Below are 460231 nucleotides of genomic sequence, written 5' to 3'. Positions count from 1 at the left end.
GCATGCTTGGTCAGATGTTGGGGGGGGGGGGGATGTTGAGCGCACTTTTGAGCGCCGCCTCGTAATGTTGAAGGAGAGACTATAGAGTTAAATTTGCGCCTTCTCTGGTCCGGAGCACCAGACCAGCCGGCTCTTCCGTAGTTGTGGCACTGGCAGTGGCTATCAGCATCTCCTGACTGCCAGTGGATTTGAACGATCCATTTCGGAAGCTCCTGTGGCCCAAACTTGGGTCGCGACCCATATGTTAAGAACCCCTGCTATGCAGGGTGCATAGATAACAACACATGCCACATTTTACAGGCTTAAACTGATTTTACAGGCATACTTCCAATTAGAAAATTATCCAAATAAAACATGTGAAACTCAGATACGTCATTCTTGTGGCAAGGGGTTGGTATGGGTATTAAAATAAAAATAATTAGCTTTTTACACAATCACATTGTCCTCAAAAACCCAATTAGAAAGTTGTTGCGCTGCCTCTCCTGAGACCAACAAAAAAAATTCTACGTTTCTAACAAGGAAAGGGTCAAAAGGCATCATCTTCAAAAAAATTATGTAAAAAAATTTAAGTACATTCATCTCACGCCGAAATACATCAGAACAAAAACAGTTAGCCCCGGAATGCAATTATTAAAGCCATGAAAAATTTGGCTACTTATCACCTCTCGCGCTTCTTTGCGATGTTTAAAAAAACTCATTTTCCCTCTTTCCTCAGAAGCGGCCTTTTGTTCTTTCCTCCAACTTTTTTCCCCATCTAGTTATTTTTCTTTCTTTTACTGTCTGTGCTGTATCAACACCTTCTAAAGCTCTGCTCTAGAAAGTGTTGGCTTTACCAGCACCTCCTAGAGATAGAAGGCCTCCGCAGTCCGCTTGTGACGTCAGAATATTCAGGTTGAAAAAATTCCCTGCTCGTGCCAGCATCATCGTTGTGGGAAAAGAAATGATCTGGCTCAGAATTGGCGATTTCTATGCCCCACATCCAATCACTATGCGGTATTTGTGAACCAATCAGGAAGATTCTACACCAAAATAAGAAGAAACGAAATAGGATGCTGTGTTTCAAAATGTGGCAAACTTGCTAAGTAGCCTGAATGACGTTTATGGCAAACACTGCAGAGGCCTTCTATCTCTAAGAGGTACTGGATGTACCTAACCATGTGTTGTTTGAATGACGTCACTGTAAGCCCCTGTAATTTTTAAATCTTTAACAAATGCTTTGTAAGTATGCGCATTTATCACATTTACCGTAACATATACAGTAACCCCCCCCCCTCCCCAACGGACACCTCTCAGATTCCCCAGATATCCCCTGATGATAAAAATATGCATTTCAAACTCCTATTCAACGGACCCTATTCAACCCCCCCCCCCTTCTACGGACAAGTTTTTTTTTTGTCCACCGGTGACCGCAAATGAGAGGTTTTACTGTATATTCGATATTAGCAAATCTCCCGAGGTATATTTTCCCAGTGTTTTAATGATGTTCTTTGTAATGTCAGCAGGTTGTCGAAGCAAAGGAGAGACGAAACCTGCGAAGAAGAAATCCAAAGGGAAATCGTTCTTCAAGCGCCTCATCCCGAAACTGATGAAGAAACGGGCTTGAATGACTTTAAATGAACCAATCAGAGAGTAAAGACGATTCGGGTGGTTGTTTGGTTGGAATAAAAATTGTCGTTTTGCGCATGGGAAATCGTTATACTTATCATGATTTTCATAGTTCGACGGGGGGAAAAAAAGAAATTCATTGCAATCGGGGGTGTGTGTCTTAATATTCATTGTAATCAGAGTGGGGCCAACGGGGTCAACAAAGCCCCCCCCCCTCAACCTCACAATACTCAAGGCTTCCGTAAATATTCTGAAATTCTTTTCATCATTATTTCTGAAACCATCCCTTTTTATTATATTTTCTTTCATTAATTCCGAAATTATTTCATTCATTAACTCTAAAAAAATTTTGTTTCATCAATTTTGAATTTTTGATTATTCTGAAATCTGTTCCGAACTTTTTTTTTTATAATTTTTTTTTTTTTACAATAATCCTGAATTTTTTTCCCCTTTGATTAGTTCTGAATTTTTTTATTGCTCCGAAATTTTTTCTTTCAATAATTCTAAAATTTTTAGTCAATAATTCTGAATTTTTTTTTTCTTTCAATAATTCCGAAATTTTTTTTTTCAGTAATTCTCAAATTTTTTTCAATACTGAAATTTTTTAATTCAATAATTTTGAAACTTTTTTTCTTTGATTAATTCCGGATTTTTTATTGTTCCAAATTTTTTTTCAATAATTCCGAAATTTTTCAATTTTTCTCGAATTTAAAATTTTTCTCCCAATATTATTGTGAAATTTTTTTCTTTCAATAATTCTGAATATTTTTTTTCTAGTTCCAAAATTTTTCTTTAGATTTTTATAAAAATTGAAAAATTTTCTTTCAATAATTCCGAATTTTTTTTCTTTCATTGACCCCGATTCTTTTTTTTTTTCTGATAAATTTTGATTCAATTCTTTATTTTCATTCATTTAAATTGTTTTGCATTTCTCTCTATTTTCCGCCATTGCATGATGTTTTCAAACCCAATCCTCCCTCCAAAAGAAATGTATAAAATCAAAGCTCCCCAGAGATTCCAAAATATTTTTGGGTCTCGTGCCCCCCGGACTCATTGAAAAACCTCCCTAAACATGATACAGTCAACGCTCGTTACAACGACAGTCCGATATAACTACTGTTGCATCATAACGACCAGTAAAACGTCCCAAATATTTTCCTACCTCAGCCATGTTATTTTTTATTCAATATAACGACTAGTAAATTATATTTATTCCATTACAATGACCGAACTTAGCTCAATACCTCGTGTTTTTTTTGTTTTTTTTTTGCTGTTTTTTGCACACAAATGAACAAAATCCATCGCTGAGTGTGGTTGATCTTGATCTTTGATGCTTTGAGAAAAAAGGGTATGAAGCATAGATGGGTTGAAGATTGGATAGATGGTTTAAGCATTTTCACTTCTACGGAAAACCCGTTGGTTAACTAGCGCCATCAAAGGAAACTTCACTTACGATTCTGTTTCATTTTCCCACATTGTGGCTAACTTCCACTTCCCACGTGATGGATTTTTTTATGTTAATCTAATATTTCATCGCGCTCTTTCTCAATGGGAGAATGTACAGACAAGTGAACTTATTACTGTATTTTGTTGCATGTAGTGAAAGATAGATGTAGGTTTTGGCCAGACACAGTGTTTCAATCAATGTAAGTAAAATATTCATACTGCATTATGTATTGTTACGAAAGTTATGTAAAGAGTAATCGTTGATTATTTGTTTATTTTTATTGTCTTTTTTTGTTACCTGTAAATAATCAATAACGCATTTTTTGTAAACCCCTCAAAATACCGGCAAGTTGGGACGTTTGGCGCCAGCTCCAATGCGATGCCAGAAGAGAAGTGTGAAGATGATCCGAGAAGATAGTAGAAAAATCTAGAAGATTATTTTTGGCCTTTATGGCCATGCTTTTCTGTTACTAATGCAGTTGTTGAACTTTGAGTCTGAAGACGAGACATTATTTATAGGTCGCGTCCAGTGAAAATCTCTACTTTTGTAAATAGCTGTTTCTGTGAATAAATCTGTGATGTCCTGCACTCTGTTGACTCCCTCTGCTCAAGGCCTTGTGAGAGAAATTATCCGGAACAGTATCTAATTTTTTCTACAGCCACATACATTTTCATTGTGGCATTATAGCAAAATGAAAAAAGAAAAATACAGTCGGCCCCCCGTATTCGCGGGGGTTACGTTCCGGAGGTGACCGCGAATAACAGAAATCATAGTTTTTTCTTGTATATCTCGTTTACTGAACAACATGAGGAGAGCAGGGTAGCGCAGAGGTATAAGGGAATGTAAAAGAGGGTGCAGCGAGATTATTGGCGATTTTTTATGAAAGAACATTGTGATTTCTGATGGCTTTTTTCTCAGCCAGAGATATCAAGGAAACAGTTATTTTCCGGATATTATGCTGAGGTGAGCTCGGAAAGAAAAGTCATCACGTCTCCGCCGGGACTCGAACCCAGGCCCTCTTGCAAACCGGGCAAGCATGCTACCATGGAAGGCAAATTAGGAAGGCAGATTCATGTGTCTCCAGTGGTGTAGATGGTAGCATGCTTGCCCGGTTTGCAAGAGGGCCTGGGTTCGAGTCCCGGCGGAGACGTGATGACTTTTCTTTCCGAGCTCACCTCAGCATAATATCCGGAAAATAACTGTTTCCTTGATATCTCTGGCTGAGAAAAAAGCCATCTATATCTCTCTAAACCGTCCCACCCGGGAGCCATTTCCTGAAGTTAAGAGAGGCTACTAATGCCTCTACTTCAGCGCCTCACGACACAGTGCGTGAAATTAGGAAGGCAGATTCATGTGTCTCCAGTGGTGTATATGGTAGCATGCTTGCCCGGTTTGCAAGAGGGCCTGGGTTCGAGTCCCGGCGGAGACGTGATGACTTTTCTTTCCGAGCTCACCTCAGCATAATATCCGGAAAATAACTGTTTCCTTGATTGTAATTTCTGTTTGCCTTTTCTTCTTCATATCATCAAGTCTTTTGGAATATGATGACAAGGCTTCCTCTACCAATTTTTGTACATGTGAAGAGCGTACCACAGAGGGATCTATGTCATGAAAACAATCTATCGCTGATTTGAACTTGCGAAGCCCTTCCGCTATGTTACTCATTGTGTGAACTTGTCTTCCACATCTTGATCTTCTTCATCTGGTACCGCTTCAGTTTCTGGAGCATGCAACTGCATTAATTTCTTCTCGGTCAGTACCTTTGAATTGCTATTAATTAGCTGTTCGACTTCTTTTACATCCATATCATTGACAGTAGTGGGGGGAGGGGAGAGCCCAAAATGTGAGAAAATTACCGAAAAAAAGGGAAAAAAAAGATGGCCAAATCTATTGTTCTATCACTTTGGTCCCCACGAACGAAATTTCTGGCTACGGGCCTGCCTGCGACTGTTTGAAATGCGACCCATAGGTTAAGTAGTCCTGCACAAGTTGAGGAGGGCCATCTTAAGAGTATCATGGGCCCCCGGGCCAATTGATTTTTCTGAGGCCCTACCAAACAAATTCTCGAAAATTTCAACCAGATCTCATTTTTGTGAGGCCCCTCTTCGCTTGAGGCCCTCGAGCCGTGCCCGGGTGAGCCCATGCCTTAAGCCGACACTGCCCCCGAATGTAGTAATAGTTTTTCAGAACTTGATTTCACCCCCCCCCCTATTTTTTCACCGATTTCAGCAATAAATAACAACTTTGCTTACCTTTGGCATCATTTTTGACGGCAAGATTGCTGATGTCCCGTGTTTGACATTGGGATTCCCTCTTTTTCTAGAAACAAATATGGTTAGAGTGCACAAAACTCAATAAATGCAGTAATATTTTCAGATTGTTTACATTTGCGAATGAGAAGTCAAAGCCGTTCATAAGTACTACAGGAAAAGCAGTTTCCTTCCTATTATTTCTGGGGTTTTTTTGCATAAAGCCCTGTATAATTGAAGAAGAAGAAGAAGATTTCTGGGGTTTCTTTTTTCCCTCAAGTGGCGTAGCTTTGTTGAGATAGACTTTGTTTTGAGTCGGTGAATAATTAATATTACTGATAATGATGATGTCCAGTGGCGTACGCAGTATCCTCATAAATACCGGGAACCTGATAAGCTGCAAGGAATTCAACAAACGCGCGACCCAGTCTCCAACTGAAGAGGTAATTCGCTGTGGCTCCCAAGGCCGTCTTAAAGCATCATGGGGGTCCCCCCGGGCCAGGTGATTTTTCTGAAGCCCTACCAGGCAAATTCTCGAAAATTTCAACCAGATTTTTTTTGTTTTCTTGAGGCCCCGGGCCCACGCCTTAAGACGGTACTGGTGGCTCCGTGATCAAAGCATGGCTATTGATTCACGGGAATTCATTTTTATGAATTCATTGCTCTTTCTAGCTCCGCGGATTATTCCTACAAATATTCCTATGTATTTACTCAAAATTCACGTAAGTTTATATTTTTCAACTTAGATCAGGGGTTCTTAATAATTTTGTGACCCCCATGGACCCACTATGCCAGTATGAAGAAGACCATGGACCCCTTTACAAAATAATTTCCTATGTAATAGCAATGTAGAAACAAAGTAAATTGTTTTCTCTTTTTAGTGTCACTGACATCCCTCCCGAAATCTCTCCAAACACACCTAGTTAAGAACCACCCCTGGATACAAGGCAGTTATCATGGAAGACACTCCACATACACAGACATAGAAAGGCTCTGAGCAGCGGCATATTTACAGTGAGGCTATATCTCAGGGGGCGTCAAATTTGAGGAATCACTAACCAAGAAATTTTGCAGGATGGGGGAAGGTTGACAAAATTTCTAAACCCCCCCCCTTCTGGCAGTGAAACTATAAATTTGGTTCTGCCTAGAAGAGCGAGAGAAATACCCTGCACAAACGAAGCAAGCATATTTAAATGCATATTTTCTATTTCTTAGTGAATATTCATTGACAAAAGCAATTCTCTTGCAAGTAAGTTTCACATATTTAATTCAGGAATTTCTGGTGAGTAGGAGCATCATAGCTCCCCCCCCCCCCAGGCCAAGTGGTTTTTCTGAGGCCCTACCTTGTAAGTTCTACAAAATTTCAACCGGATCTTATTTTTGTGTAGCTCTTCTTCTTCTGAGGCCTCCCTCGCTGTGCCCAGGTGGGCCCATGCATTAAGACGGCACTGATTGATGCACCCCTGACCTACCTAAGGGTATTCAGGATAAATCTGATGCTACAATCCTGCCCAGTACGAAAACTTGCAGGGCAAAATGAGCTGAATCCCCAAATCAAGTGCCAATGAGGTCAGATTCGAGACAGGTGCCACTCTCTTAATGTCTGTCGTGGGGCTTTTATGTTATAAATACAAATCTATATAGCCTTCAACCTATATGCAATTAGCACTGCATAGCAGCAATGCCAAGCTGAAGCCCTACCCCACACCCAAGGGCAATGAATTACCCGCCAGTACGGTAAAATTAACCTATCTCGTGACGGCCCTTGCTCACAGATAAGAAAAACAGTGAGGTACGTGTACATCAATAATAAAACAGAAATGCAGTCAAAAGCGGCTAAAGTAGTAGGCTTATGAAAGTAGCGGCTAAAAGTGACAAATTTTTCACCTGAGATTTAACATATGACAAATAAAGTACCCAGCCTTTTTAGCTTTATCTCATTGCAGCAAAAATTTGCTGAGAGTTGAGTGAATTGGCCATACTTCAGCTCAACAAGATTCATCAAACCATTTTTTATAAATACAAAATTATCCACGCTTACATAAATAGTTTAACCTTGTAATTATAATATTTCTCAATTTTGATGGGCAGGGCCCGGATGTTGATGACATTTGCATTTTTCTGCTTTTTTTCACTGTTAGGATATTTTTTTGGCATTTTCATGATTTTTTTTTCACTTAAATTTTTTGACAATGGAAAAGATTAAAAAATTACATGAATACTGATTGCATTGAGCATTTATGAAAAAATATGCTGGAATTTCTTTGAAAAAAAAAAAAATGGGGTTTTTTTTTTTTTTGGCTTTCTAACCGCAGGTGGCACACACAGAATTTTCACAGAAATTGTTCGGCACCTAGATCTTTTGCAGTTTATCAACCCCGACTTTCAGTATGTCTTGATTTTTTTTAGTCCACAGGCACGTGCAATACAAAGGAGGGATTACTATTTTATATTTTTTGATCTATTGATATTTTATCTCGTTCATGAATATTTTTCAACATGTATTTAACAATATTTGTATGATGATTATTGTCTCAATTTCAGGTCTCTGAAGGTGTCAAGTGTGTTCTGAGTTCATTTGTAAAATCGGATGATTTCAAGAGTCAGGTATGGCTTTTTTCTCTTATTGTTGCCATTAAGTTATTGTGAATCTTTCAGGATTTATAAGATTTGTATTTTTTCATTTTTTTCCCTTCCTCTCTGTCTGTGAGTAAAATTTATTAACATCTATGTGAATTTTAATCATATTCTCCCAATATTTTATTTTGCACTTGCTTCCTGCTCGTCCTGCATCTTTCTTGGTATTGGCCAAGGCTTCACGAATTCAGAAAAAGAATTAGGCGACATCCAAATTTTTTTTTAAAGCCAAGTATATTTTTCCTTTTTTGAGAAAGGTGGTCAACAACATCTCATATTTTTTTTAACTCACCCGGGAGTTGGAATCATGTCAACAGTTACGATGACACTTCGAGGCGCAAATGCGAGTCGATCTCCTCGTTAAAAAGTCTCGCCACAGAGAGCAACAGGCGCCTACAAACAGTACAAATATACAGTCACTACACATCACTCACTTCACTTCTGAGATATAGATGGCAGCACTGAAAAATCATACACAACACTAGATACTCACTCAGACTGTTAGGTACACACACTTACAATTCCGGCACAACTCGCTAGGTAGTAAATTGCCTATGGCGATAGACCTGAGTTGTGCTCTGTATTAAAAAAAAAAAAAGTTACGATGACAAAAATTTCGTCAAATTTTTGACTTAGTCACTCACACATAAAAAGTGTTAGGTGCAGATATCACTTTTTTTCATCGTGGTCATGACCTAATGTGTGAGATTCATCAATATTCAGTATAGGAATTTTCTTGTACAGCAATGCCTCACAATGCAATGACCTAAATTTTTGTGACTGTGCATGGTTCATTCATGGAGTTTTTGAGTGTCATTTGTTATGCACAACTCTTTTTTTTCTCCTTGTGTTTATGCTAATTTTTAATTCTGCATTTTTTTTCTAAATTAAAATTTTTTTGTATGTGTAGTTACTCCATTATTTTATTTATTTTTTTGGCTGAATGTTTTAGTGAAAATAAATGAGAACGCTTGAAGAGAGGAATAGTTCAGGAAAGAAGCTGACTTGGGAGTAGATGAAAAGCATGACCAAAGAAAATTATTAAGAACAAAATTATAGATATGGGTCGAGAATATGGCTTTCTTAGGCTACTACCACTACACCACATATGCACCTTGTCCACATTCCTCTGCAGAGTATCTAACCATTGGTGCATGTTGGAAATGTGCATGTAGGTGTTGTGAAACCTAACATGAAATGCTTATTAGGTATAGTGCTGCCATCTACACATAGTAGATATTGCACAGTAACAAATAATTTTCTTAGGCTGGAACTCTTTTTGTCAACAGATTATAGGTGCTAGGGTCACAGAGGTTTCTGACAAGCATTTGCTGTCCTGCAGCTGCTGTGAAGTCGTGTAGTCATAATGAAGCACTTTCATTACAAGAACCCAGGTTTAAACCCCACCATCAACATAATGGTGGTCAGCTGAGGGTGATTTTCTGTGGTTCTCAACTTGAAGGCGTAAATGGAAGCTGATCTCCCCATTAAAATGTTTCATCACAGAAAGCAGCAGACCTATAACTCTAAAAATATTCAATCATTACACTTGTATCATAGTTTGAAAAATTGATGGCAGCACTAAAAATTCACATTCAACATTAGATACACACAATTCTGACTCTTAGGCACACATCCATACTCCGGGCGCAACTCATTTCTGTATTAAATTGCCCATGGCGATAGACCAGAGTTCTCATGGTTTAGAAAAAAAAGTAACTGCCATACATAGATGAACAAAGCACCATCTCAAGCGTTGCACTTTTAAAGAGTCACACAAATTCAATTAATTTAAATTTTCCAAACCTCAATTTTTGAGCCACTCAAGAGTCTGCTTCACTTCTTGTAAGTGTCGTAGTTGGAGGTGTTTCTTAAAATCAATTTCCAACAAATAGGTAAATTCTGAAACCGTGAAGTTTCTCAGCTCATCCCATGGTATTAAAATTGGTAAAGATGAGAGAGTAGATCTGAAACTGACAGGTGAGTTTTTACTTTATATCATTTCTATTTATAAACGTTTTTTTTTTTTTTTTCAATATGTTCTTCGGACTCTCCACAAATTCTGTCACAAATGGAGTTGATTTGTGGTTCTCAAAGTTGTCTGTCCCCATTTGTGTCAAACCTTGTGCATTGATGAATGCTTACTCAGTAGTTAGAACTGGTGTGTTCAACCAAATTTGGGGTTTCCGGGTCACATTGAAGACGGGAGAAGCAAAACCTTTTAGAGCCACACTCAAAATACAAATGATATCTGATTGAAATCGCTTCAAAGCAAAGCTCCAGGTGGCTGAAATATTATTCTCTTTTTTTTTGTATGAATGTGATATAAAACTTGACTCAGCATGACTAATTCACCCGCGGGGTTGGGGGGGGGGGGTGTTAACTCCTGGTTTTTTATTTTACATAGCAGAACCTCGCATTAAAATAGAAACTCATGGGACCATCAATGAACCTACAATGAATTTTGTTAGTTTAGCTCTGGAATTGTTTGTGAAAGGGTTGTCATGAAACAGACTCTCCCATGAATGTAATGATTGGTTACACAAAAGGTTCTGCCCCTTACGATGCAGCTGTCCTGATTCAGATACTTCATTATAAAGATAATTAAATGTTTTTAAATTATTTTTATTTAATTATTAATTGGCAAAATGAATGGCATAAATTAAATATGTATAATTTTTTTTCATCCCCATACAGTGAAGGTGTTTATGCAGACATATGATGTATCAAGTTTGGAAGAGGCTCTTACTGAAGGTATATGTGATTTCTATAATTTTACTTTAGATATATCCCTCAACTTGCAAGTTTGATTCACTCTTGATGTTTTCCTATCATGAAACACTCAGAAATTAAGCATATAAAATAATAAATTTAGTGAAATACAGTAATCTTTCACTTATACATTTCTCTCAGGCATAAAATACTTTTCTGCACTCCCGATCAAAGATGTAGGTAAATAATGCTATTAATTTATACACCTCTCTCACTTTTTTTTACCCTTCAAGTGGCACAGCAGAAATCACTAAACCCTCTTCAAAATGCCATATCTTGTTCAATGAAGTAAGTTTTCTTTCGATTTTTGACAGGTGTAAACTAAGGGTAAGGAGGGGGGGTACAGGGAAAAGTGTTCCATGGAGAAATCAACTTTACAAAGTATCTAGTCTTGTCAATGCTAAATAAGAAGCTTTTAAAGAGACCAGATATCTTGTCAATGCCACTTAAAGGGTTAAATAAAAAATAATAGAGATCTTTTAATTTTCTTTCACATCCCTATAATATAAATGCTCTTAAAAAATCAATTAGCATCATTTTAGTACAGCGCAACTGCTACACAGAATGAAATTGGTGTTGCCTACAAGACAAGTAAAGTACTCGGTGCAGAGTAAGACAATGGCTCATCAGCTTTTATTTGCTCAAAAAAAGTGTATAAGTTTAATAACTTCCCCAAGGGCTGTGTGAAAGCAGAATTACTTTTTCGAGGGTTATGTAAAACAGGGTTTGTCAAATCCTGAAATTCTGGCTGGAAAGTTGCCATGGCGACTAGAAAATCTGTATTAGCACCTAAAATTTTATGTATGCGATTAAAATAAATTTGTATCTATGAATGAAACACCAATTTCTGAATTCATCGCAGTGTCTTTTAACATAGGAATGGGCAAGAATAGAAATCCCAGAAAAGTTAAAAAAAAGCCAATTGTTTATTTCATTTAAATCGTTTTTCTTCAGCAAACAATCGTGCTTGGGTCCTAAGAAATTTTTCTGGTGCCTAAAGTTTTTTTTTTATTTGTCAACGCCTAATGTAAAATCCGAGTTACTTCTTTGAGAGCCAGATAAATGTGAAAAACACTCATAAAGTCAATCCAAATGAACAAATAGTCAGACCTCAGTATGACTGTTATTCCTGAAGACAGAATAAAAATGACTTCATGAGTAGTGTATTTAATGAGGTGTACTGTCATGAGTAGTACTTAAAATATACATGTGCAAGTATTTTTACGGGGTATCTCTTGGCTTTTTTGGTGTGTAGCATTTCCTGTCTTATTTAAATCAATTCAGTATATCTATTTTCTAATGCATTAGTTCCATTCGCAAATTATTTTTGGTATTTGTTTAGGAAGCCACAAATAGCACTTACGGCTAATAGTATCACGGAGGAAAACAATCTGATGTAATCGACCACATGTATCAGACAGATAAACCGTAAAGCATTTGTGAAATTTTTCTTGCACTGCCTTAGGTTTAAACGACTGTGTATCACATAACTAGAGGTATAAATAGCATGAAATGATAATAGCATAAGGATATTTACATGAAAAAGGAAAAAAAAAGAACATGAATTAAGCACTCGTATATTTATGTCAGATGCACTCATGAATGATGGGGTGTTAAGATCTCTCTAAAATGATAGCTTCATTCAACTGTTGGGGACACCTTGATTTTCAGCAGCAGTTTAATTTGTGTTCTACTATTAGTCTTCCTTTCTTTCAATTCAAGCACAACTCTGGTCTATCGCCATGGGCAATTTACTACCTAGTGAGTTGTGCGGGAATTGTAAGTGTGTGTACCTAACAGTCTGAGTGCATACTAGTGTTGTGTCCGATTTTTCAGTGCTGCCATCCATATTTCAGAAGTGAAGTGTAATGATTGAATATTTGTACTGTTGGTAGGGCTGTTCCTCTCTGTGACAAGACTTTTTAATGGGGAGATCGGCTCGCATTTGCACCTTGAAGTTGGGAACCACAGAAAACCAGCTTCAGCCAACCACCACTGTGGCACTCATGCCCATGATGTGAGTCCGTCACTGTGACCACTTGACCACCACAGCGACAAAAGTTGGGATCTACAGAAAACAGCCAAACTCTGACATAACTAATTTCGGGGGACAGAGAATTTTGTTCATTATAGGCTGGGTTCAACTGTAATATTGGCTGTTCATAATAGTTAACTGAACTTTTTTCCCCTTTAAGGAACAAACAACTAACTTTTTATTTTTGCCTAATGATCTAAAATTCTAAATAAAATCTATTAAAATAAAAAATATAATGATAATTATAAAAGGGTTTTTTTTAGTTATGAGCTGCCTAGACGTTGATTTCATAGATTCTGTGATTCTGGCTCTGCCTTATTCACCACCTCGTACTAGTCCGGATCAACTTCGACCGCTATGGGAAACTCTGGAAAACTTTGTTGCTGATCAGCGAGTGGTTACTATTGGAGTTAGCGATGTGGATACTGGTCAGTTATTAGAACTCTACAATTGGTCTCAGGTAAGGTATGTAAAATACTTTGCGTGTGTGTGTACAAAAAAAAATTCAAAGGCCCTTTAAGTTGTTTTTTTTATCTGCAACTACTCATGAATATTTGGGTTGAAATAACTTCCTCTCTGGCTCACAGAAAGCAGCGTAATTTTATTACCGATTTCAGCAAAAAAAATTATGTGCAGGACTGAGTAATGAACAATTGCAACTGATTTGCCTCATTGGTTTTTATGCTTGTATTTAATACTCATAAATAAAAAAAATTAACACAATTCCTATGAAAATAATTTAGCATTTCTGTTTAATTTTCATTTGAAACTTGTATTATAATACAGAAAAAAGAATGTGGTTATTGTAACACCGCGAGACGCAGAAAGTGTTACAGTTTCTGGCGCCTCAGCGGCCTTTAGAAATAATAGAGCCTCAGACATGAAGGGAACCGGCGAGTTCCGAGAAGCAATTCTTCTGAGGAACCGCTGGTACCAACAGGCCTATATAAGGTGAGGCGCTGCTAAAAACAGGGTCTTTTTTTTCCCTGAGTTGAATTGAATACTTCAATTTCCCAAGATCCGTCAAAGAAAACCTTAAATTTACTCATGCAATAATAGTTCATGTGTTTTCATACATGGTCAAACCCAACAATGTGAGAAGCAAAAAGCGTTTACTCTGATTAACAATTATTTGTTAAATGTGTGAAACTACTACTCAACTGTACATGCACTTCTTACACATTCCTCTGTGGAATTTCTAATGAATTGGTACATGTGGGAATGTCTGTGTACGTGTTTTGAACCTAATGTGAAGTTTGTTTCTTTGTAATGCTTGTTATGAGTAGTGCTGCCATCTGCCATCAATTTTTCTAGCTATGATTGAAGTGCAATGATTTAATTATTGAACTGTTGTAGGCCTGTTGCTCTCTATGGTGAGACTTTTTAATGGGGAGATCAGCTCTCGTATTCACGCCTCAAAGTTGGGAACCAAAAAAACAAAATGTGTGAAACTATAAAAATTTAGATACTAATAATTGCATCATGCAAATCATGAATAAAAAGATCTACTCATATGATATCCAAAAAAATGTGCCTATAATTTACCCAGCTTCTTATTTGAGCACCCACTAAAAGGGTGAAATTCATAATTCAATTAGATGACGAACCAAAAGAAATATTTATATTAGAAATATTCGTATTTGTGATCTTGCTTTAACTCGAGGGTTATCAATTTCATGAGTAACATTTTTTTGTGGTCTTAGTTCGACTGTACCCAAGTAGTAACCTGGTGTGAGATAATTTGGTCATTTCGTCTGATTGGTGTCAGTCAGAGCAAAATTTATGTTATTTTGATGTATTTCAATATTGCATATATGAAAATCAACGTCTTTCTTAGACCATAAAAAATGTATAATATTTAAGGACGTCATTTTTTGGTTACAAAATGACTTGAATACTTCAGAGCTATAAATCCATGAATGTGATTAGCATGCAATAACATATCTCTTAAATCCATAAAAACATAGAATAACTGTTGATTGTCATTTATCGATACGCAATTACATGAATATTCTGTGAGCAAGAAATTGCTTCCCTTTAAATGAACATTAAGCAAACATTTAAAGTCAAGTGTTCAATTTTATTTGAATGGAAATGTAAAACTTTGCAATGAGAAACAGTTCATATAAAATTTGTTTTTTATGAATTGCTTGCTATAATACCACGGCACTGCCCAAGTTTCCCCCATATACAGGCAGCACTAAAGAAGTGGCATTGTAAAGGAATAACCATGTCTGAAACGCATTGTTAGGGAACTATGTTAACCAAAGTAAACATTCCAAAAGTCATTGTTGAGGCCCAAGAACCTTTGTTGCCTGAAAATTTTTTACCCATTTCGGGCATGTCACCAGCTATGACTAACTTTTAAAGTAGCCTGTCGTTAAAGTCGGGTACTGTTTGATTGGCATATTTATAAAATTTGGCAAAGATCTGTCAAAATTGTCGATTTGTATAGAGAACATACATGCATGCTGACAGAAAATTAATTGTATATATACAGATAATTGAATCCATATCATGTTTTATACCAAAGGTTATAGAATCTGTTCGATCAGTCAATTTTCCTTTTTTTTTTAATTATGTTACGCAAATATAATTCCGTAATTTTTGATTTTCAAAGATAAAAATAAAAGACAAAAATATAGATGCAATCTGCATTATTCAATGCTATTGTGAAGTAAAGTAATACACCATGTGAGCTCATGTAATAATAGCACTTTTTGTGCAAGTACTGCTATGATGGTGTGTTTGTGGTAAAAGCATCAGGTTTATAATGGTCAGGTACCCTGTGTCATGGTTTGATTCTTAACATTTTGGAACTGTTAATCTTTTTTTATTTCTCCTCAAATGATGGTATCCATTTTTCCAAAAGTCAAAGTACAGTAGACTCTCGCTAATCCGGCACATCTCAAACTAGGGTGAGCGGGTTATCGAAATCGTCAGATCGCTGGAAGCCAATTGGAAAAGCCCTTTTAAATAATATAAACTTCTGTGCACAGACATACAGTGACATATTTTCCTCTTCTATACTCTTAAGATAACTCACTAAAAATGCCAGAGTACTGGATGGGCGGGATTAACCCATGGACACATTATCAAGAGTCTACTGTATTCACACTTTTTTTTATGTCGAGTTGATGTTTTCAAAATCCAATATTTAAAAAATAATATTTTTTCCGTGATTGCTAGTAAGAACATGTCAGCTTCTTAACATTTTCCCCGTCCTCCCTTTTATTTTGTGTGTTGTGTATTTTTTTCTGTTTGTGAATAAATTGAATTTTTTAGGTGAAACCTAGCGTAAATCAAGTCAATTTGGAATCTTGTTGCGTGATGCCACCAGAAATGACAGCTTTTGCAAAGGAAAATGACATACAGCTTCTCACTCACAATGATCCAAAAGGTATGATGCCAACTTGTTTTTATCTTTGTGTTCTTATGTTATGTCTAAAAAAAGGGTTTATCTTAATAAGTGAAGTTTCATCATAGGCACATTAACAAGGGGTTTGGGTTTAAGCTTAAGACCACAAATATAGGGGAATGGGTGATCAATAAAAAAAAAACTGGAAAGGAGGTTGGTAGGGCAAAATTTGTATGGCCCACAGCAGTTGAGGCGAAAACTAAATTTGCTTTGGTCTTAGGATCATTTCATTTGGAATTCATTTTTTTGATACTTCATAGGGAAACTATTCATACAGACTTGCAGTTCTCTATTAGGGAATGTGAAAGAGATTTCTTCTATAAAACAGTGTAATACAAATGCTAGTAGAAAATGCTGAAGGGATATCACTCTTGCTTCCATCATTGGACATGGTATTGTAATTTTTTGGAAAAAAATGGCAATCATTTGCTGTTTTTGATGCATCTCTGCTGATACGGTGCATGTTTACAAGCATCTTCTCCTGCCAGAAATTCGAAACTTTTCTGGAATAAGACGCGACTTTCCAAACAAGTCGTGTGTATGTGCAAGACTACTATAGTAGTGCTATAGCAAGAAATTGCTGAATAGACTTATATGGAAGATAAGTCTGTACGGAGTTTTTTGTGGCTGCTGTTGATGTACAACTATCCACTGGTAATTTTTCATTGCAGATAAAACGTCTGAGAACAGGGTCATAGCCAGAACTTTATTTTAGAGGGTTTTTTGTCAGGCTCAAACCTTTCCTTTCACCACAGAAAATATTTTCATACAGTTTAACATTAGTTCGGTAGCCAAAGTGTGTTAAATTGTGAGGCACCATTCCCCAGAGCAGAATAAATGAAAAACTCTGACCAATCGGTGCTGCTACAAAACAATCTTGGGGAGAATTCTAAGAGAAGAGGCGGGGGGGGGGGGGTAGGAAAAACTCTTCTGTGGAAAAAAAATGCTATTATAGAAATTTTTACGACAGAGCAATTCCAGTTGAAAACTTGTTGCAGAACAATGCCTATATTCTGGTTTGGAGGCACCAATGTATTTGGTAACGAATAAACTTTTTTTTTAATGCAGTCCTTCAAAAACGTGTAGTCAGCGATGGAAATCAAACTAATATTAATAAATTAACTTCTTTTTTTTCTCTCTCTGCAGATTTTCTATCTCAAGATTCATTGAGGTTAATGCTAGAGTCGATAGCCACAGATCCAGAGAATTGGAGAGCAGATTGGATCGTAAGATATTCTGTTGTTGTGAAGTGCAGAGGAATTATACAAAACAAAGGATATCTCTTGCGTGCTACTAAGCTTACAAAGCCTGCAAATAGTTGAATGAGTTTATTTTCATTTAACAAGATTTTTTTTTAGAAAACACTGCAGATCAATATCATACTGCCTTATTGTGTTGTGAATATACTACTTGAAACATATAAATTATATTATGCAAGATATACGGAAGACTGGCTGTTGTGAAGATATTTATTATTTGAGATGTTAATTTTTTTTATACGCTCTAGCGAAGGAAAATCTCTATCTCCTCTGTAGCTTAGTGGTCAGAGCACTCGTCCGGCAATCGAGGAACCCGGGTTCGACTCCCAGTAGAGGCAGAGATGAGTTTTTTCCTTCCTTAAAAAAAAATTTAAAAAAATTAACATCTCAAATAATAAATATCTTCACAACATCCAGTCTTCCGTATATCTTGTATTAACAAGTGAAGAGCGACATTCATGTCATAAATTATATTAGTATAAATATATTTTTGTTCATATTGTTTTGCATATCTTTTCATGCTTATTGATGTTATTGGCTTCATGTTGCAGCATGTAATGCGTAAAAACTTCAAATAAGTTGTGAGAAAATCTTGTGGTGCACTTGGCTACTTCCGTAAGGTATGATGTATACTGATGTGATTCACTCATTGAGCTTATATTACTGCAGGGAGGAAAGAACCACTGTGATGGCAGTAACATTGAATATGAGGATATTATGTGACTTGTTTAATGCACAGTTTGTAACGGGCAATTTCCCCAATGTTCAGTCTCTAAATATTGCAATTAATTGTCTTCTAAAGATTAAAAAAAGGATAGAGAACTTCTAAAAATAAAAAAGATTAAATTATTTCTTTCAATTTCAGATATGCTGGAAGTATCTCTTCCGTTAATTATAGAATTTTTCATTAATTCTGGAATTATTTCTTACATTACATCTGGAATTATTTATTTCCTTGATTTTGGAATTATATCTTTCATTAATTTTGGAATATCACTTTCATTGATACTGAAGTTATCTCTTCCATTAATTCTAGAATTTTTTCTTACATTATTTCTGAAATTTTTCTTTGATTAATTCTGAATTTTTTCATAAATTCTAGAATCATCTCTTTCATTTAGGGTTTTCAAATTTTCGACATTTTGAAGCCATCGGGAATGGGAAATCGTATTCCAGAGAATTCTTGAAATCACTTATTAACAGTGAAACCCTGTTTACACAACTCCCTCCTCTTATACACGTTATTTTGGACCTCAAATTACTCTTTATACTTGCTAAAGTTGAAGTATTTCATTTATACGCCCCACAATTTCAATTACACTACGTTTTCACGACATGAACCCAAAATTTTATAATTAATTGATTAATATTATATTATTATTATATTTATTTTTTCTAATTTTCCCACAGTTAGCAAAGCAAAAAAAAAGGTCTTACCTTTCATATAGTTTAAATTACAACTTGCCTATGCAGTACTGAGATGGCTTCATTTGAAGTATGCTGATGACATGCTTACGCATCACTCTTAATCACACACTACTGGTATAAATGTTATAAATCATACCCACAAACACAGAATATGAATTCGAGAATTCTGGGTTAAAACGTTTCAAATTTGTAGCTCCAACTGTACAAAGTGATTTTCCCCTGAACTTGTACATCTTTTTTTTTTTTTCTTTTTTTTTGGCATTTAAAGCCATTCAGATTGAAAGGCTGATCATGGTCACTGGTCATCCCACTTGAAAGTAAAAAAAGCAACCCCTCCTTGTGCAGTCGCTCTTTTATTTTCCTGCAGGATAGGTTGAAAAACAGGGAGTCAGTTGTGAACAGGTTTTCCCAGGGAAGGGATTCAGAAGCACCACAGTGGGCAGTGTAAAGTCATAAAACTTCCCCTCTCAATCACTTGCAGGTGGTTAGACAAGACATAGTTAGATAGGTTGTGGAGAGAGGAAAAGCAAGAAAGTATTGGAGATATTATGCAATTATTCTTCATGAAAAAGGGGTCCTTAAGTAAGGCCATAAATAGTAAAGGTTGCTGATGAGTGAGAAAACTAACTCTTTACCTCAATACCTTAAAACTAACCCCTCAAAATTTTGGAATTTTCTTTGTCCTAAATCAGCTAGCCTGTCTTCCCTTAAAATTGATAACATTGACCTTATTTCTCACCTTGATATCGCCGCAGAATGTAATCGGGCTTTTTCCTCTGACCCCACTCCTTCTCAGTACTTCTTTTCCAATTCATTATTCAACACTAGTCCTGTCTTCTTTGCTAAAGCAGGCCTTCTGAACCCTTTTAAAAAAACTGAAACGCCACTCCACTGGCCCCGATGGGATCCCAAATCATATTCTCCAATTTTGCGCTGATGAAATTTCTAATCACTTTTTAATTATCTTTACCATCTTATTAAACTCATCTAACTCGCCCTCTGACTGGAAAATTAATAAGATTATCCTAATTCATATATAAATCGGGATCTCTTTCCAATCCCCTTAATTTCAAACTAGTCGCTATCACCTCTACTTGCTGCAAGCTTTTGAGCTTCATAGTTGCCAAGAAAATCCGCTCACACCTTGATTCAATGAACTTCTTTTTCTCAAATTAGCATGGCTTTTGATCATCTTCATCAGTAACGACCCAATTAGCTCTTTTCATACATGATTTATCAAGCAGTATCGACAAGAGCGTCCAAACTGATATAATTTTCTTGGATTTCTCTAAAGCTTTTGACAGGGCACCCCACAATAAACTACTTAAACTCCAAAACTTTGGCCTGTGTATTCAACTGCCTAAATGGGTAGAAGCCTTCCTTACCAACCGCAATCAGTTTGGCTCCTTCTCGGGCCAGAACTCCCCATTTCTCCAAGTTAAGTCTAGCACGCCCAGGGTTCCTCTCGCCATTATTATTTTTGATTTATATAAGCAATCTTCCTAATTCCATCAATTGCCATATCTGACTCTTTGCAGATGATTGTGTCATCTACCAAACAGTGCACAACGAATCCGACCAAGCATCTTCCCAAAATACCCTCAACATTGTATCAAAATGGTGCTCGTCCTGGCAATCCCCTCCCCCCTGTATGGCACCCCTTGCATATAGAGGAAGCAGTTAAGGGTGAATTCGGCGCCCCTTCTGGTCAAACATTATTGATTGTACAACAGTTTCTGATTTCTTTTGTAACATCAATTGTCTATGTCAAATTCAGGGCTCCCACTCTTCCTACTTTTTGGTAAAATGTCCTACTTTTGTCCTACTAACTTGGTTTTGTCCTACTTTTTTACCAAATCTTATCGATAAAATTTGTGTAATTGATTTCAGTTGAGCAGGAAACCATTGATATATTGCCAAATATTACAAATGCTGAAGAATGCAATTAATGATTCTGCCAAAGCAGAAATTTTATCATTTTTAAGGTTATTTGGGGGGGGGGGTGTATGTGGACCATTTGGTTGATTAATTTTTCATTTGCTTAGTTTGAGTGTTCAACAAGCATAGTAGTCATTAAAAACTTCTGTCTGGATGGGAAAATAATTTTGTATTTATTACTTTGTGGTCTTGGACAGTAACTAACATTCAAAATTATGGTGCAAATAGGTGAAACAACAGTTTGCATTTCAAAGCAGTTGGATACATAGGCCTATTCTAGGTTTGGTGATTCTGGTGCTACCCAATAACATTCAGTTGTCTTCTGTATTTTTAAGGCATGAAGAGGCGTAAACAATATTTACAATGCTCAGCAAAGAGCTAGAAATGGAAGTGCTGCATTTGTCAAAAATGATTACACTAGCATTGAACAGTAAAACGTGAACAAATCCCTTTAAAAAAAATGATGAACAACGCAGTAAAACAGGTTCACCTTGCCTTATTTACATCGGATCTTGTAATCTACACATTTTGCACTGTGCTTCTGAAAGTGGTCTCGAAGGAGCGTCATTTTTAAAAAACGTACCTCTTCAAAATTTGCTGTGCCTTGTCGAAGAGAGTTGACAAGCTCTGCACTTTGGAAGACACCAAAAAAAGAATGTAATATATATGAGGAGAGATGGCAAAGAATTATCTGTGGTTGCTAGTACACTGTTTTGGCCAAAAATTGGTTTTGTAACCAAGTCATTTTGCTTTGGCTTGGGTCAGTCTTATAGGAAATATGCTGTATATTTTTGAATTTGCAGCAATAAAACATTTTTTTGCGGTTTTTGGATCGGCTTCTGGGGGGGGGGTGATTGGGGGCAGCGTCGACGTCTACTGGGTTTGTGAGGCCCTCCTGGGCGGAGGGAGCGTTGGGCCGAGGCTGCTCCGGGCAATGGGAGTAAGGGGACCAGGCATTACGGCCTGGAGCACCAATCTTAGAGTCTTGGGCCGGAGGTGCCGGACGACTTGGATTCCAGGCCCTCCGTGGCCCTCTCCAGCGTGGTCCAACCCTTCCGGGTAAATGGCTTACATCCCACCAGGGACAGAGCCTGGACTACGACTGGCCTTTAAGTCTTATAGGAAACTGAAATAGTGCTATGAAGAAAAAAGGTAATTCAAAATTAATTTTTTTTTTTAAATTTAAATTTTTTTTTTTTAGGGATTTTTTTCCATTATGCTATGATTATGTTGTCGAAGGGGGTTACCCTCCCCCATCCTACTTTTTATTCCTGCGTTTTCCTACTTTTTCTCATTTTTTGAGTGCGAGTCCTGCAAATTTCACCACCACATTCTCTTGTATAGGCCTCCGCCAAGCAATATTGTATAAATAAATAAAATATATTAGTTATTATACATGTTTTTGACTTTAGAATAGCAGAGAGCTTCTGTCTTTTTTAGAAATTAACATACCCAAAACATAGAATAATTGGGATAGCTATTGACGCTCACATTTATTTATTTATACAATATTGATTGGCCGAGGCCTATACATGGGAATGCTGTGGTGAAGTTTGACAGAAGCAATTGATGTTACAAAGGAAATCAGAAACTGTTGTACAATCAATAATGTTTGACGGGAGGTTGTTTCAATCTGTTATTTTTCAAGGAAAGAAACTAAATTTGGAACAATCTGCGGATGTAAAGATGGGTTTCAATTTTTATGAATGGTTAATTTGAATTATCTTTTTGAATTATCTTTTAGAAATCACAACAGACCCGGAATTGTAACACCATGCCCTTTCTTCAGATCTTATCTCTTTCGTTCATCTCTCATGTTTCCACTTCCCCAAAAGTATTAGGATTTCATAGTAGGGCAGCGGGAGTACATTAAACACGTCATGTGATCTTCTGACGAATGATGTTTAGGATACCATTCTCAGCACTGTCAAGGCAGAGACAGCTCACGTCATTCTCCCTTCAGTAATATAAGCTCAGTGGGTTCACTTATTATAAGTCAATCATCTGACTATTGATGATTTACTTACAAGAGAATTTTTGTATTGAGCTGTTGTGTAGAAGTATCGATATCTATGGTCACATACGTACTTTACACGTATAGTGTGCTCAGCCAGACCAAATATTTTTTTTAAAGTCTTCTTCCAAATATGATAAAAGTTATACTTAAAAAAATATGCCATGAGTAGTACACAAACAGTACATGTTTCAACATTATGATTTAGCATTTGTTATCTGAAATTTTATGTGGATATGTTATTCGTATATTTCAGAAATTTTGTTATAGGCTGTTTAATAAAAATACTGTTTTAATTGTTATAATCGTGCTCCCCTGATGTGGATTTGTAAATTATATAATATATGAAGATACGAGACATTCGCTAAATAGTACTGTCAAATCCTTATTCTCTTATAATAATACTCAATGGACAGGAGAAAGAGAGAAACGTGCTTTATAAATAATTTATCATTATTTAAAAAGTAATGAATAAATAATAATTTATAAATAAAAATAAATAATTTATCCTTTTAATTTTTTTATAGATAGAATATACAGGGTGTCCTGTAAGTGCTAGCATAATGTTTATCTCATCAGCCATCCGTCATAGGAGTATGATTCCAGCTCAACAAGTGTTCAAAAATTACCCTGTACTAGTTTTGAGAGTGAAAATACAGTGTGTAAACAAATAAAAAAATTTAAATTTTTTATGGTCCCCCCTGTGCTTTAACTTCCAATTAGAAAGGTTGTTGTCCTGTCTCTTGTGATGTCAACGAAAAAAAATTCCATGTTTGTAGGTGTAATATTCACTGAGATATTCAAATGTGATCATCTGAGCCTCGTCCTGGCCCATTGGGCTATACGACAAGATCTGTTAATCGGACGCTGAGTGAGTAATCCCAAGGCAAGTAAAAAATCGGTATTGGCACCTAAAATTTTCTAAATGTGGTTGCTGAATTGGGATTTCATAACGCTACGTCTTTCAACATGAAGAAAGTATAAGAAAACACATTTAGTTTAGGCCAGAATTACACTATAAAAGTTTGATAAAATTCCTTTTATAAACTTGAAAAATCCAACCAATAAAGCTCATAGGTTGTATTCGAGCAAATGCAACCGATAATCTTATTGATTGAATTTCTCAAATTTTATAAAAGAGAAAACTTTTATAATGTAATCCCAGTCTTAGTTCTAAGGTCATTTAGAACTGTTTCTCTTCAGCAAAATACAGGGTATTTTAAAACAAATCATCTTATTTAAAAAAGTCATAACAATTCAGATTTTAATCTGTTTTGATCAAATAATGTATATGACATGAATGTCGCTCTCCACTTGTTAATACAAGATATACGGAAGACTGGATGTTGTGAAGATATTTATTATTTGAGATGTTAATTTTTTTTTAAGGAAGGAAAAAACTCATCACTACCTCTACCGGGAGTCGAACCCGGGTCCCTCGATTGCCGGACGAGTGCTCTGACCACTAAGCTACAGAGGAGATAGAGATTTTCCTTCGCTAGAGCGTATATATGCCGAACGGAACCGTGCAATGGACGGTGAAACCGATCAGCTAATAGCTCATGGACGACTAGCCACCAGGGGGCTATATATATGACATGAATGTCGCTCTCCACTTGTTAATACAAGATATACGGAAGACTGGATGTTGTGAAGATATTTATTATTTGAGATGTTAATTTTTTTTTTAAGGAAGGTAGAGGTAGTGATGAGTTTTTTCCTTCCTTAAAAAAAAATTAACATCTCAAATAATAAATATCTTCACAACATCCAGTCTTCCGTATATCTTGTATTAACAAGTGGAGAGCGACATTCATGTCATATATATAGCCCCCTGGTGGCTCGTCGTCCATGAGCTATTAGCTGATCGGTTTCACCGTCCATTGCACGGTTCTGTTCGGCATATATACGCTCTAGCGAAGGAAAATCTCTATCTCCTCTGTAGCTTAGTGGTCAGAGCACTCGTCCGGCAATCGAGGGACCCGGGTTCGACTCCCGGTAGAGGTAGTGATGAGTTTTTTCCTTCCTTAAAAAAAAATTAACATCTCAAATAATAAATATCTTCACAACATCCAGTCTTCCGTATATCTTGTAAATAATGTATAGGTAAAAAGAGAGAAATCTTGAGTTTCACGCAGTTGCCGACAGGTAGCGCTAACGCTGTTCCTTCGACCGCCACTTGTGTTTGTCAAGATGGCGACTGCACAACAGGAATTGTTTTGTGTTTTATGCTTCACCGAGTGTGAGTCAGTAACAGCTGTTCACTGTGCTTTTCGTCAACAATACCCTGGTGTTGAACTTCCTACCTCTCAGAGCATTAGTATAAACAATTCCAAGACATGGGTTGTCTGTGTAAAGGGAAATCCCCTGGCTGTCCCCACATGTCAGACGGAAATGTGGAGCGCATCCGACAAAGTTTCGCATCTAGTCCACAGAAATCCACTCGCAAGTGGATGCAAACATGCTCACAAAAGTTTGGGAGACAAATTTGACTACCATGTGGACATATTGAGCACCTTTAATTTGGTTTGTAAAAAAACTTATCAGACAAACTTTATGATTAGCCATGTAATATAAAATTAATGTTAAGTGTCTATGTGTGTTCAATATTTTTCGTAATATACACATTTCAGTTCGGGTGATTCTTTTTGAAACACCCTTTACCATGCTTGGCTCCCAAGAAATCAGGCTGGTGCCTAAATATTTTTTGTGATTTGTCAAGCCTTTTACTGTAGTCTAATTTTAAACTGTTATCTCTTGATATAACAATTTATCTACAATGATATTTGAAGGGCTTGCAGCAGAAAAAGGAGGTATAGCTCATTTTGTCCACTTTCTTAGTAAAAAATATATATACAGTCAAACTTGGTTAATTCAAAATCACAAGGAAAAAGTTTGAATTATTCAAAATTATAATTATGCAATTAACCCATCCTGGATTTGTAAAATGACTACAAGTTGCAACTTAATCATTAACATTCACATAGGATAATAATTATCAATAAGCATTAACATTTTATCATCAGTGTTACAAAACTCCCAAATTTTAATAATTTATAATTATAATATACAGGGTGTCCCATCAAGACTGCCCAAACTCTGCACAGCCAGATTCCTTACTTGGAATACATAAAAAATTCCCAAAGAACTGTATCTATATGACCCATAGTTTTCGAGAAAAATATGATGTCGAATCCGCTGAAAGGAAAGAAAACCTTATTGGAAACATGAACATTGGTATTTGCGTTTGTTTACATAGGAAGATGTTCAAAATATCCACAACACATAGGCATGCATGCGTGCGCCGTGGAATAACGTGGAAATTTTTTTTTCTTGCACCGGATATGACATCAACTATGGGTTGTACAGGTTCTTTGTGCATTTTTTATGTATTCCAAGTGAGAAATCTGGCTATGTAGAGTTTGGGCGCTCTTGATAGGACACCCTGTATAATTGATAGCTGCTACATTATTCCACTGTTCTGGAATCGTGGCATCACTGCAGAATTTCTTGGCCATGTTCAGCCTTATTTTCGGAAACAGTTCATGATCATCCGTTACGTTACTGTTTCTCCAAATTTTGATCATCATTCTTATGCTATCAAGGAAATATACTTTAACGTATTACAATTTATACTTTTCGATATTTTTCATAATCTTGATGAAGATAAAAATATTCAGATTTTGAATGGTACGCCTTGATGCATAGGTTGAACGACATAATAGGTATTAAGTGAAATGCAGTCTCAATGCACTCCAGTTGAACAATGTTAAAGTGGGCATTAAACTATCAAATGAAAGACCATATTAATTGAATTGCCAAAAAATTTGAATTAATCAAGAAATTTTGGCATTAAATTAGATAGAAAACTTTAGGGATTTCGTGACAGTTCAAATCAACAATGTTTGAATTAACAGTCCTACTTTATTTCCTTTGTTTTGTACTAGACAAAGGTAACTCCAGCAGTTAGCTTCATCTATTGAGATGACATAGGAACTAACACCATTGTAGCATTCAGGCAAGAAAGGGTCTAAAAAAACAGGCAGGCTCCTTTTCAGTCAAGTGTAAGAAAAATGAAACTACCTCTCTTTTTGTAGCAAACCCTTCATTTTTTCATGGTCCACAGAGTATCGTTATATCGAGATTTCACTGTATCCTGAAATGCAATTGATAATTAACTTGAAAAATTACTGAAGGAGGTATATTTTTTTTCAAGCTTCAAAGCCAGACAACAGAAGTGTTTTAAAAAGATTCAGACAATTCAAGAAATACATTTCCGTAGCTGTTTATTTACAAATGAATGTCATAAAATACATTTACAGTCAATTTCAATCTCCGCAAAACAGAAGGGAAAAAGTTCATAAAACTCTAATAATGACGATCTCAACTCACATTTTCTCAAGACATTATCAATATTAATGTACATTCTCAAAAATAAAATAAAAATAGGAATACTGATTTTTTTTTTTATAATTCTGTTGTCATGGATACAAAAACGAGAAATCAATTTTTAAAAACCAGGTTTCCATGTAATCATCGACTTAGAAAAACGCTGAAAATATTTTTGATCATCGATTCAAATACATAAAATTTCTCTCGCATCGTATGTCATAAGTAAACTCCTTTATCGAACAACGTAAGAAATATTACACTTCTGCCCCCCACCCACATACATGATACATAATGTAAATGTCAACTACAAACATAAACAGTTGAATCTAAATAGCTAATTCAAAAATCATCTCGAAATAATCAGGTGGGTTTGAATAAGAATCGATAACACGGACGGTTATATAATTATGTATACACAGTATTTATTCAAGAAAAACAAATTTCTCATATCGAATAATATCGCTTCTCTTTCGAATTTCAACTAATATTTGATTACGGGGCTTTTCCTGATCTCAACATTGGCAGCACCTACAAAAAAAGTTAATAATCAATTGAAGGTAAGGTTACAAGAATCACCCAATTTTTAATAACAGTAAATGAAACTACTGTGAACCTTCCTAAAACAAAGGCTGATACGAAAACATGGACATGAGATTGATTGATGCTCGTGAAGTATTTTGGCATGTATTATTTTAAATTTATACAACGTTGTAATTCTTTTGCGCTCTGTTAGATATTTCAAAATATTATATCTCCTTACAAATTGAAAGAAACTCGCAAAACCTTTAGAAATCGCTGTGCTTTTGTTTTTAAGTCATGGCCGGAGTTTACTGAAAATTCAGAACATATCAACATAACTAAAGTTGACATTCATTCTTGCAAACTTGAACAATTCATTTGTAAAATAAAAAAGTTCATTAATGGGACCAGAGAACTATGTCAATTTGTAAATTGGGAGGTAGTAAAATCGAGGTGAGACTGTTCTTTTTTCTTCAACAGGAGTCAAAATGTTTTTCAAAACCTTATCCCATATCACTTTCTATTAGTTGTTCTTATTACCTTCTTATATGTTGTTCAGCTCAAATTCTTTTCAATACAAATTTATTCTAGGATTTCCGATACAGAATTTGGCAAAACTATAGTCATCATGATTAAAGTAGTTTTCTCTGAAGCCCCTACAAACTAGGAAATGCTTTGCCTATCAATTTACATGCCCACTCTTGAAAATTTTTTAACCATGTCACAATTCCATGAGGCTCTTGAACTGCACTCAGGTTGGCCTAGAATTGCACTAAGAATGACACTGGTATCTGATAAGAGGAATATGGGACATTATAAACTGTTTGTAATAGCAGGTTTTGGCTGTATCCAATGATTAATTTCAACGTATTCTAGTGGTGCTGTAACACACCCCAATCAAAAATAACCATCAAATTATTACATTCAACATATAATTTATATCTTGCGGCACTCCAAACTGAAATGGCACACTGTTCAGAAATCACTGACCCAACGAGTATAAACCGAAACAGTAACATTTAATTTGAATTGGACAAACTCAAGGCATAAAAAAATGATCAATTGGATTCATCATAAAGTATTTTCATTGTTATACTTTCGTCCTTTCATGGTTGGGACCCCTTTAAGATTAAAAAAAACATGTCAAATGGGTTCAAATTTACTCAACTGAACAAGAAATAAAATTTACTCAACTAACAAGTGCAATAAGGCATTTCAAAAATGTAAACAAAATGAAAGAAGGCACTTGATTGCCAGGATCTAGACAGAGATCAGATTCAGCCAATTAGATGCGTCAGTTTTGCTTATACAGTAGATGCAGCTTATTAGAATCACCAATAATGTTATCATTCAGGTATTGCTTCTTGCAGTTGTAATTACAGAACAGACCAATATCAGAACATGGGGAGGGGAAAAAACTGTTTATAGTTATCATGACTGGTTTATACAAGATTCATTGAAAGACTGGTTATTTGTGGAGATGAAGATTTACAAGGAAGAAAATTCATCCTATATACTATGCTCCAAGGTAATATTCTGATAAATTTTCTTCCTTGTGTAATCTTTATCTCCACAAATAATCAGTCTTTCAATGAATCTTGTATTAACAAGTGGAAAGGGCATTTCTATATGCACTTTGGTTTATGTTACCAATTTTTTTCCATCAAAAGTTTTTTCTTTTGTGTATTTTGAAGCTAAGATTGAACCAATCTAATTTTTTCCCTAAGTTACCATTATTAATCTGCAAGACTATGTAGGAAGTCAGAAAGCTCCCTTACTGACAAAAATTTCCACATGCTCAGGTTCACTCTGTCTTAATCAGGCCTTAATAGCCACTATGATCTATGTATGTGTAGCGCTTCTTTTGCAATTTCTTTCTCCATAGTGACTACACACGTAAGGTAAAAAAAAACCCTTTTCTTCAGTTTATGGTCAGTTTTCTCAACTGCCCACATTCAAAGTTCCTCGGATGGAAGACTTTCACAAGGGAATCTATGGAACGTACCATAAATTATAGAAAACATTACAATTATGCCAGGGGTTCCCAAACTGTGCGCCGCCAACCTTTGTCGGGGGCGCTGTGGAGTAGCGGCCCGACAAAAGGCGTTTTGAAGTGAAGAGATTATTTGTTGAACTGCACTGGGAAGCCGCAGATACACGTTGATTATGAGAACTTGTTATGAGTAAAAGAAGAACAGTTATTCTGTTTCCATACATCCCATTAGACCAAACAGGATATTATAGTCATCATAGTTAGAGCCAGGATTTTTTTATGGTATAGGTTTCTGATGACAATTAACGATTGATACTGAGTCCCAATGTGATCATGTTAAGCGCAGTGCATTGTATTTTGATAAATCTTACATTTTACCACTGATCACAGGAATTTTATATTACCCCAAGCCACTCTCAATTAGATATAGGTAGCTTACCATACTACCTGTGTGTTTTTTAAGACTTTTTTCTTTTTGTATTCATACTTATTATTTAAACAAAAAAAAAAATGTAATGTTCTACTTTAGGGATATCATCACAAAAATGTTGAATTTTTCAACCATATAACTTGGGTAACAAGAATATTTTCGATATGATTTCACAAATAACAGCCATCTAACAATAACTAAGCTTTTTTCTTTCGCAACTACGTTCTCAATGATAAACCAGACCTAAGCAATTTAGCTCCATATTGCATGCCGGATGGGAATATAGATAAAACATATCAATAGGAGGATGTCCACAAGCCTGCGTGATATTATATAAAAACGAAGAACCAATCCTCTCAAACTTAAGTATTCAACAATAGGCACAAATAAAGAAAAATAAATCAAATAATATCAACAAATATGTTAGCAGTATATATATATCATTTGCGTATGCTATCAATGGACGAATTGACAGTCTGCAATGCACAGCATACAGGACCAATTCTGTGCGACTTGTCTTCATTATTCTCCACATGAACAGGCCTCAATGAACTGCTGAGCATTTTGAGGGAAAAAAATTGCATTAAGGCTGAAAATGTGTTTTTAGAGCGAAATTTGTATGAATGAGCTCTATGGGGGGGGCCTAGGAAACATTATTTCCTTGTTCTCCCCACCGGAATAGAATAATCTTGAAAAGTTACAATGTTTCATATTCATTGTTATGAGTCACTGTATCACTTCCTAAGAACTCTTCTAATTTATCCATGTCGGACGAGCTATCTGGTTCACCGATTTTGTGCTTTTTCTTCTTTTTCGACGATCCCTTCTCTTTACTCTCTGTAATTTCTTTGTGCTTCTTATGCTTGTGGGATTTTCTGTGGCCTTTCTCTTCATCCTGCAATACAAGCATTAATAAAAATTATAGCGTAATCAGCTATTTTTATTTCAATAGTGACAACCCAAAGTCAGTAATTCATTCCAAGACATGACATAAGTCAAGGTAAACTTCTCCAATAGTGATGCCCCTCCTTCCTCAGAAAGGGTAGAGGGTGAAGTGGAGGTAAATTTACAATTTTTTCTCATTCTTTCTTTTCCATTCACATTTTTTTAATATGACTTGGAGAAACATATTTCTTGAACACACCATCAAAGGTCTTCAAGCTTTGCTCAAAATGTGTCAATTGAAAAAAATATATCTTCAAGATGAGATAAAGCAGGGCTCCCACTTAAAAAATCATAAAAAAAAAAGGAAACAGCAGGACTAAAAAGTAGGACGGCGGAGGGTACCCCCTTTAGATAATGTATATATAATCATAGCATAATAAAAAAATCCCTAAAAAATTTCTTTTGTGTTTAAACAGTTTTTTTAATTACATTTTTTTTTTCATAACACTATTTCAATGTCCTATAAGACTAACTCAAGCCAAAGCAAAATGACAGAAATGAGTTGGTTGCAAAAACAATTTTTGGCCAAAACAGTGTACTAGCAACCTATAAATCTTTTCTTTCCTGGCTCTCTCACAATATAAATTACATTCTTTTTTTGGAGTCTTAAGACATACATTTCTTTAAGAATGATGCTCCTTTGAGACCACTTTCAAAAGCATGTTGCAATATGTGTAAATTATAAGATCCGATGTAAATAAGTCAAGGTGAACCCTATGGTTTTATTGTGTTGTCCATCCTGTTTTTAAAAGGATTTGTTTACATTTTACTGTTCAATACCAGTGTAATTGTCTTTTACAAATGAAGCACTTTCATTTCTCACTCTTTGCTAAGCATTTTAAATATTATTTATGCCTCTTCTCTCATGCCTTAAAATACAGAATGCTATTAGGTAGCATCAGAATCACTAAACCTAGAATAGGCTTATGTATCCAACTGTTTTGTAATGCAAACTATTGTTTCACCTAGGCCTATACACAAAATGTGTATCATAATTTTGAATGATGAATGTTAATTACTGTCCAAGACCATGAAATAGTAAATACAAAATTATTTTTTACCATCCAGACAGAAGTTTTTAATGGCTACTCTACTTGTTGAATCCTCAAACTAAGCAAATGAAAAATTAATAAACCAAATGGACCACATATACCCCCCCCCCCACCAAATAACCTTAAAAACAATACAATTTTTGCTTTGGCAGAACCATTAATTGCAATCCACAACATTTGTAATGTTTGGCAATATGTCAATGATTCCCAGCTCAATTAAAATAATTACATGAATTTTGTTGATAGGATTTGGTAGAAAAGTAGGACAGGTGGGAGCCCTGGACAAGGTGATACTGGTTGATGGAAGTCTGGATATTACTACCTCGTCAGCAATAGCAGATGTCTTCAACCTTTGACACTGTGTATATATAGACTGCATTGGAAATTTCAATTAAGCCTCAGGATCTCTAAGAGCTATTAGTACCATATATACTTGTGTATAAGCAGTTTTTTTTTTTTTGTTAAAAAAAAGCTCCTATATTGTGGGGGACACTTTGGTCAGTTTTTGAACAGTAAAACCAATTTAGGACCCACCGAAATGATGGTCCTGATGTTGGGGGGGGGGGGGTTTGGCTACATGAGTATACACAGCAAAATCAGGGTAATCTAAGGAGGATGGGACCGAGGCCACCTGGAATTATCTAAAAATTTGAATTACCTGAAAAACAATGAAAAATGCTTTAAATGTTGGTTTTACTTTTAAAAAAAGACAAGTAGAAGCAGTACAGTAGAATACTCAACGTATTTTTAATTCCTGGATAAGATATAGATGCCATACAATGTGTTTAAAAAATGAAGAACATGAAAAAAGCGCAAAGATGAGAGACTTATTGAGAAGAGTTGGGTTTGATATTGATGGTGAACAATGCTGAGACACTGATAGCTTTCAACTGCCATTCCAATGATTTTATATTTTACATAAGCAATTAATTACAATAACCATTACAAAGAAACAGTCAAACTTGTTCCTCTTTCTCAGCAAACCCCCCCCCCCCCCAAAAAAAAGTTAAAATGGTCTATGTCCATTTAAGGAGTCTAATTTTAAAAACACCAATTATGCCCATTATAGGGCTGGGGGCTGCCCAGTCACTTTCAAACTGACATTTCTATACAATAGGTACATTCTATGTAGTATTCCTTGAAAAAGTAGAAAAGTTGGGTTTTTGGGAGGGAAAATACGGAAAGAGAGGGTCTCATAAGCTAATTCAAAATTTTCAGTTCCTCTGATTATCCAGAAACTCCAACTTTCGGGTGTTAAGATTGTTGAGAGTCTACTGTATATTAAACATTTCATTGAAGGGCCCATATGTTGAAGACCCCTGTGTAAATAGGGTGAAAAAAAAAAGATAGTTTTCTTCTCTCTTTTCTTTTATCGAAAAACTTGTTCAATGTGGGCTGTGAAGTGAGAATTCCTAAAACTATACCCCCCTCCCACCTGAGTATGAAATTCAACTTTTAAATATGAATGACACTCTTGCTCAGCCCTCTGCTGTAATGAACACCACCCTAAGTGTATTTATAAACACACAAGCATGACTTGTGTTTCAAGAGATCCATTTCGATTCAAAAAACATAAAAAAATCCCTTCCTTCTACCAGCCTATTCGTTCACACTTGTCAGGTAGAGTTCAGAATCTGATCCTAATTCAGAGAGACAGAATGGATCTCTCAAAATGGAGGTGGGCTATGACTGTTGCGTGTGAATAGACCTTAAAGCAGTAGTTCTCACCATGTGGTGTATACCCTTCAGGAGTACATGTAAAAATGATTAGCAATGATCATTTTTATCAGTAATTAAAGTGTTAAAAAGCCTCCTGTGAATTTCTAGGGTCACGTTAGCCTCCTTCCTATTTCCAAGAAAATATGTGAAGCATGAAAAATTATGAGCAACTGTCCTTAAGTATTAGGACACTGCTAACACATTAAGAGTCAGCGATAATTAATGACTTATGACACAACTAGGATCAGTTCATTAATCACACAGTCCATGATAGTTACAATGACCATTCGTTAGCATGACTTTTCCATTATAAGGACATGTACAATACATCCCAAATGTTTTCCTATTCATCACATTGTTTTTGCCAAGACCATCCAACATAACGTCAACTCTGCCTTGCCTCTTTTTTTTGTAAAGAAATAAACACAATACTACATCCTGGTGCTTGACATTCAAGAATTTGGCACATAACTGCGTGCATGAGAACTTCATTGTAATAATCTTATGATGAGATTACAATTACAATTCTATTATTTTCTAACCTGGTGCATTTTCACTGCAACTGCTTACAGGGAGGGAGGGTCTGCAGGACACACGAGTCTCACCAAGCTCTTTTGTAATATAGCTTAGTGGTCCATATAGGCCTCATTAAAATGTAGCCACCTTATGTTAACGGTTAAGGAGGACTCTGGATAACATCATACAGGGGTCAGCACGGATCATGGCCTCAAAATTAGTGAAAATAGTGACCAAAATGTTTGAAAAAGTGACCAAATAGTGACCAAAATATTTTTAGAGAGAGAGACCAAATGGACAATGAATTTTTATTACCAAATTGAATGAATTGAAATTGAATTTAGTTTTAACTTTGCATTTCAATAGAACTCATTGAAATTGCATTTTTTTTTTTTACATAATAGTGTGAAATAATTAAATCAAACTCAAACGCATTCTGCTAACCAGAAAAGTTTTGAATAACTTATCAAATTTATCAACAACTATGTGTGAGAGAATAACTACATTACATCCATTTTAAGTAACAGCAGCAATGCCTTCCCCCATGTTGCTTTCCACAACCCATCTTAAAATCAATTTAAGCAGGAAAAACTTCAAAGCGGGAAAAATTTTTCCCATTCAAAGAAGGGAAAAAAATGAAATAACACAAAATTTGATGAGAGAATTTGTCCCATCTACATTCCAGTGGATTTTTCATTCATGTTATGCTATGAATGACAGTATACAAAATGTACTCAAACGTTTTTTAACTAGTACAAATTTGATTTACATACCTAGGTTTGCATAATATGTTCCAACAAATTTTAAGAAATTTACTTAATGATTAAAAACCATAAAATTAAATTTTTAAAATTTAAAATTATTAAATTAAAAAAGTACTTAAATTACTGAATTATAAATTATTTAAATTATTAAATTGAATAAAATATTTAAATTATTAAATTCAATAAAATATTTAAATTATTAAATTCAATAAAGTATTCAAATTATTAAATTAACTAAATTATTTTAATTATATGTTGTGGGAGGGGCAATCCACCCTCCCCCCAGCGTCAATGGCAGAGCCTACTGATGTATACATATATATGATGTATATTAATTGTCATCGTGCCACACCCCTAAGACCTTAAAGTATCTCCACCTATGGCTGGACTGGGAAAAGTGGGCGAGTACTATTTTACAGGTGGGGGCACCAAAATAATACTGTCCTTGGGTGAGGGAAAAAATAAACCAGTTTTGAAATTTGTAAAAATATATATTTTCCCTTTTTTTACACACAACATACACCCCTGCAAAAAAAAACCACATTTACTCCTTTACCCAGAAACACAGGGGTGGGAAGTGACAAAGTCCATTTCGGAGCAGCTTTGAAGCAGCAAAATTCAGGATTCTGAGCAGTTTTTGAGCAGCAAATTCAGGATTTGGAACAGCAAAATATAGGATTCGGATCAGTTTTGGAGCAGCAAATTCAGGATTTGGAACAGCAAAATATAGGATTCGGATCAGTTTTGGAGCAGCAAATTCAGGATTTGGAACAGCAAAATATAGGATTCGGATCAGTTTTGGAGCAGCAAAATATAGGATTTGGAGCAGATACTTATTGGAGCAGGGAAATTAACAAGAATATTTTCGTTAACCCTCATCCCTTTTCAAAATAAAACTGCACTGTCTTTTGTTATCAAAAATCTTTTCACCAGCTTGTTTTTTGTTTTTGGTGTTTCAGGCTTTTGACACCTTGTTTGAAAGAGAGGCTGTCATAAAATTTTTCACACCAGTCTATTTAAGATGATTTTTGCTTACTGAGGGCACTATTTGCTGCCTTGAACAGCAGCACTTCAAATGAGCAAAAAATTTTCTATAAGTTTTTTATACTCGGAAAGAAATTGTTGCAAAATGGGGGAGAATTTCGGAAGAATCAACACGACGTTTGGCGATTAAGTACGCATTATTTGGCGAGATTAGCGATCTGACACTCGTTATTCGGCAAAGTTTCTAAATTTACATTCGTAATTCGGCGAAAACACACTTTTTACTTCCGGAATGGAAATTTTTTTCACGAAACATCTGGATTTGACACAATGACGATCGACTACAGTAATTTCTGCTGCTTCCAGTGGCGACTTTTTTTTTAAACGGCAACTGACTCGCATTTGCATTTTAAAGCTTTTTTTTTTTTTTTTTGAAGCCGAGCACAACTCAGGTCTATCGCCATGGGCAATTTACTACCTAGTCAGTTGTGCCGGAAGTGTACCTAACAGTCTGAGTGCGTATTTAGTGTTGTGTATGATTTTTTAGTGCTGCCATCTATATCTCAGAAGTGAAGTGAGTGTAGTGTAATGACTGAATATTTATACTGTTTGTAGGACTGTCGCTCTCTGTGGCGAGACTTTTTAGCGGGGAGATTGGCTCGCATTTGCGCCTTGAAGTTATGAACCACAGAAAAACAACTTCAGCCGACCACCACTGTGGTGACGATGGGGCTCGAACCCGGGTCCCCGCGATGCGAGTCCGTCATTATGACCACTCGACCACCACAGCGGCGCACTTTAAAGCTGAAAGACCATTGCAAACTATCATCAGTTGCACAATCACGGATATTATCGGGGTTTCACGATGGAAAGGCCGATAGTTTAAATAAAGCGTACAGTGGAATATATATAAAACACGCTCTTAGAAAGAATCGTTTCACGGTAAGCAGGAACAAAAAATTTTTGGCGTCCTTTAAGAAATTCTGGACATACGAAGCAAAATTAGCTATTTGGCGCAGAAAAATACGAAAACACTATTGGAGCAGGATGGCGCAAGATGTTAATTTTGGCGCGGTGTTCCTACCCCTGGAAACAGTATAATTTTGGCCTCCCCCCCCCCCCCCCGTAATTTTTAAAAGAAAAAAAGACTCAGCGGCCTTCCCCGGTAAATTTCCCATGAACCTTGTAAGCACCAACGTGGCGACTTTTTTTCGAGCCAAGGAATCGTCGTTTTGCGGTAGTCAATTCAAGATGGCTGACAAAGGGCACATAAAAAATTACAAAAAAATATATAATTTATAATATGAATTAACCTAATATGCGAAAATCGATAGAAATATATCGGGAAATACGGAAAATTAGGATGAAATGAACACAAAAATCGAATCAACAACATACGGGGTTTATGGATGCTGCTGTCAGGGATACCTATTTTAGCGCGAAAACAAGTCGCCACGTTAGCGCTGACTCCTCCCGTAACTTTCAACGAACAAAAATAGTGAATTCGCCCCCATCCGGGACACCCGATTCACCATGGCCGTAATACAATTGTTTTTTATGGAGGGGAAACGTAATTTTACTGCCCCTTGACTGTGAAATTCGATAATTTTGCAAATGAATTTTTATTGCCTTTTCTTAAATATACCATTCCATCAAAAACCCCGCCCAAGGCATTGCCCCCCCCCCCCGCTTTTGGATCTGATCACGGTATGTAGCAATCCGGGTCGCAAGTACGAACGAAAATTTACTATCGCTCGGGGCCGGTATCCACTCTTTTTAACAGAAAATGAGTAAACTCGGCACCTTTCCTCGTTCAACACCCGTGGACATGGCCCCCACAAGGGGTGGGCTGACAAGGCTCCAGCCCTGGGGCCCGGGATGATTTTCATTATTTTTTTGTTTTTCACACTATAAATCCACCATAAAGGGGCCCGTGGAAGTCTGGTCAGGGGGCCCGCAAAAGTTCCCAGTCTAGGGGGCCCTACTCCAAGATGTGGGGGCCATGCCCGTGGAACCAGACCCCCGCCCTCTCCTATTGCGGTCATAACAGACTCGAGACAAACGTTTTAATAACTTCCGAGGTCTAAAAATAAGATTTTTTTACACATCAAGAATGGCGCGCAAGATGTCGATATTTGTTGGGGGGCAGAGCGTACCGACTGAGCTGAAGAAAAACAATGATCAGAAGTTCATTTTGAACTCTTTTTCCATAAAAGTTGCAAAAACAAAAAACAAGATCATTTTCGTTCATCAAAAATACGGCCGGCAATCAAAAGAGAGAAACAAATCGAATCCCGACATACATCCATGCGGAAAAAACAGACATCTCACCTATAGAGAAAAAACCAGTCTATGTATCCGTGCTCCCGTGAGGGTACGCCGCCGCCGATTTGCATACAGCGTCGGAACAACCGATTCCCGCACGTGCATGGAGAGAAAAAAAAAGGAAAACAATCCAACAGTATTAAGTCAACAATCAGTATCGTGAAGATGCTCTAAATTAAGTTACGGCCCGGGCATAAAAAAAATTAATATTAGGCCCTTTAAATTAGGAAAAAAATGTGAAGTAGGGGCCAAAGGCGTGCTCGGTGTGCCCATCGTTAAATCCGCCTCTAGTTACGGCTCGCATGCACGTTAACTGAGTTTTTATCAGCCTGATGACAAATTTTCATCTGATTTGGAAACCCTTGTGTTAAACTAAATGTTTAATTGCAGGATTCTGTGATCTTTTCATAAATAGTTCTCCTTTCGATCAAATTTGGGGGTACGGTTTCTTGCTGAGATTTAAATCCAGTTAAAAATATAGTACGAATTTTATTTGTCGATAGATCGCGATTTTCAATCGGATGATTTTTTTTTATTGTAAGTAAATTCAAAATACATGCGAGCTTCTTTAACCTTGGCCAGCTACAAGAGTATTCTCCAAAGCGTATTAATACGCTTAATACGTATTAATAATACGCGTCTTTAATACGCGCTTTGGTATTCTCCCGCTGCGCGTAAGTTAGCTTCTGCACGGGCTCTCTAATCGTCATTTCAAATAACATTTAAAAAAATTAACAAAAGTAACGATAGAACAAACAACAAATGTAACTTGCTCGATGCTCAGAGAAAGGAATTTGGCCCTTAGGACTAAAACTTTTTAAAACAAATAAAATAAAGGATCAATTTTAAAATAAGATGAAAATGAAAGAACGAGTGAGCACGTGGGGAAATAAGAAAGAATGGTAGTATAGGGGGGAAAAAATTCTTTGTTGTAAGTACGCCTTTTATGCTAGTTTTTTTTCCGACCGGCTTTTCCATAAAATGACGATTCTTTAACCAAGGAGCTTTCTTTTTCCAAGCGCCTTGAAATCAAGTTATGTTGACGTCACACGGTATGCTCCCGGGAAGATAAGATGCCTTCGATCGTAGTTCAATGAAGGGAGGGAGAAAATTAGCGATATTGAACAGGTCAAGTTCCTCCTTGAAGAAAAGAAAAACACTGACAGCAGAAAAGCGCGCGAGACCGAGGTTTTTTTTGCTAAAAAAGTGGAAAAAGTGACCTGGGCCTGAAAATACGTAATAAAAGTGACCAGTTTCTAAAAAAGTGACTTTTAGTGAAAAAAGTGACCCGTGCCGAGCCCTGCATCATAGCAAAATGAATAATATAATTTATTTCACCCGAATATGGAATTCTTTTAAGAAGCTAATTTTTCTTGAACTTTCGATATAACAACTTTCCAATATAAGGTCTGTTTTCTGTGGAATGATGGGGGTCATTGTAATAAACGCCTATATTTTCAACAGCTTTATCCTCAAATTTTTAGTTCCAAATTTTCTTTTTTGGAAGTGGGGGAAAGGGGCTGAAAATACTATTTAAATCTTACAGTTTTACTATTACCGCCCATTTACGTTTACTGTAATGGTGCCTTGTTTTCATCTATTTCACAAAGCAGTTTGCAGATTGTTTAGGTGAATAAAATGTGGGTTCAAACGTAAAGGCAGCAAAAGAACTTTTATGTGAAATAGTGGGGAGGAAAAAGCTTGCAGCTTACTTTATTCTTGCTTTTATGCTTGTGTTTTTTGCTCTTTGTAGTGCTTGAGTCTTCGCTGACTGCCTCAGAACCAGTGGCGCTTGGAGAAGACCTACTATGTACTGCAAAATAAACAAACATATGAATAAATTTCTGAAACGTGCTGCAGCTGAACAGAAAATTTACAAAAATAAATAAATAAATAAAAAGATGCATTTGAATGCTAGTAAAAAAATTTACATGTGGTAGCATGCATTTTATTCGACTGATAATCTATTATAACACTTTTCTTTGACAATACAAGGTTTTTCTTGTGTTTCACAGAAGTAGAGCATAGTTAAATGAGATGAGCAAGAATTACTACGTCATGTGTCACTAGATATTATCAATGCCGTCTGAAAAAAGAATGTTAAAATTATCAACAAACTTTTACTTGTCTTTTATGAATTTTTTTCAGGTACTCACCACTTGATGCACCACTGGACGTTTTCCTCCCATTCATATACATGTTTTCTAACACACTCAAATCCTCATTCTCTAAGCTGTAACGAACTTCATTTTGTAATTCAGGTATGGAAGAATCCTCATCATCATCTTCATTTTCTTCAACAATAGACGAACTCTGAATATCTCCAGATGAAGATACCTACGCAATAAAATGTTGATAATCCAACTAGTTTCATTCTCACACATGACATACCAATCATAATAAAAAAAATTTGAATATTGTCCTCCAAGCAAGAGATAAGGCTTGCCATGTATAGTCGTCAGACAATTCTTCTTCTTCTTTTATGTAAAGCTATTGTGCATTGAAAATCACTCAAATTATCACTTGAGTTTTTTTTTTTTCTTTCTCCCTACTGGAAAAAAAAATTGTCTGATGTGATGTTGTCAAATCTCATCACATACCTGGAGGACTATATACTATACAATCTTTTAAAATTTATTAAGTTACACTATGAAAACATTACTTACCTTGACTATACTTGTAGAGGCATCATCTTTGACTACATGTTTAAAAAAAAAGGAAATATATAATTATATAGCGCATAAAAGGGATGATAAATTGATTTTAGTTTATGGAAAGAATTCTAATAAACAGTCAAACCTTGTTAACACAAAACTGCATTAAGCAAAATACAGTAAATACTTATTAGTCATACTACTTAACCGTATATATTCTTACTTACAAGATGTAAGCATGGAATGACAGGGATGCACTAAGTATTCATTCACCATACAGCTTTATTCTGCAATGGGTCTATGATGCCACTCAGAATAAAATGACACCACCTCTCCTTGTCCTAGAGCATAGGGGGCCTATCATTCCCTGATGCTTATGAAGAATAATCTGCGAGAGGATTACTGGTTCTCTCAGATATTGTGTCCAAAAAGAAACATGCATCGATCCGTGAGAAGTATGCTTCAGATCACATGACATAAAGAAGGAAAATTTGAGAAATCCCCCCCCCCCCTCATATAACTAATCACAAGCACACATTCAAGATATTTTTTTATATTTTTAGTGGTGCTTTCATGCCACTCTTCATGTTTATTTATTTGAGAGGGATATCAAGATTTTCGCATGTAATGAGTACATGTTTTTTTAAGTGAACTTCATAGTTAAATTCATATATTTCAGCATAAATTTCATTATTTGTGATGTTTCCTGAATAATAGCTCAGCGAAATTACAGAAATGTACCTTGATTCTTGAAGAACTGAGGAATAATTTAAATTATGTTAGACTCCCCCCCCCCCCTCCTGATTATTGCAATATACATACAATTTTTGCAGTGGTCAGTTAAAATTATTCAGTTTTCTAGAATGCAATATTATTACTCAATCACTTATTGTGATTAACTGAAGTGAACAGTTATGAGAATTTAACAAATTATACCCCCATCTTGTTCATATTTTTCTTCCGACATAACACCTATATCAAGGAAACATTTTATTTTCTGGATATTATGCTGAGGTGAACTCGGAAAGGAAAGTAATTTTGTCTCCACCAGGACTCGAACCCAGGCCCTCTTGCATACCGGGCAAGCATGTTACCATATACACCTATATTCCCTATGACCATCTGCAGTGAATTTAAACCTTTTTTTCATGTGAGTACATTTTAATAGTTGGTTTCAAAATTGAGTTCGATCAATTGTGAAATGCTAAATGAGTTCCTTATTTGACAAGCAAAAATTTCATTCGGTTTAATTCACAAGAAAAATTACTTTTTGGATAATAAAATAAAAGTATTCCGTGTTTTTGTGATCGTATTGTGATTATTTTTCAAAAATAAACATAAAAATAATTTTTTACAAATGCAATGCCATTGCAAGTGTACTGTAATCCGAATCTCAGTTAGTGGTGCTCCCCACTCCTTGTCACATGGAGTGAAAACGATCCATGTTCAAGTTTCGAGCTGGATGAAAAATTCTTTTTTCTCTTTGAACAGCGCAAACTCTATCCATGTCTCGGATTATTTTGTACAAGCATCAAGAATTGGTAGAATCTCAGGTTGGTGAAGAACCTGGGTCCTTAATGAGTAAAAGCGTACCATGGGGTTTATGAAGTTAACTTTTATGCATCCTTTCGAAATTTAGAGTATCTGACTTGCTATAGAACGTTTGGTTAAACTTTGGTTTACCAAAATACGGAAGAATTTCTTTGGTTCTTTTAATTTTTACATTAATGAAGTTTGAAACATTATTATAAAAAAAACTTACCTGCAGAGTATGCTTCATCAGGAGATGATGAAAGTTGTGGTTCTAAACTTTTACCAGTAGCGATAATATCAGAAGAGTCATCAACCTTTTCTGAAACTGTTTTGGAGTTCAAAATGTCCTCAGGGTCCAGATCATCTTGGTAGCCAGCTACCATAGGATTATTACCTTCTTCCTCGCTGCACAAAGTGATAAATGTTATGCAGTATTAGAGCAAATACTTGAAACAGAAAAAAAAAACACTATAACACTTAGTAAAAAAGTTATTTACATGAAAATGTATGCACAAAATTTATTTTTACCAAGATGAGTGAACTTCATTCTACAGAGAAAGATTATGATTTAAAAGTAACTTAATCTGATAATGTGGAAATTATTAATCACATCCTCAAGAAATAAAATGGATTTCAAGGAAATGTAAATTGAAATCTTTCACCTGTCTGACTCTTCTTCAGGATGTGTTTCAACTTCTAGGGGCTGTTTTTCTGGCGAGTCTTCCAGGAATGAATTTAATGAGCGGCTTGTGTCTTCCGGAACAAAATCTTCTACACTTTTCACAGGACTATCCCCTAATGGTGATGTCATATGTGCGACCGTCAAGGCTAGAGAAGATATTTATTGAATGATAAATACTGGTATGCTCACTCATATACCTGTGAATTCAATTTTATACATATATATACAGGGCTCAGAAGTCAATCAGTGTAAGTCAATAAACAGTATAAAAATAAGATAAAAGAATATTTTTATTCCATGGTCAGTATAAGTAGAGCTATCTGCTGTTGCGATATAAAGAAAGCAACTTGAGTGCTTTGGCAATTGGAAGTTTTAACAATGAAAAGGCAATTGCAATACAAAAGTCATTTTCAGAAAATTGACACTGATTGACTTCTGATCCCTTCATATCATGGTCATTGTGTTGAATAATTTTTTCTTACACGAAATGTGCTGTCATGTACAAAAAATTCATGTATCTGAATATGAAAAAAAACAATCAAATCTGCAGAAACTATTAAAAATTATTTTCAGATAATTAAGAAACACATGTTATAACCAGAATTTCATATTGCATCATATAAAATATTGAGAGAAACTATCATTTACTTTTATCCTCAGTCTTGCTTTTAGCAGTGGATGATGACTTTTGATTGTTTGGACTTGAGGATTTATTAAGAATTTTAGACAAAAAGCCTTTTTCTTGTTTAGGAGGATCCTGGAACGATAACAGGCATTCAAATGAAATTGTAAATTCTACTTAATGCAATATAAACTGGATCAAAAATATACAAAGCTGGATGCATCAAGAACTCGCTCTAAAAAATGTGTTGATTTGGTTAGTTTGACTGAATGTAGCAGCTTGAATCATCGAGTATTTTTGTTGCATCACAGTATTTTTTTATTTATTTTTTTGCGCATGAGGGCGCAAAAAAAAATGATTCGGCAATGAACTGGATCCCTAGTCATTGCCGAATCTGAGTGACAACAGAAATTTTTTCTATACATCTCGCCTACAGTTTATGCATGAACCCTCAGCAGGAAGCTTTCTGCAGTCATATTATCACCATTTCTGTTGTACCTGCACGTCAAGAAAGATTCCAACAAGCATAAATCAAACTTGCAACACTTCTGAACATTAATTCCCTAGACAGCTTATACAGATCTCTTGGAAACATGTGAAGATCACATTAATTTACTTTTTTTTTAAAAACTGCCTTTAGTACTGTAGGTAAGTATTTTATTGACCTGAGCTACCACACTTAGCAGCATTAATAATGTGGCAATTAGATAAATGTAGGCTTCTTCCTCAAATTTTATTCCTTTTGACTCACATAGTCTGAAAAATAAATTAAGCTGTAAATAACTACAACTATAAATATATTTTCTATTGTGAATTCTAACACAATTGACCCATTTAAAAAAGTAGTATGATAAACACATTGGAATAAATTGACTATTTTGTGATATATATAATATATTGGGTTGCTGCATTTTAGTTATATTTGACATCCATATTTGTTATGGTCATCTTTTTTGCAGCCACCTTATTGAACAATTTGCCTGTTGTGACCTTTGCATTTGTATTTATAGCTGAAGTTATTTACAGCTTCATATCAGTAATTAACACATTAAACACTCAATAAATCAAACAAAATTTCTATTATCTTTTACTATCAAATATTTAGTACCATTTTGTACAGTGTAGAATTTTCCGATGACAATACCATAGCAAGTAAAAGACAGTTTTTTAAAAATTGGGAATGGAAATATTATGCTTACTTCAGGGGGAAGCAAAACAGGAACTGGCACAGGAACAACACGTTGGGCACCGCTATCATTCAAAGCAGACTGACAAAGACTGGCAGGCATGGACACGCTTTTGTTTACACTTGAAGGAGCTACATCAGGCACATATACACCACCTAGAAATATTTCATAAATCAAAAGCTGAATACCTAGTCTTTTTTTTAGCCCCCCCCCCCCCCGCCTTCAGTCCATATACAGCGATACCTCAGCTAACAAAGATTATTTGTCCCTGAATTGCATTTATTAGCGAAACACGATTTTCCATCAATTTCTATGAACAATTATTCAGTTCATTCTGGGTACTGCCCAAAATTCAATGATAAGCTTTTTATAACACCAAGAATTCACGTTTTCATCCTACTGTTAATTTCTCCGCTTGTTTTCCAGCTCCACCTCTGAGTCACAGGTATAGTGCTGTCAACTATTTTGCAAGTCCACAAGCTGCCACTTGCTAATCATGCAAGGACAAGGAGAAGTTCTAAATGACAATCTACAACAGGCATCTTTAATCCGTTGCTCGCGAGCACCATGGTGCTTGATGCTCGTGCCCGATTTTGTGATCACGAGCACTTTATCAACGTCCCAATCCAACAATTTGTACGAAGTACATTAAAATATTAAAATAATGTTGATTTCGGGCATACGTGTCTAACTTGTTGTAAGGGTGCTCTTCTTTCGATGATGGATACTGGCAGTGCTCACCACTAGAAAAAGGTCGAAGACCCCTGATCTACGATCACCCTGATTCTATGGACAGGTCATCCTGGAATGCAGACTGGTATACCCGAACAGTGAGATTTATGGTAATATCTTAAATAATTGTCAAAATTCTTAAATCTTAATAGCTAAAAGTCTACGAAATGAATGATAATTATTTTGAGTTATGATTCTCGTCTCTTGTTGTGTTTGCTCGTGGTGCTCATTCTTGATTCTGGTTGTGACAAATACTTCATCACAACATAAACTAATCAGCCTCGAGTGACAGTATTCCGATGATGACTGCCACTAGAATTCAGCTCGCAATATGGATGTTTTGTTTTAGCATGTGCATTCACATCAGTGAAAATGTTAATTAGCCGAGGTATCACTTTTTATATAAATTTCTCTATGGTATGAATAATTAAAAATAATAATGAATAAAAACCTTCTTTATGTGAAGTTGTCATGCCATTTTGTTGAGGAGCATTGGCAAATGCATTAACTGATTCTACAGAGGTAGATGGCGGAACCCTTGACAACTGCTCAGCAACTTGTCGCCTATGGTTCACCAAATTATCCAAAAACCTGAAATGAAAAATGGATCATCAATCAACTACAGTAAAACATCGATTTTCCGAACAACTCGGTCAATCAAACACCTTTTCAACCTAACTCATTTTCAGTTTTTTATAGTCATCAATGCTGAACACAGTTGGTATTTTCTTGGAACTTGAATCCTCTTATCTCTCAACTCGACAGCCTCATTTTCTTTAGCTTTAGCAGTGTTAACACTTTTCGTCTCTCTCAAGTGCAGAATGGCGACAAAACGAAAATGTGTTGTTTTGAACATAGAAAAAAAAGTGGAAATATTGAAAAGATTAAAAGCGTGTGCAGATGATGGTGGAAATTTGCAGCTGAATATGGACTAGGTGTGGCAACCCTCAGTAATTAAAAAAAAAATTGTGATAAAATAGAAAACTGCAGTCAGTTTGAAAACAGCAGATGAACTAAAGTCTCACAAAGGTTTGGAAAGTTATGCCTGTATTTTCATGTTTTAACGTAACCACTGAAGACGATCGAAATCTTCCAGATTCGAAAGAATGCTTAGATATGCTTCAGGAACTCCCTGTATTCCAGTCCTGTCATGAAAGTATGTGTCGCGTGTTGAAAATTGATGGTAACAATCCGGGATATAATTTTTTTGGATGACGAAGAAATAATTACGAAAGTGAAAAATCAAGTTGATCAGGGTGACTGAAAGTGATAAAGATGAACCAACGGCGTATGTAATAATGCACAGTGAGGCAGAATAGTGTTTCACAAAATGTCTCCCGTGGTTAGAATCGCGGCCTAACGCTGACCCGTTTCAATTTTTAATGTTGAAACTATTACGGCATGAGGCGGCAGAATGTCGTATAAGCAAGTTGAAGCAATTAAAGATGGATTCATTTTTTTCTTTTGGGGTCATTCAAGTATTACGTCGTCATCAATGGGAAGGGGGGGGGGGTTCCGATTTGCTGACTTCTGATGACGGGGGGGGGGGGGGGGTTAGGATAATGCTTACGTCATCAACCAACCATTATGAAAATATGAGTTAGGATTCAGAGGGGCAGAGCTGATGACAAAATTTTGCTGATAAGAGGGGGGAGGGGTCAGCGTTTTTCTGATTTTTGCTGACAAGGGAGGGCTGTCAAAAATGGCTAAAAATTCGCTTACGTAATACTTGAACGGCCTCTTTGTGATACACTGCCTATTTTTTTCATTTACTTTTCAGAATAAGTCGGCTAATTTTAATTATTTTAAGGTTTTTGTTGCTGAATTCCAATTCAATTCATTAACCATCCAATTCAATAAACAATTCATTCCTTTGTGTTATGGAATTAGTTCCGAAATTGATTTTTCAAACTTTTCACTTTTCTAAATACCCTTCTGTCCGGATGTGTTCGGATAACCGATGTTCTACTGTACTTATGTATTTTTTTTAAATTATAAGTTCAATATCATAGCAAAACTTGCCAATTTAATCAGTCATCTGGCTACACCAGAATAGAGCCCCATGCCAATTTTCTGCATATAATTCACAGAACACTAATTATTAATTACTTCAATTATTAAATTTGATTTTATCGATGATTTTGAAAAACAGCTAAGAACGTGATGTGTGAACTCAGTTTCAATGTATTCATGAAAAGTAATTTTAATAAAAAAATATATTTTATTAGCTTCAAACTTCCAAAAAAGAGGAAATGAGAAAATAATTAGTCGGTGACTGGTTAAGAGTATGAAACAAACTTACACGTCATAGTTCTGGTCCTCTGATTCAGCCAAACTGTCCAGCTCATCAATAGTTGTTTCTATTTCACTGTTATTGAGTTCCAGTTGTTTCAACAAAGTCTCTTTCTGATTTAAAGATGAAGGGAGGGGAAAAAATTAACAGCAATAAACACTGTATTTTTCATAACAGAAATATATCTTTGATATAAATTTGAATGGCTAAGAATAGTGAACATAATATAGTCAAAAGGAAGTACATTAGAACCCCCCGAATCAAAAACCCTGCTGAACAGCTCTCAAAAAAAAAAGATTACATGCACGAAAAAGTTGAAGACTCAACAACTGAAAAAAACGAACACCCATAAATACTGCATTGTAACACATTACATTTTACATATACACAATGATGCAAAATATAAGTAGTAATCCATAATCTTATGTAAAAATAAGTTGCATTAAAAAGAAGATTCATTTGAAGCAGCAACAACCACATATACCCAGTGGACAATGCAGTTTGTAGTCATCGTCTCAGAATCATGATGTCTGCAGGGATTGCATCATACTGCTTCATGTATGGAATTACAGTTTACAAAGCTACTACAACTCCTGAATGAATCTTTGGTGGTGGAGCATCATAATTGAACCTAGTGGTTCTGAAAATTTTGCCCTTTGTGGCTCCCTTGCTATGATAACGTTTATCCGTGACACCTCAGAATAGTCTAAGAAAGAATCACTCAAAAGCACTGAATAGGCAATCAGCAATGTTTGCAGCTTACTGCAATGCCCTTGGAAAAAAATTGCTGATGTCTGTCGGAGAAACAATGCACACTTTGAGAAAGACTGGGCTAACCCATCGCTTGACGATAAGCCATTGTCAGTTGAAACTTCAGAGACTATTTCTACATCCATGAAAATTTGATGGCTGTTACAGTCTAATGACAACATTTCACCCACATCTTTTTCTTATACTTCCACTAAACCAGGGATTTCTTTTAAAAAGCTGGGGAATTTCATCAGAATCTTTTTTTGTTTCTTGATTATGGTAGAAAGCAAGTCCTGGATAGTTTTCCCTGATCTCTTTAGCAAGGTTTTTGTCATGTGTTCTGATGCTTTTGCAGGCCAGTAAACAACATTTCTCACCAATTTGTTTTTTCATTTTTTGGAGAATGAAAAGAGACTCATTTTCAATGAGATATCGAAGCACATTTTTTTGTACACCTGTTTGATGGATTGTAACCTCCTTTGGTCCATCGGCTGAGGCAAAGACGTAACATTGGAAGGTAAAAAAAATCACTTTAATTTCCCCACAATTGTTTATGTCAATGTTAAATTTATCATCAATCTGTAACTCTTATCCCACCTGAAGGGATACTCACTATTGCACAGCTGCCAACTTCGGAGAATGAGAATTCGGGAGGTTTTTTTTCGCTCGGATCCAAATTCTGCATAGAAATAAATGCAAAAGTGATATTTTAAAACATTTTAGGGATTTTTCATTAATAAAAGGGAAATTTTAGGGATATTTTTCCCTTTGCCAAAACCATGCAAGCCATCGCTAATCATGGCCAACCAGTAGGTTGAGTTAAATTAGTCCTTTTGGTTTAAATAAGCTCTCAAAAATCAAACCAAAAAATCTCCATTGGGCCCGAAACGGGACACATGGATGAAGCAGATACACGCGATTGTGCCAATTTTAGATATCGAAACACCGGATTGATGCTTGCTGATTGGCGAATTTTGGGTTTTCTTCCCAAAAATTAAATATTTTTTTGTGATTTAACAAAAGAGGCGACAATTTACACAAAGCTTATGAAGCAGCTATTGTTGTTCCTTCTTTTCGGATAAATTCTTGGGTCATAATTTTTTCCCTAAAATGTAGGGATTTTTCACACTCACGGGCGAAATTCGGGAGATGAAAGAATTTTTCAAGAGTAGAAATTCGGTAGACTTGGCAGCTATGCTATTGTTACAGTTTTAAAAAAGCCATGTTTGAAAGACCTACCCCAGTGTCCGGAGGTATGAGGTTTATAACCTCATGCTCTGAGTGTGAAAGAAGCAACCCAGAAAGGAAGCAGTCCAAACAATTTGTTTAACTATCAAAAACACTGCAAAACTTCTTAAGATGCTCATCATGTCTCATGATGGCTGTAATACTTATTTGAATAATTGAGAAGAGTTGATTATGCCATCCATGTACCTGAAGTTGTAAAAATGGAAGGTTGAAGAACTTATGAAGATACTTCAGTCCGAATCCATTCCTCATTGACGCTTCAGCATACCTTATTTGTGCTTTTCCTCTTGGTCTAATACAGTAAATAAAAAAAATGACTCATTAAAAACCAGTCACCAATGGAGAGAATTTGTAATATCAGCATTTAAAAACAGCAACCAATGTAATATTTTTCTTTATTGAGGAGTAACTCTTTTTTTAATTAAGTCGATGGGCCTCAATATATTTCTTTATACCCTCAATGAACACTCCTTGTTAGTGGGCAAAATTTCTGATCCAGTGGTGTCCATTATCGAGAGGTTCTATGTATATCCATTAAAATATGGATACACACACACAACACACATGCCAAGCATAAAGTATATAAGAATTTTTTAATTTTTCTTTTATATAAAATTTCTTCCCTTCATTTTGGAAACAAAAATCCAGGAAAAAAATATATGCCATATTTCGAGACAGATATGACGAGTAAAACTTAGAAATATTCTATATAGTCTACATAGGCCTATGAAAAGAATTTCCCAGCCTTTGGCACATCAAATAAATTAACTTTAACAAAAAACTACTGGGGGGAAAAAACATCATTCAGATCGGGGGGGAAGACATTACTATTTGGTATACTATTATTCCTGTTTCAAACACAAAAGCTGCAAAAGGCAAACTGTTGTATTATCTCATAATTATACCATCGATTCCACATTATTACTGACCACACACATATTTCATATTCATCTGCTGATTGTTACTGATAGTTTGTCACCTTTGTTTTAATGATGGTTATGGCATTCATTCATTCATTTATCATCCAGCTATAAATTAGGTTAGGCTATTCAGACTATCATAAATGGGTGATTCTCACGAAATTGGCTTAAATTGTGTTCCTAGCAGTGTATATTTTTAAAAATTGACACAGAACTTATTTTACATCACTTTCTATTTATATTTCAGTTTCTGACAATTTGCAAATTCAGTTTTCAATTTTTGTCATTAATAGATATTTAAAATTTCTTTGAACAAATTTTTGTTTTTTAAAAAAATGTCCTCCTCCTGGCTATTCCCAGCCCATTTTTCAAATTTTGAAATGATAATTTTCTATCTTAAAACAAAAGCATTTTTAGTACCAGTATACTTTCACATATTTTATCTTTTTCATAATTATTTTTTATCAATAGTTCACAGCCAAATGAAAATTTTCCCTAGCTTTTTTTGCCATTTGTGACACATATGGAAAACATTGATTCAAGTACTACAACACTGATTGCCACCTTTAAAATTTTGTGTTGGAAAGGTTAAGAGAGAGAAGAATATAACCATTATTTTTTCTTTTGAACTTCCTTTTAAATCAATTAGAATTGTACATTAATTCACAAATTAGATTTATTGAGAAAAAAAAAAGAAGTGAGGGTGTTTTTATTAAATGTCTTTCTCTAGGCTATTCTTTTTTTTTATAAGAAATAAATAATTTAAAATTATTTTCACTTTTTACCATGTTACTTCAGAGAGTTCTATTATTTCTGAAAAGCACATGTTTTCAACATGCTTAGTTTTTGATCAGTGATGCAGAACATGAAAATGTCTTTCTTCTGACATTAAGTAACCCAAAGGAAAGTAATCATAAGCTAGAAATGATAAAAATAAAAAAAAATCTAGATTTCTTGGTTCAACATCAAGCTGCTTTTCATCTAAAAGGCTTTGCTTTGAGAAATGAGCACAAATTAGAAATCTGTTGTCCCTATAAAATTGATAAAAAAAAGTAAAAAGAAACAAACAAAAGGTGAAATCAAAATGCCATCAACAAAAAAAATTTTAAAGTATCTGCACTTGTCCAAATTAAAAACAGATAGAACATGTTGTGAGTGTGTCAGGTGGGGTAAAATGGTCATAAAAAGAGATGTTTTCATCTTTGAAGAGGTATAACCATATGACTTTTTCAAAAATAGGATATCTTTTGACTGATATTTTACATTACATTCTTAGAGAGTATAATAGCACATTTTTCAAAAATATTTTTTGAGTGTAACAGTTTTTTTTCTGCAACTTTTTAGACCTCACTTTTATGACCACTTTACCCCATGGGGTGGGGTAAAGTGAGTAGTGCATGGGGTAAAATGGTCATACCAAATAATAATGAAATTTTAAGAAAATAATCAGTGGGCATTGAAATTTTATTTAACACATTTATCAAACAATCATTTTCTACTTTTAAATTTATATTTTTTAATGTACTCTATGGTTATAAATCTTGGCTTCATTAGGATCTTCAAATACAACTGACCTCTTATCTCATCTATGTCCTTATTTTCTGGAAAGGTATAAAAATTCATTATTTTGGCTTTTTCAAGATATTCAACAGATAATAAATCCTTATTAATCACTTGTCTGATAATTTGCATTATTGGTTTTTGTTCTCTTCATGATAAACCAGCACCCCACACACACAGCCTTCTGACATCTTTCATAAAGTTTGAATAGTTATAGATTTGCCTCAGATCTTCAAGAAAATTTTTCTTTGGCTATGGGAGTTAAATGTAATTTTTGCATATTTATTTTGTGGCAGTCAAAGTTCAACTATTTCCTTAATTAAGGTTTCTCCTATCCTATCCTGAACATGTTTTCATTTTGCCCTTGAGTTCTGTATTACTCTTTCGTTTACACCTGAGATTAACGAGGGCAAGGTAGTCAGTATATGGCTTTTTTCAAGTCTCTCATCAGACACAACACTGATATTAGTTAATTTTGACACTTTCTAAGTTCAAGTCAGCCACTCATGAAGTTGATTCTGTATCTTTACTTCCCTTGGTTGTGAATTGTGAAAGTTCAACATCTACAAAAGGGGGGGGGGGTTGTTCACATTGAGCAAGAGATTTCAAGCCTTCAATACTAGTCTCCTTTGCATGGTAACCGTGATTTTCTTCTAGAATCCTTTTGTCTTGACTTGTTAATGATCCATCTTCCTTAAGTCATATGGAATCTTTAACTCATGTTCTTGCAGCTCACATGATATTCTAATGCTCTTTCCAACAGCTAACAATACTAATGGAAGAATGTCAGAGTACTGTTGTATATTCTTTTCACATATAGGTTCAAACACCTACTTCCCAAGTACATGTTTGCTCTAGAAAAGAAAAAAATTGAACTACATTAAGTAAAAAGTAAATTAAGTAAAAAAAATCTTACATGTTCAATTATATGTTAGGCAAAATAGCTCCTAGCAACTAAGTGTTAGTTAAGCCTAATGCTATGACCACTTTACCCCACATTGTTTAAATTACTATAAAATATGAAATATAATGATTACAACTTACCAGTGCATGGAATAGTGTTCTTGAGATACTTCTGGAGTGCCCTGTACAGCCAATCTATAAAAAGTTTTAGCAACTAAAATGGTAGAGAGAAGTTATTCAGGCACTCAAAAAATGGAACCCGAGCTTCAACAACAAAAAAAATGTTCATTTCCACTAAAATGTTGCTTGGCATTATATTTTAGGTGAAAAACTTTCCTACTAGTAAGTGAAAGTTAAAACAGAAATTTGGTAGTAATATCAATTGAAATTCTCAAGTTATGCCATTTTATGTTCAGTATGACCATTTTACCCCACCCGACCACTTTACCCCACTTGACCCTAAATATCAAATTAGTGATGAAATAGGCAAAACACCACATCAGATTTGCCTATCTCTTAACATAGTGAAATTTAAATCAATTTTTTTCACCATTAACCTCGAACAAACTTCACTGCTGGCTATATTTTACTTATCAGCAGGTAAAGAAATGTCTCTAAGAGTTGTTTTTTTTTTTTTGTCTTTTTGGATTGCCATTTATTTTTGCTTTTTCTTTTGTTGTTCAATTTCGTGAGAATGACCCAAATAAAAAATTAACGAAACAAATACAATAGTTCCATGATAACTATCTTTACAGCAAAAGAGAAAAAAAAAACCAAGATTGGGCGGTACTAAAAATTATGAATTTTATTATAAGAAAACCCACTAGAGACAATTCTGACGATTTAGCAGGGAAAAAAATGCATACCTCTGAATGCTATCGATAAAAAATTTGATCTGATCTTCCGTCACGGTGCGATGGTGACCCATGTCACGATGATTGGCTAGTACAAGAACTGGTACATGATGAGGCACTAGGGGAAGCTCTCTCTGAACATATGCAAATGTCCTAAAGTAAGATAATGCACACATTCAAATCAAAACACACAATTCATCAACACCTACATTCAAGAAACATGTATATATATTTGTGTATGTATATATATTTCTCATCATATTATGATGTTATCACTCATATAAATATTTATAAAATATAGTTTGAATGCTGATTGGACAAATGTAACTGGGTGGTTTTTCACTATTTCAGGGTTGAGATGATAATACACAAAGGGTTTTCATTAAATTTGTATTTTACTGTACATTGCACACACACACACACACGTTAATGTTTTAGGAAAAATGAAATTATTTTGCATTATTTTAGGGGATGTTTTTTAACTTACAGAACTTGTACTTTGTGTCTAAAATTTTATATCAATTCTAAAACAAATATTTGAAAATAGCACAATAGAAGGAATTATTGGCTTATAATCTTTAGCACTTTCGGGTCTAAGCCTGAGCCTGACTTGGGATGCCGTTTTTGTTCAAGGGAACTAAGCCCAAGTCAGACTCAGGCTTATCTTTTAACTCTAGTAGCTATAAAATGGCTGAATATATATGTCCCCAGTGTTTTTTAGCTTAATCTATAAATCTTCTAGTTCCAAAAAAAAAATATATATATATATATATATATATATATATATATATATGGATGGCTTTATGAAATGATGTAGAAGTATAGTTGAAACACATGTGTTTTCCTCTTCCTAGGTAAGGTAGCTACGTTTGTTGATGACAAGATATTCACATTCAGATAAGTTTTTATTCAGAATTTTTTGAAATTTTGTGTTAAAAAATTATGTTTTCCTATGAAGAACTTTTTTCAAATGCTAAAACATACTTCTTTTAATTATTTCTCATTAAATATTAATTATTAGTACCTTTAAATAACTACTATATTATAAAAGAAAAAAGTTTGAAATTTCTAGCTAAAAAAAACTGTTGAGATGTATATATTTCAAGTATTTTTAAAAAAATCATGAAAAGTGCCAAAAACCCTCAGTCCATAGGGACAAACAGTCGAAATAGCTCAGACCCGAAAGTGTTATAAAGAAGGAAGCATGAAAAGTATTACCAACCATTGTTTTGTGATATCCAAAACCATTATAACTCCATTAGTTCCCTTGTACACATCAATGAATTCAGCATCTAGAGCAGCTTCTTCTGGAACTTGCTATGAAGTATATAAAATATTACAAAATTTTAAATTAAATACAGTAAAACCTGTCTATAAATACTGTAGGGAACTAGAAAAAAATATTGTTGTAGACAGGTTATCATTGTAGATAGTTTGAGCATTTGTGCTATTTCCTACTGAATAGGAATTCTGTAGGGTCAAAGAAAATATCGTTATAGGCAGGTTTTATGGTTATGGACATATAACGATATATAACATTTATATTTCACTGTATAGGCACACTTCTATAATCCTTTAGTTATAGGCAGGTTTTATGGTTATAGACATATAACGATATATAACATTTATATTTCACTGTATAGGCACACTTCTAAATATATATAACTCCAATTTTCAATACTTCAGATTAGTTTCAAGTTCCTGTTTAATACATTTTCTATATATTAAAGTTTGAGTGGTTTTCATTAACTATTTTCGTACTGAAGCATCCTACTCAAACTTCATACAAAAAAGAATATATAATGTAAGCCAGGGCTTGACAAATACCAGTGCCAGGTCGCCATGGCAACTAGAAAATCAGTATTGGGGGCCTGAAATTTTCTTCAATAGATTGTTAAATTTAGGTCAATAAGTGACACAAAAAATTTTCTGGTTTCATGACAGTGTGTCTTTTAACATAGAAATAGGATAATAATGTGAAAAACATTACATAGGATCAACAATCATGTTTGGCTCCTAAGAAATATGGCTGGCATCTTTGATTTGTCAAGCCCTAGTGTAGGCCAGAGCTCTACAACTTTTTTTACACCTGCTGGCCAGTAAAAATAGTTGAACAATTTCACATACCACAGGGAATGAGATAGGCCTAAATAATTCATAGCCCTGCTGATGGTTAAGGCAAATAAATGTCAATACAGAAAAAAGTATTTTATTCACTAAATCTAAAATTATGTATCAGCTACAGGAATAAATGCAAGAGTATACTATAGGTTCACACACAGAGGAGACTAAAAAAAAAAAAAAATTTGCTTGTGCAGGATCAATTTTTGGCATCCGCTGACTATGTTGTTGTTGTTTTTTTGGTCAATAAAGCTCTTTTCACTCTCTCAACTCGGATTTGGCACCCATGCAGCTGCACAGCTCATGAGCTATCCCGTTCATACCTTAGGGCTGAAAAACTTTCAAAAAAATCCAGGCACCAGAAAAAACTTTTTGCTGTCAAAACAAAAATTGCTTCTTTTGACTTTTTCAGGGCATAGTATTTTCCATCCTCTTTCATATAGGCAGATACGATGCTTTAGAAATGATTTCAGACATTTTACGCTGCTCTCAGCCTGCAATTTAGTAACTATGCGAAGAAATTTTTAGGCATGAATTCCAATTCTTCAGTCGCCATTGGGACCTAGCACCTAGGATTTGTTCAGACGTCATACATATATGCGAAACAAAACAAATTACATTCAATGTTTAATAACACAGTAGAATTGAGTGGATCACGCCTACTTTAGGTAGCCAAAATCTTTGAACTTATGGAACTTTAAGGTTGAATTAAATAAAGAAGTAAAGAGCGAGCATTACATTAATGCAAAGATCATTTCAAATTACTATACAATGTTATAATTATATCAAATGAGTATAGTATAAAGTTTGAATGAACCAGTTTCAAAATGGTACATAATTTAATTACACCTTTATGAAAAATGCCAGAGAGAGAGATAACCTGAAAATGAGTTGATGGAGACTATTGTACAAGGTGCATTAAAGTTCGTCAATGGATGTGATTGACATAAAGAAACATCACTAATCAGATTATCATTTCAATGTTTAGTTTCTCCTTAAAATCACCACTTACTTCTTGCACCCTGTTATCGATCTTGAGACCCTCAATTTTTTTCCTTTTCTTTCCCTTATCAACAACATCCCAAACTTCCACTTTCACAACATCATCAGTGGCTTTGTAGTTCCACTGAATGCTTGCTACCTGAAAATGAAAAAAGTTTGTATGTAGCTGTATAAAAAGTAAATTGCCAACTCACCTACAACATATTCCACTCTCAATTACTCCAAAGAATCCTGAAGGTATTTTGACAAGATTTCAATATTCTGTGTAAGTTGGGTCCATTTTGTGGTAGCGTATTTGTGATACCTGGCAAGAGAATAATTACAAATACTTTTTGGATATCATGAGAATTCTGGTGATCTTTCCTGAACGAAAATTTTTCCTGTAGAGACAATGTTAAAGTATCCTGAATATCAGAAAATAATTTCCCCAGATAATTCAACAAAGTAGTTCACTTCTGTGAACTACTTTGAACTACTATTACCCCAGATAGTTCACTTCTGTGCCAGCCATCTTCAAGCTGTTGCTCCTCAAAGCACTAAGAGCGCTCAATGTTCGTGTTCAATTTCATGCTCACAAAAGTACTTTATCAATGCTCCCAATTAAAATTTCCTGTAAAAATTACATTCAAGGATTATAATTATGCAGATTTCAAGCACATAAGTCTGTCAAAGTTGCTATAGGTGTTGCTCTTTCTTTGATGATGGGCATAGGCAGTGCTCATGGCTCAAGAAAGGTTGAAGACCCTTGGCCTAAACAATAAAAAGATGAATACAAAAGGATTCAAGTTTGTGCTACCAATTGCAAAATTTTTGATGTAATCAAAAATATAAAAAAAAACAAACTGAAATTGCAAAAGAGTGCAAAATTTTTCAAATTCAAGAATAAAAAATTAATAAATATGCCAATGAAACTGAAGAATGATAATAAAGAAATAGAAGCTTGGATGGAGAACAGAAAAGAAAACAATTTTGACGATGCCAACTAAGCCATACTTGAATGGTTTCATGTTCAAATGATATGGTGACCATCCATGATTGTGTAAAAAAAGTAAAGAAAACCACAAAAGATTTTCGAAACAGTGAAAATTTTTCCCGCTGTTCAAAAAAGATGGGGTTTTTTTTCTCTTTTGACCAAAAACGGTTGGTAGACAGAAAGGAGAAATTTTATTATTGTGACTATTGTGATATTTTCTATGGAAAATCAGATTTAGTAGACCATACATTTTAAGATGAGTGGCTTCAGGAAAAATTGAATCTCATTCTCAGTGAGTTCAGTACAATCCACAGGATATTTTCAAGAACTTTTTTAAATGGGGCCATAGCTGGAAAATGAAAGAAAGGATTCATATATATCTTCCATGAAACATGTGAATGAAAGCTTCAGCCTCTTTGTTTTAGCAAAAAAGCAAAGTGACTACTTGCTCGAAAATTTCTAAGTAATTATCACATTTCATGTATCCATTCTGCTACTCTTAGATCACAAGGGCCATTTTTTGCTGACTGATAAAATCGTACCTTGATATGAACAAATGACATAGGAAAATTGTCTTTTTCTATGAGTAATGGTAAATGAAATTATAATTTTAAATTTATAATCTTTAATTTTTTTCAGATATTCAATTTATTTCAGATGAAATTCTTGTGCAATTGATAGGGCCTACAAATACAAGGCTACAACTGGAAAAATGCACAACAAGATGGCTGAGAAAAAGATGCTCATAACAAATATGGATGTCACATACTTCTAAAATACAGTGACCCCCAATTAAAAATTCAATTATAAAATAAGTTGTTTTTAATCACTATTATTCTGTGTAATTAGTTCTTTATATATAAACAGTGTAAAATGGCAAAATCATGTTTCCTTCATAATAGAATATTATCTGCAAAAACTGGCATTAACTGGCATTGATATTCTTTCAAGCAGGTTGAATACAGTTGTGTGTGTGTGTGTGTTTTTTTTTTTTTTTTTTTTAATACTACATTTAAAGATAAAAATAGCCAAATTTCTTTCTGAAATTTTGTTTTTCTTTACACATCTCAATTTTAAGCCCATGGGCTACCACATTAATTATTATTTTTCAGGGGAAAAAAATTGGAGTACCAGTCATAAATCATAATTTACAGCTAACATAAATGTTAAAGCCATTGAAAAGAAATATCAAAAATTTCAATTAAAACAAGAAACAATACCCATCCAGAGATAGAAATGTATTCGGTAAGTAGAAATAGAATTACAGGACTAGGAAGGGGATGATTATGTCAGTACATTAGAGCTTGACAAATCTTAAAAAATTTAGACTGCAGAACAATCTTTTACAAGCCAATTCTTTTTCCAAGAAAAATGGGTCAAAAATTATGTTTTTTAGACCAGGACCTAGTGACCACCTTTGTTACTGATAGATATGTTAATACCAAAGCCTGAAGTGCGGTCACTTCATGAACTAGCCGAGAGTTTTGGCCAAAGTCTCCAATTTTCAGAAATGATTTCGGCTTTGTCCGGCCAATTCTCAAACTGGTAGGAGACTCCTGGTCAAAGTTTGATGTGATGATGTAAGGTAACAGTAGATGGCAAATCCATTTTTTTTCATCGACAACATATGATACATGGCTTGCATTGAATTAACTCCATGTGACAAGAGAAATTTGAGAGAAAAAACTATAAAAGTAATAATGTAGACAGTTTTCTATGTAAAATTTTGAAGAACAAAATGATTACCACATCATGACTTTGGAGCCAGGAGCCACCCAGACCACATCGCCTCATGGCGATATCGGCCATTGCCCTTGCGGACATAGGAACCTTTGGAACACCTTTTATTCAATAAATATTCAAATATATATAAAAAATATAAATAAAAAATAAATAAAGCATCAAAATTACGTAAGATGGTGATCAATCAAATATTAATACTTGAATAACAAACAATTCATTGAAATCTCGCCAATTAGCTCACTGAACATCCACAATAGTAGAGCATCCTGTCATGCTGATTGAATTGTTCATTTGCTAATTTTAATTTAGTTTAGTGTCATGGGTGGGGATGCACGAATCATCTTCGATGGTGCCGTAGATGCTTGGGATCGCATACACGATGGCGAGTAGTCTGGGTGTACATGTGCGCCAGCTTTTCTTGTTAACATCATGACTGCGGTTTGATGGGTTGCCAGAGCTAATGTGGACATAATTATCCCAAAAAAATACCACAACTGAATGATGACCCCAAATCATGTCTTTTGTTATCAGACTTTGGCCAGGGATTTCTGGCCACTTTGTGAACCAGTTGTCCAAAGCCAGAAATCTGGACATTAGCTTGGTCAATTTACCATGAAATTGGCCAATTCGTGAAGTGGCCAGCCTTGTTGTGAATTGGTCAATTTTGGGCTTTGGCAATAATGGATACAAATTCAAATATAAATTTAAGAAATGTTGTGTTTTGTCTTGAGATTCAATCTCTTCTTGGGGAGATGAAGTGGGGTGTTTCCAGTCCATCAATGCTAATGTCCTGAGATTCCAATTTATTAACCGCATATAGAAAATTTTAGGTGCTCATACATATTTTTTTGTAGTCATGGTAACTTGATGCCTAGGATTTGTCAAGCACTGCAGTTCGCAATATATACACACACAAGTATATTAGATTGATCAAGCTGTGGGGTTGGCATTACTCCATATTTCTGCCCATTTATTAAAATCTTCCATTGAAGAGAAAAAAGTGCTGCCACAGCAATCAAGGCAAATATCTCAATTGCTGCAATAAAAAGGTTCAAAATGTAATTAAGACATAGGCCTATAGCTATAAAATAAAAATTAGGCATTGTTTATTAAATGAAAAAGCCACTGATTTTACCTGGATCTCTTCTGTTGGTATATATTCTTCCTTGAATTTCTGTCCTTGAAGTCTTAAAAATAAACAAGATTTCCCAACATTTCTGTCGCCTTTAATGATGATTTTCACTTCAGAAAATAAAAGACGAAAAAGTAAATTACAACTTCATACATATCGATCAAGAATGCAAAGTCTTGACTGAAAAAAAATTGCAAAACAAATGCGTTATAATTTTCAGATATAGAAATTCTAAATACTGATATGTGTTAGCAAATTTCATTAAGCCTTCTAATTTCTAAATAATTTCAATTCTTGTCGATTCTGAATAAGTTATCATTTTGAAAATTGTTATGCATACTGAAAATAGATACAGGTTGGGGAAGATGCATCTAATTGCAATCAAATGCATTATTTAATGCAACTAATTGGCATATCAAGACTGAACCTTAGGTATTTCTTCATCAAAGAAAAATATTTAAACATACAATTTATGTAAATGCATTATTTTAGCATTATTATGATGTTCAATGCATAACACAAAAGAAATTCTCCAGAAGCAATCCTCTGGATAAGAAATGTATTCATTTTTTTTTAAAAAAACAATATGTCTCAATATAAAAACTATGTAAATACAGTATCTCCCACTTGTGTGTTGGTGCAAAGAAACAAGGAAAAAACATACATAAATGAGAGAAGTATATGCGTAAATAGCATTATTATGCTATACCTTTGATTGGGAGTGCTGAAAATAGTCTCATAGTTGAGAGAAACGTATAATAAATGAGAGATCACTGTATTCAGATTTCATAGTTGATATAGTTGCCACTCAGTTTTAGGAACTGCCATGTTTTCATGAACTGATCCTCTGGTCTTGAACAGTATCCCCCATTTTTTTTAATACCTTCTCCCATTTTACGAACTAACATACCGCTTTGGGGAATGCCATCCTGCAATGAAGGAAATAGCATTACATAATAATGATACAATTATAGAGAGATGTCATTTTCTTGACCCATAATACATTAGGAAAGAGATTTTTCTGGTTTTTATGCAGATATTTGTTTTCCCCTAAGGTTAATATCATCATAACTACAAGATAAATCTTCCCAGTGAAATACGGGCAGAGAAAATAACATCTCTCAATACTGTCACGCCCAAAGCAGAATGATGTTTTGTATTGTTCTGCAATGAACTCTCAGCTAACTGGAAATGTTCTGCAGTAAAAATTCCCATAATATGAAGAGATGGTATCTTTCCAAATATCAGTTTCGGCATAAAAGTTTCCAGAAAATTATATTTCTCAGTAAATTCCCATGATAGTTTTCTACATTTTTCTTAAAATTCTTCCACATTGTTCTGCAACATACGTCACAGATTTTGGCATATGCTGCTTTGGGGACAATCACCATCTGGAGTGATCTTTGCTGTGGGTGAGGGGGGGGGGTGTCACAATGCCACAGCACACAATTAATGCATGTTATAAAGAAAGGAAGGCTGTGTTTCTGGTATAAAGGTTGCCTGGTATGCAAGAAAATGCCGGCTTGATTCCTGGAGGAGAGAGCTAACTCTTCTTCATAAAGTTTACATTGCCATCACAATCAGAAAACTCTTTCCCAATAAACATCAATTAGTCAGGTAGACCAGTATTAAACCATAAAATGTTAATGAAAATTCTTTTATAAAACTTGAAAAATTTAATCAATTATTAGTTGTTTTTCCCAAGTTTTATGAAAGATCTTTTATCAAACTTTTATAGCAATCCTTAGTCTTGAAAACGTGCAGAGGAAATCTTTAAATTTCATGATCCATTGCATGCTGCTTCTTTGGTGTTCTGCTTAAAATATATAGCAGATGCTTGAATTAAAGTCACCGCTATGGACGGTCGTGATTACCAAGGCTCGGATGTTGATGAAATTAACTTTTTTTTTTCATTTTTCAATACTTTTCCACTTTTAAGGCATTTTTTTCAAGTTTTAGGTCATTTTTTGACATTTTTAGGATATACAGTAAAACCTCGTTAAGTCGTCACTACGGTTAAGTCGTCATTTTTCTTCAGGCCCCTCCAGCTCTCATAGACAACAATGTTATTAAACCCTCGTTTACTCGTCGCTAATTTCGTTAACTCGTCACTATGAAAAAGTTTGAGAAAGAGGAACAGACTATTTTTATGGCTCCCAATTAAAAAAATAGCTTGTTAACAGCATTGTCATATGCTTAGAAGTCACTATAAAATCCTATATACCCAAATGGAACAGTTTGAAATTTAAACACAATATCTTTGTTGAAACAAATTAGACATTCTTTCCCAAGTTGAGGTCTTCTGTTTACTTTTCTCTGCCCAGGGCCCCTCCCACCAAGTCATAAGTGTTCGAGATTACTTTGCAGTTGTATCATGAACTACTGATGAAGAATTAAAACATTGAAATTTTTAAATTTGATGTACATGTAAAATTAATGTGCAATAGAGTTCTATTATGAAGAAAAGCTGCTTATTATAACAGTTGCTCCGTTAGTCTAAATTAAAAATTACTGGTATAAATCAAAGTGTATTAAACTATTGTGGTAAACATTTTACCACAATAATTTAAGTAATAAGAGATAAAAAATGTAAAAAAATGATATTATTTATTCTTTTACAATCTATAAATTTTATTAATATTGTTATTTTGATTCATACTTTAATAAATGTCATATTACTTTAAATTTATACGATTTTCACAACATTGCACATTAAAACTGACGGCACTCCGCTTAAGTCGTCACTCGGTTTAAGCCGTCATAATTTTTCGATAACTTGAGGTGACGACTTATTGAGGTTTTACTGTATTTTCATTTTTAAAAAATTTTCCAAAATAAAAAGTTGGCTAAATTGTTTTTTTTATGGAAGAGTTGATTGCCTAAGAATATCAAGACACCAATGAATAAGGTGAATACACAAAAATATGTTGTATTTGTATTTTTGTGTATTTCCTTAATTCATTGGTGTCTTCTTAATATTTTTTTAACAAAAAACATAATTTTATCACTTAAATTGTATCTTCCTTTATAGATGACAAAGTTTAGAACCAATTCCAGGTAAATTTAGTATTCAGAAAAATTCCCAGAACTGGTCACATTCACCAAACAATAAATGAAAGTGAATTCAAGAAATTTCAATCCTCTATGGGATGTTGAGAGAGAGAGAGGAATTTTCATTATATAAAAGGGGACTGTAGAGCTCACGCTACTGTGTGTGTTTTAAGGAAAAAGGATTGTCTCTCTATAGTATGGTAAGTGCACTTGCCGGTATGCAAAAGGTCCTCAGGTCGATTCCTAGTGGAGAGAAACACTTTTTTCTTGTTCACCTCGCATAATATCCAGATCGCCTATTGATCTCAACTGCCAATAAAGGTTGGTGTGCTAAATGTGGGGTAGACCAATTTCTTATCATGAAATTTAAAAAAATAAAGGGAAAAATAAATAAAAAAAACAGCAGACTCATTGCCTGCAGAAAATTTTTTGATGTATTTACGGGAATGTCTTGAAAAAGTGAAAGTTTGGAAATTGAAGGGAAAATAGCACTGTGCGTAGATCAGACCCCCTCCCCTTCTAAATATCCCCAACAGCATCTGTTGATGTTGAGAGAAATTTATCTTGTCTTTTGAGAAATTTTTATGTTTTGCCTTGTAAACTTCCTAACGTACTCATAAATTATGAATTATTTGAAAAATTCCATTGGCAATTTTTGATGAAATCTGATTTTTTCTTTTACCTTCAGTCAATATAATGACTGATTGAGTTTCTAAAGAAATTTATTTTCTTATTTTCATAGCATTTTTGCAGAATTTTTCTCACAGTTTTTAAGGCATTTTTTCACATTTTTTGGGCTACTTTTTATGGTCATTTTTCAGGATTTTTTAGGTCAACAACATCCGGGCCTTGGTGGTAACATTATGGTCTGTTGTCCCTCTAACAGTTTTTTTTTTCTGAATCAAGATCTAGGGGTAATCAGAACCACCTTGAATTGAAGATCACCTTACTATTGAAGAACTGGAAGTGAGACGCATGAGAGCGCATTTTGGTCATGAAATAGATACAAATTTTCATCCAGGAATCTTTTCCTTCCAAACCAAGCACAACATCTATCGCCATATACAATTTACTACTGAATGAGTTGTGCTGAGTGTGCATGTGTACCTAACAGTCTAGTGTTTTACATGGATTTTTAATGCTGTCATCTATTTTCAAACTCTGGGTAAAGTGGAATGATTGAATATTTGTACCATAGTAGGCCTGTTGCTGTCTATGACAAAACTTTTTAATGGGGAGATCAGCTTTCATGCACATCTTGAAGTTGAGAACCATGTCCAGGAACTGAATCAGTAACACCAACCTTCTATTATTTAACTGATTCTGAAGGGATAGTTTCTTAAAAAGCTGAACCTAACTGCAATTCATTGATCCAAAGTGTTACTTAGGACCCTCAATAGCATAGTGCAGCAGCGTACTCTGCACACCACACACAAGCATAGTTCATTACAAGACCAACTGAAGTGGTGAAGGAAGCTGAGAAACGACCCAGCTACTTCGCTAAATGACATCACTGCAAATCATCAGAATATGCATTCAAAATCATATATTAGAAATTTCGATTTTATTTGAAAGAAGCCACAACCGAAAACTTACTGTTATATTGAATCCCTTTGGCGAACTTCCTCTGAAGAGACTGGCCCATAGCCTGAACCCCTGGAGGCGGCTGAATCTTCCCTCCGTTAGCTTCATGACTACCTACCAGCTTCTTCAAGGCATTGAACATCGTGAGAATGGCTACCAGCTGAACTGAACAGCCAGCTACAATATTACAAGCAACAAAATATCGCTATGAGTAAACACAGTATTCAAAGAAACTCCACGAGAAAAAATGTAATTAATTTCATACAGGAGTAAAATATTATTAAGTTGTAAATTATTCCCAGCTTACATCATATAAATATTTACGGAAACACGTCATTTGTACGAAACGCGATTGGGAAATCTATCACTGACATAAAAGTCAATGCACTCTAATGTAATGCTTTTTATTTATTTTAATTGATTCCGAGAAAAGAATTAAATAGTGTAATTCATACTTATTTTATTCCAATTATATTATAATGCAATTGCCTCCAGCTGTTTTGATTGGCATTTGTTTCCATATTTCAATAAGCGTTCAATATGTTTATATCCGGATCATCAAAAAAAAAATTTTTTTAACAAGCTGGCACTTTGGTACATACACAGATAACAATCAGTCTCAGTTCAGCACGTGTAGGAGGTGACGACTCGAACCACTTGACTGACGCTGAACATGAAATTTATTAATTTTTTCATAAAAAGGGTTTAGCAACTGATTTTGAATATGAAAAATTGAAGATAATATGATTTGAAAGATAAAAGTTCCACGAATGTCTGCATTTATATTTTATTTTTCATTCATTCATCTCAACAAAAATTCATGGAAATTTAGCTTGCGTTGACGTACATTTGTCAAAGACATTGGTCATTGCCGTCCATGCGTTCGCAATTAACAACAACAACAACGATTCTTACATTTTCTGAGTGGAAAATGGAGTTTTAAAGTCATTTTTTTTCGAATTAATATATTTATTAACTTGATAACTTTATAGAGTTCGTCCTGGCGGATAATAATAGATTCGTTACCTTTCCGGGGGCCTATAGGCCCTCTAACCCGGTAAGTTTCTTGATGATGATTGAGGTAGCATTTATGTGTTTGGGAGAACGAAAGTACTTATTTTTAGTTATTAATCTAAGTCAGTGATTCCCAACGTAGTCGATGCAATGTTCTAGGGCGGCGATAGAAACTACGAGTATAACATAGGATCCTATGGGTTAGATTGCATTGGGGGCGATTGGAGATAAAAATTTCTAAAGGGGCGATGAGACAAAAAAGGGTGAGAAACTATGATCTGAGTTATTAAATCTAATGAGGTTCTTGAGAAAGGTGTCTTGCGGAGGCGGGTTTGGGGCTTTGCTGCTCGTAGGCTAATTAAAATTCGCCGCCCTTCCCCCATTCTAGTCTATTTTTATTTTTCGCTCAATCCTCGAATTTTCCGCTCTGAGCTATAGCCCACTTTGCTCCCGTCTTTAATTCACCCACATGCTTGCACACTCTAAGTTGCTCGTTCAGTCACTCCCATGCTCAATCACTTCCCAAATTTTCACTTTTGGTTGGTTCCTCGCCCTTTAGGTCATTATTTCGTCATTCGCATGCTTGCACACTGTTTTCGTCATTCACACGTTTGCACACTGTTTTTGTCACCCACATGCTTGCACACTGTTTTTGTCACCCACATGCTTGCACATGCTCTGAGTCACTGTTTAAGTCATTCACTTTCTTTCAACCTGAACACAACGAAAGTCTATAGCCATTGGCAATTTACTACCCAGTGTGAGTGTGTACCTAAGTCTGGGTGCATATCTAGTGTTGTGTCTGATTTTTCAGTGCTGCCATCTATATTTCCGAAGATGAAAGGGAAAAAATAGGTCACTCATGAACTTAGTCACTCCCTTGTTAAACCTAAGCAGAGGAATTTATTGCTTGTGGGCTATACAGATTGCACCGCTCTTCAGCCATTCTGTAAATTTTCTTGACCTCTCGTCCCTCAAATTTGCCACTTCCTTTAATCTTACCATTCTGGGCTATATAGCACCGCCCACTGTAAATATTCCTCTGGTGTCATGAGATATTGAATGTCGTAATATGCCAGTAAGCTTCTAAAATGTATCATTTTGATTTGCCTCGCTACCAGAGTTCCTCAAAGTTGGTCAGGGTTGTTGTGAGATTTTCATTTTACCCAAGTGTGTCGTGGTAAAGGTTTGAGAGTCCCTGTATTAGGCATTGCTTGAAGTGTTTTCAAACAAATCAATGTCAAAGAGTATGTGTAGTAGGGATAGTCGCAGTCAAAACGATGCATTATTCAGGTAGATTGTTATGAGAAAAAAAACATTCGTAAAGTTTTTGTAGGAGCACTCCACACCTGGGAAAAGTAATATTCTGTGACCCGTGCCTAGCTGAAAGTGCCTACCAATTCACACACTCCCAGAGGCATAAAGTTATTGGAAATATTCGGAGGGCTCAGAATCACATTGGAGAGGAGGAAACTCGAACCTAATTCCCAACAGTTACTATGGAGATGGTGGCAAATGTGGAGGGGGGGGGGGCGCTCAGGCCCATGGACCAAATTCAAGTTTACGCCTCTAGATACTCTCCTAAATCATAGCACTGAATTCCACGGGCAGCGTGTGCTTTAGCCCTCTTTATATGTTAAACACTGACATAATTTCCAAAAAAACTGAGTGATGGCCAGGGAGTATCTAGGATTTATATGAGTTGTGTGTGGGGATACTAGAGTTCAATAATTTTATGACTAGTGTTTTGTTCTCCCTTAAAATTTGCAGTCTAGGGTAGTGTCCCCCCCTTTTTCCCCCTCCCACCCTCTGGTTCCGACCTTGGTGATAAGGTAGATTCAGGGCCGTCATTTCAACTTTTTCCGGGGGGGGGGGGGCAAAGAACATGTGCTCAATGTATGTATATATATATATATATATATTTGTATATATATAAAAAGAATTATTTTAAGAGAAAGGAAAAAAATTGAATTTTATGAGCAGTGAAATAGAAAATAGAACCTATGCAGTGGGTCTTCATCATGGGGAGAGTGTTGGCATTTTTAATGCAATTAGGCATAGCCACCCTTCAGAAATGCCTACACTTTTCAAATCATGCGTGGGGTTCCCCCCCCCCCCATGAAGACCCACTGCATAGGTTCTATTTCACCCTCGTAAAATTCAATTTTTTTCCTTTTTCTTAAAATCTTTTTTTTTATTACATATTTTTGAAAGAACAAGTGAGCAGCACTAGCGCTTTTGGCATTCAAAAGATACTTTTCACTACCTCTTCATTTTTATCTTCATTTCTCTTGTATTTCATCCTACTATATATTTGTGTATATATATCATTTCTAGTGTGTTTTTTAATGCCGGGGGCAACGGCCCCCGACCCCCCTAAATGACGGGCGTGGGAGATTTAAAAAGAGATAAGTGATCACCTTGAATGTTCAGTGACATAGAATTGTCAAAGCATGTGTTTAAAACATTTCATTTCTTTCTAAAATTTTAGCATATATCGGATTCACCTGATCTGGATTTTGAATATGCTGATGCTGATGCTCATGAAGAAGAAATTGCTGGTAAGTATTTATTAGTGCTGAAGTAATTGGGGCATTTTCTTCAATGTTGCAGAACAAATAACATGTAATTATAATTTTATGCAAATATTTTCATCATTTTAAAGCCTGAGCTATGTTGTGAAATTAAAAAAAAAAATTTTAAGTTTCTCAGTTAATTACTGTATTTTTTCTCACCAGCCGGCATGTCAGAAAACAATGAGAGAGACCAGTATGCTGGGAAATTCGAGTCATAGATACAAGATAATTCTCTAATATCTATCTAGACTCTAAGAATTAATTGAATTGGCTGGTTTGATTCTTGTCTGTTCTCTGAAGTTTGGGTTTCTTTCTTGGTCTCAGAACTGTGTTCAGATAGTTCGAAATTTGTGTTTGTGTTTCTCAACAAATTTTTGATGGATTAAAAATATCCGATACCAAGTATATTTGTTTGTTTACATTGATGAGTTAAAATAGAAACATGGTAAACAGTGAATTATTTTTGTAATCCTTGCTCGTTGGTGAAACTGGATTATGCAGAGCAAAAAAATTAAAGGCTTGCACCGCAAAACACGATGCGCTCAAATACAAAAGTGACAGCATATTACCGCTGCTTTACAATCATTCTGCTGGACTTTCATCCTGAGAATCCAGGTTCCAACCCTGTTGATGGCACAGTGGTGGTTGACTGAAAATTGTGTTTTCTGCCATTTCCCAACTTCTAGCCATGAATGCAATCTGTTCTTCCATTTGAAAAAGTCTCTCCACAGAGAGCAGGTGCAGACCTACTCTCATGAAACTTACATAACGTGAAAATTCAATCATTTATCATGTTCATTTCGAAATATAGGAGACATGGCAGCACACCAACAAGTGCAACTCTCACAACATGAATATGTTAGGGGCCACACATACACTCAGATTCACACATTTAACACACATTCCAGCATGTATTGATTCATTAGAAACTATGTGTGAAGTGTGTGTATGGTCAAGTAGTAATACAGTCTATGCTCAATATAACAACCCCTTCATCATGTCGAAAACTGGCATAATATTGGGAGGGTTGTTATATCAAAAGAAAAACATATATGATAGTGGTTATTGGGACTTATCCTACCTGTCCTTGTAATGGAGTGGTCTTTATTTCATGTTGTCGTTATAACGAGCATCGACTGTAGCATGTTGCTTCAGTCTTTAAATATGCAAAAAATTGTGCAGATGACAGAATCTGTATTTCATGCTAGGTTAACCATAATTAAATTAGGGTAATAATAAATTCTCAATTTTCATTACCGTTATCAAGTTCCAGCATGGCCCAGATCTTCAACCCTGCCTGCTTATATCTCTTCATTGAGACTGAGTGGCGGACTACGGTCTGGTTAGGAAGAGGGGGACAGAACAAGTTTGCTACAGTGAAAAACTTAGATTTTATTCTGATTTGCTAATTTATTCAGTATTTAATGTAAATTGATATTGTTTTTCGGATGTATTCTGTGCTATCCTTATTGAACTTCTCTTTTCCCGGCTTGCTGGGAATGGACCAGATTTCAACATTAAAAAAAGCTGGTGTCCCTTGATTTTTGCGATGTGCCAGCTGATACGGTAGTTATGCTTCATATCATGAGCTTTAATTGCATTGTGGTGGTAGCACTTAAGCTTAACTGAAATCTGTTACTTGAAAATGGTAGGGAAGAAAAACACTGATTTTTTTTTAAAACACAAACACCATATTTATATATTTTAATAATTTCTTTTTAAACTGATTTTGGCTGATGATATCATGCTACTTTATGTTTATATCAGGACTGGACAAATCGCAAAAAAATCTAGGCACAAAACAATGTTCACCGGAAGAAAACGATCCAAAATAATGTTTCTTTTGATTTTTTCAGGACACAGTAGCCCACTTTTGTGTTTGTAGATATGCTGCTATAAATTCCAAGCATTTTGTGCTACTCTCAGCCTACAACTTAGTAATTACGCAAAGAAAATTTTAGGTGGCAATACCAATTTTTAGTTGCCATGGTGACCTGGTGCTTGAGATTTATCCAGCCTCAGTGTATAATCAGTATTAATACAATCTAATCCAGTTTTAATGAATACCATTATAGTGAAAATCCCAGTTTATTGAACACTTTTTAAATCTTTCACATCATAATTAAGTTTAATTTAAGTTTTCATAGAAGCAATGCTTTTAAAAACCTGGAATTATTTTATAACAAAGTGATTTCTCTGCTCTCTTAGAGTTTGTTATGATTGGATTCGATTGTACTATAATTTCTAGAAGGAGTGCATTGACATTTTTTTATGAATTTTCCTATATTTATTTTCTGCAGAATTATACAGTTATACTGAAGAACCAGAATTTTTTCTGCATAAGAAAGCGTTTGAAGATCTTATGGAAAAATATGGTAATGAAAGAATCAAATTCTTGCTTTGTTTGTGTGTGCCAGTGGCTTTATACGTATTGTATGTGGCTTTGATTTGATTGATCGTGATTACGTAAATAGATTATTTTTACTGAAAACTCTTTCATTTCTTAAATCATTATCAGGGATGATGATAAGTTTACTGTTATTATATAAACTACGAGCTATAATACTTGGCGCTGCCCGGATTTTCTTCAATTACTGAAAGGATTGAAAAAAGTGACAAACCATTATAAAGGAATGAACTTAAGGAATACATAATACTGGCAGCATTAAAGAAGCGACAAACCATTGTAAATACATATGCACGTCTGAAACGCATTGCTAGGGAACCACGATAATCAAAGCAGCCTAAACATTCCAAAAGTGATTGTTGAGGTTCAGTAATCATTATTGCCCAGCTCAAATGAACTTTTAAAGTAGCCTATCATTCAAGTCGGTTCCCATTTGGTATATATGTTTGCAAAAAAAATTTGCCGACGATGTGTCTAAAATTGTAGATTTGTATAGAGAACACACACAAATCAATTTTGTATGTATAGACTTTTTTGAACTATCCACAATATTGAACCTTTTGGCAGTTTGGTTGTTTCACAAATAATATGCAGTAAATTTATGCCGGTTTTTTTTTTTTTTTTTATCAGAAACTGAAAGAAAAATGTTCTTTTATAAGAAAATATGTAAAAAATAAAACTTATTTGGCTAAATTTCAAATGTGACACAAATATATTTGCACATGCTTATAATTTTGGTTCCCAAATATTTCAGGTATGTCAGCTAAATGGGTTTCATTTACTGAATCGCAAAAGCAAGAAGTTGTTTTGCTACTTCTGAATTCCATTGAAATCTCACAGAGACCAATGCGTATGCAAGCTGCTCGAGCCATTTTATATTTAGTCCAGGGTGTGTTTGGTGAATGTCATCTCCTTAGTGAGCAAGCACAATATGCCAGGCAAAACGTGTTCTTCTTATATCGGTTCGGGGTATTTGGTGTATTTGTTCAGCTTTTAAACATGGAAATAGAGTAAGTATTTCAAACTTTTAAAAAACTAATCCTACTTTATAGTACGTATTTTTATCAATATATTAGTGAGGACTGAAAAAGTCCTTAATGGAAAGATTTTGAGTATTTAAGTTATAATATATACATGAGTATTGTTATATATACGAAAAGTTAATTGAGTATTAACTGTTTCCTCTTTATAAGAGTGAGATATCTCTGCTTAGATAACATGGAAGCTGCTTCAACCAACACCAACTCCAGCCATATTACTATAATGCAATTTACTGCCATTAGCGAGTTTGGTTGGAAAGGAGCAAGGCACATGAAGAGTACATAAAAGAAACATGTTTGAGCTCTATTTTTTTTTTCTCATAAAAGCGCTTAACGCTGGGATTACACTGTCACACTTTAATAAAAGATCTTTTGTGAAACTTGAAAAAAAGCAAGCCTTTTTAGTAAAGCCTTTTTGTTTCATATGCTATAATTTAACCGATATGCTTACTGGTTACATCTTGCAAGTTTTATAAAAAGGACTTTTATCAAACTTTTATAATGTACTTACTGGTATCCCCTATGAATGAGGTTTTTTTTTCTTAATCTCGACATTATTTTATTTTCTCTCTTGCTACAGTTGGACAAGTAAAAAAAACATCACATTTTAAGGGAAAAAGTGGCAATATAAGGGAAGGGAAAAACTATTCCACTCATGTTTTTTTCTTTGTCCTAAATGTTAACAAGATACCAGTTTCTGAGATGTATTGCATGAACTTCAAGTACAAATTGTCAATTTTGTTGCCATAAGCCTTTATGTAAAAGGATTAATACATATGATGTTTTTGTACTTTGGTTGGAAAAACAGATTTACATCTTTCTATTCATTTTCTTTGTAAATAAATCTTCCGATATCTATATTTAACTTTTCTTTATCTCTTTGCAATTTTTTTTCTTTTTGTATACTTGAATTTTTAAATTCTATCAAAAGCCTGAAGTATGCATTGTATATTTCTCTCACAGAAACAGTAGTGCTGCAACCTCTGCTTTGCGTAAACCTGCCGTCTCGCTTGGTGACAGTACAGATTTGCGTATCATCTTGAACGTGCTATATACATTCGTTGAGGTTCTGAGAGTATCCATTTCAAGTGACACAGAGGAGATGAAGCTGCTTCGAGAAAGCTTTGTCAAAGAATTGGGTAACGTTTTATTGATTGGTGTTCACTGTGGAGTATGTTAAATATTGATCAAGAAATTTTGCACTTTTGATTAATAATTTCAATGTTAATTGAATGTGTAATGTTTTATATATATTTTCAGCTTCACAGTCCTCTGGTGATGAACTTTTAGTACACACTTTGTTCATTATGGTGACAAAATTCTGTAGTGGGACAGCACCACATTTTCCTATTAAGAAAACACTGTTGCTACTATGGAAAAGTATTTTAGTAAGTTTTATTATTTTAGAATCATGTGGCTAATATATATTAATTTCTATAATATAACATTACATAAATGTTTTGCCAGTGCAGTGGTCTATTCAGTTGGTCTCCAATAACCTTGCAGATTTCTAGAACTTGACTTTTTTTTTCATCCTTATTTTACTAACCTAAAAGTGTCATATATACAGGATGAACTACACCTAATTTGCCAAACAAACTGATGATGTATTGTAGAATTTTGAGATAAGTAAAATGTTAATGGATAATGTAACTGGATAAGTAAATCCAGAAATGACTCACAATACTAATTTATCATCCTTTAAAAAATGTGTCAAGCAAAATTCATTTTCTCACTTGATGGTATAGAAAATTTTTTTAATGTTTTTTTTTTTTTGTTGCTCATATAACTCCTAAATAACATAACATTTTTTAAAATTTTTTTGGGTGCTGTATCTAGTTGTTTTTGCTTTTGATTCTAATCTAAATTTTTTTTTTGACGCAACATGTAAAACTGTTTTTAAATTACACTTCTCTGTTGCAATGAATCTTATATATACACTCATGTCCATAAATTAAGGATAATTCAGAATTATACGAAAATCGAAATCTAAAGTAAAAATTTCACCTGTTGAATTATCACACACATCTGCAAGAATGATATGCAAATTTCAGGAAGCCACCAGATGATGCCGATAGTACGTCACAATGACGAGAGTGTATATAAGGAATGGTGGCAAAGAAGTAAAATTGTTTACAAGAGTTCTGTAAGGCGCTTATGTGCGAATAGTTACACAGAGGACGCATGTGGATGATTTTTTACGTGGTAGAATTATCGGCCGCCTGGAATGTGGGCGTGCTCAGATGGAAGTATCCGATGAACTTGGAATTGCCCAAAGTGTCATCTCTAGGCTTTGGCAACGATTCCAAGATAACGGAAATGTCAGTAGACGTTACAGTACAGGTCGCCCCCAAGTTACAATGCCGAATGAAGACCGGTATTTGGCAGTAACTGCCAAAAGAAGCAGACGGAGCACAGCATCCGACCTGTCTCGTCAGCAATCTGCAGCCACGGATACCACAGTTTCAAGGCAAACCGTGTACAGACGTTTGGGAGATATTGGTCTATATGCTCGCAGGCCTGTCAGATGTGTTCCGCTCATGGCAACTCTCTGTCGGCAGCGATTAGCCTGGAGTAGAGAACATGCAATGTGGACATCGTCACAGTGGGCTTGTGTGATGTTTTCCGACGAGTCCAGGTTTAGCTTGCAGTCTGGTTCACGTCTGACTTTCATATGGAGAACGCCAGGTATCTGTTACCACCAAGACAACATCATTGAACGACACATTACGGTGGTGCAGCATTGCTCGTTGGGGTGGAATTATACTGGGTTCCAGAACAGATCTGCATGTTCAAACCGGAACCATGAAAGCCCAAATTTATCGGGACATCATTCTGGAACAACATGTACGTTTGTTTAGGGGTGCCATGGGCACAGAATTTATGTTTATGGATGACAACGCCCGTCCTCACCGAGCAAACATCGTAAACGAATGCCTTGAATCAGGATATAACCCGTATGGAATGGCCAGCATTCTCACCTGACTTGGATCCGATAGAGCATGTGTGGGACATGCTTGGCTGACGAGTTGCAGCCCGTCAACCACCTCCTACATGTGTACCGGAATTTCGGAGAGCAGTGCTTGCTGAGTGGAGTGATCTTGCCCAAGATGAGATCAATAATTTGATACTCAGCATGCCTAGGCATTGTACGGACTGTATTTCATCGCATGGGAGACATACAATGTATTAATCATCATACCAACCATGTAATAGTAAGTTTTTGTAAAGGAGATATTTTTTACAATTGCTCCAGGGAGCAAAAATCATAGTTTTTATGAATGATATCATACATACACCATCGTTTTTGTTCTTTATCTTTTGTTTAATAAATGGGCTTTATGAATAAGTAGCGTTTGTTTTGTTTCAGAACCTTTATTTGCCGGAACTGGCATTATCCTCAATTTATGGACATGAGTGTGTGTATATATATATATATATCTCCACTACTTTCTGTTCGAAATTTTGCTTCCCATACTAATTTTTACCAAAATGGGTCTTTTTTATTTTATTTTTTTTTTTTTTACTTGAACCCCTGGTAAATTTTTTTATACATTTTCTCTCTCTCTTTGTACTTGTGTAATAATAAATTTGATTTGATTAAAAAAAAGTAATAACTGTATTCCCTTGCATTAGCCAGTATGTGCTAGGAAATTCACAAGTCATAGATTCCAAGTATAATGTTTTAATATTTGAACTCATATTGAATTCATTTTGAGCAAAAGCCTAGCTTAAACCGTGTCTGCTCTCTGCATTTTAGGATCATTTCCATTTTAAAAACTAGGTTCAGATATAGTTTCAGCTTTATTTTTGGCTTTTGCTGTCGAAAATTTTAATTTTTAATGAAAATGTCTGTTGTTAAACATATTTGTGTTGATTAGATGATTTAAATGGAGACATGATTTGTATTTTATTACCGTTTCTTTTTAATTATAATAAGCTGAGGGAAAAATTGAAGAATTGCTTTGAAAAAAAGTTTTATGTGATACAGAAGTGACAGCATATTTCTTCAATCTCTAAACACTCAGAAAAATTTGCAAAATACAGTATCTCTATTTCATGTTAGGTTGACGATGATAGAATTAAAGCAATAAATGAATCCTCAATTTTCATTTAGGTTAAATAAATATTGAAAAACTTCTATTTGTTATTTCAGTCCGATTTGTTTACTTATTCAGTACTTTATATAAATTAGACATTGTGGAGAGGTGAGGGTGTAGAAAAAAGTCTGTTTCTGCTGTAAAATGAATTGTGGCGATATGCTTTTTTGGCGACTTAATGTCTAGCCATCATAGTCTCTATCTCATAAACCTATTTTATTCTTAAATGCACGTGATAAATAAGTTTTATTTCAAATTTACCATTTAATCTGAATGAAGCCTTTTGAATTTATTCTTTGATCCTTATTTCTTACTCACACAGATTTTGTGTTTCGCAGGTTTCATTAGGAGGAACAGAAACATTGAAACAGTTGAAGAACAAATATCGTGAAGAAGCTGATCTGCCACCTGTTTTGGAAGATACTGTTGAAATTACTAGAACTATGCGAGCTGCGTCACCTCCAGCTTCTGCAGCAGATCTAATTGAAGCTCAGCAGCAAAGGAAAAACAACAGACCTTTCAAAAGGGTAAATTGTTATTTTCCTATCAGTACCAGTGTTGAATCCTCAATTTCTTTTTTCTTTCAAGATTAAAATTTTTTTTCTTTACTTTGGTATTACAGCAAAGTCTTGTGAAACAGTCAAGCATGGATGATAGCATAAATTTTCAAGATTTAGATACAGACTCAAGTAATGATGAGGAACTACGATACATCGAAGAAAGGGATTCTGTTGTAATCGATGAAGATTACAGGCCACCATCACCCAGACCATCCACTCCTGTCAGATCAGCATTATCTAGTCCGACAAATCCTCCTCCATTGAAAGGTTTACCATGGACTCCAAAAGTTCGTTTGAAAGATGTTGATGCGTACTTGAGTTATACTCGAACAAAATTTGTTGGATTCCGTCTCGAAAATGATCGTACATCTCTTGCCGGCTTACCAGAACCAATACATGAAGGACTCAAGGTTTTGAAACAGGTTAGTTTCAAATTCTTATTCTTATACACTTATTTCCAGTTTGGTAGATTTTTATGTTCATGTGCAGAGAGATACAGGGAAACTTCAAATTTGGTAGAATAATTTGTTCCACGCTCATGCTCATAATCCAAAACAAAATATCAAAAAGTACTTGCCCTTAAGAAATAATGGAAATTCAAATTTACATTCCACAAACCCTGAAATGTTTCAGACATGCCAGTCATGATTCTTTCCAAAGATAAAAGTGCAAACTGATTTATTTTATATTGTTTTATATTTTCATATTGAAGGCTCAAATATTTGCAGAATGGCATGAATAAGCAGGGGATCCACTTTGAAATAGCCATTTGCATTAACACAAAACAAGAGGGCGAAACTGTCTTGATATGGAATAGCCCATAGGGCTTGCAAAGAAGACCTAAGTCATACAAGGGCCCCAAAACTAATGAATGTTTCCGTTAATGTGCATATAAATATGATGTGTCTTTGTTTTTTGTTTGGTCTTTTATGAATTAAAACAGTAAAACTAGAGCTCCACAAAAAGTACTTGAGCCTGGCTCCTGAACTCTAGAAGACAACCTTACCCACAGTGAGAAAAAGTGAGACATCAGCTTTTTAGTTGTCATCACATAGAACTTGGTATGCCTCTATCACATAATAACATAAATATACAAAACCTCATATTCCTAGTCCTTATCCCCAGCTGTGGCATATTTATTGCTCATATTGCAAGATATCGTTTATTCACCAATTCAAAATTTTTTTGCATTTCATTTTTTGCTCATGTTAGGAAGCATTACTCATTTATCTTCATAATTTTATTTATTGATTAGTTTTTCTCATCTTGTGTAATACTTGTAATCCAAACTTTTTACTGCATTTGGATTGTTTTTTCAGGACCAGTATCAATCTATAAGCACTGTTACATATTTTTTAATCGACCCTTGATAAATTACCGAAGATTACCTTGAAAAAATAACCCTATGTAGACTCAATAGAGCTCCCATGGTATCAGCACTAAAACTCATAAAAAAATAAATTAACTGCAGTAAAATCAGTTGTAAGGTATTGAATAAAATATATATGTTTGTGTGCTGAAAAGTCTACACAAAAAGCCACAATCGACTGATCAAAGAATGTCGGAATAATTTCTTGTGGTATTTGTACTAAATATTTTATATTGCATATAAAACATCGTTTTTTTCACCCAATCCAAATTATTTTTCCTTTCAGCACATCTATGTTTCGCTGAGTGAGATTCAAATGCAGAAAGAAGTGGAAATGATGGAGCATCCACTTTCTAAGGTTTGTTCCTGCCTATTGTGTTTGTAATCCTTGTAGCAAATTGTTAGGCCACTAGTGCTGAAAGCCTCAAAGCAAAATGTATGCCAAAATATGTGATGCATGTCGCAGAACAATCTAGAAGAATTGTAAGAAAAGTGTAGAAAACACTAGTATGGGGATTTTTACTCCAGAACATTTCCAGTCAGCCAAGGGCTTGTTGCAGAAGAATGCAAAACATACTGCTTTGGGGGCTCAAAGTGTGCAACTACAAAGCTTGAACTAGAGATAAATTTTGCAAGTATGATTAGGGAAAGCCTATACGAAGGTTTTCAACAGCTGGCTGATGCAAAAATGAATTTTGGAACGGAAAAATTTAACTACCCTTGCAAGGAATCAAACTTCTGTCTTCTCACTTGCCAGATGAGCACACTAGACTACAAAGGCAACGAATATCTCTCCTTAGAGCTCGTGCACTGAACGAGACCTACATGAACAGTCTGGCCTAACTTAGGCAATGCTCACAATTGCTGACACTGCCACTAAATGGGGACTCATCTAAGGACGATGTCACTCTCCCCTATCCATACAAAAGTTTTCAACAGCTTGCTGATGCAAAGATGAATTTAGTGAAAAAGAAAATTTTCGCTTGCAAAGAATCGAGCTCTAAGGAAAAATTGAAATTTGTTGCCTTTTTAGTCTGGGATAGTGCTTCTCAACTGCTGGGCTGCGCCAGGTACCGGGCCCTAACACTAGTCACATCGGAACATGAGTGATTCACAGTTTTATTTTCCCCTTAATTTCCCATTAATTTTGTGTATCACTGGGCCTTTGACTTACACAAAAGAGATTTACTGGACCACAGGCTTCTGAAGGTTGGGAACCACTGGTCTAGGGCGCTCACCTGACAAGTAAGAGGATGTGGATTCGATTCCCCACAAGGGCAGTTGAATTTTCTTTCTTCCCTGAATTCATCCTCGCATCAGCTAGCTGTTGAAAACATTTGTATGGATAGTGGGGAATGCTGTCATCCATGGATATAGAAAGCCTGCTTCAAAGATTAGGATGTACCGTTATAAGGGAGTGAAAGTATAGAGAATTTTTTTTATAAAACTTATAGATGATATCTTCTTGCAAATAAGGCATTTCATTTCTTCTGGTAGCTATGTCTCAGGGGCCTACACAGTATCAACATTTGGATTGGGGGGGGGGGGAGCAACAAGGTTTGTAGAGGAAGAAAAGAAGGAATCTCTTGCAGAGAAAAATTTTGAGTTATTAACTCAAGAAGGTATTTAAGAAGGTAATTAAGAAGGTATTTTATCAACATCAAATTGATTATGGTAGCATACAATGGTATTTCCTTTTGATATCATTTTTACTAAAATATTTGAAAATATTTTTAATTTTTGATACCCATGCCTTTGCCTGTGTATGTCTCTGAGCAATGTACTACATTTATTTGCAAATGCAATGGATGCCGCTTATTAGAATCGCAGGTGATGTTATCATTCAGGTATGGTTATCCCTTTAGCAAGGTATGGAACAAACCAATATCATGGAAAAAAATTTGTTTATAATTATTTACACTTTGGTTTATGTTATCAACTTATTTTTCATCCTATTTTTATTTTTTTTTTACATTTTTACATCAGTACATAGCTAAAATTTAAACCAGATCCATTTTTTCCCCATAAATTATTAGTATCATTTAATTTTATTTATGTGTAAGACTATGTAGGAAGCCAGAAGATGTCATCGCCCTTCCTTCCGTTCTTGTTCAGTTTCTTTCAGTTTCGCAGTTGCTTGACCAAAAGTCTTTCTCAGAGGATCTATGGAACATACCGTACATTAAAGAAGTTATTGTGATTTATGAAATACATTAGAGAGTGTTAAACTCTTAATAAATGACTGAATAATAATAATAAATACAGGATTTTTAGTTTAAAGCAAAAATATCCTGTTTTTGAACAATATGGAAAAAGGGAATGCATGATTGAACATTTAGCAACCACTTACAGTGAAACCAATCTATAACAATGCTATACAGACCTTGAAAAAATATTGTTCTAGACACGTTATCGTTGTTGACAGTTTCAGCATTTGTGCTATTTCCTATTGAATAGGAATTCCACCGGGACCAAGGAAAATATTGTTAGCGGCAGGTTTATAATTAGAAAAAGTATTTTTATGCACAAATTTTATTGTATGTGGAAAAGAAAAACTGAGTTGTCCTGTTTTCATCTGTCCCATTGGATCAAAGTATCAAGCGTGATGTATGGTCATTGTATTTGCTTGTCAATTTCTTTTAGATATAGTTATTAATCAGGTATTGTTATCAGAAACCCAGAGTCCTGGTGTGATCACATTAAGTGGCATGCATTGTAGTAGAAGTCTGTTATACCATTTATTTGACTAAACAAATATAGTAAAAATTTTGATTAGGTGAAAATCGCAAATTTTCATTTCTTTATAGTTTTAAGAGACATTGGCAAAATGCAATTCAAGGGAGATGGATATAGACATTGAAACATTTATGTTCTAGTAAATTGTCCTATAATTTTGAATAGTATTAACTGTCATTACCATTAGATTTGAAAAATTATGCCAAAATTGAGATTGAAGGAAGTTTATTAACCGCAAACTAAATTTAAATATGGTTGCTATGAAATCATATAAAAATTTATCAAGCTGAAGGTTTTCTATTTCAGTTTTTTCTTATTATATTGCAGTCACCACCTTGTTAATTCATTCATGTTATGATATTGTAAATTGAATCATTCTGTGCTTTTATTTTAGGCTGAATGTTTCTCTATACGCCAAACGGAAGTTGAAACATTATATCAAGCCATTCTTCCGAGTCTTCCACCATATATGGTAACTATTTTGTATATTCAGTTCTTATTATTCAGAGGTTCATTTTGCAATCAAATATTTTCAACAGTTTCTGGATCTGGTTTCTAGATTGCTCTGTTGAAAATACTTCTTGCTGCTGCACCTACTGCCAAAGCAAAATCCGAATCTATTAACATCATGGCAGATGTTCTTCCTGAAGAAATGCCGTGAGTTTTTTTTTTTTTTTTTTTTCTCAAATAAAGAAACAACATGGTACATAAATGTTAAAATCATAATATCGAAACACATTGATAAAGCCATGTAATTTTAATAATATTTGCTAATTTTTTCATTGAACTCAATATTTCAGTATGACAGTTGTGCAGTCTTTAAAACTTGGCATTGATGTGAATCGACATAAAGAGATCATTGTGAAAGCGATTTCAGGAATCTTGCTTCTGCTTTTGAAACATCTAAAAATCAATCATATATACCAATTTGAGTTTCTGAGCCAGCAGCTCATGTTTGCCAACTGCATTCCATTGGTCTTAAAGTTTTTCAATCAGAACATTATGTCGTATGTAGGCGCTAAAAATACGTAAGTTGTTGTTTTACTGAATTTTTTTATTTATTTATAAATGTGAGAGTGAAATTAAAAAGTTATCTGTCTTCTATATATTTTTTTTCAATTTATTTGCATAAACGTAAGTGTTGATAGAAGCAGAACCATGACTATCTATGAACTGTAATTATAATATTTTTAGGATAACTGTGATTGACTTTCCTGCTTGTGTAATCGGTGAACAGCCAGAACTAACTGAAGAGACACTTGAAATGGGTGATCAGATATACTCGTGGCGAAATCTCTTCTCATGCATAAATCTGCTACGATTGCTGAATAAGCTGACTAAGTGGAAGCATTCTAGAATAATGGTATCAACTCAGTTTCTCAGCTTTTTTCGCATTATGTGAAAATTATTATTTTCTCTGTGTGTGTACATCGTTATTTGAAAATATGGTAGACTCTTGATAATCCAGCCATGCACTAATAATCCAGCATTTTTAGTCTGGTTTTCTTCAAGCATATTGAAGGGGAAAATATCTCACTGCATCAAACGAAACAATGAACCTCTCTGCTAATTATATGAAGTACAGGTGACACACACTGGATACCAAGCGAAGATAATTGGAAAGAAAGGTCACATTCCTCTATGGGAAATCAAACCACCAATCTCACACTTTTTCCTGGCGTATACTCTGCCATTAAGCTACAATGAATGAATGAACGCCAGAACTTTGCCACTGGACTGATCTCGTTGCCAAGATCTCTTCAGCCCAGCTTCATGGCAGAGACTGGACCACTTTATTTTGTGTCTAAAAAAAAGAAAAAAAAACATACAAACTTTTACAGTATATTTTCCCCGGACAATTGGGTACTGTCGCGATCAACAAATTTTGTGGTGATTACAGACGAGATGAGATTAGGAGTTGGAGAAGTTTCGGGGTTTAGTTAAGATGAATGTACACATATTAGGATGGAGGTATGTTTTAAAAGCAATTGAGCCCCAACCCCCCATGACATCTCATCTGTTATCTTACACTTGCCGCCATTAAGCTACAGAGGACAGAATTTTTTTTTCTTAAACGCACTGCGTTCCTTTGGGCTGAAAAGGACTGCGCAATCGACGTGGTTCAATTCCCCACAGTTGAATGCGACTTTTCTTTTCAATTATCTTTGCTTGGTATCCAGTCAGCTGTACCAGATTTGCTAATCATAATGGTAACGACCTTTAAAAATTTGTAGTTATAAGCTGGCTGACATTTTGGTCCAGAGGTTTTCTTCTGCATTTCTTTGGCACATTTTGTACTTTATAGTGCTTCCCCCACAATGAGGAAGACCCTCGAATCTGTGGTTCCTTTTTTTTTTAATAGTGTATGAGTTTTGCTAAAAAACCAAATTCAAAGGGCCTGCATGATGGTAAGGGGTTGTTGTAGCAAGAAAGTGCCAGTTTTTCCTGATGTTGATTCCACCTCAACATAGGGCCCAAAAAAAGGGTAAAAGACCCTTTTGTGGTCCTATGACGTGTGATAGATGCTATACAGAGATCTTACTGTATGTATATAGAAGTTGGAACATTATAAGAAATAATTAATAGTATTTATGAGTGTGTGTTATAAAATTTCTGTGTATCAAACTTTCATCCTTAGATGCTGGTGGTGTTTAAATCTGCCCCAATACTGAAGAGAGCATTGAAAGTTAAGCATGCCATGATGCAGCTGTATGTTCTCAAACTGTTGAAAATGCAGACAAAGTACCTTGGTCGTCAGTGGAGAAAGAGTAACATGAAAACCATGTCTGCCATATACCAAAAAGTTCGACATAGACTCAATGATGATTGGGCATATGGAAATGGTGAGATATATGTTATACATTATATAATCCCCCCCCCCCCCCATCAAATACATCAAAAATTGAAAAGTCTGTCTTTTTCTTTCCTTAACTTTTGATTTCAAAAGTTTACTATTTATTTTTGCAATTGTTAGACTTTAAGAAAATAAAGTCTTTATAATCTGAGATAAAGGGACCTAGACTATATCTCGGATTAATGAAAACTCAGATTATTCGAAAACTAATAGGAAATGTCATTTTGAGTGTGGGAGGGGCTATATACTCTTATGTTTTACCCTTAATTCAATGACTTAATTCATTATACAATTGGGGGAGTTGATTTTTTTTTCACATTATAAATTTACTATTGAAGGATGTGTGAAAAATTCTGGCCCAGTCAAGTATCAAGACTCTTTCAGTTCTTGTTAAGACCTCCCCAAACTGAAATTGCTTACATTCGTGGGAAAATGAGAACGAAACTTATTCTTGGCAAAAAAAAATGGAGTCAGATTGGGGGAAGAATTTTTTTTTAAAGTTCTATCACACCTTAGATTATCTGGGAGATTGAAGTGAGACTTTAATAGTAAATATACCATATTTTTTGGTTTATTCACTGCTGCACTTTGTTCTAGAAACTGTTTTGAAGGCTCGTGACACATATGCTGATGTGGTGCTTACATTAGTTTTTTTTTTTGTTGTTTTGTTTAAATAAACACAATCTTCAAGAAATTGGCTATCAGTTTTGTAATATAAACATTTGCTCCTGTTCAGTCGTGTAAGCATCATTCTGAACTCTTTGCAAGAATTCAGGTTGGAACCACATTGGTTGTCGGCTGAAGTTGATTTTCTGCAGTTTTCCAACTTTGAGGCGGTAATGCAAGCTATTGGCAAGTCTTTGCCAATAGCTTATGTGAGACAAAAATTCAGGTATCTACGATTTTCAGTTCAAAATATAGAAGTCAGATGGCAGCACTAGTAGAACACAAAAAATTCATAATTCAGACAACATAAATATGATAGCCACGCATACACACATGCAACACGCTTTGGCATGCACAGAATTGTAAGCAATTCCTCAGAGGAATGTTTACATGCATGGTTGAATAATAGTATAAACATTCAAATACCAACTAATGAAATAGTACTTCTAGAGTTGTGAACATTAATACCAAAAACATTATCTTTCAAAATGGTGTGGCAAATTTCAACTCTACCCTTTCCATGATAGCAGACACATGCAACAAAAATCACGAATATCAACAATTATGAGCAAAACATATCAACATACCTTTTTGACAGTGGTATACCAACATTGTGAAATCTTGTTAAAATGTTTGTGCATAATGTGTGCTTAACATAAGCACATTAGTAATTACTAAAAATGTAATTTGTTTTGCATTTAATCTCAAATATATTAAGTAATACTCTTTTCCCCGTCTTTAGATTTAGATGCTAGGCCCTGGGATTTTCAAGCAGAAGAATTCGCTTTGCAAGCCTGCATCAATCGATTCCATAACAGGCGTTATGATCGCATTGGATCTTTCTGCAGCGATCCAGAGTATTATCCGGTGGACAATAATTTCTTGAGCGTTTTGGGGCGTGAGATTGAACTGACAGATGAGTTCAAGTATCACTATGAGACTTGGTTGAACAGAGAAGTATTTCAAGTGTCAGTTGACTGGGATCAGCTTTTGCAACAAAAGTTCTTGTGATGTAGTCATTGTAATATAAAAATAATTTATGGACAATATTTGTTGTGTTATAGTAGATTTTAATGTGTGTAAGTCAGTGGTATCGCTATGTTTCGCAGGTTAAAAAAGAAAAAAAATCTTTTCTTTGCTGTCAGAGCTGTTCATTAATAAAATAAGTGAATGTGTTCTTCATTTTATTCTGAATAGTTTGCCGAAAACTGCATCAGTTAAAAGTTACTCAGAGAAAACATTTTTTGTACACTGTGCAGCTGTCACAGTGGAATCTTATTACATTGATCCCTAGATATCTTGGGGCATGTGTCTTATTGCCACGTTGTGCCCTTTATCTACTGCAAATAATAACCACTGTACACAAAAGTTGATTTCAAAGAGTAATGGAAATGTAAAGAGCATGATAGTTTCCATAGTATATTGCAGGGGTTCTCAAATTGTGTGCCGTTGTGCACCTTCAACCTTTGTCAGGGTCACTGCTCTGCGGCGCCCCTGGCAAAGGTTTTTTGAAAATATTCTTTGTTAAACATCTCTTGGGAGCCGATGGAGCTCGCGGATAAGCACTGAATAGGGATGTCGTGGGTGGAAAAAGTTTGTGAACCCCTGGTCATAGCCCCCACATCCTGGAGCAGGGTCCCACACCAGACTTTTCACAGGCCCCTTTATAATGAATTTGTGGCGTGAAAAAACAAAATTATGAGAATCATCCCGGGTCTCGGGGCTGGAACCCTGTCAGCCTCCCCCTTGTGGGGGGCCATGCCCCTGGTGTATTGAGTTTGTTTAACAGGGATTCCACTGTATTTTGTTTTCATGATTTAATGATCGAGAAATAAGATTTGATTTCATTAGTTTTATTTTCTCACAACGTTTTTCATCTAATATTATTTTAAATCTTCGAAAGTTTCAAAGAAGTTTTTCGTGATATGCGACTTGTTTTATATAAAATTTGGAATTTTTAATTTGTGAAATCAGTAAAAAGAGTATGGGTAGTCTTAATAGACCCCCTTAAGAATCATAGGCCCCCGGACAAAGCTGTTTTTCTGAGGTCCACTTACCTGGCTAAAAATAGCTTGTCACCAATTTACACACTTATTATCTATAATTGGCCCAGGTCTCATTGTCATGGTTTAAGACAGACAGCACTGAAGAGGATATAATATTACATAGTCTTCCAAGCACAATATGAGCTACATTGCCTCTGGGCATAGTTGTTGTTAAGTAACGAGATAGAAACCAAGGACTCTTTGGACTATGACACTAACACCAACTATATTTTAGTCCTAATTCCTTCTTTGTTCTTTTCTGAAATGTGTCTAGTGTAGCAACTACTTCTGGAAAACTGGAGTCTGCAGACTACATTTGAAAACCACTACTATGTAGGGAAGAATCTATACTTATTTTATATTCAGAGGAATCAAGAAGGAAAAAATCATTGGAACTAATCTTGATTATTTTTCTTATGACATGAATAATTTTTCGTTTGCTTGCATGTCCAAAAGTGACCGTTATTTGGAAATCTGTGTTTGAATGTTAACCTTAATGTTACTCCAGTTGGATGTGTTCTGTTCCAAAAAAAATGTGGCCATTGTTCAGAGTTGACGGATATAGAGGATTTTACTGTATATTCATTTTCATTTGAAAGATAGGCATCATTCAAGTATAAAAATGGTTATATGCACACGATTTTCATATACAGGGTGTCCTGTAAGTGTTAGCATGATCTTTATCTCATCAACCTTCCATCATAGAGGTATGATTCCAATTTAAAAAATGCTCAACAGGTGTTCAAAAATTACCCTCTATCAGTTTTGTGAGGGTGAAATTACAGTGTGTAACAAAATAAAAAATCTTAAGTATTTATACGGTCCCCCCGTGCTCTAACTTCCAATTAGAAAGTTCTTGCCTTGTCTCTCCTGATGCCAACAAAAAAAAATTCCATGTTTCTAAGTGCAGCTTTCACAGACAGACAGACATGACCGCGAGATATTCGAATTTGAAAAATGGAGGAAATTTTGAAAGCAATGCGGGTAAATCGCTGCTAAAGAAGGTATTCTTTAGGGGAGTGTTGTTCCTGTTTCCGTCAATCGCTTCTTTTGGTCACTTACATACTTGCTCATTCTCTAGGCACGACTGACTCTATTCAAGGCCAACGAAGCTAGAGATCACGTGACTTTATCCGTCTGATCTCGGGCATAGCCGACTCGGTGTGTATGGTCATGTGACACATGGGGATGACATTCCAGATGACGCGATGAGGATTAACTTAGAGAGCATACTTAAATTCTCAGGGAATATATTCCCTAGGTCAGTGGTCGGCAAACTCAACAGAGCCAAATATCAACAGTACAACGATTGAAATTTCTTTCGAGAGCCAAATTTTTTTTAATTTAAACTACATAGGTAGGTACATTGTTATTAATGTAATTAGGGTACTTTTAAGCTGGCTCGATCTGATTGAGGTACGTTCGCTGAGGTCGATCCCTTCAGACTCTCCCATCCACACTCGTCTTGTATATGACCAATGTTGGATGCGGATGGAGAGAGGTGGCCCAGGAGCGTCTTCTATGATCTGACCGGGTGGAGGTTGACGTTCCTTAGTATGGAAAACATTGCATGTCCCCCACTCATGTCCCAAGAAGAGACTCGTTTTTTGCGTCTATCTGCCCTGAGTACCTTAAGAAAAAAGCCTCGTTTTCGACAACTTTTTCCGGAATTTCCTAGTTTCGACCCACCTGATTGGTCGCGAAAGTGTCACATGACAGCAGAGTCGGGCTTTCGGCAAAAGCCCGCGAAAAAAGATGACGATCTGGAGTTATTGTGCGCCAAAAGGTAGTATTTTGTGGAATAGCCAAACTCTAGGGGCCAAAGAGCCGCATGTGGCTCGTGAGCCGCGGTTTGCCGACCACTGCCATAGGTCAAATGGATAAAGTCACGTGATCTGTAGCTTCGTTGGCCTCTCTAAGTTAGTCATCTAAGGTCTGGAATTTTGTTGTAGAACATGATCTCGTTGAAATTCAAATAAAGAACAGCTTTGCGAGTTTCAGTAACAAGAGAATTTTCTTCTCTGAAAGCTTTCCGGGTTCCGTGGAGTTTGAAAATTCGAACCCCCCCCCCCCCCACAAAAAAAAACAACTCACGGAACACCAGTCGGAAACCCGCGCAAGACACCTGATGCCAACCAGTAATATTCGTGACGTCATTATAAAAATAAAGGAGAACTCTCAATATAGGTGGCGCTACAAAATCTAAATTTTGGTTTGGAGAGGGTCAGTAAGCTTGTATCCAAAACACAGCTGGGATTAAATCTGTATGTGTGATGATGATCATTTAAATGTTGATGTTGTTGTGATCGGTGCTCATTCTCGAAAGTGATCACATATCATTTACTCTTCCCTTTGTTCTCTCCCCTTTACAGAAAAAAAAAAGTTTACATTGGAAAGTGTGTGAGTGTCTATCGATTTAGCGAAGATATGATTGCTGGACATTTTTCTTCGACATATTTCGAAAATACAATTGACACTCGTATCAAGAGGTATGTTACCATGAAGGGGGTGAAAAATACTAATATCAATTGATTTTAAAAACGAATTTAAACTGATCTAAAGATTATTGATTTTCTGTACCGATCAAAAAACATCACAGATGTTAAAGAAAAAGTATTTAATTTTGATAATTAATCCCATAGATGGCTACAGTTTACACAACACATGCATCTAATTTCAAAAACTTTTTTTAATGCAATATTAGAGTATAACCATGTCCAAATGAAACTTGAAAAAATATCGTTGTAGAGCGATTATCGTTATATCGAGAGTCAACAATTCAACATTAGAGTGTATGCATGTAATTTTCTGTATTCGGTTAAAAATATATCTTGATCTCCAGTATTGTTTATTAGTATTTGAACTCGTATACAACACAATTAATTTCATTCTTTCAATCTTTTTTTGGTACTTATTTTTAAAACAGTGGAAACCTCTCTATAACGATACTGGATATAACGAGTCCTGTGTTTGGACATACCTGTACTCTAATGTTGAACTGCTGATTGTAACGGTAACGATATTTTTTCAAGTCTTGTTTGGTCATGCAAAAACTGTCGATATTACGATAATCCATTTACAACGATATTTTTTTCAAGTCCTGTTCGGACATGCCCGTAATTAAATGTTGAACTGCTGACTCTATATATAACGGTAATTCCTCTACAACGATATTTTTTCGTCTTGTCTGACATACCGTGTATCGAATGTTGAACTGCTCACTCTCAATATAACAATAATCCTTCTGCAACGATATTTTTTGAAGTTCTTGTTTTGACGTGCCTATGATCTAATGGGCCAGGATTAAGCTATATAAAAGTTTTAGAAAAGGTCTTTTATAAAATTTGAAAATGCAACCAATAAGCCTATTGGTTACATTTGCTGGAATATAACTGATATGTGTATTGGTTGTATTTTTCCAGTTTCATCAAAGAGCCTTTAGAAGAATTTTATAGAGTAACCCCGGCCTTAGACCGCCTGGATATCCCCTGATTGGTTGCATATTTCAAGTTGCATGAAATGATTTTTTATCGAACTTTTAATAGCGTAATCCCGGCTTAAGACCGTTATTGCACTAAAAATTTATAAAAGATCTTTTACAAAACTTTAAAAACAACCAATAAGACGGTGTAATCAATAGGCTTGTATCTGAGCGAATGTAACTGATGCGCTTGTTGGTTGTTTTTTCCAAGTTTTGTAAAATATCTTTTATCAAACTTTTATGGTATAATCCCGGCTTTAGTCACCAAAAAAAAAAAATGACAATGTTTATAAAATGACCAAGAATTTTCAATGTTTTAGACATCTTCTAGAACAGTGGTCTCCCAACTTTTTGGATGAAGAAGCATTTTTCGGGTAAACATTTCGCCGCTGATCACTTTCCACCTATTAACACCTGTCCAATGTGTGTACGCCAGTGTTTCTCAAAGTGTATGAAAACATCGTCGCAGCAAACAGTAGATATTGATTTGTGTAAGCCTATTTATGCTTTGAAATGGTACTTTTATGAGTGAAAATATCTACTGAACTATTCTAGGGAGCAGTGGATGAACCTTGAATTTGGCAAGGCAGCCTCGGGTGACAAAATTTTGAGAGCCACTGGCATACGCCGAAATGCTACGGGACTACGGATAGGCTTTGCAATGGCCCCTAACCAACACCCCACCCCATAAATAAGTGTTTCCAAACTTTGAAGTCGAAATCTTTGAAGTTGAAACCTTGGGACAGCGGTTCTTAACCTATGGGTCGCAGGGGCTTCCGAGATGGGTCGTGCAAATCCACTTACAGCCAGGGATTCTTATGCAATGGATCACGACCCAAACTTGATTCGGAGGGGCTTCCAAGAATGATCGTACTAATCCACTTGGAGCCAGGGTTTCTTGAACTATGAGTCCCTGTATCGTTCAAATTTTTTTATATGTACTGCCGAAGCGAGTACTAAAAAAACTATGTACTAAAAGAAGTATGAGTCCCGGCCCAAACTGGATTCGCAGCGGATTCAGATATGGGTAGCACCAAAGCCTCCTAGATACTCCTCTCTAGGAGGCTTTGGTAGTACAAATCCACTTACAGGCAGGAATACACTCTTGAGCTATGGGTTACGTCCACAACTTGATTCCCAGGGCGCTTCAGATATTAGTCGTACAAATCCACTTACTGTCACGAGGATTTCGACTTGGGGCCCTGTCGGGACCAACTAGATGCTTGGTCACCCGGGGCAAGCGCGCATTTTGACGCCCCCTTGTAATGTTGAAGGAGAGGTTTCAGAATGAAATTTGCGCCCCCTCGGGTCCAGTGCCCGGGGCACGAGACCCGCCTGCTCCCCCCCCCCTATTGCGGCCCTGGGTCCCTACTCAAATTTATTTCGCAGGAGCTTCTTTCTCCGAGATGGGTTGTACAAGTTCTCTTACAGCCAGGGATTTACAGGGGCTTCTAAGATGGTCGCACACACACTTTCACAACCAGGGGACTCTTGCTCGGGTTATAGGTCCCAACCTAAATTTGACTCGCAGGGGCTTATCAAATGGGTCGTACAAATCCACTTACAGGCAGAGATTCGGTCGTGACTACAACTTGATTCGCAGAGGGCTTTCGACATGGGTCGCACGAATCCATTTACTATTATAAATGCACTTATTGCGTCACTGGTTTCACTAAATTTGAAGAACAAACAGTCCCATGGGTCGCAAAGCTAATCTTATTGTTGATTTTGGGTAGCGGCTGAAAAAGGTTGGGAACCTCTGCCTTAGGAGGGTCACCGTAGTTTTTTTTTAATTTATTTCAAGCAAAGCTATGCAGGCACTGTGTTTACTCAGCTGTTTACACATTTTCAGCCTGATAGGTAGCACCTAAAGCATCACTTAACCTGAGACAAAACACCCCCTATGGATAAGAATTTCATCTATAGAGGGTTTTGTCCTAGCTGAAAACGACCGACAAAAAAAAAAAGATTGTATTGAAATTGATGGGGGTAGCCTTTTTGACAATGAATTTGGGCGATTGCGTCCCCTGCCCTCTCGCAATATTACCCATGCAACTGTTGACCCATAGAGATTGGTTCTACTACGATCTGTACTGATTACGGTATGAAAAACTCGCAGTGTTACTCACTCACGTCATTCATTGCTGTTTATAGGCAGTGGTGCGGTTGTCGAGAAAAAATTTTTCCAACCAAATGATTATCACACAAAAGCAGGTATGGCATTTCAGGCTCCCAGCATATCTGGATGGACAGAACCATAACTAGACGCTTGATCAGCCGGGGCAAGCACGCATTTTGTCGCCCCTTGGAATATTGAAGAAGAGGGTTAAATTTCTGCCCTTTCCCTCCCCACTGGTTAGGCACCCGGGGCACCAGAACCTCTTGCTTTCCCTTAGTTGTAGCCTTGTAACTCTCTCCTTAGATACTCTATAGCAGACAAACTTTATAAGATCGAAGGTTTCAGCTCAGGGATTAACAAATAAAGAAGAAAGAATTTAGGCTCCAGCCAAATTTTGTAGCCCTTTATAGGGGGTATCAAGCCAAGTATGTACTTTTTTTTCCCAAAAAAAGTTGAAAATAATGCTTTTTTCTACTTATTTCAGGAGATTGGCATCTCTTTCCATGTTAGCAGATATGCCGGCAAAAAATTACATAAGTTACCATACTTTAAAAAAAATAGACCCTAATGACAATTTTTTAGGCAAACTAGGCGTGAAGGTAACCTAGTACCTAGGATTTTGTCAAGCCCTGTTATAGTTGACTTATAGAGTTATGAAATTTAGATGAATTTGTGTTGTGTAAATTGATGAATTACATTCATTTGATGTGCTAAACCCACTAGTGAACTGTTTCTTATCTGCCATTTTGAGAAAGGCTTGGCAAATTGAAACAAAAATGTCGGAACCAAGCACCCTTCCCCCATTCCACCCTTCCCCAAAAAAAATTTGTCCAAAATATTTTATTTTCCTCAGTTTCTTAGATATGGTAACCCAAAGCGTATTAAAGGCTTTAAGATTAAGACTTTAAGACATCTTTTAAGAAATTATTAATACGCTTTGTGGTAACCCCTCATGTTGTTGGATATGCTGAAATAAATTAAAAACGTTTTGTGTTGTCCTCAGACTCTAATTCAACAATCGCCAAAGGCGTCAATATCAATTTCTTTGATGCCTGAAATTTTTTTTCAGCCCCAATTTTAGAAGTCGTCACAAATTCAGTGTTAAAGAAAGAACTCGTGCTCAGTATTTACAAATGATGCTGTGAATTTCGAAACTAGAGAATGAGCTTTTTGATTGAAATTCCGTTTAAAGTGTTTCCAGTTGCTTTAAACATAATTATATTTCGAGGCTCCTCCAAAATTTTTCACCTCGTGCCAAGTAAATTTTACTATGCAGTTTAATTGGTTTTTCTACTTTTTGTATTTGATTACGTGCTCTAGAAAATGTATAATTTAGGGTTTGTTTTCTATTTATACATTCAGTTGACTGAAGTGTTGTTGATCACATAAAAATTCTGAAGAACCAGTCCAGTGAAAGCGATGGGTTTCTGCTTGCAGCTAAAGCTGCTTCTATGGAAGAACTTCACACTGAAGAAAAGAAAACCGGTAAGATATACTAAATACACAGTAAAACCTCTCTCTATAGGATATGGATTCTCCGCTCCTCGGAAAACTGATCTTCAAGGAGATTTCTTCTCATACAAAAGTTTTGGCAGCGGGTGACATGGACAGTCGGACCTAACTCCGCTTTTCTTTCCTGAATTTATCTTTGCATCAGCCAGCTGCTAAAAACCTTCTTATTAATAACGGAGAGTAAGGCGACTGAAGGAATGAGCTAGAAGTTATGACTGTCCATGTACGGCAGAGATTCTTAACCTATGGGTGGCTACTCAAACTTGGGTCGCAGGAGCTTTCAAAATGGATCGCTCGAATTCTCTAACAGCCTAACCCCTGATGTACGGTGTAGTGATGTGGCTGAGTGTCTCACGAGCTAAGGTAGCCAATTTGTGGACCCAAACAACGTCCATGTACGATCCCGTTCAGCGCATATAAGCTCTGAGGAAAGAGATTCGTTTCTTTTGTAGCTTAGTGGTATAGCGTGCTCGCTTGCGAGAGGGCGTGGGTTCGATTCCCCCGTAGAGGCAGTTGAATTTCTTTTTAGTGCCTTTTTGCCCACCTATTCATACCATTTTTAGTGCCTAAACTTCCGGGCTCTAATTATTAATTTTCATCGGTTCTGGAATTATTTTTTCATTAATTGTCAATTTTCATTATTTTTTTCGTCAACTCTGGAATTATTTCCTTCAATAATTGGGAATTTTCATCAGTTCTGGAATTATTTCATTCAAAAATTCTGAATTGTGACCAATGCTGGAATTATTTCTTTATATTATTTTCTCTCCTTATTTTTAATTTATCAATTCTAAATTTTGATTAGTTCTCAGATTAGAAGACCTATATGGGCCGCCCATGAAACGCCTGGACCGTCTTAAACGCATGGGTGCGCACCGTGTTAAATAAGATCTGATACTACACTGAAGTGCCAAAACTCATGGGATACCTCTTAATATCGTGTAGGACCTCCTTTTACCCGACGAAGTGCAGCAATATTAAAAGGTATGCCATGACTTTTGGCACTTCAGTGTATGATTTTTAGTTATAATTATTATAATTAAATGTATGTAAATTGGTAGGCTGGTATTTCCAACCAGGCGAGAGGGGTCGTTAAGACGGTTCTACCAGTTATTTAGTAAAAATCTGATTGTATAAGATAAAGATAAGATCTGATTTTTGTGCCTCAGGAGTCAGATGTGTGTACAGATTCAATCTTTACCTATGACCACATGCATGCATGCTTCATCCAGTAGGACTAGATACAAGCTAGGAAACCTAGTTCTTCTCGACGTCAGAAATCGGGATAGGCCTATACACAATAAAAATTTCTTGCTTTTCCCTCTCAATTTTTTTAATATTAATTTTGTGCATGTAGAGAGCTCCTTGGCAACACTTCAAGCGCTCCTATCTATTTCTATATTTTGCCTCTCTTTACCTTTCTCCCGTCGTTATCGAATTTCATTCTTTCATAACATAAAACACTCGAAAATTATCGTTGGATTTCGTGCCTAAATGGGATCACCTGATATGTTATCAGGTGAAGGGTAAATCTTATCGGATAGGAGTAGTTTCAGTTTTCAGAGGTTGACGCCATCTCCTTTAAAATTGGGAAATATTTTCTTGGGTGTGACCTACGTTTATATCAAAAACATGAAGGACTTTTTTCCCTATACTTTATATATATATATTTTCTATCATTAACGTTATAAAAACGTTTTCATCGTATTTTCCTGCTTATTTCGTTGACCAAAAATAAAATAAAATAAATAAAAAACTCTTGGAGAACAGAAGAGGTTTCTGTGTGGTCTGGAAATTGTATTCGTCTACTGGCATTCATGCGTCATCTATAAATCTGAAAAAAAAATACAAATTAGTTTTTAAAGATTTTAATGGTTTTGGAGAAAAAAAAAGCTGCAGATAAAACGCAGTAGTTAGTATACAGGGTGTCCTGTAAATTCTAATTCAGCCTTTATCTCATCAACCGTTCATCGAAAAGGTATAGCTCCAATTCAAAAAATGCTCAAAATATGTTTAAAAAAAAATCACCCTGTACCAGTTTTGAGTCACAAACTAAAAAAAAATCTGAATTTGTATATGGACACCGTGTTCTTTTCAGGACCTACTAGACTCTACTTTTTTTTGTTGCCCTCTCTTTCTCTTCAAAAAAATTGTGTTTCGAAAGGAAATACTCATTGATATATGAGTTCAAAATTCGGAGAAAAGTTGGGAAACAGCAGCATAATCCAGTGAGTGTCGCTGCTCCTAGGGGAGTCGCCATCCTTTGTCGGGTCGGTAGTCGAATAGCAGTAGTTACGGACTCGCATCCGGGTCCGAACCCCATCGTCGCGACAGTGGTTGTCGGCTGAAGATGGGTTTTCCGTTGTTCTCAACTTTGAGGCACGAACGCGATCCGATCGTCCCTTTAAAAAGTCTCGCCGCAGAGAGCAACAGGCCTACAACGGTATAGTTATTCAATCCTTCCATTTCACTCATTGTTAGAAAAATTGATAGCAGCACTACACACATACAAGCATTACACTTGTTTTTTTCAAACCGAACACAACTCAGGTCTATCGCCATCTATGGTCAATTTACTAGTAAGTATAAGTGTGTGTACCTAACAGTCTGAGTCCGTATCTAGTATTGTGTTTGATTTTTCAGTGCTGTCATCTATATTTAAGGAGTGAAGTGTAATGACTGAATACATGTACTGTTTGTACGCCTGTTTCCCTCTGTGGTGAAACCAGCTCGTATTTGTGCTTCGAAGTTGGGAACCACAGAAAACCAACTTCAGTCGACCACCACTGTGGTGATGGTGGGGCTCAAACCCGCGAGTCCGAGCATTACACATTAACAAACTTCACGTTAGGTTTACAACACGTACACGGAATATTGCAACATTTACTAGCTCGTTAGAAATTCCGCAAATATATGCTAACGAGTTGCACGTTTGGTTTAGTGGTAATAGTAGCCTTTGTCAGAGGCGCCGCGGTGAGCTGCAGATGCGGACTTGAGGAGCTTATTTTCAAAAGAGTACATTTCCACTTTTGCTAAATGTGCAGTAAAAGTGAAATACGTATTCTTTTGAAATACATTTGCTTTACAGAAGTAGAAAATGGCCCAACAGGTAGCAGCAACCTGGGAGTGGTGGAAGAATATTTAAATATTATTTTTCTTGATCAGTAAGTAATTCAAGGGAGATATTTGCATTTGAATTTCAGGAATGTTCCGTTTTTTGAAGGAAAATTAGTGGAAAAGTTACTTTTTGGGACTAAAATTGGAGTGGATCAGGTGTGAAAAATTGGAAATTTTACGTCATTTGTCGATTCTAAGAAGGTTTTACCTAGCCCAGGATGATTGTTACTTACTGTCCTGTCGTCATTAACGTGAGAAACACTATCATTTTACACTAGAATCTTTCATGGCGGACCGTTGGCGTACGCAAAAGGGAGGGGGGGTTGGGGTTCTAAACCCCCCTTCAAAATGATTATTTTGCAGTGTTATTTTGCTGGAAAAACGTAACCCCTCCCCCCGATAAGAATAAAAAATTGAAACCCCCCCCCCCCCTTCAGAAAATTCTGCTTACGCCTATGTGATGGACACCTCTTCCAAGGGGCGCTTTTTGAATTGGACTCCATGTATAGTACTATCAATTAACGGACGACGTTTTAGGTCGCATGGGTGACCATTATCGAAGAGTCCTACCAAAAAAATACTGAAGTGAATGAACTTGTAATTTTTTACAATTTTTTACTGGCATAAAATAATAAGCAGTACTTCGCAGGTCTCTTCGCGTTCTCCTAAAGTCATTCTTCCGCTTTTTCGAGGCTTAGTTCGTCCTGGACTGGAGTATGCTGTAAGGTTTTGGAGACCATACCTACAGAGAGACATAGACTTGGTTGAAGGGGTGCAGAGAAGAGCTACGCGTGTCGTTATTGGCACACAGGGCTTGAGTTATGAAGAGAGACTTCATTTTTTGAAATTGTTTACAATGGATGAACGCAGGTGTCGAGGAGATATGATCGAAGTGTTCAAAATTTTCAATGGGATGGATTTTGAGCCTTTTTAAATGGGAAACATACCTCTACGAAACACGGCTGTTGAGATAAATGCCGAATTAGGACTCACAAGACACCCTGTATGATCTGCACCAAAGAAATTCCGATATTTTTTTACGTGATATTTGGATAAACATTTGACGAGATGTTAGAGATTGAAATTTTCAATTTTTGCCTCTTTTTGAAGTATAGTGGATCTCGCGCTTATAACGTTTTTAAGTTAACGCTTATAAGTTTTAAGCTGGAAAAACGCTTTAAACGGGGAAATATCAGTGAGTGTTAGTTAAAGCTGGGACCACGGAAATAAGTCGTACTAAGCTGGAAAACGTTCTAAATGGGAACGTTATAAGCGGGATCTACTCTATTTAAAATTTTAGAGGCTGTTTTAGAGCAAAAAAAAATAAAATCGATAATAATCAAGAATTTCAATCTGATTCCAATTGATCTCGCTACCAATTTTCATGCAAATGTGACGGGGTAAATTTCTTTCAGTATGCAATAACAAATAAGGCCGTTGTGTGGTCGTGTGAACTCCAAGGTTCGAACCCCCCGTTGGTGGTCTGCTGTAGTTGGTTTTCTGTGGTTTTCCAACTTCAAGGCGCAAATGCGAGCCGGTCTCCCATTTGAAAAAGTCTCGCCGCAGTGAGCAACATACCTACAACGGTATACAATTCAATCATGACACTTCATGCATAGTAAGAAAAATTGATGGCAGCACTACTCATAACAAGAATTACACAGAAACAGTTTCGAAGTTAGGTTCACTACACGTACACACACACACATTCCAACATGTAACCAATTCGTTCCGCAGAGGAATATGGACGAGATGCATGTCTGGTTTAGTAGTGGCGGGGCATTGCCTCCTAGATACTGTAGTATGTATCTCTAGGAGGTAATGGGCGAGGCCAAATGTTTAACAGGTTTTTATCCTTGCGTTAGGGCGCGTGTCGATGCGTTGTGTGTTTTGCCAATTTATTTGTTGATGTTCAAATATTTCGCCCTTATAAATTTATAATTATTAGTGAGAAACGAAGAGAAACTGCAGTGTTGATACGAACAAAAAAGAAATTATAAGGACTCGTAAACTTCATACGATCGAGACAAACATGGAAATAGACTTTCTGAAAACGGTGAATTTTTTGTTTCAATCGGCCGTTCGTACAACATAAACTGGTCTATTATATGTTGAATTTTGAAAAAAAAGAACAAGAGTAAAATTAAGGAATTGCGTTCAAAAAATTGGCGTATACGTTCATTAAATACGCCTCATTAACTTAATTATTGTTCAATAACTATTTGAAAATACATATACAATTTTTTATGTTTTTTTCTTCGCATCCCTCTATTTCCGAACATTCAGCATTCGCACACATTTTCGAAAACGAATTATGTGCGAAAGTCGAGGGCCGCCTGTATGTGGTGATATCCTAAGTCGTTGCGTTTTCATCGACGTTGTAAGCAAGGTAGCTAGCAATATTCTCTATGACAGCGGTTCTCAACCTCTTCTGACACGCTTTTCAGTGTATTAATTTCTATGTCAGGACTCGAGGAGCTCTTTTTAGTACATAATTTACATGGCGGAACCCTTTAGGGCTGTTTTTTTTTAAATTTATTTATTAAATTTACTGTTTTAATTTTATTTCCCTCTAGTGATTGTGGAGCCCCTGGGAAGTGCACGGGCTCCGTGGAGCACCGGTTGAGAACCACCGTTCTATTGTATACTCACTGTTCTACTATATTCTATATAGTCTGATACCACTGCTGGAATCAGCCCGAACTTTTATTGATGTTGAAGTTGAGCTAAAACAATTATTTGTGTTAAAGCTGAGGTGTCGTTAAAACCGAGTTTGATCACTACCTAACCGTATATGCATCTCGTACACATTCTTCTGCGGTACTTCTAACGAATGGATACATGCCGGAATGGGAATTCTGAGTTGTATGTGTGGCCCTCAACGTATTTATGTTGTCAGAGGTGTGTACTTGCTCCTTATTCTTGCTACTTCACCGCACACCAACTTCGGCCGCATTTCTACACTGTAATTTACTGCCTATCATAGACGGGGGTTAAAAATGAAGACGCCATCTCTCGTTGGTCACCTTCAGATCGTTAGGGGAAAAAATATCTTATTATCTATATTCTTCTCCTTTGAATCGAACCTGGGACCCGACAGCAACCTTCACGGTGGTATACGAGCATCTTACCTCTGATATTCATCAAATCTAAAATTCATATTGGAAAGGCCTTTCAAAGAAATGTTCAGGCCTGTTGGTTGCAACGAGTTTTTACCTTGATTGAGATTTGTTCGTAAAAAAATGTAAGAATTTTCTTATGTCAAAATTTTTTAATTCGTATTGTGACTTGCAAACGGTTTCCGGTCTAAGAGATTTCCTTTCTGACGTTTCGCCCGCGTCTGTGGTAGGCATCATCTGAGGTTATTCGGACGTAATAAGTCCCCGCGGCAAGCGAGAAAGGTTTCGTAACGTCCGAATGATGACTGCCAGAGACGCGGGCGAAATGTCAGGAAGGGCGAAATCTCTTAGACCAGTGTTTCTGAACTGCCGGGCCTTGACATTATTTATACCAGGCCGCGAGTGATTAGCCGTTTTCTTTTTTTCCTCATTCATTTGGGGCCGTTCAAGTATTACGTAAGCAAATTTTTAGCCATTTTTGAACCCTCCCCCCCCCCCCCTTGTCAGCAAAATTTCGTCATCACCTCTGCCCTCTCTGAATCCTAACTCATATTTTCATAAAGGGTGGTTGATGACGTAAGCATTATCCAAACTCACCCCTTGTCATCAAAAGTCAGCAAATCGGAAACCCCCCCCCCCATCGATGTTGACGTAATACTTGAACGGCCCCTTTTCTGTTGGTCGTGTGGTTTGACTGAGCTTTCAACTCACAAAATGAAACCGGGCCGCTGGCTCGCAAAAGTTGAGAACCACTGTCTTAGACCATGGCCTAATAGCCCGGAAACCGTTTGCAGGTCATTAAACGGCCGGCCATGAAAGCCTTGAACAATAATTCGTATTTCCAAAAAAAAGAAAAGATACAACATCTATTAGGCAACTAATCGCAGTTTCTCAAGCGAAAACGTGCCATACATTGATAATAATTGATTTTTTGTCGATTTCATAACCATGAGAAACAGATAGGAGAGAAAATAACCAAAAATATATATATTTTTTTTATCATACAAATTATGGCTGCTATTTTAGTCTACACACGTTTTATCATCTTGAGTTTCGCCAGAACGTGTGGAGTTTGATTTTCTTTTTTCTGCTGACAATGACTTAGCATTATTATTATTAGTATCTTTTTTTTTAAATATTATTTTGAGATAAGATTTCTTTCCCGGATGTGAGTCCTTCAAGAGAGTAAAAGTTAGAAAGTGAGTAATAATCATAAATTTTCACTTCAAAAAATTCCCGCAAAAAAAAAAAGATTATATCCACAGAAGTTATTACATAAAACAAAAGAGGAGGAAAAAAGTGTAATGTGAGGAAATTTATTCCTTACATGTACATCATTTTCGGAAGAGAAAAAAAAATTGATGATCATGTGAGAGGGGGAAAAACCCACGAATTTTTGAATAAGTTATTTTTTAATGTAGTCGAAATGTGAATCCTTAATACAAACTACAGCAAAAGAGAAAAGAGTGAGGATTCGTGACTTTATTCCGCTTTTATCAAATTTCATTGTGTTAAAAGGAAAGCGGAAATGCGGCACATTCATTGTAAAAAGAAGGGAGAAAATGCAAAGACATATTTTTTTTTTTTTTTTTGATTTTTTACCTTTTTTTTTTTTTTTTTTTTACTTGCCTGAAATTTTTGTTTTGTTTCCCATGATTCGTAGAAATAGCTAAAACGTGTTCTCCAACTACGCAATTCCGACTCTTCTTTGAGGTGCAATTTCAGAATTACTTCAATCGACGTCGCTTATTAGAATCACGGGTAATGTAATTATTCGGTATTATCACTTATTTGCTATCATTTTCGCGAGGGACGGACCAATATCATAACATGGGAAAAATTCGTTTATATTTATCGGGACTTCGTTATCAAATTTTTTTCCGTCGAAAGTTTTTTTGCTCATTCTGAAGCTAAGGTTCTTTAACCAAACTCAATTTTTTTTTCCCCCCTGTAAGTTATCGTTATTAGGCTGCAAGACTATGTAGAAGGCTGGCATCTGCTGTTTCTTTCCTCATTTGTTGACAAACATTTCCGTACTTAATGTCGTTAACAGTCCATAGTATTGGCTGTGATCCATATACGTGTGGAGCTTCTTTTTGCGATTTCCTTCGTATAGTTGAAGACAAATGTGTGACGGAAAAAAAAGCTCTTACCTCTAGTTCTTGATTAGTTTCTTTCAATTGACCAGATCGAAATTTCTTTTGCCGAGAGACTTTCTAGAGGATTCTATGAAACGTATTGTGTACATTAAACAAATATAATTTGTGATATACATTAGACAGTTCTATTCTAACACATCATAATGACTGAATAAAAAAAATGCAGAATTTGCTTGAAGGAGGGAAAAAGATTCCGTTTCGGAAAGGAATGAAAAAAAAAAAAAGAATGTAGTAACTGAACATTTTGTAACCAACTATGTGGGAAAGAACAACAGTTGTCCCGTTTCACCAATAGCATTTACCCTATATCCCGTTCAACCGAACGGGATGTAATGTCACCGTACTTACAAACGAGAATTTTTCAGTTATAGTTATCATTCGGCTATTGTTACCAGAGAAATCCCGAGTCTCGACGTGATCATATTGAGCGGTGTGGAATGTACCTCCATCAGAATGGGAGCTACATTTGTCTGAATAGTGTCAGCTTATTTACAACTACCCTGAGGTCTTCAACCTTTTTCTAGTAGCGAGCACTGCCTGTACCCATCATAAAAAGAACACGCTTACGGCATGCTTGACATTCAGATGTATAAAATTAGGATGGTTTCAATCCTTGAATGCAATTTGTACAAGGTGGTTAGTATTAGTATAGAACCGAGCACTCCCAGGCTCTGTCGTTTTTGCGATATAAGCTCATTGATCGTGAGATCGTGGGCTTGCCGGAAAAAAACTAAAGCCGGCCGGGACCAACATCCCGCCAACCAAGCAGCACAACCACACCCCCACACCCAAACCCCCAATCCCAGGGCACATCGCCGCTCGACAAGTTAGGACAGCACCGCGGGCGCAATCCCCCTCAGTCCCGCCCACAACGCCCCAACACGTCCCGCGAAGGGAGACTCCCGACCATCCCCACGAACCTCCACCGCGGTGTTTAATTGGAACGTTGATCAAGTGCTCGCGAGCACTAAATCGGGCACGAGCATCGAGCACTCTTGGGGCTTCCGGGCGCTCGTGAGCAACGGGTTGAAGATGCCTGCTTTAGGCCTACATCCTTTTTGAGAGAGAGAGAAAAAAAATTGATTATGCCAAGGGAAGTGTCCCACGAATTTTCTAAATAAGTTATTTTTTAATGTATTCGAAACATGAATTCCTAATACAAACTACAGAAAAAAAACTGAGGATTCGTCACTTTATTCCATACATGCTCAACTCATGTCCCGCGACCCAAAAGTGGCCCTCGGAGTTATTTGTTGTCGCTTGTGACCTTAAACCAATTTTTTTGAAAATGAAAAATAAGCGGCTCATTTGCAGATCACTTGAGTGACCAGCGGCAAAGTTTCGGGAACACTTAAGTGACCCTCAGCATTTTTCCAGATGACGTAAGTAACTCGCGGCACATTTACAGATCACTTACGTGATCCGCGGTACAATTCAAGAGCCCTTAAGCTACTCGTGGTTCAGTTCCACATTACTCAAGTGGCTCGCGACGCATTTCCTGATCATTTAGGTGACCCATGGCACACTTGCAGGTTACTCAAGCAACGCGCCGCACGGTTAAAGAGAACTTGAGCTGCTCGCGATTCAGTTCCACATTGCTCAAGTTACCCTCGGCATATTTGCAGGTTACTCCAGTTTGGTTTTTTGTGGTTCCCAGCTGCGAGCCGACTGCCCGTTGAAAAGTCTCGCTATAGACGGTACAATTACTCAATCATTACACTTCACTCGTAGTTTGAGAAATTGATGGCAACACTATAACAAACATTACACGGAAACAAACTTCACAATACGTACGTTCACATTTTCCAGCATGAGCTCAGGTCTTCTTCGACTACTTGCTTATTATCTCTTTATGGCGATTATAATGATAAGATTAAACATATTTAAAACATTACGATTTATTAATTATTTATACTGACGAAGAAGTATAACGAGGAGGAAGACATGTTTATACATATTGGCGGTACAAGCCAAACTAAACTTTTTACAAACAATCACGCACAAGAAGAAGCGTGGGGGGGGGGGAAGGGTTGCATGTGCCATCTATACGGACTAGAACTTACTAAGGCGACTGTATAAGGATATATTCTAGAGCGGGCATCTTCAACCCGTTGCTCGCGAGCACCACAGTGCTCCCTGAAGTACCTAGAGTGCTCAATGCTCGCATTCGCGAGCAGTTGATAAACGTTCCACTTAAGTACCTTGTAGAAATTGCATTCACGGATTGATATCGTCCTGATTCCGTGCATTCGTATGTCAAACTTGCCATAAGGGGTGCTCTTCTTTTCATGATGGGTACAGGCAGTGCTCGGGACTTGGAAAAGGTTGAAGACTAGGTTGTCTGTTCTAGAGGCTATAGGACTTAGGCATACTACATCTTCATTGAGACAGTGGCGGGCCCGTGATCTGGTTAGGAGGTGGTCACTCCAGTAACTCGTGGTACAGTTTAAGAGTACTTAAGCTGTTCGCGCTTCAGTTCCACATTACTCAAGTTGCCCTTGACACATTTACAGATCACTTAAGTGGCCCGCGACGCGTTTTCAAACCAATGGAGTGACCCGCACTTTCCTAAAGGTTGAGCATTCTTGCTTTATTCTGTCTTTTATAAAATTTCATTGTGTAAGGCCGGGATCATATAAAAGTTTGATAAAAGTTTTTTTTATAAAACTTAAAAAACAACCAATAAGCGCATCGGTTACATTCGCTCAAATGTAATCGATGCGCTTATTGTTTGGTTTTTTTTCAAGTTTTCTAAAAGGTCTTTTACCAAACTTTTATAGCGTAATTCCGGCATTACATACACTATAGAAGTTTAAAGAAAGTTCTTTTATAAAACTTGAATATGCAACAAATAAGCGTATCGGTTACATTCTAGCAAATGTAGCCTACAAGCTTATTGGTGGTTTTTTTTTTTTTTTTGAGTTTTGTAAAAGATATTTTATCAAACTTCTATAGTGTAATCCCGGCCATAGAAAGAAAGCGGAAATGCGGCACATTCATTGTAAAAAAGACATTTTTTCTCCATTTTTCCTTTTTTTTCTTTTCAAAATTTCTTTTCCCTCCAGATTTTCATTTCACACGATTCGTAGAAATAGCGAAAACGTGTTCTCTCATTACTCAATTCTGATTGCTTTTTTTTTTTCTTCTCTTATTCTCTGCGATGTTATTAGAAAGCATCTGGCACCGTTTTGATAGAGTAAAGAGAGAGATGATAATAATAATAACTATCATTATTCATTCCTGGAGCTTCGGCATCAGTCGATTGGATGCCGAATCGTTATTCGGAAACGTCTTTTTCCATTTGCGGGATCATCCAATCATCTGTTTTCGTGGAACTCGTCATTGTCGATAACTACTTTCATTGTAATGAGGGACGAAGTTATTGAGTATCATGATTGATGAGAAATTTTTTTCAATCTCTCGCCGCGAAAATACCGCGTTTCGCCGAAAACAAGACCTCGTCTTATATTAATATTTTTGCTTCAAAAGATGCACTTGGGATTATTTTCAGGCGATGTTTCATTTGATTTGTTGATGTGCCAAAAATCTACGAATTAAATCATGAATTTTTTGTGGCAAATCAGTATCTGTTGTGGAAACGATGGTCTCCAATATTTCTAAATGAATATTTCTTATTGCTCATGTAACCTGCTCGTGGTGTATTTGTAAAGGCTCAATCGGGGGATTGTTTTGTCTCGTTTTACGTTCTTTGTACCAATCTAGGGCTGTAGGACGGGAAATATGGCACATAACACACACACACAAAAAGATTTAGTGTACTAGAACGGTATTTTTTTTAGAATACGAAAGAATTTGATTAATTAAAGAAGGGATAGATATTTGCAATATACAGGATGAACGCGGCATGTTGTGTCAAACGAAAGGGATTGATAGACGAGCGCAAGTGGAACATGAAACGCCCTACTAACTCTGTCCTATCTCGAATCGTTTTCTAGTCTCATAGTCGCTTATAGAAGAAAAATGGGTCAAGTCTGAAAAACTAAAATTTTTGAAGTCTCTAAAAGATCTATACGCAAACTAAGCACACATTTGGAAAGAGCGGAAAAAATGCTATTAGTTGGCATCAATTTCATCAAAATGTGCCTGGATTTAATGACGAGCTGGAAGATTAGCGAAATTCAAAATTGAATTGCCGCCAAAATTTTTTCATCGCCAATTACGCAAACACCCTTCTAGCTACAATCAGTCAAATTTACCAAAACCATTCGACCATTCCACCTGCACAATGCTATTATTTTGCGTATTATTGTGCGTTTCGGACAAATGAAGCCTTTTTATTCTTTCTTAGTGAATGAAAATTGAGGGTGGGGGCATAGAGACATGGTCGCATGAAATTTCTGCCAAAAAAATTCGTACTCGTACACCCGCAGTGAATATAGCATACGTGCCCATAATACCAACCTGTACAATATTCTAAAGCAGTGGTTCCCAACTTTTTTTGGGGCATGCCCCACCAAATCATCTCTTAAACCCTGATGTCTCCCAGTACGGGAGGAGATGGAGTGGAGGGGGGGGGCTGGAACTCCATAGTTCTATAACAATTTTTTTTTCAAAGTAAGAACCTTTCTTTTTTTACCTTGCCTCCTTAAATTTTAAAACGTGGAGTCTTTGCCTCTCCCCTTCAATTTCTTTCTACTTTTACTTATTTTACTTCATAGTTTCCCAAACTTTCTGTTCCATCACCCCCCCCCCCTTCTTGAGAAATTTTTTCTCTCATCGCCCCCAGACTCATGCAATCCCATAGGATACTATGTTATAATTGTAGCCTCTATCGCCCCGGGACCATTCCATCGTCCACTAGGGGGCGATATTGCTCACTTTGGGAAGCACGGTTTTACTTAATCAAAAGCAGTGGTTCTTAATCAGGCCTCCTGAGAGAGACTTTGGTGGGTCCGTGAGTTTGGATGAGAAAACAAGTAACTCATTGCTTCGGCATAATCTTTGGCAGCCGGCATATAAGGATTTATCGCACTGTTAGATAATGGTCTGCTATTTCTTTCAAATGTTTCGCCCACAGCTGAGGCTGCATCTTCAGAGGTCAGTCTGGTACTACCCACTGCCGACGATAACAATCTATAGCAAGTGAAGCCGGCGCAGTTGATAAGAAGGGCATATCGTGGGCACTCGTTAGTATCAGACTCGACGCTGAAGATGCCCACTACAGCTGCGGACAAAGAATCTAAAAAAAATAGCAGACCTCGGCCTAACAGCCTGGTAAGTCCTTATTCTCAATTAACTCATTGTTTGCGCATTGCTATACGCAGAATATTATGTTGAGAAGGAGTTCGTGGCCTTCATTTTTCTTCATTTTATTGGCACAGGAGGTCCGTGGAAATTTTCCCATTGAACACAAAACATTAAGAACCCTCAGTCAAACCTCTTCCACTGAAAAAAAAAGTAAAAGAAAGAAATATCACGAAATTGTTTAAAAATTAAAAATTTGAACTGATTTAAAAAATGAAGGGAGTTCGGAAAAAGGTTCCAAGCCTGCATGGAAAACTCAAATTGCCCTCCTTGACAATCAAATTCCCCTCTTGTGGGGCGTGAGGCCCACGTTGGGAATCACCGTTCCAAAGAAACCTTCATGACATATAGAATTTCACACAGATTGAAATTATAATGAAAGCAGATGAGAAAGCATTAAAAACTGCACATCATGGTTAACGAACTAAAGTTGTGGAATAACTGAACCTGAGAACAGGTGCAAATGTATCGCAAAAAAAAAAAATTACAACGTGATTTTTACAAATGAAACTTCCGGCACAATATGACGAACTTGCGTGAAACTACGCATCACCCAAGCAAAAAACAAATTAGGTCACGTGTCCAACAAATACACAGCATATGAACATAAAATTCCGAACTTCGTTCAAACTAAAAAAAAATACAGAAGAATGGTAATATTACCATCAGACACACCTTACACGTCGTTTTAGATAAGTGGCCAATATTTATATATTCTAGAATCGGTGATTTTATCAATTTTTTTGGCATTGGAAAATGCGAGTTGATTCAACGAAAACGAGTGAGAAGTTCAGTTTCAACTCGATTTTGATGCACGTTTTAAAAGAAAAACTAAAATATAATTCCTCCACTGTGCATAGCAGTTTTGGCATATATTCGGGAAGAATCAGTTCTTCCTTTTCCCCCTCCTCAGTACCATTTTTTGGGGCGAAAAATCCCCTTTCAGATATTTCTTACAGTTTCTAAGGCCAGTATTACATTATATAAGTTTGATAGAGTCTATTATAAAAGTTTGATAAAGTTCTATTATAAAAGTTTGATAAAGGTCTATTATAAAAGTTTGACAAAGTTCTATTATAAAAGTTTGATAAAGTTCTATTATAAAAGTTTGATAAAGTTCTTTTATAAAAGAAATTTATCAAACAAAAAATGCAACCAATAAGCTTGTTGGTTACTTTCGCTTGAATGTAACCAATACGCTTATTGGTTGCATTTTTCAAGTTTTATTAAAGAACTTTTATCAAAATTTTATTGTGTAATCCCCGCCTAAAATTCCGGTGTAACGAGTGTGGCTTATAACGAGTGATTTGCAAGTGAGTTAGTAGTTAATGTTGCAGGTACAAAAATATTCGGTTATAGTGAGTTGAAAATTAAGAAGCATTCGTTATAACATCAAAAAAAACTTTTTTTCCTCCTCTTTGTTTGAAAACTGAACATTATGACTCTTATCACGGCACACGCTCCTCGTAAAAATTACTCTGAGGCCGGGATTACACTATAAAAGTCTGATAAAAGATATTTCACAAAACTTTTAAAAAAGCAACCAAAAAGCCGATTGGTAATTTCCCCCTTCGTTTTTCCAACGTGTGGTTAGGTTAGGGCAAGGCTACCACATTTAACGCCGATTCGTAAAATGAAGATAATGCAAATTTCTTGCCAAACGCTTGTACGTAGTTAAAGAATTGTGTGAGTTTTGACTTAGAAATATGGTGAATATGAACTATGGCGGGGACTTTCATCAGAGGGCAGCACTCAAAGTTGAACTGTCAAGGGTTTCTTAAGATGGCTTTCAGGAAAAAGTGTCTCCGACAAAAGTGGAATTTATTACATGAAATTTCGCGATAAAATTCTGGAAAAAAGTTGCATGTGAAGATGAATATATCCTGCATCATCTTGGCTGAAAAAATTTGGACGAAGTAAATTATTTCTTCACGCAAAAAAAAACAAAATTGAAAATTTTAAAAAAATTTTGAAAAAAATAAGGATTTGATGACATTTTGTTTTAAATGCGTTATTTTATTTATTCCGTATTATTATTATTATTTTGAGTTTCAAAAATGCAAAAAACATCGTGAAAACACCAAAAAACGAATACTCGGGTCTGAAAGGGTTTTAAATGCAGATAAAGCAGCAATTTTCGATAATTTTATAATCCGACAGAACAAAAAATGAATAGTTGCTTATAACGAGTCTGTTATAACGACAATTTTCTTCGTGATTGTGAATTGTCGTAAAAATGAGCTTTTACTGTACTTTCGAAATCAGTGACTCACTTAAAGTATCCGATATCTAAAAAAAAAACCAAGATACGAGTTAAGAAATATAGCAAGTGTGTTCAGCATATGAATGCGAAAGGCTAGATTATTGTCATCTATTCCCATGTTTATTCATATCTAAAAAATCGGTGCGTAAAATGAATAAAATACATTTTTATAGCACCAATTAATATTATATAGTTACTAATAATACGTTTGTTATGGATGTTAGCGTTCAAAAATATTCGATTCAACTACGATTGATCGATTAAAAAGTTTTGATTGATCAATTAAAAACTTTTTAATCGATTCCCAGCCCTACTATATACCATCGATGATAAATTTATTGTTTGCTCTTTTCCCGATTCGCTTCGGTATCCATTTGTTTCGTAATTTGCGGCGGAACAATTTCAGATTCCATCTCCCGCCGTTATTAAATAAGAATATGTCCGCAATGCTGTTCAGAAATAAATGCGGATAAATAAAACAGCTTGCTTGTGGTCTAGGGGTGACGGAGACTGAGAGGGATGTATGTTATGGAGCAAAGAGTGGGTCATCGTGAGGACCTTAAAAGAACGAAGTAAGCATCTCGCTCTCCGTTTCCAGAGCAAGGAGAAGACCAGCAAGAGCTGACACGTGCGATCGATTTGTTGGCAGTGCTCGGAAGAAAAGCTCTTTTTAAAGAGAGCTCAGCGTGGGTCGAAGAAGAAGAAGAGTTCAGCTCCCCGGACGCGTAGGGGGTTAGCTCTCTGTATTTGTTTTCACAAGCCTCAAGACGGGGAAAAAAAGATTGTTTACATATAAATACTGATTTATTTAATTTCTTGATCTAGTTCAAACTGAAGAGGAATCTGGTTCTGGAAGCATGTCACGCAACGCAACCATAAGCCACTCTCGAGTAGCCATTTTCCTCACGAACGTGAAGTGCTTACGAAATCTCTCTGGGAGATAATATTACAAAGAAATACATGTTATGGGGGAAGAAAAAAATTCATCTCAAGATGTTTTATATGAATTTAATTTTGGCTTTACGATGGAATTGATTTATTTCCCGATATATATATATATATTTCAATGGCTCATTCGGATTTTTTTTGTTGCAAGTGTGTATGATCTAAATTCAATTTTTTCGAGCGTTCAACCCCCCAAAAAAAATTCAACCATTTATTTATCATGCTGGTACTACAGAGGACTCTGCTTATTAGAATCACGGATAATGTTATCATTCGGGCATTGTTATCGCTTTGAAAAGAACGGAACGGACCAATATCATAGCATGGAAAAAAAAATTTTTTTTTGTTATCAGGACTTCAGTTTATGTTTTTTTTTATGATGAAAGTTTTTTCCCCGCATTCCGAAGCTAAGGTTTAACCAAACTTAGTTTTTTTTTCCCTGTAAGTTATCGTTATCAGGCTGCAAGACTGTAGGAGGAGGCTAAGATGTTCTCTCTTTCACCCCCTCCCTTGTTGACAAACAATTCCGTACTTGATGTCGTAATCAGTGCATATATTCGCTGTAATCCATATATATGTAGAGTTGTGTTTTTGCAATGGCTTTCCAGCTCTTGATCAGTTCCTTTCAGTTGACCAGATTCAACTTTCTTTTTCCGGAGAGACTTTTTAAAAGAAAATAAACAACGTGATTCCCCACTCATTCCCAAGAGATCCGTACGATCTGTCCAGGGAATTTTTTAGTGTTATTAAACATCCATGCCTGAACCGGGATTCGAACCCAGACTTGCACATTCAGAGGCTAGCTCTCTAACAACTCGACTGTCAGAAGGCTTTCTCATGGGAACGATGAAACGTATTGTGTACATTAAAAAAATATCGTAATTTGTGATATACATTTAACCGTGAGTTTCCAAATGGTGTTTCACGGATCAAACAACACGGGACCCTTAAAAATCCCGGAAAGAAGAAAAGTTTCATATTACCTAATACTCGCAAAGCTGTTCTTTATTTTGAGTTTTAGCGAGATTGTATTTCTTTTTAAAAAATCAGATTGAAAGAACAGCATAAATCGGGAAACGAAGTGTTGTCCGTTAGTTTATGCTGTTCTCCCCAAATTTCATCAATATTTTGATCAAATTATATTCAACGAAAACTGATGATTTCAGTTTCAAATTGAGTTTGATGGGAGTTTTAGAATATATAGGACCAAAATATATATTGTCTTCGCTTGAACAGTACATTTTCCGTATTCTTGGAAACATTAACTCATCGCCTCGCAAGTACCATTCGAGAGCTTCTGGGGAAACAAGCAACAGTATAATCGAAAGTAGTTTCGAAATTAGTGAATAATAACCAAAATTAACCGATTTTTAAAAAAAAACAAGACCCAAGTGAAGAAATTAGTTTTTGGCAATTATGCTCAGCATATTAAATTGCTTGAAGCGGGCAGTCTTAATTTCTTAACCTATTCCTATATTTGTTTAAATCTACCTAATAGGTGAGTGAAATGAATAAAATATATGTTTATAGCATTTATTAATATTATTTAATATTATATGGCTGCAAAAAATATTCGATTAATCGATTAAAATTTTTTAATTAACCGGTTAAAAATTTTAATCGATTCCCAGCCCTAATAAAAACATTGCTCTAAGAACCACTGTCCTAGGAGATAGAGAAAGGAATAGAAATCTTCTCTGTAGAGACGTACTAAACTATTCTGGGTAGCCGCAGTCGAATCATGAATTGGGCAAGGGAGGCGCTGGTGACAGAAGTTTGAAATGTAAAGCAAATCGGAGCGTCAAACATGTAATATATATTTTATTTTTAATGTTAAGTATCGATAGAACATCTGGCAAACATTGTCTCAATGGCACGAGCTTTAATTCCAGAGCTAGGGAACTTTCTTAGGGAAACGCAATAAACACGGAAGCATAAGCGACGAAAAACTGTCTTTATATCCGCAGTCGTTATTCTTTTATCCACGTTATAAGCAGTGTTCATTAACGTTATTTTCTACGGAAGTCAGCAGCTCGGACCAGGTGTCGTTACAACTGACATCGTTATAACCGAGTTTGACTGTATTTGATTTTCTTTAATCAATCTTTTTATCATTTTTCTTGTTTGTGAACTGGTACCTTTAAGTGCTCGGGTCTACTGCTTAGATAGAATATCGTGGTTGATCCTCCCTCCCTTTTTGTTTAGCTTATAGATAACAAGAAAATTAATAACGATAATCAATGAATGACATGCGAAAATTTGGGTCAATAATACATAGTTTGACGCATGCAATAATGACTAATGCGTCGGGATTAGAACGAGCTCTTCTGTGAAAATTCGTTCTTCGATGTTTCAAAAACCAATAAAAAAAAATGCTATTATTATTAATTTGTCTCGTTGCTATGGTGAAAGCATTGTTTTGCAAAAATATAAGTGGGAAATTATTCAAGAGTTAATTATATCCAATTATCCCGAGATTTGAAAATTTTCGTCAACATCTTATGAAGGCGTTTTTTTTTTATTACAAGAAATAGAGTATCAATTCGAAATTAAAGGTAGAAAATTCGTGAAATGTTTACGACGTGGGGTTTTTCAACGTATTGCCCGCGGGTCAGGTTTAGCCCTCGGAGCTTTTTGTTGTGGCCCGCCGAGTATTTTCAGAAAATTCTTGAAAACATTGAAAACTGATTAATTCTAGAATTATAGAAGGAAATAATTTTAGAGTAAATGAAAGAAATGATTTTAGAGTAAATGAAAGAAATGATTTTAGAGTAAATGAAAGAAATGATTTTAGAGTAAATGAAAGAAATGATTTTAGAGTAAATGAAAGAAATGATTTTAGAGTAAATGAAAGAAATGATTTTAGAGTAAATGAAAGAAATAATTCAATTAAAGGAAGAAATAATTCAATTAAAGGAAGAAATAATTCAATTAAAGGAAGAAATAATTCAATTAAAGAAAGAAATAATTCAATTAAAGAAAGAAATAATTATAGAATAAATGAAAGAAATAATTCCGAAACAAATTCATGGAAACTCAGAAATAATTGAATTGATAAAAATTCAGAATTAATGAAAGCAATAATTTTTGAAACACATAATTTCAGAATAATTTTCGATTGAGCCCGCCGTGTCTGAAAGTACTCAACTTTCTGCTCTACGGGAATCAGCCTGACCTGCCAATCATTGGCGTAAAAGCCAAAGTGGTGTCATTATAACCGAGTTCGACTGTTTTTTTTTTTCAAATAAATTTCAACAAAATGCTAATGGCACCGTGCTGACAAAATTTATCAGTGGCAGTAGCGCATGTTGTTACCGTTAATATTTTGTTGTGGGTGTGGGAGGAAGGAAAAAATCGTATTATGTCATGATATACCTACCTATCGAGTTGTTTTTTTTTTCTTTTCCTACCCTGCGCTATTTTTATTTCGTTCAAGACCCTCAAGTGAAGTTTTTCTGTGTTACATCGGAAGCATACACGCATATTTCTTAGCTGCCATAAAATTGTTTGCAGCTGAGGCTCGTTTTCAATGATCACGATCCTCGTGCCCTTTAAGCTGGCACGTGCCGCATGCACAATATTTCATTTTGACACATAAGCCTCTAGAAAAAGAAATCTTCTGGTGCCAGAGCCAATTATAAGCATTTCTTTTTTGCGTTGGGTTTATTGTGCTTGTGTGATTTATTATCATTTTCCTGTCTTCCTAGCCAACATTTCAATTGATAAAACTCGATTATTCTATTCATAAACAAAGAAATTGATTATTCTTGTGCGTGTAAATATTACGTCTGCGGAAGACTTCTTGGAACATTATTTCTTCTTTTCTTGTACAGTCGAATCCCGTTTTAACGAATACCGTTATAGCAAAAATCTCGTTTTAACGAACACTTTTCTAATCCCTGAAATAAGTTTACGTAGGAACAATGCTAGGTAATCTGGAATTCCTTTATAACGAAATTTCGTTTTAACGAAGTGATTCCTCTGGTCTCTTGGCGTTCGTTATAACGGGATTCGACTGTATATCAAACCTTTTTTTCCGGCAATGTTTACCTTAAAATTCCAATAAATTAAATTTTTTTTGCTATCTGTATGGAAGTGCGATTGATATTTGAATTATCTTTCTATCCTATTATAACCGCCGCTGTGGTGGTCGAGTGGTCATAGTGACGGACTCGCATCGCGGGGATCCGGGTTCGAACCCCACCAGCGCCACAGTGGTGGTCGGCTGGAGTTGGTTTTCTGTGGTTTCCAACTTCAAGGCGCCAATGCGAGCCGATCTCCCCGTTAAAAAGTCTCGCCACAGAGAGCAACAGGCCTACAACGTTGCAAATATTCAATCATTACACTTCACTCACAATTTGAAGTATAGATGGCAGCACTGAAATATCAAACACAACACTAGCTACACACTCAGACTGGTAGGTGCACCCACTTTGTCCCAGACTCTGCCACGAAGTTGGGCTGGAAGAGATCTCGGCAACGGGATAAGTCCGGTGGCAGAGCGCCTGGCGTTCATTCATTGTACTATTATAACTATGAAATGTGGATTTAAGAGTGGGCTAAAATGTTCCAGAGTATCAGGTCCTGTGCCTTGAAACATGTAATGCAAGGCTGGACAAATCACACGCTCCAGATAGCCATGGTGACCAAAACACTGGTATTGGTGCCTTAAAATTTCCTTTGTGTAGTTACTAAATTGCAGGTTGAGAGCAGCACAAATGTTTGGAATTTGTAGCAGCATGTCTGCCAAACATGAAAGAGGGTCACTATGCCCAGGAAAAATTCAATAGAATCATTGGACCTTCTGGTAAAAAATTTTTTTTTTGGGGGGGGGGGGCTAAAAAATCATTCTGGTGCCTAGATTCACTTCCTGTGATTATGGTTGAATTTCAGAAATGCGCATTCTTTTTATTTTACAGGAAATCGCGCATCTCGGTGTAGCGTGTCAGGATATTGCGGTACACCAAGGGTCAAACTATTACCTCCTAGAGATACATGCATCTAAGAGGTAATGGTCAGACACGGCGGACCAAATCGAAACTTCCCACGGAGCCCGCGGGCCATCATCTCATGTAATTTAGTGACATCTTAATTGAAGGGGCCAACGGGGCCACGTATAAACCAGGGACAAAAATAATTGAAGACTGAAATTATTTCTTTTATTGATTTTCAATTTTGATTAGTTCACAAATAGTTTTTTTACCAATTCGGAAAAAAGTTTTTGATTATTTACTAATTAAATTAATCTATTCTGAGATTAATTTTAATTTGTAATCACCTTACCTAAGTAAATAATTATAGAATAATTTAATTCTGAAATTATTTTTTCCTTCTCAATATACCTTGAAATCATTTCTTACAATAATTTTGCCAAAAATTCTGCATTTACTCTTTTATTGATTGTAAAATAATTTCTACCAGAAATTATGAAATTATTTCTCTTATTGATCTGAGTTATTTTTTACTAATTTTGAAATTACTTAAAAAATTCAATTTTTTTTCTTTCTGTAATTCTGAATTTTCATCAATTCCGGAATTATTTCTTTCATTCATTCTAGAATTAGTCGTTTTTCTATGTTTTCAACCATTTTCCGAAAATAATCTTCGGGCCACGACAAAAAACTCCGAGGTTCATTCAAATGTGGCCCGCTAGCCATGCGTTGAAGACCTCTCCTGCACACCTTAAGTTAGGTAGGCGTGTCTCCCCAAGCAGAATATTTTTGATAGTAGTTTTTCTGTTACGAGTTGTTGAACTACAGCACGGACGTGGTATTAAGTGTATGCAATTAACCTTCGCAAAAGTTTTTTGTTTCTTTGTTCCTTCATTCCACTGCAAAGCTGAAATTTTTGAATGAATGTGTATGTAGTGTATACGTGTTCGTATTGCGTGTTGAGTGGGCAAAAAATAGAGACAGAGGTTTTGTCCTTGCCACCATATTGCATCAGCGGAGGAGTCATTGACGTCGAAAAAATCAGGGTTTTTTTTCCTCTTTCTCTCTTTTTGTTTCCAGTGAACACGTCATTTCTCCCGAGCACGAAACCAAACTTGTTGTTTTGCCAAATGAGCTACACAGTCAATCAGACAAACCGAAAATTAAGGAGAAACTCAGAGAGAGAGAGAGAGAGAGAGAGAGAGAGAGAGAGAGAGAGAGAGAGAGAGAGAGAGACGAATTATGTGTTTTTTCTTGAGGGAATTTCTAAGTAAACATAAAGGTTTCTGACGTTCGAGTTCGTTGCTCTACCGTATTTTATTTGGCGTTCTCCAACGAACGAAAATATGCGCACACTGAAAAAAAAGTAATGAAAATTAAAAATTTATGAATGATGCTTTGTGATTGGCGAACAGTCTTAAAGTTTTGTCGTACTTTTAATCAGAGACGTCGGTTCTCGTCTTGAGCGTTTGTTCATGCAGGAACTGTTTTCAACAGCGTTGACAGCAGCATCTCACAACCTTTCTGAACCCAAAGACGCGTTTACACTCGTCAAGTTGTTTGGTGGTTAACTCAATCTTCAAGTCGTCAAGTACTTTGAAATATATATGCAGGGCCGTTTAGTTGTTGAGTAGGCAAGTAGGTGAAAAACCAGATTTTATTTTTTCGATTAAGTAGGCTCTATGTGCATGCACCAGTGGGCGTGAACTCGCAGTATCAAATGCGCATTGACTGCTTGATTAATTAAGTTTTAACAGTTTTTTTAGCACTTGACGACTTAAAATTTAGTTAACTACTCAGGGTTGCCTTTACGGGACGCGTGGCCCGGTGCAGCTTTACAATTTCAGGCCTCAAAAATTGTTTGAGACCCCTTTTTCCCCGATTTTATAGATTTGGTGAATCAGCATTCATAATTTCAGAATATACAGGAAAGCTGAGAAATATCCATGCAAAAATTTTAAAATGCGCAATTGAATGTAAATAACACAAAAATTTTGATGAGAAAACCTCCAATAATTTACCCTGAGTGCGGGGCCTTACAAAGCGTGCGACCGCACCTGTCGCACATCCCTAAGGGCAGCTCTAACTACTAAACTACTTGGCACGGGCAAATAAGCCTTCAAGACAAAAAAAAATGCCTGAAACAATTCGACGGACTTACTGCATGAATAGTGTGACCATATGACCCCGTATTTTACGGAAAATTCACGTATTTTTTACTGTTTAAAAAAAAAAAAAAGTCACTGTGCTGGCTGCGAGATTTGATCCTGGGTCCTCGCGATACCAGTCAGCTAGATACAACCAAACCTCATTACTCAGATAACGCATCACTGCACTTACCAGTCACTTTACTGAAAATCAATTATTCTTTATAGCGTCGTTCTTTTGATACTAAACTCCTGATCATACGTCTCCACACTCCGTTTAAGGGGTCACTTCTGTGTCAGTACACCTTCACAAATTTTTGTAAAAATCATAAACTCTTCGTACAATATATGCGATAAGCTGAACGCTGTTATTTGTTTTCCTGTCGTTCAACTGGACATTTTTCGGGAGTGGGGGGGGGCACATAAGGGAGTCTAATGAGCCTTCAGCCCTGGCTTTCAGAAGAAGCACTGCGACAGAGATTACCACTTTTAGTGTTCATGTATCCTCCCCCTACTAAACTGCAAAATCGCCATTTACCGATAATTTACAATCTTGTACGCTGTTATAAAATAGAACATTTATTAATTATTTTTGGTTTCATTGATACGAGGCACGTATATGCACCTGGGGCCTCTTTTTCATCCGCATATGGGCGCATGTGTTAAGACGGCGCGGTAATTATGCCAGTTTCACCCCACAGTGAGATGCCCGTTTTTTTTACCACTAAATTTTGTTTATACAAAAAGAAATATATATATTATTCTACTTTTATGAATAAAAAACAAGCTCTTATGTTATTTTGCCCTATCTCAGACTTTAGCGAAGTTCCGCGATTTTAAGATGGAAAAGAAAATTAATTTAAAATAGTATAAATTTTTAATACTCTCGTAAGTAAATTAAATTAATAAATTTCCAAAACCGAACTATTTAAATGATGAAAAGCTGGTTTTTATTGGCTATGGCCTACTCTGTTTATCGGATCACTCCACCAACGAGATCACATTTTTGCTCGCTCAAGAATGACACATTAACGAGGTTTGACTGTATATTTTCTATAGTCTATACTTTCCGTGGTTCCCAACTTCGAGGCGCGAATCCGCACCTCCTAGAGATAGAAGGCCTCCGTAGTCTGCTTGTGACGTCAGTAAGTAGTCCATTTTCCCTCAGGATATTCAGGGGGGAAAAAATTCCCTGCTCGTGCCAGTATCATCGTTGTGAGGAAAAGAAATGATCGGACTCAGAATTGGCGATTTCTATGCCCCACATCCAATCACTACGCGGTATTTGTGAGCCAATCAGGAAGATTCTACTCCAAAATAAGAAGAAACGAAATAGGATGCTGTGTTTCAAAATGTGGCAAACTTGCTAGGTAGTCTGAATGACGTTTATGGCAAACACTGCAGAGGCCTTCTATCTCTTAAGAGGTGCTGTGCGAATGCGAGCCGATCTCCCCGTTAAAAAGTCTCGCCACAGAAAGCAACAGCCCTGCAACGCTATATAAATGTCCAGTCATTACACTTCACTTACAATTCGAAATATAGATTATAGATGGCAGAACTAATTCCCGCACACCACCATATACGCACTCAGACTATTGGGTAGTAAATTGCCCATGGCGATAGACCGGAGGTATTGCTTGGTTCAAAAGAAAGTCAGTCTAAACTTTCGGACTATGTTACGCTTCTCTTAGTTATTTGCGGGTGCTATTAACTCGCACTTAATCTTCTATTTCACTCAACAAAGATCGCCTCATTTCTGAAAATTAGTTCTTCTTTTCGAACTTTTATCAGCCAAAGAATCCGTAAATAAGTTCCAAAAAGAAGAAGAATAAAAAAAAGAGAGGGAATATATACGATAAAGGTTCTGTCTCGTGGGAAAATATAAGTTCTTTGGTTGCTACGCGACAAAGTCCCCGGGCATTTAACTTTTACCCTCGTAACCTGACTAACGACTTTTAATGTCGAAGCTTTTTCTCTTCGATCTCGACTTTTCCCCCTTACAATATCGACTGAGAGCAGAAAGTTGAAAGTAAAAAGGAAACTTATGGTATTAATAGTTCTTTTTTTGTGTGTTTTGGTGATAATAAATGCAAACAGAAAAGAAAAGTGGTATAGAATAGCTATTAATGATCGATTTGTTCGATCGATATTAATTGCTTTGGTGATTCATTTTGCCAGGAACGATGTTGACTCCTTAGGCTGTAGAGGGGGGGGGGAGGAAATTGGGAAAACGATGAACAAATAGCTGTATGTTCCAGTCTGTATTATCTAATAATAAACTTCTATGGCATGGTTTTCCCAACCGGTGTTCCGTGGCAGCTTTTTGGGGGGTTCCGCGTGATCAAACGCCACGGAACCCTTAAAAATCCTGTAACCCGGAGAACTTTCGAAGAAGAAAACTTTCTTGTTACTAATACTCGCAAAGCTGTTCTTTATTTCGAAATTTTAATGGGATAGTGTCTTCAAAAAAAAATCAGATAACTCTTGAGTGACTGAAAAACTTAGAAACAGCGACATTACATTTTTTTTCACATCGAATTTTAGAACCAGAAGTTCACGAATGTCATTCTTCGTTTCATCAGGAAATTGTAAGTTGAAAACAACGATGCTTTTTGGAAAACTTTTTATCCACTAGAAATGATGATTGTTGAATTGTAGAATTTACGTGTATACTTTACTGGACATCCAGTGCTATCGGAATACCACCCGGGCACGGCACGAGGGCCTTGTTTACAAAGGAGCTTTCATGGTAAGATCTGGTACAATAATTTATGACAGTAAATATGTAAACTAAGAAGTGGTGGCTGAGCTATGAGACGGCAGTAGTGATGCATTTTCTTTCGGATGAATATTCAAAAATATTTTCGAGTTCCTTGGAACAGTCCAGCAAGGGTTCTGCTTGAAGTTTCGCGTTGGAAACACCTAACCTAGGGTGCAAGCATGTAAGTGACTTGGTGTGCGAGGGGCGAAAAGAGTGGCCTGGAGAGTGTGAAAGCATGTGAATGACCAAAAGAGTGACTTAGATACAGAGGCATATTTACGGTATGGGAAGGTTGGGGTTAACCAAGCTATATAGTCCAGGACGGCTAATTTGGCGAAATGAGAGATCAAGAAAACTAGACTAAAATTGGTGAATAGTGACAAAATTTCTACATTCCACAGCTAACAATACCATAAATGCGCCTCCGGAGGACGTGGGGCGTCGTTCAAAGCCCTAATCGAAGGGCCCTAAAATTATGTAGCCCTTGTCAAGGACTCGAATTTTCCACATGGAAAAATGAAACCCTTGCTCAAGCGGCACCAACTACTAATTATAGCATATGTTCCTATCATCGTGCAGTGCCCCTATGAGCCCGGAAGACTCCGGGCCGTGCCTGGTGGTCCCATGCGTTAGGACGGTCCTGGTGTAATTTATAAAAGAATAGGTCAATCTCTTCCTTCTACAATTCAGAAACAAACAAAATGGGTGAAAACACTCAAATGTCTGGAAATTAATAAATAGCCTTTGTTAGAAAGCACCGTTTTTTTTTTGCAAATGTATGCATAATTAAAAGCGGCTCTGTTTTGGTTGAAAAATTGTCGTTCATTGTTGATGTAGTGACGCCTTCTTTTGTGAACTGATGCACTTATATGCGTTGAACATATGCAAGGAACATGGCCAGAGATGGGTGTGCAAGCGTCCTCATGTCCAAGTTTAGGAATATATCTCCCAACCCTAAGCTTTCACTCGACTCGCATATTGAGTACGCAAATAATAAATAATATCGTTACATTAGAACCCCTGCGCTGCCATCTATAAAATACTAAACATCAGCCTGCTTAAAAAACCCGGCTGAGCTGAATAAAATGTTTTATTTCGGTGGTGTAGAAAAACAATTACAGTGTGGAATACAATTACGAGGGATCCTCTTTTTTCTAGATAGGGGCACGTTCTCTTTTACTTCACCTGCACTAACCTGTTGTTTTTCTGCGTATAGAATTTAGATATCCGTGCGAAATGACAAAATAACATGCTACCTTATGCACTATAGGAATTTTTTATCTGCTCAGCAAAAAACTTTGTGTTCAGGGAAGCATTCCTAGTCTCTAACGTCCATACTTTGAAAACATCGCACTTATTCACCATGAAAAAATTATGCCTGCCTTTGTTACTTTTCTCCATAATCAATAAACATGTAAAAATAAAAATTTATCAGTAAAAATAGGCCTTCTAGAAAATATTGGAAACAGCTGTACAGTATTACATGTAAGAAACATCATTGAGCTGGACCACTGCTGTCACCTATCAAATAAAAAATACAACTTTTATAATTCTTCGATTGAAATTTGTGACTAGTTCCTGATCAATGTGCAGCATAGAAAAAGTCAATATGAATGTATTATGATATTAATGAATATTTTATGAGAAATAATATCGTTAACTAAAATTAACGAAATTGTCAAATTTGCTTTAAAATTCTAACAGTTGTTGTGCGGTAAATTAATGTTAGTAAAACTCGTAGAACGTAGTCTACCTTGGCTTTTAGTAATTGTAATCTCCAAACCACGAAATCGACTGGGTTGTTTACATACTGTAAAATGAAAAAAAAGATCTTCAACCTCTCATCTTCCCGTAAAATCCTCATTTATCCTGTTTTTGAGCTGTTCATTTTAGTCTTCGATCGGTTTGTGTCTTTTTTTATTGCGCTCCTTGGTTTTTTAAAAAACTCGTGTTTTTTTAAGTTTTGGGCAGTGCTTGAAACGAATTAAACGATTTTCCATAGAGACCTATGGGAAATCGTGTCGGGGCTAACGAAGATTTCGGCTTACGAACGTGATTCTTTGATGAATTATCGCTTTTAGCAAAGGTATCACTGTCTTTGATTTGAGCAGACTTGCTTTCTTTCCAAATTTTTGCTGCTCTTCATATTGTTTACATTTCCCTCGGCCCAACCGAAATATAGCAATTGATTCGCGCTATTCTATGTGTGTTAACCTCTGCTCGTAAAATACAGATTTCAACTACGTACGAAGCAGATTTGGTCAATCCCGTTTTTGGAAGCTTTACAGTTTTATACTTATTTTACGACTTTCCTTTTTTATATGTTTACATACTGTATTATTTACTTCGGCTTCATAGGTATCTACGTAAATAATAATAAATTATTCGTAGTCTTTTTTTTTTTTTTTTCATATGGAAGAAGAATATGATGATCATAGCGTGTGCTTCATATGCATAAGGGGTGATTTCGTGTTAAAAGGCTGTTTGTCTCGATTTCTTTTTGCTGCTAGGGGATTTGTTGTGACGGGTGCGCAGTTTTTTCAGTCGCGGCAAATATTATTAGTCTTTGTTCCGGCTGTAAGTCCTTTCTAAATCATTTGCTTTGGCTTTGTCGAATTCCAGTTAATGCTACAAACGTGCCATCCAGTGTTTACCAAAAATAGTTTTCACCCCTCTTTATTCATATGTTTTTTTTTAATATCTGGTATTTGTTGTTGTTGTAAATTCATATTCCTTTCAATGTACTTCATCACACAACTGAATGTTTTCCTCTCTCTCTCTGTTTCGTTTCTATGACCAAAACAGCAACAGCTATTTATGGAATTTCTGTTGTTGTTTTACCAATTTTCTTTTGTATTGTGGGGCATTAGATCCTCCTGAGTGAGTGAAACATCAATAAATGCGTAGTGAAATACTGTAATATGAGAAGAGAAGTCAGGTCATTCGAATGCAGACATCGGGAACTTTCCCATCTGTTTTTATTTTTCGTTTAATATTTAAATAGTTTTTTTTGCTATGAATGCAATTAGAAATGACACAGTAAAAAAACAAGGATTATCTTCACGCATACTACGTAAAAAGATATACAGGGTGTCCTATAAGTCCTAATGCGGCCTTTATCTCACCAATCGTTCGACGTAAATGTATGGTTCTAATTTAAAAACTGCTCAAGTATCACACTGTAACATAAGTACAATGTGTTGTAAAATACAAAAAAAAAATCTAAATTGTTATACGGTCGCCTCCCCTGTCCTCTAACTTCCAATTAGAAAGTTGATGCCCGGTTTCTCCTGAGGCCAAAAAAAAACAATCCATGTTTCTAAGCTCAATATTCACTGAGATATTTGAATTTCAAAACCGAAGAAAAGTTGAGGGGTGGATAGCATAAGCTAACTTACACTTTTCTTTCATTTATGCTGTTTTTTCCCACCTTTTGTCCGATTTTTGCATCGAAACATCTCAGCGAATGTTACACTTGGGAACGTGAAATCTTTTTTGTTGTCCTTAAGAGAGACAGGGCAACAGCTTTCTAATTGGAAGTTAGAGGACAGGGGGAGGAGACCGTATAAAAAATTTAGATTTTTTTTATTTTACGGCACACTGTATTTTTATTCTCGAAACGGGTAAACGCATTTTAAGCATTTTTTGGACTAGAACCATCCCGCTCTTCGACGACCTGTTGATGAGATAAAGGCCGAATTAGGAGTTACGGGACACCCTGTACATTCACTGGGGGGAAGCGTTTGTAAGTTTTCTTTCGTTTGACTCGATACACACTGGAGTGTTCCGAACTCTGTCGCGAAGCTGGGCTGGAAGAGATCTCGGCAACACAAGATAATTACGGTGGCAGAGCTCTGGCGTTCATTGTTCTTTAAATTGGAAAGTTGTGGTCCTTTCTCTCCTAAGCCCAACGAAAAAAATTGTATTTTCTTAAGTGGAATATTCGCTTAGATATTTGAATTGGAATATCTCTGAGAATGAGGGGAAAGGACAGTGTAAGAAGCGGACAATGAGTTCCGTTAGTTCGTGCGGACGTTCTTTCCTCCATTTTCAATTATTTTGCAACTCAAATATCTCAATTAATAAGTACACTTGGAAACTTGGAATTTCGTTTACTGTCTTCAGGAGGAAGACAGGGCAATAACTTTCAAATTGGGTATTTTAGGACAAGGTGTTTGTATAAAAAGTTATTTTTATTTTAATATTTGTACAACCCCTTGAAATATGAAATGACGTATCTGAGGTCAACACGTTATTTGTATACTTTTTCCAGTTGGAAGTATGCTTCAAATTCCTCGCCAGTACAACCGATCCGTTTTCCCGCTTAGTACGACTTATTTTCGTGATCGGAAGTAATTCTCATTAAGATTTTCCCCTTTAAAGCGTTTTCCCGCTTACAATGTTTTTCGTGGCGGTTTCTTGAAAAACGTTATAAGCGGGATCCACTGCATTTGTTTTGCCAACGGTGTGTAATAGCATTGGCATTGTGCACTATCAACCGTCCGGAAGTTTTGTCGGGAATCAACTTTCCGTGTATAACACAAACGTTATGTGAAGGAAACTACTTTACGGGGTGAAATAGTTAACTGAATTTTATTCATCAGTTTTTCAAGATTTTGGAGACCATACTTACAGAGGAACATAGACTTGGTTGAAGGGGTGCAGAGAAGAGCTACGCGTGTCTTTATTGACAGCATGGCCCATGTCTCCGACCTCCTGGTTATCTCTTCATTGGGACAGAGCGGTGGGCCATGATCTGGTTAGGAGATGACGCTAAACGATACTGCTACTGCTCGATATAACGATAACCTCCTCTACAACGATATTTTTTCTTGGTCTGCAGAGTACCGTTATATCGAGGTTTCACTGTAGTTGTCGCGGAGACTTGGAGATATTAATTTGTGTACCTATTTTTGCTTTAAAGTTGTTTTATAAAAGCCCCTACACACGCTCAGGTTATACCTGCACAGTTGGCCTTTGCAGTTATAACTGATCGTGTGTAGGGGCTGAAAAATCTACTAAACTATTCTAGGAAGCCGCAGATAAACTGCGAATTGGGCAAGGAACCACAGGGGTCAAAATTTGAGAGCCACTGCCATATAAATTTTATCTAAGGCCGTGATCACACTATAAAAGATCTTTTGCAAAACTTGACAAATGCAACCAATAAGCGTATCTGTTACATTCGAGCGAATGTAACCAACAGGCTTATTGGTTGTTTTTTTTTCACGTTTTATGAAAGAATTTTCATATATCTTTTATGGTGTAATACCAGCCTAAGACACACAGAAAGTTGGAATTAAAGTTTACTCTCTGTTACAACGAACTCTGGAGGCAGCTGAAAGATTAAAATCATAAAAAAAAAAGATTCAGAGAGGGAATAGGAGTTCGTAATATATAGAGTTAATAGAAGTGATAGTTTGTGTGTTAAATAGAGCGGATTTTAACGTTAGCTCTATGGCACACTGTTCGGGACGGAGGACCAGTTCGGAAAATCGAGCGTCTACTGTAAAATGTTTTCGTATCAGCGGTGACATCGATAACATTCACTTCACTATATTCCTATACACGTGTTTTTTTGGTGTTTTCATAGCAAGATCTTGTCAACAGCTTTTGCATTTGATGCTAATATCATTAATTGAAGGGAGGGAGAAAAGAAATTATATGTAAATATAGAAAAAAATAAGGCTTTTTTTTCTTTTTCGTGAATTTCTAGTGTGTTTTTTTACCGCAACGAAAGAAAAAAACACGGGGATTTAGAGACAAACACGGGGAAAAAAAGAGAATTGGGATTTTCACGAAATAGGACTTTCTTCTCTTTTTTTTTACATAATATATTCCTAAAGTTATGTGTTTTCGTTCTTTTGTTGAAATACATGCGCTACGTCCATCCTCTAGCGCTTTTTTGTATTTATTATTCGCTGGTTTTTTTTTATTTGCCATAAAACTGAACGCAGTGTTTTTTATTTATATTTCATACATACGTTATGCATTATGTCGTGTATGAGTGACGTTAGCCCCCCCCCCCCCCCAGTTTACGTGCGTATTGGCATTACTTGCAGCATTTTCGTTGATCGCTATATCATCTTTGTATTATCATAATACATGTTACAAGGATCAAGCGTTTGGTGACCGCTATGACCTATGTGTGGCATCCTATTTATGCATTCTGTTCCTGGAAATGCGCGCAATGTCATGAGTAAATTGCATGACGTGCATACGAAATGCATGGAAAATTGTGTAAGGACAAATCGCCCGCTTTGAGATTTCCCTCAAACCGCTTTTCTCCTCCGCCTTCATGTTTCCTTGATTTTATGGATGCTAATATCGCAGAAATACTGTACAACTAGCCATTCCTGTGCCCTGTGCAAGAATTTGAATTTAGGCCCCTTCTGGTCCATTTAGGCCCCCCCCTTCCAAGTTGTGTGGCCCTGTGATGGTGCTCCTGTTGCACCTGCCTAATTACGACCCTGCAACTAGTCACCCTTTGGAATGTACGGCAGGTGTGATCGTACCGAACCCCGCATTCTCGTAAAATTATTGAAGGCATGGGAAATTCAATTCGTAAATATTTTTTGCGTTAATTCTGAATTTTTATCAATTCTGGAATTATTTCTTTCACTTGAAATTATTTCTTTCATCTGGAATAATTTCTTTCATCTGGAACAATTTCTTTCATCTGGAATAATTTCTTTCATCTGGAATAATTTCTTTAATTAGTTCTGGAATAATTTCTTTCATTAATTCTGGAATAATTTCTTTTATCAATTCTGGAATAATTTCTTTTATCAATTATGGAATAATTTCTTTTAGCAATTCCAGAATAATTTCTTTTAGCAATTCCAGAATAATTTCTTTCGTTATATAATTCTGGAATTATTTATTTCATTAATTCTGAAACTTTTCATCAAGTCTAGAGTTATTTATTTTATTAATTCTGAATTTTTATCAATACTGGAATTATTTCTTTGACTTGAAATTATTTCATTCATTTGGAATAATTTCTTTGACTTGAAATTATTTCATTCATTTGGAATAATTTCTTTCACCAATTCTCGAATTATTTCTTTCATCTCGAATTACTTCTTTCATTATTTCTGGAAGAATTTCTTTCATCAATTCTGAAATTATTTATTTCGTCAATTCCGGAATTATTTCTTTCACACATTAATTCTTAATTTTCATCAATTCTATAATTATTTATTTAAATTATTTTTAGTTCATTAATTCTAAAATTTTGATTAGTTTCGGGAATTTTTTCTCTCGTTAGACTAAAATTACCTTTAGTGCTGAATTTTCATCAATTTTTGTGCTAATTTACATTCAATCGTGTACTTACAATTTTTTGCATGGCTATTTTTCAGTATTCCTGTACATTCTGAGATAATAGATGCCGATTCCCCTCCTCGGGGGGGGGGGGGTAGTTCTGAGCATTTCTGGTGACCCGGAATTGCTGAGGTGCGCTTGGCTCGACAATTATTAATTTCGCACCGGACCCCGCGTCTGGTAAGAGCGGCCTTGATAATACATACATGTCATAGCTGCCAAGTCTCCATCTCCCGGACTCTCGAAAAATTCTTATATCCCGAATTTCGCTCGTGATTGTAAAAAAATCCCTACTTTTGGGGAAAAATTTACTCCGGAAACAAGACAGTTGGTTTCGTATTTAATCCCCCGGATGACGTCACAAACGTAAAGTAAATTGTTGCCATTGCGCCGAATCACAAAAAAAAAATATATATATATATTTTGGGGGAAGGAAAAGACAAAATTCGCCGAACAGCTAGCATTACTTTAGCCTTTTGACATCCGGAAATTGGCGAGATGACTTGTATCTGCTTTGACCATGTGTAGCGCTAATACTACTAAACCATACATGCACCGCGTTCACATTCCTCAACGGTAATTGGTAATTCCTCTCCTTGAATTGGTACATGTTGGAATGTGCGTGTATGTATTGTGAGCCTATGTGTTTTTTTCTCTGTAATGCTTGTTATGTGTAGTGCTGTCATCTGCCATCAACTCTTCTAACTATGAGTGAAGTGTAATGATTGAATAACTGTTGTTATAAGCCTGTTGGCGCGTTGTTGCCTCGCCTCTGTGGCGAGACTTTTTAACGGGGAGATCGGCTCGCATTCGTGCCTCGAAGTTGGGAACCACAGAAAACCAACTTCAGCCGACCACCACTGTGGCGACTATGGAGTTTGAACACCCATGTGTAGGGCTGCAACTAAATACTTTGTCGGCCGGGGCAAGTACACATTTTGGCGCCCCCATGTAATGTAGAAGGAGGCGATAAAAGATGAATTTGGTGGCGCCCCTATAATCCAGCGCCCACGGCACCAGACCCGCCGGATTCTCCTAGTGGTGGCTCTGACCATATGCTTCGTTATCTGCATACCTTGTTTCGAGCCCGATGGCGATTTTTGTTGGCGAGATTTGATTTTAGAGTAGTAATGGCAGATATAGTGTGACCGTGAAAGATGGCCCCTCTGACCTTCATGACGAAAATCAGAGTCATAGGGGGGGGGGAGTAAAAAATCCTCCAGGGTTGCTGCTGGAGTTCTTTTTCTCCCATTTCTCCGTACTGAAGATTGAACCCTCTTTTTTCGCGATGAGCGTCATACAGGGTCAGAGGCCATCTTTCAGTGGTCACACTATAACTTATCATACTACTTCACCTAACATCAACTCTGGCCAAATCGTTATATCGCAATTTATTGCCATTAGTGAGACGGGTTGGAAGTGAAGGCGCTGTCAATCGGTGGTCGCCTCGAGTTCGTTAGGGAAAATATCTTATCTATATCCTCCCTTGGGTTTGAACCCGGTACCCTGACAGCAACCTTCACGATGGTAGACGAGCATCTTACCACAACGCCACTCGGGTGTGAAAATTTATCATACTGGTTGGCAACTTGGGATTAATTGGCCATGGCTTACACGATCTCACGTTTTTGTAAAGGTGGGAAATCCCTACAATTTGATTTTTAATATTTAAAATACAAATGCAACGCCACAACAGGCAAAATGCCCAACGAGGCTGAGAAAAAGATGCCCATAACAAATATGGATGTCATATATTTCAAAAATACAGCAACCCAATTAAAAACTAAAATGATAAACATTATATACACATTATAAAATACTATACAATGCCCGTAATGTATTTATGGTTGTCTTAAAAATCCTTACAGCGTTATAAAAATCCCTTTCACTTATTATTTATTTATGAATACATTATTTTTGCATGAAATTTAGATCCGCGTGAAAACCTCCCTAATTCTCATTGTTCAAAGTTGGCAGCTATGTAATGAACACAGCTATGGCATTTACCAGCTAATTTGATTGGAAAAACTAAATGACTGCTTATTACTTCTTACGATCAGAAATTTCATAACTCGCATCACCTGCACTCGTTACAAAAAGACCTTGTTCTACATCTCTCTCTCTCTCTCCGGTGGAAAAATTCCTGCTACGCAGTTTTTTTTTGTTTTTTTTTGTCTTGTCGGTGCGCAGTGCTCAACGATTAGCATTTTTATCTGTATGGGTAGTTGAACAGCTGCTTGTCCCAAATCTCAAAAACGTATATTATTCACAGTTTACATGCAATCTTGAATTGTTTTTCCTTTGAAAAAGGATGGGAATTACACAATATAGTTTTTTTCTGTTTATTTCACAGCTTGAAAAACGAAAAATAATTTGGGCCTCATACTTAATTGTTATTAATGACTAATTCATTCTTATGAACCATTCACATTTTCAACGAGAAATAATTTATCCAAAACAATACTTGTTTTCCGACTTTTCTTAGAGACAAAAATCACAAAGACATACAAGGCAGAAAGACAAAAAGAAAACTACAAAATAAGAACTATTTGACCCAAAGGGATATATAATCCTTCCATAAATCATAAACAGTAACACAAATGCGAAAATATTCTCGGCAACCTCCAGAGAAAGTGTACAAAAACAATAATACTCAATATAATAAATGCAAAATAAACAATAATACTCAATATAATAAATGCAAAATAAACAATAATACTCAATATAATAAATACAAAATAAACAATAATACTCAATATAATAAATACAAAATAAACAATAATACTCAATATAATAAATGCAAAATAAACAATAATACTCAATATAATAAATGCAAAATAAACAATAATACTCAATATAATAAATGCAAAATAAACAATAATACTCAATATAATAAATGCAAAATAAACAATAATACTCAATATAATAAATGCAAAATAAACAATAATACTCAATATAATAAATGCAAAATAAACAATAATACTCAATATAATAAATGCAAAATAAACAATAATACTCAATATAATAAATACAAAATAAACAATAATACTCAATATAATAAATACAAAATAAACAATAATACTCAATATAATAAATACAAAATAAACAATAATACTCAATATAATAAATACAAAATAAACAATAATACTCAATATAATAAATACAAAATAAATAATAATAATCAATATTCAAAGTAACTTTTTTTATACAAATACAAATACAACGCCACAACAGGCAAATTGCCCAACGAGGTGGCTGACTTAAGACATCATGGATCCCCGAGCCATTTTTTAGAGGCCCTACCTACTACTGCTACACCACACATGCACCCCTCCCCCCGCGGAACCCCCCAACAAACCCCCAACGAATCGGTACATGCGGGAATGTGCGTGTACGTGTAGTGCAACCTGACGTAAAGTTTTTTGTTTCTGTGTAATGCTTGTTATGTGTAGTGCTGTCATCTGTCCCCAGTTTTTCTAACTATGAGTGAAGTGTTATGATTGAATGATTTACCGTTGTAGGACTGTTGCTCTCTGTGGCGAGACTTTTTAACGGGGAGATCGGCTCGCATTCGCGCCTTGAAGTTGGGAACCACAGAAAACCAACTTCAGCCGACCACCACTGTGGGGTTCGAACCCGGATCCTCGCATCACGAGTCCGGCACTATAACCACTCGACCACCACAGCGGCTACAAAGTGTTTGAAAGATAACATGCAGAATGATGAAGAATATTACTTAAATGTGTTTAAATGTTACCCCCCCCTCCCCTCTAATTATCACAATTAGTTAATTATCAGATAAAATGAACTGTTCAATATCCGTTATTTCAAATATACAATTTATTATAGTTTTTTAAACATATTAAGTGGAACCTGTTGACTACTGATACCGTTAAACTCATTTCACAATCTTGGAGCAAGGAAGCATGAAGATTTTTTTTGCAAGTTTTTTTTGGTAATGATATGTGATATAGATTTTCTGTTTCTATAGTACTACTTTGTGTAATTGCCCTGTTCGGATAGCAGTCAGGATTTTTATACATCAACAGCAGTTCTTTGTATAAATAAAGTTGACATACATTAAAATGAATTAGTGATGCATTGCTTTGCGAGAAAATATTGTTAATGTGTAGAATAAGTCTCGTCGGAAAAAATCATAAATGATTTACAGATATAATAGAATTTCCGTATGTTCCTCCCCAGACAGTTAATCCATATAATATATGTGAAATACCCATGCATAGAACACTGCTCTAAAACTGCTGCACGAAATAATAGATATAGTTTAAACATCAAACTCATAATTGCTCTTAGTTTATTGATAATTAATTAAAGTAGTGTGATCTTTCCATTTCAAGTTGGACGAAATAACTAATCCAAGATATTTGTCATTTATTATTCTTTCTATGTACAATTACAAATAGTATCAGGATTAGAATCACCACATTCGTGAAATTTAATTTCCGTTGTCTGTGTATTTAGATTCATTGAATTGTATCCACACACACATTTGGTTTGACTTGCGTTAAGCTTTAGTCGAAGGCTTTTAATTCTTTTATTTATAGTAGAAATGTCTTTTTCTAAATTTTTTATCAAGTCTTCAGTTGTGTCAACAGTGCAAATTAAGACAGTATCATCTCCGGATGAAACCAAATGACCAGAAATATTAACATTATGTATTTCATTTATATAAATTAATAAAAGTATTGGTCACAAAACCGATCCCTGAGGTACACCTGTAATTCTTATTTTAAAATCACTTACGCTGTTATTAATTCTTACTGACTGTTTCCTATCTATAATAAAAGATCATTTGGTGACCATTTCTCGTGTTGCTAGACACACTGACATAATTTTTAAAAATCTTGCGTTGTCCTCAGATTCCAATCCCACGTGTAAAGTTTTATGGGCGAATGCCAATTTTTCAGTCGCTATGGTGATTTTGGCTCGCCCTAGTTTACTTGGTGTACTTCAACGTACAATTAATGAGAAAAAATATTTTATTTAGATTAATTCATTAGTAATACATATATACAGTCGAATCCCGTTTTAACGAATACCGTTATAGTGAAAATCTCGTTTTAACGAACACTTTTCTAATCCCTCAAATAAGTTTACATTGGAACAATGCTAGGTAACCTGGAATTCCTTTATAATAAAATTTCGTTGTAACCAAGTGACTCTTCCGGTCTCTTGGCGTTCGTTATAACGGGATCCGACTGTATATACCGTATATTCATATATTTATTTACTCACCGGAGTATGCGTCAGTCACCGAATTTTTTATAAGTTACCCGTGTGTACTATGACACTGCTTGTTGCATAAATTTGGAAATTTGTAGTTAAAAAATTCATAAAAATTGAAATAATTGGACCGATTTTATATTTTTTTATAAAATCGAAATTTCATTTGAATGCGGTTAGTGAAAAAATAATTCTCACGGAGGAGGATTTTTTTTGTGCAGTAAAAAAAATGTTTAGTTCAAATTTTTGTCGATAGACGGCCAGGGAAACCAGTCCGGCAGAAGTGATTGGACCTGAATCTTTCTTCAATCTCTTCTGTGTCCGAAACGTTCGAGAAGCTTCGGCCGGTGATTCGTGACTGAAATAAAACAAAATTCACCAATAGTGCTTTATCCACCAATGTGGAAAAATCACGACGAAGATTTTATGAAGCGCCAGTAACAGTAAAAATCAGAAATGTGCTGTTAATCTCACAACGCGCATCCATTTTATAGGACTCTTACGTGCATATTCCTAGCGATTTACTTGCGTGCAGCGCCCTCTATTGACAAAAATTTGAACTTTCTTCTGCACCGTGGGGACGGGGGCGGGGTGTCCCCTTCCATGAGAATAACTTTTTCGCAAGCACCGCATTCAATTCTTCCAACCCCTTGCATTTTTATGAATTTATGAATTTTTAAATTATTTACGAATTAATGAGACACCCGGTGTTTACAAATTTAATGGAAACATATAATTATGATGCACGCTTATAGTAACTATAATTACGAAGCTTTGTGAGAATCCAGCATGCGATCAAAATTATCAGGTTATCAGGGTTTCAGTGCCTCACAACTTGAATGACATGCAATTGTAAATATATTAATACAGTTGTATGTATAACATTATATATATTATTTATATGATGAAAAAATTTTTACCGAATCGTAAAGTTCAGCTCAAAAAATTGTACAATTCTTCACTTCGTATGCATTGCATAATAGAAAAGTATGATATCAGAATAAAAAATATCGATTACTCACGATAATACGTAAGTTATATACGAGGTAGACCAATTATATGGCCTCCGAGATCACCACATTGACCACACCACTTGACTTTATCTCGTGGGGAGTAAGATGTGGACGCTATCTCTAACTGTGTTATTTTTACAATCTGCGGACCGGTAAAAAAAGTAAAAATAAAAAAATTGTAGACCGGCAGAAATGAGGGAAATAATTTGGGGATCGGCAAAAAAAAAAAATGCATATTCATCTTTTTCAGGTCAGTAAATTATTCCTTTTATTTATTTATTTTTTGCCGGTATGCAAATTATTTTTCCTATTTGAATAGAAAAGATAATTTGTGGACCGCAAAAAATAAATAAATAGGAAATAATTTGCAGACCGGTGAAAGATGAATAATTCGTACCACAAAAAATAAATAGGAAATAATAATTTTTGACCGGCAAAAAATAAATAAACAGAAGGAATAACTTGCGGTACGGGTGGAAAATAAGTAAATAGGAAAAATAATTTTCAGATCAGCAAAAGATGAGTGAGTAGATGGAATAATTTAAAAATCCTGTAAAAGATTAATAAATAGGAGGAATGGTTTGCACATCGGGCCAAAAAATAAATGAACAGGAAAAATAATATTTTCATACCGTCAAAAGATAAATAAATAGGAAAAAAAAACACATAGTTTGCATACCGGCTGACGACAAAAACGAAAACAAACTTAAAGACAATATTTTGTTCTTCAAATCTGAAATTATGTAGCTGCTACATACTTAGATGGGGCAAAATGTAATGTACAAAAAAAAATGAGCGTCTATTTCTATTCACCACGTGATTTCATCACAAAAAAAAAGTCACCAATAAAAATTTTCTTTTTGAAATAATTCTCTTCCACAATGATTCATTTTTTTTAATGGGTTTTTTTGGGTGGGGGTTATAAATAGTTCTGTGGCATTTTTATAAATAGTTCATCTGAGATATGAAGTGCTAATGACTTGTTTCGTGGTTGTACGCCATTAACATCTTTGCTTTCTTTCTTTTTCATTATTTCTTTCTTTTCTCCGGAACAAATGGTTAGTTGATGTGTTCTCTTTTAGATTTTTTTCTCTTTCCGATTGCTTTTATATTCAACTACACCCACACGCAACCCTTCCATACTTTTTGTGTGTTACGTATATGCACATAACTGGACGATCTTTTTTTTTAATATTTCATTTCTTCGATGTCTAGTGTTTTTGTTCGATTACAACATCATCTCCGGGTCGTTAAGCTTGTGTAGGAGATTTTTTTTTTATGTGTGTATATATATATATATTATATGCGTATTTGTTCTTGTCCGTTTGCCAACCAGATCTCGACCACTTCGTTGGTTTAACGAAATCCCTCGAATGATGATGATGATGAACCCCGTATTCCTTTTCCTACTCCATAAAATGTTTTTACTGATAGTAATAGAGCCGATATGAGTTTCCGGTGCATTAAGCTTCGGAGTCTTCGTGCAATTTCTCGAGTCGTTTTGCTCGAAATGAATAGTGAGATTCACCACATATTGATGCGAGTCAAATGGCTTTCGACAAAAGCACTCTGTTCACGGACACACACATATATATTTGAGGAAGTACAGACGTACTTGATGAGTAGATATCATGCTCTCCTCCCAAGTCCTGAACGTAATGACTTTCGAACGCACTCGTAATAAATGAACATTAGTATTCTTACGTATTATGTTTTTTGTTCGTCGTCGACAAAAAAAAGGGTACCACGATGACCCTGAAGCGTCGCTTCCTTTATTCTCTGCTCCCGAACTATGCCGGATATTTGTAAACAATAGTGAGAAGCAGAATGAAATACAAAAATACTGTTTTATTGGTAAAATAATTTGTGTGTTAGCAATATAATGGGGGTTTTGTGTCTTCTACGTTCAAAAAGTCCCAAGACTTATTTTATTACGATACAAAAAAGATAAAGTGAATAAAGATAGAACCTGTGTTTTTATTTGGTGTTTCCTTCGAAGTAACTAACCTGTGCAATTATACATTTTTACCATTGTTCATACAAAGATGTAAATGGGGATTGCAAGCCTTTTTTGTCAGGTCCTCCAATTCCTTCGTCGTTGTTCCCTGTACTTCTTCAGAACTTGAGAATCGTTTCTCCTTATTCTTTATCCGAGGAAAAAGTCACATGGAACGAAATCAGGAGAATAAGCTGGTTGTAGAAATACCGGAATGTGGTGTTTTGACAGACAGACATGACCGCCCAGAGAGACCATCTTGGGATGGTTTGCGCTCTTTTCCAAACGGATGGACGGTCTCAGAGAGCCTGATATCAGACTCGATTGTGGAGGGGGGGGGGAGAAACCACCTATTTTACCCCAGGAAACACCATTAACATTTCGCGAGCAGACATTTAGCGCCCCTGAGGTTTCCATTCTTGCATATGAAAAAAAAAATAATAATGACAACAAAAATACAGTATTGTACAACTTCTCAGTATTACATTCACTGGCTGAAAAATACTGGCGCAAATCAGTCCAGCCCGTCATACCTCGACACACAAACTCTCAAATATTGACGCGTTGATATAAATACATATTACTATTCTTATATTCCAATTTATGTACATTGTATGCGTATATTACCTGTACCCTTTGCATACACTTTCGATAGCCACAAAACACATATTGTAATATTGCACACATTAAAACATATGCACAAAGCAAAATGAGATTGGGGGGGGGGGGAATTTAAAAAGAAATTGGTTATTTTTCAGGTAATCTGACACCAGGAGCGACCTGTGAGCCGGTGCATTGTCGTGATGGAGCAGCACGCCCCAAGGCCGTCTTAAAAGCATGAGCCCAATTAATTTTCTGAGTCTCTACCTGGCAAATTTACATACATAAGCCTCGAAAATTTCAACTATGTCTCATTTTTGTGAGACTCCTCTTCTCTTGAGGGCCGTGCCCGGATAGGTCCATGCGTTAAGACGGTACTGCCACGACTTGCCTTCTCTGGATTTTGCGTCTCACCGAATCATGCAGGTCTAAGGACACAGGCCTCTCTTGGTGTGAGATTTACCTGTCAAAACACCACATTCTTATACTTTCACAGCCAACTTATTTCCCATGATTTTGCCCCCTCCCCCATAACTTTTTCCTTTGATGAAGAATTTGCTTAAGGGGGGAAACGGTTCTCATTCTCCGGGGAAGTGAAACGACCAGCAACAAAAGCACCACTACTGCTACTAAACTGTACATGCACCTCGTACACATTTCTTTGAGGGATTTCTATCGAATCGGTACAAGTCGGAACGTGTGGTGTGAATGTACGTATATGCATGGCTCTAACATGTATGTTGTCCGACTTTTGCTTGTTTCGTGTACTTGCTAGTGCGTTCATCTGCGTTCTATATTATAATAATAATAACGTGACCCTCACGTATTCCCAAGAGATCAACATGATCCGTCCAGGGAATTTGTTAGTGTTGGTAGACATCCATGCCCGAACCGGGATTCGAACCCAGACCTGCACAGTGGAAGGTTAGCTTCCTAACCACTCGACTACCAGACGACAAGTTGAGTGGTATTTTTTGAAATAAGTATATTTTAAAAATATCTTTCAACAAGTATATTTTGAAATAAAGACGGTAAATGCTTGAATTTTCATGTTGCGTCAGTATCGTGTTGTAGGACTGCCTGCTCTCTTCGTAGAGACTTTTTTTTAATAAGAGGCCGGTTCTCGCATTCGCGCCTCGAATTTGGAATACCTCAGAAAAACCAAATTCAGTTAGGGCCACAAACGGACCCCTCGATAACGGACACCATAGGGACTGGCGAAGGCACTGGAGGATGTGACAAAAAAAAGGCTTGCAATCCGCATTTACATCTATGAATAAACAATGGCAAAAATGCATAATTGCACAGGGTAGCTATTTCGAAGGAAATACTATATAAGTAGATTGTATCTGTATTCATTCTTCCTCAATAAAGTAAGTCTCGGAACTTTTGAACGTAGCAGTATTTTAACTAACGGGTCCTTTACATGCAGAAATGTGACTCTTGGCCAAGTGACACCCACTCCATAAGTAAACGTGTGAAACCAGTGTCTTTTTTTTACGCCTTTATTCATTTTTTGTGTGCATCTAACGTGATGGATAGACAAAATCCATTGACAGAACTTGAAAAAAGAAGTAAAATAGTTGTGCTAAAAATGAGAGAGTTCCCAAAAACGAAGCAGCTTCAAATTCATTGTGAGGATGCTACCGATTCCATGCCCCCCCCCCCCCGACCTGCAGCAGGCTCCGAGACTGGTATCTTTGGCGGACCTCCTTCCTCTATAGTGAATTTCTAGTTTGAAAAAACAAGGAATGATGGGAATTGTCCCCGGCATCTGGGCTGAAGCCCTGTCAGCCGCACTCATTCGGGGCCCATGACCGATTTCCTTCGATACTCGATTCACGTTTCTTGGCGAAGTGTAAATGATTGCAGAGAAGCGACATTCAGTTTTTTTATCGAGTCAACTCTGTCATGTCATGACGTGCTGTTAGTTGCCCCGATTTCACTTGAAACGTCGGTTTCTTTTTTTCTGGATCACTTTTCTGGAATGGCCAAGGCTGCCCTTATCAGATGCGGAGCCAAGTGCGAAAATAATTTCGGGGATTCTTAGCCCCCGATTTCATATATTTTGTGGGGGAGGGGAATCGGCATCCATAGATTCCTAAATAATTTCAAAACTAATGAAAATTAGGGCCTGATGATCTGAGAATTCATGAAAACTTTAAATTTGATGAATTAAAAATGAGAAATGATTGAAAGATATCATTCTAGCACCAATGAAAATTAAGAATTAATCAAAGGGAAAAATCCCTGGTGAAAAAAAAGGGGAGAAATCTCAGAATTGATGAAAGAAATCTCAGAATTGATGAAAGAAATCTCAGAATTGATGAAAATCTCAGAATTGATGAAAATCTCAGAATTGATGAAAATCTCAGAATTGATGAAAATCTCAGAATTGATGAAAATCTCAGAATTGATGAAAGAAATCTCAGAATTGATGAAAATCTCAGAATTGATTGAAGAAAAATGTGAGAATCGATGAAAATTCATAATTTATGAGAGAAATAATTCCAAAATTGATGAAAATTCTAGAATCGTATCAGTTGAAGTTAAAGACAAAGACACCTTGTTGTTAAAGTAAAAAACAGCTTGTTTAAGACAAAAAAAAGTTATCTGATATATGTGTGTATATATATCAGTCGAATCCCGTGTTAACGAATACCGATATAACGAAAATCTCGTTTTAACAAACATTTTTCTGATCCCCCAGATAAGTTCATATAGGAACAATGCAAAAACCTGGAAAAAATTCCTTTATAATGAAATTTCGTTATAACGAAGTGATTTCTCCAGCCTCTTAGAGTTCGTTATAACGGGATTCGATTTATTTTTTTCATTTCTGCTACTGTAAGTGTGCCCCCCCCCCGAAACCTCAGGGCTTGTCGCATCTGTCTCACACCCCTCCCTAAAGGCAGCTCTGGGAATGGTTAAATTTATTTTATAAGCTTGGCTTTTTTGTAAACAGACTTCGCCCCCCCCCCCTTCCGTGTGTACGCATTCAATTTAAAGTTTTTAAACTTAGGAATTCACAATCAGCCGGTATTGGTCATATATCTCCGAAAATTTCAAAATATCAATCATAAGCATCTCTCCTTTGGAAACCCCATGTCCCAAAATTTCGAAAAACGCCATCATTATAAACACTTGTACACAGTACATTTTCCTTACGTTTTTTGACACTGGATTTTCAATGAGTACAGTGAATGCAAAAAAAAAAGTAAAATAAAAATGATTAGTAATAATAATTCTACTGAATGAATCATCTGGTTTAATTAGATTGGATCGATCTTTAGCTTTTCGTGAGTGTTGAATGTTAAAAAATAAAAATATTTTTCTGATGAAATATTGCCTATTCATTAATTAATCTTGGTTTATTTAAGCTTGTATATCTCATATTTTACTTTTTTTTAATTCAGTTTTCTGGATAAACATTCGTTTATGTGATTTACTTCTTTTAATTATGTATTTACATTTATTTTTATAATGGCGGTCTTATACTTTTTACATCAAACTAAGCATTCATCCTAAATAATTGTGTTTTTTTATACACTTTTCATTCCAGGTGGTGCTAGTTTTTGAATTATTCATCCCTCTAGTCCTTTTTTTTATCCTTTTGGGTATAAGAAAAAAACAACCTGCATATCCAGTTAGGTCATGTAAGTATACAAGTCTAATTAATGTATTTGTTTCATTGCTCAGTTCATTTTGCTCTCCGACTTATTTTCATTGGTATGTGCAGTAAAACCTAAAACCCTCTTAACGGACACCCCCCCCCCTCAGATGCGGTCACCCCTCTTTTACGGCCAAATAGCAATATCCCCTTGTACAATAAAAGTATGCATTTTAAACCCCTGATTAACAGTCGCCCTTTCTTTTACGGATGAATTTTTTGTCCCTCAAGTGTCCGCAAAAGTGAGTTTTTACTGTGTTCTTATTCAATGGAATTACGCAAATATTTCATTTATTCAGTGACAATATTGGAAAACCTCGCCTTACCTAGCGATTAACAGTCCTTACAACGTTTTAAAATTGCTCTCATTTGCTGCCAGTTTCATCTTTAGAAGATAGATGATAGCCTCTCCCCTGAACACTTACATGCATGGAACTCCCATATAAAAATGTACAGTTAGTATCCACGATCAGTGCCGTCTTAACGCATGGGCTCGTGCCCGGGAGCCTCGAGTGCACACTGCAGAGGGGACCTCGTAAAAATTATAGCTGGCTAAAATCTTCCAAAGTGAACATGTCTCGCTAGGTAGGGGACCTCAGAGAAATCACTCTGCCCAAGGCCCAGTGATGCTAAGGGCTCTAGTACTCAGGTGATGCTCAGGGCCCTAGTGCGCTTAAGACTAGCCCCGTGTGCGTGTGTTCATGGTTAACTAGTTTTGACATGGCCATCTCTTTGAAAAGCAAAATGATTATAAATTGCCTCTGTGTCCATAGACCAGAGCTGTGTATGCTTCAAAAAAGGAAAAAAAGTGGCATTATCGGTTTTTATTCCTATAAAGAGTGAATCCCACTTTAAACGTTTTTCAGACAACCGTCATGAAGAAACGTAAGTGAGGAAACGCTTCAAACTAGAAATATCCATGAGTAAGAGTTAGGACCACGAAAATAAGTCGTACTAAATGAGAAAATATTCTGAGTAGGAATATCTCTTAATAGCATCATGGGTCCCCGGGCCAAGTGATTTTTCTGAGGCCCTACCAGGCAAATATTTACATTCTTACTCCCGGAAATTTCAACTAGATATCTTTGCGGACACCCCCCCCCCCCGGGCGTTAAGAGGCAGGATCCACTGCACATAATGATATATCCCCTTATGCTCATAACAATTTTAATTCTGCAGTTTGTAACAAAGCTGCATCTCATTCATCTTTTATTCCCCCCCCCTCCTTTTCTATTTTGAATATTTTCAGTGAATTTTTCTGCATTCCCTCTGCCTTCCGCTGGTGTGATAGCTGTAATGCAAGCATTCTGTGATAATGGTGTTCGTAATAACGAAACTTGGGATGGATTTACGAATTTCCCTAACAGCACGTAATGTTATCCTTTTTGTGATATTTTCATTGATCATGCTTGTACAATAACACTCTATTAATGTATTCAAAAACAAATTATTTTTTTTAGTGGGAACTAAGATCAAATTTGTTCCTTTTCTTACTTTTGCAGGGTCACAGATTTCCTTCAAAAGTTGAATAACGTTGCGGAAAAGAACAACTTCTTTCAGCCAGATTTCACTCCAAGTGACATGGATGAAATTCCTCACATATACAAGTCGATCATAGAGGATCCTGTCGCTGTTCACGATTGTTTTAGAGAAGCAGCTGGTAGGAGTTTGAACCTCTAAACCTTAACTATAATAATAATACGAGATATTTTTCATTTATTTTAGGTCCTCTGCAGGAGGAAATTGTCATCTCTGACAAGGATGTTCTTTCGCAATGTTTTCAACGAGTAGTTACCACAGATACGCAACATTGAGGGAACCAAGGACCCCTTGCGACAAGGGTGCTCAACCTTTAGGAGAGTGTGGGCCATTTAGTCTGGAAATGTGTCGTGAACCACACTTGCCTCGTGTTGAAATGTGACATGGGCCACTTCAGTAATCTGGAACTTTGCGGGTAAATTGAGTGATGTGGAACTGTACCGCGGTCCGCTTAGGGGATGTGTAAATGTACAGCGGGATGCTTTAGGGCTCTGGAACTATGCCATTCGTCACTTAAGTGATCTAAAACTCTGTGTCGCGGTTCACTCAAATACCCTGTAAATACAGCACGGCTCCCTTTAGTGACTCTAAATGTTCCGCTTAGTTCATTTTTGCAAAATTTGGTTTGAGGTCGCGGGCCACATCAGATGACTTCGAGGGCCACGGATTGAGCATATATGCCTTATGCTCTATGCCACAGTCTCTTTTAATTTTCATTTTAACTTCTGCTCGGTTGAGAAACTCATTTCTGCAGACCATGGCTGAACATGCCCAAAGACAAATCTGTTGCTTGATATTCCCAAAACATGTTAAAAATTTTGACTGTTGATGGTTTTTTTTTACCATATGCTGGCATATAGAATACTGATTCAGGTATACTATATATTTTATGTTACATGCCTGACTGGGTATGTAAATTTTTAGCAATTCATTCGGCCCCCCCCTTAATAATCTCTCACAGACCCCCCCCCCTTTATGAAAACCACTGATGTGAACAACCACTCTATCCTCTACTCCAATTTTAACTAATCAAAAAAATCTAATAATTTATAATATAAATAGGGTGTTTTTCTGTGTACACAAAAAAAAATCAGTTATTTTCAAATTTTAGTGCAAATTAATTTTGAATATGAAAGATCTGTTTAAAAATTATTTTTTTTTCAGAAACCCATCTTGGAGATCTTATACAAAACCAGTCACATTTTGCCGATATTTTGGTGCATAATTTTTCTCTCCCATCAGATGGGTTGAATGTCCTGCTCGACTCATCTCTGGATGCAGAGAAGGTAAATATAAGAGTAAAATTTTTATGAAAAAATTGTGAGTATTATAGTAATTTATTTCGATATTGTGCTTGCTTTTCCACTAAATTTATGTTTCTTATATTTTCTCCTTTTTTTGTAAAAGGAGTTGCTTGCTTAATGCATGAGTTGCTCAATAATGAGTTGCTTGCTTAATGCATGAGTTGCTCAATAATGAGTTGCTTGCTTAATGCATGAGTTGCTCAATAATGAGTTGCTTGCTTAATGCATGAGTTGCTCAATAATGAGTTGCTTGCTTAATGCATGAGTTGCTCAATAATGAGTTGCTTGCTTAATGCATGAGTTGCTCAATAATGAGTTGCTTGCAACAATATTGCTCATAATGTGAAAATTTTGGGTACTGTTGAAAAAAAAAAAATTAACAGATTATTTCCAACCTGATCCTGATTATAAATTTTGAATTTGTTTTTGAAGTGGGAAAAAAGGATTTTAAGAATTAAGCTGAAAGGAAGTGGTTGAATAATTCCTGGTTTATTTATTTCTTTCATAGCTTTACTATTTGCTGTTTGGGAAGTATCCTGATGCTTCGATGCTATTAGACTCTAAAACAAAATCCCCAAAGAGAAGAGCGAGGGAAGTGACCATCGATGAAGCTGTGATGGCAGTTTCTAGTCATCTAGATGTAGTTCCTAATTACAGAGGTTCTATAGAACAGTTGTACGACTTTCTTGCTTTCCTGGAGAGGCATCAGAAGCAGGCACCAGTTTCATGGAACACCATCCAAAGAATATTTGACTCTCAGTCTTCCTCAGATGTCACTAATGTCGACATTGAAGCTATTGCCAAAGAGCTCAAGGTGAATACTTCTGACATCACTAAGTTTTGTTATTGGTGTTTTGTTTCTCATTGCCATTTTCTCTTCTTTTTTTTCTTACTCAAAAAGAGAGAAATATATGGTGAAAATTTTTTCTTAAAATGCTGCATGACAATCCGAGTATAACATTATGTGGTACATTAATTGGAAAGATTTTCTGCACCAAACACATCGATACAACAAACGTAGTAACTCTATTCATGAGATTGGTATGATAGTTTTTGTTAAAAAAATTATACTTTCCCATAAGAAATAAAGGAAACTCAAATGATTCATTCCACAACCGTCTCCCTCACGTTAGCCATGATTCTTTTCAAATATACAGTACAGGGTGATTTATTTTATTCTATTTTGCTTTATATTCTGTATTGAAGGAACTGATTTTTCGAAACAATACATTAGCCTTTTTATATACAGGCCTTCAAGCAACAAATTTAGATGATGTACAGTTGAAGTACTAGAGATAACTTGCCAAAATTAGTGGTATTGATAACATATATGACATGAAGGGGAAAAAAGATAAGAGGAGCAGTTTTCAATTCTTTTCCCATACAGGAGTGAGATACAAAAGGGTTTACCGCTAACTTTAACACTCAACAAGAGGATTAGACAGTTTTTCATGGATACCACTCCCGTAGTCATTGATATCTTAATCTGGGTCTAAGTCAAACAAAGACTCATAAACTTCTGCAATTTTTCATTAATATGCATATGCACAAAAATATATTTCTATTTAATTTAGTCTTTCATTCAGATAACTAAAAGAGATTACTTTATGTACTCTGTTTTACAAAATGAATGTCTGCCATGACATCTGTTTGAGTTTTTTTTTTTCTCGTCTTGCTCATAAACCAAGTTACTCGTAATCTGAGGTTTTTACTACGCATTCTTATTTTACTTCACACTGGAATTTTTATGTTACGTAATATTTATAATTATTTTATATGAAAATTATGCACTATGAGTGAGGGATAAATTAATATTATGTGTATGTAAACTCAAAGTGGGAGAGATGGCAGCTATGTATTAGAGCTATTTCAAAAATATGCAATTTTAGACCCATGTGTTCTACCATTACCCCTAAAGATGAGAAACACATGGGGTGGTTAAGCAATAAAGCATAAATCAACTGTTTTTTCATCCAAACTCAGACTCTATAAAACCTGTCCAAAAATATCCCCAAGAAATCAGTGGACTCCTGATTAAGAACCATTGGTTAACATATGTGTTTTATTTTAATAATTTTTCAATATCTTTCACATGTTTTACTTGTTCTTGAGATTCTTTTCGTGTATGCCTTTTGAGTTTTCGCTCATTATACATATGTTATACCTGAAATATGGATGTTCTTTGTAGGATATCATCCTATCACCAGCGGGCCTGAAGAAAGTTATGTGTGAAAATGCTGGTCTACCATCTATTTTATCATTCAATGAAACTTCGAAAAATACCCAGAATTTAGTGAGCTCATAATTTTTCTATTTTTCAATAAGAAATAAATCAATGATACCCTGACTTACTGACGTACTTATTGAAGTTGAGGTAAAAACCTTTCCAATCGTAACACCCTACTTTCCTGAGGAGCAGAAGGGAGGTAAATTTGCAGCAGGGTACGCTGATTTAAATCATGTTTAAAAATCACGATTTAAATCACTTGATTTTTTTTAATCATTGATTTAAATCAAAAAATTTGAATTTTGTTTCTCCTTTACATAACTTTAATGATATTGAAGTAAAAGTAACCTGGTATGGTATGCATGTTACTGATATGTGGTAAAGTTTATGATTAAAAGAAGCATAGAAAATCTTTGGGAGTAAATATAGACTTGAACTTAATCCCTAGATACAGTGCAGAAAGAAAACTGCTCTATTTCTAGATTTTTGTGCCTGGAAAAAAAAATTGCAGAAAAATATAGGGAGTTGAGCTAAAATGCATATTTTCAGTGCATTGCAATGTGGCACAAGGGAACCCCTGATTAAAAACAGGGAAATTATTTTTTGTATAAAGCAACACTTTTCTCTAAGAAATTGATTAAAAAGCCTTCCAACTTTGTTCAAAAAAGCATGCAGTGGAGCAAAAAATAGTTTTTGGGACAAGATAACATAAATGCTGGATGACGGGGGAGGGTTCGAGAGGACACAAGTCAGGGTATTACTGTGGTATATTGAATAGCAGTTTTATTAGTAGGTTACATTCAATAGACTTTATTGTAGTGCTGATACTAAATGTGTTTCTCTATGAACAGGGTCACAACTAGATACTTTTATTCCCTGAGGCAAACCAGCATTTTGGCGTCCCATGCCATGTAGAAGAAGCTGCAAAAGGGTGAATTCATCTCCCTTTTTGGTTCAGCACCTGGGGCAGCAGATCTGCCTGCGCCCCACTAGTTGTGACTCTGTCTATAAATTTATGTCCGTGCATTATTTTCCTTTTCTTTTTCCCCCTTGTTCAGGTAGACTTCCAATCTGCTTTCTGTAAGCTAAATCAAGAACAGATGGTAGCTTTATCTTTTCTATTGAAAGAGCATGTCGATGTGCAAAAAATCAGAAGTCTAGTAAGAAATGTCTTTTTTTTTTCTTATTTGGAGTGTTGTTCAATGCTTAAAATTCATATTATGCCTCGTAAATTTATTGGAGAAAATATTTTCATGTTTTGCAATATTACCTATTTATTTGAAATAATGTTTCTTCAGTGAAGGTGGGTTTTCACTAATTTATTTCATATCGCTCATTTTCAGCTACATTTAGATGAATGGAATATCACTCTTGCTCAACAGAGGCTGAGAAAATTAACTTATGATGTGAGTTTTGGATTTTAAATAAATAAATAATGTAACCTTCTCACGTATTCCCAAGAGATCCGTAAGATCTGTCCAAGGAATTCATTAGTGTTAGTTGTACCAATAGTAGTTAGTTGTACCATAGTACCAATCCATGCTTGAACCAGGATTCAAACTTAGGCAGGCGGAATAATTAGTTCATTTTTTTTAACAGTTTAATCACTTAGATGCTTTTTATAAGTTTAATTTCTTTCAAATAATTGAAATAACCGCATTTTCCCTCTTAAATTTAGCTGATCAAGTTCAATGAATTTGAGACGACTCTGAAAGAATTGAGTGAGCTAGCATCTTCCCTTCCACAAGATGCTTGTAATGCATTGAATGACACTGTATTATCTGTTAACGAGACTGATATTGACAGCAGTTCTGCAACCAGTGGCACCACTAATGAAAATATTGATGGCAATGATGATGGCACTGATCAAGAGGGAAGAGATGATGAAGACAATAATGAAGATGATTTTAAAAAAAAGAAAAAGGTGCTTCATTTAAAACTAATTTTTACTCAAACTTCATTCGCATGTAGCTCCAAGAATAAGAATTGTAGCCAAGTACTTCTTTTGATCTACTGGGTGTTTGTAAACTGCTTGGGAAAAAAATTGGAAGGGTGGTACACCCCCATCAAGATGAACAATATTTGCAATGTAACCTAGTGTCATAATCCACTCAGAATGTTGGAAAAACTAAACTTATAAACATGTCCAACAACCATAAACCTTCACTTCTGACATCATTTCTGGTCTTCAAAAGAAGCAGTACTTCTTCAGAACATAACGGTTAATCGATTGCTGTATGCAAATTTCTTGTGAGATGTAGCACCATCGATAGTTGTAGCTGATCTACACTGGATTGTGAAACATGATTTTATTGCCTCTTTTTTTCACTGTTGAAATTTCAACATGAACAATTTACTTTATGCTTTTCTGACACTTTGAGTGAATTGCGATCATATATTCCATTCTAAATATTGTATGTCTGGATGGGTGCTGTCACCCCCCCCCCCAATTTTTCTTAAACAGTTCAGGAACACCATAGACAATTGTTTTTATACTTCCCATTGTTAATTCAATGATTAATACACCTTTATTAATTCTTGGTTAGTATTTTTTAAATTAATTTTCTGTTTGATAGAAGAATTTCTTACTCACATAAACAAGTGTTTTCTTAAAAAATTATTCACGAAAACCCTTTCCTCTCCATAAGTGCAGCATTACTTTATGGCTCTTTGCCCCATAAAACACTGAAAGGAAAAAAACCCCTTTTGCTCCCATACTCTACTATTCATATACATTTGTATATGAGTCTAATTGTTAAATGTGGCAGATAGGCAGGGCCGGTTCTAGAAATTCTGCTGCCTCAGGTGAATAATACCTTGATACAGTGGTTTCCCAACTTTGAGGCGCGAATGCGAGCCGATCTTCCCGTTAAAAAGTCTTGCAACAGAGAACAACAAGCCTACAACAATATAGTTATTCAATCATTACACTTCACTCATAGTTTGGAAAATTGATGGCAGATGTAAGCACTACACATGACAAGCGTTACACATAAACAAACTTCACATCAGGTTCATTACACATATACACACATTCCAACATGTACCAGTTCGTTAGAAGTTCCGCAGAGAAATATGGACGAGGTGCATGTCTGGTTCAATAGTAGTGGTTCCCAAATTGTTGGTCATGACCCCCTTGGGGGATGGGCATATGCAGCATTGATAATTTAAGATGTCATGAGAGAATTTCCTAAATAAAAACGTTCTGATGGAGTGAATACATCAAATCAATATAATGATTCTTCTTTGAAGGGGAAGAATGGTCTCATAGTGGGCACACTTGTTTACATTTTTTTCTATGGGTTTTGGAAAAATGTCTGCCCTTCAAAGAATTAGTTGAGCTATTTGGCACATATATAACACATTAAAATTCTACGTAAAATTTACTAAAAATAATTTGAAGAAAAATTTTATTCAATCAAGTATCACAAATGTGTTTTTGCGCATTTTTAAGAGAAAACATGAAAATTGATAAATTTATATACTTTTTCTGAATTCAAAGAGACGAAATGCATTTATTGAAAATCCAAGAAATGCTCTCCTCATTCCTTAGCTTTTAAAATCGTGATTCTCCACATTATGATGCTTACATGTTGTTAGGTTGTGTAGCATAAAGATAAGTTTTACCCCTACCTTTTTATTTATACGTCGCAATGAAGTAACAGCCCTGAGTTCATGTTTCGGACTGGAGGGGGTAGTACACAGGAGAGAACATAGGAGGCCCGTACCCTCCCCAAGATGATCAAAAATTTTAAATATTTCTAAATTCTTCACTAAAAAAATTAAAATATCGAAAGAAAATACCTTTGTATCGTATGTTATCTTTATCAACATCTGTTAATTTAAAATGCTTTTTTGTTAGTAGCTAAATATTTCTCTGGGAGAGTTTCCTTGTGCTCCCCAAATCCAATGTGCCTCCCCCTCCTACTCTAAAGGTTGATCTTGCATACTCTAATGCTTGTGACCAGGGCATAGGGTATTGTAATGTGGTGGGTCTTCTCATGGTACAATCTGGTAATGAAATTCTACCACAAGTCATGTGGTAGAATTTAAGGTGCATATGCACCCTCGAATGAATGGTAGTAGATATCACAGTGAATCTGTCTGAAAAAATTTGCAAATCGTTCTCCAAAAACACCCTCTACCGCCTTCTCTATTGTAATTCGACAGCACATTCTATCATCAAAAATGCTTATTTAGGTGTCTTATATCACCTCTTAAAGTTTGTCCCATGAATTTAGAAGCACCCTGTATTTTACATGTGAAAAAGACAATAATCTAGAACCATTTACGCCACCTATAAATAAAACTGTTACAATTCGTCGATTGAAATTAGTAACCAGATTTTGATTAACGTGCCATATAAAAAAAGTAATATGATATGATATTAGTTAATATTTTATAAGCAATATTATTAATAATATTAGTTAAAATTTTGAAGCAAACTTCATTATTTAACAGTTGTTATTTGTACGTACTAAAACATTGTTAGTAAAACTCGCAATGCATAGCTATCGTAGGCTTTCTGTGATTACAATCAAAAACAATATGAAAACCAAGGACAGCTACAGTTTGCAAGTTTTATTAACGTTGTTTCATTGCCTACAAATAACAACTGTTAAAACTTTGAGGCAAACTTGATAATTTAACTGATATTATTACTTATAAAATATTAACTAATATCATGTCATATTGTTTTTTCACGCGGCACATTAATCAAAATCCAGTTACTAATGCCAATCGAAGAATTGTAAACGTTTTATTTGATAGGTGGTGGGAGGTGTTCTAGTTCATTGGATGCGTTTCTCACATGTAAGTATAATACTGTACTGTATAATTGTTTTCAATATTTTCTGGAAGGCATATTTTTGTTGATGAAATTTTATTTTTACTCATTTAGCAGGTTATAAACAAACATTTCTAAGAAAAATGCAATTTTTTCATGGTGAATATGTTTACAAAGTATGGCCGAGTTTTTTTTGCTGCGTGGAAAAAAAATCCCTATTTTGTATAAGGCAGTATCTATTTATCATTTTACACAGATATCAAAATTCTATGAGCAAAGAAACAGATCTGTGCAGGTATAATAAAAGGCTATGTGCATTTTTCATGCAATAACATTTTTCCTTTTTATTGCATGCATCTCGGTGCTCATCATTCTCTCCACCATCCTGGATCTGAGCCCCCTCCCTCTTGACTGAGGTCTTTGGTGGGGCCTCCTCTATAGTGAATTTATAGTGTAAAAAAAAAGAAAAACAATGAGGTTGGTCCCAGGCACCCCCCTCCCTGCTAGAGCTCTGCCAGCCCTATCCTTGTAGGGGGTCATAGTGCTCTCTTAAACCATTGAAGATAGATGCTTGATTTCATACTTTGGAGATATTCACAGACAACTCATCTGAACACCCTATGAATGAATGATAATCATCGTGATTATTTCAGTTAAAGCTATATGTCAGAGTTGTGCGGGTGCTGTTCTTCTGGTGATGATTATAATCAAAGCTCTTGATCTATGAATATACCTCCCAATAGGTTGACAGGGCTCCAACCATGTGTTCAACCGGGCACAGTATGGAGATCTACGACAGCACATCCCACAGTAGGGCCACCTCGTTGCCTCATGCCTGGCACCGGCCCTGTTAACAGGCAACATCATTCCATATGGCCGAAGTCATGTGTCAAAAATTCATTTACTCACATTCCAACTACAGAAATATATTCAATAAAAGTTGACTGACAGGTCCCAATATCTCAATGAGAAATCAATTTGGATTTGAGAGCTACTTACCAAAATATTGAACAAATGACTGAGTTAGGAAAGACAGAAGGACATATGATTTTTCAGGTTGTGATGTATGATAAAATCATTACATATGCAGCTCATGGAAGATTTTAATGATAATTTAGAAAGATATACAGTTGATGCTTAATATGACGACCCCCCCCCCCATCCCATCAAAAACAGACATTATATTGGGAGGGTCGTTATATCGAAAGCAAAGCATACGTAATAGTTGTTCTATGAAAACATTTCAGACTTATCTTACCAGTTGTTGTAATGGAATAGTCACTGTAACGTGGGGTCTTTATAACGATCATCTGCTGTATTTTTTTTTTCAACTCATTTTGTTGCTTTTAAAAATGCAGTTCATTCCTGAAATATTAATATTCTGGAAAAAGGTGTTATTCTGATGGCTGAGAAGAGATTAAAAAATTTTAGCTTAGTATAATTTATCACTATTGAATATGATGAAATTTAAATCTCTTTAAATCTTTTGTAAGCAATATAACCTGATTTTTTTTTTTTCTCACAGATTCTTCAAGTAATGTAATGATCAAAGATAAACACAATTTTTTTTTAATTGAAGCACATTGAGGACAAATTGATTTTCAGCATTTTATTAACAGATGCTTTTAATAAATATGAATATAATTTATGTGCTTTTTCTGTACAGCCTTCAAAACCAAACCCACAATTTGGTTTACTCAGAATATGGCTTGGAATGCAAAGAACAATCTGTGGCAAAGTTGGGGATTTTCCCGATACTCTTCCTTCAGATGGCAGTGAAATAGATCTTGGTGAGAATTTTAGCTATGCTTCTGACTTGTAACATGATATTTATTTATTTATACAATATTGCTTGGCTGAGGCCTGTACAATAGAAGTGGTGATGGGATTCGACAGAGGAGACGATTGATGCAGCATACAAAATCAGAAATTGAAGTAAAATCTATAGTATTTATACAAATACAAATACAATGCCACAACAGGCAAAATGCCCAACGAGGTGGCTGAGAAAAAGATGCCCATAAAAATATGGATGTCATATATTTCAAAAATACAGCAACCCCATTAAAAATGCAATTAACAAAAATTATAAACAATATATACGCATGATAAAATATTATACAATGCCCATAAAGAATACTTATGGTTGTCTTATTCTAAGTATGGATAGCTTCTCGATTTACCCCAACATGTTTATCGTATTTCTTTTTGAACGTGTCAATTGTGTTACAATTTACTACCTCCGGGAGTAAGCTATCCTATTTATTAACAACCTTATTAGAGAAAAGTTCCCTGCAAAACCATAGCCTTGCATTGTCCCTCACCAATAGATACTGGTGTCCCCTTGTAAAAGCAATCGATTGGCGGTGTGCTAAAAGTTCATGGTCCATCCTATCCATCCCAGGATTTTTTTTCCCCTATATTTGATGAAAGGTTGCTCCAATCTATAATTCTAGATTAGATTTTATTAATCGCATTAAGGGTTGTTGACCTATTACAATAGGTGGTACAAATAACAAGAAACTACATTTACATCTATAAATGCATGTACGGGGGGGGGGGGGAGAAGGACAAAATTTAAAGTAGTCTGTCAGGATGCAAGGAAAGATTTCAATTTTTGGGAATGATCGCCACTTCCATTCACATTTTTCTGATAGATTCGAAGTTAAAATAGCAGTGGATAATTTTGAAAAGTAGGGTTAGTCGAACGATACATCTATGGGAGGTAAGTGGTAGAATATTAAGTTGTAGTTGGAGCTCTGTGATAGAAACAGAGGAAAACCAGCAGTTTGAAATGAAGTGGCTAGATTTATCTGGAATAGATTCCAGCTTATCTACATTGGTTTGCGTATGGGGTTCCCAAATTTCATAGGACAGGACAGGAAGGATATAAAAATAAGGAAGGATATGTGTGTGTAAAGGTTTTCTTCGTTTGTAAAAGGGTAACTTTTTGTAAAGGGTGTGAAAAATCATTTGAATACTAACATAGACATCATCAATAAAAGAACTATACAAATATTTATTATATGTTTATTGCCACAAGTATTGTATTTAAAGTTTAATATAGTTAAATATTGAAAAATAATTTATTCTAACATTCTTGAGCTTTGCCTTATAATAATTGATGGATTAAAATTTTTGTATTGTATTCAAAAATCGACAATTCATAATGATAATAATTCTTCATAAAATCTACAATTTTACGAAGACATTTAACATGTCAAAATTATTATTTAGAATTATATATTTCCTAGTCCTTAATGGGATATTATAAAATCATTAATCATATTTTAAAATCATTCTAGACAAACTAGGAATGTCGAAGCACCAGCAAGAGCAATTAGGAATCTTGGTCCATGTGCTGTACAGCAACCCAAAGGTTTTGTATTCACCCAACAACACGGATGCAGATAACATTATCAGAAAGGTATGGATGAAAACTATTATCAAATTTATGGATAATTATTTGGGTGCATGAAATTAATGTAAACCATAAAAATGGGGATGGTTACATTATCCAAACAGGTTTATCTAAAGATGAATTTTGGAAAGATAACACTTTTGCAGGGAATCGACCATCACTATCTGAGCAATTGGGCTAGACCCCTATGCTACAGAAGCAGCAAACATTTTTATTTTCTTAGAGCATATATAAATATGTATATATACTGAACGGACTGTACAATGGACAGTCAAACTTGACTCAGATAATAGTTCCTATATGACATTGGCCTCTAGATGGGAACGTGCAGGGAGATATCACTCTTGGCTGTTCATACATGGGTTTAGGCAACTGACTTATCAATTTTCTTTTCAAAATTCGTTCTCATATAAGCCAATTGTCCAAACCCTTGTATGATAGCCAAGAGTGACATCATTTCAAAATTACATTACCCCAGAGCATAATGCAATCCTTATAATCAGAAGGAAAAACATCCAAAATTCAATTTCTTGATTTTTACATCGACAACCTTAATATTAAACTGCGAAAGTTTATGAGAAGTATGAGGAGACATACTTCTCTCTCTGTATGTGCGAAAGAGAAATTTTCTTTTACCTGTATCGCAAATCTTCAATGAGTGATTCAGCAGTTTACTAAACTCGTCATCTTTTGGCGTAAGAAGCAGTTTAAGGGTCAATAAAGCTTCTCAGATTCTCATACTCAGAGGTGCAGATATGAAGAATACATTACAGAGAGATGAAAGTTGCTTATCGTCCCGTATATACGAGACTCAAACACATACGCAGGAGTAGGAAGGTGTATTACACATTGTTTTTCAGAAATTATTGGGGGGGGGGGGGCTCAAATGGCCTCATCCCTAGGTTCCGGCGTCTATGCTCATACTTTTGTCCACTTGATAATGTACTCATTCTGCTGATCAAATAATTTTCCCATTGTAATGTACATGTAATTTTTAGCACAATGCTCTGATCTGTAAACGTGTGAATATATATATCAGCTTTTAATATTACTATAGTAAATCGGAGCTTCCTTCTCCTGAATTTATGAAACTAAGAAATAAAAATTGATATTATTTTTCCTTTTATCTTTTAGGCAAATGAAACATTTGAGCTGTTAGACACTGTGACACAATATGCTCGAAAAATGTTGAATGTGTCCGATGAAATTAGAAACTTTTTGGCTCAAAACGGCACTGATCATTCATTGGAAGTTCTGAAGCAGGTAACTGTTGGCATGCTTCTCTAGCTCTTTAATTTCAAATAAATCTACTTAATTTTTCTGATCAACTGTAAAGTATTTTTGTTATAAACAAATTTATTTTTAATTTTCTTTTCTTACGTCTAATTCAATATATATATATACTTTTCCTGTTAATATTTTCACTTTATTTTTTGAATACAAAGACAAATTGCCTAATGAGGTGGTTGAAAGAGAATAATAGTTACTGTATTTTCCTGCTCAGGGACCCCCCCCCCCCAAACTAGGGAAAAGGGGGAAATCTGGTGTCTTGTGTGCTGAGTTTATTGTTTTTCCATTAAAAATTACAAGGATGGGGATGCCAAAATGGGCACTGGCCTTGCAAGCAACTAAGAAAATTCTCATTTCTAGTTGTTACCCTGTTCCTGCCTATAATCTGCAGATTAACCCCAAGAAATTCTGGGGGTCTGGTACTCTATGTGAGAAAATGACCGAAAAAAGGGAAAAGATAGCCAAATCTATTGTTCTATCACTTTGGTCCCCTGTCCGAAATGAAAGTGGTCCCCCCGAACAAAATTTCTGGCTGTGGGCCTGTTATCATGCATACTAGGCTCATTTTTTTCATATTTATCAAATTCACCTATTATGCAAAGGTATGTGCAATCACAGATAAAAGTGATAAATTTATAAAACTGGCCAATGACAATTGGTTATTATGCGCAATCGCTAGTAAAAATGATAATGTTTTTGGTATTTGTCAAATTTACCAAAGACACTTAGGTGTTATGCATATTTGCTGGCATTAACATACTCAAAGGGTTTCTTTTTTTTTTTTTTAGGGTTAATACTCTTCCCCCACCTTGATCCGAGATTATAGTGCTATTTTGCAGGAAAAAATTTAACTGCGCCCCCCCCCCCCAGAAGAAAAAACAATTTACCCTTTCAGAAAATATTGCATACACCTATGCGGCAGTAAAAAGTGATAAATGTATCGAACTTACCAAGAAGATTGATAAGTATGTATAATAACCAATTTATCACATTTACCCATAACATACAAATTAAAGCTATGAATAAGGGTACCAATAATTGAAAGGTTTCAACAGCGATTGTCAATTCTAGAAAAGCTTTTGGGGCAAAGGGCATCATCTGCATCTGTACTAGTTCATTTCTCCTCAAATAATTGCTCAAATGGGATGATTCATGATGAACTAGTGATTAATGTACAAGTAAACTCTCAAAAGTATAATTCACATCTTTTGATTACATACTTATATGTACATAAACAGCTAAAAATGATATGAGCTAATAATGTAAAACTTCATTACAATAAATCAATTATGCATAAAAAAAATTGAATAGTTATGTTTATTTTTCAAAAATGTCTCAATCCCTCTACACAAACCCTGTATGAGAACACAAGTGCTTGTCATAGAATTATATTTCCTTTTATACAAAAAATTGCCACGTTTTCAAGACAAATAAATTTAATTGGTCGAATGATCGACGCGTTTCGGCTGATGGACAGCCATCATCAGGACCTCATGGTCAGAATTCACACGAATGAGTCGTGGAGGGGTGATGTTTATGTCTGGTTGTCCGAAGAGTTCGCCTTTGTATTTGCTGCGTCCGAGTGGTCTTTGGATGCGAATTGGGGAGCCATCTGTTGCAAAGTGTTGAAAGTTTTGTCACGACTGAGGTTAATAAAACCTGCCCAAGCTGACGAAATAGGTGGCGTGTTTCTTACATCATTAACGAGGAAATTCTGGCATGTTCTGATGAAGTATCCCTCAAGAAAATTCAATTCGGAATTGTGTGTTGCTTTTTTAAAAACAAACACTTAAATAGTAATAATGTGAAAATAATGTGAATAATCAAAATAATGCGAACGTTGCCAGAAACGGATCAACCATTCGACCAATTGAATTTATTTGTCTTGAAAACGTGGCAATTATTTGTATAAATTAAAACCAGGCAAAGTTTCTCATTTTTGTGATAAAATTATATTTCCATAAGAAAAATCAAGGTGTAATCAATTTTTAACATTGTATTTCCAGATTCATGACAACCTGCATAAATATCCGCTTTTCCTAGACTTGTTCCACAGTTTGAAGCTTCGACAATTTGCTGACAGCTCTGCAATCTTTGTCAAAGAGGTTTTCATCCAGCAACTCGATTCCATAGATAATGCTGCTTGCAGCTGGATAGCGTTGATGTCGGGACTCGGTCTAAATATGTTCCAGGGATTCAGCACCGAAGATGATCTTATTGATTACTTTAAGCATCAGGCTTATTTTGATAATGTCACCGTTCTTGCTAGTGAGTCACTGATACTTAAATTTGTTTTTGTGAAGTCATTGTTATCAATATTAAGATAATGGGGGAAGAAATATTGGTAGAAAGCTAAAACTTACTTCACACAGCCAAATATTTACACCTTTTTCTCTGTTATGAATTTTTTTTTTTTTTTTTTGCTTTATTTTTAAAAACTTAAGATTAATTTGAAGAACAGATGACAGCACTTTTTCAACATGAAACATGCATAATCTTGACATCATAAGTACAGTCACACACATGTAAAGTTTACCATAAAAGTTTAGACCACTAGTTGACAGGGCCGCAACTGGGGGGGGGGGGGGCAGACGGGTCTCGTGCCCTGGGCGCTGGACCAGAGGGGGCGCAAATTTCATTCTCGAACCTTACTTTCAACATTACAAGGAGGCACCAAAATGTGCACTTGCCCCGGGGGACCAAGCATTTAGTTGCAGCCCTGCTTCCAATATAGCGACCTACAATGACCATTCAATCCTATACAATGTCCATCTACCCTGCTAGTTGAGATCCCACAGTATCTGGAAACTATTAATTGCAAAATGACAAATAAATTATCACTTATCAAGGTGAACATGTACTTTATTGTCAAAAGAATAAGACTAGACTATGCACAAAATGACAAAATAAACAAAAACAATCGACACAAAAGGTTAGACAAATTTTTCTAAAATTTTCTCAATAAGTAAGTTGATACAGGTTTACATTGAAGAAATTGATTCTTTCACAATCTGTGGCTTAAAATTACGCCAATTAACTCTCAATGGAAGCTCTAGGATCTTTTACAGAGAAATACTATCTATTACATTTTCATAAACCTCTCGATAAAATGTCCCAAATATTCTAAATAGGTTTGAGATGCAGGGTCACATGATGCCCAGTCAGGAACTTCAATATTTTTTACATCAAACTAGACTTTTGCACGACCTGCTCAGTGCACGATCTACCTATGACTACAACCTACCTGCATTATCTTGTTGAAACTCTCACTGGAACCCAGCTAGAGGCTTACCAGATCATTCTTTAGTGTCTGTATTTAATGCTGAGCATTTTGGCTACCTCTAAGGGAGGCTATTGATACCTGCCTGAAACAATCAGTGAACCACCACCTTGTCTATGAATACCATTAGTCTGTGGTTCCTTGCGCAAATCATGCAAATATTCTCATCTGTCTGACCCAGCTAGGTTCCACTTCTATTTATCACTGAAAATAACTGAATACCATTTTGGCCCATGTAGCACACGCTTACAAGCTCACTGTAATCTTTGTGTTTTGTGCTTAACTTGAAACCCGAGTGCAAGAGCTGGTTTTTCATGATTTTTCGAAATAATACCATATTTGTTTCTCGTACACATATCAAATACATTGTATCCATTCGCACTGCGAGTCCAGATGAGCTTTTAAATTTCTGCGCTGTCATCCTTTGCGTAGATGCCAGCCTTTGTATACTTCTGTCATCTCCTTTATTTGTAATGCACAGCCTTTTTGATCAATTTCGGACACTGTATATACCACCTTCAAAATAATACTCAGTAAATAGACATTTTAGAACATTGTGTGAGAGAGCTACAATTTCTGAAGCAGCCCACCCTTCAGATTTCAACTTCCATATTCTGTTTACTTTTTCAGAACTGCCCGCTGTAGCTTGTGGCATCACAAAAAACTAATATTGTTGAATGTAAAACATATAAATTCTGAGTGGATGTCATTAGTGGTAAATTTGCATATTTTGACAACGCATCACAAAAATTCTTTATAGTGTGCAAACTTTTCCAAAATAAAAATTTCACCCTTTTTGCAAAACGTTATTTTTATTGAAAATTACAGCATTGATTTTGATACTCAAATGTTCAAATAATATTTTTACAAAGAGAGAGATCTGATAGTCTTTATTATTCAATAATTTTGTGTTCTTTTATGTAAGAACAAATTTCGTAAGTGTCTTAAACTTTTGCGGTGCACTGTACACACACAACATTTTCCAACGTGCATTTATCCAACTAGCAAACTCATGCACCAGTTTTTAGAAATTTTCCTGAGAAATGTGTTTATAAGGTTCATGTACCAGCAGTATATGTATCAAATTTTAAATTTGAACCTATGGGGACATCGCTAATTGATTGCATGCAATTGAATAATTCTCATTTAATTAGATTTAAATTTTCCAAGCCTGCCTGCAGTTCATCTGCCCCATCTTTGTGGACTGCCTTAGGCCCTTTCAGACCCTGGTGTCACGAATGTGTGGATTGCTTTTTCTCACTGTAGCACTTTTTCTTTTCATCTCAAGGAGTAAGCTCTTGACTTAAAGGATTGTGTAAGTTTTGAGTTATAAAAATGGCAAATATGAACTTTGGGTGGCTTTTATCAGAGGGCACAAGTTAAACTTTCAGGGGTTTTTTAAGATGGCTTCCAAGAGAAAGTGCCTCAGAGAAAAGTGTGATTTATTACATAGAATTTATGCAATAAAATTCTGAAAAAATTGAATGTGAATATGAATATATCCTACATCATCTTCACTGAAAAAAATTTAATGAAATGAATTATTTTTTCATGGAAAAAAAAATTTAAAACTTGAATATATATATATATATATATGTATGAAGAAAAAAATAAAAATTTGCTGATGTTTATATTTTTAATGTATTTTTTGAGTATCAAAAAACCAAAACCATTTTGAAAATTTGAAAAAAAAAATGAATGCTCAGGTCTGAAAGGGTTAGGGAGAAAAGCACTATTATAGATGATAAGTTGTTCTTATATTGTCTTTGGGTTTGGACTGACCAGTAAATTGTCGAGACCAAACATATTTGTCCCATCGCACTCCTCAGTAACAGCTAAGAAATCTTTGATATCACGTGATAAATCAACTATAACATGCATATAGAAACGTCCTCTCCACTTGTCAATACAAGATTCATCGAAAGACTGGTTATTTGTGGAGATGAAGATTACAAGGAAGAAAATTCATCACTGCCCTCACAGGGACTCGAACCCCGGTCTCTCGCTTGCCGGACAAGTGCTCTACCATCTAAGCTATGGAAGCAGATAGAATATTTCAACCTTGGAGCGTATATATATGTTGAAAGGCACCGTACATGGACGGCGTCATCAATCAACTAATAGCTCGTGAATGACAAAGGCCAACCAGATGGCCATATGCATATAGAAATGTCCTCTCCACTTGTCAATACAAGATTCATCGAAAGACTGGTTATTTGTGGAGATGAAGATTGAAGATGGGGGCAGTGATGAATTTTCTTCCTTGTAATCTTCATCTCCACAAATAACCAGTCTTTCGATGAATCTTGTATTGACAAGTGGAGAGGACGTTTCTATATGCATATGGCCATCTGGTTGGCCTTTGTCATTCACGAGCTATTAGTTGATTGTTGACGACGTCCATGTATGGTGCCTTTCAACATATATATATGCTCCAAGGTTGAAATATTCTATCTGCTTCCATAGCTTAGATGGTAGAGCACTCGTCCAGCAAGCGAGAGACCGGGGTTCGAGTCCCCGTGGGGGCAGTGATGAATTTTCTTCCTTGTAATCTTCATCTCCACAAATAACCAGTCTTTCGATGAATCTTGTATAACATGCCATTCATTAAAGCTATGTTATTATTTTAGATTTATGTTATTAAATGCATTTGATTATTTCACAATATAATCAATTTACTTTTTTTTTAAATTGCAGGTGTCATGTTCGACATGACTGAAAATGGGTCAATGCCTAATCACATGACATACAAGATAAGACAAAACGCGTCCTTCACAACTACCACCAATTTTGTGAGAAACAGGTTCTGGTTTCCTGGTCCAAGAAACTGGGGATACAATTATTATCATTTTGGATTTGTCTGGATACAGGTAAGAAAAATAGAATTGTTTTTATAAAATAAGGTTAAGCAGTATGCAAATGAAGATTATATAAAACAAGTGAAATGCATTCAATGAAGCAGATACATCTTCAGACAGACAGGGCCACCCTTACCAGGTGCTGGGCCCAGTGTGTAAATAATAGCGAGGCCAGAGTTGTATCAATAATTTCAGGACCCCGGTTTTGTTTCTGGGGGGGGGGGGGAATTGATGTCTGCAAATTCATACATTAGTATAGAATTTACAATAGGAATGTTGAAAACATCTATACAAAAAGAATATAGACAAAATGTAAATTAACAAAAAAAATTTTTAAATTTCGAACTGAATAAAGTTTTAAATTTCAAAACAAATTAAAATTAGGACCTGATGAAAAAAATTGTCCAACTAATGAAAATTAAGAATCTATTAATCGAAAATAAGAAAACATAATTGACAGAAATAATTCAGCACCGATGAAAATTACAATTGAAATAATTCCAAAATGGATGAAAATTCAGAATTTACGAAACAAATTATTCCAGAACTGGGGAAATTGAGAATTGAGTTTATGAAAGAAATCATCATTACCATAAATGTGAGGCCCCCCCCCCCCAAAAAAAAAAAATTGTGGTGCCCAAAGCGACTGCATGTGTCACACACCCATAAGGGTGGCTCTGCAGACAAAAATAATAGAAAAAGTTAGAGATAAATATTACCAAAACTACTTGTCTTTTGTGAATGTTATTTCCCAGTGCATTCTTCTAGTACTGTATATAATTTCTTTGTGAACGCATGTGTATTATGTAAGCTTAATAACGACATTTGTAGCTAATTGTGATGGAATATTGAAGGGCCAGACACACTCGCTTTCAAATACCAGAGAGAAATATCAAAGGGTTCCCAAAGGAGGGATGTATCCGGGAACTTTACTAAATAACAAAGTTAACAGAGTAATACAAAATATCATTGGGTTTTTTTTTTTAGAATTTCATAAATGATTCTGACCTAAGTGGAATGCTACATTTCTGATTTATTGTCTGCAAATTATTTAATTAAATTCAGTTGCATAGAGACATTATCCCCTTGCTCCATAGGTACACATATGTGTACCTTCATTTTTAACGGTTTTAATGATTAATGTGTAATAATGTAAATAATGATGATGTGGCTCGTCGTCCATGAGCTATTAGCTGATCGGTTTCACCGTCCATTGCGCGGTTCCGTTCGGCATATATATGCTCTAGCGAAGGAAAATCTCTATCTCCTCTGTAGCTTAGTGGTCAGAGCACTCGTCCGGCAACCGAGGGACCCGGGTTCGACTCCCGGTAGAGGCAGAGATGAGTTTTTTCCTTCCTTAAAAAAAAAAAAAAAATTAACATCTAAAAAAAAAAAATAAATATCTTCACAACATCCAGTCTTCTGTATATCTTGTATTAACAAGTGGAGAGCGACATTCATGTCATATATATAGCCATCTGTTGGCTCGTCGTCCATGAGCTATTAGCTGATCGGTTTCACCGTCCATTGCACGGTTCCGTTCGGCATATATACGCTCTAGCGAAGGAAAATCTCTATCTCCTCTGTAGCTTAGTGGTCAGAGCACTCGTCCGGCAATCGAGGGACCCGGGTTCGACTCCCGGTAGAGGCAGAGATGAGTTTTTTCCTTCCTTAAAAAATTAACATCTAAAATAATAAATATCTTCACAACATCCAGTCTTCTGTATATCTTGGATTATTAAATTGCTAGGATTAGGTCAACAGAGTTATTAATGGAATGATTCAAGGCAGCAGTTATACACAGTGGCATATTTACAGAGGGGCTTAGTGGGCTATAGCCTAGGGAGGGTGGCAAATTGGAGGAATGAGTGGCCAAGAAAAATTAGTAGAATGGGAGAAGGGTAGCAAAATGTATATAACCCCAAGGGCGTAAAGTTATTGAAAATGTTGGGGGGGCTCAAGCCCCATACAATGGAACCTCGTTTATTCGTCGCGTCGTATAAACGAGGTTTTTAAGCACGTCGTCGAACAGACGGGTCAAAGCGTCGTATAAATGCAAAAATCGTATAACTGAAACGTTATCTCTATCTTACTCTTCCGCAAAAATTTCCCTAAGAAAACTAAAAATTATTGTAATTCAAAACCATATTTCATGAAATTGAAATCAAGAAAAAATTATATTACAAAAAAAATTACTCGAAATACAGCACTAAGATTGACATAACATTGCTGTTTCATAAACCTCGAGCACTCTTATGATGTTCCTTTCAAGATTTGAAATACAAAAATGCGTTATTTATAAACTTAAACAAAAAATTCGTCTGTGTTGTTCGATTTCTATATTCAAGAAAAAAGTCAATAAAGCATCGAGTTCAGCTCTTCTGAAAAAAATCAGTTCTGTTTTAAAGAACTGTTTTTGCGTGCATCTACGGTCAACAATCAACCTCCGTTAGCAGTCAGTTCATTTCGGAACTTGCAACAGATATTGTTGAAGCCACCTCCATTCCGTGGTCACATCCGCAGGAACACTTTGAAAATTATTATAATTTTTTTCAAGGACTTTTAAAGACTTGAAAATGAACTTTTTCTCCAAAGATTTTCAAGGAGGGTACGAACCCTGTCCCTATATATCAGGGCTTGACAAATCTCGGGCTCCAGGTCACCATGGCGACTAGAAAATCGGTATCGGCACCAAACATTCTCTGCATGTGATTGCTAGAGTGGAATCATAGGATGACGAAAACAGTGTGGCTTTCAACATGGGAGGGGAGGGGGGTCTCCGTAAGTCCTGAAAAAATCTAAAAAACATCATTTCGGACCGTTTTTCTTCAGCAAAAACCATGCTTGGCTCTTCAGGAATATGGCTGTTTCCTACATAGTTTTTGATTTGTCAAGATCGGCTATATTCAAATGACATCAAAACAGGAATCATTCAATGTTTTAAAACAGTATTGAAATTTATACTCGATGAAAAATTCAAAAAGCATGGTCATATAGGCTTATGCAGCCAGAGCCGCTATCCTATAAAATGTTTGACAAATGATTTTACTTCATGTTCATTTCCTTTTCGCTTTAGAGGTGGGGGGGGGGGGGAAGAGGACAAAATCACTGAAAATATTACGATTTGATATTTTGGTTTTTTGTTGGTCGACATTTCTTCGAGCAGAAATACTTAATTTCGTTTCATTTGTGTTCAATAATGTGCATTTCAATATAGTACAGGAGTACCGTATTTGATTTGCAAAAAATTCAATATAAACAAACAAAACAAAAATATTAAAATGTCTGAGTGAGTACAGTGTTTAAAGAGAGGAAAAATGCAACACCATACTGAGCTTTCACGTATTAATAATGAGAAAATTATTATTGCGTAATTAATGACAAAAGTTCGGTGTAGATAATATCTGATATGGTGATAATCTCATTATGAAATCAATGATGCAATAATTTTATTGCATCAATTAAAAAAATGTGAAGGAAGAGCAACTTTTTTGCGCATTAACCCTATATAGTCCCGTTGATTTTTGAATAGACATGGTAAATGGTCAAAAAACACAAACAGGTTTTTTGGTATTTCAGAAAGTACATCCTTTAGTGTCATTTCAGTAAAAGGTACAGCTATATAAGTACAATAATTTTTATCTATCTAGAAAAAGCTGATTCCTTGTTGGTGTCGTATTTGAGAGCTGTCCCAATTTTACATGCTCAGAGATTTATATTATAGCACCAAATTGAGGGAAATGGAAATAAAATTCAAGGACGAAACTATTCAACTTTGCTGAGCAAAATTCTATCTGTTTATAGATAACATTAAAATTAAGGCAGACTATATTTTACCCTTAATTAATTATTTTAGCTAGTTAAATCCAGTATAATTAATTAAATTGCTGTTAACATATGCTAACAGTGCCAATTTGCATCGGTTTCTGGAAAAAAAATAATTTTCAATACGTTTTATGGAGGAGAACCATAGAGGGTATAAAAACATTGGTTTCGATTTTATTTGGCCAACATAGGTGATCAGTTGCTATTAATATCAAACCAAAAAATTTGGGTGTCATAAGATGTTTTTTTTACACAAATTATTTTCGACTTATTTTGTTCCTTGTTATTAGAGACCACTGTTTAAGCAAAACAAATTTGAATAATCCAACTCGCAGTTTTCCAAACTTTTTGTTTCATCGTCCTCCTCTTCAGAATTTGTTTTTTTCTCAATCCCCCCCCCCCCCCCGGACCTTTCCATGCCCCCAAGGGGCGATATTGCCCATTATAGGATACTCTGATCTAACTGATCATAACTTCAATAACAATCTCTGTTCCCATTCTTCTAATCACTATCACCGAATATTATTACCAAAATCTCTTGTGTTGTCTGATCAATAATTTCATGGTCGGTTTTCTTTCACCTTTCGTAGTTTTGTAATTTCTGAACTCCGGATAATCCACGCTCGGATAATCGAGGTTCTACTGTACTTTAGATTTCTTTAGCAATCTTGTTCCAAACAATGTTTGTCGTAAAAGCTTTTGGCCTCAAGAATATCTGTATAAACATTTTATGCAATCGCAAAATTCCCAAAAAATTAGAGAAACTGCTAATGAGGTTGTACTTACCAAGATTATTGTTGCTCTGCTACAAATTGGGCTTTGATGATGATTCCTTCATCATGAAGAATGAGTAAGGATGCAACGATCGATCAGCGTTGACTTGAAAATTTGTAACATGAACACTCAACGATGACACTTGGATTCAAAAACAACTGGATGTTTCTTCCTCTTCTTATATGCTATAGTTAATATGACAATCCTGTTTTCGGTATTGTCAACTCTGTACAGAAAAATTTCTCACGTCTTCGTGCGCAACCATTTGTCGGCAATTACCTTTTGTAACTACTATAATTCTGCTGGTCAAATGGTGATTTGACCAGCCGAATTCATCTTTTGTGACCATTTCGGATGTCTTTTATTCTTCGTTCTTTTCTCATGGTTAGTACATCTGGACAACATAAAAATGTAACACTGTGCTAGCTTCCTGAAGGAGGGACACATAGATGTGTGTTACTTAAACACCTATAAACACATGATTCAGTTAGATGGCGGTATCCATGACTGAAAATTTCGGGAAAGTTCTCACGCTTCCTCAGGGAAAAATTTCCAATACATCTGGCTGCCCATTCGTGTGTGTCTTTGTTCGGAATTCGCCTATATATATATGTGTGTTTGTGTATGCTCCGCCTCGCTTCAGGGCAGTTGTATGCTAGAAAGGCTACTAAATTTCTACAGTGGAACAAAAATAGTCAAAGCGCCGCTGACAAGAAAACTACAACATCGATCTCGTTATTGCTATCATATAATACATTGCTACCTCCAGAGGGGTGTACAAACAATGAGGAAGGAGATCGTACAGGAAGCGATATAGACCGGTCAACCAGTTCCCAAGTTAACAAGTGAGGGGGGAGTTGGGGTGTATTCTGTTGAACAGTTTTCTCCTTTTTTTTTTCTTAACTCATAATGGGTATCTGTCACAGGCATAGTACAGAAGTGCATTCAAGAGGATTCATGGCATTTTGGTGGCATTTTCTACTTCTGTCGCCAGCCGATCTACAGAGACAGTAAACAATCCTCAGCTAAAATCCTAAGAAAAAATAAATTAGTGATTGCTCTTTTCTGATGCCCGTGTCAGAAGTACGGGCTTTGTTGTCCTCAATGGTTAATGCTGATTGCGACCCAACGCTTTTCTTTGAACTTGTCCCAAAGCGATTTGCCTTGTCCTATCTACCCGCGAAAGCTGGTTGTCTGGAATAACTACTATATGGTCATACAGGCCCCCTAACTAGGCTGGGGCAACCGGGGCATTGCACCAGGGCCACATGCCTAATTGGGCGCCACAAAATAATGTACATTTATTTTGCATAATAATAATCCTTTCCAAGGGCCCCCAGAAAAAGTGTGCCCTGGGGCTCCCGAAAAGGCACGCTATGGTCCTGTGTTCATAGAAAAAGAATTTTCTCGCTAAACATGGAAAGAAAACCTATAATTTTTTTCTTTGTTGAATTAATTTTCAATTTGAAATCTTATAAACGGATGACCGACCGAGAGAGAGGCTTGAAAAGATCTCTCGACCAAAGATCTCGTTGTAAAGTCATAACTATTATCATCAGAATCATCAGACATACATTGCACTATAAACATGCCCCCTCCCCCCCGCTCAACGGTTGGACTAACCAACACCTTCTAGAGCAAGCTGCTTTAGAAGGTATTGGACTAACAGGGCTCCAGTGCGGGGGGACGATTCTTCCCCCCCCCCTATCATTTTTTGTTTTTCACACGAAAAATTCACTGTATCCACCAAAGGCCCTGATGCAGGATAGGGGATGCCTATAACATCTCTTTTATAGTCCTTGCCAACAAAATTAGTGAAATGGGATTACTCGTTATCAAGTTATCGCAGCTTCCGGTCATTTTCATTTGGTCCCCGAGGACTGACTATTTATGATTTATTGAATTTTAAATAGATACATTTTGCGGCACTTACATACCGATATTGTGCATGCATTTCACTATTTATAAAGGGGTGGCCAACCTGCTTCCTTAGGTAATTGAAGATTAATTTTTACTTTTTAAATTGAAGAAATTCTTTTCAATTTGTGAGCGATATTTTTCTTATGAATGAATGAGTCTTGTAGCAAACTTGTAGGCTATCTCCCTCCCCCCCACCGATAATGTGTAGTAGGCCATCTTTGCAATGACCTAATTAATAACTTTTTATTGAATTAGTTTTAGTTTCGTTTCTCATCTTCGAAATTCCCAACCAGATGGGGAGCAAAGCCGCTTGAAAGATAATCTTAATGCAGCTCTTAATGCAGCTTTGATGGGGAGAAAACGTTGAGGGGGCGGGGATATCACATACCTCATTGGCGTTGCTGTCACTGCCTTTTCAGTCACCTCATCAATAAAAATTATACAGTTTGTACAATTTTTGTTGATACACATGCACAATTTAGATTAGGATGTTCAGTTTTCCTACTCAAAAATTCAAAAAAAAATTCTAATTTTCTTTCCTAAATGAGCATTCTTACGAAAACGAAGAGCCAGTCAAATTATATTAGTGGAGGGTGCAAATCTGTTCCACAAAACAAGGGTTATGGTGTTGACTACACTCTTTAGGAAGACGTTGGCTGAGGTGTTGGTTTAAAATTTCCATGAGTGCTGCGAACGTAAATAGTTCAGGAATCCCTTAGTTATAAAGATAATATTTTGTATTAATTGTTAAAATGTAGTGGTGACTTAACGAATGGGCCAAAAAAGCCCGGTCGAGGGGTTGGTCTTGGACCTTTGAAAAATTATCATTTATTTTTCATTTCCTTTTTTAAAATCAATATTATAATTCACTTGTTGTTTATTTGATTCTATGTTCTACCCCCCCCCCCCAGTCAAATTTTGTTGTAAAGGGGCTTGAAAAATGTTTCGGCATCGGTCCTCAAGATCTGTTATGAATGGGCATTTAGAATGTGCTTTTTTTCCCCAATATTTTTCAAAAAAACATTGGGGGGGGGGGCCTAAAAGTTATTGGTCCTCCCGCATATACGGGACTCAAGCGTGTACGAAGGAGAGGGAGAATGCATTGCACAATGGTTTTTTTCAGTAATTACCTCTAGGTTCTGGCACCTATTCTTTATAGAGTGCAATTTATTTCGGTTTCAATATCATTGCTTCCCAATGTTCAACCTCCCCCCCACCATGCATCTTTGGGCTTATTTTCATGTCGGCGCCATGGCCGTCCTCCGGTCGCAGTGAACAAAAGAAGAGACACTCAGTTTTTGCCACAGGCAAAGAAGAAAGAGCCCCCTCAACACCTCAAAGAATCTTCCTCTCAGCCGTGCCTTCTGGCAGTAAGGATTGGAACCGATGGAGGGTGCAATTGGGGATTCAACGGCAGGGAAGAAATGAGATAAACGTATTGTCATGGAACAAAAAAGCCAAAGACCATCCAGATTTTTTAAAAGAACTAAAATTTTGAGCAGATTGTTTCCATTAACTAATTCATAATTAGGACAACTTTTGGTTAAAAAAAAAATTTTCATCATTGCAAAATGAATAAGCCATATTCATACGAATTTTTGGGGGGGCTGAGCCGCGTCTTCAAAAATGTTGGGGGGGCTCGGGCCCATGGGCCATATAGAAGTTTACGCCTATGTATAACCCTCAATAAATCTGCATCTGCCCTGAAATCTAGGGACTAGATCAGTGAGCAACCATAAAAGTGGCCTAGAGAGTTTGCATGCACATGAGTGAACAAAAGAGTGACTTGAAAGCATGAGCAAGCGTGTGAATTACCAAAAGAGTGACATATGGAGTGAAGGACCAGGTTAGTGAGTGACCTAGAGCATGTGAAAGCATGTGAGTGACCAAGAGAGTGTGAAAGCATGTGAGTGGCTAAAACAGTGATCTAGAGCAGTGGTTCTCAACCTTTTTTTGTCCATGGCCCCCTTTCAACCATTTCTCATTCCTGTGGCCCCCTTGCGAACATGAATAATTTTCAACTCCCTCTTCCTTTCTCCCCCTCCCCCCCCCCCGTTTTCCCATTAGAAGATAATTATTCAAAAATTGTCTGAAGTGTAAATATTTTTGAATTTAATTTGATTAATTTTTAATTTATGAAAATAACGAAAAGCAAAATAAACATAATAGAATACAGTAAAAATAGAATAAATCCCGTGGGCTCACAAAGGGTCTGTATCATAGTAATGTTACTTTTTGTGAAGTTTATTGTTTTGTGTTTTTCTCAGTTTGATTTGTATGTTTTATGTGTTGTGTCAGTCCAATTAAAAAAAAAATATTTTTAATCAATGTAAACTCTGCGCTTGAAGACGCCACAATGTCATCAAGTTACTGTACTTAATGAAATTTTTATTTCATTTGAAGAAAATGGTTTCATTGAGAAATGTCAGTTGTAGCTTCTAAAATACCCATTCTTATAATGATAAAAATCGCGAAAAGTGGTAGCAAGCATTTGTTAATTTTATTCTTTTCGTGCGGATAAAAGTAGTAATGAGGGAGTAGCCACACAAATGAATCACAATTGAAAAGTTCAACCTTCCACATTGTTTTCAACATTAATATATGTATCAAGGATATAGGTTCATGTTGTAGTCCTACTATGAATTAAAAAAAATGAACTAAAATACGTGTGAAAACTTTTTAATATTTGTTTGAACCATTCATTCCAGAGAAACCATGTACGCAGTGACAAAACTGTTCTTGTGAACATAATAATGATTCATTATCAGGATTTCAAGCCCATCGGAAAATATAAATAATCAGATTTTCAAATAAGAAAATTATCAGTTTGTTGACTTCGATTTCGATACGGTGAAAATCTGATATTTCATTATATGACAAGCTACCTTCAAGTGGCTTTTTGGTTCATAATGTGACCGCTCACTCGCAGGTGAACGAAGCAACTTGCGTGTTGGCTTAAACACAACACAATATTTCACATAACAGTCCGAAATATATTTAATATACTGGGCGCATAGGTAACTGGGCATATGGCATTTTTTACTGGCGAACCATTGGTCCTAGAGGCATACTTCCAGTTGGAAAAAGTACCCGAATAATGTGTAGTACTCAGATATTTGATTCATGTTGTCAGGGGTTACATAGCTATTAAAATAAAAATTTTAACTTTTTATGCGGACACCCTATGCCCCGGGAAACAACTTTCCAATTGGGTTTTGGTCTCCCACAAAAACATTCAACGTGTCTAAGTTCATATTTTCACTGAGATATTCGAAGAAAGTTGGAAAAAACAGCATTAAATTAGGAGAAACCATTTTACCCGAGACGAAACACAGTCAACTCTCATTTTAACAAATACCATTATAATGGGAAAAATACCGTTTTAACGAAAACTTTTGTAATCCCTCGGATAGGTTTACATAGGAACAATATAAAAATCTGGAATTCCTTTGTAACGAAATTTCGTTATTACAAAGTGATTTCTCGGGTCTCTTGGAGTTCCGGTCTAATGGGGTTTGACCAAAGCGTATTAATAAAGGGTCTTTAATACGCTTTGGGTTTGACTGTATTTCCCCCCCCAAAAAAAATCTGACATTTTTGCTGTAAAGTAATTGAACTTCGGCAATTTGATCTGAAAACAGTAATTTTCATAATGATTATGTCCTTTTTACTTTTATAAATTTAGGAAGGAAACAAAAGGAAGAAAGGGTGGGGAGAAAAAGAAAAATGGCCAAGACGGGCTCAGTTGTGCGTAAATGCCTCGAAATTCCACTTGTGCGTAAGGGGATTCGTGCCTCACTCTCAGTTTTATGACGAAATTTCACATTTATGAGACGTTTGGTGGTGGCAGCCGCTGTGGTGGTCGAGTGGTTATAGTGACGGACCCGCGATGCGAGGATCCGGGTTCGAACCCCACAGTGGTGGTCGGCTGAAGTTGGTTTTCTGTGGTTCCCAACTTCAAGGCGCAAATGCGAGCCGATCTCCCCGTTAAAAGGTCTCGCCACAGAGAGCAACAGTCCTACAACGAAAAATCATTCAATCATAACACTTCCCTCATAGTTTGAAAAACTGGTGGCAGATGGCAGCACTACCCATAACAAGCATTACAGAGAAACAAAAAAAAACTTCACGTCAGGTTTCACTACACGTACACGCACATTCCCGCATGTACCGATTCGTTGGGGGTTCCGCGGGGGGTTGTGGGCGGGGTGCATGTGTGGTGTAGCAGTAGTAGGTAGGGCTCGTAGGTAGGGTAAAAAAGGGCTCAGGGATCCATGATGTTCTTAAGTCAGCCACCTCGTTGGGCAATTTGCCTGTTGTGGCGTTGTATTTGTATTTGTATATATATGAGAAAATATATCTCTATATATATATTAAAATATTACATTTATATGAAGCACAATTTCAATTATTTGGCATTTTCATTTTGATTCGAACTCCAAATCTTTGCCATTTAGACATCATTTCCAACTATCAAATCCAAGCAGTTTTTGCAGATTGTGAAAACGCGTCGCTGAATTGGTTTTGCATGCGCATTATCAACACTAAAAACCATAAATTTTAGGTTGACAGTTACAAAGAGACGCATTGAGCCGGTTATGGACATTTCAAAGTGAGAATTTATTGCACTTTTTTTAGAAATCAGCAGATGCAGCGAGTCTCTAATAAACTGATTTAAATTGCTTTAAATGTAGTCATACGCCTTTTTAGAATTTTCTTTCTAATGTCACAACATTGTTCTTGCAGGATAGGAAAATTGCATTGAAATTATTTAGGATGCTGCAGGCCAGTAGTGGGGCAGTTAAAAGGAAGCATTACAGTATCGATTAAAAAAACTTTAAAGATGTGGTGCTCATCTTAGAGGAGATCCCAATACGGGGCGGCTTGAGCTTACCTGCCGCCCTGGTGCAAAGCCTCATGTGCCGCCCCTACTTGCGACCCTGCCAGGAGGCTGATAGGGCTTCAGTGCAGGGCACCTGGAGATAAACCTGATTTTTTTTTTTTTTTTTTTTTTTTCAGAAGAAAGCCGTACATCGTTTACAGTGCAAAATGTGCGTGACCATACGTCCCGCTTTTGAAGTAGAAAATTTTTTTTTGTCTTTGGTAAAATAATTCTAGAACAAAAAACGTTCTTAATAAATGTCAGATAACTTAATCCGTGAAAGAGCACTTATTTTTGTGAGCCATCATCACTTATCCTGTAAAGATGATATTTAACGGAGTAATTTTTATTAAGAAAATTTTTTCAAAGGTGTTTCTGGTATTACAGGGGCCGGACAAGTAAAAAACCGAATTTTTCCTTTGCCTTCATTTGACTATTGTGGATCAAATTCTGAGTGAGGGTATGGGCCCCTGGACTGGGATTTTTTGCAGGCCCCCCTCCCAGTCAGATTTCTCATGGCCCCTTCTATAGTTAATTTATAGCCTGAAAAAGGCCAAAAAATTATGAGAGTTATCCCAGGCTCTTGTGGGGGCCATGGGTGAGGGAACCAAAATGCACACGTGGTCCTTGTAATAGAGTACTGGGGTGGCGCTTGGCCATGCGACCCATTGTGGCCACATGGGGCACCGCTTAAGAGGATGCTAAATCCGGGATGAATGGGTAAAAAAAAATTCCATTGGCCAAAAAAAACCAAACTGTCGGCTCTGGAGGGGCGAAAAATCCGAAATGAAGGGCCGAAAAAAAATGTTTTGTTAGTAATTGTTTTCATAAATTGTGTGGGAGGGGCATGACCTTCTAAGGGTAGGGTTGACAGGGCTCCAGCTTTTGGCCCGGGACAAAATCCTTAACTTAAAACTTTTCTTTCTTCACTCTATAAATTAACTGTAGAAGGGGCCCCGTGGAATATCAAGCATGGGCCCCACGAAAGATTCCCTGACGCAGGAGGTAGGGAGCTATGGAGGGAGCAATAGGTGGGAGGCACAAAAAATAAGTCCCACATGGGTACAGATTTTGTCTCAAGCCGCCCAGATAGCTTACATTCTTGTTTCTTGTATTACGATCAGATGCCTTGTCTATTTTCTGAATGTTTCCGTTGTCGAGGTATAGTATGACTCAAAAGCGTGATGTCGTGAATTTTTACTGTGTTAAATTTTGTTGTCTCAAGTAAAGTCTACGCTGCTGCTCCGTACAACCTGCTGCCTGGGTGCGTCACACCCTCGCTTAAACTGCCTTTGTCCCAATACATTATCACAGCAATGTAGTTTTAAAAAATTAAATTTCACGGGTATTTTTCCTTATGTATGATTTGGTCTCTTGGAGTTCGTTATAACTGAATTCGGCTTTATTTCTTTTCAGCAGAGGCAATGGATTGGCACCCTCTTTCAAAATTCATAAAAAATACCCCAGAGCAATCATTCCCTATTCGATTTTTATAAATATATTCCCCATCAGACCACTCAGTGCTGTACTGGCTGAAGATAGCTTTGTGCTAAACTAGATGGCTATCCGTCTGTAATTGCATGAAAACGATGAGTTTTTTACAAGCTTTCATTTTTCACCCATCTACTTCTTGGATTGCATTTACTACCAGCACTCAAAAGAATGTCAATGAATGGTCAACAAATCTTTGTCTGTTTTCTTTATGGCAGCCTTCTTTGAATGAAAAGTCCAAACACACAATTTTCTGTCTTTACAGTTATTCCATTTTGCTTAAACCTCTTCTATAGTTTGTGTCAGGGCCTACTAATCACCCCTAAGTCGTAAAACCACCGAGATTACATGAACCACTTTTTTTATTTCCTTCCTCATGTTAATGTTATTTGAATGGGGAAAAATTATGAAAAAGATATTCTATGTATTTTGTTTGAAATTAAATTTTTTTAGTCAGAGTGACTAAAAAAAATTTAATATCACAAATTTCTTTGTGGCCCCCGTATCAGTAGCCGTGACTCCCCTTTTGCAAGATTTTCATCCGTGGCCCTCCTGGGGCCATATGGCCCCTGGTTGAGAACCACTGATCTAGAGCATAGCTTCCCAACCTTTTTTGTCCCATCGCCCCCTTCTTCAGAAAAGTTTTTCTTCCATCGTCCCCAATGCAATCTAACCCATAGGATCCTATGTTATACCCATTGCTTCTACTGCCCCCTGAAACTTTCCATCGCCCTCAAGGGGGCGTTAACGCCCACGTTGGGAATCACTGATCTAGAGCATATGTAAACATGTAAATGAACAAAAGAGTAATCTATAAAGTAAGGGCCATGTGAATGAGCAACCAAAAGAGTTACATAGAGTGTGTGCAAGTATGTCAGTAACCAAAACAGGCCCAAGTGGCATGGTGGTAAGATGCTCGTCTACCATCGCGAAGGTTGTTGTCAGGGTCCTGGGTTCAAATCCAAGGGAGAATATAGATAAGATATTTTCCCTAAAAAACGAACTCGAGGCGACCACCAATAGACAGCGCCTTCACTTCCAACCCATGTCACTAATGGCAGTAAATTGCAATACAGCGATATGGCCAGAGTTGGTGTTTAGTAAAGTAGTAACCAAAGCAGAGTATGCAAGCATTTGAGTGGCTGAAACAGTGTGCAAGCATGTGAATGACTAAAAGAGTGACTTAAAGAGTGTGAGCATATGGGAGTGACCACAAGAATGACTTAGGCACACGGGTGTACTTGCAGGAGTGAGGGGAGGCCAAGCTGGAATTATAGTACAAGGTGGCAAATTCGAGGAAAGAATATTTAGTGTAGAACATTAGACTAGAGTGGGAGAAGGACAGCAAAATTTGTGTAGCCCACAGACTGCAAAACCATAAATATACCTCTGGTCATGCATTATCTTTCTGGATTCTGTTAGTTTCTCTCTTATTCATTAAAAAAAAGATTTATAATAAGCTAAATAAGTGATATTTGGATATGAAATCTGAATTGAACATATCGTTTTCTTTCTTCCCCCACCATGGTTTTTCTCTGATTTTTGAGTTAAAACTTGAACAGCAACCTGATTGAGCAAGAATTTGTTTTTTCCTCTTATAGGACATACTGGAACGAGCAATGATTAGCATTTATACCGAACGAGATGTGACAGAACCTGGTAGTTACATACATCAATTTCCATACCCCTGTTACATTCAAGATCAGTAAGTAAAAATTTAGTTTCTGTACTCAATGGTTCATTGCATGAATTTTCATTTTATATTTTAAAATTTATCACATGTGTTTAACATTGTTTTAACATGGGAATTTATATCTTTTTTTTTAACATCTCCTTGATTTGAAATTTACTAAAGTGTTTCTGGGGACTAGAACGTAAGGAAATTATTTAAAGTTTTTTCTGATGTCAATCAAAATAGGATTATTATTTTTAAACATGCTAACACATAATTCAGTTTGATTTCAACTTCGAAATTTCATGATTATATTTATTTCAAAATTGTTTTATGGGAAATCATAATTGTTTTTCTTCTCTGATTTTAGGTTTTTGTTCATGATTGAACATGTGATGCCCTTGTGCTTGGCCATTTCCTGGGTCTATTCAGTTGCGATGCTTGTACAGAATATTGTGTATGAGAAAGAGCAAGGCCTTAAAGAGGTGAGATCATATGATATAATAATTTTCAGCCACTGTGGTGATCGAGTGGTCATAGTGATGGACTCACACTATGGTCCTGGGTTCGAACCCCACCGTTGCCACAGGGGTGGTCAGCTGAAGTTGGTTTTCTGGAGTTCCTAACTTTGAGGCGAGAATGCGAGCAGGTCTCCCCATTAAAAAGTCTCCCCACAGAGAGCAATAGACATACTATGGTGCAAATATTCATTCATCACACTTCACTTCTGAAATATAGGTGGCAGCATTGAAAAATCAGACACAACACTATTTATGCACTCAGACTGTTAGATACACACACACACTTACGGCAGAATTTACTCTGCAGTAAGTTGCCCGTGGTGATAGACCAGAGTTGTGCTCTAATTGAAAGAAAGAAAGAAACATTCATGTTCATGAGTTTTGAAAAAGAGTGTACGACATATTATTGCATACCCAGGTTAAGTTTTGGAAATCCAAAAATGTGAGCAGGCAACAAAATAAAATGAGAAGGATTCTCTTCACTGTGGATCACTTATTCAAAGTTAGAAAATTTCAACAATTAAACATTTTACAATTATTAGTCAATTTCCCTTTAATTCTCCAATTTTAATCTAAGAATTAAAGTTATATTTTGAACTATTGACAGTTAATTTTGATGCCGTATCACAACAAAACAAAAAGTTTAGATCGCACCAAAATTCAAGATTTTTGGTGGACTTTACATCTCAGGTGACTTCCAAGTCATTCGTGAGTTCCTTCTTGACTACTGGAACCAGCAATTCTCCAGGAGTCATTGAAATCAAGAACTTTAGTCCAGGAACCCCTGTAGATGAACGTGTCAACATTTCTCCATTACCACTGAGTTGTTCACGCAGGAAGATTTCAAGATAGGAAATATATCCAAACAGTCCATTTCTAATCTCTATATGAGAAAACACCTGTTTTTGTTTCAATGAGACTAAACTCATAGGATATCTCAAGATGGGAACATATTTTAGTACATATCAAGCTAATAAATGTCCCGACCTGCCGGAAACAAAATAGTTAATTAATCACTAGATAATTAAACTATAGAAGTTTCAGCTGGCAACTGAAGATTCAGGATTTGCATAATTTCATGTCACCAACATTTTGTCAATAAAATTATTTTGGAATGGCAACAGGAATAACATCAAATAGGGGAATTGATCTGGTTCATCCAATGAGTCAAATTGGATCTGGGGAGTCATTTACGCTGTGAAAATATTATCAACAAGTGAATGAATCTTGGGGGGGGGGGGGGAGTGTCTGCTACCAATCACTCAGACAACAAGTACAGTTATGTAGTTCAATTATTCATATGATACAATAAAAAAAGTATTGCGGCAAAACCAAGGATGACATTTCACTGTGATTATTAATTAATTAAGGAGATTACCAATTAATTGATGAGAGGAAAATCTCAAAATTGATGAGAGGAAAATCTCAGAATTTATGATAATTCAGAATTAATGAAAGAAAAAATTCCAGATGATGAAAATTCAGAATTAATGTGAAACAAAAATCCCAGTATCAACTGAAATTCAGAATTGAAGAAAAATATCAGAATTGATGAAAATTAAGAAAAAAAAAATTTCCAGAATTGATGAATCCTGTGAATTGAAAAAATCCCAGTATTCAGAGTGATTGAAATTCGGAATCGATGAGAATAAAAACTCAGAATTTAGAATAAATATAAGAAATAATTCCAGAATTAATGAAAATTCCAGAATCAAATTAATTGAGGCTCAGACACCTTGTTTACTACAAAAAAAAGAAGTAATTACTGAAAGTGTGGGCCCCAAACCATGGGGCAAAGCTGTAACTAGGCTGGGGCACTGCCCCTGGGCTCTGAGCCGAATAGAGGTCCCACAAAAGTTTACATTTGTTTTGCATAGTAAGAGTTTCAAGAGGGACCCCCCAAGGAAAAGTCTGCTTGAGGCCCTGGAAACGCATACTACGGCCCTGCCACGGGGCCTGATGTTACTGCACCTGTCACACACCCCCTAAGGGTGGCTCTGTAATACATGTACAAGGTATATGTGAGGTTAAACTTTTTTTTCAGGTGATGAAAACTATGGGCCTTAACAGTGCAGTACATTGGCTTGCCTGGTTTATCACAAGTTTTCTACAAATGAGTGTCACTGCAGCTATTCTGACTGCCATTTTGAAATATGGCTTGGTGCTTACATACAGCAATCCATTTTTGATTTTCTTGATGCTAGAGATATTTGTTGTGGCAAATATCACATTTTCGTGAGTAATAATTTTTTCCATGTGAATGCAATTTCGAAATTGTAATTTATCTTTCGACATTATTTTTGTTTGTTTCTTTCTTGAATACAATTAATATTTTGTAAATCTCTCGAATTTGTGTTTTTAGTTTTCTCGTTAGTGTTGTGTACTCGAAAGCAAAATTGGCTGCTGCTTGTGCAGGAATCATATATTTTCTAACATATGTGCCTTACATGTATATTGCTGTGAGAGAAGAGGCAGCACATGACCATATTCCAGCTTGGCTCAAGAGTTTGGCTGTATGTACTCATTTTGTTTTCAGAAAATATTTTTAGTGTCAAATTTTATGCACTAATTTTTTTTTTAATTTGTAACTATTGTGTAGGTTACTTTCTGATTTTATTATATGGGGTTTGAGCTAGAGAGTAATGTAGATGGGCTGACAAATCATGAGGTAGTTGGTATGCACCAAATGAGTGAATGGCTCATAGGATTCTACCCATTGTCAGCACATCAAAGAGAGAGATCATGTCAAAATCATGCCCTCCAAGTCATTGTAGAACAGTGTTTCCTTACCTTACCCGGGCCACGGCATGAGTTATTCTGGGCTGTGAGATTGTATTCATGATCCTTTCTGAGCGTTTTTCATTGAGTTACTGAATGGCTTATAGTCACAGTTTAATGTTAATTAAATGTTTAATTACATGCAGCATATTATTTCAATCCTCAAAAAATTGTGTAAAAAAATGGAAAAAGCTCAAAAAGCAAGGAAATTTCAGAAAATATTAAAAATCATTGTCATACGATAATAAATTTAATTTATCAATTAATTAATCATTTCAATTAATTATTATTGCTAATAATTGTATAAATAGTATGTTATTAATATAGTAATTAATTTTAATTGATTATATTTATTGTCTTATTAACAAGTTAGCTTTAACGAGAGACCAGCCTCTCGACTTACAGAAATTCAATTGACCAGTCTATCTCAGGATTTCTTACCTTCACCTATGGGTCGCAACCAAAACCCAAGTCTTGAGGGCTTCCAAGATGGGTAGTTTGAATCCACTAATAGCCAGGATTTCTTGAGCTATTGGTTGGGCCTAAACTTGGTTGCAAAGGTTTCAGACGTGGGTGGTACATATCTACTTACAAGCAGGGGCTCTTGAGTTATGGGTCACAACCCAAACGTGATTCACAGGGGCTTTCTAGATCAGTCATACAAATCCAGTCCTGTTATAAATACACTTATTGTGTAACTGGTTTCACTAATTTTGTAAGACAAACAGTCCCATGTGTCATGAAGATGATCTTTTATTGATTTTGGGTTGCAGCTGGAAAAAGTTAAAACCCTTTTGTCTATCAACTCTCTCATTTCATTGGGACACATTGTATAATATCACATCTAAAACCTTATTAATCCACCATTTTCTTTATAAAATATTTGCATAAATTTATGTATTATAAATACTGATGAATTCGTCTAACAGTCACCAGCCAATTTCTTTTAAATGATATGTTTGTTTCTAGTCGTTGCTATCTACCACAGCATTTGGCCTTGGTGCAAAGTACTTTGCTTTCTATGAAGAAGTTGGTGTAGGGGTTCAGTGGTCAAACATAGCAACATCGCCAGTTGAAGACGATGAATTCAGTTTACTGAACGTGGCCATCATGATGATTATGGATACTTTTATATATTCAATCCTGGTTTGGTACATAGAGAATGTTCATCCTGGTTAGTATATCCACTGTCTTTTATCAGTCTATCAATACCTTGAAAGAAATCATTGGAATAAACTACTTGTGGACTTTATAAGAAATATGTATATTAACTTTACTAAATTTTATTGAATCCAGTCACCATATAATTATAAAGCATTGTACTCTTAGATATCATGTGCAAATGATATTTTTAAATAAGATTTAAGAATTGCAATTGGCCTGGTTGCTAAGAACTTGTCTACAGAATCAAAAGATGTCAGTCTTGTGAGTTTGATAACTGTTCAGTCCTTATAAGAATATTTCCTGATTCCTCTCATGAACAGAAAAATTAGCATGACAAATCTATGATATTTGGTCAGGACATGATATCTCCAAAAAAGGGATTTTTGATCTAAAAGTAAGTCTTCCTAATTATAACTAATTAGAAGTGAGATAAACGCACAAATCTGTGCGTGTGGCTAAAAAACATGCTGATGTATGATATTTTCATTTTTTTCATTTGTGTTTGTGTGTATGCTTTCTTTTTTATTTTTAAATGACAATGAAAATGTTTATGTCTCAAAAATGTGATTTTGGAGTTATCATGTTCTGACCAAACACCACAGAAATAATCTTGTAAAATTGAATTCTAGCATGTGTTTTGATTCAAAATATCTCCAATTTATTTTTCCTTAAATAAAATTGAAGAATTCGAGATTCAAAATAGCAGATTTATTTTTTGAATAAACTATGGAGTAACTGTAGGTCTTGGTCTATAGGTCGTGCAGTAAATGATTGTGTTAGGACAAAAATGACCTGATGGTTATTTTATAAATAGGTTCTTATGGTCTGCCGAAACCTTGGTACTTCCCATTCACAAAAAATTACTGGTTTGGTGGAGCCAGAGCTGATGTGGAGTGCAGTTGCTTCAATGACTGCTGGAATCGCATTCTTAATTACAAAACATGGGGTCTTTCCGTCATTGAAGATGATCAAGCATGCGCAATGACAAATAGAACAAGTGAGAAAATTATTCTTTTCAGTTATTAACTTATATGCATGTTCACTGTTAATTTCTGTCTGATTTCAATCTGTATTACAAACTCTAAAAGTCTTTTTTTTTTATGTTTGAAACTCCATAACTATATGTTGCACTAAACAGGTCAAAATTTTTTGCAATTTCCAGAATAGATAATATTTAGTGAGCTAGAGGAACAACCATAGTCTGTGATGTTATAAGCTGAGATGTTAAAATTCAAATACATTTAACCTTTATCGATTCTAAATTCATACTGTAACGAATCTATTTTCCCAGTATGGATATTTTTACTAACTCTCTGTGGCCTTACAGCACCTAATGCGTTTTGTTTGTTTATACGTTGTTAAAAGAAGTTGAGAAGAGAAAATCTATCTCCCAAGAGAAGAGAATGTGAGTTGGAATGTGGCTTCCATTCTGTACGGTTGTCTGTTTTGAGTGTGCTTCGAAATAAAGTCTTCTTCGTTAAGCTCCGTAGTTTCGTGCTTTAATTGGACATCCCTCCAATATCAAGTGATTGGGGATATTCCGCCACCTCACGGAAAAGAGACGCACCTCCTACTCGACGTCCTCTTATAAAACTGGCGCCCAACGTCGTGGCTCGAACTCAAGGCAGTACGAAACGGACATTCGATCTCAACTGTGAGGTTCCTGATAGCTCCTAAAATCGAAATGGCGTACTTGGCCAAAGGTAAGAAACGTGATTTGATCCTACTCGCTCTAGAATTAGGAGAGGAAGTTCCGAATGATTCGCGTGTAGTAGATCTCAAGCACATAATAACAAAGTCCTCCGGTTATGAGGAAGAATTCGTGAAAACCCTGCTTGCTACTATTATCGGAGAAAGAGAGGGAGAAGAAGAACGAGCTAGAATAGTTGAGGAAAGAGAAGAAGAACGAGCTAGAATAGCTGAGGAAAGAGAAGAAGAACGAGCTAGAATAGCTGAGGAAAGAGCTAGAATCGACGAAGAAAAAGAACGATCTAGAATAGCTGAGGAACAATCTAGGATCGCCGAAGAAAAGGAACGAGAACGTTCGTTTGAACTTGAAAAGATGCGGTTGCAGCTTGAGTTTCAACGACTCTCGCAACCGGCAGAAGAGCCATCCGTCGCTCTCATCGATCAGCCCAAGTTCGACGTGAAGAGGTTGATCCCGAATTTCAATCCGAGTGAAGATGATATGTCGCTATTCCTAAAGTTGTTTGAAAGACAGCTAAAATTCTTGAAAGTGGAGAAGGTGAACTGGGTTGCGTATCTGCTGGGAGTTTTGCCGAATGAAGTTGCTAAGCTCATTGCTCGAGAACCTGAAGATAAGGCCCATGATTACGACCACATCCGGGAGGTTCTCTTACGCCGTTTCAAGCTGAGTGCGGAAAGGTTCCGGCAGCTCTTCTCTACGCACAGAAAATCACCTGGAAGTACCTGGAAGGACTATCACTTTGAGATCCAAAGTTATTTCGAAGGCTGGCTGTCCGAACTGAACATTAGCAACTTTGACGAGCTGAAAGATCTGATGATTTCGGATCAGATGAAGAAGAGGATTCCACCCGAAGTAAAAGAACATTTTCTGGATGTTTGGAGTGAGTGGACTACCCCTGATGAAATCGTGGAGAAGCTTGATGCTTATGATAACCTTCGAAACAAAAAGAGCGAGATCCAATGTGAGAGGAAGAAGTTGCAGTCAAAGCAACATGAACCCATTAGGTCCCCAGTGCGACAAAGAGACTTTCATTCTAATCAACGTGCGAATCCGGAATCGGAAGATGCAGGACGTCATCCTGTCTTAAGATGTTATGGTTGTGGGGAACCTGGTGTTACCAAGTCCCGATGCCGAACGTGTAATCCTCCAACGGATAGACCAGGACCCAGTGTCAACGCTTTGGACTTATATAGTTTATCATCCCATCCTAATACGGAATCGAAAGATGACAGTAGCAGTCATATCCTAAGATGTTACGGGTGCGGAGAACCTGGTGTCGTCAAGTCCCGATGTCGAACGTGCAATCCTGCCACGAACACCCCAGAAGTTAGTGTCGACGAGTTGGACTTTTACAGTTTCTCAACTGAGAGACGTCAAAAAAATGCTATCGAAGTGATGATTTGTAACAAGCGCGGAGCAGTGTGTGCTGACACGGGTGCCACACATTCGGTGGCAGGGGAGAAGCTATATCATCTCCTACAAGAACATGGTTTGCCCTTTTCCCGCAAGACTATCGTTATGAGACTAGCCGATGGATATGCTCGTAGAGCCGAAGTCCTAACTACGACTGTGGACATTAACGTCCAAGGTAAAGTGATTCCCACCGAGATGATGGTGTTACCACAGGCCAGAGAAAACCGAACCCTTCTCGGTACCGACTTTCTCAGTGATGCTGGTATCGTCCTGGATGTTCAGCAAGGAAAGTGGTATTTCTCTGAAGCTCCTGAGAAGCGACATCCGTTCGTCGAAGGCCCATCTGAAAGCAGTGCCCCCCTGGCACTACCTGCTGAGTCACAATCGTGTCGACTTCGTGAAGATAAAGGTACCCACCTTACTTCTCAGCAACGAGAACTTGATTCATCCCCGGCGGAGTTCAAGCGATGCTTCAAGCCAGGGGGAGGCCCGATACCTTTCATCGAGCAGCGAGAACTTTATTCCTTCTCAGAAGAATCCCATAGATGCTCCAAGTTAGGGGGAGGAAGACCTTTCCTCAAGCACCAGATCAACAAGAGTGGTAATGACAGGGTATACCGCTGTAAAGGTGGCCCTGGAGAAGGCTACGGAAAGTGTCGTGTTTCAAATTCTCGCTCGACCTTGCGAGGAAGGCATGCTTGCTATAACTGCGGTCGACGTGGACACGTTGCCCGAAGATGTTGGGATCAGATAGTGTGTTACCAGTGTAAAAATCGTGGTCATATTGTCCGTAACTGTCCAGGCCGCCACGCTGATAAGCTATCCAGCAAAATGGGTAAAGGAGCCAAGCAGTGTGAGCAGTTGAACTTCATTATAGTGGAGAACAGTTCACGGACTCTCCGCGAGTCCCAACGTGGGAATGATGTTTTGGATAAGATCATTGAAAACGTTGAGCCTACTCAGGAATCTGAAGATTTCCTTAACGGGAGGAAACAAGAACTCGTCTTGAATCCCGTAAACCAGTACCGATTCCAAAGGGAGTTGACTCCATTACGAGATGCTGAATCCCCAACCGCGGTTTCCCGGACCCCAAGAGAGCGGCGTTCTTTAAAAGTGCATCCGAATCCTAGTGGGCGTCTTGAGAATCGGTGCGATTCAAGGACCGAACTTCGACCTGACACAAGAGTATCGGCAGTTTCCCGGAACTTCCCGCTGTGTCCGTCAGGAACTACTCCCAAAGGAAAGATGGCTGTTACTGGCTCCTCGCCGAGACGTCGTCGGAGCCAGAGGGGGAGATTGTAACGAATCTATTTTCCCAGTATGGATATTTTTACTAACTCTCTGTGGCCTTACAGCACCTAATGCGTTTTGTTTGTTTATATGTTGTTAAAAGAAGTTGAGAAGAGAAAATCTATCTCCCAAGAGAAGAGAACGTGAGTTGGAATGTGGCTTCCATTCTGTACGGTTGTCTGTTTTGAGTGTGCTTCGAAATAAAGTCTTCTTCGTTAAGCTCCGTAGTTTCGTGCTTTAATTGGACATCCCTCCAATATCAAGTGATTGGGGATATTCCGCCACCTCACGGAAAAGAGACGCACCTCCTACTCGACGTCCTCTTATAAAACTGCATAAATTATTGTCATATTAGCCAAAATGTGTTTCACGAGGTTAGACTAAACCAATAAAGTGGTTAGCTTAATGATATGATATGATATGAATATGATTTCTTCTATAGGAGTCCATTTCAGCATAGAAATTTCAAACATTTGGGAATGACTTAACTTTCAAAGTTCTCTTTCCATGGCTATATTGATTGGTAGTATTTTATTGTAGTGACTGTTAGAGCCAGATAATTTACAAAAGTAGATTGATAAGTGTGTAGTTTTATTGTCATTGTCGTTACCTATTAATTCTGAGCAGAGAAAAATTTCATATTGTCATCATTTACCTATGGACACGTAGCTTTTTCACAAAACAAGAAAAACAAAACAATGAAAATATGCCAAAAAATGCAAAATTCCTTTCAAATTACAAGGAATTTCATATTTTTCTGTGTATTTGCCTTTTTGATGTTCTTGTTTTGTTATTATATCAGGCAAAGGATTATTTACTTTTAACGCTACTATACCTTACTATTACTTTGATTTTTAACATCATTGTTAATGAAAATTACAATAACGTTTCCACTTACAGGCGATAATCAGTATTTCGAGCCAGATCCTGTTCATTCAGTTTTAGGTGTATGTATTGAAAATCTAGTCAAGGTAAATGAATGCCTCAGTGTTTTTTTTTTTGTGAATTGTGATAGAAAAATATGAAAGTAAAACTATGGCTGTTAATAAAAGTTCCAAAACTAGAGTGAAATTTATTGATTTATAAAAAGTTAATTAATAATTTGTTCTGGTTTTTTTAATATCATATTATGTATCAATATATCAGTTAGTATAAATGATTGATAAAAAAATAATTTGGTGCAAATTTACTATAGAAACTTTAAAAGCTTTACTCAAACTTCTTCCCTTGAAAATTAAACAGATACATAAAATTTTCTTATCATTTGAATTCGTTGCCTATTTTCGTCTGTTTTTTTAGGTATACAAGAGTTCAAACAAAGTAGCTGTGAATAAGTTAAGCTTGAATCTATACGAAGGCCAAATCACATCTTTTTTAGGTCACAATGGAGCTGGTAAAACGACAACAATGTATGTATTACTGGCAATTCCATCTTATGATATTATCTATGATGAATTCAATGCATTTTTTTTCCATAAATGGATTATAATAACTTTTCAATTGAAAATAATGTGATAATAATCTTGATTATATTAATGTTGTTTCCTGCTGTTTATTGAAACTTACTTGATTTGTTCAAAAAAAGACCAAGTCCAAGTTTATATAGGTGATGTTACTCTCCACTTATTAATGCAAGATTTTACAGAAAACTGGATATTATGTGTAGAGATAATGATTTTTAAAAGAAAAATTGACTTGTCGCTATGGAGAATCAAATCTATATCCCCCTTGCCATTTGGTGGTCTTGACATTTACACAGAGCCATAACTAGGATTTTTGCCACCCGGAGCAAACATGATTTTGCTGCTCCCACAACTTAAAAATTTGATAATTTTATTGGGGTGTTCTTTGTTTCCATATAGAACTTCCACCTTCTAAATTTTTCCGCCTGGGGCAGTTGCGACCCTGCATTTATGAACTATTAGCTCATGAGGAGTGAGTCATGTCGGACTGTCTAGGGTAGGGTTCTTCAACGTTTTACGCTCAAGGACCACATAAAAAATTTGTCACGTTCAGCAAGCCACTCATTAATGGCATGGGGGGGGGGGGTGCCGATCACAAATTAAATGCCCAAAGACGATCACAAATTAAATATATTTCAAAATATTTTATAGAATTTAAACATTCAATTCAATTAATTTTAACAAATATTAATTTTGAATGATTTAAAAAAAAATCATTTCAAATTATAGTGTCAAAAAATTCCTTTTTTGCTATAATAATACATTTTTGTTACTGGAAAATGCTTTTGAAAGTTGGTAAATCTGAATTTTTCTCAGAGATTTCTTGTGCCTCCAACCAATCTCAGTGTGTCCAACTCCCCTGCCAAAGGTTGATCCCACGTACGCTCAGATATGACCAATTAAAATGAGACGCGTACTGCATACTTTATGATTCCATTATGTGGCATTTTCATTTTAAAAAATTAAGCTGAATTGAAGTAAGACCAATTATTTTAGGTATTTTTTGCATTGTATGAAATAGAATGAAAATGGATGATTTTATACATATATATATATATATATGTTGAATTAATTACGCACCAAATAAAAAAGAAAATTTTTGGTTACTTACATTACGAATGGGAGTGGATGTAATTCCTAAATTAATGTAAACTTGACTGAGTTTTTGCTTGACTAAATTTCAATGTTGGGCAAAATTTGTGTTGTTGCTATTCGTGAAGTATCCTCCAAATGCTGATCAGTCAGACGTGTTCTAGTTTTTGATTATGTATTCTTAATTCGACTAAACAACTATTCACATATGTAAGTGCTGTCAAATATAGAAGATATGAACAATGCATATTTGCATATTTCTGGATACTTTTCTTTGGACACATACTTAGAATAAAAATCAATTAATGAAGGAATTTCAAAAAAAAAACTTGCATTTAACTGCAGAGTCACATTGCAAATTCACAAATTCTAATTGTAGCTCAGGTGGAACACTTTCGATATCGACCGAGAATGGTGAGGAAAATGTTTTCATAGAAATTTCGTTCTCATGGAAGTCGGAAAATCTGCTTCTGAATTCCATTCTCAGATTTGAAATGCACTGTCCATAATCGTCCAGTTTCCAAGTTGTAGATCTATTTACCAACTTCAATAATTTTGTATGCAGTTTTTGTTTTGCAATTGATGTTTCCAAAGGACTAATTTAGTTTCGAACGCTTTTACATTACCATAAAAATTATGGACAAGTAGGTCTTTTCCCAGTAAGTGGTAGTTTAGATCATTCATATGACCAGTGACATCGACAAGAAATGTGAAATCTCCCACCCACTTTTTATCTTGAAGCTCTCCAGTAAGTTTTCCTTTGGATTTCATGAATTCATCACCTTCCTCCTTCAAGAAAAACCGGCGCTGAAGCATCTAGGGATGACCACTTTTCTTGAAAAAATCTCATTTTTTCTTCAACTTTCCTTTTTTTTTGTTATCACGGTTTGCCATTGTGCATTCATTAAAAGGCTTCTGATGAAAGGCTTCAAAGACCTAAAACACAACTAAACGAACTGTACCAATATTGTAGAAATCCTTTTTCCAACCAATCAAGATGCATACATCCACCTGCTCCTTTTGCAACCATGCACCCGAGAAATATGATACCATGGAAATTCCGTTCATTTCTGCTTTCTCCCACTCAAGGAGAATGGGATGTACTCAAAGTTATTTATAGTAAAGAAGTGTATGGTGTGGTTTAATTTTTCGTTGAAAGCCTTATTAAGAAGATAAATACTGTACACTGATCAGAGCCTGTCCTTGTTATAAGTCTATATGAAGCTGGGTGACTTTTTTTTGTTGAAATCTTCATTTCACCCTATTTTTGAATGATATTGTGTCAATCAATCAAAATGTTTTGGCAGGCCACCAAAATAGCAACGGCGGGCCACGGGTTGAAGACCCCTAGTCTAGGGCATAGTTTCGTTCAGCAAATGCGTTTCAAAGAAGAAATATTCTATCTGCTTTTATGGGTATTGGTAGTGCACCCATCCAGCATGCAAGAGAACGCGGGTTAGATTCCTGTAAAGGCAAATGAATTTTTCTTTCCGCAAATCACCATCTTGAATAAATCTTACATTCATTCAAGTGAGACGAAATTTTTCTTGGATGCTTTTTTTGAGGAAACTTTTGTTATGCTTTTCAAAAATTAAGCATGAAGGATAGGTTTAATATAAAATGAAACATGGTTTTTTTTTCAATAGGTCCATCTTGACTGGTCTGTTCCCCCCATCCAGTGGTTTTGCAAAAATTTATGGGCATGACATCAGAACCGAAATGGATACCATCAGGAAGAGCATGGGCATGTGCCCTCAACATAATGTTTTGTTTGAAGAGTAAGTGATTGATAAAGATATGTCCTGTCCCCCCTGCATGAATAAAGTCAAAACTGTTTTTTGTAAATGTCCAAAAACAAATCACAATAGTTTTATGTATTACTTTGAAAGTAATTTAAGACATGAGGGAGCAACATAACTGTATAAATATGTTATAAAAATGTAAGTGTATGATGCACCTAATTACTGAATAATGCGCATATATTTTTCAGATTAACTGTAGAAGAGCATCTGTGGTTCTATGCTAGTCTAAAAGGCACTAAACTTAATAAACTTCCTGAAGAAATGGACAAGTGAGTTAGACTTTATATTTTATGGCGATTTCTGTAAGTACAAGAATAAAAAAACCATAATTATGGCTTCTTAAGAATCATTACTTTTCTCATACAGAGTGATTCGGAAAGAATCGTTCTCCTCCCCTAATTAGATCATGGCATGCTGCTGTGTCTCACTGAAGAGGTTTTAGCAGGTGGTCGAAGAAAACCTGGGCCATGATGGAAGCTGTTCTTGTGTTCTTGTTTTAGTACTGCCATCAATTTTTCAAACTGTGAGTTAAATGTAATGATTGAATAATTGCCTGTTGCTCTCTGCAACAAGACTTTTTATCGGGGAGATAGGCTCACATTTGTGCCTCGTAGTTGGGAACCACAGAAAACCCCAATTTCAGTCAACCACCACTGTGGCAGCGATGGGATTAGAACCCAGGTCCTTGCAATACAAGTCCATCACTATGATCACTCGACCACTACAGTGGCAAAAAGAATCATCCTATATCAAAATATTTTTTTAATTAATGACATAATGTACAGTAAACCCACCCTTTTGCAGACAGATGGGACAAGTTCGTTTATAAAAGTGGGGGGATGACTGTTAATCAGGGATTGGAAATGCATACTTTTGTACAAGGGAAATTATTATTTGGTTGTAAAAGAGGGGTAACCGTTATGAGGGATTTTACTGTAATACACATGAATATAAAGGTAAATTGTCAGTTTTTTACAAATGTTCATTATGTCTTCTTTTAGTTACATGTTTAACCCTCTGTTGGGCACACCTAATCTGTGAGATGGAGTACCCATTTTTTTTGTGCCAAATAGCAGGATTTACCCAGAAAGGGGCAGGGCCTTTAGTAGGTTCTTTGGCCTCTCTGGTGGTCGAGTGGTCATAGTGACAGACTCGCATCGTGAGGATCCTGGTTTGAACCCCACCATAGTGGTTGTCGACTGAAGTTGGTTTTCTGTGATTCCCAACTTTGAGGCGCGAATGCGAGCCGATCTCCCTGTTAAAATCTTACCACAGAGATTAACAGGCCTACAACAATATAGTTATTCAATCATTACACTTCACTCATAGTTTGAAAAATTGATGTTAGACGTAAGCACTACATATAAACAAATTTCACATCAGGTTCACTACACACACATTCCAACATGCACCAATTCATTAGAAGGGCCCCAAATTTACGTAATGTAGTATTACACTCAAATTTTTATAAATTTTATTTGGTGAAATTTTGTAAAATCAAAGAATTTTTTCCCTAAATCACATCATACTATTTCCAAAGTGCCCATTATTAGCAAACTGTATTAAATTTCAATTATAATATTATATCAATCAGTAATAGACTTTATACAGCATGTAAAATGAATGCACCTATTGCAATATTAACTTCATGACAAAAATATTTATATGTGACAGTCTTTTGTTCAATTCCTCAATATTTCACGTCTTTTTGACCATAAAATGATTTATGAAAGTTTGCATGTTTGATCAACATGAAATCCTCAAATCTTCATGAAGATTCTGTATATTTGCAATGCAATCTGATCTTTTTCAGACGAACTACAAACAATTTTCAGCCTTGGTTCAGGTTGGTGACACAATGCCACAAATGTTAAATAACGCTAGAGGTTTAGAAGTGCTAGAGGTTAAAAAACTTTTTTCAATAGCTAACATTAACAATCGTTTTTGGTTTTTGAAGGGGAAACCAGCTCTATCGGTCAGTGCTAAATACAATTTTTTCAATAAGTACACTTCCTGCTGTTTGACTCCAATTGTGGAAGTCACTAAACAATTCTCACATCATTCTATCATTTTATATTCTTCATTCATAATGTATATGTGGGTGTGTATCTGAAATGCTGTACTTTATTCTGATTGAATACTTGTTCATAGACGCAGAATTCATCTCGATGTATTTATCTCTTTTTTTTCTTTGTTCTGTCCTTGAAATTATATTGTAATTATCCATGCATGCACGCACTAATACTTTGTGTTCATCAGTACAGATCCACATGATCTCTTGATGAACTTTTTTCTCATTATTATGTAACTGGCTATAATATCCGGCACTGCCCGGGTTTTCTTCAATTACTGAGAAGATTGAAAAAGTGACAAATATTGTAAAGGCATATGAATGTCTGAAACGCATTGCTATGGACCACAGTAACCAAAGTAAACATTCCGAAAGTGATTGTTGAGGCCAAGGAGCCATTGTTGCTGACAGTTTTTGCCCATTTTGGGCATTTGTCCTGCTCTGACAAACTTTTAAAGTAGCCTATTGTTCAATCTGGGTCTTGTTTGGTATATGTGCAAAATTTGGCGACGATCGATCTAAAATTGTAGATTTACATGTAGAATCACACACACACACACACACGAAAAAAAACCAATTTTATATATATAGATATTTCATTATGGTAAATAAACTTCTAGAAAAAAATCATTCTTATTAAAAAGGATAAAATCACCAGTTTGCTCAAGTCTTTTACAAGAAAAACTGTCATCTTAGCTTTATTGTGTATTGAAGCTGAGATAACTCAAAAATATTAGATTTGGATGATATTATCAATGATTTTGCTCATATGAGAGTGCCAAAAAATGTATTTATTGTAAGATATTTCACGGGGAATTTTAGATTACATTTCTCATTTAAAATAGTGCATATCATTTTTTTTATCTGTTTACAAATCACATTTGCTGAAGTGCTGACCTACGGAACATCTTCTAACACAGTCGAAGGGGAGGGGCTCCCTAGTACTTCTTTTGCCCAAGCCCCCATCAAGTCAAAGTCAGGCCCTGTACTTATTGTTTTTAATTTTTTGAAAAAAATATGTGTATATCATTTTTTAAATAGAATTATTCTTTCTAAATCAACCTGTATTAAAAAAATGTCATGTTATGATTGATTTTATTGATTCCAGGTTGTTTCTTCGTCTATTTTTTAGGATGATAGATGACTTGAATCTTCCTTTGAAAAGGCATAGCAAAATAGATGTTTTATCTGGTGGAATGAAGCGCAAACTGTCTGTTGCCATTGCATTTGTTGGTGACTCAAGGGTTGTGATTCTTGATGAACCTACTGCTGGTGTAGATCCATACTCAAGAAGGGCAATATGGGATTTAATCTTGAAATACAAGAATGGTAGATAAATTTCTATTAATTATTTTTTTAATTCTTAAAAAAATGTAAATAATATAATATATATATAGACGAGCAAATATAGATGGCATATAAGCCACCTGACAGCTGAGTATTATTGGGGTACGTTCCAGTTTGACTGAATTGACGCCAAATCTTGACCACAAGCCTTTAAGCAGTTTTTTGGAGGCAAATATTTTACCGTACACTCTTAAATATTTTTCTGGGTAATTTCTAACTGATTGGTTCATGCTGGAACATGTGTTCTGAGTGTATATGCAGCTCCAATGTATGTATGTTGTCAGAGTTGTTTTGTGTTCTTAAGCTGTTTACATGAGTCAGATTGCGTAAGAATGGGGTGAACATTAACCTGCTTGGCAACTTTCTACCTTGTAGGAGGTAAAGGAAAAAAAGAAGGGGAAGAGATTTACACCATCTTCTTTGCTAGGATTTTGAGTTTCCCCTTTCCCATAATCTGTTGCCTTTTCCCCCCCAGTTGTTGAGCAATGAATACCAGGATTTTTATTTCTCATTTAAGAAGGGCATATTTAATATTAGTATTGCTGCCATCTGTTTTCCATATCTTGAAGTGAAAATGGCTGGTGACTGAATATTTCTGTTTTGGAAGTATTTGTGTTGAAGGTCTCCCTGTGCTCTCTGTAGAGGGACATTTTCAAGTGAGAGACAGACTCACATTCATGCCTAAAAAAGTGGGAAAAACTGCAGCAAACAAATTTCAAAACTGTAGGTCCCAGTCTATTTAAGTCTTGCGAGTGAACTGGCCATGGTGTGACAAAAATTAAATCAAATTAATGCTCAAAATATAACTATTTTTTATTTTATTTTTTTTATTTTATGCATAAGTAAATTTTATTTTATTTTTATAATCTCGATAGAAAAGAAATTGAGTTGTGATACGTTGATATTCATACTATTATCCCCCCCCCCCCGATTCTGCATGAAAATTTGATTGAAGGCATTTTTCTCTCTGATATGTAGATAGTCTTAAGAATTATTATGTCATATAATGAAAAGAAAAGTGTCCACTCATGTGCATAATAGAACTAAATACTTTATTATTGATACAAACATTTTCAAATCTTATTCTATTGATTTCAGGTAGAACAATATTGCTTTCAACTCATCATATGGACGAAGCTGACATATTGGGCGACAGGATTGCAATAATTTCAAATGGTCAACTCAGATGTTGCGGAACATCTTTGTTTTTGAAAAACAACCTTGGAGAAGGCTATCATTTGTATATTGTAAAAGAATCTTGCCCATCTGAAACTGGAGGAGGTAGGTTTTATATAACAAGGAAATACAAATGACATACAAATACAAAGGCCACAACAGACAAAATGCCCTATGAGGAGGCTGAAAAAATATGCCCATGATAAATATGTCAAGTCTATATCACTCTGTTGGTAAGGTCTTCAAACCCTTTACAACATACTCCAGTCCAGGAGGGAGAACTGAACTCAAGGGTGGCTTGGGCGAGGGTGCAAGGGGTGCGGTGCACCCGGGCAGCAGTTAGATTTCAGTTGGATACCAAAATTTTGAATAATTTCCACAGTTTGATGACAAAGATGTTGAGAAAACATGGGAGAACATGCAGAGCCTGGAGCCTTAATACCAGAAACAAAAATGTACTCTGTCACTAGGGGGCAAGTGCACATTTTGGTGCCTTCAAACACTAATATTTCTGGAATGGTCTCTCTCAAATAATAACAAAGGGAAAATTTAGCTTCTTACTTGTCTGGCTCTGGACCACTAGAGACGAATTTGGAATAAACTAAAAAAAAGTTGCCTCGTTATACTTCCTCTTTATGGGATAAGTGTGAGTGGGATAAGTGGATAAGTGTGATCATGGCCCTCACAAGGGCAGTGCTGACAGGTATCCAGCCTGGGAAGACTCTAAACATTTTTTTTTTTGTTTTTTCACACTATCAATTTACTATAGAGGGAGCCGCAAAGGTTCCAGCCTAAGACTCTGCTGTAGGTTGTGGGTATGATGATGCTTAGATTCTTATGGGAGGAACTATATGCCATCATTGTATAGTTTTGATTACCTATTGTGTGTGTGTGTGGCATGTGTTGTTTCAATTTTAATCATCTGTTATATGATTTCAGATTGACGCTCGTTTTTATATATATTTTATTTTTTGTTGCCTTCATCTGAGGCAACAATGTTTTGTTGTTTATAATAGAACTTTCCGGATACACCCATCCTCAAGGAACGCTTCAATATCTCTCTGAGATTGGAAGCGGGGTGTGTCCGGTCTTCAAAGGGAGGTGGCTATAATAATGATGGCTCGTCAATAAGAGCTGTGATGTGGATAAAATTATCTGGTGTAATTGAGAACAGTAAAATTATTTTTGACCAAAATATGGGATATTTTCTTTAAAAGCAGGACATATGATCAAGAGCATTTTGTTCATTAAACAATCGGGAGTAGCTTTGTATTAAGAAAATCAGATTTATCCCAGGATCACTTAGGCTAAATCCCTGTCAGCCACTGGTGAGGGTCATCTTTAGTTGTGGCACACGAGGCTTTGCACCCGGGTGGCAGGTAAGCTTGAGTTGTCCCTGACTGAAATAGAATTTCTCATTTTCAGTCTTCAGTATTCCATAAAAGTAAACGATGCCAGTTTGTGTCCATAAATGCTACGTTTAAAGTACTTATTAGATTGATGTTTTTTTTCTTCTGCGCAGTAATCTGTCAAGAGAGTACAGTCACATCATTCATCTGCCAGCATGTCAGTACTGCTTTTCTAGCTTCAGAGAACAAACGTGAGCTACATTATATTCTGCCTGTGAATGAACTAAGAAAAGGGAGCTTTGAAAAACTTTTCACTGCCCTTGAATCTAGTTTGCATAATCTTGGAATATCCAGTTATGGGATTAAAAATACTACTTTGGAGGAGGTCTTTTTGCAAGTTGCTGAAAGTTCCCAGCGAGATGGTAAGTGTGTGCTTATACATTTACATATAAAGTAGATTGTCTTGACTGTCTGGCCTCCGTACTATCCGGTTTAGTTTAAAAACAATAATACTGTACATTAAATGAATTACGATATTACCTTTTTCACATTTGTGTTATCATTTATCAATAAACAGTAAAATGAGTTTAAATAATTTTTGTAAGAACACTTAGCCTATATTTTATGTTTTGTTCAGTTTGAAAGTTTGTGTATTTGTGCAGTAGTGTTTTCCGACTTTTTTTGGTGTAGTGGACCCCCCTTTAGTGAAAGTCAAAGCATCACAGACTGTAGTGATGATCAATTTCCATGCTGCTAAAATGTGTTGTTTTTATAATTTACATATCATAAAAAATTGAAGCAGTGTACTCTGCTTACAAATGCCTCGGCTTATAAATTTTTTGGCTAAAGAAGATTTTTTAGTGATTTTTCTGCTTTGACTTACAAATACTGATTCGAATAACAAATATGTTTGTTGATATGGAAACATGCATTTATATAAAATACGTACACTGAAAGCTGAATTGCTCTGCTAACAAAGTTGATTCATTCCGGAATAACATTCATTAGCTGAAACATGATTTCTCATAGATTTCTGTAGAAAATTGTTTAATACACTCCACATAATGCCCAAAATTCCAAGATAAGTTTCTTAAAACTGCAAACACCAACCATCATCAGAATGAATGTCACTCGAGTCTGATTAATTCCTGTCCACCTCTGATTCTTTTCCCAGATGTACCTCCACTTCTCTTCCTGAAAGTTTTTGAACCATTTCATGTAAAATGAAATATTCTGCTAATAGAAAATGAATTTTAAAAAAAAGGAGCCTGTGTTTTCAGAACACGTTTTCTTTCAGTGAAAGACTCTCAGCATCAAACTGAACAGTCTGCACATTCTGGGAGCTTATCTTTACCATCTGCATGTATTAAACACAGAAATGAGCTGATCAAATCACGAATGAATGGGGACACCTATAAAGTTGACTGTGGTATATCAACACCAGACTGAGCCTAATGAAGCTGCACCAGCTTTTTTAGACTGAAGCTAATTGGTTGCATACATTATGTGAGATGAATAGATTTTCGGTATCTCATCTTCTTGCAAATTCTCATTTACCCATTCGTGAAGCAGTTCATTTTAGCCTGTGGTTTTTTATTTTTTTTATTTTTTACAGCTGTCCTTGGTGTTTTATGAAACTCATCTTGGAATTTTGTGCATTATCTGGAACGTATTAAACTATTTTTTACAGAAATCTATGGGAAATCATGTTTCGGCTAATGAATGTTATTCTGGAACGAATCATCTTTGTTGGCCGAGGTATCACTGTATTACAATTTCACAACACTAAATGTGTCCTTCATGTAATAATAGTAAATGAAAATGGGGTCCCACAGACCCACGGGGATCAGTTGAAAAGCACTGCTTTATACTGTACATGATTTTATGTATCCTGCAATTAAGTTATAAATTATGAAGTTCATCTTGAAATATGTGCAATATCTTTATTTTTGGACTTTTTCTGTAGTGAAGTTATAAAACAGAACAGTTCAAGAGTATATAATAAACATTTATTTAGTGATCGTTTCAACATCAGAAAGTATGAATAAAAGCAGGTTTTCATATGAAAAAGATGTTTTCAATGGGGGAGCAGAAAGTCAGTACTGTATTAATTATAGAACTTTTGCTGGCTTTTCTGTTGTTCATTTCCCTCTTCTGCTACTTCTGTACGAGTATATTGCTATCCAGGGATGGGAACTAACATAAATACTTGTGACATTAAGACAGTAAATGGTTGAAACCCATGTTCTAACCCTTTTTGCTCATGGCCTCACTGATTAGTGAGACAGTTTCTACTTATTGAATTAATTTTTTAAGTAAATTTACAGCGAACAAAAGTTTCATAAATAAGAATGATGTCCGTTTACGCCTGGGCTAAAGTTCAGTCAACTTTCCTCTTGTCTTGTAAGGATTCTAAGCAGGGCCATCTCAACATTATAGGCTCCCCTGGGTAAAGTGATGTTGTGGGAGCCCATACTTAGCTGGAAAGTAACAGTTGACATTAATTGCTTGGGGACTTAAAAGGGGACTTCTGCAGTCTTTAAAGACTGTGGAAGTCCCCTTTTTAAAAACACAAACGGTTCACATATATACGTACTTACATTTGAGGATCACAGTACCCCATCTCATCATGTTAGTCCTTCATGGATATGAGGCCCTAGAGGTCATTATCAGATGAGACCCTATGGATTAAGATAGCCCCGTCTGTATGAAACAGCTGTGCTGGATTCCAAATATAATCTCACTTTTTCCTTTCATTTTTCATTTAAGAGCTAGATTTCCTCTCATCAGAATTTTTTTTACACCTCTCTATGACCCCCCCCCCCCCAAAAAAAAACCTGTCATGTCCACTTCCACTTGATTTTGCCTTATGACTTCCTTAGAATATCCCAGGACCACAGGGGGCACCAGATTGAGAAACACTGGTCGTTATTAACATCAAAGTAAGATACATTAAAAAAGAAACTAAATTTTTATTTATTAATTGTTTTTTTTTTCTTTTTTGCATTTTGTAGTACCAGGATGCACATGTTTGTAGAAAAATCTATGTTAGTGAATTTCTAATAATTTCGTAACTTGTGTGTGCAGACTTCTCACTCGGCAGTGATAGCGGTATGAAAGTCTCAAATTTGAGTGGAACCACTAATTCTGTTTCATGCCCCATCGAAGATGAAAAGAAATCAATTTCGGAAACACAAAATAATCTGAGTGAAGAAATGGAAGAATGTTATACTGAAACAAATGGGGATATAACTGCGAATTGTGATCATTCACCTGCCAATGTAAAGAAAAATGCATCCGATGGAAAGGCTGATTACTATCAACTAAAGAATAATTGCTCAACAAAAGACACAGATGATGGTACAAATTAGATGTATATGCATGCCGTAGCTTGGGCTCTATCTAACTAATGTGCATGGCCTTTGCTCCGAAATACAAATAGATATTTGTGTATGCATGAGTAATTTCAGCTTAAAAAATATGGTTCTACTTTTTGTTTTGATGCTAAAATGAAAATTTTCTGTGAAGACCACAAAAGCATGATTTTTAAATTATTTTTCATTGTTCTTTCTTGATTGATGTATGGCATTAATTTTCTATGTACAGTGCATGCTGCTTAATGCGATCACGTCAGGACTCGGGGTTTCTGACAACAATAACTGATTGATAACTACACTGCTCAAAACAAATAGGGGAGCAAGCAAAAAAGTGAAGAAAACCGTGCGAGACAGCCACGTATTGGCATACAATGGGTAGTACACGCGTATCAATGCGCAATACAGAAAAAAGTTTGGAATTAAGCTTTAATTGTAATTTTCCGGATATTATGCTGAGGTGAGCTCGGAAAGAAAAGTCATCACGTCTCCGCCGGGACTCGAACCCAGGCCCTCTTGCATACCGGGCAAGCATGCTACCATCTACACCACTGGAGACACATGAATCTGCCTTCCAAATTTCACGCACTGTGTCGTGAGGCGCTAAAGTAGAGGCATTAGTAGCCTCTCTTAACTTCAGGAAATGGCCCCCGGGTGGGACGGTTTTTAGAGAGATATAGATGGCTTTTTTCTCAGCCAGAGATATCAACGAAACAGTAATTTTCCGGATATTATGCTGAGGTGAGCTCGGAAAGAAAAGTCATCACGTCTCCGCCGGGACTCGAACCCAGGCCCTCTTGCATACCGGGCAAGCATGCTACCATCTACACCACTGGAGACACATGAATCTGCCTTCCAAATTTCACGCACTGTGTCGTGAGGCGCTGAAGTAGAGGCATTAGTAGCCTCTCTTAACTTCAGGAAATGGCCCCCATTTCCTGAAGCTATGGTGAAAGCATTGTTTTGCAAAAATATAAGTGGGAAATTATTCAAGAGTTAATTATATCCAATTATCCCGAGATTTGAAAATTTTCGTCAACATCTTATGAAGGCGTTTTTTTTAATTACAAGAAATAGAGTATCAATTCGAAATTAAAGGTAGAAAATTCGTGAAATGTTTACGACGTGGGGGTTTTCAACGTATTGCCCGTGGGTCAGGTTTAGCCCTCGGAGCTTTTTGTTGTGGCCCGCCGAGTATTTTCAGAAAATTCTTGAAAACATTGAAAACTGATTAATTCTAGAATTATAGAAGGAAATAATTTTAGAGTAAATGAAAGAAATGATTTTAGAGTAAATGAAAGAAATGATTTTAGAGTAAATGAAAGAAATGATTTTAGAGTAAATGAAAGAAATGATTTTAGAGTAAATGAAAGAAATGATTTTAGAGTAAATGAAAGAAATGATTTTAGAGTAAATGAAAGAAATGATTTTAGAGTAAATGAAAGAAATGATTTTAGAGTAAATGAAAGAAATGATTCAATTAAAGGAAGAAATAATTCAATTAAAGGAAGAAATAATTCAATTAAAGGAAGAAATAATTCAATTAAAGAAAGAAATAATGCAATTAAAGAAAGAAATAATTCAATTAAAGAAAGAAATAATTATAGAATAAATGAAAGAAATAATTCCGAAACAAATTCATGGAAAGATATAGATGGCTTCAGCGCCTCACGACACAGTGCGTGAAATTTGGAAGGCAGATTCATGTGTCTCCAGTGGTGTAGATGGTAGCATGCTTGCCCGGTATGCAAGAGGGCCTGGGTTCGAGTCCCGGCGGAGACGTGATGACTTTTCTTTCCGAGCTCACCTCAGCATAATATCCGGAAAATTACTGTTTCGTTGATATCTCTGGCTGAGAAAAAAGCCATCTATATCTCTCTATTAAGCTTTAATTCTTTGAAAATATGGAAAAAACATGAAAAGATGATTTAGGGCAACAATTTGGTTACATGTAAACGATAAAAAAAAGTACTGTTTAGACATGATGCATGAGTTTTAATAGGGCGCGTGGTCTCCTCAAACAGCTAAGACTGCTGCACACCTGTTTGTCATGGATGCGATGAGGTTATCGATCAGACTTTGGGGAATACTGTTCCACTCCTCAAGAAGTGCAATCTGCAAGTCTCGGACAGTAACAGGCGGCCTTGGTCACGCAGCAATGCGTCGTCCGAGCATGCCACAAACATGCTCGATTGGATTCAGGTTAGGAGAGCACACTGGCCATTCCATACGCTGTATTGTTTCAGCTTCAAGCATGTTCTCCACCAGACGAGCTCTATGCGGTCGGGCATTATCATCCTGGAAAACAAAGGAATCTCCAATGGCTCCAGCGTAAGGGACGACATGAGGTTGCAGTATCTCGTCTGCATACCTTCGGGCCGTCAAAGTGCCATTCCGAATGATATGCAGGTCCGTACGTCCGCCTATGCTGATTTCACCCCCATACCATCAAACCAGCTCGTCTATATTGTGACCTTTCACGAACGAATGCGGGGTTATTTCGAGTGCCCCTGTCCCTCCATACCAGAACACGTCGGGTGTCACACTCCAGACTGAATCGGGACTCGTCTGTAAACAGCACTTGGCTCCAATCATGTTGCTCCCAATCTCGATGTTCAGCAGCCCATCTTCTTCGGGCCGCACGGTGGCGTGGGGTCAACGGAATGCAGACCATTGGCCTACGTGCATAGAGCCCTCCCTCATGAAGCCGATTACGTACTGTTTGGCTGGACACCCTTCGTCCTGTTGCGAAGAGCAACCGTCTTTGCAGCTGCGTAGCATTCTCTGTTCTGTTTCGACGGGCTGTTAACCGTATATACCGGTCATCAGTTGCTGTAGTGGCGCTTGGCCGACCTTGCCCTGGTCGACGTCTAACATTTCCTGTTTCTTGGAATCGATTCCACAGCCTTGCAACAACACTTCTGGCGACTCCAACAGCGTCCGCGACACTACGTTGTGTTTGCCCGGATTCCAGTCTGCCTATAACACGCCATGCCATGGATTCCGGTAAGTCACGTTGTTGAGACATCCTCAAGTCACCTTGTGTCAAAAAAAAATACTGCGCAATCGAATTTCACAGTTACGGCAGTAAAACAGACATTTCTGCAACATCCCGATTTCTTCCCTTATCTCCTTTTTCTGGTTTTTGATGTCATGAACTTTGATTTGCATATGAAGTTTTCTTCTTCCGTTTCCTGCTAGGCTTTAAATTATGGATGATTCATTTTATGTTACTTATCGGTATACATCTTTGCGTAATTTTGTTAAAACCATGTGCTCCCCTAATTGTTTTGAGCAGTGTATATCCAAAAAAATAAAGGTTGTAAGTACGATGGCCATATATCTCGTTTGGTCAATGCATGAAAACAGGACAACTCCATTTTTCCTTCACATAATGGTTCCATAATGTCAAATCATGCCAATTTTTTTTTCCATGCTGTTCTTAAATATTATTCCCCCCCCCCCTTTTCAAGCTAAAACCCTTTTTTTAATTCAGATATTGTGAGAGGTTCGGATGAAATTGTGTGATGTGTATTGCAAATTAGAACACTTTTTTTTATAAGAAGGTGCTTTCCATAGATTTCTTGTGAAATTGTCCCATCCGAGGAACTACAAGTGTGGTCGGTTGAAGGAAACACACCAAGAACTGAAGAAAGGGGCTGTTTCTTTTGCCTTCACGTATGACAATAATAAAGTGAAGCCATTGCAAAAGAAGTACTACACGTTCATAGGTCATAGTATGAAGTACAGGTGGCTGGTTACAAAGCGAAGATAATTTTGGAAAGAAAACTGACACTTCTCTGAATCGAAACACCAACTTCTGAGTGAGTGCTCTTACCGTGTAAGAGGTTGGTGGTTCGATTCCCTACAAAAGAATGTGACCTTTTCCCCGAAATTATCTTTGCTTCATATCCAGTCATCTATACATAATATCATTAGCGGAGAGGTTCATCGTTGCATTCATGGATCATAGTGGCTATTGCAGCTCAATGAGAATACTGTGAGCCTGAGTACAGTAATTTTTGTCAATAAAGGAGTCTTCTGACCTCCTACACAGTTTTACAGCTTGATAATGATAATTATAATTTATAGGGAAAAATGAGTCTGGTTCAACCTTGGTTTCAAAATGTGCAAAAAAAACCTTTCTGTGAAGAAATATTGATAACATATAAACAAAAGTCCTGAGAACTATTTATGAGTTTTTTCCCATGTTATGATATTATTTCACCAAACACCAACTCTGGGGAAATAAAGGCTCTGCCTATTGGTGGTCGCCTCAAGCTCGTTGGGGAAAATATTTCAACTATATCCTCCCTTGGATTCGAACCCGGGACTGTGACAGCAACCTACACGGTGGGATACAAGCATCTTACCATCATGCCACTAGGGCGCTATGTTATGATACTGGGTCCATTCTGTACTTTGAAAAAGTGATAACACATCATCTGTGATTCTAATAAGCAGCATCTATTGTATTTAAATTTTTAAATTTTATGTACTCGAATGAAAATATGCTATTTTCTTCATCTGACTTTCGTTTCTGAAGCATGTGGTTGTGAATTCCATTAGAAACTACCATTTTCATTTTAAAGTATATATTATAATTCATGAAACTACCATTTTCATGAAATATTTCTTTTCTTTTTTTTCATTTTTTAGGTAATGACATGAACAGTGAGGCTACAAAGCAGCCTCTTGCCATGGATGGAGCTGGATCATACAAAGTTGAAGGGAAGATGCTGCTGCTGCAGCAGTTCAGCACAATACTCATGAAACGATATTATTGCACGAGGAGGAACTGGAAAGGCTTATTTTCCCAGATATTGTTGCCGGCATTTTTCGTCAGTATTGCTATGTCTGTAGCACTGACTGCTCCGAAGGTAGAAGATTTGCCCCCTCTTATACTCAGCCCATCGCAGTATTACAATTATACTCAGCCAGAAGGTAACGTGATCCCCTACGCAAGAAATCAGATGGATTTGTTTCCAATGAGTTTGAGGTAAACTTTTCTCACTGTTACTATTACTACAACTATTCTGTTTTGATCATTCATTTTTTATGTTTATTTCTTTATCCGACTACCTTTCTTAGCACTTTTCTATAAAATGGTACTGGAGTGAACTTTAATAGCATTTTTTGATAGAAAGTATCTCAAAATGGTGAAAACAATAAAAATGTCGGAGTACCTGCATCATTTTCTGTGAAAAAGTCATTTTTATGCCAAATTTCAAACAAATTCTTTTAGTACAGTGAAACCTATTCGAAATGGAATGTCAAGAGACTTAATTAATGTTCTGTTTTAAACAGATTTTCCCGTTTCATAAAGGTACATATCTAAGTACTAATCATCAAACAGACTGACTATCTTTCGATTCTGGTGAAATACAGATTTTTTCTTTTACAGTGTCTACTTTAGACAGGTTTCACTGTATTTGAAGCATGATTTCAAAAAATGTTATGAATGAAATGTTTTGCTAAAAACATTCATTTAAAAGATTGTATGGTATGCTAATATGCTACACCCAAATCTGTTGATATTTAATCAGAGGTGTAATGTAATAAAATCCTTTAAGTCAAGTTTTTAGACTGATTTCATCACTTTTCATTGTGTGTGTGTGTAGGGGGATGATGATTACACATAGAAAAAGCAAACATTTTTTAAACATTGGCCCAAAACTATTTTTAGATCTTTAGCTCAGTGTGTTTGGACTGCAGCCTAGTACTACACCCTAGCAACAAGGCCATGGCACATTCAGCTGAAATTCACTGTTAATTTTTTTTACCCATTAACTTCTTGATTTCATATCCCATGAATAGATAGGCCCATGTATGCATGGGCCTATCTATGGTTTGGCATTGCTTGTGATACAAGGTCTGAATCTTTCAGCAGGATGTATTATGAGCTATTCACATAATTTTACATTAACAAAAAAAAAAAAAAATTTCTGTGGCTGAGTCTTCCACTTTAAAAGATTGATCAGTCAGCAGTTTTCTGAAGGTTGAAAATCATTGCTTTAACTAGTCAAATGAATAGAATATGGAAGTCATTACAGTTGAAACTGTTTTGGTTTTTTCCTTCAGTTCATTTTTGCTTTATTCACTCAAAATCACAGGACTGTCACCTTATTTATTTGAAAATGGATAGACTTATTTGTTACTTAATATTATCATGATTCACATTTGTTTTCCCCTTGGTTATATTCATAGGTGGTCTCTTGACGCTGATTCTGAAAAGATAGCTGGTACATTATTTATGCCATCAGGTGTTGGTGCAACCTGTGTTCTGAAGTCTCCATTTAACAACACGTTTGATGAAAAAATGAATTTTTCTGCTAGAAATTATGATCTGTTGTCTGCATTTTTTGAACCGATGTGTGAGAGTGTATTTGTACCAGGATTACCACTCGATAATTTTGTTCCACCTCCTCCAACAAATAGTCCAGTTCCAGCAAAAGAAGATTTATTCAATTTGACTACTCCAAAACCTACTGGTAAGTATTGTATAATTTTCATATGCTTTTTTCTGTTTACCTAAAATGCGAGCTGCGAAATAGTATTACAAAAAATTTAGCAGAAAATTATGCATTATATGTTGTTGTATATTGTTCACATGCCTTCATCACAATCTGAATCTTTTTTGTGGATGGAAATGCAAAATAAATTAATTAAATGTTTAATTTATATTATTATTATCATTATTACATTGGACCAATATTATTAAATCAATATTAATCCTGTTGAGTGTCGTGAAATTTTTCAGAAGCGCCTACTCAGTATTATCCAAGCTGTCACTGTTCTGATGATAAGACGGGTTATGTTTGCGAAAAACATTATATTGAGCCTCCATCATTCAAAGTGGTAACCAGTGATATTCTGCTTGATATAACAGGTCAAAATGAACATAAGTACTTTCTCTACACCACTTCCATGTATCGCCTGAGAAGGTGGGTAAATTATGTGGTTTTATAGATTCATATTTGATTAGACTAGATGGAAATGTAATTTAAAATTCTTTTAAATTTTTAATTTATTCTTTTGATATGATTTTCTCATAAACAGGTATGGTGCTTTTTCTTTTGGTCTGGAAAGAAATTATGTTCCAAGAAACTTTGGAAAAAATGCCCCTACACTGTTTCGCAAAATTGCTGTAAGGAATGTGGCAAAGGTAAGTTCCTAATTGTTTTTCTTCTCTTTGCACGTGTATGGGAAAATATGAGAGAAAATTACTATATTGCAAGATTGAGATACAGTGTAAATGCTATATAGCGATATTTTTCCAGATATACTTTTCATAGTGTTGATATATTCCATCACTAACAAAACGTTTCTCCATTCTCTTGAGCATCATTAAGTAGACATTTCACTGCATTACATTATTTGCTGATAACATAACATGAAATATTTCACAAGATATATCATTGGAAGTAAAGTGTTAATTTTTTTTTGAAGCAGAAAAGTAGGGCTAATACATGTTGAATATACATTGCGACCCCTTCGTATGACATGTGTCAGGGAACCTGGTTGATGAATGAAAAATTAATGCATCGAAAAAATATTCTAAAACTTAAAAAAAATTGAGGAAACACAAAAAATCTATTCCTAAATGATTATTATTTTTATTAATATCAAATTATAGGAAAAAAGGGTTTTTTTGGGGGCGGGAAGTGAGGAAGTAGAGAAAAGTAGCAATTAACTATACACCAGAACCCATTATGTTGTGGCATGTATATCAAGGAACAAGGTTTACCCCTCATTACCATGATATAGCAAGCTATGCAAAAGCAGATCTCATAGAATACAGTAGAATTTTGAATGATGGAGGGAGAAGTGGGTTCAACGTCACTTCGCTTATGGAAAATCTCAATTGATAGTGATGTTATCTGAAATTTTTTTTTACATCACAGGTAAATTTATTTTAATAAACAAAAATATATCCAGTGGTCTTATGCCATGCCACTTCTTAAATTTTCTGGACCCTCTGGACGACTTGTCACCACTAAGTATTTAATTGAAGATGATGGTTGTATGCCTTATGCAAAATAGCACCGGAGATAAAAAATTCTTCTGGCACATTGCTGTCTGAACCAAGTAAAAAACTGCTTCATCAAGCTTGTCAAGACTGTGTGGCTTTTTTTTTTTTTTTTTTGTCATTCTTTACGAAGCTTTTTTTTGAGTTAGCATAAAACTCTTCAATTTCTACTTGATCATATTTCTATTCTCTAACTATAATTTTTTCAATTACATTTTCCATGATGATTCTCTTGATTTGGCATATTTTGAGTATTTAATCGCTGTTATTTCTTTTTCCAATTGACCCCATAACTCTATTCAATTTGTTACTGGAACTTGGTTCACTGTAACAGTGAAAAAGTTTTGCTACAATCTTGGTTTGGCTATGTGCTTTGGTCAATAGAAGCTTATTTAATCAAAGGTTCTACTGCAAATTTCTTTCAGTTGCGTCGTGAAGAGTTAGCATCTTGATGTGTGCCCATTCATTCTTTAAAATGATTATTTTCTAGACCAGTAATGGGAAAACCTTTTTTAGGAGCAGGCCAAAAATTAACAAGAAAAAAAATTTGGCAGCTCAGAAATATTCTGACATTGATTCGCAATTGGAATTTTTATGCTTAGAAGTGAAGTAGTGGGATGTGTTACATAATTTGAAGACTGCCATAGTTAGACACAATGGTTCATCCTTCACAACTGTGAAAATAAATAAGTATATTTCAATAAATCGTCATGTTTATTTGTTACTGCGTGTTCCATTTTTTACGTAAGCAAATGTTCCTATGTAAATCAATTTTTATTTAAATCTTCACCATGTCATATATTTTGGAAAAAAAAAATTCACAAAAATTTAACAACTTAAATGAATTTTTAAACCGTGATTGAAAACTATGTACATACTGTACTATTACTTTTGAATTGCCGGAGGGCCGTAGTTCGTCCATCACTATTCTAGACTATTCTGGGGAGCCAGGGATGAGTGATGATAAGTTGAAGGGAGCCACAGGTGGAAAAGTTTGCGAACCATTATTTTCCGTCATAATGGAGTTGGATGCCAAAGTTAAATGCTCACCAAATTCCACATTATATTAAGACATAGTATATATTTTTAGCATAGATCCTATGAAGCTAATTGGTTGTTTTCGCAGGTTTGGTACAACAATAAAGGGTTCCACAGCATGCCGACCTATGTCAACAGTTTAAATAATGCAATTTTAAGAGCAAATCTTCCAAAAAGCAAAGGGAATCCAAGTGCTTATGGTGAGTGTCTGCATTCATCGCTTTCCTGCTTAAGTGATGTATTATATTTCAAGGTTTATTACTTGATTTATATCATGTTAAAAAAAAAATCGAAATTGCTGTATTAATTGCAGAATGGATATGAGAAACTAAGTGATTGCTGTCAGCAGCCTAGTAATTAGCACACTATACTCTGGTTTCACAAGCATGTGTTCAAATACCCAGAAGAACAGCCATTCAGAATCACCTTTGTTCAAAAACCATACTAGATTTTTATCAATCTCTAATTTTTTTAGTCTAATCATCCACTTCAGAAAATGAAAACCAGATGGCAGCACTAACACAAAACAAGCACAACTCAACAACATAAATATGTTAGGGCCATACTTACACTCAGAACACACAATCCGGCATGTGCCGATTTACTAGACATTTTGCATAGGAATGTGTACAAGTTACATGTACGGTTAAGCAGTAGTAGTAGTCCAATTATCCCTAGTGTGCACTAATTGACCACAGTGCACGCTAGGGATAATTGGAATTTCAAATTTCTGAAGGTATAAAAATACATTCTACACTCATTATAACAACACCCATTGTTCCGTGGAAAATGGATGTTTTATTTTGCGGTCATTATATCAAAAGAAATATACTGTAAGATAAGTTATTGCTGAAAAAAATTTAACTTATCATACCAGTCATGGAACGATTAGAGCTTTGATTATATTAGTAAAGTGGAAAAATATAGCATTTTATAAAATAATCGGAAATAATATTTTTTTACTACACTTGAATTCCAGGCATCACTGTGATAAACCATCCTATGACTGATACATCATATCTTTTATCCAAAGATCAGATGTAAGTTAATTAAGTTATTTCACATCATCTATCTTTAATTTTTATCACAAGTTTTTATTTGCTTTTAGCAAGGCTTTGAGAGATTTTTTTTTCTCTTTCATATTAAGAGAAACTTTATTGCAATTTTTTTTTCATTACTTTCAATTACTTATTTCATGTGATGCATAGATTATGTCATAATAGATAATGACAGCATCCCAATTACAGTAGAGCTTGGTTATAATTCGAATTTTTTGGACAATTGGAACTTTTAAAAACTCCCTTTGAGTTTTCCCATCTAATTTAATGTTAAAATTTTTGCTTGATTAAAATTTTTTTTGAATATTTTAGATAATTTGAGGTTGGAAAAAAATCAGGATTTTTTTTATGAGCAAATTTAGTTTTGAAAAATTCTACGAGAAGCCAGACTTTTTGCTTTTCTCAATCAAGTTGTTAAACAACAAATTTTTAGATAATTATAAAAATTTGAAAATTTTGTTTTTCCTCTACTCTTTTTTTGATAATTTAATGCCCATTTTAACATTTTTCAGCTGGAGTGCATCAGGACTGTGAACCACTTAATGCTGATTATGCTTTTCAACCTATTGATCAAGGTGTAACATTCAAAATCTGAATCTTTTGTCGGCATTAAGAGTATGGAAAAGTATCGGGAAGTTCAGATTGTGTAATACATTAATTAAAGTGCATTTCCTTGATAGCATATAAGAATGATAAGCAAAATCTGGGAAACAGTTTCATAATGGATGATCCAGAGTTGTTTCCATAAATCAGCCTTTGAAAAGGTCAAGAAATTCTGCAGCAATGCTGATTCCAGAACAGCGGAATAATATAGCAGCTAAGATCAATTGTTATTATAAATTATTAAAATTTGAAAAACAGTTTCCTAACTGATAAAATTTTTAATAATTGATAAATATTATCTCGTGTCAATGTTGATGATTAAGTTGAAATTTGTAGTCATTTTACAGATCCAGGGTGGATTAATTAAATAATTCAAATTTTTTTCCACTGACTTAAGAATTCGAATTAACCAAGTTCAACTGTATAAATATTGCAAATAATAGGTATTTTTACGAACACTTATATAGTTTTATCCAATCTTGAAAACTGTTTACCCAATACGAAATAAGGTTTCTAACATATTATTTATTTTACTTAATTGTCCCCTTTTTAAAATTAATATTTTTCCTATATTAAATTTCAGCTTGCAGGGAACTGATGTACTTATTGCAATTTTCATCATCGTAGCCATGTCGTTTGTGCCAGCCAGTTTTGTGTTGTTTTTAGTATATGAACGGTACACCAAAGCAAAGCATTTGCAGTTTGTCAGTGGTGTGAATGCTGTGGTATACTGGGTTGCCAACTATTTCTGGGACATGGTGAGAGATCTATAGTTGCTTTTAGTGTTCTGAAAATTTTAATTCAAAAAATAATTTGTGTACATTATATTTATACTTCACATTTATATATGTTATTTGTGAATGCACAGTTAAGTTTTTGTTTTTTTTTACTTTGCAATATGTTGCTATGACATTGAACTTTTGGTGAGTTAGTTATTTTTTGAAACATATCTTCATACAATTTCCCATTACAGTGTAGTTACGTTGTTCCAGCCACATGTTGTGTTCTCATACTGCTCATCTTTGATATTCCTGCATATACCTCACATAAGAACTTCCCAGCTGTTGTATCCCTGTTTTTGATATATGGGTAAGGAACATTAAACTATTTTATTTAGATCATCAAACCTCCTAACTATGTCACAATCAATTTGAACTATATTGTGTTATACAGGGTGATTATAAATAAAGTTCCCATACTCATCCAAATACAGCCAATTTTCAGGATATCTCAATGAGACCATGGGAGAGAGATTTATGCAGTGAAAAAAATAGTTCAATTTTCGACCACCAGGTGAAAAAGTGGCGCTTTTTATTGCATTTTACATTTTCTTATGGTCCATAAAGCGTATATACCAAGTTTCAATGGAATACGTCCTCCAGAACGGACGCTACATAGGTTGGAGTAGTGTCAATATACTGATGGGTGTTACATTGGTCTGAGCAGTGTCAGTGTACTGAAACTACTCAGACCTATATAGCACCCATTCTGGAGAATGTATTCCATTGAAACTTGGTATAAACGCTATGTAGACCACGAAAAAAAAAGTAAAATTCAATAAAAAAAAGTGCCACTTATTCACCTGGTGATCAAAAATTGAACTATTTTTTTATTGCATAAATCTCTCTCCCGTGGTCTGTAAATTTTTAAACTTCAGCCTTTTTTATTTTTGAACACAAGTCTTTGAAGATTTTGTGATTTAAAGAAAATATGAATTGAGTATTTTAAATTAAACCTAAATTTTTGTTTTTGAACAGAAAAATTAAAAATACAGGGAAACCTGTCTAAGATGGACACTGTATGAGACAGAAACCAGTCTTTAACGGAACAAAAAAAATCAGTCTTGTGAATAATTAATGTTTTTTCAATCATGGGAAACCTGTTGTGGACGGAAACTGTGTAACGTGAAAACAGGGTGCATATTTAGTTTGTTTGTAGATAAAAAACCTGCTAAAACAGAAAGGAATTGGCTAAGTTCAAGTTTTTGTCCTTTTGATAGGAGGAAGTTAAGTCGTTCTGACACCCCTTTTGTTAGGGCCAACTCTTCTTGGAAAAACGATGAATGCTTATTATCTATCTGAACTGGTTCTGGTGGGTTCGGCTTGAGTGGATGGGGATTTACTGTTCAAAATTTAGTAAAAGCTTTCTTATCATTTGGTTTATGATGGAAATTATGACTTTTGTTAGAAAACACTTCTGTTTTTTGGAAAAAGTTTGATAATTTTGGGAGAATAACAGGCGAGGGAGACTGAATTATTGTTTGAAATTTAGTGATACTGTGTTGTGGCTCAACTGCAAAGATTTTCATTCAGTGTAGAGATGGTCACCAGCCACAAGAAACGTGACGCATCATTCAATGTTCAAAAATTTTTGATTTTCAACGAAAGTAAATGTTCATTCTATTGCTGTTCAGGAGAATGTTTTATATTGAAGTTTAACTATTAGTGCATTAAATATGAAATTTCAAAGTGCATAGTAATTTGAAACAGCAAATGTGAAATAATTCAAAATAATAATATGCATGTCTCTGTTTAACACTCGTTGGTTTATACAAGTTAGGGTGATGTTCTCAAAATTTAAGTTTTGCTAAATGATAGAAATAAATCACTGCATTATATGCAGTGATTTATATTAAAATATATAAAGTTACAATATATTTTTATGTGTACCTCTATAAAATGGAAATCTGTCTAAAACAGAAAATAATTCCAGCCTCTTGACCTTCTGTTTACAGATTTCACTGTATTTGTGGTATTCAAATCTTAATAACTTCTTGAAGTAATTTGGCTTTAATTTTTTTTTCAGGTGGTCAATCACTCCTGTGATGTATCCAGTGTCTTTCTTGTTCAAGGAACCTAGCACAGCTTATATTTTCCTTATTGTGATAAACCTTTTCGTTGGTATAACTTGCATTGTGACAAGCTTTTTATTGGAGGTTTTCTCTGAAGATGCGGTAAGATTTTCCATGTTTATACTTTTTTTAGCTTTAATTTACTACACTTTTTCAAAGTGGAACTTTTTGCTTATATTTAAAATGCTATCATATTCTCAAAATGAATATAGATAAGATAAAAGGGAGGGAATATTTTGAAAGCTGGTTCTGATGTAGATTATTTGTTTCATCATGATAATTTCATACAGTCAAGTGCTTACTGTATGTTATCTTAAACTCGTAAATTTCTTCATATTGTACTACCGTAAAACATGCCTTTCTTGTAATACATTTTATATGACAAAAAAAAAGTATTGAACAATGTGAGAGATAAAAGCGTATTCACTGATTTGAATATACTCACATCATTATTCCAATAAAATTTTTTCCCCCCTAGTATTTAGGAGAAGTGCATCGAATGCTCAAAACCACATTCCTCCTGTTTCCAAACTACTGCCTAGGAAGAGGCCTTATGGACATTGCATTTAATGAATATCAGAACTTTTTTCTCTTCAAAACAGGTAATATGTCTGATTGCACTGTTTTATTTTCACCTTTACAGTGATTTTGTGTTCTAACCCTTGTTATTTAATTTTTGTTTCAGTGTATTAACACATTGGTTTTCAAAAAATTTTGCTTTTTAAGTTTTGTTGGAATAAGAAAATCTGTTAATTCGTTCTTCATTGGATAAACTAAAGCAAAGTATTTTAGCATCTTGGTTTCTGCCATCAACAAACTTTAATGAACTTGGGTATTTAATTTTTATTTTACCCTCTATTACTTTTTCAGTGATTTAAATTTTTTCTTTTTTTAAGAAAAAAGGAAATGTATCTCGTAATATTTTACATATAATTCCACAGATGTAAATTTCACTACTGTGAGAAAAAAATATCACCGTTCACAGTGACATATAATCCAAGTGTGAAAAATTCATTCATCAATATTGAAATCTTGAGGAATGGAAGAGGTTGGTGGTTATGTTTTTGTAGAACAAAGTGTCAATTTTTATTCTCACATCTATATACCATCAATAAATTAAAAAAAAAATTTTCAAGATTTAAATTTTTTAATATTTGTTTCTATTCTAACTACTAAGAAAAACAAAGTGCAGGTAATGCACATTGTTATATCATTGACACTATGAAATTTCAGTGTTTTTTAACCGGATATCGGTAATATTTTATTAATTTATATATGTATTCATGTTGTATGAAGATTAAGCATGAAATAAAAATGTAATTTATTGAAGCTGGTTGATTGCAGAAAAAATAGTGTTGAAATATAAATAATAAAGATAAACAATTATAAATTTAAAAATTTTAATTTATATTTGGTTTTTTTTTCATGTTCTTTCAAGATATTGAGATTCTGCTGTATTTTGACAAATATGTCTTGAATGTACATGCATGCACAAAGTATCAAATTGGCAATCCATATAGTCTCAACGATTAAATAAGAGACTGAAATTATCAATCAAATCCTGATTAAATCTAGTACTACTTGTACTAGAAGTACAATCTAGTACTTCTTGTTCTACTACTGTTAACTAACCAATCAATTCCTTGAAATAACTTTTTTTTTTGTGTTCAACCTTTATCTACTGACCCTATTTTAAAAAGTACCAGGTTAGATAATTAGTTGTGTGCCAACTAATTGTTTGAAAAATAGTATTTTTATGTGTTTAATTAGAACTGAAAAGAATTAACAAAAATAATCTACATGAAATTACATTACAGGTATTATCATTACATTTTTTATTTATTATCATTTTCTTCTTGTTCTACTTTTCATAATATGGTAGATAAAAGGGTTAATGAGAAGTGGTAAGAGAAATTTAAAAATTTATGTAGCATTTTAAGCATTATAAAAGAGTTCTCATTCAGCCATACATTTTAATTATGTCAAGTTTATTCACATTTTTCCATTACTTGTATTGAATCATTACTTTTATTCCTTTTCCATTACTTATATTGAATCATAATTACTTTTTTTATACACAGGCCAGTATGATAAAATGAAATCCCCATTTGCTTGGGATTTAATCACGAGAAACCTGATAGCAATGGCTTTCTCTGGATTGGCATTTTTTTTCTTGACTTTACTATGCGAGTTCAACTTTTTTAGGAAGCCAAGGTGAGCACTTAAAACTTTCATGCTAACCGAATTCTGGTCTGGTGAATTCAGTATGAACAGATTGGTCAGATAATTGTCCATTTCTTATCATGTGCCTGGCTGAGATTATTATTATTATTATTTTGTGAAACCATTTTTTAATGTAGCAGCAATGTAAATAAAATGCTATTTTAATCATATTGTATTTTTCTATTTTTCTGAAATATGCTTTTTGAAGTAATTTTCAATGTAATAACTTGTAATTTAGTTAAGTAACTTTTTGGATGTCAAAAGATATAAGAGTACAGTCGACCCTCCATATTCGCAGTTTTTTATACTTCATTGAAAAATTTTTTTGTTGCTAACATTCAGCAATAGTCATTCACGTATTTGGTTTGCAAAAATTGAGTTGTACGTGTTTAGGATGGCTCATTTTTCTAGTGCTATTGATAATATTTCGAAAAGTCAAAAAAGTGAAAACTTTACAAAAATATTTGATATGTGCTTGGAGAAAGTAAATCAATTGCTGCTGTTGCCCGCCATTATGGAATCAACAAATCTACGGTGAGATATATATAACAAGAAAAAAGAATCTAAAATTCAATCAGCCGAGGCTGTAGCTGTACCTGTGGCAGCGAAAACTTTGCATTGCCTACGAGACCCATGTGTTTCTTGTGCAGAATGTGTTTCTTGTGTTTTTTGTGGGTCAAGACTGCCACAGAAAAGGTACTCCAATTGATTGTAATAATATAAAGGAAAAAGCAAAAAAATTTTACTCTTCTATAAAGGAAAGAGCTGGTGAAACGTCTATTTTTCATCAGAACTTTATGCAAGTAAAAGTTGATTTCATAGGTTTAAGTGGTGATTTCAATTACGCAATGTAAAAAATCGCTGACGATCAAGCCTCTGCCGACCAGGATGCGGCTAGAAAATTTCCAAAGAAATTATAAGACATTGTCACGTTAGTGAAACAGGTGAAGGGAGAAGGGATCAATATTATGTATATAGAAGAAATTTAACAGCTAAAATTAATAGCAATTTAGAAGCATTAACCGAAGAAGAATTAATGCAGCTGACTGACCGCTCCTGAAACTGAAGCTGCACCAGATGAAGAAGATCAAGATGAAGAAGTAGAAGACCAGTTCACACCATGTGTAACATAGCGGAAGGGCGTCGCAAGTTCAAATCAGCAATAGATTATTTTTCATGACGTAGATCCTTCTATGGTATGTTCTTCACATGTAGAAAAATTAGAGGAAACCTTATCAACAAACTCCAAAATACTTGATGATATGAAGAAGAAACGGCAAACAAAAATCCCAATGTTCTTTCAGAAAACATCTCCACCCTCTTTTACATATCCTTCTACCCCTGCTCTTCTCCTGATGTTCAATAAACGAGATATACAAAAAAAACCTACAGTTTCGGTTATTCGCGGATTTCTGTATTTGCGCGATCACCTCCGGAAATTAACCCCCGCGAATAGGAGGGGGGGAGGGGGACTGTATTTTTAATTCACCCACGAAAAGCGATTTTTCTCTTTGTAGAAAAAAAAAATTTTATATGATTTTTATGTCAATTTTATTCTTATGAGCACAGAAATTTGTGAACATGACTAATTTATTAATTTCTTTCTTTTCCTGTGGAAAAAGAAGTGTTCAAATGCCAGAATTCGCTGGGAAGGAAGAAGATGAAGATGTTGCAAGAGAAAGGAGAAGAGTCCTAACCGGGCAAGCAAACTCTGATGTTTTACATCTGATAGATCTCACTAAAGTAAGAAATCAATTATACTTAAGGGTTTTTTTAATTATGTCTAGAAAGAAATTGAAAAATGAATTTTTAAAAGGAATTTTTTTTTCTTATGGCATTTGCTTAGTTTTCCAACAGACAGATCTTTCTTTTACTGATTGAAACAGTTTTTATAATAAAATTCAATCTTTTCTTTTGACTTCATATAAATCCTACACCATTTACAATAAATAAATAGTTCTTCCTCCTTTTTCTGTCTCAGATTTAAAATTTTTTCGGTATTGATATCTTAAAAATAAATAGTCTGATCTGTTTCTTTTTTTCAATTACAGATCTATAATACAGGTAAACAGCGGAAACAGCTAGCGGTTGACAGATTGTGTTTAGGTGTTCCAGAAGGAGAGGTATGTTTTGCTACAAGATGCATGTGTGTATCATTCATATTACTCAGTTGCTTTAACATATTTAGTTTTAGTTTTGTTTTACATTAATTGTCAAAAAGTTGTAACTATCATTTTATGTTGTATTAGTATTATATTTATGGTTTCTTTCATGCATGCTTGTCACATCCAGACACAGCTTTAAAAATATAACAATGATATAATTGTGTACAGCTAACTTTCTGCTGGCTTATAATCTCTCTCTCAGTTTTAGTTCAAATTTAGTCACATGTTTTTGTCTCCTCACAGAAAAACCCTTCAAAAGGCCTATTTTCTCATTTTTATATATTTCATGTAACCATCTGAGTATAATTTGTATAATTAATATAATACATATATTTTTCGCTGATTTTATAGTGCCTTGGTTTGCTAGGAGTGAATGGAGCTGGCAAATCAACAACATTTAAAATGCTCACTGGCGACACTGCCATAACAGCTGGCGATGCATTTTTGAATGGTTTCAGGTTTGTTTTGTTCTGTTATGCATTCCCTCTTCAGTTTTTTCTAATGACATTTGATATCAATGTTTTAGCCAAAGTTAGAATAACTATGATGAGTGTGAATTAAGTTTTTCTTTGAAGAATGTACATCTTTAACTGAAGAATCTTGATTATTAGGAGTAATGATGGGCAAGGGGATCACTATGGCCCCCACATCCTGCTGCAGGGTCCCCTAGGCTGGGATCTTTGATGGAGTCCCTCAATAATGAATTTACAGTGTCGAAAAACAAAAGAAAATGATGAAAATTATCATGTGTCCTAGAGTTGGAGCCCTGACAGCCCCACCTTTGTTGGGGCCAAGGGAATCACGAATTATGAAAAGCCATAGTTGAGCTATTAACAAAAATAAAATTTCTAAATAACAATAATCACAAAACTAATGAATGAAAGATATATTTATGCAGTTCAAGTGTTTCAAATAGGGCACAGATCTAGGATGATGTGTCAGAAGTGAATTGTGTAAGTTCTTTTAATCATCCTGTATTTTATGGGACAGACAAATTTTCCAAATTTGATGTCTATATTATTCAATTCTTGGGAGCGACAATTATCTCCCCCCCCCCCCACTAGATATATGCCTGAGCGAAGGCAGACATATTCAACTGTGAATGAAGCTGAGATATATATAGATATCTTCAGCTTTATATGGAGCAAATACAAGCACAAAGGCCACAACAGGCAAACTGCCCAAAGAGGTGACTGAAAAATTATGGTCATAAAAAATATGGATGGGAAAATAACCAAAATACAGCAACCCAATATAAAAGCATATTTGATCGAAAAAAATAATGGTAATTATGATATATATATAATATTATTAATTATCACACTGTCCAAAAAAAAGATTATGGTTGTCTTAATATATAGTATGGGTAGCTTCTCAATACCACTATGTCAGTCGTAGTTCTCTTTAAATGTATCAATTGTGTTCAAATTCATGACCCCTGGAGGTAAGCTATTCCATTTACTGACAACACTTTAGAGAAAATCTCCTTGTGGCACCACAACCTGGAATTGTCCTTTACTAAATGAGATATTGGTGTCCCCTTATTGAAACAGTTGATTGATAATATATTAATAACTCATGGTCCATCCTATCCATCTCGTTGAAAAATTTAAACACTTCGATCATATCCCCCAACACACTTCAGTATAGGATGAACTACGCTTCTGTAAAAGCTGAAGAATGACTTTAGGAGAACGTGAAGAGACCTTTTTTTAAGAATGAAACCGAGCTTTCGATTCTATTTTTTGACCATGGCTGAACAATGTTCAGAAAACCTAAGCCACTTGGCAATGGGAATTTCCGAATTGGTGACTCTAGTTTCCTGGGTTAGTAATGCCATTAAACTCATCAGTGAAACATGAGTTGCTTGAACCAAAATGAGTGACCATGCACTTATCAACACTAAAGGTCATGCTCCATTCAAAAACAGACATCTTCAGCTGCAAATAGAATGGAGGCAGGAGGATCTAGGGCTATGTGTTGGAGAAACGACTTATTAAGTAGGTGCATTGGATTGTTCCCTGTATTTTATGGTATAAGACAAATTTACTTCATATTATTCTGCTCTTGGGAGGGGTGATCGTCTCCATCACCCCCCCCCCTCCCCTTGGATGACTTGTTTCAAATGAATGTCTGGCATATGTTTTTATCTTACTCACATTAAAAAAAGTTCAGCTTAAATTAAGGAAATCATAACCAAATAACATTAATCATCACAAAAGTTATTCACACAATTGCATAGCTACACTCTGTACCTTCTCATCTGGGAATAGATTTCTGGAGCCTCTGAATTTTTGATGGGCACTCTTCAAATATATTAAGAAGATAATCAAAATAGTTAAGCTCATGAGCTATGGTTAATTTTTGTGCCCTGTTCTATTCGCTCCTGGTTAATCAAGATTCGGCTCCATGCAAAATAGCAATAACTGTAATTCGTGAAATCTGATAAGAAATAATTTTTGCACATTTTTATTTTTGTTACCAGTGTGAGAAAAGACCTCAGAAATGTTCAGCAATTCATCGGTTATTGTCCTCAGTTTGATGCTCTTTATGACGAGCTCACGGCTAGAGAACATCTGCAGCTTTATGCTCGTTTTCGAGGGATTCCTATGAATGAGGAAAATAAAGTGAGCTATTTTTCTCCTTCTCTCTCTTCTTTCAGTGTATCAATATGCATAATGAAATTTCTTTTGAATTCTTTGAAGTGAAATATCATAGCAAAGTTCAAACAAAAGAAAAGTTTACTATTTTCATCAATAAAACTGAAATTAATTCTCCCCCCCCCCTCCTGCCATTTTCACTAGGTGATTGATTGGGCTTTGCGGAAACTAGACTTAGTTTATTATGCTGATAAAGTTGCTGGCACTTACAGTGGGGGTAACAAAAGGAAGCTTTCCACTGCCATTGCTTTGCTTGGAGCTCCATCTGTGATATTCCTGGTAAAAATACAGTTTATTCAAATATATTACAAACATTTTTGTATTTCAATGTTTTGATTTTTGTGTTTGACATTTCCTATTGGTAATTACAATTTCAGAAATCTGTGGTATACCTGAAATACATAATACTAACTATAATACCCCAGCACTTCCTGTTGTTTCTTCAATTACTGAGAGGATTGAAAAAGTGACAACCATTATAATGGCATATAAACTATTATACATATACTGACAGGATTAAAGTGACAAACCACATTGTAAAGGCATATGCACGTCGGAAACACATTGCAAGGGAACCGCAGTAACCAAAGTAAACATTCCGAAAGTGATTGATGAGGCCCAGAAACCATTGTTGCTGGACAGTTTTTTCCCCATTTCGGGCATTTGCCAGGTCTGGTGAACTTTTAAATTAGCTTATCGTTCAAGTCGGTATATATGCAAAATTTGATGACGATCAATCTAAAATTGTGATTTGATTTATCGATCAGAAAAATACTGTACTTATGCAGAGCATGATAGATGTCCATTATATGGCATACAGTGATTATAATATTATCTATAATACACCTTTTAAAGGGCAAATGTCGGGAAAATTTAAAAAAGGTAAAAAATAAATGATACTCATTTATTTGTCCCTAGTCAATTACGATAAAACTATGCATACAAACCATACTTTAATCAATTGGACATTTCATCTGTTTACTAACGTGCCTGTATGCAATTTATATGTTGTCTAAATTTGTGCTAATTTAGAAATATCTAAAATTGATTTTCTGTCTGTGTGTGTATGTTATCCATACACATCTACAAATTTAGATCTGTCATCGACAAATTTTGCATATATATATACCAAAAAAGGCCTGGATTGAAGGATAGGCTACTTTAAAAGTTTGTCAGAGCTGGGCAAATATGCCCGAAATGGGCAAAAATCTGTTAGGGCAACAATGGTTTCTCAGCCTCAAAAATCATTTTCGGAATGTTTATTTTGGTTACCATGATTCCCTTGCAATGTGTTTCCAACGTGCATATACCTTGACAATGATTTGCCACCACTTCTTTAAATACTGCCAGTATTATGTATAATAGTTTATTCCTTTTAATGGTTCATCACTTTTTCAATTCTCCAAGTAATTGAAGAAAACCTGGGCAGCACCGGGTATTATAGCTAGTATTATTATCTATAACACACCTGTTACAGGGGCAAATGTCAGGAAAATAAAAAATGAATGATATGAACTCTGAGCATCCATAAATTTTTGCATCCGTAGGCTTCTTTATATTATTTATTTATCAAATTTAATGATTTATTTTATTGTCTTCAGAGTGGTCGAGGAGCAATTGGGAAGTGCACACAGAGCTCCCTAGGGCTTTGCGGAGCACAGGTTGAGAACCCTTGCATTATACAGCTCTATTCTAATGCCTCATAATGGCTGAGTAAAAAAATGCACAGGATCTCATTTTAGAATAGAATTTTAAAATAATGGAACAACTGAACATTTTGCAACCAATTTTGTGGGGAAGAGAAACAGAGTTATCCTGTTTTACCAATACCTGTTTACCCAAACCAAACGGGATGTATGGCCATAGTACTTGCAAACAGGATTTACCGTTATCATTTGGTAATTGTTATCAGAAACCCAGAGTATCTATGTGATCACATTAAGCGGCGGGAACTGTATCTGTATTTTTTTCTAAAATAATTTATTTTAATCTTTCTAGGCTGTGTTATTTGATTGATTACCTAAAAAAATTAAAGAACTTTTGTATAATCCAATCTGATTTCTGTATTATGAAGCGCATTAATTTGGCCAATTTTTAACTACTGTTTTTTTTCCAATTCAACTGATTAGTCTATTGCATTTTAAGTATAAAAAGTGTTAATAATTATTGACTGATAAAATTACGTACCATACTCACCGGGTTGTTTTGAAGAATGCTGGCACATTTATAAAAAATGAATAAATCATTCAGTTTCACATCTATTTAATATTATTTCATGTTAGGATGAGCCAACAACTGGAATGGATCCATACACAAGGCGGTTCTTGTGGGATTTGATAATCAGTCTTATCAGAAGCGGGCGTTCAGTTGTTCTCACCTCACATAGGTAATGAAATTTTTGAGTCCACTAATATGACAAACAGTTTCAATTTTATTAAATTATTGATTTAATTGCATTATCTTGCTATCCATGTACTAGGGGGGGATTCTTGGTCATAAATGAAATGAATTGAGTTAACCTGTGTATATTACTTTATTTATATGTTTCGAATAACCCAGCATGGAAGAATGTGAGGCTCTGTGCACAAGGCTGGCAATCATGGTTAATGGTCGATTCAAGTGCCTGGGAAGCATTCAACATTTGAAAAACAGATTTGGTGAAGGTTACTATATCACACTTAGAACGAGAGTTGGTGAGGTCACTGCTGTTCAGAGATGGTTCAGGAGAACCTTTCCTGATGCTACCCTGAAAGTAAGTGTACAAGTAAAGTTTTCTATCAGTTTTTTTGGATCAGAATTAAAAAAACCTTATAAAAACTCTATTTTATCAAAACTCTTAATATCTGCATTTTAAAGTTATTTTTTCTCTTTCTTTCTCTTTTACACTGTGAAGTAACTTTGCTGTTGCTTATTATATATGTTACTACCATAGCCCAAAATTTCACCATTTGCCCATTGCAAATTCACACAGCCAATGACCGAATTTCGGGCTTTGGCCAACCAGTTCACAAAGTGGCTGGAGATACCTGGCAAAGCCCAAAAACAAAAAGCATGATTCAAGGTCATCGCCATTTGGTGTATTTTTCATGATAATCATGTCGAAGTTAGTGCTATGGCAACCCATCATATAGCAGTCGCGATGTGGTAATAATTTTTTTTTTTAAATTTATATCAAAAAGTCTATATTATTATTTTTATAATTTCTCTCTTAAATTTTTCCTTTTTTTTCTCTCATCACGCAGAGCTAATCCAATACAACTACCATATAGCCATGTTGTTGACAGTGTTATCCAAAAGAAAATTTTTGAAGGTTAATTTCAGTCCTCCCCAAAATTTTAAGGGATAATTTTATAAAAGGAAGGTATTTTTTTTATGAAAAACAGAGTAATATGGTATAAAAAAAAGAAATATGCATACTTGAAATTTGAAGGAGTATTTTCACTCTACAAAAATTTGCAGGGGCAAAATTGAATTTTGATGCGTGAATCGTGTATCTAGATTCATATTGACGAACACTGATTGATGATGAAAAAGTGGACTTGGCTCCTACCGGACCGTCTTATAATCTGTGGCTGGGGATCACTGGCCACTTTGTGAATTGGCTGGCCAAAGTCTGAATCATATCTGCAATTCAGGCTTTGACCAAACTCTTGGCCAATTCGCGAATTAGCAGCAAAGCACCTCAGGCTTTGGCAGTAATATATGACTAATATGTTTTATCATTCTTCACTATAGGTTATATTGACTGAAAAATAGTTGAATTTATCAACTTAATAACTTTTATTCTAGGAACAGCATTTTAATATGTTGCAGTATGAACTGAAGTCTCAAAACATATCTTTAGCTTATGTGTTCTCAAAGATGGAATCGGCATTGATGCTCCTTCCAATAGAAGAATATTCTGTTTGCCAAAACACTCTGGATAATGTGAGTAGTTTTTGTACCAAACATAGCATTACTTAATTCATTGATGCTTTTGCACACTTGATGCTTTGATTGTAATATTTGTTTTTTACCAATAATATGTTCAGGTTTTAGCTGAGTCACCATTACTTATAAAACAGGGGTGGAAAACCTGCTGCACGAGTGCCATAAGTGGCACAGGGCGGGCTTTCTTCAAGAAAATTTTCTGGATACTATGCTGAGGTGAACTCAGAAACTCTGCTTCAGCACCACACGCCACAGTGTGTGAAATAAAGAAGACAGGGTCGTGTCTCCAGTGGTGTAGATGGTAGCATGCTTGCCCGATTTGAAAGAGGGCCTGGGTTTGAATGCTGGCAGAGACCAGATAACTTTTCTTTCCGAGTTCACCTCGGTATAATATCCCGAAAATATCTGTTACCTTGGTACACATGTATGTTAGGGGAATTCAACACTTTCTAGCATATACCTGTTCATTAAAAGTTGGTTTGAAGAATTTTTACTAAGAATGTATGTGATATAATATTAGTTGCATTAGATTTATAACATATTAAACAGAGAGATATATTGTAGTGAGTAATAAAATTTAAAGTATGTGCCAGATTATTGATCCCGAAATCGTTTTTTTTAATGTATACAGGGCAATTCATATAGAACTGATCCCATAAAATGATGTGTATTACAAAAGATATAATTATAATTATGTATTTGATTTATTACTGGCCTTGGATTGTGCACTGTGCGTTACAGTGGCATTAGTTGTGATCAGAGAAGTTATTTAAAGTAGGCACCATTTTCTTGAAGGCATGTGACCACTCAGATATTTTCTCCTTGACGCATTGCAGTGTAACTTCAGGGATTGAACTGATCACAGCAGAAATGTGATCTTTTATAGATGAATCCTCATTTTCTTTGAGGTCCTTTGACATGTTACTCAAGATCCACCATCCAAAAACTATTTCTCGATCAGGCTCAGCTAAGCCGATAAATTAATATACTAAAAATATCAATGTTAAGCTATTACATGCATTCACTACAGAATTATTAGCATATTCATTGGGCCGGTTCTATTATAAAACACTGCTGCGGTGGTCATAGTGATGGACTTTCATCACGAGGACCCTGGTTCAAACCCCACTGTTGCGACAATGGTGGTGTGCTGCAGTTGGTTTCCTGTGGTTCCCAACTTTGAGACGTGAATGCAAGCTCTTTGAAAAGTCTTGCCAAAGAGAGTCTACAACAATGTAATTATTCAATCCTATCACTTCATTCATAGTTAGAAAAATTGACGGCAGATGGCAGCGCTACACATAGCAAATATTATGCAGAAACACACTCATGTTAGGTTCACAACACATACATGCACAGCTTCCAGCATAGCCCAGGTATTTTTCGACCGCCTGGTAAAACCTCTTTATTGAGACAGAGGCACAGGTCATGATCTGATTATTAGGAACTTCTATATGAATAACCCTATATTTAACCTAATCTCATCGTGAGGTAAAAAAAATGGCCTCATGTTACCATGTTTTTCTGTCACTAAAATGAAAAACCACTATTTTACCCGTATTCTCTGTTTGTTGATAGGTATTTGTAAATTTTGTGAGGCAACAGTCTGATGGTGTTCGAGATGAAATATTCAGCCCATCTCATGTACTGTCCCCTGAAATCGAATCTTTGGAAGATACCAGTGGTGATGCAGCATCACATTTTCACAGGTCACAGGTAAAAATTCTATTTTCAACTTTTTTTAGTGTGTTATTGCAAAAATTTCCCATGTAATTTGGAAAATAATATTTTTAGCAAAAATTACTCACAACAGGGTGACTATATTTAAAGCTGGTGCGTTCTGAGCTGTCTCTACAGCTTCAACAACATATCAGAAAAATTTTGGAACTTTGAGAACGTCTTAATGAAGAAATAGAGAAATTTCCAAAGCTTCTTTAAGACCAAGAAATCTCGTGTAGCTTTTTTGTGCAGAAAAGTTCTACCAGCAAAGTTCTTGTAAAGTTAACATAATAATTTTTAGTGAAGAAACAAGAATGGACATTTTTCTGCTTTATATGATTATACAGGGTGTCCCGTAAGTATCCTAATTCAGCCTTTATCTCATCAACCATTCATTGTAGAGGTATAATTTCGATTTAAAAAATTCTCAAAATGTGTGCAGGAATCACTCAAAACCAGTTTCGAGATTGAAAATACACTGTGTCATAAAATAAAAATTCTAAATTTTTACACGACCCCCCCCCCACTTTAACTTCCAATTAGAACGTTGTTGCTCTGTCTCTCTTGAGGCAAAAAAAAAATGCATGCTTCTTCATATTCGATGAGATATCTGAATTAAAAAATCAGAGAAAAGTTATGAAATAACAGCATAAACTAACGGACAATGCTCATTTCTCTCATTTATGTTGTTCTTTTCTGACTGTTCTCTGTATTTTGAATTCAGATATCTCAGCAAATATTGCAGTTAAAAAGCTATACTACGGGCCGTATTCACTGACATGGTTTAAACTGTAGTCACAATTTTTGGATGAGAGATCAACACAGATTGGTTAAAAACCTGAATTTAACCAATCCATGTTGATCTCTTATCAAAAAATTGTGACTATAGTTTAAACCATGTCGGTGAATACCACCCTTAAATTAGAAGAGACAGGGTAGTAACTTTCTAATTGGAAGTTAGAGGATGCGGCTGTATAAAAATTTAATTTTTTATTTTTTGACATACTATATTTTCACTCTTGAAACTGGTGCAGAGTGATTTCAGAACACTTTTTTTTTAAAATTAGAACCATACCTCTACGATGAACGGTTCATGAGATAAAGGCCGAATTAGGACTTACAGGGCACCCTATATATGCTGTCATGAAGCTTGAACAGTTTTGTTACATGTTTTTAAAATTAGCATGTGCACTATAATTAACATAGAAAACACTCTCCAGTGATAAATTTAGGAACCTATTTATTTTCCCTGAATTTCTCTTTCCCATTACTTCATTGAGACATTCCTGAAGCTTCGTAGCTTTCTGATAAAAAGTTACAGCTGTAGACAGCTCAAAACAGAAACATCCCTCATCTAGCATTCTTGTTTACTAGCATCATGGTCAGAGGAATATGTTCCCAAAGCTGCAGGGAAAATTTATGAATTGCATGAATTTAATAAATGGCCTGCCTTGAATATATATACTAATCAAGCATCTCAAATATGAAACACTTAAATTTCTAAAAATTCTAAAATCATTTATAAAAATTGGAAACCTAAATGTAGACTTTGTGTATTCAATGTTTTACTTGTCATAAATGTTGCAATAAATGATTGTGAATTTATGTTCCATTTATATTTGTTATCCATTTTCTGCGAATTTTTTTTTTTTCAATTTATTTTTCTCCTGTGTTTAAAGATGATCACATGCGAACAGATATCCTGTATAAGAGACCCATCTCAAGAGACAATGATTTAAAATGGCACATTTTCACTAAGTATATCGATAGCGGAAGGTATGCAGTGTAAGAATGCGTAGTCAGTATCTCTTGTAGAATGCAGCACCTTAGCAGAGCTTTGTATAGTTTTTAAATGGGGTGATTATAAATGATGTTTACCATAAAATTAACTCCAATTTTTTAATGTGATTTTGGTAGTTTTGAAAGTAGTAAATATTTTGTTCTGAAAACATCCGGTTAGATAGTGTGCTCTCTAATAAGTACAAGGGGGAAACTGGAGATATTACTCTGGTCACCTTTGATTGGATTTTACTTTTTACAGAGAAGAAAAATATTTTTATTCTACCAGTAAATGTTTTGAGGGTGTGGTAGAGACTGTACTTTGAATGTTTTTTTTACCAGCTGCATCACTTTTTCTAATGCGAAATATGTAGTAATTTGTGCACAGATAGGAGTTCTTTATTATTTCCAAAATGTTACCTAACCCTTATAGTTTAAAAATGCATTAAATTCAGTCAAATAATTAACTGGGTACAGTTTTACCTCTGATAGCATTTGTGTCATTATTTTAAATTTGGATGAATGTTTTCTAAATTTCTTTAAAATGAAAAGCTCTTTCTCAAGAATAAACTTCCTGCTACTGCTGCTGTCTTTCTGAAATATAATTTGTTCCTTGATGCATATATATTTTTAAATTTGTGATGTTAAGACTTATTTAGTGTTAAAAATGAGACCTATTGTTAGATTATTCCTACACTACCCCAGACTTCTAGGGTACACCATTTGGCTCCCCCTATTTATTCGTACTGTTACTATCATCATGGTTTTTCCATTGAGAGTCCTGTTACAGTAGTTCTGTAATTTCAAAGTGTGAATGTGAATCAATCTCCCATTTAAAAAGTCTCTCCACAGTGAGTCATAAGGTTTGTTCGAAAAAGTTGACACCAAGTGGAGCTTGTGATATCCAGCTGGCAAGAAAGAGAGTAAAAAAATTATAGTTTTGAAAATACCTTTACTTGGGAGATGAAGCATTTTTAAGTATTAGTTTTGTAGCATCTTGAACATTTTTCAAGTAGATTTTCATCACACCTATGAATTATCCCTAAACTAATAGCACAAAACCAGCATATCCCACAACTGAATATCAGTTGCAATTTTAGCAAATTATAAAGTCATTATTAGTCACCTCATATGGCATCAAATGAACAATTTTAGATCAGTAAATTTAGATTTATTTATGTTTTAGTTTTTTTTTTATTATTTATTTTGCACTTGGCTGTACCTCTTTTAGAGATGAATAAGATATGACATTGCATTTTCACTTCTATGATAGTGCAGAATTTAATTTTTATGCACGTTTTTTTTTAAAGAAACATATTTTTTTCATATGCAGCATGTAAAAATCAATTTTATTTTGCTCTGATATATCTTATTGACTTTGGTAAGTACTAAAGAAAGGTTTCTTAATTTTTTTTTCAAATTTTCATTTTTTTACCTAGTACATATATTTATAGGTTTCATTATATTGATGATTTAAAAAACAACTGAAATGTTTATACAGGGTGTTCCAGAAATCTACAGCCAAAATGGGAGGAGCGATGGTGCACGCCAATACAAATAGTTATTGTAATGGAGCCCAGGGTCACAAAAATGACTTTTTTGGTCAGTGCATGTTAACAAGCAATTAAGCCACTACTACTACTAACCAGACACGACCCAGGCGCTGTCCCTCTCGGGATATAAGCCTTTTACCCAATCAGGTTGAGTCGCGCTGGGCGAGAATCAGGGGCGCCACCCGGAGAATATCCGGAAGGCACCCCCCCCCCCTCTATCCATGACTACAGTCGCCAACAAGCTCCATGCACGGCCCTCAGGGCATCTCAATAAGCAGCCCCCCCCCTCCGAGCAGCCACCCAGCCACCAGGAGGAGCCCACAAGCCCGAGCAACAGCCCGGAGCACCCTCATCCAGACCCCCGGGACCCAACCGCAAAAACCCCTGGATTTTAATGACAGAAAAAATATACAATATATACATATACACAATATGCATCACACAGTCATCTATTTACATGTGACCGATCCGCCCACGCGACAGCTGCCCCTGTAAGGCGCGGAGTCTTTATGTGTTCTGTTCGTTTTCAAAGTCCGAAGACTCCTCCTCTGTGGAAAGTGCCCTGCAGTTTCTTGCTCTTTGCGATCGAGGCGGCTTTCCGTCGGGGATGAATGTTCTCTCGTCTGTTGTTATCCTCTCCATCAATCTTCCAATTTTTTCTTTTCGGTCAGTTCTTTTTAACAACTCGGCTCTCCAAAGGGCCAAGTTTTCTTGTGTAGGCTTCCCGAAGTGAAATTTCTTGGTCAGTGGGCATTCAGTGGCATAGTGCAGTGGTGTTCCCACCATTCCACATCTGCAGGCGTCTGTACCCCGAAGGTGGAATCGCTTGAGGTATGCAGGGAATGGCCCATGTTCTGTGAAGAACAAGATCATTGCTCTTGACCACCCCTGATCTTGGAGCCTCACCCTCGGAAGTACCTGGTGGATCTTTCTCCCTGTTTTATCGTTGCTGTCCCACTGCACCTGCCACTGCCTTAGAAGATGTTGTTTTATCTTTGCCTTCGCCCAAGACCTTGGAAATGGAATATTTCGATTGACTTCTGGTCTTTCTGTTGTTGCTTTCGCAAGAGCATCAGCTTCCTCATTACCCCAGTTCCCCTCGTGGGCTTTAACCCAGGAGAGGGCGATACCGGGGTTATTAATGAGAATCTTCCTGACTGCTCTTGAAGCGTACGTTTTGGACAACGGATTTGTGACTGCATGCAGCGAAGAAAGCGAGTCCGTGTATATTTTGACTGGAGGGTTTAATTCCTCTGCCTTCCTCGTTGCCTCTAGAAGAGCCAGCATCTCTGCCTGGAACACGGAAGCCTCTGCGTTAAGCTTACGTGCCCACTTGCTGATTATTTTGTTGCCTTCCGTAACGACGTAGGCTGCTGCAGTTCCGTCTTTAGTCTTTGAGCCGTCCGTGTAAATTACTGTCGGCGTTAGCTGTTTGTCATGGTGTAAGCTGATCTGTCCGTCTTTTACCTCTACTGCTGGGTGTGAGGACCATCCGATCTCTCTCTGTTCAATTTGCGAATGCTCTATGCGCTCGTTGTTGACTGTGATAGGCCGATTGAGTCTCGTCAGCAGTGCCATTTTTGCTTCAGACTCTATCCAATGCCCGAGGGGGGCCAGTCCTGTTATCACCTGTAGAGCGTTTGTTGGTGCCGTGCAGTATGCCTTGGTGATATAGAGGAGAAAGCTCCTCTGAACCGAGTCTAGTTTTTTCTTTACTGCCTTGGTGAGCTTGGAACCCCAGACTGGGGCACCGTAGGCCAGCATCCTCTGTATCACCGATACATATAAGGTGCGACGCATGGCACTGGTTATGCCCCATCTTGAGCCTGCACAGCTTAACAACTGTGGGAGAACTTTATTAACTTTATCAGCTTGTAGCCTCACGTGTTCCCGGAATTTGAGTTTCGGATCTATGTAAACTCCTAAGTATTTGAGAAGGTCAGTACGTTCGATAGGAGACCCATCAATCTGGAGCCCTGATGAGGTCTTGGACGATATCCACAGATATTTTGACTTTTCTGACGCCACCTCAAGCCCGTGTTCCGTCATCCAGTTGTTGATCTGTTCGAGTACTTCTGACGCGAGCGTCTCCGTTCTACCTTCCGTGGGGCTGCTGACCAAGATGGCAATATCATCAGCGAACGCCTGGACTTTCACGATTTCATTTCCCCGGCCTGGCCATCTCATGTTCAGAAGGTGGTCAATTACAGCGTTCCAGAGCGTTGGACCAGAGCAAGATCCCTGTGGACATCCTTTAGATAGCCTATGTGTCGCTAGTCCCGCTGTAGTCTGAAGTGCCACTCTTCTTCCCTGAAGAGTGTGGCACATTATTTTGGCAAGCTGTTCTGGTATCGGCATATCTTCGAGTCTTTCTCTGATGATGTTATGTCTCAGTGCATCAAACGCTCCTTTAATATCCAAGGAAATGAGCGCGATATCCTGTTTTTTCGCCCTTTGTTTGACGATCACCTCCTTAATAGCCAGGAGGGCTTGTTCTGCAGAACGTCCCTGTCGAAATCCGAATTGGTTTTCATTCCACCATCGTTTTGCCTCTGTGTGATAAATTATTCTCTGAGTTACAATTTTTTCCAAGACCTTTCCAATGGTAGGCAGAAGATGGATAGCTCTATATGAGGTGATGTCGTCAGGATCCTTGCCCTTTTTGAGTATAAGAAATATTTTCCCCAATTTGAAGTGAGATGGAAATATACCCAGCTCCAGGCATCTGTTGAACAAAGTTCTGAGCAGTTGGGGAAATTCTTTGTTGATGGCTTTCAAGAGCTTATTATTTATGCCATCATGTCCCGGGGCCTTCTTGTCACTTAACCCTTTTATGATTCTTGTTATTTCCGCCTTCGAAATTGTCGGCTCTTTTGTTGTCTCTTCGCCTGATGTTGTGGCACAAACTATCTGACCTGGGTCTTGATGCGGATCTGTATCATCCTCCGGAAATAATTGTTTTAGCTGTTCTTCCGCAGCCTTCAATATCGGAAGGTTTTTTCCCACTGGCATAATCAACTGTGGGTGCCTCATTCTTCTCCTCACCGTTGCCTTATAAGTCGTCCCGAAGGGATCAGTCGCTTCTGTGCAGAATTTCCGCCAGCTGTCCCTCTTGGTCTTTTTTAGAGCTTTGTAGTACACTTTTCGATATTCTCTGTACGCCTGACAAGCTGCTATCTTTGCTTCCCCAAGGGCCTTTTTGTATCTTTTTTTCTTGGCTCTGAACTTTTTTCGCATAATATCAAGTCCTTGATTCCACCATGGAGTTACTGTTTTATTAGGTTGCCTTATTGTCTTCAGCTTTTTATCAGCTGCCTGTTTGATTTTGGCAAAAGTCTGGTCTACGGCTTGCTCTAACTCATCCTCGTTCCTGACCTGTTGGAGCATTTCAACTAGCCGTGTTATGTCGGGTTTGATGTGTCGAAGAAAGTTGTCAATTCTCCTACGTGAATTAGAGTATTTGGCAGTTGGATCCGATCTGGGTTTGTCGTAGATCTGAATGATCAGGCACTTGTGTACACTGAGTTCCTCCTCATGATCGATTGACCAGTCTATCCGATCCAGTGGAGCATATTCGTTGGCTAATGTGACATCTGGACTCCCCTCTTTTCCGTCATGGTGATATGTCGACTCCCCATTGTTTAAGATCGACAGATTCATAGATCTTATGAAATCCAGTAGCTTTACACCTCTGGGTCTTGTCAGTTTGTAGCCAAGCAATGTGTGTGCCCCATTGAGGTCTGCTCCAATGATACTAGGTACTCTTCCCGCACTTTTGATAATCGCCTGTAGTTCGATTGTTGTATGTTTGAGTCTGGCATATGGGGAGGAGTACGCCGAAGTGAAAATGTACTCATTGGAGTAAAGGCTGATTTTGATTGCTACACTGTTCTCAAGGACTGAGAATGTGGTGCCTTGTATTTGTCCATTTGGTATAACAATAGCCGCTTTGCAGTTGCGGGAGCTCCATCTAGCCCATTTGCTCGGTATTCCCTTCAGAATGTCGTTATGCGCCCATGGTTCCTGCAGAAGGGCAATGTCTATCTTATGCTCATCTATGTATTTTATGAGCTGGAATGTCGTTACAATGCATCGATTACAATTGAATTGAAGGATTTTTATACCTCCTTGGTCTCCATCTGATTTAGCCGTTGTTGCAGAGGAATGCCCATGTACTGCTACCGGATTCTGTGGACCCATACGGGTACCGTTGTTATTCATTTTTGTTGTTTTTCTTGTTTAAATCTTCAATAGCGCCTTACTTGTGATCCTTTCTGTTTAACGACTCCTCCTGAATACCACTGTTCTTATCGGCTTTTCATTTTCCGGTCGAGTCCTGCCTGGTATTGTTACCCTTATATTTGTCGCTCCACTCCTTTCGGTGTCGTTGGTTACTATTCGTGAAATTATTTGGTAACCGTCGTCTATGCTACCCTTTTCTTCTTTCCTGATGAAGGGAAGCTGTCTGCATCCTCGTTTATTTAGGTCTTCTCTACCTTTTTCGAAGTCTTTATATCCTGAGGTTGCATGTCCCGCGCTTTTGTTCCAGTTCTTTCCTTGTCGATGTACCTCTCCTCTGCCTTTATCACTGAAAAAAGTTGTTCTCCACCGTCTCTCTCTTCTGACGTCCGTTCTTTGCCATCTGCCAGAGGTTTCTCTTTTGAAAACTGGGCAACTTATCGCTGAAGCACTGTGACCAGTTTCGAACCTGCTACCTTTTTCCTGGTTGCTCAGCAAGCAATTGATGCACCTCTGCTTGTTGCTTTGACATCTTGAGGTCTCATGTCGTTCTGCACATCGTGCACATCTGGGGTCTCGGCTGGTGCAGTCTCTAGCGTGATGCTTCATCGACTGGCATCTAAAGCATCTCGGGGAGGGCACGAACCTCTTGACCCCTACTCTCTTTCTTTTCAGCCACATGATTCCCTCGTCCAACATTTTTGTCAACAAAAGACTAACAAAAATGTTGGACGAGGGAATCATGTGGCTGAAAAGAAAGAGAGTAGGGGTCAAGAGGTTCGTGCCCTCCCCGAGATGCTTTAGATGCCAGTCGATGAAGCATCACGCTAGAGACTGCACCAGCCGAGACCCCAGATGTGCACGATGTGCAGAACGACATGAGACCTCAAGATGTCAAAGCAACAAGCAGAGGTGCATCAATTGCTTGCTGAGCAACCAGGAAAAAGGTAGCAGGCAATTAAGCCACTGGCATCAAAAAAAAGGGGGGGGGAATTCTAATGTAACCCTGGGAATGAGACATGCAATACCCTTGGAAAGAATAAAAACACAATATTTTTTTTCTTCTGCAATTGCTTTTTTCTGGAAAGAAGTTCCCCTTTTGCTCCTAGTGGTATGAGAAAGGTTGCCGTACTTTGGCGACTTTTTAAATTGGAGTAATGCACACGTGACGCATATCGCGAATAAGTGGATTGTGATCCTAGGTGACATTATGAAAATTGTTTGTCTTGACATGTATAACCCATCTCATTTTGGCAATAGTTCTGGGACACCTGGTGTATATTTTTTTAATAAATATATATTCCATTATGATATTTATACAAACTCTGTACATTTTCTTTCTCTTATAACCTTTTTGTTTTCCTGAGAATTAATTCATTGCCCATGGCATAAATTGCGCAAGTTAACACATCTTTGAAGTATCAGTTTTTGAAATGGACTGGTCTTTGTGAATAGCTAGGGTCTTCGTATTCTTGGTGTATCTAGGGTTTTTCCTCATGTGGGAAGGGGAGGGATGACTATGACTCTCCCGCAAGGATTTGCTCATCCAAGAGCAATTGATGAATTGTTGTCAAGGGAGGTATGTTTTGGGAAATTGCTATTGAAATGTCATTAAGATGAAAACCGGAGCCGCCTTCCCTTTCCACCATATCGGGCCAACAAAAACTTGAAATAACTCCCATTAAGGTGGTCGCCTTAAGGCGCGTATACATTAGCGATCCGATCTTTCAACGTACGACCCCCTGCAGGGGTCCTAATCTATTCGTGGGTACAGAAACTTAAACTTCCTTTCTTCCCTTTGTGTTCGTTGAAAAAACCGATTCCAGGTGGGTCCAGTTAAAACAGCTCAAGAATCGTTCACAACACCGTACAAATTACTGAACAACGATTGCGAATGCTTTCATTGCATGATCTGCGCGCTAATGTATGCGCGCCTTTAAGCTCATTAGGGAAAATATCGTACCTATATCCTTCCCCAGGTTAGAACCTGGGACCATGGCAGCAACCTTCACGGTGGTAGACGAGAATCTTGCCACCACACCACACGAGAGCGCGCTTTCATCATACTGGCTCCTCTGGGCTCTGACAACACCATGTATAGCAGAAATCCTCCTCGTGATGTCACTGAGGAAAGTAATCTCATCTATAGCCATTGGACATACTACGAAAAAGAAGTAAAGAATTTGCGCATGCGTCGGCCTGCTATATCCAATGGCTATAGGTTAGATGACCTTCTTCAGTGACGTCACGAGCTTTGCGCAGAGGCCTTCTGCTATAGATAGTATTGGTTCTGATCAACTGCATGTAGATACCTCATTCATATGGTCGAAACACGTAATTATGTGCTTTCAAAAATTGATTCATGGTTGAGGTATGTAATTCAGGAGTGCTCACGAACCTGATTGCCACATTTACTTTAATTAGGTGTTTCTTTTTCTCCCTGTAATTCCGTGCATTCTGATAAACAAAATAGAAGGGAAAACACATGGTTGGAGAGGAAAACAAAAACACTTCCCAGCAGCTTACGCGCATCCTTTGCTTCTGCGATTTTGTTGATGTTTCTCGGTATGGGTCGCTCAGATATTTTTAGATTTCTGCAGTTTGTGGCTAAATTCTGCAGTTGGAAGTTTTTTTTTTCTTTTTTTAAAGTTTCTTTTTCCTTCCGTATAATTTTAACCTTGGCTGGTGGTTCTCGCGTGTGTTATGTATATGCTGCTACTGCTGTTATTGTGTCGTAACTCTAAGGTCGTTATCTGGTTACATAATAATTACTGATGTCACAAATGTCCTCGTCCTACATGCTGTACAACAACAGGGGGGAAACAATGGAAACGGCAAGCCCTCAACGCAACAATCTGTCGAAAAAATTACGTAGTGTGTTTTATTTGGCATTGTGCGTGTGGTTAAAAAAGGGGTGGTTTCAACTGGATTTTTATAGAGGTAAAAATAATTATCTTGGCAAATGCGAAGGGATTCCTATGTTTAATACGACAGCATTCGTGCTGATGAGAAGACCCAGTCTAAAAGATCGGTTTCAAGTTCAGAAGACATAAAATACTCCGGCAGTTCGTTGTACTTGTGGAGAAGTTGTGTAGGAACCACATGGCTCAAATGCGAAAATGAACTTGCCCCCTGAGGAGTGATTTCATTACATTTCTCTCAAAGTGTGATGGTTTCATATAATCCTTTTTTTTCTAAAGTACAGTGCTTTATGTGATCACTTCGGCACTCGAGGGTTTCTGATAACAATGACCTATTCATAACTATATCCGAAAAAATTCTGGTTCTAACTACGATGACACTACATGTCCCGTTTGATCGACAGACGTATGGAACTCCGTTTTTCTGTCCAACATAACAGGGTTTCCAAGAATGTTAAATCGTGCAATTTTTTTTAATTATTCTAAAACAGGATCCCCCCCCCCCCCCATCCCAACATGTTAGAATTCTTTTTTCTATTGAGAAATTGTAAGGAGTCGGAACGGAACTGTCTAATGTGTCGCGGATTACGATACTATACGGTACGTTCCATAGATTCACTTGTGAAAATCTTTTCCGACCGAAGAACTGGGATTGTCGTTAGTTGAAAGAAACTGAATATGAACCGAAGTAATGGAGTTTTTTTACTTGCACATACCTTCACTAAAGAAAAGCCATTGCAAGAGCAGCCCTACATGTATATGGATCATAGCGACTATTACAACCCTATTAGGACATTATGAACTGAGCACGGAAATTTTGGTCAATAGGGAGCCTTGCGACCTCCTACAGGGTCTTGCAAATTAATAACGATAACGTATACGGAAAAAAATGAGTCTGGTTCAACTTTAGCTGCAAAATATACAAAAAAGAAGAAAAAAACTTTCGACGAAAAAAAATTGATAACTTAAACCGAAGTCCTGATAACTATGAACGAATTTTTTCACATGTTATGATATTGGTTGGTTCGTTCCGTTCCGTACTTACCGAAAGTAATAACAATACCCAAATAATAACATTATCCATGATTCTAATAAGGGGCCATTCATGTATTACGTAAGCAGATTTTGAGCCATTTTTGACCTTCCCCCCGTCAGCAAAATCTCGTCAGCAGCTTAGAATGTTTCATATCTTCAAAAAGGGGTGGTTGATGACGTAAGCAACCTTCAAATCCCCCTCCCTGCCTTGTCATCAAAAGTCAGCAAATCCCAACCCCCCCCCCCCCCCCCCGAGGCTGACGTAATACTTGAATGACCCCTAAGCGGCATGCGTCTACTGCACTTTTGTCTCGTTTCTCTTTCTCGCGAGTGTGTGTGTACCATTATCGTTGATGGATCGGGTAGAGCATGGCTGGTTTTGCTCTTAAACTTTCACTTCGGGATCCACGAACGAAACTCTCTCATCGATCTGATTGAATTCTGTGGTCCGTGACTCCATTCTTGTGAGAATACAACGAAACGTGCTCTAGGCTGGGAAAGGTAATCCGTCTGCCAAACTTTATTTCTGAATCGTGAAAACGAAACAAATACACTACATCATTTATAAATCGGAATTCTCTTCTCTTTTTTTTATACATATATTCTATGCTGTGGGCATGTTTCGTGGTATCAATGGGGGAAAAAAACAGTGAAGATATATGTATTGAAATGAAAATACATTTCCTCATACCATACTTAAAAAAATTGATATGAAGTTTTTAGTATTATATTTTCATCTCATGGAAAAGGATCACATCCAGAAAGATTCAAAGGGGGGGGGGGGAAACCCTATATTTTAATCTTCAGACATCTTCAACCCGTTGCTCATGAGCACCACGGTGCTCCCTGAAACATCCGGAGTGCTCGATGTCCGATTTCATTCTCACGAGCACTTGATCAACTTTCCAATTGAACTTCCTTTACAAACTGCATTCAAGGATTGAAATCATTCTGATGTGTGTCAACTTGTCGTAAGGGTGCTCTTTTTTTGAGGTTAGGTACAGGCAGTGCTCGCGACAAGAAAAACGTTGAAAAGACTTCTGTATTTAATCCCATAAAACGGGTTAGAATGTTCGGTGGGAGGGTAAATTGCCCCCCACCCCTTAATCGTTTTAGGAGGTTTGGAAAATTTACACGTATTGTAGAGTTCCGCAAAATTGTTTTCGTGCAGTACCGCAAAATGTTTTAGCCCCGGTCCTGAATTACGCTAGACTCCAGTGGTTTTCAAACTGAAGTCGCATTGTCCCCTTTTGGGTCCTCGGATATTCTGGGAGGGAGGGGAAGACACGTCTGAAAATTAAATGGAATGTGGAAGCTATGGCATATGGTTAAGGGGACCACAGAGTGCTGTAAGAAAAATTCAGATGTGGCAAAGTAAAGGGTTTGAATGAAATATGATAGGAAAAATGTGAGTACCCCTTAAGAAATTTTAAATATCTCGTGGCTCACAGGCACTTCGTTGGCACCTTAAAGTGCCGTGACAAACTATACGGAATCACAGCCATAAGCGGATACAGGAAGTCGAACGGGGTGGCGAATTACCGAGAGTATGCATAGTAAACAGGGGGGGGGGAGGGTGTTTGAATGTCCACCTCCACCCGACCGCCTACGCCAAAAATAAAACATTTTCACTGAATGGGGAGGGGTGATCGCCCCTATTGCAATTGTCTCTATTAATAATTTTGTCGCTGTTTGTGTATAACAGTGTTTCCAATATCGCCTCCTGGGTGATGCGGAGCGTACCGGGGAGTGCGATAATAGTTAGGGATACAATACTCCTATTAAGTCCTATGGGATCGTTCAGAAAGGAAGGGGGGCGATAAGAAAAAAAAATTCTGAACGGGAGGAGGGGGAGATGAACGCAAAAGTTTGAGAAACTATGATGTATAATTTTTTTTTTTTGTCAAATTATGTTGAAAAGTGCTCTGTCCTTGACTTTCGAACACGTCACACAGCACCCCTGACCGATCTTGCGACATTTCGGGATTAACGCCGTGGGTTTCACTGAATGCGCCATTAATGTTTGGTATTTCGATGTTGATCAGGCTAAATAAATGCGCCAATGTCATCCAATGTGTGGTAGAATTATCGTTAAAATACACCTTTTAGGGCCCTTTCACACGGAGCAGATGCGGACGCGGGTCCTGAAGAAGCTTTAACTATTGGTACATACGGAGCCTTTCAGACGATACATAATGCGCCCGCAAGTTGGAAGTGTTCATGCGGGTCCGGATGCGGCGTCCGCATGTGTAAAAACCTAAGTGCGGTCTCCGCATCCGCACATACAGGTTTTGTACATTAGGTTATATCACAGAGTAATAATACTATATCTTAAGTCTTATTTATATCTTAAGTCTATGGGTTATATGGAGCTATTCATACGACGCGAGTCCGGGTCGAACTCGCCCGCATCTTTGGCTACCTTTAAAGTGGATTTTGCATGGAATATTTTTAATTATTTGCCATAAATACCCTTATAAACACCATATGAAGGTCCCTGTTCATCAATAGGATGTACCCACATACGTCTATCCCTCCGTGTCCTTCTGAGATAAAGGAGATGTAGCAACTTTAATTGTCTACATGTTACATACTTTATTTAACACGAGGACTATTCAATAAAATTATTTTACAAAACTTTTATGGCACAAAATATGGGTAAATTTTGGTGATTTATGAAAAAGCTGTATGTTGTTAAAGTTAAAATTCAATAAACAAAAATAACCATCAATTAAAATCGTAAAAGCTCGTGTTAAAGTACCGTATACCAAGATGACTTTGCGCCACTTTTTGAGGCGCTTCCTTGATATCTTCCCTTATGCTTTGCCTAGGCCACTGAGCTATAAGGAAAGCTTATAGTTTACTTATAGCTCAGTGGCCTAGGCTGCTGGGGATTTTACTAAAGGTAGCCTCACATCTTAGCTCTCGATTTCTGATTTAAAAAAAAATTATTATTACGAAGAAAAGGACAGCGAATTTTTTTTTTCGCTTGGCACACCCATTTTTATTGAATTCTGGTTGGTAACTTGGAACCGTTTGGAAAAATTATTTCTGCCCAAAATTAGATCATTTTTGAATTTTTAATAAAATAATTTCTGAAACATAAAAAATCAGTTTGATTTTTAAATAAAGAAAGCATTTATTTTTACTTTTCATGAAAAATTTTAAATCTTCGAAACATTAACAAGAATAAAGAAGACTTAAAACTAGAAAATATAAGGCTGTTCTTAAAAAATAACACACTATAAAAATATAGCATTCATTTCTTCGAATCTACTACGTTGTTGTCCCTGCTATTAAGTCAAGGTTTTTTGATTTTCATTTCGATTCGGCACCTCGGATACCAAATTTCGTCAGCTGGGTCAGGCCATGAGTAAAATTTTCCAACTTTCTTCATGGCCCTTACACACGCCTCGCCGATATGATCACACTCTGTGTGATTCTTATCACACTAAGAGCTTCTTCAAGTGTTTCATTTGAGTAATTGCGGTAGGTTCGACTACCCAGCTTCCACACATACTTGCGAACCATTGCTGGGACAATAACAAACTAGTGAAAAAAGGGCAAAAACCCTGAAAAAACAGGTAGCACAAAATCACCACCTGAATCCCCATTTTTCGTTTATGCGTCATATTTCTGCCAAAATGCAGTATTTTTACAATTCAAATAGGTATTTATTATCGTAAGTAACTTCTACACATAGAAATATTAAATTACCTAGTGTCCACGACACACACTGTCTGCACCAGGAGAGGTTTACACGTACTTGAAAAATTTCGTGCAAATCACAATATAACCTAAAAAATTCTCTAGACAACAGCTGACAGCAGATGATGCAATAAATGCTCTCGGTGAGTCACCTACAGCTCCTGAATTGGCATGAAAAATTTAGAAACCGATTGTTCATCCATACGCTCCCAAGAAGTGCTTGCGTCCTAAAATCCGTGAATGGCACATAGTCGGAACCTCGGTACAAAGTCACCCCAGTTTACGGTATGTAACACGAGTGTTGAGAGACACAAAGTTTCAAGACATTTGAATGAGTGATGTTTGAAATGTTCCTTAAATTTAAAAAAAATTTGTATTGAGAAAAAAAACATTTGAGTGTGTAATGCCTGCCAGCAATTTATATTAAAATTTAAGAATATTTTTAGTGCAGGTAAAACCTTCCTTTTGTCCATAATTCACAATTTATTCTTATAATAAAATAAAACTTTAAAAAAAATTAAATATCAACAAGAATACACTTCTACCATAATGAATAAAAATTCTGTTTCCCGTGAAGGAAGGGTTCCCAGAGATGCCTTTGTTTTTAGTTTTCCGCCGTGTTGAAAACTTCAGCTGGAGAAGAGGGAGTTTCTGTTTTGGGTGGACGTGCGTTTGGCTTCGTTCCTCGAGTTATAACGGAGTTTGTTTGCTGCTGTGCATGTGATAATTTACGACCATCTCTGCTCGTGAAACGTTTTTCGGAGCAAATAGACTCTTGGGAAGAGCCAGATAAATAAATAAAGATGTTTCCCATCTTGAAAGAAATCTTTTTCGGTTTGAAACCAAGGCCTCGGCGTTTCTCATCTATTTATGAATTCCTTCATAGAAAAGAAAAAAAAAGACGAATCAGCACGGAATTAGTGGTATGTGCGATTAAGCCAGGATCTAGCATTTTTCGCCTATTCCTCTCCCACCCCTCCTTTGAATGAAAACAGTCCAAAGAAAGTGAAGTACGTATTTATAAACATTTTGTGATGTTTACAATTTCATCTGTTAGTTCAGATGAAGGTTTCGATGGGAACCTACGCACTACTTCAGAAATTGATAATGTCCGGTGATATCTCTGAGTGGGCTTCGCTATCACGCGAGTATGATCTGGCACTTATCTTCTCGCGCTATTTGTTGACACGTGTTGTGATCACTGTTTATTTATTTTGATTGGTTTTGTTTAAATTCATTAATCACTCACTGACAACTTCGTCGCAACTCGATAACGAGAGATTCGTTTCTCAGAACTGGCTCTCGAAATCGGGGGCAGCTCGAAACACAAATCTTACCCGTACGAGACATGTTTTCGGCGGACCAGTGTTTCCCAAAGTGGACAATATTGCCCCCTGAAGGGCGGTTAAAGCTACGATTATATTAGTGTCCTATGTGTTAGCAGAAGTGGGGGGAGGATGAATGAGAAAATGAAATGCTGAAGAAGGGGCGGTAAAACAAAAAGTTCGGGAAGCTCTGATATAAAACAGGGTCTGTTTTTCGCATGGGCAAACGGGGCATGTGCCCAAGGTCCATAAATTTTCAGGGCCTTGAAATTGGCTTCCTTTCATACTATAGGTATGGGGCCCCTCCCCGCCTTTGACTCAAGGAACACTATACATGCATAGTGTTCTTTGAAACAGAGGCGTGGGGAAGGGCCATAAATTCATATGTGCCTGAACTCATGAGAAGCAGGCTTTGGGTATAAGCCATGCGTGATATTGTAAAAGATAACACACATAATTCAGTCGTTGAAGTTCTCACCCTGGGCTTATATTCCTATATTATATACAGGGCCGTCTTAAGAGTATCCTTAGTGGTCCAGGATACTCACGGCTGAGGGAGGAGCCCCTACCTAGCGAGGCATGCTTACTTTCGAAAATTTCAACTAGATATCACTCTCAACCCTCCCGTCCGCGTAATTACAATCCCTACTTCCTTAGTACCACAAGAAGCATTAGCACACCGGTGATTGGTTACTGAGAGTAGAAAATCTAGCAAGACGTCACGAGAGGCGGAGTTTTGGGCGAAACTGAATTTCAAAGTTTATCAACGAAAAATGAAAGCATTTTTTATTGGATCAGTAAATGATAGCTGGGCGTTCGCTTTGCGAGGCGTTATTACTGTCTTCTCGATGCACGTGAACCGTATTTGATTAAATCAAACAAAAATGGAAAAAGTTTTTAGTAAATCAGTAAATGACAGCAAAGATGGAAGGATGGGAAAAAAATTTGGATGGGTTTCAGACCGAATCGAACACATAACCTTCGGTATTGGATTCTCGTACTATAACCATTACTCCAGTGGTGGATGTTGGATTCAAGCACAATTAAATGTAGCTATTGTTAAACGTCGCCAGCAAAAATTTCATCATGAGTGACGTAACGGTTCATCACTCGTTTCAGCCAATCACGATGCGCTAAATATCTACAATGTAGCTAGAAATGTAGGGATTGTTTATAAGCCTCCAGTCCTCTGGGGGGGGGGGGGGGGGGGGAAGGGAGACAGAAAATAATAATTTATTTTTTTTACTTCTGCAATTGCCTGTCTCTGGAAAGAAGTTTCTCTTTCGCTCCTCATGGTATGAGAAAGGTTTCCATACAGTGGATTGCGATTCCGGATTACATTACAAAAGATGTTTGTCTTGGCGTTTATAACCCATCTCATTTTGACATATTTGTGTATATTTTTTAATGAATATATATTAGATTATGATATGTTCACAAACTCTGTGTATCTTTTTTTCCTGAATTAATTCATTGTCATGGCATAAATTGTGCAAGTAAACACACTCTCGAAGCATCAGTTTTTGAAATAGGCTGATCTTTGCCAATATCTGGGGGGGAGGGTGTCTTTGTATCTTGGTCTTGATACAAATTGTGGGTAACCACATCATAGGTAATAGTATAATGGAATATGTATTTTGAAGCAGGGACTCTTACTACCACTCTCAGAATTGATGCAGAAATCAAAAATTTCTTATTTAAAGGTCAAGTCAAGCACCTGCAGGTCTAAAACACTTCCGCTGCCCCTAAGTCTCCAAGGCCCCACTTGAGGCCCCTGGGCCGTGACCGGGTGAGACCATGCGTTAAGAAGGCACTGATTATATAATTTCACATTTTGAAGAAATTGATAAAAAAAAATTCATACAAACATTAATAACTATATATTCTCATTACCTTAATATGGTTGTCTGATATAACCGATTTATCACATTTACCATAACAAATATCCAAGCATTTATTCAATTAACATCATGATTATTAAACTTAATACACGACGTAATTTCTAACTTTTCCTCTCTCTTTTTTTATATTACAGAGTCGACTAGCGTTTCTACCTCTGGAACCGAGATGCTGATGGAAGTTTATTAAGGTCCCATTGAGAGATGATGTCGTTTGAATCGATTTCAAATTGAAGAGTTAAAATCGATGATGGCGTATCGATGTTATATTTTCCTCCCAACTCTTTTTTTTCTCTTCTAAACGATGAACTAATTATTCATTCATTCATCGGAACAGGTCTCATCTGTTTCGATTTCGTTTCTCGATTCACGTGCTCAAAGAGTCATTATGTGGATTTTGTGCTTCATTTTATAGCTCAGGAAAGTCATCCACTTCGTTCCCAAGTTCAGAGGGATAAAACAAAAACAAATACAGTGCTGGGGGAACGAAAAAAAAAGTGATATTTCATAATGATGAAGGAATCATCAGAACCTTTTTAACTCGTCACCGGGAGAAGTACTTTTTTCATTTTAATATTTTCAATTATATCAATGTGTACATATACACTGTACGTATGTGTGAGTTTTTAACTAAGTCGTACTTGATCAACAAGTGCATACTCGGGTTCCTTCCCCCACCCTTTATGATGTTTGCCTTTTTTTTTGTTTTTTTATAATTTTGAATTTTTGAAGTATTTCATTTCATTTATATGTTATTATATTATTTAAATATGATAAATCGGTTATTATGCGTACTTGACCAATCTATCATCTTGGTAAGTTTAATAAATTTATCGCTTTTACCGTCGAATACTCATAATACCCACGCGTCGTTGGTAAATTTGATACATATGAAAAGGATTCTAAATGAGTCTAGTGTGTGTGTGATGAATATACAGTCGAATCCCGTTTTAACGAATACCGTTACAGCGAAAATCTCGTTTTAACGAACACTTTCTAATCCCCCAGATAAGTTTACGTAGGGACATTTTTAAATATCCTGGAATTCCTTTATAACGAAATTTCGTTATAACGAAGTGATTTCTACGATCTCTTGGAGTTCGTTATAACGGGAGATTCGACTGTAGTAGGACCATGACAAAATTAAAATAAATTTTATGATCGTACACCCGATATAACGATACAATACGTGTATGAATTATCATGTACAGTATATATCATATAGTGCGATTTGTCATGCAGCGCAACGCTTGGGTATTATGCATAATTATCATGTAAAGTGTTTAGGGAAATTAGTAAATTTAGGGAAATCTATCAATTTTACCAACGGCGCTTGGGTGCTATCAAAGCCTCCTAGATAGACTTTGGTACTGTGCGTAATCGCCGGTAAAAGTGATAAAACATTTAAGGAAATTTATCAAACTTTCCAAAATGTTTTGTAAGTATGTATAATCGCCGTGTATATACAGTAAGACCTCTCTATGAACTCCATCCTCCATTCCTCAGTAATACCACCAATCAATTAGTCGTTTGATAGAGGTAAGGTATGGGGGAAATTCATATCGGAAAACATTGGCTCCTTTATATACCGAGGTGGTCCTTCAGAGAGGTCTCATTGTGTTTAGTATCTGTACGTATAGCTATTATTAATCATATTGAATATACGTCAGATCGGTATTATAGATCAAGCTTTAACCATTAAAATAATTTTTAACGGTGTTCTTCAACCACTGGTTCCGTGGGAATTTCACCGGTTCTCTGGACATTCCGCCCGATTCATATAGTCGTTACATAATTTTAATTTTAGTATTACGCAGTCTCTATATATTGGTTTTTATTTCTGTTTTACCATCGTCTCAGCAGGTTTTAGAATGTTTTCTCATATTTATTTTCACCGGTCTGCAAATTATTTCTTGTATTCACGGTATTTTTTGCCGTAATCAAATTATTTCTTCCATTTATTGTTGTTGTTGTTTTGGTCCGCAAATTATTTCTCCCATTTATGTATTTTTTGCCCGGTTTGCAACTTTTTTCTATGTACTAATTTTCTGCGCCGGTCCTCAAATTATCTTTCCTATTAGCGGTATTTTTGCCCACCTGCAAATTATTTATTTTATTTACGGCAGGTCTGCAACTGATTTCTATTTATTTATTTTTCACCAGTAATCAAATTACTTCTCGCATTAATTAATTTTTTGCCGCTAGTCAAATTATTTCTCCTATTTATTTTTAGCCGGTTCTCAGATTATTTCTCCTATTTAGTCTGCAAATTATTTCTCTTATTCACTGTCTTTATGCCGTCTGCAAATGTACTTCTCTTATTCACTCACTTTTCACTAGTTAGTAAATTATTTCTCCTACTAACGATATTTTTTGCCGGTACCCAGATTATTTCTCCTATTTATTTTTTGCCGGTCTGCAAATTATTTCTCCTATTTGCAGTACTTTTTGCCAGTCCTCAAACGATTTCTAACATTTATTTATTTATTTGCCCGTCCGTCAATTATTTCTCGCAGATCCGCGAAATTTTTCAACTACTTCCTCCGGTGCGCAATTTGCAAAAAAGGGTTGAAGAACACTGATTTATAATCTTTCATATCAGAGTAGAAATGGCGTCGCAATACATCCTTCCTATATCAGCTCATTCCCAGTAACTGTTTCGAACTAGTCAGTGTATCTTTCCCGGTCGTATTTGTTTTGTTCGTAGGTTTTTGTTTTTAATGCACTATTTATGCGCAGTTTTGTTTTGCTCAAAGCGAAACGTATCGGTAGTAAATAATTTCCTTTTGGATCAATTGAATCGTCAGTTTTAAGTAAGGAATCAGTCTCCAAAAATATCAAGTTTTCGAGAAATCTAAAAAAATTGCATTAGTGGTTCATTAACTTCTTAAACCTTACTCTTTTTCGAGGTCCTATAGGTGCCTCTAGGGCATACATGCTCAACCCATGGCACTCGCAGTCATCTGATGTGGCCCGAGACTTGAAACTTAATTTTGTAAATATGAACTAAACGCTATATTTACAAATCACTAAAGAGGCCCGCTGGAGAGTTACGGAGCACCTAAGCTGCCAGCGGCACTTTTACAAATCACTTGAGTGATCTTGAACTGCACCACAGGTTACTTAAGTGACCAGTGGCACATTCTCAGATCACTCAAGTACCCACGGCACACAGTTCCAGAGCACTTGAGCGACCCGCGGAAATTTCACAAATTACTTAAGTAACCTGCGGTGCAGTTTAAGAGGACTTAAGTGACCCGCGGTATATCTACAGATCGATTGAGTGACCCGTGACTCAGTGCAAGATCACTTGAGTGACCCGTGACTCAGTGCAAGATCACTTGAGTGACCCGTGACTCAGTGCAAGATCACTTGAGTGGCCCGTGCTGCAGTTCCACTGCATTTACAAATCAATTAAGTAACCTGCGGTGCAGTTCAGCACCACTTAAGTGAGTGTATTTACAGATTACTTTAGTGACCCACGACACAGTTCTAGATCACTCAGGTGTCCCGCTGCACATTAACAGAGATCGTCAATGGACTGGCGGCATAGTTCCAGAGCACTTACGCAGTGCAATTCCACAACACTTAAGTGGCCCGAGGTATATTTACAGATCACTCAAGTGACTTACGGCGCTGTTAAAGAGCACTTGAGTGATACCCACCCCACAGTTTTAAAGCACTTGAGCGACTCGCGGAACATTTCCAGGTCACTACTCAAGTTACCCGTGACACGTTTACAAACCAATGAAGTGGCCCGCACTCTTCGAAAGGTTGAGCATGAGCACCCTTGCTCTAGGGCAGTTTCCCAAACTTTTTTGTTCCATTTTCTGTCATCGCCCCCGACTCAAGTGAACCCATAGGATCATATGTTATACTCACAGCTTCTATCGCTCCCCTGGACCATTACATCGCCCACCAGAGGTGCGATATTGCCCACTTTGGGAAACACTGCTCTAGGGGCTGTGTTTTTTTTTTTTTTTTCCTAACTACTCAACGTGTAGAGCGAACCTTGGAGATACTTAAGTTAGAGTATAGAAAAAGTAAATTTTGCCATTTTTTTTGTCTTTATTCCCTTAGAACTGACGATTCACAATAACCTGAACCTCCACTCCATATTGCTATTATATGTGCTGCCAAAAAAATGGACAATATATTAATTTCTCCCATGGGGTGAAGAATATAGTTCGTGGTGTGCATAATGCTTCTTAACTGATTTCTTTACCCAAAGTTTTTCATTACAAAAAAAAAAAAAAAAATGTTTAGCATTAAATGTACGAGTATATGCGTGCTTGTCGATATTGATAGTTAACGTTTGCGACGTATTTTTATACGCCAATATTTAAATTTTCGTACCGCGACGCTCATGCATTTAAGCTAGTGCTGCTTTTCGACGCTGCTGAAGTACAAAGTTTTTATGCCTTCTAAACATAATTACGTCTAAAGCAGTGGTTCTGTCCTAACCCGGTTACGTGATCTTATGCAGGGTTACTGTTTAACTGTCACATTATATTGGAAAGGAGGACATGAGAGTTCTTCTAGAGTCGTCCTAACGCATGGCTCCGAAGCTTCCAGTGCATAAGGATCCTCACGATAATGAGATCAAGTGCAATCATTTTATGGAGGAAATATGTGCTTCCAACCGGAGAGAAGACGGGCCCCCCGTACCATCATTTTACCTGGAAGCCCATGACACAGTTAAGACGGCCTTCGAGTATTCCCCCCAACCACAAGGTGATCAAAGGAGAAATATTTGAAAGATAGGAAAAACTTTATTAAGAGCCCTTTAAGCGGCACAGCAGAAATCTCTAAAACCCTGTAAGAGGCCATATCTTTTTTAAATAAAGTAGGCTTTTTTCCGATTTTCAGCAGGTGCAAGCTAAGGGACGGGGTATAGAGAGAGGTGTTTCGTTGAGAAATAAACTTTAGAAAATGTCTGGGCTTATCAATTTTAAAATCAGAGGCTCTTAAGAAGGCGAGATATCTCGTCGTTGCCGCTTGAAGGGTTAATCAATATCCTTCAATTTCCAAAATGTTATTTTCTGAAGGTCGAGAATTCGAAATACGGTGTATGATAAGATTCACTATATCCCCGGCCAAAAGGGTAGGCCCTGAATCAGGGTCGTCTTAAGATCGTCATGGGGCCCTCGGGCCAAGTGAGTTTTTGGAGACCCTACCTGGCAAATTTTCGAAAAATTCAACTACTTATTTTTCTGAGGCCCCTCTTTTTTTGAGGCCTCCGGGCCGTGCGTTAAGACGGCACTGCCCTGAATACGCCAGTGATTCGTGCTGAATTACCATTCTTAGTATTCTGGAAGCATTAGTAAAAAAATATGCAATTAACTAAGAATTGATAACATTTCATCAGCTTACTTCATTCGCATTATGAGGCATATATTTGTAAAAAATTATAAATGTTTTTCTTCTGTGAGATGTTGAAACAAACGGATTTACCGCTTTCTTGAAACTGGTTCAGAACCACTGGTTTAGGCTTAGTCATTACTTGATCTCGTGTGTGTGTCTCTTTGTACTGTGAACCATGTCACCATCACTACTGTAACATTATATGTACTTTGAAAGTAGATAATATATTTTAATGCATGTAGTGTCTTTCCATGTATTTGGAGATTTAAACGCAAAGATTGATGTCGATCGAAATTTGAAATCACCAGCTGTGATTGGCGCCGTTGTAACGGAGACACACAAATTAATAAAAATCTGGACATACCCATCCTTCGGGGGCGCTTCGATATCTCTCTGAGATTTGAAGCAGATTGTGCCTCCGGTCCTTTAATGTTGTAACGGGGAATCGAACACATCATTAGTTCGAACAGATTCTCCGACGTCACAGATATCTTTGCTTATGCCTCGAGAAATAACCGTGGTCAGGTCGGGTTTTGAACCCAGAGCCTGCATAGTGGAACACTATCATACCGCATACCAACTCCGGTCATATATCGCCACACGGCAATTTCCAACCAGTGGAGTAGGGTGGGAAATGAAGTGGGCCATCTATCGGTGGTCGCCCCAGGCTCGGTAGGTAAAAAAATAAGAAGATTGTTCGAACTCTCTATTTATTAAATCAACAGTATTGTAAAAAATTTTTAATCGAGAATCGGGGGCGATTTTTTTTATTTTGGCTGTACTAGTTTTACTGTTCTTTTATTCCATTGTTGTTCTAGTCATAAAAAGAAATGGATTTTTTTAAAGAATTTTTCATAAAACGGGTGAAATTATGAATGCGTTCCTCGCTCCCCCTACATTTTTATCTTTAGGGTCGCTGCTCGAAGATCTCATTCTAATGCTCGGAGCAGCGCATGCTTTTACCTTTCTCTGAATTTCCTTCAATTACTAATTGCAGTATTTCTTTCCGTGCAAGGGAGCTTATGCCGTATTTCAACGTCATTTACCGATTAAGGGGGGATATTTGATCATATACAATGATATCTCGGCTATCGAAGACAATTCGTTCCGGAATCACATTCGTAGCCGAAACGCGGTTTTTCATAGATTTCTATAGAAAATCATGTGATTCGGTATAGGAACTGCCCAAAATGTCAAAAAAGTAATTTTCATAAAACTCTAAGAAGCACTGTAAAAAACACAAATACGGACCGAAGAGGCCAAGATAACAAAACTCCATAATTGCACGAAGGAGACCTTGAAGGGAGAAGATGAAAAAAATCAAAAAAGAATTATTTTACACTATGTACGCTATGTAGTCGGTTTATGAGGCATAGTGAAAAAAAAAAGTGTGTGTGTGTGCGCTATGTCACATATTTCATTTCTCTCTCACACACATGCAGATGGAAAAGATAAGTTCTTAGAATGTCCAGACTGTTCAATTTTGATATTAAGAGTCTTACACCGTATATGCACTGAAACCATTCAAGTCTGAGGCTTATTATTATATTGTTTTTTAATGCATTTCTATTAGCTTAATCATTCATTTCACATAAAATGGCTCAGAATTTTTCAAAAAGAGAAAGAAGAAAGCGAATATGGAAAGTAATTCCGATGTAGAAATAAATGAATCTTACTCAAGTAACACTTACTCACTCATTGGATTCATTTTGATTTCGGCACGAAAATTTAGCTCACGACGCGGTTGTTTCATGGGAGCGCACGCATTTTATATCAAATAAAATGCCCGTTAGCCGAATAATTCGTAAGCCGAAGTTTTCTTTAGCTGAGGTATCGCTGTACATGGTAATATTTGCGAAAATAATAATCAAGAATGATTCAAGAAAAATTAAAATTCCCAGATCAATAAGCCGGATGATCATCCGGATAAAATTTAGCTAATTTGTATGGGAATAAATTAACTATAGCCTAATATTAAGTATAGGTCTATTTTCAATTACGTAATTGTTTCGTGCCTATCTTGGTACAGTATAATACTACTATTCCTCCCGTTTTTATTGCCTCGGTCTCTGAAATAACAAAACAACTTGGAAGAAGAGTGATTGGTTTCGCCCATGCTGTAATTGCTTTGACAAGAGTGGGTGATGTTTTCACGCCTACTGGACCGTATTTATTTATTTTTTTAATCTTTTGCTAGTCATTGCGGGAGCTTTCTCTTGTGGTAACTTTCACGCGTATCAAAATTTACTCTGCACAACTGCATACGTAGAAAGCGGTATTTTTCTGATTTGAATTGACGGTTTCACGTCTGATCAACTCATTTGAGTTAGGTGTCGAAGTACTTGAAACATGTTGTCGCCGGTACAACAGAAACGGCAACAACATGACTGCAGAAAACGATTGCTACCGTAGGGAGTCCCACACCGAGGGGTTAGTACACCGATCTTTCGGCGATTATGAAAGAAAGGGCAAAATGTCGAACGTTGACGTTCGGAATAGGCAATAAATTTGCATGTCCCCGTCTAAATAACCCTCGTGTGCAGAAAATGACTGTGATGCGACAAAAATTATCACACTGAAACCCACTCTGGTGCTGCTATGCTTCTTCTAACCAAGTTAATTTTACAGAATACCCCGGAAAACTGAATGCACACTAGCACATGTTCGGCAGAGCCAAGTGATTCCGTTGGATTGTGTGGAAGTTTTAGAGATCAAGTTCAAGCAAGTTTACCATCTCTGTGTTGTTGTGTGTGCGTGGAATTTTTTCATCGAATAGGAGGGAACAGCTGCGATTTTCTTGGCAGCTGGTGTTATATAGAGGAAGAGTAAGTGGCAATATTTCACTCGAGCTGAACAATGTTAGGCAACTATCCAGTCAGTTTCATCCTTAGAAAAATATAAAAGAAATAGACTTTATATCCTCACTGTGTGCTACGTGAATGTGTTATAATCTGTTGGGAGCGAGAGATAACTTGAAATCCATCTACATTATTCTCAAGTCCAGTTTGAAGTCCGAGGATGTGAGCTAAGATATTTTCTGTGACCCTCTACATCAGCGGTTCTCAACCGGTGCTCCTCCCTGGGGCTCCTCGGCCACTCGAGGAAAATATAAAAAATCAGTAAATTTTAAAAAAGTAGTTATAAATATTTTTAAACGGTAAAAATAAATCACACAGTTACTTTGATGAATGAATAAAATATAGGCTTACGGAGCTCCGCCATAGAAATTGTATACCAAAAAGGTCAATAAAGGTTGAGAACCGCTGCTCTACATCGTTTATGGTTTAATCCATGACTCGTGGGCCAAATGTGGCCCCAAGTCATTTGACGTGGCTCGCAATTTACAGATCACTCAAGTGAGCTGCAGTGCAGTTCCAGATCAATTAACCCGCGGCATACTTATAGATCACTGAATCGGCCCGCGGTGCAGTTCCACATTACTCAAGTGGTCCGCAACATATTTCCATGTAACGTAAGTGACCCGCTGGTCATTCTCAGGTCACATAAGTCACCAGCGTCATATTCGCAGATCACTTAATTAAGATTCGGCACAGTTCCAGAGCATCTAAGTGATTCGCGGCATGTCTGTAGATCATTTAAGGGGAACCCGAATGCCTATCTTCCGCAACGTTAACTATACGCAATTCCTGAGATATATCTCAGCAAGTAAAAAACATTATTTCGTTGCGAAAATGTTTGGTGGTGATTTCAATATTGTCCCATAGGAACTCGGGTGCCTCCGGAAATTTATTGAAATACGAAAATGACATTGCCGGTCACCACTCAGTCGCAGTGTAGCCGGTATCTTTGGTGACCCTTCCCTCAGGTCCCCGTATCCTTAAATAGTAAATTTATATTTAAAAGAAATTTTGGATTTGTCCTGGGCTGGGGCTCTTTTGACCTCTCCCACTTAGAGCCTGTCCCGCAGCTGCAATATTAGAATACCTTACCGACATTCCAATTACCGCCCAAAATGTAAAAATCATTCTCTTCTCATAAATTTATGAATCCGTCAATTCGTTTTAAAGGGGAAATGCGTTTTTTTTTTTTTTTATGGCCACGAATAACTGGTTCTCGAATTTAAAAAACAAATACAGCTTTTCGGAGGTTTTATTGTGACTTTTTCCATGACCTTGATTTCGTCTATCGACGTTATTATTATTATTATAACCGACTATGAGTCGTTGAATCGCAGCCCGCTAATGACGCATCACGGGATGTCGTTTCTGACTTTATACTCAGAATAATGAGCAAAAAAAAAAACCTGTAACTTATTGCAGGCCAGGTTTGTTGTTCCCCGTCTTTTTCTAAGAAACATGCGTGATCCAAAAGAGGTTATTTTTTTTTTATGTGTTTGTTACGCAATTCTCGTTTCCCATCACCATCCCACCTCCTGGTTGCCATGTTATCTGCTATTCAGTCACGTGAAATGAGTTTGCATAACAACAAAAAATGAATTGTGGGAGAAGAATAAGAGGAGATGATCCACCACCAACGTTTCATTCTGCTCTTTTGGAATGTGCTTTTCCTGCCAAGTCCCGGGAAGTGCAGACCAAATTGTCTGGAAATTCCATTTCTTGATTTGTTGTACGGGTCAATTGTGCATTTGTCAACGGAGTGACTTGATTCTGCACGGTAGACTACTACTACTAAACCACGCATGCACCTCGTCCATGTTCCATGCGCAATTGTTTCTGCGTAATGCTTATTATGTGTAGTGCTGCGACCTCTGCCATCAATTTTTCTAACTACGAGTGAAGCGTAACGGTTTAATAATTGTATCGTTGTAGGCCTGTTGCTCCTGTGACTATAGAGGTAGATTATAGACCTGGACCTAATCTGTGGTTGAATAAGTTGGGTTATTTTCCCAGGACCCCTTGATCATCATTAAAGGATCTCAAATGCTAACATTTATTCGCCGTACAATTTTGACTTGTCGTGTTGGTTCCCCGAATGTCTGTTTTGGTTTTGTTCAGGGCCTTCCCAATTGAAAGTCTGTTTTGGCGATAACTATACAATGTTGTGTCCTGACCTTGGCTCCTGCTACCCCTAGGACCTGATCTCTGCATGGGCAGCAGAGAAATTACCCCAGGGTCCTAATTCAAGCTATATACGTTTACTAAGCAACCAAACATCATTGACTCAAGTCATGGAGTTCTCTCTAATGCCTGCTTTACCCAGGACCCCCTTCAAGTCAAAGTCGGGCCCTGGTCTCTACCTTCGGAATTCGTAGCATTTCTTATGCTACGAGGTAGACTAAAGAAGACGTTGCCCAGGGCCCCGGGATAAGTGGAGGTCAAATATTACTCATGATTTTTGTTGAAATGCATCTAAAAGATTTGTGTTTTAAATAAATTTGATTTCGAGCTCTGAAAACTGCTTTACCCCATTTCCCCAAACTCGTTAAGACGGCCCTGAATAAGTAAGTAAAGGCCTATTATAGAAAGCCCAGAAATGAAATTAGTTGGAAGTGAAACAAGCAATAGGGGCATTAGCATTCTACTCTATTAGTTCTAATTAATATGCAGAATTCGGACTCAAACAGTTCTCTGAGGCAAGCTCAGATGGGGAATAACTGGACCCAATGGGAGTCCGAGGGCTCCTGAACTTATGAGGGGCCTACCCGGAGACCTCCAAGTCCGTAGAGGACCTTCACGAACGAGAACAAGACCTAACGTCGTGATTTTCGAGTGTAAGTATGTAAATGTTGGTACACTTCCAGCCAAGCAGAGCCTCCTCCTCCCTATACCGAGTGCAGTATTGCTGTTAAGAAGGCCAGCAACGGTGTCAAATTAAAATTTTTAAAAAATAAAAGTTCACCGAGACCAACTAAACATCTTCGACTCTCATGTTGGGAGGCCTTCCCTAACGCCCTCTATGAACAGAGACTTTTCGTGTCAAAGTCAGCCCCCTCTCGAGTTAGTTTCACAAGCTGGGGGCCCGTGTATATACTGCATGTATATCATAATATACAGAATTTAGAAAGTAAATGTCTTTATATTTATGACTCTTGTACAGAACGAAATCATGAGCTATAAATATCATTAATGTCGAAGCGTGATTTCCGCCTGGCCTTATTTTCTCGATCATGTCACTATCACACCTGATCACGTGTACATACGGGAAGGATAGCTCTATTTACTTTTTTCGGTACGTACCTTCCGGACAATCATTTTTTTAGTCGATAAATAATTTTAGCATAAATTTATTTTAATCTTCTATTTTATATACATATTAACCTCTATCTCTGTACCTGTCACCTACATATCTCTTCTCCGAGCTAACGTGGGGCCCCCAAATAAAGGAAACTCCCGGTGGCCGAGGGCACCGGAATGAATCTTTTTTGCCCTACTATAAAAGGGAAAATCGTAGTCTGGTTGGCTTCCATGGAGGTCAACCAAAAATCCCTTTCTGGGATTTGGGATCCAAGATGTGGGCCCCTGCTGTACATTATTCATCTTCGTACATTACAGCATTTTAACATCACTGTATATCCCCCCCCCATAGAGGAAGCTGGTGGTAGACTAGGCTGGGGGCCCCCCCGGGATGAATCTTTTTCCCACTCTAAACAGGTCGGGAAAAAAATCGGGGCCTAAAGACCCAACAAAAAAAACAAAAAAAATTTCTGAGGTCATGGCTCTAGGATATGGAGGCCTTGCTGTGCATTATGGTGGATTTTTACGTGCCTGTACATTATGCCCCGCCTCGCTCCATATGGAGGAAGCTGACAGGCTCCAGGCTGGAGACCCTGGGAAAAATCCCCCTCCCCCCCACTGTAAACGAGTCAGTGGAAATTCCTCGCCTGAAGGCCTAAAAAAAATTCTTTCTTGGAAACTCGTCTCCAGGATGTGAGAAGGGCCCTAATGTAAATTATTTATGTAAGTACTTTACAATGCATTCTAACATGACTACATCTTGCCCTCTTTCTCACATGGAATATGCTGACGGATTCCAGACCAGACAACCGAGATGATTTTTTCCCACTATGGGGAAGTCAGCAAAAATCCTGGCCTGGGGGCCGAACAAAAGTCTTTCCTGGGGTCAAGGCTCCAGGATTTGGACACCCTGCTGTATATTACAATGCATTTTAAATGACTGTAGTATATCATGCCACCTACATGGAGGAAGCTCGCAGACTCAAGGCCGGAATAAATTTTTTTCCCACAATGAAGGGGTCGAGAAAAGGGGCCCAACAAAAATCTCTTCCTGGGGGACACTGCTGCAGGAGGATGCGGGAGCTTCTTGCTGTACATTATTCGTCTATGTACATTATAATGCATTTATTCGGTATGGAGAAGGATTTACTGATCTCTTCTCCTCATAGTCTTTTTATAGTTATCGTTATTATTTCTTCTGGTAGTTATCACGTGATTTATATCCATTCATTGTGTGTATTCAATTGCGTATATGATGAGCCGTATGGCCTTTTACGAGTTGATTCTACTTTTGCGTTATCTCTTCATAATGTTAAGAGCTACTTCATTGTTTTCATCGCTTTTTCTTCTGTAACTGCATTGTCATCCATCCTTAGATGGCAGTAGGGTGCTTTAAAATATTGCCGCTAAAGTATTTTATATTGTGCTTCGTGTAGCCTACGTGTCAATCCGCATTCAACCCATAGCATTTAGTTCTGTTCGCCCTCAAATTTAAATAATGCGTATTTATTCACTTACTAACCAAACATTTTTGATTTTACTCGTGCTCTGGGTCCGATTTCTGCATGGGCAACAGTGGCATTCGCCCAGGGCCCTGTAATTTAAGCAATGCAAGTTCGCTAAGCAACCGAATGGGTGGGCCTCTAAAGTTCTTTTACTTCTAGAGCCCCCCCCCCCTCAAATCAAAATCGGGGCCCGTTCGTCCCAATTCTTGGCTTTGCCGATTTTTCATGATTACGTAACATGATTTTAGCCATATTTGGCCATGTCGAATCTTCCTATTGCTTCTAATCTTTTCCTTGAAGTATCTTATGTTGCGATGCTGTAAACGCAGATGTTGAAACCATAAATTCATAGTCACACTGTATATTTACATACCTAAATAGCTATACTTTCGGTGTAATTGTAGTGTAAAAAAATTCCTATACATTTCATGACTTTATTTTTACTTGGCATTTCACTGCCACCATGCATAAATAAATAAATATTAGACGACTATGTACAGTATAACAATATGCTATGTATATGTATGTACATAAATATCGTACACGGCCGTGTGTGAAACTCGATGTTTTATTGGAATTTTAGATTCATGTCTGGAAATGTTGCGATGGATGTATCTGCTTTGTGTGTGTGTGTGTATATATAGAAATGTTTGTGGGTAACATGGATGTGCAATAGCAATTACTATGTACTTGTAAATACTGATTGTGAAGATGTTGCTAACTTTTTTTTTCTTTTTCGCGCGATTGTACATTTTTCTGTGGTGATGTTGATCGTTATTCGCTGAGAGAAATTAATGTTTCGATTAAACATGAGTCATTTTTTTTAGTTCTCGTCTTGATTATGTGTATTTTTTATGTTTGTGTGTGTTCTAGAACCCTACTGCCTTTCATTTTGGCGTTAGAGTTCCGGGACACCCTGTAGTAGGAAAAGTTTCCTCCAGAATCGGGGGAGACAGTCAGGGGCGTAGCCAGAAATTTTGTTCGAGGGGACCAAAGTAATAGAACAATAGATTTGGGCATCTTTTTCCCATTTTCGGTCATTTTCTCACATTTTGGGGGGGGGGGGGGAACTTGCTCGCTACGCCCTTGGAGACAGTATCCCTTAAGACAAACAATTTTCGCAATGGAACACAGCGTCGCAAATGATTTTTATGTTCAGCGCATGTTAATGTGGATTTTAAGCCACTTTCGTCAAAAAAAAGGGAGGAGAAAATAAGGTCTCAAAGTAACCCTGGAAGTGAAAGGGTAAAGTATTTTCCCTACACAAAAAAAACCCCACAATATATACCCTATATATACTTACTTTTCTTTCCTCAGGGAGAGAAAAAAAGGACGATATATTTTCTTCCCTCCGTAATTGACTGGGAGGGGAAAAAAATTCGCTGTGTCTCTTTCTCATGATATGACCGAGGTTGTCATATTTTGGCAACTTCTGAAGTAGGGCAATACAAGTCTTCCTCAAATACTTAAGTTGCGACCCTGTGATCAATCACCATTAGGAAAAAATTTTATAGCCTTTTTTTTTTCGGAATTTTCAAGATGTTTTTGCATTTTTTATACTCAAAAAATGCATTAAAAACAAATGTCATTAAAATAGGATGCTGTGTTTCAAAATGTGGCAAAGTTGCTAGGTAGTCTGAATGACATTTAGGGCAAACACTGCAGAGGCCTTCTATCTCTTGGTGGTGATGCCTGAGTTCGAATCCCGGCATAGACCAGGTGACTTTTCTTTCCGTGTTCACCTCGGCATATTATCCAGAATATGTTTCTTTGATATCTTTTTCTCCTCTATATCTGAAAAAAGCTGTCTCTAGCATTCTTTTCGTAAAAGGCTTTTACCGATGTTATTCTCAACACATTTGCTTCTACAAGCGGAATATTTTCATTTGAAATGACTTTTGCATTGTCCCTTTCAATTAAGCATGGAATGGTCCACTACGGTGATTGGTCCCCACCAAAAGTGTGATAATCCGCTCAACACCAATGTTCGTTTTACGCCGAATGTGAAACAACCTGAGATTTTTTTCTAGAGTTTAAAGAAAAATACTTTTATGGATCTATGTCGGATTATGACACCTGACTGGATAAAAAAAAAACCATTTTTTTGACGTTTTCTTAACACCAAAGTTGGTTTTCGCACTTAAAAACCAGTTTCGTTATTGATGAATATTGATAGAATTAGATGTGAGTTGAGTGCATCGATTTATCAATGAGAATTACAGTGGCGTCGGAGCTGGGGCTGCTCGAGCACTTTCAGAACTATATAATAAATGACAATTTCAGAACTAAATAATAATTGACAATGAGCACCCACAGATCTGAATCATCTCCGACGCCTTTGCCTCTCTACACCCTCGCACAATGTTCCTTGACTAATATTTGCTTTCAGAACATTCCCTGTTGTGACTGTTGGCGTTCTCCGACCAATGTATGGCCAGACGGATTGCAAGATTTAAGATCGGGCTGGATTGGTCGTTCTCTTCGATCAGTCTCCAACATTCAACGATATTGGCGCGGCCACACTATTCGCCCATGACTGACCTTGGAACGTTTTGGGACACGAGTGTGGCCTCGGCTTTAACTATCATTTCTAAAGAGAATATCGCGTACTTAGAGAAATTTTTTAGCCAAATTATGATTGATAATTCGTATTTTTCGAAATTTGCTGTAAGGGATTGATGATTAATTAACTTATGCATGTTGAACTCATGTCCGAAATAAGGGAAAAAAACATGATACCAAGTCCATGCCGAATCATTTTGATGCTACTTTGAAACTCAGGAGGGATTTCCCTATTGTGTCTCTACATCATCACGTGGAATCATGCTGATTGACAAATTCGGTCTAAATGAAGATTTTATTTTTGTCTCGTGAATGACCGTGACGTGTATCGTCGTCACATGATTCATCCTGGGTTTTTCTTCCTCCCCAAACGATCACGTGGTGCCGATCACGCACTGAAAAACGATGTGTCAACAATGATTGCATATAAACATTTCTTTTGATTGCCACGTACGTATATGGTTATGACATCGGAAAATTTCCACCTGCTCTATATAAAAAAACCCTTTCGTTAAAAAAATATTTTCCCACCATTTCGGGATCGATATTGGTGTTTTCGCTTAGATCGATCGATTGGTCGTTTCCTTGACAATGACCGGTCACGAGCTACCGGCTAAACATGTCAAGTGTTTGTTTCATCAGAGCTCGAATAAGATTGATACCAGTCTACTTTGAAGCATGTAGACCGCGGGAAAATGGACCACACGTCATACATGCCCCAATGACCTTTGCAATATAGATAGAAAATTCTGCGATATATACTTCACGGTTTTATAAATAGCCCATTTGACGAAACGAAAATTCCTTTATATAGGCCTATATATATCACAGGAGGGCACATATTTAGTTCAACATCACCGCGTGTCAGTGAAGCTCTATGAATTTGATTTCAGAGATCACTCCTCAAATTTATCAAACTAAAAATACCGAAACCAATCCTGTCCCACCACTAAATAGCAGGCAATTTCAGACCCTCTCTAGTGGCGCAACGAACAAAGGCCCAGCCGCGAACCGACGTCTCACTTATTCGGAAAGGGTCCAAAAAAAAAAGTATGTGTCGTCCTCAAAAAACCTTAAAAGTTTCATAATTTTAGATTTATAATAAATCAATCCAATTTAATGTTTATTTAATCTAATCATAATTTCATCTTTTTTTTAGGTGAGATGGATGTTCTCATTTATCTCGCACAAATAATACAATTTAGCGGCGAAAGAAATTATTATAGTCGCCAAAAATTATTGAAATGTTAATGGTTTGCTTGCTAATCTTCGCCTCGCGATATATAAAAACCCTTTCTCCAGATTCTGTTCTAAAAGCTAGTTCGCTTTTTTTTGTGTGTGCTCGCTGTACCAACACCACCTACTGCCATTGGACATAGCAGACCGACGCATGCGCTATATCCAATGTGCAATAGAACTCCTTAATACACAGTATATGAAGGCGTCTTAAATAGGAGAAATGGCCTTCATTGACGTCAAGGGCGTAGCCGGGGGGGGACTTGGGGGTCTGGTCCCCCCCCCCCCGAAATGAGAAAATGACCGGAAAAAGATGGCCAAATCTATTGTTCTGTCACTTTGGTTCCCCCCCCCCCCGAACGAAATATCTGGCTACGCCCCTGATTGACGTCACAAGCTTCGTACGGAGGCCTTGTTCTATAAGTACAGCCAACACCACCTAATGACGTCATTCAAACACATGATCAACTCTAGGGTTGCTTTTTGAATTCATTCTTGACCTCAAAAATATTTACTTTTTTATATACACTGCTGGCCACCGTAAATGCAACACCCTGAAGGAAGCATGCAAATAATATGAAATTTACAACATGCATTAGCGGAGGTGAGATATGCAAATGATTAGAATTTCAGCGCAGACGCACATTACGCGCGCCTGTGGCGCCACTTCAAAGCGCTATTTAAGGCTTGGAGATTTCGACGATTTGAGGTACGGCAATTGTGTTTTTCTTGTGGTTTTTTCAAAAAAACGATCATCTTTTGATCAAGTATCCGAGTTCGACAGAGGAAGGATAGTGGCCTACCGAGATTGTGGATTATCTTTCAGGGAAATCGGTAGTCGTGTTGGACGAAACCAAACAACTGTAACGCGGATATGTGATCGTTGGATGCAGGAGGGTACGACGGACCGACGTGTTCGATCGCATCCACCTCGGTGCACCACTTCACGTGATGACAGGCGTATGGCAGTGACGGATCGCTCAGCCACATCACGAACCATAGCACAGCACATTCAGTCTGTACCGCATCATCCAGTGTCTGCGCGTACCATTCGACGCCGTTTACAGCAGAGTGGTCTGTCCGCAAGACGTCCATTGCTTCGTCTACCCTTGACGCAGAACCACAGACGTCTCCGCCGCCAATGGTGCGATGAAAGAAGGATGTGGACGGCACAATGGAATGAAATTGTCTTTACTGACGAGTCACGCTTCTGTCTGCAACACCACGATGGTCGGATTCGAGTCTGGAGACACCGTGGAGAGAGGATGCTGAACAGCTGCGTTATGCACCGAAACACTGGTCCTGCACCGGGTATTATGGTATGGGGCGGTATTGGATATCACTCTCGCACTCCTCTAGTACGCATTGCCGGTACTTTAAAAAGCCAGCGCTACATCTCCGAGGTGTTGGAGCCAGTTGTCCTTCCTTACCTTCAGGGCTTGCCCACAGCCATATTTCAACAGGATAATGCGCGACCACACGTGGCACGCATTGTCCAAAGGTTCTTCGTCAATCGCCAGATTGAATTGCTTCCCTGGCCAGCTCGCTCTCCGGATCTTTCGCCGATAGAAAACATGTGGTCCATGGTTGCTCAATGATTGACCCAGATTACATCCCCAGCTGCCACACCAGATCAACTTTGGCAACGCGTGGAAGCTGCTTGGTCTGCTGTACCCCAAGAACACATCCAAAGTCTCTTTGAATCAATGCCGAGGCGTGTGGCAGCGGTGATCTCCAACAATGGCGGCTACTCTGGCTACTGATTTTGGCAGGAACCACACTTCACAGAAGTGTATAAATTTAATCATTTGATGCTTGGTCAACATGTTATCTACAAAATAAATATTGTTGCGATATCTCTTGTCTTTCTTGGTGTTGCAATTTGGGTAGCCAGCAGTGTATATAAAAGTGACTGAATTCCTCCGAATTTTTCTATTTTTTGCGCATATAAGTATAGAAAATCAGTGGTAATTTTTTAAAATCCTTTCTTTTAGTACAGTGGCGTCGAGCACAGAGTCTTAACGCATAAGCCTACCCGAGTAGGCTTGGCATCCACGATTACGAGATTTGACAGATTTTGCCGACATTTTACATCAGGTGGGGCGAGAGAATATCCTATCTGATGCTGTAGACACCTAGTAACTTGAACTGGTAACGGAGCGCCTAGAATTTATATTCAGAAATCGAATCTCAACTGCTGAAGACTAGAACCTACAGGTCTAAAGCCGGGCGCGCACCGGCTAGAAAAAGGTTTGGTGGTTGTTCACGTTGATTTATATGGTGCAACGCACACCGGTTTAAAAATTGAAATGTTGCGTCATGCAAACCAACGTGGCATATTCCCTGGTTCACTTAAGCGAACTGTAAATATGCCGTGGATCGCTTAAGTGGCCCGCACTCTCCTGAAGGTTGAGCACCCTTGTCACAGAAAGTTGTAGTCCTAGGAAGAGAATGGTTTTTGGAAACCCTAATTAGGGTCTATTTTGTTGCGGAGAGATACAAATTCTCGTGAGTTGCCAGAACACAACTGTGCCCTGTTTCGTTTTCCATAGCGTTAAACGCCAGTTTTATAGGATGCCAAAATAACGCTAAAGACGCCAAGCAAGAAAAACTAGATACTCCAGTTGCTAAACTGGTTCTTATTGCAACTTCATTAAAAGAGGCGTGACTTGCTGCGATTTTCCAGAGTAAATTTTTTGTTTTACACGCTAGTACCCACAACAAAGTAAAAAAAGTTCTCCAGAACATCGCTTTGCACGATGACCCCTTACCGCCATTGGCCAAATTACAAATGAGGCACGATGTCATTAGGGGAAATGGTCGTTTAAAAACATCTTTATTAACCATTAAAATACAGTTATACAATAACCATTTCGCTTACAGCTATGAAAAGAAAACTACATACAAAATGAAAGCTCATCACATACATACAACGAGTAAGTTCAAATAATGACGACGAGGGGGGGGGGGGGCAATCAAATTGCTAAATGCTAAAAACTTATAGGTCATCTAATGAAACTCCTTCCAGAAGGAAAAATCAAAAAGGAGTTCGGGAAGAAACGTTCGTAAAATACACGTATTACACGCACACGATTGCACATTGATGTAAATTCTGGAATACAGGATGTAACGTAAAAATGCCCTTTCAACTGCTACAAATGATCCTCACTCGTCGAGGCAGACGGTTCTGACTATGACTTCAGAAACGCTGTAAGGATCGCAATTCGAGGAAGGCCTGCGATCCTCGAGGTAACCCTTGCGTTCGTCGGCCACGTGCCTAGGAATTCGGATGCTAGCGCCTCTGTTGGCGACGCCGGCAGAGAAATCGTGTATGCTAGAAGTTTCGTGCAGGCCCGTCAGTCTCCTGGCGTTGTCCTTACCTTGCTTCGGGTCGTAGGCCTTGATGTGCTTCTCGTGGTTCTTCGAAAGGCGCTCGATCGCACGTTCGATATCCCTGGAATGCACAAAAAAAACCAATCATAACCAGTTCCCTACTAGCGCTAATTCTCTCAGAATATCACCAAGTTTCCATCAGATATTGGCTATCTGCTTTTTGGGACCTTTTTCAATGTCTTGAATTAAAACTTTTCTTTCAAACCGAGCACAACTCAGGTTTATCACCATCTATGGTCACTATGGAAGTGTGTACCTAAGTCTGCGTGCGTATGTAGTGTTGTGTTGTGTTTGATTGTTCAGTGCTGCCATCTATATTTCAGAAGTGAATGATGAGTTACGATTGAATTTCGCACTGTTTGTAGGTCTTGCTCTGGCGAGACTTCAAAGGGGAAATCGGCTCGCATAATTTAAAATAGACTAAAAATCAATCAAATTAAAAAGAAATCCATAATGGATAAATATAGTCGGGTGATGCGAATCCCCCTCCGTATGACGGAGGCCCATAGGACTATGAAGACCCTAGCCGAATGGGTCCCAAAACTTGTAGCGCACTCGTTATCGATGCAACACGAGTTTCTTCATAAACGGATGGATCCCAAACGATAAACTGAAAAGATGTAATTATAGCGTCCTTGTTACGCGATACAGTTCTTGTTTATATCACCAAAGTAGTGACCAATTGTTTAACCCCCCCCCCCTCCGCTTACCAGCCATTGGCAAAAAATTCGGACGATAGTTGACGAATCGGCGATAAATCTGGTAACCATGTCCTGACCACACGTTAGAAAAGTGAAAAAAAACAGAAAGAAACAGTATAATAGGTAAGCAGATAAGAGTAAGTACAAAATAGATTTCTCCTTTGATCCTACGTGTTCTTACGCTCTTACATGCATATAGTAGAAAGATAGATGTAGAAAAATCACTAACAGGAGTATAGAAATAACGGAGGTAAAAAACTTTCATAGGGTCACAACAAAGCTTCGCGATGAGGGGAGAGAGGAAAGAACTTTTGTGAATTCATTCTGTGTTTGGACGTCTTTGGGCGTAAAGTGGTTAATATCCTGAACGCAGTTCTCGACATGACCTATATTACCCGGCAGAAATGGAAATCGTGAATCAGACCTATCAATAAATCCGGTCGTAGGCGGACACGACTTGCAACGATAAACCAGTAGCGCGTAGTTTCCAGTACTCACAAGATTGACCCCATTGCACAGAAAGTAAGCGAACGTCATCCACTGCAAACTATGAGCGAAATCAGCAGAAGAATCTGAATCCGCTTAGAATGGGATTTTTCGAGTCTTGTATTACCTGCTCAGGTTACATTTCAGCGCCATTGCTCCGTTTTTCCCTATGGTTTATCTCCGTGCAGAGGAGTCCGTTCCCGCGTGAGCATGGAAGCTGGAATTAGATAATTGTCGTTTATGGGTTGTGATGGCAAGTAGTGATCGATTAAATATTTATTAACACGAACACCTTCTGTGAGTTTGTCACCGTCTCATTAAGTATGAACTTAGTATAAATACAGGTGTTCTGGATCCATTTCTCAAACTTCAGTTTTAATATTCCGTCAAGATTATCAACGAACACTCGTCAGAACAGTAGTCGTGAACAGAGTAGCGTGTGGGTCGCTTTCAGTGGACGACGTCAAACGCCAGAAGTCGACCAACTCAAACGTCGGCTGTTGGAGACTCGTGTGGCGTGCCGCATGTTGTCGCATCCGGTGGAAGGCTGGCCTAACGCCAACATCCAGAACGGATACGCAATAAGGCCGGTCGTTCACTGAAGCGACAACACGCGGCAAGCAATGAGAGCGACGACAGACGGAATTGAGTCGGACGACTAGGGGCATTTGATGTCGCCCACTGATAGAAACTCGCACGCTACTCCGTTCGCGACTGTACTCCGTTCAGACGAGTGTTCGTTAATGTTGAATTGATTAAATATAAGTCCTTTGATCCATTTCTCAAGTCTATACTTGAGACATCTGACAAACTGGTCGCGTTCGCGTAGTGAATATTTAACCTAATACTACTCACCATCACAACCCATAAACGGCAATTTCCCTTTTTCTTCGCAAGAAAATTTGATAAGATCGAAAGAGGTGGAAAAACTGAGCGAGTGACGCGTGAAAAAGTAAACTGCGCAGAACCTGCAACTCGCATCGCATAACATACTATGTAGAAGCTATTCCGGACGCGAATAGTTTCTAGTGTGCTGCTGTAGACCTCCATGCGTTGCTAAACTCCTTTGGAATTCTCATGCAACCTTATTGCGAGAGTCGATTTCATCTGGATTCAGTCTGGATGTTCATGCTTCTTTTTACGTATCTTCCTGTTAATGGCGATTCCATCTGCTGTGGTTGCTGTATTGGCCCCATTGGACTATCAGCCCAATCGCAAACTTTTGATAGAGACTACAGGTCATCTTAACTCACCCTGCCCGGATCCATAGTGCATACGAGACTTAGTGGTAATGAAATTTGGTACCACGATTTTTGAGAGTAAGTATGGAAATCTGGAGACAGGTACAGGGTTAGCAAGAAATGTTTCCCCACTTTAGACAGTTCTAAAATGCGTTCTAATGCTCCGAATGAGTTTTATTGCTCGTATTGTTACGAAAATTATCTAAATAGTGATCGCTTTATTGTAATTTTTCACCTGCTAATAATCGATAAAGCATTTTTTTGCAAGCACCAAAATATCGCCAAGTTGGAACATTTGGCGACAGGTCCCATTCGGCGGTGTGGTGTTGCTAAAGGAAAGGAGTGGAGATCGCGATAACATTCAAGAACCTTCTTTTCCCTATATGATGTTATGCCACGACAAAAGAAATAGTTTGTTAGACTTTATCCTCAATACGAGAACTTATTTGTAGGCCGCTCTTCGATTAGCGTATTTTCGTGAAATCTCACTGCTTGTAAATAAGTCAATAGATTTTCTGTTGAATAAATCTGACGTCCTGCATTTTGTTTCATCCTCTGCTCATTTCGAGGACTTGTATGGATCGTATGATTCCCTTGGTGATTCTATTTGTTCTCAGATGTGAGAAATTATCCGGAACAATATCAAACGATCCATACTGGTGGTCAGATGAAAAAGATACAATTCCTTTCAAATACATAATTCACACAAATACAATTCATGTATGAATGAAACTTTTCATTAATATTGTTAGAATTTAGATTTATGAAGATGACAATTTTTTGAAAAGAAACAATTTGGCGTAAAATATCAATATAGTTATATAGCACACAGGAGTCAGTTTTAATAAAAGACATATCGGTCATTATAGTGCTATTTCAGAATTAGTGAAAAATATATGACAAATAAGCACCAAGACGTCAGATAAGATAATTTTAAAATATTGTTCAATATTAGTAATGGAAAGTACAAATTTTTTTAAACAATTTTTTGAAGTATTCATTTTGGATATCGATGGGTAGTCCATTATATTGCTTTGGGGCTAAGGCCGGTATTACACTACAAAATTTTGATAAAAGTACTATTATAAAACTTGAAAAATGCAGCCGCGGCCATCATTTGATAAAAATTGTTTTTTCGGGTTCGAAGACCGTCGTCCGTTTGAGTTTGTTCTCAACGTTTCCCCAACACTAGTGGTTGGCATCATCAGGAGAATTGATAAACTGAATTGATAAACTCCAGTTTATCAATTCTCCTGATGATGCCAACCACTAGTGTTGGGGAAACGTTGAGAACAAACTCAAACGGACGACGGTCTTCGAACCCGAAAAAACAATTTTTATTAAATGAAGTTTTTTCGTAAAATATTTATTCGGTTTAGGAATAACTAAAATTTGATTTAGTCTTCTGGGATTAACAAGGCATTTATTGCACTGAACTCGATTTTTGTAAAACGGCAATGTAGATTTCCTAGAAATACAAATGTCTGACGGATAAACATGTTAAGGTTTATGTAGTTTTAGTCAAAGTTAAACTTCCATTAAAATTGGATAAAATCGATAAGTTTATTTTGCATTCGTAAAACTTCGTTAATGTTACCGATAGCCTCCTCCCCATGCTACGAGGCCATAGTTTGAGATTGAACCCAGGCATTCTACAGTGTCAATTTTTTATTATTTACTTTGAATTTTAGATAAAAAAAAATATTTGCGTAAGGCCGGGATTACACTATAAAAGTTTTGTAAAAGTGCTTTTATAGAACTTGAAGAATCCAACCAATAAACTGATCGGTCGCATTTTCTCGAATGTAATCGATCAGCTTATTAGTTGTATTTTTGAAGTTTTATAAAAGCACTTTTACAGTGTAATCCCTGCCTAAGAAAAAAAATCTGAATTTAGTTGAGACATTTTTTATGTGGGTTTTCCATTTCAGGTTAGTCTACGTAAATTCCAAGATATTTAATAGTTGAGACTTTGGCAGTTACAACAATTTGTTAGCACTTGACAGGAATCATCGTGATAGAGAACTCGGGGAGTTATAATATTGCTAGTCTTTTAATCTGAAACGCATACATTTAGTTTTATTAACATTAATATTCCATAACGTTTGCCAGAAACCAATTACGTGTTCTTAAGTCTTCATTTATGTATTAGTATTTAGAGTATTTATACTCTAATGAATATACGGTAATGATGAAGCACGGTTAAGTCATTTGAACTATATAACTCAAGTACTGTGAATATCACTTATTAAATAAAAATAGTACCAAAATACGTCGATAGGTGGCAATGGAGCACAAATATCGAATATGCTTACACATAAATAATATTTCCAGCACAAACTGCTCAATCATGGCCGTCGATTTTGAACAGTATTCTCTAATCGCACAGGACAGCATTCGGTGCCACGTTCTGGATATTTCCGCAGACTCACTACGATCTCCTCTGCGAAAACTACGGTTTTGCGATTACAGCAAATTGTTTAAAAAGAACGGGGAACATGATTGAGCACTTTTAGTGCTGCGTATTAAACATTTGTATCCAAGCATGTTCGATATTTGTGTGCACTCCAGCGCTACCTGTAGAAGGATATTTGTAATATTTTTACTTGATAAATGGCAAGAGCGTCATTTTAACAATCTGTGGTTCCAGGGGCGTAGCCAGAAATTTCGTTCTGAGAGGGACAGATTTCATTTCGGGGGTCAAAATTGATAGAATAGATTTAGCCATCTTTTTTCCCTTTTTTGCGGTCATTTTCTCACATTTCGGGGGGACCAGACCCCCCCCCCCAAATCCCCCCTCGCTACGCCCTTGTGTGGTTCAAATTTTGGAGCAGTAGAACGCACTCCAGAACTCTAAAGAGGGAAATTATTTCTCGCTATCCCTGCACTTTAATTTTCTGGGGGAGGGGACCCCATACTTTGGGGGGGGGACGCTCCGGACTAAGTTAGATCAGGTTTCATACATATCATTCCGTCGTTACCCGGAACTTGTTAGATTTAATTCATACAGAAAACGAGCTTTCGAAATTATATTATAAAGCGATACTTACACTAGGCCGTTCTCTTCTCTCATGGATTTCGTGCTGAAATTAGTGTGAGCTCCGGCTCCGTTCCAATCGCCTGGGATCGGTTTAGGATCGAAGGTCACCACGATGCCAAAATCCTCGGCCACACGGTGCAGCAAGAAACGTGCCATCCACAGGTCATCGCCGATCGCCACGCCCTCGCTCGGTCCGACTTGGAACTCGAACTGGGCAGGCATCACCTCTGTATTGGTACCAGCTATCGGGATACCGGCGTAGAGACAGGCCCGGTAGTGAGCCTCCAGAATATCCCGTCCGTAGACCTTGTCGGCACCGACTCCGCAATAGTATGGTCCTTGAATAAGGAAAAACACGCAGATATGTATAGCAAAGGAAATAGAGCACAGATCTTCAAGATTATCAAAAAAGAAAAACATTGACAAGACGCACCTTGTGGTCCCGGGAATCCATTCTTGGGCCAGCCAAACGGGTGCTTGTCGCTGTCCAGCAGGGTATATTCCTGTTCGATCCCGAACCATGGTTTGTGCTCTTTGGCTTTCATCATGGCCTCCAGGCAAGTTTTCCTTTTGTTCGATTCTAAAAAAAGTTAATTGAAAAACGTTGTAAAATGGGCTTTTCAAATGAAACGGGCATCGAGGGTGATTGAGCACCTACCGCAGGGGTGCGCAACCTCCGTCCCGCGAAAGTTCTTCCAGCAGAAAAATATCAAAACACACGATAAATAATTAGGCTGACCTTATTTCTTTTATAAAAATAGGAATATGGCCAAAAATTGACAAATAAAAGTGAAGTTGCCAACTATAGCTAAAATTGCCAATCGCGGAAAATGTACTGCAATCCAAAAGAAACGGATGTTTGATAAATATGCGAGATGTAATTATAAATAGCATGACTAAATCATGACCATCTTGATTTCAAAAATTCAACAATGCCTTGAGGGGGGCGCCAGGAGTTAATACTGCCAAAATTACGGGAATGTCCCGTAAAATACGGGTTGTACGGTCACCCTCAAGTTGCTGGTCCGCGAGCAACACAAATACCGCATATCTGGCCGGCAGACGAAAAAGGTTGTGCACCCCTGATCAACGGTATTTTGGCAAGAAGCTGAATCGCTCTGGAACGAATTCAGAAAAATCGAAATCGGCAGAGAGCTCTGCTTGCTGCTTCGCAAGGCTTCAGTGCTTGAAGTCGTTTGGACAGACACTGGCCACTTCATGAAGACGCCAGATCAGGTGTTTGACCTCAGCAGTGACCCGAAATCAACTTCGCAACTCATTGGACTTTTTCTCCAGCATGGCCCAGCCGCAAGGTAGCCTGCTTATATCCACAAGCGACAGAGCGGGAGCCATGTTTGGTGTTTGCATTGGACTTTTTCGAAACTGGTGAAACCAGTGACGTAATAGTAGGTGCCTTTGAGGGGCTTATTTTCAAAAGGGACCATTTCCACTTTTTCCAAATTTACAGTAGAAGTAAAAAACGAATCTCTTCGAAACAAATTTTGCTTTAGAAAAGTAGAAAATAGCTCAACAGGTATCAAGCATTTAGGAGAATGGTAGAAGAATATTTAAATAGTACGTTCATTGACCAACATTCAAGAATTATCCACATTTGAATTTTGGAAATGTTCAGTTTTGAAAAAAAAAAAATTAGTGGAAATTTTACCTTTTTATTAAAATTTAAGCTGGTCAAAGTCCAAAAAATTAGAAATTTCTACGTCGCCTGTTGATTTTAGAAGGTTTTAACTAGCCTCAGAAGGTACCCTTACACTGTTCTCTCGTCATTAACATAAGAAATCCGATCATTCTACAGTGGAACCTCCCATAATGGACACTGCCGTTAGAGGACACCTCTACTGATGGATACAATTTTGAGTTGCATTGAAGGGACTCTACACTCCTCGTTAGTGGACAAAATTTTCGGTACCATGGGTGTCGCTTATCGGAAGGTTCGGTCATTGCAGATGAAAAATACTGAAGTGTACGAGAAAGGTGGATATGTTCCTTTTGATGGAAACGACTACCTTTATATACATTGCAATTTCTACCAAAAATATTCCCGTTTGAATAATCCCGGTTACATAATCTGAAAGAGCTTATCCCAAAAGATTCGCAAACTGTACAAAAACCTGGGTGGCCGAGGCTATTTGAAACCCCCCCCCCCCGAGACCATCTACCAATAATTGACTACCATGCAACGCACCATTCTACCTCCGGCGTACAGTCTCGAGTCTAGATACGAAACGATTTTCAGTCCCCTCAATGTTTTCATGTCGGCGACCGTTTTGTACGACATATCTATGAAGCCCTTGAGAATCAAGTTTGGGCCATGACTCATAGCTCAAAACCTTGGCTGCAAGAGGGGGGGGGGGGGAGATCGTACAACCTTTCCCCCCCCCCCTTCCCGTGACCCAAGTGTAGTTTTGATCGGAACCCATTTCTTAAGGCCCGTAAGTGATTAAGCTGTTAGTGGATTTGAACGATCACAGCTTGGCTCACGATACAAGAACAGAATTTCCCCTGCTTCAGACTTTCGAAAACGAACTGTAACATACACTGAAATTTGACTCACTGGTCAAAATTTTCCGACTTGCCCATACGGAAAATCAGGCCAAGTCTTAACCACCGAGTATGTAAATAATTTTTCAGAAACTAACCTGTAGGCTTATTGTTGAACTTATAGGTTTCACACAGCACCAGCTTATTGTTTCCTCTCCTGAAAGGGTCGTTGTACAGAGCGACCGGATGCAGGTAGATGTCCGAATTCGAACCTTCGGCCTGATACGTGCTGGACCCGTCGAAATTCCAGATCGGAAGTTCCTCTGGGTGCTTTGGTACGAAATCCAGAGTGCGGGTTTTGGCCCTCATGTGCTCTCCGGTGCCGTCTATCCAGACGTACATGCATTGCACTTTGTTCTCGGGCTGCGGTAAAGTCAGGTATTGGGCAAGAGTCTGCTTGTTCAACAAGGGTGATGTGGCCGCCATACCTGAGGACATGATTGGACTTGACGTTACCTGGAAATAAATTAAAAATGATTAAGCGAGGTCCTTGCAAATGATCAGGAGTAATATCAAGCTAAATTAGATTGGGAAAATGAAAGCGAAGCAAATATGATAGTCTACGGCAATGATTCCCAGACGGTGCACCGCACCATCCCAGGATTCCCCGATTGTATAGACCAATTTTTATGCTTGTAAATAAAATTTTAAAGTCATTCTGCGGGAGAAATCACGAATCTGATTCCCCAGGATTTTGTTCAGGATTTCCCCCCCCCATGAGGGTCCCACACTGAATTAAATTTACAATGTAAAAAATAGAACAGGATTTCCCCCCTCGGAGGAAACAAATTTAAAAACAAAGTCTAAATGGAAATTTACTAGCAAATAAATATACTATAGGAGACCCACAAGAAAATTCGGGCCAAACGGGGGAAATAGATTAAAAAACATTTTCCTCATCCAGGTCCTTCACGTATTTTAGGCAAAGATCTTTGCCTGGTTCATCCTTGGGGCTCCTCCAGTGGGGGGGGGGGGGTACATCCGTCCGGACTGATACTTATCACTAAACCACGCACACAATACTATATCACCAGAAGCTGGAAAAGAACCCCTTCCCCATAGGCGTCAGATCCTAGGGGGCTTAGGTCATTTGAGCCCCCCAATAACTTCCTAAAAACAATTATGCGCTTGAGTCCCGTTACATGGGAAGACCAGCAACTTTCCCCAATGTTTTCTTCACATGTCAGCGCCTCTGATCCCCCAGCGTCCTTAACCCCCGCAATTACAAACTTGAAATTTAATAATTTAACCTCAAATATGCGGTCTCCTACAAAAGGGAGATTCATCCTGCCCCAGGAAATTTCATAAATTTTCAAGCGTAAAATTTACTACCAAATAAGGGATCCGAAAATGCAATTTCAATGCCTGGCCGGAATTTACGAAAATCAAAAATTCTCTTCAGGGCTCCCACGTACTGGTGCTTTGAACTGGGGATCTTAAGAGCTCAATGGAAAATGCGGTCCCAGTAAAGAAAGGAGTGAATGAAGTGCTCGCCCGGGTCCCCGATGTTATATGAAAAATTATACTATAAATATCATCCGAATAAGGCAGAAAATTTATATAAATCACCGAGCAAATAACAAATTACTCCACAACCAAGGATGACGAAGCGTCAGAAAACAGCCAACAGTACAATCACCAGTTGAATGGTCCCTTCCAACCCTCGAAAAATTAAGATTTAAATTTAAAAATAATTTCAACCTTAAATCTACGCCCCCCACCAGAGATTCATCCTTGGGGCTTAGGAAATACGTTTGAAAATTTATGAAATCTATCTAACAAATAAAAGGGCCTCGGAAAAAAAAGACCCATGCTTGAAAATTATTACGGAACCAAAACGATTTCTCTTTACAGCTGCCACGTACTGGTGGCCTATGGAAGGGAGGGGGGCACTAATGATCCCGGCCTTTAAACCGGGGGCTCAATTTTCCATAGAGCTCCTAAGTAGGGGGAAATACTCGTCCTTAAATATTTCTCGTAATTTCACTGATGTGGTTCAAATCGAAAACGTAAAACCATGACCCTCAAGAGCAAGATTCATCCTGGGGGCCAAGGAAATGGACTTCATAGGGCTCTAGCCTGCTGGGGGCACGGGATGATTATCGTTTTTCCACACTATAAATTCACAATAGAGAGCACGGAAGAAAAAAAAAAAAAAAAACTCCTGATGGCCCACCAAAAATATTAACCAAGGGTCCCATGGCCCGTATACAATCCCGTGTTGTATACGGGCCATGGACTTCACAAAATTTTCAAACAATCTATTTACTTAACAGCAATTACAAAAGGACCCGCAAAACATTCAGGCCAAACATGAAAATAAAATCATTACTGGCATTAGTGGGCATTTTGCCTGTTGTGCTTGTATAAAACCAAATCAATATGCTCACGTACCGATGTCTAGAGGCCGAAACAATACACTGACGTGACGATTATCACCTCACGTCAGAGACATTACGTCAGAATTTCCACGAATCGGAATTCACAACGTCTGACATGACGTTGACGTGAAATCACGTCACGTCAGCGTAGTGTATTTCGGCCTTTTTAGACCGGGATCTGTACCATAGAACATCATTCAAAGTGGGGGAAAATATTCGCCCCGGACTCGTGACATAAATAATATCAACCGAATACGGCCCAAAAATTTCATCACCGAGTCAATTGTAACAAGTTAGTTATAATTGCCCCCCCCCCCCGTGTCATGATTCCGGTCCCCCATGGAGCTCGTCTGAAGTATGAGACAAAACTCTTCCCGGACAGATTCTTATATAAAATAAAACTATACTAGAAATTTTGTGTGGTCCTATTCTGAATTAATCTTTCATCACAGAGGGGGCCCTGCTGCAAGATGCGGGGCCCCAGAACATTAAATTTCCCAAAAATTTACGAGCAAATATAGAGCGTCCGCAAAAACAAACCCCCCCCCCCCAGCATGAAAATAGATCACCCGAATCTGACCCAAAAAATCTCATCACCCAGCTGATTATAATAAAACAGAAACATTATACGAAAACCAAAACAATTCACTTCAGGGCTCTATTGGTATCTTAGGGAAAATTGGGGCCCCGGTGAAAATCATCCATGTAATGTACTTTCTTCAAAGTAAGAGAAATACTCGTCCCAGACAAGTATAAAATTACACTATAAATATCGCGCGAATATGGCTCAAAAAATTTCATCACTGAGTTAATTGTAACATTATTCCACAACCAGGGATGGCAAAAAGCTACAGAAAACATCTCCCAATAAAAGCATCACAATCATCGCCAGCTGGAGATGGGGCCTCTACCCAGGGCAGTCTTAAGAGCATCATAGGCCCCGGGTCAAGTAATTTTTTCTGAAGCCCTACCAGGCAAATTCTCGAAAATTTCAACCTGATCATTGTTGTGAAGCCCCTTTTCTCTTGAGGCCCCTGGGGCAGGGGGAGCCAAGTCATGATCCCGGCCTTTTCCACGGAGCTCCTCAGAAGTACGAGGCAAAATATTAGTCCCGGACTGATTTTCTCACAAAATTATACTAAACATTTTGGGTCCTATTTTGAATTATTTAGTCACCGAGAAACCCTTGCTGTAGGACGTGGGACCCGAAAACTTCGCATATGAAATTTTTAAACGAAAAATTTACTAGCAAAAATATAAAAAGGGGCCCGCAAAAAATTCAGGAAATTCATTAAGTTATCATTACGAAAACCAAAACAAATTCACTCGATGGTTCCCACGTACTGGTGTCTTAGACGGTGGGGGAACAATTTTCCCCCATGAGCTCCAAAGTAAGGGGGAATACTCGTCCCAAACTTTAGCATAAAATAAAACTACAATATAAATATCGCACGAATGCAGCCCAAAAATTCCATCACCAAGCTAATTATAATAAATTATTCCACAATTTCCATGTAGCTCCTGGGAAGTACGAGGAAAGATACTCGTTCCGGACCAATTCTCATAAAATAAAATCATACTAGAAATTTCGGGGTCCTATTCTGTGAATTAATATTTAAAATCACCAAGAGGCCCTGTTGTAGGATGTGGAGACCCCAGAACATTTTTTCAAACATAAAATTCACTAACAAATATAAAGAGCCCGCAAAAAATTCAGACCATGCATTAAGATATCATTACGAAAACCAAAACAATTCACTTCAGGTCTCCAACGCACTGTGGTGTCTTGGACGAGGAGGGACCTCGAATTTTTCACGGAGCTTCAAAAAGTGAGAGAAAATACTCTACCATAAAACAAAATTACACTATAAATATCGCCCGAATACGGCCCAAAAATTTCATCACCGAGCTAATTATAACAAATTATTCCACAACCAGGGGGATGGCAAAGCTACAGAAAATGTCATCACCAGCTGGAGAGAAGGGCTCCCCCCCCCCCCCCTCCACCGTTTTCAACCCCCGCATTATCAAAACGATGAATAATGGGAAATAATTTCGAAAAATAATTTACCTGATTCCTGTGTCAAGACGAGAATAATAATGATTATTACACCTTAATAATGGCGGTCTATCTTTATAAAAGCTCGGGAATTTGTTGGAAAAGAGATTTCCTTTCGGCATAGATCGGCTTCTTTCAGTGATGATGATTCGTAGAGGATGCTCTCACCGAGACTGAGGATTTCCTGCCTCTTTTATATGGCATTTGCCTCTTCTCCGGCAGTGATGCAGTCGCAGCACGTGATACGCGGCATCTCATTGGCTGCGGCCATGAGCGAACCTCGTGCCCGTTTTCTCTCTCTCTCTCTCTTAAACCATACGCCACTGCCTTTTCTCTCTCTCTCTCTCTACACAACTGAACACTCTTCCCTTTCAACGTGAAAAGAGGGGGTGATGGTCAATGGCGTGTGCAAAAAGGAAATATGAAGTTTGGCAAATTCAACGTCATGAGTCATTAAGAGATATTTAATTTATAATACACACCGTTGAGCCCTTGAATTTTTATGTTCCCTTAGAGCCGGTAAGGGACGTGGGGCCCACGTCCACAGGGGGCAATGTGATTTTTAAGGTGGGTGAGCAAGTCGATTTTCTAAGGGGGGGCAATCAGGATTTATGAAAATTTATAGTCGATGAAAAAAGTAATTTCTCAGTATTAATGAAAAATTCATATTCGGGGGAAAATCATTACAAAATTGATGAAAATTCATATTCAATGAAAAAAATGGTTACAGAATTGATGGAAATTAATATTTGATATAAGAAAATAATTTGGAGAATCAATAAAAATTCATATTCAATGAAAAAAAACTAGATATTTTAATGAAAAAATTTTATAAATATAATAAATGATAAGAAAATAATTTCAGAATGAATAAAATTCATACCGTTTAAAAAAAAATCCATAAAGTAATGAAAATTCATATAATCAATGAAATTTTTTCCCTAGAATTAATCAAATTCATGTTCCGTAAAAAAATAATACACAAATTAATGAAAATTGATATTCAAATTAAAAAGAAAAATGGCAGAATTAATAAAAATTAATATTTTAAAAATATAATAAATAATAAGGAGATAATTTCCGAATGAATGATATTCATATTCAGCGAAAAAACTAATCCACGAATAAAAATTAATATTTAATGAAAAAAATAGTTTCGGAATTTTAATGAAAATACATGGTTGATGAAAATTTTTTCTCAGAATGAATACAATTCTCCGATAATGAAGGGCTCCCTATCTGAATAGGAGTCCTGAGGGCCCAGTTGAGTTCACCTGTTAAGAAGCCACTGTATCAATCAAAATAACGCAGTATGAGACTCAGTTTGACAATGAATCTCTTCAGGAAAATTCTGAGTTTTTAAAATTGAAATTCATAGAAATTTATTGAAAAAAACAAACAGAAAAGTTTTTTCAAACATTTCAACTTTTCACAAACTTTTTTTTCGATCATCTTGGGGGAAGGGCTGCGCTTTCAACAATGTGTCTGCATAAAATGATCTTTCAACAATGTGCCTGCATAAAATGACCTTCCAACAATGTGCCTGCATAAAATGACCTTCCAACAATGTGCCTGCATAAAATGACCTTCCAACAATGTGCCTGCATAAAATGACCTTCACACAATGTGCCTGCACAAAATTATTTTCAACAATGAGCCTGCATAAAATTATTTTCAACAATACATCCGTTACAAATGACTTTTAACTGTGTGTCTGTTACAAATGACTTTTAACGGTGTGTCTGTTATAAATGACTTTTCAACATTGTGTCTGCATAAAATCACCTTTCAACAATGTGTCAGCATAAAATGACCTTACGACAATGTGCCTGCATAATATTATTTCAACAATACATCCGTTACAAATTACTTTTGACAGTGTGTCTGTAATAAATGACCTTTAACAATGTGTCTTTTACAAAATACTTTTAACAATGTGTCTGCATAAAATGACCTTTCAACAATGTGCTTGCATAAAATGGCCTTACGACAATGAGCCTGCATAAAATTATTTTCAACAGTACATCCGTTACAAATGACTTAACGATGTGTCTGTTACAAATGACTTTTAACGATGTGTCTGTTATAAACGACTTTTCAACATTGTGTCTGCATAAAATGACCTTTCAACAATGTGTCTGCATAAAATGACCTTTCAACAATGGCCTGCATAAAATTATTTTCAACAATACATCCGTTACAAATGACTTTCGTGTGACAGTGCGTCTGTTATAAATGCCCTTCAACAATGTGTCTGCATAAAATGCCATTTCAGCAATTTGTCTGCATAAAATGACCTTTGAACAAGGTGCCTATTGAAAATTACTTTTTTACCGATGGCTGTGTAAAAATCCATTCAAACAATGTGTCTGCTAAAAATTATTTTCGAACTGTGTGTCTGCCAAAAATTACTTAGGCCTACTAAACTACTTTACCTAATGCCGCTTAGGGGGGAAACTCTAGGCAATTTCAACTGTCTTGCATTCAGGGCCGTAACTAGGCTGGGCAACCGGGCACTGTCCCAGGGCTCCGAGCCGAACAGGGGCCCCAAAAAAATTTACTTATTTTGCATAATAATAATAACCCTTTCAAGAAGGGCCACAGGAAAAAGTCTGCCCCGGGGACCCAAAAAGACACTACGGCCCTGCTTGCATTGATTTTCTAGTAAATTTACGGTAAACTTGATGTAACACATAGCGGAAGAAAATTAAAAATAGAATAATGTTGGTCGGCTAGCCCAGGGATCCTTGGCTAGAACTATGCCAACCACCAACCACTCGTGGGGGCCATGTCCGCATTGGAGCTGTGAGAAGTACCTACGAATCCTTTTTTATAAGTGTTTTAATTTGCGTTACCTGCCTAAGATCGATAAAGACTAATTAGAAAAAATTTCGCTGTGTTTTTTTCCCCCATTTGCTTCGTCGATTCGAAAAACACAAACAAATAGATCCAGCCATTGGCCGAGCCGCTAAATAACTGCTGGAACAGCCTTCGGTGGGCTGAACGAGACAAAGATCGAGAGAGAGAGCAGCTGATCCTCGAATAAATTTTAATTTGTCTGCAGATAAATCAAATGCTGTGACGGTGTTTTCTTTGAGAGGGGAAGAGTAATATTCAACACACAACAGACGGGGTAATGCCCCTGGGGAATGTGGGCTATGAAGAATTAGGAAAACTACGTGTGGCAACAGATTTATGAGACGAGATTTTGGGATAGTAGACACAGAGGCTCATTTATGGTTTTGCAGCCTGTGAGCTACACGAATTTTGTCAGCCTTCTCCAATTTTCTTGACTACTCTTTCCTCGAATTTGCCACCCTGTGCTATAACCCACGTATACTTCCCCCCAATTTCACTGCCCACTCCACCACATTTGGCCACTCCCCACTCCTGCAACTACATCTGTGTCTCTAAGTCACTCTTTTGGTCACTCACATACTTGCACGTGCTCCAGGTCACTCTTTTGATCGCTCACTGACATAGTTCCTTGCTTTATAGGTACCCTTTTGATCATTTACAAATTTATACATGCTCTAGGTCAATGATTCTCAACGTGGACGTTAACGCCCCCTTGGGGGCGATGGAAAGTTCCAGGAGGGCGGTGAAAGCTACGGGTATAACATAGGATCCTATAGGTTGGATTGGGTTGGGTTGGGGGGCGATGGGGGGAAAAAATTTCTGAAGAAGGGGACGATGGGACAAAAAAGGTTGGAAAACTATGCTCTACGTCATTCTTGTGGTCATTCACATGCTTTCATATGCTATAGATCAGTGCTTCTCAACCACCGGGCGTCTACATCATTCATACTGGGCCACGAATGATTGGCTGGTTCCCTTTTTCCCATTCATTTTCCGTTAGTCGTGTATTTGACTGAGCCTTACACTTACAAAAATAAATGAAACCTGGCCGTTGGCTACCAAAGGTTGAGAACCACTACTCAAGATCACTCACTGATCTGGTCCCTCACTTTGTATGTCACTCCTTTACTACTTTGCTCACTCAGGTACTTGCAAACTCTCCAGGTCACTCTTTTGGTCACTCACTGGTCTAGTTCGTTGTTGTCTGGGAGGCAGATTTATTGAGGTTTATACACAAAAATTTCTTCGTGCACCTCCCATTCTACTAGCTTTCTTGGCCCACTCATTCCATTAATTTGCTACCCTGGGCTATAGCCCGCTAAGATTCCCCCCCCCCTCCGTAAATGCTCCACTGATAGTAGACATTCGTTCAGCTTCTTTCAAAACTATGATAATATACGGGGTGGTTCAAAAATGTATGTGCTAACTTCTACAAGAGGTCGGAGACAAAAAGACTGATCGGAATTACACGTGGTAAAATTCAAAACTCTGGATCCTTAGCATAGAATTCCTAATCTTGAATACAAGATTAGGAAACTAAATTAGAAAATAAACCTCGATACAACGATACTCTGCGAACGAAGAAAGAATATCGTTGCAGAGGAATTATCGTTATATCGACAGGTAGCATTATCATTAGGTACCGCCAAATTTATGCTGTTGTTGTTGGCATCTCTTCTGCATTGGCGTTGTTAGTATCACTATAAAATGCATTTAAAAGCATTTATTCGGCAGCAAAATATTTTTAATTGGTGAATAAAATTCAGTTGGTTGTTTCACCCTGTAAAAGTAGCTTCTTAGACAACACTTTTGTGTACTACACAGAAAATAGCTTCACGGCAACTTCATTAACATTTTTGGAGGGTGAATAGAGCAAAATACCGATGCTCTTACACACTCACGAAAGAACAAAAATTGATGAAGAATTTAAAGATATATTGAAGGTGATTTTGAGTGAAATATATAAAAAATTATCGTTCTAGAGAGCAGTTTTACAATCACCTCAAAAAAGATCGTTATAAAGGGATTTATCGTAGTTTTAAAGGATATCGTTGTATTGAGAAGAGTCTAACATTAGACTTACAGGTAATTTCAAGCAAGATTCGAAAAAATATCGTTGCAGAGAGATTTATCGTTATATCGAGTATCGTTGTAATGAGGTTTCACTGTAGTTTGAAATTCCCGAGCGCAAGCATCTTCAAAATCTTTGGCCGACGATACACATTTGGCTTCAGATGAAGTACACTCGTTTCCAAAAGTTAAGCACGCGACGGCTTATATAACATAATGACACCACTTTAACCGTGTCCTTCTGGATTGGACGGTTAATGAAACACCAATGCGTGGTACTGGGACGCATAGTCCCTTCAGTGGAGCTTTCGGCACACAGTACTGGCAAATATTGCCTTACCAAGTGATGCTGCAACAATGGATGTAACAGTGGTGAAAGTCACTCGTGGATTCCGCTTGGGTACTATAGCAATATACCGATCATCAGACTGGGGTGGTAACCCTGGTTGACTGGACACAGGTCTCCGTTCAGCTGTTTCACTTGCTTGGGAATTGTTTTCGTAATCGGTATATTGCTATAGTGGCTAAGCGGAATCGACGAGCGACCTCCACAACTGTTACTTCTAAGGTTGCAATATCACTCGGAAGGGACTGTATGCGCGAGTACCATGCGTTTGTGTTCCACTAACCATGTAATCTAGAGGGGCAAGATTAAAGTGGTGTCGTAATGTTATATAAACCGTCTCGAAACCGTCTCGTGCTTAACTTTTGGAAGCGAGTGTAAAAGCAATATCGCTGTGGGCATTATGCAGGTTGTCGTAAAAGACGGCTTCCAGGATCTGTACGAGTGCTGGCGACTTTTGATTTCTAAGATGTCTGGCGACAGGTATGAGCAAAACGAAACGCTTCCGATCACTTAAACTGCATTCGAAGAAATTTATTGCAGGTTGCAGAAGGTGCTTGAAGGCGCGACCATTAGCAGTAACATTCACCCGAAAGTCGGTTTTCTCAGACCCTTCCAACGTCTTACAGAAATGCGTGCTGCGAGGCCATCTACTGCATGAATACCTTGCATAACTATATGATTCCGATTTGTCTTTATACGCGTCCAACTACCTTTAAAGTTTTCACGTACAATTCTGAAACAACCCGTTGTAGGTAGAGTCGAGTATTTACGGTGCGACCAGTCATTCGAGGATTAGATCACAATAGCGAAGGACTGGAGCCATGTGATGGCTCGATATCGATCCAGCCCTTAGATCGATAATGGAGTTTTCAGTGAGCTGGTTCAGTGGCAGACATACTGTAAAGAGCTGATCACGCGACTTATCAAAGTCTTGATACAGTATCTAGAGAATTTTCTCGTGGGGTTTATCTCTCGGTTGTTGGGAGGTCACAAGGAACTGATGGTGACTCAAACAGAAGTCATAGGGATGTACAGATAGTACTTAATCACACAGCTGTGGTTCAAGCCCCTTTATTGTTGGATAACCCATAGAGGTCGTATGATCGGCTACTACATTTATCCAGAGAGTGTTCTACGACATCCCAGGGTCATGGCAAATATTAGTAAGGGGTACTTCAACCCAGGAATCAACCTCGTCTTTTTTTTTACTCTAGATATTGAACTTATTAGAAAATGGTATCTATATTATGGGACCGATAAAATTTAACGTGTGGGCAGAAACGTATTTACAGGGAAGGGGGGGGGGCCTTGTTGGGCCCAGGGTGGTAAATTTGATTAATGAGTGGTAAAGAAAATTATGGTAGAAGGACAGCAACATTTTTATAGATCACAAGGGGTGGACCATAAATCCTACTGCCTAGAGAGCGAGGGCCTAGCTCAGTGAGTGACCAAAAGAATGACGTGATGAGGAGAGTAACCTAGAGCGTGTGCAAACATGTGATCAAAAAAAGTAGGCAAGCATGTGAGTGACATGAAGAATAACCTAGAGCGTGTGCATGGGAGCGATAAAATATATTAGAGTGGCCTAAAGAGCGAGGGACCAAATCAGTGAGTGACCAGAAGAGTGACCTCGAGCGTGTGCAAGAATGTGAATGACTAAAATGGTGACCTAGAGCGTTTGCAAGAATGTGATTGACCAAAACAAAGTGCAAGCATGTGACTTATCAAAAGAAAGACAGACAGACTTGGAGTACGACCAGAACAGTGAGAGACCGAAAGAAAGACCAAAAAATGACCAAGAAAGTGTTCGTGCATGGTAATGACCAAAAGAGTGGCTTGGAGACATATTTTTACAGGGACTGAGGCTAAGCGGTCTATAGCTTAGGGCTGCAAATCTGAAGAATGATTGTTCAAGAAAACCGGACTGAAATGGGAGAAGAGCGGCAAAACCATATATATATATAAATCCGCCTCTGCTTGTGGGGGGGGGGGGAAGAGAAGGGCTCCGTCAGTACTACTGGACTGAAGTTTCCCATTGAGGGCATTTCGCTGAGTGCATTGAGACAAAACTATACAAGATGCTAGCGCTGCGTGAAAATAACCAAAAGTAAAACTTTATAAGTTGCAGTTATAGGCACTTTATGGTGCTATCGAAATTCTTCAAGATCGAGAAAAAGTGCCGTGATATGTGTGGTGTGTGTGTGATTAATATCCTAATCCCACTTTCAAGGCAGCCAAATAGTTTGGGTATACTTGGGATACAGGACAGTCACGAGTTTTGGTGGTAGTGGTGCATACCAGTGGTATGGGTTGTATCCCCCGACCTCCTCCGGATGAAAAACCTGAGCCCCTATTTCTCAGGGCCCCATAATTTTGAGCCCCCACGAGACCCCCTCTCTGTAATCCACGCTTATCCACAGCTTTCCAAAACAGTTTAACAAATAATCGATTCGAAAAACCATTGCCAGGATCGCCAGTACGGTTTGACAACCCCTGGTCAGCCCCCCCCCCCTAAGTATTGAGCACGGCGAGAGAATCCGAGACACGGATTGTCAAAGAAGTTCATGGTTGGCTGTCGTCATGGGAACCTTCAATAACTATAAAAAAGATTCAATAACTACCAAACCTATTGGCTACCACCCATATTGGCATCTTAACGCATGGGCTCAACCGGTCAAACGCCAGTAAAACGTCAAAATCTCCGCTCATTTCAGAATGGCTTGTTTCCCCAGAAACATCCGATGACCAAGGGATCAACTTTGACTTGAATGGGGAACCCTCGGCCAAACAGAAATAAGGGTAAGTAGCTACCTACAACAAGGGTCAAATATGTTTGATTAGTCAGTGAGTGCAAGCAAAATATCAAACTCGTCCTAGAGACAGAACGAGTTCGATAAAACGACTCCGCACGCTGCTCGTGACGTCAGCAAGTAGTCCATTTTCCCTCAGAATATTCAGGGGGAAAAAAATTCCCTCCTCGCGTGCCAGTATCATCGCTGTGCGGAAAAGAAGTGATCGGGCTCAGAATTGGCGATTTTTATGCCTCACATCCATTTGTGAGCCAAATTTTCCATAAATTTGCAAATATTTTTTGCATTGAAAAAGTTCATTTTTGATCGTCTGTGGGGATGCTCCCCCCCCCCCCGCACTTGCGTACATGTCTGATACCACCAATATGGTTTATAGGAAGCAGGGGGGGGGGCAGATCTGATCAAATTTTCTGACGGGGGGGGGAAGGAGAATTTTGCTGACGTGAGAGATCAAAAATGACTAAAGGGGTCATTCAAGTATTACGTCAGCATCGATGTGGGGGGGGGGGGGTTCCCGATTTGCTGACTTTCGATGGGAAGGGGGAGGGGGTTTGCATGATGCTTACGTCATCAACCAACCTTTATGAAAATATGAAATATTCTTGATGGCATCTTATACTCGGTGCGCCAAAAACGAGAAAATTCTTTCGCTAGTTTGTGGGCAACTGAACTATCATTTTCCCAAATGATAAATCCCTTACAGAGCCACTTCAGCGATCTCTGAATGTTTCACGGATCCTTCAAGTGCTCCAGAAATGTGTCCGGGCCGCTTAAGTGCTCCGGAACTGTTCAACGCATCACTCAAGTGATCCGTAATTATGCCATGGATCACTTAAGTAATTTGGGAATGTTCCGCGGGTAATTTTTGAGTGATGTAGAACGGCGCTGGGAGGCCGTTTAAACGCTCTAAAATTGAGCCACATGTAACTCAAGAGATCTCTAAATGTGCCACGGATCGTTAAGTGTTCTGGGACTGTGTTGCGGGTTACTTAAGTGATCTTTGAATGTGAAAGTGATCTTTGAGGCCTATTTCAGTGATCTGAAAATGTGCCACACGGGCCACTTAAATGCTCTAGAATTGTGCCACGGGTCATTTAAGCAATTTGTAAATGTGCCGGGAGGCACAAAGGGGGAGGGGGTCAGAGTTTTGCCTACTTTTGCTTACGGGGGGGGGGGGCAAAAACGACTAAAAATTTGCTGACGTAGTACTTGAACGGCCCCAAAGCATTGTTGACGTAATACTTGAGTGGCACCCACATAGTAAAAACGGTCCCGACCTAGAATGTTATTGCTCCAGTTCAAAAAAACACTTTGTTTTTTCCCCTCTATAATAGTATTAGATGTAAAGAAACGATGTCAATGGCGTTTTTATGGTGCGTTGTTTTGGCGGATATTTAGAGGCTACAAAGTATATATATATATTATTGTATTTTATGAATATATAAAACATATACATAGAGAAAAGATTATCATTTCGAGACTCTTTTCTTTTATCTCTAACGCCAAACGCATAACAAAGACATAAAAAAAATGGCGGCAATAAAAACGTATTTCCGTTACATTTACAACGGAATTTTTATTCGCATTTATTTGCTTGTTACCCTCTTGTGTGTTGTTTTCTCGGTTGGAAGGATCGAGAAGAACCGACACGTGGTGATGTGTCACGGAGTGTCAAGCAAAGCGTATTAAAGATTATTAATACGCTTTGGTGTCACGTGTCTTACACCTGCATAGGAATGTGACTCGTATTCCCGTAGGAAGATGAAAAATCATTCATTTCCGAAGGTTAATCAATGGATTGTCGTGATTTATAGAGACAAATATGTTAAATAGAAGTATAAGTAGAAGTAGAGATATACGGGATATATCGCCAATTATCGCCAACGTGATAGCTAAAATTGCAGAAATCTGGAAACCGTGAACACATTAAATCGCCAACCAGTGAGAAATAAAGGGGATTGAGTATGTTTTTTTTTTATTTGACCATCCTGAAAATAATTTTTCCATTTGAACCTATAGGGCAGGCCCGTAACTAGGATGGGGCTACCGGGGCACTGCCCTGGGCCCCGAGCGCTCTAAAACCTAATTTTATAAAAATGAATAAGTGCCACATTTGTAGATCACTTAAGTGATCCGCGGCGCCTTTACAGATCTACAGATCACTTGAGTGACTAACGGCACGGTTCTAGAGCCCCTAAGTGGCTCGCGGCACATTTACAGATCAATTAAGTTACCTAGACATAATTGCAGACCATTTTTAACCCACGGGATATCTACATATCACTTGAGCGATCAACGGTACATTTCTAAAGCACCAAAGTAGCCCGTGGCACATCCCTAGATCACTTAAGTGATCAGCGACATATTTACAGATCATTTAATTAAACAGCGGCAGATTTGCAGATAACTCGGGTAATACTTGTGGCACATTTTCAGACCAATTTATTTGGCCCGCGACATGTTTCTAAATCAATAAAGTGGCATGCACTCTCCAAAATATTGAGCACCCTTGTTTTAAACCAAGGGTGCTCAACCTTTAAGAGAGCAGAGGGCATCTTAATTGGTTTGAAAACATTTCTCGGGGCCACCTAAGTGATCTGAAAATGTGCCACGATGCACTCTTGTGATCTGTAAATACAAATACAACGCCACAACAGGCAAAATGCCCAACGAGGTGGCTGATAAAAAGATGCCCATAAAAATATGGATGTCATATGTTTCAAAAATACGGCAACCCAATTAAAAATGCAATTAACACAAATTACAAACAATATATACACATGATAAAATATTATACAATGCCCATAAAGAATACTTATGGTTGTCTTATTCTAAGAATGGATAGCTTCTCGATTTACCCCAACATGTTTATCGTATTTCTTTTTAAACGTGTCAATTGTGTTACAATTTACTACCTCCGGGGGTAAGCTATTCCATTTATTAACAACCCTATTGGAGAAAAATTCCCTGCGACACCATAACCTTGCATTGTCCCTCACCAATCGATACTGGTGTCCCCTTGTAAAAGCAGTCGATTGGCGGTGTACTAAAAGTTCATGGTCCATCCTATCCATCCCATTGAAAATTTTGAACACTTCGATCATATCTCCTCGACACCTGCGTTCATCCAATGTAAACATATTCAAAAAATGAAGTCTTTCTTCATAACTCAAGCCCTGTGTGCCAATAAGGACACGCGTAGCTCTTCTCTGCACCCCTTCAACCAAGTCTATGTCCCTCTGTAGGTATGGTCTCCAAAACCTTACAGCATACTCCAGTCCAGGACGAACTAAGCCTCGAAAAAGCGGAAGAATGACTTTAGGAGAACGCGAAGAGACCTTTTTGAAAATGAGACCAAGCATTCTATTCGATTTTTTGACAACCGCTGAACAATGTTCAGAAAACTTAAGTCGCTCGTCAATGAGAATTCCCAAATCGGTGACTCTAGTTGCATCCGGGATAGTGACACCATTCAACTCGTAAGAGAACCGTGGGTTGTTCGAACCAAAATGAGCGACCATGCACTTATCTACGCTAAACGTCATGCTCCATTCATTTGCCCATGCTGCAATCTTGTTTAAGTTGGTCTGGAGCAACTCCCTATCGCTTTCATTCCCGATTACCCCCATTAGCTTCACATCATCTGCGAATTTGCTAGTAATTCCATCGATACCCTGATCGAGTTTGTCGATAAAAAGTGAAAAAAGTATGGGGCCAAGGACACTTCCCTGAGGAACTCCACTTGTGACGTCTGTCCAACCAGAGAATTCCCCGTTCACCATAACTCGTTGCGACCTATCTCTTAACCACGATTCTATCCAATTCAGCAAGTTGCCCCCTATTCCAATCTCGTGTAAACGCTTCAAGAGTTTGCCATGTTGGACCCGATCGAATGCCTTCTGGAAATCAAGGTAAACAACGTCGACATTTTTGCTCTTACCCAAAGCCTTAGTCACGTAATCATAGAAGCAAAGGAGGTTAGTTACACATGACTTCCCCTTCCTGAACCCATGCTGATTATCCGACAATACATTATTCTCGTCTATCCACTTCACAAACTGCCTTTTGATGATAATTTCCAAAATTTTCGAGAGGGAACTCGTCAAACTCACTGGACGATAATTAGACACCACTTCTCTACTACCCTTCTTAAATATCGGAACAACGTTAGCCAGTTTCCAATCTCTCGGGATGATACCCTCAGCAACACTACTCCTGTATATCTGTGCGACTGGCCCCAACAATTCATTAGCACCTTCCCTGAGAACCCTGGGATAGATATCATCTGGTCCTGGTGCTTTGCTTGCACATACATTTCTTAGAAGATTTAGGACCTCCACGTCTTCCACTTGAATATCGTTGAGCGTTTTATTACCCCATGCAACACCCGTATATCGAATATCATTATCTCCATTAAAAACCGACGCGAAAAAGTCATTGAAAGCACTACACATGCCTACATTGCTCTCTACTTTTGAGCCTCCTATCGAGAGGGGGCCAACTGTCCCCTTACATCCATTATTGACGTATCGAAAAAATGATTTTGGGTCAGAGCCAATGTTATCTGCCAACCTAGATTCAACTTGCTTTTTACTATCCCTTATCGCTTTCTTCAACACTCTTCTTTTATCAGTAAACAATGATAGGTCACCTCGTCCACTTTCATACTCTCTGAATGCTCTTTTCTTTTCAAGATAAAGGTTCCGCACGCTATCCGTGAACCATAGAGGGTGTGATGTACAAACACGCTTTTTTCGAACAAAGGGTATGACGTCGTGCAAAACAGAGGACAGCTTCGTACTAAATTCTTCCCATTGACTTACCACCCCTACTGATTCCAACCGGTCTTTGAAAACTTCCGCTAACCTTCTTCGCAAAACATCAAAGTTAGTTCTCCGAAAACAAGGAACCAGTCTTTTGTTATCAACCTTACCCGAGGAAAAGTTACAGTGAAATCTGACGATACGATGATCACTGGAAGAAAACTCTTCCCCCACCGAAACATGTTCAACTAGATCCTCAGAACTAGTAAGAACTAAATCCAAAATAGCAGTACCCCTAGTGGCTTCTGATACATGCTGATACAAAAAATTTTCGAGCACCAACTTAAGAAAGTCTCTTTCATACTGATTTCCAGATGAAAGGTTCTCCCAATCAATACCCGGGTAATTGAAATCCCCTAGTATGAGAACCCTCTTTCGCTTACACATGTAGGAAATTTCATCATGCATTTTGGCAATGTAGTTTTGATCCCTATTCGGTGGATTGTAACAAACCCCAACAATAAGCTTATGACGTCTTATGTTCTCAAGTTCAACCCATATGGTTTCAATATCACTTCTCTGCACGTTACACTCTCTAGCCTTCAAACATGATTTCACGTATATCAACACTCCACCCCCTTTCCTATCAGATCTATTTCTCAAAAAAGTATCGTATCCTGAGATGTGTAAGAAACATTCATCCCGATCGTTTGCCCAAGATTCTGTAATGGCTATAAGATCCAAGTCCTCCACAACTATCATAGTTTCTAAAAAATCTTTCTTGTTACCCAAGCTCCTGGCATTTATTAACACACATTTTAATTTGCCCGGTGGTTTGTTGTCAATCGAGAAGCCATCCAAGTCAGAGGTGGGTAATTCCCCGTCAGTACTGTTGTGATTATCATTAACTAACCCGCATTCCCGACTACGTGGTCTGGGAGTAAAAAACCTGACCTAAGACTATCGTAAACCTCCCAGACCCCTCTCTTATTTAGATGGATCCCATCCGAACGAAGCCACCTATCGGTAAATGCGGGAAGCTCCAAGAACGTGACCCCAAGTGAGGAGCAAATGTCCTTCAGGCCTATATTGAATTGGTGGATCCTACTCCTATATCCCCTACTACCCCCTTGGCAGCACTGGAATCACTGCCACATCTGAACCCCCCTCCCTAGCGGATAATAGTAAATCCCGGTATTCTGACAGAGACTCACTAATATGCTGCAGGTCACTTAGAGTGATCTGGAACTCTGCTATAGGCAAGTTGAGTGATGTACAACTGCTCCACTGGTCACTTAAATTATCTTTAAATGTTCCGCGGATGACTTGGGTGGTTTGCAAATATGCCGCAGGTCACCCGTAATGGCACCAATGTCGCTCAAGTACGCTGGAATTGTGTCGCGGGCCACTCAAGCGCAACGTAAAATCTGGAAAATGTGTCGCAGGTCACTTGGGTGATCTCAAAATACATTGCGGGTTCCTTTTTTAAGTGATCTGGAAATGTGGCGCTTCCTTCATTTTTTGAAAATGGGTACGAGGCCGCGGGACACATTACACGACTCCGAAGTGCCACATTTGGCCCGCGAGCCATGGGTTGAGCACCGTATGGTTTAAAAGAAGTAAATTACTTCGTATTTACTACGTTAATTTTCGAATAAACAACATTACGTTCCGTACAAGTGCCGAAGCCAGGGCCGTCTTTGTTCACAAGGTTACGGCCCGGAAACGTCTTGGTGTCGGTCAATCGCTCTTTTGACCTATGGGCCTTCACACATATATTCATATACTTGCTGTTGCTTTTTTTTACTGCGTTTCCGACATCGTTTCCGGTCATTCTGAATTACTGTTTCTTAACTTTTTTTGCCTGTGGTCCCCCCCCCCTCGGGACATTTTGCTTTTTTGTGGCCCCCCTTTATCTCATCTAGGGCCTCCTCCACCATCAACCAGGATCAAGACCCTTCTTACTTATTGAATTCATTTTTTGAGTGAATTTGTTACGAACAAAAATCTCATATACAGTATAAGGTCGATCACTGAACACCCTAATCCTGTAACCGTTATTTTGTTTATTTTGTGGGGATGGGGGGGTTGTTCATGTATATGATGGCCCTTGGGCAAAATGGCGTTCAAAGGGCACCCGTCCGTACTTAGCTAGAAGTAACAGCTTGTATTAGTCTCGAAAATCATGGTACCGGATCTTATCATGTAGGTCATCGCCCTGCGGACACGAGATCTCCGGACCGTACCCCGATAAGCCAACGCGTTAAGATGGCCCTAGTTCTATGTAGGACCATCCTAACAGCATCGGGGGAGGGGTGTTACTTGGATGGAAAAACCTAACCACCGATTCACATACTAATTTTTGAAAAAATTATATCAGATATCATTATCATCAGGCCTCCCATACAGTGGAGGCCCCTGGACCGTATCCAGGTAGGCATCTAATCTATAGGCAGTTCTGCTGGATTCTGAAAAATTAGTTTTCCCCTATATATTTCACTTAAAAGCTTTATTTCGCCACATTTAAATTTTTTTCACAGCTTCCTGTGCCCCCTCCCCACCTGTCACCGCACCGTTTCAGTCGTGCCTTCTTCCTCCCCCGGAATATCCCAGTTTTGCCAGGAGGGCCATATGGCCAACGCCGTTCTGAATGACTTCCATGGGCACGGTAATCCAGGTCGATAAGATGCTCACCTGAAGTACCAAAGGATGTTAAAAGGTGTCGCAAGTTCGATACCCAGTTCGTCGTTATTATCAGAAACTTCCTCAGGGAAGTTTCTGATAACAGGAGGGAGGAGAATACAACAGAAACGACGACATAGCCACAAAAAAAGATTGCTACCGCAGAGAGTCCCACACCGAGGGGATAACGCACCAACCTCTCGGTGAGTATAAACAAAGGCTACCTTCCGGAATCGGCAGTAAATTGCAGGTCTCGGTCTAATTCGACAAAAATGATCAAATGAATGACTTCAACAGGCGCAAAAAATCAATGCTATGGGCGTTAGTGGAAGCGTTTGGCCTCCCTATGCCCTCCCTCAATCTTAATTCCATCAAAAACATCTAAGTGTCATTCAAGAGCCGTGTTATCAAGGTCTTCAATCTTTTTGCATGCGAGCCCCATCAGCAGTGCCGTCTTAACGCATGGGTACACCCAAGCACGGCTCGGGCGGCTCAAGTGCAGAGGGGACACAAGATAATGAGATCTAATTAAACTTTTCGATAGTAAGAATTGGTAGGCAAGCATTTCTAACCATGTTGGGGGGGGGGGGGCGCTAAGAAAATCTAATCTGCTCGAAGGCCCATGATGTTCTTAAGACGGCCCTGCCTATCAGGGTCCATTATTAGGAGAAGAGCACTCGTATGACCAGGAACGGACCCAGGGTTATGTGAAGGATCGAAGCAACTTAGTGGGTATTAATGGTCACTACTGTCCCCTATTCTACGAGATATATCCCCGTTTTCTCATATTATCAAACTCTTGGTGCGGGGGGGGGGGGGGACCTTAGCCTTGCTTATGTCCTAACATTCAAATCGACATAGTTAAATGCGAGGGAGTGTCTGCTGTGATGATAGTACAGGACTAGATAGAATATGAGCAATCGGTGCCCTGTCCACGGTGCTCGCTAGCAACAGTTTCAAGTTTGTTGAAGGAGTGACTAAAGGGTGAAATTTGCACCCCCCCCCCTTCTGGTCCGTCAGCCAAGGCATCAGACCCTTCTGCTCCTCACCCCCACTCCCCCAGTTGCGGCTTTGTTTCTACTGGCCGGCTTCCGTAGTGAATATCGTTTCACAAGCTTTTGGGTTAAATTTTACTTTTGCTCGTCCTTAATTTTTGCACAGCCACCGAGCAGTCTTAAGATCATCATCCCCCCCCCTTCCCTGGCCAAGTGATTTTTCCTGAGGACCTAATTGGAAAATTCTCGAAAAGTTCAACCAGTTCTCAATTTTGCGACCCCTCCTGGATCGGGGCTGGGTAGGCTCGTATGTTTAGACGGCAATACACAGCCAGTGTATTTGTTATACGAGTTTTACTACTCCAAGAAATGTCAGGTGCAGCAAACATTCAAGAGCGAGTCATTGAGTGAAGTTCGTCAACCCTTTCTGAGTGAATAGCATAGCATATAGGTATTTAATCCCTATAATTTTAGAGATGAAGCACCTTTCTTTTTTTTCCAACCCTTCATTGTTCTCGATGATTTTCGCCCCCGGGACTCATGCCAAAGCCGCCTATAGACGTCACGGCATACACTAAAATACAGAGGAAAACGTATCATTATAATACCGACCGAAGGAAGGCAGTAATCCTCCAGTAAGAAGTCTGCCGGGTTCGGACGTCGATACTTCATTCGTGGAGGCGGATCATCGCTCAGCAGAAATGACATGGGATCCATCGTCGCGTCATCATCGTCGTCGTAATCATCGGTGTCATCGCCGGCACCAGCAGCGTATTCCGGACGAGGAGCCTTGTTGTACTTCTTGGCGAAGGCCGCCTTGAGCTCCATGACTTTGACCTCCCTGGAAGTCGTCTTCTCTGGGTATTCGGCGATGAACTGCTTGTGCATCGTGGTGTGATGGCGCCTGAGATTACTCTTCTTGCTTATGGCGACGGTGTTGTGACAGATGAGGCATGTGCACTTGCCCTCGTGAAATGTGAACAGGAACTCTTCCTCCCATTCGTAGTGGAAATGGTAGTTCTTACGCTTCCTGTTGTTCCGTTTCGTCATGTCCACTGGAACGTGTTTCAATCAACCAACCAAAAAAAGAGGGAAACAGAGAGAAACCTCATATACACACATTATAATACCGAAATTTGGCATGCAAAGTCAATGTCATACACAGTGCCATCTTAACGCATGGGCCTACGGGTCGTGAAAATGAGATATGATTAAAAATGTAAGCATGGAAATTGGTGTAGCCAGGGTATTTATAGTCAGATAGGGGGGAATCCTTTCGCCCGGGGAGGCCAAGGATACTTAAAAGACGGCCCTATAGTAGGTCATATAATGTGTATATAAAGCTTGTGTGTGTGTGTGTGTATATATATATATATATTTCGTCATAGTCGCTCTATGCTATGCATAGCAAGCGGGGGGGGGGGCTGTAGCATTTTACTAGCGAACCGTTGATCCTAGAGGTATACTTTCAGTTAGAAAACGTATCCAAATATCGCGTAGAACAACTCAGATAAGTCATCCATGTTGCGAGGGGTTGTATAGTTATTAAAATAAAAATATTAATTTTTTTATGACATCCATATTTGTTATGCCATATTTGTTGCCATCTTTTCCTCAGCCACCTCATTGGGCATTTTGCCTCTTGTTACCTTGTATTTCTATTTTTACACACCACCCTGTACTCAAGAACCCAATCAGAAAGTTGTTATAAGGGAAAATAAATTCTATTAGAAAGTTGTTTTTCCCTATCTCTTCTGATGTCAACAATTTCACGTTTCTAAGTGCGATATTCACTGAGATATTCGAATTCGAAAAACGGAGGAAATTTGGGGGGAAAAAAACAGCGTTGACTGCGGGTAAGACGGTTTTTTCCTCATTTAAGGCGTTTTTTTCACAACTTTCCTCCGTTTTTCGAATATAGTGTCAGTGAATATCGCACTTTGAAACGTGGAATTTATTATGCTGGCGTCAGAAGAGAGGGCAACAAATTTCTAATTAGGTTCTTGAGCACAGTCTGTCCGTATAAAAAGTTAATATTTTTATTTTAATAACTATACAACCAACCCCCTTGCAACTTTTGCAACTTGAATGACATATCTGAATACTACACGTTATTTGGATACTTTTTCTAATTGGAAGTATGCTTTTAGGATCAACGGTTCACCAGTAAAATACCATACGCCCAGTTACCTATGCATTACCTATGCTGTATATATACGTACATATATTGAAGGAAATATAATTATTGTACACCCACGCTGAGTTGGCCTCTGGTTACGTCATGAAACGTCTCGCGATGGGCGATTCCATTTATCTTCTTTCGGTAAAAAGGTCGCAGGGAAAAGGAGCAAGTGGGTATTTTCCGTCGGCGTCTTTTGCGCTATTATTTTAGCGAGTTTTTTTCAACTTTTCCCCCGTTTCCCCTCATTGGGAAATGAACCCTCCCTTCGCGCGTCAAGGTCACAATTCAGTTTATGGGCATACAATACATTTTCAGTCTTCAATGAATTGAGGTTATTGGGGAACCGATTTTCTCTCTAGTTCAGAGGTGGCCAAACTGCCGCATGTGCGCCGCTTGTGGCAAACCATGGTACTAACCACACCAGGGTTTGCCACAAAAAAATTTTCGAAGGTGAAAAAATAAATATTTTCGAATTTAATTGCATAAGTAACAGCTCACCCACAGAGCTAAAACACACCGGAAGCTCCTGGGACAACGACAAGTACAGGATGGTTATAAGTAAACTGACACTATTCAGACGTATGTAGCGCGCATTCTGATTAAGGTATTCTGATGAAACTTGGTATGTAGGATGTATTGGCTATGGGCCGAAAAAGAGAAAAATTCAATTAAAAAAATAGTTAGATTTTTGAGCACCAGGTGAAAAAGTGGCGCTTTTTTATCGTAGTTATCTTTTTCTTATGGTCTATTCCCAGTCTTCTTACAAAACTTGTTGTGGGTGGGGGGTGAAGCAGAGGTGCGGACATGAAGAAAACATTGGAGGAGAGAAAGTTGCTGGCCATCCCGTATATACGGAAGTCAAGCGCTTATGCAGGAGAGGAAAGGTGCATCGCATTGTTTATTTCTGAAATTATTGCAGGGGGGGGGGGGGCACTCAGCTCCCTTATAAAAATTATTGGAGGGGCTCAAAGTGCCTTAGCCCTTAGATTCTGGCACCTTTTTTTGGAGCTCAAATGGCCTCAGCCCACTAGGTTCCGGCGCCTATAAGCCCAGAGGTGACTAAACCGTAAATGAGTCTCTGCCAGTTAACTTATGGCTATCTCGGAATCCTTTTTGCCAGATGTACCTCCACTTATTCTCTTTCTTAAAGTTTTTGAACGATTTTATTTAAAATGAAAGGTTCAGCTAATAGAGAACACATTTTGAAGGGAAAAAAAGGAGCCTATGTTTTTAGAGCATGCGTTTTTTCGATGCAAGACTCTTGGAATCAAACTAAACAGTCTGGGCACATTCTAGGAGCTTTTCCATTTCCATGTAACGGATATCAGACACAGAAACGGGCGGGGACACCTACGACACCTCCTCGACCGAGTTGTGTCAACACCAGCTTTAGTCTGCTAATGTGTGTTGGCTGGTTGATGGTATACATATCGTGTTAAAATAAAAACCTCTTGAGTATCCCATCATCCTGTAAATCCTCATTTATTTCCAACTCCGAAGCTGTTTATTTCCTCAAATTTTCAGAAGTCGCTGGAACGAATTAAAAGATCTTTCCATAGAAGCCTATGGGAAATCACGTTTCGGCTGAAGAACGCGATTCCGGAACGAATTATCTTCGTTAGCCGAGGTATGGCTGTGTATCCCTACAACGAGTAAACTTCCTGCCAATATTACTACGATTGAAAAGGAGAAACAAAAAAAATCAAAAATCGCGCCAAGCAAAATGGTGCCAATGGGGACGAAAAAACGAGACATAATAACCTATAGTGACGTAGAAAACGTCACATCCTCTCCCATCATGTTGGATCACCTCTCCCATACTGTTATAATATGATAGAACAAAAAATGTTAATCATATATTCATGTACATGAAAAACATTTTTTTTCCTCATTTGAAATTGAAGTTCAGAACAATACGGAAATTTTTATAATTTTATAAACTTGCGGTAAGGGGATAAGGACAGGACGTTTGAAATACAGACGCCTAGCAACCCTAGAAGAAGTGGTGTCAAATTCAAAGAGCTCGATGGCGTAAAGGGTGACCGTAAAGGGCTACGGAAAAAGACAAAATCCATGTCTCGCGTTCGAAGATTCATGTAATAACAGTAATATTCTTCTCGAGAGGTCACTCCTGATCATCAAGGGGAAAAAAACATTTGTGTGACTGAGAAACACATTAATAATTGTTCACTAACCTGCAGATTCCATCTTTGATTGCTGGGTTCGAGTCTTTTTCTCGTTCGGGGCGAAGAACCGGTCACCGACCGCGTCGTTAAACGTCGTTGAAAGTTAGCGAAAGAGAGAGATTCTCCGACGACGTCAGAGTAGACGATGTTTATAAATGCGAGAGAAAGAGAGCTCACGGAAAAAAAAGGGGGCGGCAGTCGATCGCGATCGACCGGTCCATCGAGTTATATGGGGGTAAAGATTTGAGGCGAAGGATGGGAATACCGAAAGTGCGCTTGCGCCTCGAAATATCCATCCAGACAACGAGAGCAATAATATCAACTCGAATCAAACTCAAAACTCACTTCGTTGGTCATCACATCATCAAGTCAACGAAATTCACGGCGTCTTTTTTTTTGCCACCTTTCAAATTAATTATGCGTTTGGCCCTTTCCATCGACTTGATATACAGTGAGACCTCGATACAACGATATTCTGTGGACCAAGAAAGAAATGCCGTTGTAGAGAGATTATCGTTATATCGAGTTCGAGAGGCAACATTTATCCTTTACTCCTTTACGTGTGATCAAATTTATGCTGTTGTTGGCATCTTTTCTACATCGGCATTACTAATACCACACCAGAAAATGAGCTTTTATGTCTTTTTTCGTAGCTAAGAACTCTAATTGATTAGTTTATTAATGAAATTCATTATCCAAAAAAATTTTCTGTGAATAATAAAATTCGGTTTAGATGCATTGCCCCTGTAGATAAGTTTACCGTGTTGCACTTTCGTGCATACACAGAAAAAGTAGCGATGCCAACAACTTCCTTTAGCTTTCGTTGATCCTTTGGTACAGATCCTTTGGTCTTCTTCAACCTTTCGGACAAGGCGGGCCATATTAAAGCCCACGAAGCCTGCGGGGCCCCCAACTCACGTAATTTAGTGACATCTTGTTAGAAGGGACCAACTGGGCCCCGAGTTAAACAGGAACAAAAATAATTAAAGACTTTCATTTACTCTGAAATTTTAATTCTTTTAAGTATTGATTTTGTTTAGTTCTGAAAGTATTTTTACTGATTCTGAATTTTTTTAAATAATTACTGATTAAATTAATTATTAATCGTCTGATATTAGTTTCAATCTGAAATCACTTTAAATGATTCTTATAATTATTTATTTCGGTAATTCAGAAATCATTATCCTTCTCAATATATCTTGAAATAATTTTTTTTCAATAATTATGTAATTATTCTTTTATTGATTGTGAAATAATTTCTATCAGAAAATACGAAATTATTTCTCTCGTTGATATATATATATATGTATAAGTTATGTAAATAAATAATATAAATAATAATAATGTAAGTTATTTTTTTCATTAATTTTCAAATTATTTGTTTAAAAAATTCGAAAACATTATTTCTTTCATTAATTCTGAGTGTTCATAATTTTGTTCCGGAATTATTTCTTCTTTTATTCTGGAATTATTTCTTCTTTTATTCTGGAATTATTTCTTCCATTTATTCAGGAAATAGTTCTTCCATTTATTCTGAAGTTATTTCTTCCATTTATTCTGGATTTATTTTTTTCATTTATTCTAGAATTATTAATTATTTTTTTCATTTATTCGAATATTATTTTTCATTAATTTTGATTATTATTTTTCATTAATTTTGATTATTATTTTTCATTAATTTTGATTATTATTTTTCATTAATTTTGATTATTATTTTTCATTAATTTTGATTATTATTTCTTCCATTATTTTTTCAATTCACTCTGAAATTATTTCTCCCATTTATTCTAGAATTCTTTCTTTCATTTATTCTAGAATTCTTTCTTTCATTTATTCTAGAATTCTTTCTTTCATTTATTCTAGAATTCTTTCTTTCATTTATTCTAGAATTCTTTCTTTCATTTATTTGACAATTATTTATTCCATTTCTTCTGGAATTATTTCTTTCATTTATTTGAAAATTATTTCTTTCATTTATTTGAAAATTATTTCTTTCATTTATTTGACAATTATTTCTTTCATTTATTTGACAATTATTTCTTTCATTTATTTGACAATTATTTCTTTCATTTATTTGACAAATATTTATTTCATTTCTTCTGGAAATATTTCTTCCATTTATTCTAGAATTATTTCTCCTATTTATGCTAGAATTATTTCTTTTATTCATTTTAAAATTTATTGTTTTCCAATGTTTCAACCATTTTCTAAAACTGATCAGCGGGCCACGAAAAAGAAGCTCCGAGGGCCAGATGTGGCCCGTAGGTCAAGCATTGAAGACCCCTGTTTCAGTGCAAAATATCGATGTTATATTAGACGCCTTCAGAAGAACGAAAACAAGTGACGAAGTTAAAATTAAATTCAAAACGGTTTTTAGCAAAATATACAAAATTCTGAACTCCCATCAATTCTGGCATTATTTCTTTCATAAATTTTGCACTTCCATGAATTATGAATTTTCATTGTATATGTATATATACCATATAATTCGTGAATTATTTCTTTCTTTAAATCTGAACTTTTGAATTCTAGAACTATTTCCAGTTTATATTTTCCTTATTATTTTTGGATTATTACGTTGAATATTTTTCTGTAAGGGTGTCCGCGGCCTTCATCTTGTCAGCAGACGGGGTCCTTGTCCTTCGTCTTGTTGGCAAGAGTCCGTGGAACACAAAAGGGTCGACAACCGCTGCATTAAGGGGGAAGGTAGTAATAGCTTAAAAGATGTTCATTAGATGGATAATATGTATTGTTCAGATTTGGACAAGTTCCTCGCTCTCAAGAGCTAACGGAGCACATGATTGGGCCCGCAAATTTTTAGAACCCCAAAAAATTATTCAATATAATTTATTTTCTCATCTGGTTGAATTCTCAAATTGTGTGTTTGTAAAATTCAATATTTTGACAAATTATGAAATTAGCAGATACAAATACAACGCCACAACAGGCAAAATGCCCAACGAGGTGGCTGAGAAAAAGATGCTCATAACAAATATGGATGTCATATATTTCAAAAATAAAGCAACCCAATTAAAAATGCAATTAGAAACATTATAAACAATATATACACATGACAAAATATCATACAATGCCCATAAAGAATACTTATGGTTGTCTTATTCTAAGTATGAATAGCTTCTCGATTTACCCCAACATGTTTATCGTATTTCTTTTTAAACGTGTCTTTTTAAACGTGTTTCTTTTTAAAATTGTGTTACAATTTACTACCTCCGGGGGTAAGCTATTCCATTTATTAACAATCCTATTAGAGAAAAATTCCCTGCGACACCATAACCTTGCATTGTCCCTCACCAATCGATACTGGTGTCCCCTTGTAAAAGCAGTCGATTGGCGGTGTGCTAAAAGTTCATGGTCCATCCTATCCATCCCATTGAAAATTTTGAACACTTCGATCATATCTCCTCGACACCTGCGTTCATCCAATGTAAACATATTCAAAAAATGAAGTCTCTCTTCATAACTCAAGCACCGTTGCCAATAAGGACACGCGTAGCTCTTCTCTGCACCCCGTCAACCAATTCTATGTCCCTCTGTAGGTATGGTCTCCAAAACCTTACAGCATACTCCAGTCCAGGACGAACTAAGCCTCGAAAAAGCGGAAGAATGACTTTAGGAGAACGCGAAGAGACTTTTTTGAAAATGAGACCAAGCATTCTATTCGATTTTTTGACCACCGCTGAACAATGTTCAGAAAGCTTGAGCCGCTCGTCAATGAGAATTCCCAAATCGGTGACCCTAGTTGCATCCGGGATAGTGACACCATTCAACTCATAAGAGAACCGTGGGTTGTTCGAACCAAAATGAGTGACCATGCACTTATCAACGCTAAACGTCATGCTCCATTCATTTGCCCATGCTGCAATCCTGTTTAAGTTGGTCTGGAGCAACTCCCTGTCGCTTTCATTCCCGATTACCCCCATTAGCTTCCCATAATTTGCTAGCAATCCCATCGATACCCTGACCGAGTTTATCGATAAAAAGTGAAAAAAGTATGGGGCCAAGGACACTTCCTTGAGGAACTCCACTTGTGACGCCTGTCCAACCAGAGAATTCCCCGTTCACCCTAACTCGTTGCGACCTATCTCTTAACCACGATTCTATCCAATTCAGCAAGTTGCCCACAACTCCAATCTCATGTAAACGCTTCAAGAGTTTACCATGTTGGACCCGATCGAATGCCTTCTGGAAATCAAGGTAAACAACATCTACATTTTTGCTCTTACCCAAAGCCTTAGTCCAGGGCCGCAACTAGATGCTTGGTCACCCGGGCAAGTGCGCATTTTGGTGCCCCCTTGTAATGTTGAAGGTAAGGTCTGAGAATGAAATTTGAGCCCCCCCCCGGTCCAGCGCCCGGTTAACGAGACCCGTCTGCTCCCCCCTAGCTGCGGCTCTGCCTTAGTCCCGTGATCATAGAAGCAAAGGAGGTTAGTTACACATAACTTCCCCTTCCTTAACCCATGCTGATTGTTCGATAATGCATTATTTTCGTCTATCCACTTCACAAACTGCCTTTTGATGATAATTTCCAAAATTTTCAGGAGGGAGCTCGTCAAACTGGACGATAATTGGACACAGCTTCTCTACTACCCTTTTCAAATATCGGAACAGCATTAGCAAGTTTCCAATCCCTTGGGACGATACCCTCAGCAACACTACTCCTGTATGTCTGTGCGACTGGCCCCAACAATTCATTAGCACATTCCCTGAGGATCCTGGGATAGACATCATCTGGTGCTTTGCTTGCACATACATTTCTTAGAAGATTTAGGACCTCCACGTCTTCTACTTGAATATCGTTGAGGGTTTTATTACCCCATGCAACATCCGTATATCGAATATCATTATCTCCACTAAAAACCGACGCGAAGAAGTCATTGAAAGCACTACATATGCCTACATTGCTCTTTAACCTAGCGCCTCCTGTCGAGAGGTGGCCAACTGTCCCCTTACATCCATTATTGACGAATCGAAAAAATTATTTTGGGTCAGAGCCAATGTTATCTGCCAACCAAGATTCAAATTCCTTTTTGTTATCCCTTATCGCTTTCTTCAACACTCTTCTTTTATCAGTAAACAATGATAGGTCACCTCGTCCACTTTTATACTCTCTGAATGCTCTTTTCTTTTCAAGATAAAGGTTCCGCACGCTATCCGTGAACCATAGAGGGTACGATGTACAAACACGCTTTTTTCGAACAAAGAGTATGACGTCGTGCAAAACAGAGGACAGCTTCGTACTAAATTCTTCCCATTGACTTACCGCCCCTACTGATTCCAACCGGTCTTTGAAAACTTCCGCTAACCTTCCTCTCAAAACAGCAAAGTTATTTCTCCGAAAACAAGGAACCAGTCTTACAGCGAAATCTGACGATACGATGATCACTGGAAGAAAACTCTTCCCCCACCGAAACATGTTCAACTAGATCCTCAGAACAAGTAAGAACTAAATCCAAAATAGCAGTACCCCCAGTGGCTTCTGATACATGCTGATACAAAAAACTTTCGAGCACCAGCTTAAGTCTCTTTCATACTGATCTCTAGATGAAAGGTTCTCCCAATCAAATGCCATAATATATTACAGAATCACTTTCGAAAGCAGATGGTGGTCACGTGCAATGTTATTTTATGACCGCCCTTTACTTTCCAAATAGATTCTGGAACATATTATGGTATTTGCTAATATATATTTCACTATTTGTCAAAATATTCAATTTTACCTCACAATTTGAGAATTCAATATGAGATCCTATATATGAGAGCCTCTAAATACACAGACAACTGAAATTAGATTTCATGAATGTGGCGATTTTCATCCTGGTACTATTTGTTATTGTGCTTATATAGAGACTAATAAATTACAAATATCTTGGATTTATCTCGTCCAACTTGGAATGGAAATATCACAGCAATTTAACAATCTATGACATGATTAACAATCAATAAACTAAGAGCAATTGTGGGTTTGATGTTTAAATTAAAATCTATTATTTTTCGCACAACAGTTTGAGAGAAGTGTTCTACTACACTCATGTCCATAAATTAAGGATAATGCCAGCTCCGGCAAATAAAGGTTCAGAAACAAAACAAACGTTACTTATTCATAAAGCCCATTTATTATACAAAAGATAAAGAACAAAAACGATGGTGTATATATGATACCATTCGTAAAACTACGATTTTTGCTCCCTGGAGCAATTGTAAAAAATATCTCCTTTACAAAAACTTACTATTACATGGTTGGTATGATGGTTAATACATTGTATGTCTCCCATGCGATGAAGTACAGTCCGTACAACGCCTAGGCATGCTGAGTATCAAATTATCGATCTGATCTTGGGGAAGATCACTCCACTCAGCAAGCAATGCTCTCCGAAGTTCCGGTACACATGTAGGAGGTGGTTGACGGGCTGCAACTCGTCGGCCAAGCATGTCCCACACATGCTCTATCAGATCCAAGTCAGGTGAGAATGCTGAGCATTCCATACGGGTTATATCCTCAGATTCAAGGCATTCGTTTACGATGTTTGCTCGGTGAGGACGGGTGTTGTCATCCATAAACACAAATTCTGCACCCATGGCACCCCTAAACAAACGTACATGTTGTTCCAGAATGATGTCCTGATAAATTTGGGCTTTCGTGGTTCCGGTTTGAACATGCAGATCTGTTCTGGAACCCAGTATAATTCCACCCCAAACGAGCAATGCTGCACCACCGTAACGGTGTCGTTCAATGATGTTGTCTTGGTGGTAACGGGTACCTGGCGGTCTCCATATGAAAGTCCGACGTGAATCAGACTGCAAGCTAAACCTGGACTCGTCGGAAAACATCACACAAGCCCACTGTGACGATGTCCACATTGCATGTTCTCTACTCCAGGCTAATCGCTGCCGACAGTGAGTTGCCGTGAGTGGAACACATCTGACAGGCCTGCGAGCATATAGACCAATATCTCCCAAACGTCTGTACACGGTTTGCCTTGAAACTGCGGTACCCGTGGCTGCAGATAGCTGACGAGACAGGTCGGATGCTGTGCTCTGTCTGCTTCTTTTGGCAGTTACTGCCAAATACCGGTCTTCATTCGGCGTTGCAACTCGGGGGCGACCTGTACTGTAACGTCTACTGGCATTTCCGTTATCTTGGAATCGTTGCTAAAGCCTAGAGATGACACTTTGGGCAATTCCAAGTTCCTCGGATACTTCCATCTGAGTACGCCCACATTCCAGGCGGCCGATAATTCTACCACGTAAAAAATCATCCACATGCGTCCTCTGTGTCATAACTATTCGCTTATGGCACTGAGCGCCTTACAGAACTCTTGTGAACAATTTTACTTCTTTGCCACCATTCCTTATTACACCTCTTACACTCTCGTCATTGTGACGTACTATCGGCATCATCTGGTGGCTTCCTGAAATTTGCATATCATTCTTGCAGATGTGTGTGATAATTCTATGGGGGAAATTTTTACATCAGATTTCGATTTCCGTGTGATTCTGAATTATCCTTAATTTATGGACATGAGTGTATATGCATGGGTATTTCCACAGATATTATATGGATTAACTATCTGCGGAGGAACATACGAAAATTCTATTCTATCTGTAAATCATTTATATGATTTTTTTCGACGAGATATTCTGCACGTTAATAATATTTTCTCGCGAGGCAAAATATCACTAATTCATTGTAACGTACGTCAACTTTATTTGTACAAACTATTGTGGTTCACGTATAAAAATCCTGACTGGTATCCGGCAGAGCAATTACACTAAGAAGTACTCCGATTGTATAAGAATATAGAATCTATATCATATACCATTACCGAGAAAATTTCCAAAAAGCATTATGCTTTCTTGCTAGCTATAATAAATTGTGTATTTAAAATAACGGATATCGAACAGTTCATTTTATTTGATTACTAACTGATCACCGTAACTTGAGAGGGGGTGGGGTTAACATTTAAACACATTTAAGTAGAATTTTTCAAAAAAAAAAAAGGTTAATTTGGATATTGAGTATTATTGTTTATTTATTGTTGAGTATTACTGTTTTTGTACACTTTGAAGGTTGTCAAGAAAATTGTCCCATTTGTGTTACTGTTTATGGTCCATGGAAGGATTACATATCCCTTTGGGACAATTAGTGTTCGTTTTGTAGTTTTATTTTTTGTCTTTTGTAGTTTTTTTTTTTTTCTGTCTTGTATGTTTTTGTGATGTTTAATAAATAAATAACGACCGTAAAAATCAACGAATAGGTGTTTCAAAGTATGCTGTCGAGAATGAAAGAAGAAACAAAAACCATATTTCTCGCGGTTACTATCATAGCAACAAAATTTCGAAAAATTCAAATGGCGAGACCCACTTTTATGCATTGCAAAGTGATCGAAGCAATGAAAACCATGAATAGCGTATGATAAATCTTCTATATATATAAAATTGATTTTCTGTGTGTGTGTGTGTGTTCTCTATACAAATCTACAATTTTAGATCGATCGTCGCCAAATTTTGCATATATACCAAATGGGACCCGACTTGAACGATATGCTACTTTAAAATTTCGTCAGCCCAGGGCAAATGCCCCAAATGGGCAAAAAACTGTCCGGCAACAATGGTTTTTGGTCCTCAACAATCACTTTCCGAACGTTTACTTTGGTTACCGTGGTTCGCTAGCAATGCGTTTCAGACGTGTATATGCCTTTACAATGGTTTGTCACTTCTCTAATCCTGTTAGTATATGTATAATAGTTTATGCCTTTATAATGGTTTGCCACATTTTCAATATACTCTCAGTAATGAGGCTTTTTGAATAGACGTCATCATCAGCATCGCTTTGAGAGTCAGGAAAAGGGTGATCCTCATAGAAATCAGTGCTAAAATTGTCGATTTTACTGTAGAAATGCGGAAATTAGTGGGATTTTCCACCCCATCAATAATTTTAAAAATTGTATTGAATTCTCAATTTTTGAAATATTCAGTTCGCTTAGAGATATACGAAGCCCAGGAGATTAAATATGAAGTAATTAGCCAAACCTATACTTTTGAGTTGGATATTCGAGCAATATCATTGATTTCATTTATATCTTCTCAAGTATGAAAATTAATGTCTCCATATTGTCTCTTTTAATATTTATTTTCATAAATTCATGTGGGTTAGGATATTTTAAAATTAGTTATGAGCCCGTGAAAAGTGCATCGAAAAAATTCCACAGCTTTAACTAAGGATTTTTGGAAGCTGGAACAGACAGATGGATAACTTGAAGTTTAGGGGGGGGGGGGATCGTAATTCCTAGCTCCCCTTAAAAGAAAAAAAAATTATATTCATTTCTACGTTTCTGTGTAAATCTAGATTTGTTTATTTCATGAATCGCGCAGGTCGCCATATTGGTTAACTTGGACACGGTTTGTATGTCCCTCAAGAAAAAGAGAGGGAGATATCACGTGATCCAAAAAAGCCTCATTGAAGAAAACCCGGGCAGCGCCGGGTATTATAGCTAGTGCCTTATATTTTTGGAGTAAGTTCAGACAAAGAATCATGTGGGAACAACCAATGCAGGTCACATTACTGTCGCAGAAAATCACCCACAGAGGAGTTCGCGCACCAACCCCTTGGTCAGATATTTCTTTGTCTACATCCTACGCCGGCGTGGGTTTATGGTGCTGTTCCAACACCATTCGTGGTTTTTCATTGCCCCGATCACTTAGCAATGCATAAAAACGACTATTGCCATTTGAATTTTTCGAAATTTGTTGCTGTGACGTAACCGCGAGAGCTAGTTCTCTCTGTCTCTCTCTATCCATTACCGAGTGCATACTTTGAAACACATCTTGAATTTCATTCGCATTCGTTGATTTTTTGTGGCCTAAAGGGGCTCGTACATCGGCAAAGTTATTTTATGATCACCCTGTATTTACAGTATACATACATAATATATTTTTATGTAAAAATACCCCGTAACAAATTATTAACGAATGCTGATCGGGGCCGTCGGAACGGGCACTGTTGCCAAATAAAGCCCCGGAGATGACAAAAATCTTCCGATTTTCTTTCATGTATGTCAGGGAAACACGTGTTTGGAGATTCCTTCAGCTGAAAAAGAAACGGACATCTATAGCAAGGGAGAGAGAAAATCGATATTTTTACTTCCCCGTAGAAACAATATCGATCAATTCAAGAGAAACTGCTTCGAGAAACTTCCACGAAACTGAAACTCTCCTCTCACATCACGACCCGTTATTCTCCTTCCAGCGAATCATGATTACGTGATTACTCTTAGTTTCGATTTCGGAATATGATACTTGAAAAATGAAAATTGCTATTCATGAAAACATGTAAAATTTTCCCTTCACTAAAGAAATCAAAGGGAAATTTCTCAAATGAATCCCCATATTCCTAATAGCACGTCATCAAAAATGTCGAAATTGCCACGAGTTTTTATTAACCGTGGTATAATAATAGTTTTGCAATATTTCACATACATCGCGTGTCCTTCAAAGCCAGCATTTTCTCTTTGAGCTGGTTTTTTTTTTTGAATAATAAGCAAAATAATCATTTTAGAAGGAAGTATAAGAGCTACATCACAATATCTCAATGGCAGTGGCCACTATCGTTTTGTAGCATTTTGCACATTAAAGAAACGCTACCGGCTAGATTGTATACAATAGATGTTTTTACGGAAATGTGCATGTTATTACATTTGTCTTCGTTGGAGCATTTTTCACAATGGAAACCTGAAATTAGAGATGCTGTTACACAATTCGAGGCATTGAAGTTTTCTGCTTGTGATGTGATGATGACATTCGACTACTCTTTCCCGTAATTTCGGTTTCCTCTAACGCTTCTTTTTTACGATTCAGCTCTGACGATTCAGCTTCGAGTGATGTCTGAATTAATGGAAAGTTGAATTAATTCCAAGATTTAGAAAGTACACAGAGAGATAGAGAGCCGGAAAGTTGGTAGCTATTATCGTATTATATGAAATTATGGAGTTTCTATGATAGGAGTTTTAGATTAGTAGCTGAACGTTAGGAAATTCATTATCTTCTCATCAATACTTATAGCAGGAGTGTACAACCTTCGGCCCACCATAGGGTTTCATTCGGCCCGCGAAAGGTATTTTGGTAGAAAAGTATCAATACACACAACACGATAATAACTAGGCGCTGACCATGTTTCCTTCAAAAAATACGGGAAATTTTTCCGAGATATCACCAATTATCGCCAAAAAAATTTCAAATGCAAATAAAGTTGTCAACTACAGCCAAAAAAATAAAAATAAATAAAAAATTCAAAGCCTAGTAAAGTTTCCATTTAAAGCAAAAAATGTTAACGGCAAGAATAGTTGCCATAAAAATTGTCAAAGGCAAGTGAAATTGCCAATTGGAGCCAGAAAATTTTAAGATGTAAGTAAAGTTGCCAATTACAGCTAAAAAAAATGATCAAAGACAAGTAATTCATCCAAAAAAACAATGTGACAAATGTGACATAAGTCATGAAAATAATATTAATTCTTGATTTCAAGAATTCCAGTAAGCCTCGTCGAAAACAAGAAAAAAAACGGGACATTTTATGAAAAAGTTGGAACGTCCAAAATTACTGAAATGTCTCGTAAAATACGGGTCTTATGGTTACCCCCCCTATTTACAATTTTTTGCCCCGCGCACACCAGAAATACCGCATATCAGTCCCGCGGTCTGAAGAAGTTGTGCATCTCTGACTTTTAGCGGCACATGTACTGACTTGCTAGGCAGGGCCGTCTTAACAGCCTCATGGACCCTTTGGAAAAAAAGATATTGTGAGGATCTTACCTAGCTGAAAGTGCTTGCCTACCAATTACACAAACTTGCTATCAAAACCATAGTACCAATCTCATTAGGCTTTAATTTTCGCACAGGCCGGATGGGCCCATATTTTAGTTCGCACGGCCGCAACTAGAAACGAAAATTCACTCTGTCGCCCGGGATCAGTATACAGTTAGATTCATGCTCTTCGAATATATATGGGAGAAAGGATTTTCTATCTCTACTCCCTCCCGCCTATATGCTAATACATAATACAATTTTTTTTTTGAAAATCGTATCAGCCTATGTTTTGGCACCCCCTCCCTTGTGAGTGAACTCAGCACTCTTCGTGGTCCAGAACCTAAACTTACTAGAACCCCGCCCTTAGTCGCGGCCCTAGCACACAAGCCTCATGGGAGGAGACCATGGGTCTAATTATTCTGCTAATTTGGTTGATTGATGATACTGCAGAGATGCTGCCACGAATAAAACATTAGATTGGAGGATGGTTATTTTCTGGGGTGCCAAATATCCCATATGGACTTTCAATTTAGTTGAGGTAGCCCCAAATTTTTCTTGAGGATGCCTTAAGTGAAGCAGAATTTCGTTTTCACCCGCCCCTCCCCGATCAGGCTTCAAAAATATTCGATTAGTTGGGAACATGAGTCGTTTCAATTTGAGAGGGCCTCAATATTATGAGGCCATCCGCAAATGCCAACTTGTGGAAATAATGCCTGTCACCTGGCAATGTTCACCTTTCCCTAATGCGTATTATAAAGCTCGTTCGTGGGTATTTATACGCGTCCCAAGCTGAATTGTGGAATTCAAGCTCGTGCATTGCATGCACTTGAACTATTGTGGAGAGAGGGGCTCTCTTCTCCTAAACAAATTTTATTGGAAGGGTGAGGATACTTGGGACTCCCTGGTTTCGGCGCTTATGTAATTTTGCTTGTAATTGGTATTTTTGTTGCAAAACTGTCATCTAGTTTTATTTTTTTTGCCCTGTGTAGAACAAATACAATGCAATATAATGTGCCGGATTTCCGAATGATCATTTGCTTGGGGGTCCTAAATTCGAACATTCAGTGATTGAGTGCAGTCAGGGGCACCATATTTCAAATTTTGCCCCCACAAACAAGAGGTAAGACCTTATTTAGGTTCATCACAATCAAAGAAAGAGGCACCTCGCTCTACTTCATCACCTGGAGGCTTATCGCTGAGTTTCCATCTATGTCCCCCGCTCAACACGTCAAGCTACTCTGCGTGTATGAGGAACCAAAGTTCGCGTCTTCGTGGTACATTGGTTAGTGATCTTGCCCGGATTTCTGGAAAAGCGTTCGAAACGGCATCAATGTTCGGAAAGTATTTCTTTTTCCCTTGGTTTATTATCACAGAGGAAAACCATCGCTCTCAACATGCAATGTTTGAGTTTAATGTGAGAGAAACACAGCAAAACAGCCTAATCATTCGCATGTAAAGCTACCGTCGAAGTCTGCGATTTTCGCTTACACCTTAATGACGTGTTTATGGAGAATAATAAAAAACCAATGCTACCTCATTATTAAAGTGCACTATTTCCTCAAGTTGTTTCCCAGGAGGAGGTCAATTTTAATCTCATTCTTACCTCAAACCCATCTAAGAAAACGTGAGGGAGAAAAATACGCAGAGCAAATGGAGAACATTATTGTCCTCCATCAATTGTCAGAACGTTTACGGTCATCATAATGACGGAGAATAAAATGACCACTAGCATTAGCCTCATGTCAAAACAGCCGTAAGCCATCCGTGTAATATACCCTTTTCTATACCAAGACACCGCCGGAAGCGAATTAAGAATAATGAATATAATAATTATACGTACATAAGTATAAAAAATAAGCCCTCTTTTTATATTCCTATTCGTCTTGTAATGGTGTATGGGAGTGTATTTTTGTCTTCGAGTGAATGAAAGGAAATTATAACGCGCAATGCAAAGTCTTGCATATTTCGTAATTTAGAAAGGCGGATGATGAATCGGCTGAATTGTCAACGAGATGAAAAAAAGAGGATTTCTTTCTGAACGTACACCGTCATTTTCCACTTTAACCTGTTCAGCACAGCACAACGATGCGATGGGCCTACAACCACGGCAATCCGACGTATGCACAAAATAATCATTCATATTTCGACAGGACAGTGTTTCTTGGTCTTTTCTTTCACCCGTGCTCCTCCCCCTTTAGGTCGTATTTCTTCTTGTCTCCCTTCCCTGTCTTAATTAGAGCCCTTTCCCCAATATTTAGGTGCAAGCACCCTTCCAAGTTGATTTGATTTTCCCAGTAAATTTGTACCGTATAAAAATTTTCTAAATAATGTGGATTGTAGGAGCTCTACTACTACTAAACCACAAATTCATCTCTTCCATATTTCTCTGCGGCACTTCTAACGAGTTGGTGCATGTTGGAATGTGCGTGTACGTGTAATTGTTCTGTTGTAAAAAGTCTGCCTGTTGCTCTCTGTGGTGAGACTTTTTTAACGGGGAGAACCGCTCGAATTTGGGAACCAGAGAAAACCAACTTCAGCCGACCACCACTGCGTCGACGGTGGAGTTCGAAACCGGGTCCTCGCGATGCGAATCCGTCACTATGACCACCGAAGCAGTTTGTGGGAGTTCTACTGGATTCTAAAATTATTCACTTTTTTGCCCACCCTACAGGGCCGGTTCTAGGCATTTTTCAAGTGTAGGTGAATAACATTTTGGTGCCCCCCCCCCTCAGTTGGCGCCTTCTGCGGAAACGTAGTTCGCAAGATTCAAGATCCGGCCCTGCCACCATATTTCACTTAAATGCTTGTTTTCTTCACTGGTCTCAATGGAACTCGCCCCCCCCTTTTCACTTGATTTTAACAAATGCCCCCCCCCCTCCAATTTTGAAAAAAAATCTGGTTTTTATGGAATGACATTGGTTGGTTAAGTCTATCTTTCTGACACTTTGGTTCCCCCCGAAACATCAGTTGCTACCGTCCCTAAAGGAATTTCTAGCTACGGCCGTGCATGGCCTCCCTGATTGAGATAGGCGTTTACCACTGGGATAGGTCATGGCATACTGTATATTGCTGGTATATTCCCTTTCAGTGCTTACACATCCTGTCCAAGACTTCCAGGCTCCTTATATTGATTTCTTTTAGTGTAAAAAAATCCGAACGGCCGTTCGGGCAAGGACCACATCAGTCTTTGCAAGACCGATCTTTGGAAGTTGGGGGAGGGGGGGGGGACTCGTAGATTAGTACAAGAACCTCATTCAGAAAATTTTTAAATTACTAACCTTCGAAAGTATTTTTTTTATTTTGAATTGATTAAAACAGTGCGTGAAACTGTCACATATTTTCTCTCTTTTAACATTTTAGATTATTTTTTACATTTTTGACCATTTCAATTCAGTGTTTCTCAAAGTGGGCGTCACCAACCTTTGTCAGGGGCGTCGCTCAGAGCTGGAGATTTTAATTTGTGCACCTATTTATGTTTTGAAGTAGTAATTTTATTAGTGTGAAAATATCTACACTTAACTATTCTGGGGAGACGCGTATGAACCATAAACTGGGCGAGGGAGCCACGAGTGACAAAGGTTTGAGAACCACTGCTTTAATGGGAGACACGGATCCTCTATGCTCCCCCCCCCCACTCCACCAACCTGCGTTCACTTCTACTGCCAATCTCCCCCTGTGATCGCTTGCACTAATCGACGTAGTAATAAGAATTCGCGAGTATTCGAAATAACTTCGATTTCAAAGATTTTTCTTGGGATGTGCGTAAAAACACGTACCCACCACCCCTTGAAACTTCTGTTATAGCGGATTACGTTCGCTTTGATCACGATCACGTGAAAACCACGATCATTTCCGTGCCCCCCCCCCCCCACCTCCTAAAAAAATCGTCTTCGATCGATATCAGCTGGAATGATCCCATTGGCCACTCCTGGACATTTTCTGCGCATAAACAATAGCGGCGAATCCGAATGCGCAACACCATGACCAACTTGTTGCTCCTGCTATTGTGTTTACAGATTAAATGCCATATTCACCACTGGTTCCTTTGCGGTCACAGACTGAAGAAATTAAAAAGAATCCAAAATTAATGAAAGAAATAATCCTATGATTAATGAAAGAAATAATTCCAAAGTTAATGAAAGAAACAACGGAAAATTAATGAGAAATTTCAGAATTAAAGAAAGTCCAAATTATTAATGAAATAATGTCCGAATCGGCGGAAAGCCTTTAATAATTTGGGAAGCCTCCCGTTTTGTCCGGGAGCCCGGCCCCGTTGGCCTACACTTCAATAAGGGATAAATAAGATATTTTTCCGGCAATTAGATGACATACAAATGATAACCCGTTGATATTCATCCTATGTTGAGATAAACAAGCAGCTGATAATATACAAATCGACTGACTGACTCGAAGGTGGGGCTTTGGATAAAGCAGACAGCAGGGGTTATTGTCTGACCTGTCCCTGTTCAAGATGCATGTGTGCCAGCGGATACATGTTGCTTAAATCACCAATTTGCGGGAATCGGGCATGAATTTCAAGTACGAATTGGACGGCTTTTATATAAAAGGAACCAAGCGCTAGTTTAAAAACATTTTCGAGATATATCCGAACTATTGAAAAAAAAAAAAAGTGGGATTTTTTTAAATCTAAATAGAGCCAAGTGGCATAAAGGCTGTGATGCCGTCTGTGTGCACTTGAACCCAGGGGCGTAGCCAAAAATTTCGTTCTGGGGGGGGGGGGGACCAAAGTGATAGAACAATAGATTTGGCCATCTTTTTCTCATTTTTCGGTCATTTTCTCACATTTCGGGGGGGACCCGACCCCCAAGTCCTCCCCCCTCGCTACGCGCTTGCTTGAACCAACTACCACTAAATGAATCGAAGACAACTAAGTAGCTTTTTCGCAGTTTTGATTTAATGGCGCTTGGTTCTTTTTATAAAAGCCGTCTAACTTCGATAGTGCATTACAAATAGAATCAATGGTCATTCAAAGCTCATTTTCATGATTAAATCATGAGCTGAACATAAACGGCACGACGGGGAAGGAGAAAACGAAAGCGTGCTTTCTGTATTCGTAATTGCAATTATACAAGGCGGACCAAAAAGTTCATGAAAAACTTCAAAAATTCATATAAAATCAACTAACTGAAGTAAGAGAATGTAGTTAAACTGATAAGCATTGAAATGTTTATCATCATAAAAAATGGTTCAAAATTTCACATGCAGAATAGAGCTGCAGCACGCAGGGCCGGCCGTCTTAAGAGCATTATGGGTCCCCGGGCCAAATGATTTCATTGGCGCCCTACCTGACGGATTCTCGAAAAATTCAACTACTTCTCATTTTTCTGAGGCCCCCTCTTTTTTCGAGGCCCGGGTGGGTTCATGCGTTAAGACGGCACTGGCAACATGTATACAAAAGCAGGAAAAATTTAACACATACAGGTTGCAGTACAATGTTAGGGTTAAGAACTTTTTGTTACTCATCGCTACCATATTCCAATTTGTACGACCTTTGTCAAACCTGAAATACTTAATTAAAAACTAAGCATTTGCTAATATGATTTGCGGCAGTCTTGCTTACTTACCCGATTCATGTGTTCAATGTCAATAAAGCCAAGAATATGCAGCACAATCCAGGCTAGAAAAATGTCAAATTATTTAAGTATACTAACGCATTCGCACCAGACGATTTTTGCTAAAACTTTCTACTAAAAGAGAGAATTTCGATAATTTTGTGTAAAATATTCCAACACACGTGTATTAAAACTGTGATTTTCTAGCATGATGTGATAGGTGAAAAAGCTTCACATGTGTAATTGTACTTCACAGAATTTGCATAACGAGAATTATTACTTCTCAATGTGAATGTGTAAAATAAAATTCTTAAATCATGACAAGCATTTCACAGCAGAGCACACTCTCAAACTCCATTTGAAGGAATTTTTTAAAATGACACATTTTAAAAATGTGTCATAAGCTTTTGTGTCATCCCGCACTGTTAACACCACAACATATGTACCGTAGAACCTCATTATAACGGACAGCTAAAAAAAATGTAACATTAAGCTGCAATTAGAAATCACTAAAATCCCCTTTAAAATGTCATATCTCTTTTAATGAAGTAGGCTTTCTTCCAATTTTCAGCATATGCAAACCAAGGGGTACAGGTAAAAGTTTTCCATTGCAAAATCATTTTTTTTTTTTAAATCTGGGCTTGTCGGTGCTAAAATAAGAGGCTTTCATGGGGGCAAGATATCTCGTCATTGTAGCTTAAAGGGTTAATAAAGAATGCTTATTTTTATCTGACAAGTTTAAAACTTGTTCTAAACATTTAAAAAAAATTTATTGAACAAAACATTAAGTTGTTTAAAAAGCATTTTAAAGCGAGCAATTAAACAATGCAAAACAGTTATTTTGCGTAAACATGGATGCACTGCATGACTCATACAGCTCGCCAGCTAGAAAAATTAAGATTAATGCAGTCTATACGTACACATCTTTTCCAATTCAACCTATGTTGAAGACTGTTTTTTAATTGATATATAATAAAGACTTTTTATAGCTAAATACTGTACTTTCATTGCTGTACACTTTGTTGCATAACACCCCCTCCCCATAAGAATTTTTTGTTATAAACCGGACTTTCACTAAAACAGACAACCTTCAGCCCCTATTAGTCTGTTATAATGAGGTTCTACTGTACTTCATTTGATTTTTTTTTCCCATATAAATAATTTTCATTGCCCTTTTCGATCAACGTATATAAGTAGAAAAAAACTGCAACCATAAACAGCTTTGTATAACTGCACAACACATGAGCCTAAACCATAAAACTGTGTTTATTAAAAACTTTATAACTATTTTCTTCATATAACACAATGTAAATTCCTTCCCCAACAAATCCCACAACAAACGCATTACAATACTTGCAAATCATCCATTTAGGGTTTCCAGGGGGGGGGGGGGGGGGGGGAGAGACGAAAATGATGCAAAGGGGTGCTAACGCTATACGACGAGCACAACTGCAACTTTTCAAAGTTCAATTCCTTCTAGTGTACAATCAAACAAAGCACCAAACATCGACATTGGAGAGAGAAAAAAAGATTACGACACCTCAGTAATTCATGTGTGCGTGATTCTCAAACCTATCGTAATGACATCATCAATTTATATACAGCAGGACTTGACGAATCAGAAGAATAAAATTAGATTCCAGCCAAATTTTTTAGGAGACAAGAATAATGTTTGATAAAGATAACCCAAAATAACCTTTTTCTCCAACTTTTCCAGGACTTGGTGACCCTTTTCTGTGTTGCCACACATTCTAACATAAATTTCAAAATTTTGAACCATCCTTCGACGTGAATTTAATAATCACACATTTTACGCAATTACCAGTTTTTTTAGTCATTTTTCCCCAGGATTTGTCAAGCACTGATGTACAGTAACAGTTTTATATGTATACGCGACATTCATTGATTTCATGTAACAAGATGAAGCACATAAATCTGTTCAGATTAGATGCTGAACAGATAGCACTACAGCTTTACCGAATAAGTGATTTCCCATCAAAACACATTCATTGATCGATGAATACAGATTAAATTGAGATTAAATCACACAAAACAATAAATCAAAAAATTTTTTTTTTTGAAGTAACCGAATAATCCTACGTACCACCAATAAATATATTATTCATAAACATCATCACTGAAAGTGACACAAAAGTCAATCACACAAATATTCAGATACACTTCACAAAGTAAAATAAAAATCTGACAGAAAGTAACCAAATATTGATTACGATTTTTTAGATTAGAAATATTTCTTCCAATGATCAGGAACTTGATGGTGCAACAGCACAAACCTGCACAGAGTGGTGAGGGACCACCCGATTTAAATAAGTGATATTTATTTAATGTTTATATTTCTAATAATACAGTCGAATCCTGTTTTAACGAATACTGTTGTACAAATACAACACCACAACAGGCAAATTGCCCAACGAGGTGGCTGACTTAAGAACATCATGGATCCCCGAGCCATTTTTTGGAGGCCCTAGCTACTACTGCTACACCACACATGCACCCCGCGGAACCCCCAACGAATCGGTACATGCGGGAATGTGCGTGTACATGTAGTGAAACCTGACGTGAAGGTTTTTTTTGTTTCTCTGTAATGCTTGTTATGTGTAGTGCTGCCATCTGCCACGAGTTTTTCTAACTATGAGTGAAGTGTTATGATTGAATGATTTATCGTTGTAGGACTGTTGCTCTCTGTGGCGAGACTTTTTAACGGGGAGATCGGCTCGCATTTGCGCCTTGAAGTTGGGAACCACAGAAAACCAACTTCAGCCGACCACCACTGTGGGGTTCGAACCCGGATCCTTTTTTAATCCTTCAGATATGTTTACACAAGAACAATGCAAAAACATGGAATTCCTTTATAACGAAATTTCAATTTAGCAGAGTGATTTCTCCGGTCTCTTGGAGTTTGCTATAACGGGATTCGACTGTATTTTCCACCTGCAATATCAAGTCATTTCGTCTGACATGGTGCCTCACCATCATCAGGATATGCCCGTCTCATCGTTGTTTACGGCAAAGTGACATGCTGATGACGCTACAGAATGAGACTATATGCAAATGGTGAGTGTGATCAGCATTGATTGGCCACCTCGGCAGCAACCAACCATATATAAGGTGACAGCAAGATCACTTCTGTGCATTTAAACTTCACTTGGTCTTGCAGTATAATCTCAGTTACTTGCTACATCGGTAGTATTCCCACTCCACCTGCAGACTCTCTGGTCCTCCCTCAACGATGTTCCTGAATTTGACTGTGGCTGTTTGATCATCCTCTCAGATCCACAGAAGTAAAGGAAGTCGGTTTCTGAGTGATCTACAAACAATTTCAAGGACTGAGGTTGTGGATTGTCATATCGAGGAAGCAAGACTTGTGGTGAAATTCAAATTTTGTCAATTTCTGAGATTAAATAAGTTTAAATTTTATTAAATTCTGAAATAACAGTAAATTGTAATGAGTTCTAAATCTTGAATCTTATTGTGTTGAATTGCTTAGTGGTACTCATGTAGATACTGGGATCTACATGATCTATCATTGCGACAAATGATTCGTCACAATGGAAATAGAAGATTCTAAGGTTCCACCAAATAAAAATTGATCATTGATGAATGATTTTTTTGTGCTTCAGAAGTTTAAGGTCATTCAACATCTTGCAAACTCCAGTGTTTATCATCATCAGATGATATATTTATGATCATTAGGTGAGATGATATGCTAGTAGTTCTCAAACTTTTGTGACTCGCAGCTACTCAGAATAGCTCAGTCAATATTGTTTATTCATATAAGAATTGCTTCAAAGCATAAATTTAAGCATAAACATCAATATCTCCAGCTCACCGCGACGCCCCTAGGAGCCACGGTGCACACTTTGAGAAACACTGATTTATGTAATAGCTCAACTCGAAATCACATGTCATAGCTGCCAACTTTGAAGAATCAGATGTAAGGAGGTTTTCCCGTGGATACAAATTCCACACAAAAATAAATATATAGGACTAAGGGATTTCTTCCCCTTTGCAGAAACATGACATAGTGTAAGCTATCGCCGATTAGCAACAAATCCCAAATAACGCTAACCAGCAGGTTAAATTACCTGTCATTGCTACTCTCAAATCAAATCATGCCAAAAAAAAAAAATTGCCATCGTCCCAGAAACAGGACATACAGAATTAACAGAACATTGGTCAAAACAGATACAAGTCATCTCATGATCACAAATTTTGGATGTCGAAAGGGCAATTTGACACTGGCTGTTTGGCGAATTTTGTCTTTCCCCTCAAAAATGAAATACTTTGTTATTTGACGCAATGACACCAATTTACTTTACACTTGTGATACCATTTTTGGGGAGCAAAAATGGACAATTAAAAGCAACAGTATTTTTTTGTGTAAATTATTTGGGAATAATTTTTCTCTAAAAAAGTATGGATTTTTTACAACCATGTCAAAATTCGAGAGATATAATTGTTCAGGAGTCCGGGAAATGGAGCAGAAATTTCGCAAAACTGGGAGACTTGGCAGCTATGACATGTGGTTAAAGGATAATGAACCAAGTAAAATAGACACCACAGATGTGCAATGGGAGTATATAATTTATGGCAAACCCTAACAACCAATCAGGTCTATGAAGGTTTCAACAATTGGCTGATGTGAAGATAAATCCAGGAAAGAAAATTCAACTGCCTCTGCAACAGGGAATAGAACCCATGTTCTCTTCATTTGTTGGGTGAACGCCCTAGACCACAAAGGCAACAAATCCTCTCTACTTAGAGCTCATGTGCGCTGAATGGGCCGTACACGGACAGTCAGGCCTAACTCAGTCTAAAACTCACATTACTGAGGCTGCCCCTCAAATGATAGCAAAGAATGACACAATCTACACAAAATCAGGTTTAGTACAAAGTGGACAATTCAAGAATGGTACAGTAAAACTTCGGATTACAAGCAACTTGATTTATAATCGCTAGAAACTAGCAATAACTCACATTCTGATCGGATCTGAACATGACTAGTAGGTGTTTTGCAAGACAATCAAATTTTTAGACAACTTCTGATTTGATAAACGAGGAATGTATTGCAACTCAAGAAAAAATTTTGAAAGTTTTAAAACAATCACATATAGAAATTTTCCCCAATATGAATAGTAGATATACCAATTCCTCCTAGACGAGGACTAGCTGAAAAAGAGGCTTTGCTAATTATTAGCACTGTCTGTAAAGCATAACAGGATCGCATTTGTTTTGACACATTCAGGGCCAGGACCAAGCATCCGTGGAACATGTTCTCATTATTTTAACAAAAGAACAAATTTAAATATTTATACTGTGCATTAGCCAACACATGCCGGGAATACCGTATTTTCCTACATGCCAAGAAATTTGAGTCATAGATTATGGAAAATTCTTGAATATCTTCAATCTAAAAATCCATTGAATTGGACATTGTGTTCAATGAACATTGTGATCCTTATTAAACCTCATTTTCCCCGGCATGCAAAAAACGAACTAGACCCTAACATTCAAAAAGATGGTGTCCCTCGAGTTTTTTGGCGTACCGGCTAATGCGGGGAAATTAGTATGCGCAGTGATACTTCAGCTAATGAACACCCTCAACTTACAAATCTTTTGGTTAACAACGATTTTTTCATGGTTTTCCTGCCTCAGCTAATGAATGCCGATTTGGCTAATGAACATTTCCATTAATATGGACACATATGCTAACTTAATATAGCCCCATTGGGCAGCAATCATCATTAGAATCACTGTTACTAGAGCTCGATTGACTCATGCCCACCTAATAATATTTTTCCAGGTGTACCTCTATATCTTTTTCTGAAATTTTTTGAACCATTTTATGTGAGATAAAAAATTCCCCAAATAGAAAATGCACTGAAAAAAAGGAGCCAACGTTGTTAGAAATATGTTCTTCCAGTGCAAGATCCACAGCATCAAACTGAATATTCTGGAAGATTATCTTCTCCATATGCATACATCAGACAGAGAAAAAAACTGACCAAATCACAAATGGATGGTGACATCTACGAACTCGATTAGGTTGTGTCAACACCAGCTTTATGTACATCAGTGTAAAATAAGATCTGCCTGCAGATTCAAATTTACCAAGTTTGAAGCTCTAATTTTAGCCTTCGGCCAGTTCTTTGTCTTTCTATAGTGTACCTCTAAAATTTTATTTAGAAAACTTATGGGAAATTACATTTTGGCAAATGAACGTAATTCCAGAGCAAATTATCTTCAGTAGTAAAGTGTCACATGCAAATGAGACACTATGCATATTAATGAAAACCTTCAATAGCTTAGAGCCCTTGTTTGACTTGTAGTCTTTTCCCAGGCCTTGCGGCTTCATTTGGTAAAAAATGACTATGGCAAGTCAGTGGCATTCTTAGTAAAAGGCCATGAAAGACTTTTTAACTCTCTGGTTGTATGTCAATGGAAGCAGGGATTTCAAAGTAAAGCCCTTGTTCTTTTGTATCATTTCAAAAATCTTTGAGACTTCAATGCAAAAAAAAAAAAGAGAGTAAAAATATGATGGTATAAAATAAATCAACCTGCACTATATCTTTGAAAAGAATCGTTGGCATGAGAGAGAGAGACGGCCAAAAACAACTTATTTGAATTTCTGTTATTTCTAATGAGGAAGTTTGATTCCATATACAAGATTTTGGATTACAAGCACATTTAGAGAATTATACTTATGGACCGAAGTTTCGCTATATTGCATTTCAAATCTAGATGCAGTATGAATAGGCCTTCATTCATTCAAACCATGCAAAATTACTTTCTATTGCCATGGCCAATTTACTATCGATTGAGTTGTGACAGAAGTGTGTGTGTGGGTGTATATATATACATATCTAATGTCTATGAATGCATATCTAATGTCTTGTTTTGAATTTTCAGTGCTACCATCCATGAGCGAAGTGTAATGATTGAGTATTTGTACTGTTGTAGGCCTGTTGTGCTCTGTGGTGAGACTTGCTAACTGGGAAATCAGCTCACATTTGTACCTTGAAGTTGGGAACCACAAAAAAAACAACTTCTGGCAATCACCACTGCGGCACCTGTGGCGTTCGAATCCAGGACCTTGCCATGTGAGTCCATCACTATGACCACTCAAACACCACAGCGGTAGAGGCATCTTAAGAATATTAAGGGCCCTAGGCCAAGTGATTTTTCTGAGGCCCTAACTAGCAAATTCTCAAAAAATTCAACTGCTTCTCATTTTTCTGAGGGTCCCAGTCGGGCCCATGCATTAAGGCAGCACTTACATAGTGGCAGTATGAATGGGCAGAGATTCTAAAGAAACAGCATTGTGTCAAAATTTCAAGATAAGAAACATATCCAGCACCCACTGGAGCTAGTGATCATTTTCTGAAAGCCACAATAAAACTATTCATCAACAAGCAATCGCCATGACATAGCTACCAACTTTTAAAAATTAAAATTCGGGAGATTTTCGCGCAAACCCGTATTTTATGCTAAAACCACTCCCTAATAAATACAATAAGGATTTTTCCAAATAAAATAGGGCTTTTCCAAACATAAACGTTAAAGCGTAGGAAATAAATTCCGTACTCAAAAACTGAAGTCAAATTAAAATAGGGATTTTACACACCTGGAAGTTAACCCCTTGGAAATAAAATTCCTACGCGAAAAACAAGTGAAATTGGAGGCCAAAACTTCAATGATGTAAAAATAAATATTGTGTTCAATCAGAAACGCTGTGAACAAACATTCTGCGCGAATGACCCCAAAATCATCGGAAGATGAAGGAAAACACTGTCAATGTTTGAAGAACACTGATTTTTTGTGACACTTGCTTGATGTCTTTTTTTTCATTTCACATGAGTGATGATGGCAGTCTTTCCATGACCGATGTTTATGTCTGTAACACAACTTGTACAAAAAGGAAAAGTCGGCCCTCTTCTGGAACGTTTGATGAAAGGAAATTCATCGGAATAAGTATCTTTAAAATTGATTAAATATGTTTTTGCTTATCAGTATTCATGCTTTGTTATATCGCACGTACGTAACTTCAACAAAATAAATTTTGACCATATGCGCGTCACTATAATCTTCAATTATTATCCGGGATTATTGGCTGCCAAGCCATTTCCCTGCACGATAAGACAAACAACTTTCTTGTTGCCATCAGAGGGTTTGTAAAACTTTCTTAAAAAGGGAATTTCCCCATTTACGACGTGTGACGTCAATTCGAAAGGGAAAAAAAAGAGGCTTCATGCCCCACAAGAAATTACTTAGGGATTGTTTTCATAAGCGGGGATTTTTTTAATGAAGTAGGGAATTTTTAGAGACAATTAGGGATTTTTTTAATGAAGTAGGGAATTTTTAGAGACAATTAGGGATTTTTTTGATTTTCATAAAAATTCGGGAGATTTAAGAACTTTTCGGGAGGTCGAGCAATGAAGCTAAAATTCGTGAGATTCCCGAAAAATTCGGGAGACTTGGCAGCTATGCCATGAGAAAACCAGAGTAGATACTTAAAAACTAAACACTATCGTTATTGAATTTATGAAAAGAAATCAAATTCACACAGTTTAGTATTTTTTTTCAAAAACTCTCCGAAATGTGTCAGATTTTTTTCCTTACACATAATAACAGGTCATACAAATAAAGATTAGATAGAATCTTGATTCACAATGATTAACATTCCCCAAACTATCTGCTCCTAGTTATTCCTGAAATCTGACTACTGCCCTGCAATGCCGAATTTCTTATCAACAAGGAACCGTTTACCAGCGGAACATCAATGATAGCTAATCAATACAAAACCATTTGTTTAGAACTGTACCAAGCCATTAGTCAAGTATAAAAGTGCAGACGCATTCTCTGACGGTTGGAAGAAAGCGGGAGTGATCTGCTGTATGATATCGGCAGTCGTTGTTGCACAAACTGGTTGAGGATCTTGGATAGCTAGTGGTGTTAAGTCAACATTCAGTGCATCCTGCGGCATGGCACCAATATCAAATGTTGTGATGGTCGCAGCCGCCTGGTTCATTTCGACATTAACAGGATCAGCTGCGGTAGGTAAAGATGCCATCGTACCTGGTGCCACAGTGCGAGATTCAGGTACGCGAACTGCTTCCGGACTACTGCTGTCCACATTAGTTTGCACCGGTAGCTTCTCGATATGCACTTTCTGATGCCTCTTTAATGCAAATAGAGTATTGAAACGTTTAGCACAGCAATGGCACAAATAAGCTCTGGGATTGCGATGAATGGTTGCCACGTGCTTCCTCTGTACAGACCGCGTTTTAAAAGAAGCACCACATATTTCGCAGAGGAACAGCCGAGCTTCTGAATGAACTGCTTGGTGCTCCCAAAGATAGAACTGAGAACGAAAGACTTTACTACAGATTTCACACTTGAAGTTTGAATGGGCACCAATTTTCCCTTCATCATGGGTTTGATGATGTTGTTGGAGTGCATCACCACGCTTGAATGCCTTGCCACAGAGGTGACATAGATACGGCCGCTTGTTGTTATGGACATTGTTGACGTGTCTGGTATAGTGTTCCTTTCTATGTGTTTTGTAGGAACATTTATCACAATGGTGTAGGAGGCGCCGTTCCTTTGAGCAATGCATCCGCTGATGACGATCATAGTAATGCTGTTTAGTAGTTTTGTATGGACAGTGCGGACAGTTGAGAACCTAGAAATATGAAAAAGAAAGTACTAAATACTAAGAGTTTATAACATGAATTTAAAAAGGGAGATCTAATGTAAATTTGTCAAATGTACAGCTATTCCTGACTTGGGAACATTTGACTTTTTCAGTTAAGAACCTAAATATTCGGTGTATTTGATGAATCGAAAATTTACCTTGGTGATATTTTTACAAAATGTTTTAACCTACCTCCTATCTCGTTCCCTCAATTGCAAGAATTATAGGTATTTAAAGGATATAAAATGTATATACAAAGGTGATTCAGAAACTATGGGAAAAACTTTAAGAGGTGATAGTACACACCAATACAAACAATTGTCATCAAAGAATGCATGGTCTAACATGAAATGCAAACACGCTAGCACGTTTCAAAATGGCCGCTCCGCAAACATTAAAACTGCATTCCTGTTGAAATTTATCAGGGAAAAAATAACACAAAGCATGCAAATAATGGGTGAATGATGAATACTTCAGTTTGCAGCTCCGTAAATGAAATGTGTGTCTGCTTTTTCAGTATTACTAAAGTGTGCCATAATCCCATATGTTACTTACAACTATCAGAACAGTTGCATGCTAGAATAACTTCACAGGGCTGGCGTCCATGCCTTTTATTCATTGTGATGCAGATTTGCACACGGTTTCTTTTTACTCCCCAAGTAACATTTGCATGCATGGTGTTCTTTTTCTCTCAATGAATTTTAACAGGAATGTCGATGTAATGTTTGTGGAGCGGTCGTTTCAAAACGCGCTAGCAGGTTTGCATTTCATGTTAGACCAGGCATTCTTTGATAAAAAGTGTTAGTATTGGTGTGTACTATCATCTCTTAAAGTTTCCCCATCTTTTCTGAATCACCCTGCATTTATTATGAACAAAATGCCAATTATTATGCCATGTATGCAGAGAGAGAAACAATGTCACTCTCTAACTGTTCATACAAAAAGGCTGAATACCAAGCCAAGATGAATTTTGGGAAAAGAATTTTCTTTTCAAAATTCATCTTGGCTAGATATTCAGTCTTTCTTACTTTGTATATATCATGGATAGTTTTACTCTAATTTAAGGAATCAGTAAAATCTGACATTTTCATTTGTTAAATGAAGGAAAACCATTATACCGGACTGAAATTAACACAAATATAAGCAAAGAAACTTTAAAAAAAAAAGTTTATCAAATCAGAGTCCGTTATATCTGTGGGTTGGACTGCATTTAGGCCTAAGGTACATGTGCTACTAAATAGCATAAAGCATGCTACTTTCAAGCATATGCAACTAATGGGCTTATTGGTAATGTTTGCTCAAATGCAACCAATAAGCTTATTGGTTAAGTACTGTAATATGAGAAAGTGAGAAATTGGCCTCTGGACAAATTGGTCAACCCCCTCACGTCACAATGGGTAGCGAATTCAGAAGAAGGACACAAATAAATCAAGTAGAACCCACTGTAGTAGTATGAATACCAGGGTTTAAGCTACAGTCGTATTTTTCACAAAATGCGAAAGAAAATCGTAGAATACGAAAGAAGTGGTAGCCACTTTCGCAAAAATGCATACAGGATGCACGGAATGAGTAGACATCCAACCATCAATCATTACATCAGCATTGTAGCATTTTGCTAAAGCTTTTCTCCCCATTTTCGCTTCTTTGCGAAAGGAATTTTTGATCTAGCTCAAACCCTGATGAATACGTTATGTAAATCTTACGTACCCTAGAAAACTTTTCGACATGAGTGGTGCGATGTTTCAACCTGATGTGGCGATTGAGAAACTTTAGTTCATCTGTCTGATATGAACATTCACTGCAGGAATGGACCGTTGAACTATGTGTCATTTCATGGCGTCTCAGATGACTCAGCCGGACAGAAGTGAATGAGCAATGATTGCACCGGAAAAGTGTACTAACCTATAAACAAAAAACAAAAAAATTACGACAAGTTAAAGTGAGTAGAAATTTGTTTGATTTCATGAAAACAAAACTTTCGATTTCGTGTTACAAGAAAACCAGAAAATAAAAATTCAGGCATATCAAGAAAGTTTTAGGCAACAATGATGACTTGGCACCTGGCATTTGTACAGCTTTGCTTTGTAGTACAGTCGAACTGCCTCGAGATAGGGTGATGCAAATCTATAATAAGTTTGGCATTTTCTTCTGTATAATATTTCAATTGTTAACAGTATAGATTCGCAGCGGGTGGAAATGGACCACTCCATCCTGAATAACTGCTATATAATTTTATATTTCACAAATCTATTTTCACCTGTCATCACAAGTCAACATCCAGCAAATCCAGTGTTGGTCCTGGGCATGGCCCCCACAAAGGGGCGGGGAGCTGACAGAGCTCTAACCCTGAGGCCAAGGGCAATTCTCATCATTTTTTGCTTTTTCACGCTATAAATTAACTACAGAAGGGGCCCACAAAAGATGCCAGCCCAGGGGCCCTGCTCCAGGATATGGGGGCCATTGGACAAGACACCGCCTTGTTGTTCACACAAAACAACATGCAGTCATCACTGCTAATGTCATCTGGTGTTCTGGGATATACTAATATGATATGTGATTGCCATTGATTCATCGTTTCAATAGCCAGTCATATATAAGGTGATGACAAGATTGTCACTGGGAATTTCAACTTCAGTTTCCTCACAATCAGTCGTGCTTCGCCGCTTACCTGGGGAAATCCAGAGCCTGTAGCTATGGAATAGCTCTGCAGTTCTCACAAGTCGCTTCTTTGCTTAAGATTCCCGGAGGTTAAGGATTGGTTGACAATCACTGATGATGTACTGAGATCTCCGAGACTGGAAAAATCGCAGTGATTTGTGGCGATAGAATTTGTTTGTCAAAATTTGTAACCTAAATTTAATTATTAAAAATTTTGTCAAATTGAAGTATAATTGTTCAAAATTTATTTCTCAACTGATGTCGATAGTTGGATTGACTTATGATGCTCACTCTTGAACCGGAAGTGTGATGATCTTTGGTTTGTAACACAATGTGAGTGGGAAGAATAAATTATTCTGTGCGTGGTGTATTGACTTACTTTGTTATGAATGGCCAGATGCTTTTCAAAATGGCTGCTTCGCTGAGTCTTGAAAGAACATATACTGCAGAGGTACTTGAAAGAAGATGAAGGTTCACCATCCCTGTGCTTTGAAATAACTTGACCCATAGGTTCATCATCATCATCGTCGGCAGCTATTCTACTGTCCCCGTCTGAGCTGTTTTCTGTACTCAGTTTCATCTGCTCAAGATCTTTGCTCAGTATATCGGAATCCCCATCATCCGCTGAAAGAGACATGTTTTTCAACAGTGCTCTGTAATGTCTGTAAAGCCTTGGGCTAGACTTGGATTTGGCCCTTGCCCGTTCCCGCAGAAGAAACCTCAATTTCTTGAAAGACGACTTAATTCTTGGCGGAACATCAACAGGGCTGCTGAAGTTCGAATTTTTACCATTTTTGTCGTTCTCTGTCTCAGTAGTTGAGAGGACAGGGCTCTCATTTAGAGTGGTGCTGTCGTTGGGCTCTGTGACAGCGCTGCTCTCCTCCGCAGCGGCGCTGCCTTCACTGGGTGCATCCGTGGATTCCAAGGTGTTGAGAAGATTCTCCAGAGCACTGCGAGCTGCAATGATACCATCTAGGGTACCTGACAGCGAGTACTGCACATCGTTATCCAGCATCATCTTGACAACGTTCGCCATGGGGACATATTTCTTCAGGGTATCTTCGACGCATCCGTTTATTGTAGAAATAACGTTTGTCGAAAGAATAGCTGTCACCTCTGAATATACCTGAGAATAAAAAGAAAAGGTCGTTCATCAACAAAAACAATGAAACTATTTAAAATGTACATAATGATCGAAATTATCTTTTTTTATATATGTATTGGTACATGAGTCAAATGTCGCTCCAGTGACTGACAACTTTTAAGGAACAATATTTTCAGTCCCTTCCATAGGACAGCAGCGTACAACTATCTCCATCCCCTGGGTGAGATAACTACCATTCTCAAGCCTCAAAATTATACACTTTTCTAGGTTGTATGTATTGATGTTATTTTCAAAAGTGAGCTGCCAAATTGTAGTCGAGGTCACGACCTGCAGTTGGAGTTCTGTAATATCATTCTGTGATGGTTATCTTTCCCCAAGACTTACTCATGGTCAGATTTATTTGCCATACAGACTCGCCATGTCAGATGAACCTGTTACTTTCACCAGGCTGGTTTGTCACTTTTTCATTGCCAATTAGATCTGCTGATTCACTGAACTGATTAATTAAACCATCTTCAGTTGAAGTAGCCCCTTCTCTGGGCCGCTGTGGTGGTCGAGTGGTCATAATAACAGACTCGCATCGCAAGGGTCCCCACCAGTGCCACAGTGGTGGTCGGCTGAAGTTGGTTTTCTGTGGTTTACAACTTCAAGGTGTGAATGCGAGTCTATCTCCCCGTTAAAAAAGTCTCACCACAGAGAGCAACAGGCCTACAATGTAACAAATATTCAATCACTACACTTCACTCACAATTTGAAGTATAGATGGCAGCAGAACACTAGCTACACATTCAGACTGTTAGGTGCACTCACTTTGTTCCAGACTCTGCCACGAAGCTGGGCTGGAAGAGATCTCGGCAACAGGATAAGTCTGGTGGCAGAGTCCCTGGTGTTCATTCATTCAGCCCCTTCTCTGGACTGACTACTACTTTACCGCTCACCAACTCTGGTCATATATCGCCATAGGCAATTTCCAACCAGAGTTGGGTGGGAAATGAAGGCTTTATTCATCAGTGGTCGCCCCAGGCTCGGTAGGTAAAGAACTTGCTTCTAATGTTCTATGCCTGGATTTAAACCCATGGACCTTGATGGTAACCTTCATAGTGGAAGATGAGCATCTTACCACGACGCCACTTGGGCGCTGGACTGACTAGTCTTGTCATCCCTGACTATACCAGTCCTTCACTGGACTACCTCCTCACTGTCATGTCATCAAAAGGACTTATTAAAAATGAAAGCAACAGTCTTTTCTCTAAATAAATTCTGTGGGAATAATTTCCCCCCCAAAAATGGGGGATTTTTTACAATCCTGGTCCGAATTCTGGAGATATGAGAATTTTTGCGAGTGTTTAGAAGATGGAGTAGAAATTCAGGAAACTTGGCAGCTATGATATAGGAACTTTAATGCAATAATGCTGCACCTGTAACATAACTTAGTATATTACCACTCTCTTGTGGGGGAATGTAATATATCCATACGTATAACGGGACTCTTCCACTCAAAGTTTGTTCACAACATATCCGACCATAAGTTCCCATGCGTGAACAGATGAAATTAGAGAGGTGGTTTGGCGCACATGTGTATATGATCCTAGTGCACATGCTTGAATTTTGACCTAGCTTTTGACAAAATGGAAGGAAAAACTTGGTTAAATTCAATATGAAGCTTGGTGATCCCCAAGTGGAAACAATATGCGAGATCACCAACTAACCTTTGGAGATGAAGAAATGGACACCACACCAATACAGAAGCGGTACAACTGCTTCAAATGTCAAACATCGATGGAGAGTGAAGCACGTTCTGGTAGTGCCTTAACATGCAAAAATGAAATCTTTATTAACCATGTGAGGTGCTTAATAAAGGTGGTTAAAATCAAGTTTTTCCTGCCATTTTGTCAAAAACAAAAGTGAAACGACCCTCACACTTCCTCACTCACCTGCAGTCTGCCAGCAACTGGTAGCTTCTGCAGGAATGTAAAATTCGAGCACGAGCATCGCATACATACGTGCACAAAACCATGCCTTTCCTAGCTTCATTGGTTAATGCATGAAAAATTATATAGCCTAGTTGGATACTTCTTTGAACAAACCTCATAATCATGACTATGCTTTGAGACTCGCTGGATGGCAGCATCACTCGACATTAGAGAATTTACCAATATGTGTTGCTTGTAGCTTTGAATTGATCAAATAATTAAGAGAACTAATTATATCTCCACAGTATGTATCTCAATTTTCCATTACTTGAACAGCTGTTGGAAAGAATGCTTGTTCGTGCGAGTAGTTGTTTGGGTTGTTGTGGATGATGTTGGTCAAAAGGATATTGTCATGACCATGATGCAAAAACGGCTAGATGATGAGTCGCCAAGGCCTACTTAATGGTGCTGGGTTGTCGTATCTCTAAGACTTTCTGGAACTTTCTATGCAGGTGGTGCTAGTTGCTATTTCTCCCTAGCTTTCTAAAACGTTCTGCTCTGCAGGTGGCTCTAGTTACGCTAAGTTTTCAAACAGGTTTCTTTGTTTGTTTGACCGCATCTTTTTGAAATTTGAAACAGCTATTCCATTCCATTGTTCTTTTTCCAGTGCATCAGTAGCTGTGGATTCTTCTTCTTTCATTCTCGGGTCAGGTTATATTGTTACAGTGTTGAATTATTTCATTTTGGATATCATTGCCTCTCAGATTGTACCTTTAATATTTCCATTTTTATTCTTTTTTGCATACTAGCCATTATATCTAGACTTTTAATCCAGCGTGTTTTTTTTCCCCCCCATGGAACTCAGAGAAACTTTCATGCCCTGATCAGTTAATTATTTAAAAGAGGGTCTGGTATCAATTTTTTATACATAGAATATTTATTTATTTATACAACAGGAAGGACCGTCGTTTATTTAAAAGAGTCTGAGTTCTTATTTAGTCTAAAATGTTTCATGTTTAATCTTGATACCTTATGTTGTTTTCACATTTTGATCTAGAGATATTTTTATTATCCCCAAAGCAGAATATTTAGCACTGTTCTGCGACGAGCCCTCAGCTAACTGGAAATGTTCTGCGATAAAAATCCCTATTCAGGTAATAGTGTTTTTTGCACTTTTTCTTAAAATTCTTCCAAATTGTTCTGCAATAGCGGTAATTGTTCTGCGACGTACGTCGCAGATTTTGGCACATTCTGCTTTGGGGTTTATTATTATCATTATGTTTGTTGGTTTTGATTATTAGTAGGATAGCACAACAGTTCTTTTTTTCATCTCACACCTTGGCCGACTGGTGTCAATTTGTTCACGAAATGATTCTAGATCATATTGAGCTCAAGTCGAAAAAAATAGGCGGCACAGGGAAGATTGTAGAAATAGATGAATCTAAATTTGGGAAGAGGAAGTATAATAGAGGTCACAGGGTGGAGGGGCAGTGGGTTTTTAGTGGCATAGAGAGGGGCTCAGGGAAGATGTTTCTTGTAGCCGTTCATGATAGGTCTGCGGCTACTTTCGTACGTGTCATCGAGACATGGATAGAAAAGGGAACAACTATTTATTCAGATTGTTGGAAAGCCTACCATCATCTAGGGGAAAAAGGTTACAACCAACTCAAAGTTAATCATAGCGTAGAGTATGTTGACTCCATCACTGGTTGTCACACATACACAATTGAGAGTGCCTGGCGACACGTCAAGGCATCACTGCACGGCAGAGAGATTTTAAATTTTATTTGGCTTTTTTTTGTTCCGGCTGTCATGAGAAGACAAAAACACTGATTTGATGTTTTCAATGGCTTTTTGGAAATAATTAGGGATATAAAATGGGAAGATTATAAAATATCTGGGGTTCCGATATCCGTTTAGATGACTAAAGGCTTTCCTGCGATGTTTTATGAGAGTATTTATTTAGCCCAGAAATGAGAGTATTTATTTAACCAAGAAAATAGAGTATTTATTTTTAGTTGTAATTTATTATTTTTATTTGTTATATATACTGTTATTGTTGATTTTTTCATGCTGCGATTTTTTTTTCGGCGTCCGTAGTGTCTGGACAGTCTTGGCGACTTTTAGTCGGGCTGTCGGACATGTTTGACGCCGAAAAAAAAGTCACCAAAAAACGCCAAGTGGCGGACCATACGACATCTGTTCCATTATGTTTTCTGTGCTAGCAATTTTTGGTTATTTTTTATTTTTCAGGTCTGTAGCATTGCTTACAGGCCTTGGTATCTTTCCATCGGGAATGTTGGGCACCGAAAAAAAAATCGTCACCTGGCAGATCATACTATAGCTGTAGCTGTTCCTATTAGTGTTTCAGGAAAATGTTTCACCTGTAATGGCATTAACTATGGACACACTTCTACAAATACAAAAAGTTCCCAGCAAAATAGGATTTCCAATATAAAAACCTCACCTCCACCATCTTGATGAAAAATTACTGAACCACCTTTTCAGTCGGTCAACCCTGAGCGAAAAGAAAATACAATAACTTAAATACATTCACTTATAGAAAATAATTTATATTTATTTATAGAAAAAGAAAATACACATATTTGTATACACATAGTACTGCTCAATGGACTAAATCTAAGACTATTAGTAAACGTTGGGACCACTAAAATTTGTCGTACTAAGCGGGAAAACGTTCTAAATGGGAGCGATATAACCGGGATTCGCTGCATGTATTAGTTTGAAATAAATATTTTTTTCTTTAACCATCAAAACCTCGAAATCAAAATCACTAACAAGAGCCACGTCTTTAAATGATGATGTAGCTCAAATTACTATTAATGATAAAAACGAAACTACATTCACATTTGGCAATCGGAATAGAATAAAATCTTTCTTTCAAACTTTTATTCGGAATTTACCGATAGATCCCGCGTAAAATGCTTGAAACATCTCAAAAAGAAATACACGCACACCTCTCGCCACTAAAAAAACACGCAAATCGATAAGCGACGCGACAGTTGTTGTTATATGAGGGATGATGATGGTGATGATTGTATATATTCAGTCATCAGTAAAATGCATGACCATATTATCTATATATATAACGGGACTTCAATATTTTCCTGATTTTTAGTCTGTTTCAAACTTTAGAAAATGTCTGTGTTTTTAACAAAACATTTTTGAATTTTTTTCTGTACATCAATCATTCAACCATGTAATTTTTAAAACTTTATAACTGTCTGTATTAATTTTTTGGCCTTTTCTAATGAAATGCACCTCAGATCACTGCAAATTTACTCTGTGATTTCCCTGCGATCAACAAGTGAAGCACTCCCAACGGTGATCTTTACAAATGGGTGCTGTCATCTATATTTCTCAATTGCAGTTTTCCGAAAAGCATCGGTTCCTTGTTTCGTTTTTTTGGAATCTGACAACTTTACATCAAAGACCAAAAAAAAGGTAAGAAAGATTGAACTTTTCACTTGAATTTTTGACAAAAAAAACGGGTTCCCTATGAAAATCTTAACAAAAATTCCGACGAACAAAAACTTGAGAAGAAATCATAAGAAGAAACTTAAAAAAAAAAATATCCGAATTTCATTGTCATTAATTTACTCCATGGATAATTTTTTCACTTTCCAATATTTCTCATCTTGTAATTAAATTTGCTGAAAAAATATATTTATAAATTGATGTAAATTTTTAAATTTTCTTGGATTTTGTGTTTACACAGGGTAAACGTTCAATCACGCCAAAACTCTTATCAATGCAATTTCGTTTTGATAATGTTAAATAATATTTGATTGGCTTTAACAAGTCAGTTGACGATCCCGATACGTGCGCTACTTTCGGCGGGAGGTCCAAGCGTCTGTTCGGTCCAGCTGAAAAAAACCAACTATTTAATATCAATAATGGCAGAGAGCGTTGCCTGTGCCAGGAGGAGGTTTTTGTTATGCTCAAAGCTTCCGTTCGTGCCCAAGTTATGGCCACCACACAATCGTTGAGCCCGTGAAACGTCTCAATGTTGGTCCCGAAGCTCGCTTTACATCTTTCTCGAGTGATTACATCTTTACATCTGTTCGGTGGTTCACTTCACGAGGGGCGCCAAGTGTCACCAACAACAGCATTCCTGAGCCTCATTCTCTGTTGTGAGTAAACAATGTGCGGTTTCGAAGGAGGGGTCGCGGTGCAACAGATCTTCCCGCGCTTATTATAATGAATAGTGTTGACGCCGTGAAACCTCTCGCCGCTCCGAAACATTCAGATGTTTCGCCATTCTTGACCGCAGTGAAAATGGTTGAAGAAAATTGTATCAAAAGGTGATTTTTACGGGAGAAGGGGGAAAAAAAATTACAGCGGAGTGGAGTAAAGCGGAGGAGTAGTGACCGCGTGTGTGTGTTTGTGACCGCAAGAGCTTATTTTCGTTACACCAAGGAGTAATTTTTATTATTATAATTGCTTCCAGTGGCGTTTTTAGTTTTAGTTGTACATAGGAGACGAAAGAAAAATATGAAGGTGACTGTGTATTTCGGCAATGTCCGTGTCATTGTGCCTTGTGGACAAGGGGATATACTGGTCAGGGAACTCATGGATATGGCGATCACACGGTACAAGAAGGCCACAGGAAAGGTAATATAATAGCCTTAATTAATTAATAAAATGATTCAGTCCCATAGTATTGTCAGGGTCATGCACGGATCCAGGATGGTGTGATGGGAGGAGTGAATTGTGTAAGTTTTACGGGACCAATAAATTTTCCCATATTACTTGGCAAGAAGGGTGGTCGTTCCTATTGCTCCCTGTGTCCGAGCGGAGGCAGGCATCTTCAGCTGGGGATGAAGCCAAGGCAGATATTTTCAGCTGTGAATGGAGCAGAGCCAAACAACGTCAGCTGTGAATGAGAATGGTGACATCTTCAGATTCCAATGGAGCGAAGATAGACATCTTCAGCTGTGAATGGAGCAAAGGTAAGCAGATTCAGAGGAATGTTGGAGAAGCGACTTGGATGCATTTCACACGGGACTGATACTACAAGCGATGCAACCTGCAACTCGATGTGAATTGGTGAGAAACTTGAATTTCAGGTTTTTTAACCGATCAATTGCTCTCTGCACACTCTGCGCTTTTGTGTAAGTGTATCAAATCATCCTAAGATATTGTATTTTACAAGACAAATTTTACCCATATTATTCGGCTCTTGGGAGGGGCGATCTCCTCCCCTCCATCCCTGGATCCTTGCTTGGCCAAGGCAATCATTACTACATTATGGGGCCACTTCTATCCTTCCCCATAATTTATTTTTTCCTGCAATAAAAATTTACAAGAGTTATTCTTGCCTAGAGTGGGCGCTGTAGCATGCGAGGGCTCGAGTATTATAAGCATACAACGGTTATTTCTCAATTTACTTCTTACCTTTCTATCAAGGGTGCTCAACCTTTAGGAAAGTAATAGTCGCTTCATTGGTTTGAAAATGCAACACTGGCCGCTTGAGTGATCTGGAAATGTGCTGCCGGTCATTTAAGTGATCCTGAAATGTGAAATTTTTTTAATGAAATGGAAATTCAGAAGGGAATTTATGGATTGATTTATTAGTAAATATATAAATGTATGCCTCTAACTTTTAATTACAGTGGATCCTGCTTTGCTTATAATGTTTCTCAAAAAACCCTCATAAAAAAACGCAAGCGGGGAAAACCACAGATACCAGTACACGATGGGGAGAGTGCCATACTTTTTTTCCAGTTAATTTTTTTCGAGCGGGACCCACCCAGATTTTTTAAATAACAGGTCCTTAGGTAAATTAGACTGCAGCTGCTGATGGAGTTTGGAAGTTATTGTTTGGCGTTTGTCCATCTGAATTATGGTTGAAGAATTGAATCTCCTCCTTGAAATTGTTCGAACTATTGTGACAGAAGATTTATGTAAATGCAAACTTTGTGCAAGGTTTGTCCCTCATCACCCTAGCGATGAACAAAAACTACAGCAAATGGAGTCGTCTGGCGACTTTATCGATACAGCAGATGATGTCATGTTTTAACAGTCAGTTGTTACTAGAGATGAAACTTAATGTGTCCAGTATAATCCACAAATTGAAATACTGTTTTTCGAGATACAGCTTCATCTCCATGCATATATATTTTTTTCAGAATTTGGTGGGTTTGCATTGCAGTTTTGCCTAATCCTAAAAAGAATTTCATATTGATTTTCTGCTCCATTATGCAATGCACTAATTACTGTTCCGCTTCAGCATGGACAAACACCTGCCAAGAAATTTGGGAAAAAACAAGTGCAGATATTATGCGATACAGGGAAGAACCTAATGCTGATGTGGACACCTTTTCTTTCGAAAGAAGGTGATTCACCCATCTTTGTAGCAGCATCAGTATAACATGGAACAAGACATAATTCTGACAAAATCGATGTGTTAGGGTCACATATATGCACACACTACATTCCTGCATGCATTAGTTCGTTAGAAATTCTGCAGAGGCATGTTTATGAGATCAGGGCCGTAACTAGGATTTTAGGCATCCTGGGCAGTTGCCCCCACCCTCAGTTCTTGCCCTGTATAAAGTGCATGTATGGTCAAGTCCTCTCAGCAACAGATACGACTCCGCTACGTCACATTAAGTGATTCTATTCTTTTGTGCATGGAAAATCCTTCAGCAGCAACTAAGCTTTTGCACTTGACTTCTTTGTCTAGAAAATAATATGTGGCGGTACATAGACAAGTTTCAGTTATTTGTGCCAGAAATGCGTATGTGTACTTAACAGTCCGAGTGTGTATCTAGTGTCATGTATAAATTTTTGTAGTGCTGTCATCTATTTTTTTTAACTATAAGTGAAGTGTAATGATTGAATATTTGTGCCGTTGTAGGACTGGTTATAATTGACTTCACTTACCTTTCACAATTTTTTTGGTCTGCAATGGGCGTGAATGTATGAACGTTATTTCTCTGCCACCAGACTTATCCTGTTGCCAAGATCACTTCCAACACAGCTTCGTGGCAGAGTCTGGAACAAAATGCTTGTACCCAACAGTCTGAGTGCATTTCTATCGGTGTGTCTGATTTTTCCACTGCCTCACAATACATAAAATTGTGAGTGAAGTGTAATGATCAAATATTTGTATTGTTGCATACCTGTTGTTCTCTATGGCGAGACTTTTTAACATGGAGATCTACTGGCCAAATTCAGCAGCCAATCACCTGTAGAATTCTGACATGGTGTCTTCCCCCAATGGTAAAACTGTCCTGGAGTAATCCCTCCTAATATCTCGAGCTTGGGGCAATTCTTATTTTTTTTTTTTTAAAAACTGCTATAAATTTACTATAGCACATGGATATCTGAACTCAGGAAGCCCACCAAAGATCTCGGCTCTAGGTCCCTGGGAGCAATGTCAAACCTGGATCTCATGATACTAGTCCGCACCGTGACCACACGGCAGCATCTGGGCCAGACTCTGGGGTCATAAAGAGCATAGCTTCATAATGATGACATCTGGCAACATTACTTGTTAGTAGGTACGCCTATGTAAATTTGTAGGTGGTATTTCCAGCCTCCCGTGAAGCTATTGCTAAGACTGTTAGAGATGATGTGTCCAAGGCTTGAACATCAAAGATCGAAATATACTTTCAAATATACAAGGTGTCTCATAAATTAAATCGTTAAAAGTTCATGAAAATGGAAAGAATTAGTATATTCAAATGTGGTTTGTGATAAAGTTATTCTCACAAAAGGAGTTTTTTTTTTGGTAAGGAAAGAAATTTAGTTCAAATTTTTATCAATAGAAGGTGCTGCACAGAAGCAAATCACAGAATTTGAGACTTGAACTTTTCTTCTATCTCTTCTGTGTCTGAAACGTTCATAAAGCTTCGGTGATACCTCAGCATTTTCGTATTTTTCAGCTGAGATTTTTCTCGCAGTTTACTTAACATGAAAATTCGGGCATTTGAAATTCTCACTTAAAAATACAGATGGCAACACCAGTATAACACGGAACCAGTGTAACTCGAATGACACAAATATATTAGGACCGCACGAACAACACACGTTCCTACATAGATTGATTCATTACAGAATTTCCCAGAGGAATTTTTATGAGGAGAATGTACAGTTAAGTATTACCCATATAACATATGGGTTTGGCTAACAATGTTTCTATCGATATCAAGAAAGATGCACATGCCAGTGTACCATTTCTGTACTGTGAGGTGATTTTCTGTCTCGATCATTATTATCGAAATTGATGCCTCTCGACCCTTATTAATTTGTTTTCACCTTCAGAAATAGTTTTTAGTTTTTGGAATCGGACTTTGTAATTGCACATGTAAAATTGTAGTCACCACTAACAATGTTTCATTCATCATGGTGACCCTGCACTTGTCATGCCCTGGCAAAGTCGATAACACTTTTTGTGTTCTAGTGGTGCTGCCCCACTTCACCAAACACCAACTCTGGCCATATCGCTATAGTGCAATTTACTGCCATTAGTGAGATAGGTTGGAAGTGAAGGCGCTGTCTATCTGTGGTCGCCTCGAGTTCGTTAGGGAAAATATCTTATCAATATCCTTCCTTGGGTTCGAACCCGGGACCCTGAGAACAACCTTCACGATGGTAGACGAGCATCTTACCACCATGCCACTCGGGCACTGGCCCCCCCCCCTCTGTCATCTATATTAGAGGTGGGAAATGCGCAAGTTTTTTGTGTTTATGTAAGTACCATGTTGAATTTTTTTTTTGTTTTTTTTGCCAGAACCAGCAATAATTAAGGTATGCTTGAAAAATACATAACAAAAGAGGGGGGAGGGCAATACAGTCGGGCTCACTTATAATGAACATGGATATTTTGAAATTACCCACATACGTATAACAAAGCTTTTCCATGTCTCGTGAATTTTGTATTGCTTATTATCTATACGATTTTGATTACAGTGATACTCACTAATTTGCAGTTACTCACAGTTTAATTACCCACAGTTCACTTAATTACAGTTTATTCACTAATCCAGCACATATTAGACCAGAGTATACTGGATTATCAAAATCGCTGGATTACTGGAAATCAATTGAATAAGCCCATTTAAATAATATAAACTTCTGCGCTCAGACAATGGCATGTTTTCCTATTTCATGCTCAAAGAAAACCTGTCACAAAAAGACAGAAAAACTATCGGATGGACCAGAGTATAGAGAGTCTACTGTACTTATAACGAACACCAATTTCAGCAAAGTATGCCTATAACAAATTTTGAACCAGTCTACAGAGGAATTTTGATGCATTTTTTTGTAATCTTATCTGAATCTTCTTATCGGTAAATTTAACTGTCTACAATGTGTTGGTACAACTAATAATAACCACTTCTCATTTCCTCGAGAGATATTCTAGTAAGGCATTTTTGAGTGCTGGAAAATCTTATTTTTTTTACATCTGTTAAATCCTATTCTTTTTGCAGAAAACCTTATTAGGAAGAAAAGTTTGAGGCTATATTCCCTAGAATTTAACATCCAAAACACCTTCAGCTAGATATGGACATTTAATCAATCATTAGCTGGATATGATTGTGTTACCATGTGCGAGTTAATTTTTGCAAATTTCAAACACAGAAACAATGTCTGTTGCTTCAAAAATTATTGAAGCTATACAGTTGTTGTACAGCATAGTTTCCCAAACTTTTTGTTCCATCACCCCTTCTTCAAAAAGATTTTTTTTCTCATCGCTTCCCCCCCAACTCAAATCTTCTCATAGGATCCTATACTAAAACCGCAGCCCACAGCGTCTACCCTGGACCATTCCATCGCACTCCACAATTGGGTGATATTGTTCACATTGGGAAATGCTGTTATACAGTTTGAAAGCCAAAAAATAGAAAAGTGAGGTATTAAAGCAATTCTGGATTCCTTGAAGTTTGCTATCCACACTTTTGAAAAGCAAAAAGGACTCAAAGGAAAAAGGTTTAAAATTGCGAACTAGAAGTCTAGGGGGGGGGGGGAAGAGATCCATAGAGAGAGCTCTTTTAGACTGTTTTGACAAAATGTTCCAGTAACCGGGCTCTTGGTAAAAGAAAAAGCATTAAACATTTTGCATGTTTATTAGGCAAAAATGATTTTAACGATTAACACACAGGGAAAAAAACAATGTAATATTTTAATTTGAATTTCTTCCTCTTTTGATACGTTTAATTTTTACTTATTTTAAGAATCAGCAGATTACCGAAAAATGTGTATTTAAATTGTGCTTCATTTTGCTCTGATGCATAATTTTTTGAACTGTTGCAGATATAACTAATTTTGCTTATATAACAGTTTTCCTGTTTTTTCCAACTTCTTTATGAGCAGGTTCGACTGTATATTCATTCAAAACATTTTGATTTTACAAAACATGCTCTACAAATTATTTAATGGTACATGCGATTTCAATGCAATCACTGCAACATTGTGCAAACACTGCTAAGTTTGAGTACTTCTCAGAGTCATAGAAATATGTGTATTAGTGTGAATGAGAGAGAAAATTGGTATCGCGTGGAGGTCTAAAGTAACTGGTGTTTGCTGTATCCAGTGAAACCTTGATTATAATGATACTTTGGCGGACCAATAAAAAATATGTAGTTAGGTTTCACTGTATAGGACAAATCCCAGGTCGCCGTGGCGACTGAAAATGGAAGTGGGGGGGGGGGCGCAATGTCCTTGAAAAGTTTAAAAAAATATTATTTTGAACCTGTTATTCTTTGAAAAAAATGTTTCTGCTCTTAAAAATTTTTTCTGGTGTCTCGATTTTTTTGTGATTTGTCAAGTCCTGCTGTATATATATAGCTATATGTCTGAATTCTCAAAGTAGTCTAACCACCTTTTCTAGTAGGCCTAATGAAGTAAATATATATCTGCACTCTTTTTGCCATCGGATTTCTATATTTTAGTCTATTGATAATCTTCTATAATCTATAGTGTTCAGACGTATGAATCTTTTCATTTTACTATATAATTTTTTTAACTTCATTCATATTAGTGATGAGACGAATAGTGATTTATCTGAATACAAATATCAATTTTCTTAAAATTCATCAAAATTATAAATAAAATTGTCGTTTTTAATTGAAAATAAAATTATTCATAATTTCCAATGATTGATATTGAATTTCAATTATTTTCATTAATTTTATTTTATTATTTAAATATTGAAAAACTGGTAACCAAAAGATTTTTGTTGCCATGATACTGATGATTGAATTTAACGATGGTATATTGTATTTTAGTATTACAGTGGGATACCTCAGTAACAAAGATTTGTTCTGGAATCACTTCATTAGCTCAACATTGTTTCCCATAAGTTTCTATGATTGTTTCGTTCCAGCTTCTGCCAAAAATTTAAATATAAGTGTTTTTCAACACCAAGGAAAATGCTATTAAAAAGGTCAAAAACTGATTGAAGGCTTAAACGAATAGTTTCAAAATTGCATAAACGAGAATATACAGGAAGATGAGAGATGCTGAAGATCTTTTCATTTTCCAGCATGTAACACAACCAACACCAGCTTTAGTCTACTAAAAAAACTCGTGTTGACACAACCCAATCGAGTTCATAAGTGTCCCCATCCATTTGTGATTTGGTCAGCTCATTTCTGTCTCTGATACGTGCAGATGGAAAAGATAATCTCCTAGAATGTCCGGGCTGTTCAGCTGGATGCTAAGAGCCTTGTACTGAAAGAACACATGCTCTGAAAACATAGGCTACCTTTTTTCTTTCATTGCATTTTCTATTTTGGCTGAACCTTTCATTTCATATGAAATGGTTCAGATAATTTCAGAAAGAGAAATGCAGGTACATCTGAAAAAAAATTCCGGGTTGGACATTTAGTTAACCAGCCCCTAGCGACAGTAATTCTGATGATGATTGGTGCGAAAATTCAGATCACGACGCGAATATTTTGTTTGCGCGTGCATACATATCGAAAATGTTTGTTAGCTGAATCTGTATTCGTTAGTCGAAGCAAAAAAAATCGTGAAAAAATCTTCGTTAGGTGGAAAATTCATAAGCCATGGCATTCAATTACATCTCACTACTTACAGAATCAATTTTTTTTTCAACACTTGTTACAATTTTGCATCTAATTAAGAAAATGTCAACCATTATTTACTTTCAAGTGTTAATGCATCATAAAATTTAAGACTTATTTTTCCTCTCTAGATGTTTTTGCCCCTTTCAGTAGCTCAATACGTTTCTTGTCTAGATATATCAAGTTGAATTCCTCCTCACTTCCACATTGTTGCTGTTTTTCATGTTTTACTTATCCTACAAATTCACCCTGACTAACCTCTTGCACAAAAAGGGATAGGTATGCACCACTCAATAAAATTTAATCAGCAAATTGTTAATTTATGCAAAAAATTTCAATTAATATAATTAAAATTTTGTTTTTGTAGTGATAAAATTTATACGGATATTCGGCTGAATAGCAGCCGAATTTTCATCTTAACTCTAATTCATATCTTTAATCTTCAGTTCATTCCTTACATGTTAATTTCATAAATAATCTGATATAGTTTTCCAAGCTTAATTATTTCGTCGCCTCCCTTCACAAAATTGTTTTCTCTTCCCCTCACCAGGCTAACCCATAAGAGTCCAAGTTGTATCCGCAACTTCCACTGTGCTTCTTTCCTCTCCCGGTCTATTCTATCGCCCCCCTTTGGGAAACACTGATCTAATATATCCTTTGATTTTACTGAAGAATCCCGTTTCTGTCCTTGGTAATATCTTCGAAGAGATTCCCTTATGCCTCAGAAATTGTTTAAAAATTTCAAAATTTATTTGGTGATGAATAGTAATTATACCTTTTTGTATTTCCTGAAACAATGGCAAATCTGCATTCGAATACATAGTTTTCCATACCCCATTTGCATTTTTATGTAGGCGAGCTGCATTTTTATATCATCATTCCATTTATTAACCGCTTGATAAACTGTGAAATGGACCTTTATAGTAAATTTTATGATGAGTGGGGTCACGCGTGGAAATATAAAAGCTAGTTGGAGTGTTTTAAATTGTTCAAAATCACTCCTATTGGCTTGTATTTTAAGAGTTGGATACTTGAACTGGCTTACGCGGGGAGGGGGGTGCCGATATGCTAGTGTTTTTTTACATGAAAAATAATTCCCCCGGGAAAAATTTTGCATAAATAAGACCGAGAAGCCCACGCAAAATAGTGAAAGGGTAGCAATGAATACATGATATTTTCCGTAAATGAGACGCCGTATTGGCTACTGTGAATAATAAAACGTCGTTAATGCATTCATTTCATGTTTAGTATGTCAAGATCAATTTTTAAGTTCTCTTTTTTTCCCCTTTCAAAGTCTATACACCATTCTTCGTGTAAAAAACATTGAAGGTTATAAAATACATAGGCTACTCTGGATACCACCCCCCCCCTTCTTTAAAGGCCCGTTTACACGCACGAGCTAGGGTATCAACTACCTTTCTCGTCACTTTTTATTAAAATGGAGTGAACTTTTGACAAAATGGCCCAAAATAATTAAAACAATAATAAATTTTGGACTACCTATGTAAGTTTCTATGAAAAATTTTTACATCAAATTTCAAGCAAAAATTTATGTCGTATTACAGACACGATCGCAAGAAATTCTATGAATGGAATGTTTTGTTATGTTCACAGTATATTCAGCTAGTAATGGTGCAGGTTATGAACTAAAATTTAAGCGATTGTATGATATGCTCATATAAGTTTCTCTCAAATCTGTTGATGTATGTGTGAATTTTTGGCAATTTCATTCTACAAAATTTTTCTATAAAATACTGTAATTAGACAAATACACTGGTGAAATAAATTAAGAGAATTTGCATATTTTATCGAATTTCATGAACTGAACTGAATGTAAAACCACTGCTTCTAGAAAAAAAAATTCAAATCTTGTACGTCAAATACGTAAGTGTACACGTGTGTGTAGGCGGAGTCAGTAGAGAAACAGGCTTCATAAGCACGCGTAAGTTAAGACGCATTTCGTTCGCTAGCACACCTCGGCGAATTTCTTGGTGTTATTTTGCAGCAATCGGTTAATTTCAAATTGTAACAGTAAAAATGAGTAACCACCAACGTTTAGATGATGGAATGAGGTGGCGAATTGTGGGGAGGCTAGAAGCAGGCCAAATCTCAAGTCCAGATTTGTAGAGAGTTCAATTTAACGCCCAGCGTCGTGTGAATTTTATGGAAACAGTTCCAGGATACCGGATCCATTGAGAGAAAGCCTGGACAAGAGCCACAATGGCCAGAGAAGATCGCCATTTGTCGATTATAGCGAGGCGTAACAGGAGTGCTACAGCTTCTCAGCTCTCTCGTGACTTGTATGCAGCCACAGGAACCCGTGTATCAGGGGTGACTGTTTTCAAAAGACTTCATGAGAGAGGGTTGTTTGCAAAAAGACCTGCTGTTTGCGTCCCGCTCACTTCTACGGACAGGAGAATCCGTTTATCATGGTGCAGAGGGCATAGAGATTGGAGTATGGATCAATGGGCGACCGTTCTCTTCACTGATGAGTCCCTGTTCAGCCTAAGCATCGATTCTCGCCGTACGTTCATATGGAGAGAACCAGGGACCCGCTACCTACCCTCCAATGTTCGCGAAATCGACCATTGTGGCGGAGAAGGTTTAATGGTCTGGGCAGGCATCATGTTGGATGGCCGCACACCTCTCCATGTCTTGAGGCACTGTGACTGGTGTGAGGTATAGGGATGAGGTCTTGGAGCCCTATGTTCGCCTTTTCAGGGGTGCAGTTGGCCCTGAGTTCATTTTAATGGACGATAACGCGAGGCCACATAGAGCTCTTCTGCTCGACGATTTTCGAGAGAGTGAGGATATTCGCCGGATGGATTGGCCAGCCAGACCTTAACCCTATAGAGCATGTCTGGGACGCTCTGGAGAGGGCAATTGCAACTCCCCTCCGGGAACCATCCAGGGAATGAAAACAGCGTTGCTGAACGAGTGGGACCAATTGCCACAGGAAATGATAAACTGCCTTATTTCAAGTATGAAATCACGCTGCGAGACCTGTATGTCTGTAAGAAGGGACCATACCCCCTATAAACCCATCTATTGACAAATTTTTTTGTTTATTCTGCAACCGCTGTTTCATACTTTCCGACTCCAACGACTGTTACACACGATCATGCGTGTGTATTACAATCATTGAATGGTTATTTGTTTTGTATTGTATCAATGTAATGTACATATCAAATTTCATTAAAATCGGTACAGTAGTTCTAGAGATAATCGACCAAGTCTGCAAATTCTCTTAATTTCTTACACCAGTGTATATGTGATAGACCTTAGATTTTAGTTCATAATCTCGGCAATATGTAACAAAATCATTACAATTTTGTGATACAATGAATAGATTTTTGGAAATCGTGTTTCAAACTGAGAAGTAAAATGGCAAAAATAACATTCTTCATTAAACGCCTTTAAAGTTTTTATTCACGGATATTTTATTTATATTATTTGTACGTAAAAACGCTAATACTAAACTTACTAACATAAATACTAAAGTGGACGTAACTTCGATTCTGAGCGTCGGATAAACAAGATCTGTTTTGGAATTACAAAGAATAGGGGCTTCAATAATAAAAAAAAATAAAATAAAAATCGATATTTTCTTCCAAAATGTAAACGTAGTCGGATACCTTAAGTGATCAAGAAGTTGAGTGAATTTTTTAAGCTGCAAGTGCTCTAAAATCTGTCCCAACCGAAGTGATCAAGTAGTGAATGATCATTGGATAATATTAGGCTACGCCCACTGGTGCATGCGCATAGTGCCTACTTGATCGCAAAAAAGACTGGACTCTACTTTTCCGAAGTAGTTACTTGACAACTTATAATTTAGTTAATTACTAGATCGCTCCTCTCGTGTAAACGGGTGTTAACTTTTAACCACTGATAAACGGCAATAGGCCTGTATTGCAGTTTTTATTTATATATATCTAGTGCCATAACTAGGCAGGTGCACCCACACAGGGCCTGCTTGGGAGGGGCGCCCAGGATGTTCCTAAATGTGTTCATTCTCTGTGCTCAAGAATGGGCCAAAATGGCATAAATGCAAATTCTTTCACGGGAATGGGTAGTTACGGCATTGTACGTACCACTTGTTTCTTTCAAATGCCATCGCACGTACTTCTCAGTCAAGTCCTAGCACATTAGTTTATTGTGGTTTCTTTTAAATGGGTTTGTTAATTGGTGTTTAGATTGAATTGTTCTAGTCAATAAAAGTTTGTACCGTTATACTTTTGTATTCTAGCAACAGATGGAGCTACAGTACGATAAACACGTGGTGACAAGGCTATTGTTTTATAAAAATAACTTTAAGTAATTTGAGCTTCCGTTATGAGACCAGTGAGATGAGATCAGCTTTGTGTGGCGTCCTCTGTCTTTTTGTTCCAGAATACTAATCAGAGAGTCGAGCGCTGTATGAGTTTAGAGTGCTGCCGTGAACATGGCACGCAAGTCTCTCTGATCAGCTGATGATCTTTCTGCCTCTCAAATAGACGTAACACATTTATTCAAACTGCCGATCATTATATGATACGTGTACTCTGTCGAAGAGCCTTCCAAATCTCATCGAGATTTTGATTGATTCTGTCTTCGTTGTGGCAAACGATGAGAAATCGCGTCGATCCGCCATAATCCTAAATTTGAGCATCACTTATATCAGTGTTTCCCAGCCTGTGGTCCGTGAGTACTTTGTGAGGGGTCCGCGGTATCATTTTCATTCATTGCCATTGCATAAATGATGCATTTAGTGCTGTGAAATTGCAATTTTTTTTTATTTTAATGAATTCTTTGATATGAAAATTACACAAAACAATACATTTTAGATTTCATTGGGGGTGCGCGCGCTCCAAATTGATCTTACTTTGGAGGGGGGGGGGGGGTTAGCGGAGAATTGGCCTTTATTATAGGAAGTCCGCGATGCCCCCCCCCCCCTTCCGATAATTTCACTAAAGTGGTCCGCGTCATCGAAAAAGTGAAACACTGACGTATAGCGCAGGACTTGATAAATCGAAAAAATAAGTTTAGTTTCCAAGCAATTTTTCCCCCTGCAAAATCAGCCCAAAATAGTGATTTTTTTTACTTGTCTAAGAAATTAAGGAGCACCTTTATATGCTAGCAGACACGATGGCATAATTTCCGATAATTTTGTGCGGTATTTCGACTTTAAGTTATTATACATAAAAAAATATTAGGCTCCAGTCCCAATTTTTTAGTCACCGTGGCTAACTGGCACCAGGGATTTTTCTAGCTCTGGTATATCGTAAGTAGCAATTCTCTTCACCACTTAGGTGCGTATACATTAGTGCACCGATCTTGCAACGTACGACCCCAAGCAGTGGTTCTAATCTGTTCGTGGGTACGCAAACGTCCCTTGTGTTCCTTTCTTCCCTTTGTGTTCGTTGAAAAAACCGATTCCAGGTGGATCCCAGTTCAAACAGCTCTAAATCATTCACACCACCGTACAAATTAATGAACAACCAATTGCGAATGCTTTCATTTCATAATCCGCTCGCCATTGTATAGCGCCTTTAGGCTATGCTACAAATTTAATTAAACAAATTGAAATCAGTGATGTGAAACAAGGACTTCTGGAAGTATAAATTTTATTAGAATGACTTTTGAAACTTATTGGTACATGTGCAGCCGAAATGTGTAGTTTTCTTGATTCATTCCTTGTTATTGGTATTATTATGGAATGAAATTTTCTTAAGAGGCGTGTGAGAATAACCTTTCAGAATTGGCATAACACTGTAGGTCTCGGTTAGTGTGATGGCGATTCGTTTGTATAAAATAACCCATGTCACATCATACCCCTCGTTTGTTTAAAATAATCCATAAGGTATATCGACGAATGATTATAATAGGATTCTCTATTCGATACCCGTTTTTTCCAACGTGTTATTTATTAATTATATGTATTTTCCCCTCCAAATAATACTTGTAATATAAGGAGTTATTGTGGAAATGGGTGGAAACATGATTGTACAATGTTATAGTACAGACAGACCGAATGGTGGGCGAGAGATAATTTCCACTTCTTCGAAAATTGGGAGTTCTTTGTTTTGGCTGGGGTTTGCATGATTGAAAAACGGGCTTTTTGCCAAAGCATGTCCCCACCAGTGATACCTGAGTCACTTATGGCGTGGGAGATAGAAATTGATGAGGGGGTTGTTTTACTGACTGCATGGTATGAGTTTTTTTTTTTTTACTGAATTTGAGTGACAAAAGAATTTTTTTCACCCTTCTGATCATACATAAGATATTTTGTGACCCCCTTGATCCTAAAATTCTTTTCATTGTCATTCCGATGGAGAATTCTTTCTTCTGATCCCTTTTCCATGTCTCTCCCCCCCCCCTTCCCCCATCATATTATGACTAGCTTAGCATCGTTTTTTGTATGAATACTTTTGAGCGGTCAGTAGATATGTTTTCTCGAGAAACTTACATGTTTTTTTCCCCATTCTATGTACGTGATCATCCTAAAAGCGGCCTCTTCCATAATTCTGTAGTGAATTCTTAAGTCACCAATGTTTAATAAGTAGTAAAGAAAGAAAAAGAGTACTGTATTTTAAAGGATGACCTATTTTGGGTTTTTTTGGTTTTTTTTTTTGAAGAGAAATATTTCCAAGTGGTTGAGTGATGTGCGGCCCTTGCGATAAAAATTCACATTTTGATAAATGAATACAATGCAGTATGAAAAATGCTTAATAAATATATGAGAATTGGGAATCGCTTATTAATCTTAACGATAATTTTTCTTGCATTTAAACATTTCGCTTCTTCAGTTACTCTTTATTACAAAATCATGACTGCATTATTTTTAAAATGCTTTCTATAACGAGCTATAAAATGTTTTAATCAAAACGTTTGCAAATTTTTTGTTGAGTGATGTTTGATTGTATTTATGAACAAATGACCCTATTGTGGTAATGTCACCTCTTTCTTTATACAAATGGTTGATTTATAACTTAATGATTGTTCTCGAACCTTTTTTGTACAGGTATATTTTGATGCAATACATAATCGATTCCCCTCTAAACTTTGTAAAAAATCAGAAAGTGGTTTTTATTTCAATATTTGGCAGGTAATTTTGTCCGGCCCCCGACAACGAAAAAATATCGTGTATCAAATTAAATCTGTGTGATCATTATTTGAGCCATTGGTTCCAACCGTAGACTTCCTGATGAATAAACATGCATTATTTTTAGTGACGGAAATAATTTACTGTGTTTCTCACCATACCGCCTTCTCACACAAATTGCTCGTGAAGTTTGTTTGAGGCATTTTTTTCCCTACTATTTTTTTCTCCCTCTGGTTGGGCAAGTTGTCTGTTGTATCTGAATGCAACGCGGTGAAGAAACTGTTTTCGTTATGGTCGCCAACTCGCAATGGCACCTCGAAACTTCAACCGACTAAGCTAAGCAGATTCTGAGGAAAAATGTGCTATATTTGATAGTGGGTTGATATTGTGCCGTTAACCAAGCAACTTCCACACAGGGACTCGGAGATTTCCGAAAACAAAGAAGCATTAATGTCTGAATTTCGACATGACGGGTTGGTGACATTCTTGTTGTACCAGACTGGCACTTCTTTAAACGGAATCAACGATATTCTGATGTACTGTGGCGTCAGAGCCGGGGATGCTGAAACACCCACGGTGATTTGTGGCGCGGGTCCGAGCAACCCCCTGTATTGATTTCAGAAATAAAGATTTCCTACATGAAGCTCAAGACGAACACACAGGTTCGAAACACTTCCGACGCCCCTGCTCACGTAAAAAGAATACTTGTATCACACATCTGGTTTTGCCTTTAAAATTCAAATTATGAATGTATTGAATGGAATAATTTGCAGAACAAATTGCAATTTTTGGTGCATTGCATCAGCTGAGAACGTAACCAGATAAGTGGAAAGTTTATGAGGAAGGGGCGGAACACCACAAGCCCTGGGTACGGCTTATTCGCCGGAGTGGTGCCCCTGGTGCTATATTATATTGGCCCCTCGAACAGAGAGAAGTTTGTCACCCTTGGTCTTTGGAATTTTGTTTTATCTTTAGAGAACATATAAAAGATGTCGCTCCATTCTGTGTACTGTGGGGGGGGGGGGGTATTGTGATGCTCGCTTTCAAAACGTGAATACATTGCTATACAGTCGAGCTCGTTGTACTGACCCTCCTCGTTCCGTCGCAAACGGGCATTATATCGGAAGATAAACATATGATAAAATTTAGTACTTATGGTACCCGCCGTTGCAACGAAATAGGTGCTATAACGCATGGCAAGTTATAACGAGCGTCGACTGTAGTTCCGACCATCCAAATTAACTTATTCTTATCAGAGTGAATATTTGCTATTCATTCGTATTTCTAAATCACGCAAGATATATCTCACGATAACAGAGCTTGTTGGAGTTGTCCATAACGTCTTTGTGTCACACAATGTCACCGCTTCCCTGTGTCCTTTTAGATAATATTGTCCATTATATCGGGAAACTTCGCTTAATGATAATCATTGTGACGAACACAAACGAAAAATGATACTATAATCACTTTTTGATGTTTTTCTTGGTCATTCATTCGTTTCGTTGCAATGAAATCAATCTTGATAAAACTTCGTGAATCACACAGACTTGCATCCATTAATTTCCCTTCAAATTTCCAAAACAGTCCACCCATTCGCTATAAAGCTCCACACTTTCAAGGCTTCCTTACGAAAAAAAAAAAAAATTAACGCCGCATGGCATCTTTAGAACTAATTGAAACAGTGAAGGTTCCGTGGTCTTGCAAATATATGCGGTCTCAAAGTATGGCCCTTTCGTAATTCTGACTTTATGGAAATTTTGTAAAACTTATTATTTTTTTTCAAGTTCATCTTTTCTATACTTATGAGAGAGAGAGCGTTTTTCAAACTTTTTCTAAAATTCGCGTTGGAACTTTGTTGTGCATTGTAGATGTCAGAAGTATTATACTAGCGTATGTTGATTAGTTTTCGTTAATACAGTCATATATTAACAAAAAAATTCTGTCTCTATATTCATGTGAACGTATACTAAATAGGACTGAGAATCGATTAAAATTTTCTACTGTTAATCAAAAAAAATTAATCGATTGATTAATCGCTTATTTTCCGCAGCTATATAAGTGTATTTTATTCATTTTATTCACCTATTCGATAGATGCAAACGAATATAGGAATACATAGATTAAGAAATTAAGGCTATCCACTTGAAGAAATTCAATATGCTGAATCGATTCTTCACACCATGTAATTTCTTCATTTCGATCTTGTTCTATTCAGAAATGAATTCTTTTAGGTCGGTCGCTGATTTCGGAACTATTTGTGATCATACTGTTGTTTGGTTTTTAGAAACTCCTTCCAAATGTTACTTGGGGATAGAGGAATTGATGCTTTTCGATTACCAAAACTGCTGTTCACAGAGGAGACTAAATTTTGTATTTAAAACTGATCAGAATTAGATCAACTTAATCAACTGATCACTGAATCATCTGATTACTTAAATCAACTTGCATTGTCTTCCCCCCCCCCCCCCCATATGTCGCAAAAATTAGAAAATATTTATTCAAATATTTTTAAATGAAATCATTTATACAATGTTATCAATAGGAACATAATTCATCGGACATCTAGTCGGTTTCGTCAAATAAATCAAGTTAATTTGCAAATTTTTAATCAAAACTTTGATCGGATTGATCAAGTTGATTAACTCAACTAAAATTTTTAACTGATTAACAATTGATAGATTAACCACTCGCGTGATTAATCGGGCTAGCCCCAATATTAAATCATTCATCTTTCTTGAGTTAACTTTTGCAACCGCAAAGAGGTTAAATGGATTTTTTTTTTTAAAAGTTAAGTTAAAGCATTTAAGTTAAATTGATTTCTGGTGCAACAGTAAGCAAATTCTGTTATATTTAGAACGTTACGCCTAAACTTTTGAACCAGTAAAACGATCAAAAACTTCTGGAGAAAAAAAGAAACATTTGAAACCACACCAGTCGGAACTTTAAAAGCTCATTTACGAGCCGCTTTCTTTTATTTACTGGAAATTTACACAGACATTTTGAAACAGAATTTGAAGTCTTTTTTTTCATTTTAGTACCTTCTGCGGAATTTTGAAGTTCATAAATTTTTCCCAGTCATTGAACATAGCAAAACCATCCAAGTATGCTACCTACAATAAGTTACCTCCGTCAGCTAATACCCAAACGAAAGCTAAGATTATTAAGAAAAAATGTTTTAAAAATAACCCTTGATTTTTATTGTATTGCAGTTAAAATTTATTTTTTTCACAATTGTTTCCTCTTTTCTACTAGTTGGTTTCGGTGAAAGAGAAATTGGAGCCGTTGTAAGGGTTATTACAGTTAAACTCTCCTATAACGACATCGAAGATTCCGAGGAATTTTGTCGTTATAACCGAGGTGTCGTTATAACGTTTGACGTTGTCAAGACCTTGTAGGTGTGAAAAATATCAGATGCAATCAAATATACTGTCAAGTTATTTCATTTGATTGGGATGGATTTCGGGGGGAGAAAAAAAAAAGGGGTAAATTAGAATCATGAATACGGGATGTTGACAGTTCTCGCCAATGAAATGTTTGCCAATTTTCTGCCAATTATTTCTTATAAATAACCCTTGGCGGAAAACAAAGTGCTGCAGAGTAAGTATGGAGTGACATAATACGTATTTTACAAAAAGTTGAACGTGACAAATATGAAAAATGAATATTTACAGTCATATTCAATATACTGCAAAATTTATGCAAATTATCTCCACCCTCAATTTTAGTAGCGATTGTGAATTAAAGTAATCTTCACAGAAAAAAAGGGACATTTTTATAAAAAAAAAATGCTTAAATCGTCGGAAAATACAGGAATGTCCCGTATACGAGTCATACCAATAATCAAGTCGAATCGTCAAACACGTAATTAATCTTTTTTTATCGTTATTATCAAACATTTTCTCAATGTGCTGAATCCTAATTCCATTAGTTTTCTTCTGCAAAACACCATAAAAATGGAAGCGAAAGGTCATTGCATTTTATTGACGTTATTTATATATATATCAGCAAGGCTCATCACCATTATTCTGCATAGAAATCAGTCGAGACCGCCAGTTTTTGACGTAAAAGCCGATGTGTCGCTATAAACGAGTTTCACCATCTATTTTTTTTTCAAATTTTTAAATAATGGACGTTCGTTTCTTCTGGGGTTTGTGTGAGGAGTGGTGGTAATATATAAAGTATCTATTGCAAACTATACTAGAAATTTAAAAAGGTAAAAAAAATTATTTTAAAACTGTTCATGACAGACTTCATTTCAAACCTCAAACTTGACACTAATTTTGTGTTTATTAATTGCAAACTTAGCCGACTTATCAAAATGGGTTTTAGAGAAGCCAGATAGTGTTTTCCACTAAGTTTTTATTTCCATGAAATGGAGAGAAGCGCAATGATATCTCATTATTTAGGTTGCAATAACTCCTAATTACTAACTAATCTTCAGTATATTGTTAATGATGATCTGAAATTGGTGTTTTGACCACCAAGTATTGTCTCTCCCTCTCCTCTATGTTTTTTTTCCCACATACTATATGCTATAAATATCTCTACCTGTCTCACCTCGGGCTGTAGGTTGTCTGTCGTTTTTTTGTAAGTTCAGCTGGTCTCATGATTTTGTGAGTTGGTTGACACAATTTACGAACGTCTATGTGTTAAAAGGCTATGGCATCTCATATTTTAGGTTGAATTTGCATGACACTTGGAGTCGCCTTGAAAATTGGGTTGTACATTCGCAATTAGGCCTAGCACCACCATTCTTCAAAATGTCTTTCCTATAGTACTGTATTGGAAGATGCAGAAAAGGGTAAGGAGGGATAACGCCTCTGTCCTTTCCTCGTGAGTTGCGTCAGCCGTATTACTTGGCGTTTGTTTTCAAGGTCGAGTATCGGTAATAATTAAAGATGCTTATCATGGCTTCTATTTTTCTGCGGCTCCGCGCGCGCGCCTGTGCATATGTGTTTTACTCTTTTCTCTAGCTTTAGTTGGTGATTATAATGATTGAGAGTTTTAGAGAGAGAGAAAAAAATGTAGCCTTTACACACACAATAATACAATGCTGCTTGATACAGCAGTGAAATACTTATTGAGAAATCGCGTTTTTCCTGGGCTTTGTGTTCTCTGGAAATGCATAATGAATGGAGTCTTTTATTGTTTTCCCCCTACTTTAAGTACATAGTCGCCAAATGACAGATTCAAAGGAAGCGAGCGCTGTTCAAGAACGAATCGTAGTCAGTTTTGATGTACAGTGAAATCTTGATATAACGGTACTCAAAAAATCGTTGTAGAGGGATTATCGTTATATTCAGATGCAATAATACCGTTATAGTGAGGTTTCACTAATGTTTGAACTCGTGAAGAATTTTGTATTCATTATTCAGAGCTGTATTATGTTGACAAAAGTTGTACGTATGTACAATTAGTATGTATAACTAGTTTCGTATCGTGTTATCCGTATTTCGTGCTAACTTGGTTAACTAGTGTGAAATCCTTTCGGCTAGTGTTTTAAAACTGAAGTTATTAGAAGCTGTAATATATTTTGCGAACCTTTTCCCATGTTCACTAATGTTTCATCAATATAAATTCCAGATATATAAATAATAATATAATTAATGAAGGTTGATTTATAATTGAATTGAAAATTATTGAAATGCAATGATGTATAATCGATGATTACTGTAACAAGATATTATCGCTTCTCCTCTATCGACAAAAAAAAATTTAGGCCCGAGAACAATTTCGTAGTACCCAAGCATTTTTTCCCGACAAAATCTGTCCACGGCTCATTTATTTTTCCGGTATTTGGGGTTTTTTTTCCATGCTAGCAGACACTCTGACATAATTTCCGATAATTTAGTTATCATACATTTTTACATATCATGTTTATCATATCATTTTTATAAATCCGCTTATGTCCCCTTTGGGGACAGAGTGGTATTCATGTTCTGGTTTGTGGTGGTGAATATAAAAAGGGCGGCCATTCAGAATCGGCAATAAATTTTAGGTCCCGGTCTAATTAGCCCTCGTATGCAGAAAATGACCGTGGTGCGACAAAAATGATCAATGAGCATTGTTGGTGACAGGAAGTCCCCATAAAACATTTCTAAAATCCTCTGTGTAAGTGGGGGGGGGGCGCGCTCCCCCCCCCCCGAAGGGTCGTGTCAATGGACTTGAGGGGTCGCGGGAGATTCTCCAAAATAAAAGCGTCCAAAAAAATTTTTTATTTTAAAAATAAGGCAAAACTAAAAAAATACCTTTTATACTCAGCTGAGCCAATTGTCATGTATCACACACTGTAATTTTATCGAATTCTGCTTGTACAATGATCAATATATCAGGTCAACTCTTATACAGGGTGAATCAGAAAGAATCACCCAGTTTTAATACAAATACAAAGGCCACAACAGACAAAGTGCCCAACAAGGTGACTGAGGAAAGATGCCCATAAAAAATATGGATGTCGAATACATATCTAAACTGTATCAAAAATACAGAAGCGCAATAAAAAACCAATAATTATGATGAAATATAAATATACTGCCCATGAAAAATCATGGTTCTCTCCTCTAAGTATGGATAGCAAGTTGTAGCTTTCCTGTGGGTGGGTTTGAACCCAGGCCCCCCTAAACACTTTCCATCTCTGACTTCACGACTTACTAACCCACCACGACATCTAAAATTGTATATTTCTTAGAAATTAAAAACACAATGAGTAATATATGAATATAAGGGGAAAAATATCTACGTTTTATGAAAAATTTTTGCTAATGGTCGATTCCAAGAGTTTTGAAATCGGGTGATTCTTTCTTAATCACCCTGCATGCGTAAGTCAAGGAATATACACGTTGCTACACTTCCATCCTGCATGAAGAACACAAGTATATCAAAACACAAGATAAGTACTGAATTATTTAAAAATATATATATTGAATTCCGTTAAAAGTCAATATCGCTTAACCAAAACAAAAGTTCTGAAATGTGCTTTCGGTCGGGACAGCTTATTTACTGGCAAAAAGATCGGAATATAGTCAGCCTGTGGAGGGGGTCGCCGAAAAATTTTTTGTCAAAAGAGGGATCGCACTTCAAAAAATTTGGGAACCACTGCTCTATGGAAAAGAAAAAAAAAAATGGCGGAGAAGAGCGGGTAAGAAGAAATAAGCAAGGCTCCCACTCGTCCTACTTTTAGGTAAAATATCCTACTTTCTCGGTTTTGTCCCACTTTCTAGTTTTTGTACTACTTTTCCTATCAACAAAATTGTTAATTGAGGAGGGAATCATCAATATAATGCCAAATAATACAAATGTAGTAGATTGCAATTAATGATTCTGCCAAAGCAGAAATTGTATAGTTTTTAAAGTTATTTCGAGGAGGGGGGGGGGTGTATGTGGACCATTTGGTGGTTTATTAATTTTTCATTTGCTTAGTTTGAGGATTCAATAAGTAAAGAAGTGATTAAAAACTTCTGTCTGGTTGGAAAAAAAAATTTTTGTATTTTACTATTTCATGGTTTTGGGCAGTAGCACTCATCATTCAAAATTATGGCGCACATTTTGTGTATAGGTGACACAGCAGTTTGCATAACAAAGCAGTTGGCTACATAGGCCTATTTTGGCCTATGTACCCAAGTTTCCACCCGTTTCTAGGTTTTGTGACAGATGATACCCAATAACATTCAATTGTCTTCCTTATTTTTAGGGCATGCAGAGGAATAAACAATATTTACAATGCCCAGCAGGGCTAGAAATGAAAGTGCTTCATTTGTCAAAAACGATTACACTGCCGTTGAGCGCTAAATTTTAAACATTTCCTTTTAAAAAAGGGAATGGACAACGCAGTAAAACCATCTGGCCCACCTTGACTTATTTATATCGGACCTTGTGTAATTTACGCATTTTGCACTGTGCTTTTGGAAGTGGCCTTGAAAGAGCGTATTCTTAAAAAAATTTGCATGCCTTCATAATTTGCTGTGTGCATTGTCGAAGAGAGTTTTGACAGACTGTGGAAGACTCCAAAAAAGAATGTAATATGTATTGTGAGGAGAGACAAAAAAAAAATTATCTGTGATTGCTAGTTCACTGTTTTGGCCAAAAATTGTTTTTGTAACCGTCATTTCTTCCATTTTGCTTTGGTTCGAGTCAATCTTAGGCCTACAGGATACTGAAATAGTGCTATGGAAAAAAAATTAAAAAAAAAAAATTTTTTTTAAGGGATTTTTTTATTATGCTATGATTATGTTGTCTAAAGGGGTACCTCCCCCCGCCCTACTCTTTCTAATGTTTTAAGTGGGAGCCCCTGAATAACTAATCAAAGGCCAAAAAAAAAACTCATCATTGAAGATAAATATCTGCTTACAATGTCATCAACAAAACCTCGCAAAACTTAAAGAAATATGACTATAGATATATTGGAACTGGTGAAGTGTTCGAAATGCTTCAAGTAGTGCCACGAGATGTGTTCATAGTTAACAAAACTCAAAAACTTTGCGATTTCTGTTTGGATAAGTAATTTAGTCAGTATATAACGCAATATATTTGCTCATAAACCTATAATAAACTTATGTATAAACATGTCTTAGCGTCGTATTTATTAGAATCTTTTATGCATAAAAGATGACCCTAATATATCCCTGCTTTTTCTTTCCATTTGTATTGTGCACCTAGTGAAGTCAGAGCCCGTTGGCCTTTCACAGGTTTGTATGCTAAATAAATGTTTTCGTCTCCATGAATTTATTATAAGAGATCCTAACACTGTTCCAATCAAGTTCCCAATAAAAATAAACGTGTAATATTTTAGATAATAACTTAAAACGGGGGACGGAGTTAGGACACCGTTGATGAAAATCCAAAATTTGCGTTTTGGATTTTTTTGGTTAGAAAAAGCTTATTTAGTACAATCACTCTTGTAGCGCAATTAGGTATGGAGTTCAGTTACTTAAATCAGTTTTTGAATTATTTTCAACTCTAAACAGATTTTCAGAATTAACGATTTTGCTTGGCGGGGGGGGGGGGGGGGGGAGGGTATTTTGGCACTTTCCTCTTTATGAGTGAATATCTCTTGAGCTGAAAACGACTAATACAGGGGGTTCCAACATAAAGCATTAAACATGATTGAAATTTGCTTGCTTCATTCACATTATTGTACATAAATCCAACAAAATTAGCTCTCGCACACAAATTATTTGCACGATCTCATTCGACGACATTAATCTCGTGCTGTACCCCCGTCTCAGCCCGCAAAACTGAATTTTTTTTCTATTTTAAAGAATTATTTTGGTGGTCCGCTATATGGAAGGCTTTACTATTACTCGAAATTTGCTTAGTTTAAGGAAAATTATAATAAAATGTTCTGCTTTGTCCCCTTGCGTTTACGAATTTGGAAGATGATAGATACATAACGCATAGTATAAGCTTTAGAAACTGTTATGATAATGCACCTATATGTGCTATAATTTTTTTTATATTTTTTAATAATCCAGTTCATCTCTCAAACAAAATTAATTCCCAGATATTTGATGATCTATCTATGATTAAAAAATAATTATCTTATTTAAAATTTGTCATAATTTTCTCATTTTGAATAAAAAATTTTGTTCCCATGTTTGAAAATAATTAAATTTTGAAAAAGTTTTGTTTTTTATTTATCGCAAGAACTGTTTTTATTGGAAGTTTCTGTCGTGATAGGCGTGGTAAATTCATTTTACTAGCTATCATTTCTACAATCGGTCCGTTGTGTATGATTTTTTTTATTTATTTAAAGGAAGAGCAATGAACTCCGGTATGTTCGTCCTAGCTCTGGATATGAACGTATCCTACGTAACTAAGCGCGAAAATTGGATATGTCGTTGTTTATGATAGCGTGCTGAATGAAAGAGGCCTTTGGCCTACATCGATGGCTGTTGGATTTTTTTCAGCCTAAAGTCCTTTCTTGTCTTTTTTTTAACCAACTTCTATTATTATTTTTTTCCGTTGTCGTCCAATATGAAAATACGGCCAATCGTACCTCTGTTGATTTCCAACACAACGCCTTTGTGTTTGGTTTGTGTTTCTGTGGAGGTCATTTCAATCTCACGTGTTTCGAAACGACCTCGCTGCTATGATAGGTGTTTGATCGGTGACTTCCTCTCTTCTTTTTCCTGTTCAACACTAACGCGGGAGTTATCTCTCTGACAGAACTAAAATAAAAAGCCTATTTGAAATGCTTAGTGCTGAACAGAAATAATGATCAGGTTCATTTAGGGTTTGATAAAGTAATCATGGGGGGAAATTCAGTTTTTTTTTTTTCGACGATTGATCAAGAAAATGTTTGATTCGAAAAATTCCATTTTTTTCCTTATGAAAATATCCCCCTCGCTCACTCCTTGTGTGAATTTCTGCACATTTTTTATTGCAAATTTTGTTTCATATTCATCACATTTGGTTTTTGTTTCGATGAATGTGATCGATGCCCCGTCCGAAACAACTTCCTGTATGATGGTGCTTTACGCAAAACGATGAATATGACAAGATGAATGATTGTTTTGGTATCAGTTTTCATACCATGAAATCATTTTTAAGTTTTTTCCCCCCTCCTAGAATTAAGAGCGGGTGTTGAGTAGCATGGGCGGAGATACGCCCCCCCCCCCAGAGTCAAAGGTGGAGTCGACTGATCTAATGTATGTATGAATTGACATCATCTTGCCCCCCCCCCCCCACAGACTTCCAAGTCTATCTCCGCCCCGCCTATGTTGAGTAGTTTCATTCGGATCATTTTAGATTCTTATTAGCCATGAGGTTTTTCTTTGCCCCGCTTTCAAATCACAAATGTCAAATTTCTTGGGATTAGACCGGGGATCTTACTTTTCTCACCCGCGGCATCCCTTCCCGTAATCAATGCTTAACCACTGCTCCCCTGAGCAATTTAACTGAGAGTCTCTGCTAAAAGCCTTTGACGAAGGTTGGCCGCTCACAGTTTGAGAATCCCTGGATTAGACAGTTTCCTCTTGTCAATTTTGAGACAACGGTGTAGCCTCTAGCCGTTCCTTTATGTGTTGGGTTTGGATTACATCGTGTAGGGAGTTCATTATGAATGACCGATTCCTGCATCTATATAAAAAGAATAATTCCTTCAACTGATACAAAAATCATATTACAGCTATCAAATCAGAAATAAGTTTTCCATTAGAGAGTGTCTGCACATGACAACTTCACGTTTTCGTCTCTCTGACTTTAGATGCGGGAAGTTCAAAAATCGATTTTCTTTTCGTTCCATTGATTATTATTACTAATTTAATGATGCGATATTTGAAAAAATAATAGAATTTAAAATTTAAGTGATTTCGATCATTCATTATAATGAAATTTGATCTTGGGGAGAATCATGTTGTGAAAATGTTATTGTATGGATGATACAAAAGACTTAACGCGTTCAGATCGAAAAATGTTTATTTCAACCAACATAAGAAAAATTTCACTGAGAAAAATTTATATTCATCAGTTCAGTCGTTCTCAATGTATGCGCCGGGGCTTCTTCGGCTGCCTCATTAATGTGCGGCTATTCAATAGATATGTGGGCATTGAATAGGCACTATACTTGTTCAATACTGCAATGAAGCAGTTCTTTGTTAGACTATTCTTCTGGGGAGCCGCGGATACATGTCGGCAAGGGAGCAGTGGAATACAAAAGTTTTAGAACCACAGTTCATTCACCAGGAGGGCTTTCAAGACATTTTTTAACTTGCCCCCCCCCCTCGTAAATCATAGGAAATTGTATTGAATCGGTAGCCTCCACCGCACCTTTGGCTCATTCCAGTGTGGGGGGAGGAGGCGTTTTGGGAAACATCGGATCAAAAAAAGTATCTTAGGCCGGGATCACTATATAAGTTTGATAAATAATCTTTTACAATACTTTAAAAAAAAGTAAGCCTATTACATTCGCTCGAATGCCTAATCCCACCCTGAGAACAGATAGTTTGTGAAGCATCTTAATATTTGAATCCGATTGTATCCATGAAAGGCTTTAACTTCTCCAGTTTCGAAAATTTTGGTATGATTTTTTACGTAAGTAAATCTGATGTTAGACAAATCAAAGAAATTACATGTGGCTATGAAATAGAAATAAAATTTTTGGTTACGTCAGTGATTCTCAAGCTTTTCTCGCCCATGGCTCCTTTATCCCAGGCGTCAAGTCAACGTGGGAGACTATAAAAAAATCGGTATTGGCACCTAAAAATTTGTCCGATTACTAAATTAGTCTAAAGACGACAGTAAATTTTCTGATTTCATGTGACAGGCGGTATTTTAATCTAGGCAAGAGAAATTACGCTCCGGAAAAAGTCGAGAAGGCATGATTTAGGATAATTTTTCTTGAGCAATAGAAGCAGTGGCTCCAGGGAAATTTAGCTGCCGCCTAAATGTTTTTTTTCGATTTATCAAGCCCTGCCTTATCATAGATAACATATTCTGATGACAAAACTATTTTTTTAGTTATTTAAACCGAGTTTCAACTGAATTGAAACACCGTCAACATCTTTGTCCGAAACCAACGCCCGCCCTTGACAAAGTTTGGCGACGCCCGCTTCGGGAATCATTGGATTACGCGAACGTACTTTTTTTGCGATTTTTCGACAAACTTAACTCCACCATTAGATTCGTCCAGTGTTTCACTTTCTTACGGCTATTTACGTGACTATTTCTGTCTGGTGGTAGCGTGTTACTATTATACGACTTGAGACTACGGAATGTTGTATACTAACCTACATTTGGTCAATGGCTTCTCGCATCGCTAGCGTCAAGCTGTTCGCCTTTTATTCTTATTATTTTCTAAGGACTTTTCGGTTTCTATGACTTGATGACTTCTTTCTCGTATTTACCTACTGGACGCTGGTCACGGTCTGATTACTGTCCGTCACGACAATATTTCAACTTATGAAGAACTTTGTGACCGCTATATGCTGTTGGTGTAATCTACGCATTTTCAGCTTGTTTTTCTTGTTACGTTATGGTCAGGATCTGTGGGACAATGACAGAGATACTGTTACTTTTTCATAAGATTTAATTAGATGCTTGTGTGTGCATTTTTTTTCTACTTTCATTTTTATTTATTTTTATGTTCTGTACATACCAATATCACCGGCGATTATTTATTGAAATGAAGCATTTCATTGAAAGGAAACATTTCTTCTCGATATAATCCGGGAATCTTTGAGACCATAACGTGAAAACCCATCCATTAAATTCATTATTACTACTACCTATTTCATTTTTTTTCGCAGCATTGACGAGGGATATAGCATAATGGTTTGTTTCGGATCAATATCTTACTGAACTGTCGCGTTATGTTTGCGTCTGGAACCATATTAAATGCGCATTCATCGGCAATCGCACACCCTGGGTTTTTTTTGTTCGGCGTGTTTGTGCGTCCGACCATCTGTGACGATCCATCCGCTTCGTAATTCAAATTTCGACGATTTCCCGCATAAAAGAAAAAGTTGAACCTGTTGATTTGGTTTCTTGTCTGGTAACCGCTGGCAAGTTTATAATGGTGAAGAGGGGGAAAAAATTGTTTTTTGCCCCGGGGCAGAAACCGCATTTCGTCACGCGCGTGCGTCTACCTCGATCCACGCGTTCATCAGTTCTGCTTTGATGTTTCCTATTAAAAAAAAAGGAAACCAGGGGTTGAGCAGTTTTTTTTAAAAGCAGCGTCCGGATTTCCCTACTGGTGGGCGGTGTAAAGTAATTAAATTTTATTAGAGAATGTTATTGATCCTCAACTTTTGACTTTTTCTGTTATTATTTTTGATATTTGTTATATTACACGTGACATTTGCTCGATACTTTCACTTGTTAGAAATGCATCACAACACATCTATTTTTATACAGTATTATAAAAATTACGTCCTCACCAGTTACAAAACGACTGTGGTCAGTTGATTTTCCATGATTCCCCAACTTTGAGCCGCTCCCACCCCCCGAAATAGGTGTTTGATCGGTAACTTCCTCTCTTCTTTTACCTGTTAAACACTAACGCGGGAGCTCTCTCCGACAGAACTAAAATAAAAGCCGTATTTGAAATGTTTGGTGTTGAACAGAAATAATGATCAGGCTCATTTAGGGTTTGGTGAAGTTAATTAAGTTATGGAATTAAGTTATCCTTTTTTTTCGACGATTGATCAAGAACTAAATGATTCGAAAAATTCCATTTTTCCTTACAAGAATCTCCCCCCCCCCCGCCCACTCCTGTGAATTTCTGCACATTTTTTATTGCAAATTTTGTTTCATATTCATTACATTTCGAAAAATCTCGCCGCAAATAATACGACTTTATAATATTTAAATTTCAAATCATTAGGTTATTCATTCGTTATATGTTTCGTCTTTAGGAGATAAAATGTGGCACCTAAAGACACATGCAACATATCAGGGCTTGGCAGATCCTAGGTCCCCATGACGACTGAGAAATCTGTATTGGCACTTAAAATTTTTCGTGTGTGATTACTAAATTACAGTATGGGGACAGCAGAAAAGTTGTGAAATTCAGCTTATCTCACAACATAGAAGAGAGTTACTGTGTTCGAGAAAAGTTGAAAGAAATAAATTTTGGGCTATTTTTATCTAGAAAAAAAAATGATTTACTCTCCTAGTCAAGCATAGTTGGCTGGTTACTAGATTTTATCCCGATTTATCATGCCCTGACTTGCATAAATTGCTCAGGGGTGCACAATAATCAATTCGAGACAGCCATCCTCTTCAGACATGACCTATGTGACTATATAAATTAGCTGCCTACAACTTTATTTTTACTGATTGCCCTGAGTATTAAGAGAAAACACTATCAAATGAGAAGCAGAAAATGTTTTCATTTAGAAAATTTCTCACGTGGGAAAATTTTTGGCCTGTGTTGGTATAATAACGTGGATCCGATAAAATTAGAGAACTCGATCGTGAACTAGACGACATGGGTGAATCGACTTCCTATGGGATTTCTTGGGATCCGAAACCCATAAATAACTTGCTGATCCGCTTCTTCGCCCTCCGGCTGTCAAGTTTACGCGACTGTATTCTCAACTGCAAGTTCTCAAACTTCAATTATTTTACACGTGTTTTCTTTCTCCCCTTAAAAATTAGCTGAGTATATTACTTTCCCCATCATCACTTGATCGCGTGACACTATGCTTAAGCTAGATCCACACTCGTGTCCAGCTTGGTCCAATAGCAATTCGCAAACATTTTCTTCCCCCTGCTGCAATGAAGCACCAGCGGCATATGCTGGCTAAACACTGGCCCAATGTTCCTTGGCGAATATCTGCTTTCAGAACACACTCCGTGTTGTACCAACAAACCGTCGTTCTTCTACTAATGTGTGGCCACATGGATTTGAAGATCGGGAAGGTGACCCCCTTTTACTATTTGGGGGGGGGGGCTGTAAGATACTGGTCGTTCTCTTCGACCAACCTTCCAGCCTCCAACATTTGACTATCATTGTCAGTGGTGGAGCGGCCACACTACTCGCCCATGGAACGTATTGGGTCAGGCTGGACATGACTGTGCCTCGACTTTATCCGATGGAAATTTTGAGAGAAGAAAATTAAGGGGAGGGGGGAAGCTGACACACACATACAGCGTCGTCGTCCCTTAATTTTCGTCAGATTTCTATACACGTAAAAATGCCGAGGTGAAAAATTCAAACCCCTTTTATTTTTGGATCCTTAACGCCTTATATCAAGGATACTTAATCTTTTGTAGTGTGCGGACCACTTCATTAGTTTGAAAACGTGTCACTGCCATTTAATTGATCTGGAAATATGCCGCGAGCTGCTTAAGTAATCGGTCACTGTGCCGCTGGTGACTTAGTGATCTCTAAATTCGTCGCAGGTTACTTAAGTGATCTGAAAATGTGCTGCGAACCATTCAGATGAAGAACTGCACCGTGTGGGGTCACACACATCTGTTAATATGCTTCAGGTGACTTGAGTGATCTCTAAAGATGCTGCTGGTTGCTTAAGTAATGTGTAACTTCACCGTGTGGGGTCACTTGTCATCTGGAAACAAGCCGCTTAGTTTATTTTTACAAAATTAGGTTTGACGCTGCGGGCCAAATTGGATGACTCCGAGGACCACGAGTTGAGCATGTATGCCTAATATAGTACATATTGTTCGAAACTTTCATTTCTCCTCCTTTTTTACGTAGGCACTTCATTTTGATAGTGCAGTAACGTCTAAAATTATAAGCCATCAAATTTGTAAAATTTTGTTACACGAGACTGTGCATATAGTAGGTAAAAGATGAGCTCTTCATCAGAGAAGGGAAGAAGGTGCTGGGGAAAGAGAGAGAAATGAATTGCAATATCTGGAGATTCCAGATAATCCCTTTGCTTTTTGAGATTCTTTTAGTTTTACTGTGCTGGTTTTGCATTGAATCATCAACTCCTGAATCGTGACATCAGTTTCTTGAGCATGTCTCGCGAATGTGTCGCCATATTATTTACGGGATTCTTATCTGCGTAGGAATGAGTTCTTCGCCTATAGTTTATTTGTTTTAGCTGTTTGTGTGTATATAACGTGTTGAACTAACAATGCCGCGATCACACTGTAGTGATTGCTGCGAACTGAATCTTATGTTTTACGTGTAAGATAAACAATCACCGTCACTTTGTCACCTTGATGTTATTTACGTTTCCTTCTCAAGGGTCAGCAATCGAAGTCTTCTCAAGTCTCGGAAACATTAAAAATTCCACAAGTAGATGTGATTGTTTTGAAGAAGAAAAAATCCACCTATGTTTCGTTCATTTTCCCTGTTTTCTTTTCCTTGTTCAGTATAACTTCCTCTGAACGGACCCATGGTTTTATGCAGAAATCTAAAAAAAATCCACAGGAAGTAGGTGGTGAATGTTAGATTTTAATACGCATATATTTGTTTTCTTGATTTTTTTTTTTTTTTTTTTCAGCCCTCACTTTCGATTAAAAGGAAAGTTTTCAATGAAACATGTCGAGGTTGGGTATGATTTCCTAAGTGAAATATACTATAAATACGTTCAAGGTATCGTTGAATAAAATCTGAAATTATGCTCTCCCCCTCCCCCCCCCCCACGTCTTGCATTGGAATTTTAAATTCGCAAAATGATGACAGACAAGATATGACATTGATATGTAATGACAGGATGTACATTTCTATCCGGGAATATAAACGCTTAAAAATTCTGATTATATTAATATAAATTTTTTTTTTCATCTGAATACATCAGAATGGTATTTTTGTCTGTGTAATATTTTTAAAAATATTTATTGTAAACGAAATACGCAGCACACTGTCGGAGTAAAAACTAAATTCAGTGATGGCCCGAAGTTATCCGACAGGAGGGACTGACGGTAACCCGAGGTACGATTTTGCATAAGCCACATATGAATATTAGTCAATTGTAGCGGCAAAATTTACGAAAAGCGCGTTGTTTTTCCTGGTTACTACAGGTGTACAATACCACTATGGTAATTTTCTGTGACTTCATAAAATTTTACTTGATTTTTATGACAGCAATTTTGTCCTTAAAAAAGTTTTGTCAAATAAAATCAATGCGAATGAAAGTCATGTGTGTTGAATGCTTTGATAACACCTTGACCCAGAAGTTCTCAAAGTGTGTGTCGTCGCTGGTAGGAGTTTCGTGGTGAGCTACAAATATTTTGCGTGCCTATTTATACTATGTGAAGTAGTTCTTTTGTAAGTGAAAATATCTACCAAACTATATTCTGGACAGCCGCAGATGAACCATGAAGTTGACTTAGAAGTTAGATAATCGAAAGAAATAAGTTGAGTAAATTTTTGAAGTCAAGAAAACAGTATGAAATTGTGACCTTGTATGGTATCTGTCATTTTTGCACACAAGTGTTGGAATTAAATTTCTACATAAAGGCAAAGTTTTCATCCTTGTAGTCTCTCAAAAATCAGTACAGTTTAATTACGTATGATGTTCCGATCTAATAACACAATTCCTACTTGATAATCATTTAATAATCTCTATTGTCTCAGCAATAACCCCGTGATTGTGTTCGATCGAATTTCATAAATGCGCATTTTTCAAAGAAAATCGCTGAAGTCCGAATTCACGCAACTCGGCGTATTACTGTATCGGAGAATTTTTCAGCTCAACATCTGGGAGATGAAAATCATGTAATGCTGAGCAGAAACAATAAAGACGAAAAAGCTGGAGCAGCTTCACATAATATAGCAACTCACAAACAATAATTAAGATCTTCTACCTTACAGCAGAACCGGTTGAGACGGACGGACATTATTACTACAACGTAAACGCTTGTGACGCGAGTGATGCCAATTCGAATAGGAATTTCCTACGTCTTAATATTGCTGAAAAGTTGATAGCAAAGAAGAAAAGAAAAATCGAAATGAATTCGAAAGGGAAAGGAGAATCTCTCATTTCTTTTTATGCGTCTCACTTCCTTCCAATATATTCTGCTTCATTTGATGCTCTTCATTGGTATACCTGTTTCTTATTTCTTTCATAGATAGACGTCATGCCGTTCTCACAATGGTATGCCGGTTTTCTCCCCTCTCAAAGTTTAAGGCTTTTTTATACGTGTGTATGTGTGTGTAAATGTCATTTCTCTTTTCCTTTGCTCTTCTCGCTCTCATGCGCTGCGCTTGCATCTCTGGATACATATGCATGTGCTGCTGCGCAGGCGGCGTGGAACGTGGTGGTACTTTTGTGGACTATGAACGAAGGGCGATTTTCTTGGCTTCTGTGATGTGAGAGGACTCAATTCTGGCTTCTTTTCCGCTTGGGAAATATGTAAAAACCGTCTCGCCTATTTCCCAAGGACGCCTTATTCATCTTTATCTTCTTCACTGGCCTGTCTATTTATTTCATGCGTCGTGTAACTAACTGCTGAACCTGAATAATTTTTTGACGTATTCCAGCTCCCATCTTTAGTGGAGGTTAAAAGCTTTATATGGCTATACGAAGTACCAGCGAAAAAACCATTATGCAATTCGATTTTTTACTCTTTTGCCAGGGCGCATCTTTCAAAATAAGTATTTTTGTTTCAGAGGCTTCGGTATGAATGAATAAATATATATGTCTGAGCTGAAGGTCTTTGAACTGATAACATGAAAGTTGGATTCATTTGTAGTTTTTGAAATTATGTTACATTGTGAAAGAGAGTAGGGTGGTCACGCTGTACGAATTTCAGTCTGTATAACAGGGGTGGCCGAGGAAGAATTTTTAAGCGAGCGAAAAATATTTTCGGTGCTCCTCAGGCATCTAAGCCACACCTGAAATAACCTGACTGTGGGTATGTCACTGTCAATATATTGACACACTTCAACGTTTCATTCTCTCCAATACATTCAGACTTTGAACCTTAATGCAGGGCATGACAAATCGCAAAAATATGTAGGATCCAGAGCAATTTTTTAGGAGCCAAACATTTTCTCCAAAAAAAAAACAGGTAAAAAAATGTTTCTTTTGACTTTGTGGTGGCGTTGGTAGATACGCTGTGATATAAATTCCCAAAGTTTTGTGCTGTTCTCAGATTCCAATTCAGCAAGCGCACACAGAAAATTTTTGTCGTCCAATACCTATTTCTTAGAAATGACCCGTGCGGCGCCGTAGAGCCACCCCTGCTGTATAGAATCAATTTTTGTTCTTATGTTCTGCTGAGTTTTTTCTTTTAATCCCTCTCCCACGAACGCCTCTTTTTATTTTTCCCACTACGGAACCCTGCATTGCTGATATTCGAAGATTCAGCGTGAATAATCGTCATTATTTTTCCATTGTATCTTCATGAAAGGATTCGCTTGTCAAATTAGGTAATTTTGATTTTCTGAACTCGCAGACAAAATTGCCGCTTGAAATTTATTTTCCATCGACTTCACGCACAGAATGTATCGTTATTGAATCATTATACATGTTATCGGCCCTCGCCGTCATTCAATTCAGAATACGTTATTTATTTATTTCTTTTCTCGAGGTAAAAAAAGAAGTGATTGTTCAAGCCGGTTGTTCTAGAAAGAAGGTCTCGAACTGAATTCCTCCTTTATCGGTCACAGGCTTGTCGATAGTGTGTTAACGTTAATCGTATTGTTTCAAGCCCCCCCCCCCGGATTAATTCATTTTGTTTAATGTCAATTGACACTTGACGCGTGACGTTGTCAATCATCTTATTCGTTCGTTGTACTTCAATGGCGTCCTGTTGTCTCATAATAACATCTTTTTTGCTCGAGGGTACAGAAACGTGTTTGTTAATATCGCCTCTGAAGTTGATTTAATTTGCATTTGAAATGGCTTATGTTGTCACGTCACACAATAAAGACGCTTTGGTGGGTCTTCGGTGGATGTCAAGACATGTTTGAATGTTCGAAGTGTAGATATTTTTTTATTCGTCAGCTTTGATGAGAAAATTATAAACTTGTTTTTACATTATTACGGTATTTTAACGTGTTTAACAGTTTTAACGTTTAAAGTTTCGGCTTTATTGCCGAAAATTGGGTCTTAAAAATAGGCATGTGGTTTTTATATACATGGATAGTATTATACACATTAACAAATTACTCAGTTCCCTTGCAATTTACAATGGTAGTGACTCTGATGATAGTGAACTAGTTCATGTGATGTATCAGATGAGTGATGAATTTAATGGTTTCTGTGATGAATAGAAAAAATAAAAATAAAAATTTTTTTTGGATATCTTGAAATAAAAAATTTCTTTACTTAATTTGTAAAAAAGAAAGGATTCCAAAGTTCAGAGAACAGACAAGGTTCAAATCAGCTAATTCAATCGATTCTTAAAGTCTAGATGTTTAAGAATTATATCGACGGCCTAGTTCAGAAAGGCAAATAAAAATTCTGCGTATTAAAGATTCACTTTGGTTCACATTCGGATCCATTACAGTAGTGAGCGTATAAGCAGTTTTTGCTGTTTTGAAATATGTATAATCATTTTCCACTTATGGCTTGCATAACTCACAAATGAAATTTTCTGAATTGTTGACTTTTTGAATTGGGCCTTCGATATAAAGTTTGTGACAAATTTCCCGGCTTTTTTTTTTTCTCACCGGTAAAAATCGCGATTGTGACATTTTTTTTTTCTAATCGTAATCAGCATAGAACTGACGCTTAATATTACTTCATTTCTTACGTGCGCAGATATGACAGACAAAAAACGCCCTCTCCCCTTTTCTCGGTCATTGGCGACAGCCGTTTCGGTGATAATTCCCGAATTATATTCCGCCGATGTTTGGAAACCTCGCATATGGCAACCCGCCACCGCCGTATTTCGCGTAGTATGGTGGAAAAAGGTTTCGGTCATGCATAGGTGGTTTGATGCCTGCCGCAGAACGAGGAGTACGTACGCCACTGCTAGAAGACGGGTTTATTATTTTTTTTTATTGCATTATTTCGTAAAGGAAGGAAAAGCTTCTTCTCCTCTGTGGATGTTCATAACATAGTAGTTAAGCAGTCATAAATAAAATGCTGCTGCTTGCTTGTGTGTGTTGCATGTGAATTTCTGTGGGTCCGTAGTGATGATATGGTTACCCTTGGTGGAATAGCATGGCCCGGTCTCTCGGTAGGCTGTTTGGCCGGGCCGACAAATACAGTATTCGTCGGGCCGAAGTCGGGTTGGACGTGCTACAGGTAGATCTGTTTTGTTTTTCTTTTTTTAATTTTTCAGTTTTTAAATAGCACGTTCGCCTGCTTCGTGGCATGATTGAAACGAGGGCGTGTTCGAGTATCGGAATATTCACGAGAATTAGTTTTATTTGCATAAAAATTGACAAATGGTAATAGTAGACTAACTCACATAAAAGAGGACTATCGAAAGAACTTACATTTATTGTTGCAAAACAAAACCAGCATGAAGGATTTTGATTACTTAAATTTTTCTTATTTAATGTTGAATATGATGTAGAATATCTGTGCAAATATTCCACAATCTTATCATTAGATGGAAAAGCAGTAGAATTTTCTCAGATTTTTCGTTTTTCTTGTTAGGTTTCAGATTTTAAAACAAAACGATTACATATTAAATCTCTATGAGGAAAGCGTTATGAATTTGGTTGTATGAGAAAATAAATGCAGAATCAATCATGTTTTTATTTTCTAACTGCATCACTTTTTCTCAAGAACATCAGTTGAATGAATTAAACAGATTCGTTAGACTGATTAAGTTGGATTTTTTTTTTTTTTTTCCTTTGCTTGGAAATTCAAATATCTTTGAAGAAAGATGCTAATTAATTTTCTAAAAAGAAAAATAGAATTTTTCAAGACTGTGGGATTTTATACAAGTTCCAGTTAAAGTTTTGTGTTATATTGTGTCTGTGAATGTTATTCAAATTGTATCCATGCTTTGGTTTTTTCTGTATATTACTCATTTTCTATGCCCTGTGAAGATGAGCTGTTTTTTTTATTTATCAAAATCTCTAATGATAGTGATCTCAGCTGAGCAGGGAGATAAATTCTCTTTTGTGCGCTCTCCATTTACTCTATATGATAAGAAACATATGCATGATGCAATAAGATTATCTTTTTCTGCTGATAGGAAGAAAAGCTGTAATATATTTTTTGTCCTGATCACTCTAAAAACAAATGACATCCTGTTTTTTTTTTTCCATTATTCTAGAATACTTTTATCTTCAAATTTTTAAAGGCATTAATGGATAGATCGTGTTTAATCATTCTGACTGATATATCTCATTTCTTTTGAAGAATCAAAAAAATTTTTTTTATCAAATTCGTTTTTATACATATTTTTTCAAGTTGAGATTCAGTACTGAAAATATTTGGAATTTATTTCAGATCATTATGAATAAATATGTATTTCTGGTGATTTGTTAAATTGTTTTTTGTTAAATTTGATTGTGCTAAATCTGGGCTTGAAAAATCGAAACAAAATCTAGGTGCCAGCCAAATTTTTCAGAAGTCAATCATTTTTTTTGTTGATAAGGAAAACGGTCCAAAAAAACTTTTCACTACTACTTTTGCAGGACTTATTGACTCCTTCTCATGTTAGTATTCATGCTGACATAAATTTTGAAAAAAAAATTTTACTCAAATGCCATTCAATAATCACAGACAAAAAATTTTAAGTGCCAGCACTAATTTTTGGTTGCCATGATGATCTGGTGCCTGGGATTCGTCAGGTCCGGTGCTAAATAAAAGAGAACAGTTTTAAAGGCAGATCATACCTACAAGATATACTGAGAAACTGGCTATTTATATAGGGATACACTGATTTTTAAAAAAATTTCCTCTCCGCCACTACAGGGGCACGAACCCCCTATGAAGCAAAGTGCATGTCATAATACATGAAAACCAGGACTTGGCTAATCAAAAAAAAAACTAGGCACTAGTCAAAATTTTTAAGAGCCAGTCACCTTTTTCCTCACAAAAAAATTTTCAAACTTTTTTCTAGCTTTTCTAGGACTTTTTGAAACTTTTTTATGTTGGTAGTCGTGCTAACATCTCAAAATTTTTTAGTTGTCTTCCTCAGTCTTCAATTTAATAAACATAAAGAAAATTTTGGATGTCAATACCAATTTTTTTAGTCACTGTGACGAGCTGGTGCCTGGGATTTGTTAAGCCCTGATGAAAACAATAAGTGCTAAAGCAACGTATTTTTTCAAATTCAGGGTAAAATTTCATGAGTAAGTTGATATAAAAGAACAAGTTATTAGCTGCACATTTTAAATTTTTAATAGTGGAATTTGTTTCACGATGGCATTCAAGCAATATTGATGTATATGCTTTTTATTTTTAAATTTTAGCCCTCATCTGCCATTGTAAGGATACGTAACTTAAAGAGCTCGAGGGATGATGGTATACTTTTTCCAGACGATTGCCTCAGTGATGTGGTGGATGACAGAGAACAGGTTTGTCTGCAAATCAAAATTTTCTTTCTTAATCACTTTTAATTTTTTTCTATTTCATCTGTGGTAGAGTGTTAGAATAACTGTTTAATTGAGCATTTCTTCTGAAGGAATTTAAGGAACTTAAAAAAAGGGGGAATCTGTATAATAGTAAATATTTATGATAATGTACAGTGCAGGGTTTCAGCTACAGTCGTATTTTTCACAAAATGAGAAAGAAAATCTTAGAATGTGAAAAAAGTGGTAGCTACTTTCGCAAAAATGTGTACAGGATGTTAGCAATGAGTAGACATCCAACCATCAATTATTACATTAGCTTTGTAGTATTTTGCTAAAACTTTTCTCCCTATTTTCGCTTTTTTCCAAAAGGAATTTTTTATCTAGCTCAAACCCTGGTACAGTGAGTGATACCTGGACTAATGAAGATAGTAGAAAAAGATTTTGGCATCAAAATAAATACAAAGAAAATAAAAATCGTGATTTTTAAGGAAAGAGAAGGAAATAATTTTACTTTAGAAAATAAAATATTTGAAATAGTGGATAAATTCAGTTCACATCAATAGTGGATGAATTCATATACCTAGGAAGATAAATAACAAATGATGGAAGAAGTATTATGAAAGTAAGAAGGATAATTCAGCTTGCTAAAGAATATGGCCCATTCCTTATATATCCACACAAATGGAAATGCCACTGAACAGACATGTGCCTGCAGTATGGTGGGGTACTCCAGTTCACTATGTCACAGAGTGCAAATTTACAAAGCATTTACACATGTACAAATAGTCTGAAAGCAATAGAAAACAATGGTTCACTCAAATAAAAACAAAAACACAGCAGCAAGGATTACAAGCCTTGTCAAATATATATATACACACCAACGAAAAACAAAAAATCTGTACACCAGATTTTTAAAATAATGTTTTAAGTTTTACAAAAATATATGGGGGGGGGGGGAACAGAAATACATAAAAACAACAGTAAAAACCATATCCACATGAGTGCCGTTACTAATACATAACTATTACATGTACAAAATATAGCATGTATTAATGGGAACCGAACAAGAATTTTTATGACATTCCTGTAACAATGATGTACATGTGATAACCACAAGTGTCCTCCATTCCGCTCTTTTATCGGGGGTGCTAGGTGGGAGGACATAAATGGTTTCATAATAACCATTACATGTTTTTATTTTATATATTCTTTTTTCTTTAATAAATATAACCAGCCAAAGTGAGTCAACCAAAACAACAAGACTGAAGATAATTCTTAGCTAAGGCTCTCTCCCGACAATCCCCCATTTAAACTAATCCCACATTGCTCACCAAAATAGGTTTAGAGCGAGACGACTCGGCCTGTCAGTTATATATATGTGTATTGCTCTTTCCTCTATTCAAGTTCTTCATGTCCACAACACACATGTCATATTCTCGTAGTATTCATGTTGCTCACCGAATAAGGTGCTAAGTGAGATAGCATGGGTGATCCCTAATTGTATATATTCCCCCACACAATATTTCTATTTTGTATATTTTCATCAAATCCACCGGAGCGAGTGAACTCAACCCAGTAAAACTGAGGCTGGCTTCTAGTCTGCAAGTTATCAAACCCATTTGCTCACCAATATGGTGTTAAGCGAGATGTCTCGCTCCAATAGATATTTTATATTTCACAATAAGATTCTCGTTTCAGCGTCTTTTTTTTTTTATCCTGCATATATAATATGACAAGTGTAAGATAACAGATGAGATGGCTTAGGGGCCCCCCTGCAATTGCTTTTAAAATATACCTCCATCCTAATATGTGTACATTTGTCTGTAATCATCGCAAAATTTGTTAATCGCGAGAGTACCCAATTGTCATAGGAAAATATGCTATAAAAATCTTGTACGTTATGTTTTTTTTTTTTTTTTTTTTTTTTTGACACAAAGTGTTCCGGACTCTGCCACGAAGCTTGGCTGTAAGAGATCTCGGCAATGAGATAAGTCCCATGTCAAAGTTCTGGCATTCATTCAGCTTGCTAAAGATTCCTTTAGGAAATTTAAGGAATTCTTATATATATATATATGGAACAACCTAAACACGAAACTAAAACGAGACTTTTTAGATGCTGTGTATGGCCTGTCCTACTGTGTACATGTAAAACCTGGACATGGAACAAGAAAATCAAAAAGAAGATCAATGCATTTGATGTTTGGTGCTACAGAAGAATGTTAAAAATAAAGTGGACTGACAAAATTACCAAAGAAGTTAGGAGAACTGGAAATCTCGACAGTCTAATAAGAAATGCTGCAGTGAGAAAGTGGAGGTATGCTGGACACATCCTAAGAGGGTCTGCAGGATAGGACATGGCACTCATATTAGAAGGTTACATGAGATGATACAAGAGAGGAAGACCAAGAAGAATGTAGACAGATAATGTGAAGGAGTGGAGTGAACAACAGTATAGTTTGTTAAAGAGGCTAGCTCAAGATTGAGTAGGATGGAGAGCCATGATTGCCAACCTTTGAATTGAAATGGCACCTTATGATGATGCCTAGACTGGTGAAGATAGTTCAATCCAGAATCACATTTGCTTACATGGAGAACTATTTCTTACACGCTCTGTTGAAAAATATTTTAACTTGTACCCCACTCAAAATTTTAAGATAACCATTACATACACGTCAGCACATCATGAAAAAAAAGTTGACTCAAGTCCAAGAGATGAATAACTTCGCAGCGAGATGAAGAATTGATAAGAAAAAATTAAAAATACACTTTTTTTTAAACCAGGGTACAGAACTCAGTTGAATCGCTTATTTCAGAAACCCCATAAGTGCAGAATTTCTAATTTTGAGATAATCAAGAAAAACTTTCTAACTTGACTAAAAGCATATGTTTTTTACTAAAAAGTTTGTGAATATGAAGGACAGTTCTATACATAAAATGGAAATGTGATATATTCATTAAGGTTAAGGGGAGAATTAAAGTCCAGCCTCTGCAGTTATCAGATTTCTGCAATAAAAACAACACTGTTTTATCATTTTTATGATATTTATATAAGTTCAGTTAGGGGTAAAAATCAACAAAACTGACTTTTTAATAACATTGAATTTTAATTTGCTCCATTACAGATATTTTGTAGAAATAAAATAATCATATGTAATATCTGATTCGCCATTGTGCATAGTCAGAATCTTCCCAGATGTCAGCCGACTCAATCATTTGTAGAATTTGGCATAACCTGTGGTGTATTCATCAAGCTTTTGCAGATTATCAGTTTTTTTCTTGTTATGATTGGGATTTTTCCAGCAGGGTAGGCTTTCGTAGTTGGTGGTTCAAGAGGGAGGGTGGTCTTTCTCAAACAAAATGTTGACGTAGTCAAGCTATTAATGAATGTCTTGACTTTGTCTTTAGCCATAGTTTACCTGGAAAAGTTGGTGTTAGTACATAGATATTTTAAATGTGATTCTTTTTTTTTCTTTTGAATGCTCCTTCCTGACATTTAATCAGAGTTGACAGTTTTCTTGTATGAGCATGGCCACCAGTTTTCAAATATGCTTATCTTGTATGTTTTTTCTTTCCACACATTGAGTAGAAAATTACTCAAAATTTCACTCTCAGAACTACTTTGGTGCCAAGTCTTAAACACTTGGCGGAACATTTGTAATTGATTTTGATTTTGTTAGGAACAGTGTTTTGAGTGATTGTCTTGCTTTTGTAAGTGGGGGGGGGGGGTGGCATAGCCCAGGTCGATAAGATACTCGCCTCAAGTACCAAATGATGTTTAGAGGTATCGTGAGTTTGATACCCGGTTCGTCCTTGTCTGAAAACTTTCCTGACACGAATGACCGCAGAGAAAATTTCTACTGCGGGGAACCCCCATCAAGGGGGTTAGTGCACAAACCTCTCGATGAGTATAAAACAAGCCTGCCATTGTGTAATTAGCTCTCGTGTGCAGAAAATGACCTTGGTGCGACAAAAATGATCAAACAAAATGGGGGTATAAAAAAAAATTTCATTGGGTTTCTGCACCAAACGAAGCATCTATCAAAAAAAAAAATCAACTACAAAAAACCAGTATTAACTCTATTTCAAATTTTTTGTCAGTTATGGGGTTTCTGAAATAAACGATTCAGTTGAGATCGTAGGTTTTTCCCTATGTGATATGGTCAACTCATTTTTTTGTTTTATATCTTTGTCGTGTTGATTGAAAAAAGATAGGCTCCCAACTGTTCATTTTGGTACAGTCTTACCTTGTGCACTGAAAAAAAAATGTCAACCAAAAAATCCAAAAAAATTCCTGAGGAAACTTTTTACCTTCTAATGGATTAAATATAGTCATATACTCATGGGGTGAAAAAAACTAAAATTATCCATATTAAGAGATAGGCAAATATATATCAAATCTGACGAGGCATTTTGCCTCTTTTAGCACTTAATTTGATATTAATGGTTGATAATTGCAACATGTTCCATCCATTTTGGTAGATTATTTTCAACATGGACAAGCACTGATACAATTTGTACAATTTTTTTGTCAATTACATTTTTATTTTTTTATTTATTTCTTTTTTTTTATGAATTTTATGGGAACAACAAATTTCTAATTTGTCTCTGTTTTGCTAGAGCACGAGTTGCATTCGTAATTCGTTGCAAAAATAATAGATGTATATGAACTGAAACTGGGTAAAGTGAAAATTTTAAATTACAAAAAAAAAAAAAAAAAATAGCCAGGAGAAGGACATTTAATAAAAATACTCGCTTCTTTTTTCTTGAATAAATCTAGTTTGGGAATTAATTTACAATTCTAATTGATTTAAAAGGAAGTTCAAGGGATGGGGCTACATTCTTCTTAACCTTGTCAATACAAAATTTGAAAGGTGGCAACTGGTGTTGTAGGACTTGGACCAATGTTTTCCAAACATCAGGGGGGGGGGGGGACGCTGTGAAAAATTTTCATTTGACTATAAACTATTGATAAAAATATTTAAAATTATGAAAAGATGAAATATGAAAGTATACAGGTCCCAAATATATATTACTGAAAAATATATATATTGTTTTAAGATGAAAAGTTATCATTTTGAAATTTGAAAAATGGACCAGGACAACCAGGAGAAAGACGTGTATTAAAGAATGAAAATTTGTTCAAGCAAATTTTAAAAATCTATTGATGAAAAAATTAAAGACAGTGGCAACTTTTCAGAAACTGGATTATGAATAGAAAGAGACAAAAAACATTAAATACAATATATTTAATGTAAACTGCTGGGGACACAATTTAGGCCAATTTCATGAGAATGACCCAAATACAATCAACGCTCAATATAACAACCCCCTTCTCGTCTGGTTAAAAACAGATTTTATATTGGGAGGGTCATTGTATCTAAAGTAAAGCATATAGGCTAGTCTTTATATGAAAACCTCAGTCCCCAGCAGTCTGAGTGGTCCCTGGTTACAGCAGCGACCAGCAAGACAGGCTGCTAAGAATTTCTGGGTTAGACCTGGCTGCCATAAGATGATCTTGGCCATGTATAATGGACGGTCTCTTTCTTCAGAAAATCGTTTGCAGGAGTTGGAAGAACTTGAAAGAATAAATTGGGACATCCTTGGCATCTGGGAAGTAAGAAGAAAAAGGGAGGAGAAAATTCAACTTGCCAGTAGACATGTATTTTACTACAGAAGAACATATAATGGAAGAACTAATGGAGTAAGATTGATTTCTCATTCATAAGAAATTGAAAAATCACATTGTTGAGTTGGATAGTACATCTGATAGTTTCAGAGTTGATTATACAAGTATCAAACAGATATCGGATACAGATTATACAAGTCTATGCACCAACAACAAGCTATTCTGGGAAAGAAGTAGACTTTTATGAAGAATTAAACGAGATGAATAGTAAAGGAAACCATCATATATCAAAATAGTAATGGGTGACTTCAGTGCTAGAATTGGAGAGAGAAGAAATGGTGAAAGCTCAGTTGGAAGTCCTGGTTACTGTGTACGAAACAAGAGAGGAAACAGACTCGTCGAATTTGCAGAGAGTGAACAGTTATGCATCATGAATTTGTTCTTTAAGAAGAAACCTTAAAGAAAGTGGACCTGGAGAAGCCCAACTGGAACAACAAGTGAGATCGACTACATCCTATATATATCTAATAAGAAGCATATGATCCAAGACTGCAGTGTTCTCAACAAATTAAATAAAGAAAGCGACTGGTGAGATGTAGAATAAGGCTTAACACTAGAATGGAAAGAGCAAAACTTAATATAAAAACTTTCATCGATATGGTAAAGCTTCAAGAACATCGATATAAATTCCAGTTAGAGCTGAAGAACCAATTTGATTTACTGTATAAGGTGTATAACACCATTGAAGATGGACAAGATGTCACCACGATGAACAGAACTTTAACCACTACCTTAAAAGAAGTCACTAGAAAAGAAATCAAACCGGTGGAGAAAATAACAAAAGAAACGAAAACTGATGAAAGACTGGAAAAAATTTCAGATTAAGAAGAATGACCCTAAATCAAAAATGAAATATGCAGAACTTTGTAAAACAGTACGAAAGCAGATTACAGAAGATGTAAGGAAGTTTAATTGTGATATTTACAATATATTTACAATATCACAAGCATTGGAAGATAATACGAGCTTAAAATCAACGAAACAAAAACTGTGTTGGGAGAAAGGAAATTTTTGCACTAAAAAGGAAAGATGGAAATGAAATTATTAGTATTGTTGAGGAATTCTTATAAATACTCTATACAAATTTGAAGAACAGGATCAGAACAGTTGAAAGGGAGCAGGAAGAAAAGAAAATGAAGCAGAATTTGTAGAAGTAGCACCTGTGCTGAAAGAAGTCTACAAGGCTATAAGATATATGAATTTAGTACAATGGATCACATCCAAACAGGGAACTCAGAGAGACACAAGGAATATGAATTACCATTGTATATGGCTTTCATTGATTTTGAGGAAGCGTTTGACTCTGTCTTTACATCTGCTACTGTTAAAGCTCTAGATGCAATTAGGGTAGAGAAGACTTACATCGCATGGTATCATCAAGAAAATATATGACAAAGTAACTGCAATGACTTGTTTGGATGAAGGAAAAGCAAAGGTTAAACTTGGGAAAGGAGTCAGACGGTGATACTATCTCACCAAAACTCTTTACCGCTGTTTTAGAAGTATTCAAAAAACTGGATTGGGATGAGAAAGGAATTTAAAAAAATTGAGAATTTCTCAACCATTTGCGTTTTGTCAACGACATTATTATTATCAGCAGTAATCCAGATGAACTAACAGAAATGATACAAGAACTTGTGAAGGCAAGTATTCAGGTGGGTTTGAAATTAATCTGCAAAAGACAAAAGTTAAGTTCAACTCCTTTACATTGAAGAAGACAATCTTGTTCAACAACACAGAGATAGAAGTAGAAAGTTATGTACACCTGCACAAGAAATTACCATGGACAATGGAATCATTATAATGAAATAAACAGGAGGATCAGGATTGGATGGAGCACTTCTGAAGAGTCACATGCCATTATGCCGGAAAAGAAAAGTGTTTAACCAGTGTGTGTTACCAGCGCTAACTTATGGAGCTGAAACATGAATACTTACAAGCAAGACGATACAAAGGCTACAGACAACACAAAGGAGCATGGAAAGATGTATGCTAGGCATCACAAGGAGAGACAGAAAACAAATCACTTGGATAAGGAACCATACAAAGGTATATGATATCGTGGAAAGAATTAACCTTCTTAAATGGAAATAGGCTGGACATATTGCAAGAAGACAGGACAACAGTAATTTTACCTGATTTCTGGTATACAAAATCACTGCATAGGTAACATGTTGGCCGCCCCTAAACTAAAACATTTGTTAGCCAAAAAACTTGTAAGTCAAGGTGTTCGTTAGCCCAGGTATCACTATTGCTTATTGTGCATACATTTTTGAATTGTTGCTCTTTTACTTTCTGTTTTTACTATTACAGATAATAGCTGATTATGAAGAAAATGATGTGTTATCTGGACATTATAACTGCGGAGATGGGACCAGCACAAGTTCAGTTTGCACGGGTAGTCCTGATTTATTCAGCGTAGAAGTTAGTTCTCATGGTAGTGTACAATATGCTCACAGTGATGTTGAAATAGCTGAAGATTCTGGCTCTGCTGGTAATTTCTTTATTTCTCATGAAAACAGTCATAGAAATGAGTTGAATTCCTTTTCATCACCTGTAAGATTATCAATTTTTTTTTCCTTCATAATGTTGTGAACATTTTCTTTTTCTTACTAGGTGGAGCGCCGTTGCAGGTTCGACGGGGCAGTGAACCAGCTTTGAATAATCTTTGTCCATCATCACCAACCACTGATCCTAGCAAGAGATGGTCTACTGCTGTGGTTATAAACCAGTGCTCGCAGAACAAAGAGGTTTGTTAATTGTTTTTGCAGTTACCATTCTCTGTGAAGTTGATAATTATAGGACTAAGAATCTGCAAAATGAAAAAGATAGCGTCAGTTAATTCATATTCAGTCAGTCAGTTCAATATGTAATGAAGGTGCTAAAATGAAAAAGTTTTCTTCTCAATAGTTCAGCCGAGCTGCTTAATGCATGGCCTATAAGTTGTCGATGTTTCCTCATATTTTATGTATGCTTACAATATTATACAGGCTGTCCCAAATTGCTCACAGCAGATATCTCTGCAACAGTTGACTTTAGAAACATATTTTCAGTTACAAAAATTTTTCAAATGACATTTACTCACATTTACAGTTACTTAAAATTTATTTGAGGGGGTCATATACATAAAAAAAAATAAGGAAATTAACTTTTTACAGTCCCAGTTATCTTAAACTTCCAATCATTGAAATGTAGGTCTCACTCTGAAAAGTCATTTGCAGAGAAATTTCATATTTTTTTAAATGCAACATTAATACAAATACAACGCCACAACAGGCAAAATGCCCAACGAGGTGGCTGAGAATAGCGTTGAGAAGAGGACTTATAGCTGTCAGCTGCGAAATTCTCAGCACAAAGAGCAAATGTTTTAGCAGAATGTTGACTTTCCTTTCGCAGCTTCCACCCATTGTTTAAGAACCTCTGGGTTTCGAAGAGGGAAACCTTTATTTAAAAAAAAAGTGTATCCATTACCAGGCTTCAAGAAAGCAATAGAATCAATCATTGTTCATAATAGTAGCTTAACAATGATAACACTGGTAAACAAGGTTTTTGTTTCTTGGATGCTGAGTGCTGTTTCTTACGTATTTTTTGATGCTGATTCTGAATCCGTCGTCAGAAATCAAATAAATTATCGTATTAAATCATCGTATTAAATATGTAAAATCAATATCTTGGCAACTTATCACTGCATTGGCAAGTTTTCATTAAAGGTTGTCACTTTTAGGGACTGTACACAAACAGAATGAACTCAATCATTTTTTTTTATTCACAATAAATAATTTTGATTATTAGAGAATTTTTACAACTTTGGATTTAATTTGTGTTTCATGATTTGTGAACCACACCCTGAATCATTGGCGATAAATACTTAAAACTTCAAAGTCAAATAAATATAGTATTTGAAATATGTAATTTTTTGTAAATGACTTCTCAAAGCCACATTTACATTTCCTTGATTGGAAGATTTAGCACACAGGGTCTATAGAAAAAGTTAATTTACTACTTTGAAATATATATTCTTCCCTTGGAAAATTTGAGACATTTTATGTAATCGTACATCATTTGAAAACTTTTTGCAATTGAAAATATCTTTCTAACATTAATAGTGTTGCAGAGATATCTGTTGTGCAAACACTTTGGGACAGCCTGTATAATACTTGATTGACATACTTTTTAAAACTTCTATGTTTGCATCATCAACCTGATGAAATATTGATAAAAACTTAAGATTAATTTTCATGCTTGAAGGCTATTTTATATTTTAATCAATCCTCAGCACTAGTGTCATCAAGAGTATTTGTAAAAACTTGAACAAAAAATAGTTGTTTTGTTTTTGAGTCTCAAGTTGTATTTGAGCCAGGTGTCTTCAATTGTTGACACAACTTGGGCCATTTCATTGAGGCCTACTGATCATTTATCTATACTACATACATGCTGCACATACCCATGCATTTAATTTACACGTCAATTTAAACTATAACTCTGAATAGCTTGGCTAGCTCTGCATTTACCAGAATTGGTTGGTCAGTTGTAGGACTGGCAGTTAATTAGATGTGTTCCTTGGGATAGAAGAATCTGGTTGGTTCAGAATGCATTTGATAATAATTATTAGTGGTTATATAAATGTCTTATTGTTGTGTAATTCTAATCAGATGGAAAGATTTTTTGAGCTAAAGGGTTGTAGATGGTATGAGTTTATTCTTGACCATACACCCCCCCCCCCCCCAACTCTAGCAGTTTGCATCATTGTATGATCAGGGATTCTCGTTGCTGCTTTGTATTTCATATTTTAGAATTCCATATCACAGTGGTTCCCAACCTTTTGAAGAGCAACCCCCAACCTTCCCACAAAATTTATCGGGACCCCTCCCCCCACCTTCCCACATAGGTTGACCATATGCCGGGACATCCTGATTTTTTGCTGGTAAATGTGATATCCCAAAAGCAATTTTCGGAATGCTTGTTTCAGTTTTAATTGGGCGATATTGACTTTTAGTGTGATGTGCTTAGTGTTTCTTATGCAAGATGGAAGTGTAGCAAGGTGTATGCTCCTAGATTTTCGTATACATACAGGGGAATAAGAAAGAACCATCCGATTTCAAAACGACTCAGCACTTGAAATCGATCATTAACAAAAATTGTTCGTAAAACGTAGACATCCCCCCCATATTCACATATATTACTTACCATTGTGTGTTTTTTAATTTTTAAGAAATATACAGTTTTGAAATTGGGTGATTCTCTGAGTCATTCTGTATAAGTATTAACTTGATTTATTGATTATTGACAAGTAGAATTTGAGAAAAAAATGCATTGTATGATACATGGTAATTAGCTCAGCTGAGTAAGGGCATTTTTTAGTTTTGCCATATTTTTGAAATAAAAATGAATTTCTTATTTGGACATTTTTATTTTTGAGAATTCCTCGCGACCCCCATAGTTCATTGACACAACCCACACTTTGAGAACCACTGCCATATAAAATTTCTCAAGTTTGGTACTTTTCATAGGTGAGTTCCTCTGGTGAGCTAGAATCTCCTCCAAATGAATCTTTACTTGTTAATGGTGATTCCAAAAGTCCTAGAAACTTCAGTCGCAGCTCAGGGAGATTATCAATACTTGGAAACAATCCAGAAACATATCGCTGGGTTCAAGCAGCTGATAGGCAGCTAGTAAAAGTAAGTTTTTGCACTTCAGACTTATTTTAGGAGATTGTTATTGTCGAAAAATTATTCTTGATCACTATATGTTAGTCCAAGCCACAGCATTGTCTTTATTTTTATGGAATAATATGGTAGATAGGCCTACAGGTTTTTGCTTCATAGATACCACATAGATGGATACCATTATTATACTTTTGACTTCTCTTTTTGTTGTCATAACTTTTTTCAACCCATTGGAAGAGTTTTTGAAAAGCGTTGAATTTAACGAGAGCGAGTTTTTCCCCTTTCATGGATTTAAAAGTTGAAGTTGTCAAAGTTTCCCCCTTTTAGATATCGTAAATGGTCGTTATATTTCTTTGATTTGACACTCTTTTTAAAGTTGAAATCAAACTAATTCGTTTTTCTTGTGTCAAAATAAAACTCTGCCACGAAGCTGGGCTGGAAGAGATCTCGGCAATGGGATAAGTCCAGTGGCAAAGTACTGACATACATTGTGTCAAAATAAAATGCTGTTTATGGCTTCTTTCAATTATAATTGAATTCCTTCACAGGATCTGAACGATAAACTGAGTATAGATCCATTGGTGGTATCAAACCGCTCTGGTGAACCAGATTCTGGCAGTGATGGATCCACCACTGGTGAAGAGAGGTACGTTATCAAATTATATTGTTTTGATTTTTTTCACTGTGAATTTGCATTATTTATTTATTTTATTTCAAATAATTACAAATAAAATAAAACAGCATTCACATCCAAGAACAAAACAACCAAGGAGACATTTGTCCCATACTGGTTGTTACAATAAAAATGTTTGTATATTGTAATGTTGTTTCGATATTTAAGAAGGGTAAAAAAGAAGCTGCGTCCAATTATCATCCAGTGAGTTTGATGAGCTCCCTCTCGAAAATTTTGGAGATTATCATCAAATGGCAGTTTGTAGTGGATAGAGGAGAATAATATATTGCTGGATAATCAGCATGGGTTCAGGAAGGGGAAGTCATGTGTAACTAACCTCCTTTTCTTCTATGATCATGTGACAAAGGCTTTGGGTAATGGCAAGAATGTAGATGTTATTTACCTTGATTTCCAGAAGGCATTCGATCAGGTCCAATATGGTAAACTCTTGAAGCGTTTACACGAGATTAGGATGGGGGGGGGGCAACTTGCTGAATTGAATAAAATCGTGGTTAAGAGATAGGTCGCAACGAGGTATGGTAAACGGGGAATTCTCTGGTTGGACAGATGTCACAAGTGAAGTTCCTCAAGGAAGTGTCCTTGGCCCCATACCTTTTTCACTTTTTATTGATAAACTCGATCAGGGCATCGATGGGATTGCTAACAAATTCGCAGATGACGTGAAGCTAATGGGGGTAATCGGGAATCAAAGCGATAGGGAGTTGCTCCAGAGCAACTTAAACAGGATTGCAGTATGGGCAAATGAATGGAGCATGACATTTAGCGTTGACAAGTGCATGGTCGCTCACTTTGGTTCAAACAACCCACGGTTCTCTTACGAGTTGAATGGTGTAACCATTTATCGCTATCCCAGATGCAACATGACCATATCCAGATATGGTCACCGATTTAGGAATTCTCATTGACAAGCTGCTTAGGTTTTCTGAACATTGTTCAGCAGTGGTCAAAAAATTGAATAGAATGCTTCGTTTGATTTTCAAAAAGCTCTCTTTGCGTTCTCCTAAAGTCATTCTTCCGCTTTTTCGAGGCTTAGTTTGTACTGGACTGGAGTATGCTGTAAGGTTGTGGAGACCATACCTACAGAGGGACATAGACGTGGTTGAAGGGGTGCAGAGAAGAGTTACCCATGTCCTTATTGACACGCAGAGATTGAGTTATGAAGAGAGACTTCATTTTTTAAATATGTTTACATTGGATAAGTGCAGGTGTCGGGGAGATATGATCGAAGTGTTCACAATTTTCAACGGGATGGATAAGATAGGCCATTAACTCTCAGTACACTGCCAATCGATTGCTTTAACAAGGGGACACCAGTATCGATTGCTTTAACAAGGGGACACCAGTATCGATTGCTTTAACAAGGGGACACCAGTATCGATTGCTTTAACAAGGGGACACCAGTATCGATTGCTTTAACAAGGAACACCAGTATCGATTGGTTTAACAAGGGGACACCAGTATCGATTGGTGTCGTTGTGGTGGTTGGGTGGTGATAGTGACAGACTTGCATCGCAAGGACGCGGGTTCGAGCCCCACCGTCACCACAGTGGTGGTCGGCTGAAGTTGGTTTTCTGTGGTTCCCAACTTCAAGGCGCAAATGCAAGCCGATCTCCCCGTTAAAAAGTCTCGCCACAGAGAGCAACAGTCCTACAAACAGTACAAATATTCAGTCATTACACTTCACTCCTGAGATATAGATGGCAGCACTAAAAAAATCATACACAACACTAGATAGGCACTCAGACTGTTAGGTACACATACTTACACTGCCGACAGACCAGACACGACCCAGGCTCCGTCCCACCCGGGATATAAGCCTTTTACCCATGCGGGTTGGGTCGCGCTGGGGAGAATACTTACACTTCTGGCACAACTCACTAGGTAGTAAATTGCCCATGGCGATAGACCTGAGTTGTGCTCGGCTTGAAAAAAAAAGTATCGATTGGTAAGGGACAATGCAAGGTTATGGTGTCACGGGGGGGGGGGATTTTTCTCTAATAGGGTTGTCAATAAATGGAATAGCTTACCCCGGAGGTAGTAAATTGTAACACAATTGACACGTTTAAAAAGAAATACGATAAACATGTTAAGGTAATTCAAGAAGCTATCCATTCTTAGAATAAGACAACCATAATATTTTTTATCCATTTTGCCTGTTGTGGCATTGTATTTGTATATGTAAGTTTACTACAATAAGTTAGAATTCATGAGAAATAGATAAAAAAAACAAAAGTATAATAAAACAAAGAGTATAAATAATAAGAGTAAAAATTATGTACTATAAAGATAAGTGAAAAATGAAAAAAATAAAGCAAAAGAAAATAAGGGAAAGGAAAGAGAAAAATTTAAGTGAATTTAGTGTAATAAAAGGCCATGGCAAGATATATACAATTGAAGTGAATAATAAACATGTAACAGGGTTGAAGTTTCATGATGCTTATGAAATATAGGAACATGAATCGATGTATACAACAATAAAGTATATCCATGCAAAATGCACTACACACGCCCAATTGTCTAAGTTTTCTAAACAAAAAACAGGGTATGTTATTTGGCAACATTTATTTCTCTATTTAAGTCATATACCTACTGAGTTGATAAAGCAGAGAAAAAAAATTAAAATTATGTTTAAGAGAAAAAGTGTGAGAATGAGAAATTAAAAATTGATCGCAATATCTGGAATTTGAAATAGATAAAACTTTAGATTTTTTTAAGAAAATGCAGACAATTTTCTTAAGAATGTAGTTGCCTCTTTAATTTCAATGGGAAAGGTATTATAAAATGTTGGAATGAGAAAACTAAAATGTTTTTTGACTATAGTTTTGTGAACTAAAGGCAGTGAATAATTGGATTAAGGCGAGCGGATGTGCAGGATGAGTTTGAGGGTAAAGTGAATTGATTCTTATTGATTGTCATTACTTATCTATAAAAATATAAATAACGCAGAGGTAGGATCTGAAGTTGATGGAAGAGTGTTTGATAGTGTTATAATCAGATGTCTAAAGCCTGATAATTTTTGTTTTGTAGAGGCAAAATAGAAATAACATTAGATAAATAATCACTTCCCCAGACTGATAGACCATAAAGTAAATGAGAATGAAACATTGAGTAGTAGTAGGTTAGTAGAAAGGTTTTATTCATGATGGGTTGGAGATGATAAAACTTGTATAACATGAAATGCAATTTGGCTTGTAAATTGTTGATATGAGAAAGCCATTTTAAATTCTGGTCAATATGAATACCAAGGTATTTTATGGTAGTTGCTTGTTCAACACATTGACAGTTACATGAATTACAATTTGGCTCATGGAGTATTGTTATATTCAACGGGGGAATATTTACGTAAAGAGAAATTAATAAATTTACTTTTAGAGATGTTTATCTTGAGATTATTAATAATAAACGAGTTTTGAATTGTAATTAGATCGCTATTAATTGTTGTGATAAGTGGTTAATAATCTATTCCACAGTAGATAATGACAGATCATTGGCAAATGTGATAATTTTACCATTTATATTCTAAGATTACATAAGTCATTAATGAAGAAAATGAATAATAATGGGCCTAATACAAATCGTTGTGGGACTCCGCTGATATTATTTATAGAATTACTGAAATGAGCATTACATTTTACTCTTTGAGTTCTGTTAGTGAGATATGAGTGGAGAATGTTAAAACCTTGCCTCTGATACCACAAGAATGCAATTTATAGAACAGAACTCTGTGCTCGATGCTATCAAATGCTTTCCTAAAATCTGAGAAACTGCCTTTAGTTTTTTGAGATAAATTAATATTTTGGTACAGGGGCCGTTTAAGTATTACGTAAGCAAATTTGTAGCCATTTTTGACCCCCCCCCCCCCTCTTTTTGTTGTGTTTGGTTTTAGTAGAAATCCATTCTAATTTAAGGGAAAGAGTTATCTGTGGTTTAAGAAGGAGTAAATCCTAGGTTTGAGAATCATCTCAAAAACTTTAGAGTTGGAGGGTAAAATGGAAATAGGTCTATAGTTGTTGAAATCATTAGAATTTCCATTTTTTTAATAGGTATAACTATTTTCAATTTCAGAGATTCAGGAAATTCTCCCTTTTCAATATAACTGTTAGAGTTTCCAAAATTTGAAGAATGTTGATAGGAAAACTTGAGAATATTTTTTTGTAGTTATACCGTTGAAACAGGATGCAGAATTTGGAAGTGATTTTAATTATTTTTGATATTTCATATTGATCAGTAGGCACCAGAAAGATTTTTCATTAGTGTGTATATATTGTTTAAAATTATCATTTTGTGAGTGTCTGTTTTGAAATATTCACGAAATGGGTATTAAAGTTATTAGCTTGTAATTGGCAATTCGTTTCTGAGGGCATTATTTTATTTTTGTTCTCTGATCCAAGTAGTTTATTAATGAATTTCCCGCGTTTAGCTGATGTATTGCAGTTAGAAAATTTAGAAGTGTAAATATCTTTTTTTTGTTTTTTTTTTGTTAATTTTATTTGACTTTTGAAAAATTTTACATTTTTATAAGCTTGTTGAATCAATAAAAATAATTGCTTTGTTTCTTGTATGTTTCTATAAATATTATTATTATTATTATTATTTATAAATAAATATTTATAAAATATTTATTTTATAAATATTTTAATAAATAAATATAAAATATTTATTTTATAAATATTTTTGTTGAAACACAGCTATTAGAGAAGAAAAAAAATGAGATGTGAAAAAATTAGCATTTGTGAAAAAAAAGTGGATTTCCATAAATTTTTCAAGTTTATCATGAAATCTTTTCTTCTCAAACTTTACATCATAGTTTCCCAAACTTCTTGTTCCATCGCCCCCTTTATCAGCAGTTGTTTTCCTCTCATCACCTCCCAACTGAAGTGAACCCATTGGATCCTATGTTAAATCCATATCTTCTATCTCCCCCCCCCCCCTCCCCCGACCATTCCATCGCCCACTTTGGGAAAAACTGCTTCACATCATTGATGAAAACAAAACATGCAGAAAATTAAATCTTGTGAGGGATGAAATAGAAATTTTTTTTATTTTGAAAATCAGTCCCAGGCTATTGATTTTATCTTTCATTCAATATTGATACCAATATCTTTTTAAAACTAAATAAACTTCCATGAATTTGTTCTTTTTCAAGAATATGTGATTATAAAAATTACACAGATATTATATTTTAATTACAAATGTATGTACAGGGAGTCTGTCCAGCCAAAATTTGGAATCATTTTCTAGGCCCTTCACAAAATTCTGAATCTGAAAAACAAACCCTTCACAAAAAACATTAATGAAACTATAGACTTGGTATTTTATTTCCTTTGTGATGCATTAACTGCATTGAAAAAAGAAAGTAGGCTTTCATGGCCGGAGTTTATAATAAATTTCATACCTTTTGGACTGTGTGTGTTTTGCTTGGACTGCATTGTTTTGCTTTCCAATAAATTATTATTTATCACAAAATTGATGGCCATTTTTACAAAACTTAGGGTCCATTTTTATAAAAAAAATTTTATCAAAAAAAAAATTTGGACAGACCCCTATTACAAAAAGTGTGTGGAATAGATATAGAAACCAGGAACTTTCTTGCATCTACTATCTTCACTATTATTTTTTGATTTATCATAATATATTTGGTTCTTTATGAATGCTTAACTTAAATAATATATTCTTTATTCATGTGATTATTTTTTGCAGAGAGCAAACTATTGTTTTGAAGAATGAATCTGGTCCCCTTGGTATACATGTTGTTCCTGATTGTGACATTCATGGAAGGTAATTCTGATATTAAATTCAAATCTGGGTATCCAATACAGTAAACAAAATCAAGTCATCACTGTCCAAAGCACTGGTTTTCAACTTAGGACCATATGGGCCTTGGGTTAAAATTGAGTGAAGTGGAGCCATGACACACATGATTAAGGAAGCCAAAGAAGAAATAAAATGGATAGAAGAACTTGTAAAGGTGTATTTGGAAAGTCGATTCCAAATTGGAAATAAACTGATATTGCTTGAGTAACAGATACTCATTGGATTCATTTTGATTAGCATGAAAATTTAACTCGCAGGCTGTTTAACATTTGCGCATGCATCCATTTCAACTAAAATTTTTGTTAGCCAAATCTATATTTGTTAGCTGAGGTATCACTAATTTTTTTGAATTAATTTAATACCTGAATAAATTTATTAGTAGAAGGGGCACTCATGGGTCGGAGGTCTTGTTCAAGACACGAGACCAGAAGTAGAAAATATAGTATGAAGAGGCCCGCAGGCAAAAAAGTGGTTTATGTCACTGGTCTAAAGATAAACTTGGGGAAAAAATGTACTAAAAATCACTTCAATGCTTTTACATAACAAATTTCTTTTGAATGCTTGAACATATTACAACTCTTAACTAGGAAAAAATGGGGGGAAAAAATGAATATATTAATGCTCAGTGTACAATATTTGTTTTTATGGTCAAATGTGCTTCATATCCTCTTTTCCCAAGAGTAATGGTTGTGAGGCCATAATTTGGTTTTGACAGCAGCCCCTCTTTGCAGAAAATGGATCCGTGTAGTCTATTTTTAAGTTTGGGGGTGGGAGGAGACCCAGCAAACTTTTACTTGGTCTGTGGCCATTTCTGAGTGTTCTGATCTGATCCAGTGGGAATTCAGACAATTTTATATTAGTATACTATTTAATACCTTTGACTAACACTGCTCTTTACTTTTAATGTTTATTATTTCCTGGTGGTTTCTTTTTCTTATTTTAAACTTTCTCATTTATTTACAATTGTCAGGGATACTGGTTTGGTCATTCAGAGCATCGAAGCTGGTGGGCGCATTGATCGAGATGGAAGGTTCCATGTAGGAGACAGAATTGTAGAGATCAATGGAAACAGCCTGCGAAGTGTCAGCTTTCAAGCTGCTCAAGAAATTTTCAAAAACGCTCTGAAGACACCTGAAATAAAACTAGAACTTCTTCATGGTTGTGTCAGACAGAATTCAAAGTGCATTTCTTCCCCAAAGAAACCTCCACCACCTGTATATCCAAAACCATCATTACTTCCTGATGGAGTTAGGAAGGCTCCAGAGGATAGCACCCTGGTTGAAGGTGAAGAAAGAGGTAGTTATTTTGCTAAAAGTGGTACGATTTCTCTTTGAAAAATTAATACATTTTTATCTTTGTTTTTATTTATCATAATTCATTTGAAATCTTGTGTAATATATTAAATGATCATTTCATTGAATTCATATTGAATGTACTGAATGAAATGTATAAATAAATGTATGAAAATAATGTATGAAATATACAGTTGAATGTCCCTTTTGTCCAGTTTGTTTTGGAAAAAACGGTGCATCAGCTGAGTGTTTTATTCATTGCTAGAGATAACTCCCATTTGTAACTACATAAAAAAGTATCTTTTAGTATGGGTTAGGAATTAATTCTTCAGCTCTAATTTTTTTTCTTCAAAATGCATAGAGTAAATCATATGGTAACCTTCTCCTTTCAATAAATGCTTTTCCCCTTTGTACGGGCAGCAGGACATATATCCAGTGGGACTTAGGCTTATACGCATAATTCATCTGTGAATGTTCTCTTAATCTGAAACACTTGTACATCAAATCAAATTTCCCCTTAGGAAATAATGTAAACTCAAATGATTCTTTCCACAACTGTCTCTTTCATGCCAGCATGATCCCTTTCAAGGGAAAAATGTTGGTTTAATTTATTCGTTTAAAAAAATTATATTTTTACTTATTTTATATTAAAGTTCAAGTATTTTTTGAAATGATACAGATGAGCAAGACATTTCTTTTTGGAATGAATTCCTGCTTGCATTAATACACTGAGAGGGTGAGACAGATTTTCTTGGGCTTTTACTATAAATACTACTTCTGTAGCGAGTGATGTCTTAACAAATGGGGCCAAAATCAAACAAGGGCAATTAAGTGATTTGAGGGTTTCATTAACATGAACATGCATACAATGTATTTTTCAATTTGGTTCTTTCATTAAAATAATTGAAAAAGAAAGCACCAAGAAATGCTTAAGCCTGACCCCCCCCCCCCCCTTAATTTAAGATGGCCTTGTCTGCAATGAGAAAATGTGAACCATTAGCTTTTTGTATCATTGTAAGTTTGTTATCATTGTTTGTTTTTTTTACATATGTCTTTTAAATTTTCTGATGGTACTGGGAGTATTTGCTAAAAATTGTTCGACAAAATTCTTTAAATGCTCATATCTCAAAAAGTATGCAATGCAAGTCAAAAGCAATGGTATTGTCAAATGCACATTGCAAAGGTGCATTCAGTGATAATGAATGTGTCTCCTGTTTGAATATCTCTTATGATCTGGGCACCAGGGCCACTGCCCCAATTCGTAACAAATTGTTTTCCTTTATATATCAAAAAATATGCAACTGAAGTCGAAGGCAATGATATTCTCACAGATGCACATTATACAAATATCATAACAGTCAAAATGCCCAATGTGATGGCTGAAAAAGAGATGCCAATAAAAATTATGGATGTTGAATATATATCTAAACTATACTAAAAATACAGCAACTCAATAAAAACCACCATAAAAATGCATTCAATAATATCACTCCGAGTTTCAATATCTCTTCCCATCTGGGTGCCAGGTTTGCTGCCCTGATTCACAATACATTGTTTTATGCTATATCTCAGAAACCTAATATGTATTTTTTTTTTTACATTTTTACAAGGGAATATATATAACTTATAAATCGCTCTAATTCGTCTTTTTTAAAGCTGGAGGTGTTAGTACCAAAGTTGCCACAGTTACCCCAACCAAGAAGATGCCAGTATCTTCTGCTCATCGATTAGCAACTGCTAATACTAGAAGAATAGGGAAGAAAATGCATATACAATTGAAAAAAGGTTGGTTATTAAGCATTTGTCTATTATATATTATTGCATTAAATTATTTAAGGTTCATAATTTTTTTTTTGCCAAATAAATAAAATATTACTATCTTATTGTGGGAGAATATAAAAAAACGATAATGTTTGTTCAACTTCTCAATTTTTTTGATAAAACTATTTGTAGCAGATGCTTTGCTTGCTTTGGGAAACTGAAAATTATAATTTCCTTTTTTTAGGTGCTGCTGGGTTAGGATTTAGTATCACAACTAGGGATAATCCAGCTGGTGGTAATTCTCCGGTTTACATAAAAAATGTTTTGCCTAAAGGTGCTGCTATTGAAGATGGCAAGCTGCAGCCTGGTGACAGGTTATTAGAGGTAAGGCATATGTAATGATTGTCTTTTCTACCAGTGTCATCTAAGATGTCTTTCCAGTAAAATTTTGATTGCATTGATTTTGAATGGATGAGTAAAGGTTTTGAGTTCTGCAAATATGGCAATTATTGAATTTTCTCATAAGTGGTACCTTATAATATGCTTGAAATTAATAATAAATTGTTCGGTTTAAAAAAAATACATTGAGAGAGAGAGAATGTAATCAGTAAACACATCAAAAGGGGAAAAAATGTCTATGTATTTTTGGAGTTATCCAAACTGATTTAAGATCAGTGATTTGAAAAATATTTTTAAGGTTTTTCTTTTATCCCAGAAAACCATTTACCATTGAACAAAAGCAGTGAAAGCCTGACTAGATCAGTGACATAATTAATTGCAATTACTGTATTCCCCTGCAATAAGCAGCATTCAATAAAAACCGGGTGACACCAGCTTTTGGAATTTTGGAGTCTGGCCCATTTCTAACATGCCAGGAAAAGCGAGGTTCAATAAAGATCACGATACATTCAGAAGGTTGACATGAATCTATATTAAATACTGAATAAATAAGGAAATAAGAATACAATGGTAGTTTTTTTTTTTGCTGTAGCAAATGTGTTTTGTTCAGAAATTTGATAATGATAATTAAATATTTACTTATCACTCTCACCCAGTGCATCCCAAAGTAGACAATATCTCCCCTTGGTTTATCAATGTTATGATCTGGGGGTGGGGCAGTAGAAGCTAAGTTTATAAGATAAAATCCTATGGGTTGACTTAAGTTGGGAAAGAGTTTGATGAGAAAAAAATTCTGAAGAAGGGAGGGGGATTTCCAAAAAGCTTGAAAAACTGTTCTAACCTAATTATCGCCAGCTTAATATAAAATAGATATACAGATGCTGTGTGTTTTGCACGTTCAGAGATCAAAGAAATATGTTGACATTTTATATTACAATATCATGCTTTACACACACTCACACAAGTACTTCATGTCTTCTGATTTTTCCATTTAGGCCATCTAATTTATGTGAACAAATATACTTGGCATCTAGCATTTTCATTAAAACTCAAGATTTGCAGGAGCAAATGTGAAATTCAAACTATCTCTGGAGTTGTTTGTAAAATACAATCTATTCCCAAATTTCAAAGGCCAAAAAAGCTGCAAATCAGCCAATTCAATCGATTCTTAGAATTTTTTTAGAATCCAGATTCTTAAGAATTTTCTGTAATCAGTGACAAATTTCCTGGTACGCCAGAAAATACAAATTTTCCTGGCATGCTGGTCCCTCCTTTCTTTTTCCTAGCATGCCAGCTACTGGCTAATGTGGAAGAATACAGTATTAGTACACTAGCAAAAATACCCTAGTATCACCCAGGGAAATGTAAATGCACAAAATATAAACAGTATTCATTATATTTCAACATGTTTATGGTCTCATGATTCACAGTAGTGAGATAATGGTCACCCACTATTGATCAGTTTTGAGAGACTATGGTTTTTATTAGTTATACTGAAATGTTTTCTCTCTTGTTTTCTTGGCTATTGCATAAGTATGGGGGGGGGGGGGGACACATCAATCCTAAAAAAAAAACTTGCTTCTTGAAAAAGGTTCTGTCCTCAAAAAAGGCTTTTCCCTTTCTAAGGAGAAGGAAATGGCTTTTTTTATGACACTGCTAATCACATTCTTAACAAACTAAGCATTCGATGGCTGTCAACAAATCAGACAGGACAGATAGTTTTATTCATTATGTCATCTTCCTATTGTATCTAAACTTATGTGGGATATTGGAAAATTTCATTTAACAATACTAAATTTATTGGAGTTTTCTTGTACTTGCTCATATAATACTTAAAGTTTTTAAACTTCATGCATAATTATGGTCAATTTTGCATCTCCGTGAATTTGTTCTCTTAAAACGTTTCTTTTTTTTTTGTTAATAGAAAATTTTGAAATTTACTTTTTCAGGTGAATGGGATTGAAATGACTGGTAAATCACAGGCAGAAGCAGTTCAGATATTAAGGAATGCCCCACAGGGTAGTATTGTGGACCTTATTGTCTCTCGGCAAGAGCCAGAAATTTTGCCTATTTCACCCGATTCTGAGCAAGAAGGCAATACAGTATGTTTTTTGTTGAATTTTTAACTTGAAGTGCTTGTTATCATGCTTCTGTGACAGAAAAATTCATGTTGACTGACCCCAATTTCATAAAATATCTATATGTCTCTGTGATTGGTGATTTTGTAAGGTCAGGAACTTAAACAGTAAATTTCAAATGATATTGTCCAGATTGTTGAATTATATTTGTTACATTTATGTAAGTATATTAAGTTGTTCTCAATCAGCGGTGCAAGCTGAGAAATATTCTGTGATACACATTAAAAGTCTGATATAATGAGTACAGCTTATAACAATAATCTCACTATACATAAGAAATTATTCATAAGTGATTGCCAAGAGCTTAAAATTATTGTTGAAAATTAGAAAGCATTCACTTGTAGTGCCAAAAAAAATGATCAAACACCAGTTTTTTCCCTCTCTTCAAGAACCTTAAAGGATGGATTATTAGCACCTAACATTGCACATGCTCCTCAAAAACATTACTCTGGGACAATTTCCCACTATGCACACAGATTTGTGTGTGATTATACACTGCTGGCCACCGTAAATGCAACACCCTGAAGGAAGCATGCAAATAATATGAAATTTACAACATGCATTAACGGAGGTGAGATATGCAAATGATTAGAATTTCAGCGCAGACGCACATCACGCGCGCCTGTGGCGCCACTTCAAAGCGCTATTTAAGGCTTGCAGATTTCGACGATTTGAAGTACGGCAATTGTGTTTTTCTTGTGGTTTTTTCAAAAAAACGATCATCTTTTGATCAAGTATCCGAGTTCGACAGAGGAAGGATAGTGGCCTACCGAGATTGTGGATTATCTTTCAGGGAAATCGGTAGTCGTGTTGGACGAAACCAAACAACTGTAATGCGGATATGTGATCGTTGGATGCAGGAGGGTGCGACGGACCGACGTGTTCGATCGCATCCACCTCAGTGCACCACTTCACGTGATGACAGGAGTATTGTGCGTATGGCAGTGACGGATCGCTCAGCCACATCACGAACCATAGCACAGCACATTCAGTCTGTACCGCATCATCCAGTGTCTGCGCGTACCATTCGACGCCGTTTACAGCAGAGTGGTCTGTCCGCAAGACGTCCATTGCTTCGTCTACCCTTGACGCAGAACCACAGACGTTTCCGCCGCCAATGGTGCGATGAAAGAAGGATGTGGACGACACAATGGAATGAAATTGTCTTTACTGACGAGTCACGCTTCTGTGTGCAACACCACGGTGGTCGGATTCGAGTCTGGAGACACCGTGGAGAGAGGATGCTGAACAGCTGCGTTATGCACCGCCACACTGGTCCCGCACCGGGTATTATGGTATGGGGCGGTATTGGATATCACTCTCGCACTCCTCTAGTACGCATTGCCGGTACTTTAAAAAGCCAGCGCTACATATCCGAGGTGTTGGAGCCAGTTGTCCTTCCTTACCTTCAGGGCTTGCCCACAGCCATATTTCAACAGGATAATGCGCGACCACACGTGGCACGCATTGTCCAAAGGTTCTTCGTCAATCGCCAGATTGAATTGCTTCCCTGGCCAGCTCGCTCTCCGGATCTTTCGCCGATAGAAAACATGTGGTCCATGGTTGCTCAACGATTGACCCAGATTACATCCCCAGCTGCCACACCAGATCAACTTTGGCAACGCGTGGAAGCTGCTTGGTCTGCTGTACCCCAAGAACACATCCAAAGTCTCTTTGAATCAATGCCGAGGCGTGTGGCAGTGGTGATCTCCAACAATGGCGGCTACTCTGGCGACTGATTTTGGCAGGAACCACACTTCACAGAAGTCTATAAATTTAATCATTTGATGCTTGGTCAACATGTTATCTACAAAATAAATATTGTTGCGATATCTCTTGTCTTTCTTGGTGTTGCAATTTGGGTGGCCAGCAGTGTATTTGACTTTCATCTCTTTCATTGACTAAGAGACCATGATCACTGCCGAGGCTTTTTTGACAGAAAGTCAGTACGTCTTGAATAAGTCATTCCCCAAGCAGCTAAAGAAATCATGCTAAAAACATTATCCTATTAAGTGGAAAAATGATCTTAATTCCATGAGACCAAAAATAAACTTTGACTGCAGTCCTGTTCATTCATTAATATTAATTCAAAATGATCTAAAAGACAGTAGGAATTTCCCAAAATTTATAACCTGATAGAGTGCAAAAAGTTCACTAAAATGAGAAGCCTGTTATAACGACAACTTCCCCTATGATTGTGAGCTCTTGTGAGACTTTTACTGCATTGAATACTCAAGGGAGTGCGAGACTTAGAAATGAAGTTCACTAAAGAGTTTTAGGGAAAAAGAGTTTGAGAACCCTTTATATAACTAATCAATCTGTACTGGATATTTTTAGATGCTTTATTTAAAAGTTTTTACAGATTCATTTTTATATTTGTAAATGTTATAAATTAATATTACCATTGATAATATACTGAGAAGCCAGAAAAACTGATGCAGACCAGTGCTGGAAAATTTGCATGCTCAACTGGATATGTAACTGAAGATAATAGATGCCCGAATCAATGTTTTACGTGCCTGAAAAATATTATCATTTAATTCACTTAATAATATATATATTAATAATATATATTTTATATTTATACTTTGCTATTATAAATATACAAAAATGGTGTTAAGTTAGGATGCTCCCTGCTGTCACTTATTGAATAAAAACAAGATTATCATAAATCTTAAATTAAAATGTTGTTGGTCGTAAACAAATGTGAGAATAAAAATTAACTACATCTAGTATGCAACTATAACTTTTTTATTTTTATGCTGCAGACAATGTAAATGTTATGCGCCAAAATACCGGTTACTAAGGTGACAGGTAAACAAATGCACAGAATAAAAATAAACTGCATGTAGTATGCTACTATAATTTTTTTATGCTGCATATGGTGTAAATTTTATGTGCTGAAATACCGGTTACTACGCTTTTTTATGTTTACAAAAAGTTATTTAGCGTCAAACATGAGAACATATAAACCAGTATTTTTTAGCGATAAAAATTCACACTGGTATATGACATAGAAACAAATTTGTTTGGTATCATAACACATTTTGTTCGTTTTATTGGTGCATATCGGTTTGAAACCAATAATTAACTTTACTTAGAAATTTATAATGGATAGTTTATTTGATAGGTAGCAGCAGGAGAAGGGGGTTCGTTACATATTTTTGTGACTTTTTTTGTGGGTAGAAGAGAAATTTACATAAATATTCTCCACAATTCTAAAACCAAACTCAGAATTTTTATCACTTTTGGACACTTTATATACTGTATAGGGTTATTTATTTTGTTATTATACAATATTGTTGGCCCTGGAGCCTATACAAGAGGATGCGATTGAAAATGACAAAGATATTGTTTGATATTGGACAAAAACTAATGATAGTGGGGGATTCGACAATAGAGCTTGGGAGTTTGTTCAATTCATCAGTGGTATGAGAAAAGAAGCTTTATTTAAAGCAGTCAGTGGAAGCAAAAAATAGGTTTTATTTTAAGTGAATGGTTGAGTCTTCTAGAGACATAAGATGGTTTGGCTAAGATACATGTATCTATGTTGAATTTGACCATGGAAATTTTATATAACAATGTCAATCGAGAAATGAGACTAAGAGTAGAGAGAGTAAGGAGATGAAGTTTGTTTTTAAGTTCGGACACGGAAACGAAAGATGACCAGCAGTCGTGAGCAAATCGAGTGGATTTATTTTGGATTAATTCGAGTTAGTCTATATTGCTGGAGGTGTAGGGGTCCCAGATTTCAGTGGCGTAGGAAATAACAGGGGAGATATAAGTTTGGTAACAGTAGTGTGATATCCCGAGTGGAGTGTTTAAGGTTGCTGGGGAGGAAGAAAAGCTTGTTTAGACACTTCTGGTAAACGTAGTCAACACGTTTGTTCCAACATAGGTTGACTGAGATTATGTCACTGAGGTATTTGATTTGAGAAACTTGGGATTTTTGGATTTACACAATTTTTTTTGGAAAAGTATGTTTTTATGCAAACTAAGAAGTGTTATGTCTTCTTCCGTGAATACAATTAAGATACTCATATTATTTTGCAGGAAGTGAGGCTTTTTATATTTCAGAAAAGCCCAGTTGCAGTATGTGATTCCATTTTGAGTCCAGTTGCAGTATATAGGAAGGTCCATTACCGCACCGGGCTACTAATTATTAGAATGTGAAACTGTATCAAAATGTGTTGACACATTTGCATTACGGCATCCAAAGAAAGTATTTCTGGGGAATTTCACTAATTTTTTCAGGAGCATTCGTATTATCGTCGATGAAAAAATTAAAAAGCAAAAGTGTTAAATATTTTAGTCATTTTTTGAATGCTCACGGTGGCCATGTGGTCGAAACAAATACACGCCCGGTCAAAATGTTTACATGTCCTGAGCATGTCAGGCAATGGATTTGCCCAGCCCAGGGGGTGTGCCACCTTTTGGTTCTTAATAAGAATCTGCTTCTCAGGCAAGAGGGAATTCTGTAAACACATCCATAACGAACAATTTCTTTCACCCCCATGGTTGAGAAAGTTGAATCGAATTAGGGGGGTGACCCCACTTAGCTAAATTCTTAGTGGACAATTATTTTTCTTCTATGCATGACATAAATTCTTTCTTTAATAGTTTTTTTTCATATTTATGATCATAAGAAATTCGTCCAACTTTTTAAGTTATCAAAAAGGTAACTGAAGGTTGTCTGGAAAGAGTTCAAAACACTGTCAGAGTCTTTATACAGCACACATATGTATGTTGGCAATGCAGTTGAATTAAGTATGCATATGTTTCGGTCTTTTATAAGGCAACATGGCTCAAAAAGTAGTATGTATTCATCATTTTTTCTCAACCATATTCACATTTCCTTAAATAAACTCTGCCATTTTTTCAGCCCAGCATCATTCTGAAATTCCTTTTCCTCTTCCATCTTGTCAACAACACGTTAATTTTTAGCTGGGTGACGATTGGTCAGTGGCAAAATTCCCCAAATGGGAAATTTTTTGACCTGGCCATCGTCACGTGACCTTAAGAATTATATTTAAAAATCACATCATAGTTTGGCTTAGAGCTCGATTTTTAATGTGTTTGTTTTGAACCGATCCTTACATATGGATGATTGGTTATTAATAGAGCCAGGAAGCTCAGGCAAAATGCCATAAATGCCTTTTTTGACGTTTTCCTGCCATACATTTCTCTTTTAACATATTTTTAAGTTTATCAGTGAATTTCAGTGGCCACATAATCTATACAGCTTGAATGTTTTGAGCATTGAGAATAAAAGAATTGCTGTTTTTAAAATTTTCCAACTCTCTCAGTACTAATTATCATCAGAAAGCTCCAACCCTTCCAGCTCCATTTAAACTTGGATAAGTGATCCGAGAGATAGAAAAGTTGGTGTTGCTGTGCATTAACTTTGTTTTGGACCGGATGGTGGATGTGTTGGGCGTGAATGATTTTGTTTCAGATGAACGCAGCCCATGTTAGAAAAGCAGAGGAAAATTAGAAATTTTTGTTTCTCCACATGCTTACCATAAAAATGTCTCGCTCAGACATTCGACTGCATTGTATATATGTATAGCCGACCGATGACTCTCCCAAGAGGTCATAAATTGACGTCATGGCTCACAAAAGGCGGGGTAGGAGCAGACAGGGTTTTTTTTACACCATAAATAAAAATGGTTCAAATCAAATAAATGCACTGCAGACAACAGAGGCTATATATTTTACATGCATATTTAGTATTTGATTAAATTTACCAGTCACCCTCAGGGGTGTGTAATAGATACAGCCACACAGGGCATATATAAAAAAAATTACATTAGAACAAGCTATATTTCAACTATAGAAATGATAATTATCATTCCAAATGTTTTTTACAACAAAAAACTAGAATTATTCGCTACTTGAAGTCCCACAGGTAATTTTCTGTGCAGACTCCACGTCTGGTAATTGTGGTCCTGGAATTGTGACCTAATAATGAGGGACTACTGATATTTTATTTTGGGCTTGAAATTAGTATAATTTGCATTATAATGCAGTTATTATAAACCATAATTAAAGCAGTACAGGGGATTAAATGCAACTAATACTTCAGCTAGTTTTTAGACCCTTAATATGTTTTAGTTATTTTTTTCTTTTTCCCATAAATTATGAATGTCTTTTTTAGTGCCTATTTCGACCATTTTCAGTGCCTAAACTTCCAGGCTCTAGTTATTAAGAATGAGAAGGTGGTATACCCCTGGTACATACAAGTGCATGCAAATAAGGGTAAAATGCCAATCAGCGTAACTCAATGTAGTTAGCAGCATCTATATAAGACAACAGGTAGCTATAACGAAGTTGTTAGGTCGGTTTCTGTTTCTACAATGACAGGTGATCTCGATTTAAGTGACTTTGAACACTGCTCACACACACACAGTTGTTTGCATTCATGAGATGGGTCACAGCATTTCCAAGGAAGAGATGAAATTTGTATTTTCATACAAGAGTTTTAATTTTTCATACCCCTTCATCACAAGAGTGTACCATGAGTGTAAGGAATTTAAAAAAACATCAAATCTCCGACAGAGATGCAGGCAGAAAAAAAAAGACCCATAAGAAACGGGGCCATAGAATAGCTGACAAGAATCATTTTACAAGATAGAGGTGCAACACTGCCTCAAATTGTAACAGATTTCAGTATTGGGGGTTCAACACATGTTAGCATGCAAACTGTACAACAGTACCTTGTCTGTATCAGTTTTTCTTTTCTCAGTGTATTTCATATGTATTTTTTGTGCTTGTAAATTTGAATGTTTTAGATCCAAGTTTATTTTATGCACACTGTTTTGTATTCATAAATTCTATTGTTTTTGGCAGTTGGCTGTTAAACTGGAAGACGAATCTGGTATATTTCCATGGAAGCACAGAGAGATCTTGACATTCCAGATACCTCTGAACGATACTGGATCCGCTGGTTTGGGTATCAGTGTCAAAGGTAAAAGCACGAGCAATAGTAGTTCAGGTTCTGTTGAACTTGGTATTTTCATCAAAGCTGTTATTCCTGGAGGAGCAGCGTCAAAGGTAACTTTCTCTTCATATAGTATACCTTTTTATGGCAAATTATGCATAGTTATCCAAATTCTCATGCCAATTTTTTTTATTTTCTTCTATTGCAGGATGGTAGGTTAAAACCAAATGATCAGCTAGTTAACATTAATGGTATTTCATTGTTGGGGATGAGTAACAGCAATGCGATGGAAACCTTAAGAAAAGCCATGATGCAACTTGATGGGCCAATCCCAAATGCCATTATTTTGACTATTGCCAGGAGAATCAACCCACCTTCTGAGGATGATCAGGACAAGAATTCTGTTCACTCACGAACAAGTAATATGAATTCACAGGGTAGTGTTCGTTCGGATTTATCCAGTAAAGCCAGTGATAAGGCTGACTCGAGGAAAGATTGTTCGGCTAAGTATGTTGAGCCTACAGAAAGAGCAGCTACTAACCATCAGACCAACACCAAGCCAAAAGACTCGCATAGCAGCCAAAAAGTGAACACCAATCCACCGGGCTGCAATCCGATCATAGAACGTCTCACTGGACAAACTGTTAATGGCCACGTGAAATCTGGACCATACTCATATACTAATCATAGTAATGACATCCAACATGGGTCAACACTGCTAGAAAAGGATAGAAATAGGCTGCCATACTCGCCAACTATAAATGTGACTCCTCATGAAACTGTACTCATCGAAGATGAATACTGCCCGAGTACAGAACCTCTGCGAAAAACATGCGGCTCTGCAGACAACATCTTGTTGCAGAATGCTGGACGAAGCACCTCAGAAAGTAATGATGTTGTGCCAGCATCAAGCCAGTGAGTATATGAATCTATTAATTCTTGCAGATAAATCATTTTAATTGTATAAAAAAATCAATTTGTCTATTTTGAGTTAAATAACTCAACTGGTTTTAATTTTTTTGATCATGGATCAAGTTTTGAATCTTTGGTAATGAATTCACTGATATCACTGACTGCTATTCTTACTTTTTAGCTCATTTATATTCTTATTTATCAATTTCTATGATATATAATTTGATGTTATAACCCACCTGTCATTGAAATCTGGCAGGCTTTCCTTAGAAGAAGGCAGTGATGGATTTGCACGAGACGGTTTTGGCCGTCAAAGTATGTCCGAGAAGAGGCATGCTCAGTTGGACGCAAGAAACACTGATACTTATCAGCGAAATAAAAAGGCTAGAGAGGAAAGGGAACGTAGCCGACACCTTTTCGATAAAGAGTTCTCTTTTGAACATCAACAGCATTCAGATTCTAGTCACGGCAAAAGTGTGCCTCAATTGACTTGTAAGTGCTTTCATTGTGACATTGTTTTGGCTGAGAAATTTTTTTATTTGAATGTTAAGAAATGTGCGGCTATATATTCATAATCAATTCACTGAGTTAAATGCAAACATGACAGCTTCATAGCAGTTTAGAACATATTAGTTGAAGTTTTAGGGAATTCTTGAAATGCAGTAGATGCTGCGTATTAAAATCTCAGATAATGTTATTTGGATATTGTTATCATTTTAGCCAAGTATGAAATGAACCAATATCATAACATAGGAAAAAAATTAGTTAATAGTTATCCAGACTTTTTAAAACCTGTTATTTGGGAAAGAGAAAAAAAGTTGTCCCTTCGTGTGATCTATTCGATCAAATCAAAGGAACCCAGATTCACTCATCCTTAGAGAAATGCTTTGATATCTTGCAAAAAATGTGAGGCGAGGTGAATCTGGTCATGTCATTATTAGTTGAATTAATGTTAAAGTGAAGTAAAATCAATCACACTTGAATAATTTATCATGTTTACTGGTTCTCGTGTATCAATCTTTGTTGAGAAAGTCTGTAAATCTTTCAGCTTTCTTTGAGAATATTTTTGGAATTCAAGGGTTTGACATGACAAATTAACATTTTTAAAAATGTTTTACTTTTGATTAGGCAAGATTGACCGAGTAATAGTTGTTACATAAAATGAACATCATTATCCAATATTATTCTAGGTGTGGAAAATATTTATTGTGAATTAGTGGTTTTTTTTAATATGTAACATTTTCACCTCTAAATTCTATGTTTCTGTTTGTTTTTCCTCCAGCTTCATACAGTGCATTGGAAGATGAGCCTAGGGGGCCTTCACTTGGGCTTCGTAAGTCTAGCAGTTTAGAAAGCCTCCAGACCATGATTCAAGAACTTAACAAAGATGACGAAGCTCTGAAAAATACATTGCAATCAGCGAATACGAGGGGTTCCCGAAGTCGAGGATGCAATGAGAGTTTCAGAGCAGCTGTGGATAGATCGTATGAAGCACCAGCACCTGCTACAATGGAGACCTGTAAGATTATTTATTATGGCCCACAGTCAGACCCCTATAACAAATGTTTGCTACACATGTACTTTGTTATATCCATTATTGAGATGGATTTAGCCAAAATACAGTAAAACCTCTCGTTTGCAGACACCGGCGGGACAAAAAAATTTGTCTGTAAAAGGGGGGTGAGCATTAATCAGGGGGTTTGAAATGCATGCTTTTGTTATACAAGGGGAAATTATTATTTGGCTGTAAAAGAGGGGTGACTGCATCTGTGGGGTGTCTATTAAGATGGGTTTTTCACTTTAATATATGTTTTTCATGTACGTGATGTTTAATTTTTATCAATATTACATAGCTGCCAAGTCTCCCGAATTTTAACTTCATCGCTCGACCTCCCGAAAAGTTCTTAAATCTCCCGAATTTTTACGAAAATCCCAAAAATCCCTAATTGTCCGTAAACATTCCCTACTTCATTAAAAAAAATCCCCGCTTATGAAAACAATCCCTAAGAAATTTCTTGTGGGGGCATCAAGCCTCTTTTTTTTTCCCTTTCAAAATGGCGTCACACGTCGTAAATGGGGAAATTCCCTTTTTAAGGAAGTTTTACAAACCCTCTGATGGTAACAAGGAAGTTGCTTGTCTTATCCTGCAGGGAAATGGCTTAGCAACCAATAGTCCTGGATAATAATTGAAGATTATAGTGACGCGTATATGGTCAAAATTTCTTTTGTTGAAGTTACGTACGTGCGATATAACAAAGCATGAATACTGATAAGCAAAAACATATTTAATCAATTTTAAAGATACTTATTCCAATGAATTTCCTTTCATCAAACGTTCCAGAAGAGGGGCCGACTTTTCCTTTTTTGTACAAGTTGTGTTACGGACATAAACATCGGTCATGGAAAGACTGCCATCATCAGTTGTGAAGTGAAAAAAAAAACATCAAGTCACAAAAAGTCAGTGTTCTTCAAAAATTGACGGTGTTTTCCCTTCATCTTCCGATGATTTTGGGGTCATTCGCGCAGAATGTTTGTTCACAGCGTTTCTGATTGAACACAATATTTATTTTTACATCATTGAAGTTTTGGCCTCCAATTTCACTACTTTTTTGCGTAGGAATTTTATTCCCAAGGGTTTAACTTCTCTGTGTGTAAAATCCCTATTTTAATTTGACTTCAGTTTTTGAGTAGGGATTTTATTCCCTACGCTTTAACTTTTATGTTTGGAAAATCCCTATTTTATTTGGAAAAATCCCTATTGTATTTATTAGGGAGTGGTTTTAGCATAAAATACGGGTGTGCGCGAAAATCTCCCGAATTTTCATTTTCAAAAGTTGGCAGCTATGATATTAGCATTTTTTTTTTAAAAATACATATGAACCTAAATAAATGATCAAATTCTATAAAAAATGTAATTGAAATCTGATGTTAAATGATTCCCTGACCTACATGAGTAATTCATTTCCAGACTATCAATATCAGTCAAAGTGAATTTTTCTACTGATAATGTCTCTCTTCCTGAGGAAAAGGGAGATAAAGGTGCAGATTTTCTTTATTTTCTTATCTATTTGTTTTTTTTATGTGACTCTTGCGCACACGCATTTGCATTTAGAAAATGTAATGTCAAAAGCCTTCTAGATTTGCCCTAGGTGCACCTAATTAAAAAAAAATTTTTTTAGGAGAAAAGACCATAATTGCTGGGTGAGGTATTGCTGTAATTTTCCTTTTAAATGGCATTAACAAGATATTTCGCCTCCTTAAAAGCCACTCATTTTAGCATTAACGAGCCCAGATATTTTGTAAAGCTGATTTCTCGATGGAACACTTTTCCCCCATAACTCTTGCTTTACACCTGCTGAAAATCAGAATGAAGCATACTTCATTTTAAAAGATTAGAAGTAATTTTAAAGGGGGTTTAGTGATTTCTACCATGCCGCAGAAAGGGTCAATAACCATTTTATTAAAAATATGTGTTTTTTTTTTATATGCCCTTTGTTTCTAATTTTCTTAACCATGGTATAGATAACACATACAATTCTTTCTCCTCCCCCCCCCCCCACCCCTAAAAATATTGGGGATATTAAACTCTCCATGAAACAGTTTCTTTGATATTTCACTGTATATTAGTTTAGTTTACTGTATAGCATCAGTTTTTGAAGCAATGCATTAAGTTTTGAGCTAGAACAATTGCAAATGTATCTCATACTATTGGTTGTAACAGCATAACAACCAATGTCTGGGTCTAATGAGATGCTTATGTCCCGTTGTCAGATCCTTTTGGGGTGGGGGGAATCCCTGCTACCAAAGAGGATTATATAATGACTTGGAATGCCCCAAGAGACTAACAACTGGTTTTGTTAGTCTCTTGGTACTACAGAAACAGCTGCATAACCGCAGAAAAAATTGCTACAGCAGGGAGTTCCCCATCGAGAGGTTAACGCACTAACCTCTATGAGTATGAAAAACAAGCCTGCGGTTCTGAATCAATTGTAGGTCCCACTCTAATTAGCCCTCATGTGCAGAAAATGACCGTGGTGTGACAAAAATGATAAATGATCAACAAGAAACTTTGTTATATCACATGCTTGATATAAGTGGGTCTGACTGTTGTTTAATCCATATTTTCGTTGCATTGGAATAGCAGAGTTTGAAAATATATCGGCGTACTGAAATGAAAATTAAACTCATAATTTAGGAACATAAAATTTGTAATTTCAACTTAGTTTCTTAAATGTTTTTCATTTAAGAAACTAAGACATTTCTTAAATCTGAACCGATTTTCATGCATTTTTCATATAAAGTGTTGTAATTTTTTATTCAGATATCTTAAGTAGCACTCTCTATACATTAATTGACGTTTTTTTATTTTTATTGACACTATGAATGTTTTCTTCATTCATTTCTGTGGAGTATTTTAACATTTTCCCCCTCCCTGTCTATGTATTGCAGTGGACGAGGAAAGTGAGAGTGGGAGCTCTGTAGGCCATGTTCTTGGCAGAACGTCGGAAATGAGTGATGGGCATGGATCTGCGATCAGTAGAGATGCATTCCACGAAGATCTACTCAATATGTATTGCAGGGGCAGCAAAAGTTCAAAAAAAAAGAGCCTGCTCAGAGGTCTTGGCTCTGTGTTCAAGTGAGTTTATGTCTCAGTTATGCAAGATTCATACATTTATAATCTCTAAGACAGGTCTGTTCATTCAAAATTTCAGCTAGTTTTCTGGACCCTTTGCAAAATTCTGGATCTGGAAAATAAACTTTCACAAAAAAATAAAGAGAACTTTCAGAAAAACTGGACCCTATGAAAGTCTGGACAGACCCCTTGTAATATCACAACTTACCTAACAATTATTAAAATTTGAGAAATAGTTTTGTAACTAATAATTTTAAAATTGATAATTATTATCGTATATGAATGTTGATTAACCAACCCCTTAACTGCCATGGACGTATATATATATATATATATATATATATATATATGCCTTATACAGAATCTGTCTGTGAACTGAGTCACAGGCGCATTTATACATCTTGTCAACGAGCATACAGTATGTAAACAAAAAAGGGTAGCGCTGGGGAGCAAATCGTGTAAGATTTTGTTGGCAGTTAAGTGGTTAAGTTGAAATTTGTAGCCATTTTACAGGTCCAGAATAGATTAGTTGGATAATTTTTAACTTTTTCTCCAATGACACACTTTGAACTTCAAATTCACCAAGTTTGAACTGTATATCAGGTTTTTCCAAATTTTTGAGATACTGTATTCCCCTTCATTAGCCGGCTTGACAGGAAACATCGAGGTAGACTAGCATGTCGGGAGTATTCATATTTTCTGATATACTGTGAAATTTGATATACAGATTCTGAATAATTTTTAATAACCTGGACTCTCAAAGAATCAATGGAATCGGTAGATTTTGACCTATGTTCTCTGCATTTTAGGATCCTCTGTGTTTTATGCTCTCTGTTACTTTAGTTCAAGTTTTGTGCTTGCTTTTACTACTGCAAATCTTGATTTATTAAAACTCTTGGAAACTAAGCATAGTATTCGCTCGTGTAGGTGACATAAGTTAAACAAAAATATGAGTACACTGCAAAGCATTTTTGTATTCTTTGATTATTTATGTTCAGTTGGAATAAATAAACTGAGTAAAAAATTAAACAATTGCTTGACAAAGTATGATGTTGTAATACAATATTTCTTCCATCTCTAGAAATGCAAAGAAAAGTGTAAAACGCAGTATCTGTATTTCATATTGGGTTGATTTTAATTAAATTAGAGCAGTAAATAATTGCTCAGTTTTCATTATTGATCCTTACTAAACCTCACTTTTCCTGGCATTCCAAGAATAGATCGTAAAAAGCTGGTATCTCCCAGTTTTCATGGCATGCCAGATAATGCGGGGAATATGGTAATTGATTTTCAATTTACAGTGAAACATTGCTACAATAATACTCAATATAATGATAAATTCTTCTACATCAATATTTTTTTGCATTCAATTTGGAATTTCCTACAGTGTGATGTTAAATTCCTATTGAGATAAAACAATTTACTACTATAAATCCTTCTACAACAATATTTTTTTTGGATATCGTGAAATCGTTACAATGATATTTTTTATATTCCACTCAAAATTACATTCGGAACAACTATACAGGGAGAAACAACTTACTGATTTTTCTTCATTAACTAATCAATTGAAAACTTTTTGCATTGAATAAACTCTAATAAATGCATTTTATGTGGTATTGATAGTGCCAGTTCAGAAGAGATGGCAACAACATAAACTTTCTGGATCCTGATGATGCCACCTCTCAGTATAACGATAACCCCTCTACAATGATATTTTCTCTTGGTCCACAGACCATCGACATAGGTATATCGAGGTTTCACTGTATACATGGTGTCATATAGAGTGGTCAATGAGATGAGTCAAAATCCAGCTTTTATCTCGTCAACCACTTGTTGTGTAGATATAGTTTCAATTGAAAAATGCTCAAAATGTATTCAGCAATCATTTTGTACCAGTTTTAAGATTGAAAATACAGTGTGTGCCCCAAAATAAAAAAATCTAAATTTTTAAACCCTCTCCTCTAATTTCCAAATTATAAAATATTTGCCCAGTCTCTTAAGGATAGCACAAAAAATTTTCCATGTTTCTAAGTATAATATTTGCTGAGTAATTTGAATTCAAAAATGGGGAAAGGATGGGAAAAGGCAGCATAAATGCTGGAAAGAAGTGTCCATTAGTTTATGCTTTTCTTTCCCAACTTTTCTTATTTTCAGATTCAAGTATGTCAGAGAATATTATACAAATACAAATACAACGCCACAACGCCCAACGAGATGGCTGATAAAAAGATGCCCATAAAAATATGGATGTCATATATTTCAAAAATACAGCAACCCAGAACAGTGAACTAGGAAACAGTGAAACTTTTTTTGTTGACCATAGGAGAGACAGGGACACCATTTTATAATTAGAAGTTAGAGGACTGGGGCGGGGTGTATAAACATTTCAAGTTTTTATTTCAGGACACACTGTATTTTCAATCTTAAAACAAATCTTAATGTGGAATGATTGCTGAACACATTTTTCTTATAAAGAGACAATCAGTACAAATCATGTGCAAATCATATTTGAGGGGAGAGAGGTATTTTCTTGGTGTAAAATTTGGTCACTCATACTATCCTCTCAAGTTTAATGCAATGTTGATTGGTTAACAAGTTAACATTATTTCATTGATGTGTTTGTTTGCTTGTTTTTTGTATACTTAACTTATAATGTTCTTTCTTCCCACCTAGGTTCGGGAAGAACAAGAAAAATGGAGTTGATCTGAAAGGCAAAGTTGGGGATGAAATATCCCATGACATTGAACACATACCACAGTTGATGCATCTCACTGCCGGCAAAGAACAAGACAGGTTAGACTGAATTTATGTTAATACATTCACATATTGATTATCCAAACTTTAGTCTTCCAAACTCTGCCCCGTTTCTCAGTAAATTTTTTTCTTAGTGTCACCCTTGCTAAGTCGACCCATACTATCCCATATTGTATACGTATCTTCTAGCTTCTTCCTGCTCTGTTTCAGTGTCAATATTGCCACTTAGGAGAAACATGGAACTAAACAAATGCCACTATAACAACAGAGAACTGAAATTTCTGTAATAGTTGAGATTTTTTTTTAAATGTACATTACATTGAACATGGCGTGAATGACATTGAATGGCATTGTGTGTTACTTGAGTAAGTACCATTTTAAAATTCTGCTGATGTCGTGCTGCGGTCGGCATTCTGCACATGAGCGCTGTGTACTTACGCCTGTTGGCAAACCACAGACACCATTACGAAAACATTCGACCATGTATAGGTTTGTTTGTGAGTATTTAAAATTACTCCATGGATTAAGAATGCTGCTGACTGTGAAATACGCATTGTGATTCGTTTTCTTAGTGCTAAAGGCGTGAAAGCTGCTGAAATTCATCGTGAGATCAGTGAAGTGTATGGAGGAAACATTATGAGCGATGGAATGGTATGGAAATGGGTTAGAGCTTTTAAAGATGGCTGTACAAATGTTCATGATAAGGATCGGAGTGGGCAACCTTCTGTCATTACTGAAGGTTTGGTGCAGAAAGTTTGCAAAAAATTGAGGGACACCAGACGCTTTACAATTTCGTCATTATTTAATGAGTTTCCTAAAATTTCTAGAAGTTTTTTGTATGAAATTGTGACAGAACGCTTAAATTATTGAAAGTTGTGCTCACGGTGGGTCTGAAAATGTTGGCTGAGGTGCACAAAACTAAACATTTAGCCAGTGCTTTGACTTTCTTTGAGTGGTATAGTAAAGAAGATGATTTTTTTAGCGAAATTGTCACAGGCGACGAAAAATGGGCGGCTAATCAAACCAAAGATCTCATCGCATCATTTCGCTAGGGACAACCTGATTACCCTCCGCGCAGTCCCAATCCAGCGCCCAATGACTTCCACATGTTCCTGCATTTAAATAAGCATCTGAGTGGTCAGTGCCATGACTACGATAATGAGGTCAAAACTGCCATGTTGTAGTGGTTGTCAAATCAGGAGGACAGACTTCTATGAGGATGGGATTCAAAAGCTGGTTGTATGATATGATAAGTGCCTTAATATTGGTGAAACTTGTGTTGAAAGTAGATTAAGATACAGGCTTTTATGTAAAAAAATTAAGAAAAGTCAACTTGTTTTCTTTTTATTTCAAAATGGTAATTACTTAAAAAATGTGCTACATATATTTTATGCAATATTGTTTTTTTTACACGGTTATAATTTTTCTATTAAATCACGTAAAAGGACAGAAATTTGAATGAAATTCTTCTCTCTGTAAGTTATTGTTACTACTACATTGTGTAAATACAATAAAGTATTGATAAAGCAAGTCTTGAAAGTTTAAAGTTTCAGATAATCTGAGGTGTTTTTTTTAAATTCCTTCTCAACCTCTCTTTCTGTTTTTTGCAAAGACCACACCCAATATAATTTTATTTGATTCCTCCAATGTGTGAATGCGCATATTTATAGTTTTAAGGGGTCTTGATCCCTAGGCTGGGGACCCCCCACTCCAAACACTCTATATAGTAAATTTCTAGTTTGAAAAACATAACACCCATTTCATGTCCTAGCGATATGAGAACCCCTTTTAGCCTCCCTTATAAAGAGGCCATCTGTGTCTTAGCAGCCATAATCCTCATGAACTGAGTAGTTGAATTAAGAACAAAATAGGTAGGAGTAAGTACTAATACATAGGTGTAATCCCCCCCCCCCTCAAAAAAAATTTTTTTTAAATATATATTTTTTGGTTATCCAAGTAGGCTTGGTCCCATTCACCTCAGGTTATCAAGATTTTACTGTAATGATAGATATATGAATGCAATTTGCAGGGTATCTGAGCATGATCACAAAGTGAATGACATCCAGAAAAAAGCACTGCCAGCTATTCCGCGAGACTCGTCTTCCAGTTCCATACCCTCTGAGAATATGCCCAACCGCCAAGAAAGAATGCAGAGCTTGAGGGAGCAGCACCAACGCCTGCACCAGAAACGGCAAGGTCACTACCCCCTCGAGCAGAAAGAAGAGCTCTATGAGAGTGAAATACAAGCAAAGGAGAACAGGCAAGACAACATGGCCAAGGTGAGCGAACTAGTTGTCTTTGTGCCATTATGAATTCACAAAAGTAGCAATGGTATTTCACACTTGGCTATTAAAACAAACTGGTGCTGTTTTCCCTCTCACAAAAAGAAAAGTTATTGCATACAGTATTTTAAAATTTCTGTCTCATGTAATTTGTTAAACTTTAGGGTGCAAAGAGGTTCTGTTGTGAGTATGGAAATGACTGTAATGTGTTATAAATATCACAACAGTTTTCTTTCTGAAAAACAACATGTTTGTGTTTTGCAGAATGTTTTAATAATTCTGTTTACTATATACAGTATTTTATTCTTACATTCCAGAGTTCCAGCATTGACATTGCTCATGCAAGGTCTCACAGTCACGATGAAATCGAGAGGTGAGATAAGATATCAAATATAGTTTTTGGAAATAGTACAATTTTTTGTAACAATCTGTGGTCTCAGTGCTAGATTTCATGGAACCACTGATAAATATGTCTAATTCCTTAAATTTATGAGGAATCTAACTCTTCACACAATTTATAAGGAACTATGCAAAAAACACTCAGCCCCGCCCAGGTTTTTTCAGTATACTGGGAGCACTCAAAAATGACAAACCATTGTACAGGAATAAACATGCCTGAAACGTATTGTTTCAGAACCATGGTAACCAAAGCCAACATTCCAAGTCATTGTTGCTCGACAGTTTATCTCCCATTTTGAGCATTTGGCCAGCTCTGATAAACTTTTATATTAGACTATATTGTTCAAGTCTGATCCTGTTTAATATATATGTGCTAAAATTTTGTGAAGTTTGGTCTAAAATCAGATTTGTATAGAGAACACACACACACACACATCACAATCTATATACATAGTTGGCAAAAAGTCACATCTTAAAAATTATTAAAAATCAACTAAATAACAAAAAAAGTATGGTTTGCAATAAAATACTTATGATGGCCTAGAGCAGCGGTTCTCAACCAGTGCTCCCAGAGGCTTCGCGGCCGCTCAAGGAAAATAAAAGAAAAAACAGTAAATTTGAAAAAAAAAATCATTAATATTTTTGAATAATAAAAATAAGTCTCTGTAACTTTGATGAATAAATAAAAAATAGACCTACGGGCTCCGCCATAGAAATTATATACTGGAAAGGGCTCCGTGGGTCAAAAAAGGTTGGGAACTGCTGGCCTAGAGGGGTTTTTTTTTTAATTAAAAAAAAGTTCACAAAATTTCACTCGTAGAAACTCACACTTTATCATGGGAAAACTCAACATAACACATAAAATGTGACATAAACAGTGCATAATTAATGTTTATTATGATTTGTGTCACATAAGCCTCTTTTGTTCAAGTAATAAGTTTTATTTGAACATGATTCACACACACACTTTTGCCATTCTACGAATTTTCCCATTTACAGTCAAACCGGGCAGTCATTTCAACTTTTTCTGGGGGGGGCGAACATTTTCCAGGGGGGGGGGGCAAAGAACATGTGCTCAATGTATGTATATACACCAAAGAGCTAAAAAAAACTGGTGCACCTGCCTAATATTGTGTAGGGAGCCCACAGAAGTGCCGCAACACGACGTGGCATGGACTCGACTAATGTCTGCAGTAGTGCTGGAGGTAATTGACACCATGAATCCTGCAGGGCTATCCATAAATCCGTAGGAGTAAGAGGGGATGGAGATCTCTTCTGAACAGCACGTTGCAAGGCGTCCCAGATATGTTCAATAATGTTCATGTCTGGGAATTTTGGTGGCCAGCGGAAGTGTCTAAAGTCAGAAGAGTGTTCCTGGAGCCACTTTGTAGCAATTCTGGACGTGTGGGGTGTTGCATTGTCCTGCTGAAATTGTCCAAGTCCGTCGGAATGCACAATGGACATGAATGGGTGCAGGTGATCAGACAGGATGCTTACGTACCTGTCACCTGCCAGAGTCGTATCTAGACGTATCAGGGGTCCCATATCACACCAACTGCACACGCCCCATACCATCACAGAGCCTCCACCAGCTTGAACAGTCCCCTGTTGACATGTAGGGTCCATGGATTCATGAGGTTGTCTCCATACCCGTACACGTCCATCAGCTCGAAGCAATTGGAACCGAGACTCGTCAGACCAGGCAACGTGTTTCCAGTCTCAACAGTCTAGTGTTGGTGTTGTCGGGCCCAGGCGAGGCGTAAAGCTTTGTGTCGTGCAGTCATCAAGGGTACACGAGTGGGCCTTCGGCTCCGAAAGCCCATATCGATGATGTTTCGTTGAATGGTTCGCACGCTGACACTTGTTGATGGCCCAGCATTGAAATCTGCAGCAATTTGCGGAAGAGTTGCACTTCTATCACTTTTAATGATTCTTGTCAGTCATCGTTGGTCCCGTTCTTGCATGATCTTTTTCCGGCCGCAGCAATGTCGTAGATTTAATTTTTTACCGGATTCCCGATATTCACGGTACACTCGTGAAATGGTCGTACGTGAAAATCCAAATTTCATCGCTACCTCGGAGATGCTATGTCCCATCTCTCGTGTGCCGACTATAACACCATGTTCAAACTCACTTAAATCTCAATAATCTGCCATTGTAGCAGCCGTAACCGATCTAACAACTATGCTTGTTGACACTTGTTGTGTTATATAGGTGTTGCCGACCGCAGCGCCGTACTCTGATTGGTTCCATATCTCTTTATTTGCATACGCATGCCAGTACCATTTTTTTTGGCTCTTCAGTTTATATTTGTGTATATATATATATATATATATATATCATTTTTAGTGTATTTTCAAAAGCCGGGGAGGCAATGCCCCGACCCTCCCAAATGACGGGTGGTCTGCAGTTAAACATCTTTTGGCGTCAAGATGGCTCTCCTCCATATTGGGGAAAAATTATGTGAGACTCATTTAATCAGGAATATTCGTTTCCAGTGGGTTGGACAAGGTGGACCCCTGTTATAGCCACCTGTCTCTGAATTTAATCTCCCCCCCCCCCCAAAACTATGATTTCTTTTTGTGAGGATTAGGTTAAAGACAAAGTCTAAGCTTCGTGTGTGTAACCAACTTTGAGGAAGACGAGAATTATAAGAATTACGACTTGATGACGAGAGAATTACATAAGTTATCTAGACTTTCTGCAGTCAATGTTAGTAGATATGTAGGTTGAAAAATGAGTATTGTTTAGATTTGAGTGAGCAACCTTTTTCCAAGCCATACCACAATCAAGATTATTTTCAATGCCCGTCTCGCTCTATGAAGTTTACCATACAGACTATGCGTCCCATTTTTAATAAGACGTAAGAATTCTTTTCATTCCTGCAAAATATTGTTTGGCTGTCCTCTTATTTAGTAAAAATGTTCAGCTCTTTTGAGCTCTAAATTGTTTTTGAGTTATAAATTCGATTATTGCAATGCAGATTGTGTATGCACACATATCGGTAAAAATGTATGTCACCTAAGTCATATTGGGCATAGACACCTACTTTGCCTCACACCAACTCCGGTCATGTATTGCCATACGACAATTTCCAACTATTGGAGTTGGGTGAGAAATGAAGGCAGCATCTGTCGGTGGTTGCTCCAGGTTTGATAGGTAAAGAACTTGTTTCTGATTCTGATGTTCTTGCCTGGATTTGAACCCATAGACTTTGAAGTTGACCTTCATAGTGGAAGGCGAGCATCTTATCGCTGCACCTCTCACCGCGTAGGGGGCATAGACACCAGAACCCAAGGATTCAGGGTGCTTGTCCCCCTCTCCAATAACCTTTGTAAGAGGGCTTGCCTACCTCCCCCAAGAATTCATGGATATATAATGTAATTGCTATATTGTGCAATGCCTGTCCCTCCATATGGAAGACCCTGAATTGAATCTCGTATACATGGGGTGCCTAAAGATGAAAAAACTGAACTGAAACCCATCAAATAGAAAATTGTCACATCATTTTTATTTTAAGAGTCCCTATCATACTAAATTATTGCTTTGGTAGCCTACAAGCCCACCATTCATAAAAAAAGGATTGTTTAAAATTTGGAGAAAATTTCTTTGATTGAAAAATGGAATGGAATATGTCTTTAATTTTTGAAGAGCCTTCACATTTCAGCCACTCCTATTTCAAATATAGATCGAGCTACAAAGGCTACTCATATTGAAATGCGGCTGTTTATGTAGTGCAAATGGTAATAAACATTAATTATGCACTGTTTCTATGATGTTTTATGTGTTGTGTCCAGTTTTTTGTGATACAGCGCCACCCGTAAGTAAACTTTTGTATGAGCTATTTTTATCTATTTTAAAAAACTCTTAAATTTAAAAAGTATTTTAGTGCAAACTGCACCTTTTTTATTTTGATTGGTTGGTTTTTTATTGATTTTTAGAATGTGTCAAGTATATTTTGCCCACTTTGTACACCAAAATTTCTACTAGAACATAGGAATTTTTGTAAGTTTGCTTTGCATTGAAAAATTATTTCTCTATAACGTTTTTTTATGTGAGAAATTTTTTTATAAAGCAAAGTGACTTAGTTTTGATTTATGCACATGATTAAAGTTCCTCTGTTCTAAGCTACCTACACCTTTAGCAACCCATCCCAAGATTATGAAACTTTAGTAGCATCTTAATAAAAGGACGGGAGAATTTTCGAAGCCCTCCTTAAAAAACTAAAAAGTCCCTGCATAGCATTTGGTTTGGAATTAGTGCTTGTAAAACAGTTTCGCCAGCAAAGCATGTTCTTATAAACTTGATGTCATACTCTTTAGTGAAGAAATGAGAACGGAAATGGAGATGTTTAGATGCACTCTTCCATGAACCTTTAGCAGTTCGGTTTGCAAAACATCACCATCAGCATGTGTACTATAATTTTGTGTAGTGATGAATTACTGTACTGATTTTTTTGTTCTTCGGTTGTTTTTTCCTTAATTGGTAGTAGTTCAGCCAAAAAGTAATCTGTGCATTTTTATATTTATTTCACAGTCGAAGCAGACATCCTTATAACGACGCCAACAGCTACAGCCACTATATGAATTACAAAGAAATCCAACAGCATATGAATCAGTACTACCACCATGATCCAGTTCAAGTGCAGAAGATGCATCGAATGCACAATTCGGCTGGATATTTGACTCACAGGTCGGTGCCTCATCCAGATCGCCCGTCGTCCAATTTCTTTGAGTATGAGAGTGTGCAACAACTACATAAACTCACTGCGAGTCAAGTGCCTGAATCAGAATCTGGTTCTTTACCTCGTTCGACTCGTTCTGGAGTAGATCAGACATTTATGCATATGCGTGCTCAACAACAACAACAACACAAACCTTTGTATAGCCAAAAATCGATGAACAGTTATGAAAGGCAGCATGCTCACCACTATTATCCCAACAGTGCCTTATATAACCATGTTGTGCCCGGATCAAAAGTTTAAGAAAAGTAGAATGTCATTCATTGCTGTTAGTCGTCATCATTATGATCTTTCATAATAAGTTAATTGTCATACGTGTGTGTGTGTGCAGTATTCATTGTTAAGCTGCATTTTTACGTCAGGGAAAACTGAATCGCTTTTTCTTTTTATCGGAGAAAGTCTGCCAAATTACTGATGTCTCATTAGCACGTAGTATTCCAAAATTTTCCTAGGTTGCCTTTTTTTTTACCCCCTTTGTTCTTGTGAAATATTCATCAAGTTTTATCATTCGTTGAAATCAATTCATATATAAACAGGACGGTTGAAATTAATTTAAACAAGGGTAATACGAAAGTTCATGATTTGTGAGGTAAGAACAGAATGTTGAAGGTTTTTTCCTTATCCCACAATTGATTTTATGACTGATTTCTCGCTTCAGTTTCCAGGAATGCAGTTTACGTTATGAGTAATTTTTGCTCATGAAGTTCATTGTTGAATGAAAGGGAATGTTTTTCGTATTGATCAAATGTTTATAGCAATCAGAAAATGTGAAAAAATAATAATTAGCCGTCCAGTGAGATTCGTCCACTTTTTTTTTAAACTCGTGTATTTTGTCATATGTTTGATTATTGTAAATATAAATGATGTATTTTTTATGAGTAGGCTGCAGAGTATTATCAATGTTAGCATCATCATATATTGTCATAGAAGTTAGCGTTTGAAGTTATTCCGTTATTTTTGTGATGAACTGTACTCATTCCATTTTTATTGAACTTCTTTTTACAAGTAATTTCCCCCTTTTTTTGTCACTCCCCTCGATACAAAATAATGTGGCAATATCGGGTTGAATGCAATCCGATACTTTTACACATATTTCATATTAATCATTCCATTTTGTTCTTTTTTTAACCTTAAAGCCTTCAAAAATGAGCTTTGATTGATCGATTTGAAAACTTGGGATTTCTTTTCTTTTCTCAACTTGATCGTATTTGTTTTGATTAAGGTGAGACAACTGAAGTGTGATAAGTTAATTGATTTTTTGTCCCCCCAATGTATTCAGATGTGTTATACAAATCAAGTTTTAAATGAAATTCGGAGAAAAAAAAAGTTAATTTTTGTTTCATTTTTTTTCGAATATTTCTTCCATCGAACGTTGTTTATTATTATTGTATACCGAATGTACTTTGAAATTGATGGCTTTTGAAATATTTTTTGTTGTTGTGGTTTAGTGAATTCCCCCCTTCCTCAATGATTTATTTTTTACTTAATGTTACATACGTGCATATGTATAAATATATTTTTACTAGCAGCTTTTGTACATTTTCTTTTTTCAAAATAAAAAAAGCTATGCCGATAGCATCTTTTTTTTCTACTCATTTGCTCGTAAATTTCTTTTCATAACAATTCTAGTAACGAAACATACCATTTTTACTTGAATCAAATACCCACGTTATTTTCAACCAAGAAATTTTTTTTTTCATTATTTCTGATGAAATTCCTGATTTCTAGATGCATTTACATACAATCAAACCCCATTTAACATTAGAACAATTGGGATTTGGAGAACTACCTTTAACAATGGAAGCAGTCATTTTCCCACAATAAAAATAATCAACATAAATCCTTTTTCTTTACCGAAACTTTTCAAAACAGTATCTATTCAATCTCTTCGATATATTTTTGCAGTCATGGGTGGAGATAGACTTGGAAGTCTGGAAGGCACGATGATGTCAATTCATATATACATTATATCAGTTGACTCCACCTTTGACGCTGGAAGGGGGGGGGCAATTCCCCCACGCCCCCGTGTCTCCGCCCATGTTTGCAGTATACCATTGTTCATGTTCCAATTTTTTTTTTTGGAATTTTGAACAAAAGGGCTTGGAATTTTATTACAAAGACCAATCCCGTGGTTTGTTACTAAAGAAAAGTGGTTTGATTATTTTTTGAGCTCTTGTAATTCATGGCTTCATTTCCACTTGGCAGTCAAGTTCACTTGGTAGTTTTCAAGTATAATACGCTTGAGAAATTTGCAATGAGATTGCATGTGCAGAATAAAAAAAAAACAACTTGAATAGCCGCTGAATCCACAGCAGTGGAAATACTGCTTTTTGATGCTGATTGCATTTCATTGTATCCTGGAAAATGAATTCATTTTGGTGAAAACATCAAGACTCATTAGTAGAGTAATAAAATCGCATAATTTCTGGCAGAAATTTTCTTCGTCCGCGGTTTCAATTGATTAATAAATGAAAGAATTAATTTCAGAATTGTTGAAAATTCAGAGTTTATTGAAGAAAGCTTCAAAATTGGTGGAAATCAAGAATTTATATATGAAAGATAATAAATGATTCCAAATTATATTTCTTTCTAGATGAAAATTTCAAAAATGAAGAAAATTCATTATTTTTTACGAGAGAAAAATTATTACACCATAAGTGCGACCCCCCCCCCCCCTTCCAAGAAAAAAGTGTCTGTTACGTCTGCACCTGCCGCATACCCCTAAGGGCGGCCCCAAAATGAGATTTTCGTCAGGCTGCTATGCTAAGGGGTTCGCTGGACGTGTTTTAGAACAAAGACGATATAATAACGATGGAGCGAGTGAAAGTGATATGGGGGGCTCTCGGTGGAAACTCGTAATTTAAAAGCATTGCTCCTTAGAGTCCGAAGATATTCTTTGTGAATATTTTCAGAATTTTCCAAGTGAAATAATACACTGATCATGTATATACGGGGTGATTATAAAAAAACTATCCCGGCATATGGGCCCCTAATATCATAAAACTATCTATCATAAACCCTAACTATCATACCATTCACAGAAACTGAATGAAATTTTGGCATAAGGTATTTTGAGGTATGCGCTCAAGAATGATATGGAAAACAACAGTGTCACTCTAACAGTTACGGTTACAGTGAGAAAATATCAAATGGCAACACCAAGTTTTTTGTATTGTAATGTGATCTCCATTGTGAAAACCCTAAATAGCGTTCGAACGGCAACTGTAGCATGAAAATCACCGGCGGTACATAGGCTAAAAGTGAGGACAACCAATAAGGACAGAGAAGCAGCATAAAATAAAGCATTTTATTGTGTTTCACAAATTTTCCACATGACCTTGTGGAGGACTAATCAGACTGGGATATCAGCCGAAGAAACGGTGTGACGAATGAAACGAATAATTAATGCTCTGGTGCACGTCAAAGTCAAGGGCGTAGCGAGGGGGGGGGACTTGGGGGTCTGCCCCCCCCCCCCCGAAATGTGAGAAAATGACCGAAAAAAAGGAAAAAGATGGCCAAATCCATTGTTCTTTCACTTTGGCCCCCCCCCCGAACGAAATTTCTGGTTACGCCCCTGGTCAAAGTCCTTTTTCCTTGCCTAGCTCCGGGGATTTTCGTGCTACAGGTGCCATTCCAACGCTATTTAGTGTTTTTCAGTATGGAGATCGCATTCCAATACAAAAAACTTGGTGTTGCCATTTGATATTTTCGAAATTTTCTCACTGTAACCGTAACTGTTAGAGTGGCACTGTTGTTTTCCATATCATTCTTGAGCGCATACCTCAAAATACCTTATGCCAAAATTTCATTCAGTTTCTGTGAATGGTATGATAGTTAGGGGCCCATATGTCGGGATAGTTTTTTTTATAATCACCCCGTATATATAGGCGGAGACAGTGCCGTAACTAGGCAAGTGAAACAGGTGCACACGCGTAGGGCCCAAGAATGGGCCAGATGGGGCCTAAATGAAAATTCTCGCACAGAAATGGCTAGTTACGGCACTGTGTGTGTTTGCGAAGATACGCCTCCCCCCGCGTCGAAGGGGGAGCCGACTGATCTAATGTATATGCGTATATATATGAACTGACATCATCATGCGCCCCCCCCCCCCCAGACTTTCAAGTCTCTCCACCTGTAATACCGAGGGGAAATTTTTGTTTCTAATGTAGTTTTTTTTTTTTTTTAATTGCACGGGATTGACCGGAGGAGTCACAAAATCTCTTCCAGAGAAATTTTGAATAACGTTTTTGAGAAGCGTTTTAAATTAATAGAAATTGATATAGCATAGAAAGGAATATTCTTCACAAGGGGGAGGCTGACAGGGCCGGGACAATTACCGTAATTTTTTGTTCTTTCATTTTGTAAATTCACTATAGAAGGGCCCTGAAAAGTTTGGCTTAAGGGCCTGCCAATAATGGGGAAGGGGGGAGTGGCATGGGTCCTCTTATATTTCTCCCCACCGTGGGCGGAGATACGGGGGACTGATCCGGTATATGCATATATACGGTGAATTCGACCTATTCCGCCAAACGAAAGGGAGTGATAAACAAGCCCAAGTGGATCATGAAACAACGTACCAACCCTGTCTTATCCGGAACTGTTTTCGAGTTATGGTGAGTATGGATTATGAGGAAAAAAAAACATGGTCTGAAAAAACCCGGATTTGTAAAGTTTCTGAGAGAGAGAGACCTACACGCAAACTAAGCACATATTTGGGAAGTGCAGAAAAAATGCTGTAAGGTGACGTGACAGATTGGGGAAGTTGAAAATTGAATTGTCGCCAAAATTTTTAATTGCCAATTCATCAAACACCCTTCTAGCTACAACCAGTCAAATTTGTGAAAAACTTGTCCATTGCACCAGCTTTCGAAAGAGCCTACATTAAACTATATCAGTGATCCAGTTCAAGAGAAATTGTCTTTTGTTTGCAATACATCGCTGAAATCTGTCGAAACTTCGTCAAAGTACTTTTAGTAGGTTTTGGCGACAATTCGATTTTTCACTTCACCGATCTCTCAGTGCTTGAAGCTTGACCACCATTAGATACGGATATCTATAATAGATAGAAGTAGCATGTCACCTTACAGGATTTGTTTGTGGAAAATCAAATTGTCGCCAAAATCTCCATCCGCAAATTCCAAATTTTCGTCGAATATCTACTTCGACAAACGCTGATTTCAGTGATGTATTGCAAACAAAAGACTAAATTTCTTCTGAACCAGAAAACCGATATGGTTTATAATAAGCTCTTTCTGAAGCTGGTGGAATGAACAAGTTTTTGACAAATCTGACCGATTGCAGATGGAAGGGTGTTCGCAGAATTAGCGATTAAAAATTTTATCACACAACAATTCGATTTTGAACTTCGCCAATGTTTCAGCGCCTGTAGCTCACCATTAAAACCAGATATTGCAGCATTTTTTCTGCTTTTTCCAAATGCGTGCTTAGTTTGCACGCAGGTCTTTCAGGAACTCCACAAATTCTGGTATATTCAGACTATGTATTTTTTTTTTCATAATCGATTATCCACTATAACTCGAAAATGGTTTGAGATCGGACGGGGTTGGTGGGATGTTTCACGATCCACTTGGGCTCGTCTACAACCCCTTTCGTTTGGCAAAATAGATCGGATTCACCCTGTATACATGAATTGGTATCACCATCATGTCCCCCAGTTGTCATCATCGAGTGTCCCCAGCCCTTTATGTCTGTCTCCCCTTATGCTCTCCACGCCCGATAATGTGCCTTTACGTACTCATCTTGAGTTTTATGTGGGAAATTATGATTTCCTGAATTTATTCCGGGGTGTCCTACCGCCACCACTGGTTTAAATATTATTGAACTCGCTTTTAACACCTATTTCAGATAGCCTTTCTGTGTGAGATAATGTTATTTCCAATTCATGTACAACATACATGCTCACCCGATGACCCGGGCCATATGTAGCCCACGACCTCAAACCTAATTTTGTAAAAATTAACTAAGTGGCTCACACATTACGAGATTACTTGAGTGACCCGTGGTGCAGTTTCATATGACTCAAGTAGTTCGTGGCTCATTCCCAGAATAATTAAGTGACACGCAACACATCTACATATCATCCCTAAAGTGACCAACAGCACATTCTCACATCAATTAAGTGGTCTGCAGTGCATTTTCAGATCACTTAACTCACCCGTGGCACATTTGAAGATCGCGCAAGTAATCTGGATCTGTTCGAGGTCCCTTACCCCAGCACACCGATATAGAACGACGCTTCGATATCGTTCGACGTAGAAATGGCATACACTTGTCGACGTAGTTCGACAAAGAGAAATTTCGATTACTTCAAAAAGGGACTACAAGATATTCTCCTTCGAAACGAAATGCTGTAAAAATTAGAGTAAAACTATTTCAGAGAAAAAAAAAGAAGATATTTTGGCGTATATTGAGTGAATACATTTTTACTATATCGTTCGATACCGGACACGTAAAAATTTCCTACCCCTTTCTGACGTTCGGTATTAATTCGACGTTCCAACGTCGGACCGATATCGATACGATATCGTTGTGCTACTGGGGTTAAGCAACTTTTAGCACATTTATAGATCATTTAAGCAACCCGCGGAACATTTACAGATCTCTTCAGTAGCCAGAGGCGCACAGATCACTTATTCAACCCACAGCACTTTCAGAGACCACTTAAGCAAGCAACGGGACATTTACAGATCACTCAAGCAGCTAGCGGCACACTTACAGACTACTTAAGCAACCTGCGGCACATTTGCCGATCACATAGCAACTCGCAGAACATTTACAGATCACTTAAGTGGACCCGTTACACCTTTACCCGTGAATATATCTAACTTGCATACAAATTTTCCAGGTACAATGTGTTTTGTTTAAAACAAAAAAGTTTTTGTTCGTCCATCATTTATGAATTTAATAAAATGAAAATTATATCGTTGACTGAAAATCAAACTGTTTGAAATTCCCGCGTTTTAAAAGAAAATTATTTCGTAATTAGAACCCGTTCCGCCATCTAGTGTTACACATAAAAACCTCGAGTGTCATGAACTGTCACTAGAGAGCAGCATGAGTACTTAACCTGAAACATTTTTTTCTACAGAGTCTTGACAAAACAAGGAAACAAATCCATACGACAAATTATTTTGAACCATAAAAATGAAAAACTCCCATATCATTCTAGCGATAATGATGCGGAATTATAATTTATGACGGATATTTTCTAAAAATGGCAACAGAATTAATATTTTGATCAAAATAAACAACACAGGACATATGGTCATTACTAAGGGACTGTGTTTTGGTCACATCTCTGCGTAAATCTGGCAACAGAAAGCTCATTTTTTGTTTTGATTGCTGTTCAGACTTGAAACCCCATTTCTATTGGTGTGGTAAAGGTTTCCTTGTGGTAAATATGTTTTTTAACTGCATTTCTTACGTCCAAGACCAAGACTTGATAGAATTTCGTGTTGATTTTATTTACCACGTGGTTTTTACACGTGGTCATTTAATTGAATGCCTCTTTGAATTTCTAATTTAATCCAGATGCTGTCAAGTCAAAATGTCACCCAATTCAAAAATAACATGGAATTAAAAACCAACATTGCAACATGGTTCATCAAGTTTATAATTACCCTCTAGAGTTCCCAAAACTATATATACTTTTTATAATTAAATCATTACTGTTATAATTATCGTAGTTATATCTTCATTATTATGGTAGTTATATTACCTTCAAATTAAAATGTTAAAAGAAATAGAAGTTGCTGGGGCATAGTTAACCTAATTTTATTTTCACTGTTGCATAACGGACAGTACAGTTGTGTTGTAAAACTTTTACGTAACTCTGTGGTTACATTTATGGAATCGGTATTTATAATAAAAATGTTTTAATGATACCACATGGAACCTGTACGAGACGGAACGTCAAGGGACTGAAATATTCCGTTTTAGATTTCTGCTATACAAAGGTGCAAATCAAAGCACTAATCATTGAACAGATTATATTTTGATTCCGTTTAAGACAGGTTTCACCGTATATGCCATTGACGTGTCAGTAAACTGACAAATTCACACAATATCAAAACATACTTGACTCAGGAGTGTTTGGAGTTTTCCTATGTAGTAACAAATTGTTATGTAAAAACAACAAATATCGAGATTTGTATTGGTGTCAAATGTCCAAAATTTTGGAAAAGGACCCATTAAGGTTGAATTCAGGACCCCCCCCCCCCAATGTGTTTTGGTTTATTACTTGGTAACCTAAAGACTCATGTATACCTCAACAACCTGTATTCCAGGGAAAGGTGATGACAGAATGCCCAAAAAGTCGTGAAGGCGAATAAAATTGAATTCTGTGCAAAAATTTATATGTTGATCGTGTAATTTATCTTGTATGTAACGTTAAAAATGAAATTAGTTTGCTGTTAGTTAACTTATAAGAGCTAAATTAGTGTTCTAATTATGGCCCTCCTTCCTTTTTAAGAGTGGGACTGTGACAGGGTTCCAGCTCAGAGTGCCGGGATAATTCTCATGTTTTTGTTTTGGGGCCGATTTGAATCCCACCGGTGCCACAGTGGTAGCCGGCTGAAGTTGATTTTGTATGGTTCCCAACTTTGCGATGCGAATGTAATCTCTCCATCAAAAAGACTTGCTACAAAGAACAACGGGTGAAAATGGAGTTTAGTTACTATAATTGGGCGCCAAGACTTTGGATTGGAACCCAATTCATAACTTGGGGAAATAAAGATTTCTTAACTGCTCTCCTATTTTTTCCTTTTCATTGTACTTTTCCCACGGCACAGTAATAATCTGCGTTGTATATATTAGAATAATACAGAATGTTATAAAGCACCATACATGGTTTATAATCACGGAATTGAATGAATGATGCGTCCGTATTACCCAATTCAAAAATATATCTTGAAAAGTGTAAAATGAAACTTTTGAAAATAAATAAGAAAATAAAATAAATTCCGTGGGATTTGAATTCATTGTGAAGTATCGGCCCAACAAAAGCAGTTCAACACCATAAAAAAAAAAAAAAGAAAAGAAAAATTCAATTCTGAATTGCGACTGCAAGCAGAATATGTAGCATCACCACCACCTGATGAAAGCGAAATGAGGCAAGACAATAATATAGGCAAACAATATAACAGTGCAGAAAGTTTTTTGTTCCATTATGAAGCGAAAAGGGAATTTAGTAAAATTGCTACAGCTACAATCATACATGTAATCTCGCTTTTATTTTGTCATGGCAGCTCATTACTCCCTCATCCCTCAGTATAAATATTTAAAAATGAATGAGAAATGCAGCTGCCTGCCACAACACAAATGTATTGGAGTATTTGTGAATCAATGAATTATATCGGGACCCAGTTTCGTGAGCCGTTATTATTGTCAACTTGATGCACCTGAAACATATTGCATTAAATGAGAAAAACTGTTATTATTGTTATCATATCAGTATTATTGTTAATATTATAATGATGCCATTATCAATGTTGTTTCACAAAGGAGATTTAAAAGTCCTGGTAGACAAACAAAACAGTAAAATCCAGTCGGAGCAGGCAAACACAGAAAAAATAAACAAACATAACCAAGGTTGGTGCTGCTATTCTCTGAAGGGTATATAAACTCCATGGCACACAGCTCAGATTTTTGTTGGATTTGTAAAATCAATTGCACAGTGCCCACCCCCCACTGTGAAATTTGATTTTATAACAGTTTTTTTGTTCTCACCTACTATAATTTGCCCACTCCCCCCTCCAGTTCCAGCCCTGGCTTATGTATGTGAGTAACCTGTAATTCAATAATTATATGATAATACATGGAGTGTTTAGAAAATTGATGCAACAGTGCTATTCAATGCAAATATGTAGCGCTACTATTTTTTTTCATGATTTTTCGCCGACTGCAACTTTTATTATTTTTAACTATTCAGTGTTTATAATATATTCAGTTTACTATTTCAGTGTTCTGTAACTTTTTACACCTGCAGAGTGGTAAAAAATGTTCAATAATGTCACAGACCTTTGAAGACCGGACACACCCCGCTTCCCATCTCATAGAGATATCGAAGCGTAATGTCACAGACCGGCTGAAATAGGATAAATAATTTACAGACCTGCTGATGACCAAGATAATTAAAAACCAATATAAAGACCGCATTTCATTTGTTGAATCTGCAATTATGTAGTCGCTGAATTGGGTAGAATGTTTCGAGGAGCAGCAGAAAATTCCCCTTGGACCTGGGATTTAAGACCACTGCACTAGTTCAGGCGTTATTTTTCCTCGTCATTTAACACCATTTGCCTCAACATTTATTTTGTCTCTGTGCTAGTTTCACAGAGTTTTCTCCCAGTGTCATAGAAATCTGCCGCTTGCTACCGGAGCCACATCTTAACTTCATTTTTATTGCTTCATCAGCATGGATGTATTGTTCCTAGAGGTGTTTCTTCAATTTAAGAAACACGAAAATCACCGGGCCATAGGCGGAGATAGACTTGGAAGTCTGAGGGGGCATGATGATGTCAATTCATATATGATAATATACATTAGATCAGCCAACTTCACCTTTGACACTGAGGTGAAGTTGTCACTCCCGATATCTCTGCCCATGCTGAGTTATGAATACATGTTCAGTAGGTGAGATAGCAAACCTATTGACACCACTATAAATTCACAGGGTTCCTAGCTACCTGTAATGTTAGGGGAAGCCTGGGAAAATGTAAAATACTTGGGCAAAAGTCGGGGAAATATGTAAAAGTTCGGTAAAAGTATTTATTTGGGAAAAGTTCTGTGAAGGAAAAAATAAACTTGGGAACAAAAATTTAAAGGAATGTTAAAATTCTCCTGGCAGTAGAGTGGTTAGGGGAGCGATCCTCTGACTGCAGGTCTGGGTTCAAATTCTGGTTCGGGCACAGATGTTTACTAACGCTAATAAATTCCCTGAACGGATCATATTGATCCTTTGGGAATATGTGAGGATCATGTTATTTATTAAAATAAAATTTTTAATTATGTCTTTTTTTTTTCAGAGTTTTGGTTGGGAAAATGGTCTAGCAGATATTGCTGGAAACTCCTGAATTTATAGTCCCAATTTTTATATTATACAGATGGTATATTAGTGTGATACAACAATTTTTTAACCTTCACTTAAATTGAAGTTTATTTAACTGTTCCGAAATATTTTTTAGTTTTGTAGGTAAACTTGGATAAACAATTTATTGAGGCGATGACTTCACAGCAGCAACCGCCACCTTATGCTGGCTTTCAGCCTTTCGTAGGACAGCCTGGGTATTCCCAACAACCTGGATATCCACAACAACCATATCCTCAAGCTGCATATCCACAGCAGCCATATCCGTCTAGTCCTGGTATGGTGCAGCCTCCGCAGCAAGGCTATCCTGGTGGAGCTCCAAATCCTGGTAATTGTTCATCACTCCATTTACTTTAATCTCAGAAATTTTTTTTTTCTGTGAAACTTTTCTGCTTAATTATCTCCCACAGGTTCAATAACCTGTGGGGAGCCTTGTACTAAACACCCAGTTTGATAAATATTTGACTCCATGAAAGTTGTTTTTTCCAAATGATAACAGTTTTATGTTAACATAAAGTTTAATGTTTTTAAACAAAAATGAATAACAAATTTAAACTTCTCTAAAAAACATCTTGGCAACGAAATAAATTTCTTAAATGCATCCAAAAAATAAAAAAAACTTTTTTTGAAATATCATATCAAGATGTGAGCACACAACTAAGGAGGAACTGGATTTCTTATTGGTGTTAGGTGCAAGTCTCATCACAGCTTCCTTTATGTGAATGTGGTGAGCAACATTAGAGGTTGGAGCTCTGCCACAACTATTTAAATTGTGATTCTGTGCATTAGTCGCAAACAACTTTTTTTTCTTTTTCTTTTTTTTTGTACCTCAGTGTTTGTTAATACTATTTTACTGTTCTTTTACACTACATACACCTGTAAACGTTCCTCTGAATAACTGCTGAGGATTTGTTGGCATGCCAAAATGTGTTGCGTGCATATATATACATGGGGCCCAAACATATTTATGTTGTAGTGTTTTGTGTGCTTTTAGTTGTGCTGCCATCTGACATCTGTATTTTGAAATTAAGATAGTATTTGCTTGAATTTTTATGTTATGTAAGTATCATGTTGATGAAGGTCTACTTGCTCTTTCGGACCTTTTCAAATGGGAAGCCGTCCACCACTGTGTCATCACAAAGGTTTGAATCTGGATCCTTGTGATGAGAGTCCAGCATGCTGTCTAACTGCAATGCTGCTATCTGTTGCAGATGCTTCAAGATTCTGTTTCTCCAACATGTGAGTCAGTACTACCACCTAGCCCCCAAAGTAGAATATGCCAAAATCTGTGACGTACGTCGCAGAACAATCAGTACCACTACAGAACTGTCTGAAAGAATTTGAAGAAAAATTTAAAAACACTACACTATTTATGAGAATTTTTACTGCAGAACATGTTCAATCAGCCGAGGGCTCGTTGCAGAACAATGAAAAACATTCTGCTTTCGGGCAACCTAGTAGATACATAGATTGCGGCGCACTCTAGTCCTTGGTTTTCTGAGTAATAAAATGGGGGAAATCTTATTTTGTTACCCACTCTTGTAGTCAAGTCATAATACAGAGAAACCACTCGCAGCATAGGCTCTGTTAGCAAACACCTCCCATTAATGAATATTTTTCGGTCTCATGAAGTACAGCTTTGATTACTTTGCTCTTATTCTTTACTGAACAAAATTTTTAGTTCTGTGGGTATTTGTTATTGAGAGATTCCACTGTTATAAGAAATCAATTGCTCATACAGTTTAATCCAACGATTATATTATGTACTATTGAAGTCCTATTATATTAAAATTACATTAAATGTAATAAAATTTTGAAATTCAAAACAGTATGTGTAAAGGGTTACATGACTGATATCAGGTTATCAAACAATTGAAAACTGAACTGTCTTGAGGTTAAATATTAGATTTAAGGAAACATGAAAGATACAAGAATGGGATAGAAATTTGTCACATTAAAATAAAAAAAAAGCAATACATAGACTACAGAATGAAATTAAACTTGCGTAATAATCGAACACTAATAATCAAGCGCGGCTCTGTGCCTTTTAACATTTGATAACACATAACTAATTTAGCTGCCTTATCTGCGCCAAGATGATTTCTAAGATAAAATTTGAAAATATTCTTTCAATTGATACATAACTTGGGGGGGGACACAAAATTAAAAAACAATGTGTTAAAGACAGTCTTTTGATAAGCCTTCACACAGTGTTTTTCTTATTGCTGTCCCCCATGTGATAGAATTGTAAATATAGCTTGAATTTATTCAGTGAAATATTAGCTTCTAGCCTCATAAGAGCAGCAATTTAAATTTAAAAAAAATTTTGGGTCTTGAAGTCTTTTATCATCATGTAGGCGTAATCAGTGTTTGTGAAATTGTGTTCTGTTAGTCATGTGTAGGTACTACATAGTGGCCTCATTTTCTTTGGATATTTTCCTTTATTTATAATTAGTTTTTGAAAATTGAGAATGTAAAATAGAAAGTTCACTCTTGAAAATTTAAAGAAAAAAGTTTGAAAAGTCAAAATAGAACAGTTTGCATCAAACAAACACTACACACCTATATATTCAGATATATTGCTATCTAATAAAAAAATAATATTTATGTTGACTTTCACAATAATGCAATGATTATAACTGTGACTATGCATATTTGGTACCTTCAATATAATGAATTTTTTAAAGAAAAGTGTTTGGACAGATTCGGCAGGGTTTTGACAAGCACTGTCCTATAAATACAGTACCTGCTTCATAATCATACATGAAAAATAAGATGTGAAATAGAAATGACATTTACAACAAACTAAAAAATTGAAAACAGTTTATTTAAACAGTTATATGAGTGATATTAATTTACTATCAGATTTCCAGCCTAAAACCATAAATTTGGTGAAACAATTAACTTAGAAAAAACCAAATGACACCTTTTTGAAATATTTTTGATTTAATTAGTTTTATTTTCTGCTAGTATTTTTTTTTAATATGTTAGTATCATGAAAAAAAAAAATCCAAAGGTTTCCACATAACATTTTGAAACTTGGAGGTTTTGGACAGTTTCAGACACTTTTGAACAGTTTTAGACAGTTTATCCCACGTGTCCTGTCCAAAACCTCAACCCTGGTAAAAAGACTAATCAAATGTATCAAATGGCAATGTGTTAAAAAATAATTAGGTGGAATATAAAAATTAGTCATTTTATGTACTCCCGTCCCATTTCTAGATAATACTTTGGGTGCTGCTCAAGCATCCATCCAATGCAATAGAAAAATGCCAATCAGTAAAATCTGGTTCTTTCTCTGTTTTACCGAAGAAAAAATCATCATAGTATTTTAATAAGAATTCAGCCAAATACCAATGATTAAAGTTCTTGCTTTTTGGCATTCTTCACAACATTCTCCGAATTTGTACTTAAAAATTATGGGAAATTCGAAACTTTCAGTTATCAATATCTTCGCAAGGTTTATCTGAATGTTATTGGTTAAATTTTTTTTCGGTAGAGATTGGGCAAACATTTAATCAATTGGTGTTTTTGTTTATTAGACTTTTTCTGAAACTTTAAATTTTTATATTTTGGACCAAATTATATTTTGTGTTTCTGCTTCTTGCAACTGTTTGGGCATAGTTGTTTTACTATGCTGATATCAAAGTTTGCTTAGTTGTAGTTTTCTCCTGAGCCAAAGTTATGCCAAAGGGGCTTCCCTATGCAACCCTGTGTATCATAACATGTTTATTAAATATGTGTTTCAAGGTTTATTTATTTGTATGTGTAATAATTTTCTTTCTGGTGTCTCATCTTGACCATTCTTTAATGCCTTATGATTTGTACTTTTAAAGGCTTCAACATGGGATTCGTGCCGGCTCCACCTCTACACCCATCCATGTCTTCTCATATTGTGATCACTCCGACTAACGAGAATCCAGAGGGTCCCAAGGACGAGACAGGCGAATGGAGAGGGTTTTCAGATAAAGCTATAAGAGCTGTTTTTGTCCGAAAGGTTTGTGGAAAAATTTCCAGTAGTATGTTTGATATTCTCAGTTTCAACAGAGACTAATTATAACACATATACATAGAACCCTTGGAGGAGGAAGTATAGAAGTAAAGGGAGCAAGCCCATTCACTTTTTGTTTTTTGTTTCCAAAGCATTAGTCATGTGGCTACATGCAACCGAGTTTCTTATTTGGTGGTAATGTTAAGCAAGCTGCAGGATTTTGCGACAGTAAATGCCTAGTCCCACTTTCCCCTCTTTGGCATTTTGCCTTTCATTTATAGCAGTGTTTCTCAAACTTATGCCATCTGCGGCTCCCCAGAATAGTTTAGTGGACATTATTCGTTAATAAAAGAACACTTCAAAGCATAAGTAAGGGACCATTCAAGTATTACTTAAGCAGGTTTTTAGCCATTTTTGTCAGCGGCTTAGAATATTTCATGTCTTCAAAAAGGGGTGGTTTATGACCTAAGCAACCTTCAAACCCCCCTTCCCCCTTTGTCATCAAAAGTCAGCAAATCCGAACCCCCCCGGTGCTGACGTAATACTTGAATGACCCCTAAGCACATAAATCAATATCTCCAGCTCGCTGTGATGCTTCTGACAAAAGTTGGTGTGCGATGTCAATTGTACATTTATGCTTTTTTTTTGTTTTTCGTTTTCCCAAATGAACTTTTGGCAGATGCTGACTTTTTCTACCCATATATTTATTACAGTAAATTTACTTAACAAAATTGAAGTTAAAATATTACATTCATTATTGAAATGTATCTCACCAGTGCAGTGATTGGAGAAATATCTATCATTCCACATGACGAACATCCTCTGCATTCACGTTGAAGAAGCACTCAAAGTTGTCGTTGTTTTCGGCACCTTTTGGAAACACCATGATTTTCATAAGTTCACATTTGAGGAGCTTTATTACTTCAAGAATGGATTCAAGCGGCCGTCATATCTCATCATGGACACAACGATTAAGAGATTGCAAAATGGCACTCGTATGTGGTTCCAATTGTGGTCTTTACAGAATCTGTGAGACAGCGATCTGAGAGTGGTTACAGCACTGGGCAACTTTCTGGATTAGGCATCACAGCAATGAGTGCGGAGGTGCACAACTGGTGCATACAACTGGTATTTGAGAGGAATTTCGTGACCACGTGGGACCACTAGATCCAATCAGCTTTTAAGAGATGACACTTGAATTTGCATAACTTATAACCCCATACATATGCAAAATTAAATCTTATCTCAGAAATCTGGCAACAGTATGAATCAGCCGTGATTGCCGAAATTAAATCTAAACTGACCTTAAAGAAAACAAAGCAGATGAATATTCACATATTCAATAAATATCACAAGATTGAGTTTAAAAAAATAAGAACAAAAACTTGTCGGTCTGGGGCCCATGGATATGGTAAAGGTGATTCCCACTTTGGGAAACACAACTGTAGCTTTAAATTATTTTCATTCTCTGTGCTGTTAATATGATACTTTTAACATACACATATTTAATAAACTTTATATTATAAAAGCTGCCAAGTATCCCAGATTTCCCCCGGAAAGCTTCTAAATTTCTACTTCATCCCTGTTACTCATGAAAAATTCTTATATTCCCCCAAATTTTGACAGTTGATGGAAAAAAAATCTCCCTACTTTTTAGGGAGAAGAAAATTATTCTCAAATAATTTACCCAGAAAAAGTCTATTGCCAGTGGTTTTTTCCTCCCAAAATGACATCACATACTTAAATTATCATCAAATCAGGACAAAATGTTTTGTTTTAAGAGGAAAAGAGCATGCCCATCATTTGTGGGGCTGGGGAGGGAGGGGGGGCGGCGATTGCTTTCCTCAGCTTTAAAAACGCAATAGAAATGGTCAAACAAGGTGAAATATATGTATATACACATACAGTATATTGAGTATGTGTTCTTTGCCCCCTCCCCAGAAAAAGTTGAAGTGACTAGCCTGGGAAGGAGACAAAATTTGCAGAAAAGGCCAGGATCAGTTTGGCCTCTACACGGTCATATCAGTTAGATGAACGTGTATCCCAATTTATACAGGGCTTTTAAAAATTGAAAAAAAAAAGAAGAAGTAATTGGGCACCAGCAAAATTTTATAGACACCAAATATTTTTCTGCTCCAACAAAATCGGTCCTAAATAGTGTGTTCTTTGACTTGTCTGAGACTTAAGGACACTTTTCCATGTTAGCTAACATGCTGACATAATTTCCGACAATTTGGTGGTACCCCTCAGACTTAATTTAGTTATCGCACATAAAAAAAAATTAAGCATTGATGTTAATTTTTTTAGTCTGCAGGGTGAATAGGCCTCCTGGGATTTATCAAGTTCTGATTTCGTGTGTGTGTCTTGTTTTTTGACTCAATGGTATTTTTTTTTCATTGTCATAATTTTGATCTGAGTGTAGTAATGACAATTTACCTTACTGTGTTTGGCTTATAATTGGCAATAGCTAGCATGGTGTCATGTTTTTCTGAAGGGAAAAAGTATGATTTTACTTTCATTGGCAAAAAATTCCTACTTTGTTCTTCATAAGCCTGTTTTATATTTGTATGTATTCGGATCTGTGTGAAAATCTCCCTGATTCTCATTCTCCAGAGTTGGCAGCTGTGCCTTGATCTGAAGAATTACCCTTTGCATTTGGAATTTTGGTCTGAAATTCAAAAATAATTTTCAAACATGATCACACATGCATATCAATAACACTAATTTTTTTTCCTTCTAGATTTATGCCATGCCCCCAACTGTGATTTTAATTTTATATTGTTGAAATATGCCTAATTCACCTGTTATTTATTTAGGTTTACGCCATACTTATGCTACAATTGGCATTCACCTTGGGAATCATTTGTCTCTTTATTTTCGTGTAAGTATTAAAGAATACATATTTATACATATTTATACTGAAAATGTAAGATGGTTTGATGGTAGATTGAGTCGATAAAAGATTCAATAGATCTTAGTTGATATTTATTGATGTCAAATGCTTGATTAATTAATTTTTTTATTTTACCTACAGGAAACCTATAAGGTGGTTCGTAAGAACGCATGTTTTTGTGTATTATATATCATAGTAAGTACATAACATTTCTTCTAAATTTTTGTTTTGTTTATTAATTTATTTACAAGCAATAAATGTTTTCTATCCCTGTTGATGTCTGAATCATAATCAGAAAATGAAATTTACTCTTTCATAGCGGGGGGATTTCCTTGTTTTTTGAAATTAATTTTCATGTATTTCTCAGTGTTGTTTGCCCCGTAGTCTGTTTCATTTGTCTAGAAGTTCTCTGAATACTGAATTGCAACGTTTATTTTGGTATATATTACAGAAATGTTATAAATCAGTGATGACTAGAGCCCGGAAGTTTAGGCACTAAAAATGATCAAAATAGGCAGGTAAAAAGATGCTAAAAATGCCTAAAATAGGCAATAAAAACAGGTATTTATAATAAATAGAAGAAAAAGCAAAGTTCTATAAAATTGTAAGGGGTCTGAATACTGGCTAAAAAATTGGCTGTGTGTGTGCACTCACTGACTCTACTGTTTCAATAACAGATTATAATAACTGCATTATTAGCTAAGTAGATATCATTATGCCCAAAAAAAGTGTTTGTGTGTTCCTTCGATATTATGTTGAACCTTGATTCAGTCAAATACCTAATATGTAATTTTCTGACATGGAAAAATAGTGTTAGTTGAAATTAAAGAATAATTACTTAAAATTAAAAAATAATTATTTAAAGTTATGTATGTTTTCATATAGAATTATTTAAAAAAACATTTTCATAATAACCATACATCATTCTCAAACTTGTCAAATATTGATCTTTGTATTCGATCGGTTTGCATAGATTAAAAAAATATTTATCTGAAATTCCAGAGATGATTTTTAAAAATTTTCGGTTGCAAGACCATAAAAATAAGTCGTACTAAGCAGGAACGATATAAGCGTGATCTAGTACATTCATTCTTGTGAGACAAAATATTTTACTATATTTATGATGTAGCCATATTAAGAGAATTTGCCCTATATCTGTCAAGGAGTTCTGGTTTTGTTGTACTGAAATCTAATCTAACTATAGTCACCCTATTAATTAAAATAAAATAAAAGTTAAAAGAACATTGCAATCAAGTTTTTGTATTGTTGCGATATTGCACTGTTTTACATTTTTTAATGCCTGCATATTTGGATTAACTCTCAGTGATTTCTAATCAATTTAATTTTCTAGTGCGATATTCTTGGGAGTTTATATTGCTTTGGTTTGCTGTCAGGGTGCCAGGTAAATCCAAATTCATGTTCTCTGCATTATTATTATTATGTTTTCCTATTGAAACTTCAGATTTCATGAATTGTAACTCTAAAACGTGCATTTTATTTCATAGGAGGAAATATCCCACCAATCTATGTCTGCTGTCTGTTTTTGTGAGTACATCGGGATTTTTTCTGTTTATTAGTTTTCAGCATTAAAGTAAAGCTATGATTTGTATAAATGTATTTTCCATATTCTAACACATGAAAGCATAAACTTTTTTCCTTGCTGGGCATACTTCACCCAGGATTACCTTCACAAGTTTCGTAAGAACTAAATTCATAATTGCCAACTATTACGGAATTTCCGTAGTTTCTACGGATTTCTATCATAAAATACAGAACTACAGCAAATCATGAAAAACTACAGAAGTTTGGTTATTTTTTATAAATTTCTTTTATTTGTAGCAGTGAAAAATTTAATGTTTTTTATTGTGTGTGTTATGCTATGGTATTCTAGCGTGTAATACTGATTCTTTCCTAAACTGTCTGCATGTAATATGTCATACTTTTTCTTTCCCTTTTAATTTTCTTCGTCATGACATGTTGTCTTTGCATGCATTTAATATAATTTTCGTAATTTTTTTAAATACTTTTTCTGACACGTTAAACGTGCATGCATAATAATAATAGTAATAAATGCCAATCTTTGGGGGTTGTTCTCTCTCTTCCTTTACAAGACTTTCTCTTGACCTTCGCACGTAGGCAAGTGTACTTTTCTATACTGATATACGTACAGTCTTCTATCCAATCAGCACACACTCTATTTTCCCCTTAATTTCTCAACTTTTGGAGTGTCATTTCTTTGTCCCACTGTCTTGTAATTTGTGGTAGGATGTAGTAGTGTGAGTGAATAGCTCCCGTGGGAGCTGGCCCACCACCGAAAAGAATTTATATTTTTCTTTAATTTTTATTTTGTTCTCAGTTGGATTATAAGATTCTTCAAAAGTGTATTTTTTTATACAGTTCATTTCCTTGGATTCGTGCGACTGACTAGCAATTTGCTATTATAGTTTCAATGATGGTGCAAATTTGCCGTTAAAAAATTTCATTAAAGTCCCATCAAAGTTTCAGCGATTGTCCAAAAAGGTAGCTATGGCTATCGTCAACCTGGGCTAAATACAAGTCCCATAGTTCAGAGCAGCCACTTTATTTAGAGTTGGACCATGGTAGTTTCCCATGGCGCCTCCAATTCGTCATCCAGTATATGCCATTAAAGACCCATCAAAGTTTCAGTGATCGTCCTAAAAGGTAGCAATTGCTATTCCCGGTTGGCTAGTCAACAGTTGCAGAAATACTCCTATGGACAATTTGAATTACCCTGTATATTGCATATTTGTCTGATTGTCACCGGTTTTTTTTCAGATACTCATTTATATTTACTCCAGATTTGCTTTCACCCTTTATTTCCCTGCTCATTTTTACTTGAGCAATTTTAGTAATAATTGATATATTTTTTTTCTAAAACAAATGACTCTGCACCATATTTTTCTTGAATAATACCAAACTATTAATTTCACCCATGTTATCATTAGAGCAACCTCTGCACTTTTAATATACAAAAAAAGGTCTTGGCAAATAGATTGGTGTTTGAATTTAAAGCTGATACTTTTGTGTATAGAGCATAAAGGGGATCAATCTTTTGGGTATTTTATGATATAACTGATGAGACACACTCACTTTACCAACTGAAACATTTTGGTAATTGAAAATACAGCCGTCTCCCTCGCTTTGAACAATTAATTAGTTTCGCAAAATAGTCACGTAAGATGAAATCATATAAAGCGAATTGAATTCAACATAGGAAAGATGGGGGGTTGGTTTTTTTTTTCTTCATAAGGATTAAAAAAAATTGAACTTAACAGCAAAGGAACCTTTTTCTTAAATGAATTGACCATTCAAACTTATGAATAAATCCAGTAAATTTAGGCAATATGAATTAAATTAATATATTTTCTGTTTTCACTATTTCTGATTGATTCTAGTCAGCGTGGATGTTTTCTCTCCTGAAGAGCAGGGCCGTCCTAAAAATATTATGGGCCCCTGGACCAATTGATTTTTCTGAGGCTCTACCAAACAAATTATTGGAAATTTCAATCAGATCTCATTTTTATGAGGCCCCCAGGCCGTGCCAGAGTATGCCCATGCTTTAATACAGCACTTAGTAGCAAAGCTACAGAGAATTCCAAATTTTCTTTGTAAATATAAAATTCTAGTTTCATTGGAACTGTTTTTTTTTTTTTTAAATTAAAATTCTCATGGCATTGCTAATATATTACGAAAAGTTGTGTATCAGTCAGATCTGGTGAGCTGTATCTGGAATTTGTCATATTTGTCTCAGCTGATCACCAAATCCAACATATTTTGTCGTCAAAGGATTGAACTATGTTATATCTTCAACTTACAAGCCTATTTCCAGGATTAAAGTTAAACTACAAGCCGAGTTTGTAGGTTGCAATTCCTAAGATCAATTTTTAAAAATGACATAGCAAAACCACGTAAAGCGAGGGATACCTGCATTGATATTTAGTGAGTGCATTTTCAAGCTACATTATTACATGATGATAATATACACACAACATGTCCTTAGCTATGAATTTTAAAATGTTATATACATGTTTTTTTTCTTCTGTTTTTACTTATAGACAATGGCTATGAGTTATATGCTTGGAACAATTTCTTGGTAAACATTTTATCTTTTTATATTTCCTTTGTAATATATTTTTCAGCATAAAGTTTGAAATGTGAAGCTTTTTCTTTCGCAATTCTTGTTCATATTTCCTGTGGTTCCTGAAATGTTTTTGTGACTATGAAGTGATTGGAAATACTGTCACAATCTTGAACATACGACAGTGCTTCACTTAAACAATTTTAATTCAAAAGCTCATTTTTAGTATCAAAATCATTAGAGTTTGTAATTTTTTCACATTGGCTTTTCTAAATTGGGTTAGTGCAGGGGTGTGTGGTCAACCCACAGCATGCAGTGATATCAAGAGTGGCACACGAATGCTTTTCAAAAGTTAATCAAAGAAATTATATTTCATTTTTTTTCAATCAATGAAATTCTCTCCAGTTTTTAAACAATCCTTTCCATATGAATGATAGACTTATAGACTGCCAAACCTATATTTAGTATAGTAGGCACTCTTAAAATAATAATTGTGTGCTGATTTTCTATTTAATGTGTTTTTGTTTTTCATCTTTGGGTACAATTGCTGGACGTCCCATGTGTACAAGATTCAGGATTGTCTGCATAGGGGACATGCATTGTATAATACAATCACATTTTGTATATCCATAAATTCTTGGAAAGGGAGGGCAAGCCCCTCTTAAAAATGTTATTGGGGAAGGGGGCCCAAGCGTCCGGAGTTTTCAGGTTCTGGTGTCTAGGTAAGATGAACTTGCACCTATATATGTACACACACAAACACAATTTGCATTGCGATAATCAAATTTATGACAAAAATTAAAAACAATTTAGAACTCTAAAGAATGTCAAACTGAACATTTTCACTAAACTAACTGGAAAGCCGAACAATATTTTAAAATATTGTTATTCTGTAAATACAGGAATGGGGAGAATGCCTGTGTTCCAGTAAAACAAGACGTATGGTCTGAGTGTTAAAATTTGTTCAGTGGCATGCATATCGAAAATAATCTTGATTGTGTCATGGCTTGGAAAAAAAGTTGGCCACCCCTGGGTTATAGTGAAAATGTGTAAAGTGAGGATAGTCATACTAATATTGATTTTGCATGTGTATTTAAGCAAAGGAAATATTCTATTAAGAGATTTTGTTTTAATGAACACTTTTTGTTCAAACATACAAGGATTTAGTGCTTTTATTTATTTTTTCCTCAGTTTCCATGATACTAAAATAGTTCTGATAGCAGTTGGAATTTGTGCGGCTGTCTGTCTTGCTGTCTCTATCTTCTCTTTCCATACCAAGGTAAATAATACGTTTAATTAGAGAACTTTTTTTTTTTTTTTTTTTGATATGTTTTCTAGATTTAGAAGTATACTTAGAGGCCTTTCACGCGAAGCAGATGCGGGTCTGGAAGAAGTTGTAACAATTGGAATATACTGAGCCTTTCAGACGAGCCGAAATATCTCTGCACCTAGGAAATGTTCATGTGGGTCCGGACGTCGTCCGCATGTGTCAAAACCTAAGTGCGGGCTCTGCATCCGCACATTCTTGACACCACACAGACATTTTGACAATAGGTTCATTCGGAGCTATTCACATGATGCGGAGCGAATTCGTCCACATCTTTGGCTACTTTTTAATGGAATTTTGCACAGAATTTTTTTAATTATTTTGCCATAAATACCCTTAAAAACACTATATAAGGGTCCCTGTTCATCAAATATGATGTACACACATACGTCTATCCCTTTGTTTCCTTCTGAGATTGAGATATAGCAACTTTAACTGCCTTTGTCCATACTTTACAATTTTATACAATAAAACCTGTCAACAACGGCCACTGACGGGACCAAAATTATAAGCTGTTCTGTTCATTACGAATATTTAATTGACTACATACTTTAATAACTTTTAAATTTAATTTAAAAATTTTAATTTTTTTCTTTTTAAATTTTTAAAATTACCTAAAAAATATAAATATTTAAAATTATTTTAAATATTTATTATTTTTAATCTTTTAATTTTTTTAAACTTGAAAAAAATACTTTTATTAAACAACATTATCCACGTACAACGTTCACTCAGGGCCAGATTAAGACGATTACAGGCCCTAAGCACTTGAATAGTTTTGGTGCACCCCGATACATACAAGTATATTTTACTCGATATTGAGTCTATAAACTAAAAAAAAAAGTGAAATTTTATATTTCAGAAGTGACTAATCTAAGGATTAGACTTCAGTCTAAAAGGTTTATGAAAGTTATTTTATAAAACTTAAAGCAACCAATTAATTTATCGGTTGCATTCAAGCAAATGCAACCGATAAATTAATTGGTTGCTTTTTTAAGAGAATTATTATAAAATTTTTATAGTGCAATCTGGGCTTAAGGCCGGGATCACACTATAAAGTTTTATAAAATATCTTTATAAAAGTTGAGAATTCAACGAATAGGTGCATCGGTTGCATCTTATTGGTTTTTCAACCGGTGATCTTATCCTGGCCTAAGGCCAGTATGACACCATAAAAAGTTTGATAAAATCCCTTTTCTAAAACAAAAAAATTCAACCAATAAAGCTCATAGGTTATATTCGAGCAAATGCAACCTATAATCTTATTGGTGGCATTTTTCAAGTTTTATAAACAAACTTTTATAGTGTAATCTCGGCCTGATACAGAATTGTGATGTGAATATTTCTAAGCACAGGCATTTTGAAAGCCTCTACCCCTCCCCTTTTTTTCTACTTGCAAATTCTTTGATATCTCCTGAATTTTTTTTTTTTTTTGGATCAAATGTTTTGGATGTTTTTGGATTTGATTTTTCGAACATTGGATGTTTTTGGAATTTTTATTTCATATTTTTCGGAAAAGATAGAATTTTTTTTCAAAATCGGTTGAAAATATTTGAAGCCATTTCTCCCATCGACTACTTGTGAGGATCGGAATGAAGACATCGTTATTCCCATATTCTATGTGGCTCTAGATTAAACTACCAAAGAATGGCTCCAGGCTGCGTATGCATGGAGGAAAGAATAACAGGAGGTGACGCGACCAGCGCCTCCGCTGAGAAAGCATGGGGAATCTGGGTTGCCAGATGAAGCCAGTGATCGCTCTATGAAAGGGACCAAGTAAGCCCAAACAAACTGTGGCTTCCCATGCTTTCCTATGAGAAACATCCCCGTTTTTAAAAATCATTTAAAAATTTACTATTCACTTTAGGAACTCGATTTTTTCCCCTCAAATTCTTTGGATATATTTATACAATTGAACAAGAGCTTTTACAATTTTAGTTGTTATTTGTTTTCGAATATTAACTTCAACAACATGGAATCTTTTACAAAAATAACCAAAATTTACCCATATCTTGTGCCACAAAATTTCTTCTCTGCATTTTAACTTTAAAAAAATTATGCGAAAGTATGTAACACCTCAGTGCTGAGAGAAAAACAATGTTTAAAGAGACTTGAACAAGCGGTGTTTGAAAAAATCTGACTTTTTTTGCAAAAAACATTATATATGCAAAACATTAGCATATATAATGCCTTTCAGCTGTTTATATTAAAATATTGTAGAAATATTTTTCCATTCCAGGCAAAAACTTGAACACAGACACAATTTTAGATTTCAAATTCAATTCAAAAATTCAAATTTTCGTACACATACCACTTTAAAAGCAAAGTAATTGGTACAAAATGAAGAGAAAAAAAACAGCCCAGATTATTTTTCTAAATGCTATAGGCCAGAGAGATGACTTATCGCGGCTCGTAAAAAAAGTTTTTTATTTTTTTAATATTTTTTTCTCAATACATCTACATAGCGGAAAGTTCGGATGGGCAGCATATATTTCCAGTAATACGTATTCAAGAATATGAGAGTTGAACGGAAGAAGGGTGGCGAAATTTGTACAGCCTACAGGCAGCAAAACCATAAATACACAGTGGCGAAGGACACGCGAGCACTTCCAGTACTTTGAGGCACGGGGGCGACAAAATGCTGTTGGCCCCGGACGGCTGAATCATGTTTGCCCCAGGTGGAAAAAATCCTATCTACGGCCCTGTCAGAAGGTGCTCGAGCACCTCAGAACTGATTCAGAAATCAAAATTCCTCATTTAAAGATTAAGATGAGCGCCCACGGGCCTGAAACACTTTTGAAATGTCCCAGACCTATCATAATGATGAACGAAACAAAAAGGCAAGATAAACAGTTAAAAGAAAAAAATTATGAAATTGTATTTTATTGCTGCTTCATATTATTTTAATTAATCATATTCTCATAGACATTAATGTGATGCATCAAATTTTTAAAATAAATTGAAGCACTGAACTAAAAACTTATGACGAGTCGAGAGTGAAAAGTGATCTTCCCCTTTTTCAAAAATAAATTAAAAATATAACAACCCCTTATATAAGGATAAGATTTTATTTTTCCCCTTTATTGGATCATGTAGATTACCTGAAGACGCATTAAATGGTCATGGTGCTTAAATTTATTTAGTTATTAATATTTTAAAAGAATTCGATCCGGCAAAACACGTGTTGAGTATAGGGAAAAGAGCGGTTTGTTTGGGCTTACTCATCAGCCCATAGGGTTGCCACAATGGCTTCAATTTTCGTTCCTGATGTCACCTCCTGTTATTCTTTCCTCCATGCTGCCTATGGGCACTGAATCAGGGGTGAAGGAGAAAAATAATTACAAAAATTGCAAAAAAATAGTTTTTATGCGTGAATTTCAAACTAAAGATGCGGGCAATTCGTCTGCATCTTTAGTGCTCGCGTGAAAGGGTATGCGGACCCGCATCTGCTCCGTGTGAAAGGGACCTTAGCTGATAAGTTTTGAAATTTGTTTTCTAAAAAGTGAGACTGGATGATGGTACCCAGAGTCCCCTACTAATGTAGGTGTGTAATCCGAATCACAGCAAAAAGTATTCTGCTCTGGAGTTTGAAATACATGAGAAGATGGTAGTTTGGGTGCTTTGAACGAGTAGAAGCTTAGTGTGCTTCCACCAGTTGTGTAGTTTTCTTGTCAATGAAACTTATTTTGTATAGACTACACATTGTTCCCCTTCATGCCAGAAGCATGAATGTACAAATTTTCACTTTTTTTATTAGCTGTTTAGATACCTTATTATGCTGTCTAGGTTTTGTCTGAAACATGAATGTGTATCCGTATTGAAACACGCGTTACAAAACATCTTAGGAAAATAACCTCTATAGATTAGCATGGGTAGAGTAAACACTCAAATGTGATTCCCTGTGGTTTTTTTTTAAAACATTGCACAATCATGCTTCTAGCATGAGAAGGACAATATAATGTACCCTGCCATTTATTATGCATGTTTCAATATTGTGTAGACGTGTTATAAGAAGTTTGTTACTCTCAGTGAAAAACAAATATTTTCTGGATATTATGCTGAACTTGGAAAGAAAAGTCATCTTGTCTCAGCCGGTACGAACTCAGTCCCTCTTGCATACTGGGCAAGCATGCTACCATCTACACCAGTGTTTTTTAGCTGCCGGGCCGCTGCCTGGTACCGGGCCCTGACATTTGTCAAACCGAGCCGTGAGTGATTCACTGTTTTATTTTACCCATTTATTTCACATTAGTCATGCGTATAACCGAGCCTTACACTCATAAAAATGAAATCAACTGGGCCATGGGCTTTCAAAGGTTGAGAACCACTGATCTACACCACTGGAGACACGACCCTGTCTTCCTTATTTCTAGCACTGTGGCATGAGGCACTGAATTAGAGCCATTAGTAGCCTCTCTTAACTTCAGGAAATGGCCCAGTTGGGATGGTTTAGAGAGAATAGACAACCTTTTCTCTGCCCAAGATATCAAGGAAACATATTTTTTGGATATTATGCTGAGGTAAACTCAAAAAAAAAGTCATCTTGTCTCGGCTGGGATAAATTTTTGGTCCCGGAGACAAGATGGCTTTTCTTTCCGAGTTCACCTCAGCATAATATCCAGAAAATATATATTTCCTTGATATCTTGGGCTGAGAAAAAAGCAGTCTATCTCTCAGTGAAAAAGTTAGTTTTTGGTACCAGTTTTTCGGAACTTTCTGGAAGGAATTAAAACTGATGAGAAATAATGAAACAAATTTTTGGTCTCTTGCAAATTATAATAAATTAACAAGATTTGATTCAAAAGTATGTTTAGTTAGTATAGTTAAGTTTAGTTATGTATCTATATACATAAAAATGGTTTTCTGTGTGTATGTTCTCTATACAAATCTACAATTTTAGACGAATTGTCACAAAATTTTGCATATGTACCAAACAGGACCCGACTTGAACGATAGGCTACTTTAAAAGTTCGTCAGAGCTGGACAAATTCCCAAAATGGGCAAAATCTGTCTTGCAACAGTGGCTTCTGAGCCTCAACAATGACTTTTAGAATGTTTACTTTGGTTACCATGGTTCCCTAGCAATGCGTTTCAGACATGCATATGCCTTTACAATGGTTTGTCACTTCTTTAATGTTGCCAGTATAATGTATAATAGTTCATTCCTTTATAACAGTCTGCCGCTTTTTCAATCCTCCCAGTAATTGGAGACAACTTATTTCCAAAGTATCTCAAATTTAATACCTCGCTTTATAATCTCAGCTGACCTACGTTGAAACAAACATGTTGATTCCGTCTTCTAGACACGTGTCAACAAATTTTTCTTTCTCTGCCGCAACCTTAAACACACTACTCGGAATATCTGACTACTCTGTTATCAAACTTATCTCTCTCATACTTTTTCCTATGCAACTGAAAACTGTGACCCCTGCATTGCCTTCTCGAATCAATCCAATATAAATCCATGACGTCACCTTTTGTTTCCATGTCCCGAACTTAAAAATGAATTTAATCTCTACTCTTGATTAATTTTCTCTCTCTAATTTTTCTCTTTAATCTCTACTTTTCTCTGATCTTGACTTTGATGCTTCTGGGTATCGTAGCCAAACCATCCTACATCTCCAATGGACTCTACCATCTCCATAAAATACAACTTATTTTTGCTTCTACTGGCTGCTTTGAATACAGCTTCTTTCCTCGTACCATTGGTGACTGGAACAAACTCAACAGCTCTATTGCCGACTCTCCCACGATTACTAGTTTTTTTTCGTACAATAGCAAACGATGTCTGTCACATTCAACCGCATTCTCTTTTATTTGTATATGCCTAGCAAGGTAAACAATATTGTATAAATAAATATGTTTGTCTTATTTTTTTGAACAAACCTGCACTTTAAGTTTTTTTGACGAAATCAGAAATCTTAATATGATGTTTATCCCAAAGCAGAATTTTTTGTTTTTCGAGCACTCAGTTGACTGAGAATGTTCTGTGGTAAATTTCCCACTGTTATGTGTGTGTAACCATAATGTGTTTTCTACATAGAAGAGTTCTTTTCTTAGAATTCCCTAGATTTTTCTGCAGCAGCACTGATTGTGTTGTGATACATTTTGTAGTTTTTAGCATGTTGTGCTTTTAAGGATGTGCATTGCTTAAAATAAATGGTACCTGTCAGTTACTGCAACGACCATGGACCAGGATTTAAGCTGGATAAAAAATTCCTTTCACGATTTTTAGCCATTTTTGACCCCTCCCCCCTTGTCAGCAAAAGTCAGCAAAACACTGACCCCCTCCACCCCTTGTCAGGAAAATTTAGTTAGCAGCTTAGAATATTTCATATCTTCAGAAAGGGTGGTTGATGACGTAAGCAACCTTCAAACCTTCCCCCCCCCCGCCGATGCTGACGTAATACTTGAATGACCCCTAATGTAATGATTGATGGTTGGATGTCTACTCGTTGCCTATCTCCTGTACGCATTTTTGCGAAAGTGGCTACTACTTTTTTTACATTCTACGATTTTCTTTTGCATTTTGCGAAAAATGTGACGTAAGCTTAAACCGTGCCATGGACACTTTTTCTTTGATTCAGCACAATTTAAAGCGCTTTGATGGTAGCTTGGCATTACTATCCACATTTTTGACTTGAGTATAGCAACTTTTTTTCAACTTTCAAAGTAATCCCACACAAGGTTCGGATGGTTTCTTAATTGTCAGTTGGAGAACCTCTGATAACCGACCCTTGCCAAAAAGACATAAAAAATTGCTTTTGTTGTATATCAGTGTCAAACAGGCAACAATATTATTTAATGTTGAACAGCTAAAACCCTTGAAAAACAATAAATACGTAAGGTATGATGATGATTGTCTTATGATAATGTCCATTGATTTTATGATCTACAAGATAAAATGGAAATGAACCAGTAAAGGGGAAATATTACGTATTTATTGTTTTTCAAGGGTTTTATTACCAACTTATGAATATACAGTAGATCCACTTATAACATTTTTCAAAGAAAATGTAATAGGTTAAACACTTTAAACAGAAAATCTTGAGTAGTAAAGTTGAGACTCCATGAACATATAAATCATGCCAAGGGAGAAAACATTCTAAGTGGGAACGTTATAAGCGGGATCCACATTGTACATATGTTTTGGGGATATATACATTAAACTTATTTTTATTTTTCTTCACGTTTATACTATTCTAATTCCAGTTTGATTTCACAACTTGTGGAGGCCTTTTGTTCGTGCTTGTTCTTGTGCTTTTCTTCTTTGGAATTATTGCCATATTCACTCGTCACCAGGTGAGTAAAGCAAAATTGTTTCTTTAGTAGTTGGTAATTATATTTAACAGAGTGTCCACACCATTGTGGAAAAATCACCAAATGAGAAAAGGGTCGTGGAAGTGTCAAGAAAAAAAATCACATGCTAAAAGATGGTGACAGATTTTTTTACGAATAAATTTTCAAATTTTGTCAACAAGTTCCCACTTTTGATTTTATTCCAGAAAATTAGTCTTTTATCGGGCTTCTGCAAATAGATTCCTGCAATCACACATCAGTGGTTTGTTAGAGATAGTTTTCCAACCTTTAAATGTAAACGCAAGTCAGTTTCAGAAAAAAGTGAACAGCAGAAACAATCAGGATTTTTATTGCTTACCATCATTGTGCCAAATGAAAACAAAATGTTTCATTTTGTGAGTAAAAGCTATTCTGCCAAATAACAAGTGTTGATTTGCTAGCCCTTCTAAATAATGAGTTTTAATTTGCTAATGTCACCAAATAACAAGTGTTAAACTACTAATGATGCTACCAAATACTGTAAGGAGTGTAAAACCGCTAATGTCTCCAAATAATGTGCTAAATCACCAAACATCATCTTATCGATTTTCCCCAACTTTTTCTTTCATTTTGTTGAAATTTTTTTCTGAATAGCCAAATTGCTAAAACTAACAAGAATCCAGCAGGAATCATCCTTACAGAATAGGGGAGGGGGGCAATGGGGGAAACATTAATCGCAAATATTCATCCATCATCAATTTCTCACTTCTGATTTGCAACATAAATGAGAGCACCTCGTGAGCACACACATGTAACTATCAAAGAACATTTACATATGTGCGATGGTTTCAAATTCCATTTGCAACTCAATGTGCCCAGAAATGTGGGTGTAAATTTTTTTTTTTTCTAGGATGTGGCGGCAAGTGTCCAAAATTTTATTGCTAAATACTTCCTTATTCTGATATTTTTTACCATTGGGGGACTTTTTCGTTTTGACACCGATAATGCATTGTTGGGTATCGCCCATTATAACAAAAGAATCTAGCAGAGCTCATGTGGTCAGACAAGCAATAGTCACCAAATTTTCCTATGGGTATGTGGTAGAGACACTGTTCTAACATTCAGGCATGTATATAATGAGATTTTGGATTCAAAGTTATGCTAATTGGTTATGATACTACAGCGCTCATGTATTTGAATATTGTAATTTATTGCCTGTATTGTAAGTTTGTAGCAGTGTGTAATTAGCTATTTTAATAAAGAATGTCATAGAGCCAAATCAACATATACAAATCTCATTTGCTAGCAATGAAGTCTTAACCTGCTCAAATCTTTAAACAGCTTAGCAGAAATCACTAAATCTTCTGTAAAATATGATTTAAAAACACATTTACAGGAGGTTATAATAATACTTCCTTTAGAATTTCAGCAGGTGCAAAGTAGGGGGGGGGGGTCTGTCCAGCCAAAATTTGGATCCGTTTTCCAGACCCTTCAGGAAATTCTGGATCTGGAAAGTGACCCTTCACAAAATACAAATTAATGAAACCATAAATTTGGCATTTAATTTCTTTTGTAATAAATTAACTAGATTATTTCACTTCCCACTAAATCACTGATTTTTCTTAAAATTAATGATCCTTTTCACAAAAATAAAGAAAATTTTCACAAAAACAGGACCCGGCAAAGAAGGTCTTTACAGACTCCTGAAGTTGGTACATGGGGGGAAAAGTGTTTCATTGAGAAATCAACTTTACAAAATGTCTGGGCTTGTCAATGCTAAAACAAGTGGCTTTTAACAGGGCAAAATGCCTCGTTAATGTCATTGTTTTTAACCTGTGATAATATTGTGATCCTGGGGGACAATGTGTAAAAATTAAGTGAAAGGGGGGAAAGCCACAAAAAAAGGTAGTTTGGGGGTCACGTAGAGAGCTGAGAAAAAAAAATTTAGCTTTGAAGAAATGAAGTGCTCAAGGGAAATATGGTGGAAAAAAATGATTACTTTCAGCATTCAGTGGAGAGTCCCATAGAACCTGGTCTATCTCGATGCATATCCATCCGGGAATGATCTAGGGGGCCTCATGCCTATAAGAGGCCTAATTGACGAGATCTGGTAATGTACTATGATGTTTTCATAAGCGACAAATAAATTAACTTTTACTTTATATATGGGCTCCCAAGAACACCAGGAACTTCTGATGTTGAGATGTTCTGCATATACCCCCCTCAAAAAAAGACTCTTGCTGAGCTGTAGCCCAGGGTGATGTTAAGAGGTGATTCGTGATTTATTGTATGTTTGTTGGATCGTCCCTATCTTACAGGACAGGCCAATTTTTTCAATTTAATTTGACTCTTCATATTATGGTGACTTTATAGATATTTACTGATTTATAAAGTCACCCTCGTTGCTTGAGGGTTGGAGAGCTAGATAAGACGGGTCACAAGAAGAAAATATGGTCCGGGGGGTGGGGGTGGCTGTGGGCTGAAAAATGTTAAACAGTGGCGCTTAACGTATTTTGGAAAAAAAGGGGATTTTGTTCACGCCGTTTTCTATTAACAAATTGTCAGTTCTTTTGTACACCATCTCGGAGTAGTTATTTTTTTTAAATTATTTAATTTCATTCCAATCTCACAGGAAAAAAAATCTGCAAATAATATTCAGTAGTTTATATTTCACCCTGTAGAATTCAGATGTTTTCGTCCTATAATCTGTGCTGTGGAGTTGGAGCCGTGGGTGCTCGAGTGATCCCAGTAATTTATGGCACAGTTTGAGTACCCAATAGAATAGAATGCCTATATAGCATTCTATTGCCTGGTTAGCATTTTGCCTTTGGTATTTGTATGAAATTCAAGATGAGCACCCATCAGATTTTAAACATTTGCGACACACCTGAATCTATGGATTTATATGCAGGAAATTACATAATTTTTTATGTTACATAACACATGCAAATGTTTTTATCTCGGAAAACCTAATTTATTGTGCCATATGAACTTTCAATTTATGCTTTTCTCCCTGTCCAGTTTTCTTTTTAGATATGTCAAACTGATATTTGAATTGTGTCTGCAGTAATCATGGCAAGTCTTTTGATATTAAATCTGTTGATCTCAAGTTTGATTTGTCATTTGCAGATTGTGAATACTGTGTATGCAGGCTGCGGCGCTATGATATTTGTGCTGGTTTGTATAATTTCTTTGATTCTTTCTTGTGTTTTAGTGTGGGGTTTACAATATGTGACAGATTGAGCTTATTTTCAAAAAAGAACATTTCCACTTTTCTCGAAATGCACTTTTTAATTTCTTATTATAATTATATTATAACTTTTTAAACGGTTTCTGAATCTTTGGGATGAGCTCGGTCGGATTATGCGACAGGGTTTATTCAAATGGAAATATTTTTGGTAGAAATTACAATGTGAAGTTTCTACCAAAAGGAAACATCCACTTGTCCATTCACTTCGGTATTTTTCAAAGGGAACATAGGGAAGCAGTTGTCCTACTGGCATTGAGGGATTTTTTTTTAAAAATGGCACATTTTTCAAAAGTGCTTTCAAAGTCATATCTTACAGTAGAATTGAAGAACCTCTCAATAATGGACATCCATGATGTGTTTTTTGTCCGGCGTGGGATGCAAAATTTTGTCTGCTAATGGGACTGTCTGTTATGGGAAGTTCCACCGTGAAAAGATCATGTTTCTTATATTACTTGCAAGAGTAGTAAGGGTATCTTTACCGTAACCTTTCTGAAACCAAGTTCTGTCGTAGAGATTTCCAATTTTTCAGGCTTAACAAGCTCTAATTTTAATAAAAAGGTAACATTTCCATTAATTTTGTGTCAAAACGGAACATTTCCAAAATTTAAACTCGTCATTCATCACAATGGTCAACACATCTTCCCTTGAATGGTTTTCAAGAAACATAATGTTTAAATATTCTTATACAACTTATGTTTTATGAACAGTATGTAGATTATAGATGTGATTTCTCTATTCTGCATGGAAAGACTGACATGGAATTATATTCTGCACGGGGGGGGGGGGGGGGGCAGTGCAGAACCTGCCTTGGGGGGGGGAAGAATGGAACTTTTTCTTAATTAATAATAAAAAAAAAAAAAATTCTAAAACTGTTTTGTGCATTTTTTTTTTGATCGAGTCTATGAGTACCGCGTGTGGGGGGGATTCCAAAAGTTGGCACTTCTGAGAGAGTACTAGTATGTGAGCAACCTAGTCTCTAGAGTCTCAAGCATGGAAAGCAACCAGGTCAGAGAGCCACCAAAAGTGTGATATAATGTTGAAGCATGGGAGTGACCTAACTAATGAAGAAGATAGAATGAAAGTACGTGAATAGCACACCAAAGAGAGTGACACAGAGGCGTATTGGGGGGGGGGGTGGTAAGCGAGCTACAATCCAGCAATCAATTCAGGATGTGGCAGATTTGAAGTATGAGTCATAAAAAAATTATAATCAAATGGGAGAAGAGGGGTAAAATTAGCCGTTTCTTCAAAAATTGACTTTTTTTTAATGTAATTGCCCATTGTTATCTGTGACATAATAAAAGGGGGGGGGGAATTGCCACTGGGACTCAAAATAAGCATTCTAATAAACACCTATGTCTGGACTAGAGGTGTATTTACGAGGAGGGGGGGGGGCACTAAGCGTGCTATATCCGTAGGTGGCAAGTTCAGAGGGATGATAAATTTTAGTAATTGATGGCCAAGAATATCCAATTAGAGCAGGTCATGGTCTACAAAATTTGAATGGCTTGCAGGCAGCAATCCATAAATCTGCTTCTGTTATTAATTCTTCTGATATCTGAGCTCTTTGAAATCAATCGTTACATTGACATGGCAAAGTATGTAAGTCACAAAAATTAAGAATTATTATTTTTTGGCGGACAAGATAGTAAGAGTAAAGTTACAAGATAGTAAAGCCAGTAAATTGCTAGAAAGAAATTGGTTGGTTTCTGCAGCTTTCTCCAAAGATGTCATTAGCGATAAGTTTATAGCTGGCTCAGAAACGTTTTCTTGCTTCTCCTTTAGAATTTGATTTCTGTGACATGCTTTTTTATGTCAACGTGATAATTGGCGAGATTTTGTACACGGCAAGTCTTTCGCTTCAAAAATGATTGAAATTTTTTTTATATTTTAATTTCATATTGCAAATAATTTATGGATATAATTGTTATTCAATTACCCCTCCCCCCCACCCCCGGGCTATTATCATATTTTTAACATGATCACCATTTCATTTTCTTTAGTTTTTGGCGTATGATACCCAGCTGATAATGGGTGGAAAGAAACATGAGATGAGCGCAGAAGAACACATATTTGCTGCCATCTGTCTCTACTTGGATGTTGTCTACATATTCATGTTTCTGTTGATGGCAATGGGTGGCAAAAAATAAAGTTTTTTTACTTCCTTTTGAATTTTTTCCCCCCTCTCCTGAACGTTTACCTGTCAGTGATTTCTTTTAGATCAACATTAAATTTAATTCTATTAAGTTCCGATATGAAAATTGATGCATGCAATAGTTATTTAGAGCTTTTGTTGCAAATGACATATATATTTTTTATATTAAGGTGGAATATATAAACATTATCGTATCCATAATATATAAAATTAAGTTACAGTAAAGATAAAATGTGTCATATATATATGATAATTAAGGTATAGTGTTATTTAGAATTCTTTTTCGCTTTCTTTAATTACTACTCCTAATCTTTTATATTTCTTTTAATGCGAAGGTATTTATTTGAAATTATTTTGGAGTTTATGTAAATAAGATATATATGTGCGTGTATATTGAGTTCCTGTATATGTTGAGAAAATCTCGACTTTTTTTTCTTCTAAAGCACATTGTTGACTACTATAAGGGTATCTTTTTGCAGTATTGAATTCTGTTATATTCCTTCATAAGTATGTCGTTTGTTAAGATTCTGTTACTCTTTCATCTTCCTTTTTTACGTGATAATAATGTGGTCAAATGTTTTTAGTACATGCTATCGTACAGTGGGTTCATTTTTGCAAGAGAATTAGAGCATGCATCCAGACTATGCTCAATAAATGGTGTCAAATTTCAGAACACACCCATAGTTAGAGTTTGGAATTCCCTTCCCCCATGATCAAAGACATGCTGTGATTTGCTTTATTTTCCCCTCCTCTTTTTGTTTTTCTGAGTTATTACTGCAAATAGGTGATGGTAACTTGTAGGAAATTTAAAGGGGAAAATCGCCCAAATATGGTCCACGAGGGAAAATTTGTGGGGTTCGCGCAAGAAATTTCAATTCCATCAAACAAAAGAATAATTTGAAATTTTTCTTACATAAATGCAGTGCAACACTTTTCTTAGTACAGTAAATGCCACTTATTAGAATCATCAGACTGCGTCTATTGGGACGCATCTGTCAAACCAACAATTCTTTGTTGAGCGACCGTAGATCAGGCATCGATGAAAAAAGAGAGACGCTTGTCTCTGTCAGAAATCTGCATCCAAGGAAAGAAAATCAGCGGGTGACAAAATTGCATCGGGATGTCAATTCTTTTTTTTAAGACTAACAGCAACAGTGAAGAAAAAAAACTTATGAAACTCGTCCTAAAAACATTTTGCACCCAAAAACTTATCGACATCCACTGCAATCGCTAATGTTGATAATGTTAGGAATTGTTATCCCATTTGTTATTGCAAATTACAGGACATGGGGGGGGGGTGATTTTTTTTAATAGTTACCAGGACTTAGTTTCAAAATAAGCAATAAAAAAAAAAAACAAAGGTTGAACCACATACTAATTTTTTCTCTATAAGTTATCATTATCAATCTGCAAGACTCTGATGTCAGAAGGCTCCCTCTGTTAACAAAAATTTCCATATACGCAGTTCAAACTGTCTCAATTGGGCTGTAATTAGTCCCTATGATCCATATAACGTTTCTTTTGAAAATTTTTTCCTATAGTGAAGGCATGAGTAAGGTTAAAAAAATCCCTCTCTTCAGTTCATGGTCAGCTTCTTTCAACTGATCACATTCGCAGTTGCTCGGCCAGAAGGTATTCTCTCTCATGAGGGAATCTATAGAATGTACATGCTTAACAGCTTTAGGCAGCTCCATATTTATACTGCTCACAATTTCTGAATAAAAAACAAGGATTTCAGCTTAAAAGGGGGCGGGGAATACTGTTCCAGAACAATTTGGGGGGAAAAAGTCATGATTTAATGTTTTAAAACCTATTTGGGTGGAGGAGACAGTTGTCCTGTTTCTATACAACCTGTTTGACCAAACAGGATGTATGGTCATTGTACTTACAACTGGGATTTTTTAAGACATTATCAATCACTTATTATCAGAAACCCAGAGTCGTGATGTGATCACATTAAAATGCCAAAATGCCATGGCAGCAATATTAATTTCAAATGTGTGGGCAGAAAAGTGTATTCAGAAAAGAAAATTTTGCTTGACAAGTTCACCATCACACTGCTCCAAATTGTGCTTAACAGCTTTTGGTTGTGAAAATTATATTTTCAGTTCTTTAATGAAAAAATGTCTGGTATTTTTATTTATTTTTTAATATTTATATATAGCAAAGCAGAATAAATATGCCCATAGCTCTACAGAGGGGAAACAATCGTCCATTTGTCTTTTCGTAAAGAAGTTGTGAACAAAATTTGTAAAATGACTCCTGGAATTGGTTACCTCAATTGTGTTGATACCTGCATTTAGTGACAGCATATGAGTCAGTCATATGTTTTTCTATGTCTCTGATTTCATTGCAATTATCACATTCCATTGCAATACTAGTGTGGATAAGTATTTTGTGTTGATGGGTGGGGGAAAACCAGCAACATGAACGTGTTTCTTTTTTTTCCTTACAAGCTATTAAGAGTTGTGTTTGAAGAAATATACTTTGCTTTCTGCGATGATGCTTTTCATTTGTCTATGTTCATTCATATCCATTTTATAGAAAGCTTTGCATGCAGTTATGATTTACTATGGTGATCATACACCATCTGATTAATAATATAAAGGGAAAAAAGAACTCTATTTTAGTCACAAAATCTTCCAAGATGAAATTTCTCGTTACGTTGTGAAATGTTTACATTTATAAAGCCATCAGAAATATCCTGACAATTATCTGAATTTTCTTTACAAAAACTGGAGACCTCCAATGAAGTTATAGATAAGTTTAGCTCATCTTAATAACGTCATGTCTTTAGGTCCTGTCATTGATTAATTTATCACTTTCTAATATTAATTGTTCTCTGAGGAATAATGGCCAGTATTTATTAGAAACTTGCATAAATTGAAGACTTTTTTTTTTCTGGTCAAAAATCAGGTGCAGTTGATTTTGAGAGACATCTTATGTGGTTTTCGGCAATTTTATTTGGTTCAAAATTCAAAGAGCTTGTCTTTCCTTTTCAGAAACCGTAGCAGCTATATTTATAGCAGTTACGTCTTGCAAATGCCAAAGTCATAGATTTTTCAAAGACTTTAGTCACTCGCTGTTTATGTATTAATTACGGGAAAAACTACCATTTACAAATAATTTCCCTCCGACAGAAGAGATTTGTATATTTGTCCGTGTTGTGTGTGTGTGTGAGGTATTTGGATGTTATATATATGTTTATTGAAAAAAATTAGAAAAATTATAGCACTTTTTATATGTATTCGTGTACACACATATGCATGTATAAATTTTATTGGTAATGAGGAAGGGGAAATAGTTGCATGTTTATTACCCGAAAAAAGGCAGGGTGGATACTATCAACCGCCCAATAATTACACATGTGATTCCTTGTGAAAAACTAATATGGAAAAGTTTTTCAGTTCGACCAATAATTATAGAGTTATAATGCATTAAAAATTGACATCTCTTTCGAATCCTGCCAAATTCATCAAATGTATAACTTGGTGTTTTTAAGCTGATAGCAATGTTATAATCAAGAAAGCTATGCAAACAAGTTTTTCCGTACACATCTGGTGATAAATTTGCCAGTATAGTGGAGTGAAGGTAACACATAATAACAAGGTTAACATCACTCTACACGGAGAGTAAAAAAAACGATCATGAAATAAAATAACTTTGCTTCTGAAAAATATTTCGGTTCATTTTTGATTACCGACAACCCGCTGCATGGGAGAAATTTGTTTTCCTCCCATTGGGTGTTTGGCACATAACTAACAGTTAGAAAAATAACATTCCACAAAATGTAAACTCCCTTAATATTCATCCGATCCTTGGTAATGTAAAACACTTTTCTATATTAGTTTTTCACAAGGAATCACGTATAATTATTGGGCGGTCAATAGCATTCACCTTGTATATTCCAAGAATCCACCCAAAACACGAAATTTCATCTGATGCATAAACGTGATTAATCGTGCAGTTCTGTTTCGATTGTGGAATTACTCTTCCTCCCTGAATATTTGTACAGTGTGAGATACCCACTTATGAATGAAAATATATTTCCGTGTTTGAGAAAATATGTTTAATCTACAGTTTGTAACTAACTGCACATATTGTGAATAGTCTAAAATGGTCAGCCAGTTTACTGGATAATGAAGGGGAGCAAATGTTGAAATTGAGAAAGTTTCGTCTCTGGTTGTTTATATCCATATATATGTGATGTGTTGGATAAATTACAAGTCGTTGTATTATGTTGTATATTTTGACTGATTATTAAAAATTTGTGTACGATTAATCAATTGTTAAAATGTGTGTTTCTCTACAAAGTGCTCTGCATTATCATATATCTTTTTTTGAAGCTTGTGATATTCCAGTCGGTGTGGCGCGTACATAAATTTTAATTTGGTAAACAATTTCTGTGAGAAATTTACATCATGAGTCATCCACTACTAACTGTCATTTCCTGGTACAGTTGCAGTTACTTATTAGAATAGCAGATAATGTTATCATTCAGGTACTATTATCGCTTTTGCAAAAGTACAGAACCAACCAATATAACTAGGGCTTGAATTTTTATAGCCTTAAGATTAAACGTTGCTGATCAGTTAAAAAAAACTTAAAATTCAGGTTTTTTAACCTGTCATAATCTATAAAACACATTAGACCAGTGGTGTCCCACAATCTCTGAAATTTTTTCCTGTCGGCAGTAACTAGAACTTCTGTCAAGGAGGGGGTTGTCCCCACCCATGAATCCTGATAATTCCATGAAGATATTGAAAAAACCATTGTTCCTTTTGCATCTTTGAATTTGCAACCCAGGGCGCTTTCGTCCAGTATTTAATTGTTATTCAAAAACTAAATTCCTATTCATGTTGATCGAGCCAAAAGTAATTTATTTAAGGCCCTTTTGCAAGCGTCAAGTAGTTTAGTAATTAAGTACTCAAAAAAACTTCCCAACATTAATAATCAGTCAGTGATTATTGGATAATATGAGGCTGGGCATATGGCTATATGCATAGGGCCTACCTTGAGGTCTGCATACATTTTAAAGTGTACTTGATACTTGTAAATGGGCCTTTAGTGAAAAGCAGTAGTTTGTAACGAGGGAATCCTTG

General features: G+C 36.7%; 8 protein-coding genes and 1 non-coding gene across 17 annotated transcripts; 6 read left to right on the top strand and 3 right to left on the bottom strand.

Moving 5' to 3' along the window:
- Positions 1–5481: 5481 nt before the first annotated feature.
- Positions 5482–24147, top strand: Gclm (Glutamate-cysteine ligase modifier subunit). 3 transcript variants are annotated; one of them, XR_016192542.1, is made up of 8 exons: positions 5482–5744; positions 7846–7908; positions 9834–9918; positions 10636–10692; positions 13009–13205; positions 16031–16145; positions 17310–18042; positions 23330–24147. XR_016192542.1 is itself a non-coding variant. In XM_089231705.1 (7 exons), exons 1-7 carry the CDS (start codon positions 5643–5645, stop codon positions 17483–17485), a joined length of 795 nt encoding a protein of 264 aa, XP_089087831.1. In that variant the 5' UTR covers positions 5482–5642; the 3' UTR covers positions 17486–23313. The 3 variants fall into 3 exon arrangements, 1 of the variants encoding a protein (XP_089087831.1); XR_016192543.1 differs by lacking the exon at positions 23330–24147 and having other exon boundaries at positions 13009–13210; positions 17310–23313; XM_089231705.1 differs by lacking the exon at positions 23330–24147 and having other exon boundaries at positions 17310–23313.
- Positions 24148–29376: 5229 nt separating this feature from the next.
- On the bottom strand, positions 29377–66614 carry LOC149087777 (rab-like protein 6). Its single transcript, XM_089231703.1, has 17 exons — positions 66441–66614; positions 65998–66162; positions 61354–61460; positions 57513–57641; positions 55602–55696; positions 54392–54532; positions 50329–50434; positions 48154–48257; positions 46303–46442; positions 45132–45274; positions 43959–44067; positions 43291–43456; positions 42858–43033; positions 41108–41139; positions 40598–40778; positions 40154–40254; positions 29377–31031 (listed from the first exon to the last, which is right to left on the bottom strand). The coding sequence occupies exons 2-17, from the start codon at positions 66125–66127 to the stop codon at positions 30834–30836; spliced, it is 2058 nt and encodes a 685-aa protein (XP_089087829.1). The 5' UTR covers positions 66128–66162; positions 66441–66614; the 3' UTR covers positions 29377–30833.
- Positions 66615–66860: 246 nt separating this feature from the next.
- Strip (striatin interacting protein) lies at positions 66861–86356 on the top strand. Its single transcript, XM_089231690.1, has 15 exons — positions 66861–67042; positions 69491–69560; positions 71876–71950; positions 72737–72992; positions 73986–74161; positions 74283–74410; positions 77461–77649; positions 77745–78104; positions 79338–79409; positions 82182–82259; positions 82347–82444; positions 82588–82815; positions 82982–83150; positions 84426–84630; positions 86050–86356. Exons 3-15 carry the CDS (start codon positions 71938–71940, stop codon positions 86316–86318), a joined length of 2241 nt encoding a protein of 746 aa, XP_089087816.1. The 5' UTR covers positions 66861–67042; positions 69491–69560; positions 71876–71937; the 3' UTR covers positions 86319–86356.
- A 3282-nt stretch (positions 86357–89638) lies between these two features.
- Positions 89639–257421, top strand: LOC149087774 (ATP-binding cassette sub-family A member 2-like). 2 transcript variants are annotated; one of them, XM_089231688.1, is made up of 52 exons: positions 89639–89841; positions 94315–94437; positions 140913–141006; positions 142270–142390; positions 142523–142680; positions 143724–143845; positions 144372–144677; positions 146052–146156; positions 147149–147250; positions 147434–147496; positions 147769–148014; positions 152543–152666; positions 154182–154303; positions 155432–155560; positions 157594–157855; positions 161565–161737; positions 176219–176322; positions 176660–176774; positions 178855–179045; positions 179173–179323; positions 180558–180762; positions 181567–181749; positions 186064–186134; positions 186463–186572; positions 189365–189496; positions 189709–189789; positions 192724–192920; positions 194037–194219; positions 195637–195885; positions 198551–198823; positions 203497–203836; positions 205045–205328; positions 205598–205781; positions 205897–206002; positions 207993–208104; positions 208884–208944; positions 210149–210323; positions 210539–210654; positions 212371–212518; positions 212895–213018; positions 214498–214630; positions 216262–216382; positions 216691–216762; positions 217156–217262; positions 219290–219431; positions 219609–219743; positions 221747–221850; positions 222024–222216; positions 223254–223391; positions 224973–225110; positions 226793–226889; positions 243709–257421. In XM_089231688.1, the coding sequence occupies exons 2-51, from the start codon at positions 94372–94374 to the stop codon at positions 226850–226852; spliced, it is 7431 nt and encodes a 2476-aa protein (XP_089087814.1). In that variant the 5' UTR covers positions 89639–89841; positions 94315–94371; the 3' UTR covers positions 226853–226889; positions 243709–257421. The 2 variants fall into 2 exon arrangements, with proteins under 2 accessions (XP_089087814.1, XP_089087815.1); XM_089231689.1 differs by lacking the exon at positions 226793–226889.
- On the top strand, positions 161324–161395 carry TRNAA-AGC (transfer RNA alanine (anticodon AGC)). Its single transcript has one exon. It is a non-coding gene; the product is annotated as a tRNA-Ala (tRNA).
- Positions 257422–263210: 5789 nt separating the features above from the next.
- On the bottom strand, positions 263211–297310 carry Gs2 (glutamine synthetase 2). Of its 2 annotated transcripts, XM_089231686.1 has the most exons (6): positions 297156–297310; positions 293391–293833; positions 271912–272269; positions 269688–269834; positions 269265–269592; positions 263211–263847 (listed from the first exon to the last, which is right to left on the bottom strand). In XM_089231686.1, the coding sequence occupies exons 1-6, from the start codon at positions 297166–297168 to the stop codon at positions 263559–263561; spliced, it is 1578 nt and encodes a 525-aa protein (XP_089087812.1). In that variant the 5' UTR covers positions 297169–297310; the 3' UTR covers positions 263211–263558. The 2 variants fall into 2 exon arrangements, with proteins under 2 accessions (XP_089087812.1, XP_089087813.1); XM_089231687.1 differs by lacking the exons at positions 293391–293833; positions 297156–297310 and adding an exon at positions 276266–276421.
- Positions 297311–322860: 25550 nt separating this feature from the next.
- Positions 322861–332961, bottom strand: LOC149087772 (uncharacterized). 2 transcript variants are annotated; one of them, XM_089231683.1, is made up of 5 exons: positions 332855–332961; positions 332398–332448; positions 327292–328038; positions 325962–326156; positions 322861–324242 (listed from the first exon to the last, which is right to left on the bottom strand). In XM_089231683.1, exons 2-5 carry the CDS (start codon positions 332404–332406, stop codon positions 323370–323372), a joined length of 1824 nt encoding a protein of 607 aa, XP_089087809.1. In that variant the 5' UTR covers positions 332407–332448; positions 332855–332961; the 3' UTR covers positions 322861–323369. The 2 variants fall into 2 exon arrangements, with proteins under 2 accessions (XP_089087809.1, XP_089087811.1); XM_089231685.1 differs by having other exon boundaries at positions 323270–324242; positions 332799–332868.
- An 873-nt stretch (positions 332962–333834) lies between these two features.
- LOC149087771 (partitioning defective 3 homolog) lies at positions 333835–420623 on the top strand. Of its 4 annotated transcripts, none has more exons than XM_089231679.1 (20): positions 333835–334565; positions 372814–372918; positions 380915–381095; positions 381218–381351; positions 384112–384279; positions 384816–384913; positions 390662–390739; positions 391746–392092; positions 393724–393852; positions 394073–394212; positions 396177–396329; positions 403215–403418; positions 403514–404220; positions 404477–404709; positions 405500–405736; positions 408667–408853; positions 411527–411646; positions 413637–413886; positions 414207–414262; positions 418825–420623. In XM_089231679.1, exons 1-20 carry the CDS (start codon positions 334446–334448, stop codon positions 419270–419272), a joined length of 4095 nt encoding a protein of 1364 aa, XP_089087805.1. In that variant the 5' UTR covers positions 333835–334445; the 3' UTR covers positions 419273–420623. The 4 variants fall into 4 exon arrangements, with proteins under 4 accessions (XP_089087805.1, XP_089087806.1, XP_089087808.1 ...); XM_089231680.1 differs by having other exon boundaries at positions 333838–334565; positions 391746–392071; XM_089231682.1 differs by lacking the exon at positions 333835–334565 and adding an exon at positions 370328–370684 and having other exon boundaries at positions 391746–392071.
- Positions 420624–426376: 5753 nt separating this feature from the next.
- LOC149087770 (protein lifeguard 3-like) lies at positions 426377–459411 on the top strand. Its single transcript, XM_089231678.1, has 12 exons — positions 426377–426443; positions 430234–430464; positions 433973–434133; positions 436944–437008; positions 437162–437215; positions 438372–438422; positions 438526–438565; positions 441097–441134; positions 442311–442398; positions 449659–449748; positions 452854–452901; positions 454978–459411. Exons 2-12 carry the CDS (start codon positions 430272–430274, stop codon positions 455122–455124), a joined length of 975 nt encoding a protein of 324 aa, XP_089087804.1. The 5' UTR covers positions 426377–426443; positions 430234–430271; the 3' UTR covers positions 455125–459411.
- Positions 459412–460231: the final 820 nt, after the last annotated feature.

Source organism: Pholcus phalangioides, unplaced genomic scaffold (assembly GCF_987345545.1).
Source record: "Pholcus phalangioides strain wild (caught in Gottingen) unplaced genomic scaffold, Ppha-v1.0 ptg000004l_1, whole genome shotgun sequence".
Lineage (NCBI taxonomy): Eukaryota > Metazoa > Arthropoda > Arachnida > Araneae > Pholcidae > Pholcus > Pholcus phalangioides.
The sequence above is the reverse complement of the archived record's forward strand: the minus strand, read 5'-3'. Positions and strand labels throughout refer to the sequence as shown.

Excerpts from the sequence above, each read along its gene's own strand:
- LOC149087770 (XM_089231678.1), top strand. The coding sequence starts at position 430,272 with ATGACTTCACAGCAGCAACCGCCACCTTATGCTGGCTTTCAGCCTTTC. Across the intron at positions 441,135-442,310 it reads ATGCTTGGAACAATTTCTTG|TTTCCATGATACTAAAATAG; the intron begins GTAAACATTTTA and ends TTTTTTCCTCAG. Across the intron at positions 449,749-452,853 it reads CCATATTCACTCGTCACCAG|ATTGTGAATACTGTGTATGC; the intron begins GTGAGTAAAGCA and ends TGTCATTTGCAG.
- Strip (XM_089231690.1), top strand. Across the intron at positions 77,650-77,744 it reads ACAACAGACCTTTCAAAAGG|CAAAGTCTTGTGAAACAGTC; the intron begins GTAAATTGTTAT and ends TTGGTATTACAG. Across the intron at positions 82,260-82,346 it reads CGAGTCTTCCACCATATATG|ATTGCTCTGTTGAAAATACT; the intron begins GTAACTATTTTG and ends TCTGGTTTCTAG.
- LOC149087777 (XM_089231703.1), bottom strand. The coding sequence starts at position 66,127 with ATGTTCAATGCCTTGAAGAAGCTGGTAGGTAGTCATGAAGCTAACGGA. Across the intron at positions 57,642-61,353 it reads TACCAACAGAAGAGATCCAG|GTAGCAAGCATTCAGTGGAA; the intron begins GTAAAATCAGTG and ends TTTCATTTTCAG. Across the intron at positions 40,255-40,597 it reads GTCCAGTGGTGCATCAAGTG|TACATAGTAGGTCTTCTCCA; the intron begins GTGAGTACCTGA and ends TTTATTTTGCAG.
- LOC149087771 (XM_089231679.1), top strand. The coding sequence starts at position 334,446 with ATGAAGGTGACTGTGTATTTCGGCAATGTCCGTGTCATTGTGCCTTGT. Across the intron at positions 372,919-380,914 it reads TGGTGGATGACAGAGAACAG|ATAATAGCTGATTATGAAGA; the intron begins GTTTGTCTGCAA and ends TTACTATTACAG. Across the intron at positions 381,352-384,111 it reads AGTGCTCGCAGAACAAAGAG|GTGAGTTCCTCTGGTGAGCT; the intron begins GTTTGTTAATTG and ends TACTTTTCATAG.
- LOC149087772 (XM_089231683.1), bottom strand. Across the intron at positions 326,157-327,291 it reads ATCTGGCCATTCATAACAAA|GTTAGTACACTTTTCCGGTG; the intron begins GTAAGTCAATAC and ends TTTTGTTTATAG. Across the intron at positions 324,243-325,961 it reads ATGTCGAAAAGTTTTCTAGG|GTTCTCAACTGTCCGCACTG; the intron begins GTACGTAAGATT and ends TCATATTTCTAG.
- Gs2 (XM_089231686.1), bottom strand. Across the intron at positions 272,270-293,390 it reads AGGATTACTGCCTTCCTTCG|GTAACGTCAAGTCCAATCAT; the intron begins GTCGGTATTATA and ends ATTTATTTCCAG. Across the intron at positions 269,835-271,911 it reads GTTCAACAATAAGCCTACAG|AATCGAACAAAAGGAAAACT; the intron begins GTTAGTTTCTGA and ends AACTTTTTTTAG.
- Gclm (XM_089231705.1), top strand. The coding sequence starts at position 5,643 with ATGATGATGTCCAGTGGCGTACGCAGTATCCTCATAAATACCGGGAAC. Across the intron at positions 7,909-9,833 it reads CGGATGATTTCAAGAGTCAG|GTAAATTCTGAAACCGTGAA; the intron begins GTATGGCTTTTT and ends TCCAACAAATAG. Across the intron at positions 9,919-10,635 it reads AGTAGATCTGAAACTGACAG|TGAAGGTGTTTATGCAGACA; the intron begins GTGAGTTTTTAC and ends ATCCCCATACAG.
- LOC149087774 (XM_089231688.1), top strand. The coding sequence starts at position 94,372 with ATGGGTTTCTGCTTGCAGCTAAAGCTGCTTCTATGGAAGAACTTCACA. Across the intron at positions 142,681-143,723 it reads TTGTTTTAGAGAAGCAGCTG|AAACCCATCTTGGAGATCTT; the intron begins GTAGGAGTTTGA and ends TTTTTTTTTCAG. Across the intron at positions 176,775-178,854 it reads AAGAGCAAGGCCTTAAAGAG|GTGATGAAAACTATGGGCCT; the intron begins GTGAGATCATAT and ends CTTTTTTTTCAG.